Consider the following 553,551-nt stretch of genomic DNA (forward strand, 5'->3'; position numbering starts at 1 on the left):
AGGTGACACTTCTTTCCGCTAAGAAGAAGAAACTGAAGCTACAATTTGCACAAGTTCACCAAAATTGGATAATAGAAGAGTGGAAAAACATTGCCTATTCTAATGTCTTCTGCAAAATTTACATGGTGGGGTGAGAATTTTGAAAAATGAAAGCATGGATCCATCCTGCCTTGAATCAACAGTTCAGGGTGATGGATTGTTTAAAGGTCACAGCCTGCATGAGTATTGTTGCTGACATGTCAGTGTCCTTTATGACCACAGTGTACCCATGTCCTAATGGCTGCATTGTTGCTGATCTATGAAGAAAATATGGGCCAAATATCACAAAACCAGAGGAACGTAGTATTAGCAATGTGTTCCTAACAAAGTGGCCAGTGAGTGTGTGATGAGATGAGACTAAAAGGTTTAGTTAATATGATTCTGGATCTTTAAGCCCCAAATTGTAACTATTATGCTTTTGAGCACTGACTACTGTCATATGTACATAACTATTCAGGAAAACCCTGCATACAGCATTTAATTAATAATAATAAATTTTAAAACAGGGGAACTGGGAGTCTGTTCAGAGGCCAGACTCTGATCTTTAAGAGCAAAGTTAAACCAGCAGGGGGAGTTGAGTTAGAGTTGCTTGCAGTCACATGGTTTAGCACCACGTTGTTTATTCATCAGGCTTTGTCTACACCATGTAGGCCTGCCTGTATTTTTTTTCCTAATGTATCAAGTCCGAGCATGCAGCTCCTTTAAAACATATAATTTTAAGGCCCGTGCATACTCCCTGTGGAAGAATTAAAAAAAAAAAAGAAGTTTGATTTCAAAATATATCCTGATTGAAAAACGTGAAAACCTACTGAAATAAGATACAAACTCCAAAACCTTTCAAAGTCACCATTTATTAGAACAGATGTACTCTATATGTAGTGTTTTGTCACAGTGAGATACTGTAGAAGAGAAGACGCACTCCTGCAGGCTGCTGTCTGCCTGCAGGAGTGACAGCAGTTGTTTTTTTCCTTTCTTCCTGCTCTTTGAAGGCTGGAGAAATCATCCAGAAATGTTGTCATTTATGTGGGATCTTATTTACTCTTAAAATCACTGGTCTGCATCGCCAGCAGTCAGCAGGAGGTTCATTAAAACTGGGAAATAAGATAATAAATATGTTTGATATACGACACTATAAAGTGCTATATAACATATCCCCGCTGAAGCTATACAAATGGCATTTCAAACATAGCTCACACATGATTTTTGTTGCGCACAGCAGAAGAATACATCACCATAAAATAAAATAAAAAAATACTGCCTTTCTGGAGCATTTCTATTTAATGGCCAGTCAAAAAAACATCAGGAAAAAATGTACACACGGTATGTATGGAAAATCTAAAAGCAAAGCATTCAGTTTTCAGGAGTAATGCAGACACTTATAAATAGTTGTGTATTATGTGTGGGGTACAACTCCAGTTATGAGGGCAACATTTGCTCAATGAGAGATTCACAACCCTCAAAAACAAACCTGTAACTGGAATCTGTTTACATCTGGGTAAAGGTGGCTTTTTTTGTTACATTCTGGCATTTCTGCCAGCTTAAGATGTTCTTTCAACATCAACAGTGTTTAGTTTCTAGTAAATTTGAGGAAAAAGAAAAACAAAAAAGAGAAAATCAAATTATAGAGATCAGTGACAAATATTATACAAATACTGCCCCTCTTTATCAAAGCAACAGTTACCAAATCCTTTGCCAAAACACACCAAGCCTTGGTCACGTCCCCAGGTCCACGGCCCTGTGTAACAGAGAGAAATCAGGGATTGCCTCCACTATAAAGTACAGCCTCTTCCCAGTGGGTAAACAGCACCCTCTGGTGAGCTAACCCTATAATAGTAGTCCAGTTTCAGCTCTTTTTCTACACAGGCATACGTTGTGTAACGCATGAGAAAAAGAAGGGGTCATTGCATGTCATTAGTTTTTCCCCACACGGATGTTGGGGTTAAGAAGAGGATCTAAATTTGGGTCTGAGCCAGCCGACGCGCGTCCAAGTTTAGCCATGATGATTATCAACGTAAAGAATCCCAGAACTCCAACCAGCAGAAGCATGAAGACGCGCTGTTTCCAGGAAAGAGAGCTCCGCTTTCCACCAGTGCGGTTCCTGGAAAGATCACAAGAACATTCCCATATTATTTTCTGTCACAGTAAATAAAGAAAATCTCTGTCCCAAAATGCTGTCATATAATACTAACTTGAGTATTTGAGCAAACCAACTTAACGCTGGTCGCCGCCGATACTTGTCGTCATCAAAGTCGATCTGTGTCACAGAGCTGTGACCACCGTCCCGTGTGTCATAGACCTTTCTCGGTGATGATGCTGGAGGAAAGAAAAGGATCACGTCTCATCAAGAAAGGAAAACTGCTTTCATATTATATTTTGAGCTACAGAGTTCAAGAAGGTTCTGGGCTCAAACCCATTAGCCAGCTAAGATCTTTTTATGTGGAATGTGCAGGTTCTCTCCAGGTACACTGGTGATTCTAAACCGGCTGTAGGTGGGAATGCGGGTGTGAATAGTTGGCTGTCTCTCTACTTTAGCGCTGCCATGGACTAGTGACCTGCTCAAGGTGTACCTGCTCATTTCACCCTGACAACCGACACAGGCTTCAGCTCCCCCCATGCAACCCTGAATTGGACAGCTGGAAGAAAATGGATGGATAGAGTTTTGACAGGAGAAATTTATGACACGTCCTCCAGCTGCTATCATGGCTGTCCCTGAGGACGCAGCACAGAGACGAATGGGGGAGAAATAACGGACAGGCATCTTGGCCCAATTTTGTAAATTTCAATTTCTTGGCCCAATTTGGGCATCAAGGTTGACGCACTGCTCCACAACATCGTGGACTGTCACCACTAGAATCTTAATCATTGTCTGTACAAAGACATTTTAGGACAGCACTTGGGGAAACTTGGGGTTGAAGAGGTTGGGTATAAAAGTCAGATGGTGGTAAAAGGACTTATGTTTCATACCCTGAATGCATTTTGGCATTTATGAGAATGCTTATGAAAAGTTTAGCTTTGTTTGGCAAAAAAGGGTGGAAGGTCTCAGCAGAGAGTGGGAGCAGATTAGGAGGGCTTTCTGAGCACTGTACCTGTGTGTATTGTGATAGTGTCACCGGCGGTGCCAGTAGTAAAGTTGATCATAGAGTGCTCCTGCATGTTTGGATCCCCATTCTTATGAGGACCTCCAATGTCTCCCTGTTGTGGAGGTGAGATGTAATTAGATGGTGCGCTGCTGGTGTAAGAATGGCTGGGGTACATGTTGCTTTGTTCTTGTGCTGTAGAAACACACACACACAAAAAAAAGAGAGACAGATGATCTGATGTTTGCTACTTTTATTACAAATGAAATCACTTCAAATAGAACGGAGAAGGAAGCGGAGTAAGGCTTACAATCAAATGTTGACCAGTCTGCATAATCTGTGACATCATTAGAGGCAGTCTCATCAAGGACCTGGACAGGCTCCTCAATCTGAGATAGTCAAATATCACTCGCTTCATTATCTCAGAGCATCACACGTGTAAACTTGATATTTAAATACAACCAGAAAATGCTAAGAATGGCTGTGTGTGCTTTTTTACTTTATTAGTTTTCAGGATACAACGACGACAGGGAGATTACACAACAACGACTTACCAGTGGCAGCCCCAAACCAGCTCTAGCCCAGTTAACAGATGACAGCTGTTCTTTCAGCACATCAGCAACTGGGCTGGCCATGTTGGTAGGGGGGAAAACTGGACCCTGGCAGGTGGGACACTGGTATCCTGCTGGGGCCGTATGGAGGGGCAGTCGAGATGCCAGGTTATTAAGACATGCCCAGTGAAACACATCTGTGAGGGAAAAATAAAGTTTCACTTTGCAGAGATAGGATCAGAATCGTATTTATTTAAACTATGAGCACAATTTTTTTTTAAATAGTCCATTAATCTTTGCCGTTCTGCTTACAATGAACTGCTGACTGGTACAGGAAAAGAAACTTGAATCTCACCGTAGCAGATCAGTCTGACAGTGTCCTGTGCAGCGAGCGAATTATTGCACAGAGTACAGTTGGGGTTGTAATCACTGTCCTGAAGCCATTGCAAATATGATTGCACAATACACTGAAGGAGAAAATGTTAAAAACACAAAAGGTTACTGTGATGCTACAAGTTTTGTACAAATATGCGCGACACCATGCGTTCACCCACTAACCTTGTTGTGGTTGGAGACAAGGCAATGCTCGCACACGTTCACACGGTGTTCGAAGCAGAATAAATTGGTCACTTTTCTCTTTGGACACTTGCAGAGACCCATGGCCACCTGCAATCTGCTGAGGACAAACAAGTAGTTTGTGTTGGACTCCTAAAAAAGCATGAGCTCAGACTGAGGATCACAGTTGTCATTTTGTAACTTCAAGGCTACACTCCATTTTACTATGAGCAGAAGCTACAAACATGAAGCATGCCTGTGAAACATGAGACTTTTAAAGGCTCACATTTAATCTAGTTATCCTGAGGTCAGCTGCACTTTAAATACAGCTTAGAGACAAAAAATGACAGAACTTTATTTGTTGATGTTTTCCTGACAGGAAATGTTTGACAAAATTCCTGACATTGAGTGTAGAAATCCTCCTGAATAGAAAAAAGTAATGAGTAGGGTTTTAACTTAAGATATGTTGTGCTCAAGAAAATAAACCTATTCAACATCTGGCATGAAAAATATTTAATGGTTTTAATACAAATTTAATTTATAAAGAGCTAGCTTTGTCTGCTCTCTCATTCACAAAGAGAAACACATATATTTGGTTTGAACCAAATATATTCCCCAAAGAATCTTTGTTTCCTCCTGGGAGCAAACTGTGGATCTTTTGCTGGTAAAATGTAAACCACCACACCATGAAGCCAGTATGTGGCTTTGAAAACAGACAAAATTTACGTCTTTATAACGGTGTGCTGCTTTCGCCTAACACACATTCTTTACATATTTCTCCAAAGAACAGATCTTATCTTGATATGTTACAGTACTTCATACATAGTTCCATACAGAGTTACAAACGATGTTAGTATTGCAGGGGCTGAAGTAAAGGTGACTTCAACTTTTCTGAATTTAGAATTCTGTTAAATATAAGTGACGTTTGCTGAGTGTTTGGCCCTAGCTAGGTGATAGTAAGTACAAAGGCCGAAGCATGGGTGGTCTTCATAACTACTTCGCTGATGTCATCCTGCTGTCATATCACAGTCAGCAAATGAACTGTCCCAAACAAACCTAACACTCTTTGGATATTATAACGCAGTTTAAAGGTAGGGGTTCTTCTGCCAACGTGCCACAATTTAGATATGAGCAATATACCACTCAAACACGGCAACAGATGCTACTCATTGTATTTACTGTCACTACTTTTCATTTCTTTATCTGTAATAGTTGCACGCAGTGTTTGGACGTGGAAACTTCCCATAAGTAATTCGGAAACCCAGCTGCTCAGCATCTACGTCTTTTTAAATATCAACTAACACGTCTTGACAGCTGTAACACCCGGCCACAGCTTAATTCTAACATTTAACTGAGCTAACAGCGGCTAGCTGCTAGCTCAACTGGAAGTTATCGAGTAAAGCAGCGTTAGCGAGCTAAACTAGCTAGCTGTTGGAGTTGACGAAGTTTAAATATAGACAATAATTACTGACGTTACCTGTCAGACAGACATTAATCGAGTCGCTTTAGGTGATGTGGTACGCCTGTCATTTACGCTTCCTTGCTGAATTCACATGGAAGGCGGCTCCAGAGGTTGTCATCAGTAAAACTGTTTCCTTCCTCCTTCTGTTTATGTGCCACGTCTCTTCCGCTTCTCTTTCTTCTTCGTGTGTTTTTGTAAACAAACCGATTGGCGTATACTGCCATCTGCTGCGTCGAAGCGCACAGGCCTACCGTGTTAGAATGATTTGTAAAAAGCTGAATGTTGTCATATCGGTAATTAAATGTACTAAAGTGATAAGTATAAACCTTAGCATGAGACAGGCTTTGTTTTGTAAATCTGTTTCTAATCACAACCCTCTTTGGCGCTTATGCCAAACAGACATAAGTTACAGACCCAGGGCCAAATGTTGGCACTAGCCGACATGTTTTTTTCCTTCTTCAAAAATTACTCATGATACAGAATACTTGGAGTACGGCATCTGAGATGTAGATTAAAAGCAGCGTTTTTCATGAAACGATAACACCATTATACCCCCCACCCACCCACCCACACGCACGCACGCACACACACACACACACACACACACCTTCCTTTTGTTTCTCTTTCCCCTTTTCTCCTAGTCTGCTCTCCAGGGGCTTGTGTCTGACTGATAAGCTAAATTTGTCTTCCCTTTTTTTCTATTTTCATAATACTGACTGCACAATTAAACTAATTATATAATTCAATCGATCGATCGATAGATCGATAGATAGATAGATAGATAGATAGATAGATAGATAGATAGATAGATAGATAGATAGATAGATAGATAGATAGATTGATTTCCTGCATTTTCTATCAATTAGAAATCAGCTATAACGCCAGATAAAGACATTAACCTTTCATCATCAAACCAGGCTGCACAATATAGATTATCGACCTATGTTTGTGCATGCATTTTTTGAATAGCTGATCAATGAATGTCTGTGATCATTTACTCTTGTAGATCCCAGCGGTTTGAGCTTCATTTTGGTTTAGTAATATATCATGAATGCAAATGGGAGTAAAGAAATACAGCAATAACAAACGTGTGTAGAATACTTGATAATTTCAGATGGACATCAGTTGCGAACAAAAAAAAAACAATAAAAGAAAAAAAAAATCCGAGCTTCTGCTTTAAAAAGTAAAGCGACTTCACATCTTCCACATTGGCCACCATGACGGATCTCAATCCTGCCCTGACAAGCAGCTTTTAAATGCATGGTAATGACATCTCTGTGGGCATGATGCTGCCTGCTCATGCATAATAATGACTTTTTGTCTTTACAGATGCATGTATGCTTGCGTGTGTAAATGGGCATGGATGTATTTGAGAATGAGGATACAAATTGTTTCCTTCACAGTTCACTGCACATGTGAATTGCCTGCAGAAGGAAGCATTGAGAGTAAAATGAGAAAATGAAAAGTCAAAAATAAAACTCCCCCAAAAACAAACACAATGTAAAAAATGTCAAGGAAAGAGACTGGCATGTGCTGTATACGGCTCAAGCCGCTATTCCTCATAGAATTGAAATGTCTTTTTTCTTTAAATTCTCACTTACAACTTAAGTTCTTCTAATTAATTTTAGTGAAATTGCATCAACAAGGAGATTAAAAAAGTGGAGCAGTTCACTCTCATCCACACACTTGTGTGTCTGGGTGGTTTTCTGAAGCAGCATGATTAAACAACTTTGGATACATGTGGGACTGTATCACCACGAGTGGCAAGCTGCATAATTCCTTCAAAATAAAAATATGAAAATGAGATTTAATGACTTTGTGCAAATGAGCATGGACTTGTAGTGCCCTTGCTAAAAACCAGGGAGGAGTATAAATCACTGACAGGGGGTATGAGGGCATGTGGAAAGGGCATTTGAAAAGATTGGAGCTATCAGATGGAAGGGAAATCTAAAGACAAATGACAGAGGCAGTGGAGGACAAATCACCCCTGGAGCTGATGCAGCTCGGTCTGAAACAGCGAAAGAGCGTTTAGTTGGGCGAGGCTGGGGGACATTGATTGATCGAGTCTGGCAGTTATTGATCAGTTATCAGCCCTATCTTTGAGGGAAAGTGTTAAGACTCAGGCATAGCTTCTTTGATTTATCTGTGTCACTGTGAACGTTTTGTGTTATTTTAAATAGTACTACATTTACATTACTAAAGAAATACTAATCATTAAGAAATCCAAACACCATTTAAATGAACAAATAGCTTTGTTTCTGCAGCGTGCATGGCAGGTTCAGGTCTGTAACGTGGAAGAGAAGATTTAATCATCAGAGCTCAAGATTTGTCACAGTTTCTTGGACCCTAGACAACAACTTTCTGTACACCAAATTATGACTGGACTATAAATCTAACCTTAATTGTAAGTCTTGCAGCTGCACTGTGGAATATGTGGATTTGTTTCTTAGAAACAGATCCACATAGAAACAAATCCACATATTAAAAATAAAGAGATTATTTTTAGATTGTGAATAACACACTGTGTGGCCGATTGCACAGTGGTGCAGTGGTTAGCACTGTCACCTCACAGCAAGAAGGTCTTGGCTTCAAATCCACTGGTGGGCTGGAGCCGCTCTGTGTAGAGTTTTCATGTTTATCCTGAGCCTGCATGGCTCCGACTTCCTCCCACTGTTCAAAGACTTGCATGTTAGGTTAATTGCAGGTTCTGCACCGTCTGTAGGTGTGAGTGTGAATGGTTGTCTGTCTCTGTGTATTAGCCCCATGAATCTTGATCTTTCCAGGGTGTACCCCACCTCTTGCCCTATCCTCCTGAGACCCAAGCCAATTTTCGTTTGTTGTTTGCATTGTTAATTTCTCTTCATTGGGATTAGTTGTATTTGATAAGTATAAAAACTAAGAATACATTTTAAAAAGTAATTTAAAAAATAAAAATGAACCAAAGTAAAGACACTGTTGTTTAACACTTTATTGAGCAGAATCAAGTACAGTACTGTGCAAAAGTTTTGAGCCCCCCCTCATTTCTTTATATTTTGCAAAGAAATGGAAAAATATGCAGCTATTTATTAAAGCATGTGAAAAGCACATATGGAAATGTAATATATATGATAAAAACAGAATTTGTACAATTCAAATGAACTTGAAAGTCAATATTTAGTATGACCACCTTTATTCTTCAACACAGTCTGAACTCTCTTAGGCAGCTTTCTTGTCATTTCTTTAAGTAGGCTTCAGGATGATTATTGAGCATGCATCAGGATACGAGGCTTCATGAATACTATTCCAGGCGTCTTGAGGGGAATTCAAAGCTCTTCTTTGGATGTTGGCTGCCTTTTGTTCCGTTCTCTGTCAGTATGATCCCACACTGCTTCAGTAAAATTAAGGTCAGACCTCTGGGGAAGTCAGTCCATGACTAATAGTGTTCCACAGTGTGTTTTTCTATTAAGGTATGTGTTTGGGTTCATTGTCATGCTGGAAAATGAGCCATTCAGGCTTTGCAAACAGACACTTTTCAGATGGCATTGCATGGTGGATCAAAATAAAATGGCACTTTCCTACATTCATAATTCCATCAATTTGTTAAGATTCCCAGTTCCACTGGTTGAACTGCAACACGTTTTACAGATGACTGTACACACTCACTGCTGTACATCCAGTCTTCCTGTACAGTCCAGTTCTCGTGTAATTTGGCTACTTAAACTTCTTGACAGCCACCCTTCCACTGGGACCATTTCTGTCGAGGCCCACATGTAACTTCCAGGTCTTTGCTTGATCTTTGTCATTTTGTTTCATATGTGCATGACTTTCAGATACTGTTGATCTGCTGTAGACTGGTTATTTATACCTGGCTCTCCTGCTTTCGTCCTCAGATTTTGTTAAGGACACATTGCACAACACGCTGAGATGTGCTAACTGCTGTACCTGTAGAACTATTGCTAAAGGCCACAATAAAACATTACAAGAAAGTCTGAAGGAAAAAAAACTATAAAGAAATGAAAGGGGACTCAACACAGTGCTGTAATCTTATGTAAAACCTTTTCCATCAGGAAACAATTTCCCACATGCTCTGTTTATGAAAGACATGCAAATGAAATCCTTCCAGTGATGTGAAGTTGGACATTCAGGATATTTAAAGGTAAATGTTTGTACATGTGAATATATGAATATGTTGTATAATAGATTATATAAACCACTGCAAACTACCATCCATTTGAAAACATAGATTTAAGCTTGTGAATAAAAAGAATGCAAACATTATTGGCTGAGCAAATTTAACTTTACTGAATTGAATTGAATTTTGTGTCAACGCGCTGTTGTTTTTGTTCCTCTTGAAGCATTCCAGCAAATCCAAAATAAAAACAATCCTGTTTACCCCATTTCTGAGTTTGAGCTATATGTTTGCATTTCCCAATGCGATGTATCTGTTTGCATGTGCTTGTATTTTCTCTGTGTGCGCGTGATTAGTGAAAATGACGCAAAATCGAATCCATGGTCACATAATCACATCATCTAATTCAGAACATAATTACACTCTGGATACTGTTACTTTATCAGGACGGCAGCTCAGAAGCAAATCCATCAGGCTTTGCTCTGAATGAAATTGGACTGACTGATTGATTTATGTATGTCAAGTGAAGGGCAAAGAGATGGACACAAAGAAACCGCAGAGTGTGAGGGAGCGGGTCGGGGGAGGGGAGTCGCAGATATATGGATGAAGCACGGGCCCCTGATGAGGGAAGGAGAGGATTGAACCTGACAGAGACAAATGGAGTGTGAGAGACAAAGAAATTTAGACATGTGCCTGCTGACCTTAAACCTTTTTTCCCCCCCAAACTAATCAATACAGGGAAATGCATGTGTTTGAATGTGTGTGCGCTGTTTGGAGGGAGGGGATGGAGGTTCTGTCTGTGCTCTTCTCAATAAAGCAGCAGAGTGACAGTGACTTTACTTCAACCCTGCCTGACTCTTCCCCGGCCCTTTAACCTTTGCACATGCCTCTATTTAATTTTGGACCCCGTAATCTTATAAAAGACGGAGAGGTCCCGAGCACTTAGACTGTTCTCATCACTGAGCTGAGTGAGGAAAGTAGGAAACGTAGAACATCACTGCTGCAAAAATGACTCAGGCCAGGCCTGTAATGCATATACTAAGACTGGTTGCACAAATCCGTCCCATGTGTTTAATGCAGTTTAGCAAATAGAGCACTTTATTGGGCAAAATCATTGCAAACAACAAATAAAAATGGATGGTTTAATATTGTGTGATTCTTTCTTTTTCTTTGTCTGGCTGCTCGACATTCTCTCCCACTCACTCACAGTGAAGAAAACACACAGAGGCTGACAGAGAAAAGACATTTTCCAAGGAGTAATCTTTTTTGACAGATGCCTGCTGCATTCTCTATACTGCTCTGAGCAGCAGCAAATTCCTCAGAGTTCCATGTATCAGCTAAAAAAGCAATGTATTTCACCAAGGAATCTCTCATCAGCACTATTATTACCCCCACCATCACCAGCAGTGTTTAGGAGGAAAAAAAAACTCATCTTCAACCAATTAAAGGAACGCCAGCACTACGCAAATCCAGAGTGCAACATTGGCACATTGCACCACATTATGCAGATCTCTTTAAATAGCAGATAAAAGCAGAGATGTTGGCTCTGCAGGTAAATACAGAGAAACTCTGTGAAATCAAGATAAGACACAAGGAAAGCAGCCTGGATCTGACGAAGTAAAGGCTGATGTTTGGCTTCAGCCGTGAAGACAGAGAGCGTGTAAAGATTAAGTGCCCTGGCTGAAGGGGAGTGGAGGTGTGCAGAGGACCAAGGTACCCTCCCCATCCCGGCTCTCAGCTGTTATTGGTTCTCTGAATAGCCTGTAATCACCATTAAAGTCTCAAAGGGCTCAGCTTTATGAGACAGTAAATTAAATTGACACTCCTCGGTGGGAGATCCTGCGGAGCATGCGATAAAGCTTGAGGCTCTTGTGATGGACAAGAAATGCTAGAGACCTTGAGCAGGATGTCACAAAATGTCACAAAGACCTGATTATGGCATGATGATAAATCGGCAGCTCATCACCACACCGATGTCTGTGACACATCAAGCAACTTACCTGGCAAGAATTGACTTGACTTGATTTCTAGTATTTTCACACTGGAGTTATACAAGTTGAGGCCCACAAAAAACACAGGGTGTACAGAAGCTTAGAAAAACAGACCAGAGTTCCTACGCCAGGCCAGATGACTCACATATCATATCTCTGTATCGAGCTTTTGACGACTGAAGTTGAAAAGAGTATCTTATGTTGCTAGAACTCTGGTTAAGAAGTCCATCACTTCTTCCAAAGATTTTTTTTGCACCATAAAATGTAGTGAATATATCTTTGAAGAACGCCATTAAAAGTTGGCTTTGAAATCCTTTGTTCAGCCATTTTTTCCTTTTCCACTGAGACAGACAGATGGCCGCCCTTTTTACTGAGACAGAATTACTCAGTGATGTCTGATTATACTGTTGCCCAAGGGCTGTGCTGCCTCATTCTCTGGAAACTTGTGTGCTTGACCTGCTATTAGCATCCTCTGCTCACCACTGGGCTGAATGTTTGAACCCAGTCTATCAAATCCTGCACCACAAATGTTGTTTATGCTTGGAGAAGAAGCAGAGTGTTGTTGTTACACTTATCATATTTTGAGATAGGAGGAGAATGCATCAACCTCCAGACCTGAAAAATTAAGCCAACACAGAAGTGCCAAAAACATACTGTGGAGGAAATGAATGAAGGAATTCATTATCTGATCCTCTGCTGAAGAGTTTTCTCTCTCTTAAAAAGAAATGAATAGTCTCTAATGTTTTATTGTAGTTTTGTTCTAATAGGAGACACAGAATATCAACCAAAAAGTTTGAAAAAACTCAATACATAAAATTTATGAATTGATTTGCATTTCATTGAGTGAAGTAAGTATTTGATCCCCAGGCTGGAGATGTTTCATATGTTGGTTTGCACACGTCTCAGGACAGATTTTGGTCCACTCCTCTTTACAGAAACTCTCTAAATCAGTGGTTCTTAACCTTGGTTCGATCGAACCCTAGGGGTTCGGTGAGTCGGTCTCAGGGGTTCGGCAGAGCCTCCGCCATGACATGCATGGCTCATTTTGTGCACCAGTAAAAAAATCACATTTTATTTTTCACTAAAGAGGGGTTCAGTGAATGCACATATGAAACTGGTGGGGTTCGGTACCTCCAACAAGGTTAAGAACCACTGCTCTAAATCCAACACATTTCTTGGCTGCTGCTTGAAGCTTCACAGATTTTCTATAAGACTAAGGTCTGAAGACTGGCTACCACTCCATGACCTTAATGTGCTTCTTCTTTAGCCACTTCTTTGTGGTCTTGGCCGTATATTTGGTATCATCTTCGTACTGGAAGACCCATCAACAACCTATCTTCAGTGTTCTGGCTGAAGGAAAGGGCTTCAAGTACAGTACATCCAAGATTTTACAGTACCATGTCCGTCCTTTGGCACCTCAATGCGGTGAAGTCATCCTGTACCCTTGGCAGAAAAACAGCCCCAAAGCATAATGTTTCCACCTCTGTGCTGGACTCTGGGGATGGTGCTCTTTGGGTCATACTCACAAAGAGCTCGATTTTGATTTCATCTGGCCACAGCACTTTCTCCCAAACCTACTCTGAATCATTTAGATGTTCACTGGCAAACATAAGACGGGCCTGTGCATCTGCCTGGTTGAGCAGAGTGCTGCATGATTTTAATACATCATGTTACCAGTGTCTGTCTGTGAGCCGACGAGGGATCTGTGACTTACTGTAATCAATATCAAATTGCACTTAACCGTTCAATATGAAAGCACAGTTAACAATCACCAGCCACACCTTCTGTTGATGAGAAAAATAAAGACTAATGGATACGAGTCAAACCTGAGAAGAGAGAGTTTTTCTTTTTTTTCTTTTTGCACAGCTGGTGTCAGTGACTTAATGAGTATAATGGATATGTTCATTCAGAGCAAAATTAGGTGAATCATTAAAGTGATGTGTCAGTATCGCCCATCTTTGAGGTGCTTGATCAGAATGGCTTTGTTGACAATATCAGAGCACCACTCAAGTCTCAAATAATTAAAACTGAACACTCCCCTGGATGTGTTATGGACTGATAATAACTCATGATAAAAAAGGTAAGTAGTCACTGTCAATTTGTCACAACTGTTTCTCTGACTCATGGCCAAAAGATAAAACAGACGGACCTTCCTAAATGCTGGTAAGGCCGTCTACAGAACCAGATAAAGCTTTTCAGCTCCTGAGGCTATTATACTTTCTTCTTAGCAGAGAAACACCCACTGCCAAAATGTTTCAGCCCACACTACACTCTTTGTTACGGCTGTATCTTTAAATATAAATGTGACAGCCAAACATGAATTATATCTCAGTGTATGAAAATGTATGTAGCAAGAGAGAAAGTAGATATCTACACGTGGTTGTATAATGATGACTTTGATGGTTAAAGGGAACAGAATGGTGTTAAGAGCTGGGCTGACATGGAAATGTCCATCACACTGAAAGCAACTGGGAGGCTGTACTGTAGAAACTGACATTAAGGATGGGCAAAAGAACTCTTTTTTGTGGGGACACAATTCATTTGATTTAGCAAAAGAGTTACTTCCTGTTTGTGTGACACTATGTGATGTATCAAAATAACATTTGCCTTTTATTTGAGCTATGAAAGTGTTAAGGGATGAGCTGAATGTCATAAGTCAAGAAAAATAACTATTGATAGCTACCGAGCAAACTGCATCACATGGCCTTTGAGTTCAAACACTAAGGTACACTAAGGAAGACACTACGACACATCAACTTTATTACAATAGTAGATTATTAATACCAGTTTCAGCCAAGGTACAAGTCACTCATTCAGTATGACAGATGTGCCTCTATGGCCTTCAGTAAAAGCCACGAGGTAACTGCATCTTAATCTCTCTTTCTGCCTTTTCAGCTTCTCAAATCCCAGTCCTGGTCTGGGATCAGACCGGGGATTTGAGAGAAACCATCTGCTCTTTAGGGGCGTACAATTGGAGTCCAGCAATTCCAATAAAGCTGGGATGCTGTGTGAAATTTAAATAGAAACAGAATTCAAATCTCTTAAACCAATTTTTAAATTCACCTTAGAACATAGAAAGCATATCAAAAGTTTAAAATAAGACATTTCCCTATTTCATGAAAATAAATTTCAGAGTGACTTTTTTGAACTCACTTTTGAAGAAGTCACTTGGATGCGCAATGAAACGTTTCTCCCACTGAAAACGCTACATCCAGATGAACAGAATCAACTTTTTGGGGTCAGTAATATGACTGGGTATAAAAAGAGCATCCCAGAAGTAAAGATAGGCAGGGGTTCACCAAACTGCAAAGAAATGTGTCTACAAATTGTGGAAGAGATTCAGAATAATGTTCCATAATGTAAAACTGTGAAATTTGATATCTCATCATCTACAGTTCATAATATGATCAAAAGATTCAAAGAATATGGAGAAATCTACATTCACAAGCGACAGAGCCAAAGATCAATAATGGACACCTGTAATCTTCAGGCCTCCGGTGGCACTGCTTTAAAAACAGGAATGATTCTGTCACTGAAATCACTGCATCCCTGTCTGTGAATACAGCTCGCAGTGCCATCCACAAATGAAGGTTAACGCTCTGTGATGCAAAGAAGAAGCCATATGTGTATGTGATCCAGAAAGGCTGTTGTCTTCCCTGGGCCAAAGCTCATTTAAAATGGATTGTGGCACAGTGGAAAACTGTTCTGTAGCCATACGGCTCTCTAAAGAAGAGAGGGACTAAAGAAGAGAGGGACCATCTGGCTTGTTATCAGCATTCAGCTGAAAACCCAGCATCTTTGATGGTATGGGGGTGCATCAGTGCCTGTGGTACTGGCAACTGGAAAGGCACCATCAGTGTTTAAAGATACATGAAGGTGTGAAAGGTATATATAGGTTTCCAAGCAATATATACTCTCATTCAGATTATGCCTTTTTCAGACAAGTGCTTGCATATTTCAGCAGGACAATGTGAAATCACATACTGCACCTATTACAACAGCACGACTTTAAAGTAGAAGAGTCTGGGGCTGGGGAGAGGTTGGCATGTCTGCAGTCACAACCTTTTCACCAACTGAAAAGTTTTATCACATCATGAAATGAAAAATATGGCATAAGAAGACCCCAGACTGTTGAGCAGCTAGAGTCCTATATCAAACAGGAATGGCACAACATTCCTCTCCGAAATATCCAGAAGCTGCTCTCCTGAGTTTCCGGACATTTACAGAATGTTGTTGAAAAACGGAATATTATGTGGTTCCATCACAGGTTTCTTTGATATATATTGAGGCCATCAAATAGAAAATGTGCTTCCGAAAGTTGTCATCTAATAAATAAAAAATAATTTAAATTATAAAATTGAAAAATAGTTTGTTTTTAATTACATTTTACACAACGCCCTTTTTGTGGAATTGATGTCTGTGCTTACATCCCTGGCATTCATTGGTCATTAATGAAGCAGATTTTAAGTCACATTTCTTAATGAGATTAGCAGAGAAATTAATTATTCTGTAGAAGCCAACACAAGCAATGTGAAGAAATCACGTAAACAATGTGAAAGAAATTAGAGATGAAAAAACAATAAATCACTGAACATATAGAAGATGTCTATAATAATAACTTAGTCTGGTAAGCTACAGAAGAAAGCAGCTATCTTTTAACAAGACTAATGCTATACTGTGATGATGGTGGTGGTGAGTCTGAAAGGTCAAAAATTCACTGCTTGTTAGCATCAGTTCAGCTACATTGCAACTTTAAGAAAAGTTCACTTTCCCAGCTGTCATTAAGATTAAACAGTGACGTGACCACAATTACCAGTTTGTGGTCACCAGCCAGCAACCTTTGAGCTAAATCCTAACAGCATGCTAACATGCATAAGTACAGTGCTAGCATGCTGATGTATAGCATAACTCAATACAAGCCCTTACTTACAATCTTAGTTTAGCATGTTAGAACAGAAAGAACTGCTGAGGATTCTGTAATATTTTAGGTTTTAATTAAACCAACGTATTGGACAGACTGACATTTGGACCTGATGATCCTGAAAGGGACATTGCTAACGCAGAGTATTGCTGCTAACATGCTACAGATTACTGAAAACTAATAGTTGCTAAAATGGCCATCAAACAAGCTAAAACAATGAAAGTGTCATTTACTCACCTTGAATTTCATCAACAATGACCTTTGACTGCTGAGTTTTAAGTGTCATTTTTGAAATAATCGTCATTTTGGGGGGAACAAAGCTCATCCTGTAAAGGAATTGAATAAATTCTATTCTATAGTTAATCTATAGTTAATCACACAATAGCATCCTTGCTACAAAAACAAAACAAAACCCCAGTTTCCTAGAAATATTGAAAAATATAAAGATTTTCTTCATTAGTGCACTTAAAACAACAGCCAGTGCACTGGCTCACACACTGAGGCAAATATAGTCTGACTGCCTGTCTGCACCTGCACACATCAGGTCCAGTCCCTATTAAGCAGGATGTTTTTCATAAAGAAAGGCCAAAAACTTAATCTCTCCAAGTTGCACAAATTCTTCAGTATGCACATATACATTTTTGTAATTGTATTAGTTTTATTAAGTGGCTGCTATAGAATGTATTTACTATCGACCTCAATATAGAACAACTGTGTCAGTGATATCCTCCTGTTCTAATTGAGAAACAGCCACGCTAAATTGGTTGGCAAAATGTAATTTTATTCCATTCTGGAGCAGCACCTCAGTAATTTGAGCCACATCACAGTGATTACTACCACTCCAGAATAAATAGCTCACTTCAAACAGATGTTATGCTACCTACAGTAGATTTGCTCAGCAGCAAATTTGTCTTTGATAATGCTCCGCTTAAATCCACTCCTGAAGTAAATCTCTCACACCTACGCACAGACATTATGTCTCCATTTATCTCCCACATTAGCTAATTAAAAAGAATGCAAGCTTAATAGTAGCAAGGCAAGGAAATAATGCAGAACGTTTGAGCATCTTGAGCGACTGCCTCTGAAACCTTGAAACAGATGAGAACAACATGAGCAAGTTAATGTAATATTGCTGTAAGATCATCGTGCAGTAATAAAACATCTAAAGCATTATTACCTAAATAAATTAAAGTCACAGGGTAACTGCAAAAAAGAGCATGCTGTAAGATGTTTAAAACAACAACAAAAACCTTCTTTTTTGTGCTTTTTTTTACATAACTTTGGATAAGTATGCAGCTTCAATGATGAACCAGCATTAGAGCTCAGCTGAAGTCAAGACAGGTTCAAGAAGATATAGAGCAATTCCTATAAAGCACTGACATCCTCTTCATTCCACACTCATACCAGTAAGCCCTAGCTAACAAGCTCAGCCACGTCCCTCTGGGACACGGATTATGTCTGGCTCCCAATCTGCAGTTGTCTGTTTGTTTGCTGACACCAAGGCTGCTGGAGCACCATCAGTGTCAAGAGGGAATTGGCAATTCAGGAGTTAGTACTGTAGGGTTTCCTGCGACATTCTTGTCAATGGTTCTTCCTTCTGGGCCATCAAAATTAGGTCCCTGCTGATGCATGTAGTACTACATGTTCCATCTTACCTTTGCTGCTCTTATGTAAAATTTCTACACCAGCTCACAGAATGAGAGCTTTTTATTATATTGAGTTCTATTGAGATTTGTAGCTGAAAGTGGACATTGTCAAATGTCTTTAACACCACTTCCTTGTCAGTCAACTCTGTCCGTTGCTCCAATTGATAGTCACTTAAATCACTTGCCTCTAAGACGAGGAAAGTTTAATCTACGCACTTCAAATCTCTGTTCTTTTGGCTGTCAAACCGTCATACCGCTGAATTTTGTTGACAGTTTGTGATTTCTGGCTGCCATATCGGTGTTAGTGTTAGATTATATTTTGTGAATACGGGCAAACAAGACAAAGACTGGATATGGATGTCATCTTTAGTGCAGAGTTGCAGCTACAGCACTGCACTGAAGTCTAGAACGTTTTTTTTTTAATAAGAAAAAGAAGACAAAATTAGAAAAGTTTAGGAAAAAGTTTCACCTGCAGAGTCACCAGTACAATTTGTGTCTGCACTGTTCGAATCAACAAGGTCATGCCTCGGGATTTTAGGAGCTTAGACAAGGTGTTCCTTCCAAAATCCCGCAGTATTATATTGTGCCTATCTACGATGATCAGACTGATCAACTCTTAACTCTTGAAGTCTTGCGAAAACATTATTAAAGCGTCTGCATTAAAAACCAAGTAAGCCCATCTGCTGTGAGACTCTTCAACAGCTCCCATAGCCAACATCTCCACTATCTCCACTATTCCCTTGCAGTATCTCCCTTTGGCCTCATTTTCAATATTGTATTTCTCATATTTCATTCCCCTCACATTTTTTTGCAAGAACACAATGAGATTTACAGAGACCGGTCTTAAATCGTCTAGAAGTGAGCCAAGAAATAGGTTACTGCCCAACCTTCAGGTCACTGTTATTTGAATTGTGATCCGGCTGACCATGACAATAGGATACTCTTTCATTTCCAGAAGCACAAAAGCTGTTCAAAAGAAGGAGTGCACAGTCCGAGATCAGCAGCATAGACATCTGTACTGTTGGCAGTAAAGCCTTTCTGGGTGATATAAGGTGAAGTGATGGCTCTCCTTTAAAGCCTGCAAAGGTTAAGGTATTTCTAAAACAGCTTAATGTGTTAGAGCTCCAGTTTGCTCAGTAGGCCTCCTCTTTCTCTCTCTTGCATTCTTTTGTATGCAAGTTTCCAAATCAATCCTTACCCTTAGAATTACCCCTGCTTGAGTTTCTGTGACGCATTGCATTGCATTCCTAGCCTTAAAACTGCATTCTTTTTAATGGCCAGCAGGGGGAAACTGCTCTACTTGCAAGTAGAAGTCCAGCTGTACTGAAGTCTTTCCTCTCCTAATGAATTTAATGATTTGGTCTCAGTTGCTAATTCAAGTGGTGGCTAATGGGCCATGGATATCATTGGCTATCTTGTGATTTACAAGGGGCTGCAAAAAGATGCATGGTTTAGAAAAACATAACGATGACAGCTAAAACGCTCAACTTAAGTCTTTAAAACAAGATTGCTCTAGTAGCAGCCAATGTAGCTTCAGTCTGTGAGCCTTGGTGGAGCTGGTAAGGCTCACTTATTTCTAAACCCAACTGACATTGAAAACTTGGTAGTTTCCCTTTAAAACCAGGCTTGCTTTGTGTTCCAAATGCATTTAGCTGTTTTTGATTAATAAAACATGCAAGCTTTACTTTAACTATACCTGTCCAAAGGGAAAAGACAACTGGAGAAGTAAAGTTCAAAAGTGTCATTTAGAATCTAAGAGATGCAGTATGAATAAAACGTATATATTTTTAAGCATTAATGACATTTTATTAGGTTGACTCACAGCAACAGCATGTCAAGGAGAGGTGAATCCAATCAACTTCTGTTATTCTGCTTGGAGGATACTGCTCTTCACAATGTTTTGCAACAGCTGTCACTCTGTTCATCTGTGGAAACACTCATTAAATCTCTCGCAGACCCTCTGCACTCCCATGGGCATAAACATTAACAAATAGCAGCATACTGCAGTTCTGTGGCAGTCAAATGTGTGTCAGCAAGAAACTGAAGCAGTATAGAAGAAGGCAAAGAAAGCAAATCCCCAAACTGCGACAGCAGAGTAACAAAAGGAGGATGTCTTCTTTTGGAATATCAGCATATGTCAGGTTCGTGGGGTGTTTTTAGTCCACCAAAGACATTAGAGGCCTTTTTTTGAGAGTCAAACTCCACATGACTGCAGGTATACAAAGGCTGCTAATAGCTTCTCCATTTATACTCAATCAGTGGAGACTGGTTACCTGCAAATGAGGTAAATGTGCACTGTCTCTTCAGGGTCTGCAGCTTGAAACAATGGAACTAGCAAACACTGTGCTTTCTGTCATTCACACAAGCACAGAATGGATGTGGGGATTGTTTTAACGGAAGATTGAAACTGTATGTTTTTTTCTCCCTCCCCTAACTCTGGCTTTTCCCAGTACTACTGTAGGGTCTTTGCCTTACAATAAAAGAACCCTGGGGCAACTGCTTTTGTGATATGGCGCTATGTAAAAAAAAAAGTTGAATTTAATTAGTGGTTTGCTTTAAGAACAACTTACCCCTCCTGAGGTTTTGCTGTCCAGTGGTCTATTTTCTCAAGTTTCTGCAGAGATGTGAAAGTGAACAAAGTGTGCTAGTACACCACGGCACCACTGCCTGGTGCTGTAAGGGCACAGGTTCTTGTGATCCTGGGTATTGTTGAATATGCTTTCAACCAAAGGCTCCTTTTCACCCCAGTGTTGCTCTTTAAAGTCGTTATCTTTTAATCATTAATTGACCGACTTAGTAATTTGTATTGCAAATGCAACATCTTTGTTATTCTTGACTAAATTAGCAAGAGGCTGCATCAGGCAGATGAAATCCAGAGGTAAGTGAAGGGCATCCAGCTGATGCTCAAAGTCCTTCAACTGGACTAAAATGTCAGCCCAGCAGAGACTGATTACTCTGTTTCATCTGAAGTGTTTTGATGAAGTTGTTCATTTAGAGTTGAGCACATTCTGTGTTGTGGCGTTCCAGGTTGCATGCAAACATAAAGTCACTGCGGGCAGCAGTTTGTTGATTCCTCTCTGCTCCATTTTATCTCTGCTTTTCTTTTCTCCGAGTGTCTCAAACTCAGGTAGTAGTTGATTATCCCAGGAGTACTCGGCGCCCTCATCCAATGCAAGCAAAATGTAGGTCTAATTCGTGCATAAAAGCCAGCTTGCTCAAATATAATTTTATTCCCCACCAATGGCTCCCCTGACATAAGGTAAATGATAGGTTGCAGTAATAACAAGATTATAAAACTTTTATTGATCCCCTCTGAAGATGAATTTATAAAGAAAAGTCCACATATTTTTCAGGTTCACATCATTTTTTTTTTCATTTTTTCTTTACGCAAAGTAATGGCACCATTACTTTTTATTATTTCATCAGAAAAAATATTTATGTGACTGTGGCCATGTTTTGTTTTGTTTTGTTTTATTTATACAAATGATGAGGAAGTATGCATCTTAAATAGACCCACATATAAAATAGCAATTACACTATATCAACATTCTCCGAAACAAAATTTAGCCAGGCCAGTAAGATGTTATTTGTTTAAAGCCGGTGATTCTGGGTGCAAAATAATAATTACATTCCACTGACATATTGTCTGACAACAGTGTAAAACTCTGCCAGACACAATAGTCAAGGAAGCACAATTGGTGTCCCCTTTGAGAGCAACACAGTGGTAAACAACTGATGGACAATATTAAATCCAAGGGTAGAAGCTAATATGCCAAACAGATTTATGCATGGGTGATCCTCACTGTGCCAGAGCCATCAATCCTGCGTCTTCGTCAGCGCATGGAGATGTTTCTTTACCCTCCGTCTCCCCGTGCCTGTCGTTACATTTATCCCTGTTCCCTGCTAAGTGCTAATACATTTACATTTTTAGTGCTGCTCAGTAATAAAAGAGGTGGATCGAGTGGAAGCCTTAACGTTGCTAAAACAAACATCAATGAACTCCCATCGCCAAGGAGTCACCCTGCTGCCAGCCCAACCTGTCCATCCACCCGCCCACACAGCTTGGCCGCCGCCCCACAGTGTAGGTCAACAGTGTTGCGGTTTAAACTCTCAGTTGCGCTCACAGTTCTTGCCCTCGAATTTCGAAGTTCACTCGCAAGAGTCTGCCTCCCCAAAGAGACTCCACATTAGTATTTTGTTCAGTCTGGGTGCTTTGAAAAAAACAAACCAAAAGCTGTCTTAGCTTTAAGAATGTGGAGAAACATTTTACAACCAAAAGCCACCAACTGAAGTCACAGGTGACGCACACAGGCACAACATCGGAAAAGAAGGACTGAGGTTGATCATTACTGTCTCAGCAGGCTGACATGCTTAGTCTTTGGGCAGAGTCTAATTTTTAAAAATGACATAATGTTAAGAATAGTCACAATCAAGAATTCACTCTGCTGGTTGTAACAGAACATGAACCAGGAGACAGCCATCGGTATATTTTCTGCACTTGTTTAGAAGAAACAAAGCCACAGTCTTCATCAGAAGCTGGGATTCATCAATAATGAAAAACACGGGGGCGAAAAGAAAAAAAAAGCTGTTTTAGCAGAGACAAAAACCATCACATTGGGAACAAAATAAATAAATAAAGAGAGCTGTGCAGGATTTCATTACTAAACAAACCACTGATAAAAAATAGCAAAGCATTTTTCAAACACAGCCCAGTCGGTACCAAAGGAAATTATCTACACACTCGTGCTGCATTTTATCCAGTGCAGCACTACAATACTGATCTCAGGTGAATGACCTCAAGAGCTATAACCAAGGCTGACCAGCCCTTATAAGATCTTCACCCTGCCAACTACTTAATAAGGTAATAACAAGCCTATTTTAAGACAAGTGGTTATTGGGTTGTTTGAAATCGAACAATTCACAGCTTTACAAAGCCCTTTCCTTGGATAGCTGGTAGGGCACATCAATATAGTTGAGGCATTTGGAACAATGAGTTGATAAGACTACATACTGTGTATGACCGGTGAGCAGGAAATGGGTACCAAAAATGTTTGTTTCTCACCGGTCCTTGAGCTGACTGGTGTGGCTCCTGTGTGTGAAAGAGGAACTCTACCTGCTAAGTTTGCTAAGTTTGACCTTTCCACAGAGGATACATTCTTTGCTTACATGTCACAGGGAAAGAGCAGAAAAGGAAACATACACAGGCCATTACTAAGATGGTGAAGAAAACACTCAGCTGTGCATTTACACCTGGAGCATTGGCTGCTGCTTCCTGCAGTGAACTGTTCCTGCACAGTTTCAGTTCCAGTTCATCACATATACTACTCTCAGTTGAGCAAACAGCAGGTCATTTGGAATGGGAGACCAGAAGAAGAAGGCACAGAGGGGTGCTTCAGTGTCCATGCGAAGGGATATTGTGCATCTATACAGTTTACCAATAACACTGTGAAGAGAATCAGGTACAGTACATCATGTGTAACAGTAGTCTATATCTGGGATTCCTCCTTCTCTATAGCCACGGTTGGAGCCATGTCCTGCATTAGAAACATTGTTGGTACCTTTATACAAGCCAGTGCCATTGGAGGGGAATATGGTATGAATGATGTAATCCTCTCGTAAGGGTTTTGGCTGCATTGGCTGGCAAGCAGCCATTGGCGTCATCTGGAACCCCGGGCCACGGATTTCTAGGATGGTATTGTCCTTTTTTGTGCCAGACTCGATGTAATCATCATAGGTTTTGCTTTTTCTGGAGCTGCTGCGAGTATAGTGGTCACGGGTGCACAAATGTCCAGTCCTATGTCCATACCAACAAAAGACACCAAAAATAAGAGCCAACGATACAATGGCAGTAGCCCCACCAATGATCCCTGCCAGCGGTAGCGTTGTCATCTGCCGTGAGTCTTGACCTTCCTCCTCCTCCATTGGGCTGATGTCTGACGTTTCAGCTTTTGCACAAACCAGAGCTTCATCAGAGTCAACATCTCCAGGAATCATCCCTTTGCTTTCTGAACTGGCAGGTAGGGGCACCATGCAGATGATGTAGTTAGAACGTGGTTGCAACGAGGTAAGCAGATACTCTCGATGATCACCCCGGACGAGGGTCTCTGTGATTGATCCCATGGTGTTCCCAGTTCCAAGTCGAAGCCAGCTTAACCTAAAGGAAGAGCTGGGCTGTGCCACACTCCAGGTGACCCGGATGCTATTGTGTGACAGAGGCTTCACGTTCAGGGCCAGGCTCTTCCCGACACCACTGCTGCTAAGAGTGTAGTCTAGCCCGGAGTCAGGAAACCCCAAACCTGGACGCTTTGAACGAAGGGTGAAGAGAGAACCCTGTGGAGGAGTGTTGGTGGTCGGGCTCTCAGCTCCACCTATGCCCCCTTTTTCTCTGGACCCTGATCTGACTACCTCACATTCTTCCATCTCACTTGTCAGGTCTGTCAAAGACATGTCTCTCACCCTGTCAGGCCCATGGCAAGTTAGACCTCTGACAGTGATGGAGTTACCACGGGCACGCAGCCAGTCATACAGCCAGCGCAGGTTGCAGCCACAGTGCCAAGGATTTCCTCGCACCAGCAGCTGACTCAGGTTGTCTAGATCTTTGAACAGTCCTTTTGGCAGTGTGGTCAGGTTATTTCCTGACAGATCCAGCCTCTGCAGCCTACGCATGCCATCCAATGAACCACGTGGCATATGAGTCAAGGCATTATCCTGTAAAGACAGTCTCTGCAGATGGGCACTGGGTAGGTTGACAGGTGGGGTCTGGAGGGAGTTGCGGACTAGAGATAACTCGGTCAAGTTGGAAAGGCGAGAGAATGTGTCATCAGCAATACGCTGGTTTGCCAAAAGGTTCCCATCCAGGACAAGACATCTAAGTGAGTTCAGGCCTCGGAAGGCATGGGTTGGGATAGTTGAGATCCGGTTGTCATCTAGACGGAGTTCTTCCAGAGAAGCAGGCAGGCCTGAGGGGATACTGGACAAGTGGTTGCGTGAAAGGAAAAGCAAGCGCAGCCGCGGGTTATCAGCAAAAGCTTGGTCCTCAATAGAGACAGTAGAAATTGAGTTGTCGTCCAAGTGGAGCTTCTCTAACAACGGCATCCTAGCCAGTGCGGTACGAGGAATAGTGCGGATGTTGTTGTCCTGCAAATGGAGTTCACGCACAGATGGTGGCAGGTGCATGGGAAATTCATCCAGTTCATTATCGTAGAGGTAGACCACACGGACAGCAAGATGGTGCTCCAAGGATATGGGCAAGCCTGGGTTGTTTATGTGGTTGTTTTGAAGGTACAGGACGGACGCAGAAGGAGGCAGTGATGGAATGGAGTTCAGACCACGATCATTACAGTAAATAAAGTCCTCATCGCACCTGCATACAGACGGGCATGTCATATCTGTGTCTCCAAGGTACCCTTGTATCGTGGCTGCAGCAAACTGAAGCATGCTGGTATGTAGTGTCAACCAAATGAACAGCATGAAGAGCCAAGCCCTTAGTTTGGCTGCACACACAGGTGCCATTATGGTGAACATAAGCACTGGCTCTCTTTCCCAAGGGTGTGGTTAGTCCTCAAATCACTGCAGGGAGCTGGAATCCTGTGACCTCCATCCTGCAAGACAAAGAGAAATTAACCGTTAGCACTGATGCACAAATGAACTGGTAGATTGTTCTGGTAAAATTTTAATGAGCTCAGAAATATTAACCAGCTTCATGCTGTACTTCAATCGTCTAATGTCTAAACATTAATAAAATCTCGGAATATGCTTCAATTATTGTGTCTAAACTGAGACATCTTGCATTCAGTAACAACACTTAGGTTTTTTTCAACAATTAACAATCATATCATCGGGGGGATGTGCACACATGGATGGATCTGTGAGTATTCCCAACAGAGCCTCTCACAACATTCTGCCATGGAGCCAAAGCCAACAAGATTTACAAAAAAATGACAACTGCACAGCCAACAATCGTTTTGTTGAATTAGCAACAATAATCAAAGATTACAGACAGATATAAAACTACACCTTTGTGTGCGCTGTTTTGAATGTTCAATGGAGAGTAAATACTTTGTCTCAGGAAAAGCAACAACAGAAGTGACAAATTCAAGCTTACACATAGAATTAAACCTTGAGTGTAAATATGAAATCTTGAGACTCCTCTCCACTTTTGAATTATATAAGAGCTGTTGAGAGGCTCCATACACCAACTCCATTAGGAGCTGCTAGCAGATGGCTGTATTAGCTAGACAGATCTGGAGATACTTTTCATTATCTAGAAGGAAGGGCATGTTTTAGTCTTGATCGAACGTCATGAAGAAGCCAGGATGGCACTAGGAACTGTATAAAAACTTCTCTGAAAATCATGTCTGCTTAATTGAGTTATGTATCATAGGTGGAAAGGAAAGATATACTCTGTAGCGGGATGCAGATGATGTGAGAGCTAATTAACTATTTGCAGTCACCATAACTGTGCAATGGGAAGCTGTACTCAGACCTTGACTGGCATCCCAGTTTGTTTGTTTGTTTTTTGTTTTGTTTTGGGGTTTTTTTGGGGGGGGAAGGGGGGGGGTTGTTTTTTGTTTTTACTGACTAACTAAGACACCACAACAGTCAAGCACAGTATTGACGATGGAGATTTGGAAACCGCTAAATTGCAACACCATCAGTGACAACTTGGGCCAATCACAGTCTTCAGTAACCAGAGCCATTAGTCAGAATGTTAAGGCCCACACAGCAGCATATAGCCAGGCTGTAGTATTGATTTCCTCACAAATCCGAGGTGATCTGCCAGAGCCAGTCGGCTTTCATACAGAGCGTAGGTTAGATGCACCATAATGAACCAAAACAAATGACACATTTGCTGCAAGCTGAATTTGTTAAACATGTATTTGCAAAGGTAACTTTATGCATGCATGTTTCTTACAAAAACAGTGAAAATTGTGAGGACAAACTTTGTTGACGTTTCACTCATTTTCAAGTGTAATGAACCACTGTTTGAAAAAAAAAAAAAGGACAAGCACAGGCCTCTGCAGTTGTTCAGCTGTGGCAGGTCAGGGATCCTTTTAGTGGAGAATTAATGAATGTCTTTCACTTTTCAGTCCAAATGTTGTATATTTGTTTTCTCACAAAGGGAAGATTGCACTTATTCTCCTCTAAGAGTGGCAGATGTTAACAGGTGAGCGCATTAATAATTCACTACTATGTTAGATTTCCAGTTGAACTTCAAGGTCTAGATATCCAGCCTATTTGGACACTTTTATGTTTGTAACCATTTGATACTTTCACTAAAAACATAGAGTGCAGCAGACAAAAAGTGGATGTCTGAGATTGAACTAGGCTGAAAGCAATTTATATCTTGGCTGCAGCAGAAAGTGTCACACAAAGAAAAATTGAATTTCTATAGATGGGAAGGGTGATATTTAAAAAAAACGCACACAGTTTCTGGACAGTTTCTCTTAGTTCAGTCTTCTTGAGTTGAATAGAAACTTGGAAATACATTTAGACTGTTTTTTCCCAACCCTCTCAAATGTGGTTCGAATATTTCTACATTTATAGCCTTTATCAGGGCAGATTATTGCAGAAGCAGAAGAAAAAAAATGCATTTGTCATGCATTATTTAGGACTTATTCTACTGTACTGTCCTTTAGCATCTCCTCTCATGACACTTTGTCAGATATGAAATGAGACTAACATCTGTGCTCTGTGTCCCGAGCTCCGCAAAATATTCACATTCAAAGCTAAACTGCTACTCACTAATCCCTTTTTGAGCCTATTTCCTCTTCAGTCCTGTTGACACAGCAAAGTGGTGTCAGTACACTTTAAGTGGAACCTGAAGAGTGAAATAAAACATTTAAAAAGCTGAGTTTTTTTTACTTTATGCACTTTGATATTTATTCATTTTTATGACTATGGTATAATGTATTCTGGTGTTGGGTTTTCCAGCGCGTGCAGGTTGTGTGTTCGAGACAGCGAGAGGCAGAGTAGTGCTAAAGAATGGATGACTTTTGAATCCCAAGAGCTTCAGCAGTGAGTCTCTTCAACACTGGAATATTTGGGTCAGCCCTATAAAAACAAGATAGATGTGGTGTGGGATTGAAGTGGTGCACAGAGCCAGAGGGATTAATAGAGCATATTGAGCTGTGATTCTCTGGATTAAGCAGGTGCCACAAAGAATAGCAAACACACATTTCAGCATTTTTTTTTTCATTTTGCCTCGTGGTTGCTCACTTGTCTGCACCTATTAGAAAATGGCATAAAAACATAAAGAGCACACAACTGTTATTTGTGTTTGTGCGTGTGTGAATGCTTACTGTGTGTTTGTCTATCCAAGCAGGATCAAATTGCAAAAACATTAACCCACATGTGGACAATCTATATGGTTGTCTAAATTTCAGTTATCTATAGTGGGGAGTAAAGCAGGGATGTGGGGTAATGTGTTAGCCAGACAGCCAGCCGCCTCAGGCACAGTACAGTACACACAACAACCCCCCAATCTAATACTGGAACCCAAGACTAGATCGATTTACATAAAAAATAAATAAATAGAAAAACAGAGACGGAGGGGAGGGAGAGGAGGAGTGACAGATAGCAGCTGTGTGCAAGACCTTTAAATCCCATCTCCCCATTAAGACCCCACAGAGGGATAGGCCTGAGACATCTGCAAAAGTGGATTTTAGATGACCAAAGTGGCCGCTGACGTATAAGGAAACCCACTTCACTAATGGCGGTGAAACGATAATAGTGGCCCACAGCTTATCTCACATAGAGAACATTTTAGATGTGCAGATTGGACACGGGGAAAGGAAAAGATGAGGCAAAGCATGATGCTTAGGGCGATGACAAGGAACTCAAAACATCTGAGATAGAAAAACATGATAGAGACATCATGATAGAAAAACATGGCCTGCTAGGCAAATCCTAAAGGTTGCAGCAGGTTTATATGACTCTGCGTAGAAATAGAGCTAGAGGTTTATACACTTATACTCTATTATATTCTATTATACAAAGCTAAAAGAAAAAGTAAATCTCTGTTGTACTCCATGTTCTGCTTCTTTAACATATGCACGATGTAATTTAGCTATACACCTGGCATATTTTTAAATCAAATGTGTCCCTGTGTTTGGAGCTCGTAATACAATTTCATTATAAATTAATTAATGAAACCAATGCATTACAATCCTGTTAAATTTCTATCAACCTCCCCTCTCTGAATATGTCATAGAGGCAAGGTTGGGCAACACATTAAAGGCTAAGGCAGCATTAATGGATTCGCCCCACAACAACGTACTTTTTTCCCCTTTCCTTGTTTATGTTTACCGATTTCCTGGCATGAAGGAATGATTGGATTTGCGTGCAGCCGTTTCTTATCTCAGCTGCTGACACAAAGACCCAGTGTATATAACCTATATAAATGTTAAGTGACACGGTGGCTCAGTTAGCACCATTGCCTCGCAGCAGGCGGGTCTAAGCTTTGTAATGACCCTGATTTGGATTTATGTTCAGGAGCTCCAGATTCTTCCAAGGCCACTAGAAAATAGATGCTATACTAATATTGTACACTACATCATGTAAAAGAGATAAATAACTGTTAAAAATGCTTAAATAAATCTGGACACTTAGCTAAAAAAAAGTCCAGTGCTCAGCATTTGGCATCTCATTCCCTTAAATATCTTAAAGGAATAATGAAATACATGTCACTAAATAATTAATACCATGTATTTTTCCCCATATATATTTGAGAAAATGCTGCTGCAAAATAATACAAGCTGTAGGGTAGCTACAAAGTGCTTCACCTGATTCATAGCCTGGGATTCATCTCCAGGGTTTTGTTTGCGGGTGGGTATGCAGCTCACGGGACCCTAGAAAGATTTGATATATAGCTTCACAGCACTATAACGTGTTTTATCTTTACAGCACTGTAATACGTTCTGTCGGGCCACCAGTTTAATTCTCTGTCCTCTTCACTGCAGCTACTTCCCCTGAATTATTTTGGCTCAGCGTTTCTTCCTCAAGACAGCCAGATTACAGGTAAATCCTTTCAGCATTAACAAAAGGGCCACAGATCCTCACAGCGATATGCTCTTGCACTGTGTGACAAGGTAACACCAAATCTCCCGTGATGTTGACAGGATTTCAGGGGGATTTTGGTTCAAATGTAATGCATGCTAACCCTGATCAATGGTATGAACCAGCTTCTTAAGGGTGTGACAGTAATAGAGTCAACTGAATTGAACTTCATAGCCTTACCAACAACAGATGCAAAAAATATCCTTGACTTAATAATTGAAGCACTTTATAAAAGAATTGCTGTATCCAAGAGAGCTTAAGATGTTTAGCTATGCTACTGGTGACTCTATAGGGACAGCAGTGCTGGTCGGCTTTCAAGTCACAATTAAATTAGCAAAACTGTAGTTCATGACCACAAATCATCAAAATATTTCCTTTGTCACTGAGGTGCCTAATAAACAGGGGAATACCCAGGATTGAAAATATCTAGCTAGTTCTACAGATGGGCAGTGAGTATAAATTATGGGTTGTTTTGTTTGTTTTTTACATTTATTTTTAAGTATATTGATTTATTTAATTAAAATCAGATTTTTAAACACCTCAATGAATATCACCAAACACAAACTAACACTTACTAAAAGTACATTTGTTTTATTTTGAGAGATATGTTAAAGTGAGGATAGAAGATCAAGATTATTGTTTAAATCTACCAACAGCTCAGCTTGAGTGAGATGCCCTGAGTCATTTTAAAAAGATCTTTAATCTGATATTAGATCTGTACAGGACGTGTTGCTTATTATTTCATATTATAACATGTTGTTATTGTACAAACTGAATAATACTAACTGTGTTATTCAGCTGCATTATTGTGTAAGAATAATATAAAAGTGTGGGCTCAGCTGGGTAGTGTGCAGTGTGCTGCGTAGTAAAACACACAGTAACAGACCATGTTAAAGAGCAAGGTGTAAAGTTCGTGGTCACTTTTTGCTAAACTGAGGTGTTTATAGCACCTTTACACTTCCTAGGGCTCGAGAGCAGCAGCAATACAATGGAGTCAGTAGCAGAGGTCAGCTGATCACATCCTGTCCACACAAAAAACAAATCTACTGCTAGATTTCACAGTTAAATTAATTTCAGAGTTACTTTGAGTCAAGTCATTTTTTCAGGTTTCCCACTACACTACTGAAGTTTACATCTTAAGCTTCAGTTAACTGCCAAATCCTTCTTTGTTCATAAACCTATGCTATCATGCTAGCATCCTTGAGTATTTAACATTTTAAAGACTTGAAAAAATGTTAGACCGAACTAAGATAATGATTATGTAAGAATTTTAACTTTAAAGATGTTAAAATATCAACATCAAAAGCTCAAATGAACAGAATTAAAGCCACATTTACAGCCTGCTACAAAAAGCAGCAATGGTTTTTGGATAATATTCCAGTTAATGAGAACTGTTCACCAGTTTGAATTTTCTTGAGGCCTAAACTTCTCTCCCTCTGGACCAAAGCTGTAGGACAGACTTTGTCACCAATCCTATGACATACCTAGAGCTAATTAGTTGTTGTTGTGGGTGTCCTTGCACCTATAAAGTATTTGGATGCAACTTGCTAACCAACCTTACTGGTTATAGCTGATAACTTTGTGCTCCATCCATCCATTCTCTTCTAATTATCCAACTCACAGTCAAACAGAGGTGGTTCTAGACTATCCTAACTATCACAGGGTGAGAGGTGCTACACCCCAGACAGCTTCCCAGTCTATCACGGAGTCACTAATTAACATAACTCCAAAAAGTGCATGTCTTTGGACTCCCAGGACCTTCTTGCTGTGAGACAGCATTGCTGCCATGATGCTAAAATAGCACTTCTCAGCACTTCTTGGATCTAAATATGACAACAGCTGGCTTCAAAAAACAAACATAACAGCAGTAAAAACTTTTAACATTGAGGCCTCAAAGTCTGAGCACCAGAAACCAGTTAGTGATATTAAAGTGGGTACATCCATCTTGTATATACAGTCTATTGGAAAAAGCCATAACACAACTTCAGTATAAAATAACTAGTCAAATTTAATAAACGGCTTTGCTGCCGCCCTCCAAACAATGTTCAAACAGCCTTTTTTTTGCCTGCATTTTATACTTTTAATATACTTTCACAAAGATTTATCTGGCTCATCCCATCACGTAGATATGCCTGACACTGGGAAAAAAAAGGGGAAAAAAGCGGTGACGTTCCACTCTGAGGTTCAGTCAATGCATCAACGCGGCCGGGCTATGGGTTTGGTTCGGCTGTTATAAAGTAAATTATTAACTTTTGAAGGGCCATAGATTTTCATTCAGATTGTTTAGGTGGCAGTTATCTGCCTTAAAATGTCTCTAACCCAAGGACAAAACTGCTAGCTTGTCTATTGAGACTCCTTTAATAGTATAGTTTTTCACAGAAATTTCCTTTCTGATGTGAAATGGCTTAAATATTCTCAAACAGAAATTTTCACATTTTTTTTGTGAAAAAAAAAAAGAAATCTACTAAAGTAATCTACTGTAAACACATCTGATCTACAGTTTTATTTAAAATAAATCTCTTCATATATCTATATTTTAATGCAGATGCAGTTCTGCCACACTGATGTATGAGACACTGAGACAGAGTTGGCTTGGCAGAGTATCTGGGAAATAAACTTTAGATGTGTCACGTCTGTGTCAGTGCGCATAATGCAGTGTTTGATCAAGGCCTCACTGGCTTCTGAAATCATTTGCATTGATTTTAATCTTTCTGCTACATAAAATAGAGGAAAGTCTTTAAACACGAGAAGGGCCAGCGTCTCCGTTTTGAGAAAACACTCATTTCAAACGGGACTTATAAAGGCAAATTTATCATCTGCCTTTGAGTCAAGGAGTCAGCCTGTGTTTGTCACGCTTCAGCTAGGACTCTGATTGGATTTTTTTATTTGTGAGAGGGGGAGAGACAGCGAGATTGGTTAGCTTAATTGGTTAAATTTGAATTCAATCCTGATAAGTTGCAATATAAATACAGGGCTGTGGTGGGAGGCTCGGGCAGCTGAGCCACAAAACAACATTGTGCCTTCGGGGTGAAAATTAACCTCAGAAATAAGAGAGGAAATAGAAAACGATTACATCAGTTGAAAACCTCTCTGTATCCCTGACACCTTTACAGGACTGTTAGGTTGTGCCTGGCAGCCATGGTGGAGGTCCAACAACACCTGAACATGCCTCTAAACATAAAAGTCAGCCATCTAAAAACTGCTAAAGTAATGTGACAAATACTGTGTAAACTGACTATTTTACATGAGTCTACACGACTCTGTCTTGTAGCTGATGCATAGTCATGCTGTAATTATTAAAGAGAACAAAAACGACATATTTACATTTTTATCTTTAATAACTGAATGTATGACCATTCTTTATTTCGTATTCTTCAATTCTGTTTCAATTCTGAATATTTTTTCTGTTTCTGGATAAATACCAGGGGCAAAAAAGTTGTTTGCACTTTGTTCATACATGGAACATAGACAGTGTTACTTTGTTTGCATTTATGCTCTGACTTTAAGTTATTTATGGCAGCCAGTTGTTTAAGCGTTATCATTATTATTGCAGACAAAGTGTATTTTGTTTTGCATCATTATGCAGAAATATAGTAATTTATATGAAATTCCACAAGACCAGGTTGAAGCCTAAGTGCAGACTGATTTTAAAACTGTGTTGATCTTAGCTAACATGAGCTAGCTAAATTCAGAAACTATTTCACTTATAGTCTTTCACATCCTGCTTACTATGTATCAAGATCACATTCAATTGTTAATTAGTATGCGTAAATCGTTACATTTTTAATGATCTCAAGATTGGTTTAAAACTGATTTTTTTTTTAACTACCAAGCAAACGCCGGTGATATTGGTATGAGGCTAAGGTCACCAGAGCGGTAGCTACACTGGTGGCGGTGAAGAAATGATGATGATCTTGCAGGAACTGTGATTATGTTGTTGCAAAGCTGAAGAAATGCTTGGCAATCTGGTGATTTTCAGCAGCATTTTTACAGCTCTGAGTGGACGTGAATGTTGTATTTAGCCATGTCACAGTAGCGTAACACAAAGAAATGATTCTGGGACATGTAAATTAGGTGCAATATGCCCTCAGTATAATACATTACTCTAGTGTTGTGGTGTTGAAATAAAGAGGAGAAAACCCAGGCTTGTGTGGTTTTACAGCCTGAGAACATTCGTGCATTGAGTACAGTTTGTCCTTGGACTTCTCAACATTTCAAAATAAAAATGCCATCCTACTTCAGATCTATCAAAACAGGAATTCTGAGTCAGAAAGTCTGATGAATAACTCATCTATTATAGTCCTTGGCTGGGTTGATCATAGGTCAGTTTCCAACATGTTGCTGCCATTATCTCATCTTCTTACTTGCCTGTTGACTGTATGACTCATTTCCCTTTCCTTTGCTTAATCATTATATCCTCACCTACACATTGCCACACATTTCACATTCTATTTGTCAGACTCTATACAATACTTTAAAAAATTAAAGCCGTTCCTGTTTACGCGCACGACCTCAAAATATAAGGACTCAATTAGAGGCTGCGCTGGTTTAACCGAACAACTCTATGTATCGCTTAGAAGACACAGGCACCGTTTTCCCTGTCGCATTTTTCTGGTGGGAACAATGAAGCGGCTGACTGAGACCCAGTTTTCTTTTGCTTCATCATCATGCCTGCCTTTACAGTTGTGTTGTCCTTTCACGTTTGGCTGCCATGTCGGCTGTCTGTGCCGCATTCACAAACGTCATTAAATCCCTTGTCCTAAATTGCCTACATCAACTACATTTCATAATGCTTTCATCTTCCCTTCTGTGACTTTGTTCTTTTTCTGCACAGTTAATTCCTTTGCTTTTGCTTTTTTTCTCTCGCTCTCTTTTTTCTTTTTCTCCACGTCGCTTTCTGTTAGTGCACGGTTCGCCTATTAGTCTTTATATCGTCCAAACTGGGATGTGAAGCAAAACAGATGCTTGCTTTTCCTTTAAGTAATATATGTTGGGAAATACCAATCCACTTTTGCGTAATAAAACTTCATCCAAAGAAAATTACAGCAGCCATGCTACGCAGTAAATTAATTACAGAGCCATTAAATGCATCTAACATTGTCTTGTGAGACTAAATTGCAGTGGTGGATTAAAACAACTAGTATAAGTAAGCAGGCTTCTCTTAATAAATACGATTTTGTGTTGTCACACTGGAAGCAGTTTGAGTTTATCCTTCGCCATATGAGAAATTAGAGTGGATAAATAGATACAGGCCGCCTCCGGGGCCCGGAAAAGATCCTGTGCAGTGTACACTTCGCTTTGACTTCTCAGTGTGTGTGTGGGTTTCTGCTGCATGAAATATCAGCTGTGGGAGTGTTCGGATCTTAAGCAAAAGTTGCTTTGAATCCCGAGATGCCTTGCACAGTTTTTTCCGAAACTTTTCACTCTGTTATGACTCCACGCGACCTCGTTTTCACCCCCACAAAATCCGGTCAGACCGAGTTAGAAACACAAAGGGTATTGTGTTATTCTTAATTTAGAAGCTATATCCATGAAAATTATATGTTGGCGTTCCACTTTCACGAGAGGCAGCTCACTTCAGAGCATTGACCAAAGGTAGCGTGTTAGTATATTTTGCTAATGGGTCCTGGCTTTTAGAGAGACTTTTACTGATTGCTTTGTTTGGCCTCATGCCCAAAACGAGAAAATGAGGGGGATAATCGAGCTTTATTGCTCACTGTTTAACTGTTGATAAGTGTTAGTTTGTTTAATGGCTGCATTTATGTCTTATTTAATTACTCCCACCATTTGAGAAAGAGGTAGTGCAGTAAAGGTGTTCCTCTGGCTCGGTTTGTTGCGGTGGCTTTAAATTCAATGAATATCAACACTTAGTTGAACCAGAGGGGGGGGGGTTCCATGGAAGTACTAAAGGATGAAAGAAAATCACAGTCAGGGACAGTCGCAACTAATTTTGTTCAATTTATAAAAGTGGGTCTGTTGTAGGCAAATGCTTTTAAAATGTTGCTCCAATACAAAGGTCCATTGAGTTAGAATCACATTAGATGGGGTTAAAATATATTACATTAAGTTTGAGCCTCAGTGCCAAGCTTCAGTTTCACTGAGAAAAAAGAAAAAACCTAGAACAGCACTTAGCTTAAGGCAGAGCTCCTCTAACCATGGATTAAAAAAAGTTCTGTTTAATAAAAGAAGAAAAATGTGCCTGTTTCTCATCTGTAATGTACGGATATATCTACGTACGTGTCTATCTATCTATCTATAGATGTTGGTGCCAGACGGACTTGTGTAAGCATTTTGTTCTTGGGACAAAAAAAGCCTTCGTGGGGGTCTGAGCAGAAAAGCAACAGTGACTCAAATAACCACTCTTTACAACCAACGAAGGAGCATCTCTGAACAGACACCGCATCGAGTCTTGAAAAAGATGGACTACAGCAGCAGAAGACCACACCGGGTAACACTCCTGTCAGCTGACAACATGAACCTGAGGCTACAATTTGCATGGATTTTTAAACACAAAATTCATTCGGATGGTATGATCAGAATTTAGAATAAATAACATGAAAACATGGCTCCAGCCTGCCTTGCATCAACAGTTCAGGATGCTGGGAGATATTTTCTAGGCACAGCTCATGTCCTCCACAGTCAGCTGATCTCAGTCAAATAAAGCACCTTTGGGATGTGGCGGAATGGGAGATTCACATCATGGATGTGCAGCCAACAGATTTGTAGCAACTGTGTGATGCTGTCATGTCAGCGTGGACCAAAATCTCTGAGCAATGTTTCCAGCACCTCGCTGAATCTGTGCATCTAAGAATTAAAGCAGTTCTAAGGGCATTAGCAAGGTATATATACATAACAAATAATCATCAAATAAAACAGCAGAAGGACAGACAAGTTCAAACACAGAGGGCGATGCTTTAATTCCATTTGAGTACATCAAGAAACAGCTAAAAGCATTATCTAGATTAAAGATAGGGTAAAAGAAAGTCCACACCATAAAGCTTACTTTTTGAAGCGAGGCTGGCAGGGAAGGAGGTGCAGCCGTATCATTTGCACCGTTCTTCCCCACACGATTCCTTCAAAGTCCCCAGGCTGAGTCTCCTTGGGCTCCTGTCGGCATGTGGTCCATAAACTCTGGGAGGCTGAGGCAGGATGTCGGCGTGTAGGAGTGTGTTTTTATGCTCGGCTTTGACGTGGATCAGTTGTCACCTCTGACTTCAAATCTATGCTCTGCGGAGAATGAGAGCGAGAGGAAAATCATAATGGAGCACATTCGGCCATCAGTGTCATTCAAGTGTCACATCTCTGATTAAACTGGAGCTGCATTACATATCCCGTTATTACTTTTCCTCATCTAAACTAGGTTAGCGGAGTGAGTTATCTGGTCTTCATTTACCCAACTTTGATCGCATTTGATAAAAAATATAAAGTCTGTGACCTTAAGCGACTCATTTCCTTTCACTTGATTTTCCATCCAACTGATTGCTTCTTTCAGTTAGGAAGGATGATCGCCTCAGTATGGTGATGGATGAGAAACTGTAGAGAAACTGTTCGATGAATTGGGTGACGTGTTCCACGTCTTTGTTTCTAACCTCACTAAATTGTTACTTGTCCCTCCTAAAGCTCTGTCACACCTTCTTTTTGTAAAGGAGTTAATGGCATTTGAAGCTCCCAACTAGCAGCCACCTCTCAAGCTCCACTCTGTTGTCTCTCCGTCTTTGCGTCGCATTGATGCTGATCGCGTCTCTTTCTCACGGCTGCGTTGTGACACGAGACAGCACGCCATCTCACTTCAGCTTACTTCTCATGTCGTGAAACCAAATCTAATCTGATCCGACTTGTAAAACGAGAAGGGAAGCGCTGCTCCTTCGCTCTTCCTCTTAATAAATGTGCCGACTAAAATTAGTTCTGTGCTACTCTCTTTCACAGTGAACTCTTAAGAGCAGCACAGATGTTCTCAAAGAAATTTTAACTTCAGTGTTTTGCACATGCTTTATCTCAGAATCAGCACCTGAAATAATCCAACTAAATTCTGATAATTAATAATTACAAATCACTAATCTTCATCACGCTGAGAGAAATACTAAAACAAACGGTAATAGGAGTGTCATCTTTAACTCCTTTAATAACACGCACATGTTTTTGAAAGTGAGCCCCACTTTCTCTGCCAGGAGCAAACAAACTGTGTCTATTTTATAAAACAAAGAAATGTCTCTACAGAGTAGGAATTTGTTATCCAGGAAATGCTTCAGATGTCTTGTGCATACTTTTCAATAAATATCAACCAAGCGTTGGAATTTGTGGTAGAATTTAGAAGTTGCTGCTTGTAATTGGGTTTACAAGTCGGCAAACGACTGTTATGTAAGTCAGAGGGTTCTAACTTTGATCAAAACTGGAGAATAAAAATCGTGTTTCAGAGTTATGTGAAAGATCTATTTCTGTGATTTTGAAGCAGATTTAAGCATGCTCATTTGTAATGGTCAACTGAGTGACACGATCTGAAAATGGGTTTCTTCTCTTTGTGTTAGAATTTCAGTAAGTTGTGACTTATGAGAGACTGATTTTGACAATAATTAAAGCTAGTGGGAGTTTTAGCTTCCAAGTATCTTAATTGGTTCTGTGAGCTGTGTGTCACAGTCACTGCTACAACCCCAACTGATACTGATGCCAGGCCAAATTTGGCCACACTGCAATGCCACATGCTCTTTCACTTCATACCCATTCTCAGTTTTGTTGTGTCTGGTAGAATTGTACAAGTGGCATCATCATTAGACCCTAATCTTTTGTATCATTAAGCACAGACATGCTCGTGCTTTTATCAAAAGAGGGACTAAAATCTTTGCCATCTTTCTAAAGATAAGTGAAAATATGAATCTAATATTTTAGATTAGTTTGTCTAACTACTTTTTGCCCTTTTATTTTTTTTGCCAAAAAACTAAAAGCTGGGCATTCTTGTAAGTCTGTTAGCAGTCTTTCTCTGGCTGGTAAAGAAGAAGGAAAATAGATGAGGAAAAACACATGAAGAAATAACAACAGCTGTTACAACTGTGCTGCATCGACACTACAACGGTATCCCAGCATATTTGTCCAATTATGCAGTTTCTATTATGTTAATGATTTTGCACATTAGAACAAGAGCAGGTCAATCATAATAAAATATTTTACCTGTCAATAACCAAGGTTAACATAGTTAACTAAAACTAAACTAAAAAAATTAAACTATAAAAAAAAAAACACTTTAGTTAATAAAAAAAAATTAGAACTTTTTAGAAAATTTAAACTAACTGAAATGATTTTGTGAGAAAAACATATAGAGGAATTATTTTTGGTATTTGTTAATTTGGTGAAATTTGTTATCACAAACTGGCTGATGAGGCTTTTACAGATGTGTTTATTGAGGCTTTGGATGTCTACAAAACTGTCAGTCAACTTCTTTCAAAGAGTTGTGTTTATATTGTAATATTCATGCTGATTTTCCTAAATCTTGCCTCTGACACATGCCCTTCATACAATAGCAATTATAAAGTCTTAAACTAACTCTGAAACTAATAAAAACTAAACAAAAACTAAACATTTTCAAGCAATGAAAACTAAACCGAAACGAGCAAACCCACTCAGGATTATTAAATTAACGGAAACTAAAATAATTCAAAACAAAATAAAACAAAAATAATTTGAGAATACAAAACTATAATAACTCTATCAGTAAGACCAAACAGGAAGATTTTACAATTACACAAGTCCTCCCCTCCTCCTTCTCCTCCTACTCCTTCTCTCTGTGGTTCTGCTGCACCCTCCCAGTTTGAAAACCTGTGATACAGATAAATATGTCGCACAGATCCGAGGCACAAATTAAATGTATAGAAATATAATCTTACCGCTGAGCTAGAAACAAACCAGATGGCAGATTGTTAGATGCCAGATATCTAACATGCAGGGCAGACAGTATACCTGAACTAGTTCAAGTTCAAGTTCAAATTTTATTTGCCACATGCAGTGGGAGGTTGCCCTGCAGTGGAATGAACCCACCCCCCGACCTTACACACACAACACAGACATCACATGGGGGATAAAAGTCAGAGAGCGGTTGCATTACAGAAAAAACACTGAAATGTACACTGCAATGGGAAAGTACAAGAGGAAAAAGAGAGACATCTACTCATGCTGGGCTATAGGAGGACAGCATGAGAACAGGAAGCAAAAAAACTCCTCTGCACAGAAAGCACATAAATGTCCACAGTACAACATTATAGAGCACGTGACCAGCAACAGGGTTGGGTAGGGGATGAGCAGTAATCCCAGGCAACACAGCAGCCATCCTGCCACTGCGCCGACTCTACAACGTGGGCCCAGACCCGCCTCGTGTTCCCAGTAGGCAACAAGCATCGAAGGCATTGGAAGGGGAAGGGGGATGTGTGAGTGCTTATCAGTGTAAATGTATGTGTGTGCGTGTCCATAGTTCAGCTGAGACAGTGTCCTTCGCCCTATCAGGCTAAGTAAACAGTCTACCAGCTCACCCAGGTGGCCTTGCATAGAGTGGGAAGAACAGTTAACACACAGTCGTTATCAGGGAGTTTTTGTTCGGCTCCAGTCTTGACAAGACGCTGGCGCCGAGGGGATATCCGAGGGGATATCCGCATTATAATGTTGATGTTGTTGATTTTTCTTTTATGTGAGCAGCTCATGAGAATTTCAAAGCTGTTCTTTAACACTCCGACACTGGTCTCTCAATCTCCCGTTGGAGAACCGCAAGCTTCTCCATGATGTTATCAAACTTGCGTTCCGTGGTGTTGTCATTCTTGTGCTCAGAGAGCCGATTCTGAGAACTCACGACTGCAGTGAGCTGTTCCACGATGTAATCCAAATTTCGCTCAGAGGTGTTATTCTGAGCAGACCTCTCCTTGATGTAACCCAATACATGCTCAGAGGTGTTATTCTGATTATTCACGGCAGCTGTAAGCTTCTCCAAGGTCTTAACCATGCTGCACTCAGTGAGCCCATTCGGAGAAGTCACGCCTCGTCCCATCATTTCAATCCCAGCGGGCAGCCTTGGGGGGGTTTGAACAGCCAGTTCCGCTTTCTTAATTCTCCGATAAGCCAGAGCCAAGCCAGCTCCGATCAGCAGGAACCCTGTTATCATGGTTCCGAATAGGTAGATATCTTCAGCGTCCTCGATTGACAGTCCCGCCAGGCACACGACCCTCCATTTCTGCCACCCGTCCATCGTGTTTCGGCAGGGAAAGTCCCTCCAGGGCGCTCGGGCTCTCCCGAGCCCAGACTTTTTGTTGAGAAAAGGGTGTCAATAGCATTCAGAGACCAGTTGATCAAATCCATAATTCTCTTTTAGGTTTAGAGAACAGACTGTGAGAGAGTGTTCCAGGGAAAGTAATACACACGAGACAAGACAAGGACACAAGTATGACTTAATTCCAGTATATCATTATTATATGGTTTGGCTGAAAATTAACAACCTTCCATGCCAGGTGGCACCGGTGCCTACAGAGTCAAATCAAACGAACACGCAGAGGCTTGTTCAGCTTACATCACAGAACGTAACCAACATTTGACAGCTACAAATGAACTCATGAGGACAGCAATCGTTTAATCATAATAACTGTTGTGATTTATTGCTGGAAGACACGGCTCCAGCAGAAATTGTGCAGCAGCACAGACAATAAAGTTACTTTGTTCAATTTAGAAGTCTTTTTTTTTTTTAAGAAAAGGAAAATTGAGACAGGTCTTAGTCGAGATTTTAAAGCTTTTATCAAATTTACGGAAAGCAAGATTTATTGTTCAAAACGGGGAAGGCCAGGTTTATATCCATTTTTTTCTATGCTTTTAGCAAACACTGTTACAGGTATCCCATAAGAGTGTGCATCCTGCTCTCCAAGGAGGCCTGACACAGATAAACCATCCTCCTGCACTAAACCTCTTGGCACTGTCACCACATCTTGTCATTCCTCCTATCATTGGTTTGACACTTAACTGACCTTTTGAGTCCCAGCTCTGACACACAGGTTGGGTTGCATATCTCCACTTTTCAAGCTGAAATCTCCAATTGGATTCCTGCCAGACACCTCCCGATTGACCTTGAGCAAGCCTGAGCTGCTGTTCCCCCCTCAGAAATCCTGCTCTTAACAAGAGCCGTCAATCACGATGACACCGGTGCAGTTGTTCCATCCCAGACCAATGTTCAGTTTGATCTTAGACAACCAACTGCTACAGCTGCTATTGCAGATTTGCCCGGTGTAAAATTTGCTGACTCAGGCCCAATTGCTTGTACAAACACTCTTTGTCTCCCATCTGGACTGCTGCAGCTTCGATCTGGCTGAGCAATCTGAAAAGAACTGCACCATAGATGTCAAAGTAAAATCCAACATATACTTGGGCTTGTTTTTCATTACTGTAATAAAAATCTGTAATATACTGTTTGCAGGTTGTACTGTTTGGAAATGCAGTCCTTGGGTCTTCCTATTTATTTTATATTGCTCACCTCTACTTATCTCAAATAACTACTTTTGGACAATTCTCAAATAAGGAGCTTGAGGAATCAAATAGTGAACTTAAAATATGATTAAAATGTATAGTTTAACTTTGCTACTGATTCCATTGTAGTTTGTTCTATTTGATTTAATCCAAACAAATTATGCTAATGAAATTAAATAAAGCAATATTCCAACATTTTAGGAAACTATTTTTTGCTTGGTTTCTAAATAATCCTACTGTAGCTCAAAACCCCTAATGACTTAGTGCTACATGTGACCATCAACATATTGAATAGAAGCAACATGAAGAAAGATTCACGGTTCTTTCCAAAGGTAACAAAGGCGTTCTACCAGAACTTCTAAAGCTCACTGATTTCCATTGTTAAGCTAGCGAATAATATATAATAATATAATATAAGACTTTTGAAGGACAGTTTTAAGTTTATGCGCACAGGCTTTTTTAGCCTAGCGAGGTTAGCTATTGTTCTATTTCTGTGCTTTATGCTAAGTTAACTTTTTCCCAGCTGTAGCTTAATAAACATCATACATTCTCATATTCTCTTAGATTTTTATTAAAGCTTATCGTGACTGGGTGGGGCCACACTAACTGACACATGGATGTGGACCAGAAAGTATCTGCTCAGCTAGGCTAGGCTAGGCTAAGTCAAGTCACAGAACATGACACCTGGACTGTGTTTGTGGTTTTGGTGTAATTTTGAGCACTCAAAAAGTTAAATATACTGAGACACCATCAAGGAAGCCTAAACTCTAGTTTTGATGAGCAAAGTTTTCTTGCACCAAGTCTTTAGGTGTAGCTTGTTAGCATTAGCTGATAATTGAGCTCTCCTCTCTCTAATCTAAGTATGATCATTTCTGGCTCCAAAAGTATAACATGGTGAGAGGCAGTGCGCTACAACTTAAGCTTCAAAACATGCTTTCGTAAACTAAAATGTAACATTACTGAAAAAAACACAATAATTCACGTCGTACACTGTAGCGGGCTGCTAGTCCGATAGTCTGATGTGTGATGCGTTAACATGCGGTGTTTCTCTAGACTTGTCTTATAAAAGATAAGAAACACACATCATGCTCAAATATTCATTTAAGAGCATAATTCAAAAAGAAATGAAAGCTTCATTTTTTTATTTTTAAAACACAGATGTGAGATTATTACAACTGTCATTAAGAGAATGAAAGCAAATAACTATATTGAACAAATTATTAAACGTTGCAATCTCATTTCATGCTCTGGAAGCCGATGTCTAGTCTTATTATCACTAGATTTGCTTACAAATCAGTGCCTGTGTTGAAGTTAGGGTTTGTTTTCTTATCTCTGTTGCTATAGCGCGTCCATCCTGTCACGGGGATAAAAATAAAAGATTCAAATGAGCGCGTGTATTTGTTTGAAATTGCTTCTGCCTCGCAGTGGTTCGGTGGTGATAGACAGCAAAGGTGCAGAACCTGAAGCTGAAGTGATTTGACACACACACATACACACTTCGCTCTCACACAGATACCCTGCGATGTGATCAGACTTTTAACGCGGCTGCACATAATGTGTATTCACTGATGGGGTAGGGGGTGGAGAGCAGCGTGGACTGGGATGACGAAGATGACAGATAATTGAGACAAAACATACTACAGCAAGATTTCTTTATCATTATCTTGAAGTTGTTTTTCGCTCATTTGCATTTAGTGTGGCATTGTTTCACTTCTTCCCTGCAGGCTCTCAATGACAACTAAAAGAGCATTCTCTCTTTCCTCGTTAACTGAGGAGTGCATCAGTCCTAATAAGAAAGCTTTTACACGGTTAATTAAGAGACACTGTAATGCAGTATGTAATGCTCAATTTACTCGATCTCATTCTCCCCCTCGTCCTCTTTAATTTCATTCAGAATCAATCTGTCGGACTGTTTTTTTCTTTTTCTTCCCCCTTATTATGTGGACTTTTCTACATCAAGGCCCGCTACGACTCTCCAATTTGCTTGTGTGGGTTCCATTTTGAGCCTTTCCAATAGCTTCCTCTTCCACTGCACTCTCTGATCGGCCATTTCTTTTAATTCTCAGCCTTGATGCTGCTAATTCAGGGCAGAAGAGTGGGGGTGGACAAGGACAAAAAGAAAAAAAAAAGAGAAAAACGGATATAAGGAAATAAATGAGCTGGTTTGAAGGGAAATTAAGATGATAAAATGCTGGAAATAGGGGGCAGCATTCACCAAAACACAAACATTGGCAGGGAGCGAGCTGCGAGGACTTGCCAGTGAAACTAATGTAAACATGGAGGGAATATAGAGTGGAGAGGAAAAGAAAAGCTGTGAAAATAGAGTGGGGCAGTGTTGGAGTGAAAGCGGATGAGTAAATAGACCAATCACACTTTGAGGGCAAGGAGGGAAAAAGAAGAAGAACAGGTGTAGATTTAAGGGGAAGGAAACAAACGGAGCAGACAAGTCGAGAGGAGTGAGCTGAGGGTGGCGTTTTAAAGGTCCGCGCATTTGAACATTAATTAAAAGTTATCCACTGATGAACTGCCCTGTGATGAATTGTTTCCCTTCCCATAAAAACTGTGTATGCATCCCAGAGGGATGAAGGCAGGCCACTAAATCTGCCATCCATGTTTTTCATGCTCTCTGCTTTTGACAGTAATGAGCCAGGCCGGTATGATTGGCTGTTCAGAGGCTGATTAAAAGTAGTTCCTCCTAATACATGGATTTACTTTGACATTTCCTATGCGGGAAATCTAATAGCTCCTTCAGCAGTGGTGAGTGTAATAATTATTTTCATTAGCGCATCATTGCGCAGTTGTTGATTCTTCTCAAATGACAATCTGAAAACAATGTGACAGAAATAGGCTGGGTGAGGAACCTGCAGAAAATTGGCACCTCAAGTCTGCAGATCCCCTTGGATTCAGAGAGCTTTAAAGAGGACCTGTTAAGCTCATTCCCTGCTGTTTTTATTCTTGGACTCTAGTAGGGTAGCTTTGCATGATTTGCAGTTCAAATAATCCTTATTTATCCTATTCTGGGCATTGGTGCAGTCTCTCAATCTGAAACAAGTAGTTTTAGGTACTCTATCCTATTAAAGGCGGCTCTCTTGTGACTGGCTGCCCCTCACAAATAAAAAGGTTTAAACAGCTGGTGGGTGCATCAGGTATTTCTAGAGAAAAAGCTCTAAAAACACAGTCTGCTAAACATCAAACAGAAGTTAAGTACTGCCAGGTAAACATGCTGTAGTAATTGCTGCAAACTACCAACTCCCTCAAGAGTTGTTAGAGACTATAAATAGAGTTTAAAAAATAATGATGATTTTAAAAAAGGCAATAATGAACTTTCAGTTTTTAGATAAAAACATCACAGCAGATGAATGCTAATGTTGCTCATTAACTACTGGATCTGTAAATAAGCATTGTTTTTCAACGTTAATGTCCAGTAGCAACACATGTAAGCTTCATAAACCACACTGTACACTACTCTAAAATTCAATTCATTTTTATTTATATAGCTCCAAATCACAACAACAGTCGCCTCAAAGCGCTTTATATTGAAAAAAAACTCAACAATCTAATGACCTCCTATGAGTAAGCCCTTTGGCGACAGTGGAAAGGAAAAACTCCCTTTTAACAGGAAGAAACCTCCGGCAGAACCAGGCTCAGGGAGGGGCGGGGCCATCTGCTGTGACCGGTTGGGGTGAGAGAAGGATGAAAGACATGCTGTGGAAGAGAGCCACGAGAGCTCTACAAGAACAAGAGCTGCAGGGCTTGAGATTTTTAAAGACAGCTAACAGATCTGATGTGAGCAATAAAGAAAAGTGTTGAGAAGCAAAGTTTTCCAGTGAGCTACTAATGAATCAAATTACTTTCCAATATGTAATATTTAAATAGTAACTTACAGAGAGGGACAAACCAGCAGCTAAACAGACTGAGGCAACATTTCAGGGATATTTACACAGTAACGTGCTGCAGCAGTCAACAAGTTCAGATGCAGTAAATCATGTTCACGTATGAAAATTAGATTGAGAGGAAAACCAAAGCATAAGAAATATAAGAGTTAATGTGGGTTGCTTTCAGAGTGCGAATCTTGTATAACCGCACATGTCTGTCTGAGTGATCTTTGGCCTATGATAGAACAAGTGGGTGCTGTAAGTTCAAAGGCATAAACAGTTAAAGTGTAGTTTGTAATTTTGCTCTTCATAATATCTTTGCTGGAGGAGCCAAACCTCCTGAGAAGTTTTTTTTCCTTAACAAGCGTTGACTTCAAACAATATTTACTCTCATATTAGCTAAAGTAAGCTGTAATTGTAGTGTATTCAAATCATTATGTTTCTTTCCTGTAAAAAAAAGCCTTATCGTGCAAACGTAATTTGGTAGCATCTCACCAATCAGTGCTTCATATCGACATCGCCACAGGAGGCGAGACAATCGGGAGCGTTTCAAACGCGCATGCAGCAGCCACATTGAGGCTGTTATATGATGCAAAGTGGGAGACAAATTGCAGAGTTGCAGGCCGAAATGGTTCATGGAGTCGGCTGAGTCTGACATATTCTGCCCGCTGAGCTCCACTAATCACTGCAGCCTGTCACAGGCACGCCCCTCTTCTCCAGAGAGCAGACGATCACGCACCCAATCTCAGGGCAGCCACAGGCTGACCCCACATAACACACGCATGCAGACACACCCAGGCAGCCCTCTTCACGCGCATGCAATTAGATGTCAAACAGATCACAAGTGAAATGTAGTTTCCACTCCTTTACTGCCTGGTAACAGAACATAAATTATTTTCTCTGTCCCCTTGTGTGTTTCTGTGACTTGCACAAAGCATAAAACTGCATACTACAGCATAAAAAAATCTCCATATCTATCATTCCTAATTGTTTTTCTATTCCACCCCCCATCTCCCACATACACACAAACACAGGGGCCCATTTTTAAGCTGTATCGGTGTAATTGATGCAATGACTGGAAATAAACAGGCAATTTAAGTGCTGGACACCTCACTGCTCTCTCTCTTCCTCCTTCTCTCTTCACTGCTCTCTCTCTCACCACTGTGTTTCTTCTTTGGCCCTCCTCTCACACAGACACTCACACACACAGTCACACACACTACGTTGTGGAGTATCTCGCGATCGAACAAGGTGGAATAGGGGACAAGGTCAACATGCTGGGGGACAAAAAAAAAGAACGTGTGAGACAGAGAGGAAATTAGGCAGGATAAGAATAGAGAGGGACAAAGGGCATCCAGAAAACATAGACCAATCTTGCAGATGACTCACGTCTGGATAATTCTGGTTTTGTTGTTCTTGCTTTTTAACGACAAATTTACAACTCCCCGAGAAAGCAAGAGATCGCGATATCGCTGTCCAAACTGCATTATTAACGTTCCTCGGTCACTGTAGCATTGACCAATATACCAGCTTATTCTCTCTGTTTGGAGGCCTGCAGCTCAGATGAGGTGCAGTTCACTGAAAGCTTTAACTCCCCCCAACTAAAAAAATGTTTGTTCTAAAAAGTCTTTTCTGTGTGCGTGACGGCTCGCCTTCACTCGACCACTCAGCCGAGCGGACAGTGTTCCAACCTCTCCTCCCTGCAGCGAGTTTGGACCCAAAAAAAGACAGAAATAGCTCAAGCTGATCTAATCTAACGGGCCACGTCAATCTGACCACGGTGCTGCACCGAACATCTTCAGCTCTAAAGATCCTTCATGTGTGCATTTCCATTAGTTACACCTAGATAAGTGAACTGATTATTAAAAGCTATATGTCCAATTATGTACCCGATTGTCATAGTCCGCCTGCATGTGTGCATCCATGTGTGTGTGTGCCTGCATTAATCTGATCCCGCTTGGTCCTCTTAGCATCAGTAGGGAACAGTCAAGCTGTATGAATATTAAAAGGTTGCTGCCAGTTGTGTACGCTACAGAGTTAATAATAAACGAGGTCTAATAATTTAATGGCTCTGCATGTTGACATATCCCATGGGCCGCCATACTGTCTGTTCATGAGGTAATAGGAAAAGAAAATCAAGCATAAAATGATACAGAAGGACTTGGCAGTACATGGTGAGAGGCAGAAGGCATAGTTTCCTCCTCTTTCTTGAGGCTTCCTCTGTTCTTAATGGGAAAAAAGCCTCTATTGTATCCTCACATGGTCCCAGATACCCAGATGGTTAGGAGCCCAAAAAACCCAAAACTGTTTTGTAAAATTCGAAATACCCATTTGTTATATTGGACGTTTTTATAATTGTTTGCTTAACCGTCACAGTCATCTAGACATCGGTTGATCAGAAACATCTTAGAAATGTTTTCCTCGATCAGTGAGTCACAGGAAGATATTATTATTCACACAGCTGGTCCTGGCAGTGTAATAATAATGTATGCCAGGCAGGAAAATCAAAGTGTGGGATCATTTTGAGAGACAAACAGGCAAACACTCAATTAGCATTTGTCAGCCTCAAACATGGCTTATTATTTGAAACATGTAAGGAGGCTCCTGTTAGCATGACTGCTCAATCTAGCGTTAGATAGACAATCGTCTCGCCGGCTCATGAGACTAAATCATCTATAACTTCATTTATTGCGTTTTATTTCTTTACTGCACCCCAAATAGGCATATAAGAAGGTGGATGGAGTGTGGAAACCTGTATAAAAGGGACAGTTGTTTACATAATTATTCACAACATTATTTATTCACTCCTGACACAGAAACAGTGTTGCTGTCAGAACTGGTATTTTCCCCCTAATTTACAATCAAGGCTGCTTTTGTTGTTGTCATTAGAAGCTGTCTTGCTACATGTGTGCACGTTTATATTTATTTTTTAAATAACCTCTTATATTATATTTAGTGATTACAAATTTCTCGCATTCTCTCTCAGTCAAAGACTCAAAGTCCAGCACCAAAGAATACGTTTTCTAAGATTAAATGAATACAATAAACATGCAATAGCTGACTAACTAACTGACTGAACTTACATCTACTAGTTACCTGGGACAATTTTTGACTGAGGGGAGACCGAAACTCTGATGGCATAATCTGCACTGTATTGAAACTCAATGAATTCAGATTTGAATGACATCAGCAGCTGCTGTGGCAGTGACTGAAGCCACAAAATTTCATATTTCTCCATATGGCTTTTGGGAGGTCAACCAGGTTTTTATCTCTGTCAGTGAACCTGCTGGCATCCATGGCTATCATTACATTTCGGGAAAAACTCTATTTTTGAACTCTGTCCATTTTGACCTTTGACCACAGCACTGCTGCTGCCATATTTTTAGGACTGATGACATTTATTGTCCTGGTGGGGAAAATATAGCTGTCATCTCTCAAACCACACGCCCTTGACTTGGGCCCATAGAGCAGCTCAACCTTGACTTGTATCTGGACATTACACTGACCACATTTTACAGAACTAATTGCACACGTCCTCATCAAGACATCTTACTTGAGCAATAAGCACATTTAAAGTTTTTAAATGACTGAACTGCTAATCATGCTCGTTTACAGTAATAGTTATAAAACATTCACTTTTCTTAAAGCAAATAAATTTAATGTGAACAATTCAAATATGACTGTACTGTTAAACTATAGATTACAGCAGGCTGAAATTTAAGCCATCAGTCTAAGAACAGGTACAGTATACCAAATAGAAAACACACCCATCTAATTCATGCTTAATGTTTTATACTGATGTTCTGCATAACCTGAACTCTCCAAACAATTCTGCAACTCTGACTGTTAATAGAAGTAATTGAAAATCAGACTGTAGCTCAATGAATTCACTATGTTGATGTCCATTTAATGAGCATGAAGGCTACGCAGAGAAAATGGAAAAGTGCCTGTAAAGCCTTGAGAACAGTTTGGGTTAGGACCCATTAGGTAATCATTGATGAAGTTTGATTAAACTCGGACCAATCCTGTAGCAATCCTTTTGAATTGTAGAAGGACGGACAAACAGTGGATGCCTTTGCTGTGGCATGAGCCCATGTGTCCTTCAACCTGACGAGCTAAAAACTGCACTCGGGCCTCTTTCTCTTCACTTCAGGCACAAACACGCTGTAAACCCAACATAATATATTATCACCTGAAAGCTGATATGGCAAAAACATGCAAGTTGCAGTTCAACTCAATTATTTATCTAGGATCCTATTTAAAGCCCAATATGTACCCTACCTCCTTTTTGGTCTCCACTAACTCTTGAGGTAAAAAACACATGAACACATTACTGTATAAGATTAGTCTACAATTGTATGTTGCTCACTATATATAGTATAAATATCATTGCAGTTTTCAAATACTGTCATCGTATAATTTATGTTACTTGCATTGCATAAGTATTTAAAATGTCAGCAGAGGGCCAGATGGGGGGGGGTGGAAAAAGATTAAACGTTCATTTTCACACACGATCGCACAACGTTTACCCAAATTCTGTTTGTGCGGTTTGCGATAATACAAAAACTGGCAGAGCGGTCCACAACATTTGAGCAGTAAAGATAAGCACACCATGTGAAACGTGAAAGGACGAGAACGTGGCGGGGTAAAGTGCAAAGCTTTTTTTGTCACAACTCAAGCAAAAGTGAGCAAAAAGAGCCCCCTAACAATTTTTTTTCACATACATGTATTCCTGTTTCCCTGAGGAGGAATTGTAATAACTTTGATTAAAAGTTCAGCTTTGTTAGCTCCAAGTGCATAAATACATCCTCCCAGAGCTGCTGTTAGTTCTACTGTGTGGAAAGTCCTGGAAGTAGACGTTACTCTCTCTCACCCTTACACCCTAACGTTGCTCAATCTCCCTTGAAAGACATCACATCTTGATGCCAACATTATCACTGCAACCTCCTGACAAACAAACCCCCACTCATATAACAAAGCACACTCACACAAACTGTGCATACACACATGCGTGCACGCTGTGTGTGCTCACTGCGGTGCCTCTACCTCATTGACCACAGTATAATACTTCATTAGGTATATAGCTGATTTTACCCTTCTAAGTGAGATTAGCTTTCTTTGTCTTCTTTTGGCCTCTGAGAAAGCTCCCTGCCATAAACCTTCTCTGCAGTCACAAAACCAATAACCTAAATGTCAAGAAATTTTATGTTTTCCTGGTATTTTTTAATCTCCAATCCAATTCCTTTATTCTCAGAAAGTGTGTGTACTGGAAGAAATCCATGGCCACATGACCAACTGTGACGCTGTTAAAATACACGCATAAGACTTCTGTTTTATTAGTTTAAAAAAAACAACAGAGAAACCAGATAGTTTCATAAAAAAGATATGATCAAATTTTCCACAAAGATCATAAATCACAAAATGTTATGTTTTTGTATATTTAACAACTCTCCTCTTTAATATTAAACTCCTACAGTATAATAATCAAACTGCTTAAGGCAGTTCCATAAAGGGCAGTCATTTGTCTTTGTGCACAGTGCACAAGTTAAAAAATTCAGCAGGCAGGCCGGGGCCACGGAACTCCATTTTAAACCTTCTGAGAAATTTTCAGCGCAATTGATCATCGCACTTCATTTCACAAAGCACAAAGCCTGAAGCAGAGGGAGAGGACTGTTCAGTGGCAGGAGGAGGGAAGGAAATCAGAAACAGTAAACCTGTCCATCTGGGCACCGTCTGTGTGGGCTGGCGGTTATTGCACTCTGACTGTGCGTCCACACCGCGAGCGACTGATGTGTCGCTGTAATCTGACCTAGTGTGGGCGGTGCAACAGGCTCTGATTCTGCATTTGTGTCGCAAAGTATAGAACAGACGGATGCTGCATGTGACTGGCATAGGCTGGCTGCATGCAAGAGCTAAATGAGAGGCATTAATCTGAAACAGGAAACTGGGGGGAAACAAAGCTATTGGCATAAATTTGCACTTGCAAATGTGGTAGTTTATCATGTAAGAAATATACGTAATACAGCCCGGTGATGTAATGCATTTGTCATTTGTCGTGTTAAAGAGACGAAATTGTGAAACTCTGACTTTTATAATACACCAGTCCCAGTAATTACATGCAATGTGATGTATTAAACCGCTAAATGCACTGCGCCAACTCGTAATACTGTTGTACAATCAAGTTACAGCACCATTACAAAGGCTTATTATTCTATATTTAAATATAATTTTATCCAACTAATCCTCCTCCTCTTTTAATTATCTTCCTGCCCTAATTTTGTGTGTTTAACACAAAGCCCCTGAAAATCTGGCTTAATTTCTCCATACACTAAAACTGAATACTAAAAATGACAACGAGCACTTTTTAAGAAGTTATATTTAATATTTATAGGAACTCAAGAATGCAGATGATTCATCTGAATCGTGAGCGTCACTTCAGAGTTGCATGTGCGACTCAAATCTCAAACGTGTCCACGTCGCGGTGCACAGAATGTGTTATAATTATGCACATCAATGAATCAAAAATGGTGAAGAAGAAAAAAACAAATACAAACAAATATCAATATATAAATATACATTTTTTGATAATGATTTTTACAGGTAAAAACTCAGGAACAATTTGAGAACTTTAATAGTTCTATTTCACAGATTGTAATCTAAAGGTTGCCTTTATTTTGAAACTCCACAGCAGAGATACAGCGGCGGAGTGTGGGCAACACTCGGGCTCTGTGAGCATTTACGCTTGAAAGTTTCAAAAGCTGAGAGGAAACAGCTTTTCATCCATAAAATTCATAGAGGTGAAAGTTCAAACCCACAGCAGCACCCAGCTAGACGGGCATTTTCATGTTATCTGGTTTCCCTTTGGACTTATTGCATTCACGTCTCCCCGCTGTTAAAGGGCAGCGTCCTACTTGTGAGCCAGTTCACCGAGCTTTCTGTGATGGTTTGTGAATTATTCATATAAACACGATTGACCGGGGGGAGATTGAATTACGAGATTGATTGATCAGTGGGCTTGTAAAAAGGAATCCCAATGACCACTGAAACCCAAGTGTGACTTAAATGATTTGAGTGTGGAGCAGCATTAGCAGACCACCATGCTACACCAGTATAGCCTCGCTGCTTTTAGTGCACGCCACAACTGACCAAAAAAACTACATATAATTTAAGTGAAGAGAATAAAGATCAAGGCTGGAACTCGCAAACATGTATTCTTCTTTGTTAGATGAGATTAATTAGTCTTCTTTTGGCTGCCCATTGATCTAAAACCCAAAGTTTTTAGTTTTAGTTATTTACAAAATGGGAAGAAAATGTTCCTGTGTGTATTTTTTTTTTTTTATTAGATCTACACTCTTTCTCCATTATCAAAATTGATGCTGATTAATTACCAAGATGTCTCCACCATAAAGAGCAGCAGTCTCTCCCTGTTCTGCTCCACCATTCGCCACCAGCCTCTCTTATAAAGCAGCCTCTTTTCCACCAGCTTTCACTGCGCTGCAAAGCCACATAATGCCATGTAGTGTAAAGGCTTCCTGTCTGTTTGGATAATTATACAAATGTCCCAACTGTTATTGGAGCAATCAGTGTTATGATGCTGGATGTTGAACTCGTGCTAATGGCACCAATAGAACGTTCGCGCAGAAATCAGATGTATACTGAAACGTCTGTGAAGTGTCTCTTGCCTCCAGCGGATTATTGTTGCTGTTGTTTCGGGGGCTCAGAATTGGATTCTCCCTCTCCCTCTATCTGTCGGTCTCGCCCATCAAAGCAAAACAACAAATCTCTGTATCACTGATTTTTCATTACCGTCTGTCTTGCTTTATCCCTCAAGGTTCAGATTTGTGTTTTGTCTTTTTTTTCTGTCTTTTTTGTGCATTTTGTGTATTCCCACATAGTTTAAAGTGCTGGAAATGCCTTCCTTCTGTACTAGAATAATCCCAGATTACAGATTGATATTCGCCGTGGGCATGCGATGTGTGTGTGTGAGTGTCCGCGTGTGTGTTTCCCTTTCTCTTGTATGCTTTGATTTTCTTGTACTCTCTATGTAGGCAATCGTTTTTTCCTGTAATTCCCTGTTTGCAATCACTGACCTGTGCACCTCCATAAACTGCTGTAAAATTCATCAATCAGGCCTCCATGCAACACTAATCTTGGATTTTCAGAACCTCTGTTCGCTCTTCATCACCCAGAGAACCTGACCCAAATGTCAATTCCCATTTAGGGCAAAGGAATGAAAAGAAAGCAGCCTGCCGTTAGGGAATTCTGTGAAAATTATTAAAGAATAATCCTCCTTTTTCATGGCTGCTCCTCGTGTTTTTCAACACCACTTATAACTCAGCATGTCACATATGGCATGCTGAGTGATAAGATATAAGACTCGGCTAAGCTGAAGCTGTGCTGTTTGGAGTGTGAAGCTCTGTAAATGTGCAGGAGTCACAGCATTAGAGGTCAATTACTCTTTAATTTGAGTCAAATTCTAAGCGAGTAGTCTTCCTCCATCACGAATGAATATGTGTTTCCAAAAAAATTCAAAATTTTAAAATCAATACACGTGCAACTGTTTTTTTTTTTTTTTTTAATCATTTCTTGTCCACATGCTGCGCTTTCAAAGCTCAATTTTATGGCAGCTGCCTTCGCGGCCTCTGCTTCAAGACCGTCCCAACGGATTCATTTACAAGCCTTCTGCGGACGTACATGTTTTAATGACCACAAAGATCCGTGGGCAGCCGAGGAGTGTAATGCGCGCCGCACACGCTGTTTGAGCTATCCGAAAAGAAATAAAAGAGCAGCAAAAGGAGGATCCACAGCATGCATGAGTCAGTCACGTTCAAATGTGTATTTTCTCAAGTCACTTGGCAAATATCTGCACTTGGTTTGGCATGCCCACTGTACCCTACTGGCTGCCAGCTGTCACTCAGGAAGACGGAAAGATGGAGGATAGAGAAGGAGAAGGAGTGCGGGGAGAGATAAAGGGGGTGGCGATGATGTGAGGACACGAGCCCCGAGGCTCTCTTTCTTTCTTGTTTCTCATTTGTCTCTCCGATGATAACAAAAAAAAACACAGCAGCTCAAAAGAAGAGGGGTCGACATCACAGAGAAAGGGAGAAAACGACACTGAAGGAAAAAGGAGCGAGAAGGCGAGCGTGATGTGGAAGGGAAATATGACTAACCATTTTTCATGTTGATGGCAAAGTTGCTAAATATTCAGGCCGCAACACAGTGATTCCTAATACATTAGTCCAAATGAGTGCACCCTAGGGTTTCCCGTGACATTAACCGTATACAGCAACGTGGTATTTTATGCATACTTTGAATTGCTTTGTTTGCAGAGGACTACACATTTACCCATCGCCTGTTGCAGTATTCATTACAGTGTTCCTCCGACTAATTAGCACAGACTGGGGAAAAATAAAGCTCCACTGTAGAAAGAGAAGCTCCTTGGGAGGGGAAAAAAGGCTCATTTTAGCCAGAACAAAAACAGTCATCCCTTTGGATTCGGATTCACTTTTCCTCCTCTAATTAAGCAGGCGCAATGGCAAACAGGTTCCAAAATATGATGGAAATAGAAATTCATCAATGCGAGTGAAAAATGGGATGCAAAAGGTCTCGTCTTGATGGCCTCATCTTCATGAGTAAGTAAATGGTGGAGGGAGGGGTGCAATGGGTTGTTCCCTCAAACTACAACGACTAGTAAACAGCAGGAAAATGAAGAATCCGTTTTTTTTGTGTGTGTGCATTTTTTGTTTTTAGCAAAAGCTTGTTTTCCACTTGCGTGTGATGAATGAAGATTGTTGTGAAGCCTTAAAGGAGCACCGCTGCACTAAAAACATACTGTATAAAATCTGATGTCATGATTGCTCTCTCTGACTTGGAGGCCATCAATCAACAGCCACAGAGTAAATTACTGTAAGGGAGAAAAAAAAAAAGGTCAGCAGCATGTCTGCCGTTATTTTGGAAAACACTGTATCTCAGCACACTGGATTTGATGTGAAGTTGTTCCATATATTCTTCGCTCAGCTGCGGCAGATTTACAGATTAGTAGAGTTCTTTAAACTTTTCATGTTACACGAGTGGACAAGACACATGCGGCTTCACCCGCCAATCACGTTTCATCTCATGGGAAACGTTTAATATTTAATTCATTTTTGATCATTCTATAGTTCACATCTGAGCAGCCTTTTGAAGCTTGGGGGGCTCTGCCATTTCTTTTTTTTTGTGTATATTTTGTCAGGAGATGTGGGATCAAGCTTGATTACTGACAAACAAAACTAAGCCCACAAGCTTAGGCTTTTCATAAGATACTTGTTTCTTTGATTTAAAGCAAACAAGAAGGTTTAAAAGATACATTCAGAGACTAGCGCTGGATTCAGCGGTGTCAATACTTTGGGGCCTCAGAAAGCCTACTTCATGTCTCATTTAGCACCGCAGAGTATTTGAGAAAAACACCATTAACGGCTGCTGTTTTTGCATTTTAGACTTGAAAGGTCTCAGCCTTTTTAAATCGACTTTGAAAATCACTCACTCAGATAATAATTATCAGTATGCGAGCATCACCTTAGACCTCAAATCCCAACAGTTTTTGCCTGAGATACACTATAAAAAATCTAGGATAGCATGAACATGTACAAAACTGCACCATCATCCTAACATAAGCAGTGTTTTCCTGTGCAGCAGTGGCGCTCTGTGTTGTATAACAGCAGTTATGAGCTACATATTGTTTATAAGATATCAGTATCAGTGTGTCTTTCTTCTGTTTCACTAGCGTTTCTTCCAGGCAGAAGTTTGGATTTTTTTCATTACTTCTTCCAGACTTTATCTACACTCGATCTCCTTCATCATGTGTACCCCGAGCCTGTTACTAAAATGAAGAATGAATGAAAATTGAAAGAATTTGCTTTTTCACTCTTTCAACATGGCAATACAATGTATGAAGGAGGAAATAATATTGCCTGTGGATGAGCAACACAGGCTCTTTTGAGACCGACAAATTGTGATTTTATTCCAGCTCAGTACGCTCACACGAGCAGCTTCAAGCCATTGATGTCTGTTCGCACAACTATTGTTATTCGACATTCAATTCAGGAGACTCTAGAATATCGCTTATTCCGAAAGTAAAGCCAGCTATTGGGCGGTGACAGCGCGGTGATGACCCCACATCCTCGCGCAGCTTTCATCTGCGCCGAGCTTTCATCTGTCCGTGAACTGGTCGCTCTGCATGCGCGGCCAAAGTAGCACTGTTCTGAACGTCACCGTGTTAAACCTGCTTCCTGTTTTTTCAAAGACCGAAACATCAAGAGGCTTTTTTTTCCCTGTGAAAATGGTAGATGTACAAACAACTGAAATGGACAAAATTAATGCAGGAAGCTTTGTTCGTGTAGCCTCCAACCACAGTAAATGGTTATATCACCGACACAGCTGATGCAATCAGAAAAAGATATGCAGTGCACATGCAGTAAGACTAGACTGAGGCATAGCAGGAGAAGAAGAACAGTTCCTGTCTGGTCTTTTCTAATGATATCATTAAATTGACAATTTCTCATTTTTGCACCTAGAATCCATTTTAGAAGACGAGCTGAAGCCTTTTCCACATTTAGCAAAAGGACCGGTTGTTAGGAGTAACATCAGCGGTGGATTACGCCACCCCCCAAGTCCCCTACCCAATCTGCACCACCCGTCATGTTCCAAGTGTCTTCATTAGTTTGTTTTGCAAATGTGTATTGAGATTGAGCCTCCCCAACTCCTCGACGTCACCATCACTCTCCACGAAAAGCTGACCACTTCAAACGGGGTGGGGGGGGGGGGGACTATTAGTGACGGTTTAAGACAAAAAGAAGAAAACAAGCACTTTGGTTGCGTCCCTGACAGCTCCGTCCCTATTTAGAAGTTCAGCACAGCAATCTTCCTCTCATTGTTTAGCTGGGAGAATCCATTTTGCCCTAGTTCAGTGTGCCTAAATAAACGTTGGGCTTTTCTCACTTCAGTCAGACAACTCACGTTTAAAGGAAGGATTGATTAGATCAGCAGAATAAAGGCTCCCAGCTCACTGCTCCCTGCAAATATGTGATACACGTGGAAAACGGGAGGTTATGAGTAAATATCCCTCAGAGCCTGCAGGTGGATGTTGGGGTGGTGAAGGGGTTGAAACAGGAGTTGGAGGTGCAGGGCATGCAGCATCGACAATGACACGTCAGATGGAGAGATGGCAAACTCTGCAGCTTAAAATCTGATGTGATGAGAGCGAGGCATGTTAACCTGGCTGAACTGGCTCGCAGGCTTCACTCCGTTTTTGACAGGTGAGATTTCTGGTTCCCCTCGTGTGAGGACAGACCACCATGAATTATGTCATGAATGTAATCATTTGTGGTTGTTCCACTTTGATTCTCGGAGCCAAAATATTTTTTAAAATGTCACATTTGAATGTTTTTTCACAGCACCTGAAAAGAATTATTTCGTCTCAGCTGGCATTTCAATTACATGCCACTTTGCAGAAAGAGTCAATATAGAGAGCTGGTGTCGTCAGCTGCTGTGCATAATTGTGCGAGGCTTGATGTTGTACAAAAATCTCTCGTTTTTTTTTTCCAGAAGTAAAGACTGCAAGCTGTTAATAAAGCATTTATAATTTTCTTTAGAATAGAGTCATTAGAGTATCGTATAGCTAGCTGTTTTGCAATCAAAATTACAACAATCGACAGCAATTAGTGAACAATCTGAAATGTTTTTCTGTCCTTTTATATTTTATTTGCCTTGGAAGGATTTCGGTTTGCAGTGCATGTGCTGATATCGCCGTTCGCGCTCTGCCAAATAAATAGCACCCATAAAACTCAGGCGTCTGCTGCACAGGATGGCAGGAAGTTTACAATAAATGTCTGGGTAAATCCACAAAAGACGGTGTTGCCAACTCTTCTCCAATGAAATACGCTAATGGCTGCTCAAAAAGTCACACAAAGACGGTGAGGTAACGCCTTCATTTACATGAAAATTAAGATAAAGGGTGTTTATCATTTGAGTGAAAGAATTTAAGACATGAATGCAACATAGATGAATGTTTAAAACTGTAACATGGAGATGTCACAAACTGGAGGCAGAGAGAGGCACATCCTGTCAGAAGCTGTCCTTCTCTTGTCTCTCAGCCAGCTGACTAACACTAATCCAATGAACCTCAGTTTTGTCAGCAGTAGTTCAACGTGCTGTTTACCCTGCAAATGTACAACTAATTAATTTGTGGTCATGGCCAAAGATAGAGGATGTCCAGCTCAGCGCAGGCCTGTGGCAAGGGTACTGACACTGAAGGCCACGCTGGTTTCAGAAAGCTCTGCCTACACCTCCTTTACTTCCCTTCCTCCCCTCTAAATGTGTTCCCTGAAGAAGAGAGGGACTGTGTTTGTGCTCGTGCTGCTGCAAATGGCATGTGGTTCACCAACGGCTTTCATTAGAGCGGGGGGGGGGGGGGGGGGGGGGGGATGCATTTTAACTATGACGGATCCCTAAACCACCATGTCCTTATGGATATTTTAACTCTTTACAAAGGAGCTGAAAAACTAGTTTTTTAACAATGCGCTGATTACTGAAAGAGAGCATGCATGAAAGCACAAAGGATGCCACAATGCCTGTAACACTGCAGATGACAAACACTCACCGCTTTGTCGTGTTAAGGCCTCGCAAGAAACTGAAGTGCGCTCAGTTTCCTCAAAAATAATAACGATTAGTACTCGAGCATGTCCCTAATCAGCGTTCTTTTACCACTATGACACTGAAAATAACACAGTGAGATTCTCGGAATGACTTACCTTGCAATTAGCAGCGCGAGTCAATAGCGAGTATAGGTGCTTTCCGTCAAAATCAATTTGAACTTATTTTGATGAGCTGTTTTAATCCTGGTTTTCAGTGCACCTCCAGTGTGTTCTGACAGGTTTCCACCTACTGCCCAATACACTGCAAACCATCAATTTTTCAGCTCTAATGGCAACAATGGGTAGCAGGAAGGCTGTCATTCCTATAATGACTGTGCTGTCATGAATATAATGGCTGTGCTGTTATGTTTTATGGACGGGAAGTTCGTGCATTCCCACTGTGAGCAGGAAGCACTGTAGCTGAGGCCAGCTAGCTAGGATGTGCTGGAATTGCATCTCTCCTGTGTGATTTTGTTGCTTTGCAGCGAGACTGAGTTGTCTCTGACGGTAAAAACAAAATACAAATAGAAGAAGAAGAAGCAAGGTCTCAGTTAAAGCTGCGATGTTGCAGACGTGTAGCCAGCTGCCGTTTACCTGAAGTCTTCTATGTACTATTTTCTTGCCTTTTTTGCACGATTTTGGTGTCAAACAAATCCTGTAAGGAACCAGGACAAAATGATTGTGTGCTCAGTCACACTTCAATAGCATCAATAAGCCATATGTCAGCGGGTAATGTTACCTTCCATTTACAGCCAATTGAAATGAGCCCTAATGATTCGGGACCGGCTTATCACTGGCAGCAGCAGCACGACTTTGTGATCTGCCACAGGTTGCCAAGTAAGGCACTCTTACAGCAAGCAGATCATTACGGAAAGTAAGCCCCAAGGCCAAATGGAATAATGAATGGCCTCCCATACATTATTACATATCTCACCAAAGACATTAATCATCCTACAATGTATTCTGTTCTTAAATATCTTTTTTCCTTTTAATGCAGTGAAGTAATTAACACAGCAGCTCCGACAAATGTCTGTATACACTGTTTTCACAGTGTTACAACAGGCGACAGTGGGCCACTCTTTGGACCCTCCTGGCTATAAAAGGTATTGTGCCTTCCAAATAAACTTTTGAATCCTTGCGCTCCACTCTGGGTTTTGTAGTAGCAGAGGATCACTTCGCCAAATAACACACCGGAAACATCACACAAAGACTCTCATGCTACAAAGCAGTCGTACTACAATATATCGTGCCTCCTCCACCGTCCACAAAAGAATGAATTAGAAAGCCGCACTATTCAATAACCATGTTAATGACCGGGCATCTAATAGCACAGGAAAAGGCCGCATTGTGCCGGAGCTCATCGTGCAATTGCAAATCTCAATTGCTTGCCTCTATTGATGTATGATGAGAAAATGCAAATCAATTCAGCAACGCTGTGCAGCATCAGCATCACAGCTACCACCGTGGATTCTTAAGGCTTTAAAAAATTACCAAAAAAAATAGGTGTGGAGAAGTCACAAGAGTGAGCGATGTAATCAGTGAGGCCATTCAACATGCCTGCCATCATCACTGCCAGTCGCAGGCTTCGGTGCCAGCAAGTCAGAGGGTAACCTATCCAGGAATACCTCTTCCAACTTTCACAAGATGAATTCCTTTGGAGATGCCATCTGTTTGTCTATCGCTCGAGTGCCATGTGCACAGGTTAGATTAAGTTATTGCAGCAGGCATGTCTCAGGCCTGTGCAGTTCCTTTTTCGTGTGTGTCCTTTTTTTTCTATTTGCGCTCATCAAGTGCCTCTCTGTGGACTTTTGTCAAAGGTTGCTTGTAAAGTTCACTAGACTATTCAATAAGCTGCAGGCGAAATTTGGTCAAAGTAAGATGGGGTTGCTCAACCTCATCAAATCCTTCCATGGAGAGAGACTAATACTTGAAAACGGTTTTCCTCAGAGTTGCTAAAGAGACAGTTTGGCGCAACGCAATCTGAGAATCCAACAGACAGATAGCCAGTGTTTTTTGCAGGAGCCAGTGGATATCGGGCTCTCCATTTCCATTTACAAATACAGAAACATTTTTAAAACATGAAGCTGGCACAGCAAATGTTTATCTGATACATTTGGAGGAGGGGAATGCCGGCCCTCTTTTGAGAGAGTCCGAAACTGAGTCAGTCAGTAGCACTGTTCCTCAAACACGTGAGCCTCAGAGCCCAAAGACTTGTCACAGGTTCTGCATATTCATGTGTAAAAATCTATTGATGACAGGAACCTGTGCAAATACAGGACATTTATATTCTGATGGTGTAGAAAGACCCTGCAAAATTAGAATCTCTCCCATTCTGTCCACTTTTTTTGTTCATCAAAGCAGTAAGTTGAAAAAAAGCTATTAATGCACAAGCAACTGTTTCTCTTCTTGTTGGCTTCAGTTTGTTACATCTTGTGCTGATTCCATCTCTTTCCCCCAACCTAATGACATTTTAATCGGCATACATGGCCTGAGAGTGGCTGCTGCGTTTGGAATATGTGCACCAATTCTGTCCGCAAGCCTTTATCACACAAGTCAGTCGAAATTTAGCAAATGGGTGGGGCTTTTACAACTCACCTGACCAACTTTACAGTCTTGATTCATCCAAGGAGCTGGGTTGAGGAGTATACAGGATTTCAGTAAACTGACTGTTTTGCAGCAAGACCCAGTTGCACATTTAAAAAGCACACAGTTCCTCCACATCCACATTACACATGTAAATATGAAATAGCTCAGCTATGTACTTACGCCTGTCTGCTTCACTAAGCTGGTTTTTCTTTGCATGTAGATGTGCGCCAATCACCACCTAATCCCCGTAGATTTTATGGTGTGCCTTCCCTTTTGTTTGAATATATATCCAAGCGGGGCCTCCGAATCGAAAACCACTGCTTAAATATATATGTGTGTGTGTATAACTGCCAGCTATCCACTGAAACCTGCATCCTCAATCAAGTGGTTTGGCATTTGCAAAGAGCCGATTGTATTGTTTCCCAGACAGACCTAATTGCTTCTTGAACCGTGGCACAAACACAAAACCAATATATGCATAGTAAAAAAAATAAATAAATAAATAAAATAAATAAATGTGTGTGTGTGTCAGGTACTTGTTGGGCTATAACGCGCCATAAAACAGATGATTTCTTTTTCTCTTTTCCAGATCGGATGATGACAAGCATATTGGCAGTCCGCGCACATCAATCAAGGCTCACCTACCGGATGATGCTGCTTTCGGATGCCACGCTTTTCTCTCGACTGTTTGATGCAAAGTCCCCGAGATTTGGCCGCCTCTGTCCCCGCACGGGTCCTCCGGTGTCCTCCAGAACCAGGTGTGACCACAATCTCGCCTTGTTGTATTCCCATATGTTGTCGCCAGCGTAATTATGAACGCTCCAGTTGATCAGTGACTGGATACCCAGTGTGATCATGTGCTGCCAGCTCCTCTCTCTCTCTTCCTCTCTCTCTCTCTCTCTCCCTCTGTCTACTCTCTGTAACTGCTCCCTCCGCCCGATTATCTCCCCGCTGCGGCACTGGCTACATGGAAATACGGAGAAATAAAACGTGCCTGACTCGCCGGCGAACTTGTGCGCGTTATTATGGTAATTAGTCACCGGACCAGTCCGTGCCCGCTCACCCGTGAATCTTTCCAAAATACCCTGGCTCTCAGCTGTATCTGCTATTTGCACTCAATAAATTGCCCCCGAGACGCTGTTTTATTTTTTTATTTTTTTCCTGAAAGAGGGAGAAAAAAAAGAAATCCACTCCAATGTGCCGACTGAGACTGAAGAAGAGGAGCAGAGGAGAGAGAGACTGAGGCGTAAAAGGATGTATTGGATTAAAGGAGAAGGAGGAGCAAGCTGAAACATTTGTGAACGCTTTTCCTCTATTTGCCATTAGAATGAGACTGAATCATACCGTGCATATTTCACAAATCTATCTATCTATCTTGCAGCTCTGAGTCATTCTCCCTTTCTCCCTTTAACTAATGGAGGTCCTTTTTTTTGTCTTTCCTTGTTCTCTATGATTAGATGATCATACTGTAATTAGAGCTCCACTCTGATCTGGGAAGCATGTTTGCCAGTTAATGATTCTGTCCAACCAGGCACTGTTAGTCCAACCCTTGACAAAGAACATTTTTAAAGTGGCCCTCAAATCTGTTCCAGTCCCCAGAGTGATGTGGACCACAGCTCTCTGTGGGAGGAACTGAGTTGCGTGAGCACTGTGTAGTGTGGAGCTCACTGGCAAGGCTGAAATCAGAGCAGTTGCTTGCATCTCAGTTCTCTATCTAAAACCAATACAGCTACAGAGCTGTCCACGAATCAGCTGGCGTGTTTAGGTTTGGCATGCCCTTACCTTCCCTTTCATTATACGTACATAAAGTATGCTGTTTCCACAGCTTTAATATTGTTTCACGCCCCTAATTTATATTCTGTGGGAGGCAGATTTTTAAACGTAAAAGGCAAACCTGTATGCAAAAATCAGTGGCTCTCATAAGAGCAGAGCAGGAGTCTGTTGCATTACGGTAATGATTCAGCAGGACCTTGAGAAATGAAAAATTCAGCTCTTCATAGTTTTCAATGCCATCACACACTCCTGTGCTCACAGCGCATCAAATTTATGTCAGTGCTTCTCAGGGAAACAATTACTGTAACATCCGAGTGGCAAATAAAGCCTGACAGAAAGGCAAGGAGGGCCGCAACCTAAACAAAAACCTGTTTGAGTCGTGTCGTTCCTCAGCTCCGTGCCATTCCTCATCTCTTCACTTGATGCATATTTGCTGTGTTTGGAAATGCGCTGCTTAATAATCCTAATCTGAATGATGCCCACGGTGGAGTCGCAGAGCTCCAACCGAAGCTGCCACGCTTTCATAAAAATGCTGTGACATGTGCTTTGAGTAAGAAAGCTTGTTTGTAGCTGTCAGAGTTGTTTATCAAAGGCGCATGCCCCTGGCAAACAGTGTCAGTGCTGAGCTGAATGCGCTCGCTGCCCTTAGACATGTGTCACAAGAAACATTACCCCATCATCAACTGAGCTATCTGAGATTATGTGCATGTAAGTCATCGATGAGTGCAGTCACTGCTGTGGCTGCTCTGGCAGGTCCAGAAAGTAGCTCTGCACTTGATTTCTTTTTTTCTTTTTTTTACACACCTACTGTACAGTCAATTGGTAAGACGAGTAAAGCTTTATGGACTATGTTCTTTAATTATGTGGTTGTCTGTGCTGCACGCTGAGGCGCTCATAGCTCTACCGCAACAGTGATGTTTCACTGTAATGTATTCTGTCTTGTTTTAGTGATGTTGGTCTGCCGTAGTTAGCACTTTTTAAATGTGTTTTGGCTGCCAGGCTACATTTAATTATGTGCATTAAATATGCTTAGTTGTCATAATACAGCTCCATAGTTTCTTATGTGTTTAGGCTGATAGTGTTGCTGTCCTTGAAGACAGTGTTTATTTGCTTCTCATCATTGCTAACTTTTCAGTTTCAGTTTTTCTAATGAACTGCTGAATGGCTAAATGTGACTTTCTATTAAGATGGCTACATTGTAATCATACTGCAGATTTAGTGAGAGCTCGGGTGTTATGTAATGGGTGGGTGGCTGTAGCTCAGGAGGTAGAGCAGGTCACCTACTGATCGGAAGGTTGGAGGTTCGATCCCAGGCTCCTCCAGTCTGCATGCCAAGTATCCTTGGGCAAGATACTAACCCCAAGTTGCTCTCCGATGCGTCCATCGGAGTATGAATGTACGTGAATGTAGTTAGAAAAAGCACTAAGTATAGATAAAGTGCTTGTGAGAATGGGTGTGACTGGGTGAATGTGGCATGTTGTATAGAGCGCTTTGAGTACTCCGGGAGAGTAGAAAAGCGCTATATAAGAATCAGTCCATTTAATGCTCTTTTGGTGAATCTTAATAAGGACCTTATATTGCTCATTTAAAGCTCAGTGGTTTTGTTCTGGGGCTCTGCAGGATTCACAGTTCAAAATAATCTTTATTCATTTTCTGCTATACCTCAGTTCATATTGGGTCTGACACTCCCTTTATGCCAACTCTCTTCTCATTGGCTGTCCCTGGTAAACAGAAGGTTTGAACAGCAGGTGGGCAGGACTTCTGTGCTCACAGCCAGAGCTGTGTGCCAGCGATGATCATATTAGAGGTATCCACTCTTGCTGATTCCACACTGATCGAAGAGTCTGAACCTTTTTGGCTCACAGGAAATAGCTGCAGGTACTCTGTGTTTAATATGATTATCCACTCTTGTAAAAGTATATACAACAGTATATTTGACAGAAAAAAAATGTAAGGAATAACAAGTCACCTTAAACACCACTGAAACGTAGAGTAGTTTGCATTAGCTTTTGTTATTCTAGTTGGTTGCGGCATTCTGCTTTATATCATTAAGATGTGATGAAAAATATGGTGATTGAGATCATAATCCTCAAAGTCACCTTTTCCCCTAATCTGTAGGAGTGCCCAGCCAGCATCCAGGATTCAGCAAAGGAGTGAATCTAATGTCTGACCCCCTTGTGACATTCACTTCATCTTTTTTTGTTCCTCCTCTTTCCTCCGTTTCCCTGCATCAACGCCACGTTTCTTCCCTTATCCTCCCTCTCCATGGCGTCTCAGTGGGAGTGGGAGTGTAATTACGCAGTCAGACGGTGTTTACAGACGCAAAAGCGCCTTAATTTATTCCAACAGTTAGCAGTAATTCCCTAGTTTAATTTATAGCTCCTCCACCCAGTGGGAAAACGAGAGAAGCAGATAGTGAGAACGAGGGGGAGAGAGACGGAGCATATGGACGTTATATTACAGAATACAGTCGGCTACAACTTCTACAAGGCGCGCGCACACATAAAAGCCATCACTGGCGATTTTACTGCACATTTAGGTTGTGCTTTTTCCAATCTGCGCCGGGGCTTAGATTGCTGTCACAGTGGAGGGAATGCAAACAAAAGATTTTCATGGTTGTGTTACTGGTAGCTGCAAGCTGTTTGCAGTGTTACTGTTTGCAACCATTATGCATTAAGCTTAAGCGGACGGCAAACTGCTATTCTTGCCAGTTCTGTCTATAAAGCTTGTAAAACATGGTGGGAAACTTGGTTTAGTTTGTCTTGACTGTCATTTATTTCACACCGTGAGTGAGTAACAATTTAGTATTACCAGTGTGTCTAGTTTCTCTTCTTGTAAACAGATTTGCAGCTTGTTTCAGATACACGTTTCCGGTGAACATGGGCTCTTTTCAGATCAGACGAGTATTTTAGTGTGTTTTCTTAATGTAACCCCCCGTCTAAAGCTCTGAAGGCTGGTTAGAAAACTGGCATTGATTACATTCATACTGCCGCCTCACAACAGCTACAATGGCTCTTATTGACTTTTTGGAAAGGTACAAAACCTTAATGACCGCACCAAAAGACTTATGTCAAGATACCCAAGAAAAACAGCCTGCTGAACTGTAGCAACTGGCGCGGAAACACGGCTCTCCATCCTCAGCATGAAAGTGCGGTATTGATGTGGTAGTTGAGTGCAATTTAAACAAGTAGAAAGGAAAAGGAACAAGTTGAAGAGAAACAAGAAAGCATGAACCAAACCTTTCTCGAATCTCAAAGCCACCGTCAAGGCTTAAAAACATATTTGAAGTTGTGAAATCTTTAAAACTTGCAGCAAATCCTGTAGGTAGATTGAGGCTGCTTAAAGAGCCTTTACATTGATGCAGACTCTAAGAGAAACCTTGCTGCTTCCTGGACTCTTTGCTCTCCTCTGCTTTCATATGTTCTGTTACCACGCAGGGGAAACACTGAGAAAACCCTGGCTTCTACAAACTGGACAGCCTGGTTTTGTGCTTAAATCCTCATACATGGGTAAACTGCATTTAATATAATTCTAGAATACACTTAACTTTCTGGATAGCCAAAATAAAGCTTAAACAATAAAGCTATTAATAGGAGCGTCAGAGTCAAAGCCACAGGGGGCTGATGATGAATGTAATCGATTTTATTTCTAACAGAGAAAAACACATTAAGGAAACAATGACAAATGAAGGCAGAAACATGGTTCTTTTTTGTGCCGATTTTTTGGTGAAAACAGAGATACTGATTGCTGTGCTGACCGGTTACATGTGGCTGACTTCTCTAGTGATGAACCACCAATGAGGAGTTGACGTGGTGCTGGGTGGAGCCACTGTTCTGTCACCACAAGGAACAACGAATCAGCTACAGAGCGGATATACACACAAGCACGCTGAGTTCAGCAAGGGAAAAAAAAAAAGATCATGCACACTTCAGCAAATACGCTGCATCTGTCACGAGTCACACATGTCAGCAACAAAACCACATGAGTATGGCAAAGAGTTGGCTTGTCGGGACAGGCTGCAAAATAATCATGGCAGAGTCGGTGATGTTACTGGGGCGTCCTGATGAGTCAGTAGTCAGCACACAGCTTGGAACTGTTCGTGAGGAATCTTTGAGGAAGCTTCTGTATGGGTAAAATATTTGGAACCCTTTCAAAGGCTTAGCTACCAACAGAAAACAATCACAGTGGCAAAATAAATTGTTCGTAATTAACTAGTATAAAAGAGAACATATGAAGAATCTCAGACTAATCCCACCTGTTTTTAACTTGACACTCCCAGATGTTTTTCATTTTCGCAGTTGTAGTTTTCAGCAACACTGACTCAACTGTTTCCTCAGACCTTGAGCAGCACCTTCTGGAGCCATGAAGGGCTTTATACAAATTTTTTTCTCACAGTAGTGCTTTCCAACAAACTGAAAACAGGCTTTGATGTTCAAAATCAGAGGCATTCCCTTTTTACACTTTTTCTCACTTCGGCATTGCTTCGGCACGTTCTGCGCAACATTTTTGAAGTTCTCAGCTCTGAAGATGCATTTCCCAAAAGAATGTCACACAGCAAAACACTAGAGAAACTGCAAAGCAGCTCCACTCACGACTTAAAACCAATTTTTATCAAGGTTTGTGGGTCGTAACGGCAAGTTCTTTTGACACCCTGTGAAACCATGTTTATAAAATGTTTGGATGCGTTTTTCAGAAGGGACATTTAAATTTGCACGAGTTTTAAGGGAGAGAAAAAAAATTTCTCTAAAGATCACACAACAAAGTAAACTATAGTTACAGTAGTGGTAGAAAAAATAAATAAGTAGAAATAAAATGTATAGCAAACACTTGCAAAACAGAGCTTGGAATCGGTGGACTAGATTCTCAACAACATCACAGCTGATGGGGAACCATTGATGCTGCACCCATCCTCTGCACGCTTACCTATTTTTTCTTTTCTTCTCTTCGCTACAGATGCTTGCTCCGCTTCCACGTCAGTGGGGAAGACCATGAAATGTTTATTTGAGCGGGCTTCTCCAGGTTTGTAACTGTTGCTTTACAGGGCTCAAGCTCTGTAAAAATGCTTTACAATACTTGTACGACTTATATCTATAGGCTTGGGAGATTCTCACAATTAGAAGGAGTCTTATGCATATGATGAACTGCACAGTGAAATGGTTCGAGCATATATGGAGAGTAAAACTACTCATCTGGTTTATACCACAAAGACTTATAAATCAGTACCAGTTCAGCTTGTAAACACAGCATTTGCCTAAATGTGTTAGAACATTTTCAAATTCTAATAGAAGAAGAGAAATGCTCTTTCTGATTTGTACAAGTGTCAAGTGTCAGCAATTTCACACATTGCTTTCACCACTTCAGCTGCTGAGTAATTGAGCCAAACAATCTAGTGGAACAATATTGTGGCCACTTTTGTGAAGCGAAAGTGAAATCTGGGCTCTTGAACTGCATGCAGAAGAGAATACAAAAATTAAAATGCAACAAAATTTGAAGAGGCTTCCCTGTTTTATCTAACCTCCCATTACACAGAAGAAAAACTCATAGCCCACCCCCACTAATCAATGTCATTTATACAGTCCTTTCAGTACAGTTCTATGGTAGTGTTCAGGTCACCCCTTATTAGTTTATATTTCATTTCTAAGTAGACAGACTTTCATGTAATTTTTTAAAGTGACCTGGAGAAGTATTTCTCTGGGACTTGTGAAGGTTTTTCCACAACTTTACTTTGGACATTAGCTGCGTTTTCACTCATTTTCAGTCCAATACTTGTACCTGATCATTTTCAGATAAATGTTAGTTTGTTTTCCAAGCCATTTAAAACTGACCTATGAATCCTTCAAGTCTAAAAAAGCACCTAGCAGAAGGAATGAACCAGTGTTGTGTCTACACACATATAGGAAAACTTAGCAAGAACCAATTCTAAACTGTATCTTCAGGCATTTTACTACCAGCCCGTCACAAAACATAAGTTGTTCCCATTTCTTTAGTTAAAGTCATGAAAAATGCCGAAGATAAAACTGATTGAAAGGCATAAAATAATATTTTTGCACCAAAAGATGATTCCCAAAGAGATATTAGCCAGACACCTGGCATATCTCAGCTTGGTGTGCAGTATGTCTTTAAAACATTTGAGGGAGCTTAAGAAATAGAAGAAAATCTGACAAACACCTGACACGGGACCTGGGAGATGCACTTAACCTTGCAGGTGATCCATCTGCTGTTCACCAAAGCCTCAGAGTTATACCAAATTACACTAGAACTGGACTGAAAGTCAGTGGCAACAGGTCTGATGGAGTGATGAGTTTTGATTCATATCACTGTCGGTGCCTACAGCCATCTGGAAAACACACAGTAAAAGCATACCTGGATAGAGAAATCCCAAGTGGAACGCTATCAATCATGGATTGGCCTCTCCAGAGCCCGGACCTCAACATTACTGAAGCAGTGTGAGAGAAAAAAAAGCAGCCAACATCTAAAAAGACTGAACTATTCACAAAGACTACTTCAAGAAATTACAGGAAAGCTTGCACAAGAGAGTTCAGACTGTGTTAAAGAACAAAGGCGGTCATACCAAATAATGACTTTCAGGCTCGTGAGAATTGCACAAACTCTGTTTTTGTGTGATGCCGTTTCTTGTTTTAATCAATTCCTGCACCTATTACATGTTTCCATAGAAGCATATGATGAAGCAATGAGCAGTGGCTGAAGACTTTAGCACAGTACGGTAAATTCAGTTTCCAAGTCTATAAATAACCTACAAACATTTTGTGTAATGTGTAATTTTTTGTAATGGGGCTCATCTGATGAAGAATTGCTTGACTTTAGTCATTTGCATTTGAGCATGCATCAAATGGTCCACTTTCTGTAGAGAAGATGTGAGATTGGGTTTGTGGTGTCCAGGAATTAGGCTGGGTGTGCATTATGTGAAACACAACACGAGATAAGTTTTTAAATGCTGCGTTTCTTCTTATTTACCCCCTTCGGGTAAATTTTTAAAAAAAGGTGTAAATCATTTAGTTGCACAAAAAACCCGAAGACCCAATAACACTTCCTCATAAAACACAATCACAGAATAATTTGTGGATAATACATTTAGTGTACAGCCTGTGAAGCTTGAAACAGTGGGCCATTTCACAGCCAGTTTTACTATAAATGGCTCAAAGCCTTCCTCGTCTTAAACGCATTTACATATTCAGAATTGCTACAGCACAAAGATTAAAGAACTAAAGGTGCAATTTTCCTACCTGTCACATCATCCAGTTTTAAACAGCGAGATAAAACTGGGGAAAGTATGTAACAGTCAAGAGTCTCATTCATTTGAAAGTAAATAGGTTTGTGAGAACCATAACAATGTCAGCTTTTCAACCATATCACTTCTTTATGGGGCCTCAGACTATAAAAACTATCACCCCCTCCTCTTTGTCATTTACATTTCACTGTTCATTCTCCACTGAAATCACTCATCTGGCTTCAGTTTCTCTTCGGAGACGTGTAAAACAAGCAATGGATGGGCGAAGCATGTCGTTACTTAAACAGGATGGAAAAGAAATATTGTGGATGGGAAATGTGATAAACAGGCATGTAGGGAAGGAAAGTGTTAAAATGTTCGTTTTAATGTTCAATTTAGACTTTAATTTGTCTTTTTTCTATATATGCAACCAACAAGCCACCTCACTGTGCTACAAAGGGTAGTGATCCATTACTACATGATAACAGTCATTCTGACTGGATGAGTTGAGTCAGGCCACTCAACTAAACACAAAGCAGCTGTCAAATTCAACTCAAATGACACGAGCTGCCAACTAACAAATGGAAATCCTAACTGCTTCCTATATTTTGTTTGTCCTTGGGGGCAATTTAATTATATTTATAAAACTTGTGTCAGCCTCATCTATTACGCCTGTCCTTGTTTCCCCTACTTCCCTAAATGCTCCTTCCTGCCGGGCTTGCCGAGAGAGAGGAATTACACACTCCTTTAGACTGCAGTGGGGGGGGGGGGGGGGGGGTTTACTGTCAACACTCTGCGCTACTCTTATTTTGCCATAGAGAGCTGCATTTTCTCCCCCGGGACTCACCTAAGCGCCACCTATTTACAGAGGCGCGCATTCTTAAATCCACATTGTAGTTATCATTTGTACCCCGCAGAGGCAGATGTGAAACATTCTGGGCACAATCGAGGCTGGCACAGCAGGAATAGCGAGCTTGAGAGAAAGTGAGAAGATGGGTGAGAAATATTCAAGGTTTAGGCAGAGCTTCCACACATGCTGGAGGACCAGTGGACAGCAAGAAGCCCACTGATATCATGTATATTATTATTTTCAGTAATTCCAAGTTTTATTTTTAACCATTAGAGACAAAAAATTATTCATTGCCATCTCACAGATGTACCAAGTTGCAACAAAAGTTTAATAGGCAGGTGTCAAACTCATGATTCAAATATATTCAGGCTTTGCTTGCCAATCCCCCTCTCTCTCAGTTTCGTTACTGTTCCAACTGGAAACCCTCAGCCCGATATCTCCATTTAAAAGAGCAAAATTATTATTATTATTATTTGAAAACTACCCACTAGATGCCCCAAGAGGCCACCTATTGGAGTTATGTATTTTACTGATAACGGCCATGGGTTAATGGGTCGGCGACTATGATTTTAATATGCTGTTTGATAGTATCCAGTCGCTATGCTATAAAGCTACATTGTCATGTGAACTTGCTAAAAATGCATCACAGGAACTGTTGCACTGGGCGCTCTTAATCTCAAACACATCCCACACTTGAAGACAATCAAGCTCACCGGTGTGCCAACTGTGTATTAATCAGCTCCTGTAAATATTCACCCAGAAATAGAGATACTGCACGTTTTGGCATTGATCCGATAACTAAATACAAGTGGAAGCGATACCAATACCAGCGATACTATCAACGTTTGCATCGATCTGCCTACCTCTCCCAAGAAATTACTTTAGCTCACTATGTCCAGCTGTTTAAGGAAATCATTTAGTTTTTTTATAAGTGACGCAGACATCATCATGCATCCAGGGACAGAGTGACACAGGCTGGATTTGTTTTATTTTTAATGCAATGTTCTTACAATAATTAAAATCTTAAATACATCCTTTAATGGTAAATAGAGGGGGAGTTATTCTCAGCCAAAATCTCATTCCCCACAAAAACTATAATCAATGTTGGTTTTCAAGCTAAATTACTTATCAAAGATTCCTTGTTGATGATTTCCAATTAATGAGCTAATTTTCCACACCGCTGGGCCGACTTACCCTGTCCCCCAGCATACGGGACAGAAATACTGGAGGCAGGGAAGGGAGATTTACCTCACAAGTATTCTGACAGGGTGTGCGCCAGCGTCAACGGGAAATCCTCTCTCATTACACACTAGCTGCAGCCCACTCACATAGCCTACAGTACACATACAAACACAACATAGCCTGAATAATTATTCAAAGACTAGGATGTTAGCTTGAGTTCAGTTCAGCTGAAACCAGTTCTTTGAGTCTCTGGTTTATGTGTTCAGTAGAAGAAAATTTGGTGTTAGTGCTGAAACCAGCGCTTTATTAGTTGATAAGTAATCTCTATAAACATGCAGATTTGTGCCAGAGGCTTTCAGGATTCAATTTAGCTGCCTGTAGTCTGAACAATAATAATAATAATTTAAGAAATTAACTTTGAATAGAAAGTGAAATTTAAGCTAAGACATCCTCACTACACTAGAAGTGTCAAAAATGTTGCCCACCACTCCCAGAGACTAAGTCAGCAGATCTGATTCTATCATCCATCTGTCAGTTTTCCTAACCGCTTGTCCAGTTCAGGGTCACTGGGATTGTGGAGCCTATCCCAGGAGTCACGAGGTAAAAGTGGGGATACAACCTAAAGAGTTCACCAGCCTAATCGATTGCTACCACATTCATCTGTTGGTGAATAAAAATGTAATTGATCCAATACTGATGAATTTAAGCCATTTTTAAGAGTTACTTAATATTAGCCTTATCATCAGGAAGTTATTGCTTCGTGCATGCCAAGAATTGCACGCTTTTTTGTTTTGTCATTGAAAATTGCTTCGACCTGTCTCAGTGTTTGGTCTTAGCGGTTGAGCAGGACAGATCGAAGTCTCTTTTTATACCTTTTTTAACCTGTGATGAGCATTTGTTAAAATTCCTGCCATAAATGGTCCAATAAACCATGTGAAAGAGGGGATACTCATCAGCACTTCTTCAGTCACTGTCTCACTAACTACACATGCTGCATAAATATAAACACATGTTCAGGAAAAGGTCCTTGTTTCTTATATGATGTCACTCTGAGAAAATTTGGGTTGACCCCAAGTATTAAACTACTGCTACACTGTTACACCCGTCTCCCTCTCATTCACACAAATGTATTTGTGCTTCTGCTGATTTTCATTCCTTGTCTCTAGAGTGGATACCTTCATCTCTCCATGTGTGCCTTACTCTCGCTACAGATTAGTCCATGAAGCCTGACCTCATCTGTCAACCCGACCACCACTGAAAACAAGAAACCATCCCTGATCTAATCTCACCTCCACCTTGTTGTACCCATGCATGTCCTGCACTAGTTTCTCAATGACTCCTGACTCGCTCATGTAGTGCCACATTTCCTCTCTTGGCACCCTTTCATATGCTTTGTCTAAATCCACACTGTGCACTTTCAAAGCAAACATCACATCTCTAGTGCTCTGTCTTGGCATGAAACTATACTGCTGCTCACTGATCGTCACCTCTCTTATTAGCCTAGCTTCAGTAACTCTCTCCCATAGCTTCATGGTGTGCCTCATCAACTTTACCCCTCTGTAGTTGCTACAGTGCTGCACATCAACTTTGTTCCTGAAAATGAGCGCCAGAACACTTCTCCATTCCTCAGGCATCCTCTCACTCATCATTTTAAATTGTATAGCCAAGAAGTCCACTGTCCTCTCTCCTAAACATCTCCATGCTGGACTGATCTCCCTTCTGTTCTTCATTCTCTTCATAGCTGTCCTTAATTCCTCCTTACTAATCAGCACTTCTTGAGTTACTAACTTTCTTCCATCCCTCCTCCTCCTCTCTCTCATCTCCTTCATTCATGAGATCCTCAGAATATTCCTTTCACCTTCTCAACACGCTCTCTTCACTCATTAGCACATTTCAATCTCTTGATCAGCGCAGATCAGCCGATCTCTCTGCCTGTCCAATTGATGCAAGTCTTTTTCTCCTTCCTTAGGGTCGTCATTTCCTTTTCCTTTGCCACCTCTCTCTTTGCTGTATGCCTAACCTCCGAGTTCTCCCGTCTACTTTCTTCATCCTCCTGACTGTCCCACTTTTTCTTTGTTAACTTCTTGTATGCTTTTTTGTACTTCTTTATTCCACCCAGAGTCTCTTTGTCCTCTTTCCTCTCTCCAGAGCATTCACCAAACATTGTTTTGGCAGTCTCCCTCAGTCATCTAGAGGCTCTTCCCTACCATCCAGAGCCTGTCTCAGCTCCTCCCTGAACTTTCAGTCATTCTTCCATCTTCAACTTCCACCATTTAATCCTCACCTCTACCTCTATTCACATCCTTTTCTTTATTTCCAAAGTCACCCTCCCTTAATTGAACCTATGTTCCTCCCTCTTCTTTGAAAAATGTCTTCACCACAGCCATTTCCATCCTTTTTGCAAAATCCACTATTATCTGTATTTCTCTCCTTAACATCGTACCTACCCCACATGTTCTTTTCACCTTTTTTTCTCTCACCTGCGTGTGTGTTAAAGTCTGCTCCAATCACCACTCTCTCCCCCTCGGGAACACTCTCTACCATCATCCAGCTTTCGTCAAGAATTCCTCTTTCCCTTCCTACTGTTGGCATTCACACTGACAACATTCAACATCATCTCAGCTTTAAACTCATGATCCTGTTTGACACTCTCTCCACCCCCACAACACCATTTACATGCTATTTCTCCAAGATTGCCTCTACTCCATTTTGCTTCCCATCTACATCGTAGTGAAGCAGTTTGGATCCACCTCCAGTGCTCATGGCCTTGTTTCCCTTCCACCTGGTCTCCTGCACACAGAATGCATCTCTCTCCCACATTTAGAGACCCTACTCTCACCTCCTTTCCTTCTCTCTCGCTACATCTAAGTATCCCTTCTCCTTCCTTTCAGGTACCAGAGGTTGTCATTGTTGACCTAGATCCTGACCAATCCAGTAAAAAAATCTCATTCTTAATTATCTGCCTGTTTGATTTGGCAAAAATATTATGCCAGACGCCTCTCCCTGACACAAACCTTCCCATGTGTGCAGACTCTGTACCAGCACTAGGAGTACTCTGGCTTGTGGTCACCCTTTCATTTCTGGGTTCTGAGAAACTGTCTAATTAATAAGCACAAGCATTGATGTTTTACACTAAAAACTAAAAAAAATGCTTTCCTTTCTTCCTGACTTTTTAGCAGCAGACAGATTAGTTCCCATTTTTACATCTTTAACTTTGTTGTCCTTTTTGCGTCCCATCTCTTTAAGCTAAGTGCTCTACTTTTCCTCATTAATCTGCAGCCTTAAATAATAAGAAGCAGAAGAGAACTGTCCGAGCTATTTGCAGAAGACTTAATAAATGAAGTTGAGGCTGATAAATCATGAAACTGGCCCAGCCTTAAACAAAGTGGATGACGCTAACTGAACAGCAGATAGTGACTACTTATTGAGTTAACCTGAGAGAAACAAAAGGATCGGGTACAGCAAGGTGCTAAGCTCTAAGTTAACAGTGGAAAAATTATTCTTGGGTAGCGGGAGACGGTAATGTGAGACGCCTTTAAAAGTCTTTTATGTGAAGAAACAGTTTCGGTACTACAGCAAGAACCAGCAGCGAGAGAAACTAAGCGTAGCTATTGATCCAGTCATCTCCTCTGCATGTGGGCAAGGAGTCATGAGTGCAATGCAGTCCTTTATTTCCACTAACCTACATGAAACCGTTTTATGGCAGAAGGAGGCAGAAAGGCCTTGGAGTTAGCAAGGAGGTCAGCGCTGCGTTCAGCTCCCTGGTGCAGTAAATGGCTTCATGCCAAGCTGTGAGCACAGCTCTGGATGTTGCCGTTGTTGATTTTCTGTCACACCTTTCTCATCGGTCCTGCCCAGTGCAACATTTGCCAGAACTTTAACAGCTTCAAAAAGGTCATCGGGGAACGTTGTCCAGCCTTTTTTTTATACCTGAATGTTTACAGTAAATGACCTCAGTGTTGGCTTAACTAACTGGACATTTTAAATTCAATTAAGCATGACTCAGTTTAAGCCAGAGAGGCTGGCCACTGTTCCTGCAGAGTTTAAGATAAGGGCTGCTCTATTAGGTTTTCTCTTGCATTATCACTGAAACCCATGCAAAGACCAAAGCCAGCAGTGTGTTTAGATGCGTCCACATTGCACCTCATTGGTTTGGGAAAATGGCCTAAAGGCAAATGGGCCGACCTCAGTATACTGTGTAGATTTATATGCTGTTATAGAATAACAGTTAAACTATGAAATAAATCAACCTGCCGTAGTGCTCTTATTATTTAAACCATAGCCTGTTGTTTTGAATCCATTGTGTGCTTTGTCAATTCATTAATCCCATTAAAAGACAGAGCATATGTTTCCTTAGGAAGCCTGCTTTTTATCCTGTCTCCACCTATAATTCATAACATACGGCCCACCGGCAGCCTATTTTAGTAACCTACAAATCACTGAGCTCGTCGTGCCACCAGAGAATGTGAATATGCACATAAGAAGCATTAAAATGCAGACGGACCTACAGTAAGTCACAGGGATTACTTACAATGATGTGTCCTGATGACACAGGATGAGATCACGGAAACAGTCCAAACAGCGGTCTGATGTTACACAGACATGATTTGTTTGCACAAAGTCAGTGTGAACATGACCCGCACCTGAATATAAAAAGAGGCTTACATGTGTGAGATGAGGAAATTCTTGTATGGGCTCAGGAACGCAAAGATCGTTTGTTAGGAGCGCAAAGCACATTAGTGGACACGGCATCAGTTATTTGTCAGTAACTTAACACAGAACAATATAAACGGGTTTTGGAGCAACATATGCAGCCGTGCAGACAACATTTTGTTTATTTCACCAATAAAATGTCGGAGCACATTTTGCTCACATTCCAGCAGCTCTGCAGTAGAAGAGTCCAGGGGCCAAAAACGGCCTCTAGCAGCACCAGACCTGTCACCCACTGAAAACGTTTAGAGAACAAAAAATATGACTAAAGAGGCCTCCAAACTGTTGAGCTGCTGAAATCCTTTCAAAACTACAGAAGCTGAACTCCTCAGTTCCCCAAAGCTTGTAGTGATGTTAAAAGAAGGGGTGATGCAACTTAGTGGTAAACAAGCTACGGCCCCAAGTTCGCTGAAATGTCCTGCGGGACTTTAATACTAAATGAGAATATATTTCTCACTAAATAATAGATATCCTTGGTTTGAACATTTTATATAAGGTTGTAGTAAAGTGGCTTTATTCACACAACGCATGTCTGATAAGTTCCAATGATTTATTAGCTTGTGCTTACTGACACCAGAGCCCGTAAGTGTTCCCTTAAGTTATTTCTTTAAAACAGGTCACAGATGTGTAGTGTCATGCTCTAAAACAGCCGATATCAGTCAAACAGGTGCACGTGGATTTGGCTAATGCACGTTTTGCGCCTCAAATTTTATTTTTGATATACATACATTACTTTTTGTGTTTCTGGGAGCAGAATGGTGCTTGTGGAAAAGACTCTGACTGTGCCTGAGTCATTGCAAACAAGCAACATGTGTAACTGAGTGCAGCAGCACGGCTTGTGTAAAGGTGCCACATTGCACACAGCCATAGAGCATGCGTGGTTTTTTTTCCCCCTGCATATTTAACCTACTGAATATTAAACATATCATTGTTCCTTGATTTAGAAAAGTCAGTGCCCTCTGTGCAGGCAAGACTAAGAATGATGCATTCCACAAGTTAAGCAATCCATGAGGAAGAGATAAATTAATAATGAAGCTACCACAACAGAGATTTCTTCGTTTATTGTGCCGTCAACCCCTCCTTCCACCTCAGTCGCTCACAACACATACACACAGATGCACACATACACACTGGCAACCACAATTCTCCTTTATGCAGCAGAGGAAGCATCACAAGGGTAATTATTATGCTTCGTTGTTTGTGCACAAGGGCAGGAATGCATTTCATGTCTCCTTCCGCAGCTTGTGCCACTTTCAGCAAATATGGGGTTCCTGGATGTGTTACTGCTGCGAGGCTTGACTGATAGCTGCAGGCGCTTCTGAGAGCAGCTTCACACATATGCATCAACTAAGAGCAATTTGGAGTCAGTTAATAAGAGCAGGGAAGATTGAACAAAAGACCGGGCTGTGTTCCATGCGAAACGGTGGGTCCTGCGTGCTGCATGTTGGCCTTGTGTGTGCCTATAAAAGCACTCATGCATTACAAGGGCTTGACCCAGATCACAGACAGACATAATAATGCATGACAGGTTGTCCTTTTGAAAGCCACGTGTCCTGAAAGGCAGACTGGCCATTCACAGCCTTCATGTCTGATACTAAAGGAACAGACTACCATGAACTGCTGAGCTTCCCTTTAAAATTCAGCTTGTTTTTATTCTGTGTCTTTTCTCATACACATACTATGCAAAAGTCTCGAGTCAGCCTTCATTTCTATATATTTTGCAAAGAAAAATCAAAATAGGTGTTGGAGCATGACACAGAAAAGAGGCAGAAAGGGAAAAAACAGTGTTTGTATAATTATAACCAGCTTGAAAGTCAATGTTTGGTATGACGGCCTTCATTCTTCCACGCAGCCTGAACTCTCTTGCCAAGCTTTTCTTGAAATAATCTTCAGGATTCATTTTTCAGGCTTCTTGAAAGACATTCAAAGTCTTCTTTGGATGTTCTCTATTAAGACTGTCCCATCTATGCTTCAACGATGTTGAGGTTCAGGCTCTGGGGAGGTTGATCCATGACTGATAGTGTTCCCCTGTGTGTTTGTCTTACCAGGTATGCTTTTATTGGAGATAAAGTATCTAAATTTCACAAGCGGGACCAAACCTCCAAGCACGCTACTTCCAGTTCTTTTCTATACCTGTTCCCCCAGTTCTGCAAGTTGTTTGTTCTGCTCTACCTGCCTCACCCTCCCTCCCCTTTTCAATTATTTCACTTCTTCACTTCTATTTAGTACATGGGGATCTGCCAGGCCCGGGAGCCGCCGCCAGTCCCCTTTGAGGCCTTCCCCAAACTGCAGCTCAATCCATGTCTAAGCCACTCACCGTTATCTACTAAAACGCTGTCAAACATAAAATGAGGATGTTGGCCCAGCAAATTGCTATTGAAGTGTGTTTGGGATCATTGTCATGTTAAAAGTAATAATAATAATAATAATAATAATAATAATAATAATAATAATAATACATTTTATTTCATTTTACTTTCTAAAACCCAAGGTCACCTTACAAAGAGAAAAAGACATCAATAAAACAGTAGATTAAAATAGATTCTAATAAATTAAAATACAGAAACCAGCTAAATACAACCACAAACAACAAAATTACAATAAAAAATAAAAATTAAAAAACACGATTTGACAGCAAGTAAAATCTGTATTAAAGCGAATAAGCCAGTTGTGACTTAAATAAGGGAAGAGAATCTATATTTCTTAAGGTTGAAGGAAGTGAGTTCCAGAGCCGAGGAGCAGGGCAAGTGAAAGCTCTGTGCCCGATAGTGGTAAGGCGAGCAGAAGGACAACAAGATGAGTGGCAGAAGAAGATCTGAGAGAGCAGAAAATTGTGGTGATGTGGCTCAGCAGATCACAGAGATAAGGAGGGGCAAGGTTATGAATACACTTAAACGTGAGAACTAAGATTTTAAAGTTTATCCTGGCTTCTATGGGCAACCAGTGAAGCTGTTGAAGAATTGGGGTCATATGGTCTCTTAAGGGAGTAGGAGTTATCACCCGAGCTGCAGAATTCTGAAGAAGTTGAAGTTTATGGAGGGACTTATTGGGGAGACCAAACAGGAGGGAGTTGTAATAATCGATCCGGGAATTAATAAGACTATGGACAAGGATGGCAGCAGCATGGAGAGTAAGGAAGGGACGAAGATGGTTAATGTTACGTAAGTGAAAGTATGCAGACCGGGTTATGTAATTAATGTGAGACTGAAATGAGACAGTACTGTCAAGTATGACACCCAAACTCTTTACCTGCGGCTGCGGGGGAAGGAAGGATGGGGGAATTTTCAATATTAATGGAGAAACTGTGAGATTCGGTTAAGGTAGAGGCTGTGCCAACGAGTAAAACTTCTGTTTTATTACTGTTAAGTTTGAGAAAATTGGAGGAGAACCAAGATCTAATCTCCATAAGAGAGTTTGAGAGGGAGGTAGGTGGAAGGGATGAATTAAGTTTGGAGGAAATGTAGAGCTGGGTGTCATCAGCATAACAATGAAAATTGATATTATATTTTTGGAATATTTGGCCAAGAGGGAGCATGTAGATAATGAATAAAAGAGGCCCTAATACTGAACCCTGGGGCAGACCAGCAGAAACAGGATAGAGACTTGAAGAGTGTGATTAAGTTGGATAAACTGAGTGCGGTCTGAGAGATATGAGGTGAACCAGGCAAGGGGGGTGTGACTAATGCCAATGGATGCTAATCTGCTCAGGAGGATATCATGAGAAATTGTGTCAAATGCCGCACTAAGATCAAGAAGGATGAGAATGGTTAAAAGACCAGAATCAGCTGCCATCAGAAGGTCATTAGTAATCCTTAACAAAGCAGTTTCTCTACTATGATTGGGGTGGAAACCAGACTGAAATTGTTCATAGAGATTATGGACATTGAGGTATGAGTGAAGCTGGGAGGCAACAACTTTCTCAAGGATTTTCGAAATAAACGGGAGGTTTGATACGGGGCGGAGGTTATCAAAATTATTGGGATCTGCACCAGGCTTTTTGAGATTTGGAGTGACAGACGCAGTATTCAGGGATGGAGGAATAATTCCAGTGTTAAGGGAAGAGTGGATACTAGTTATGAGAGGAGTCAATGAGGGAAGACAAGCTTTAACTAACACAGTGGGAAGAGGGTCGAGCTGACAAGTGGATGATTTTGATTTTTGAATAAGATTTGACACATCAGCTATGGAGGGAAGAGTAAAACACGAAAATGACTGTGAGGAAGACAGAAAGTCTGCTTCACAGCTGCAAAAGTCAGCAGAGTCCATATGAGAGGGGAACGAGTCCGGAGGTTTTGTAACTTTACTAAACAACGAAAAGAGAGGCCTGGAGTTACCTTCACAAGAACTGATTAAACGAGAATAGTACACAGATTTGACTGAAGCAATGCAGTCCTTATACAACAAGATATGACTGTTATACATTTCTTTGTGTATGGTAACAAGTAACATAGTAAAGTAACATAAAATCATGAAAATCATGTTAATAATGAGATGATTTCCAGTTTTGCAGTATTTCATGGTAGTTTAAATCTGACTGTATTTTTATGTGTTCATAACTCAATCAGTTTTAAAGATCCCCAATGCAACTGGCTGAACTGGAGCCTCAAACCATTGCACAGCCTCCACTGTCTTTCACAGATGGCTGTACACACTCACTGCTGCACCTCTCCCCTGACCTCCTCCCTACGTACTGGTGAGGATTTGAACCAAAAATGTCAAACTTGGATTCATCACTTCATGAGACCCGTTGCCACTGATTTTTAGTCCAATTCTTCTGTAATTTGCTCAGCCTCTTCTTGCTGTTCCCTTCCGCTGAGACCACTTCTGATGAGGCTTCAGTGAACAGTAGAAGGGTCAGAGGCATCTCTGTGCCAGGTCTTTGCTGGACTTTCAGACAGATTTTTATCAGCTGTAGATAGTTTTTGTGTCTGAAGATACAATTTAAAAATGGTTCCTTGCAAAGTTGTCTGTCGTGTGTAGACCCAACACCGGTTCATTCCTTGAGTTAGCCTTTCTTAGGCTTGAATGACTCACAGGTCAGTGTTAAGTGGCTTAGCAAGGACTGGACCAAAAAAGAGCAGAAAAGCAGCCAGCCTCAACAAAGCTTGCCGATTAGGCTTTTATGGCATAGTGAATACACTAAACAAAAGGAATTGACCTCATATTGAGAGTTTGTCTTGTGGCTTTAACTTATGTAAACATAATATATTATATTAACAAAAAGCCCAGCTAAGATCTTATTCCAGTGACAGAGAAGCTCTAAAAATACTCTGAGGATGTGCTAACACACACCAGGATGTCAACTTAAGCACAGTTTCCATGGCATCTGTGAGCATATTCAGATTATATTTATTCATTATAAATGGGGACGTGTGAGCACGACATTAAAGATGCATACGAACAGCCTATTCCAAAGACTTTAAAGGCACTCCTCGCCAAACAAACACAGATAATGTTTTATTCAGACAATCTCCTGTCGTCAAACTGTAACAAAAATTCCTCTGCTTTCAGCTATTCCGAGTTAATGAGGCTGAATTTATCCTCCGAGTGGTGTCAGCACAAGGACATACTTCATGTGGAGAGGCACATCATCCTGGTAAAACATTTACATTTTATGGTTCACATATGTGACCTTGTGAACAGCCGCTCAACGGTTTGGCTTCCCTTTTAAACATTAGTCAACAGGCATTTATTTCTCTTCATTTCCTGTGCTTAACGTTGGGCTTTTTGTGACGGTGAAACATCAGCGGACTGCTTCTCAACTTCTCTAGAGCTACAGCGAGCAGAGGAAGAAGTGTTCCGCTAAATTCGAGTTATTTCAAACGCAGCTCAACTGCTTCCTGAAGCTTGGCAGCACGGTGGCCCTGAGACTACTGCATAAATATAGGCATGCAAACAGAGGGAAAAAACCCACGGAAATCAAGAAAACATCTTTATCAGTATGACAGCGCACACTCAGCATTTAGGGGAAAAAAAAATACTGCAAGGTGAAGAAAACCCCGGGAAATAGAGAAAAAAGCAGACAGCTCAACCAAACAGAAACAACACATCAAAATACAGAAACAAGCTGCAGATACAGGACGTGCATGCAAATGTGGAAAAGCACAGAATACACAGACACAATGCAAGCTGTGCAGACGATGAGAGATGGAGTTCACTTCAGTGAAGCTTCTGTGAGTCTGATTTCATGATTCGGATCTCATGAAGAATTATCTGCAGTGTACAGCAGATAAAACACAATGAAAAATCATTAGTATGGAGGCTACAGATATATGAGGTCTATGTGAGGGTTCCACATGTGTGCTGCACTCAGTGGGTGAATCTATGACGCTTCCCAATGATCCAGTTGAATCCACAGTGCACGCTTGTTGGTATTCATCTCTCCATAATCTCGACCGTTAACGTTTCTGGCTGTCTCTGCGAGCATTTAACCTTGTCAGAGATAGGCTGGGATCCATTAAGATTTTCCTGAAAGGGTTGAGCATTACTGGCTCATTTAGAATGACTTCCATTTTTAATAAACTGCTCACAGCCCCGCAGATCAAATACCGAGGAGGTGCACTTAACAATGCCGGGGAGATAGATATGCCTCATAATTTATATTACACAAAAAGCTGAAGAAATCATACCAGCGCAGCCTCAACGATTCCTCCCCTGTTGGTTTTGTTCTCTTCCTTCCTCCTCTTTGTGAAACCTCTTTTCACTCCGCGTGCTTTCAGCTGGAGGTATTCAACATGTTTAAAAGCTGCCTCGTCATCCTTTCAGGTTTGCCCCCGCTGAAGCTCCAGTGTGATTTTTTTTTTTTTTTAATACGTCGCAGTAATGTTTACCTTTCACTTTCTTTCTTTCTTTTTTCTTTTACAGACTTGGATTATTTGTTTGTACATGGCATCCCTGCTGCCAGCTGAATCTGTTAACAGCCTGAGCGGGCTTGTTAAAGGGTATCACTGAGGAGGGAAGATATCCTGGGATGTTAGGTTTTTACAGCGAGCTTAATATTGCGGCGGGCAGGCGTGTGGCGGCACAATCGTGCCTAAAGATGGACGTGTGCAGGGAGGTAATGATAGTATCTCATCTGAACCAGAAATGATGAGATGAGAATAAAGCCGGGCAGGGTTAACAGCGAGTGAGAGGGCGGAGGGGTGGGTGAGGTTAATGGAATTGGTGGAGTAAAAAGTGAAGGGAAGGCTGTTTGAATGGTTGGCGAATTGAAAATGCCTCTTTAGCTGCTGAATCAATACAAAGTTATTCTGTTCCGAGAAGTTGTCAGCTAGTAAAGGCTCTTTTACAACAGAGGTGAAAGGGTATAGGGCAAGAAGAAACGCGAGGTAAAGATCTTCCCATCAGCTCTGTGTCTCTTATACGCCCATAACAGACATACTATTTTATCGACAGGCAGCCTCTGTAATGTAATTCCTAACAAAAAAAAGAACGGAAGTCTTTATCCTTACAATATTGCGTTGACCTGTTTCATTAAGTGACAGCACCTTTGTGCTCGGCACTTGAATCAGTTTTCTATCAGCCAGTCACAGATGCAGCTACTCCAAAATTAAAGTAGCTCGTGTAAATGTCACTGAGTCAGAGGAGGACAAAGCAAAGAGGGAGGAAGTCCTGCAGATTTATGCAACAAAAAAAGAGAAAAGACTATTTTAAAAGGCGCCGTGGCTCTTTCACCTGCAATCCAGAGGAAAGGAAGCGCTGGCTCATTAGCCGAAAAGTGTTCATCCACACATACTGCTGTTAATTTAACAAACTGTCACTCCTCGACAAAAGCTCTTAACGTGCAATTTTTAATCACCAATGTCAATTACAAGATTCTGTAAGCGGTGAAAATATGTTGACCCTCGGGTTAATGAAGTTTCTTCTATACAAATGACACAAACTCCAGGAAAAATAATCAAGGTCCGCATAGTTCAAAACTTAGCCGCTGACATTTTGGAGCTCAGTTCGAAATAATCTTTAAATAAAAGTGGTGGCGTGAAACATGGTTCGGTTTTTCTGAGAGCATTGATGTATCTTTTAAAAAGCAAACTGTTACGAAATGTTTAAGTAAAGCAAAGAGGTGATGGTAGGAAAAAAAAGAGAGGGAATGTAGACCTTACGATCATAAGTGTAGCTCAGGTTTCAACTGAAAGGAACCTGTCTGACACTGGTGCAGGTGCAGAGGATGCAACTGCTACATCTAGAAGGTCCTAAAACACATGCATGAATCATGTGTGTTATTTGTTGACCTGCTTTCAGTAACACCTATCTGTCATTTTTCTTAGCATTTAAACTCTTTTCACCGTGATCATATTATTATTGGTTAGACTGCTTAACTCTGGCTCTGTCCTCGGAGGTGCAATCTGTCTCTGCTGCATTTCATTTTGTATATGAACGGATGTCAGTCAGTGCAGAGATAAAGATATTTCAGAGTATTCAGATGATGCAGTTGTTCTGAGTTTCCTTCCTTTTAGCAGTGGTGCAATTTCCTCTTACGTTCTCAAACCATCATTAAAGATCAGAAGATTGATACCTACAAGTATCTAGGCACCGTTATTAGTAATAATATGAATTTCAATGCCAGGACAGAGTCCGTCTGTAAAATGATCTGCCAAAGGTTTTGTTTTTTTTGCCAAGATTGCATGTCTTCAGTGTTGACAGGGGAATGATAGCAATGTTTTCTAAATGTTTGGTTTAGAAAACATTGGAATCTTAAGTGTGACCTGTCTCAACAACAAGCACTTCACTATCCAGATACATTATGGACAATAAGAACCATAATCTATAAGAAAAGTCTCAAGATGGAAGTTAAAACTTCCAAACATTAAAAATTAAAAAAAAAAAAAATCTTGTAACTAACTTTGTAAAGTGAAGTTTAAAGCACAAATATCCAATATCTGGAAACAAGTTAAACTCGTTTCCAGATCCATATTTTCATTATTAATATTATTATTGGGCTTTGCAGGAGAACATTTGCATGTCATGCAGTTCAGAATAATCCTGAGCCTCGGTGCAGCTCGCTGATCACTGACAGTCTGAAAGAAACCACTCTAATTCTCTTCTCCTCCCTTTAGGCCAGTGTTTTTATAATTGGCTGCCTGTAGACAGCAGGTTTGAGTGGAAGCCAGACGAGTGTGAATGAGATGACCACAATTATTTTATTTATTATTTGGAAGTGGACCAGTGAAGGGGGACAGGAAAGTAAGGAGAAAGAAGGGGAAGAGGTGCAGCAAAGGGCCACGGGTTTGACTCAAACTCTGGATCAATGCACTTCTATAAAATGAATCATTATAATAATGTGTATAGTTTTATAACATTTATTTTCATGCATCAATACATGCGTATATTACAAGGAAAGAAACCCCAAACAAAGCCCCCTTTATTGTGTTTTGCTCCTTTACCAAAGACTAACACCACTGGCTGTGTAAACAGGCTTTTACATGTTATATTAGTGGTGTGGTGTCAGCTCTGGGTCTCACAGTGATCTCATAACACACCGCTGGTGTTCTATAGAAGAAACTGGGCTCATGTCTGTATCTGCGCTCTGTTCTGAAAACATATCAATAAGCGATTTCTTGCAGCATGACGGTGCCACTCCTTAAATGTTTTCTCCTTTTGTGCTGCTGACTAAAGGAAGTGCACTTTGTTCTTGGGCCTTGTCCAAGTCGTGCAGAGCGTAATTGATGATTTCGAGCAAGTGTTCCATTCAGATCTGTCTTTGTCGTTGCTCAATATATTACATTTATTCTGTGCAAATCATCCGCCCAGGGACTGATTTGATTAATGGCTCAATGGCACATTATTTTCACGGTATCCGTCGTTTCTGAGACGCTCATTGTGGCCTTTGTGTTCTCAGTGCCAAGCATCCTAGTGACCCCCGGTGGTGAGGAGTTTATGCTGCAGCGTTCAGGACCATGGACAGTGTCAGAGTTTATGAAACTTAACGGTGAACTAATAGAGCGTCGTGGCTCCTTGATGGGCAATATTTCTGACATATATATTATCATGAACCACATATTTTAATAGGCTGTTAAATATTTCATTAAGCTCTCTGATCAGTTAAATAGCTTGATGAACAAAACGAAGCTTAAACTGAGCGGTGGAGCATAAACCAGCTGCAGCACGGAGGAGTTTTAAGTTTTAGTGCGGCAGCACACTTCACTCATTAAAGCTGTGAGGTTTCACACAGCGGCATGAAGAAAAATCTGAACAAACGATACACCTTGAAAAGGACTTTTAATTTTTGGTATGCCACAAATTGTTAAAGCGAAGTTAATAGCAGCTTTGATGGCACCTTCACAGGCGTCTGTACGGCTGTTGATATGCCTAAGCTGACAAAAAAACATAAAAAACACTCAAAAAAGCCAGTAACTGGTGTTTAATTCATGGCTTGTCTGTGCGAAAGTGCGATGTTTATGAGGAAAAACACATTTCTTCCTGCAGATACAAAAGTCTTGCCCTTCAGACTGTGGAGCTGCTTGCAGGACACGCTTTGCCAATAAAAGCAGCCTTTGCTGCGGCACACAGTCAGTAGAATATGTGAAACGGTGAGTTTGATTAGCCCCGAGGCTCAGCAGGGGATTCATCTGCTGCCAGCGATCAATAAGGGGGCTGCAAAGCATGCCAATCAGTTTTATTGGTTTCTCCTTGCTTTTGTGTTACCACATGCATCACTGCCGCCAATATGATATTCCCCTGTGTGAGAGTCTACAGATCTGATCCAGAGCAGAAGAAATATCTGAAACTACTGGATGGATTACAATGAAGTTTTGTACAGATGTGCATGATTCCCAGAGGACACTGACCGGTCCACCTGACTCTCTTCTGTTAAATCAGCTCTAGCTTCAGCTTGTCTAAGCTCTCTGTACTTCTCTACAGTAACTCCTGCTGCTGTTTTCTACACTACTAGTGATTTGAATTAAAAATGAAAAGAAAAATATTTTCCCAGTGACTAATTAACAGTATGTAAACCTAAAAAATGCAGGTAACACTTACCTATTTGGGTATTTGCACCAGTAAAGGCAACTTAACATTATCAATTTGGTTTCAGGCTGTAATTTCTTCACAGCTGCTTATTATTTACTAATAATGTCTTTTTTCACTTGTGATCATTGTTATCTTACTAGGATAATATTTGTAGATCAAATGTTGATCTTTTTTGTCTTTCCCTACATGCACTGCTGAGGTTTAGTTCATATTTACATAAAAGACAAAAGCAGGGTGTTGTTTTAAGAGGGTCTAAATTATATCTACTTAACAGCAAGTCGTGGCCTTATCTTTCAGAATACTCTACACAACTTTATGCAGATGATACTGTCATATGTACAAACGGTTCTTTTTTAATATTTTTCCATGTCCCAACATTAAGATCCTAAAAATCTGCCTTTCGGGTAACAAATTACTGCTGCGTACATCTAATACTTATTTAGCGCTTCTTGGTGTGAGGCAGAAACTCAACATTGAATCCAACTTTTTGGCTTTAACCTGCAATGATCATAGAGCACTTCAGAAAATATACAACAACATCCCACCAATCCCAAAGGTGCAATGTTGTAGCAAAAATCGAGACTCATCAGACCACATGTTTTTCTGATCTTCTGTTATCCAATTTTGGTGAGGCTGTTTTTAGCTAACCGTAGCACCCAGTGCAGTCTTCTGCTGCTCTAGACCTTCTGCTACACAATTCAAAATGTTCTACATTCAGAGATGCTCTTCGACATACTTTGGATGTTACAAGTTGTTATTTCGGTTACTCCTGCCTTCCTATCAGCTTGAACCAGTCTGGCCATTCTCCCTGACCTCTGGCATCAACTGCTGCTCACTGGAGATTTCTTTTTCTTTGTGTAGAGAGAGTCCCAGCACAGCAGCAGTTTCTGAAATACTCTGACCAGTCTGTCTGGCACCAGGTTGTCTTGACCATGTCTCCTTGCCTAATTGTAAGCATTTGCTGCCATTTGCACTGAAATTTGCATTAATAAGTAGTTGTCAGTAGAAGATGTCAAATGTACCTCATTGTACAATGTTTGATGGACATTGTACAATGTTTGATGGACATTGTCTGGCTTCCTCTTGATATCCTGTGGGACCCATGAAAACAAAAAGTTACTTATTTTATTCAAATATCTTATCTTGTTATAATAAATGTATGCTTTATCCACCATGAGGTAACAAAAAATGCAATTAATCTCATATGATGATACCTGATAACTAATTACTTCAGTTTCACTCTAGTTTACATTTGTGTGTAGTGCTAAATTAAGAGGTAAACTCTACACCCACTAAACAGCTGTTTGCTTCTCCTTTCATCAGTGCTTCTGCGAGTGCTACAAACCCTTTACTGCAGTGTTTTTTCACAGGCTCCGGGATTGTTGGTACATGGCACAAGGTGTCTTTTAGTGCCTTGCCCTAAGTAATTAAGGCCTTGCATCAATCAGTGGACATTGTGTCCTTTATTATCCTGATCCTCACGTCCTCTGCTGCTAATTGCTGCTTTGTCCTGAGCATGGTTTCAAACATCCACGTAGCCTAATGGCCATATGTAGCACATAAACGCTCTAAACCTGGTGCTGCTCCCCATCAAGCATCAAATGATGCAGATGAATGATGCAAGGGTAAAATTAATATGAGGTCAGGCATTTTTAAGTAGCTAACAGCTGATTCTTTTAAGCACAGAGACAAATTAATATGTTTCATGGCAGGAGCCAAATGTTAGAGCTGACACGGCAGAAAAAAACTGAACACAAAGGACACCGGGCAGCACGCAGCAGCCACCTAATGGTACAGTAAACTCATTACATAGACATGGAAACTGGGAACAAAGAGAGAGAATAATAAATGTTCAGACAGGAAACTGGATATAAAGAAAATTATTTTTTGCTTTGTTACACCAGCAGTACAGTGAAGTATATGGCAATCAGAAGTGTCCTCATGCAGGGATCAGCACTGTTAAGCAGCTCAGCTGTACTGGAGGCTCAGTAGGAACAGAAGTAAAAGGCTTTGAGGGATAGTTTGAGTGAAAGGAAACAGCCCGCCAATATTTACCGAGGCTCAATTCCCACTGCTGCCTTTCTTCTTACTGCCACTTAACACACCCATACTAAAAATAGAGCTAATGTTCACAGGTTCAGCAGTAGATGTGAACAGTTCCAGGACACCAAGATCAAGATCAAGAACAGGAATGAATATGCAGCCATTAAAAGACCAATTCTGTGTTCAGATCAGCTCGTGGACTATAGGAAGCACACGTGCAGACGCAATCACGCGGCCAAACATCCGTTGTCAACATGTTTTGATTCACTAAGAAGCAGCGGCAGAGGAGATCCTGAACATCTAACCCACATTTGTATGGAATATTTAACCTTGGAGGAGGATTTACTGTTGTGGTACGGCATAAAAGAGCAAATGGAGAATAATGAAAATAATGAATAATGAGGCACATAACATTAAACCGCAATTTTAATATTATGTGCGGCCAAGTGTGACGCAGTGGAATAAAAAAATAATAATGTGGAATTAAAAAGTGTGAAGCAAAGAATAAGCAGCTCCAAGTCCGAGACCATGATTCTCAGCCGGAAAGGTGATGTCGATTTAAAAGTCAGTCTACACTCCTTCTCTCACCTGTGGTCACGAGCTGTGGGTCGTGGCTGAAAGAAGGAGGTCTTGGATACAAGCAACAGAAATGAAAGGGTGGCTAGGCTCTCCCTTAGAGACAGGGTGAGGAGCTCAGTCATTTGAGAGCCGCTCCTCCTCCACATTGATATGACCCAGTTGAGTTTGTTTGGACATCTCCTAGGTGAGGTGTTCCAGGCGTGTCCTAATGGTAGGAAGCCCCGGGGCAGACCCAGGACTCATCCCCACCTCCCAACCCCCCGGATGAGCTGGAGGAGGTGGCCAGGGGAGTCTGGGCTTCTCTCCTTAGACTGCTGCCCACACAATCCAAATCCAGATAACACATTTTCATTTGTTTGCACGCAGAAACAGGTATTCTAGTTTAACAAATGCACTTCTCATACAGTAAGTAATTATTGCCTTAACAATATAATAGGCATGTTGTATGTTTCCCAGAATTTTATATGAAGGTGAAATTGATTGTGGAGAATATACACTGCTCAGAAAAACAAGGGAATACTGAAATCACACATTCTCACATCAGTGATAGACATCATCTTTATCATCCAAGAACTGCCTTCACACTCTGGTATCCAACAGCAGTCAGCACATAGGGGTCTGTACGATCCTCAAAAGCCTTACTTCTCCAGACCGTCACTGACTAACTTCCAAACCTGTCTTACCAGATGATGTTCCAGGCAGCAAGCCACATCGTCTCCAGATTCTTTCATGTTGTAACCTGCTCTCATCTGTGAAGAGAATGGGGTGCTAGTGGCAGATCTAAAAGTTCTAGTATTCCCTGGTGAACCATAATTAAATTGCACATTGCAGGACTGTGAGCCCACTAAGACACATCAGGCTTACATGCCACCCTCATGCAGTCCATTTCTGATAGTTTCGTCAGAAACTGCAAGAGTAGCTGACTGGAGGTCACGTCATAACGCTCTGACAGGAGCAGGTACCGATCCTGCTGCTGAGTCGATGGCTCTTTAAAGCCCTGTGCAGCTCTCGTCTCCTGGTATCTCCTCCACACATTTGAGACTCTGTTAAGAGACACAGAAAACTGAGTTTTTCATTTTTCTTTCTTTTATTAAGAATTCTGTTTTTTAAACATATATTGCTAAAAAGAAATTAAACAAACACTTTTTAATCAAAGTGTAGCATCAGGTGAGTAAAACTACATTGATATTGACCTTGTTAGTAAAGTAGTAGAGGGGGTTGTTAATCATGGCCGTAGAAGGTGTTTAACATCAACAGGAGGTGAATCTGCTCCTTTGTGCAAGGAAGAACAGGATCAGCACTGCCAGGTCCCCCACTGTTGCCGTGTGCTTTTCACAGATAAGATGGAGACCATAGAAACTCTCGAGTACCATTTTGAGTTGCTGCAATGAAATTTCAACAAAAATGGACATTTTTTCACATTGATTTTTATGGTGTCTTTGAGTTTAGCCCTTCTGTAGGTTGATGATTTTAATTCGCACTGAGCGATGTGGCATCCTTTCATTGTAAAAAGAAGTGCAATGCACTATGACTTGGCAGGTCAGCCACTAATCAGAAGGTCGGTGGTTCGATCCCAGGCTGTCTCCAGGCTGCATGCCAAATGTCTTTGGGCAAGATACTAACCCCATGTTTGCCTACTGGTGGTGGTCAGATGGCCCGGTGGCGCCAGTGTCCGGCAGCCTCGCCTCTGTCAGTGCGCCCCAGGGCAGCTGTGGCTACAACGTAGCTTGCCATTGCCAGTGTGTGTGTGTGAATGGGTGAATGACTGAATGTAGTGTAGTGTAAAGCGCTTTGGGGTCCTTAGGGACTGAGTAAAGCGCTATACAAATGCAGGCCATTTACCATGAATATAATGAAAATAAACTGTGAAACGTGTATTATAGAGTGCAATACAAGCTAATGCTTAAAAATAACTTTCCTTTTAATTGGATTACATTCATGTATTCATGTATTTGTGTCACTGCATTTAGATTATTTTAATGTTCTGCTAACCAACTTGGACAAATCATCTCTTTCACACCTCCAAGCTTTACAAAATGCTGCAACTATTAACACCACAGTGAGTACCCTCACATCACTCCTATTATATATTCTTTATATCAGCTCCCAATAGATTTTAGGATTCATTTTAAATTCTTGTGTTAACACACAGAGAACTAAGCAGCCAAGCTGCAGATTATATATCTCAGCTTCTTACAAAATACATTACTGCTCGCTGTGTCACGAGTTTGCGAGGCGTTCACTGTACACGTCTAAAGACTAGTGGTGTACAGAGCCTTTCAGTTTGTGGCACCAAGGCTGCAGAAAGGTCCACCACTACAACTATGGATAGTTGACTCTGTGGACTGTGTACAGCATTTTGTGACTGTCTTAATTCAATTTGTGACTATCTTTACTTAATTACTTACTATAACAGGATATCAGCAATACGATTTAAGCATGTGAAATGTCATTTCACCCCAGAAGAATCAGTGCTCTATAGCTTAAATACAAGCAAGCTCTTGTTTTGCATAAACTAAAAATGTGTATCAAAAGAAATTTTACACAAGAAAGTATTTTAACCGCCTAAGACCCGAACTCTTCCACAGCATGCATTTTTAATTTCTCTTTGATATTTGGGCTGATTGGGGCCCGATGAATGTAAAAACAAAGAATTACCAGATTTTTTTTAACCTTATTTTTGTTTTTAAGAAAAATAAGAGCCACATGAGGATATTCGTTTAAAATTTTGATAGAGCAGTAGCAGTATAATGTCCTCGTAAGTGGATATCAGGCCCATGTAGAGCAAAACTGAGTATTTTAGTTTAAATAACCCAAAAATGTGATGTCCACATATGTGGACGTCAGGTCCTAGGAGGTTAAATCACAGATGTATGAGGGAATGTTGGCCACTTCCCTCCCTCTGTCAAAAAAAGGTACATTCATAAAATAGCCTTAATCAAATAGAAGTGCTATCAGGGCTTGTGCAAAATGAAGTATGTTTGAACAAATTCTCATTTGGGGTCTCCAACCCTCTGAGCACTGCGATTCCAAGCGTTACAGCACAATTACAACACCGAGAAGACAAACCACACAGGAATCTATTGAAAAGTAATGTTTATTTTGCACCAGCCAAAAAAATAAAATAAAAACATTGCGGTGCAAAAAGACAAATCCCAGCAACAACACCAGAGACAGTGCAACTCAGTAAAATAATGCTTGGGAAAAGAGAAGAGAGAATATCTATGACAACCAAATAATACCAATATCAATAAAAGCAGTTTCTTAAGTAAAAATACCAAACAAACAACCGGTTACCTTCAAACAGACAACGGCTTCAAACAACAACAGGAAAATATTACAGTAACTTGCAATTATGCTTCATCTGGTTCAGAAATATCAATACAACCAATCTCCCATCGCCACTCAGTTATCATACAGCAACATTCACGCCGGGCTGGTACACAACAAGAGCCAAATTATGATAATCCCATTACCACAGCATTAAAATCAATTACATGTAATAAATATCAGTGAAAGCACCTTTAAAGCTGAAATGTGTGTTAACTGATCAACTGACTGTGCAACATGTAAAAAAGAAAAAAAGAGGCAAGTCCATTAAAAAACATTACAATATACCACCCAAACAGCTGATCAATTTCAAATCATTACATACATTATTTTTTCTCTAAAGCATGATGATTATATACAAAGCTCTCATAGGATGGTGGCCCCATCCTTAAAAAAACAACCAAAAAAGTCACAATTAGGTGTCTCATTCTGAAACGTAATATGAAGTTCAAAGCCATAAAATGTTTTAAAATCACTTCTGTGGAAAAATAAAGACGAAAGCCAGCCTGGATGAGCTTAATCGTTGAGCATCAACCTTGCAATCAGACTACCGCCCGCATTTGATACCATCAGGAATAAAAACTGTAATAATCATTCAAAGTTCACAAAGGCGATGTGCGTTCAAAATCACCAGCCACATTTGGCTTCCATCTACCTGCAAACACTTGAGCTGCACTTGGTAGCGTAGAAAAACAGAAAATACTCCAAGTAACTTTTTTTTCAATGACTCAAAGATACCAAAAATAGAAAAAGTTCTTACAGTCCATCATCACAACAGGTTAGCATGCTAGGAATTTTCAGACAGGCACAATAGCGCGAGTAATATACAGCAAGTATGATGAAAATCGCACTCCACTGCATGTCTGCTTCTGTGTCTCCGTGTCTTTTTTTTGTTTTAAACAGCTGCTACTGTTGGACACATCTTGTCACACAATCAAAGCACTTCTTCAGAGCCACATAATCCCAGCTCCTCAAAGTGTTCAGCGGGATCCGTACAGTGAGTAGTGTACTGCAGGTGCAGCTTCTTTGCAAAGACCGACAGCATTAATCATCCTATAGAATCCTTAAGGTTTTGCACGCCACAGTAATCTCTCTCTGTGCTCCATCCTTCCAGAAATTTACTGCTTTTTTTTTTTTTAAAACCATTTGATCGTTTGACATTCTCTGCAAACACCTGAATCTTGCTCGCTCATAACAGAGCACAGTGTCGACTTCTGCAGTTTTTGTGTTAATCATTATATTTGTGGCAAAAAACTCAGCAGTACAATCAAAGAATTAAACCTGCAAATTACTGGAAGGACTGTTCATTTGCTGTGTGCAAATGTGTGCCTCTTCACAATGACTTAATGGATGTATTCACTTCTTTTGCTTTGTATATGGCTTCTGCTTATTTATGGCTCCTTTTTTCCCTTTTCCCTATGTAGCCAGGCACTGTTTCTTACCCACAGTGAAACCAGGTAAATGTCTCATTTTTAACTTTTAGTGTGCGATCTCACCAAAATAAAGTGAGTGAATACTGAATAAGTATTAAAAGTTTCTGACAGTCAGGCCTCCTCTTCCACCACAGAAAATACATGTTTTGTTTTTTAAAGAATACAGCGTGAGGAATGAAAACCTGCAGCTGTTAAAGTGGAATTATATTTTACATGAAGTAAAGACAGTGTTCTCATTTGTCAGAATGCTTTTGCTTTTTTTTAAACTGACCGCTGGAGGACATTGTGCTACCGTACAAGCACGTAACACTTTCTCCCTCCTCTGTTGCCAGGCTAGCTCTGCTTTGGGAGCACGGCTTGCTTTGGCTGTGTTTTGGATGCTGTTGCAGAGGCAGTGGAGGAAGTGGAAGAAGACGAAGAAGAAGAGGATGAACTCCATCGGGTCTCTACTCCTGTGCTGGTCATCTTCATCTTTCGTCGTTTCGCAAGGGGAGCATTGTCGACACTTTTCAGAAAGAAGCCTTCTCGCTTACCTCGGTTGAAAGCCTGGTGAGAGTGGAAGGCGACAAAAGTGAGATAAAATACATTTATTTAAGATTCTTTCTGAGACCTTTTAGAAGTTTTTCACACCAATCTATTACCTTGTAGGTAGCATTGACATAAGTGCGGACAGTGGGCCCACTGGACTCGAGCACATCTGGCGTGCACAAAGGAGTGGTGGACATGGATGCTCCACCCTGAAGCCAGCTGTTCTCTTTCAGATCAGAGAGTTTGAGACGGCTCTCTGGATCCACTGTTAGCAGGCCTTAAAACAGGAAAAGAGACACAAACAAGCAAGCAATAGAGGAAATTCAACAGGCATTTATCTCAACTAAAGCAAACTAAGAACAAACAGATTCAGTACCTTTAACAAGCTCTTTGGCATCCTCTGACACACCCTTCCAGGGCTCCCCATCCAATGAGAAATCCCCCTCTTTTATTTTTTGCATGATGTCGGCAGCATATGATGAGGTCATTCCACGCTGCTCACTCTGAAACGGCACCTGGCCTGAGAGCATGGTGTACTGAGAAAGACGCACACAAGGGTCATTAGTAATTCAGTCAGCCGAGCTATGATAAAAATCAACATATTCAGATTCAATTACCAGGATGACCCCGAGACTCCAGAGGTCACAGGATTTATCATATCCTGCACTCTCGAAAAGCTCTGGTGCAGCATACTGCAGCGTGAAGCAGGGAGTCTGCAGGGGGGCACTGCCTGCAGGGCACAGGCGAGCAAATCCAAAATCTATTACTTTCAGCACAGAGTCCTCCCCCTCATCTGCAAACAGCACGTTCTGTGAGGTAAACAAACAAAAGCCATGAGGATCAGCTCTTATTTTACTTACACATTAAGATTCAATTTTCCTGACAGAGTAAAGACTATTAGTAAATACGAGTATGACAGCCACCACCGGTTGGCATGTACCAGAACTTATGTGTAAACAGACAGTGCAAATAAACAGTTCTAATCCTTTTAGGTGTGCATCAAAATAAAAGCCATACTAGAGACATCTTAAAATTATTAGGTGACATTTGCCAACATGTCTCATTCACAATCGTTATGCACACCATATAAAAGCCTTCTTCAGTTGATTAAACCTTACAGCCATCTTAAGAAGTGTGTGTGTGTGTGTGTGTGTGTGTGTGTGTGTGTGTGTGTGTGTGTGTGTGTGTGTGTGTGTGTGTGTGTGTGTGTAATTTGCTGCTTTCATTTTAAAAAGCACCACAAAAGTCACATCATGCACTGTTGTCGAGCAGTAGCTTGCAGAGGTGAAAAATTAAGCCAACATAGAAGTGCCAAAAACTGCTGTTCCTAAATCGGCAATTTGAGGCTGGCTCCTAAAACAATTCAGCCTTGACAGACTTCCATTACAAAAAAAACTAAACAGCATTAAATGAAAACATGTTTATAGCCTGGTACAAAAGTGGTTTTGACGTCTGTGGAGAGTTTCCAATTTTATTTTTGTAATTTTTTTCTAACTTATTAATTTAAATGCTGAAGTTACTGACACAGCTGCTTTGGGTCCAACAAAAGGAGCAGCCAATCAGTGTCTGCTAGGCTTCACGTCCACAACTTAAGGCCCCAGCAGCACATGTGTGTGCTGCTGGGGCCTTCAAGAGCATTTTAAATTGAATTATTAGACAAATAATATTTGTGCTTCAGTTTTGGTGACTTCATTTGTTTTTAGTGTGTCTCTCCTACTTAAGGCTAATTAGCAGATATCTGTGTCTGTTCATTGCTCACGTATGGTAGTTGATACACCAGTCTGTCATTTGAAAACATTAAATTTACAGAGAAGCTTCAAAATGCAGTCCAAACACCAGTGAGTGACATCATGATGGCAACGTCCATGTTTTGGACAATCAGTGATTGTCGCTCTATCTCTCTTTTAAAAAAAAAAACTTTTTAACCCGGATTACATCATGTAAAAGTCATGCTGAAAAAATAATAACGTCACACACATCTCTCACATACGAGACAGCAGATCCCCAGTTACAAGACTCTTTTTTTCTATCTTTTTAAACATGCGTGTTACATACATATTGTCAGGAATGATAAAGTTATCAAATCTCCACCCACCTCTGGTTTGAGGTCTCTGTGTACGACTCCAGCCTCGTGCATGAAGCTGACAGCTGAGACCAGGCTCTGTAACAGCTGACTGGCCTCTGCCTCGCCAAACAGTTTCTTCCTCTTGATCCTTTCCAACAACTCCCCACCTCGCAGAAGCTCCATCACTAAATATGTGTGATACTGACAGAGACATGCAGAGAAGGCCAAGAGGGGCGATGTTTTTATGTGTAGCTTAATATTGACCAATACATCATTTTTATCTTTATCCTATGTGTTGTCCATTCTACCTGATCAGTAAAGATGTCATACAGCTTGACGATGTTGGGGTGAGACTCACACTGCCTCAAGGCAGCAATCTCTCTATGAGTGTTTGCCTCCATTCTAACAAAGAAAGACAACATTAAGGGCATTCAGTCACCTTTACGTTCCAGTGGTACTGTGATACAGTAAAGTATTGACACACATGGACACAGATCTGTTAAAGAGCACTGTACTAAGAAGTATTTCATCTCTGCTCACCTACGGCTGACGATCTTGACGGCGTACTCATGGCCAGTTTGCTTGTGTTTGCATTTCCTGCACACAGAGAAACTACCTTCGCCTAGAGGTGGTCCTTGAAAACACAGCTCATAGTGCTGAAAAAACTGGGATTCCTGAACAAAAAAAACGTAGCATTGAGCCATCAAAGGAGATTATTATACTTCAGGCAATAGACACGGCCCCAGCAAAGCTAAAGGGATACTTTGACCTTTACATGAAGCAACCTTGAAATTCAGCTCCCACATTTGTAAAGAGAAATACCTTAAAACTGAATAAGTAATTCGGAAAGATAAAACATGTTGTACTTTGTAAAACTTTGTGTTTTACAAAGTACAACATGTCATCAAACTCTACGTCCTCAGACAGGTGAAACTGGTTAAGACATTTTGGCCTAAAACAGGAATGCTTGTTAAGCACTGTTTGTAAGCTTTCCTCAAAGTCCACATAATATGTTTTTGCCAATTTTCTGTCATATCTGTATATAAACCTTTACAACACTGTATTCTATATTAAACAGAACAAAAATATCAAATAAATTATGAAGTCAGCGTTTGTGCAAGTAATTTCTTTGAGAACAAAGCTCAGCCTTCAGATAGCTTCAAATTTTCCATTTCAGGCAGCATTTTCTACTCACTCATTGTCATCAATAGATTATCTCTTATATCATCATCTTAGACAAACACATGACTCTGACTGTGAGCACAGAACGCTCACCAATCTGCTGTTCAAACTTCCTGTTTATGACGAGAACCCAATCAGATGACTGAAGGGCTTTATTCAGATTGTGGGTAAACTCAGGGGCCTCATCTTGGCTCAGTATAAGCTTACACAGGATTATTTTGAATTATGAATATACAAAGCTACTCTAGTACAGTCTGAGAGTCCGATCATTGAGCAGGAGCACAGTAGATCCACTTTAAATTGTGCCTCTTACATGAATATATTAATAAGTAATATGTATAAATTTATCACTAGCTGGGTACACTCTCTATGTAAAGAGATACTTTTATTTTTAATTCCCCAACTATATAACTTGGATAATAGTTTTGCTTTAATTAGTATTTTATATGTAGTGCTTTACAAAAAAATAATCCTTATATCTTACACCGCTATTATCAGGGAAGGAATTACTATAAAATAACAATTTTGGACTGATCTAAAAATACATTTCACATTTGCCTAAGGAGCTTGGAAAGAAAGCGACTCGACCTATTTAAATTCACTCTCTTTCCAAGCTTCACAGACTACCATGACCCGGAATACTGAGAACCTACACAGAAATTTTACTTTTGCATATAAACATAATTTATTGTTTATCACTGTAATTAGAATCTGGGTGACAGCAGTATTTTAAAATTATTTTATAAATCGAATAACATAAAGTAATAGCTGCGAATTTCTTTGACTTCTGGAAGATTTTGGAACATTTTTTTAAAAGACGAGCTAAAAATATTGCTGAGTTGAGTCTGACACCTTTCACATGCAGGTGATAAATGTCAACTAGACAAACTGACAAACTTTTTCTGTTCCAAATAGATTTTTGTGCTGTTTACCGAGATCAGTACAAAGTGTCTTGAATATTATTTAATAATACAAAGCATCCTGTCAGATAAAACAAGCCAACTTCAGCTAATAATTTAGCTTCTCCTGCTCTTTTCCTTCTTTTCTGTAAACAAACAGTCCTGAAACCAAACATATCACAGAATTATTTGAAAACACCTATACAGATCATACCTGTAACATTGCGCTGCGTTGAACAGAAGCAGAAGCTGGTCGGTCAGCACCAATTTGGGTTTCAACAAAGTCTCCCATGACTGCGTTCTTATTGAACAAGATGGAGGGTGCAATGAAAGAATAGCCCTAAAACAGAGGAGATGTGTTAGGTGTAACTATGATGTAGCTCACTGAAGAATTATTACAGCCTTTACTTATTAACAAGCACTTGTTGCACTTTTCAGATTGTAAAGTTAAATAATGCTTACAGGTCATGTTTGTAGAAACATTTGATAGAATCAATGTGGAGGTGATGATGACTGACCTGGAACAGACGATCTGTGCTCGGGGGTGTGCTGGCTGGAGAATAAACAGGATCCATCCCAGTGAATTCCTCTGCAAAGTTCCCCACATCGAGTTCGCTCTTCAGCTCTGGCTTGAATGGACTTGCAACCTTCTTTTGTGCTAAGTCATCCCAGTTCAGTCCCTGTGAGGCAGAAAAGGAGAATGAAAGAGTTACAGATGAATGAACTGAGGTTACAGGGGAAAAGATGTTTAAGTGATAGACAGTTAAGAGACATCGGACCTTGAAGAAAGGATGTGCCTTGATATCTTCAGCCCCCCGCGGTCCAGATCCCAGCCTCTTGTGGGGATCTTTCACCAACAACTTTTTCAGCAGATCCTGAGCAATGGGTCCAATCATAGAGGGAAACGGCGGGTCACAGCGCAAAATACGTCTGAAGGGCAAAGGGAAGATATAAACATTTTGCTAACATACAGACAGAAACAATGGACAAGAATACAACTGTGTCAACATTCATGCTCCTTCAATAATGGCCGATAAGATTTTTTACACAACATACGGCACAAAATTATTCTTGGGATCATGCAGAAATTGTGGCATCACATACTTTGCCCAGCAAAGCTGCCACTAACTCTATTGTTTACAACACTCTCAGTACTGTTTCAGCAGCACTGAAAGTGTCGCAAACAGAAAGCACATCACAGTTTGAGCAATTCGTTTCTGAGCCAACTAGTTTCTGAACTGTTGTCGTGGAAACTTCATCGGCAATGACCTTCATGTTTTCCTTTTCTATATACATTCTTTACAATGTAAAGAATGTCAGTCAATAATACACAATGCAAATTTAGAAAAACTTGGGATGAGCTAAATATAAATGCTGAATTTCATAAACCCATATTTTATTCACAATAGCACATAGAAGAGATGAATATTGTCCCATTCTTATCTGATATAGGATCCTATGTTCCTCTAACTCAGGGGTGCCCAACTCCAGGCCTCGAGGGCCGGTGTCCTGCAGGTTTTAGATGTTTCCTTGATCCAACACAGCTGATTTAAATGGCTAAATTACCTCCTCAACATGTCCTGAGGTTCTCCAGAGGCCTGATAATGAACTGATCACTTGATTCAGGTGTGCTGACCCAGGGTGAGATCTAAAACCTGCAGGACACCGGCCCTCGAGGCCTGGAGTTCGACACCCCTTTGATATAGGATCCTATGTTCCTCTAACTCAGGGGTCCCCAACTCCAGGCCTCGAGGGCCGGTGTCCTGCAGTTTTTAGATGTGTCCGTGATCCATCACAGCTGATTCAAAATGGCTAAATTACTTCCTCAACATGTCTGGCAGTTCTCCAGAGGCCTGGTAATGAACTAATCATTTGATTCAGGTGTGTTGACCCAGGGTGAGATCTAAAACCTGCAGGACACCCGGAGGAGGCCTGGAGTTGGGGACCCCTGCTCTAACTGTTTCTTTTCAGTGTCTTTTGTTGCACTTGTTCACCTTTTTAAGATGTGCAACTACACTAAATTCAAATTTTTCTTAAAATGGTACATATTCTCAGTTTTCAGGTTCATTAATTTTTTTTCACTCCCATAAAATCAGCATCAGCATTTGTCCCAAAAATACAGTAATGCCGATGGGTTCATTTATTAGTAAAACACAGCTAATACAGAGACAATTTGAATGAGTTAAGAAGGGGCAGGCAGATGATTTATGGAGATGGGATTGAGCAGTACTCACTTTGACACCTCGCTTTGGGAGTTCCTCTCTCCCTCCAGGGTAAAAGGAGACGCACCCGTCAGCAACTCAAACATCAGGATCCCAAGACTCCACCAATCTACTGACTGAAGCAGAATACAGCTTGAAAAGCACAATAAAGAGGACAAGGTTTTCACTGTGTAATTATTTAAAGGTGGGTTTTTTGAGGCGATACTGCCTTCCATAACAAAGATATTAATCTCATCTTTGATTCACCACACTCTACCAAAGTCATGAGTCTTAAAGCATCTGTGGTGTTAAATGTTTAAGCCTTCCCCATACACTGATACATGTAAATATAAACATTCATTTAAATATTATTTTGCGCATAATATGTGACCATTCAACATCTTTCAAACAACCGATGATCTTAACACCAAAACCTGCATTTGCTCCCTTGTTATTCTTTTTTTTTTTTTTACCTTGCCATGTCCTGATTTCCCTCTGATGATTTCAGGAGCCATGTACTCAATGGTGCCACAGAAAGAGTAGGTCCTCCCCTTCTGTGATGATCAGAAAACAAGCATACTTAAAAAAATGTATTTCAGTTTGAATTGTGGTAACAGTTAAACACCCCAGGTATTATTTACATGTACACATTGCTATGCTCACACTGTAGTTTTAGATTTACTTACATCTTCTTCCAGAAACTCTTTGCTGAGCCCAAAATCTGTCAATACCACATGGCCATCACTGTCTAGAAGAATGTTTTCCAATTTGATGTCTCGGTACACAATCCCAAGCTGTACACAATGAAAATTTACCAGTGGCATTCATGTTAAAAACTGTAATTTGTGAACAGAGACAGCGGGCAGTGCAAACAGAGAAACCCTAAAAACATTTTTACAACCAAAAAAGGAAAAAGTGGCCACTTATGTATCTGTTATTTTTAGTAATCACAGCATTTTCTAATCCCAGCTAGAGGTCCTAATCCCAAAATGTGTCAAAACAAATAACTGTCCAAACAACAGCAAGCCCATAATGCAGGAAATACTAGTCCCCAAAGTTGCTGTTGTTAAAATGCTTTTATTTGATATTATTTATAAAAGGAACGACTCGTGAAAGTCTGCAGGATTTTCAGCCAATGTGGCTGGACAATTTCTTTGGACACTAATTTAAACACAAATCCACTATCTCATAACTTAAGTGGTGCAATGTGAACTTAGGATACCTAGTGAAGGTCATAATTTACAAAGAGATGGCTGAAATGCTTCCAAATAAAACCCTCAAGAACACACTCATTATGTTTTAAAAAGGACCTTGAAAATGCACCCAATCACCCTCCATGTAGTGGTTTGTGTAACTACTCAAAGAAGTCATGAGTATCATTTAAGGCCACTGGTGCACACCTACTTTAAAACTAAATCTAAAACTAAAGTAGCTGTGAAACATCATTAGGAAACCACTTCTATGAGCTTCAGAGTATTTCTCACAATAAAGAAACTCAGACTTCCTGTTCAGCACTAAATGACAAAAGCTCTTTTCAGACATGGGGTGCATAATATTGCTGGCTTCAACAGACCGTTTACACAATGAAAATTTACTGATGTCATTCACTTTAAAAGCAGTATTATCTGAGCAGAGAAAGCAGCATGTGTTATGTATACACAGAAACACAATATTGCTGACTTTATCAATCTGTATACAACAATGTGAACGCAACCTAGTGTTTATGGAGCTAACGTAACATTAATCTGGTGAATAAAGTTAAATGCTTGACAGATGAAAAGCTTACTTCTTTAACCATCAGCTTGTTTTGACGAAACCAGAGCTAAAAGACCACAACCTATAGGGCTTAAAATAGGAGTAAATTGGGGTTGCGTCTCTAGCCTCATAACCCCAATTCTATGAAAAGTATCATGTCGCTAAAATGCTTAGTTTGTGTAAGCAGCGGGCTCTAGCCAAAATTAAAGAAATAACTCTAGCATGTGTAAAAACTGGAAACAATAATCCTCACCTTGTGCAAGTGTTCTAGAGCCAGAATTATTTCTCCAATATAAATCCGTACTGCCTCTTCCGGAAAGTGATCCCGCTGGTACAAATGAGTGAACATCTCCCCACCGCTCACATAGTCTGTACTCACACACACAGACAAATACACAGGGAGCTTGAATAGACATAATACAAAGAACTACACAAACACACATTGTGCAAAAAAGAAAAAAAAAAGAAATGCCAACAAAAACACATACAGTATAAGACAGAAACATAAAGAAGACCTTCAGTGTTTCAAGAGAGAAGAGTTCTCTATATTTGGTACATTTTTTCCAGTGTCCCACCCCGGTGTCTCACCCAGGATGAGATGTAGTTTGCTCTGAGTCTGAAAGGCATAGTGAAGAGTAACCAGGAAGGGAGACTGGCGGATGTGCTCCAGGACTTGTCTCTCAGTGCGAGTATGTTCTGTTGTCTTTGCCTTCTGAACGATAGCTGCTTTCTTTAACACCTAGGGCAGTGACCAAAATAAATTAAACTTCTCCATTCCTTCCGTGAACTTTCAGTGAATGGCACTTCGCTTTGGGGTGTGTTGCAACATGCTGCAATCATGTCCAAGAGAAGGACATTATACAACCCAACTGCTTGCATCAAATCCAAAACGAGCAAATAAAATGGAAAAAAAAAAAAGATCATTTCTTGGTTTTAACATCTGATGTGTTGTCACTGTACCATGTTTAATCTAATATTGGCTTTAGATAATTAGCCAACTCATTTACATTTTACACAAAATGGTTATAAAATGTTAATAAAATCATAATAAATGACTTATTTTAAAGCACACACTAGTAATTTACATTTTTAGCTAAAAAACCTGCTTTAAAATGTACATTCATTGAATTACAACACTAATAAACTTACCTTCATAGCATAGAGCTGGCTCACATCATGGCCGCTGTTCTTCCTGACCAAAAACACTTTCCCGTAAGCTAGACGAACAAATATTGAAAATTACTGCAGATGGTAAACAAGCAAACACAGCAAACACAGATACACCATCAGATTGTGCCTAAAAGAGATGGTTTCCACTTCAAGACATAAATACTCGGTGAACAGGCGGCAAGATTAATCAAATCTGCAGAAATCTGAATCATTCTCACTCATTAAATTTAATTAGGTGTTCATTTGTTGATGGAAATAGCCACCAGGATCTCCTGTAGCTAATCAGTAACATCAACAGCCTATGGATTCCCTGTTAATCATCAGATATTTTTTATGCTGTAACATTTAAATGAGGATATAAATGACATGAAACATTTGAACTTACAAGCTACAAATATCAATTATAAACACTTTGCCTTCAAAATACTATCCAAGCCAAGGGAATCAACCAAGTCTGCTTTAAGTATATCTCATACCAGTACTTGACCTTTGACAACAGCTTCATCTTCATTTCATTCTATTCAGTGCTACATGCAGATCCTTACCTCCAGTGCCCAAGACCTTCAGCAGCTCAAAGTTCTCCATGCCGACTCTTTCAGTGTGACCTGTGAGGTTAGCTAGTGGTAGAAAGAAAAATAAAAGACAAGAACAGTGTTTACATTTCTATTTCTGTTCAAGTTTTTGTTTTAAAAAAGACAAGCCACACTGAGCTCTATCTTTTAAGGGAAGCTTTCTACACAAATAAAGTGGTGTACTTTTCTGGCTGGTTTTTCCCAAGTATATTAAAATACAAAAAGACATACCATATGTCTTGATATTAGCAAATGCTTTACCAATTTGCCTTTTCTTGTGTTATAATCCATGAATGCACTTTGATGTACCCTCTCTATAGATTAAAAGGTTGCTCTACTTAAAATCTACAATCTATCCAGTGAGCCACTAAGCAGATCACTTCACCTGTGACAGCTGGTGAAAAACATCCACTCACACTGTTTATTACACTACAGCCACATTTACAGCTTACTACTCTTGGAGGGAGAGTACAACAGCAATTCTCTGATTTATTTGATTTTATGTGTGAGGATTTTTCTTTGTAAATTTACACTCCAAAATCAATTCAATGACAGATGTATTGTCCATTAAAAACTTATGACAAATTCTGTTCTTTAGTCTCTAATGCAAGCTAGGTGACCTAGATTGATTAAAAGCAAGTAAAACACGATAGTCTTTACAGAACAAAATATCTTTCATATTAAAGCAAAAATACTGATAATCCATTACAATCTTGAAAAATATTGGCTCGTTAATTTCTAATGCCCCCCAAACAATCTATTTTAAGTTTATTAAAGTCTAAGATTATTTTATTGTTTCTGTACACTATATACTTTTCACATGCCCCTCAGCCTCAAAACAAACACACATTCACACAAAAGCTTAGCAAATAGCTAAACCAGCTCACAAAGCAATGTTAAACAAATCAAAGAAAAATCTGAAAGAAATGTAACAAAGTAATATCAAAGAAAACTGATTTAAAATACCATCATGTGCATGGAGTATGTTTAGAGAAACAATTTTTGGTTACATTATATTTCGCTGCTTTATAACTTTAATTTAATGCAACTCCAGTGTGTGAATATATTGTACAGCCCACATACATATACACATATATATGGAAAAGGAAAAGTATTTTAAAATCGGATGAACGTTTTACAGAAAAAAAAAACCTGATGTGGTGATGTTAGCTGTGGGGTTGAACCAGCACATCAAAAAAGGAACAAACTGCATTCGTGCGATATTATTTAAATGATGAGATGAATTACAGTACACAGATGTTTACTTTGTGGCTATGGTTATGATTATGATTACATACAGTGATAACAGACAATATGACTGACTTACCATTGGTGATTTGGTGCTTGACAGTACAGGCCCTTTCATTTGTTTTTCCATCAGAGTCTTCACTACTATCAGATGCGTCCCCAGACATATTTTAAAGAAAAGTGGACTACAGACTTTGCGATGAAATTGGTTTGTCTGGTGTTTTCTTATTTACGAGATTTTGCGTTTTACACTCAGCAGTTAAAACAATCTACTGTGGCTGCATTGTGAAGGAGACAAGGATTATCAAAATGAGCGGACAATGCTGTTGCCCAAACCTTAATCCCCACTCGTTTGGCATCCTGGTGTTTGGCATTATTTATCTCATGTGATTGGTCGAAATCAATCAGAAAGAAGATTCATATTCCTGCTACTTAGAAGATATTGTTTTTTTCCCGTTACTGTGTCAATGATCGTCGGTATTAATTAAGTACTCTGAGTATGTGTTATCTGCAGTTGAAATTTAACTAACAGTTTAAGTTGCTAATGTTAGCATTAGCTAAATAACTAGTCATTATTCATAAGTTAGCTGACGTTAATTGGTAATAACGTTAAACCTTCGGTTATATAAGCGACTGGTCAAAACAACGCGTTATAGTCGGTGTGTAAACAGCTTCAACGCTAACTACCGTATAATAACAAGACGTGTTACCTAGCCAGCTGGTGTGGTAGTAAATTGGCAGGGTAGCGGTAGCTGCTAACTAGCAAATGACTGCATTTGTCCGTCAAAGTTTGAACGTTAGCTATCCGCTGGTGTTTTGTTAGCAGTGTTAACTGGCCTCTTCAACTACCAGCGAACTGACCATGTTGGAAAAGGCCAGTTTGGGTAGTTCTTTGTCTTCTTTGTCACCAGTAGTCACCAACTAATATATTCGTCCATTATGAAAATTTCTACATCTCACTTTATAATTTTTGTCAGCGCCTAGCAAACTGCTAACACCAGGATGCTTCCGACAGAACCTGGGCGACGGTCAGTCACGTGAACCACTGGAGTGGGCGGAGCGAGATTGCTCAAGAGCTCAACGGAATCCGGCAATTCTGTGCCACAAACACTAGCTCAAGTTTTGCCCAGTAGTTACGACAAATGTCAAATATTTTCTCTCCATTAATTTAAAAAAAAAAAAATCTACTAATGTTTATGCTTTTCATTTGTTTTGCCACACTTTGTCTTCCTTTAGAAAAAAAAAGAAATAACATTTTTCAGCATGCTACTAATGCCTATGTCTCTGTACGTTTAAATCTTATTTTATACCTAAATTCACAGGGGTCTAGATCAGTCATTTTATCTATCACTGGTATGCAAGTAGTGCAAGGCATTGAAACTGTAGGTCTACCCATCTGCCGACTCAGCGTCGTGAAAAAAAAGCCACCACTTCCTTTCAAGATACATTCAGATACTGTATATTTCACAGTACAACTGGTTTCCATTAGTACATTACACTTCCATGGACAATTCTGTTTACATCATGTGAGATGTGTGTACTTTATGATTACAATGGGGACTTGAATGATAGAAATGCCCTATTTCGATGCTGTGCTGCACAAATAACTACATTTTATTATTCTACTGTGTATGTGTGGAAACAAAAGGCATTACAATAGAATATTGGAGTCCCTCTTGGAAACCGTAGCACAAAGATACTATGACAATGTGGTAACTTTGAGGTATCTGAAGCCACAAATTGGCAAAATTGTGGCAGAATGTTAGTTAGAAGTATAACTTGTCTTTCCTCTGGGAAAAGAAAAAAAAAAAGCTGAGCTGTCACGGAGAGGACATGTGACAGCAGTATGTGCAAAGATAAAACAAAACGACTTTGCTGGGTGTGATGCACATTAGCAAGTTGTGACAGGGTGCAATGGGGTTAATCTAAGTTAACGCACAAGTCAGCACACTCATCCAGCATGTGCTAGCACTGAAAGGTAAATCCACCCTTTAACTATCACATTCAGACCATCTTTAAAATCCATTTACACTTAATCACCATCTGTTCCAATTTAATGACTAAATTGTGCTGTTGCTTAGAGACAGCTGTACATGATACGCGTCCAAATCATAATAACGTTTAATATGTTTTTAAGAGTCTCACACGTGCATTTAGGTGTTAAAAGGGATTGGATTAAACTTTGCATTTGAGGTGTAGGAAATGACCAGAAATGGAAGCGCCAAGGAATGTGAATTTGGCGTTTCAACATAAAAGCACCATGTTTAATTAAACCTCAAAGTTGACAATACAAAGGTCAGGGACAACTTCAATTTGAGATGTGCTGCACATTATAATCATTATTTGGAGTGATTTTTACTCTTCCCTTTTCTGCTCCGTCTTTAAATCATGAACCACTAGGAAAATGAGAAAAGCCTTAGGATGGATTTGCCCTTTAAACACTGAACATGACGGTGTACTGCATCGTTTTATTATTATTATTATTTTTTAGATGTATTAAAAACACCCGTACACTTGAATCCAATTTCTTTTCTTACAGTTATCTGGAGTCTGAAGCTTTCCAGATGAAACTTGCTTTGTTCAAAACAATTTTAAACTTGTGAAACTTTATAAAAAATAAAGAAAAATAAAAATAAAAATAAAAAAACCAAACACATACAGTCTTAGTGAGAACAGGGAGATAATATGTTGGATTTGAAGGCAAAGAAAAAGAAAAAAAAAAGAAGGAAAGAAAGAAAAAGTAAAAGTTTCATTTTGGAGGGTTTAACAGCTGTGGCTCATGTCTCCCATTAACGAATGGCTATCAGTCCAACATCGATGAGTTTCTGTATCTTCTGAGCAATAACTGGATTCTTTAAGTGGCTGAAAAACAAACAAACAAAAAAAATTAAAAATAACTACAAATCTGTACTATACAGTTAAAATGCAAACTGCATTGGAGGTAAAGCTGTCAAACTTACTCGCTAAGGGCCTGTGGGTCCTTCTGCATCTGCTCAAGGATCATACGCATGGCTGGGTCAGACATAATTTGCTGCACCTCTGGATCAGCCATGGCCCTTTTCTTCACTTCCTCAGGGCTGTCATTCCTCATGGCCTGACTTACCATGCAGCGCTGAATGCCTTCTGAGGCTTCCTGAAAGTGGAAAGAATTCAATTCAGTCTTTTGTCGCTCACTGTTCACGCATTAGAAATACAGTTATATCTGACATTACCACATTTCATTCATCAGTCTGCTCTCTTCACATTTCCAACACACAAATCTGTTTAGTTAAAAAAAAAATGTAACCAATTCTTTTTTATTCAAAAGTGATTGGACAACTAACTACTGTGTCAACCAGCAAACATGTAGCAGAAGTATACAGAAAAAAAAATTATTTTCTCAGATATCTTTTCTACTCAAGTCCACATTTTCTGAAGCATGTAATATCCTGTAAAATACCTTTGAGGAAGAGTCAAGCTCTAGAGCCTTCTGGTATGCATCCATAGCTTTGGAATAGTCTTTCATGGCCTCCAGAGCAGCTCCTTTACGTGTGTAGCCCTTTACTGTGAACAAATGTCATAAACTATTTGTAAAATTACAATAAACTGACATAATTCTAGATGATACAGTTCAGGCAAAAGGCAAAAATGTAATTAATATAAAAGTTATTACTCACTGAAGGTGGGCTCTAGTTTGATGCACTCTTCACAATCCTGACAAGATAAAAGATCCTCATGGTTAGTCTTAAATGCACAATAAATGCAGAAGTATGCATAAATTACATTAGATTCACATGAACTCCTACTCGGGAAGGATGTGCTATACCTTCAGGGCAAGCTGAAACTCCAGCAGCTTTGTGTAGCAGGCAGCTCTGTTACTGAAGAGTTTGGCATCATTAGGGTTTCTCTTGATGGCCTCAGTGTAATGTTTCATGGCTAAGGGGTAGTCTCCTGTGAAAAAGAAAAGACAAGCTCATCTTTGTGCAAGTTCGAAGAGAAAAGAAGAAATGGCAGTCGAGCAGAAAGCACTGCAACTATTACAAACCTTTCTGGAAGGCATCATTGCCCTTGCTCTTCTCTTCCAGGGCCAACTCTGGGTTGATATAGGCTATTTTCTCCTGTTCCTTCAAAATCTTCTCTGCCTGCAAAACCAATTACAAAGTAAGTGAACTTCAGTTTAGGTACTGCATACCAAGTATACACTATGTTTTTCTTTACATTCAAAATTTCAGTTAATTATAGGCATTAAAAATAGATTTGCTAATGTGGTATTATTTTATTTTTTTTTACTGTGCCAACTCTTGACAACATTAGCTAATCCATTTATTAACTATCTGGACTACTGCACCTGTTGACACTTCTTCAACACGTCAGGAGTTCGGTGCTCTGTCAAACTCTTGTTGAAATACTGAATTGCTTCTTTGTACTTTTCCTGCTTGAAGTACGAGTTGCCAATTCGAGCCAGGGCCCTTAGAGGAGACAGATTATAGCAAGCATGTTATTACAGACAGTCAAGATCATTTGTTTACGCAACTTTAATAAAAGCCACTCAGGTGGAAAGTTAGTCAGTACAACACTGCTTCTTGTGGTCCCTTGACACTACAATTCACAGTGTTTCTCTACTGGTCACTAAGTGGCCCCACATGTACACCCACACAGATATATGTGGTTTTCATTCCTATCAGACTAAACATTTTCTGTAGGCTAAAACCTGTTTCATAATTTCCATAAGATCTCAAAACAATCGTGAAAAAGTAAAAGGCTATCTTTGTTCCACCAGAAATGTATCACCAGTAAAATAAAAGAACTCACTTAGCAATTTGTCTGTAGTCTTCTCTGTTCTCTCTGCCAACATCAATGGCTTTCTCACAGAGCTCTCTGCACTTGTCAAAATCTCCCTTCTCAAAGTACACAGCTGAAATGACAACAAATACAAGCACATGTTAAACACAAATAGAATACACTAACCATTTTACGTCATATTAGATAAACTAAAGCTGTATTTATATCACTGTGTATTCATTTATAGTTGATATCATAACTGTTATGTTACAGTCACACAGCCACATTCTGGAGGATATTCCCAGATTCAGTTAAGAGGGCTAGATGTTACAGTCCCTGATAATGCAGGGACTGTAAAGATGATATAGATGAAAAGTTTGTATGAGGTTAGTAAATGTTTAATATCTGAGAAAATATACCTGCTTGATTAGATATGTAAGTCATGTTTGTTGGGTCGTGTTTAATCGCTTCTTCATAATGTTTCAGTGCCGTTTCAAAGTCTTTATTCTTATATGCAGCATTCCCAAGCTCCTTTTCCTTTAAGGCCTGTTTAAAAAAATATGAAATTAAGGATGAACAAAACTCAAACTATGGACTAATCAGAAGGTTGGATGTTTAAAAAAAAAACAAACAAACAAACAAAAACAAAATGCAACAACATTAGATTATTTACCTTTCTCTTGTTTTCAGGGAGGTCTTCCTCTTTGGGAGGAGGTGGCTGAGTCTCTTTGGGTTTTGCAGGAGGAGGAGGAGTTGGCTCTTCATCCTCCTCCATCTCAGAGAGGTTTAGTCCAAGAAGCACAGAGAGAGTAGTCATCACTCTGGGATCCTGCAGCTTCCTGACGATGACAAGAGGAATAAGAGCCGATTCACATCTTGGAAATAAATCTTAGACAACCTTCATAACTTTGTGCTCACATTATACACTTTTCATTACTATTCCAGAACTTTTGACAAATTCTAAATATAATAAAAGTAACCCAGATTACTTAAAACTTGAGTTAAATCTGCAGATTGTTTTTGAAAATGCACATACGTTCCAAGCTCAGATGGTTTGCTCTTGAGCTGCTCTAGCAGTGCTCTGTAGCTGGGATCTGCCAGCAGCTCACGAGTCCGAGGATCACTCTCCAGCTTCTGATACAAGTTGGGCATGGCAAAGGGATTCATCATTGTTTTCTCTGGTGAAGAAAAAGTCTGTGTTGATTGGTGGTCACAAAGATTTTTTTTCACAAATATTCAAACTGTTATGGAATTAAATTCACTAGCTTTTATCTTTCTGTAACTTGTAGTATTTACCCACAGTCTGATTAAAAACACTCCAAACGCAAGTGGACTGTCTCCTTCATTTTGAAAACCTAAGCTCAAAAAATGCATTTTTACTTCAGTGATGCTGTCAGAAGCCATCACAAAATCCTCTAACCACACAAACAAAAAGTGACTCACACGCCTCATTTCTGTGTAGCTCTAAACAAAAACACAATCCAGTCTTTACCTGCAAGCTTGGCCTCAATGTTCTGCAGACCATCCTTTAGTTGCTGATTACTTGGCTCCTGTCTGAGTCCCTCTTGGTAAGTTACTCTAGCATCCTCCAATCGGCCAAGAAATTCCAATGCAGCAGCTTTACGGGAGTAGCCCTGGTTGATCACATTTCAAATATTTTAGACTGTCTACTCAATTTTAATAACTATATATTCTGTCAACAAATCAACGGCATAAAACAGGACATCTCACCTTCCCCCAATCAGGCTTGATCTTGATAGTCTGACAGGCATCCTGGAGAGCATTCTCATAGTTGCCTTTCTTGGCATAGGCAGCTGAGCGGTTACTGAACAGGACATGGTTGGATGGGTCAAGACTCAAGGCTTCGGTGTAGCAACGTATGGCCTCATCGACATTTCCAGCACTCAGCGCCTTGTTTCCCTGGTCTTTCAATGCTGAAGCCTATGAAGCACAGACAGACAGACATGTTTACAAAACCTCTGTTTTGCAGCTCTGCTGCTCTAAATACACAAAGACACAATCCTGACTGGAGAATAAATCCTTCACAGCTGCTACTGGCAGAAGTGAAAAAGGAATTGACAATCATTCAGCTGTTAGGGTCAATCAGGTGCAGAAGTCTTGCAGAGAGAAAATGTGTTTTTATTTTGTTACCACATTGGCCTGAAAATGAGCCCTGCCTCACAGAAAGCTCAAAGGTGACCCCACTTTTGTTTCAGTTACAAATAATGTTTTTTTTTTTCTTTTAAACTAAAACAGAGGTTAGATAGCTAGAAGTATATTACTCTAAAAGTTTTCTCTGCAGGAAGCCAGAGTGAATACAAAAGCAAAGCATAGTGACAATTATGGCTGTTCGATATAACGATATATATTGGATGACGATATAAAAATGTCTATCGTTTCATTTTACACCATCGTTTGTTTCGTGGTGTCGCAAAATAAACTGTTTACGGCAATATTTTTTCCTCGTTTTGATGGTCACTGTAGTGGCTATATTAATTTCTTAAAGTTCTCTCTTTCTCTTATATTTAATATAACCACACTACGGAAGGACAAGCGCCTGTTTTTATGCGTTGTGGTTAGCAACAACGACGGTAACACCATTGCGTGTCCACTCAACAAGTTCCACATAAACCTTTCACAATAAAGCTCAAGATCATGTTGAGACTTTTCAAAATAAACTGAATCAAGTGAAAGAGCAGATTATTTACGGATGAGAAGTAAAAAAGAGCCGCCAGGTGCTAAAAAATAAACCTTAGACTCAAACGTTAGAACAGGCTTTTCCCCGCAGCACACTGTGTAATAAATACTCACAAAGAAAACGGCGGCTGTTACAACTTATGTCCAAAAATGTATAGTTTCATGCATCTGTTAAAACACTCTACTCCAGCTACATGACGTGCAGCTGGAAACACTTCCCGCAAGTCGAGCTGCTCGAGATTCACAGAATTTACAGAAAATGTTACATTTGTGTGATTTATATCATTATCGGGATGATAGAATTCTTATATCGGGATATGAGATTTTGGTCATATTGCACAGCCCTACTGACAATGCTAAAGAAAAAAAGGTTGTCAATATACTGTACACCCTTTGTCAATTAAAGCTGCTTGTTACAGTTTATGAAGTAACCGCACTGCACCTCCTCTGGATCTAACACGCCAAGAAGAAAGGAGCACCACGCTGCTCCAAAAAGGTTTTCTCACTCCCTGCTGGCTCCTCTTGAAAACTGTCTGATAAAACTCAAAGTCCACTAACACGGTAAAAAACTTTCAAGTGTTATGTGGCACAACTTTCTCCCTAGCAGTAATTAGACCTAATCCAGTCTGAAACAACATAGCTACACCACAATCCCCTGCAGTGCTGTAGGGTTTGGTTTTGTAAAAAAAAAAAAAAAAAGGTGAATATTCAGTAAATATTATGGCGCTATAAGCAAGGGATAGCTGATTATATCACCAAGGTCCAGTTGTTGACCAAAAGCTTCACTTGGATACATCGTGTGAAGCATCAAGTAATCACAGTCTAGTCATTTTAGTAATTAGGGTGTAAACAATGTGCATATAGTTGTAAGAATTCACATATAATCTTTACCAAGTCGGTCCAAAATGAAAATGAAACCTGTAGATGTGTTGCACCATGGTGAATGCTGATCAAGAAACTTGAGGCATGCATCAAGTCTTACTTTCACAATGTGTCAAATCCTTAATGTAAGAATTCTTATTTTGGCGTTATCCAGAAAACACAAAAAGGTAAAAAAAAAAAAAAAAAAAAAAATTAAACTCATGGACGAATTCCTCGCAACATCAGCACATTTCTAACTAGGCAGTGCCCTCTTTTGACTTCTAACGTGCACCACACTTATTGATTTTATGCTGGACAAATAGGTTACCGAGTCTGAGCGCAACAGTAGTTTTTAAGTAATAAAACAGCTCAGATATTAAATCCATTCATATCTGAGCTGTTATGCAGAACGTTCGAGAGGCTGACGACAACATGCGGCTGTAGCCATGACAGCTTCGCCTGTGTGTGCATCTAGAATGATCCTCCGGTGTGAGTGCAGACTGCCGATGGCACCGCTGAAGCTAATCCAAAAATACTCCTGCAGCATGTGCTTACAGACCGACTGCTGCAATTTAAGCTAACAGTCGTCTGCTTTCGTTTTATAAAGGGGTTACAGAGGATTGGTTTATTTGTTTCTTAATAAAATAAAGGCTCTCTGTTTTTTTCTTATCCTGACATACTGATAATGTTCACGTTGTGAGCCAAAGATAGCTGTTTGACTGAGATTTGGTAAGTTGTATTTTGCCCATGTTTGCAGAAGGCTAAAAGGCTGGTTTACAACACCGAGCCTACACTGTCCATTGGCAACAGCGGCAGGCAAACCTTACAGGGATAATTTTACGTAAAAAGCAAGTGTGACAAATTAAGTTGCCGCACATTAGCTTAACAGTTAGCTAACCTTGTCGTGTGCTATCACAAGTGAGACACAACCTTGCGCAAATAAACATTCAAGTTAATTTCTCAATAAGTTCAAGTGAAGTTAAGCAACACTACAGTTTAGTACCGTCAAAATGTTCCGTGACGGGTGAAAACGGTAAGCCCAAATGACTACAGCACCTTACTAAAGAGATTACGCTAAGCTAACAAGCTAACTAGCAAACAGTGAACGGCCAGTGTAAAGAGCTGACTAACCTCTCCGACCTCCAAATTATTATAAAGAAATGTTAGCCTAAACCAACTCAAATGAATACACAAATATGTCTTACATATGCCAATTAGAAAGTCATAATTATTAAATAAGTAGCAGGACACTCACTTTCTCCATGGTGTAAGCATGAGGTTCCTTTCCAGAAACTACTGTGAACTAGCGCCTCCCCCTCAACAACATCCAGGTTGCCAGTTTGGGAAGTAGAAAGTCCGTAATTAGCTTCCAGATGAGTGTACCCGTGAGGGGAATCTGAGGAACAATATATAGCGCAGTAGCTGAAACTTCCAGAAGATGAGCGAAAACCCGGTGCTACGTTACACAAGATATGTTACTGGCTCTCTGTGCAGCACAGAGATGAGGAAGTGTTTGGAAGTGAGGGCATAAACATATTAACCCCGAAAATATTATTTAGACCAGCAACCTTTTAAAGCCTGTGATGTTTGTATCTATTTATCTTTGGCATACTAAAACAGATAAACACCACATGCAGACAATGTCCAAGACAAAATCTCAGGGTTACTGACCCACAGTTGCACTAGGCTACGAGTTAATAAGTCTGCTGTTTAGTGATTAGGTTGGACTGTGTGAGATCGCTGTTTCGAAGAAAAAAAAGCTGGGGTGCTGTGGAAAATGTCAAGAAAAAATGTGCATGCAATCAACATGACTACAGTGAAGCTGGGATTTGTTATGTTGTAATTGCCTCTTCTTTTAACATTTTATTTGGGAACAGAAGAGTCCAGTTGCTGCAGTACTGAAAGCAAAATGCTAAACTTATTCTTGCTACATGAAGGATTTCATGTTCTTTACACTTTGGGGCCTGCTTCCCCCCGCCCTTTTAGTATTTTTATGTTTTCAGTGCCTGACAGGTCTGTGTGGGGGAGCTCTTTATCAGCTAGACAAGGTGTAAAAATTTTTGAAACTCAGTTTTAAAAGCTCAAAATTTATGGCACACCCATTGCTGGGCCAAAACTGGTCCCCTTGGCTTTATGTTTGACATTCCTGCTACTGATGAAATCTCTTTTGCCATTTTACTCTTAAATTGTTTAACTATTTGGACCAGTGGACTTTTGCAGGGTAATAAACCATCCCCATTTTTATTCAGAAAGACTAGTTGTAAGCTCTTCAATAAAGAGGCAAAAACGTATTTCTTTCTTGTTTAATTTGTTGCTAGGTGTTTAGTTTTTTTTATCCATAACCTTTTAGAAACAGGATTTTACAATAGGGAACTAGATAGAGGTTTTTTGCCCTTATTCATTATAAACTGTGGGATTCTGAATTCATCAGCAACAGTATTATATTATCCTAGTTAACATGTATGAACAGATCCCAGTAAATATTTCATTTCCAATTGCTTTTAAACATTAGCACTGTCACTGTCTCTATGTTATCCCAGAAAAAATCCTAATCATTTCAGCAGCTCTGCTGAAATGATTAGGATTTTTTTTTTTCACTTGGAATAAAGTCTCAGCTTCACAAATTATCTGTTGATCAAAGAGTTTCTCAATGGATCAAGAGGACGTGGAAGACATTCTGAATAGACCATCAGTGCTGCTGTTGCTATGGATTCACAAAGCCAGAAAAGTCAAAACATAGAAGCCAAGATCAAAAGGTGGCCTTCGAACTCACAGCACATTGAGCCTCATGCACTACACAAAACCAAGCGCAGAGATGGCACTGCTGTAAACCTTTGCTCGCGTCTTTTCTTCTGCACTCACCCCAAGATATCCTCATTTTCATTTGATTTTCATCTCCTAAAACACCACCAGGACTGATAGCATCCACATTTCACCATGGCAAAGACTTTAGCAAATGAGGCGAAGCTTATAATGCAAATTTTACATTCTAGTTCTTTGGATTTGGGTAAGGATGAGAAATCCATGTTTTCCTGTGGTAAACAGCACACTAAGAGAAATGAATGACAGCTGTGTGTGGAAGTAGGTTTAAAAAGTAACACAGGAAGCCCGCTGTTGTTAGTTTGCTCTTTGTCTCACTCCCCCATCTACTGGAAGACAGGGGTAAACAGATTGCTGTTATCACACAAATACACACACATCCTACTGTTTCTGTCTCCGCTTGTGTGAAATGCTAATCATGTTATAATCTGCATGTTTATTTCCCTTCACTGAGTCGTGACTTGCTTTATATTCCACTGCAGTCATGTTCTGCACATCCAGATTCAGTCATATTCATATTTGAATTATTTTTAACCTGGAATTTTAAAATTATGTCACGTGCAGTTGTGGTCGGAAGATACACTCATGAATGTGATAATAGTTTTGCACGTTTAATGATTTCTTAGAACTGTTTTTCCAGAGCGGAATTATTGCACTACATACATCTTTAGTGACTTTAAATTTAATTAATTTAACAAATTCTACCAATTTTGCCAAGAATTATGGTTAAAAATTCAGTCAGAATTATGACAGATGGTTGATGACAACTATCAAACCTTTCACCCATAGCAGGGTGGGTGTATTCTTGTATTTAAGCCTGTATGTAAACATTTGACCCAGTGTGTATTAGAAAAAATTCCAAAATAAATTAGAACTTAAAAATTTTTAAAGTCATTAAAAAAAGGGATGCTGGAAAAAGAACAGTTCAAAGAAATGATTAAAAACCACAAATTACCATGACATTCATGACCTTTCCTGATTGCATCTAAAATTCTGACCACAGCTAATATATGTATAATCATTTTGAATACAATATTATCAAAAAGGGCTACAGTGCTTAACACAAGAAATATTCCCGGTTTAAGGAGGGATACAAACCCCTGGGAGGGTTGCATCGGAAATGACATTCGGTGTAAAATGAAATATCTGATATGAAATATGTGGATCCATCCACTGTGGCGACCTCTTGTGTATAAGAGAACAGCCAAAAGCAGATGATCAAAAAACATCACAAACAAAAGGTAATAGCTCACAAATAATATAGATGTCACGGTAATTGTTTTTGACCAGCTGTGTTTTCCGTTATTTCCGGCTGTGTTTACAAAGTCCAAGATTGCGTGTAGACCGTGAAGGCATCACCTGTCACCGTAGAGTTTTGGCGCTTTCAGAGGTGCTGAATTTTCACGTCTGTTGTCTTCCTTTTTTTTTGTAATACTTTGTCAAGTTTTCGCCAACAAAGACCTGGTCATTTATGTAAAATCTTCACAGAAAACGGTTTGGTTCTGTAAAAGCACGACACTTTGAACTTTCAGGCAGTAACTGTATGACATGTCTATAAATTACAGTTAGCTTATTAGCTAGTGAGCCAGAGTAAGATAAATTAGCTTAGCTTACTACTTTCCAAGTTAGTTAACCTCCAGCGCTGCACAGAAAACCAAGCGTAAGGTCTTTTTTTTTTTTTTTTAACCTTTGTTTTCCCTGCTAAAAAAGTCCTGCCAGCTAAATAAACTTCAATCTAAGCAAGTACAATGAAGAGACAGGAAAACCAGGCGGCCAGGTCTACATCAGGTTGGTAAAAATAATAATAATAATAATAACTTCACAGTCTGCACACCAGTGTATTCATCTCCACCTCATAGTCATTGATTTCTTTGACTCCAGCCAGGTTGTGTGATAGAGCGTTTGTGTATGGATAAGTGTGGCAAGCTGTGGAGTTTATCTGTACACAGTAATATAGGTTAAATAATGAACAGTCAGTGAGTATGTGGTGTCAATAAGCATCATGATTCGCTGTGGTTCGTTCACTTGTCTTTCCTCTGCCGTTTTCTCCAGGCTGCCTCTCTGTGCCGCTCTTTAACCAGAAGAAACGAAACAGGGTTCCTTTGACAGCTCTTCCCTCTGAGAATGAATTCTTTTCCCACAGCGAGTACACACCAAACACCGGCTCAGCCATATCTCACAACCCATCAGGTGAACTGTTCATTCTCTAAGCTTCTGCTTTATTTCTGACACTAGATGTCAGTGTATCCACAGAAAAATGAAACATGCTTTTAGGTATGCTTGAGTTTACATGTTTTTAGAACATTGGTTAGCATTGTAAAGTCATTTATATAACCCTTCACATCTACAGACAGAAGCTGTTGTTTGTTGTGATAGTTTACCTATGAGAATTGACCTTTTCTTTAGGTGCCTTTGGGTGTTACCAGACCTCAGGTTCCTCTTCTGGTGTCCCTCAAAGTCAACAGTGGAACAGACAAAGCAACTCACAGGCTGCTCCAGCCCAGCAGTATGGCAGCAACAGACCTGCTCCTGGACCTGCCCCTTCAACTAGAGCCTATGGACCCATACCTCATCCATACAAAGCTAAAGAGAAAAGGTGTCGTTAACTGATCATTGGTTACACTGTAGCTTCTCTCTTTTCTTATAGCTCATGTATGTAAACTGCTAAAATATACCCACATGGTATTTAACTGGATGAATTGGTCTGTGATAATGACATGTGGAAAAGTTTTCAGAACCATGGATATTATCATTGCACTTCAAGGTTCTTGTTTAAGTTGTGATTTTATAGGCACTTAAATTAGTGCCAAAGAAATTCAAATGTTATCTTTTTAAAAGTTTAAAGCATGTCACGGGACTACTGTTTGTTGAATGCTGGGCTTTCATTTCAGCTCAGTGATGGGACAATCCAGCAACGCACTGGGACAGCAGGATTCCAGCTCTGTCATCAATTTCAGAAAGAGCACATATCAAGGCCCTCGCAGTAGCGAGAGTGGACAAAGCCAGCCAGTGCCCCATACGGGGTTATCTCAGATGGGCCGGAAGTCATCTTATGGAACACCCAGTTTCACGCATCAGTATTCCCAGCAGTCTAGAGCTCTTCCTCCTCCAGTTCCACCACCCAGGAGGCAGTCTGCTAATGCTCCGGAGCCACAGAAGAACGCCTGGAAATTTACAAACAGCTTTGAGCCACTGAGATCCCCTTTTGAGGTTAAAACGAGCTCAAATCCACAAAACACTCTGAGAACAACTCCAACTCAGGTAGAAATTTATACAAAAAAAATGATATGTTTATGACAGGTAGCCACAAGTTTCAATTAATGTTTAATGCACTTTTGCTGAACCATGCAACATTTGTGTGTGTTGAGCAGGCAGCATTTCCAGTGAAACCAGCCACCGAGCACTCACTGAGGATCCTGACTGCAGTTATTGATGGCATGAGGCACTGGAGTCAGTTTAAAGACAAAGTGCCTTATTTATTTGAGATATTCGGTGAGCTGATTTGTTATCCCAGCTGTGCTCTCACTAGTTTTTTTTTTATTTTTTTGAAGAAAAACACCATTAATCTGACAGGCTTCACTTCCCCCTCAGCTACTCTAGACTCTGCGGTCACAGTTGGTCGCTACGGAGCAAAGAACTTCCTCCTGAGAGATGGGAAGGAGGTTGTGCAGTGTGTCTTTTATGAAAATGTGAGTCGGGGAAAAAAATTCAAACAAATGTGGCTTGAATGTAAAATGAGTTTTACGGGGACAGTACGGTTCATAATACAGAAAAGGAAAGTAAAGCCTCTTTCATGGTCAGTTGCAACTTACTGCAACTTTAACATTTAACATACTAACTGAATCTTTCTCACTATGTGATGGTGGACTGTCTGGAAATGACCTTATGACCCTTCACAGATTGATGGGCAGCAACAATTGTTTCTCTAAGATCACTGCTGATATTACTCCACCGTGTGGCAACACACATCTGAATGGACAAACCTGCAAACTGCCAAAACGTCTGCTCTCACATACTGATGATCCATTGATCAAATCCATTTGATTATCAGCACTGGCTGCTACTTGCACTCTTAATTCCTTTGAAACAGTATTGGTGCACTTTCCACAAACCACTTCTGCATTTTATCTTAGTCTTCATCAAAAAATGTAATATGTCAAGTGTTCCTTTTTATCTGGGGTTGGATTTATCTGATTTTAGGATCTAACACGGATCAGATATATAAAAATCTTAGAAATGAAAGAGGTTGTACTTTCTTTTTCAAAAAAGTGCATACAAGTACATAATCTTTACAAAGGCTTCTACATGTGCTGAAACCAGTTTGAAATGTTTAAACTGTTGCCAAAAATGAAACAGCACTGACTCATTTTTGACTCTGGTCCAACAGGAGCAGGTACTGCCCCGCCTGATCCGAGGTCAGGTCCATCGGTGTGTGGGTAACTATGACCGCAGTAAAGATGTCCTGATGTGTGTGTCTGTGAGGCCGGCTCTGCCTTCAGAGCTGAGAAATGCTCAGGAAGCTGTCAAAGCCTGTGATGCAGAAATGCGGGCGCTGGTCAAATCACTCAGTGAAGTCTGAGCAGAAAAGCAGCAGCTGCAGAGCATACCAGTGTTCGGGTGTACGCAGGAGCCAAGCTCAGTGCTGTGTTCTCTAATTGGTTTTAGCTGCAAGCCCAAGTAGTTTTAACACTTAAACTGTTGAAGTTTTTGACCTGTAGAGGGTGCTGTTTCCATTCACTTGTATTTTATAACAGCTGAGCTTATGCTTGTGTTCATGTTGTTTTGTGTTTATCCCTAAATAAAATAATAATAATTTAACCAAAACCTAACCGGAAAGTAAAACCTCTCTTATTTTTTTTTATAACTTACGAAATATTTTTATTACAAAGAAAATTCACAAAACAGCAGAACATTGTTTAGAGGTTAATTCAGGTAAAAGCAGACATGATGAGGTAATATCTCAAAATATATCTTTGAAAAACGGGGCAGTTAGGAATAACATGTGATATCAAGTACAGTTAGTTTATTTACAGTCAAACATCACAATGGAAAAAAACAAGAAATTCTACTCTAGCAAAAACAGTTTCACCAGTGCCGAGACTTTACACACAACGGTTCAACAAAGAGGGGAATAAGTCCAGTGCAGTCACGCCAGTCATTCCCACACAGTCGAGCACAGTATAAGGTCCAATACAATACCAACAGATGGCTCCTGATCTTTTGAATATGGCAACAAAATCACAGTAATTTTCTTCATGTCAGGACATGTCTTTACGGGAACCCAAATTTGGGAATTATTTCAAAAGTTGAATCTATTATCAAACTCCAACCCAATATTAAACACGAATACGCACAAACACCCACTAGAAAAGGGAGTCTAGCTTGATGAAACTGGCAGTGTACGGGGACAAGATGCGGAGAAATGTTGTCCTTGCAACATGACAGAAATGGTGCCAACGCTTAAAAGGAGGAATGGATTGATAAAAACACACCAACACATTAGCTTATTTAAGGGAGGGAATTATTTTAAGCCACGTTTTCACATGAGCTCTGCAGAGATAACCAAAGTTCAGTTTGTACAGCTCCCTCCTCCACCACTCAAAATTTATTTTAAATCACATAATACAAGGATGCCAGGAATTAATCTGTTAGCTCCATGTCACAACCTCTTAATACAGCAATTCAAGTGATTTATCGCTTCCAGATAATTGGCAAAAACGTCTCAGGGCATAAGTACACTGCTTTTCCTTTTTTTTCCCTCCCTCTTCTCTCTCTTATTATCTCTAAGGATTCAGTGACATCTTTTTTTCCCACCAGAACATTTTCTCAAGTTAATGAGATCATACTGCATCAAGTACAGGAGTAACGCTGTGAGGGGGGGAAAAATTAGAATAAGAAATAACATCAGACAACAGGATCCAACATTTTTCAGCAGAAAAAAGATGATTACCTGATAATCGTATTAAACACTTGTCTTGGTTATGTTAAAAGGCACAAGTTGGTCAGATCATGTTTAAAATCTAGATCAGTCCCACCGTTGACGAAGCCCATCTTATCATGCATCTTTAGAGACAATTCCTGCACGGCCTTGCCTTTTGCAATCATTTTGTTCCTGAATTAAAATGTTTTTGTTTTTGTGTGTTATAAGACGGAACAAATTACATTACACGAAATAGATCTGAGGGGAAAAACATTGACAAAAAGGGATGCAGTATCTTATCTTTTTTTTTTTATCACAACACCATTCTGAAACAGCTACTCGTTAGTCATCACGAGTCGCCTCTTTGAAGAGACAGTTTTCCATTCGTCCTCACAGCAGGTCTGGTGCTGTGTGTTTTGTCCCGTTCTTTGCAGCAGCTACTAAAAAGCGATGTCTTCGAAAGCTGTGACGTCTCCTCGTCACCCACTGGTTCGCTAGCCTGGTCATAAAAACCGGGAGGCAGAAAAAGTCTGAGGAGAAAAAAAAAATCCTTCAAAGCGCCAGCGTTCTCTCATTAAAGTCTTGTTCTGAAAGCTCAAACATCAGCTTGGTTAAATCCACAACGTATTTACAGTCTAAACACCCAGACACGCAGGTCCTGACGTGTGGATTTTTTTCACTTGATTGATCACGTTGGCTCCGTTTTCAAAGTTTAATGTTTCTGAAAACCTCTTAGTGAAATATTACTCGATTGCTTGAGTTATACCGCCCCTTATTTTCATGCTTCCAGTCTGCGTTGGAATGTTACATACTGTACGCTGACTTGTTTCTTACCATAAAAAAAAGAAAGGAAAGGAAATCCTAATATTTTTCATATTTGTTATGTTTGCAGTCATTTTCTCAGTTTCATCAGTCTTTGCATCTTCTGACTGCTTCATTTCCAAACCTGCCAGGAAGAAAACAGATGTGTCGAACTGGAAAACACTAATCGCAACCACAGAGTATTGTTACAGCAGAAAACGTCCCGTTTAAATTGACTGGATTAATAACGAAGAGATGCAGGAAGACGGTTTGTTTTCTTGTTTCTGCCGTCAGCTTTAGTTCTTGCTCAGAGGGGGCTTCCCAAGCAGCATCGTCTTTAAAACAAAAAAATAACAACAAAAAAACACGATGCAGGTGTCTTCGTGTGACATTAAGCCCAGATTAGAGAGGATCGTCAGGAAGAGGAGAAGAAAAACAAGACATAACTATAAGAGCGTGGGCAGCGGGGTAGGGGACAGCTGCTCCTTCGGTGCATATTTAGCAAAAAAGGGCAAGAAGACGGTGAGCATGACTCCCACAATAGCCAGCATGTAGCCCCAGCCGATCTGGCACTCGCCAGCGTAGTAGATGTCAGAGTCTCCGCAGAAGGACCGGACCAGTGTGGAGTTCAGGCCGAAAGGGTACACCAGCAGTCCGGTCGCCATGATGAACACTGCAAAGAAGATACAGGACAAAACGCGTGAGACGGTGTACACTGTCTTATGAAGACTTGTGGAGCAAAGATTTAACACAAATGCATATGAAAAGCATGCCGATCTATGAATGTTTTCTATTTTAAAGGGGACCTGCTGTGCTTTTCCTTATTTTCTGTCATGCACACACTGTTGGTAAATGCAGATTCAAATAATAAGGTCAGCATATGTACATTTAATCTCTGTTAGCTGAAAGCTCAGGCTCCAGACTGCTCGAAACTCTTTGTTTCAGATGGTTTTCCCACTCTTGGCTTTGTGTGGAGTCGGCAAGTATGATGTCACCAACATGGTCGGTTCAGGTGCACGCAGAAGCCCCACCCACCTGCTGTTCAAACCTTCAGTTCAGAGCAGCGTTTTCTGCTGTAACAAACGTTTTACTGCATGGCCCACTTTTGGCTCAGACACACCAGAATCATCCTTGAGTTTTTTAAGTGTCCAGATGCCACAACACCCTCAACCTCTGGGTGATGATCACTTTTGATTGCAAGCGACTGTTTATTTCACCTGTTAGGAGGCAACCGGTCTTCAACTGCGGTCCAACTCAGACTAACTACAGTCCCTCTCAGTCAGATTATTTTGATTATTTTAACATCGAGGATGATTTTGAACTGTTAGTCATGCAAAACTACTGACTCAAAAGTATAAAAATGTAGGAAATATTTTATATATAAAATCTCACTAAGAAAAAGATGTAGCCCTGCAACAGACTGCCAACCTGTCCAGGGTGTACAACACCTTTCACTCTATGGCTCTGTTCAACCCTGAACTGGTTAAAATGGATGGATGGAGAGAATAGCTGTTTGTTTCTGACATCCCGATGGCTGCACATGGCATTGTATTGTTTGTGCACTTGTATGCCAAATGGGAACCACTTGGTGGCAGTAGAGATTTTACAGAAACAGTCTCTCTGTGATTCAAGTGTGCAATTTAGCTACTTCATCAGTGCTGAAGTGCCTCCATTTGCAGTAAGATTTTTGATTTGTTGCCATATGCTGCATATATAAAACTGAATCATGAGCTTGGACAGCTTTAAAAGTCCAACAGTGGCAGAACAGAGCTTTTAATGTATTGAACAACAAAAGCACAGATGACCTGTAATCGACCAAACCTTCCAGTGAGAAATGATTCATGTGTCCTTAGATCAGTTTGCAGTCCTCGCTGTAAAGCTGTGGCGCTAAACAAAACTGTCCCCTTCTGCACTTTTGTGATGGTCAGCTTTCACTACACTATCCTCAGCAGCAATGCAGCCAGAGAGTGGTTCACTTTTACAAATTGAGTCAAGTCCCCTAGCTCGTGCTGCCAAGCAGTTATTGACTGTGCTACGGGCTATCACTGCTGCTCTTAGTCATTCTGAGTGCCCACTGCATTTCCATTACAATTCCAGGTGTCATAGTTGTTTCAGGTTTGGAGCACTGGGTTACAGGAAAAGCTTGGATTTCTCAAAGTGGGTAGCTTTCTAGAAAACTACAGCAAACATTTCTTTTATTATGCCAAATTGATTTTAGGAGATGTCAGTTTTTCTGCTTTCAAGGGCAGCAGTTTCATGGTCAGCGGGAAACAATGCTCATATGAGAGCTACAATGCAGGAGCTGTATGAGTATCAAATCGATGCTTTGTGTGGGCAGCAAACAGTTGCCGTCAACAAGGATGAGGAGGGAGGAAGCTTGCAGTGATGCTCTAGTTGCACACTGGGGACTGTGGGAATGACTGTTGTGGAGGGGAAAAAAACAACAAAAAAACATCAGAACGATGAGAAGGAAACACAAAGAAGGGAGCATGAACGGGTCAAGGCGAGCCATCTCCTGAGTGTGGTTTGTCAAGCGTCCCGCTGTCCCTCTCTCTCGGAGCTCAGCCGTCCCTGCTCCCCATGTGTTATCTGTGGGGGCTCGACACCTCAAAGCTAACGACACTTTAATGACCTTCTTTATCAAAGTATTCTCAGCTTTTGTGGAAGAAACACAAAGACACACACGTGTGTGTTTGCAACCCAAGGCTGCTTCTCTACAGATGATGGCATTCAGAGCAAACCTGGACACAAAGCCAGGGTGGGTATGCGAACAACAGCACTGCCTGCATTTCAAAGGAATGAAATCCAGGAAGCAGCGTTGAGTAAGTATCAGGTGAGCAGAATGAAGGGCTGGATTTTATCAATCAGACCAGGACAGAATGCGTCTAAGTGTCTGGATCAGATAAGCTGCAGCCTGGGCTGACTCTATCTCTGTGAGTTTTTAATGAGGGATGAGGAAAAAAATCTGCCGAAAGAAAAAAGCAACTTAATTCAGAGAATAACTAAAAATGAATCAATTTGTCCTTTAAATCTAAAGCAAAGAGAACATCTTAAGAAGGGCTTCCGGCAATTTTACACATCAAAGTGTGTGTACAGCTTTACGACTCCATATGTAAAAACAACAGCTGGAAAAGGCTGGAAACTGAGAGGATACAAAGCCTCCTCAACTCGTACCTTGGACATAAGTGAGCTTCTTAGAGCTTAGAGGCTTAGAGCTAAATTTGCTGCCAACGCACACCAAAATCTCCCATCCCACCAGTTGCATTGTGGGTATTAAAGGCAGCAGGGTTTGTCAGTGAAGAAGAATGGGATGCATTGAAAGCAGCATCACTGTTTAATTCTTTGTTTTAATCCATTTCTAACCCAACTGCACAGACTGAACTCTATACAGGGTGGATAATGTGGACTAATCATGCCTGTGTAAGAAAAATTACACAATCTTTTAGATTCCACTGCAGCGTGGAAGAGCTTAATTTCAAAGGGGTCTTACACGCCTCAGTGGTCTAATCCTATGAGGAATGGACAGTGTGATATAAGAAGCTGACATGACACCATGATGGCTTGCAAAGAGGCTGAACATTTTCATTGCACGCACAACTAGGAAGCCTCCTTAACGTGGCAAACTGAACACATCTGAGCTGCTGGTATAATGAAGTAACAAAAAGCAATCGTGTAAAAGCAGAAAACTGAAAACTCTCTTGTTATTTTAGTTCAGATACAGGGATTTTAATGAGCTGTGCAATGTTGCCCTTGAGCTGTAAAAGGCCAACTTCATTCACCTCCTTGTACCCCCAAGTAGCAGACTGTTTACAATCAACCCATAGTCAGCATTTGTCGGAGCAGAAGATGGCATGGAAAGACCGGCTTAGCCAGGCCTTCTTTCCCAGGGAGAGGAATAAGAGTGAAGAGGCGTGGAGAGAGTGTGTCAGTCCCAATCAGATGAGTGCTGCTGAGTATGCGAGGCTATCATAATAACTCAGAGATGATGAGACAGTGAATTGTGGAAAGCCTTCAAGTCACTAATGTGTCCCAGTTTCATTGCAAACGTTCCAGAGAGACTCAAAAGAAGACCACGACAAACTTTAAAGGGTGAGATGGCAAAACTCCCACTCGCTGCATTCACTTTAACCAATTAGACCTTTGTCTTATTTCAAAGTAACGAAAAAAAACCCAAACACTCAAATCTGATATTTGGTTAGAAGCAGGTACTTTGCAACAAACCAGTGCTTATTATTGTTCCATTCCTAATGCTGCACTTTAGAATACTTGCACTCATATTTGTATTTATTTATTTATTTTTTTTAAAAAGAAGAACGAAAGGAAAAAGTGTCCTTGGAAAACTCAGTGCGTTCTGTTTCTCATGACTGCCAACTTGCCTGACTCTTCACTTCATTAGCTTTGAAGTGGGTGCAGAATTCAGATAGAGGGAGTAAAATAACGATTAGGAGAAGCCAAAGCAGCCAGAAGCATCGCAGAGCACGACACTTCATTGTTCCTGAAATCTGGCCTGGTTTCACAGGTAGCTATAAGGCTGCGGAGGCCTTTGTGTAGACTAATAAACAGCAAATACCTTTATGTGCGTTCTTCTTTTTTTTCCTATGAAGGTTTGTGTGTGTGTGTCTACAGCAAAGGTAGCAGATGAGGGAAACAAAATTAAATAAAAAAGATCAGAACGTATTGTACTGCCGTACAAAGATTCAGTATAGCTTCTACCAACTAAATGAACTAAATTAACCTTGAATCTCTTTCTCAGTGGTGTAGCGAGAAATGGAAAGCTGCTCCCAGGGACGGTGAAACAGGTTCACAGCGGTGCGAATGAGAGAAAGAGATTGAATGGGATTGTGGGGCAGGAAGGTGTGTGATAACCTGGCACCCAAGCGTGACACTGAATCAGTTTCATCACAGACCCCTAACACAGAAATCACTGGCTTAGTTCATATGCCATATTTACGCGTGGATGCCCGAGTTCAGCAGATGAAATACGAAATCTACTATTGTCAGAAAATGTCAGAAAAATCCAATATGCCGTAGTCCCAGACATTCATACACACTGCATCTAATGTAGCATTATTCAATTTTATTCTTCCCAAGATACAGCTAATAAAAATCCAGCTCTGTGACTTCAAAGTCCTTTTCATTACAATACAAAGGTCTGTGCTTTGGATCAAACTGCATTGCCACTGTTTGCGTACTTTCATAACTTTATTAGCAATGGGAAGGGCTGAATTAAACACAACAGGAAATGGGTGGCTCTACTGTGGATGGAGCGCTCAAGCTTTGCTGTGGTGTCACGTGCATGTTCCCTCTGGCAAAAAACGACATAAAATAGAATATATTAAGTGCAGTGATTGTTCTCACCCGGGCCCAGGCGGAGAGACGTCTGTCTACAGTAGGAGTGCAGTAAAACCTGGTCAGCAGTAGCATTGTACTGAAGCTGTGATTCACTGTCTATATACACGGAATTGTTGCAATTACCTTAAGATCAAAGGGGATATGTGCTGTCATCAGCTTAGTTCATTAACATGCTGTCTTAGCGTGCACTTCTCCAGAAGACAGGCGCTTTAAATTGTTTTCTAATAAGAAATGAGGAAGAACAAGACACTGGCAGTTAAAAAAGAAGGCTAGGCCAGGCTATGCAATGTGGATTCAAGCCTCTCAGCCAGTAAAGAGGAAATGGAATACATTAGAATAGACTAATGTCCTCCTTATCTTCTCTGACCTACAAGCGGGACAGGCAGTCAGGTGGAGACCACCCGCTCCAGCGGGACGAGGGCAGTCAGACGTGTAAATACAAAAGCATTAACAGAGGCAGCACAGAGTCACGCAGGCACCTTTGGGTGTCACCAGCACCCGCTGCTTCCTCTTCCTCTCCCGCTTCCCTAAAGAAACTTCTTATCTAGCTGCTGTCCAAACCGGGACGTTATCTGGCGCTACTGTTCACTTCAAAAGACACATGAAAGAAGTCACACATTAAGAGTGTGGCCTCGCATGCCCACAGGCCTGTTTGATGTCACATTAACTTGCAAAAAAAGAGGAGAAAAGGAGACATTTTTCATTTTTGTCATATTCTGATTTTTTTTTCCAAGTAAAGTTGCGGGAAAATTAGGAATGTGGATTAAAAAAGAATCTTGATTTGCTGACACACGTCTCATTTGGTTGTCTAATGGCAGAAAAAGATTAGAACTGTTGCTATAGTAACTTCCCCTGCTGTGGTGGTCATCGTATTTCTCCCTCTTTTCTTCTTACATAGTTTTCCATCATTAGAAAGAATGAGCTGATCTCTGTCTGGTCCCATGTAGAAACAGCAGCCCAGATGTGATCAGGCATACTGATGTAAATGAAATACTGATATACAAGCAACAGCCCAGACCAGTAAACACTGTGACCCACATACACATCCTTACGCAGAGTATATACTATTATGTATAGTTGTTAGCATGTACAAAAATATTCGTATAAGCGGGATAATGTAGGCACAGTTTGTATTGGCTGGAAATGTGTGGCCCACAATAAAAGCTTAACAAAGGGCAGTGCAGAAGTGTTGCGCATCTCTAGGAAATTGCCTTTTCACTAGCTGCACACAAGGAGTATTTCCATTTCCCCCCCTATTTACAGAGAATAGAGATGGGGATAGATAATTTCTATTCTCTCTCACACACAGAGGACACACTTTCCCTCTCCCAAAAGGAAGTAGAGGGCTGTCGAACACATGGATGTGACTGTGCATTAAAGAGAAACCACAGAGAGCAGAGTGTGGTGTGTCATGGCCTTCCTGTTGATCTGTGTTTATTGTAATCCTTACTTGTTAGAGCTGTACTACCAAACAAGTTCACCACAGTGAGGCTTTCATTGCATTAGCTGGCATTAGCTGGCATTAGCTGGTCTTACAGCGACAGTTAACAACTTTCTCTGTTAAGCTGCGATTTCTGCTTCAGGTCGTGTGCGCGCTCACATAAAAATGGGTGCTTTGCTCCTCTTTTGCATGCATTGATCCCTATAAGTGACGCTGGCTCCATTCAGAGATGTTATTGGCTGATGATGATGATAAAAATGTATAAATCATCAAAAAACAAATTTGAAATGCAACATTGTAGAAAAAACAACAAGAGATCAATGCAGCAGAAAATGGCACAGAGCGGTAAAATTAAGATTTCAAGTAAACTGTTTTATCGCTGAGTGTGCTCTCAGTGCTGCCGCTTCTTTCTAAGGTGGCGCTGCACGTTACAGATCTGAAACTTTACACTGGATACACTGTAACATGTAACTGTCCCACAGCCATAGCCCGCATCTCCTATTTCATCAATAAAGGAGACGTGGAAAATGGTTTAATTTGTCAGCAGCTCAAAGTGAAATTAATTAGATTTATTAAATGGGTATTCTTTACATGTGCTCTGTTTTCTAGTAACTGCAATTCGAGCAGTGTAAAAGAGATTTAGCAGCAGATTAGAATCAAGTATAACAACATTCGATACATTTCCTAAATCACTAGATTACAGTTTTTCTCCATTGGTTTGGCTCATTTCTTGAAACAGAAATTACATTCTCAAAACTCTAAGATCATTTGGCAAAACACTCTTACAGTTTACCACAACACTATAGCTCACCTGCAAAAGCTCATATCTCTTCCAAAACTGTTCACTCAGGCTTCAATCTAAATCCCTTTCTCATTTAAACAGTCAGTGTCTCCAAAATGGCAAAGATCCTTCTCAATAGCTTTGGCTCATTTCTCGACATAGATCGGACATTCTCATCATTCTTGGTGCTTCTCTCAAAATAAACCTGGATGGTTGATCACAACAACATGGTCCACCTGCAAAAGCTCATATCTCCCCTAAAACAGTTCACTCATGTGTCAAAACTACATTTCTTTCTAACCTGAATAGTCAGTGCCACCAAAATGCATCGTCCCTTTGGCATTGTGTGAGTACTGCCATACAAAATGTTTAGATGTTTTGTCACTATGGCAGAGGACCAACAATATACAACAGAAAAGAGTAGCCTCCAAGGTTTGACATCACAGATTGCACTCACACTACCAAGGAAATGATAACTATTTTTTATTCACACGCAAAGAAAGTTTCATACATATGTAAAAAGAAAATGTACATTACAGTAGTAAATTGTATGAACACAAAATCAAAAAACAAGGACCTATTCAGTGGTCGCTGTACTCATTCTCCCGCTGCACAGTGACTGGAATACTTCTCTAAACTGTATGAATTATGTAATTCCATAGTTTACAGTAATTTGTTCAATATATTTCTTGTCATATTTAGTATCAAGTATAGTCCTCTCCACCTGCTAGTATAGACCTACCACTGTAGGCAGATGCACACAAAATCTCTACAGTAAGTTATACATTTTTTGCCTCACACACAGTGCCCTGTCCTATACAACATATAATTCCTTTGTAGATTACATAGAGTATATACCTGTTTTTCCTGCGAAAGGTTTGGATAATGGAGGAGACTGTAGAGTGAGGCACATTAGGCTGCACTCGACGATCTGCCTCTGACATTGTGAGGCCATGGTTTATGACATGGTCTATAATTGTGGCCCGAATTTCATTCGGGACAGCACAGTGTCTTCGTGCTCCTCGGCCTCCTCTTCCCCCTATTTCTCCACCACGCATTCTCAGTCCTCCTCTTCTTCTTCTTCTTCCTCCTCTTCCTTGAGGAAGAACTTCCCCTTGTCCGTTTGCTTGGCCTTGTCTATCCATGTTCAGAGATCGGACTGGCTCTGGTCAAGCTCTATATACCTGTGTTTGGCAGCACACAATCATGGAACACACCTGTGTGTGACACCTAGTTTCACCTGACTGTCAATGACTGTCATCAGTTTATCAAATATTCAAAGAAATTCATATTTGGTATTTATGGTATTATGTTCTTGACCAATTTTGACAATTGAACAGACGGTTGTGCATGTGAGTACTTATACAATGAAATCATGCTGACATGTTTTGGAGAGAATGATCATTAGACTGAGAATCAACTAATCAGTTTAGATCTACAAGATCTATTCATTTGGAAAATGTGCTAAATGTGGGCTAACTGTATAACTGTAGGCTACTTGTACTTAATCATTTGCAAAGATGCACTGAGACAATTGAGACATGTACTAAGGCATTTGCCATTTGATAAAATGAATGAGAAATGCCATTCTGTTGTGAACATTTGCCAAGAGGTTTGGAGGTTTGTCCATGTTATTTTGAGAATGTAATTTCTGTTTCAAGAAATGAGCCAAACCAATGGAGAAAAACTGTAATACACATGCATTCCCCTGACAATGCAGTTCTAGTCAGGTACAGCTTAGCAGCCTGCACATATAAAACATATTCCCCCAGCACAGGATCTTTATCACACTTAAACTCTGCTGTTAATAAAAGAATCCGTGAAAATGTGGCTCTTCCAAACAATTTTAAACCAAAACTCGCAACATAATCTGCTACCAATCAGCACAAGATTCTTTTTCTCACCTGGGAAATCTACAACATAGCCACAAAACCCTCTGAAGGCCTACGACATGCGCCTTCCTAGAACTGTAACTACATGTGTTGTTGATGCAGGCTGCAACTGATTGGTCTGTTTGCAGTAATGCAGATTCTTCCTGTGCATTTCCACAGTTTATTAATTTATCCGTGAGAGATTTATACACTTTATTACCTCAATATTCAGAATAATAACCATAGTATCAATATGGGGACTTCTAAATGGACTCATTCCTGGAAGATGATTGCCTAAACTATATGAATAATTTAGTATTGTACAACAATAGTGAGAGACTGTACAAATACTCTTTGAGAAATTGTCTTTATTTTCTTTCTGTGAGTAATTAAAGTACCCTTTTCCCACTTAACCTCTCTGCCAATCCATTTCCATTTTATCTGCACTTGGGTCCACTTCTTTTGTCTCATTGCACTTTGAGTTGATATATGGAAGCGTATACAAAGTAACACAGATGCTCCACCACAGCGTTACGTACACTATCTAAACGTGCATGAAGTCTTCTCCATTATTTTGCCCCCTCGGTGAGCTCAAGGTGACGAATCGTAGCGAGGAAGATGAAAGTTTGGGAGTTGTTGGAAGTCGAACTGTGCCAGCAATGAATCTCCAGGTAGTCAGCTGGGACCTGGCGAAGCGTGGGCATAAACAGCAGGGACTCCATCCTAATGTGATGAGCTGTGCTCTAGTCTGCACACAGCCACGTTGATAATTAAGCTCAGTGAGCCTCTGGGAAATTATGCTAATGATGTTCCTCCAACTACCTACATATCTTGAAATGTTTGGCTTAAGGTGATCAGAGCGGCGAGTAAAAAAAAAAAACGCAACTCCCTAATAAATGTTTCTGAAACAGGTTGAGAGAGAGAGGAAAAGAGGGCAGTGACAGAAGAAGAGATGAGTGGTTGCCATTTTGTTTAAGACTTTATTTTGTTTAAGCAGAAAAGAATTATAGTTCACAAAGAAGGGGAAGGAATAAAGGGATGCAGTGATGGAAAGGACATTTTCAGCTAGACCTGTGATTTACTCAGAGGCAACACCCAGAACAAAGTGAAGCAAGAAGAAAGCAAATGCAAAACCAAAAGCTGCCACTTTTCACAAAAACGTTTAAAACACAAGTAGGGGAAGGGAATCGGTTCGCTTGGTACAGCTTGATTTTTAGTTGCCACACAGAGGTGAGACAAATCTCTCTTTGAATGTCTTGAGGAGATATACCTGTCAGAGTACGTGTGAAAGAGAGTTTTTAAAGAGCGAACTAAACCATTTTCACTGGAAATCGTCTACAATTGTCACTGGAGGCAAAAACCTGTTGACCTTGAGAGCTGCACAAAAAGAAAAAAACAGTGGGAGCGCAAGGGGAGAGAAAGCAGACGAGGAAATAAAATACAGGGAGTTGGGAGAGATTAGCTGGGCAATAAAATAGCTTCTGCTATCTTTAGAGTGAGCAGGCCTGCCTGTGTACTGGTCAATCCCAGCCCAGTAATGGGGCTCTTTATCACTGAGTCATTCAGTCTCTGCTGCGAGCTCGAGACTGCAGAGGTGGTTCAAGCCCTCTAACCGCAATGTATCTGGGCATGTAAATATTTTGTTGGAACTCATAGAGACTTAAAGATTCTGACATGTTCAAGCATTATGCAACTTGGAGATAATGTTAGATGATTAGGTGACGCTTTCAATATCTGTGGGATACTGTGCATCGCATTAAATATAAGGCATCACTGCTTTGTACTGATACTATATTCTATCCATCCATTTTCTTAAGAGGTTACCTAACTTAGGGTCACGGGTTGCCAGTCCATCTGCTCACTCTGGCTTAAAGGTGTATTTCCATCCATCCATCCATCCATCCATCCATCCACTTTCTTCACTTATCTAATTCAGGGTTGCAAAGGGGCTGAAACCTATCGCAGCTGTCATAGGGCAAGAGTCGGAGTACACCCTGAACAGGCCGCCAGTCTGTCAGAGCTAACATAGAAAGACAGGCAACCATTCAGACTCACATTCACACCTATGGTCAATTCAGAATCACAACTTAACCTAACCCCATGAACTGTTATTCATAATCTGTATTAACATTTTTTATCTTATACTGGGCCTTGGTGCAGCCCTTCAGTTAATCTTCTGAAAGCTATTTTAAAACCCCTCCTCTGTTTGTGATTGGTTGCCCATCACAAACAGAAGGTCTAAACAGCAGGTGTGTGCCTGAGATAAGCACACGAGGCCCTGTCTTGCTGACATCCTACAGGCCAATAGTAGGACAAAGCTGTCTGAAACCAAGTGAGAGTGATCTGAAGTCTGAGCTTTTAGATCAGGAGGGTTAGTTGTACACACGTGCATTTATGGGGGTAGTGTCAAATATTGCATCTTTTCAGGTATTTTTTCTTTTTTGTTGTATTTTGTTTTCAATTTTGGGATTGCTGTAGAAATTTGTTGTTGTTGTTTTGAATGTGAAAATATAATTCAGTGTGGGTGTCTCACATTCCTCTCACTCACAGCAGTAATCACCTCACTGTTGCCAACTTTGTCACAAGTATCAGTGATAAATTTCATAGCCACTTAGCCATTTGTATTTTTATTAAAAGAAGAATAGCAAAACAAAAGAAAAAATCTGGACAGTGCTGCTTTACAACTGAACTCTCAAAAGGACGTCTCACACAATTTCCTTGTTTGTGTACAAACTTGTCAAAAAACATTGTTGTGGTTTTTATTTCTTCCTCTGAACCAGTGAGACAAAAAGGAGGATATATGTCTTACATCTTTCTCTCTGAGCGAACATTCAAAATAAAGCATTTGTCAGCCAATCTGGTGGTTAGAAAATTTGCTGTTGATTACCACCAAACCCCCTGAGCCTGGTAAATGGTATTCAGGACAGCCCTATAATTATCTGTTCTTTGAGAAAGCAAATAGACATGCTTCTGAAAACAAAGAACAATTTTTTTGAGAGGCTTGATTCGTCTTAGTAGTAAAGATGAATCAAATATCTGCTAAAAACATATTAGTGCCTGAATAACTGGAGGGAAAAAGCACCATTGCTGATAAGTTTTTGCAAAACGAGGATAAAGTAAATTAAAGCCAAGAAAGAAAGAATCAAATGCTAAAAAAAAACAAAACAAACAAACATACAAACAAAAAAAAACCTGACAGCCGGGCAGCAATTTCTTCCACAGCCTGCAAACAAAGACCATTTCCAGCATGTGTCCCTGAGCTCCCAGTGCATGCCGAACCATTTGAACTCATGCTTATGACTGCAAATCTCCATCCTGGGAGCACTGTAGCGATGACACACGAATCTCACACACTGCACCCAATCTATCATCTTAATTACTTCCATTTCCATATTGCCATCTATTTTTTTATGTGGCAAATGAATTTATACGTCAGACAAATTGCTTGTCCTTGACTTGCTTATCAGTTATGTGGCAACCCACGGCGCACATGGGGCCATGTCAGCGGATGAGCTAACCAAACGTAATCTGTCGCTCAATCCATCCATGCCACCTTGCAGATTGGGTATGCACAGGAGACAAAGTACCTCAAGAGTGTGGTGGGGAAAATAAATAATAATAATGCAAGAGATAAAGTGGTGATTGGATTGAAGACATTAATCAACTATGAAAGGTTGTGTTTAACAGGAGGAATACGTCATATAAGAAACAATGGACTATCTAACGAAACCTGAAGCTATGTCCCTGCGCTAGGCTGTTAAAGGTGATGTCTGTATGTGTGCGTATGTATATGCCTGTGTGTCTGACATTAACCCAGTGATTGTGTTGACAGTCTCTAAGCCCTAAGCGAGACGTCTCCTGGGCTCAGTAACTGCCTCAGGTTCAACAGTGAATGTCAGCGGTGAATGCTAGAATGACCCTGTGACATTAGTAGGTACACTGCATAGCCAGCTCAGCTGTCAAGCCACAGTTCACGTCTGTGGGCCACGGTAATAAAATAAAAGGTTGAACACAACACACCACAATGACTTGAATGCCATTTGTAAAAATAAAGTTTTCGGTTACTAACTGTGAAACCGGGTCAACTTTACATGACCGCAAAAGAACAAAACAGATGAGACACACAAAACAACCACAGAGACAAAATAACAAAGAAACTAAACAGCTAGATGCACAGAGAAGAACTACAAAGACATAGAAAATGTCAGCAGAGAGATGCAAAACAATCACATAGAGAGACAAAACAAACACATGGAAACAAATTAGTTAAAAAGAGACACAACATGAAAACAGAGAGAAGCAAAACAACCAAAACAGCTAAATGTAAAGAGATGCAAAACAACAAAAAGAAAGACAAAAGACACAGAAAACTATCAGATATGCGAAAGACTCACAAATAGACAAAACAACTAGAAAGAGAGGTAAAGCAAGCAGATGCAGACAGAAAATTCAATAGAATTTTATATCTCACCAAATCACAACAACAGTGGCCTCAAAGCAGTTTATACTGTAAGATAAAGACCCTACAACCATACAGAGGAAACCCCAACAATCTCCCAACCCCCTATGAGTAAGCATTTGGCAACAGTGGGGAGGAAAAACTCTCTTTTAACAGGAAGAAACCTCTGACAGAACAGGTTCAGCGAGGGGTTGAGGGGTTCAACGATTTTTTTTGCGATTAGTCGACTAATCAGATCATGCATCCATTGGATGTAAAACGTACAGCTTATTGCACCAGCAGCATCTGCTCTTATATAACTATCATTAGCTTACAGCTTTAAGTGTTTAAGGTATGTGCTAACTAAAAATAAAGACAAGATGATAGTTTATTAAATTTTAATGAAATCTGCAGATTGTTTCGGTGAAGTTAAAATAAATAAACTCAGCCGTCTGCTCCTTGCTATCTAAAATATAACAGGACACCGGAGTTTATTCTCGAGCATCTCACACTTCTAATAATCAGTTGTCTGCTTGATGTTTATTCAGCTGTGTAAAAACTATAACTTTAATCTCAGCCAAACCGATTTACTCAGTAACAAATAAAATACAAAAAAAAAGCCAAACAATAACACTTTTAAGTTATCTAAGTGACTTATATATGTTTAACCTGAGTAGCGAAAGTTTTTGAAAACGATTTGCCGGGAGTCCGGTGTTCTCACGGGCTCTAGTGAGCCTTGCCCCCAGCTAGCTATCGAGCTGGTGGGTAACAGACGTCTCCGAAAACGTCGGAGCGCTTTTGAAAATATGTGGCGTCTTGATAAACTGAGCGGATATTTAAGGTTTATACAGTTACATTCTCGCCTGAAAATATGTTAAACGTTTATTTTGTGACCCAGAAAGAATAATAAGAGTAAAACTGACTAGCAGCCGCCATTGTTAGAAAATGAGCTGGGCCCTGCTGTGAATTTTGGGACAGAGCTTCTTCTTCTTCGGGGTTTAACGGCAGCTGTCCTCCTTCTTCATGCAGTGCTGCCATCTTCTGTTTCAGTCCGTTATTACACTCTTAAATCCTACTACTTATTCCTGCATCTTTTGTGATCTTACAAAGCTTCAAACGACGTGTCGACTATTAAATTAGTCGTGGATGATTTTGATAGTCGACGTAATCGCGACTAGCCGAATAATCGTGGCAGCCCTAAAAGTGACAAAAAAAACAAAAAGGAAGACAACTAAAAAGACAGAAAAAACATCAGAGAGAAGAAAAACGCTCACAGAGAGACAAAACAACAACAAAGAGAAGTAAAACAAACTGATGAAGACAAAATGACTACAAAGGGACACAAAACAACTACAAAGAAACAAAACTACAAAGACAGAAAATGACAACAGAGAGATGCAGAACAACCAGAAGAGGGTCAAAAGTTAAAAAACAAAAAACAAAACTAGATGTAAAGTGATGCCAAGAAAAGAAAAAGAAAGAGAAAGCAAAGGCACAGAAAGTGTCAGAGCGATGCAAAACAACCACATAGAGCAACGAGATAAATACATGCATAGAAAGGTAAAATAACAAAAGACATGCAAAACCATCATACATCAACAAAAATCACCACAAAGAGATTTAAAAACCACATATTTAAAAAAAAAAAGGATGTATATCTATTGTTGGCAAAGTTACAAACAGTCATTGGATGACTGTACCGGTGTATCTATTCAAACCTCACCACTAAGCAGCATCAAGGACAGTCGTTTAATTTTATTGCACTTCTTAACAAAAGCTTTTATTCACTCACTGGATCTCGTTGAATAAACGTATAGTATATTTTTACATAAACATGCATCCAGCCCATTTTTGTCAGACTACATTTTAGAACTCACAACCCCCCCACAGAACACCACAGGTATAATGAAAAGTGCAAAGTGCATGAATTCATTAGGTGGAGTACGAACAGAGTACTTATTTTCCAATTGACTGCTGCACACATTTTTCAAATAGCAGAATGTATTTTAAATGACTTTCCTACGTCCTGGGGTTAGAGAGCTCACTCTATGCACAGACGACCCCGCAACCCAAGTGAGAAAAAGTGAATTTAAAAAAAAAGAAAGCGCCACAGGAATTCACCTTTGTTGTGTAAATTAATGTTGCATCCACAGTCAGTTTTTTAAAAGTGTTGCCTTGGCAGCGCGCGGTTTACTAAGGAGCCGAAAAGAGAAAGTGGATCAGTATGAATGTGATGTGCACAAGGATGCTGTAGACAAAAGAAAAGCAAGAGCTCTGCACCTGGGCCCAGTAACTATTTATGAGCTGCCATTAATCAGTTAGTGTGTGCGTTTTGAAATATAGCCTCTTTGTGTTGCTTGTGGATTCTGCACGTGGAAGTAATAAATGGGTGCTCCTGTGTATGATCTGTGTGTGTGTGTTTCTGTTACTGCATGCACCTCTCTCCTTTTGTTGCTTTATTTCAATAGAAAAGAAGTAAAAAGGGGAAAAAATGGACCTGATGTGATTAACATGCGTTTTTAACTACTACTGGCTATTTTATGCAATACTAAGGGGCTTTTACAGTGATGAAAATACTTTCTGTTCTGAGGATCAGTGAAAGCACAGTGCTGTCTGTTTAGCAGGTGGTATGTCGGCTGTGGAAGCTGTGTCTGCACAATCTATGTTTGGCCTTGGTGTGCAGAAACTTACTGAGTGAAACATAGCTGGTTGCAAAGCTCTAAAATATACTGATGTGTGCTTGTTTTTTGTATTTAAAACAAAAAGTTCAGGTTAGTTAGGCTCAGCTTCGAGGCCGATGTCGCCTGTGCACACGGCTGAGGCAGGATGCTTTCTTCAGAGGAAGTGTCAGCCTCGCAGCACAGAGGAGGCCCATGTCCTGCTCCATGGCACCGTCCTGGGTGATCATTATCTGACGATATATAGAAACCTTTATGAAGAGTGCAGGATACAGCTGGGTGTGTTTGATGGGGCGGCAGCAACATAATGAATCCCTACAGGAGACACAGGGGCCCTGCTGTGCTGCTGTAATGAAGCCCTGGCCTGCCATCCCTCCCTGACACACTGGCATTAAGGAAAAATGGAAACCATTACCTTCAGCCTTCACCACAGTGTACCAAGTGGGAGGACCTGGAGCAGGCTTAGATGTGTCTGTGTATTCGTGTATGTTTGTCGGTCAGGAATAACAAACAGCTAAGGCGAGACACAACAGGAGATCCACATCAGACAGGATTCATAAAAAAATACAGCCGAAAATTTGACAAACTATTGAATAGTTAAAACCAAAGAAAAGGATGCTTTTCCATAACTGTTAACTTCTACAGACGTATTTGATTTCAGACATGTGCAGCAGATATAACAGACAGGATTTTAAAGAGGGTTGGACGTCTCCTCTCAGCCACATTCCAGCAGAAAGTCTCTACAACTGCCCAGGGATCTTAACAGCTTTCTTTGTGTGTGTTGCGTGTCTCAGTAGCCCCCCACTAAGCTTATCCTTGCTTCAATGCGTCTTATTAGGAGTAGAATGTCTTTGTTTGTTGTGGATTTCCAACCGGGTAAACAGACTATGCTTTTCAGCCCTGTGCATGTTACAATTTCTCACATTTCAGGGTTGCATCAAGAGTCTTTTTTTCAAGTGTTGAAATTCATAAAGGCCCATGGGAATGAGAACAAAGGGATTTTTCTTCTTAATACTCTGCAAATGGTATTTTGTGGGCTGACTTCTTAAAAGTAAAAAGTCAGTTGTAATGGCTGTGTCCTCCACTGTTGGCTGGTCTCTTAAATTGGAGTGCCACTGGCTGGAGACCATTTGATCAGCAGATCTCTGGGATCAAGTTCATTACAAGAGATGGAGCACCACAGCAGCCTGCCACAGATGAAGCCTTTAGATTAGATGGGCTTTTCCCTTTCGCTCTGTAGTTCCTTCCTCTGTCTTTTCATTAGTCTACTATTCCTGCTTGCCTCTTTCATTTAAAAAAAAAAAAGTTGCACAAAGGAAATCGTGCAAGTTCTTGGTAACAAATGATTAGTAATATCTAAAGTGTTTTCTGGTGGCTTACAGGGTTGCGGGAGCAAAGCTTTGATTTTGTGGGAGCTTTAATCACCAGATTTAGCCACTTAATGTTAGGAATAGGTAAGAAAAATCAACACTGGAAGTAGTGCTCAGAGTCCACAATTGGTTCTTTGTGTAAAAGACAGTACAGTTACTTAAAATATTTCAGAAAAAAACAGGCAGGGAAAGTCTGTGTTCATAAAAAAATAAATAAATAATGATCCTGTGTAGTATTCATCTAATCTGAAGCTCTGTAGTTTACATCTACCATATGCAGTATGTTGTGATCGCCAGTGTTTCAGAACGATGCCGATGCAGAAGCATCTACATTGAGTTAAATTAACCTTTTTGAAAAACTCTAAATTGATTGGCTCGTGTCTGGATCGTGCTGACCAATCAGAAGCATTGCTAAAAGTTCTCTATATTCAATAAGAAGAAGTATTAGGCAAACACTGCTGTATTGCTAACTGTAACTTCTACATCCCTTGTTCCTGTCAAGTAGTTTGTAATAAATATTAGCGTATAAGGGGACAAAAGGAAAGAGACAATGAGAAGAAATACTTTGTAATGTTTATAACTATTTAAAATCCTCAGTGCCTAATAAATAAAGAATTTAAAACAAAGACAGAAGCAGTAATCACACTGTGAATCAAGCATTTATTCCATTAGAGGAGGCCAGTATCTGTTTGAGAGTTTGTTTTACAAAAGGCTCAATTACACAAAGTGCATAAATACAAATGTATTAACAGCTTAGCAGGAGGAGAAAGACCTTATTAGGTGATGCGGCATCAGCACATACTCGGGGTTACGCTATCAGTATTCCAGTCTGTTTGAGACTCATTTAAGTGTCACTTCCTCTGAAGTTTGAGATCTAATTGTTTCTTCTTTTTTGCTAAATCTCTGTTTCATGGTCTTTGTAGTCAGTTTTATCTTCCTTTGGCTTTTTCAATCTTTGTTCCTTTCCTCAGTGACTTCCCCATCTGTTCCTGTGTGTTTACTCTTCATTCTCCTTTCACTCACTTCCTGTTTTATTTTGAACATTATTTCCTCTTGTGGCTTTCCGTCCATCCTTTGTTTTTGTTTTTTCCCCACTCCTTTATGTCGACTGAGTTCACTTCTTATTCCTGTGTTCTCCCTCAGCCTGTCAGATCACTGCTGTGACTCCCTCAAGTCTCAGTTTGACTCCCCGGTCTGGCTCCTTTGTACCTGGATTTGGACTTTTGGTTTTATGTTTCGGACCTCCTCTCTCCGAGCTGCTGTATACATTACATGTTTGCCACTGTTGCCATTCTATCTTCTATGGTGTCTGCAGCTGGGCCCACACTTGATTACTCCCTCAAAGCAATGCATTTAAATTGACTTGTAAACAAGTCAGTAATTTACTGGTTCCCACTCAAATGCTCTTCGCATACTATATAAGCAGTCATTGTGGGAATGACTTTTCTACAACCCATTAGTAACCATGAAATACGCGTATAAATTATTCACCTTCTTTAATACCACAAGTTCTAATATTTTCACTTTAGAGGCGATGACACATGATGCACGGAGCGCTAAAATGATTGCATTTGCACACACTGCATCACACTGAGAATTTAGGTGCCTTTCACACTTCAACCTTAAAACCATTTGCTTTTGCATCTCTTACATTTTTAATGAGTCCTGCCTCGCTCTGTCAGCGACGACTGAGACATACAGGTGCACACACACATGTTTTAATGACATCTCTTTAAGTGCTGTCCACTCTAGTGGATAAGTGACTTTTAGCAGTTCCCCCTCAGCCTCACCCTGCATCATCTCTTTGGTCTTCTGAAGTTTGTTGCTTAAAGGAAGAGAGCTCATCCTGCTCTTTAATCACCCACATATTCTCTTTGATCTGTGGAGCCGATCAAAAATTTACCTCCACCCTGGCAGTGCGGATAAATGCCTCCCATCTCTCCTTCAATCGATCACACGCTTTCAGATCTGTAAATGAAGGTAACAAGGATGACCAGAGAGGTAATCAAGACGACCACTGAGACACGAGGGAGAGGAGCGCTAATGCAGTGAGAGCAGTCAGAACAGCGGTGGCTCAGCTGCTCTCACGCACACACAGACACACACACACACACACACACAGGCTGGCCTGTGTGGGGCTGGGTGACATTTGACCCTTCTTGGGAGCACAGCCTTGGTAATACCAGTCTGTCGCACTCTCCTTTATTTAATCCTTCGTCTTTCTCCCCGTCGCACACACACACATGCAGGGCTTCAGCAGTCAGGGTCAGAGAGTGACCTCGGTCCACTGAGGCGTGACTCTGGGGCTTAATCACACATACTTATTGTCTCGCCCTCTGAGCCTCCATCGCGCCAACACTGACAGCTTGAAAGATGTTGAACAAAGTATTCAGAGATGGAGGCAACTCCGGAAAGCAAAAGGAGGAGAAATTATTGCAGGCTAAAACCCCCGACATGCAGCTTCGGTTAATGATTCACAAAAGTGATTGACATGTGAATTATTTATGGCACAGTGCTGCACACACACACACAAGGTTCTCCAGTAGTATAACTACAAACTGTTTATTATCAGTTGCCTTTTTCTGATCTGCACTGCACATTCTTTTTTTTTCTTCCAAAAGCCAGTTTGAACAGCGCCTCCCCTGAAAACACACACAGACATGTTGACTGTCCATCGATCACAGCTATCGCAACAAGCTGATATTTGGAGTGGACTCACTGTGAGATGACAGAAGAGTGTAATAACTGGGTAATGGTGACAACAGACCCCATGACAGGATAAGTACAAGAAAAGGAATCCAAGTGGTATTTTTTTTTTTTCTCTGGGTTAAGGATACCAAGAATTGCAGCTGGTGAACCAGCGTGGCACCGACTCCTGAGCCGCTCAATCCAGTTTGTGTGGTTTGTGCATGGTTCAGTTTATCCTACTGCTGAGCCAGGGCTCACACTGTGTTATTTTCTTTAATCTTTCAAGAACCATTTCATTTATTTGTATTCTAGTTTCTTCTGATCTTGGCACTGGTTCTCGAGTGTTTCTGTCGGACAAGAATACAAATCTGGATAAAACGCTATATAACACACAGCACCTCCCCCCACCGCTAACCAATAAGCTGCACTGGCTAGTATATCTGCTGTGGAGACAGATGCAATTTCTGCAGTTCCAGGCCGGCCTTACTGAGCAATTTATCAGGAGCAGCACAGGAACTCATCATCACAGGTCACAGAGGTGAACTGGGTGGGCAGTAACCTGGCGGTTTATGTGTGGAGTATAATGCAGAAGATCAAACCGACTGCAGAACATCACGTTAGCCCTACACCTCCAGCACTCGACACGACATACCTGAGTCCTTCTTACTTTCCAGGGTTTGGTTTCAATTGCAAACCCATTCAACTGCAGTATAGCTGGTCTGCCCTTTTGCAGCTGAATGCAGATATTCACTAGTTGCCTCTCAATTGACACAGCGAGGTGTCTCCGCACTTGTGTGCAACTATTAAGTGCAATCACGGGAGAATGGCGAGGCAGCCCGGGCAGCGTAAACAGAGCTGTTATCTCTGACTGCTGATGCAGTGAAAACATGCTGCACATGTGTCACAGCTTGATTTCCTGCAAGGTGCCCAGAGACTCATGCGTGCACAGTCTTCTCTGAATTTCAACCACAGCCATTATGTATAAGTTGTGTGAGAAAAGATTATTTTAATGCAAGTATCTAAGACTTCAGCAACCTTGCACACAACGAGCAAGTACAACTTTATCTCTTGTCACAAAACTTCACAATGTGGGGTAAACAAACAAATAAAAAGGTTTTTAAAGCGTTCGCCTTTATTTTGGAGAGGCAGTAATCAAACAGAGACACAGGGCCACTTCATTGTCGCACCATCTGTACGAAGGATGAATACACGGAAGACAAAGCCAGGTGCGAAACTGACTGGCCACGCTACAATAACAGGGGAGGGCCCTTGTTGTCCTTGTTATTACGACTTTAAATCAGCACTTATCTTTAACTGCGCACAAACACTCCAAGAGCATCTCGTGCATGTCTGAAACAAAAACCCCTTTGTTTAGACACAGGGACACAGCAAACCAAAAAAAAAAATGCATTGTTTCCACCTCCACACACACACATGTATGCACACAACAATCCCAATTTCACATAAACACTGTGATGTGTTCTCCAGTGTCAAATTATCCTGATAACTGGGGGTTCAGGCAGCATAAAGACTGGTTAACATCTTCAATGGCTACTCTATTAGCGGCTTTATCACTAAGCAACAGCACAAAAACCCCACACCCCAACCAATTTCTCTCTCATACACACACAGCACACACACACACACACTGTCCCTTTGAATGAAATGATGCTGTATCTAATTTGGAGGGTGTTTGACAGACACCACTTTAATGACCCAGGGCCTTGGTGAGGACTTAAGCTGACAGAAACATCTATAGGGACGTCTATCACGTCAGGGAGAAACGACTTTGAACAATCAAATAAACATCTACACAGCATGGGGTGGGGGATGTTGTTATTATCACTCCAACAAAGCAAAAAGCTATGAATAAACAGTTAATGCAGTTAGTGTTTAAAAAATCTAGAGAATTTACAGCCACAGACACTGGAAACTGAGGCCGCTCCCTGTCCTCAGCATAATGCTGCAGCACTCTGGGAGTACTGAGTAGCATGTAATGAGAATAGCCATGCAGCTTTAGTCATGAAATGCCTAATTAGCCATTACCCCCGCCTCAAAAAAAATAAAAGTGGCAATGAGACCATCACCATCTCTCCTCGGAGCTGATATGAAACAGCACAGCCTCAGAGGAACCTCGTGGCAGCAAGCACAGTCAGCCTATCAGATGTCTCCTTCTACGCTTCAGGTCCCAGCAATGAGACCACGATAAGGTTTCTCTTTCATAGCGCTGGCCCAGCACGCCCACACAAACTGTGGCCTCCAGTTCATGCAATTTCGAGGGTTAATTAGAATGCAAGTGTCTGGTGTTTACAAGAATATAGCCATATGTGGTCCAGATTTTGCTCAGCAACACTTTGTGTTTCAAAGAATGGGTTTAGCTCACACAGATATACATGTGCAGGAGACAAGCCGCTTCTGACCGTGCTCAGTTGTAATGTCAATCATACTGCCTGTCATTAGCGATTTTCTCCTCTCTCTGTTTTGGGATAATTAGGCAGCTGAATTTGGTGCCGATCTCGGTTAATGAGAGGTGATGTGCTGAGACTGTGTATGCAGAGAAAATTATCTGTATACTACTACAGAAATCTACTGAGACAAAATGATAAAGTCTCCCCAAAAAAGGGGTTCTTATTTTTGTTCTTGTTGTTGTTTTGCCACAGAAAGGTCAAGGTCAAGCTCAGCGAGCCGGACCTGAGGGGGAAAGAGGAGGATGAGGTCTGGCCGAGCTACAGTACATTTCCTCGGCTCGCTGTTTCACCCGTCTCCCCTGCAACAGTTCAACTCGTGTGTGCAAGTTTACACCGAATACATTTACATTCATTAGCGTTGACATTTGCGATTGTGGCGTATTGATGTCCATTTGGCTAGTAGTGGGTGTGTGATTAGTTTATTGAGTTTGTAAACTAGTGTGCGAGTGTGTGTGCTTAGTCTGTAATGATGGTGTAATTTTGCGGGAACACACGGAGGTGTTGCAGGGCTGGTGCATCAGAGGTGAAAGACCCTGTCGGCGCTGCCATTGATTGAACAGCAAGAACAAACTGAATATGCGGACCTGCATTTAAAGATCTCGACAGCAGGGCGTGATGAATGTGCGAGCTAAATATCACCATAAAACCATCTGTAAAGCCGCTCACTGTGAATGACTGGCCTTCTGTGCGCGTGCAGTCGTGTCTTACAAAGCGACGTGCATCCTTTAGAAAGAAAAAAATGAGAAGGAAAAGGGACTTTTGTGGAATGATAAAAATACTGTCGCTTTAACAGACCTGATGAAATCTGCAAACCCATCTCTATAAAGGGCTGTAGAGCCATAAGGGAAGCAAACTGGTTCTATTATACCTTTAGGTTTATTAAAATGACCTATCATTAGTCATCAAAAGCTGTTTGTACCCAATCAGCTGATGTTAATCTGGTACCGCAGTTCAGTTTCTCTCTTTAGGATGGCTGCCAAGTCAAGTTAGGTGATTGTGGTCCAGCTGGAAATGTCAAAAGCCACAGTGTCAATTATGACATGCTGATCCGTTAGGAGTCCTACACACAGAATCAGCTGCCCATGAGAGACTGCACGGCAGGACAAACACTGATGTCCAGTGATGTTTGTCTGTTAGATTGGGCCATTTGCAGGGTCACATCCCAGGTTTACACAGAAAAATCGTGGGCTACCAATCCTCACATCTCCCCTAACGCTGTTCGGCTTGCTAATGTCATCCCAAATGCACAGCCGTGAAGCCGGCATTACCCTCCCCGACTAAGTAAATTTGAGCAGCGCGACCAGCTCAAGCCAAAGCATGTCTGTGTGCTTCCATCACCTACATCACTGCCCATGCACGTCTCATGCCCGGCCTGTACCCACCCAATGTACCATCTGCCTTGGCAGTCAACTGCACCAGACCAGGCCAGGCCATTGCTTCAAAGAGGGGTGAGGCAGAGATGGGAGCGCGCGGGGCTGTTCCAGATGCTCCTCAATCCAGCTGCAGCCTGTTGGCAATGTCAAGGCATGTCAGCTCACCCCTGGATTAATGAGCGCCTCCCCTCACTCTGCCTGTTCCTTGGGCTGCTGTCCCACACTATCTGTATGGTAGTTGCCAAGCCCATTATCCATGCACGGTTTAAGTCAAAATGCCACACGCTTGCTAACTGATCGATGGGGTCTTAAACAGTGGGGGGCCATTTAAACACAGAGTGCAGAGGGAGTTTGGGTGTGTGTGTGTGTGTGTTTGACAGATTTCATGGTTTCCACCACCATCTCATCTTTCCCAGCCGTCTGTATGGATTTAGGTGGCTGGCCTGTGGGCCAGGCTCCATCGATTACGCGGAGCCAGCCAATCACACTGACAGACAGCTCGGGTGAGGGCGCACCTTGGCTTTTAATAGTCCTGTCTGCGATGCACATGTTCATGTGGAGACCTGAGCACAGATAGTAAAACACTGCAACTAATGCACACTGACACCCAGCAGGCAGCCAGTGTAACCTTGTGTATCTGCATAATGAGACAGACAAAGACGTAGGCACAGACAACCTCCAGCAGTCAACACACACGCACACACACACACCAAAACAATGCTTTTTTATTTTTTTTTATCTAAGCCTAGGCTTTCTTGGTGCTTTTTTGCCTCTCGTGTGTGTCTCTGCTCTACTGGTGGGCTGAGTAACAGCTTAAAAAAAGTACTCAGAGAGGAAATGCAAATGACCTTGTCTCATCTTGAAGCAAACAATGGCAAATTAAATTAAGGTTCCCCGCGACTTGGGAAGTGCTGTTTTCTCAGTCTTGTTGGTTATACAACGTGTGTGCATGTGTTTTCAGATTGTGCGTACGTGCACGTGTGTGTGTGTGTGCGCATGTAGGTGGTCCGGCTGTGACGTTGCCTTTTCTTTAAATCGTATTAAGCCCCATTTAAATTCTGTTTTAATGCAAACTAGTGTGAATAATAATTTAATTGGGCCAGACCAAACACAATTTTCTAAAAATGTGTCGGCGTTATTGTGAGACAGAGTTTAGCAACATGGAGCTCTGTCTCTGTGGGTTTTTTTGTTTGTTTCTTTTTATCGTGTGTGTGTGGGGGGGTGCTATTCGAGAACCCAGCTCTTTGTCTGACCAGCTCCACCGTGACAACCACTCATAGCAACTCTCAGCCGTTTTATAATTCACCCCGAGGTAGGTGGCTACAGTAAACTGTCAACAACACAAGCTCCTACTGAAATCCCATTAAGTGACGATGAATTAGTCCTCTGTTGCATCTGTCCTTGCTTTTTTTGTGTGCAAATAAGCCAAAGACACACACGTGCGTGCATCACACTTGCTCATAATATTCCAATAATGCTCCAACACCAAGCGGGCTAAAAGCGGAGGTGTGGCGGAGGCTCCGAGGTACCTTTTATTATCAGCGCGGTGAAACGGAGACCCCATTGGCCTATGGGATGGGGGTGCCAAGCCCAGGGACATTATGATAATAGAGCTTTTATGGGGAGTAGAACCCATACAGGTTGATGTGTTTTCTAAGGATACAATAACAGCAGACTGGATACAGCTAGCAGCATCTCGAACATTTCCTCCATTCTTATCAGATTTAATGTTCTCTGCTGCATAACAGCTTCTCATAGTTTGTCTTTCCCAACTGATTTGTGACTCGGGGTGAGGAAGTATGTAAGCATTCATATCTGCTGTCACTTACGCCTGCTCTGTGCCAGTCCTGCTGCTCTCTCCGCCTCACGCTTTCCATGTATGCATGATGAAAAGCAGTGAGGTTGCAGAGCAGAGCCATACTGCCACGTATGAATTACAGCAGATGAAAATGACACTATTTTTTTGACTATTGTAGTTCAGACAGAACTAATATATTATTAGAGGATTGATCTGTCTTCATGGGGGGTGTGTACAGAAGGGCCCAAACGCAGCATCCAAAGGCAGATGATGTAAAACAAAAACTAAACAAAAAGCTATTATTTTAAATGGCCCTTAAAATCCAGCCAGAAGAAAACAACTAGTTAGTTTTAACATAAAATAGACTGACACAGACATGAATGCTAGTGCTAGATAGATTGATAGATAGACAAACAGATAGACAGACAGACAACGGACTGGCCTTTAAGGCGTGGTGGATAAATACAACAAAATAAAATGATACAACCAAGACAAAAACTGCGGTATTTTGTAAATATAACAATAAACGCAAATCCACTGTGTAATTGTGTAACTTTATTAGCGCATCCTCCTGAAATGCGCCAACCACATTGACAGTAACAGCCTCCTCTCTGCCCCTTAACGCTCTCTGGTTGGTTTCTTTCAAAATAAGACACTCAACTACAACACAGGAAAAGACCCAGGGAAACAGAGTTAACAATAAAAACCCTGAAAAAATATCAATTTCACACCCGAGCCTCAACTCAGCCTGAACGACTCACAGATCGGTACGGGTCCGTGGCCCAGGGGTTGGGGACCACTGAGATAGACTAGGTAGGATTAAAAAGCAACAGCTGGAGGAACAAAATTTATTTAGCTCAGACTACACTGCATTTAAAATAGAAATGATTCTGTCTTGGACATCCCCGCGTTGGTCCAGGAACACTTCCAGAAATAACTGTGAACACGGCTGAATTTGGTATCCACAAATGCAGCTTTAAGTTCTATCGTGCAAAGGAGTGATATGTGTATGTGATCTAGAAAAGCAACTGTCTTCTCTGTGCCAAAGCTCGTTTAAATAGACTGGGGCAAAGTGGGAAACTGTTCAGTGATCAGACAAACTGATGTTCTTTTTGGAAAATATGGACTAAAGAGGAGAAAACCCAGCCAGGTTGTTATCGGTGCTCAGTTTAAAAGTCTGCAACTCTAATGCTATGGGGGTAAAATAGTGGCTGTGGAATTGAAAACTTGCACATCTATAAGGACACCATGAATCCTGTACAGTACTGACTTTAAGTCAGTGTTTTAACAAAATAAACATGATCGCTCCATTATCAGCTGTTTGAACAGAGACATCGTTGTGTTAATTCATGTAACAGAATTGAGTCAAGTCATGATATTAAAATAAATACCATGATAAAAGATAAACACTAGTATGTCATTTTACTCTCCGTCCTCTCTGCACCGGACCTATTATTTTGTCTTTGGCACACACAGCCATTTGTCAGCGTTTTAACATGACCAGGCTTCAACAAGCAGTAGGGAGTGGCTCTTTGTGTGTGTGTCTGCATTCAGCACGTTGCACACACAGTCACACCTGCACACACTGAAACACTTCTCCAGCAGACAGAAGACAGTCCCCATTTGTGAGTGACTGGGATTATAGCTTTCAGCAGCAGCAGAGCAAAGCTGATATGAAAGCTATATGGATTTCTGTTATCAAACATGTAACAGAGGATGCCCCTGGTTACGCAAGTGGAAAAACAGAAATGTTTCAGCATTCCTTTTGATCTCTTTGAGGCAGATGGAGATATTTGAAAATCCCAAACTGGTAGCATTTTCCGAATCCTTTCTTTATCATTGGTAATTGCTAATAGAGAATGGCCTATTAAGAATCTGCAGCTAAAAGCATCGTATAACATAAGCACCTACTCCAAGAGCCAAGAAATGTCATGTGAATACTGTCCATTTAATGTAACTAAGTACTCCAATAGAGATAATTGCACAGGAGTGGTGGGGTAAGTTAACAGCCGCCATCAAATTCTAAGGTCGCCCTGCAACGGCGGCAAACTCACTTTCTTAAGCTGACACTGAATATTTTCAGGCCAAGTAGCATCTTTCATTCAAGGTCATTTTGTGAGACTCAGCTCCTTTTACAGGCGACAAACAGGATGTTATTGACCTTGTACTTTTAGGTTTTGAAAATATGGTTCCAGCCCCCTGTATACGAACAAGGCAAGTACAGCCTAGAATAAACAAGAACAGAAATGTGAAAAATAGCACAAGGACTTAAAGTACACATAGGTCTTTTCAAATATGACCAAACTGTGGTTATATGATCCATGAAATGTGGTTAACCTGCCAGCCCAGGCTGCTGCAGCGCTGCAGAAGCCAAGATTAAAACTAACACAACTGCTGGACCTGCTGTGTAGCTGGAGGGTTCGTGTGACCCGGTCATAGTGTAACCTTTCCTTTCTGTTACAGTTCACAGATCTCTCTGAGCTCAGCCCCGCGGCTGTTAGGCATTTGTCACAAATATTGTCGTGTTATGAAAAAGCCTGCTTTAGCGCAAACATGTAAAGTGTGAGCCGCTGCCCTGACGGCAACCTCCACCCTCGGGTTGCTTCAGCGTGACATTAGCAACCCATCTTTATTAGAGCTATTAGTCTGCAAGGATTGTTTTTCATATCCAGGCCGTGTTAATGTGAGGTTAGATTGATGATGATGATGATGCTCAGAGTCGAGATCCTGCATCTGATTTCCAAAGGTTGACAATGAAGGCTTCATTTCCATAATGAATCCTCAGCCTCTCTGATGAGCTGTTGACAGAGGAGAAAACAACAAGTGTTGTGTCTTCTGCAGATAAATAATGGAGGAGTAGAAAATGAGCCCGTCCGGTAAATGACCCAATGCTTGTCTTTCACCTTTCTACTTTCACAAATTGTAACAAATCCAACTGAAGTTTTAAGGCTTTCGCTTAAAGCCACGACTATCTAGCCTAAAGCTTTCTGTTAAAGGAGACAAAGCCCTTTCTCTCGTCCACACACATTTCTGCTCCGCCCTCCCCGGCTCCTGCGAACAGCCTACCTTCTAGCTTTATTGCCAGAGAGTGACTCTGGCTAGATGAGATCCCCACACAGCTTAACATCTGGGCGCTTTGCCGCTGATGCCCTCATAAATAAAAGATAACTCCTGCCTACCGCGCACAGTCGCACTGGTATAAATCATGTATATGGATTTTCACTAGGCTTTCACTCTCTTTTTCTCTTACAGTCTCTCAACCCCCTTCCTTCATTCTGCCTTCATTCCATAATTCTTCCTCTCTTTTCTTTCTTTCGCTCTGTCTTTACACCCCAGTGTGAAGTACAGGAGACTAAGGAAGATGGCAGGTAATTAGAAGCTTCATGATGGCAGGAAGAGAGGCCACCTTATCCTTGTCCTCCTCTAATTCAAAATGACTGTAGCTCGCTCTCAGGACAGGATATCTCAAGACTGCTATCGGCACTTCAGGTAGCTGTCACCAATAACATATTCACCTGTACTTTTCAAATAAATGTCAAAGTGAAGGATGTTGAAGGCATGGTGTGAGTTTAACGGCACAAAAAGCCGTTAAACTCACAAAAAGCCAAAAAGTCAAAGATAAAAGTTTTTCCAACATTACTTAGGGCTGATTAAAGTTTACAAGTATTTACTAGCATTGCGAGGCAGTAAAAATTTGTAACATTTGCACTGGTAGCAGAACTATGTATGAATACGGCCTAAACATGTATAAACAGTGTGCATCAATAGATTAGACTCATCTTTGCTCTGATCACCTTGAGGTCAAGGTTACCGAGATTCGAACTTTCAAAATTTGAACTTTGTTCTTGAGTTATTGTATTCGCAAACTTAGGTGTCCACGTTGCTTGCCCACCTGTCCGGCTGGGTGACGACAATACTAAAGGCTGACAGGGTAAAAAGTAGACGGGACGGCAGAAACACCCTTTCAACTATGTAATCCCGTTGATGTTGCGTAGTTTGTCCACCAGAGGGCGCTTCAACTTCCCTGCTTGCAAAACACGACTTTGAAATGGCACAAACAAGTGTCTATGTGACTTTTAAATCACCAAATATGAGTATTGGTTTTAAAAATCCTATATCTGTAAGTCTTTACCTCTGATTCCACCAACTCAATGAAAATACAATACAATAAAAATGATCACTGGAGTAGCAGACTGAAGTCTTTTAGTGACAAAATCAAGCAGAACTTGCAACAAGCCTTCAGTTTTTCTTACCTCTATTTTCTTGGTTTTCTTATCCACAGCTTCAACGATTCACTCTTCCTGCTCTCAACACAACATTTTTGCTGCTCTAAAATTCTCTGATTAACTGACCTGCTCATTTGGCAGTTAAAGCCACAGATCTGTCCACCAGGAGCTGGTAAAAAACTAAAGCTTGGACTACAAAAGTAGCTAGTTATACCCCAAAATAAATGCAGTTACTTATTTTCTGATTGTTTAAATAAGGCAATGATGGAGATTTTTTTCCCTTGTGCGAGATACTACACATTTAATCAGCAAGGGCACTCAATTTTCCCTCAGTAACATTAACATTGTTACAATCATAGCACAAAGTTTTCTAACAGCACTGAATGACTGCATTTAATTAGGTGAAATACTTCTATATTCACAGTAAAACCTGAGTGAAATAGGCTCTTAAGCATTTGAAAACATGAGAATGAAACTGGGTTTTGAAGCATTGAGCTGCCTTGACACATTTTTTTTAATATAACAGCATTTCTGTTGTAAGAGAAAACTTTAGGATGTAATACTTTCAAATTTTTTGAGTTTAGGCTTTAGGAGCAGCAGGCACAGATACATCACACGTCACTTTAAAATGGGTTTATAATATGATATAAACCAGCATATGTATAATATTTATCAACGATGAAGATACAACTATTGTGAAAATGAGCTCTGAGCAATGCGACCTTGCCAATAATAACATAGATTTATTAATGTACAGTTTGACACTGAGGGAAAATTATTTCTGCTTGCTGTCCCCAAAGCCCTCGCATTACATTATCGGAGGAATGGAAGCATTATATGTCAGACCATGAAGACACAAAACATCCAGACAGAATATGATGAGCAGCACAGTTCAGTTGAAGTGAGAGATAAATTGCAGGAACGGAGGTGGAACACAGATCATCATGGCTGATCAATAGACGGGCTGGAAGACGGAGCCATGGACAGCTTTCTGTCTCATCTGTTAGGAGACGGGTGAGTGTAAGGCCTGATGGCTGGTGAACAGTCGAATGATTAGCTGATATATTTAATCCCGAAGGAAAGGAAGGAAAGCCCAAATCAGCTTAAAAAAAAACCTAATTATGTCAAGTCTCCTCTCACTGATGATAAAGGATAATTACTTTTTTATTCCCCTCGCTAAGGCTGAATACGTTCCCTCAGATGTGGCGACGTAACCTTTAACGAACACGGTTTGATTGATGAGGAGTCTCATTTCTCCCATCCAAATGATTACCAATCACTGTTTCCCCCTCCTCAGAAACGCACACACACTCACACTCAGACACACATACAAATAATCTATCCATTCACTCAACTGGCTACAAACAAGTTTGTGCGTGACACTCGAAAAGGAAAGCACCTCATTTTAGGACTTTCATTACTCATATCATCTGATAGTTACATCTCCAGCGCACTGAGACAGAATGCAATTACAGTGGAAAAAGAGAGAGGGCTCTGCTTTATCTGTCCCTGGGAAGAGGAGCATTCACATCCACAATGACCGCCTCTGACAACGGTGTCAGCCACAGACAATACCCTGCCATATCTATCTGTCTTTGGAGGAGAGATACTCTCGGACAGCGGGAGCTGGTGATGAATGAGACATCGCAAGTGTCTGATACATATTTCTCATTTTCAAGAACAAACAATACAGACGTCTGAAATGAATTTCACCAGCTGAAGGTATACAGGCGGCACAAATCACTTGGCAGGCAGGAGGAAATAGGCAATTCTTACATATATGGAAACACTTGCTCCAATTCATTACCTGCCACAGATCCCTGGGTTTGATTTGACCTATTTTCTCTAGCATAGCAATGATCTAGGGTTGACCAACATCTTCAGATATTATAAAAGAGAGGCAGGCACTCAAGAAACCCTGAATAGAGATCTGTACGAGAACTCCGTAGCGGGTAAGACAACAGCTGTCAGGCCGCTACTGCCAAGAGCCAATCAACAGATGAACTGGTAAACGAGCAAGTGTTGTTGCAGTGACACATGCACACTGTAAAGGGTAATGGCAGATTCAACCTTGTGGTGGTGGCCATATCTATTCGTTATAGTAGTAAACATGGAAAGCGTCCTAATTGTTTTTCTTGGCTTACTATATCCATAATGTGAACTAGCACAGCTTTTGTGCTCTGGTGGGATGAACTAAAGATTTTGTCTCGAGTCTGATGGATGCAGAACTTTTAAGACCAATATCGATATTTGATATCAGATATTTAAAAATCTGATATTCTGATATATCGTCTGATTTTTTTTCTTTTAAGTACACCCACATAGCAGACAGGTCTGGCCCGGATCTGGTGTCAAGCTGACACTGCTGGCTGACTTCTGGCATGGTAAGTGGTATGTCATCCAGATATGGGCCAGGCCTGGCATAGATGGCACTGTTTATGTGATGGCATGCCACATCTGGCCCGATTGTGGTTTGGTTTATGTGACCCAGGCTCATAGAAAACAGGTCTGGCCCAGATCCAGCATCAAGCTGGCACTTCTGACTGACTGGTGTCATGGCAGAGTTTATGTCAACCAGATGTGGGCCAGGTCTAGCAATGATGACACTATTTATGTTCCTATTTTCCTATTTTAGTTAGAAGACCCAAATGCCATGTTGCAATACTATACTGCTATAGTAGCCAACGTTTCAAATGCAGATTTGACAGGTTTGTGAGTTTATACTTTATCCAAATCCTAGTGAGGGTTTACTCATGTTTACCACTGGGTGGCTGTAGCTCCTGAGCTACAGGTAAACATGTAGTAACATGGTGGTAAACAGTCCACTCTTGACATGCACCAGTCTGCATGTCAAGAGTGTGAATGTGTATGAATGTAGTTAGGAAGCACTCAGTTTAGTGAAAGTGTGTTATTGGGTGAAAGTGGCATGTTGTTTTGTCATGTTACTTTTGCACAATTATGTTCTGGCACATGTTGTTATTACATGGCTTGATTAAGGTACATATTTGGCTGACATCTGGGGCCAGAGCTGATTGAGAGAATGAGAATGACGGCCCTTTGGTGGCCCAGATCTGGTTTGTCAGAGGTGGCCCACACATGGGCCAGCACAGGACCACCTGTGTGTCTGCAACTGGCCTTGTGTTGACCCATGTGTGGGCCACCAAAGGGCCGTCATTCTTTGCGGTATGTGGGCCATGTGTAAGCACATTGTATGGGCCAGATCCAGGCCATACCAATTTTGCTATGTGGGTAGCATAAACAGACTTCCCACTATATTTTTTGTGTTTATGGTTATTTATTTACTCATTTACGCTTTGCCCAACTCTGCTGGGATCAGCTGACTGTTGTGTTTGTGGCATCTGAAATATGCATGTTATCAATAGGAAACATGGTTGAAAAGTTCTTTGTCCATCTCATTTATTTATTATTTTCCGCTGGTTAATCTGACAGGGTTGAGCTATTACTGAAGCTGTAGTGTCGCCAACTTTTTAAGAGGCTTTTATTCATTAGACTGGTGAAATTAAAATTATGGGTTTCTCCCAATTTATGTGCATAGAATGCGTTAACCTGCTGAGTGGCTTTCATTAGGCATCAATCAATCCAAGGACAACTGGTTTTCCTCAACCACTTTTAGAGTTCTCGTGTTGCTGTCAGATTATTTACCCAAACTAATACATTAGAGTTTGAAACTATCAATCAAAGTGAAAATGCAATCAGGACTCTTTAATACAAATAATCTTTTGATCCAGTGCTCTCAATCAGTGGTTTCTGATACATAACGAATCATTTTAGACCCAGTAATTTAAAGTGTCAGTGAAAACTGATGAACTAGCAACGCTTCTACCCTCAAAGGTTACTCTCCCGACCCTCCTTACATTTAAAATCTTCATTTCAGCTTAGGGAACCCTATTAACTTGTACAACCAACTTGACAGTATAAGAAATTACATGCCCCCCCCCCCCCACCCCCCCCACCCCATCTCATTCTAACAGCTTCTGTTAATTCCTATGAGACTACAGAGCAAGTGTACAACATATGTCCGTATCTGGTGTTTTCTTCTCTGCAGTGACACTTGACAAATGCGGTGTTCCCTCTCTAAACCTGGTTACTAGCAGGTTGTCCAGTGACAGCAGCTATTTGCTGTTTAATGCCACCAAAATCCGATTATGTCTTTCGGGGGTGCAGTTACCAGCTGACAGAGATGGATGGAGATTATAAACTAAGGCACTGCCAGAGCAGAACATTTTTTAAAAGGTTAGGAAAGACATAAAAATAGCAAGGCTCAAGGATATCTGTTAAACATCCCTGCCTCTAAGGTCAGAGAAGTCAAGGTGGAGGACATGATACAGGAAGGTGGTTATTGGTGCTTCGTTCTCCAAAACTACTCTGGGAGACATGTGCTAATATGATAGGGGAAGTTCTCCCTTTTTTTGTAGTGGCTGTACATTATGACCACAAAGAGAAAGAAAAAGAGGGAAAATGACAACAAAGAAGAGAAATTGATTGTATTCCCAAAGGTTTTGCTAGTAAATTAGCAGTTTGTGTCTATCCACTTGGAAGTCCATAAAAGGTGGTAATTTAATCTGCAAAGAATACATGACAAGGCTATTAACCACAGTCTCCAATGGTAAGTCTGGCTCCAGGTGAGCTATGAAGGCACAGTAGTAAACACTGATTTCTATCAGGCATGAACACCAGGTAATCAAAAGCCAGTTGTGAGCATGGCCAGTGTTAGCACTAAGGAGTGCTGAACAGACTCATTGTTTTGCCAGGTTTTCAGTGTGAATGTTACTCCACCGCTCATTCAGCTGAGACAGTATCAGTTTCAGCACCAGTGAACTATTTCAACTGTGTGTTTGCCAACACAGTTTAATCTCTGGGGAAAAAAAGGTCCAATCCAATAATCACATTCCTCCTCTTGTATTGTCTTTAAGCCTTTCTCACTTTCTGGAAGGGCCCATTCATAGACCGGGGACTATTCTACCTTATCCTGAAAGGCTTCAAACCCTCCAACTCCTCAATGGCTGAGAACAGCCGAGCCTGAGCTTTCTCTGGGTAACACAATTAGCCATGGAGCGTCCGGGTCCGGCCTCCTTCCTATTCAGGCTGTGTTTGATGGCCAGCCAGTGCCATGACTTCACCCATACACACTATCAGCCTATTGCCATGCAAAACAGCATCTTCTCCTCCAACCATGCACCATCTCAGACTGCAGGCTAAGGAGGTCCTCCCTTCTTTCTGCCCACTTTGTCCCACGACTACTAATGCGTGTAATTTTTGTGCGAATGAGGAACAGAGACTGTGTGCAAACACACCTCATTCAATTTGCACTATTATAGGATTTCGGTCCATATGGTGGGCGGAAGATTTGTAGCTGTGGTTCACTGAGAAATGCCAGATTGGAGGAAGCAGTGAGGGAGGGCACAGGAGTTTTTGGCACTCATTTTGAAAGAGAAAGACAAAATTAAAGAAAGAATTCATGAGAAAAGCTGCTAGACTGTTTCATAAAAAAAATCCCCCCCCTGACTGTACCAACTGAAGTTTTAGTTCAGATCTCTAAGGTGTATCTTCGTCTGCCCTTTGTTCTCATAAAACTTCCACACTTGATTCAAAAATGCTATCTCAGGTTCAACAGCAGAGTGAGGAGGAGGAGTGGAATATAAAGCTGACATGGCTTCAGTGAAGGACTAGGGCAGCTTTATATGATTAAAATTGACTGGCACACAGTGCAGGCCACCACACCCACCCATAACAGATATTGAAGACCCCCCAGGGAGGGCAAGCAACCAGAGGCCTCCCTCAGTGAATGAGAAAGGTTTGTAAAAAAGCACGAGGCATCCGCTACAATCAATCCACTTCCATTCAGCCCATGTATGTATGGGTATGTGTTTCCTGAGCGTATGTGTGTGTGTGTGCGTGCTGTCTTCATACCAGGGAAGCAGCTACCAATTTCAATTTTGTTAGCTCCTTAAAAGCCACTCAAGTCATCCTCATCATACCTCAGACCTCCTCCTCAAGTGGCATGGAAATAAATATTTATCGCATGGCAGGAAAAAAAAGAGAAAGACGTGCAGAAAGGCAGACGAGGAAAACAGGAACAGAGAAAGAGGAAGCCAAAGACACTTGTGGTTACGATGACAACAGCTTCCCATTTGGCAGAGGACAGAAAGGGCTTGAAATGAAGCGGACAAAGGAAAAAAGACAATAAGGAAGAAGTAAAAGAGCTGCGAGAGTGGAGGAGAATAAAAATAGCGGCTAAAGACTCAAAATGAACCCAAGGTGGTGAGTGCCCATGTGAGAGTTACGCCGCTCTGCACCCCCCACATCCCTCCCACTGAATTCTGGGAAAAACAGAGTGTTTTTCTGTGTTTGGCTCGCTGAAAAAGATTTCACAACGCTGTGAGCAATTTCACAACTTGCATTCGACTCGTCTCCTCCTTCAAGCCCAAAAGAGAGCAAACACGAGAACAAATAGTTTGTTCCAAGGAGGCAATCATAATACTAACGGCTGTATAGATAGGCACCTTTCGAGGAAGGAGAGTGGTATGTATAAAAATGGTAATACTCAAGGTTATTGTGAATGTTGGGGGTTTATGGGTGAGAAATCCATTTAGGATTCAATCAGTGAGGAGCAGGCTCTTTAATACGCCACACAGGATGCACTCGAAGGTATTGGAAAAGAAATTTCTCCGGGTGGAGCGCCAACTTCCCTTTGCTCTGTTAACTGGAGCACACATTGCCTTAACTGGCCAAAACCATCACCTTTAAACCCAAAGAGGCTGTGAGCCATGAGGGCGTGACTGACTTGCGTGAAAACTGCTTTATCACAGGATGAATCAGCAACTTTAATGATGACGTAATGAGAAGAGATGCTTTTAAGCTGCATTATGGGAAATGTAGGACACAGCATTTTTTTGACTTTCTTTTGGAAAATCTGGATATCTGGTTGCTCTTCTGCTTCACTTTTGACCATTCTGTTTTTAACAGTTCTCCAGTTCCAGTTAAAGTGCAATGCTAAATCACAGGGGTAATGGCTTAATAGATTAGGCATTATCAATTAAAGGAATATGGGATAATACATTAAAAAAAAAGTATTTCTTATTTGCAGCCTTGTTTTATTTCCTTCACTCTAACTAATTCATGCAATCGCATAATTTAACAATAAACGCCCGGAATCAGCATTTGGCTTGATGGATTTTCATCACTGCTTCTGCCTGTCCCTTCGGGGTCTAAATCGTGTTTTATGTTAATAGACACTCTTCCTTCTTGTCTTTAATGGGGGCTTTAATAATGCAAAAGTATTCCATACAATTCTGTTAAAATCCACTGTGCAAATCATAGCCTGAGGCTTTTCTTTCCTGCACACTTCTCCTCACTCCAGGTAGTCAACCTGGAAAGGGCCTTGGCAGCTGTATTTATAATTGTGTGGTGGCTATAGATAAAACCATTATCTCCCATAACTGATCCACCACAATCCTCTCTCAATATTATATTTCCTAATTAAGGAAGTTGTTGGGGGGAGTGCAGAGCCTTTCCACGAGTACTTTCCCTGACTCGCCTTCTGCCTTTCGCAAGCATTTCACCTCCCGTTGTTTTTTTCTCTCTCGTGCTTTCCACAGACATCGGTCTCACTTTTCCTTGCCGCTCGTTTCTGTCTCTTACTTACCAGCAGCGATCCATCTTTTTTGTGTCTGCGTCCATCTCTTGTCTTTCGCTCTCGCTTTCTCTCGGGCTCTGACTCCCATTCGTAAATCGGAAAGGGAGACACAGACGAGGTGACACGGGCAGCCGGTAAAGATAGAGCGATTTGCAGACAGGGAAAAGCAAAGTAAGAGAGAAAACCCTGAAGTTCAATTTGCAGTAATTCTGTTATCTGAGGCAGGCAGGGCTGGGTCACGGCTTCAGATACAATGGGTCCCCTTAGTCCCTGATTCCCCGTGTCCAACACTCAACCTCAGTCTTACGGCTCACTGCTGTTTGTTCCTCTCCGTGTGTGTGTGTGCTGTTGTTGTGTGTTGTGTGTTCATTATTGTCTGCGTATGAAGATTTCGCTGGCTAGCACGGTAATCCTTCAGAGCTAAGATCCTGTCAGCAGCAAGCAAGCAGTGTGGCAGAAATGGCAGCCATTAGCAATAACAGGACCATGCAGTCCCTTCAAAAATGAGATATCTATTTTTACTGGAGGAGTGTGCGAGGCTTAAACTCCAACTCAATTCAGCAAAATCTGGAATGGTTGGGCTGTAGCATATAATTTGCAGATGTGTTCAATTGGGGCTCACTTTCAAGCCATTACCCTCAAGGTTTTCAACAACCTTACCCGATTTTCTTATTTCAGTGGTTAAAAATCATTCTAGCCTGTCCTCACAGACAGATCTCACCCTCAACTCCTCATATATGGTTGCTTGTAAAGCAGCCCTTGGCATCACATTTCAATGCACAACTTAATCATAATAATTTATAAATAATTTTCATCATCCAACACTTATGCTGTGAAACAGTATAATTTATCACGAACCACGGTGCACCTATCCAAGCAGTAGACCTATCCAAACTTATCCGATGAAAAACAAAAGACAAAGCTTCTAAACAGGACACAAATGCCTCTTTTCCACTGGCTCTACTCGGTTTCAGTCATTTTCCATAACATTTGTGCACCACCTTGATGTGGGTGGGGTTGATATAGCAACGCAACCCAAAAGTCCTGTGACATCATGTGACACAAACACAACACAAAAATGGAGGACATCAATGCAATGGTGTACCTGCTGCTAAACTGATGGTAAACCTCTGCTTTTTTTATTTTTATGAATTTTTATGTCTGTTGACGTCACATTTCCAGCTCGACTCAGCTCAGCTGGAACCCCGGCTAATACTAGAAAAACACCCGGTACCAGGTACTATCACCTACTGGAAAACCCTAAAGTTGATTTGGGGCAAGCACAGTTGGTGCTGGTGGAAAAGAGGTTTAAGTGCAGTCTTCTGCACTGAAACTTTGCCCACATTCTGCACTCAGTTTGCAAGGAAAAGAGGTTCATGAGTAACGAAATATGCATGTAAACCAAAATTTATAAAATAATTAAATGCAAATTATTATAACTTTCTTTATTAAATGACCTGCATTTCTTTAGCTGCTATTTAAGCAGACACATATGTTACTCATATATGGTGTCAAAAAACAACCGTGAAATCTTAAGATATCAAACTTTAAACAAAAAAATTAGCCACCAGCAATTAAGTATTTCAACTCCAAGAGCAACAGCTCTCACACATCCCAGAGTGCACCTCGATAGCGTCGGCAAATTCTGCTCTTAGTTTATTACACACACTCCTAATGAAGACTGTTTCATCCTTCATTAAGCTAGGAAACCCACACAAAGGTGCGACCTTCAATTACTTCCCTCCGCATTCAAATTAACAAATTAATAAGAGCGAGAGGAAGAGAATTACGGAGACCTGCGCTGAACAAACAGCCAATGAGAGGTAAGTTTGCAAAAGGACAAAATTACACACAAATCAGTTTAATGCTTTAAGGCTTTAATGAGGCCTGGATAAAACCACTTATATATTAACCATCAGGTCATAACCGCAAGAAAGGCAACGCTGTTAAGCAAACAAATTAATGATTAATGTGTATGCAATGAGATTTTAAAAATGTATCACTTGTGATGGATGCTGCCTTTACAAATTTTCTTTTTTTTAATATATGCACATCTGCATTTTAAGATACAATCCAGGGACCGCCTTGCCATCACAGCCACACACAAAATATCCCCACTGAGTTTTAAACAAGAGGGGGAAGGAGGCTGTCGTAGGCTCGAGAGGAGCCTGGGGTTAAAGAACAGATATCGTCCACTGCTTTCAACTGGTCAGAGCAATGTATTGGAAAAACAGCCCACTGTGGAGAGGGGATTATTGAAAGCTTCTCAGGCAGGGCTGTTTTAAATGGGAAAGGGAGTAGTGGTGTTTGCATGTGTGTGCATCCCTGTGCACGAGTCAGGGACAAGCATGAGCGCGGCTGCTGATGACACCTCCATGAATGAGTAAATCTGCCGCTCTCGCCTCCTCACACCGCTGCTACTATAGTTTTACTAGGAAGCGGAGGGCTAACAGCTGCTGCACTTCTCCCTCAAACACACACACACAGACGTGGTGACCGAGGCTGAAAACAGTGAAAATGAGCGTGTGCAAGCTGTGACGGTGAACATTAATGGGGACAGCAGCTGTGGAATTAATGCGGCACATCTGGGAGGACAGAGCGGAGAGGAGACAGCCGATCTGAGAGGGAGCGATGAGGAACAGATACAAGTGGGCAGAGAGGAGACAGAAGGAAGGAGGAAGTATGTTTGACTTGACTTTCAATAAGCCTCTCCCATTGGTCTCACTCGATGTGCCGCTATTGTGTTCCGGCATCTGGCTGAAGCAATAGATTTTTAAGGACTTTGTGTCCTTGAATCACCTGTTAAAACATTTTTCTCTCAGACTTTTATTCATCTTTGGGGAAAAAAAAGTGCCTGACACTTAAACACACTCCTGTTATAACCCGCCTCGACCCTTTTCATATTCAGAAAGCACAATGGTGCTAATACATTTATACAGCCTACAACAAGTGGGGCACTAAGTATAATAAGCGGAGTGCAATAGCCTTGACAATATTGCTCTACCTGTGGAGCGATCTTGCAGTGGGGTGCACTGCTGCAGGTAATGGGCCGACAGTTTGGAATGTGTGAACTTTTTCACAGAGCAGTTATGAGAGGAGAGGAGTTTTCAGCAGGGGGAAAGTTGTTCTTCTCCAAAAATAATTACTCCTGGGACTCTAAGTAAAGGGGTGAAGTTTAGATGGGATTAAACAGGTAGAAGAGATTCATAACTGATGTCTCCTTCTACAAAAGCACAGATTCAAGGCAAGGCCAAGCACCATCTTGGGAGCTCCATCAGACAAGCAGCCAGAGGGCCAACCTAAAATAATCTTCTCAGACTCCCACCTCTCCGCCTCGCTACTTCTCGTCTTGCTTCCTTAACACCTTCACCGAGGGCCCTAAAATGTGAGACCAAGCTGTCTCATCCTGCCTCGAGCACATAAATCCTCGGTGAGAGATTTTTGTTGAAGTTTAAAGACACGGATGGAAGCAGGCAGCTAGCCTTCAACAACTCACTAGGCAGAAGGAGGGAGACAGAAGTCTGTGTGTGTGTCTACATGGCTACAGGATAGGAAGAACTCTGTAATGAGCCATCACAGTCATGGGGATCCAGTTCACCTCTGTAGCTCAGAATACCAGGTGCCAGAGAGAGAGACAGAATAAGACAAGGGAACTGTGGCGAGGAGAGACAAACCATAAAAAACACTGCTCCATTTAAAACAAACATACGGTCTTCTGCTGTTCCTCGGCACCACGATGAACAAATAACCCTTTCTGGTGGAAACCTGCTGCTCTCATTGTGTTTTCAACAGGTAAAGAAAACCTTACATGCATACAGGAAATGCATGCATGTAAGCGTGTTTTTTGTTGAAATCATGTTTTCGGATGACTTCAACAATGTTTGGTGATGTTTGAGTGCAGTGTTTGAAATCAGATAGTTTTACATAATCTCTGAAAAAAATATAATACTGGCACGTGAGGAGGCTACCAATGTTCTCGCTGCGTAACATTATGCTGATCAAAGGGCTGACTTTCCAAAAAACCGAAGGGTATGTCTTTAACACAGGAAGAGAGCAGAAGAGATGGAAGAGCTGAAGAAACGCTGACACTCTCCCTATTTCCTGTTAGGGAGAAATATTGACATTAACTATCAAGTAAGTTATGCCCCATCTGCAAGGCACACTTAAAGCTGAGATGAAGATGTAGGCCAGTGAACCTTACTAATAATCTTAGAGTTTTGCTTTAATTAGCTGATTAACTGTCTGTCCTGCGAAGGCTGACGGGGGGCTACTGTGAAGGAGAGCAGTAAAACTGATCTCCACCCTTCACAGAGAGAGTGGAGGACGGAAGCAAGAACTCACCCTCATCTTCTGCTCTCTTTCCCTCAGATATATTGCACCATCAATCCCCCGCAGCGGAAGCCACACTAGGAAGATGAATAAATTAATCTGGAATAAATGGCCTCCCGTTTGACAGATAATCACAGATTAAGTCGGGTCAGCTTGGAGTGATGGCTCGAGCTGAGCTGTTGGGCTGTGCAGGTGGAGAGTGCCGACGGTGGCTGGTGGTGGGGGTCAGCCACATTAACCCATGGCCGGCGGAGGAGGCCATCCAGAGTCAGACAAGAGATGAAAACGGCTCTTAGTGGATTTAGGCAGACCTGCAGGCTCATCCCTGCGGTGTGATTCACCCCGCGGCAGGCAGCAGCTAATGATATCACTAATGAGAGGTTCATGAACAGGTCAGCCGTTCGGACCTGGCCAGGTTCAATTTTGCAAGAGTTTGATTTTTTTTTTTTCCACTGGCATCAAAAAGTCTGCTTGAGTTGGAAGACTTATTTTTAAGGTGAAAATTTGAATTAGGTTTAGCTTAAGGGATTGGCACTTATTTGTAATAATTAAAATTTAGGCTGAGACAGAGCTTCCCAAAGTGTGGGGCCTGCCCCCTAGGGGGGGCGCAGAGCCATTGCAGGGGGGGGCGCGGTATGAAAAGGGAAAAAACAAACAAACGCTTGGACACTGCTAGCATAATGGACAGGTTTTTGATGGGGCTCCCACACAAACGCAAAGCAGGAGATGAAGCATAGTTGAATATGTTTCCAAACCAACTTCATTCTAAGCCAAAGACTAGAAAATATGGTGACGCATATCTTCCCTTTGGTTTCACCTGCATAAGTGCAAAGGTAGGTCTCCCCTGCAGAATTGGTTTTCCCTTCATCGGGAGCAGCGCTGGGCTCTCCAAATCACGGACAAAGAGAATCCCACATTCTTGATTTTTAGTTCACAAACACTTCTTGTAATGACTAACTGCTCCTGACATTTTGTTAGCTCTTTATACAGTAAAGTTACAGTGGGATACAAATAACATCAGGCTGATCCTGCCACGATTTGTCCAGTCATCCACACATTCACACACTGGTGATGGCAAGCTACATTGTAGCCACAGCCACCCTGGGGCGCACTGACAGAGGACACTGGCGCCACCGGGCCCTCTGACCACCACCAGTAGGCAACGGGTGAAGTGTCTTGCCCAAGGACACAACGACCAAGACTGTCCAAGCTGGGGGTCGAACCGGCAACCTTCCGATTACAAGGCGAACTCCCAACTCTTGAGCCACGATCGCCCCTGTCTTGCGACGACAAGCTTTGAACAGGAAGCTCATGTCAGGGTTTCAAGCATGTTTGCCTGGTAGTGTCAATCGCACAATCAATTCACAAATACTGCCTGCGCACACCAGCCTATTTTGTTCTTACCACAGTGAAAGTTCGTGAATCAGAATCGATCTAAACACACAAGAGTGTCTGAGGAGAAAGCCAGAAAAACCCACTTTCCAAAGTGGTTCAGCTAGAGAGATGACAGTTTACAAAAAAGAGGCCTGGGCTGAAGTAATAGAGGCTCTGAACATCATTTCCCCAAAGACACTCACTGAGACTCAAATAAAAAACAAAAAACAAGAAAAGTTTGGACATTAAAGTAGATGGGAATATAAAAGAGAGTAGACTATAAGAAGAAAACAGGTAGAGGACATGGAGCGATCTGTTAGCCTGACATCAGATGTTCACTGCAATAACGAAATCCAGATTCATGGATAGCACCAAGAAATGACACTAAAATAATGACATCCAGCAATGATAGAAGTCTTTTTTAATGAAAGATAAGGTTCTTTAAGGTAAGATTAGAAAGTAATAGTGTCATACATTTAGAGTAAAAGTGATTTTAAGTGATTGAGTCACATTAATTAAAGCCTAGTTAAAAACATTTTTAATTAATTGTAATTAAATAAAAATTGGCATTTGTCTTGGCTTTTGGTGTTTTAGAAGACTAAATGATCAACAGGAAATTATTGTCATTATTAATATTATTATATTAATAGTTTTTGTACTAGTAGCAGTAGTAATACCATCAGTATCCAGTGTAAAAATGAGCATTTTAATTTTGTAAGACAGCAGAGTGCAAACAAATTCAGATTTTAAAATATTGATCAATTGCAGATTTGCACACGACCGTTCACTCGGACACACTGAATGAGACACTCCCGACACACAGAGTGGAGCAGGCAACAGTCGCTCAGACACTTTTAGTTAAAATCTGAAGATTGCTCATCCAAAAGACGTCAAACTCAGCACTGCAACTACTCTAGTCCCCAGAAATAGACCCACCAGGTTTAGAGCATCAGATGTCAAATAGAACAACAGAAAGTCAAGCGGAGGGAAAGAAAGAGAAAACCAGACCGATGCAGCTCTAAACAAAAACCACCCACAATCCCCCACCTGAAAAACACAAACATTTGCTTTCCTTTTCTTCAACACAGCAGGAATCTCAGCAGTTGTGCAACTGTGGTTCAGGGGGTTGGGAAGCTCATCTTGTAACCGGAAGATTGCCGGTTCGATCCTCAGCTCTGTCTGTCCTGGTCGTTGTGTCCTTGGGCAAGACACTTCACCTACCGCCTACTGGTGATGGCCAGAGGGGCCGATGGCGCGATATGGCAGCCTTGCTTCTGTCAGTCTGCCCCAGCTGTGGCTACAACTGTAGCTTGCCTCTACCAGTGTGTGAATGAATAATGGAATTGTAAAGTGCTTTGAGTGTCTAGAAAAGTGCTATATAAATGCAATCCTTTATCATTATTAGTTATGCATACTTGTATTATCAGTACTAATAAAATACAAAAGTAATACTGCCACAACTGTGCAATTTCCTTTAAAAAAGACATGTTTGTGTGAAATCTTGAGAGCTTTTCCATGTGCATTGCTTCAGTATCACGCTTCACGTCACCTTCACCAAAGACCAAAACGATCTCCAACATCCAGTGGTGCCCCTGTCTGATTTTCTGCTGAGCAAAACACAATTATGGTGAGCAGAGAGATTCGTCATGTTGATTTATCCCACACCTCACATAATGAAATTTCCTCACATTCCCTTTTAAGCAAGTTAGCTGAAGGGGAGGGAAAAAAATGAGAAATTGAAGACGGGGCGACCCCTTGCACCCCACGTTCCTCTATTTAGATGAATGAATCGTACCTCTGTCCCTTTCATTTTTCTCAATTAAGCGTTTGCCATTTGGAATGCTTCCCAGCTTCATGATCATTAAAACCTTTGCATGTCAGAGGAGAAGGCTGAAGAGGACAGGGAAGAAAGGGGGGGATGGCACGTTTAATTTAATTTCACAGCCGTCAACGCTACCTGCCCTCATCGACAGACACGAGTGAATGCGAGGGAGGGGTGGTTAAAACACGGAGAGATAAATGGCAATAAACACAGCATCTATCTGAGGGCGGCTGGCAACATGAAAAACACTTAAATAAGTGCTGCTTTGTCTGTTTTCTTACATAAAAAGCAAAGTTTCACAACACTTAAAAATCTCCCTTTTTGTGATGTAAATTTGCTTCAGTTCAAACTGAAACACTGTAAAACAGGGAAATCTGGAATTCCCACAGAAAAAGAGGGAAAAGAGCAGTGAGCCCACCCAGAATAGAGTCTACAGTTTCTTTATCTTCCTCCTGATGCTGCATTGACCAGTGCATAAACCCCTGACCCAGCGTGCTTCAGCAGTTAATGTGATATATTCATGTGTCGATAGCAGGAATGCAGGGGAGAAAATCAATGCTGATATAATACACTCACATTAACATGGGACAGAGGCAAGGCCACAGAGGAAACTTCTGAAAAAGTCACGTGCGCTCAGAACAAGCGCGTATAAAGAGAGAAAAAGCCAAACACACGGTAACAGCTGTGCTCTTTTGTTTATTCCTTAAAAAAATCCAATACGAGGAGTCAAAAACTGATCTGGATAATTCATAAACAGAAGTAGTGACAAGATGTATTTTCTTTAAAGCCGCAAGTCAGACAGACAGCTGGAACAGTGGCTTTCAAATCCCTAAAGGTTTCATTCAGAGGCAAATGCTAATTCTTATCGACCCACCAGTCAAGTTGGCAAATAAGTGATGGCGGTCCGTCCCCGCTGCCTTCCCAATACTGTCGCAATCAGAGGAGGAGGCGGAAAGGAGAAACACCTCTGGTTTAATCACATTCGTGGTTTCTCTACCTCAGTGATTTGCACACCGGGGACCTCCAAGGGGGGTTCCACAATTAAAGCTTACAATGATCGCTCTTTGCATCCACAGGCGAAAAGGATCAACACAGTGATCTCAGTTTATTCCTAGTCGGGCACAAATATCAACCAAACCATCAACAAGTGTGAAGATGAGAGAAGTAAAGTCATAATGAATCATTGTTTCCATGCTCCATGTGGGAAACGTTGAGCTGTTTCAGTGGATGGAGGGGTGATTTGTGACAAAACAGCAAGGTTGAAAGGGGAAGTTTACAAGACCTAGGTCAGGGGTCAACAACCTTTAACACCCAAAGAGCCATTTGGACCCGGTTTCCACGCAAAAGAAAACACTGGGAGCCGCAAATACTTTTTGAAATCTAAAATGAAGATAACACTGTGTGAACAACTACAGTGTGTTGCTTATGAAATCCATGAAGTGCTACAGAGAAAATTACATTTTATTTATGTAATGAACACATTTTGAACTCTTAAAGAAATATAACAAAAAGGAAAGACACCCAGCTGAACTGAAATGATCCATGTAGCAAACAAAAACTGTTGTGAGCCGCCACCCTTATATTGCCTTTGAGCTTTTGGAGCCTTGACCTGAATTTTAAAAAATAATTGGAAAAAAGCACTATGCTACTAAAAAATTGAAAAATAAATATTTGCAAAATTCAGCATAAATATTTATTTATTTACTTATGTTTATTTTACATGGTAAATGTGTGTGGCGGGGCTTGGTCTGCAGTGCCGCTGCAGGGGAGGCGACGCACCTGAGCTGCACCCGCAATCACGCCTCGCCGCCTTAAAGTCTGTGCTCTCTCTGCTGTTGTGTTGTCGGGCTGTGAGCTGAAAAGCTACAGCCGACTGCATGCGTACAGCAACCGTGTGTGAAAAGTGGTCAATAAAGAGCATGTTCATGAAAACATCGTCGGGTCTGCCGTGATATGTTTACAATGGGACTTCTGCTCCTGAATCTCTGCGCACAGTGAAGTCACTTTCATCTTTATGCAGGACTGTAAGCTGTCATCTGTGAGGCGTGAGCGGTGTTTGTTTTTAACATAGTTCACGGTGGAGCTGCTGACATAATGTGGATCCGAAGATCCATAATTGGCCTACCTGGGGTTGAAAGTCTCGGTAAATGCACAGCGTTTCGGCGGGTATACCGGCTTCTGCGAGTGTGACGCTTATTTTGAGCGACGAAAAATAATAAAATATAATTTTATTTTTATATTTCAATATCACAATAATCTTTCAGTTTAGAACTATAAGTTTAAAAAGAACTAATACAAAAAATACACTTCAGGTAAATACTTGTAATTTATTTTCCCAAACCACGCGGAGCCGCAGTATAAGGACTAAATGCGGCTCCGGAGCCGCAGGTTGCCGACCCCTGACCTAAGTAGAGAGACATGGAGCAGGTTTGGAGATTGTATAGCTGACAAAAAGACAGGGAGTGGTCCTGGAGTGACCAGGATGGACAGGATTAGCAGTGTTTATCTCAGAGACAAGTTTGAGACATTTGTGGAGAGGATGGAGGGAGGAAATGTTGGACAAAGGATGTTGAATATGGAGCTGCCAGGCAGGGGCTAAAGAGGAAAACCAGACAGGAGGCTGATGGATGGAGTGAAGGAGGAAATGCAGACAGTTGATGTGACAGAGGAACGTGGTAGGGACACACACAGATTTGCTGCGGCGAATATAAATATGGAATCTGACCTGGTTGTGGTGCTAAAGACAATGTGTCCTCCCTCCTTCACACTCTACACAGGCCGCATCCTCTCCAAACAAAATGAGCATGTAGAAGCAAACTGGATTATCGTGATTTTTGCTTCCTGTGAGAGAAGGCAACTTGAGGCAACGCGACTCTATATGATTATTTGACCATATCTCATGTGAAACAGCTGAGGTATTTTCCAAAGAACATAAATGTTGGCTGAAGGTTGATAACTTTTCATTTCTGCTTTCGCTTGTTTCCTTTTCACTCACTGTTGGGTTTAATCACTAAAATAAATTAAGTTATACGCTGGCAAGAAAAGTACTGTAGTGGCTTTAGACACCAATATGACTTGGTTAGTGTTAGGCTTTTACAGTCGAATTCACATTTTAGATGCACTTATTCACACAGCCGCGAGAGATTACAGGCATTTAAAATTCCTAAAAGACGGAAAAGCCAATCATAAATGAATTACATAGAAATATAAAAGAATGTGCTGCATTTTGCCAACCTTGTGCCCCTTTTTATATTTGCCTTGGTGCATAATTTCAATTTACTGGGAATTTGTTCTGTAAGTACAAAATTTCATTACAACTAGTCCAAATGTTATTAAGATATTTCAGTGGCCCTGAAGTTAAAGATCTTCCAGGTCAGATCGTCAGATCCATCCTCTGAGAGCCATGAATGTGCAAAGATATTCAAATTTAGATCAAGGTTCAAACAACATTTGCATCGCAAGAGCCTCCTGATTCCTTAACAAACAAAATATGGGATTTTTGTTCTCAAAAATTTTTCATTGAAGCTTGTGTATACCGAAGCACCTCTTGAACTTAAAAAACACCCTCTTACAAGCGAAAGACCTCCAAGGGAAAAAAAATGGTGCTACTGCTGAATTTTATATAACCTCAATGATGTCAACATCTTTGACTATCAGCCTCCCAGCAGACATCCTGAAGTGAGTCTTGGGTTGAGCTTTGTTCATGAAGAGTGTGTAAGAAACTGTTGAGGTTGTTCTCGCTGCCTTTTCTGGGACTTTCAGAAGAGGCTACATAATGTGTCTGCTTCTCTTCTCAGCGGGACCAATTCCACTATCGAGCGCAGTCACCCTGCAGACGTCAACCCATTGATTTATACTTTCACTCCACTCCTCTCTCCATCCCTCCACCATCCCTGGTATACTATACGTCGGCACCGTGTCGTCCAGGACGTGGATCGACTCTTAATACACGCCTCGTACACAAACACACAAACACTCGACAGTCTCCCCACCAGGTTTGATTAATTTGGCTCGTAACGCGTGTGAGCAGAGCTATCACCGGCATCCAGATGTTCCACAGCCTTTTTGTCTGTACCCCCAACCACACACACACGCGTACACACCGGGCACACACCTGCTTCCATGCCTTCTCCTTGCCTCCAGTAGTTGAGGATGTGATGCTGAATGTAGCGTGCTGTTGTTTTGCTTATTCCTGCTTTGCTTTTTGCTCTCTGTGAGCCGTGACTATCTGTTCTGCATCAGAAGAAAGAGGCCTTTTTTTCCAAAGAGCCTCAAAGAGATTGCATCAGCAACTTAAGAGAAGCTATCAAAGAAAAACAGCATGTGTGTGTAAAAACAATAAACAAACACGCTCAAACACACGTGCATACGCCTTCCTCTTCACCCTAATCTCCAACAATCGCATGCAAACGCACTTATTTCACCGCAGAGTGTGGCCCCGGAGCTAACAAGCAGTTCCTCGGGAACAGAACAGGAAGCTTGAAATCACTTTCATCTCTCGGCCGTGGTGTGGTTGAGAATGAGGTCCCAAGCCTGTTCTTCACTTATGAGCCTTCTCTTATCACAAGGCTGGCTTGCCTCCATCCAACCTCATCCAACCTCCAATCTATGACTAAATCCTAAACACGGGAGAAAGGACGAAAAAGAAGGAATGGGTTTTAGAGGAAGGCGAGAATGAGATAGAGGACAGTGGAGATGATAGAGTGCACAGGAATGTAGGAATGCAGATCACAGAGAAGATAGCCACCCTATGGATGGTGGGCAGCTCTCAAGTTGTGCAGGAGAGCACTTTTAGCAAGAAAAGTGATTGATGTGCTTTTAAGGGCTTTTTTTTGTTGGTTTATCATGGTGGCTAATGCTGCACCAGTCTCCTAAGTCATCGTGGTGTTTAACCAATCAAAACAAACATGTAGCTATTCAATTCTTAGATTTATGCTAAAGTTACGGTGGCCCTGAGAGGTCAAACAAACTGCAACTTGAGAAAATACCAGCAAATAGAGAAAACCTGCAAAAACACACAGAAATTTAAAAAACAAAGTTCAGAAAACAAACAAACTCACGAAACACAACAGAAGTGTTTCTGGGGACACAATAACGTGCGTAAGTAACAAGCTAACAGTAAACGGCTAATAGCAAACATGTATGTGCCAGATTCTGTGAATCATGCAAATAAGACACACATTACCTCAAATCTTTTTCCCATTCACAATATCGACAAGTGTTTTGTGTTTCCAAAAACGCTTTTCTAACTGCTCATGTTTTTTTCTAAAGTTGCAGTGTGTTTGACCTTTCAGGGCCACCGTACACAGTGCTACCAGTTAATTACATTTTTGGCTGATCACTGAGCTTTAAAATGACAGTTATTTTAAAATACAAGATAAATGGGGGAGAAGCTACTTTGCGTGTTCTTTGGATGCCTATAATGATAAGTACAGGTAATTAGCAAACAAAGGAGGTCCTGAAGAGCCAGTAAAAACAACTTAAATTTTATTCACAGCTCGACTCAGCTTTAAAAAAAAAAAAACAGAGAGCGAGTAAGTTATGATTAAATACACAGAATCTGACTCAGAAAATTATCATTTTCTATTCATGTAGACCAGCTCTTTCAAGAATGATGTATTTCTATAAATTAGTCAAGCTTTTATAGCATAAATGATTTTTGGAAATATTTTTGACCTTTGATCGTGTCTCTATGACTCACTGTCTCTTGGCTTTTGTCACAATGTCCATTTTCATGGAGTGTTTGCAAAGTCAAGGTAAAATGGTAAAAGCAAGTAAATACAAATGCATGGAAACCACACAGCACTAATGATATGGCAACACATCCAGCAGCCAACAGATGCTGGTGCACCCTCACACACATGCACCCTCAGGGTATTTGTATTTCTGAAGCATATGCGTCCCTGTTTTCAGCAGTTGGAGTTAATTCGGCTCTATATCTCAATAAGCAGCTTCAGTCTGTTCTCTGATCATCTGAGGAAAACACACATGATTAACATACCATAGTGTGCGCGTGTGTACATGTTAGTGCGTGTCTGGGTTCAACGCTCCTAAATGCAGATAAGTACCAGAGCACAGACCACCCTTTAATTCATGCAAACTCAAAGCAAGAGAGGGTTAATCAGTGCGATTGTTGGAGAGCACTGATATGAAGCTAAAGCCTGGACAGTAACGTCTTGTTGCTTTAAAAGCGTTATTGTTCTGTGTGTCTCTATATAGTGATGATGCTGAATGTTTCCCCGGCTCTGCAGTATCTGAATCCTTGGCACCCATCGTTAAGAATCCCTGAATATGCACTTTGTTTATCTGTGTGCTGATTTAGAGACGAACACGGGGACATACATCAAGGCAAAGAGAACAAATGCATGCACACTCTCTTCTCACACAAACAAACAACACACTAAAGCCAAATTCATGCAAAACTAAAGTCGTGCCTCCATCTGTCCTCCAGTTTGTTGTTGGTAGTTTTAACATGACACAGAGCGGCTCTCGGTCTTGGTAATGTTTTTAATATTATAAAAATAGAAATTTAAAGTGGCTTTGAGTCTGTGGTGTTGTCAAGGGTACTCTACGTCCAAAAGAATCAGGAAATTTAAAAACAAAGTGTCCTGCTCTAAGGCTTATAGTTCAACTTTTAGTGTCAGCAGGAGAATTGTCAGGAACCAATGGTTAATCAATATGACACGCGCCATTTACTCAGCTCCACCAGACATCTTGAATTGTAGGACAGGTGTAACTGAACAATAAATCATTTAGGCGAGACAATTTTTAGAGTCTTACTGAGATATTTGATTTATAGGTAAACTGTTACACCCGTGCTTTTCAACCTGTGAGGCTAACAATGGAAGACATCTGCTTAGTCTATAATTGTCATTTCTCACTGCGGCCACAAGAGCCTTTGTCAAATGCAATAGCATGCACCATGCACTACAAATACTAAAAACACTTTTCAAAACCTTGATGATTGCCAACTTGGCTACAAAGCAACTCGTTTTCATTAAGTAGGAGGAGCAACGCCGATGCTTATGATAGTTAGCTAATAAATAAATTATACATTTCTACATAGCTACAGCGACGTCTCGTCACCCGTTAACTTTGGCCCTTCTATTGTGAAAGTGTTTTGGCTACAGTCATGTTGGTATTTTAGAGCCAGAAGTGACTATAGAGGTTTCTCACATGATATCATCTGCACACCGCTTGAGAGTTGTCCGCCATATTGGATGTGATACAGCCATCAACTGCAAGATAAAACAGTCTTCCCAGATTAGAGAGTGAGTAGCTCCTTTAGGTTTCTGGCAACTGATAGATGAAATCAGTTGCTGCACCAAAAACCAGTTTATGATTTCTATGGTCAGTAGCAGAAAGCTGGTTGGCTGTAGTTTGCATGGAAGATGCAGACTTGTTTGCAAACACTTGCTAACTACTAGCTGAGTAGTATAAAAGTTGAATGTTTGCCTTTGAAGTGAAAATTGTGCCTCGGCACTGCTGCCAACACATTTCAAAAGATTTTGTTGATAGACATTGATAAAGTGTAATGGTGCCGTGTACAGAGATACATTTTTAAAACTGGTACTAGTTAGACTAACATAATACCAGAATTTACTCTACAAAAACTTAAACTGTCATGAATTTTGGACCCAAATTCAAACAGAAACACAAGTAAAGCAAAAAGAAGCCTTTATTTTGGCTGCAACTAAATCCACACTTGAGAGAATAAACAAAATTCAAAACTGAGACAGGAAGGTTAATAGACAGTGAGATAGACTGAGGGGACAGCACAACATATACACATGAGGGTAATTAGGGAAAGAGGACACAGATGGGAAAAACTAGATCCAGGTGCAGATAATCAAGACAATGAGACCTCAGGGGATATAAGACTAAACACAAGACACCAGGGACAAGTAACTACCAAAATAAAACAGGAAGTGAGAACAACTACTAAGTGGAGAAAACACATACACAGCAATGAACTTAACATCAGGGAGTTGGCACAAGAGGATCCGACAGGAGACACAGAGGAAGCTATGACTCAGTTATAAGAAGAACTATAACACCAAACAAAGAATCTAACCACAAGGCCCAAAACCCACAAACACACACAGTATCATGACAGAAAAATAAAAACTTTTTGTATGGTTTGTACCTCACAGCCAGCCATGTAGTTACTCAGACGAGTCTATTAAAAACACTAAAAAAGGCCTTAACAGCACAAACACTGCTATTAATAGTTTACAACATGCATGTTTACATAAGTAGGCAAATACAGTCACACTGCCCGTGCATATAAAACCACAATAATCTCAAAAGTGGAAGCATGTGGTTCCCCAGAAATCTTTACAATCTCTACAAACACAGTTTGGTTTTGATGCCAGAAAATAACACTTCAATATTTTCACAAACAAAAAAGTATTTTTCAAATGAGTTTTTGTTTATGGTCCATAGATGTGTTGTTTTTTCCCCCAAAAAAAAAATTTGCAATCTTTTTAAGACACTAAATCTTCAAACAAAGCACTGTTTGATCCTCTTTGGTGGTTACTTCATTTGGAAATTGCACTGGAATCAGCATTATGACCTGATATAATACAGGACATGTACAGGTGTAGGCCATTTGATGGAATTAAACTAACAGTTACATTTTGTTGGATAATTGTCAGTTGTTGCACACCATCAGAAAAAAAAAACCCCAAAAAAACCACAAGTAACTGCATTAAAAAGCAGCAGAGCACACATGTTAAAAGCTGTGGTTTAGCAGCATAGATGCCTCACTGATCTCGATCCCGCAGGAAGTGCTCAGTGTTACAGGGATGTACTGTTAAATCTGTGAAGAAGTCTTTTAAGGAGAGAAATTAAATACAATTTCCACGGAGCATTTTGATAAGAAGCATCTAATCACCAGGATTGAAATTCTGCGACGGCTGAAACGCTTGTTGAAAACTCATTAAGAACACAACAGCGTAATTCACGTCATTTACAGATTCTGTGACTATTTCGGATAAATTCGGCAACTATGGCAAATTGATTTGTTGTCAACTGCGCTGGCAAAGTGTTTGTAAAGCACTGCAACTGAGTCACGCCTCATGGCAAATCCATAACACCAATGGATGTTGTTTATATTTTGCAGATTTTACACCTGACCGAATCTGAAAAATCAAAATCTACTGACACTATTTAAACAATGTGCATAAAATAAAACCCAGAAGTCTGCAAAGAAATCCGAATTTCTCCTGAGGGGGTATTAGTAAGAGAAGAGTAATAATGCTGAACCATATCTGGAGTGTGAATACAGTAGAATAGAAAAGATGGAAAAACGCTCTAAATAAACTAGACCAACACTTTTATTCTTAAACACCACAAAGTCAAAGCCACCACCTTTTTCTTTGCAAGTATCTTCCCTCTTTGTAGTGCAAACAATCCACCTGCCCTTTGTGTCTGTGTGTGTGCGTGAACACATGTCTGTGGTAAAGAGAACCACAATTGGCACACAGTAAGTGGGATGTCTTTGAAGCCAAGTGTAGTGTTGAGTTGAGGGGAAAATAAGGCCATCATTACAGCGACGATAACTGAACGCAGACAATAAACATGTTATCTGTGTGCGACTGTGATTCGGTGTGTGTGTGTGTGTTGCACTGACAGAGTGTGTGCTTTTGCTCGATGGATTGTGTGCTGCCAACGTTAGGGGCCAAACAAAGAAGAGCTGTTTATCCATCTTTGCTTTATAGACACTTCACTGCGGCACAATCAGCCCACAATGGGAAATCACATTCAAACACAAACACACACACACACAATGCAGATTGTTAGTTGGTTCACAGCCTTGGCAGTGTTTGACAAGCACTGTGTATAAGTGGGTTTGACTGTACATGACAGAGGGAATTGGCATCACTGTAGTCACCCAGTGGGGATAGGATAAAGGTACAGCGTCCATGAGAAGTGGCAGGTTTTACAATCAGTTATTTAATATAAACATTATTACACATTAGATGCTCAGCACGTCCTTCTTTAACATAAATGATGATTTTATCCTCTAATTATTTCCATCTGCTTCAGCATTGCTGTTGTTGGGTTTTTCTTAAGCAACGACTTCCACAGACCGAACATGTGGCTTTGTCACAGTGCCGACGTGAACCTGTGCGAGGAAATCAAATTCAGGAGGGCCAGGCAGCAGCCTAATCTGTTAATTTATCTTTTTTAATAAGTTCACAAAGAAATCATTGACTATTACTGTCACAGTCACACGTTGTCATTTGTCATAATGATTGGTTGCTGAAGTTCAAGAGGTCTTATCTAATATTGTTACCAGCCAGCTGAGGGATGATGATGCTGAGATAAGTGGAGCGACCACAGGCTCCCCTTGGTTAAGGCCTGCACCCATTCCTGTTGCTGGCTAGCAAAGCATTCAGTGTATATTAAGCCTGTTACTGTCACAAGCTTCGCTGGCAAATATATTCAAAAATAACTAACTAGACATATATACAGGGTGGGCCATTTATATGGATACACCGTAATAACATGGGAATGGTTGGTGATATTAAAGTCCTGTTTGTAGCACATTAGTATATGTGAGGGGGCAAACTCCTCAATATGGGTGGTGACAATGGTGGCCATTTAGAAGTCGGCCATCTTGGATACAACTTTTGTTTTTTCAATAGGAAGAGGGCCATGTGACGTGGAAGATGTGGAAGTGGCATGGTTGTTGGTGCTGGGCAGAGTGGTCTGAATATTTCAGAAATTGCGAATCTAAGGGGATTTTTACCCACAGAACCATCTCTAGGGTTTACAGAAAATTATCCCAAAAAAAGAGACAATAGCCAATCAGTTTCAGTTCTATGAGTAAGAATTTTGATGCCAGAGGTCAAAATGGCAACACTGTTTCAAGCTGATAGGAATGCTACAGTAACTCAAGCAACCACTTGCTTCAACCAACGTATGCAGAAGAGCATATCTGAATGCACAACACATCAAACCCTGATGAAGATGGCCTACAGCAGCAGTCCCCAACCCCGGACTGGTACTGGTCCATGAGTCGTTTGGTACTGGGCCACGAGAGTTGAGGCTCGGGTGTGAAATTTATGGTTTTCAGGGTTTTTATCGGCTTTTGATCGTTATTTTTTAATCGTTTTTATCATTAACTAGGTTTCCCTGGGTCTTTCCCCGTGTGTTATGAATAAATCTTCTTTTATTTGGTACCGGTACTGGTTTTATTTTGTTGTATTTATCCGCGACACCTTAAAGGCCAGTCCGTGAAAATATTGTCGGACATAAACCGATCCGTGGCACAAAGAAGGTTGGGGGCTGCTGGCCTGCAGCACATGAAGACACGGTGCCAATGCTGTCAGCTAAGGACAAGAAGGTGAAGCTACAATTCACATAGATTTCCCAAAGTGGACAACAGAACATATAAAAAAACGTTCCCAGGTCTGCATCTCAACTTCTGCTTTGACATTTAGATGGTTAGGTCAGAATTTGGTATGCATAATATAAAAGCATGAATCCTGCCTGTCTTGCATCAACGGTTCAGCCTGGTAGAATAAATGTAATGGTGCGGGGAACATTTTCCTGTCACAATCTGAGCCCCTTACTACCAGTGGAGCATTATTTAAACCCCACAGCCTACCTGAATGTTGTTGCTGACCATGTCCATCTCTACATGACCACAGTCTGATGGCTGCTGGTTTCTTGAACATAACAGTGAATTCATTGAACTCAAATGTCCTCCACAGTCACCAGACCTCAGTTCAATAGAGAACACATGGGATGCGCTTGAACAGAAGATCCAAGAATTGCATTGCTTAGCTTTGTTTAGGCTGTGAAAGTAAAGTATGTTAAATCTAATCGGTGAATCAATTAGTTTTCATTTCTTCAATGTGTGTGTGTGTTGCAAATGATGAACATCTCATCATGTGGAAGATATTAGCTGGTCACAAATTCAAAGGACTGCGTGAGACAATGAGGTTAAGGGTAGAAATAAATTTACAACTACACTCGCATACAGAACCCTCAAAAAAACAACTCGGGCCATGTTATTTATACTAAACCACAACACGATACCTAATGGAAGCACTCACTAGAAGAAAACACACTCAAAGAGGAATCTCAATGATCCCTTGAAACCTGACTGAGGCTGAGTGAAGCTCCAAAGTAGAATAAACAAGTAAAGCTTTTAGATCAATAACTCAGAGCAAAGCAGGACACAGGGTGCGAGCAGACAGGCAGTGAGACGGTGTAAGTTGATTATTTGTGAGCTGGGGGATTATCCTTTGCCATTCATCCTGCGTCATGAACCCTTGCCACCTGAACAGAAAAATAACAGAGAACTAAGAGTCAGGAGAAGCTAGCGTAGCCGCACGCACTCATATCAGATATACAGATCTAGAGGGTGAAGCAGTATCCCGCTTTCTCTTTTGTCTCTCCGCCCCACTCTCCCTCTCTCAGTTTCTTTGTTGCTGTCTATTTAGTTTCTACCAAATCTCCCTCCTCAGGCATCAATGGGCAGCGGGGAGGTTCAGATTTCAAACTGGCTGCATGACAGTGACATCAAACCTGGATCAAGCCTACTGTGATACAAATCATCAGAGAGAGAGAAAGAGACTAACACATAAACACACGAATGAAAACAGAATGACTAAGGCTATTTGAACTAGCCCTATCGATGTGCGTGTGTGTGCGTGATGCACGGCTCAGCAAGGGGAATGTGTTTACAAGTCATATCACAGAAAGCACAGCGGTCCCAAACCTGCCAGCGATGCCTGACATCTTCATCCAAGCAGTCGAGCCACTTCTCCCAAAACACACCACCCATCCCAGTCACCTTGATCAGGAGGGAGATCGGATATCAAGGCTTCACTGCACTTGAAAACTGTACACACACACACACACACACACAATAAACCCCTCCCACCCACCTCATAAAAAGAAAATCACCCAATATGAAGACAGAAGTGTGAGTCATCTGTCTGTTGTTCAGAAAAACAAACTTTGTATAGAATTTGTATTCTAGGAGCAGAATGAATAGCTCTAAAAGGCTGCATCATCCACTAATCATGTAAAGTAACAACAGCCGCATCATGCAGTCCTCAGACTTAAATTCACAAAGCCAGCTCACGAATTGCACCCGGCTAATTGTGAGCTGACACAATCAGACAGAGGTCAGCAAGTCAGCAGTAGCAGCTGTGAAGCAGCATTACTCTGCTGTAAAATGGATCATCCTTAAACACCCACAAACACACTACACAGCCTTTATGTTTGTGAAGGTTCTCAGTCATCCAGGTCATCGTAGTCAAAGGAGCTTTCAAAGAAAAGCGTCTGGACTTCTTTAAGTTGCTTGAAGACGTTTCACCTCTCATCCGAGAAGCTTCTCGGATGAGAGGTGAAACGAGAAGCTTCTCGGATGAGAGGTGCTTATCATTCAGACAGGATTGTTTAACCTGCTGACCGAACACTGGACTATGAGTGGATGTCCATCCATAGCAAACGCTGGACAAATTTAGCACAGACTTTTTGAGGTTATTGTTACAGCATGACTGCTGCATGGTGAAAACTAATGGTGACAATTAGCCACTAATTCAAAAATTGTGACTAAATCCACTAATAACTTTAGATCACGTAATCTCAACTGAAACAAACCACCTCAGTGATCAGAACTATCACCTTATGAGACATAAGCCCAGACTGGTCCAACTTTAACTCCATTAAACTGTTTGTTCTTAAAGGGTGTTTAGATTTTAATATTTGTATGGTACATGCAGGAGACACAAACCTACCCTACAGGAGTCACAGTTAGTGTTCCCCTAATAACGGTCCAAAGCCCAGATAAATGGGAGGTTTGGATCAGGAAGGGCATCCGGTTTAAAATCTGCGCCAAATCAAACATGCAGATCCGCTGTGGTGATCCCTTGGGAAATAAGGGAGTAGCTGAAAGTACATGACTAAAGCTTTAGTTAGACTTAGAGTCCGACCCTGAAACTATCTGATTATATTCAACTGATCGTCATTTTAGTAGAATGTAATTCTATATCTTTCTCGAGCTTTATAGTTTGGTTTTAGGTACACGTGCTTATAATCAGTAGATAGATCTGTGTAACTGTAGAGTCTTCACCTCACAATATGAAGACTACTATTGTGATTCAGGGCTACATAAATAAAACTGATTGAATATCTGGATGTCAATGGATCCGTCTGTTACTTTTACCTTTATGCATGAAAAACTAACTTCACTATATGTTTGGCATATATTGTATTCATATTATTCATATTGTCTTGAAAATGAGTATAAACACACTGTAATGCAGAAGTGTGTATATAGACAGCACCAGGAGGAGAGACCATGAGGTATGGTCCCACGTCTGAAATTCAGATAAATTAAGCCCAATTAATGTTAGTCAGTGTTAATATTCAACATTAATCAGCCGCTGAAGAAGCAAAACAGATGCCAAACATTAAATCCTATTGGCTATTTCTGATGAGCTCTGGGGATTGTTTTTCAAGGTTTATAGCAGATTTTTAAAAAGCTAACAAAAAAGCCAAATCACGGTTCCTCTTTTTGCTCCCTACAAGCAAACCTGCCAAAACATGACTGGTTACTAGAACTCCGGCTACCAAACTTGGATTTAATAACTCGAGCGGATTAGCAACAGAAACCAGGAAGCTTTCTGTAGCAAAAATGGTTTTGCCTTGCCTGCAGCTACATATTCACAGATCCACATTTTGTATCTGTTTAGAGAGATTACTGAAGAACTGCTTCAAAAGGGGAGCTGCTTTTTTCCTGTTTTTTCTCCAACTTGTGTGCAAATTGGAAAATAAATGCAGAGGCATCTATGCAAGGGCAGACGGGAGCATCGTTATTTATCAGCTCCTTATGGATTCTTTCACACACCTGGGTCCCCTTGGAGCTGTGACGACACAAACACACACACACACACACGGAGCACATTCCTCGACACAAATGTTTCTGTGGCAGCTACAGTTACATACACACAATAATGATCTGACACGTTTTGATACATAATTATGAGAGAAATAATACAGAACATTCAAAAAAAAAATTTATCTTAAAATAATCTTCCACTTAAACACTCAGGGGCTATTAATCACTCATCAGATGGCCGCTGAGTAAGTCAGCGCTTCAATGCCCAAAAAAGTCAGACTTAAAAAGCGGGAACGTTGGATTCCTGCTCTGTAGAAGACTCTAATTACACTGGATCCTTCTAATAGAGTCACGCTGCACCAATTAAAGACAACAGAGACACACTGCAGACGTACAGAGCTCATTACTCACACAAACAACACAGTTCTCACGGGACAAGGAGATTAATGGCACTCTTCTTATGGCGAATACGTACTGTGTGTGTGAAGCAACAGGACGAGACTGAAAACACAGCTTTTCAGAGCAAACAGAGACAGAAGCAGACTTATTTTCAGTCCCAGGCGGTCAAGCGCAGGGCAAGACACTACAACATTTCAATTTCAGGGAAATTTCAAAGATTCTCGAGGGCCAGTGGGTACAACGGGGCGGCGGCGAGCGAGCAGAAGTCAGGAGAGTGTTGGAAGGAAGATGAAGAGGTGATGAAGAGGTAGGAGGGAACAAAAGGCCGAGTTGAAAGGCAGAGCTGAAGTGCAGGGGGTGAGTGGGGAACATATTCTTGTGAAAAATCAGCAGCCGTGCATCATTTTCCTGTGACATCTCTCTTTGAGACACAAGTAAGGCATCGTAGTGATAATTGCGTCCACGCTTTCACTGTCAGGAGTGACTGCGGTCTCTTCTGACGATTGCATTTTTTGCTATTTCTCTTCATCTCGGCCTTTCTTTAGAAATGCGCAGCCACAGAGTGGAGGCTTGCTGTCGTAAAAAGGCAGGGCAGATATCACGATTAGGTCCTCTGACAGGGAGCACATCCCTCTCTTATCCAGCTGAAGGCCTTTCACTCGATAGAGGACGTTTGTTCCTCTTACAGCTTCTGACAGGCTGTAATTCTGTTTTAGGGCCGAAAAACCTCAAAGTGCTACAACAGTCTCAGCAGCAGTGAAACTTCTTTTTTTTATTTCAGACAATATTTCTCTCTGGATTAGATGAATACTGTGTCTCTCCTCAGTCATACAAAGTGCTGATTGCCCTCCTGACCTCTCCTGAGGGTCGTTGACTTGCCCTGGCCTCATGTGTGCCCAGACTGTGTTAAACACTCTGGCTATAAAAGGCAAAGAAGAGATGATAGAGGGGATTAGGACCTCCGTGTAACTCCTGTTTCTCATTAAAAGTCTTATCTCCACCACAGAGACCCCCGTATTTCCACACTGACAGCTGACCGTATATAATTCTCCCACCAAATCTCTAAATCTGTCAAGACCCACAGTGGTGCCAATTTTCTTTCAGTCATTGCAGAGCTACTTTTCATCACGTGAGTGGCCTAGTTTTCATCTATTTTATTTTGCATTATATCCTTTAATACTGTTTTATTCATGTCCTTTATTAATAAAACACTTCCTTATATGACTATTCTATTCTGCCTCCCTACAGGGATTGCTAAGACTGCTTTCATGTTGCAAAGCTGGCAAATTTTTATGGATGTGAGGATTCTTTTTCATTTCAATTTCTGTTTCTAAAGTTTATAAATAAAGAAACAATTAAATACGAAATTTTCTTTTAAAAAGAATGAAATAAAGTATCTTTAAAAGTAGAAATAAGTACTTTTCTGAACTTATATGTTCAGAAAGGCAATGTGTTTTCTGAAAGAAGCAAGCTATTATTGGCTACTATTTAAGGATTAAAACACTGTTTAGTAAAAAGTTCACAATTGAACTAAATCGAATGAAGTCCAATGAGCGAACTCACCTGCTGAAACTGTGTTTAGGGTTAAAGTTCTGCGTAATCAGTGGCTGCTGTGAGAAACAGGTGCATGCTGTTTCACATTGTTCGGTTTGAGTTTCAGGAGTCAGACATAATACAGGATTTTTTAAGATACTTAGCCGATATTTTTTTCTTTCAGACACACAAAACATTTCCCAAACAATTGTTATGTGTAGTTATTTATGAGTCCTGACTAAGACAATATGACAATGCAGTTTAATCATGTTTTACTGTCACCGCAAGTCATGGATTCGTTGTTTATGGTCTGCCCGCCTGACATTTTAAACACGATGACAACAGTGAACTATGCCATCTCGACACTCATAACATGGTTAAAGAATGTTTCTCCTGTGTCTTCTTTACTTTTTTACATTTTCAATTATCAGCCATGATCAATGCTGATACCCATATATTGGCAAATAGCTAACATCGGCCGATATATGAGTCAAGTTCTGTTTTTAGGAACAATAAATAAAAGGATTAGGATTCAACGTTATTGTCATTAAACATGTATAAATAAAGGGTTACAAAATACAGTTTGCATCTAATCAGAAATGCAAGAGCAGTAAGTGCAATAAGAGCAGATTATATACAGATAAGAGTAGTATAAAAGGTGGGAATAGCTATTAAAAGATTCAGTACAAATAAGTTACAGTATACGGTGTTCGATATTTTTTCGATACAAAAAAAATGTTCATGCCTTTTTAATTTGTCATTTATTAAAATTATAAATATATATTTTAACTCAAAAGTACAGTTTTTAAATTTAATGTTGCTGAAACAACAAAGTAATAAAAAAATAAATCTATCTGATTGAGGAATCACTCATCTTTGGAAAAGAGAGTTTATTACAGAGAAATGCCTCTTTCCAAAATAAAAGCTATGCTATACGCTTCTTCTGGGCTATATTCTCAGCAGCATATTAAACATATCAGGTCCCCATAAGGAGAATCATGTGCTAACAGCTGTCTAAATGACTCGGGTAAAGTTTGTAGCATGCGTGCTTGTTGTTTTTGTCTGCTTCCACTTGTCTTTGCATTAGGATGATGTCGGAGTAAATGTGCAGTCATATTCGTTGTGTTCCCACTAGTGCTGTTAGCGTTAATCTGAAATGACGTTAACGCCGCAACACGGCAAATCTCCATTAACGAGCTACCGCGGATCGCCCCGTGCGTGGGGCTGGACGGCCAACACGTTAACGAGCTAACTGCGCTAACGCACTAGCTCCCACCCATGTAATTGAGCATTGCGTGGCACATCCAACATACTGTTTTACTTTTGTCCATGACGCGCTTACCTTCAGGGTCATGCGTCACATGAAAACCAAAATAGTTCCAAACGCCAGATCTGAATGAGGGTGGGGGAGATTCAATTTACCATGTTGCAACAAGAGCTTAACTTCTGTCTCGCTAGCTTGCCCTGCCTTTCAGTGAATCTGCGTTCGACTACTCCGCCTAGGCTGCACTGTCAAGCGCAGATCCACTGACCGCTCAACACAGACAGCATCGTCAGAAGGAAAGTTGATAAAATAAATTCAAAATTTTGTATTGTTCGATACATATGTGTACCGAACCGAAAGCACTGTATCAAACGGTTCAATATCGATACGAGTATTGTTGCACCCCTACTATACAGAGAGGAAAAGTACTCGTGTACTATGGACAAATGTACAGATGTACTGATGTATACAGATAAGAGTAGTGATAATATTTAAAGTGTACTAATATTATCAATAAATAATAATGAAATATCACAGTGACTTACAGATGCCTTCTAGTCTCATGCTACAAAAATGCCAAAACCAAGGCTTTAAAACTGTCATCCAGAAATGAATGATGACTTCACTGTGGCTATGTCCATCTTTTATATACAGTCTGGTCTACAGCCACTGGCTGCTATATGAGATGCTACTTTTGAGCTATTTGCTAAAGTATCTAAAAGGCAGTGCTACTGTCTGCCATGTAACATTTTTGTTTTCCATGTTTTTTGACAGTGTTGTAGAGTGATGGAGTGTGCTGAATAACATTTTCAGGGATATATTTATATATTTACAGTGGGGCAAAAAAGTATTTAGTCAGCCACCGATTGTGCAAGTTCCCCCACTTAAAATGATGACAGAGGTCAGTAATTTGCACCAGAGGTACACTTCAACTGTGAGAGACAGAATGTGAAAAAAAAATCCATGAATTCACATGGTAGGATTTGTAAAGAATTTATTCGTAAATCAGGGTGGAAAATAAGTATTTGGTCACCTCAAACAAGGAAAATCCCTGGCTCTCACAGACCTGTAACGTCTTCTGTAAGAAGCTTTTCTGTCCCCCACTCGTTACCTGTATGAATGGCACCTGTTTGACCTCATCATCTGTATAAAAGACACCTGTCCACAGCCTCAACCAGTCAGACTCCAAACTCCGCCATGGCCAAGACCAAAGAGCTTTCGAAGGACACCAGGAAAAGAATTGTAGACCTGCACCAGACTGGGAAGAGTGAATCTACAATAGGCAAGCAGCTTGGTGTGAAAAAATCAACTGTGGGAGCAATCATCAGAAAATGGAAGACATACAAGACCACTGATAATCTCCCTCGATCTGGGGCTCCACGCAAGATCTCATCCCGTGGGGTCAAAATGATCATGAGAACGGTGAGCAAAGATCCCAGAACCACACGGGGGGACCTGGTGAATGACCTGCAGAGAGCTGGGACCAAAGTAACAAAGGTCACCATCAGTAACACACTACAACGGCAGGGAATCAAATCCTGCAGTGCCAGACGTGTTCCGCTGCTGAAGCCAGTGCATGTCCAGGCCCGTCTGAAGTTTGCCAGAGAGCACATGGATGATACAGCAGAGGATTGGGAGAATGTCATGTGGTCAGATGAAACCAAAGTAGAACTTTTTGGTATAAACTCAACTCGTCGTGTTTGGAGGAAGAAGAATACTGAGTTGCATCCCAAGAACACCATACCTACTGTGAAGCATGGGGGTGGAAACATCATGCTATGGGGCTGTTTTTCTGCCAAGGGGACAGGACGACTGATCCGTGTTAAGGACAGAATGAATGGGGCCAAGTATCGTGAGATTTTGAGCCAAAACCTCCTTCCATCAGTGAGAACTTTGAAGATGAAACGAGGCTGGGTCTTCCAACATGACAATGATCCAAAACACACCGCCCGGGCAACAAAGGAGTGGCTCCGTAAGAAGCATTTGAAAGTCCTGGAGTGGCCTAGCCAGTCTCCAGACCTCAACCCCATAGAAAATCTGTGGCGGGAGTTGAAAGTCCGTGTTGCTCGGCGACAGCCCCAAAACATCACTGCTCTTGAGAAGATCTGCATGGAGGAATGGGCCAAAATACCAGCTACTGTGTGTGCAAACCTGGTAAAGACCTATAGTAAATGTTTGACCTCTGTTATTGCCAACAAAGGTTATGTTACAAAGTATTGAGTTGTATTTTTGTTATTGACCAAATACTTATTTTCCACCCTGATTTACGAATAAATTCTTTACAAATCCTACCATGTGAATTCATGGATTTTTTTTTCACATTCTGTCTCTCACAGTTGAAGTGTACCTCTGGTGCTTACTATCTGGTGCTTATTACTGACCTCTGTCATCATTTTAAGTGGGGGAACTTGCACAATCGGTGGCTGACTAAATACTTTTTTGCCCCACTGTATATATTTTTTCCATCTACATTTGTGCATTCGAGGGAAAATCGTTTGAACCATCTTTAAACCTCTGTCTTATGAACTGGTTTTGTCACACTCATGTGACCTGGAGTAAACTGATGAGGCCATGGTGACATTCTGTGACTTGCTGGTGCTGAGATCCTTTGCAGACCATGAACTCAAACATCTCTCCTTCAGAGCTAATATACATTTTCATCCTGTCATGATATTCACCATTAATGTTTGATGATGGCTGAAGGGAGAACTCCTTGTTATTGTCAGAGATTAATCTACAATTAGCGAAAACAGATCAGATAGCTGGTATGTTCTGCTCTTGTGCAAGTTTCGGTGTTGTATGAGTGCGCATTAGCTGTGTGCGCATGTGTGTGTGAACGTGTCATGACAGATTGAGGGTGCTGGGAAACTCTGGGGAGCGATGACATCTCCTGCCCCTGTGGCTCCTGTTGAATGCGATCTGCGCTCACAGATACAGCCCGCTCTGCCCCCGGCAACATGAAGAGAAAAAAAAGAAGATGGCACAGGTTTCCAAGCTGTTACGCTCAGCCTGTTTTTCTCTTTCTTTCTAGTTTGCTTTCCCTCGTTTGTCTTTCTCATTTGTCTTCTCACAAGAGACGACTTGTATCACATAGATGTCTCATGCCTGAGAAGCTTTGCTCCCAACATTAAATTGCTTCTGTGTGACAGAGAGAAAGATGAGCAATTTGCAGCCAGTTGCCACACTTCATATGTCATCACAAGAGCTGCTGAAAAGGTATGAGACTTCCCAGGATCTGTCTTTTTTTTTGGCAAAATTTACACTCTGTAAAAACTGTGAGCTATAGTTCAGTCGCTACTGTTTCTCTGCAATCATTCTGGTTGATGAACAGCAGTAATAATTCATCCTCTGCTTGTATGAACCAGTTCAAACAATCCTGGTATTTCATAGATTAAAATCCAGATCATGAGCACTTTTTTGGAACTAACGAGCATAAACTCCACAGACAAGATTTTTAAAGGGTTCAAAAGATGAGCATGGTGAGAAGCATTAGACTGATAAGAGGCGAACGATAGCCTGCGTTTCTCAAACTCTCAAACTCTGTCAAAAAAAATCAAAAAAATCTCTCCATACTCCACAACTCTCTGAAAAGCACTGGTTAGAAGTTGAGGACCTGGGGAATTCCAGCTATGATGAAAGAGTGCAGCTAACTCCAGAGCAAACAGGGAGAGAACGAACCAAGAGACTCGAGAGACAAGGGAAATCATTAATGCATCAAAGGCTGTCAAAAGAATACTGTCTGAAAGTCTGAAAGTGTAAACACAGCAGATGGTGAGCATCTCATTCCTGGACAGGCGCTTCAGCCCCACTGACACTGTATTAGCCCCCACTGAGGTTGTTTGTAACTGCCTGTCACTGAGAAGGGATAATGGGGAAAATAGCAGGACGGATTATAAGATTAGTCTGTGCAGTCTTGACAACACGAACAGTGATTAGCAGACATACACAGCCTCCAACACATATTAAAAAGAAATCATTACTATTATTACACACTCATTCCTCTTGTTTCTGATAATTCGGTGCTCACCAAAGTAAGTGCTGAAACACAGAAACATGAAGACACGGCTAGAATGAAATGGGACAGAAGCAATCAGCACAGCAAAGCATATAGGCAGATAAACGTTCGGGAAATAAAAATGAAACATAAATGGGAGCGATTATTGCAATCGGGAATAATCGATATTCTGGGCCTGCTTATTTGGCTCCATTATCAACACTTACAGCTGCAGCGCTGGCTGTGAAATCAGCTACAGACAATCTTGAGAGACTTTCAATTTCGTAAGTATCCAATTTTCGTAATTTGTCTTAAATATTATACTTCCTATGTGAGACAGAACACATTTAAATCTGAGCACACCACCAGAAATCCACCGAATCTTCACATTAAAGAAAGAAACAGAAACAGCTAATTCTGCACACCTTTAACAGTGTTGGCTTCACACAAGTTTTGAAGACGACTAATAAAGTTAAAAGTGAAAAACCACATCAAAAACACTCATGATGACATAAACAATCCAGTGGCACTACAATCGCTCTTAAAGACTCACTTCCTGCTCTCTTCCCTTTTATTGGCTGAGCCTTTCTACACACTTTATGCCTGACTACCACAGACAGTATGCACTTTTCTCTCCACACCTGAACAGACTCACTTGCCACAACAAACGGAGTCACTTACACAGCTGCAGAGTGGCTGCTGTTATATTGAGTGATGCACAGGAAAACTTCAATTAAACTTCTACGTCCACACGTACCCGGGTATTTTTGAAAACGCTGATTTTTCTATGCGTTTGCACCTTTCGTCCACACGTAAACTGCGTTTTCGGTCACTGAAAACGGAGATCTTTAAAAACTCCAGCCAGGGTGGATATTTTTGAAAACTCAGTTTTTGCATTTACATGTGGACGAGAAAACGGAGACAACGCAGAAAACGCAGCGTCAAAGGTGTGCACCTTTTTTGACGTCACACTGTGCGCCACGTTATTGTTTCGGTGAAGTGAATTTCTACAATACTGTTACTGTTAATTGTACTCTCTGCAGTGTTTAAATGCTTACATATACACACACAGTTACTGTCCCTCCACACATACGACTCGGTTCTGCTTCTATGCCCCAGCTTTGTTTACTTTTTCCCACCGAGGCTTCTAGACTAATGATTGGCCAACATTTCTACACGGTTAGGAATATATCGCCACCTGTTGCTTTGGCATGTTCTTAGCAGCGTTTTCCTTCATTTCTGCCTTTACGTGTGGACAGGATTATTTTTTAAAACGGAAACGGATAATCTCCATTTTCAAAAATACCCGGGTACGTGTGGACGTAGCCTTAGCTGCTCTGTTAATATGGCCCACTTTGGCCAGTTCCTCCACTCACGTGTTTACCGTTTGGAATCGGGCTGATTGAGTCACTGCAGTCTGCTGCTCTGTTCTAGCAAAACAACCCACCTACTCCATATGTTGCTGATATTTGCTCATGCTGGTTTAGGCATGTTTAGTCTTTTTTAGATAAATTAAATTAATAATTATTAAATTAATTAGATAAATTAATTTTCTGCCTTGTTACATTCTTGTTATAGTGCTTTCTCTCATTTGATACGCCAATAGGTGGTATCAAACGTACATATGGCGTAGTATTGCTATACCATGTGCCCGTTTACACATCAGCATTACCACTGCATGTACAAACACTCAAACTTTAACTCAAATAAGAGTTTAGCTGTATAACTGAGTGCCAGTATTTACAAAATGTCACAATATGATTTCATTATGCCGAAGTGTACAGCAAGAAGAGTAGATCTCCATGTCAGCTGAGCCAGACTCAAGGATGACACGATGAAGCACACGGTGAAACAGTCTGGCTGTTGACATGATGATCTCATCTCATTCATCCTTCACTTTCTGCCCAGCAGCCTCATCTTGACCTTTCAGTCACATGCTGAAAGACTGAATGAATAAGAGGCTGCTGAGAGAGACCAGACTTTAATCTGTTTGGTCCCGGACTGGACGGTCACTCCATCAGTCTCCCTGTCTGTGTGTTCCAGCGACGTGCCCTCTTTTAACTGTAATCAGAGAGGCGAGTGAGGTGAGGGTTGAGTTGGGACAGAGAGAGCAGAGGAAAGGCAGATCATTCCTTCTCTCTCCCTCTCTGGTACTGTCTGTATCTTTAGAGTATGTCTTTGCTGTAACAGATTAGATCACAAGCTGGGGAGCATCCATCCCATCAGCGGATCAATCAGCATGAGCCGCAGGAGCAGCCCGACGCACACAGGACATATCAATTAGGAGGGAACTGTCTGCGCGCTTGGTGTGTGTCTGTGTGTGAGTGTGTGTGTGTTCAACATCAGCGTGCAAACGTGAATTCATAAAAGGCTGATGTGGCGGTGAGCAAAGCTCTCAGGTCAACAGAACGATTAGGAGGAGGACAAATGAAAGGAAACGCCACATTTTAACACATTGAAACCTAAAAATTTCATCTTAAAAAATACAATCTTCTGTAGATTACTTTGGCTCATTGAGTTTAAACAGTGCTTATTACAGAGACATTAGGCACGATCAGTTTCTGAATCTTTACTGTTGGTCATGTGCCAGTTTCATATAACTATAAAGACACCTGGAGCTTTGGCTCTGTGGAATTGTGGATGAAACATGAGGATGAAATTCAGCACGAAAATGACTGAAATCATGTGTGGGCGAATATGTGCATGTGGACATGTGGACATTAATATGTGAGTGTGGTGCTCATGGACAGAGAAAGAACAGTACACAGCTGACTTTTTTTTTAAAGATACCCGTGTCTCTACAAGCCTGTGGTCTCGATCTGAGGTCCTCCTTTATATATGATACCTTACAATCAACCTCATATCATATTCTCTTTGTCCGTAGAATAAAAGATAGAACAGATAAAACTCTGTTTGTGTCTGTGTGTGCATATGTGGGTGTTATCTATAAGCCAGACAGAGAGAAAGCACTGCAGGTGAGAGCAGGTGTGTGATTTAAGAAGCATCAAGTTAAGTGAACGTGAGGCCCAATGTGGTCAAGATAGGAATGTGGAGCCCTGTCTCTAACATCAGGTATGGGCTGTGCGTGTGTGTAAAGGGAGAACCTTGCACCTGCGGGTACCATCTATTTGATAAAGATGAAGCGGTATGTGGCCATCTAAATACACAGAAGCCCACACCTAGACCTACATGCATGGGATAGTCTCTAATCTCAGCCAGTGCCAGGCATCTTTCACTGGGGTAATATATTGTAGTCTCCAGGCGGAGGGGAGTGCAGACAGTGACTCACTTTCACATAGTGAACCTCTAGAAGCAGCTGTGATACACTATCAGCTCGTGTCTGCCTGAACAAACAAAAGACTGATTTGTCTTACCAAAGACTTACTGTACGTGTCGTACAAAATTACAACAAAAAAACCCCCAAATGTTGTGTATCTAAAACATTCCAAAGTAACTCAGCATTTGAGATAATCTGCCTGTTGCATTTTCCTATGTAGTTGCATCAGATCCAAGTCAGCTTCACCACATCACCAAATGAGAGCACAGCAATAAACAAACAAGGACATCAAGTGTAAAAGAGATCAGTGATTCATTAGGATCCTCAAACTATGACACATGAACTGTAATTGAAACTGTGCTTTACTCTCTCTATATATATAATAACATGAATAAAAGGTTGTCAAAAAAAACAACAACAACAAAAAGATACTCAGATGATAACTGAAAACATTTCTAGCGGATTAGACAGTCATTTGTGGCAGAACTGATGCCAGCAGCGCCGTCTTGGCCACCACCAGATGACATACAACTTCACACAGTACTGCTGTCGACAGACAGGCAAAGAACCTGACTAACAGCTGAAGTAGCTAATAAAAGAATGCAGCTTTTACCTTATTTAATGACCTCTAAATCATTTCCTTTTGTTTTTGTAGTGTCAATCCGCTGTTTGTGTGCTTAGGTTTCCAAAAGCCAGCATTGTGAAAATGAGGCAACTGAGGGCAAAAAACTAAAGGGGGATGTCATGCTGGCTCTATCCATCTGTGGTTTGACATTACTTTCTCAAAGAAAAACCAACAAACTTTGACCTGTTTTTGCTGCAGATCTCACCACTCTTTGACATCCTTCCCTGAATCTCCCTGATACTGGCTACAATCCAGCCAAGTAGTGATGTTTTTGTGAGAAAATATTCCCTCTGCTGCTCTCTCTTCTTTTGCTGGGGACACTTGAAAGCTCAAACATGGCCCGGTTTACTGCTGCTTTCTCCTTTTATCTGTGCAGACCTGCTGGATCAGCAACTGTCCATGCAGAGAGAATATCTCAGCAAGTGCAAAATATTATTTGTGTACATTTTATCAGCCGTGCATAGAAATAAAACCACAAGTGGATGCATTTAAGTTGAGCATATCATAGTATAACAAAATATATTTAAAGAAGCAGATCTGCTTTTGGATAACGTGTATATTTACTTTCTTAGAGTTAATTATACTGGATAAGTGGATTGACGTATGAATGGTTGGCTGGATGGATGGATGGATGGATGGATGGACAGGCAATAAATATGAAGCCACAACCACAGGAGGCCTTTTTGTCTGAACACATTAGCTAAATTGCAAACTACTAAACTGCAAAAAGAGAGGAACTGTTGGCCTTGTTAGCTAACTGTGAATTGTCTCTTGGTTTTTGTAGTTTAAAAAATTGAGTGTTTCAGGTGTTGATGCCTTTTTAAGCATCACTGCAATTATTTTCTGCGAGATTCTGAAATTCTCTGTACAATGCACCCATTTACGTCTTCATTATGGATGGAATTTGCTTACCAAACGTTAGATAATATCTTGACACTGCACTGCTTCACGTAGGATCAAATCTTACAAAAAAAATAAAAAATGCAAAGATGCAACGACCAAAATGCAAAATTTCCTGCTTTAAAATCGTCTGTAGACACATCACAGTAGCTTTGTCTATCTTTTACATAAAGGTGATGGATACGTTATCCAGTCTCATGAGTTTTGGAACTGGTAGTTAGCTTATTACCTTTAGACAGAACTGGCTTATCTGTTTTTATTTGTTTATGTACAGATATTTGCCTAAATGGCCCAAAATTATTGCTTAAGACAAAAAATATCTAAAAGACTTTAGTTTGATCATTGCCTAAAAATTAAAGTTACAGATTCTGCTTAAAACGTCTCTCTTGAAAACTGTCAAGCTTTTGGAATTTCTTGATAAATCTGCCCTCATCCCTACACCTATAACAATAATAATAATGGATTGCATTTATATAGCGCTTTTCAGGACCCCTCAAAGCGCTTTACAATACCACTATTCATTCACTGGTGAAGGCAAGCTACAGTTGTAGCCACAGCTGCCCTGGGGCAGACTGACAGAAGCGAGCCATCGGCCCTTCTGGCCATCACCAGTAGGCAGTAGGTGAAGAGTCTTGCCCAAGGACACAACGACCGACACTGTCCGAGCAGGGGCTCGAACCGGCAACCTTCCGATTACAAGACGAACACCCAACTCTTGAGCCACGATCGCCCTATCCCTAGCATCCTTATTGATACCTCCATCAACCTCTCCTCTTTTTTCCTACCTGGCAGGTGGCCATCTTCAACATCCTTTGTCCACTATATCCACTATCTTGTCTCTTCTAAAATACATATTATGTAACAGATATAAGGTGAAATCACTTCCCCCCACTGTTTCTTACATTAGAGGCTTGAAGAAGCTACACCATCATTGAAAATATTACCTAAATATTATCTAGCTGATCATTTATTGCGTTCCACCACCTTCCTTATTTAGCTTCCCCATACTTGATTCCCTGGTGCAGCTTATGAACTCATGATATGATTTTTACTTACGGTATATGTGCAGGAATTTACTGTAGTCTGGTCAGCGTACAAATCCAATGGAGCATTTTTAATTCACTTAGCAGAGCAAACACATTTATTTACTTAACGCAAATGAGGAGATAATAAACACAGGTAAAAAAGGGTGATTTGAGAAACATTAGATAATCAATCATTGTGTGCACATGACAGTTACCGGTGGTCTCAATCCTTCAAAATGACTTTCAAAAACCCAGAATCCCCCATAACACAGATGGTACAAACAAAAACACGGCAAAGCAGCACAAGCTATGAGCAGCCTCTGAGAAGAAGATCAATCACTGTATGAGAGGGACGAGGATAAAACGACATGAGAGAAATGTAACTCAAAGCAAAGCACGCATAAACATGCGCACACGCGCAAACGTGCATCCAAGCGTGTGTGTTTACGGCTGAGGGCCCAGACGTGGAGGACAAAGCAGCTGCAATCAAACTGCTACAGACACAACAATGAGTCATCCTGGCTGTTGTTCTCCTCAAACAGTCACTGGTGGGAATTCCTGGGAGGAGTCCACAAGTAATATTATTGTGACCATACCTGAGTCAGTCTGCTGGGATAAGTGTAACCAGTAAGCATCTACTGTAGATCTACTTAAAAACAGGTACAACAATCACGACAAACAGCACAGCACCTGCATAGCTGTAGTTAATACTTAACATTTCAGTCTCTAGATGTGCAAAGCTGGTAGAGACAAACCCTAAAAGACTGGCAGCTGTAATTGCAGCAAAAGGTGGTTCTACAAAGTATTGACTCAGGGGGCTGAATAATTACGCTCACCCCACTTTTCAGTTATTTATTTGTAAAAAATGTTTGGAATCATGTATGATTTTCGTTCCACTTCTCACGTGTACACCACTTTGTATTGGTCGTTCACGTGGAATTCCAATAAAATCGATTCATGTTTGTGGCTGTAATGTGACAAAATGTGGAAAAGTTCAAGGGGGCCGAATATTTTTGCAAGCCACTGTATGCGGGGTTTAATGGAAAATCTGATCTGATTAGCTGATTGAGCACCACCAGCAAGAAGTGAATCATTTCTTTAATTTCCTGGCCTGAGCTGTTGACATCATTACACAAAGACATTACTGAATTTCATATTGATGTTTGAAATTGCAGTACACACCCTCTTTAGCCATAAACTGCAACTTCTGCAGTAAAGAGAGGAAACAGCCCTTAAGTGCAAGAACCAGCTTCGACCTCATCATCTCTGCTGTAAGTTGCAAAATGAAAAAAGCAGAGAGGCCTTCAGAGGTGGAGGACTCATGTAATATGCATAGCCACTAGTCTTTGAGTGTGCCTGTGTGTGAATGTGTGCGAATGTGCGTAAATGGTAAATGTGTGTGTGTGTGTTGGCTGCAGCTTTCATGGCAGAATGATAGAGGAGTAGGAAGAGAAGGGAGACAGGCAAGGAATAAGAAACAGATAAACATGTTTTGGACCTGACGATGGTTCTCCTCTGTCTGACAGATGTGAAAGGACTGCAGCGGTCCGGCAGAACAAATATGGAGGAAAAAATAGAAACAAAGGGGTGCAATTCCCACTTCCCTTCTTCCAATCTCCCTCTGTTCATCTTACCTCCTCTCCTCCATCGACATGTCATTGTTGCTTGCTGCCGTGACACAACTCAGGAAGGCACAACCACATGGCAGGAGACTTTCACTGTGGGTGAGCTTGTGCAGAAGCAGAGATAATCAAAGGACTTCCAGCTTATACAAAAGATAGGGGAGGTTAATTAGTACTGTAAAGAACATTAATATTGGAGAAAAAAAATCTCAGAAACATGCTGGACACTCTTCCCTCTTGATGAAGAGTAATATCAAAGGACAAAAATACTTTCAAAGGCCACATTAAAGGTAGATTAAAAAAAACCTCTCATAATAATGAACACAAAGCCTACGAGAGAACTTTCCAGTAAATTAAAAAGAAAACTGATGAATTGGACGGGATGAAAGTTCAGTCTTAATTACAGTCCAGCTCTAATTGACTGGTAGACCAATTACTGTGGTTTTTGTGGGTAATGTATCAGTGAGCGAGCAGAGCCAAGTGCTGCCGTGCTCATAATTACAGTAGACATCAGATTAGACCAATGAGTGAGCATAGAATACACAAATATGCAAACACACGCAGGCTTTGATTCATAAGCACACATTAGGCCGAGTTTATCCATTTGGGTGCAATCGCGACAGATGCTGGGATACAGCGGCAGAATGTAATGAATGGATGATTCAAACATGCTGCGTATTAGTAAATGCTTTGTCAGGCCTGCAGATGAAGTGCTCGTGGAGTGTTTCTCCAGTAAATATTAATTGTTTTTGTGTAAATATGCTTCTGTTCTGTTTAATTAATGAGACTTGAGAGCGCAAACTCAGAAGAAAATACCCAGATTGCGGGAGGCGGCGATGGTGACCAGTCGCATTATTGTCAACCTGCAAGCGGCATGCACTCCGGCGTGACAAGACGCACGTCTGTGACTGATATCTGATGTCAGCGCGCGCCGTGAGACGCAGGTTATCGTGCCAGCATCACACTGCACCTAAACTGGGTCACACTAACAGACGCACGAAACAAAGCAGTGTAAGTACAGGGTGTACGCCTAATCCACTGCTCTGCTTCTGCTTTTTTATTTAATTTTTGCTAAATCAATGAGAGTCGAAAGCCTCGAGCTGGTCGAGCTGTGATGAAACAGAATGAAACACCCGCCATTGACAGCAAACGAGCGCGCGGCGTTTAGGGGTCTTGTCTGTTTGCGGTTGTGATAAAGATCTGTTTATTAGGGAGTTAAGATGAAAGGATAAAATATGAAGAACTGGCGTGTTAGAAAAAGAAGCACGGATTCACTGCACACCCACTCTCAGACACACAGAATATAAAATGAGAAGCAAGCAGCCTGAAGGGCGGAGCAGAAAAGCCTCTGACCAGAAACTAAAAACTCCAATTCCTTGAGCAAGGCGCTTGACCGAAAGTTGCTCCCGCAGAAATGTAGAAAAGTGAAAGGGATGGGAACGGCTACGTTTAGAGCCCGAAGGCATCGAGAAGCTTCAAGGAGGGCAAAGATGATCAAAAAAATAAAAAATAAAAGTGTTGGTAATGTTTGCTCTCTAAGAAAAGTTCTGCCACTCAGTCAAAGACATTTTCCAGGAAGAACTCTCTGAATACTAATAGTGACATGAATGATGGTCCAATCATTCTTACTCACGGAGTGATGGAAGAAAAACTCACTAAGCGTAATTTCATTTTTGGAGGAACACATTCTGCTAATAGAGTCTGTCGCTCTAATCCAGCCTGATATGGAAAATGTATTCATCTGTATCGGAGACATGATTGACACCTGGCGCGGGTACCATATGGGCTCCGGCAGCGACAGCGGCACTGAAATAACACAGCAGGTGCTTTGATCAAAGCAACTTCCTATTTTCATCACCACGCTTCTGAGGACATCTGCATAGCGGCTTTGCCCAAGGGAATGCTGATACAGCAAGTCGGGCTTCCTCGGCATCAGCACAATGAAACTTGATGTGTGAATGCGTGTGTGAGAGGGAACACACAGGAAAACACACTTCCTTTCCTTCCCCAAGCAGCCAGGGTCAGAGAAAACACTGAAGGACTCTCCCTGATGAGGATGAAGATAAGTGGGCACAGTTTCAGAAGGTTGTACAAAGGGGATCCATAAAGGGAAGTATTCACTGCGCACCGTACAGCCTGGGTTTAGCTGCAAATCACAAACTTTTGCCAGCAAAAAGTTGGTCCACAAACGAAAATGTCTAATCTCAAAGTCATTTTTATTCATTCTGCTGCGACTGCAGGATTCATTAATTCATCGGAAAGTGCAGCCATGGTGTCACTGTTTAAATTTAAATGCAGTTCTTTAAAGTACTGTGATATAGGCAGATAGTAGAAAAATGGCCCAGTTGTTTCTGCTGTTTTGGTGGAACGCATAAGCTTGAGCATGAGAAAGAAACTCATCCTGAGTCAATGAATATGTGGACCAGGAGCCAATATGATAACAAGCTCAAAAAATTTGAATTCCACAGGCAGATACAGCCTAATGTTCAGGGTTTAGCAACTGATTTGGTTGCAAATTAGCAAATATTAGCATGCTGCTAACATCTGAATACTGCGAGACAATTATATGCCGGTGCTACACTGGGAATCTATCCAGTGTTTGCTGAGATAATGTAGTCAGGACCAAAGTGATTCAGAATTACAATCCCTAGAGCCACAAAACTAAGTTAAAAATATATATTTAAATGACTTTTTCTTTAAGTTCAGTTCTCACTGATTGTTGTTATACTGGCACAAAATGTGTTTTGTGCCAATATAAACTACAACAACTGCTGCAAAAAATGTCTAAAAAATGCTAAAAACAGCAAAACTATTAGTGTTTCTGTGTTTGGAATGGTTCATGCAATACACTAGTTCCCAATGCATACCTACTTGTGCGGTACTCAAATTGCACATGAAGCATTCTCCAATTATTTACAGCATTTGACTCTGAATGTGAAAACACTACTTACCAATTATGATATAAAAATTATTGTAGTTAGGACGATGGATTTACACACACTGACACACTAAACAACTCCACAATGCAATTAGTTTGTGATCTTGCATGCATTGTCTCAAAAAAGTAATATACCGCCTATGGCTAGCTATCTAGTGCTGACATCATAATTGATACTGATAATGGAGTCTCCTCCTGGTTCAAATTATTTGGTGGGCCACCTATTTTCCACTATAAAGCCATGGAGGTGACCACTGAGGCCTCAGTCACCCAGGCCTGAACACCAGTCAGCAAAACCGTGGCAACAATTTCACATTAGCAACTGCCAGCAACCTCCAGCAACCACATGCCGACTAGCAGCAGAATACACACTTTTCCCTTGCGACTGGTAGTTATCCTCTTAAGCCCCAACGCTCCCTGATACGGGGGCAAAAGGCAGGAGATCAGGTAGGCTTGGGGCTTAAGAGGTTATCAGGGAGGGGACACCAACAGGAGTTTTAGCAAAAAAATTTTACACTGAGCCCTAGCAACCTCCAACAATCACTTGCAATCAGCCAGGGAATACACATTTTTCCTTGCGACCAGTGGTTGCAAGATGGTTGCCAATACGTCTCTAGCTCTGTGTGACTGAAGACTATATGTAAAAAGTGTTAAGAGCTCCACAGACAATTTTTTAACATTTGAGTACAACAAAAGTGTACATGGAGAGAAAATGACTGCATACTATTAACTATAGAAGTATGTAGGATTTGAGTTGCTATGCAAGAATAAGGTCTTTTCTTTAGGAAGTCAAATATCAATTATAGTGTTTCTGTAGTTTCTGCCTAAAGTCCTGCCATTTAAAGATACAAACAAGACAACCAAGGGCTCTGGATCGTTTGGATTTACAAACTTCTCATATTTAAAAACCATTACCAGTAAAGCCAGACTTTACTTATGGCTCTCCACTTAACTATCGATTGCCATTTCACTCCTTTTATCTCTGCATGTAACAATACGAAAAGCCTGAGCCGTTGCTACTACTCCAGATGGAGCTACACAAACAACTCCAACTGTACAAGTGAGGGAAAAAAACAACACTGTGCTTCATATTTCTTTCAAGAGCAGAAAAAACAAGCCTTCAGGCATATCCCTTTCAAGTCCTCAACCCACGAAGCTCCCAGAGAGCTGTTTTCAAACTAAAACATTTGAACTGGAAAAGTACCGACTTGCAGTCGAATTAATAAAAACAGGAAAACAATCAATGCAGCAAATAAACTCTTCAGCATGTTTTTATGTAAGGACATAATGTAAATGATCTCCATATGTTAATATGGCTATAACCCTGCAGGGAAACAGCTGAGATTAAGCTTGTAGTGAGTGCTTGCACACTCACCCGGGTGTGACATGTCTTCAGCCCTGAACAGATAACGGCACTGCGAGAATCTGCCTGAACACTGTAGCATGACGAACCCCCAACCCAGCCCTCAGCTGCCTCTGAGTCTGAGCAAAATAAACCGGTATTACCAACAAAGATTAAGTTCTTAGGTTAAGATTAGGTTCTGTTACTAAGAGGTGAACAATTATAAGAAAAACATGAATATATATATATATATATAACACACAATAAAAAGGATGACGTTGTGCACGTCTTCCTCTCTAATCATCCTCATTGCAAGCATACAGAGCGCATCGAAGGAGCCGTCCAATCCGATGGATCCTGACCACTAAGAAGAACAGGCCGATGAAATATGCATGACAGGAAAAAAGGCTCCCTGCCGTAGCGCACAGAAACTTTCTGCCTCCCTCTCTCTGAGCGTAAAACATTGATGGCAGCAGAGCTCGGCGGTGCAGCAGCTGAACCGCTGTATTGAGTGCTGAGCTGAACCATTGGAGGGTTAGCAAGTTCACATCTAATTCTGGACTGCACCCAAAGGACCACTGGGCTGTAAAAGGAAAGAGCTGGGCAGTTTTGCCTGGAAAAAAGGCTTTTCCTGGTTTAACCAAGGCAGTCATGTATGTGTCTGAGTATTCAGAGTATAAAGTTTGCGCGCGCGTGTGTGTGTGTGTAAGCAGTACCAGGCAAAACTTCTAGTTTAGGCTTCTTAGCTATTTAGGGGCTAACTGTGTTAAGCTCTTCAAGATACCTGGAACAACCTGACTGAAAAATGAATTTAAAAACTTTGATTTACTTTTAATGTGAATGAAAACTTCAAAGGTATTTTATAGCGAAGAGTTGTGGTTTTTTTCAGTTGAATTTTATTCATATAGTGTAAGAATATAACGTGTCATGTGACAACGTGGAACAAGAGTTGAACCTCTTCCTGCAATGTTGCTACAAGTACAAATGTCTTGTGACAGGTAGGGACAAGATGTAGCACATTTTAAGAAGTCAACATCCATCCATCCATCCATCCATCCATCCACACCTACAACTAATTCAGAATCACAAATTAACCTAAGATTCACGTCTTTGAACTGTGGGAGGACACCAGAGGACCCAGAGAGAACCCACGCAGAAAGGCCTCAGTCAGCCGGTGGATTCAAACCCACCCACTGTAGGGCTGCTCAATTAATCGAATTTTAATCTCGATTACGATCTGGGCTTTCAACGATCATTAAAAATGACTGATCCGATTATTAGCCCCTCCCTCGTGCTTTACTCTCGCGCTGCTCCGTGTTGCAAATCGAGTGCACCTCTCTGCATTTCGAACACGTGTCACAACAATTAAGAGCAGCGGTCCCCAACCTTTTTGGCGCCATGGACCGGTTTATGCCTGACAATATTTTCATGGACCGGCCTTTAAGGTGTCGCGGATAAATACAACAAAATAAAACTAGTAAAAAAAAAGAACATTTATTTATAACACACGTGAAAAGACCCAGGAAAACCGAGTAAACGATAAAAACAATAACAAAATAACGCTGAAAAACCGATAAAAACCCTGAAAACTATACATTTCACACCTGAGCCTCAACTCTCGTGGCCCGGTACCAAACGACTCACGGACCGGTACCGGTCCTAGGCCCGGGGGTTGGGGACCGCTGATTAAGAGGACCCGAGGGAAGCTCGGAAAGCTAAGCAGAAGTTATTTGGAGAGGAGAGTGACTGGCGTTGGTTGAAAAGAGAGGTAAAAAAAAACTTCAGTGGTGTGGAAACATTATGGGTTCGTGGAGTCAGACGTGGATCAAGTAGACATAGTGTGTAAACTACAGTGTCGTAGCTGCACCACAGAGCAACACTGCAAAGTTCACTAAACATAGATGTTTACATTTTTCATTTATTTTTTATATTGCAAACATTTGCACTGTTATCAGTATTTGCACATTATTTTATATTATTTTTGACAATCTTTAAAGTCATTACTCAATACATTGTTATTGTTAAATAAATATTGTCAAATAATCGAGATCTCAATTTCAGTGAAAATAATCATGATTATCATTTTTGCCATAATCGAGCAGCCCTAACCCACTGCTGCCTTCTCGCTGTGCAGCAACAGTGCTAGCCACCTCACCACAGTGGGCACCATCACATGTACCCTTAGAAGTTTCACATTTTAAAGAATACATCTTCCCAAACACACCTACACTGCCAAACTTTATAGTAACCGTAGACAAATCTCCACATGGCGAGTTTCTCTTTATATAATCAATCCAGTTGCACTTCATAACTGCAAGTTCCCTGCAGCTATGAGCTTTTCTTTCTAACTGCAGGGAACTTGTGCATAATATAATGAACCCCTGGTCTGCTGTATTGATACTAACTATTGTTGTAACTATTTAAACACGTCGCAGTAGTGTAACTTCTTTCCCTTCCATGTGCCCCACTCCTAATCCCAGCTACTGCTATCTGCTGAACCGAGTATATTTAAGTGCACAGTGTGAAGGGTTTAATGACTAACCGAGTTCTGCTGTCACAGAAAGTTTTCAGGGCTGAGCTGTAACAGCATTTCTATGACAAAGAGTTCCATTATTTGTGGTGATAGCCACAATTTCCTGCTGCTAAGTGCCTCGACAAAGCTCATGCTACGGAGAGTGCATTATGTTCCGGTGACAAACAGCAACTTTAGATTTTTTTTCACCAGACTCACTCAGACATCGAAGATTCTCGGTTTTTAATAATATGAATGTCAGCAAATTATTTTTCCCACTTTTGCAGAGGAAAACATGACAACCCTGTGTTGCACCACTAAAGGGACAACACATTTACTTGTAATTTATTGCTTGTCATGTTGCTCAAAGCTATTGCACAGTGCTAGCTAACCTTAACCTAAACTGCACGTCCACAACATGCTTAACGTTTAATATAATTGAATACGTTCATGTTTTAAGTGTTTTAAGTGACAACAGAGAAGACCAGCTCACACTTGGCAGTATAGGTGGAAGCGTTTGTTATTTTGTTACAGATCTAATAGAAATAACACCAAGGTTTGTCTCAAAACTTGGTGTTTTACTTTTGGTCTCATCTATCATTTATTCATCATATTCTTGCTTTATGTCTGGTGATTCTACACATGCAGTTGTTACACCACCTTCCCGCCTTCATTCCAATGTCATTTAAATGCAGACTTTATAATCACTGCCCAAATAACTATTTGGAGGTGCTGTCAAGATGGTCGCCAAGTGGAAAGACGTCCTTCAAGAAGGACTTTGCCGTTAGCGATCAGGGAAATCTATCCTGTTCCATTGGGGCAATCAAGTTTTCATTTTCCCTTATAGCATCATGGCTTAGGACCATACCACCCTGAACAGGGCAACCTCGTCTGCTCTCAGAAGCTGAGCAGGTCAGGTCTCGTTAGTACTTGGGAATACCCGGTGCTTTAGGTGCTTAGAGCCTGCAGGAGCTCAGGTTGAACAGTGGGTCATCTACCATCGGAATGGCAGGGGATTAATCCCTAATTCCTTCAGTCTGCATTCCGAAGTACCCTTGGGCAAGAAAGTGAACCCCTGATGTATCCATGTGAGTGTGTGTGTGAATGTTAGAAAGCGCTTAGGCATAGATAAAAACACTGTATGACTGTCTGTGTGATTGGATAAATGAGACTTGTATTGACAAAGTGCTTTGGGTGCACAAACAAGTAGAAAGGCACTACATAAATACCAGTCCATTAACCATTTACCATTTACATGGTGAAAGCAACACTCAGATAGACAATCTAAACATTAGACAATGCACAAACATCAAAGGCATGCAATTTTTTTAAATGGCGTAATCACATCCGTTTATATATCATCTACACATTTCATCCATCAAATACATCCTTGCTATCTATTCTGCTCCATTAGTTTGCATTCTAATGTTGCTTTAATGAAACATGAAACACCTCTTCTAAGTGACTAAAGCTCAAATCTTTGTATATTCACACCTTACTCTAATCCATTCCAATCAACTCTCAACTAAGTAGTGATGAGCAAAATGTTCTCCACTTCTTTTGACTCAGTTACTTTCAGCACCCCAAAATATAGTAACACAGCACAACATGTGGATGCTGACATTTCCACTGTCTGTCACAGTCACTATAGAAAACATGGGGATCAAAACAGGTTTCACTTCTTGCTGGAAGGAGAAAAGTGACAAAGAGAATCTTGCCAGCAGTTCATTTCTTCCAATCTGCGAGAAAACTCACACCGTCAAAAGCCAAACTGATGATATGCACGGCACAAAGAAAACCATTGTTCTTAATCTGCTTGCTACATTTTATCAGCCCACTTTGATAGCACTCTCTCAACACATACACACATACTTGTAGTGCTGGGAAAACAAACACTCTTCTGATCTACCCTCCTCGGGGCTTTGTGGGCTCTGTGAAACCTCTGTCTATCTAGACAAGAGTCAACCTGGAAACGGAACAAAGACCCAGCTCCTCGCTTCGCATTGTTATTTAGCAAAAGCTGTAGCTATAATAGACACACAGAAATGGATTACACACACACACACACACATAAAAAAACACACACACACCAGAGGCTTGCCAAAGACTTATTCTCATTTTCCCAAAGCAACATTGATCTGATACTGGAGTCAGACAGAGAGGTATGAGAGTCTGGCTGTAAGCAATAGGAACCACTTTAAACACATCATTAACCATAGCCTGTGAAAGTCCACCTTTGTCAATAAAGATTTAACCTGGCCAATGAATCTAGTCTCTAATTATGCTTAGTTAAATGCCACTTGCAGGGTTCTAAATAAGCTATAGGTGAGGACAAAGTTTATGTAAATAAATAAGAGGAGACAAAAAGTAACAATCAAGGGTTTGTGCATCTGAACAGAGTGGGTAGGGGCAACTCAAGCCCTAAGTTTTTACATATAATGTCAGAAAAACAGGTCAGGACACCTGTCGTCGCCCTTTCTCAGAGAAGGAAACAGTTCTCAACAGTGGAAACGCTGTGTTTGCTTTAGCTGGGGGTGCTGCCGGTGTAGAAAGTAGAGGAGGCACTACCAAACTCTGCCACTGACCAAAACAATCACTGCTGGCAAACTAGAAATACTCCAGGAAATACTCACCGACAGGGAATACTCCTTTTTTCCCTAGTGACCAGTGGTTGCCAGGTAATCCCAAATCAGTCTGTAATCCTGTGTAAATGGGGCTAAGGAAGCTCGCAAGCATTGACTGATGAATTAGTACTCCACCCTGTGGTCACGTCCAGCCACATCAAGATGGAGGTCATAATGCTACCTCCATCTTTTATATACAGTCTATGACTATTAAACACGATGCTCAATCTCACGTCACATGTAGAACTTTCAGCATGGTGTGTGTACACAGAATTACTGTATCAAATACTATTTTTTTAAACCAGGAGAGGCACAGTAAGCATCTTTCACATATTACAGTCGGTCTAACGCACAAATGAGGAATTACACTGCTGTAAATAATGCACACATGAACCGTATCGTCTAATACAACTGCAGAAAAATGCTTCACCTTTTGTACCACATGCCATTAAAATGGTCCAATGCGTAAAGCAAGAAGTGTGAAGGCCAGTACTAAGCAGCGACATCAGCCGTGGTCGTTATTGGTTTATTAAGCTCAAGTGCCGACACGACTGCTCTCTGTTTACGGGACCACTTCTCTGTTAGAGGGAAACCAGCGGCCTGATAAGTCACATGTAGCTCTGAACCAATGACCTGTGTTAAGGAGGCATAATTGTCTTTTTACCGCAGGCTCTAAATCCATCCTCGCCTTCGTCTCACTCGCTTAGTCCCTCCATGCGGACTGTTGTTGCCTAGCTGCAGCTGTCCTCAAGTTGTGTCTTTTTTTTGCTCTTGTTTTTGACCAATGGGCAAGGTCAGCTATTCTTTTGTATTTTTTATATAGAATCCCAGTAACAGGCAGTGCTATTAGAATGGATCTAATAGTCTAATAGAGCATGGAGTAGTGAAGGATGTCTTACAGCACGAAGCAAAAAACTGAAATCAGTTCAATTAAAAATATTTTTTTCATCATCTTTCATAAGAAGGTAATCTCTTATCTCAAAAATTATACATTTATGGATCGGTAAGCATGTATGCGATTGTGCTGATGTGTGTCTTCACGTCTCTACCGACCTGCAGCCATCTGCATGTATCCAGCCAGGGTGCAGATCCTTCTCTCACATCCTCCACTGGGCAGGAAGATGGTGATGATGGCCAACAGGGAGCTGACAGCCAGCAGAGCACAGCCTCCCGAACACAGCACCGCACTGGTCTGAGGAAAAACACAAACACAGGACAATTTCATTTTATCTCCACCGATTCGCCCGCAAGTACTCTGAGCACCACGTTGATAAACCCACATTTTGAGCAGCGGGAGCAAATGTGGAAAGCTCCTGTCATTACCTCACTGTCAAAGATTTGGGATTTGTTACTAAATTCGAAACCAATCCCCAAAGCCAAAAAGTCTTTACTTTGGTGTTGTGTAATCTCACAGTTAATCCCCCACTAACAGGTTATTAGCTCTCTCAGCTGGAAAACAGCAATGCAAGGCCAAACAAGAGGGCACCGTCCTTATTCATTACACCTTCACTTAATCACACACGCTGAGAGCAGGAGAAGCCAAACAGAGGCAGAAGGCCAACAGAGAGAAGACATTCCTCCACAACTTTTATGATAAACCACAACTAAACTTAGAACAAAAAGTACGGTGTTTGGTCGATTTTTTTCTATGCTTCTTGCCATTAAATCCTATACTGTTGGAAAGCCTGTTTGTTTTCCTTTGATGGTGCCGCATTTGTAAGGAACACATTGAGTATATGGGTTGAGCCCATGAAAAAGTTACCAAATCTTCTTTGCCAATGCCAAACAGCTGCTCTTGTTTGGTGTTTTGGCATCTTGGATTGGATGATTGAAGTCTGAAGCAACGAGAACTATTGGCAAGTTAAACATGTCTTCTTTTAACAAACAGAGGCCTCAGTAGCATGCAGAAGATCCATGCACAGCCACAACAGCCTGGCACCTCCTCCTCATGCTGGTAGTGAGCTTGGTCACACACTGCTGTGGGATGGCGTCCCATTCTTCAACCAGCAGTTGCCGCAAGTCAGCCAATGTGGTTGTGTTGGTCACCCTGGTAAGAACAGCACGTCCAAGCTGATCCCACAAATGTTCAGTGGGGTTGAGGTCAGCACTGCAAATGTTCAGTGGGGTTGAGGTCAGCACTGCACACAGGCCATTCCATCCTCTCCACTCCCAAATTCTGGAGGTAGTCTCCGATAAACCCCGATCTGTGGGGGCGAGTGTGGCCATCTTGGAGGATAGAGTTCGGTTCCAGAGCAGATTTGACAAGTTTTTTATTGGTGCAACCCACATACTCAACTCTGCTGTTCATACCTTACAAAGATGGGCTCATTATAAGGGAAATAAACTGGCTTTCCAACAGTATAAGATTCATTGCCACGAAGCATTGTTACATCAAAGAAATAACAGAGCTAGACAAAATTCCTTCTTTTTGTACTAAGTTTATATAAACATGCATCCTGGGGAATTGGGCTCTTTGTCCTATGAATGTTTTAACTGTTTTTCACCGGGATCACCTGTGCTCACCTGTCCTCTTCTGCTTCTAGTTTTAGAGACTCCTAAAAAGTGGCAGCTAAGTTTAAAAGCCACACAGTGCGTTAGCCCTGAGAGAGAGTGTGTCTGTGTGCGAGTGAGCTCAAACAACCTGTGTGTCTTTGTGGAGTGGTTTGATCTGCATATCCTCTCAAACTGACTCTCGAGAAAGCCCCCACACACCCTCATCAGCACACTTTAAAAGGTGTCCGTCGTCGACAAGCACGGCGCACAGACAGCGGGCTCAAAACAGCGCCACATCAGCGATTAGCATGCGGGCGGGGGCGATCAGAGGGAAATGTCTAACATTCACAGGGGAATTACAGCCCTAAAACACGTGTCATTATGCATGTTCCTGATGTGACTGACGTGAATGGAGGGAGGATGAAAGCGGAGTGATTTCCATGCCCGACAGAAGATTTAATTAGCTTGTTCTGGGTGTTTGGCAGAAAGGGGAGCAGGGAAATACTGAAGTGCTGTAATGTTGGTGGCAATAATGATCATTATTCTTTTGACCTTTATTTGTCCAGGTCTGCAGAGAATATGCGGTCTGCTTCACAAATGGACAGCATACATAAACAGTGCATTTGCACACATTTACATCTGGCTTAGCTTCTTAAGAAGTGTAGGCTAAGTGCCTTGCTCAAGGGCACCTTGAATACAGCTATAAAGCAATAAAAAGGAACTCTCTGAGCTGATAAGTGATTTTATTGCAAATCATTCGGAGGAACATTAAAGGTTTCATTAAATTTAATTTAAAGTCTAATTCCATCATTGTTAAGCCCAGTGACAATATCTCAGTCCTCCAGCAGAGCAGCATCTGGCCACTTAGGTCTTCCTTTGTCATGCACAGCTGCCCAGAGAGCTCCACACAGCACAAACAAGCGTGCAAGCAAAGGGAGAAAACCTCCTCACCGGTTTGAGCATTTAAATAAAACACTACAGATATAGAAAAAACAAGCAAACAACTAAATACATAAAGGCGGCAAGCCGCTCTGACTGTAATGAGTTCCAGAGCTGTTTGCAGAGGGCACGAAAAAGTGATGAATGACCTGATGTGGCTGGGACACCATTTTTTATCCCATAGGCTTGTCTATTCTGAAGATACTGATGTTGGTTATTCATGCTCCTTGGGTATGAATAATTCTTTTTAATGTAATAAACACAATTTTTATTTAAACAGAGTATTAAGGGAGCCTAATCTTACATATTTTAAATACGTGGAAAGAAAACTTGTTATTGACTTTAAAGAAGTAGACTAATATATTCTAGCTGCACAATGCTGGGCTGTGAGCACTGCTCCCACTAAAGGACATCAGGCATTCTTTCCACCTTTGTGTCTCCTACAGTTTGGTCAGTAGTCTGCTGGAGGTCATTCTGTAGGGCTCTGGCAGTGCTCCTATTTCTCCTCACACAAAGGAGCAGGTCCTTCTGCTGGGTTTATGCCCTTCTCCAGGTCTGCCCAGCTTTTCTCACAAATGGCAGTCTCCTGGTATCTCCCTCACACTCTTTAGACTGTGCTGGGAAACACAGTAAACCTTCTTCTGACAGCTTGTATGGAAGTGCCATCCTGGAGGAGCTGTGGACTGCCCATGCAACCTGAATAGGCTGCACGTACTGTCTCATGCCAACGTGTCAACTCGAGTCTTATCATTCATTTTTAACTGAGTGTGCAGCCTATATAGACAGCGCAGGAGGGAAGCCAGCTGAACCTCTGGGGCTGACTGAGTGAAACTTTAAAAAGTTTTCATAGTTTGTAACCTTCACCAGCACAAAATCAAACATAAATAAACAAATAGACATCATGCATATTCAATCAGACTTTCAATTTGCAAGAGTTTACTACGGTAATACATTTAGCATTAATGTAATTTTCTTGTATAATTCCATTCGGTTAGACTACAAGCAGTATGGCCGCCTGTTGGTGATGACTTGAAGAGCTACAGCTTTAAGGAGCTTCTGCAGAGACTACATTTATCCCCTTATGGATTTACTCTTTGATAACTAGGACTGATCAATTCCACCACCCCCTCCGCATGTAAGCAGTCACGTGATGGATTGTTAAGATACAAATACTGAATATACTGTAGATGCTTCTTATATGCCATTAAGACCACAGCTGCTTTTCCTTTTTTCTTAGTTTCTTTATGCCTGCATGTCAGTGACATAAGAATAGATAAGATGCACTTAAAAATCCAGATAAGGCATTAACTTCGGTGTCCTTTGTTCATCTTCCCCTCTAACCAGAATGATATTCATGTATGCAGGGGAATGTCTCGTTTCTCTCCACTGCTTGATCTCGGCGCGCCCCGTGGGCTCAGAGTGTGCAGCGTACCTCCCACCCTGCTGTTCTCAATTCACTGTGACACTTAGAGGTACATCATGTCTCATATAGGAAAGTACAGACAAAGAGAAGGAGGACAGCCATCAGGTACGCTTTACCTAAACAATAATAGACGAGTTATGAACTCGGAATCATATGAATTAAGTTCGACAACGATAATTATCACAACACAGAAGTCTAAATGTGTTAACACTGTCAGCTGCAAATCAAGCTTATTTGTGTATTTTCCCCATTTTTCACCAGCTTATTTATCTGCAAGCAGTAATAGATTTATACACATGACATTTTCTGTGTGCCATTTAAACACAGCCCCAGAGACTAATAAAGGCTATCAGAGCACTACAGGGCTATTTTTACAGGAAAACAACCAACATTTCAATTAACGGTGTCCCAATTCATCAAATCCCAATATTGTGTTCATGTGTGAGTGTGCTCTAATGGAAAAAAAAAAACTATTTTACTTAGAGACAATGCAAAAATATTTAGGAGGCCTGTACTTGAGTCGTTCGGAGCGCAAGTTAATTTAGTAGAAAATGAGCTGCTAAGAGTGCTGGTCTTTTCACTGATTCCTCCTAAATAGATTGTAATTATGTGTGAATAACTGGTCGAGCCACCGCAACAGCTGGAGAGACACGCGGAGGGTTGAAAGAGTGGAAAATTGTGACGAGGGGAAAAATATATATATATTTTGAGCTGAATACAAAATGAGACAAGCAGACATGTCTTAATCTCTTTGTCTTCCACTCTGCTGCACTCTGAAAACTTGTTTTGGAAACTAATCCTCTCAGGATATTGTGACTGAAGGTGTGCTCAAGCACTCAAGGGGCAACGGCAACGTCACAATTGCAATTAATACAGAGAATAACCCACGAGCGCACCATTTAATCCCACAATAGTCCTAACTGGCCTGCAGCCTCTAATATAACCACGCAAGTGTTACAATGTTGATAAAAACTAAAGGCCACAAGCAATGATACAAATGTAAGCCTACCTGGCACTGTCATAAAGAAGCTTTATTGGTTTCCCACAATAAATGATCCACATCCTCAGCCTGCTGGAGACCAATAACCTGCTCCAATACAAAAAGCCACACAAAAAAGCGCCATCCAGCTGCTTTGAGTAATAAAGGGACATCATGAAGGGGACTCTTTGATTTCAAATTACATTATGGAAGTCTGGGATTACACTGTACGGGCCAATGAAATTTCATTGTCTCTTCAATGGGGGAGTTACAAGATGGAGATTGCAAGACATGTCTCATTAAACGCACTTTGCCTTTCCGAGTCTGGACGGAAGGGCAAAATGTTTCAGCGTGGGGCTGTGGAAAACGGAGGGTTTCTGCTCTCCAGAAGCAGCGGGCGGAGGAGACAGTTAATGCTCAGCGCCGGCCCTTGACAGAAATAACTCCTCCACTTTACAATCGAATGCCTCGTCTTTATGGAGGACAAGAGGTGAAGCGAGAGCACTGCGGATCCAGCAATAAGCAGACGTGACGAGTTTACCATATTGCTGGAGCGCTCTATTGTGTGCGTGTGTGCGTGCTTTAGTATATACTGTAGTGAACCTGTGCAGGTGTATCATCTGCACTCAACTGCTGCCTCATCCTCTGTGTGCTTGCCTCAGCCCTTCCATCAGTAATCAGCATTCGGCCAAGCCGAGCAGTCGCACTAAAGCATCAGCCTTGACGTGTTCTGCCTTGAGAATGCCATTTGCACTGTAACGCAGCTTCCTGGGACGCTTCCTAACCACCAGAGGTCTTTCTGCTTCAGCCATCACACACGCCTATACAGGAATCAGCTGAGATTTCTCCTGTCCGCTCCTCTTTCCATAAACTGTTTCCTTTCACCTGTGCTGCCCTCTGCGCTTGTCGTGCAACTTCATCATCTTCCAGTGGAACCACGATTACGCTGCCATTCTGAGCACTAATAGAAAAAAGCCCCCCCACAACGGCCTCTAAAGCAATGTGCTGAATTATACATCCGTCCCCTCATTGATCTTCACCGAGAAGTGACTCAGAGAGGGAGCGTTATTTGGATAAGTATGCGTGTGTGTGTGTGTGTGTGGTGGTCCGGAGAATGGCCGACGAAGGTGTGTGTGCAGAGCGAATGCGAGGCGGAGAGGAGACGAGGGAGAGAGAGAGAGGAGCGGAGATTAATCACCTGACAAGTGGATGGAGTGTCCATTTGTGCCTCAGGGACAGGCTGCAGATAGGATGTGACATTCAGGAGCACTTAGGAGGACATGGGAGTGCATGCTTTTCCCTCTTGAACCCTCTCACACAGACACTCACTGGGACGCAAACAGAGAGTCATGGAGAGTACAACATACACGTTCAGAGGGGAATTCCTATTGTAAGGCCATGAGGTGGAAACACGGAGTCATGAAATGCACAAGATATTATCAGCCATAGAAAACCACTTGTAGATATGAGATACATGTTTGTGGGCAGTGAAGTACGGTGGAGATGAATTTTACTGAGATAAAGAATGATGGTAAAAGCTGGTAACACAGAGCCAGGTTTGTTTACAGGAATGTGAGCATTTGCATTTGCATGGCACAAATGGGCAAACGGAAAATTTCACATGACAATGGCGTCCTCTGAGCATCACTGATGTGTGTACAAAAACACGGGGACCCAAGTGTTCCTTCTTATGTTGTGTCATATATATGTCTTTGATTTTGATTTTAGGCATCTAAAATTCTAATTTCCTTTAGTTTTAGTCTAGTTTTAGACCACTTAAGATCATAAGATTATCATAGACTAAATCTAAAGTTAATTTAGCCGTAAACATTTGTAAAAGCGTAAAAGTCAGTCTCTTCCTTCCAATTCTTGACATTTTGTTGTGTTTTTCATGAGAAACACAAGAGCTCCACCCACCCCACCCTGTTTCTCCACTGCACAAGTACATTACTTCTGATTGGATCACTTCCAAACTCATCTCGCCTTTCCACACAACTTAATTAGTTCTGATTGGATCTTGTCTTTCTAGAATATTTCCACTTAATTTTTATTCATTATTCATGAAAGTATCAATACTTTCCATCATAGCATTTGCTCTTGTGCTTCAGTTTTTTTTTAGCTATCATCTCACAACACGATCTGCACATGTACACTTATTCTACTTTAATCGCTTTGGAAAACCCACTCACACCCTGGGCCATCTGAACTCAGGAATTCGCATGATAAGGTGGGGCCAGGTTTCACAATGAACTCATCCGAAACTCTGGCTGATTGGGACCCACACCCAGTTCCACACCTTGGCTCAGGCGATTAGAGGATCATCAGGGGGTCCTTTTGTCCCTCTGTGGGGGGACACTCCCACCAGGTTTATATCTGGGACTCTCCACCATTTGACCTTAGAACTGAAGAAGCCTCTCGGATGAGAGGTGAAACGTCTTCAAGTAACTTAAAGAAGTCCAGACGCTTTTCTTTGCAAGCTCCTTTGACTACGATGACCTGGATGACTGAGAACCTTCACAGACACTATCTAACACCATTAATGCTGTGGTTAAGGTTAGGGATAAGGTCATGGTTAGGATTAAGGATAGGTTTAGGGCTGGAATACAAGGCTGGAACGTGTCTTACCGCCGGGGTCAATCTATTGGATTCCATGCACAACCCGACGCGTCACTCTGGAATGCAGAAGGTTACCTTTCGCGTTCTTGAGGGACGCCTTGGGATGTGACAAATCGTTGGTATGTTACGCATCGGGAATGAGAACGGGCTCCGTCTCGTTTTGATGAAAACAATGTTGAAAATGACTGCTCAACAAAATGAACACTTTGCACAAGCAATACCTTTGATACCAAAGCTCAGGTTTGGGAATCCTCGAAACACTCACTTTCAAATGGTCTCTTCCTAATTTTGGCTCTGTATGATGTCAAACCTTGCGTTTGCCAAAGCCAAGAAGAAAGCTGGATTCAAAGGAGGATGGCCTCAAAGTGAGAGGAGCCAAAACATCTTGTTTCAGACAGGCTAAGGCTCAGAACGATCATTTTGAATTGTGGATCCTGTTTTTTTTAGTAGTGTGTAGGAATAATGACAGAACTGGAAATGAGCCCATGACCTTTTACAGTGACACTAAAGGGGAAAAGTTGGGGGCAAATTTGTTTAGATTACAAGAAATTTAATGGACAGCTGATTCCGTCTGGACCAAAAGGATCTTTTCCGGTGCAATATTATATTTAGAGTATAAACCGCTGAAAGATTATTGGCTGACTAATCCATGGAAGAAAGCGCTGCAGAGTTGCAAATAACATGCGACAGATAGAATATTTTTTCACACAGTTGGTTTAAAAGAGTTTTTGAGGATCAAAAACTGCAGTGGGCCTTAAGCTGTTTTCTGAATGTTGAGTCTCTGGGCTTTTAAACTCCCTGATAAATCAATGGCCACCACTGTGACTCAAATGTAATGCTAATAAGCAAGAGGCACAAACTGGGGACACCAGCTTGGTTTAAAACCATGCACTATTACTCAGACTTGGGGAATCTTGGGAAACACTAGTGCAGTAAAGGACAAACAATGATGAAATCTTCAGTCCTAGCAGTAGCAGAAAAAGGTCTTAAATTGTTTTGTTTTTTTGTGTGTTTATCGTCCGTACAGAAGTCAGCCTCGTGTAATTCATTCTTCAGGAACATGAGAGAATACATTCTCAAAGAGATGTGTTTTTCAGCACAGAAAATGACGTTTTGGTGTCTAAACTTGATAGCTTTTCTCTACTTTGACATTCGTTTCTACCGTTCTGTCTCCCAGCAGTGGTTCACGGGAAAGAAACCTCACACATCCTTTCATTCCTTCACAGGGTTACAAAGACCGACAAGCAGCAGCGTATCTTTTCTAATATCTGTGTGGTCTCGGTAGTTTAAATGGAAAATCCCTTCACTGTTTCCACTTTACGCCCTCCGCCTGTCCCTCAAATTTATCACTGCAGTGTTTGTCCGACACACAGACACATTTCGGAGGGTTTTTTTTTAATGCACATTGGTATTGTCAAGACGATCCACCCCATCGTGTACAATAAACTTTTGCTATTTTGTAAAAAGAAAAAAAAAATACTCAAAATATTTGAAGCCATATTTAAAGGATTTAACCTTAATAATCCTCTCGTATGTTTTTGTTACCAGGTTCTTTCCAAACCACGACTTCGCCCCGTTACTCGAGCTCACGTTTTCTAAATTCTTCTTAGCTGAGAAATCTTTATGAACCTTTAAGATAACACACCCTGCTGCAACTTCACGAAACTTTGCATTAGACTTTCTTCCGTTTCATGATAGCGGAGCGCATAAGGTCAAGTGCCAGCTCTGATGTGATTATGTAGTGGGAGATGTGAAGAATTTTTATCAAAGTAATGACATTAAAATTAATAATTGAAAAATGTAAGTTAAATAATTCAGTCTGTGCTCCAGGGGGCAGATTTCTGAGTTTCAGCACATTTTTTGTGTTGTCTGAAAAAGCCAAATTTTCTGCATTAATCTCACTGAGGCTGTTTTGCTTGTATGTTGTTTTTTCCTTCACAATGCTTATTCCGTCTGTCACACAGAGACTACACAGCCTGCAAAATGTTTAAATATGTTTGCTGATCCACTACCTTTCTATCTGGGTGTTTAGCTTGTTTGTAGCTATAACTCATTAGATAAATGCTGTCATTTTTGCCCACCCAGGGGCATAAAAAGTCCCTCATCTTCATCACGTGTAGTTTTTGCAAGAACCCACACGGGACGCTCCCTGCTGCAATGCAACGCTTTAATGTGGTGTCGATTCTTCGGTGTCATGTTAAATGAAAACACCGTGGGAATCTCTTAGACACTGTTGCTTTCACACACCTACTATACAAAACGCACACACACAGCTGAATGACCTGAGATGTGCTCATGCAGGAAACACCCCCGATGAGACAAGAAAACACACATAACGTTTTACTGCTAACTTTGTGGGGCATGTAGTGTATGTGGCATGGAGGGATGTTTGATTTGGACCACAGCTCAGGGTAGGAAGTTGGATCCAAGCATAGACTGCGTATTAAAGTTGGACAACACCCGCTGGTTTGTGGGCTCCTGTTCGTAGCCTCACTTTAGCATTTTTTGGAAATAACCATATTTGGTTAAGCTTCTGGTTCACAGTAGGAAGCCTGGTGAGAAAGCTGCATTCGTAGATTGTACTTGTTCTGTATCACACAGACAGAAATACCTGCAAAACTGCAGTAACAATTAATAATATGCACACCTACACCTACCCGCACACCTATACAGAAGCAAGTAGCTAGAGGCAATACAATCCACCTGGTGCATTAACTCTATAATATCTGACAGCACATATCCTTTTTACTGTGACTGGAAAATGCAGTTTGCAGCACTGACCCACTTGTAATTTTTCACCCGGCCTCCTCAGAATTACCCACTGAATCATAAAAAAACAGGTGCACGATAGTTTCATGACAGCACTGGAGTACTGGTTACTCAACTTTCCGGTCTCAGCACATTTTTTAAGGGGTAAATCTGGTCAAGCTCACGGCGCTCCAGCGTAGTTGGCCTGGTTCCAGTTTGCCCGAAGCTGCAGGCAGCTGCGTCCCTGCCAGGCCACTAACTACCTCCTGCTGTACCACCTGGAGACCAAAGAGACTTCACTTGTGGGCTCCAGGGCTGATAAATAAATCCAAATTATTGCTGATCAACGAGCCAAAGATGCACTTCGACCTGTCACCATAAACAAATCGCTAACTTCACAGCCAACGCAATCTCACTGTGAGCCTGAAGCAAGCAAATTATGGTATTAATCAACTATAAGCTGATTATGTGACTCTTAAGTAAATTTCTGAATGATTCGAAAGCAACGACCACGCTTTCTGAGAATTCCACAGTCTACCGGTTATTTCTGTCACTAAAATTTCCATTTGTGATTTCAACATTTCGTCTTCGCGACACTTCATTTTCCCACATTTGTTTCTTGGCTTCCACTTAAAAAAAACTTATGCAGCCAACAAAAACAATTCCATGGCAGGAGGGACATCATTTGTGATGTTCAGCTTATCAGTGATGTACAAAGGGGGGGGGGGGGGGCAGCCTAAACATTTCCACACCAACAAAAGAGAAAATAGGACCAAAGATTACTCCAGAGAGAAATTACTGAAGCTTTTTGCACAGTAAAAGCCATTATGTTCTATCATGTTTTCTATTTTTTGAGACTTTTAGAAGGAAAAAAAAGGTTTATTTCAGTCTGTGAATAGAAGTCTATGTGAATATAAACTGCCTGAGGTACCTGCCAGCCTGCCAAAAAAAAAAATCTTCAGCAGGGCTCTGGTCCCAGAACTGCAGGAGAAAGACATAAACCACCAGCTCTAGTTTCACTTCAGGAAAAGGAAATAGATGCATGCTGGTATGATCCCAAAGGAGAATCATCTTTATGAAACCCTCAGGTGGAGCAGCACAGGCAGACAGTGACTCATGTGGAAGAGACTCTTTTGGGGTGGGGGTGGGGGGGTTATAGGACACAGAGAGAAGCTGCTATTTCAGGCAGTGCTCAGAGAAAAATACCCATCGCTCAACACTACATGAAACGGTGCAGACCTGCAAGTCCTGCTGATTTAGATCAAAAGAAGCGCTGAAAAATCAAAAGTGGGCTTTAAGAGAAAAGTTGTTGTTGATGATGATGATGATGATTATGATGATATAAGGGCTCACATACTTGGTTCTCTTTATGGGTTAATCAGGAACTTTATGACAAGTGATCAAGCATCAGTCTGGCAGCGCTGGGCATCACCTGCCCACACACGAGCAAACACATGCCAGTCATTATGTGGCTGATTCCCACTGTGTTCCTACAGCGCAGAGATCAGAGCCGCAGCTCTTCCCTGGCCAGAGCAGAGTGTTTGCAGAGATTCATCACTGTGCCTCCGCCTGCTGCCATGTGCCTCCAAAACCTCACATCAGAAACATCATCTACTCCACACGGCAATGCATCCAAACAACAAGCAGCATCAGCAAAGTCCTTTTTCTCCCCGATTCTATCCTTTTTACTTTCTCTCTGACTCAGTTAAAAATTTGGATGAGGTTCTATAGAAGAGATAGAAATGCAGGGTGGGGGGATGGATGGGTTATTTCAGGTGGTATATGGCTCCATTGCAGTAGAAACTCCTTAATACCACCTCTTCTCTGTTCTCTCCATTGCTCTCTAATTCATAATAGATCACACAATCGGACCAGATCAGGCAGGAGCATCAAATAGCTGGTTTGAAACTCTATGGGATCCCTCAAAGCCCGGTTTAATGATGACATCCTCAGAACCAGGCCAGAGGTTTTTATCCGGCTCAGATAACAGGCTACTGCTGCTGCTGGTGTTTGGGCGAAGAGTAGTGAAAAGGAAGCAACCCCAGGCAAAGTTTCTCCTTTCTCTTGTCTCTCGATGGATGTTGTAATTGAATTATCGTGCATCTGATACTTTGGTGTCAAACCTTCCGCTCGTCCTCCCTCCTGAATCTCTGCAAAAGATCCCAGCAGTGGCATTTGTCTTGTTTTGTCTCTTGGCTTTGAAGACAGCTGCTAATAAGAAATAGATGAAAAGCAGACTGTTTAAAATCTGAAATGAAGCGCTGAATGCATTTAGGGGGAAAAAAGAGAGACCATAACTTAATCATTGCTCATTAGAACAAACCTAGGCTTGGCATCCTAACAAACATCAGAGCTTAATTGGCGCACAAAGAGGCCGGATCCAAAAATTACAGTTGATCTTTTTACATCCAAAAAAATAAAATAAAATAAAAAAAATCACGGCACTGCAGGAGAGACAGCGAGAGAACGGGATGATGGGAGAGTGTGAGATGTTAGGATGGGGGAGTGCGAAAGAAATGGAGCGGGAGGGAGGAGCACTTTTAAAGAACCTTAAAAGAAAATACTGTAGTCCCTCACACTGCCATAATAACACCACAACCCACATACAGTAAGGCTCCATCTGTGTATGCCTTACCCATCTAGTAGCTCTTTACCAGCCCACCTACTCAAACTAGTAAAATTAATTACCCGAAAAGCACATTTCTCTTGAAGTATTACTGGTGCTCTTAGTTCATTTAGAGGCTAACGCACAGTCACCTAAATCACGACTGCCATAAATTATAAATAACAGACTGATTTTAATATGCAAACAATTTATTTTTATTTAAGAACTGATGACAAAATATTGAATATAGATGATAAAATATGAATTACAAAAAAAGTTAATTTGAGTTGTAATAAAACCAGAACAAGGCCTTTGCAGAGATGTTTTAATATCTTTGGTATTCTCTGAGATTAAAATGATACATTTAAAATATGAAAACTCCCATCCGTTATCTTCCACTTATCATTATCAGGGTCATTGCAGCTTATCTCCAATAGGCTCAGCTCAAATGATGATGTACCTAAAATCACAACTATTTTCTTTTTGTGTAATCTGATTACAAAGTAGCCTCGAATTTCCCAAAATGCACAATTATCTCTGGTGGTGAGTTTGATCCAACCTTGCAAAAAGAAGGTTTTTAATATTTATTTGATCCTGTCTTATATTTATAGTATTCGTTCCTTTAGCTCTTTTAGTGGGAAAAACCATCTCAATGACAATATACACGCAGCTTTACAAGATAACATCACAATATTTGTCAGTTTTAAAAATGAAAGAATAATTAATAAATGAAAAGAAAAGTATGACATTTGTGGGGTTTTGTCACTGAAACAGTCATTGTAATTGATTTAATGGCACCCGTGCTAATTAAAACAATCCGTCATCTAAAGTTATGTCAATCAAATCCGCTTGCTTTTCATTGCTTTTCTTACAGTGACTAATAATAACTGTCACACCTGTGTCATGCGACGTCAAATAATCAGCACTATGCCCGCAATACAAACGCTAATGAAGATTTTTTTCCCCCCTCTGATTGCGTTTCTTTCTCTTCAAAGAAATTTGAATCACATCAGCAGATGAAGTGGGTCATTTCAGCCTGGATTAGTTAAACTGCACTTGATCGACAGGGTTGTTTGCCAGAAAAAAAACAACAGATTGTTGCATTATGGAAATGTTGGGTTAATGAACTGATGTTAAGTGTTTTAAAATTAATTCGCCATAAAGATTGAAAATGATTTGATGAGCTGCAATCCAGTTTGAACTGGATGACTCAGCCCACATAACCTGTGAGCTGACATATTTGTCTTAAATTACAATTACAAACCTTCCTCAGTTTGCATGTGGCTACTTTCTAACATACTATAGAGGACTTCCCATACTGAAGCACATCTAAGCTGTTATTGAGAACTTAAAGAGAGCGTGTGGGCTGGAGCGGAGGCCGTCCTTCAGTGAACCGCTCGCACTCATACCCTCAAAAACTCACACAGGCCCAGCTTGTTCTTGCATTTATGCATGATCTGCACTACTCCTGGTCCCAAGTGCACATTTCATAATTCATGCATACAGTACTGTAGCAACTGGAAATGCTACCATATCTGCATCCACTACTCTGCTTCATTTCATCAGCATGTTAGACCGGCCCAGGTTACATTGACATTACACCACATTTCCTGACCCAAAAAAACATCCACCTAAAGGGCAACAACACCCTAATGCAAGAGTTTCTCCTATAGTTACGGGGAATTTGTACCACATGTGCATGGAAATGTTGTTAATTCATACACAAAATAAGTGCAAATGTAAAACTACCACAAATGCTTCAAGACAGGTGCACCGAACAGTTTTGATTTTACTCCCGTGTGTGACACACTTAATTTGCATTCATTGCAATCAGCATATTGCCACACAACCATTACTCTGTATAAGAAAATCCTTGATTTAGAGCTTGATGATGGAGAAACACGTGAAGTTATTCTAAGTGAGAATTGTGCTTTGATTGGTCAGTAGGTCTATAAATGCATTTTATGCTACAAGCCACACTTTACCTTTTCAGAAATGTTCATACAAAACTTGCAGGAGGCACTTAAGAGTCTGGTCTACTTTTTTCACATTACTTCTTTGGTGTCGCTGATTTAGACACAGGGAGAACACGCAAACCCGACACTGAAAGGCTCAGACATCAGAAGATTTGAACTCAGTATTTACTTGCTGTGAATTCCCAACCATGGCACTCAAGAGCACAAGAGAACCGTGGCACCTACACATAAATAGTAAAAGATTTTCCCTCACGCTTGTAGATAACAACAGAACATGAATGTGCTTTACTCATAACTGAGACATTTAAGTGACTGAGTTATATGTCTCATAGTGTACTGTAATGCGTTTTATCATTGAGCTTTGAGGCTCACTTTGGTAGAAGCGAGCAGCAGCGAGTGAGCTGAGATGCACCAGTTCTTCTTGATGATTACTGGTTATCCAGATGCATTTTGATAAAATCCATACTGGCTTCTCTCCACTAACACTCAACCCTTCTCATTTCACAAAAACCCCGTGGTACAGTCTAGTCTTAGAATTTGGTCACAATTCAGGAGTCATTTTAAGTACATCTCTGCATCATGCCCATCACACGTAACCATCTATTTACTCTCGGTCTCACTGATGGTAGTTATGTACAGTGGAAACACCATGGTATTAACACTTTTAAAGATCTTTATCAAGATGGCACTTTCTTAAGTTTTTCAGACCTCTGTTTAGAAACAAATCTTCCAGCTACCCATCTATTTCATTATTTTCAGGCACGGCATTGCACTTCTGCTCTCTTCCCCTCCTACCCTCTTCTTCCAAATGTCCCTTAAACCCAATAAGAAATCAATTATACCTTTAATATATAAACAACTTATGGATTCAGACATCTAATTTTAACCACTGAATGGACAGTGGTTAAAATTAGATGGCTTGGGAGCGGGAGTTAGGAGTAATCTTTTCGGATCAACAATGGGAGAAAGCAGTATCCAATGTCCATTATAGTACGTCCTCATCCAGTTCAAGGTATTGTACAGAGTTTACTATTCGAGGTCTTGTCTGTCTGAGATTTACCCACATGAGGTGGATCAGTGTGAGAGATGTCATGCCACCCCATGTGACCTGAGTCACATGTTCTTTCTGTGCCCAAGACTCCATGGCTTCTGTAGTCATAGTCAGTTATTCTTTCCAAGGTTCTTAGGACCCAGGTCTGCATGGACCCTTATTTATTTTCGGGCTTCCAGTTAATACTGTCCTAAGTAACCGTACACACTTCAAAATATTAGCCTTTACATCACTTTTGGCCAGATGTTGTATCTTACTCCTATGGAAATCTTCAAATTCCACCTTCAGTTTATTTTTGGTTTCGAGATGTGATGTAATTTCTTAAATTGCAAAAGATAGGCCTAGCAGTAAAGTTTTATCATATCTGGGGCTCCTTTGTAAACTATAGCAAGTGATTAAACGTTTTACCAGCTGATTAATATTACCCATCCCCCCCCCCTTTTTTTTTTTTTTTTTTTTTGTTTTTGGGGTGTTTTGTTTCTTGTTTTTTCATTTTATTTAAGCGTGTGTGTGGGTTTCTGTGTGTACTATTGTATCTGTTCATGTAAGAAAAAATAACAAATATGTGAGGGAAACAGACTGTATAGTAATTTTTTTTAATCCATACTGGCTTGCAGATGGCTGGCATCAGCAGTTGTGGAAAAGCTGGTGGAACTACTTTACACCTCAGACTTTATTAAAAAAAGAACCCAAAAACTAATTTTCACAATTCATGACCTTTCCTTGAACCCAGGGGTAGGCAACCTTTCTGATTATGAGTGCCATTTAAAATTTCCTCAGAAGTCAGTGTGCCATATGATTGCATTAGCAATAAATTTAATAACGCTCTATATTAACAGTTACAAACTATATAGAACCACTTTATAGAATTATATTTGTTTGCAGATGTTGGCAGCTATCAGCGAATAGTTATCAGCTATTTTGAAACAAAAAAAGAAACTTTTTATCCATGACAGCAAATGAACTGTACAACAGAAAATACAACTGCTATTTATGGTCTCCTCACAACAATGATAAGAAAAATAAACTAAGCCAATATGGTATGTTTGTTAATACAGAGACACATGTTAATATGATCTCTGGTCTCCCACTCAGAGACACAGGTCTCCGAGTGTCCAGCATTCAGACGGCTACGTGAGGACACTCTTAACGTGAGAGAAAATCTGCTCACACAGATATGTAGAGCCAAATACTGTCAATAAGGCCTCTGCAATGCTCTGAAGACAGTTAAACTTGTCAGGTAGTGATGTCCAGCAGGTGAAAATGCAAGCTCCATGAACACGCACAGCTGTGGATTCCAGCTGCTTTGATGTTGCATTAACTGGCATTAACTCAGCCAGTTAATGCGAGACAAGTCTAGCTGCTCATTAAAGATTTCAGGTTTCATCAGAAAATAAAACATTGGTCCATACTACGGATTCTAGTCTATGGATGTATCCATGTATCTCCGTGGTGCTGATGCTGTGCTGAGCGGACAGCTCCTGAAGCTTTTGAAGTGTCGGAAGGTGGAAAGCTAACAACGTCCCTCTCACCAGTAGGCTAAGTTATTTTTAGCCAATTACAAGTTGAATCTGGTAGTTGGGGTTGTTACCTAAGATACCGTCATTGAGAAGCAGCACAACTAATGTGTGTATGCGAGCTGATTTGCGATGTGCACCGCTGGCGCGGCCATTTATTTTTTGATGCACCTTCTCAGATTAATTCACTGCGTGTCGTGCCCAGGGCTGGACTGGGACAAAAAAACAGCCTGGGCATTTTGACTAGAGACCACCAGGTATTAAAGCCATAAAGCCTTTGAATGAAAACAAACGCTGTTGTGACAGTGACAGTACAGTCTTATTGGTATATGTATGATTTCTATACATTTTACATCAGATAAAAACTTTGGTTGTAAGCTTCAGATAATTATTTAATAACAGCCAGACATTTTAAATGAAAATAAGAAAGTATTTCTTTGTGCCCCCCTTTCCCTGTTAATGCCCTACCTGCCCCCCTGGCAAAACTTTGCAAGATCTGCCCCTGCACAGTTACCAGCTGTCAGCTACTTAGAAAAGGATCCTGGTGTTATTTGTCCGTCAGAAACAGCTCATAACTTCCCTTCAACTCATTCATGTCACCTAAAAGGTAAACCTGTTTCTCCATCACCTGTTCAGCTCTGATGATTCAGTAAGGACATCTCCTGGTTTCATCGTCATGTTTCCCTCTCACCAGATAACCAAACCGATATCATGACCAGCATTTTTTCGGGTCTCTCGTCGTCCTGCCTCCGATCTCCCTCATCCACCTGCCAGCCTCCACCACTTGTTAATTTTACCGAATCTGTGGAAGCTCCGCGATGCCACCACCAAACAACTGAGTTATTTTTACACACCGGCCAGCATCTGGCCAATCCAACACCTTTCATTGTTTATACCGTTACAAAAAAAAAATCATCGGGCAACCGAGCAAATGCCTGGTATGCCCGATGGCCAGTCCAGTTATGGCCGTGCCATCAGTTAACCCTTCGTGCCTAGGGTTGCCGACCCCTACTTTAACCTAATTAACACCTTTCAGTTCGAAAGTCGAACCAGCTCTAACGTTTTAGCTCAGGATGACGCACTGCTTTTAAATAAGTCAGGAAGTTTCTTTTTCTCACAAATCGGGAAGAAAGTAGATTTCCGCAGGGCTAATAATTAAAATCGGTTGCCAGATCTGGATCGCAGTTGCATCAGTCTAATAAATTATCATCCTCTTGGCAGAAAGAGCATCTGGTGCATGTTAAGGAGCACAGAGGCTGGTCTACGGAAGCTCGGGGGAAGAATGATGTAACTGGACAACAACATGTTACCGAGCTCCTTCATCTTGCACGATGACAGTTTATCGTTACGCAGCAGGTCACTAATTAATCTCACTTCTGATAATGTGCTGTGCCTTGCTGGGCAAATGCTAATAAATGATAAGTGAGCCGAGCTTTGTTCAGGCATTTATTACAGTGACTGGTATGGATGAATTCAAAGATACCCAGAGGTGTTATGTCTTAGAACAAGAGGAGGGAATTTTACAGGAATAATGCGCATTAAAGCCTTTATCAATTGATCCACTGCTGGGAAAAAAACACCACAGAATCAAGGAATCTTATTCTTGTGGATGTGGAGGGATTACACTTCTAATCACAAATAGTTTTCAAGTGTGAATTCTACTGTAGCCTTCAGTCTCTGACTCAGACACCGACTTACAAATTCACTTGCATCCAAGTTAGTGTATTGTGCATCCGACTTTCTACTGGGTGCTCCTAGACTCATCCTGTCCCTTCATTCAGTCTCTCTGTGGAGCTGAACATTACCACAGCGGCCTTCAAGTCCGCCTTGTTGCTGAGCAGGAAATTAACTTTTACTGAGTGTTTTTTCCTCCTTTTTTTAAAGCCAGTTTTTGGGGACAAGAACAAAACTTGTGTCAACTAAACTAACCTGTGTTATTAGATTATAATAAACCCCAGTACTGTCCATTATTTAAACAAAAAGAATGCCAACTAAATATACTTCAGCTGTTGTAATTTAGTCTTGTGAAGTTGATGGTCACAGCCTGTGTATCCAATCAAGTTCCCAATGCTTAATGAAGGCATGAGGAATAGCTAATATCTAATCATACTATATAAAAGTGAGTTGTCATAAATGTTGAAAGGTTCTTCACATACATTTTGCAAGAGAGGAAGAAAATTCAACTAGTTAGACATCAAAAAGCTTTTTCTCAGCCCAAAACAGCTGTTTGAGTTTGAGTCCCGACCGATGGCTATTTTTTAAAAATGTCTGACATCTAAGCAGTCGGAGGGATTTTAAAAGTCAGGATTAAAAAAGTTAAAGCTGGAATTCACTGATATTTTCATTTCTATAAGTCTAAATAAGTCTACGTACACATGGGACTTGTGGATTTTCGTCTCAGAAGCAGCACAGCCTGACAGAGATGTTGTGTTCCGGAGCGTTGCTGGATCCCAGGAGCCTTATGTTTTGATGTAGCAGGAATTTGGGAGAAGCGGAGAAAAACTGGAGCAGTAAAACTATTTTAAGACACAGTGGAAAATCACAAAAGTTGCTTCCATCAGACTAATATCTTCTCCTCTTAAAGTCCCTTTTTTCGCTGTGGGATGCCGGTTTTCAGAATAAGTTGCAGGTAGATTTACTGTGTTTCCTAATACCCAGAGCTCATTTTCTTGCGACCCCTGTGCTTTGAGTACTGATGGAGGCCGGCTCACACGGCTACAACTGGCTTCGACGCGTCGAGCTGAGTGAGCCATCATTTATGTTAAAAAATGGAGAAAGGCTCCCTGTTAAATCAATACATAAAGTACCCGCAGGATCCACAGCGAAGGCAGTGGAAGTGACAGGCCGCTTAACAAATGGACGACGGCCTCCCGGAGCCCGCTGACTCAGCACGATCCCCGGCGGAGGAAACACCACTCCCCATCCGTCCCCCTCTCCGATCATTCAGACAGCTCGCCGTGTCTACCTGCGAACTGCTGATCAGAGGCTCTTAAATATCACCAAAGCAAAGAGTATCATTCATAAGAGAGATGAAGTCTCACGCTGCCGACGCGTTTGCTGCTGCTGGGAATACAGCCAATATTTGAATAAACATCCCCCGCTTGCTGAAAGAGTATATCACATTTTTGACCACCGGTGGCTTTGGAGTTGCACATCATCGCAGAATGTGTTTTTGCTGTGTCCACCGCTTTGAGAATATCAAATAGCCGACATAAAAAAGCGGCAAAAACGATCATACACCACAGGTAGCATCCATCCATCAAGGCTGATGAGATCATAAATCCTTCTTCTTCCCAGCCAGACTGATTTCCTCTCCATTTCACCGAGATGGGCATAAAATGCAGATGAACATGCTCGCCTCTCTCTTTCTCATCTGTCCCTAAGCCACCTGTTCTATCCATCATCTAGACAGCTGTTCCTCTGCACTTTCAATTCCTTTCCCCTGTGACGCGCCGACCTTTTGCCCCGGACCGCCTGCCGACGCGCTCCCTCTAAAGCTAGGCCGCAGATACTGTGTAAAATGTCGCACCCAGGAATTTGTAACAAAATCCACAGATTAGACTGGGTTGCTTTGTACAGGCAAAAACACACCTAAGCTATGGAGGTTTTCCCTGAAACAAGTGGAAAAATTTGGCATAGCAGGGACATGTTGGGCCAAACCCACGCACCACAATGCTTCAATACGTATTCATGTGGGGACGAAACAAAAGGGGGAAAGAGCAGGCACACTTTTTCAGTGTCGCAATCAACAGAAACAATAACACATGAATAATACTGAGATTAAAGAGCATGCTGCAAGTATTAATGACTGACTGTCAATGGAGTTGCTATGTTTTGAACCACAGGTACCTGCTGTTACTAACTGCACCATTAACAGGTTCCACCAGGAGAGCTGTGTGATCATTAAAGTGAACTCAGTTGAATGGAGCATGAATCCAGGACTTTTTAGCACTACTGACTGTCAAACATATTTAAAAGCTTTCACATTGATTTCCTACCTCTGAGCAAGCTGCCGGTTTAAAGGCTTCACAGAAGAGAGTGACAATTAACTTGCAGAGAGCTGGAACTTTCCTGATATGGACAAACATACCTCTTTGTTAATGTGTTTAAGAACACAAAATTCACGTGCAAAAACGTGCAAACATTTGGCATCAATCATAAAGAATATAAGTAATAAGAAGACTGTACTTTCACCAACTTCTTACAGGCATAAATGGGTTTTCATGAAAGTCTTTGGGCACCTGGGCATTCCCTTTTTTATTGTATTGACTGTCAAACTGTTATTTCAGCTGCTGTTCTGTCTACTAATGGTGTTTGGGTTTCAGTTGGGATGCATCCATCGATCAATACATCTGTCTTTTAGCCACATGTTTATTGTGAGACCCATGTTGACTTTTGTAAACAATCCAATCCAAATGTGGGATACGGTCTCAATATGGGAACAAGGCATGACAGTGTCTTGCAGTCCTGCATGAAATGGGACACCTGATTGCTCCGTATACGCTGAAAATGCCTCCTGTGCATGTAGGTAGAGGTAGCATTGTAAAAATGTAGAACTGCGTGGTGGTTAGGTTGACATTTTTGGTAATCTTCCTGGGAAAAGATTAAGTGATTCAGGCATGACTAATCAGTAGCAAACTGGACTGTTTACACTGGAGTGTCTGTGAACTTTGCTGGAGTTCAAACACAAAATCAGGATCAGCAGCCTTTGCAAGTCTTCATTTTATTACAAGATTCAAAAACACCAGACACTCAGAGTAAACTTGGCAAAAAAAGTATTGCACATAAAATAGAATTTACAGCTCCAAAAATATGTTTCCTTATAAATCCATTTTCTCCTGCTTATGAATTCAGGTTTGCCGGCGGGATCGGATCATTATTGCTCGCACTGTGTGTTTCTATATTTTTATACGAACTACCGTGGTGATTAAATATTGTTGTTTTGTGGCGCTACTTTAGCAAGCAGACGCTGCCTTAAAGCTCTTTATGCTCTTGTCTTTAAGGGTACTCTGACATTTCAGGCTTTGAGTCAGCTGCTAATTAGAAGCCTTTTTCAAACCATCAGAATTGACAAAGTCCATCTTATACCATTCATCTTGTTACTCTTTTATAAGGGTTTTAATCCATAACAGCACCTCAACTACAGTGAAAGAGAAAATGTATTAGACCAGCAGCCAAAGTAAGGTTAATGACACAGCTGCCCTAAATCAACAGTACTGCTAATTACCAAATCATTTTTCACGTTTCTGTAATGGTTAATCCACTAGCATCCACAAGCTGTTTAATCAGAATTATATTTTTGATGCTTAAATATAATTGTTGTTGTTATGTATAAATCTGCTGAAACAGAAAAACAAAACAAATAAAGTAAAGCTGGTAGAATAAAAATGAAAGTTGCAAGATTACCAAGTTACTGTTGTTTACTTGCCTTCATGACCAAAGAAAATATTGTTAGTGGTTAAATGTTAGCTTGATTAATTTCTGACTTCTCAGAGAAGTCTGGTGTGTTGGCTCAGATTTGGGTATAAAAGTATGAATTCAGTAAGTAAGTAATATTCTAAAAGTGTTTTCTCATTTCTATAACAGGTGGTCAAAAAATTTGCTAAACACTCTACGTCCAAAGATTATTTCTAAAATAGTGCTAAAATGCTAATCTGGAAAGAAAATGATTTGTTTTTATATCAACATTTTGAAATGAAAATGAAAAGAAAAGGGAGAGTAGGATGACAAAATGAAACATTTGAAGTCCTAATATTATCACTTTGGTTGCAATTTTAGTATTTTTTGTTTGGTTGTTTACCCAAAGATAACGGTCTCAGATGCTAAGTGATCAACTAATGCTAACAAGCCTGATTAGCAAACTGCACTGATAAATCGTGCAGCTGCAATGCACTGACACAGGCATATGCTAATTAGTATCAAGTAACAGAATAACAAAATACACTTCACTCACCACTTCTGCAGCACAAACGTCTTGGTTGTCAGTACAAAAATATTAAGACACATTATTTGACAGAAAACCCTAATTAAAATTGCTCTGTAAGGTACCAGTTTGTGACTTAAATTAGCGCAGATGATAACTCCCTGGCATACCTGTCGTTTAAAGTAGCCACACCTCTTACTTTTAATCTTAATAGTATCTACTTGGATGAGTCATAAAAGATTTACCTGCCCAAAGGATGTCACGAAAAATTAGCTACAGATAACATGTGTTATTTGATGCGTTTTAGTTTTAACATGTAACTCAGACAGCAGTGTCTAAAGGAGATCTCTATAAGTCCCCTACTAACTCAAAACTGTAATGTGCATTTTTCTGCAGATGACAATATTATATGCGTTAGTGTTCTATCCTTAAACTCGCCTTTGCAAACCTACAGTGTGCTTTTATTACACTACACAAACGTCTTATCAAACATGCATTTGTTTTAAATTCCGATAAAATTATGTGCATGGTATTCACAAAGTCAAATACAAGTATCCAGCCTGCAGTACATACACCAATCCCTTATGGTCATAATATTGAAACTTCTCAATTTTATAAATACTTAGGGCTCTAGATCGACACCAGATTTATTTATTAAAAGAATTTACATTCCAATACGTTTCCTAATTAATGAACATGTATTATGTATCTTCAAGTATATAAAGTGCCTGCATGCCTACATTCAGACACTTAATATGTATATACATAATATATATGTAATAAAAAGTATGTATACATGCAGATATTTACGTCACAAAGACATATATTTCATGCATTTGAAAATGAGATCTCAATGTGCCCACCTGTTTAAAGAAAAAATGCAATAATAATACTGACCACTCCAAGAATTGCACTTTTTAGCACTCATGTGTTGGGCGTGGGAATCTGCTTATTTATCTGCTATCTGAGCACTTCAAAATTTCCAATGTAGAACATCTCAAATAGCCAATAACTGATATCTGAGCCAAACTTCCCAACCATATATAAATTTTAAAACACTAATGAAAAGCTCACAAGCCGAGGACTCTGAGATTGGATTGAGGCAAATGCCTTCCCTCTTTTCCTCTCCGTGCTGTTTACTTGCTGGCATCTTAAGCCTGCTCAAATGTGACTGGTTAACAGAACTGAGACTACAGGACAGAAACCAGAAAGCTTCCATAAATGTTTTCCCTGCAAACAGATTTTGCATATTTTTATAAAGACATCTGTTTATTTTATAGCCATAAAACAAAACCAGCTGTACACGTAGACAATCAACATGAAAATCCCCTTAAAAACTTTTGTGTTAATTGAACGAGGAATGTGAAACCCCTGACACGGTCCTTTTAAGTGCCTTCTATAGATAACCATCTATAGATAACCGTCAGACCACTGACGCATTCCACAAACAGCTCATATCAGAAGCCGACAACAGCGTCTGGCTCAGTTTGATATAAAAGATAAATAACAGGCTGACATATCATCACGCCATTATATACCTCTAACCCATTATCTCATCCAGCAGACATTGTTGTCAAATTGCATTATGTAACCATAAACATAGCAGGAGTTTGGAATAATTTTTAGATCAAACAATGCAAAAAAAAGGCCCACTGTGGCCTTTAAGGGGAGTAAAAATGAGAATCAGGATGCCTTCCAAATGGCCCATTCATCCCCAAATCTATCATCGTAAAATGCTCCTGTGTATACACACTCCCTACCATTAATTTTGTCACCAGGCAAATGGTGGCCTTGAAGTAAACATGCGCTGTATGATAATAAGTCGGCGCACCACATTTCACGCAAGACTTGCTGTCAAAAGACCAAACATCTATCTCTCGTTCCAGTTCCAGCTTCTTCTCCTGCTCTACACTCTTTTTCCATTTTTAAATAAGTCTATTTACATACCTGGAATAACTCAACGCGAACAAGCAGCAAAATACAAAAAGCCACTAATTCATATTTGGGCTGAGCCCGTGGCCAAGGCTATGTTTGGCTCGTAAAGCGGTATGCTGTCTGTTTTTTCAGGCAGCATGCTGCCATCACCACCACCACAGAGATGATGTGCAGCTCTGCTCTGAATTTAGCGCCCTGAAAAACACCTCGGCAGATGAGATGGTAGTAAAACACGACTCCTAACATCTCCGGCTCGCACTACCACCTCTGCTTGCACTCTGTACTTATTTCACTTTCTGTCTTGCGGAAGGTAAGCGAGCTGGTGAGGAAGAGACTGAGCTGAAGGTCAGAGGGGAGCAGAGTGGGGAAACGGGCGGTGGCCACAATATTACAGGTCGAATTCCTTTTATGAAGCCAGCTGAAAGGAAAGAGAGTTCAGTTTATAAGCGCGAGTGGGGAAAAATGTATGTTAGCGCCTTTTTGGAGGTTGCTGGAGTGCCGGCGTTTGAGTGGGTACCTACTTGTTTTACCAGGTTAGAGCTCGTTTTTCCGCAAGGGAACAACAGAGGGATTTTTATTCATGTAACTCCCTGGCTCTCTTCTGTTTCACTCTGGTGCCTAATGTCCCTCAGCCATCCCTCCCTTAACCCCTAATTACTGCATCAGTGCTGACATGGACAACCACTGTACATCACATCAATGTCTCTTTTGATCACACTCTGAGAGAATTTCTTTCGCAGCTGCCTCTTTTCATCTCTCTCCGTGCATGTGGAAAACACTGTATGTGTGCATGTGTGTGCGTGTGTATGGCTACAGCACATCACTTTGAGTTGTCTAATCATACTTGTGCGCGTTGCCTCTGTAGAAAGCGCTGCTGCGCATGAAGCTCTAAACAGAATGAGGTCGTGAGGAAAAAGCAGCCAGACAAGTCCGCCTTTTGTCTCTCGTGCAAGCAGAGCAGTGGACTCCCCGTGGGAGGGAGGGGGGGGGATACAACATGTGCATTAGACCCCATAACATCATTTATAACAGGCACACACTTCCACACAAATGGCTTTCACCACAGAGGTTCCCCATTAGCATTAAAGCGGAGAGCCTATAAGAGGCAGAGAGGAGAGTGAGAAGCTTTACTGCTACAGTAAATCTAAGGAGCAACTCGAGCCCGCGTCAGGCACCAAATGACAGCTTTCTGTTGAGCAGAGATTTCACAGCCTCTGTGGAGCTCACGTCCCTCGGGAATGTGTGTGTGTGTGTGTGCCACTGGACCTTAAGGCCCCTGTGTGAGGAGGCCAAGTCAAGAGCACAGACCTTTCATTTCTCTCTAATGTTGTTCAGAGAGATAAAGGGCAGACCTTGTCCATCATTCTGTTATTAAGCAGCACATGAACCGCTGAGTCCCTGCCTCAACCTGCTGTCTACCAAGAGCATACCATCACACTGTGCTGCAAAGGACACATTCAGTAAAATAATTCAGAAGTGTGTGCTTGACTTTTATAGTTTAAAATAATCAGTTTAGAGAAATAAAAGTTACTAAATAGGATGAGAATTTAATTTATTTTGACTGAAAAACCTGGGCTGTTTATTAATCTATTCAGAAGCTATCCTCAGAGTAACTGTCATTAAGTTAATTAGAAGTCACACACTGTGTTCTTGATTTAAATCATTTAAATGATGATTTTTTTTTTAATTAAACATTAAATTAAACAAGATTCTTTTAAAGGACTCGAACTGAACCCAAAAACACTGTCTTGGTTTTTCATTTATTCACGTGTTTCTATCTTTATTGAACTTGCATACAGAAAATAAACACAGAAATCAAGCAATACGTTACTTTGCACGATCTGATATCGTCGTGTCGGTGTTGTTCCCAGATCAACATAGTAAATGTTGTTCCAGGATCAACATTGCAAGTGACCAATCAGAATGTTGTGACGTCATACTTTTGCGACTTGGGGAAAAACCGCTGTAAAACAAAAAACTGTACTTAAGCTGCGAGAAACCGCCTTTGTCTGCCGATCAACGGACCCTGACCCTAACCCTTTAATAAACGCTAAGCAGAATCGATATTGTCCTTGCAACATTGGAATTTCATAAATGCACGAATGGCTTGGTGCGCCAAAGAATAACGTCACAACAATGTGATTGGTCACTTGCAATGTCGATTCTGAAACAACATTTACTATGTTGTTCCAGGAACAACACCAACGCGACGATATCAGATCATCCCGTTAGGCACCCGTTACTTTTGAGAGGCCATGCAAACTATATGGAGAAAAAGTACTGCGCCACAGTACACCTACAGGAGCTGCTCAGTCATGAAAACTGTCAGCACACAGTTTCTGTGCAGATCCTAATGCCAGAGAAGGTCTGGAACTCTGCAGTTATTGAGTCAGCAGAGTTTTGGTGACTTTTACACATGATCCATCTCAGTACTCAGTCAGAGAGACAGCCGGAGACCTGACACCCAAGCACTCATTCCTGGTATAATTCCTCGAAGTCCACTTGCATTCCTCTGCCTGTGTGCATGGGTAGTTGGTGCACTGTAATGTAAATTCTCTGCGGATTAATCTGTGTGGTCACAAAAGAAAGGCATGCATGCAGACGTCCACCCTCACCATCTGATGATGAGGTTATCATATCACGGGGACCCAAGCGGACCCTACAGGATCAGCAGACCCGGAAAGTATCTGGACGTAGTGTTTTCAGTGGGACAAACATTTTGTCACTCATCCAAGTGACTTCTTCAATCTCAAACTGTGTGACTGATGCTACGTCCAGATAAACAGAATCAACTTTTTGGGATTTCCTTACCTGGATGATTGAGCATTCTTCATCTTTCTTTGTTGTATTTAGAATTTTCTATTCTACCCTTTGCTTTTAAGCAGAAGCCTTAATTTGCTTTGGCTCATTATCTTCCCCTCTCTGCAGACAAACACAGTTTGGACAGCAGACTCTGGTATTTCTGTCTGTATCTATAAACCAACCCTCACTCACCAACAGTACACTGAAATTGTGGCAGAAACCTCTATTTTTCCTGTTGACAACTTTGCGCGACGTAATCCACTGCAAATATGGAAATTAATGACAGAGTCCAAAGACAAAAACTGTCTAGCAGCCAGACACAGGATTCATGAGTGAATTTCATTAAATGAGTTATCTATCTACTTAAAACTAGTTCTGGCTCAGTGAGTGATAAAATGAGCATCTAGCATGGTTTTATGCACCACTAGACGTATTTCATAGGTAGCTGGTAATTAGGCATGGTAAAACATCGCCACAATTCATCTTCATGGCATGTGGGGAAGACAACATGGGCCGATTGTTTTGTCTCATTTGTCAGAGGATTTCAATGGAAGCCAATCGCATTTGTTTTTCCACGGCCCAGAATCTCTGCTTTGTCATGTTGCCATTTTCTGCACAGAAAAACAAAAGACGAGGACCGACTCAGACATTTTCCAATCAGGCATTCCTGGAGCTTGGCCACTGCTCATTTAGGCTACGAGACGACCTTGACATTCAGTGGGCATGTACTGTAAGAGAGGCCTGAGCACACACGCCACCACAGAGACGGCAAAACACATGCGGTACGATCCAAGAGCACCCAAACGCACCACCTCCTTGCCCAGACACACATACGTGCAGTTGTGTGTGTGTGTCAGACTGTTGGCTCGCTAATACCGAGGCCCGGCTAATCCAGCGGCAGTGTTCAGTTCCTGCATAGCAGCTGGAAGCGCATAAGCTGTTAACATGTTAAGGTGAAAATGTTTGCTGGCAGGCGCCCTCCTCCTCCTTCACACTTTACCTAGCAGCAGCTCACAGTACACCTCCTCTGACATGTCCAACCTGGCAACCACCACTGCTGCACACACGCTTTCACACTTCCACCGGCTTCTTCAAAGCGACATATATACTCAAGTGTACGCAGATAAGCACGCACGCGGCCACTGCACTGCATCTGGTCTGACGGGATATCACACAACCCGGCGGAAAACAGCAGCAGTAAGATATGGAATAATTTATGTGGAAAACCGCCAGATGTTGCAATAAAAGCTCTGCGTGTTTCCAGCCCTATATTCTATTCTGGAACTCTACTAGAGTAGCGTTGCATGACAGTTAAAAATAAAGAAAGAAACAAAGAAATCTTTACTTATTGTACATATGTCCTTTATGTTGCCCTTCAGTTCATCACTCTCTCTGAAATAAGCCTTTTTAGCTCCTGTTTTGTTGAGGACAGCCTCCCTAAAAGCCCAATTTCCTCTGATTGGCAGGCAATCAGGTTGACCAGAGTTTGACGTTGAATGCCTCTGTGGATAATTTTAAACAAGAACTCCCCCCACTCTCTAAACTTAGGTTTCACAGAAAGTCAGGCCTTCGGAGATTAGATTTTTTTTTTTTCTAGCCATTTTCATGATGCTTTCAGTAGAAGAAGAATGAGTAGATGTGGTTAAATATTTTGATTATTTGCACCTATTAAACTTAAATACCTTCCTGTAAGTACTAATGACATCACGTAAAACGAGACACTTACAGTAATTGCCATTTTAGTTTCACACGTCAAATGAGAGGCAGCAGATAATTTTCTCACAGCAGTCATGATCGACCACCACAGTCAGCTGGAACATGGAAGTTTCTGCTTAATCGTTCTCCTCATGTCTGTTGTGGCTTTCGCTGTGAAATAGACACAATCGAGGGAGGACGTCCTGCTGGAATCACTCATAAATCCTCAGCTGAGCAATCAGCACGCATTAGCAGAATGATGTCATGTCTGTATGAAAAATAAAAGACTGAAGTAATATTTCACCTCAGTTTATATATAGATATATATAGATAGATAGATAGATAGATAGATAGATAGATAGATAGATAGATAGATAGATAGATAGATAGATAGATAGATAGATAGATAGATAGATAGATAGATAGATAGATAAATGTACACACACATATATATAATTGCAGACTGTTTGCAAAAAACGTTTAAGAGTTAGGCTTTTTTGTCTCAAAGCAAATGTCAATAACTAAGTCGTTTAGCTCCATTCACTGCTATTAGCTGAAAACTGTCTCCTGAAAGCTCTCTTGGCGATTGCATCCAATTTCAGTTCAATGGTATAAATAGCAAGAGAAAAGGCTTCCTGTAGACTAGCAGTATCTCTAGCCGTAGCTTGACTTCGTACTGTGCCTGTAGATGGTGACCAAAAACAGATATCTGTGGGGAGATCACAGCCACAAAAAAATTCAAACAAATATGGATACTGTGAAGTTTTGCCAATGCAGATTGTTCATTTGTTCATTATATTTGGTTTGGTTATTAAAGCAGAGGAAAGATGCCACCATCAGCAGTCCACACAGATCCCATCACCTCTCACACGTCCAAGTGGTGAGGGGTTTTGTCATATTACATATACATCAGTTTTCCCCTTTTTTACCATTTATGCCACATGAAATCAGTGCAGCATAAGGTTGTGTTTATTTGCCACCCAATTTTACATCTCATAGGAGTTTCTCTCTCTCCCTCTCTCTGTGTGCCTGAATGAAGCCAGAGGCCCTGCCAGTCTGGCCTCCAGCTCTTTTTTTCCTGAGCGCCAGCAGCACTGGAGCTCAGCAGCGCCAAGCAAAGCGAAAAGCTTTTGACAACATGGAGTGACAACAGAAAAGCCCACAGAAACTACAGCACAAGTAGGCCAGCCTTTCAAGGAGCCTCGTCCTCCCCCACCTCTTCCCCTGTCCTGTCCTCGTACTCCTCTGGTTCACTCTCACAGCATCCGCAGGGCTCAGAGTGACTTTTCAGAGCAAACCGAGAGCACTGTCTTCCACTCTGATGGATGTAACAGAGCTCAGTGTACGGTGATACTTGCCTGCTTCTATGAAAACAAAGAAAGAGGGGAGCTAGTAGCATGTGGGTGAGTGGCCTGCCTCACCTGTGTACAATGTTGGCACCCTAAGCACATTCTGCATGTTTTGTTGTTGACAAGCTGAAAATGAAAGGCATCAGAGAAATGATGCACTCATCAGTGAGGAGTGCTGGAGTAATAAAGTGGCTCTGATGAAAACTTAATGGCCCCTTCACCTTTATTAATGGCCATGGGAGCATATCATGCACTCAGGTTCACCACTGGACTAACACATGTATTTCTGCGCAGGGAACGAGCTCCATCAGCCCCACACTCACTAACGCACTTGAGGAAGAGCTCATAACCGGGAGGACACTAATTAAAGCAGTGGCAACTGGCTAACTGGCTAAATTGCTGCTGATTTTAGCCAAATGAGCCTTAAATGCAGTTTACCACACTTTAATTCATCTAGGGACACTTCTCAGTATAAATGCAATGAAACATACATACAGAGATCCCAATGAGTGATTCCAGACTTTGCCGTTCACACCTATGCTTCCCCATAAAAAAAAAACAAAAACAAGACATTAGACTCTACTCTCCTTTGCAGATGAGCTAGAATCACACAGGCAGCACTTATTAATATCTCCCTTTCAAATGCTAATTCCCCTTCATAAATAAATCATAACTCCAGAGGTGGCTGGTATACTGTAGATTTCAGTAGGAAGGTGCAGGGCTAAGAGAGGAAGGGAGAGGGTACAAACAGGATTCCTATAGAAAGTAATGATATTATACCACAACTTGCATCCCAGATACAAGACTATTAAAGGCCAATTGTTTTTGCTATAGCGAGCACATATATTTTCTTTAACCTTCCTCATTGCCCCAGTACAGGCTGAGTATATTCTTGTGTTGGTGCATGGTGAAGCATGTGCAAGACTTTCACATGCAGAACTTTATCAAGCTACAATTTATAGATATAAAGGCTTCACATGTGCACCATTCACAGAGGTCTGCTAAAATCAAATCCACTGTTTGCTCTGACGTATTGTAAAAGACCAATGGCCAGTGGGGAAACTCTCCAGGGGAATCTACAAAGAAAAGGAAGAGTCTCACTGACTGCAATGTGGCAACTAGAGGGCAACATGGCATGTCAATAAAATGAATTGACTTGTAGACAAGACAGGGAAAGTAACCATTGGTAAGTAACAAGGTAGGGTACAGATTTTAAACCGATCTCATTTTTTAGTAAAGTTAATGAAGTGACTGGAGTGGAAGTAGGGAAAAACACTGACTGCCATATAAAGGCGTACTAAATATGTTAGAGGGGTACTTGACAACTGGATATCCACTAGTGACCAACAGTTGAAGTGATGTGCAACCAAATGGATTTATGGACAAGGGTTAACACTCAGCCCCCTCGATGATGTATCACTCAGTCAGTCAGTCACACTGTTGCAATCCAGCCAAAAACAGAACAATAATAACCAGTTATTTTGTTGGAACAATGCCGAAGGAAAGAGCTGTGTTGTAAAGTGAATGTGTGTGCAGTAAAGTGGATGCAAAGAGTATCTGTCATAAGGTAGAGTGGATGTGTCATGCAGTAAAGTAGATGCTTGTGTATTAAATTGGATGTGTGCGTGAGGTGATGTAGGTGTGCGATACAGTTGAGTTGGTGCGTCATGCAGTAAAGTGGATTTCTTGCAGTAAAATGGGGATATGTCTAGAGTGGGTGTGTCTTGCATTAAAATGGATGTGTGTGTTCAGGATATGTTGTACAGTAAAGTGGGTGTGTCATGCGGAAAAGTGGATGTTTGTGTATTTAATTGGTTGTGTATAGTAAAGTTTGCGCAGTAAAGTGGGAGCCATGCAGTAAAGTGGGTGTATGTGAAGTAAAGTAGATATGTGTGTGGAAAAGTACATTTGTCATATGGTAAAGTGGGTGTGTAATACAGTAAAGCAGACTTTTTGTATTAAATTGGCTATATGTGTAGTAAAACGGATATGTTATACAGTAAAGTGGGCGCCATGCAGTGGCGAAGTTTGTTTATTAAATTGGATTTGTATTTAGTAAAGTATGTGTGTCATATAGTAGAGTGGTTGTCTTATGCACACACACACACAGTAAAGTGGATTTCTTCCAGTGAAATAGCTGTGTGTCTTGTAAAGTCAGTGTGCATAGTAAAGTTGGCCTGTTGTGCAGTAAAGTGATTGCTCGTTTATTAAATTGGATGTGTGTTTAGTAAAGTGGAAGTGTTATATAGTACAGTTGTCACTGCAGTAAAATAGCTGTAGTGAGCGTGTGTAGTAAAGTGGGTGTGACATGCAGTAAAGTGGATTTCTTTTGGTACACTAGCTATGTGTCTGGTAACAGAGTGTGTTGTGCAGTAAAGTGGATGTGTGTAATAAAATGGGTGTGTCCAGTAATGAAAAGAGTCACATTTGCACATTGCAAAGTATCACAAAGTAGGGTTGTTTAGTCTGCAGGGTTGTTATTGATGGTGTACAGAGTTGCACAGCTTTAACATCATACATGTGGTCCACTTTCACAGTTGCTATACCAGGTTCAATTTTATGAAGTGAGACAAAATTGAAATTCCTGCTAGTGGGGAGCCCTGGTGAGTGAGCAGCCTGCCAACCTGGTGCCACTTTCACAGCTTTGATGTGTGTCTGGCATGCTGTGCTGCAGATGCTGCTCTGTATGATGCATCGTCCTCCTCACTGAAAAGCACAGCATCATCCCAAATGTGGGCTTTTTTTGTGAGGACTGAGTCAGGAGCATCTTAGTCTTATAGTATTGTTCAGTTTACAGTGGCACAAGTGCCTTTTGGAGTCACTACACCTTTGGTCATCTGACACAATTGCTAAAATATAAAGTGACCTTTTTTGAAAGCAGGAAATGATATGTTACAACAAGGAATGTAAACCAGTATGTTCAAAACAAAAACTAGTTTCTGTAAGACCAATTTTTGATTCAAATCCTGTTGTCTAAAATCTGAAGCACTTTTCCTGAATCTTAGATAATCAAACTGATGCAATCCTCTTGCTTTGATTGGTAATAGGTCTGTATGTTCGCATTTCTTTTTGGCTGCTTCTTCCATTCAGTGCCATATCTTGCCCTACCCACTTGATGCCCCTCATGCTCTCATCCATCCACATGTGATGGTCATGGGTGTGTATAGGTAACTACCTGCCAGGAGCTGGAAGGGATCTCTGCAAATTTGCCTAGTCCCCCGAAGGTGTAGCACCGGTACATGTGATCCAGAGACTCCGAGCAGTGCCACAGCAAGCCGAAGCTCACGGAGTCCTTGTTGTTGTGCTGGTGGTGATGCTGGTTGCTCCTTAGCTGATCCTTAACAATCCAAGCAGGGGATATGAAGCTGAAACTGCAGACGGCGACCAGAACGGAGGACAGGAGCACCCAGAAGCAGCCCACACAGCTGAACATGGTAGCAGCTTGGGGCAGAAAGCCCGGAGACAGAGTCAGATCAATCCCAAACCCTGCTTCTTCTTCTTTCTTCTCCCGGCCCAGGAGCGAATGCATTTGGAGCTCACGCCTTCAAGAGCGGCACTTCAACTTCAGCCTCAGCCTCCTGACCAGCACTACATCAGCAAAAACTAAAACTAAAAAATAATTACAGTCACTGGGCATCCGTAACAGCAGCTGTGAGACTCCCCAAAACATCTGGTCTGGGGAAAAAAGAAAAGAAAAGAAAAAAACACACTAAGAGAATTGTGGTGAGTGATGGTTATACAATAAAGTCAAGTCATCCGCGCCCACACTTATGCTGGTACAAAGCTCAAATCTGACTCTGGAGATGTTTGGCACACCCAACACTGGATGCGCAGCTGTCATAACAGTGCAGGTGGAGGACTTCACCAACTCAGAGACCAGACATTTACTGCAGCCGCCGCTCTCCTCCGATACTCCCCGCGCCTCAACACGGGAAGCTCCGGACTTTGCTTTTCAGGACGAGTCCGCGTGAACGGCGTCGAGCTAACGCAGGTTAATAGGGAGACTTCCGGTTAAGACTTTCAAAGTAAAGTCCCGCTTAGAAAAGAGGCGACAAAGTTTGAGGCAGTAGTACAGACTATTTATTCTGTAATGAATTAATAATTGCATTTATTGTAAAGCGATAAATTATTTTAAACAGTTCAAACTAAAAGGGCGCTACACAATATTTAAACATAAATGTCCGTTTATTCACTATGGTGAATGACTTACACAGAGCCTGTTGAAAAAAGGTAGCCCGAAGGATAGTATCTCAAGGTATGCTATATTAGTTGGAAAATGTAATGTTTTTGGACATTAAGCAGGGATTACATGTGAAAATGTGTGGTTACATTATTTATTTATTCATTTATGTGTATTTTATAAATATCCAAACTTTATAGAAGGGGACAAAACATCGTACATCAAACACCATATAATTATCTCATTAGTCTCATATATTTTTTAGAGTGCAACAGAGGGGACAGAATTACTATGCGTCATATACAAATGGACGCATTTTCCAGAGCTTTTATGAAATGATGAATTTTGACAGAAAATAGCACGACCTAAATAGGTATAAAATGTACATGTCCTTATGCTAATTTTAGGAACACGACGCCAAATTTCAGACTGATAGCGTAATACTGATTTTATTTTGAAGGGAGAGCGCTTCATTTCCGATGCTTTTGTCTCCTTAACTTGCCTAAAAGCCGTCTGTCTGCAGGTAGCTGAATGAAATGCGCCTTGTACTTTATTTTCTGTGCACCACACAAAATTATAATAAAACAGTGAATAATATTATGAAATATTTTCGGTCTCAGGCACATTTTATTTCCCGTCAAACAAACTGACCCTGAGCATTCATATAGTCTAAAGGTGGTCATTGTAGTTACTTCTTGACGCAAGGTAACAGGACTGTCCCTCAGTTACCATAACAACCCCCCTACCGGTCAGAGCTGAGGAGGGGAGGGGGTTTTGTGTATTTGAGGTGGGCGTTGCCTCTGCACGTGCAAGTTTTCATTCCACAAGATCTTCTTAAACCGTCTGCAGACCGTGCCGTGGACTGGCCAGGAAGCATCTGTAAAGTTTATTTCCCCAGACAACATGAGAGCCTGTTTCACGCTGATTTTTATCTTCAACTTAACTTTATGTGATTAACCACAAATAAGATCCACTACTAAAATGAATTAAAGATATGAAATGCTGCACTAACAGGCTATTTTTGAGCCCCTTCAGCTGTAGTTTATAGTTTTTAATTGTTGCATTTTCCTGGACATGTTATAATAAAAATCAGAATGCCTCCTAATAGAGGAAGAAAGAAATACATCACCTCGTTTTTAGTTTTACCCTAAACATAACAGCATATTCAACATTGCCCCCACCTGGTCAGAGGTGATAACTGTCCACCCTATGGGTATTGGCACAAGGATCTTTTCCCACATTTTAACATTAATGTAGCAAAACTGTGTCAGCGGAAGAAAAAATAATTGACAGACAGACAAAGTTTCATAATATATGTATTTAAATCAAACACAATTTAAATATATTATAGATTAAGTACACATAGATGTCATTAGTGGTACATAGTACCAAGAGTCTGTTCTGGTTCTTATCCACATCTTGGTAAGGCTCAAAAAAAACTTTTTTTTAAAAAATCATTTATTTCACCTTCCAGTTAAACAGTCCGCTCATCACTGAAGTCTGTTTCAGTGACATGTTAAAAAAAAAAAACAGCCAAAAAAAAAAAAAAAAAAAAAAAATCAGCAATCACCATAAAAAATTAACATTAATATTTGGGGTAAACCAGAAATCTAAATAGATATTTATACATAGAACATTTAGGACGAGGAGTTTTGGAGTTTTCCAACACAACTGGGAGTATTTTCTTCTATGCTCTGTAAAGGTGCCAGGATATTTATACAGAAGGTCCACAAGTCCAAGAACTGAATCCACTCTTCTTCACTGTAACATTTCCAGATGTTGTACAGTACCAAACAAGTAAAGCTACGTCAGCTAACACCAGTAAACAGCTGGCAATGCCTCTCTGGGCAGCCTCATGGAAGCGTATGCAAAAACTGTACAACGTTCCAAACCAACAACCCTTTAAGCGGCTGACCAAAAGACAGAAGTTCATGTAAAAACAAGGAATGGTTATAAAAAGCGTGGGCAGGTGTGTCAAGTAGTGAACAAAACGTTGCTATTGTTGCATCCTCCGCAGGTCCGAGATAAGACAAAAGTGAGAGCGTTGACTGACATGCTGCAGCTACTCCTGGTATCATGCCAAAAGTTTCCTTCCTCCAGCCTGATGCACTTTGCTTTACTCTCAACACGTGTACCTTTATAGTGTTATGGAGCAGGAAGAGTGGAACAATGATGTACTTCAAGTTTTCTATTAGCCCAAGTGTGAACAATCACTCATCCAAGCTCTCAGCTACACGAACACACACACGCACACATGCACACCTGGTGGTTGGAGAAGTGATAAAATGCCTTGTTCTTTCTCAAAGTAATGCAGTTCATTGCAGTGTGAACTCTGTGTACTGTTTATCACTGGCTTGGCCAGAATCTGCAGGGAGTGACAGTCCTTTGGCTCCTCAGTGGGGTCATAACTGCAGACAGACAGAAAAAGACACTTAAGAGATCCTGCAGTTATCCCACATGCACGCAGGAATGAGACTGCTGAGTGTGGTTGCGTACCTTGGTGGCCTTGCCGGGGCTGTCGTGGTTTGACTGGTGAACAACGTCGTTGACAATCATCTTGGCAATCTGCCACGCCATCTCCTCCTGGGCCTTTGGTCACAGTGCACACAATGCATTCTATTTATATTCTTTAATGGACTGGTATAATGTGACGTTTTATACACACCGCTGAGAGAGCACTGCTATGGGCTTGGAGCTATTTAATCATTTATGATAACTCAGCATAGTGCAATCTCACCTCATCCGAGGTGCCTTGGACCCATTTCTTCATGGCTTGAGAAAATATGGAACCTAAGTGAGAGGAGTGAGAAGACAAGATGACTTCATTGCTAAGCAGAAATCATTAACATGGCTAAAAACTGAAGGCTAATCTTAGCATTTTAGAAGGATTATCAAAGTTAAGTCATTAAGTAATTCATCTCCAGTTCCTTCATTAACACATGAATAATATTTAATCAGTAAGAAGTCAGTTTGTCATACCCTGCTCTAGTCCTATAGAGGGCACTCTAATAAGCTAAGATTTTTATCTCGCTGGACCCGGAAAGTAGTGAAGCTGTTGTTTTGTTTTTTTATCATCTATAATAAGGGAAAAGTTGCTAAATATTTCAGAGCACTATGAGCTATAGGAAGAAGATGAGATTTATATTCATGACTTTCATGGCAAGGAGAAAGCAGATAAAAATATGACAGAGTGTAGGGTGAGAGAAGTGTGACCGTATCATACCTTTGGATTTCTTCACATCCGGCTCTGGCTCTGCCTCCCTGATAAACTGGCCCAGCTCATTCACTTTCCCAAATGTCATCCTTCTGAGAAGACAAACAGGACAAAACTGAGCCTCAGGCACATCCGCACACAAACACACACCATCCCAGCACTGGGGTGAGGGTATGCGTATCCCTTCAACAACTGTAATTTCAGCAAGAGGATAAAAGCAAATCTCCCAGACTAAACTTCTGTCTTTCAATAAGATCATTCTCTTGATTTATTTCTGCACATGATTTTTCAAAGCACGCTCATAAAACCCCACGACGGAGTCAATAACAACAAAACACGTACAAGCACTAAATCCAAACAGCAATCAAAGGAACATAAAAGGAGAGAAAAGCGAAGGTAACAGCAAGGAAACACAAAACCATAAATCAAGCAACAGTTAATCTTTGAAAAGATTAACATTTTCTGTCACTGGATAGAGGCACAAACACTCACCCAGCGTACGGCCGCTGGTACAAGGTCTCAGGGTCCAGGCTGGCAACGTCCACCGTTATCGCCTCGTCAAAGTTTTTGAGGATTTTGATTGCTGCCTTTCTGGCACTTTGCTGCAGTGAACAGACCATGAACAGCATTTTTAGCAGCATTACAGATAGCACTTATATAAAATGTCATTTGGCATCGTTATATCTCCATCCCTACATTGTTTTGTTGTGTAAGACAACTAAATGACATGAATGGTCATGAACATTTGACATTAACAAAAATATCTTTATTATCCGTGTAATGAGGCGGGACAGGTCTAAATGTCAGCAGACATCCCTGCAGGGGCTGAAGGTGTGGGTCACCTGAGTGTGAGAGCTCTCGCTGACATTTGAACTTGAGCGGTCGTTGTCCATCGGTCCGCCCTGACCTGGAGTGCTGACATTCACAAACTCATCGGCCCGCACTGAATTGATGAGGTCACTCAGGTATTTGTAGTAAAGGTTGCTGGACAGGAAACCTGGCATGTAGACCTGAACGAATGCAAAGCAGGGTGAACTCTGGGAGAAATTAATGAGCTTTCTGATATATTTCTGGGCACAAGTTACAGAGATTCCCTTCTGACCTTTATGTTCTAACAACAGTTTTCAGCTTTCCTTTCATTAACCAAAACCAGAAGCATTTATCAGTGGTGTAATGGGACGATTTGTCAGTGACTTGCAACAAAAAAAACCTTTATGGAGGATTCTTTTCAAATCACAAACCTAATTAAATAAGGCCTTCACATGCTTCTCTTCTAGTGTTTCATTTTCATCATCCCTTTATCCTTAGGAGAAAACCTCTATTAAACACTGAGACCTTGGCGTGTTTTTCTATCAGATGATCTGACCTTCTCCATGGTTGTCCAAGCCTGTCTGAGTGGAGTGGTGAAACAGTCAGGGAGTGGCCCTCCCTCTCTGCAGATATTTGACTCTATCTCCATCCGCACAGAGTCACCGAAGCCCAGAGGGTTGGTAGCCTGGAGTGAGAAATACCTGAAGGGATAATAGAAGAATATGCAAAGAGCTTCAGAAAAGGGTGCCATTTTTTTTTAAGATATTAATGAAAACTGAACAATTCAGACAAAACCTCAAGGCTTTTAAATCTTACTCTATAAAGCGCAGATGATTTAGCGTGACGCTGTAAACTATTTAGTGTGCAAAAAGGTGACATTTATGAAAAAAAATAATTACAATTCAAGCAAAATAGCTCCCAGCAAATATAACAAAGTTGAAGCTAAGAGGAGGAAAATGCAAGATTCCACTACTGTCATCTCACTATAGATGAATTACTGACCTTTTACCTTCTCATTCTTAACAAAGAGAAACAAACTATCTGCACAGTTTAACTTACTGTGAGCCTGGTGGAAAGCCTCCACTGAATATCAACCAACACATTAAAACATCACAATTCTTCATGGCTGACAGACTAATCTTCATAAATGCCAAGTAGAGTGCAGTAGATAAAGTCTAAGAAAGACAAAGATCTTCAATAATTAATTTTTTCGTATTTCAACAGATGATGTCAGCCTCTTCCTTATGCCCCAAAAATCCCATTAAACCAAAGTTTAGGTCTGTAATCTTAGGCCAATATGTTAGGTTGTCTGACAACTGCCTGTGTTAGTTTTATGAGAACCGTGCTGCAGGAACATTAGGATTTTTGAATTTAGGACTATTTATATGTGGTTTGTTTTTGTGAAGGTGCCTGAAATTAGGTCAAAGGTAAATATGAGCTTCCGAGATTTTGTTCTGCTAAATAAAATACGCCACTGGTGAACTCTGAAACCACTACATGTCCAAGAGAACGTGCGTGCTAGCAAGTTGCTGAATTGGACAATACAGCCGATCCCATTAGCGAAATATCGAAATCAAATTGCTGTTTGTCATCACTGTGGCCTTTTTTTGGCAACAAGTGGAAAAGATTAGTTGCTAGCCTATATAACATTCTCGTTTACTGAACTTTTACATTGAGTCAGTTCCAAACTAACGTGACATCAACCGTGTCTGACACATTGCGTGTAAACATTGCTGCCGTTTGCATATCACAGTTTAACTACCATCAGCAAACTTTTCTGTCAACTTTCAATTCTAATGCTCAGGGTCACAGTACAAACATACCCAAATTGGAAAATCTGAATATGTTTGGTCTTGAAATAAGTTCAATGTTTGTTTGACTACTAAAATTTGTTTTGTAATGGCATTTGCATGCTCCCACAACTTGCCCCACCTACTGTCAGCAGCAGCTCCACTAGATGTAAAGCTTCCTCTCTCATGTGTAAATGGAAAATGGTCCAAAGACTTCACTTTAAAATAACAAAACAGAAATAATTTAATAAGCTTTAAATACTAGTTTTATCATTTTAGGCTTACAAGGCTAGCAGGCAGAGTGTACTCCACAGTAGTCAGTCAAAGACACAAGTACAGCTGAACCATCCTTCAACCTGACCGTGTGCAGACACTCACTGCTGCTGATTCACTGTCACTGATCACCAAAAAATGTACCCAAAGATAAAAACGCACCAATTTAATCACACCAGGAATGAAGGTCTTCAATGAAACACCATTACTGAGCGCACACTACTCTTAAAACTCATATTTGATGATAACTTGATAGATTTAGGTGAAATCTGGACTGAAAATGAATGACGAAGGAAACAAAGAGGAGCAACCTTTTAACAAAAGAAAACACTGAAAGAGTCTCAGATTACTTTCCTCTCAAACTCAAAAGAAAGAATGACCTCAACATGACAGCAACTTCCAACAATAAAGTCAACCTCCACACTTTTAGAAAAAGTAACTGGTTAAATCAGACACAATAACATCTTACAACCACACACAGAGGACCTACTTGTCGTAGAGAATCATGGCATCATTTTGAGCCTCCTGGCCATCATATTGGCCCTTTTTAGCTGCTAGCTGGTTCTGGAAGTTGTCTGCCGCCAACCAGAACTGCAGTACATTCATTGCTTCTTCCTTTTCCATGAACTATGAGAAGGAAAACAAAGAAGAGAGAAAATTCTAGTGAACCTCACTGTGTATATGCTGACAGGACATCTTTTGTTAAATGTTTACTCTTTCTTTGTGGATGGAGTTTTGTATCATATCAGTGACACTGTAACAGGAGCATCTACGGGTTTCTTATGTTTACTGTCTTCAGTTTAGTTTCCTGTCTGTATGGAAAGGTGTACAGAGCCAAGAGGAGGCACAGACTGTGTGTTATAGCTAGAAAACTGTCATTCTTCTAACTGAAACAGTGTGAAAATGTGTAATGATCAGGTACAAATAAATCATGTTTGAGGAACCAGTAGGCCCACTCACCTCGGAGAAGTAGAAAAGAGCTGACTCACAGAACAAGATGTCAGCCAAGAACACAGAGCCACTAGTCAACACTTCAATCTGGTATTTACAGAAATGATGGCTCCGCAGGAATTCGCTAAAGTGCCTGGAAATCAGAAAGCAGGTGGGAGGTGAATAGTGCAGCAATGTGGAAGACAGGATGGCGAAACGACACGGGGCACGGGACGGGCTTTAATCCTAACGTCAAAACGTGCTGCGAATATTAACTGCTCTTGGAAATGAATGGACAGAAACTCACTGTTGCTCCAAGATAGCGAAGGCTACCGACTGTGCAATGACAAAGCAGTTTGGGTCCACCATGCCGTCTTCTCCACAAATCTTAGCTACACAAAACAGAAGAGAGCGGATATTTTCACACACCAGGATCACATTTAAAATAGAAGACTTACTGCAGAATAGAATAACCCTTTATTGTCATTGTACATGTACAACAAAATTGTGGATGCTCCACACCAACTGCGCAGGAGTAAATGGTAGACAGCATGAATAAATAGCAAATAGGAGAAATATGTACCATAAAGAGAGACCGATACAAATCAAGAGAAAGGCACACACTGGAGAACAAGTTGCAAAGTGCTTGGAAGTAGTGCAAAGAAAAGACTTGGTCTGAGTCGAGTTACTCAGACCATGGCTCAGATTAGTGAAGTGGATGGGCAGGGGTGGGGTGTGGGGGCATAGTGGACAGAACATACAGTCCGAATGGCCCAGAGGAAGAAGCTGTTTGTGAGGACACTTGCGCACATGCACGCACAAACACACACGCACTTTTTGAACAGATGGACCATAATGTGCTGTATTAAAAATAGTCAGACAACATCTGTGGTCTTACCAACTATGTCATTTCTGATCTGTTCTGTGATGGGGATGGGCCTCACAGCATCTGGAGAGATGTACTTGGTGAAGATAGTAACAGCATCTTTCTCTATACCTGCGAAACACACAAATTATCTCTCAACTGATGCTCAAGTAAAGCTCTTCCTCCAGGTGGTCAGTCTGAATTACCAATTAATGCATCAATCTAATGCCCACATGTCTTTGCCTGTGCGCACAGTCAAATTGTTTCAGGCTGTTGGACTCGTTCTGTCACGGTAAAAACCAAGTGTACAATTCCACCCACTGCTTTTAGGAAGTTTTCACAAGCTGGGTCATGAAAATAAACAGCTGAGGGCACTAATCATGCTCACACAATGTCATTAAACCAGTGCAGCCGAAGAGGACGGAAAGAGATGACATGCTTAAGAATGCCACTCAAACCTTTAATGTGGTGACCAATGTGACCTCACACAGACCTGTTGTTTCATCCTGAGCTCTTCAGAAAAATGCCTAATGGCACCATTTACAAACTTAAGCCAGACTGAAAATGTGAAAACACAATACCAAGATAGCATGTTTTCTTCTTTGTGAAATTGTACTAATTTCAAAACTTATTGGTTTTAAATAAAGTAACCTAATTATTTATGCTAATTCTAAACTAAAATACAAATTTAAAATCAGATGAGTTTTCAATTGTAAAGTATCTATGATGCTCACCTGCAATAACTTCAAGACCCACTAGGGGGTCCCAGCCAACACCTTGGAAATCAGTGCTCTAATGTAAAGCCATTTTCATCCACTGCAGCCCTGTACTATCTTTGACATTAATCAAAGAACTGCATGCAAGAACACACAAGGACAGTAACCAGTCTTAAAGCTGTCAGCTCCTTCTACAAAGTCTGTGTGATGTCTGAGACGGTGCGTGTGAGATCAGAGCAGATAACGGTTTGTTGACATCATGGAAAGTGAGTGGATGTCCTGTGTGCAGCACCCTAGCCTAAACCAAAGCGAGTATTCACAGAACTGAGAATGTTTCTGAAGTTTCTCCTGTCATAAACTACATGTGAGAAAGGACAAGTTTGCACAATGTGCCAACCCCATTCTCCTGACACAGTCCGGTGTCCACTTCCATTACAGGTCACTGTAGCATTTTCAGTTTACTGATGTACCAAATTTGCCACAGCATCAAAGGATACAATTCAGTTTTATTTATATAGTGTCAAATCCCAATAGCAGTTGCTTTAAGGCCCTTTACATTGCAAAGTAAAGATTCTACAATAATACAAAGAAAATTCCAACAATTAAATGACCTCCTCTGAGCAAGGACTTGGTGACAGTGGGAAGGAAAAATCTCCCTTTAACAGGAAGAAACCTCCAGCAGAACCAGGCTCAGGGAGCGGCAGCATCAGGAAATGTACTGGACAGATCTGACAAATCTACATTAAGGTCTTCAATCTTAGACAAATAGGAAAGCTGCCATTTACGAAGATTTCTCAGTATACTGAAAAGTGATTGGTTGGCCATCAAAATAATAAATAATTTCTACTGTCAAAATATAGAATCCACAAAGAAAGTTAAAAACCTGTAAACAAGACAACAAATGTAAAGATAAAAAGGTGTTTAAAGGCGACTCACTTTTCATGAGTGTGTCAGAGAGGTCTCGCAGGGTGCTGTTTGACTGCACCTTAAGGGGGGTCCCCGACCTGGAGGGTGTCTGCCTGCTGGGTGTTGCTGTTCGAGGCGTACCGGGTCTCGCTCCTGCTTCTGTGCTGGATGAGTCCCGCTGCTGAGTCTGAACTGTAGAGCCTTCGCTGTTACTGTGCCGTGCAAGGACATTGGGCGTTTTCTGGGTGAGTTCTGAGAGCTCTGAGCCGTCTGGAGACGCAGGGACCGGCTCGGCCAAGGAGCTGTGTTTGACAGAGTTTAGACTATGCGCTCTAACACGTGACCAGCTGGTGGAGCGGAACCTCTCAGCCTCCAGCCAGAACCGAACCAGGTGGTCTGCACCTCGTAGTTCCATGAAATGCATGAAGTGCGGTATCGCGACATTGTCCTGAAGGGCCTGCTCAACCGTCTTGGACATGCGAGAGCGCGTCTCCTGGGGCTGATAGTTCACACTGGAGTGACCTGGAACATCAGAGCATAATTCATTGATTCAACTGTAAAATTTTAGCAACAACACATTTATTAACAGGCAACTTAGGTGCATTCATTAATGATAAAACTTATGTCATCTTTATACTACAAATTAAATCTTAATCACTGATATTTACTTTATGCTATTTACACAGCATATACTTTAATGCCTGCTTTTAAAGACTCACAACAGCAGAAATTCCATCCATTGTTAAACACTTCCGTTTAAATGACAATGAGATTTACACTGTCTTTGAACACACATTACTCACTCAAGTGCTCAAGTTTAATAACAGACTGTGGGCTACATTCTTATTTACAGCATCAACCTTCAAAGTTAACGTGCACACTATATTGATAGGAGCTGCAACATAAAATGAAAGATAAAAAGAGGATTTTCTGTGTTCAGCTCTCTCTGAACATTTGGTCCTGACTGAAGGGTGCCGTGATGGGAATTCTAACTCCTGGATATTTGTTTTGAAGGTTTGTGAATTTCCAGCTCATTCTCTGTCTGGAGTTGGTCTTAGACTAGGGCTGTTCTATATAACGATATATATCGGATGACGATATAAAAACGTCTATCGTTTCATTTTACGCTATCGTTTGTTTTGTGGTGTCGCAAAATAAACTGTTTACGGCAATATTTTTTCGTTTTGATGGTCACTGTAGTGGCTATATTAATTTCTTAAAGCTTTCTCTTTCTCTTATATTTGATTTAACCACACTAAGGATGGACAAGCGCCTGTTTTATGCCTTGTGGTTGGCAACAATGACGGTAACAGCATCACGTGTCCGCTTGTTTATGTTCCACATAAGCCTTTCACAATAAAACTCAAGATCCTGTTGAGACTTTTCAAAATAAACTGAATCACGTGAAAGAGCAGATTATTTACGGATGAGAAGTAAAAAAGAGCCGCCAGGTACTAAAAAATAAACCTTAGACTCAAACAGGCTTTCCCCCCGCAGCACGCCGTGTAATAAATACTCACAAAGAAAACGGCGGCCTTTACAACTTATGTCTAAAAATGTATAGTTTCATGCATGGGTTAAAACACTCGACTCCAGCTACATGACGCGCAGCTGGAAACACTTCCCGCAAGACGAGCTGCCCGAGATTCACAGAATTTACAAAAAATGTTACATTTTTGTGATTTATATCGTTATCGGACGATAGAATTCTTATATCGGGATATGAGATTTTGGTCATATCGCACAGCCCTATCTTAGACTATGCAACAGATGATTTAACACAGACAAAATTTTCACAACCGTGCGTCACAGGCACACATCTGTGTGTCCTGTCCATACTTTCAGTCATGCGTGGATTAAGTGGTCAGCAACTACAGGGGCATCCACAGCAACCTTTGACTGTACAATCCCACCATGCTCCAAACTCCAATCCGAGTCTACAGGTATTCTGGAAACATTACTCAGAGATTTTGGTCCATATCAACATGATAGAATCACACAGATGCTGCCAACTACACATCCTTGATGTGAATTTTCCATTCCACCAAAGGTCCTCCAAAGTGCACCATGAAACAAATATCTCCCACACAATTACACTACCACCAGCTGGCCCCATTGATAAAAGGATAGATCCACGCTTTAATGCTGTTCACACCATACTGTGACCCTACCAACTGAATGCTTCGGCAGAAACCGAGACTAATCAGGCCAGGCTATGTTTTTCCAATCTTCCTTTGTCCAACTTTGGTGAGCCTCTGTGAATCGTAGCCTCAGTTTCCTGTTCTTAGCTGATAAAAGTAGCACCCAGCGTGATCTTCAGCTACTCTAGCTTATCTGCTCAGAGACACTCTTCTGCATACCTCAGTTGTAACAAGTGGTTATTTGAGTTACTGTCATCTCAAAGCAGTCAGGCCATTCTCCACTGTCCTCTGACATAAACATGGCATTTTACCCAGAGAACTGCTGCTCTCTTGATATCAACTCTTTTTTTGACCCTTGAGATGGTTGTTTGGAAAAATCCCAGCAGATCAGCAGTTTCTCAAAATCTTCACATCAGCCTGCCAAAAATCACAAGCCATGTTCAAAGTCTTCAATTCAACTTTCTTTCCCATTGTGGTGCTCAGTTTGAACTTCAGCCAGCTGTCTATATGCCTAAATGCACCCCATGGGACCAGCTGATTAGTTATTTGCATTAATGTGCAACTGAAGTCACTGTCGATGTAATCTGGCTAAATAATGCTTCAAAGGGAGACTGTGTTTAAGCAAACTGAGTGCTCTATTATCCATCCTGACTAGACACCCGACTGTCTTGCGTGATTTTGAATCACATCACATCAGCTGTAGTTCGTCTGAAGCGTGGGCTGAAGTTTGGCAGTGTTAAGTTTGCTCTTTGAAAACAAGATGGTACTTCAAGATGTGTCACGCAGTGTGTGGTGCTTTTAGTCAGCCTCTTTAGATTCTTAAAGATCACACAGTCACGGCCACCTTAACACTGAAAGCTGTTAGAAATCACAGCAACTAGTCTGGCATCTGCGCCGGGATAATCAAAGGCTCCTGTTTCCTTTGCAACCTTTTCACAGTAATTCAATGTCTGTTAGAATGACTTTGAATTTCTGTCATAGTGGTACCTGTTTTATATTTTAAACACTAGCAAAGAAAACAAAACAAAAAAAACCTCATGGCTCCTGCCTTCAGAAGCCACAAACCCTCAATCCAACCGTGAAACTACGCCTCTCTGCCTCCTAGACGCACCCTCATTAATGCGTCCTTCCTTTTCTTCTCCAGTCTGTTGAAACCACAGACCAGAAATCACCACTGCCCAGCAAATCTCATTGAGACTTTGTCGTCTAAGCTGCAGCACAGGTTCCTCCACCTCCATCCGGCACGCCCCACCTGCTCGTACAGTTCCTGTCACTACAGTGAATGCTCACCGCTCCACATCATGACATCCAGGGAGCGTACACAGAATCTAATTATAGAGTATTTTTCGTCCTCACGTCACTGCCTGAAAAGATAAGGCCAACCTTACCCTGACAGGAATGTTTGGGTGCTCGCGATACCTGATACATGTAGCCCAGTGAATGGCTCACAGGATTAATGAGGGAAAACTGCCACTTGCATAAGACAATAGGATGTTTCTGCTCTTGTAGTGACGCAAGAGGCGTACTATCGCTGTAACACCAGAAACAGGAGCTTACGGTCCAACCTTAGTGACAGCTGTAATTACCTTTGAATTTTGACAGCCTATTAAAAGACTGTACTTATTTTCTATGCAGTGTTTTTCTTGATTGTCAGAACTTTTCTGTATTGGTTTCAGTACATCCAATGTGAACCCTTTGTTAATTAATCTATCAAATAACAACACATTAATTATCTTTAATAATGTATAATTACTTTTCAAAGACAAAGGCTTCATATCTCCAGTTTCAGCACCTAAATGGTAAATGGTCTGTATTTGTATAGCGCTTTACTTGGTCCTAAGGACCCCAAAGCGCTTTACACTATACACAATCATCCATCCATTCAAACACACATTCACACACTGGTGATGACAAGCTACATTGTAGCCACAGCCGCCCTGGGGCGCACTGACAGAGGCAAGGCTGCCGGACACTGGCGCCACCGGGCCCTCTGACCACCACCAGTAGGCAACGGGTGAAGTGTCTTGCCCAAGGACACAATGACCGAGAGCCGGGGCTCGAACCGGCAACCTTAAGATTACAAGACGAACGCCCAACTCTTGAGCCACGGTCGCCCCAGAGATGAGAGATCGTGTCTGCTTTTATTTGTAATATATGACTAAGAAAAGTTTCGTTATGTATGAAACTCGATATAACCAGGAAACTTCACTTTGAACTCCGGGATAAGGAAACAATTTCTGAGCAAGTTAACAAAGTCAGTCTTAATGCTTGTTTCCTATCCTTTTGCATTCATTTCTGAGGAAAACTCATTTTGGTTTAACCAAATTGTATTCAAATAAGTACAGAACAGCAGAGAGGTCCTTCAAAGTGTGCAGCATGTTATAACTCAAACTGTCGCAAAGGTCACAGACTAAATAAATGAATCCTTATATATACACATATTAATAACTGTAACCAAAGAGGGACAACAAACCTGCATCTGGATCAAACTCATAGAAACCCAAAGTAAATTCTGTCTATGTGATTCTGAATCTACAACGTTTTATAGCTAAATATTATTCTGGGTGTTTTTCCGCAATCATTGGAAACGACGCAAAAGCTCATGAGTGCAGCTTCTGTACCGAGATCTCCAAAGTGCGCCGCTTCCATGTGGCTCGGCTGCTTCTTGAGGATGGCGGTGCGACCGCGGGCAAAGGAGTCCATGTTGGCCGAGATGGCGCTGATGGCCACGTGGCTCGGCCCAGCAGCTTCCTGGATGGCATGGTGGTTCCTCAGTCCTGGAGATTGAGGGCTGGTTGGAGCTGTGAGCACAAGATGAAAGCGAGACAACAGAATTTCGTTAAAAGAAGAAAAAGAATATAATAGCATTGATGTTCTGAGTGGCCTGAATGTGTGACAACAGTGTGATTTATAAGAAAGGGTCCTTTTAGTGAGAGTTTCTGGAAAAGCTCATAGTGTACACAAAGCCTCAGGCTGTGGCAGATGCTTGAGAAGACAGACTGCTCAGTGTTTGTTTCACTGTGAGCTTTGTTAGCAGCTAGAGGCTACAGCTTCTGTCCGCGAGACAGTTTAACCAGCACTGATTAAAGATACTTAGAGAAAACCAAAGGAAAGAGTTATGAATCTTTCAGCTGTGATCATTTAAGACCTTTTTAACACCACATAAGAACAATTCTTCCACAGCAATACCTCAAGAATAAGGGAAAGCCAGAAGCAGGAAAAAGACTTACAATTACATAATAAACGCAACCATTCATTTGCATTCACATCACATGTTTGTCTCTATTTGTCATCTAGAGGTTATAATAATTTCTAGAAATGTAATTACAAAATTTAAGTGGCTTGTGTAAGTGGATGAAGCCAAAGTAAATGATTTGCTTTTCACGTTTAATTAAGCTCAAGCTTTCCGACTGCTGCTGTTGCTTTGGATCTGTGAATTCATTTCAAACTTTTAAATACAGTCTAAGCCCTTCTTTGAGGAAATGTAATCCTGTTATACATTTTAAGACCATCCTGTAATGTTGCTGGCGGAGCAATCAGAGATGCACTTTTTTCCAAGTCAGCTCAAAGTGGGCGAGGGTACACAAGCGCATCAAAAAACACAAAAAAACATTTAAAAAAACAACAACAACACTGGATATTTGTGCTTATATTGCCACCAAACACAGCTACAACTACCAAACCTTCCATAACCTCACAAGAGTAAAGAGGAACTCACCTCTATTGACTTTAGTGTCTGTCCCTTTCTCAGGTTCTTTGCTTTTGGCTGTGGGGAGAAAGATGAGAGCAGTGGTTGGAAATGGAGAAGCAAGCAGTGTTTTGAATCATAATACGGGGAGGGTGAAGAATCAATACATGAGATTTCACTGAAGAGTAGATGTCGTGGGGTGGGGATGTGTTTCCCACAACAACGATTCGGTAACACTTGTTGAACTCTAAAACAGACTTCTAAGAAAGGCTGCTTAATAATATCTGCAGAACTGAAAACTACTGAAAAGGCAAAAAAAAAAAAAAAAATACATTGTTAGTCGCTATCATGGCAATGTCGTTTCACACTGTGTGGTGCTAGTCTGTGTTAATAGTTAATTAGCCCTTACATATGCTTTCCTCCACCTGGCCACACTGCTGCTGACAGATGTGGGTTAAACCTCAAAACTGGGTTCTAAAATGTGAAAACAATGTCCATCCTGCTTTATGAGTCATTCGCAAACTTTTCCCAACATCCTCCACTTCCAAAGATAAAGAGTTTGTAGGACAGACCCCACAGTTCTAAATTAAAAAGCTCCAAAGAGCATCATTAGCAATCTTTTTGCTTACTTTCCCCACATGAATTATGCTCATTCAACTTCAGATTATTCCATGGTCATCCACGGCCTCTATACACCGCAGTTTGAGAATCACTGCTTTACAGCGTGCAGACAGTCGGGGCTTTTATACTAGAGTCCTACAATTTGTGACCTTGGTCTATCAGTTCTGGTTTTCCTTCACATGACTGTACGCTAGTTTACACCTGAAGGTCACCAAGATTTACTGATTGTCCCGGAAAAATACACAGTGCATATAATACAGCAGATATGTGAAGCCATTCCAAAGCTCTGCAGCTGTCAAATTAACCAAAAAGAATGATGTGTGCACCCTGCAGGGGAATGAGTGCATGCTGGCAGACATAGTGGCAACCATTCATCAGAGTGACCCTCCACTCATATCTCCGGATGAAGCAGTTTGGTTGGGCCAAGTGACCGTTTCAAGCAGTGACATGACAAAATGGAACGGGAGGCCTGAACAAATGGAGCTGAAGACGCTCTTTATGTGAGACATTTGGGATGGAGCCATATCTGAGTGTGTGTGTGTGTGTGTGTGTGTATCAACCAAGAGTCAATGTTGGCTGAGACCGACAGGCTGTCTGCCACAGAGAAGCGACATGGTTTTTAAAAAGCCTGGACCCCAGTCATTTTTACACAACTGGACTAAAACACAATGATGCAAATAACTACAGTGAAGTAATGCTTTTACGTAATGTTAATGTTATTACAGGACAATGACAGGTGGGTGAAATGGATGCTACTATTAAGAAAAACTAGTAACATAAAATAATAAACTTTTAATAACTACAAAGATTACTTACAATAACGTATGAACAGAGTGTCTGTGACTTAGTGGAAAATTGCATTCAAATTTCATAGTAAAACTTTCACTTCCTCCTTTTTTTGGCATTGAAATTCTTCCTCCTAACAGGGAACAAATTCACTTCCTGTCAAACCTGAGCAGCATTCTGGGTATGGATAAGTGAAGTCTATATTTCCTCATTTTGGTGATCTGCTGTGTCAGCTGTTTTAGTCACTGTCACTGTCACTGCCACCAGGAAAAACCACTAATCTTTAGGGGATACCAAACCGCAGGATAGTTTCAGCAGTGAAGTTATTATGGTGGCTTCCCAAGGAAATGAGACAGGAGATCTATTGACTACATTATTAATGGCCTCTCTGGCCTTTATATATTTTTTCTTATTGTGTGATTTCTATCAAAAGCGTCAGACAAACCTGTTGTCACCTGTTGTAGGATCGTGCAGCAGAAAAATAAAGTCCTTTCTCTCTTTTCCAAATGTATTTGCTACACCTACTCTATCCCCCTTAATGTTATAATTTTCAGTTTGGTTGACAGGGTTTCAGATTAGGGCTCATTTGTAGGTGGTGGCGAATCTGACATTTTGCCCACCCACTTTAAAAAAAGATGTAGATCAGACACAAAAGACGCCTGTCAGTGTGACTCCAGCCTTCACAATGACCACAAAAGAGGTTAAACTGTGGGGCTTTGAACTGAAATTCATTGTCACGTTGTGTTAAAAAAAAAAATACAGAAAAAAGCAGGCCTAGCCCATCTAGGTTCTACTCAATATAGTGACTGAAAATTAGCATTAGCCAACTCCAGGTTCTCTACAGCCAAATGTGTTACAGGAAACGTGTGTCCTTTTGATAATTAACAGCTCTGACTGAGACACAACCTGTCACCGGTAATATTTCTGACATATCTTGCTTGTTAAGTATGTATGAAAATACCTCAACAGAGCTAGCTAGCTGCTACTGAACATTTCGACACAAGCGTTGCTTTGGAGCAGATAACAGTGTTCCTTTGATGCTATGAAAGCCCTGAATTATGTCTGCAGACAGGAAGGCGTTGATGTAGACTTGTGGCAGGTTTCTGTGGTGGATTTAATGCCACCCCGGCTAACATGAAGTTAGATAAATCAGGAAGGGGGTGGGGGGGGGCAGTGAGGCCAGCGCTAAGCTAATCATGTAAAAGCAGAAAGGAGCAGCGGCAAAGGAGGAAACGTATCCCCTCAAACGCCTCAGTTTTCACGGCTAATTTATGCACTGACAACCTCATCAGTCACATATTATCGGGCACCCCTCTCCGCGGCGCTAGCTACCATCGACGTTGCAGCGTTCAGCGGGAGCTTTTTCCTCACCTTTCCTCTTGAAAAACGACATGACGGGATTCACACTCTGGACGTTTCCTCAGCTCACTGACACCATCCCGTGGATTCGCGGTTGTCTTCATTCAAATGCAACTGTCGCGTACACTCCTGAGCTGGAAACGGGTTATTGTCGCAGCCACGGCTACCGCTGTCAATTAAAATATTTCTGCAAATCCGAAACCCAGTTCGGCAGCCATATTGTCAATAAACGTCTCACTTCCGGGCTGGTGCGGCAGCAGCATTGTGGGAAATGGTGTACCGCCTGCGTTGGTCACCAGAGGGCGCTCTTTGAACGTGAAGAATATTAAAGCTATAAGAGTCACCTTTGATAAGTGATTTGGTTTTTACATTTTGATAGAAGTATTTAAAATGTTTAAATAAAATAAAAATAAAAACAAATTTTACTTTTTTTTAATTTTTATTAATTACATTAATTTAATTATTATATTGGAAACATGGTATGCCCACGGTGAAACAGATAATATTAAAAGCCTGTATGCCTGCTGGCTATACATGTAGCTGTACAAGAACCTTTAAATAGCCTTTAGGGAAAATTTCTTAAACGTTCCTTCCAAAATGTTTCCCCAAATACTAGGGAGAAACATTTAGAAAGCCTCAAAGTTCTACTATCACCCAATCAGACGGTAGCAATGTAATTCATTCAAACACGAAGACATGGTTGCTGAAGTTTCAACAGAACATCAGAATAGGGAAGAGAGGTGATTTAACTGTCTTGTTACAATCGAGGTATGCAGAAGAGCATCTTTGAACACACGTTGAACATGGAGCAGATAGGCTAAGCAGTAGACAACCACACCACGTATCACATTTGTCTGTTAAAAAAAAAGCAAAGAGGGCCTACAGTTTGCACAGGTTAATCAAAACTGGGTAATAGACGATAAGAAAAACGCGGCTTGGTGATGAATGTTTAGTGATGCAACTTTCGAATGGTAGGGTCGAAATTTCATGTAGACAACATAAAAACATGCATCTATCCTTATTTGTCTCAGTGGTTGAGGCTGGTGTCATGGTGTCAGGGATATTTCCTTGGCACACTTTGACCCCTTGGTACCAACAGAAAATCATTTCAGCCTTTCCCACAGCTTACTTGAACCTTACCAAACAGAATATATAGTTATTTTACAACACACATTTTAAAAAAAGCCACTCAGAAGAAAACCATTGTCTTGGTTTATTAATTAAATGACAAAGTTCGTTACAAGTAACACATCTTTCCATCGATTTTGCTGTGACAGTTTTCCGCTGAGGAAAGATTTATTTGAAATGACACGGATTTAAAACACTAAAATCTGATTTACTTACAATATCACTGGTTAGGTGTACACAGTTATACGCTTACACCACTTGTCTTTCTAAGCACCAGCACTGCTATTCTACCCTGTTTCAGCAAGTGGAAGTATAAGAAAGCGATGTGAGGTGGGTATTAATCAAGCACATTGTGCACACACCCACAAGAGGCCTAATCATACAAATAAGTGAATCCAGGGTGTGGGCAGGTTGGCCATGGAGGTTTTTAAAAAGCTAGCTTTCTCTAAGCAGCTTTACCTACTGCAACAGTCTAGCCTGCAACACGTTGCACAACTTTTTTGATTGCAGTAGAGTCGGCAAGCATTAATGTTTGCCAAGGTCCAAAGTACGTCAGCGTTGTGATGTCACTGTCCACCTTTTTTTTCTTCACACAATTCAGATCACTTCATTGGGATTCTTTTATTTTATTGATTCACGTGCAGTGATTTTTTTATGTGTGAAATGTAACATGCTTTAAATGAATCAATGAGTCGCCTCAGTTTAGATTATCAGACGATTCTGTGCTGCCAACATGTTTTATGCAGTTTTTCAATCTCGTCCGACTCCATGGGTCTCCTTCGGCCTGTCGATGCGGTAGACAAACTCTGCAGGCATGAAGTAGCCCAGATACTCCACACTGTCAGGTGTAGTGTCTATGTAGTAGTGGCCACCTTCTCCGTGGTGACTGAAGCAGTGGGTGTGTTCCACACGCAGGTCCAGGCCCTGCAAAGCAACCAGGCGGACATTACAAAGAAGCCTACTGAACAAAAACACCGTAATCAGGTAATAAAACTATAACCAGATCTTTTTAGATTTCTGCATCACGCTGAGGTGTGAGTCTATTGGCTTTAACTTACAGGGTCTCTGGATACGAGCACCGACTGGCAGATGAGTGGAGAGCTGACCTCAAAGTGCTTGAGCCAGTTGTTGACGTCGTCGTTGGTGTTGAGGGGACAGACTGAGAACTCTCTTGGCTGTTGACAGGCAAGGAAACAAATCAAAGCACGTGGCTGTGCCAGCAGCAGTCTGTAACATGCTCTGTGTCGTGTCCACTATTTACCATGATGTGGATTTTAGCCTTCCCTTTCTGGATGATGAAGGTGCCTCCCAGGGCCAGACTTTTATCAGGGTAATGAGCTTCAAGGCTCGTCCGCAAGGCCGTCACCAGACTGTGACTTCCTGTTCTCCTCTTTGCCTGAACCTCTATGACCTGCAGAGGCACACGGGCGAAGACTACCAACTCAGCATGTTTAGGCACACAACTCTTGTTAATGTTTATTCTCTCATTAAATGGGGCTGAAGTTCACGCAAAACAACATCAGCAATTTTATTTACTTACAGATAATTATGTTTAAGTATAACTAGTTCTTTATTTTCCAAAAGCCAAATCAGGATGAGAGTGCATTTTTTAAAAGGCTATGACTGATTACCTTTCCAGGTTTCCCTTCGCAAGCATACAGATTTCCCAGCAGCCCAAAGTTGCAGTCTGTGAACTTGTCGCTGTATTTTTCTAGCAGACACTGGTCGTCAGCTGGATTGATGGAGGAGAAGTAGCTGCTGTTCACTGCGGGCCTTCCCCCTGCCTCGGTCAGAACCAGAGGCATCAGCTGTGGACAAGAACATTCATTCCACTGACTGCTGCCGTACCAAACTGCCCTTTCAAGATTATAATGACAGCTAGTTTATACTGAGGTCATTTGCTGAGTGAAGCACTTTGAATTAGAAGGAAGGCAATTCACCTCTGCGTTCATTCCAACTATTCTATTGGGTGCAGCTGCTGCACCGAGGATGAAAGCGCCCGGAAGTTCCAGCTCCTTTGATACAGTGTTCATGTTGTATTCCTGACAGTAGAAGAAGATGCTGAATATGCTTTAGCAAAACCTTTCACTAAAGTTTCTCAATGCAATTCTTTTATTTTAAAAACTACCTTTTCCTTTCTGACCAGAGGCACCAGGTATGGCACACCACCAACATCAGTGATGCGAGGGCTTCCACACAAGCCTGCAGGGTACAGGCGAAATTAAGAATCTTTCACGGTGTTTCTGATACGCAGTCTGCAAATGAAGCTCATCCCCACTCATATGCATGTTTTATGAAGTGTTTTAAATTGACCAAAATGCTTATACATTCGTTTTTAATCACACATGTGTTCTTGATAGGCTCCTACCTTTGACAGGAAACTGGAAGGGTTCTTTGGTGAGATCCGGACACTCCACAACACTCACTTGAACTTCAGCAAAGTTGGTTTCCAGTCCTGCTTGTAATACTGCAACCAAACACCTTCATTAGCACCCAGTCACATGAACACACATGCACAACTTTGCGCTTACATATCAGAGCTTACCGCCACGCAGCTCTTCTAGATCTGGGGCGTGCAGCTGAACCTTCTCGGTTTTGCTGGTGTCTGCCATAGATCCACCTGAGAGTGAGCGCGCTGGGATACAGTTTAGAGGTGCAGGGAAAATGGATAAGAAAAAGCGGACAGGACCAGGGATAACTTCAAACAAAGAGTAAATAAGAACAAGATGATAACCCTCATCGGAAGTGTTTCCTCATCCAATTTAAAGACATTGGTTATTTCTTTCACTTAAAAATCGAACAAAAAATCGCCCATATTCGCCGTAATAATTAATAATTCCATCTAGATAAAAAGGAAAGCATTATTATTGGCTTGGCTCTAGAAGTGCGGTCTTTGGGCTCCGGAAATCTCCCAACTCTATGAACTGCACACCAGTTCATAGAGTTGGTTACATTTAAAGCAAATATCCTAAGACAGAGCTCATTAAATAATGCAGACCACGACAAGGACGATGAATGTGATTCACACATCAGGAGACACTTTACATTTGTCGCAAGTTGCTGAACAGACTGTGGATATATGTAGTATATATGTGGTGCACAGTCTCATACAGAAAACGAGCTGCTCGTGCTTCGCTTCTGAACGGAACTAATACCATTATTACTGCTAACTGCAATATTAATATTAATTCTATCTCTGTGTGAGGCTCATTGTTATGTCGAGTTGATGCAGGAGCCATCAACCCACAAAAAAAAAATCTTATATAGAGCTCAGCTGGAGACAAAACCGGAAGTGGAAACACTGTAACATCTTGATTCTTTTAGTATCGTCTGCCTCCTCTTTGGCGATTGGTCAGATGACCATCGTCACCTCGGTGACGTCTAAACACTTCCAGGTCGAATCGCATGTGGAGTGTTTTGGTGAAGATTCTTGTATTTACGTGTTTCATGTCTAAGATTTTTCACGGATCCCTCGGTGAGTCCTACGATGGCGAAAGTTCGTCGGTCCAATGAGTGGACTGAATCCGACGCTGTTGCTGAAGTTGCTGCAGCGGATCCATCGGATTTTGTGCTGGAAACGTTCCCTCCTGAATATGTGGACAGAATTTCGAGGTTTATAGCGTCTTCTTCTGTTCTCTGTTCGAGTCAGAACAGAGAGGATGGTGCAGCCGAAGGAGAGCCCACTGGAGCAGACAGGTGAGGAGTGGAGGTCACTCCGGCTCAGATACTCTGACAAATGTATCTAAATGTCTGTATTTTTTACAAACAGCACACACATGCAGACCCCCCCCCCCCCCCCCCCCGCCCACACACACACACACACACACACACACACACACACACACACACACTCACACACACTAAAGATAACCCCAAATTTCGTGAACGCAATATTAACATTGTGCAATGATCCCATAACACGGTACAACAAGGTAAACAGTGTACTGTGTCATAAGATTGACATCAGTCTGCTACATAAATGCTCTATATTGTAATGTAATAAAGGAAGAACGGTCAGGTATCCATCCATCCTCTGTACTCTTCTGCACCTTTCTCCTTGCCACAACACCACACATCCTTCCTCCTCATGGTCAGGGTGTTCCTGCTTTTGTACACCACCTCCTCCAGTTTCACTCATTATCCTGTACACGATACTGCACTCAAGTTCAGTAAACATATTTTTCCAGTGCCTACTTTTCAGTGGGACACCTCCAGTTTTGCAGAATAAAAATAAAGTTTGATCGCTAGAGTCTGACCTCATTTCTCCAAACTAATATATCACATGTTAAATTGAGTATAAAAAATGAGTAAGCCCCTGCCCCAAAGGCCTACAGGTGGAGGGGCTGAAACAGATGTTGGTGATTGAGAAAAACCTCAACAATACCTTTTTAAAAGTTAAATACAGTCACTTTCCTGTGGTGCAGTTGAACTCCTGTGCGAGCATCAGAATGTGGAGTAAATGTGATTTAAGTGACTTTGAAAGTGGCATAGTTGTTGGTGCTGAAGTCCAAGTATTTCACAAACTGCTGATCTATTAGGATTTCCCCCCAGAGCCATTGCTCTGGTTTACAGAGAATGATCCAAAAAAGAGAAAATATTGAAGCCAACAGTTACTCAATTACTTTTTACATCCAAGATATACAGAATAGTATCTGTCTGCATTGTTCCATCCTGCTTTATATCAGCATCGAAGATGACTGAAGTGATGTAATAGTGTGGGGGATATTTTCTTGGCACACTTTAATCCTCTTGATACCAACCAACCCTAAATTTGATACCAGAGCGTGTCTGAGGATCATTGCTGACTATGTCTCTATCGCCAAAGTCAAAGCCATCTTCTGATGTCTGCCATCGTCATATCATTTCAAACTGGTTAGTTGAGCACGACAATGAGTTCTTTGCACTCAAATTGCCTCTGTGGTCAGCAGATCTCAAAATCATTGTACACTTAACAAAGTAGCCGGTGATTTTAGACCCCCAAATCTGAGGATGTGCTTAGGACCAAATTCTAGAAAAATGGATTCGCACTTGGATGTGTTTAAAATATGTCTGTTTGTCTGTTGCCTCCAGGTCATGAAAATGTTTTGAAAACTGCAAAAACTCTTGAGCTTGACACACTGACCATGTAATTGCGTCTGCGCAGTGACTCAGCGGACAGCCTGTTCATCACTCAGAAGCCTGTACCTGAGGCTGTGAGGTCAGGAAGACGCAAGCGCCGCGGCCTACGATCAGGTCTCACGTCTCCCAGAGAGCGAGAGGAAAGTGAAGATGACAGTTCACCTTCGGCCTCCCTTCAAGACACCAGAAGTAAAAGGAAAAAAAAAGAGACAAAACTCAGAATGCCAAAGTACAGTTTCCCGTTCCTCAAAGACAAGATGCCGAAAGCCAAGGGCATTTTTTTAAGTGAAGTGCAAAACACGAGGCTACATGTAAGCATAAGCAACAGCAGCAGAGCACACGCTTGTTACAGCAAATGCCAGCAAATGTTGGAACTAAAGCCTTTTATTTGTTCCAGTATTCTTCAATGGGGGCCTTCTTTGATTGTATAAGAAAGCTGCAACAGAGCTATCAAACCGTAGAGGATCTGGAGTCAAATTTACCAGCAATTGACGTGAATGGAGAGTGCATATCTCCAATATCAGAGTAAGTCTTTAATGCTAGTTGAAATGTTGTTTTGTTACTGATTTCCTTAGTTGCCTTTAAAGCTTGTTTTTATGTTTTTACACTGTATTTCACTTCCTTTTATGCATTTGAATCATTTTTTTCTGTCTCATGTTGCTATTCTCACTACATCGTAGAACAGTAATATATATTGGAAAGTGGTGAATAATGTAGCGAAAAAAATGGCAAAGAAGGCAGGCTGTGTTTCAGACGCCTCAAAGTATCCACTTTTTCTTCTGGAACGTGTTCAAGCAACTCCCGAGTCTTGTCAAAAGATGAATGGTGGGATGTTTTCCTCCTTTATGTATTTAGACCATGAGAGACACAACTAGGATAATTCATAGCATATTAACAAAAATTGAAAAATGAATCATCGGACCATGAAGGTGAAGTTCTTGACATTCTCCATCCTCTTTGGCCTTTAGGGACTGATGCTTGTCTTTGTCAAGAACTTGAAAGTAAGTTGAGTCCTCAAAACCCATCGCATGCGATGAAACTGTTGACATGAGGTCTACTCCAGAAAAGTGTTAATGAAAGTTCCCTTTACTGCAGAGGGGGTGTTTGCAGAAGGTACCAGCCTGATGAAACAAACTATTAACATCACCTCAGATTAGAGCTGCAGACATATCTCACTTTCGAAGGAGGCTTCAATCGCTTTTCTACCTAAGCAGTGCCAGTGTTGGGTGTAGAACTGAAGGGTCCTTACTGCAAAACTACAGAGCCCAAAGTTGGACAAAGTACTAAAGTCAGCACATATGCGAAATGCTACCAGGAAAATGTCACCAAAATGTGGGAGCTATAAGACACAAATTTTGTGCACAATGATTTTCTTCCCACATAAATTTGCGTAACATCTGCTGTCACAGCCACGTAAAGCTCAGGTCTCAAATCTGTCAAAATGTGAGCCGATTTGTAAAAGCACCAATGCAGAACTGAAGCAAAAGAGGTGCGTGTGAATCAGCCAATAGCAAGAAGAGAGCTGTGTGGACTAAGACACGAGGAGTGGACATTAGAGCAGTGGGAACTGGACTCTGAGAGAGGGTGAAATCTGTCACCAGAGTGTAAAGTTGAATGTGGAATCTGCCATTTTGCTGTATTTACATCCTTTGAGTGGCATTTCTTCAAAAAAGAAACCTTCATTGAACAGATGTATTCAAACATATTACTGACACGTTTTACCAGTTTATCAGTTGCATGTAAAGCACTTTGAAATACACTAAACTAAACATATTAAAGGCATTAAGAAATACAGCTGAAATGTTTGGTAATTCAACAACTTCCTTTCTTCTATCTCAGGGGAGAAGAAGAAAATGTAGGAGACGAGGACATGAAAGTGGTGGTAAGCAGGCTCTTGATACTATAATGAGCACTTTATGAGCGTGTACAGGCCCTAAGTTGTGTGTCATTTGACAGGCAAAGAAGCATTTTGTGATACCATCAAAAAGGAGACACTCACAGTCCTGGTACAGCGAGAAGAAGAGAAATAGTAAAGGAAAACAGTGGAGGGAAGGACTTACTGGTGATAAAATGCCACCAGGAGGATGGGGGGTTGTGTTACATAAAATACCAGCTAAGAAACCCTCATTGAGAGCTGCACAGTCTTCAGATTTGGAGAGCTCTGATGATGAAGATCCTTCTTGTAGCATTCTGAGAGAGAAGAGGACGAGTAATAAACAGCTCACACGCCAAAGCGTCCGCGCTCAAACCGTAACTCTAAAGACAAACAGTAAAAAGAGAGACAGCTCTGAGGGAAAAGAAATGGAGGATGAGCTGAGTGACAGCAGTCCTCCACAAAGTCCAAAGGAATGCATGCAAAAGTGCAAAGTATCTAACAAAGAGGAGTTATCCCAGGAAGGGCGGGGAGACAGTGAGCCTGCAGACCAAAGTTTCTTCCAGAGTGACACCAATAATGTTGCTACATGCAGTGAAACCAAAGTGAAGAAGAAGCAAAATCACAGAGAACATAATGAAAGTGCAGAAGAAGCTGATAATGAAAGTCAGCAGGAGGTGAAGGTTCAGTATGCTGCACTGACTGTGAATGAGGAAATCACTGAGGTGGAGGAAAGTCCTCATCTGTCACAGACCATCAGCGAGCTGGAGCTTAATGAAAAAAATAGGATGGAGGAGAGTGACATCTCTGATTCAGAACAGAGGAAGAAGAAAAAGAACAACCAAGAAAACGAAAATACAGAAGAAGAAAAGAGCCAGGACGAGCTGGAGGATCAGCACACTGCATCATCTTTGAATGAGGAAATCACTGAAGTGGAAGAGACTCAACATCTGTCACAGACTGTTAATGAGCTGGATCTTAATGCAAAAATCGGTTTGGAGGACAGTGACGTTCCTGATTCACAACAGAAGAAGGTGAAAGAGGACAACAAAGAAATGAAAAATGCAGAAGAGGAAAAGAGCCAGAGTCGGGACGAGCTGGAGGATCAGCACGATGCCGCATCTGAGAATGACAAAATCACTGAGGTGGAGGAGGAGACTCCCTGTTTGTCACAGGTCACCAGCGTGCTTGATGTTACCGGAAAAACTGTGATGGAGGACAGTGACATGACTGATACACAACAGAAGAAGAAGAAAAAGAAGAAGGTGAAAGAGGACAACAACGAAAACAAAAATGCAGAAGAAGAACAGAGTCTGAGTCAGGATGAGCTGGAGGTTCAGGATGCTGCAGCATCTGCGAATGAGGAAATCATTGAGGAGGAGGAGAGTGACATTCCTCATTCACAACAGAAGAAGAAAAAGAAGAAAAGAAAAAAGTCACCTGAAGAACACGAAAAGGAGAAGATGAAAAAGAAAACGTCAGAAAGCAATGATGGTGAGGAGGAAGATGTCAAGCAGTCAAAGTGCAACACCGCTGCTGAATCTCTTCACGATGATGTGGAGATACCAACAAAGAAGAAGAAAAAGAAAAAAAGAACAGAGAAAAAGGAAGAGTTTAAAGATGAAGGTGAAGGTTTCAGAAATACTGAAGCTTTTCAGGAAAACCTTGAGAAAACTTTGGAATCCAGTTGTGCGAAAAGAAAAAAGCACAAAAAGTCATCTCAAAGAGATGAATCTAACACTCCCGAAGATGAAGAAAATCCACAGAAAACAGATGAGATTGAAGACCATGATGCTGGTTTACTGATGACCAAGAAGAAGAAGAAGAAAATGAAAGAAATGTCAGGCATGGAGGGCTCCAATGACACTGTCGCAAAAAGCTCTGATCTGTTGTCTGTGCAGCGGAAAAAAAAGAAGAGGAAATCTTTCTTCCTCGGTGCTGATGTCGAGGGAAAAGCTGCGCATTCAGAGGAAGAAAAACATTGTCCTTTGCGATCTGTGGCTGCTGAAATGCCAGGCGTCAGCACCGGCAGTCCTGCTGAATCAGCAGAAATCACTGTAAGTTTGAACGAATCTAATGACAGAGTCAGGAAAAAGAAGAAGAGGAAAATGTTAAATGAAGAAGAGAGTGTGGAAAAAGATCTGGAACCAGATTTTGAGGAACTTGAGGAGGCCCTGTCTGACACAGGGCTGAAGAAGAAGAAACGTAAGAGGAACGAAACCAAGTCAGCGACCCCTGTGAAAGGATCAGAAAATGCTGATACAAGATGCTCTGATGAGGCTGTGGTGTTAAAAAAGAAGAGGGAAAAAAATATCCAAGAAACTCCAGCAGCTGCAAGTGAAGAAACTGAATCAGAAAGTCTGTTTGAACATGCTTCGCCATCTTTAGATACACCCGGAGAAGACAGCAAAAAGAAGACAAAAGGGAAATCTGCTCATAATGTTTCACTATGGCGTAAAGAACAATCTTATGAACATTTAATCACATCCAAAGAAGGGCGTAAAACTGACATGAAAGAACGAAAAAGAACAGCTGATTGCAATTTCACCACGCAGTTGCCAAAGACTTCTGTGCTGCCCTCTCCACACAGCATCAAGAAAAACAAGCCAAAAAAGCTCAAGCGCACCCTTCATAATCCCAGTGGGGACTTTCTTACACACAGTCAGTACCAGTAAAATAACTCTCATCAGTCACTGGGACACAAACACCCATCAGTGTTTTTACAGTGTAACTGCTGAGTGACTTTTTACCATTTTATTTTGTGTCAAAACATTTTATTATAATGGCTCTGTGAGCTTTTTAATGGCGAAAAGCATGTCATCAAAACAAACCATGATGGATGATTTTAATACTTTTTTTTCACAATAAAAGTTTCTGAATACTAAAGTCATTATTCATTTAATAAGTAATTATTTCAAAGAAATGTATTTTTAGCTATGCAAGTTAATACCGCATTGAATATATATCAACAATCTGCTTGGGAGTTTGCTGTTTGGAGTTTTAATTTGACCTCAATACCATCTAACCCAGCGGTCCCCAACCCCCAGGCCTCGGACCAGTACCGGGCCGCAAGAGTTGAGGCTCAGGTGTGAAATGTATGGTTTTCAGGGTTTTTATCGGTTTTCAGCGTTATTTTGTTATCGTTTTTATCGTTAACTCGGTTTTCCTGGGTCTTTTCACGTGTGTTATGAATAAATCTTATTTTTTTCGGTACCGGTACTGGTTTTATTTTGTTGTATTTAAAGCTTAAAGGCCGGTCCGTGAAAATATTGTCGGGCATAAACCGGTCCGTGGCGCAAAAAAGGTTGGGGACCGCTGATCTAACCTGATGAAATGATAAATTGTTTAGTTTTTTTCATGACTGGGTTTTTAACTTCACTCTATGACAGTCTGTGTAGTTTACAGTATTATCTCACTGTTTGATCCGTGTTTTTATGCTTAAGTAATTTAAGCTTCTCCAGCTCCTTAGTCAACATCCATTGTCCAGTATATCCACTATCTGCTGCACATGTCCAAACCATCTCATTCTTGCGTCTCCAGCAAGGATGCTGCTGCCGTCATCACTTCTTCTTGATACTTGAATGGTACTCATGCCCATTGGTCAGTGGTTGTTGATCAATGGTCATGAGAATTTGCATGTTAATGATCAAGGAACTGACTTCCCAGCCCATTGTTCCTTCAGTGGTGCTAGTTTCAGTTATTATGCAAAAGTACTGTTTATAAGATTGGGGAAATGTGTGATCAGCTGAGTCTAAAGAAGTGACCTGGATACATTTCTCCCACTGAAACCGCTGCGTCCAGATGAAAAGGATCCTCTTTTGGGGGTTCTATATAAGATGTAGTCCACCTGTGTGCACTTCAATTCCCTCCATGCATCACCCTATGTTCCTCTCTCTTGTTGAAGTACTTATTATAGAGTAAGTACTTAAACAATTATTGAATGAATGTGCTTGTTTTGTTCCGTGACCCATTCATTCATTACTCAAAGCTTTCCAACCAAGTTCTCTTTGGTGACATCTGGTGTCCAAAAATATGTTGAGCAGCTTGAATTTACAACTTGATATGAACTGCTTCACCATGATTGCCCACTCTACAGAGTTAAATTGACAGCTTCTCTTTAATATCACGTGACTGTTCTGTGTGATGTTGGGCCGTTGTGGTGCTTTGAACATATATTTTTGGGGGTGAAAAAGATGATTGTGTGTCTTTTGATTAATGATTTTAAGAAATAAACCTTCCTTGTTTGAACATGTGCCCCAGAATACCTGGAAAACATTTTTGCAAAAAACATCCAATGCAGTAAGGTACAAGATGCAAAAAGAAATGTTAACAGTTCCACTGTAACTTTTCCTGAGGAAGACTGACTGTGGAGCAGAGCCAAGCAACTGTGTCATCACAGACGAAGAAGAAGAGGTCCAAAAGAAGAAATTGAGTAACAGCGCAAAGTGAATAAAATTTAAAAAGTACAGGTAAAAATTAAAGCTTTAAATACAATCAAGTATGATATTAAAAATTTAGATATATTTTACTTCATGCTAATACTTACACTTGGTACATCATCCTACAACGCCATTGCTTCTTGAAGAAAAAATAAAGCTGGCTTTTTACAGTCCCCTGGAAATAAAAACGTCAAACGTGTAAGCTATAAGACCGAAGAAGACATGTTTACAGTTTCAGAGTAACTGACTGTGGAGAGGAGCCTAGAAATGAAGAACAGTTACTTTAGAAGTGTAAACATGTCTTCTTTGATATTTTGGCTTACTACATTTGATGTTTTTGTAAAAGAATGAATTGGTTTATTTTCCTAGTAGTTTTCCTTATTTTCCCTTTGGCTCTCGGAGAAGGCGGACGCATCTTTCACCCTCTCCCTCCCTTATCTTCCCTGCTGCTGCTTCTTTGTCTAGTCTTGTCTAACTCTAACCCTCAAAGAGTCTCAGTCTTGTTCTCTAAAACCTAAAGAATTATGGATTTGGTCAACTGGTCCCGTAACGAAATTGACACCTTCTTGGGCTTGGGAGAGCCCGATTGTCCCGCGGAGACGTTTGCTGCCGGATACTCGATGGTCGGTTGCGTTGTGTGTCTACCAATTCTGAACCATGATAACAGAGTTCTGGCTGATTGGAGCTGGCTCGGACCTGGCTTATCGAAGAACAAGAAGCAGCTACAGCTGTTCAAAATCCCACAAGGCTGGCCAACATGATAGACGATGGGCAGGGCTGTGAGTAAGACTGTGTTATTGAACGCAATATGGATAAGATCTTGGAGAAGCTCATAGCTCTGCAATATTAATAACATCTTGGAGAAGAAGAACAGGAATTGAGAGAATTGGTGACCAGTGACAGACATTAGACCAACTGTAAAAATTGGATGCAGTTGTTTGCACGAAACCCAAACATTCACCATCTTCACTCATGCGGCTGTCCCACTGGTGCCAGCTGAAGGCCTGCCAAGGTCGAACCTGACTGGAACTACAAAAATTCTCCATGATAAACAGGACTGATGTGAGAACTTTTTGTCCTTCCTTCAAGGCCATCTGGGTCCACTGGAGACTGTTGACCTTCGCTTAACTGGGCGTGGTGACATTTCTCTCAGCTGAACACGGGATACACACACACACACATACACTGATACGTACTATCACCCTCCCTCCCCCGAATCCAACGCCTACTCCCATGCTTACCTCCCATCCCATGTGGACAGCTGGAGCCGCGATCGAAGATTGCAGCGGTGCCAGATTCAGCTGTACACACTGGAATATTCTCCCATGTTGCTTGTCTGTGTTTTATTGTGTTATGGTGTGTTGATATCTGTGCATTCCTGGATTATCCTTTTGTGTTACACATTTCAATGTTTTTTTTCCCCCCTTGCTACCTAGCCTGACCTGTGTCCCCAATGTGATGTTTGTGTATTGTATGTACGGTCGACAAGGTCTGTCATCTCAGCTGTGGGCAACAGGTGTGTGTTATTATCAGCAGGTGTGGCTGACTCACTGCACAAAGATGAGAACATAGAAACAGAAAAAATGAGAGATTCTGCCAGTGAGGAGAGAGAGACCATTACAAAGTAAGTATATAAGAGAATGAAAATAGGGTGACAAAAAATAAAATAAAGCCCGGCTCCTTGTAAAAAACAAACAAAAAACAATTACTCAAAAAATGCTCAACAGGGAAAAAAATATCAAACAAAACCTCAAATTGAAGAAATTTAGGTTCAAATACAATTAAGTATGACACTGTAACAAAAATATTTTACTTAATGGTAGCATGTTAACTTCAGTCATTGTCATTCATTGGTACAGTATTGACAGTTTAACACATTTTTTGGGAAAAGAAAACTACGGAAACACTGACTGAACTAAAGCCTAGCAACTGTTTGTTTTAATTCTTTTGCCCACATATACATGTATACATAGATATGTTTTATATTGTAAATTATAAGGGTAGGCACCCTTTGCTTTGTTGACAGCGCTGCAAACTTTGCCTTCTTTCAATAAGCTTCATGGTGTAGTCACCTGAAATGGTTTTCACTTCACAGGTGTGTCTTGTCAGGGTTCATTTGTGGAATTTCTTGCCTTCTTATTGGGGTTGGGACCATCAGTTGTGCAGAAGTCAGGACTGTCAGTTATGTACCTACCAACTGTTAGAATTCATATTATAGCAAGAACCAATCAGCAAAGTACAGAGAAACAATAGTCCATCATTATTTTAAGAACTAAAGATCAGTCAGTCTGAAAAATTGCTAAAACTTTGAATGCGTCTCCATGTGTAGCTGCAAATACCATCAAGCACTATGATGAAACTGGCTCAAATGAGGACCACTCCAGAAAAGGAAGACCAAGGGTCAGCTCTGGGGCTGAGGATAAATTCATCCGAGTCACTAGCCTCAGAAATTGCAAGTTAACAGCACCTCAGAGCCCAGATAAATGCCACACAGAGTTTGAGTACCAGACACATCTCTACACCAAATGTTCAGAGAAGACTGCGCAAATCAGGCCTTTATGGTCAAATAGCTACTAAGGAAAAGCAAGCAGAGGAGATTTGTTTGGGCCAAGAAACACAAGGAATGGACATTAGACCAGTGGAAATCTTTGCTTTGGTGTAATGAGTCCAAATCTGAGCTTTGTCTTTGTGCCACGCAGAAAAGCTGCTCGTCAAAGTTTATACCACCTGTTGCCTGGTGAGAAGCTGATTGGAGTAAGTACTTAAGTATGCTGACAGACATCCCACTCAGAACAGCAAAGCCAGAAAAAAATGACTATTGGTTCAAAGAAGTGCGAGAGTTGCTGCTCCACGTGTGTGGTTAAAGGATTTCCAACCACGTAAAAAAATAAAATAAACATTTCCTGAAATTGTTTTTAAATTTACCCTTTTCAATCAATTATCTTCCCAGTGGTGTGAAAAGTGCAAATGCGTTACTTTGTTACGATTTTACCTCAAATACTTTTCTGTTGTAATCTTTTGTCAGTTTAAGATCGCTCCTGACTCGAGCCAACTATTTCTTTCTCTTCTCGTGATCAGTGGGAAAAATATGCATGTCTTCTGAGCAATTTGAGTATCCACATGCAGCACAGCAAACCAGTGAGGGCTGTGGTTTGCCATTTCATTTTAATATGACCTGCCTGACAAAGTGGAGTAGACCACAAGATCCTCAAAAGCCAGACATCATGCCGTGATCCAAAAAAATTCAGGAACAAATGAGAAACAAATTAACTGAGATTATCAGTCCGGAAAAGGTTATAAAGCCTTTTATAATTTAAAAAAAAAAAAGAAGAAGCTTTGAACCCCCCCCCCCCCCCCCCGTGTTCATGACTCCAATATAAGAAAGAGACTGTTGGCAAAAATGGCCCGCATGGCAGAGTTCCAAGACGAAAACCATTGCTAAGGCAAAAGGAACATAAAGTCTCGTCTCAATTTTGCCAGAAAATATCTTGACAGGGTCGCCACCAAAATTGGCCACCCCCCAAAATTTGCTGACCCCCCCTCGTAGCTCCCCCTGGCAAGTCTGTCCTATGTTAATAATTTTAATAAACATAAGCACAGAGAAAGACACCCGACAATGAGTTGAAAGACTAGCTTATTTATTCCTACATATACAATTTTTGTCATTTGTATTGTCACTTTGTATGTTCCTCACAATTTCTCATCATCCTCCAATGTGGTTGAATTACAATTTCTCCTTTATGCTAACACTTTGGTGTCATCCATTGGTGAGAACAATATTAACATACTGTACAACCAAATTAGTTCCTAGAACTTAAATTATGCAAACTCATTGCCTCAAAACAAACAAACAAAAAAAAAACCCCACAAGTAAAACTTAAGATAACCAAGCTAGGAGAATTTATTCATGGAGTACCCAGTACTTAGAATAATTAGATTTTTCTGAATGACACATATCCACATAGAAATCGAATGCAACTAGATCACATTATATTTTATCATCCTCGAACATAAGAGCTTTCTAGTACAACACCTAATCAATGTATGCAAGTATGCTGGAAAAAAAAATTAAAGACATTTTGTAATGCAGTTGAAATCAGCCCAACTTTTATTTTCAAATGCAAAAAATATTTATTAACCAACATACTGGACACTGTAATGACAAACAAGTATATTCCCACTATTGTAGCTTGTGTTATTTAATTATACTTCAAATATTATCAAATTCCATCTTCATCCGCTTTTTCTGGGGCCGGGTCGCAGGGGCAGCAGCCTAAGCAGAGAAGCCCAGACCTTCCTCTCCCCAGCCACCTCCTCCAGCTTATCCGGGGGAACACCAAGGCGTTCCCAGGCCAGCCGAGAGATATAATTTCTCCAACGTGTCCTGGGACATGCCCGGAACACCTCACCAAGCAGGCGCCCAGGAGGCATCCTTATCAAATTAAATTTTCATATTTGTTAAACAATTTAAAAATTTAATAACCTTACAAAAAAACAAAACCAAAGTCTCAGATTGAATTATTTTGAACCCAAGTTTAAGCAGTTCTGCTCAGTCCAGGCATTACAGCCTGAAAGACTGTCATGGATTAAGGTAATGAAAATGCAGTGATTGAAGAAAGTTCAACTTCCCTTATGCACAGTGGCAGTGAATGTGGGATGGAGATGCAATGGTCTTGAATCTGCAAGTGACTTTCTTCACTGAACACCATCTGTGACGGAAGGCTCGTCTCTCCTGGTATCCTATAAGGAAACAATCATATTCTTTAGTTCCACGTTATATTTGCTCTTCTTAAAACTTTTTTTCCTGCATTTGCTATAGAACAGACCTCAAGATAGACAATCAAGCTGAATCATTGCACTGTTACAAAACATCCATCGATTTTCTTCCATTTATCTGCAGTTGGGTCCCAGAGGCAGGATCCTAAGCAAAGAACCCCAGAACTCCCTCTGCCCAGCCACCACCTCCAGCTTATCCAGGGGAACTCTTCCCAGTGGGACATAGACACGTGGACAAAACCTGCTGGTACCCTTCGGTCAATGAAAGAAAAAGTCACAATGGTCACAGAACTAACTAATCTGACTAAAGTAATAAAAATTCTATGAATGTTAACCAATGAACGTCAGACATTGCTTTTCAACCATGCTTCAACAGAATTATTTAAAGAATATACACATGGCACAGGCCTAGACTAAAATGATGGTACCCCTACAAAAGACTGACAATAATGTGACCAAAGGGACATGTTAATTCAATGTGTGTCCACCAATTAGCATCACAGGTGTCTAAAATCTTGTAATCGGCCTATATATAGGGTTCCAGGTAGTAACTGTTTTGCATGTTAAAGGCAAAGGCTATAAGACAATCTCCAAGCAGCTGGATGTTCCTGTGACTACAGTGCACATATTATTCAGAAATTTAAGATCCATGGGACTGTAATCAACCTCCCTGGACGTGGCCGCAGGAGAAAAATTGATGACAAATCAAAGAGACAGATAATGTGAATGGTAACAAAAGAGCCCAGAAAGACTTCTAAAGAGATCCAAGGTGAACTTCATGTTCAAAGCACATCACTGTCAGATTGCACCATCTGTCGTTGTTTGAGCCAAAATGGACTACATAGGAGATGACCAAGGAGGACACCACCAACAAATCACAAAAAGGCACATCAGATTCTAGAGATTCTAGAGAGGGATTCTAGAGAGAAATGTGTTGGCCAGCGTAAGAAAGGTTAGTCTCAGATGGAGGTCATGGGTCTTTGCAACAGGACAATGACTCAAAACATACAGCTAAAAAACACCCAAGAATGTCTAAGAGGATAACATTGGACTATTATAAAGTCGCCTTCTTGGAGCCCTGACCTCAATCCTATTGGGCATCTTCGGAAGGAGCTGAAACATGCTGTCTGGAAAAGGCGCCCTTCAAACCGGAAAATACCGGAGCAGTTTGCTCATGAGTGGACCAAAATACCTGCTGAGCGGTGCAGAAGTCTCATTGACGGTTACAGGAATCGTTTGATTGCAGCGATTGCCTCAAAAGGTTGTGCAACAAAATATTAAGTTATAAATTAAGTTATTAATAAATTTTACTTCCTTACTACTTACTAAATATCTTGTTTCCCACACTGAAGATTAACAATATATTGGAAAAGCAAAATACTTACCACTCAGTTGACATCTTTCTGTCCAACAGCTCCTTTTCTAGACTCAAGAGTCTCCGGAGTCACCAGAGCCTCAAAGAAAGTAAAAAGCAAGAAGAGAAAAAAAAAACCAGTAAATTATTTAGAAGCTGATTTGATTCTTAAAGGCTTTCCAGCCATTATAGCTGACAACATAGAAACTGAATATTAATCTCATACAGTCAAATTAAACTATAGCAGGGTTGGCAACTTTTCTGATGATGAGTGCAATCTAAAAAATTTTCAGAAGGCAATGTGTCACATCAACCAACTTTTTTCAACTAGCCAACCTTTTTCCTACATCAAACCTTGCCCCTGGCTGTGGAATGGAGGCAGTCGTAAGAAGGGAAACCTGTTGGAGTTCTAAATGTCACAACTTGACAGTTGTCTGTGCTTTCACGTTTTTCAGCTCAATCTCCCTGGCTCTGGCCAGACCCGCCCCCAAGTTCCAGCTCCTCCTTCAGATGAAACTCCCCTTCGCGTTTCTTTTCCTACAGGCATCGAGCGAGGCAAGTGACGGGTTAGCCGTAAACACAGAAATATCTAACGTAGACATTACAAACATATTTTAAAATAGAAAAAGAAAACCGGTCAATAGCACAAGCCAGCTACCCTAGGGATACCGATACCAATAAACGAGAACCTTCCCCCCCAACACACACATCAAAGACAGGAGAAAAATCTATAACAACGGGGTTAACCAATAAATAAAAATACCACTGAACCTCTCCCCAGTCCTACCTACCCTCGAATGCCAGCCTACCTAGCTTCTGGAGTGTACCAGGCTCGAGGCAACTTTAAAGGCAAACTTTCAGTGCTCAAAGCACTGAAAAGCCTACCCCCAACAGGGACATAAATCCCCACCCGGGATTACCCCAAAAATAACAAAGGCAAAATAAAAAACGAGTGCCTGAAGGAAGAGCTTACACTCAGCTAGACACTCCCCTGTGCTAACTGGGGAGAGCGTCCCAAATACACCAAAGTTAAACAACAGACCCAAAACCTGATACCCAGCTATTTCAGTTTCTTTCATTCAAATCCCGTTGTATGCAACTGAAACAGTTTACAGTTCTATAATTAGCCACAGATTTTACATTTTTCTTCAAATTTGTTTAGAAGATTCCACTTAAACTACCCTTAAACGTACTATTCTCTTAAAGATAATGTCAATAGCAAGAGGTGGACCTATCAGCATCACCTAGCTATACAACAAATAGAGCCACACAGGTCAGAGATGGACAACAGTCACCTGAGCAGGTCAGTAGGGCTGTGTGATTTGACAAAATATATCAGATGACAGAATTAAAACATCTACCATTTAACATTATACTCTGTCATTTGTTTTGTGGTGTCACAAAATACAAGGTTTACAGCAAAAAAAAAAAAATTCATCGTTTGGATGGTCATGTAGGAATGTTTAGCTTATTTTAGAGTTTAGGATTGTGTTAGATAGGATATAGAATTGTGAGACACTGACACTGCCCTGGATATAAATAAAGGCCTACTTAGGAGTAGATTGTAGGAGACCCTCCCCCAGTTGAACTGTGAAAGTAAGACAAAGAGGAGTTAATGCTGAGTGGAAATTCCCCAGAGGATACCTGGGTGGGGGGTCTCAACATTTGTAACTGGATAACTGTAGTCTGTAAGAGAGATGGACTTTTATGACCGGCAGGGAGTCACGTACATAGAGACACACACCCACAGTGCTTTAACTGTTACGCACCCACACCCACACCCACATGCGTACACAGTCACTCACGTGCACTCACACATACATACAGGTACGCACATACACTCACGTGCGCTCACATAGGCATACGGGTACACGCACACACAGGCACTCACGTGCTCGTGCATACACACAGACACAGAGTTTGGAGCACACCATGGGGGTTTTATGATGGGTTGCCTCTATAAAGCTGGCTGTAACTAACAAAGGGGTGAAGATTTTGCAGAGGGACATCGGCCTGGCAAGTCTTCCCTTCTAGAAGAATGCATGCTTAAATGAAGATGAATAAAGTTTTGTGAAAATGACTACTGAGTCCGGTGCCGTCTCTGGATGCTCGAGGAATAAAAAGAACCGGGGTAAAACTGATTTTGCAACAGTTTTGGTGCCGTGAAACCCGGGATTTGCTCGAGGCCCAGAGAGGAATTGGCAGAGCTGAGATTGTGAAACGAGGTGAACAGAGAGCTAGCTCACATGATTAAAAGGTAAGCATGACCTGTTTATTTTCAAACCGTGCATATTGTTTAAAGCCTAAATTATCTGTTCGCTAAGTTGAACGTATCGCAGTGTAAATTCACTCAGTAGAAAAAAAAAAAAGGCGGCTAGGGTCCGTCCCAGTGCGTTAAAGCAAGAGACTTTTGTTAAGAACTCCAAGTTGATGTTTAGCGCCCCATAAAAAAAAAATCTCAGTGCGTTAAAGCAGGAGACGTTTGTTACGGATTAGTAGAATCTGTGTTTCATCCGTCTTAGTTATTAGGAAAAAAGTGGCGGTGTTGTGATCCATCCTCATGCGTTAAAGCAGGAAACTTGTGTTACTATTAGTTAGAAAGTGGGGTTTAAGGCCTCGTCGCCAGCTGAGGGCTGTGTGTGTTCCGGGTTTGGTTACCCCACCTAGTCTCGGACGCGGGGCTAGGACCTGTGAGGGCAGGAGATCCAGGGTGGTGACCTGGGGATTGGGAACTCCTAAATAACTAAAGCTAGGTATTGGATCCTAGTCGCAGTTGATAACCTGCATGAGAGTGGGGGCAAGTTGCTTCTTAGTGAGAGTACGATGGCTTGGCTCTGCCCACTGACTGCAGTGTGTGTAGATAGCGTAGTGTGTGTGAAAGCGCAGTTAGAGTATGTCTCGTCTGAAGTACGGGAGTCAATTAAAGTAACAAAAAGAATTTGTGTATACAAGTGTGCGTTTGTGGTGTGTAGAAATTGCGGCAGGAGGCCGTGTCACGAGTTGTTGCAAACTGTGAAGTCAATTGGGGGTTGAATTTGGTTTTATATTTTTTAGGGGAAGAGAAACTGCGGTATCGAGTCCGTGGCGCCGTTTGAATAATTTGTGAGGTGCACAAGAGCAGACGGCACCTGCTCTGTGTGCCGTTTAGGGCGTTGTCCAGAATAAGCAGAGGAAGAAGTGTTTGAAAAAAAGTTTGAATGGGACTGCGAGAAGCATGAGGTGTGTGTGAGCCAGCCTCGAGGGGCGGGTTCACAGGTGGAACGAACGAAGAGTAAAATGTTTGTGTGCATGAGAGAGAAAGAAAGGTGGGGGTGAGTGACCAGCCTGTGAGTGAGTGTGACCATCCATTCACGTTCTGTAAGGCTCACCAGACTGGATAACTTTGATGTCCAGTATCAGATCACTCACACTGCTCTGCTTAAGGAGTATGAAGAATCCTACAGCAGGATTGACTGTCCAAACCAGTGGCTTACAGGCGAGGTACATAAGTAGTCTAAAATTTTAAAGTGTAACTTTGAAAAATCGATGGTGACTATTAGATCTAAATGCAACTTACGCATTCAGAGCCAAAAGAACCAAACTGTGTAATTATATTAAAATCAGAAGAACAGCGTCACAAAGTTATGTATTTACAGTATAGAAATTACATTTCCTCATGTTTATCCAAATCGCTTACATAGGTAATTGAAGGGCTGTTTTATTGTTTGGCCAACCAGCTGCAAAAAGGGATCTACATTTTAAACGACTACTTAGCAAGTTCTCTTTGGGGAACGAACACTGCTTTCTCATCACAGCTTGCGGAAGGTAAGTGAATTATAAAAGGAGGGTAAAATTTAGAATGTGTGGCTTTTTTTTTTGTCCCACTACCTGTAGAAAGAAGCACTGATTGAACTCTAAATGTCAAACTCTACCTATCAGAAAAGACTCATGTCTTTATTAAACTTTGACCAGCACCAGGCCATGATTTCCCTTATTAACATTAAAAAAAATGTACACTGGATGTTTCTGGTAAGCACCAAGATTGTCACTATAAAGTGAGTATGCAATTTGCAACGAACAAAATGACTATAGTTTTAAAATATTGTCTTTACCATCTACAGCTCATAAATGCTATGAATCACACAGTATCTGCTTGATCCTACCTCAAGTTTGTCAGAGGAGGAAGACTCTAAACTTGCTGCTCGGAAACTCCAGTATTCATGCTTTTTTAAAAAAAACCATTACTTGCAAGTAGGCTTTTCAACTTAGTTAAGTCAATGCGCAGTTTTACAGCAGCTTTTTCCACCTGTCCCTCCTGTGTTTCTATGTATTTATGTTGCTGGCCTCTTGGCAAGGTCTCCCTTTCAAAAGGCAAAGTTACATTGAAATAAGAATAATTTGGCCTCAGTGTAGAATAAAGATCTTTGCTATCATAGAACAATATAGGAAACCTGTACATTTATGTAGTGTCACACAGTTTTGACAGTTAAATGTAAAATCCAAGTATACCTTCGTTTATACTTAAATTATATTAAGTATTAGTCGCTACGTTGTTTGTTTTTTGTTGTTTTGTAGGAGTTTCTTTGGTTTGTTTGTTTGTTTTCCTTCTCTATTTCTGTTATCTTTTGGGGTATTGTAAATACTGAACAGCAAACTACTGTATGTTCAATGTTTTGTTATTAACATGCTGCTGTGACTGAAAATAAAATTTATTAAGTATTAGTCGCTACGTCATGTGACCACTGTAATCCCTATGCCCTAGATGACCAGGTGAACAAAGAAAGGACAACATAACAAATTACTTCTGCGTTTTATATGTTTATAATGTTACATATTAAACAAAACTTATCAAAATTTGATGGAAAAAAAGTACATCTGTTTAAAGGATTTCTCAACCATCTGGGGTCATCGGACACGCTGGCGCGTCAAAATGACATTGTCGATTTAAGATGACGTAGCAGTGAGATTTCGTTTCAAAGTGCAGACTACATACCAGTTTTTAAATTGTGTTAATAGGCCAAAGAAAACCAGAGTTATGATAAATAATTTTTGGCATACTTTTTCCTGGGTACTGTTGTCACGTTTTCTGCAGGTAAAGACAGCGCACACACACACACAAAAACTAAACCACAAAACACGGCATCCCCTTTCCTATTGTTAGAATGTTTTGTTTAGAAACCTGATTGTATACTTCAAAAATAAGAATAGGAGATTAGCATTCTGTGTAATTTCAATATTATTAACGGAAATATGTTTTTCTAGTTAAGATTTCTCATCTATTTGAATTGGTTGGAATGGACCTTATTGGGAGACTTACAGAAACCAAAAGGGGACATCAGTATATTTGTGTTTTCATTGACTACTTCAAAATAGCAACAGGGATCCCCATTGAAGTCTAAATCAGCAAAGGCCCTTTATTACATTACTCTTTAGATCATGGCACAGGATATTTTACACCATTTCCCTGTTGGTTTAGGTATATTATTCAAAAGATTCTTAAATTTCAATACTCTTAATGCATTTTCAAAAATATACCTTCATGAAGCAAGGCTGTAACTCACATGTGTCACGTGACATAAATAACTGACTCTTTCAAAAAAAAAAAAAAAAAAAAAAAAAAAAAAAAAAAAAAAAAAAAGAGTCATATTTCTTTGTTATTATGTAAACCAGAATGTTCAGAATTGACATTGTACAATTGTACCCTGTCTGGCAACATTTTGATCTCATCTCTCCTAATAAGGTATGCACACAGTAATAAATATCACATATGATAAGTACCATAATATAAATAAACCACACCACAGATCCTATAATCTGATTTCTGTCTTTTAATTTATTGAAAGGTGAAGTGTTTGCTGTGCTCCAAAGAACTTGAATACAGCAACAACACCTCATCTATGCTGAGGCATTACAGAGCCCTGCGTGAAAACAAGGAGACTATCCAAGGTGGACCAAGCTCAGTTAAGTTTTTTTAGGTTGTAAGGATACAGTCATTTTATACATTTACATTCCCCATGTCATTCATTTATATTTGGGTTGTAATTACGATATATGTAATTTCTCAATGTTTTGTTTGTTTTATCAGGGGAGAGGAATGATGTGGATGAGGCCTTGGTCAACATGGTGATTCCCAGCCCTTCACTATTGTGGAGGACAGTGGGTTTAGAAAGCTTGTTAGAACTTTTAACCCTAACTATGTTTTCCCCACAAGGCAGGTGTGTATCTTAAAATATGAAGCATGTTTGCAGTTTTCCTATATTTCCATATTAAGAGCGGTACTTTCTGTTGTTTAGGCTTTGAAAGCTATGGTGGACCAAAGATACAAAGAGTCCAAACTAAAAGAAAAACTGACTGTGGCAAAGGCTTCTGCAGTTAGTTTAACATCTGATATGTGGACCTCCATTAACACAGAGGCTTACCTAGCTGTCACCTGCCATTTCACCGATTCTAACACTGCATTGCATTCTGTAGTGTTAGGTGTTCAGCACTTCCCTAAAGCAAATACTACTATCAATTTGTCCCAAGTAACAGCAGCACTCATGTCAGAGTGGGGCATTACAGACAAAGTTACATGTTATGTGACTGATGGAGCAGCAAACATGAAGTTAATTCAAGAGGTGGATACACGTTGGAACAGCACATTCCAAATGCTTCACCGTATTCATGAGTTCAGGGAACCTATTGGAGCATCGTAAGCTGGCCTGCACACTGATATTTGCCCACTATCCTCTGAACAGTATGACCTTATGGCAGGATGTCTCAAAATGCTCTCCCCATTTAATGATACCACCACTGAGCTGTCAGAGGAAAAGAGCATCTGGATCCAAAGTAATTCCACTTCTAACAATGTTGCACCATGTACTAAATGAAGAGGAAATGGGAGAAGTCCTAACTCCAGAGAGGTCCACCATGGTTGAGTGTCTGAGGAGACAATTAAAGGAGGTCTACATGTTGCAGTCAATGAGCATCATGTCACTGGCAACATTGCTGGATCCAAGGTTTTAGAAAAAAAAAAAAAGAAGAAGAAGAAAAAGGCTTCTTTAGCCCCAATAAAGCACAGGATACTGAGAAGAGACTCATTTTTGAATGCGCTGCTGTCTTGCGGCACTTGGCAGCCTCATCTTCGGCAGCCTCTCAGCCTGTGACTCAAGGTATGAGAACATTTTGATTATTTTTAAATTTTATTTAGTTACTTACATGCTGTTTGTTTTAGTTTGATTCCATAAAAAGTGACAAAAACATTAGTGTCCGTTGTGTGTGGGAAGAAAACTTCTTTTTACAGCGAAAAAAAACCCCCTAAACTTCCGAGCAAACACCGAGTGCGCTACAACGTAATGGGAAATTCACAGAGAAACTGGCGGATTCTTCCACTGACCGCTGCGGCACACCTGCACCAAGGTAAACCTCCGCCTACCCAACTCCTGCTTTACAGGTGAAAATAGAGCAAACGGACCACTAGTCTTTGACTTTATTTTCTGCTGTGTTTTACTTGCATCTATTTGAAAGAGTGAGTGTAAACACACAAAAAAAAAAATTTTATGTGCTGGAATGTGCAGAAAATAGGTTTAAATATTAAACAAATTTCTTCCAGTCAGAGAATGTTGCATTTAATAAAATTTTTGCTTGATGCATAAAGTTAAAAGATTAAAACTAATAAAACAAGTTTTAAAAAGAGACTTTTCCATCTGATTACATTTTGTATGATGATTATGTAGAAAAAGTAGAATTGGGCTGAAAGATCTATCGCTTTATCACCTATTCAGGTTGTAAATTGTGTTTTTAAAAAGTAACTAAGTAATTAATTACTTTTGAAAATAAGTAATCAGTAAAGTAACAGGATTACTTTTTGGGGGAAGTAATCAGTAATTAGTTACTGATTACTTTTCTCAAGTAACTTGACCAACACTGGTTGTCAGTCACAACTCCAGATCGCTAACTTTCATGCGTAATGACCAGCATTGCTTTAATTTAAAAAAAAAAAAAAAAATAGCCGTAAAAAATTAAAAAAATATATATCAAAGATAAAAAAAAAAAAAAAGTGAAATTGTCAAAGACGAACTTTCAGTCTTGAGTCACATTTTGTTATCCAAATTTTCCATGAAAACACAACTCAAGGATTTAAGAATGTTCTGTGATATGGTAACTGTGGAAGTTATTTAAGTATATTGTTTTTTAAATCTGTTTTTATTAAAATGTGAAACGTTTATGAGCACAAAATGTCGCTTCAATTTCCTGTTCTTGGCTGACAGGAGTCACCCACAGTGTGGTCTTCGGTTGATATAAACCTTCTGCCTCGAGATCTGCTTTGTTGTATTTTCATAATTTGTCTTCTGTGTACTTTGGTTTTATATAGTGGTTATTTGAGGTACTGTTATTATCCTGTTAGCTCAATATATTCTTTCCTTTTGTAACGTTTGACATCAACTAGCTATATTCTCATAGAGAAAATCACATAGAAAATCAGTCAGCCAATCAATGCAAATGAAAACAGTGTGTTTGAGTGCTTTAGAGAGTAAAATTCTTACATTGATGGCACTACATTATTAATTAATCATGGATTACATATTTTTAAAAAAATGTAACATAATTAGCAGTTTAAGTTGACCTCTATTCATTATTCAATGTTTTTTTTACAAGATTATAGAGTGTGCCCTGCATGATATTGCCTGCAAGTTGGATTTGGGCAGTAAGGTATACATACTGAACCACTACACTGCCGGTGTAATCCTGTTTGGGAAAAGAGAAATGATGAGGAGGCACTGTTTGTCAAAGGTAATAAATACATATACATATTGCAATATAAATATATTTGTATTTTACATTGTATTAATGCTTTGTTAACAGGTCAAATTTGATAACTACCACGCAATTGTTTCGTTTGTGAACGTTGGAAATGTTCACTGGAAGTTACTGGTTAGTACTAACACAAATTTCCCTTCAGAAAATTCATATTTTGAAAAAATAAAAACACAATATTATGGAAAAATTAGGTTTTTGTTTTTCAAATTATGTCCTTTAAGTGCAATAAAATTTCATCCCTGGAAACATTTTTTACTTTCTGAGACAACTGGATTCATCAAACCCAGATCTGTGGTGTCTTTGATGTCCCAATATGAAGTCCTGCACATCAAATACCCGTATACTGTAATACTAATTGTTTCCTATCAGTTTCCATTAAAAACTGAAATTTAAGGTATTTGACTGTAGTAAATCGTGTGTGGACAAATAAGATAATAGCAAATGGAATCTGTAAATCAGCTTGACTTATTATAATAGGGATTGATGGGGATTGATGTAATAATATCTTTTATAACTGCTTTTCCTGGGCTCATTTTAATAATCAGCTGTAATAACTGATCAAACAAGTTATAGTCAAACCTCTCAAGCATGATAAAAGACATATTTTTATCTGTAATTACTGGCTAGAGAATTAATTATATTATCTTTTCGGTTACAGTACCCAAGTAAAGCAGACAGCTGTCTTTACCTTGTTGATCCAGCACGCAACACAAGAGAGCTTGAAGAATCCAAAATGGCAGCACAAAAATTCAGGTAAATTCTATTTTTCAAAAATTAAAGTGAATAAATTATCATTTACTTTTATAGTGCTGCAGTGTTTTCCAAATTTGTAGGCCAGGCCTTATCGGTGGGCCGGGATGGTAATGTGCCTCAGTAATTACATTTTAGCATGAAAAAGTACAAGTTGGTTGTTAGTTTATTATTTTACTTAATATTGTGTTAAATCACAGTATTAAGTAAACTGTATGTGTCCCAATGGTAGATGGGTCAGTCATTGGCCTTAAGAACTTGCGTTAGCAGTTTAGACCTAGCAGCTTATGTTTGTAACGTGTAGGTTGATTTTTGTTTTTTCTTTAATTATATATGACTTTCCCTGTTTTTTCAGTTGAATTAAACTTTTTATTCTGTGTGTTTTTTGGTGGTGCAGCCCTATTGGCTTTGGGACTGTGTAAATTATAGCAATAGTGAATTGTGATTACTATAGACGATTTAATACAGTACTCAAAGCCAGTGCTATTGTAGTTTTTGTCTAAGTGATATCTCTCGACCGTCTTTGTTTCCCATAAATAAAGAATGTGGCATTAAATTAAGCCACATGTTATTCCAAAATGTTTTATAGTAGAGTATTTTTCAAATTATGTGTGCTGACATTGAACATTCAAAATAAGGTAATGACCTGCCTGCATGCCTGCCAGCGTGCCGAGTGGGTTCATTTTGTATTCTAGTTCAGAACAGTTTTCTGTTTGCCGTCCAGCATTAAAGCTGTACTTAAGTTCACCTTTTGTTTCCGTGAATCTGCATTTTGGGTACTTTTCCTGCCTGCACACGGCCCTCACATGACAGTATAACCCTTGCACAGGGAGTTCTTCAAAATGAGGCATACTGCAATCAACAAGACTGGGTGGATATCAAGTTAAAAGGAGGAGTTTTGAAGCACCCAGTACAGAAGGACACAAATAGCTGCGGTGTGATTGTCATCTTGGTAAAGCAACAAAGACATGAGTTTCAAATATTTTTGTGCTGATGGTGCATTATAAAATTGAGTCTGCTATAGAAAAGGAATATGACTAAATTATTTTTGAATATTTTGCTATTTCCATAGATGGCAAAGGCATTCATGGAGTCCTTTCCCAAAATACCAGAAATGACATTTGAAACAACAATTAAAGCAATGGTACAGCAGCGTGAAGCAATTGCTTTACAAATACTGGGAGCATCAGGTTTGTGAAGTGTTATAGCACAAAGAAATCACTTGTATTTAAATATTCATTGTCAATCACTAATTTTACTATATTTGTAATAGTGTTCGAGGTAGAAAACAATTGCACCATGTGTTCAACTCCAAAACCACCTTTTCCAGGGCCTTCAATCACCAAATGGGTAAGACAGATTTGTAATTGGGGATATTATTTAACAAAATCTATTGTGTATAGTTGCTTTTGTTATTTGGTTTTTGTTTTGAGGAAGAGGGGAAATTCAGCCTTGCATGTAATTATTTTTGGCTTGGTGTGTTAGTTATTTTGAATATTTGATAAGGAAAAAAAATATGCAATACATACTAATGGCAGATTAATAAAGATATTAATGTTAAATCACGTGATTAAAGAATTTTTGTTTAATTTTTGGTTTGTTGAAAATTCATAGATCCAGTGTGACAGCTGTTCAAGGTGGTTTCACACACAGTGCCTGCAGATGAATACTGAGCTGTTTCAGAAGGCAGAGGCTGCAGTGCGCCCTCTGTGAAAAATAAATACTTGTATTTATTTTGTAAAATGTATATAAGGTTGAATAATGTCATGTAAATTCTTATTTGTATTGATAGAAACTAAGGAACAGATGCAAATTGTTTTTATACATTTTGTATGTGTACATATACAGGTTATGTATTTCAGAAATGTAAATAGAGCTTGTTCGTTAAGATTTTGTATTGCATTCTTTTTCATTTTAATTCCTTTTGTAAAAAAATTACACTAAATTTAGAAAATAATGTGATTCTCGCAGTTTGGGTTTGTGACCCAACCCTTTTTGCATTCGTTTTGGTATTTGTTGATTCAGATTACTATTGATCAATGTATGTAATTCTTGTTTTTGCTGTTATTAGTTAGTAGTTTTAATTTGGCGATACTTTGTTACATTCTTCTAATTATCCCTGACAGCTCATAGTTGCTCAGTCTTTACTCCTTTGTTTACATAGATCCTTTCGTGTCACCTACCATTACGTTCCAATCTCCCTTGTTTGTTAATGTGAGGTATACGTTCGTCATGTTTCCTGTTTTAAGAGTCTGTTTTCCTTTCTCATGTTCAAGTCTTGGGTGTACCCCTTCATATTTTATCTCATACTGCTGGTCGCCATCATGTTCAGGTCTGTAGTAGTGTTGTCATAGTCACAGTAATATTAATAGCAGTCGTAGTTTAGTCTCGCCCATTTCAGGATTAATTACAGTTATTGTAACCTATTGCTTTTGCCTTGTTGTATGTTCAAGTTTCTTCCATCAGCCACAATAAAGGGCTCTCTTTTAGTTCATCACAGTTTTGTTGTCCTCTGTGTCCTGCTTTTTAATTACATCATCTCACCCGCTGTATAGTAAGTAAAACATATTCCATTCTAAACCTTGCGGTAATCTTTAAGAAGATATTTTTAAAAATTGAAACAAATTAAAATATTTTTTCAGAAGACTATTTGTAGTGGATTCATCTTATAAATGAAGGAGAGTTTCTGAGCAAATATTGATGACCATGTTGTTGTTTGACCTCAACTACTCAGGATGATTATTAATGAATTTTTGAAAGTTGACATAATTCTATTGTACTGACTGTATTAGAGTCAATACAAGTTTCCTGTAATTTCTGAGGAATATTGCAGTAAATCTGGCTGAAACTTGGCACACAGGTACAGTAGGTATCCCAGAAGAGGAATGTGTTGAAAGCTGGACCTCAACTACTAAAGAAGATTTTTAATGAATTTTTGAAAGCTGACATAATTGTAGTGTACTGGCTGTATTGCATTGAATACAAGTTTCCTTTAATTTCTGAGTAATATTACAGTAGATCTGGGTGAAACTTGGCACACAGGTACAGTAGGTGTCTTGACCGCGGCTCACAAATGACGGCTCACTTTACCGCGGTAAAAACCGCTACTGACTGGAAACACTGGAAAACTTTAATCTCCTCTCTTATCTAGTAATTACTAAGTTTACATTTCCATTTCAAAGCCACATTAAATTTCACTGACTTTTACATAAGGTTTTCACACAAGCATCGGTCATACGAAAGCTAGGCTAACGCTAGCTAGCTAGCTAGCAAGGTCAAAACCTGGTGCTAAACTGCGAGAAGGCACAAAAAGCTTGCATAAGAGTAAACATTTACTCACCAAATCAGTCATCAGAGTATCACGAATGAGAATCACAGCGACGCCACAAATAACTACTTAAGCTGAATCTTCTCCAGCTGCTCCTAAGTTTGCTCAGCATATTCCAGAAACACCCGTGCAGGCCATGAACATCTTTGCGAGAGAGGAGGAAAGAAGGGACATGGCATTTTCAAACCATATCATTTTATCCTTCTGCTGAAGGGAGACTGTCTTTTATCTGTTTCTCTGTTAAGTCATGCTTTAATGTTAATGAAAAAACCACTTAATATGGTTTTATTTAAAATTATGATGGCATATGTATGAACCAGGGGTCTCCAACTCTTGTCCTCAAGAGCTACTGTGCTGCAGCTTTTAGAGGCATTCCTACTCCAGCACAGCTGAATGAAATGTTGAATTACCTCTTCAGCATGCCATCACGGTCTGGTAAAAAGCCATTCATTTAATTCAGGTGTGTCGGAACAAGGATGCATCTAAAAGCTGCAGGACAATAACTCTCGAGGACAAGAGTTGGAGACCCCTGGTATGACCTCAGATGCGCTCTCTCAATCTAGTTCTTTGTTTTTGTCTAAAAATAAAAAACAAAAAACACACACAAGAAAAGGGCAACGAGAAAAAGCAAATAAAAAATTTACTATTTAATAATTTTAGTTGTACTTACAAATAAGTAACCCAGCTGTGTATGTTTTATATACAAACCATATATATACAAAACATATACAGTATAATAATAAACAGTCAAATAATGGAATAAAATATAGCAAAGCGGCAATAGAGAGAGGCATAAAAGGAAAGCCAAAGGCTCAACATGTGAGCTGCAGCCTATTATCCGTCACGTCTGAAGACGAAAGGGGACAGAGCCTTTCAGTCTGTGGCACCAAGGCTGTGGAACAGTCTACCTCTACAACTACGTTTGGTTGACTCTGTGGAATCCTTTAAAAAACTGTTAAAAACTTTACTGTTTAAACAAGCTTTCTGTTGACCAATTTTTATATTTTAATTTACATTTAAACTCTATATTGTGTATATTGTGCATTTTGCTATTTATCGTACTGTTTATTTTAATCTCTGTGTGCAGCGCTTTGTGACTACCTGTCTATGAAAAGCGCTTAATAAATAAACTTTACTTACTTACTTACTTACTTATCCGTATAAGTACGGAATAGAGTAAATGTTACATTCCTCCACTGAAAAGCAAAATTTCCAGTTTACTTGAGTTGATCAGCTTTTTGAATGAAATTACTAACTTAACTAAACCGAATGTTAATAACAAGGTGATAAAAACTGAGTTTGTTCAATTTAATTTTTAAGTGAGCACAATATTAGGTTTTACAGTGCAGTTTAACACAGTGAGTTATGATGTGTGTGTATCCAAAATGTTCACTATTTGGCCTCACCAATACTAGTACACATTAAAAGACAACTGAAAGTACTAGAATCCGGACATTTATAGGTTTAGGGTTTTCAATGTTCTTTTTGGATCTCGGCATCCCTCTTTAAATGACTACTTAATGTAAGTAATGTTTTATTTTGAAAGAAGATCACCGGAAACTCGTCTTGTCCTCAGTTCTGACGGTGACAGGTAAACAGTGGGAGGAACCTGGTTAACGGGAGTTTCGCCTGCAACCCCAGTTGTCCGTGTTCAACTTTGTTTTTTCCACGCACAGTGACTGACCACGGCAACCCAGCGGGCACGTTACGTAAGCGTGCGGCGTCAACAGGCATTTAAACAGCGAGGCTGCGAAGCTCCAAGCTGGAGAACTTTTCCTCTGCTTCTTACGCCAAGGAGACCAGTGTGTCTTCATCCACACTCTGCACAGTTACTACCACCCGGGCATGTCTTCTTACAACAACACGGCGCGCTTCAGCGAGGCGAGGAGAGTGGCGATTTTCGGAGGGACGCACGGAAACGAGATGTCAGGCGTGACGCTCGTTAACCTGTGGACGAAGAACGGCACCGAAATACAGAGGAAGGGAGTCGAGGCCGTACCTTTTATCACCAATCCCAAGGCTGTGGAGAAGTGCACCAGATATGTAGACACGGATCTGAACCGAGCCTTCACCCCAGAAAACCTAAGGTAGGTACGCCTCTGGAGTCTCTGTTGAACTACATGTTGAATGGTAACTTCCTGCTGGCGTGTAAGAGATGTAACGTCAGGATTTACTGGCTTTATTTTGAACTGGGTCAGCTAAAGAAAGGGCACCCACGCATACGAGATGTTTGTCTTAATTAATCGCAACCAAACAGTGGAAGATGTCCCCACAGTCCGTGGAAAAATGTAATGACTGCACAATTATTCAATATTATTGGCATAGCCGTTTGCATGTGTGCGCTGTACCGGACAAATGAGTCAACGTAACACAACGCGACATATAAATGTATCCGTAAGAAAGAAAAGGGGGCTGCACATGTCTTTAAATATGATCCATCACGTGGACATCAAAGCTGTACTATGGCAGGTAAGCTGGGACCAGTGTGTTTACCATCGGTGGCGTCTCCCCCTCCGTGTCCCCCTCTGCCAATAAGAGCAGAGCAGCAAGTCCCCTCCTCCCGAACTTCAGCTGACTGTCGGCCTGCAGGAAAAACGTGAGCGGAACGTGACCGAGCTGCAAATGATTGAAGACGTTTTTTAGTTTGTTTGTTTGTTCTTTTTCATGTGCACTACACCATAAAATGAAGTCTTACGCAAACGCTGGCCCTTGTGATCCCTTGTGTCTGTTCGTGCACACAGCCCATTTAGAAATGTGGTTGGATAACAGCATCTATTCATTAATCATACAAAGTGTTATTATGGTGTGCATTTTCCCTGTCATCTGTAATCATTTACTGAAGTACAGTTTTAAAATTATTGCTGCATAACATTTTCCTAAAATTCTCATTGAAAAATATCCTTCATCATTTGTAATGGCCTTTTTAATGGAGTGCAGCTAGCACCATATCACTTAAGTGAATTGAGCGCTTCACATATACAGAGGTGACACATAATTTCTTAGCAGTGAAGCTGAAGTGATGCCCAGAGCTCAAACCGAATGAGTGAAGCATTCCGACATCATCGTACAGTTGACACTTTAAGATCTTCTTCAGCGCTCTCCAGCATGTTCACTATTTGGCCTCTCTGAAGGCAACATATAAGAAGATTAAACAGTTGGAGACTCTTTCCAAAAACAGCTCATCATGATGTCATCCCCCCTCCCTCCCCTTGCATAGAATGACATCTCCGCTCTTCTCTCAAAATTAGCACCCGCTTGACCCCTTCAGATGAATGTTGGGAGTCCACTTCATCAGCTGCTGCTTACACTGTGCTTGTGTGCTTATTTCCCAGCAGTCCAGACAATACCGGACAGTCTCTGAAAACAGGGAGTAAATGACAGATGTGGGGGAGGCAAAACAACACAGACAGTAGAGGTGCTATTCTGCTATAGCGTGGAGAATGACCTAGACTGGTTGGTGTTTTGAAATGCTTTAAAAGAGCGTGAAAGTGGGCAGCACTCGTCCTCTGGTCAGAGCAAGGCCCGGGGGCAAAATACACTTTGGAAAGATCCTAAGACTTGGAGTTAATGAATACAGTTTCTTCTTAACTTTGACAGAAGGAGGCCACTGGCCTACTGAATGCAGCTATTGCTTCCCAGCATTGACTTCATGGCTGCCAATTCTTTAACCATGACGTTCTGCATGTGGAGTTTAACCCCGACATACTAGCCTTTTCCCTTTTAGCCAACCGTTAGGTTAAAGTGTATGTAGGACACTCTTGTGTAAATAATTAACATGATTCATTGTTCTTTGAGCTGACTTGTGTGATAGTATGTGAATAGTTAGGCTTGTGGCGGCTCTATAATGCTTTATGTGTTTGCACACACCCTGCAGTGCCCCAGGTGGAAACGACCTGCCCTATGAGGTGCTGAGAGCCCAGGAGATCAACAGGATATTTGGTCCCAAAGGAAGCCCGGAGGCCTACGATGTCATCTTTGACCTTCACAACACGACATCCAACATGGGCTGCACTCTGATTCTGGAAAGCTCCAAAGACCACTTCAATCTGCAGATGATGAACTACATAAAGGTGGCGGCCTTGAGAATACAAACACACATATACACTGTAGGGACTTTTTTATGAGAAGAGCTATCACACCCTAAAATCTGACCACCCTCTGACCAGTTTACACAAACAGTGGTGAAGCCTGTTGGGGCGCTACACTTATGCTCACAGAACTGTAGTTACATCCAGTAACTTCTAGTATTTGAGAGGAGCTTTTGTGGAACCTTTTCTCTACAACCGTTGAGACATTTTAACCACGTACTTCAACTGTAATGACTGGCAAACTTAATCAGTGATGAAAAGAGTAGTTTGGCAAGATTTGCAGTTTGTTAAAAATCGATTGATGGTTAACATGAAAAAAAAAAAGAGTACTGAGACCTAAATGAGATAAAACAATCACTGTCATCAAGTGCTGCCATTGTATTTGCAGAAAGTCCAAATTATATATCATTATTCAGCAGGCATCACTGATGACTGTATAATATTACTGCATGATTGTTCCACTCATAGTCTGTGCTGCACACTGTGCAGTATATGGAGAAACACGAGATGTAGCTCAACCTCTCAACCTGTGTCGTTCTCTGACCTCTGTCTGAGGCTGATCTGTTTGCTGAGCTTTAGTTGAGATAGTTGAGAGATGTAAATCCATCCATGTTAGGCTCATCCAAACACCCCAGAAGGATCCCTGTTGTCTTTGTACTCTCAGCCAAATTCCCAAATGAGCCTTCGGAGATGGTTTCTTGATATTTTTTTTTTCAAATAAAACCATTAGATGTTCAGTGCCTCTCTTAGAAGATGGATTTTATCTGACAGCATTAAGTAAAGTAAATACAGATGAACTATAATTACATTGTTGAGAATAAAATAAAAAGAACTAAATGCTTATTTTTTATTCCTGCCCTTTTTAGTGGGCCTCCCAAGGGACAAGTGGAGGAGATGCCAGATGTTCAATCCAAGCAAAACCGACTAAAACACAAACACATGCAATGAAAGCTACTTAATAGTGATGACTAAGGAGAGCAACAAAACAAACAGGGCTCTAATTGATTGTGGATTTAACAAAAAAAGGGTAAAGTCACTGTTTTGAGAGCACTGCAGCAGTCTATACATTTATTTTTGGCCTTGGAACCTTTTAATCTGAAAGAGAATATCGTTAGTCAACACTTTGTAATAATTATGTAACAACACCTGACTTTCTCTGGTGTAACCAAAAGTTATAATTCTGCCAGTAAAACATAACTTTAATTCAAGAAATTCTTCTTTCCACTGTTACAAGGATTTTATAAATGTCCCAGATCTGAATGTGTCCAAAAATCTTGGACGTAACCCTGACAAGCTTGTTCTCCGAGGAGTCTGTGGCATGTTTATTGTGGAGAGCTGCTGTACCAGAAGGTCTCAGCATAATCAACATGGTGCTGAACTAGATCTGCCCTCCCAAAATTGTTCATACTTTACTGTAACACAGGACTTCTTTGCTGACTACCAAATGGGATAAAGGTGCCAAAATAATCAACAGTGCGTTTGGGTATCATTTAGCCCAAAACAGTGTTGGCTATTGGCTGATCAGGACATTGTCCAGTGTTGGACTTTTCAAATATTTTAGTGATAAACTGTATGTTTAACCACAGCTTTACATTGATTAAATCCCACATGGGAACTAACAAAGAAGCGTAAAATGCTCCAGAGACAGCAAATCTTTATAAATAATTTGTTTTAAGACATTAATACAACCTCGAAAATTCACATTGCTTCATGGTAATAACAAGGCAAACTCCTCTTATTACTTTACATTAACTTCCATTTTAAAATGCCAGCTGTTGCATTCCTTTCTTGTTCTTAATAACAATCCATGGTGAGCACCTGCAGGGAGGAGAAATGAAGCCAAAAGCAACATGTCTTTTGTACAATACACCTCACAGGAAAGGCATTCTTAAGTTTTAAAGCTGTAAACTGCCCCACTGATACACAGACATCAGTTATATAAGGATTCATAGACTTCATAAATATTCACCAGCTTAGTAAATGCCTCCGGTTTAGATGCTGTGACTTCAGACGCTTTTGCTCGTGTTTATTGATAATCGCAAACGCACAAGGTAGAAAAGGGCTCAGGTCTAGTACGGTACCGATTACTCTGTCTCATACTTTGAAGGATTTACCCCTCGGCAGATGATCTGAACCGCTGCCAGTTTAATGTTAGAGAAACAGCTTTTAATTTAATGATGGAGGCGACCACTATGATGGTGTTCCTTCTGAAAAGGATTTCGAGCCTCTGCTGACAAACGAAGATAGCCCACCAGCTTAAACTTCATTCTCCACACAGTCGTTTTTGATACAGCGTTAGTTGGTGTAGATTTCATTTTCCATTCTATCAAGCACGACCGTAACGCCTTTGCCTTTGTGCGTTTGTGTTTGGCTTTCTTTTATCTGCTTTTTATATGATGTTCTTGTTCTCTTGTCTTGTAGAAAGCCATGGCTCCAGCCAGTTGTCTTGTTCTGATGAATGAACATCCTCTTCTGAAATATTCCACTTCACGCTCTGTCGCCAAGCACCCTGTTGGTGAGTCTCTGTAGTCCAGCCAAGTTTATCTGTGGACAGTGGCAGAGGTGGATTAAGAAAACCAGGTTTTAAAGCCATAGTTTTAAAGAAGGGGGTTCAACCCCGAGCACGTAATGACACAAACTGTTGTTTTTCAGCACTTTCTAGTTGCTTTGTAGGTGGTGTTTGGCTGTGTGGTGTCTCTTTGTGGTCAATTTTGTGGTGATTCTAGCATATTTTACAGACTAACAGTGTACAAAATAACAAATATCATTATGGGCACTTGTAAGCTTAACCTTTGTGTTGTCCTCGGGTTAAAAATGACCCCAAAGTGAATAAAGTGTGAATCATTTCTTAATTGTTGATTTGGTAATTAGGTCTTTCGATCGCATTTATTTTAATCGCTTGGTCGTATCGCAGTTATTTGGATTTCTTTTTGTTTTCTCTGTGGTTTTTCATCACTTTCTTGCCATTTTCAATGCTTTTTCCTCATTTTGCACATTTTTGTGGTCATTTTGTATGTCTTTGTGGTCTTTTAAATGTTGTCATTTCAGTTTCCTAAATGAAACCTGGGCCCTTGTGCCTGTTTTCTGTGTAGCCATGATTCTCGAGCATGCAACCGTGTATGACTTTTACTGACTCTTGCAGAGCAGCCACTGCAGCGAGTACAGTCATGTTTGGTTGTGTGCCACCCGCGACAAATCCCAGCTAGCCCTTAGCCCTTACACGTTTAACATATCTAACTGGAGTATACGTTCAGCTGGTAGAAAATCTCTTTTACTTGCAGATGAATCATTTGATTGTTTTCTTCTATGCAGGTTTGGAAGTGGGTCCTCAGCCTCAAGGTGTTTTAAGAAGCAACATCTTTGAAGCCATGCGAGTGATACTGAAACATGCTCTGGACTTTATTGAACTCTTTAATGAAGGTGAGACTTGAAGTGTTAAGCTGTAGTCACATTTAGCTACATGACAACAGGCTGTGTCCCAAGACTTTAAAGGGTTATAGCACTGCAGCGTCGTGTGAAGAATGAATGACCTCTGAAGTAGCTCTTACAGAAGTTAGAAAGTATTAAACTGTGTTCAGAATTTGGGCTCAAAAACAGCAAGTGTGATTCATAATGTGTTATATAATAGAAAAATGAGTTGTTTACCATCTGTCAGCATCCCTGTGATGAGAAACATTTTGTGACAAAATGCCCATGGGTGACCATCTGACTCATCCAGATGTACCTAGTCCTCGCTCTCTAAATTTATCTGTGTACCTCCACTCAGCTCGTTCTCCCCCCCTAAACGAAAGAGTGTTCTCAGTGTTTAGGTGCAGGGCAGCGTTTCCCTCATATCTTTACGTAAACAAGCGATCTGTCCCAAGCAGAATTGCAGGCTGTTGGTTTCCCCAACTGTCCCGCAAGGGCCACTAACTGGGAGTTGGTCAGTTTCCATGTCATTAGGGACTGGCTGGCACTGGGGTGGTAGTCTTCTCTCTTAGGACCACCGTGGTGATAATGAATGTTCTGGCATGGTGTTGAAGCGGTGTTCCTGCGCTTTGCAGCTGAGCAGCATGATGCAACAAGTCCTTTAGCTATACAAGGCTTGCTCAGAAGGATAGCCCCCCCCCCCCCATTAAGCAGGGAAACTAAAACTTCAGAAGCATTTGTCCTTCCTGTTCCGCACTGCTACTTGCATATGAATACAGCTGAGTGCAGGTGAAGTTGGTTGCCTAATGCCGGAGCTCTGCCAAACATTACCAAACCTTGTGTATAATTCCTAAGGTTGAACAAGGACACTTTGGTTTCAAATCACAGTGGAACAATCTCATGAAAACTTGGCAACTTGTCCATTGTGTGACATTAGTTTGATTTATGTTTTACTGTGTATTTTATGCCCATCTTAATATAAAGTAAAGGTAACGTCTTTTTTTTTTTCCACTAATCTGTACTTCAAAAAAAAAAAAAAAAAATCAAAACCAAGTTTTAAAATGTTACTAAGCTCGTTACTGTGGTCCAGAGTGAAAAATCTACATACGTAATAATGCAGAGGTAATATAATGCATATTATCTTTATCTGTTTGATAGCAATATCATGAGTTAGATTTAGCTGAATAAAGAAAGGGGTAGACAACAAGATTTTGGTGAGCTCTGTTTTCAGGTTTTCTCCGGCCAATCAGAGTTCTATAAAGATCAGGCAACTATTATAAATCCATCAGTGTTCTTCTGCTTACCCTGCTTATTCATCTTAGCAAAAGTTTGGTTACACCCTTTCACCAGTCTGTCATAAAGAGACCAACACCTGCAGCCAGTTTAGAATTGCCTCTTAACCTAACAAGCATGTCTTTGGACTGTGGGTGCAAACTGGAGAAATCCCACAGAAGCACAGGAAGAGCACACAAAGCAAACTCCATGCACAAATGCCCCAACTGGCTGTTGGGTTTGAACCCAGGAGCTTTTTGCTTTCAAGCTAAATTGGTAACCACTGCACCACAGTGCCAGTCAAGTGTGGTATAGTAGCATAAAAAACAGACAAGTTCAATTGGGAAGCAAGGTGCATTTGTTCAGTGAGTTGTTGTTGTTGTTGTTGTTGTTTTTTTGTTGTTTTTTTTTTTTTAACTTCAATTCAACAACCGCTAGGTGATGCAGATGACTTTTCACCTGTAAGAGTGGGGCTTTACCTTCCATGTGAAGATAAATTTCTGCACTGACTTAATGTTAATGTTTGATCTACTGGTCGTCTAGGAGATATCTCGACTCGACGTCTTAAGGTACTACAGCTTTTATACCCTTCTGAGGACCTATAATAAAGCTGCCCTTGGAACAGTTTGTTAAATATTGTTCAAATGTTTATTTAAATCTATTCTTCTTCTTTTTTAATTATTTATTTCTTTTTTTAGGCTTGTTCTAAATCCGGGGACATTAACTCTGGGAATTCAGTCTAACTCCAGCTTTTATTATGTTATCCCAATCCACTCACATACTCCCTCTGTTTTCTGTGCTGTTTAGGTGTGGAGTTCCCTCCTTGTACAGTTGAAGTTTTCCGAGTCCTCGAGTGGATCGACTACCCCCGAGATGCCAATGGAAACATCATAGCCATGGTTCACCCCAACCTGCAGGTAAATATTAAAATTTAGAATTGCTCTCACCTTCAATCTCTAGCCCTCATGTCATGTTTGGACCGTTGAGTCTATAAATGTGCTGCTTTAAGGAGGAAATGAGATTTCTTTAGATGACGTGAGACTGTATTGTTTCAGTTTAAACAACATACTCAAATTACTTTCCCTGTGGCTCTTGCTTGTTATTGTTGCAGGACTGTGACTGGGAGCCGCTGAACCCTGGTGACCCAATGTTCCACACATTTGATGGAAAAACCATCCACTACCAAGGCTCCGGGACGGTCTATCCTACTTTTATTAACGAGGCAGCCTATTATGAGAAACAACAGGCATTTATAACCACCAGGCGAGAAACCTTGGTAGCAAGTGCCATCATAAAAGCATGAAGAACTGTTTGTTAAGGCTAACAGCAATCATGATTATGTGTTAGCCACAGGAGCAAACTGTATCAAGATTTTGCACTTTGCTCTGTTAGAAAACAGCAGAAATCCTGCAGGTTAGATACCATCTTTTACAAACTGATTTAGGTTTTTATGCATTCACTATCGGAAAATCACTTAACTATGCAAAGAACATTTGTGCAGGCACTGTGACAGTCTTTGATCTTGAGACTACTATATTATTGTGAGAAGTATTTATGATATTGTACATATTTACATTAAATCAACTAGATTTTTATTATATTAAAGACTAGGCCTAATCATTGATGGCTTCGCAATCATCCTAAACACTCCTTTTACGTTTCCAACTACTGCTCAGGAAGGCTGTGTAGAGGATCGTCACCTGCAAACTTTTGACTCAAACTGTAGATGTTTGTCTTTTTCTGAAAATATATTTGTATCACGTGTAGGGGTGGGGGGGTTGTTTTGTGGCCTTTGATACTACCTACCTGTAACTCCGTTGGTTGCATCTGTGGTGCTGTCCTTTTTTTGCCTTAACTGAGATTTCCGAGACAGTTGTGCAACAAATCTGGAGTAGAGTTTTGTAGATTTTATGTCTCGGTTAAACGTTTCGATTACAGTCTAAGTTCTCTCCCACATAAACCAGATGCAGTGTGAGATGTGTTTTTATAATATATCTGTCTATTTTGATATACTTGTATTGTAAGTTTGCTTTCAAAGGGATGCATAGAAATTGTTGCATCCTGGAAAGCGTATTTACTTTTTAATGTTTTCATCTTTATGTTGTCCCAAAGTGTCTCGCTGTGGTCTTAGACTTGAGCAATATATCTGTTAGAATCATTTCTGTGACTAGTGAAATTCACTGTACTAGAAGTCCTGCGGAAATGATCCTACCAATAAATGTTGTACTACTGTGTGTTTTACTGTGTGTGCTGCTTTGACTCACGCTCGTTTAGTCCTGCAGGGCATGTGGCCACAAGAGGGCATCATGCAACCACTGATTAAAGTCCCTTACACCGTGCACTGTGGTGCAGTACAGAATATACTGGAGGGTGCAGCCGGTGGAATCATGTCCGAGCCAGTTGTTTTGCTCCCTTGTGTGTCACTGGTGCATCATGTGTCACAAGAACCTATCCACTTTTACAGCAGCTCTCCTGATCACAGAGCTGCTGACCCACTAAGGAAAAATTGCAGCTCTCTACTTGTGTGGTATTATTTTATTTTTATTTTTTTTAAAAAAACACTTGACCCATCAATTTGTTTCAATATGTGCACTTTCAATGCCTTTATTTCAAGTACTCTTGTCCCATAAGACTTTAGATATAAGATTCAATACAACTTTGACACTTACAATATTATATATCTTATATATTATACATGTGCCGTACCGTAGAACAATGACACTAAGTGCTGTAATTATAACATAGCTGGATAGTTTGTTCATGCGTCTCTCTTTTTGTTGATGGCAGCAAAGAATTTGAGTCACTATCTGAGTTCAGTGTTTCAGGAATCCAAGGCATCTGGATTTGAATGGAGGTGTGTGGAAAAGTTTAAGAATATGTTCACTAAAAAGGGTTGGATAGTAACACAGAGTACATACCCACAGCTTGTTGGGCTGGAGGTGTTATTTAAGCTGTGAATATATGACACACACTCACACAAAAGGGAACTAATTTACTAGGCATTTTATAACATTGTTACATTCTGGTTATCTATTGAGCATCTCTGATCAGTGTGGTAGGTGTGGTTGTAGCTGCGAAATGTAATTAAAGCAGAATTACAGCTTTGTGCACACTCTTCTGCATCGTTTACCCTCTCAGGTATCTGTCGACTGAATACCACACACTGAGCAAACTTGTTAGGTGTCTGTTTCACTAATATTAAGCAATGAAATGAGTAAAGCGTGAGAAGTATGGCTGGATCAGCTACACAGTCATGTTTATGCAGTCCCAAAAGCTAGCTGTCTTTATTATAACTTGTAGACTAACCAGGAAAAGTCCACATGTTTTATGCTTTCTTTGTCGTATCAGGCCTGTGATTGGTAATCTAGCTTCATAGCTGGTCGTAGTCTTTGTAGACTATTCATTACAGTAACCCAATACAGGCCCCCAGGCCTGCAATGAGTGCGGATCAATGGCCACTGAAAGCTTTCAGGAGAATGATCTTTCAGTTCTGGGCGGGTATCCAAATGGGCACTCAGAAATACCAAGCACCCATCTCTGCCTGCACCCGCCTCTCTCTGTCTGCACAGATAACTTTCTTCTCTGTTGTATAGCATTACACTTTATTTTACTGGCAGGCTCCTGTCTGGCTTCTTACCAAGCTCTTCTTTAATATTATCAGGACATAGCTGCATGAATTTTGATAATCATGCTTTATGTTTACTTTTTTTTATGGAAGATGAGTCTCCCAGAGATGGGTTCTGTTCATATGAAAATCACAGACATGGAGAGTCTTCAAAATGAGACATACTTAATTATTTACCAGCTAAATGTCCAATAAATGTTTTTCTGCTGTGCCACAAATCAAGATGGGGAATCAAGCTGACCTTCTTTTCAACACACTGTTTAGCAATTGTAAACTAGCAGGCTTGAAAACAAGGAGGAGAAGGAGGTTGTGTGCTTGAAGTTATGGCATTGAAGAGACAGGTGCGTGTGAAAGGTTTTTGTACATGAGTTCCTGCAGTATATTTGTTTCCTCTGCAGACAGATAACAAGCTACCTGATAGATTAAAAAAAAAAAAGTGCATCCGTCCCTTCCTTAATGTCAAACCACCGAAACCTGTAGCTATAGGGAAGCAAACCAAACATCTGCTTTCAAGGTCTGCTTGGTCTGCAACATTACATGCTGCCCAGTGTGCCCGTGTATGCAGCTGAAATGTGGTCAGGAGGAATTAATTTTTTTGTGTCACTTAAAGCAACTTGCAGGTTTTTGAGCTTCCTGTATATCATTAAAGGTTTTTCAAATGTGTCAACACTGTAACAAGATTTGTTCAGCATCTTTGTTCAACAGACCACCAGTGTGGCTAAAATAGAAAACCACAAACAACAGAATAGAAACAAGTTGACAGTATATTTAGATCAGCAGTGTTTCTTCACAATAGACTGAACTGGCAAAGATACAAACTACCAAACAGATCAACCTTTATCTGGAATATAATTTCTTTTAAATGTGCACCACCAAGCGTGGTTGCTTTCCTTTAGCAGTGCTTGTTGCATTCAGATCCTGTCGGATTTTTTTTATGTTATTATTATTATTATTATAAGGTGTGAATTGAAATTCAAGAATAGTGTTCAAGTAAAACGGGTTAGTTTATCCGCAGATACAGTGTGAGCAATCGATGTGGAAATATTAGTCATGAGTTATAATATTCTAACATCCCTGCCCTCATACTTATAATAATTGTTTTTTAATTATTTGGGTTTTTTTTCTTTTTGCTTGTTTTTAAACATTTCTTTTGCCACCAGGCTATACCGCCCACACCCACTTCAGAAACCGCGGCATTGATTGGATAATGCTGTCATGAAACCATGGCCGCTTTAATTCTCCCAGCGGCACCTGAACGCACCACGTCTGGATACAGGAAGTCTCGAAACTTTTCAGCGTAGTGGCAAACTTGTCTGCATTAGACGCAGGAGTGCGCCGTGCGCCAGTTACGTGTAGGAGGTGCAAGATGGTCAGAAAGTGCTCAAGTTAATACCGTTTATTTGTTTTTTTCTTTTCCGGAAAACAAGTGAGAAAGGAACGTGGATTTACGCGACAGTGTCGGTGAAGACAACAGTTAGCTTCAATATTTTCTGACTTGCATGACAAGACTGCGACGGGCGTGAAGCCCCGCGTGAACATCAATATGTGGGAGCAGGAGGAATTCGAAAAACACTGGAGGAAAGAATTTCCCGACGGAGAAGTACCCCAGATGGATTTGAACTCTGTAGAGGACATCGAGTCCGAGCTGGAGACATGCAAAGCCAACCTGAAGAGGCTCCAGAAGGCTCTGGCAGAGGAGAAATTCAAGGTGATTTACCTGGAGACCACCGTGGCCCGACAGAAGAGAAACGACCCGGAAAGGTTTGAAGGCAAAGATGAAAACTTTAACGCTGACATGTCGACCTTTTCCAAAACGGAGAATATCAGGAAACCGCCGCGGCGGGACGCCGAGCGTGACGAGGGGAGGATGAAGGCGCTGGACCCCGGTGGCATGAAGCACCACGCTGCGGGTAGCAACACAGCGGGGCTCACCAGCTACTTCGGCCGGGAGCGAGGCAGGTTCAGCGGCAAGATGGGCAAACCAGTCCCTATCCCGGTTCCGCCGCAGAAGCCCGTGTTTTGTAGAGTGGACACGGCCCCTGCCATCGTCCAGCGTGCGAATGACAACGAAGAAGGCAGCGACCGGGAATATGAGGATTTGGAGCTGAATGAAAATTTCGTCAGGAATAACTTGTTGGCACCAAAGATCGCGGGAAGAGACGGCCAGAAGACTTCCAGCGCTCACCGGGACAGCCGGCGGCCTTTCCGCTACAGTAGGGAGTTTGACTCTGATGATGGCAGACTGTCACCGTCCTTCCCCCACATTCAACGCAGACCCTCCCGAGGCTCGGGGTGCAGCACCCCAGAGAGGAGGAGTGATGGGTACCTGAGCTCCGACCACGATGACTCCTCTTCCGCAGGTAATGTCAACACCACTGCCGCCGGTAATGGCTATAAATAAGAAGTGCAATATGTAAATTAGATTTTACTACATGAAATGGCCTGGTTGGAAGATCATTGGCAGCTAAGCTAGGCTTTAATTCTGGATTTATAGTGTAAAGGCCAGATGGGATCTGTAGTCAAGCATTTTAAACGTGCCAAAGGCACTGATGTCAGGGAAGGGAAGACACAAGGTTCCATAAATCATATCTACAAGTAGCAACTTACTTCAAACTGAATTAAATGTGGCATGTTTTTATTTGCAGGGTGCTTTTTTAAGCAACCAGTGTGAGTACTGCAATTGATTTTGTGCTCCAGTACTCAGTCATTTACAGCTGATCAGCAGTGTTATGCAATTCATCGGTTTCTGGCTCTTACTTCCTCCTTCCACAGTGAGAATAAAGGAAATCTCAGCAGATGCAAATGCACTTATGTTAGTCAGTGATAATAATACAAAATCAGTCTGTATTTTGGCACGAGTGTCCCTGGTTTAGAGATGATCTTTATTTGTTTAAAACGCAAGACGAGGTGTATTCATGTAACCCCATTTTAGCTTTTCAGATTCACCCACGGAGAAAAAACAAGTTTACCATGTGCCAAACTAATTGCTGAGTGCTGTTACAAAATATTTGTAGTATTGTCCTGGACAAATGCACACTGCAAACACCTGTTTCTCTGCTGTAGTCTCCAGTAGCTTATTTTTGCATCCTGAATGGGGCGTGTCAAGGAAATGCCATTCTTTTAAAAAGCAAAGGGTATGGTCTTTAGATCAAATGTCACACTTGTTCTGTTGGAAATATGTTTTTCTGTGTTCTGACTTATGTTTACGCCTTAGTTGCTCAGGTTGTTTCATTTACCAATATAACCACCCCCCACATCCCCCCTAAAAAAACAAAGGTCAATAAAGCAACACAGTTGCCTAGAATAACTTCTCTTAATAACTGCTCTTCAATGTTCTCACACGAGTCAGACTTGTGCCATGACTTGTATTTCTACTAAGTGTCTTGCATGTAACTCCAAACCCTAGTTAATATTAAGCTGAATTTACCTTCAAATAATAGAGATCTGCATAACATGTCAGTACTTTTACTTTATTAATTTTGTTTTTGCTTGATCAAGAAGAAAATGTTTATCAGCGTACGACTACCTGACTCTGCTGGATGGAGGGGATTTCATGAAACAAATAAAACCCTGTATAAGTGTGGCTGAGGAACAGATCCATAATAGACTAAATGCTCTAAGTGGTGTTGTAGATATCAGACATAAGGAGAACTACCAAATGTTATAACAGACCTAATGCAGGATAAGGTAACCATTAGGTGTAAAGATAAGGACAGGATTTCCTTTGCAAAGCCCCACTCGAGCATACCACTGGCTTTTTAATCATGTAGATTAGAAGGTTACCGGTTAAATGAAACCATCTTCACTTGTGTGAAGTACTCTACATTTTCTATATTGACCTTGAAGACAAAATGTTCCCTTTCTATATCAGCAATCTGTAAGAGGTCTACAGATTGCTGATATAAACTGAAGCTCCTTCATATCACCCTTGAAGGAGCTTCAGTTTAGTTGGTGGTAAATGTAGATACAGCCACATGCACTGAACAGTCTGGCTTCTTTTATGATATGAGTCATATTGAGCATGTTGGGATGTTAGTCAGTGGATTTATTGTAAACGGACTTAAAGTCCTGTTCTGATGTCATGCAAGTGCTGTTTGACGCAGTGAGTTCAGGAGTTGAAACACCTCACAAGTTGCATGAGTAACCAGAAAACCAGCATAGAGGTGGCTGTGCATGTTGTGCATTTCACTGCTGCAATGCATGGTTCTAGTAAAAGTATATAATGTCAGCTTATCTTATTTTAGCTAGGGCTGTGTCTTTATTTGTAGAAACGTCAGTGATGAGCTTTAGGCTACAAGGTGGTTTAAAGTTAGTCAAGATTTTTCTTCCGTGCTGTTGTTAGTCACTTAAAGGTCACACCTCAAAGTTAAGATTTGTTTAACTTGGCACTGAGCTACTTTATGTCACTGCCACAAGTCTTTACATTTGTGGCACATTGTCTCTTCCTGTGTCTGAGGCCTGTAAGAGTTTCTTACAGGCCTCAGTATAATTTCTGGTAAGGGCTGGGCAGTGGTTTCTAAAAACTCCAAACAGGAAAGCAGAATAAAGTGGGAAATTGTAGAGAGAAGGGAGACAAAATATGAATAAAAGACAAAAGGGACGAAGCACAGATGTTTTCTGAAAGAAAAAAGGTTTGTGGAGAACACTCGCCCGTGACACTTTGTATCTGAGGTGTGAGAGGTGCTAAATATTGAACTGCAGAGGTGCTTGCAGTTCCTTGCATGTGTCTCCCCATATTTCCTGTCTGTGTGCTGGACTGGACAAACATCCTTTATGTCTACTTTCATATTTACAACACATGCCATCGGACCACTCGTCCAACTGTCAACAAAAAGCGACGCAGAACATTTTCTTTAAGGCGTCCTTTCATCAGAGGCGCTCACAGTGGTCAAAAATTCCCTCGTAAACTGTAGGGCAGGACTCTAAGAAAATAATTTACTTGGAAGCAAAGACTCTGATCTTAAGTAATAATTTAAATACTAATCCAGGAAACTGGAGTCATGTCTTGCTGTGGCGTTGTTTTAAGAAGTTTGGCAATACTGACGGAGATGGTTTGCTTGTCATGAGTCAGGAGTGAATGAGTAACTTAAACATGAGAATAGATTGAGGAAGGCTTTTTTTTTTTTAATACACTGTGACACATCCCCAGTTCCCTAGTCTGTTCTGTTCTTTTAAATATGAAAGGATTATGGAACGCTTGACACTAATTGTCGGCTCACAGTTTCATTGTTATGGCTCTGCTCATTGATTTGGTGGTTACTGACTGGTTTGGCTGATGTGCAGGGATTTGGAAAAGTGGCAGTTTGGGTCAGAAGCCAAAAATGGAGAAGTAACAAACAGGCATTGTTTTATGAGTACCGACGCTGTGGCACTACTCTTTGCTTCATTTGGAGTTGAAATTCATTTAAGCAAAAATGGAAAATTTTCTTTTACGAGCTGTTTTGTGTCAAAGACACACGAATGTGTTGGACGTTGTTAAATGGGGTCTTATGCCTTAAGAGGCAGTTTGGTGTCTGAAATACAGGAATTGATGGTCTTGAGAAAAAGAGCAGAAAACACCTGCTGAGCTTTTCACCATGACACGCTGTTTGCTTTTCCATTGCAACAGGTCAGGGGATGCATTTTCCCATAAACCTGTGGGTCAGTAAGGAAAACCACTTACTGTAAGCCTCTTAATCTATTCCATCTTTGCTATCCAACAGGATATTGATGTTTTGTTCTGACAACTGGGATAATCAGTGGAAAGACTTTAATTGTGGCTAAAACAATGGGGAGGGTGTGTGAACCTGTGGGAGGATGTAGAGGGGCTTAAGGTCACCTTTTATAATCTAAACAACAACAGTCATCTGCCCTTCTGGTCACTTAGCATTATGGGATGAAGTGCCCCCTTACTCCCACTTGCACATACGCACAAGCTGTTGGTGAATGCCAGGGGTGTTGCTCATATTGATGCCTTTGTGTAGTGTGCATTTCCTAGGAAGCGGTCATCCATCAGGTCATGTGAGTCTTTGTCCAACGCTGTGGTTTTTCAGTATTCTTCCTGATTCACCTCTGATTCGCAGCACCGCTGGTCTGAAACCTGAAAGGAATCCATTCTTATTGTGACAGTGTTTCAGTAAGCATTGTTGTTTAATTTATTTTTTTTAAATTCATAAAATAGGTCTTTGAATTCAATGTAGTCATTGCGGGTATTTGATTTTCTTTAGTCCAGTCTGCACATGCCAACATACAGTATACTCCTGCTAGAAGTGATGAACACAGTCCAGTTTTTAGCTCTCCCAGCTATTTAAAGCAGTGTAATTCAGAAATATCTTTACTGAGCGCAGGCATATTAAAGGAAAAAAGATTATTTTTAGCCTATAACCGCTTTGATCTCCATAGGAAAATTGTTTTTATATCTCGCAGGAAAGCTGAACGACCTGCTTATTAATTGAGTTCATAATTCTCTAGTTGCATTGCCAGAAGAAGGAGCCCTCTGAGAGGGCTATTTCCTGTTTCTGTTGTCTATTGCACGTATCTTTGTTAAGCATCTGGCAGCTCAGGAAAGAAAACATTCAGATGTGTAACTGTTTCTTTTTTTTCTTTTTTCTTTTTTTTTTAAGATGTCAGGTATTTAAATGTGAAGTTCTTTAACTGTTAGACATAGATAATTATTTCTAACAGTAGTTAAAAAAATTCTTAAAGCAAATAACAGTAACTCTAAAAACTGAGTGATAAGACATGACGTTATGGTGTTTCAGTCTTTTCAGTGAATGCCATATCAAAATGTACAATAAGAAAATGTTTTGCAGTTATGAAAGCGATGGGAAACTCTTGGCTTTTTGAAGTATTTGGACAGTATCGATAAAGAATAACAAATCACACATGTCACTGACATACAATTATATTAATAGTTTAAATAAATGGGGGGGAAAATAAATCAGCCACATGGAAAACATTCATCCTGATGTTAGCCGAACTTTCAAATCCATAATAATCAGTATTATTGGATTTTAATATTATCAGAAGTTCCAGTTATTAGAATTAGATGGTCAGGTCTCCAATACTCAAGACTCTATGTGATAATGTCTGTGTAATTTGAGGAGAAAAAAGGCAGAAAATCATAAATTATTTATTTATTCATTGGATTATGGAGCCTGTGTGTATCTGTTCTCCAATTTCAATAACATGTCAGTTTATTGGCTCTCTAATTAGCAAGCGTTGCCAGAGATTTCATTAAGTAGTGACTTTGGTATACAAGTGGAGGATTTCCTTGCCCTTATGTTTCGGTGAAATATTGTATATTTGGAGCCAACGTATCAAAAATAATGCCACAAAAAGAAACAATGGTGTAAATGAGGCTTATGTTTTGTTTGGGGATTTCTTTGATATTTTGAAGGGTGTACTGTGACTGTGCCAAGTTTTTAAGTGCTCTTCATTAACCAGGACACACAGATAAAGGAAATAAACTCTTCAAATTAAGGGAAATAAACTTTAAGTAGGTTTCAGGTGGCTGCTTACGGCCAACCTGGGTAAGTTCAGCCTAGGGGCAAATTCAAAAATGACCCTAAAATTATATCGCAACTCTTGCTGTCAAAGTGCCTGAGGTTAAAGTCATTAACTGAGATTCCATAAAGCTGACTTGCATGATAGACAGAAGCAGTGAATTGCACTGAAATTCTGTGGGGGCACTTATAACAGCAAGCTCTGAGAAAGTCTAGCAACAACTTTTAAACAAAGGAGTTTTCCATGTAAGAAGTTCAGCAAGCTGATGTCAGAGACAAAACACTGGTTAGAAGTTATTCCTGTTAAGTGAAGCAATAACTGCTGTCCTTTCCCTCCTAGTGATGGTGTTCAAATATATCACAAGTACCTATAGCTGCTCTTTTTTTTTTAACACCAATTTTGCAGAGATTCTCAGGGAAACATGGAGAAAAAGATGCAGATCTATTGTTGGGATGAAAACCTTCTGGAAAAGACATACTCTGATAATTTTCTAGGTACTCTAAATTTCAAAATAGCATCTCCACTGACCTTACACTCTTTAGATTTGCTCATCAGAGCAAATGAACTTTAGTTTCTCCAAAAATCTGGCAGGTTTCTTATACTACTATTCTTTGACGGTTAACTGGCTTGTCATGTGTTCCATAATGTTGTGCTGTGGACATTTATGTGCTTTTTTGTACAGAGGAGTTTTTTGTTTCCTGTTCTCATGCTGTCCTCCCAGGAGCCCAGCATGACTAGAGGTCTCTTTTTTTCCTCTTGTACTTTCCCATTGTAGTGTATATTTCAGTGTTTTTTTTTTTTCTGTAACGCTACCGATCTCCGACCTGTATCCCCATGTGATGTCTGTGTTGTGTGTGTAAGGTCGGGGGGGGGGTGTCCTATTTCACTGCAGGGTAACCTGCACGTGGCGAATAAAGCCTTGATTGATTGATTGATTGAACTGCAGTTTCCCCACCAGGCAGGCTTGCCGTGTCATGCCTCTAATGTGGCTTTTCACGTCTAACTGCACCAAAAAAAAAAAAAAAAAAGGCACAATAAAGAAAATGCTTATTATTTTTAATAGAAATGTCACCTGTTTTATCATTAAGTAAGAAAAGAAGCCCGTGGAATAAGCATGTTTTGTCACTCTATTAGGAAATAATTGTTGAATACGGCACCCACATTTCTAGTTTTCCTTTGAGTTTCCTGTCTCTTATTCCAGATAAGCGGCACTTGTCCAGACCTGTCCCAAGTAGTATGTGCAGCATTGGAACAATGTGCTTGTCATGTTGTTTCCATTTTCAGTGGCGTAAATGGAAGCTTGTGCTCTTCTCTTAAAACTATGATCTCCAGTTCTCAGCCTCTGAAGCTTCAGCATATGCTGTGGGTGCTCACACCTATATGACAGTTTGACAGCTCGAGCTAGTGCACCGACTTACTGCAAAGTAAATATTTGACACTGTGGTGGCCAGTCCTGAGAAAACAAAAGTAACCTTAAATCAGTGTAATCTCTCCCCACATGCTGCCCCGTCATGCTAATTTCCTAGGCTAGCTAAGATAGACACAGGTACAGTCAAACCTAAACCTAAATCAATTACGAGTATGAAAGCATCCATAAACGTAACCATTGAACGCATAAGCATCGTTTTACTTTGCTGCAGTTGTTGTGAATTAAAAGGTAAAACTGTGAAATAAAAGACCAAAAATGAGTCGTATTTATTTTTGTTGGCAATTGATTATCTCAAATGACCAATTGAGGTCTCAAATTTACAATTCCTACTATGTTTAAAAAGACTATTCTGCTCATTTCATGTGCTGTATTTTCAATCTTGAATTCTACTAGACTAGTTTTACATGGTTCCCAGTCCAAAGTAATCTTTATTTATTCTATACTGGGCATTAATGGAGCCCATCATTTGTCTGCTGTCTTCTCCGCTCTCTTCTAATAGGTCGTCACTTGCAAACAAAAGGTTTAAACAGCAAGTGGGTGGAACTTCAGTGCTCACGGCCAGAGCCGTGTGTCTGAGACTATATTGGGAATATCTCCTTCCTTTGATGTCATGCAGATTCAGCAGTAGAAAAAATGCCTGGAATTGGGTGTTTTAGAGCAGTCTGAGCTTGTGTCACATGATTAGTAGCCAGTCTGCATTGGAACCTTATATATAAGGAATATAACAAGGAAAAACATATTAGGTCTCACCATCAATATCTTGAATATATCGTGTTCAATGATCTACCCTTATGGTTTTTTTTTTATATATATATTTTTTATATCCATCAAATCTGAAATCTCTTCACAGTAGAAGCACTCAAATAATCCATGTCAAAGTCCTCAAAGCTAAAATCCTATTTATGGTTCAACTTGTTCCTGTGTTACCTTGGTGATGAATGCGTCGCGGGGAAGCAGGCAGGATGTATCTGTGATGGTGGAGGAGGTGTGGGTTTTGCAGCATCATTGCCTGCTTGTGAGATGGATGTGGGCCTGAAAATTTGTATTTGTTTGCGAAAGCCTTGACCTTAGCTCTACAGCAGAGACGTGAAATGCACAGTCAGGACGTGCAATGCAAATAAGAAAGCCGAATGCTGCTTGGCGCTCATTGTACATCTAGCACAGCGTGTGCACAAGTGCGTGCATGCAGGCAAAAGCCAAAGTGAAGTGCCGCTTTATAAAGATTGTTACAGAGGTAATAGTGCATTCAGGTTTTAGGCACTGCTGAAGATGCTTTGGATGATGCTGTTAATGTTTTACCGATCCATCAATTAAATGCATTAAATGGTAAAAAAATGTTCTGTAGATGTCTCGGTTTGTCTCAGTAGCGTCTATTTCTTACCAAACTGAAACTATAATCTTGACATCAAGACTCTGCTCGTGGCTACATTATATGCAGTTTGTGGGGGCCATAGCATCTGCTGCAGAACTCTTCCTCTTCTGTGGGTGAAGAAGGTTTTATGTTATTTGAAGTTGCTGCCATGCTGCAAGTAAGACACCACTACGTTTGCACCGTCATGCGCAAAACCAAAATTTGTAACCTGCACGTGTAACGTCTTTCCCCTCTGTGCTAGTTAAACCTAACTCGGCCTCGGTGACTTGTGGTGTTCTTTTTTTGTTGGGTTTTTTTTTTTTCGACATAGCAGAATTTTTCTCAGTGCAATCCCACTTTCAAATGACGCACTTCAGCTGTTGTCACTTGACACAAAGCCCCGTGTGAACCAAAGCCCTGTGATGCAATGTCCTCCTGGTGAAAACCACTACCTGTGAGAAGTGAAAGTAGTCTTTGAAACATCAAGATGATTTGGGGGTCATTACATTGGGCTTTAGTGTTCGGTGTATTATTTCAAATGGAGAGCATGTTAAATTTGTAATTTCAAAAAAAAAGTTAGTAGCACCATTGTGTGCATTATTCTAATAATATGACTCCATGATCCAATCTTTGCTTTTGTTTCCTAATTTTTCACTAGCTTACCGTTTTGGGTGCAGGTGTACGTTGCTCCCTGGACTTGTTTGTTCGTCTTAAACAAAAAAAGGTGTGGCCCTCTCAGGGGTTTGTTACAGGGACACAACTATGTGAGAAAGATTTCCTCATTAAGAAGAGAAGGAAGAGGCTAACCTTTCTAAAGTTTATGTAATCTAGGAAAAAAAAACCCTGTGCTCTCAAGTCAGTAATAAGTGGTTTCTTTCCATGTCCTGTGGGATAGGGCTGAGCTGAATTACTCCTTACTTTCACCCCCATTTAACCCATTTCTAAACAAACACGGAGACAAACAACGACGCTATCTCTCTCACCGAGTTTCATTTCACATTATTGCGCTCAGCAGGATTTTAACACAGGGGGATGCATGGACAGGAAGTGCAGGCTCACTTCTAGACATGAATTTCTCTCAGTTGAAATCAAGATGAGCACCTGCACGATCTAGGAGAGCCTGAAAGTTGTGGTTTTCCTGTCAGTTAACTGATTCATATAGCTGAAAGGAGAGAACCATTTGTGTGTACTTGAATGTAGTATGAAAGTAGCTTAGAATAATTTGATATTTAAAATGTCATTTCCTTGTTATTCTTTCCAACTAGTGTCCAAAAGCTATTTTTTTAAATTTACTGCCACGTATGGTAAATAAGAAGAGAAAATCCTGCCAATTCAAGAGTTATTCCAAGGAAATTGGCCAGTTGTGTTTAAAATGACTTTATATTGCAGTTTTCATTGGTAAAGAAACGACAGGTTACATTCAAACTAGATTCAAGCTTTCCAGTGTCAGTTTTTCTCCATAACTTAACTTTGTAGGGTTCGAGTAAGCGCACCAGATATTTGTTAATCGTTCTCTCTAATCTCTTTCATTTAAACAGAATTTGTATCACTGAAACAGATTATAAGTTCTATTTTAGTTTTGGAAAGTGTCAGTGTTATTTGTGTTTCTTCATGTGTGTGGAAAGAGGGTGGGGAGGGGGTGGGGGTGGGCTTAAACCAAACAAATAGTTGATGCATTTCTATCTCTCATCAGTGTTAATATAGGTGCAATTTGCATGCTGCCATAGAAACAGTGCAACTCTTTTATTAACATTAACAAAAGTGGAGGGAACCCCCCCCCCCCCCAAAAAAAAAACAAAAAAAAAACAAAAAAAAAAAACAAAACAACCCAACTTGCTCTAAATCTAAAATCAGAGACACTCAGAGGCAGGTCACTTATGATTGGCTGACAGATATGGCTGCCATGGAGACCCCAGTGTGGTGTGTGTGAATGTGGTAAGACACCAGGGTGCATAGTGGACCCACAGAGCTCTGCATGCTTCTAAAACGCTGTAAGCCTGGTACTTAATGTTCACTTCTCTGAATCCTGGTGCAAGTTATGTAATCTGTTGAGACTGCTGCTTTCAGTTCCTACACGTAAATAATAAGTAAAAAAACGAAAAAACCCCAAGACATTATGTAGTGTGAATTGTAGTTTGATAGAACGAAGTGACCCAAAAACCAAAGAAGAATTGCTGTGAAATGTGTTTCACTTTCCATTTGCTCTGAATGAAAGCTCAATTTTGCAGATCCGTTTATAGAAGCCTGGTTTTCATTTTGCGATGCCAAAAAATTCCCCTAACTGGGATCAATACATGAGGTTTTATTTCATAATCAGACCTTTTAGAGATTTTTGACTTGATGATGTTAAAGATTTTGAGGTAGTTTAAAGGGCGAAAATATTGGGGAAGTGAACTAGTAAGAAGCTTGTTGTTGCTCAGCTGTGGCGCAACGCTACTATATGTGCTTATAATAATGTAATAACCTGAACTTTGCTATGAAGCAAAATCCATATTACCCTAATTCCGTTTTTTATTTTTTGAATCAGCACGAGCACCGCTGCTTGTAAAAAGAAATGGAAAATGCATTATGAAATATAAGTGCTTAAAGATTAAGGCAAGAATACTGATGTAAGTGAGTTAGAATTTATATCGTATTGATTAAACTTCATTAACAGGTGCAGAACACAACATCCTTCAAACTACAGTCAGTTGTGATGCTCTATTATGTTAGACTGAACACCAGTTTGGCTGTTTTTTTACAGTTGTACATATTTAACTGAATTTATCAGTTAGTTTATTAGAGATTTCACACAGACACTACAGCGACTGTCAGATTTGATCACTCTTTCAGTCTTGACATAATTTGTGCACCAGCCGTGTGGCATCAGGGTATTTTTACGAGTGAACTCATTCGCAGTGAGCGGGCTGTATTGTGAAGTTGTCAAGTTTTAATCCAGCAGAAGCAGGAAATTGAGGGATTTGGATTCACTCTACCTTGTAAATGATACCCCGTTTCACAATCCTATGTTGCACACAGAAGCTAAATGCAGAAGACGTCTGCAGACCTGGACTTTGGCTAAAAGGGAGAACAAAACTTGAGAAAACAATGTTCCTTTTTTCATCATGCAGCATCTCATAACCACATGTTTAGAAAGCTTAGTTTCTGGTAAATAGACTAGCGAAATATGTGGTCTGCCCTCTTTTATTTTATAGCAGGGCATTACCACAGTTTAGTGAGCATGTTATGAGAATATAATTTTCAGTAACCACTTCCAAATTTCAGATATGTAGGTTGACAATAATAGAGCTGCGAAAACACTGTTACATTCAACCTGCTGGTGTGCGAAGTCCTCGTGTTGATGGTGTTACTGTGTCAGATGGGATCCTTGTTTAAACCTGAAAATATATGCGTGTTTTCATAGACTTCAATAATAAGGAGGCTTTTAGCCTTCTCACCTGCCAGGACATGTTCTCATGACCTAAACTTGCATCTCCCATCCCCCAACCCCAATCGGTTGTTTCCTCCTGTGACCTCAAGGCATTTGTTTGTTTGTTTTCAGCTGCACACCAAAAATGAATAGAAACATTGGCATTCACTGAAGTGCAACGGCGTTAATACACCTTTACCCAGATTCTCAGTTTGCAGTTTCTTAAGGACATCATTTTCCACAGTCATCACTTTCGCTTCTTCTTCTTGCCGAGCGGAGATGGAAACAGATGGACAATTAGCAGGTGAAACGTTTTGCATTTTGAAACCACTTGATCTAAACGTTCACAGCATTTGCCAGGAATGCAAAGTCCGTGGTAGAGATACGTGAGGGGGTGCGGAGGGAATTACTCTTCAAGTCACAGGAGTGGCTTCTGTTGGGTATAAAGTGTCGCTGTGAAACCCGAGATACCCAGAACCTGCGGGTCAGTGGTTAAAGGAGTCGATGTAGCATTATACCTGGAGGAGGATCACTCCTCCTGCTTTATTCAGGCTGTTGGTTCAGTCTTGAAGAATCAGACGCTGTCTGTTGGGGCTCCGTCATAATTGCTCTTTTAGCCGCGAGGTCTTGGCAAAGGAACTGAGAGCACGTCGCTGACAGCGCTGTTTGCTCCAAGGATTTAATTTCAGGCCATGCTAATTGTGTAACTTTCCTTGACTATGTTCTTTTTCTTTTTTGTAAGTTATTTTATTCGTTACTCCACATTTGCCGTGATTTCTCTATATTGATGAGACTTTAACCTGGCGTCTTGTTGGTGCTGTTGAGTTTTCATGGTGTTATGCTGTGTTTTCATGCGTAACGATCACTTGTTGGCGCATTTTTTCTCACACAACACACCCTATTATACTGGGATTTCCTGCATACAAAATTTTTGTATGCAAACAAAAACACGCCCCCCCAAAAAGGAAGTAGGGATTGATTTATTCAAGCGTAAAATTAAGTAAGTTAACATATACCAAAGTTATACTTAACTGAAACTACACATTCAAACTTGTGAAAAAACAATAAATTAAGTAAATTAGATCAAGTAGTTAAATTTAGGGCTGCCCTTTGTCACCAATTCTGTTCATAATTTTTATGGACAGGATTTCTAGGCGCAGCCAAGTGGCGGAGGGCTTTCACTTCGGTGGCCTCAGGATCTCATCTCTGCTTTTCGCGGATGATGTGGTTCTGTTGGCCTCCAGCTCGCACTGGAACGATTTGCAGCCGAGTGTGAAGCAGCGAGAATGACGATCAGCACCTCCAAATCTGAGGCCATGGTTCTCAGCCGGAAAAGGGTGGAGTGCCCACTCCGGGTCGGGGATGAGTTTCTGCCCCAAGTGGAGGAGTTCAGGTATCTCGGGGTCTTGTTTGCGAGTGATGGGAGAAGGGAGCCGGAGATCGACAGACGGATTGGTGCTGCAGCTGCAGTGATGCGGACGCTGCACCGGTCCGTCGTGGTGAAGAGGGAGCTGAGTGTAAAAGCGAAGCTCTCAATTTACCGGTCGATCTACGTCCCTACCCTCACCTATGGCCACAAGCTGTGGGTAGTGACCGAAAGAACGAGATTGCGGATACAAGCAGCGGAAATGAGCTTCCTCCGAAGGGTGGCTGGCCTCTCCCTTAGAGATAGGGTGAGAAGTTCAGCCATCCGGGAGGGGCTCAGAGTAGAGCCGCTGCTGCTCCACATCGAAAGGAGCCAGCTGAGGTGGTTCGGGCATCTGACAAGGATGCCTCCTGGGCGCCTCCTGGGTGAGGTGTTCCGGGCATGTCCAACCGGGAGGAGGCCCCGGGGCAGACCCAGGACACGCTGGAGAGATTATATCTCTCGGCTGGCCTGGGAACGCCTTGGTGATCCCCCGGATAAGCTGGAGGAGGTGGCTGGGGAGAGGGAGGTCTGGGCTTCTCTGCTTAGGCTGCTGCCCCCGCGACCCGGCCCCGGATAAAGCGGATGAAGATGGATGGATGGATGGATGGTTAAATTTAAAGTAGACTTTAAAAACCAATAAAAACTCCAAAAAACTAATGAAACATATAATCTGTATTTATTAGACTCTTTCCCTTTGTATGGACAGTTTGTGCTTTTGTGCATAGTAACCCTCAATAAGGCCCATTTTGAAAGTAGCTTTGCATGAATTGCTCTTGGAAATAATCAATATCTTTTGCTGGCTGTTTGTACATTCTCTCAGTTCATCTACTGTCTGAAATAAGCTCTTCACTTCACCCAGCCTTTAAGCCTGCGATCTTTTGATTGGCTGCCCCTCATAAAAGCGAAATATAATATGGGTGGGGCTGCTGTGCTTACAGCATCACAGTTTACTGTGTGAAGCTGTGTGCCAGGCATGGCAGAGCACAGTCTTTGGCTCACAAGTTTTACTTGCACACATGTTGACCTCGCTGTTTAAAACTTGTCCACGTTTGCAATCCTCCACCATATGAAATGCAAAACAAGAGCATAATGAGTCCTCATTAATCCTAAAAAGCTCAATGCCAGTGTGTATTCAGCTAATAATAATTGGTTTGTTTTATTTTTCAGTTGAAGCAGAAAGGTACAAAAATGTGTGGCAGGGCTATTTGTTTCTCTGGCCATGCATTTATCAATAAACAAAACAAACTTATCAGGATGAATGGAGAGAGATCTGCTACTGTTCTACAAAGCATCTTTCACTCTCTCTTTGGTTTCTTCTCGTGTGTGTGTGTGTGTGTGTGTGTGTGTGTGTGTGTGTGTGTGTGTGTGTGTGTGTGGGGGGGGGGGGTACTCTATCCTGATGATACTGTTAACCTGACTCCGGGGGAGTGCAAACTAGATAACAAAGCTTTCTGAAGCCCAACCATCAAGCACACTCAGCTCTGCTGCACAGTATCAGTAACTGTATTTATGCAGCTTTATGGAGCAGCAGACACCTAACATTTTGAATTATTCCTTGATTTTTGAATCTCTCTTTGACAGAATGCAGTAGGTTGTTGTGAACCACTGATAACACCTCACAGCTTCCAAAAATGCTGGTTCACTTTTCAGTACCTGCTCTGGTTCTACAAAAAGTGCCCTGGAATGTAAAAACCTGAATATCTCGGTATGCCGCATGAGACCTAATGCTAGATGGATTTCCCACCAGTGGGAGGTGGTCCATTAGATGTGGACTAGATGGCTACAGCACCCTCGTGTGGACATCTTTAACAGCAGCAGTGTTTCTTTTATAAGGTTGTGATCTTAATGGTTTTGCTTTGTTTAATGATTCAAGTGAAAGTAATGCTGAATCTGCAGAGCTCATCAAGGCAATGTCTGCAGGTTATAATATGCTGAGATGTATCAAATGTTTAAGACCGCCTTTAGTGTTTGAAAGAAACATGAATGAAGGAGGGTCTACATAAAGCAGGAGTCTAAGAATGCATACATAATGGTAGACCAATGCAAGAGGTCACTTTTGGTCAGATAATGCAAAACAAATCATAAAATTGATGATTTGTGTGTTTTGTTTTTTTAACTTGTTTTACATCAAGTTTAAAGTGTAGGTTTTAAAAATTGTCCAATATGCAGTTTTATGTAAAAATAAAATCAAATGTGTTTTAGAAATTGTATTTATACTATTTATTTATGTATTTATGTCTGTGAGCTAGTGGCGAAAGACAGTATCCATTATCAGTATTACTGCATCCACTGTTAAAATCAGTTATCGTGTGAAAATAATGTCATGTTTCTCACATCTCATCGGTTGACCAGGTTTACTTTTCAGAACATAAGCAAGCAACACACAGTCTAGAATCACAGTACTTTTACTTTCCGTTCATTTATTCATTCATTCATTCTCCTTAATTGGAAATGGTAAATCTCTGCTTTGTAGCTGAAAACAGTTATAACAATCATCCCAACATCCCTTCTGAAGCTTAATCCTGGTGTACTACTAGGAGCCAGTCATATTTCTGACAGGTCCTGTGGCACTGGCTTTGTGCAGCAGTGCTCCTGTAATTCTGTCATATATCCAGGTATGATACAAAACAATACACTAAGCCTTAGATTGGTATTCAGCTGATATTCTTTCTACTGTTGCGGAAACTTGTAGGTCCCAGCTTTTTAAGAGCTTGACTGATACTGACGGATATTTCAATCTCTCTCATTTTGATTTTGTCTGTTCTTCTGTTAACGTCCCCCCTGTGAGTCTTTAAGTTTTATGGGCAACACTAAATTGCAGGAGTGCCATCTTAAGATACTGTTATCAGCAGAGGTTTGAAGTGATGGGATTTTAAGTGGGTTTGTGCTCAAACTTGAGCTGTTGAAGATGTTCTCCTTTCCACTCATTACTGCTGCTCACAGACTCAGTAGTTTGTCTGACACAGAGTCTAATAACAACACGCCCAGCTATTTTCTCATCTTTTCATACAATATTTCCATCCAGTGTGCACAGTGAAGGTCTTTGTTTGGGTGTCTTAGCTTGTGTTGACCGACACTAAACACTAGAGTGCAGTAGTTCTTAATTTAGATTTCTTTGCTGTTCTCTCTTTCCACGTTCTCGTGTGCTTTTAGTCTTTGTTACCGCTAACCCGATGCTGGCTTAGCACTTTGTCGGCATAACTTAAGCAACAATTAGGTTTGTCGAGTACAAACAAACAGGCAAACTGTGTTATTGTGCAGCGTTGTGTTGTCACCTCACTGGGATGGTTTCACACATGAAATAAGCTCCCTGTGTATATGTGGGAAATAACCACTAATGATCTGCAAACTGCATAAATCCACATGTGTTTTCACTGCATGTGTGTGTGTGTGTTAGAGTGTGTGAGTGAAACAGAGAGCGCACTAGCGGCAGAGCATATTCATTCTATGCCAGCTGAATTCACTTTGATCTATTGAGGTCAATGTGGAAATCAACTCAATCAAGCTGTGATTGGACAGACACCAGATAAACAGCATTTCCCTCGCACACACACATCTCTTTGTCCCTTTCTCTTCCTGTCTCCTTGACACAAACATGCCAAGGATTGTATTTAAGGAAGCTCTATCTTATCATAAATGGGTTAACACAGCACACACAGACACACACACACACACGTCACAGGGGTCTGCTAGACACTGTCGTTCCAAATAATTGGATGGTGGAGGAGTTAAGGATGAGATCCAGGACAAATAAGGTGACAGTGGATCTCGCCTGCCAAAGCACATGCTGTGATGCGCACACACACACACACACACACACACACACACACACACACACACACACACACACACACACACACACACACACACGTTCTGTTGCCTTTTTTTGTGTGTGTAGGCAAAAGCTTTGTGAATTGGATAGCGGGCTGTTAAGAGTTGGTGTTACTTTAATAACACACGTTCATGGAGCACAGAGGGAGCAGGAATGGAGTCAAAGAACTGAGTGTTGGATGAATGACTCTGACCGTATTTCAGGACTGGTAAAAACCTTGAGCTGCTGGACCGAGAAAAAAGCAGTGATTATGACAACGGCCGAGAGACAAATGACTTATTTTTGCGCTTGATTTTACATCAAAATAAAGCGACCAGCAGACAGTAACACATAATAAAACAATGATCTCAGACATTCTCATTTAATAGGCGCACATTCATCAGTGGTGCACTCCGGGCTTTTTAATAATGCATTGTCATTGCTCATCCCTGCTGCCATCTCCCCCAACCCCCAAAACAAAGGGATGTGTGGGAAAAACACATCTCGAGAAAATGTCATCATCAGTCTCCAAGGAGCATGTTTGGACTTCCTTACAGTGTAGACAACTGTAGTGGAGTTTATTGATTGGCATCTATATCATAACTAATAAAATAAAATAAACGGTAATAAAACGCTGACATTATTGCAGTGAAATTCTAATATAATGTGTGTGTAGCAGTTAATCTGTAGATGTGAATCATTGTTGCTTCCACTTAGAGAGTCTCTGTGATTTGGAAGAAGAGTTCACTTTAATTCAGTGAATATTTTTGCTTTGATGTCACCAATTCCATCCGTCCTTATTGTCAATTTTTTTTTATATGTTTGTGAGGTGTGTTTCGCGCCAGTGCTTCATTAGGCTTGTTTGAATTCACTTATTTGGAAACACAGCTGTCTGCTTCCTGCGTGCGCAGCCCCACTCACATATGCACATCAACCAAGAATGCTGGAAGTGTGGGCGTGGGGGGGTTGTTGAACAATCAGGATGTTGAAGGGTTTAGACTCCCACCCTGGTCCTTGTCTTCTTCTTTTTTTAAATTTTTTTTTTTAAATTTATTTTCATCAGCCAGTTCCCGTTCCTGTGGTTAGCCAGTGGGGTTGAAGGGAAAGAGTAGCACCACACACACAGACGCACACACATAGATGCTGCCACCTCCACCCAGTCACCCCCGCAGGTCTGTGGTCGGGGTCGAAGAGCAAAAAGGGGTGGATATGGTTGGGGTTGGTGGAGTGAGGTGGGGCAGGGGTATCTGGGTAGAAAAGGGAGAATAGAGGGGTGGGAGAGGAGTGGATAGCAGTTTGATTGGCTGGTGGGATGCTGTGCCGCCAAATTACACACTCACACTCTAATACACCACAGTTCGACCACTGCAACTTCCTCCTTCATGACAGGAAATCTTTGTTGAAATTTCAAGTGAAGTGCAGGAAACACAACAGTCACAAAATGGGGAATAAAATAAATATATCAGGTTCTTGTTAGTTAGAGCCTTGTTGTGAATACACACCGAACCAAGCAAAAGATAAAGGGAAAATTAAAAAAGTGATTACAGCTGACCTTTTGGAATGATTAAGAAATTAATTGTGCAGTTGTATACTCAAAGGACATGCTGTGGGATGTTTTATGAGCTTTTACATTTTATAAAGCATCATAATTTTTGCTTTTTATCCACTTTGAGTTCCAGCTTTCTCTGATGTTTTGTAATAGCTGTCTATAAAGCTTACTTTCAGTTCAAGCTGTTAAAAGCTGTCCCAAATGCATGTCCATTGATTTCTGCAGGGCCTAAATATGCCTGTGAGCATCACACAGTACACATCCACATCCAGTGTCCTCTGTTCACATTAGCTCACAGTGGGATGACATACTTAATCAAAAGCAAAGATTGATTTTTTCTTTTTTAAATATCCAGTTTTTTTATGTGTGGTCTACATTTCATGCTGTGCTGGCTACTGATGTGTGGCCTTTTTGTAACACACAAGCATGTAATTGTTTAAATAAAGTGTCCAATTAAGGGGAAACTCTGAGTAGATGTTGTCTGTGACACAAAGGTACATTGTGTCTCTCCAACACAATCCATGATCTGTCTTGAGGGAAAAAAGTGTGTATCTCTGTCTGGATACACTAAAGAAAATGAGTGCCTTAATCTAGATCTTATCCAGCAACCACACACACACACACACACATAGTAGAGGACTGCTGTTGAAAGTTAACCTTTATAGAGAACGACGCATTGCTGACGTGCTGAACTTTGAAGAGACTGAAATTGTGTGTTTGGGAGGGTTCAGAGACGGTTACTAATGGGTTTTTATTACACAGTTTGACTGTTTATTCATATTTTCTAAATGTAGCTTTGTGAAGCTCTGGAATGTCTTCAGAACACGCAGTTTGGTGTAAATACAGTTTGTGTGTTTGAGCATGGCATCTGTGCTCTCTTTGTTTGGCTATCCCCGTTGAACGATGAGGTATTTGGAAAGAGGAGGTGGGCAGATTTGCTTTCAAAACCCTAAATCATCTGTGTGTGTCTGTGTGTGTCTGTGTGTCTGTCTCTGTTGGCCCAGATTTAAGACAAAGGAGGTGTAAGGCTGTACAGTAGATCAATCTATATTTGATGAAGTGCCACTCACCAGCCCCGTGTTCTTCTCTGCCCGCTTGGCTTTCCCTTTACATAATCCCATGTGTTTTGTGCATGTACGCCTTGAGTTTGTGTGTGGTTTTTGTCACGCCTGTGTGCTTTCCCACCATCACAATGACACATTTATATTCATTAATAACCCTGATGTACATTAATACATGCAGGAATACATTAAATGCCTTGAGACAGATACACGCACGCACACACGCGCACACACACACACAACCAAGAGAGGCTCATGGGATGCCAGGTCGTTTAACTCGTGTACGTTCCCTCCAGCTGGCACATACACGTGCTGTAGACTAACAAAGAGCAGAGCTCGGGGCCAGGTGCTCTGCCTGCAGAGGTTGGGGGAAGAGGCAGGGAGCAGTTGTGGGGTTCCTCCTGTCAGCCTTTGTGTCCTAATTGAAGTTTTTTTCTGCCTCTCAACCCTCCCATCTTTCCTTCCCCCATGCTGGTTAGAGGAGGATGAAGGGGGAGGAGATCTGAGGTTTGAGGGGAGCGTTTCATATCAGGCTTTGTTGTCGCTGGCACGATGCTCGTCTCCGATGATTGGCCTCCTATGTAGCACATGCCTTAATAAACTCGCCGGGCGTTGGGCCTGATGAAGAGGAATAGTGCTGTGTGGCAATGCTGCCAGGTCTTTTTCTGGGAACAGGGAGCAACAGGAGACCTAATGTGCTAATGTGCCCATTAAAGCCTGCTAATTTCAAAAAAATCAATAAAGCACAGCATGACATTTTTAATTGCATATTGAAAAATTAATATTTCCTGGATTTTGCGCTAGAGCCCAGCCACTATTGTGGAAAATGCCAACTTCTTTTTGGGTTCTAATGCAATAAAATGCTATAATTTCTTTGTCACCGTCGTTTATTCTGAAACACTGGAGCAGGTGTCTCACTTTACATTCCTTAACTAGTCTGATACAGTGGTGGAAAGTGAATAAATCCTTTTAACTTCTCAAAATAATTTTGAACTATTTAGTCCCTATGCATCTGTTTCAGTCCTCGAAAATCCAGCTGTGGCTGAGCTGCAGACATTTATTCTAAATATTCTTTAGCTATTGTTCCTGGTGATGCACACAGTAGACCGGCTCCATGGTTCTTCTATTGCCATCTATCATAGAGTCTGTATTATATCGTCTTATACAGAGCATCAGTATGCAGGCACATTTTCACAGCACATACACACACATGCACATGTGTGCGTTGCTTTCATGTTCTTCGTTGCCACGGGAACAGAACTAGCTTAAACCGTGACAAGTGAACCCGTCACACTCTCTCGGTTTCTCTCTCTCTCTCTCTCTCTCTCTCTGAACTAAATGACTGACTCTGTTTCACACAAAGTGTGAATCGTGCGTCCCAGCCGAGCGGCTGTGATCTTGAACTCATCATGTAGTGCAGCTACGACTAGTTTGCCTCATAAAACCACAGAAAGACCTTTCATACTTACCTTTGTTATTGTTATATTAACAAAACAGAATCACACAGTGGATTTAACATTAAACTTTTATCAGGGGAAGGTAACCCAGTTTTTTTTTTTCTGAAGGGTGGTTTCTCTTTGGCTGTATATGTTTCCTCTATATTTAAAAAAAAAAAGCCTCAGTCTGAGCAGTTATAAAATAGGCTAATATTTAGGATGTTTTCTGAACCCCTGACACAAAGATGTTTTTTGATCTTAGCATTTCATGCTGCAACATTGTTTTAATACTGACTTTCTTAGGCAGAGTTCTCTTAAAACTTGAGTAACATTTACCTACATTTAAAGAACAAGATAAAAAATTCAAGCTGCGATGTGCTCAACAAAGTCAGAGTAAGCAAATTGTATCTACATGCAAGAAAAAAGCTGCTAACCTGATGCGCAAGGAGAGACGGAGATCGTGAAAGCAACTTTGGATTTTAGTGGGTTTAGTGGTTTCATTTATGAAGAGAGAAACTGAGATTTTGTCAGTTGATTCACATCTCGCAAACCTCGCTGCTTCAGTCATTAGGCACGGCTTCTCAATTCCGGCTTCTACACGCTGCTAAGACACTGAGGGGGGGAGAGAGAGGGAGAGAGACAGCGAGTGAGGCTGATGAGGCATTCACGCAGAATCAGAAGAGCGAGAGAGGAGGGGTGGGTGGGAGTGAGAGAGCAAGCCAAAGAGAGAGCGAGAGAGAATGAGTGCTTCTCCCTTTCCCTAGCAACGGTCGGCGGTGTCCGTCTCCAGCCTGTTGTTTTCTCTCTCACACACACAGACGCACACCTCTCAGTCTTTCACTCCTTCTTCAGCTCTCTTGCTTGTCAGCCTGTTGGACCCCGGGGTGCCTTCTGACATTTTCCCCCAAATGGTTTTTCTTGCTTCTCCGAGCGAGATGAAGGCTGCGTTTCAAGGATAAGAGAAAAGAAGCAAGGAAACGCAAAAAGCAGCTGCAGAGAAGAACTGAAGACATAAGAAAGAGGGAGAGCGACTGAGACAGGGAGAGGAAAAGAGGATGGAGCCCCTCAGTGCTCGCGGCCTGCCCCGGCTCTCCTGGATCGACACCCTTTACAGCAGTACGTACCTCTCCTCCATTACTTTACTCCTCTCCACTCATCACTTCTCATTTATCTGTGCGCTTTACCTCTCCGTGTTTTGCCCCGCATCCCCCTCTTCTCTATCTCGTCCGCTGCCCGTTCGTGTTACAGCCCCAGCGATCTGCACACAGGGAACACTTTGCATTTTCCGGACTTCCAATTAGTGTGCATTATTGTGGCTGTCTATAACAAGGCATTCAACCCAAGGCCACCACACACACACACTTCTTTTAGTGGCAACAACTCGTGCCCACTGCCGTCAGGCTTTCTGCTGGCCAGTAATCATAGAAGCATGGGAAAGCCCAGGGATTATATAGTGTGAGGCAGAGTGAGTCATGCTTACAACCTGGAGGTAGAACTTTATGTTCCATCTTATCGAGGACACAAGCTGTCTGATGCTGAATTTTTAAACCACTCCTTATTGTAGTCTTTATGCTGCGCTGTAGTCTCCCCCGTCGTACTGTACACTGCATGAGAGCAGCTGTCAGCTGTGTCTTTTCAGGTTACGATGTCGATTAATGAAACAACGGACAAAACTGCTCCCATTAGTTTGTCACCTAAATTAGTCTGACCTTGGATTGTTTCTTTTCCTTTTTCTTTTTTTTTTTTGCGTTTGGATGATTTACATAAAGTGAATACGAACTATGTTTTTGCTTGTTGTAATTTAGAACAGAGGCTGTGTGAAGCTCTTTGCAACAGTACACACATCCATGCAGTCACAGCTGTTTGTGTGTTGTTGAGGTGTTGCGCGCGTGTGTGTGTGTGTTTTAGGTGTATTGGGTGCATGAAATAGCCTTTTGAGAATTGTCTTTTGCCACTTTTGTTACTATATCTTAATGTGCGGACATGGTGTGAACAGGAAAGGCTGATGGAGATGGGGTTGGGGGTGTGATAATGATGCTGAAAAACAGAAAGGGGAAACGTGGTTTCTGTTCGATGCTGTTGATTAGATACTTAAGCGAGACCTTGCAGTAGTTAACTGGCAGTGAAGGTATTTATGCATTAGTGATAATGTTGTTAATGTACTGCAATGTACATGTGGTTCTCTTTGGGTATCACACAAATTTAAGGTGTGGTACTTTATTGTAAGGCTTTTGGGCTTCCTTTTAACTTGAAGTGATGTGGAAATGAGTAATACCAACGTAAATGCCAAGCTGTGGTGTTAAAGCTTGGCATTTACGTAGACTACCCATAGTTTATATCATGTTGATCAGCTTTGTTTGTTTGTTTTTAGAGAGACTTTAAAGAGTTGTTAGATTATTTCAGAAAGACACGTTTTGCGTTCCTGCCAAGAGCTCGAGAAGATGAATGCCACTAGGGCTGGGCCATATTATACCGTTCACGGTAATACCGGTATAAAGTTGGGCAACGATAAGAAAATGAAATATCGCGATAGAATATGGGTAAAGCACACATGCGCAGTGCCTTTGTTTTCATACGCACATGGCGGAAAAAGCATGGTGGCGACGGCGAATAAGAATGGCGAAAGCGGATCGTTGAATGAAATGGATGAACCAGAACTGGTTTGTAAAAATGCTGCAACTTCAGTGGTGTGGCACTGGTTTAGCTTTCATCCGTCAGATACACAGCAAAGCACTATTTTTGGTAGAGCATGCTAGCGGGCCGTCATTATTACTGTGTTTTTTGGAAAATACGGCACACTTAAAATCAATCCTTTGATTTTTCTGAAAATCGACAGTGTCCCTTATAATCCCGTGTGCTTTATGTATGAATTCTGGTTGTGTTTACTGACCTTGAAACGATTTTATGTGGTACACGGCGCTCAAAAATCTGTCAAATGTTTTAGTACGACTTTGCTAAGCTACGATGCACTGTTAAACTTTTATATAGCTTTAATGCAAAAACAGCTGCTTGTTTAAGTGAAAATACATTGATGTTGGTTTTTTTTTTTTTTTTTTTGGACTAATAAAGTTGTGGAATTGTAAAGTATTTTGTCTAGTGTCAATTATATCGTCAGTTATATCGTTATCGCAAATTTTCAAATGTATATCGTGATAAATATTTTTGGTCATATCGCCCTGCTCTAAATGCCACTCTTGTGTATGTATGCTAAATCTGAGAACCAATCTGTGGGTATATAGTCTCGTTATTTAACTCACTGGTTTTTGGGCTACTGTGTTGAAGTCTAGAGTTTAGCATTTTGACTGTTACCTTTCTTTTGTTTTTTCTCTCCCTGCAGGGTAGAGCTATCAGCTAATGCTAGCTCAGTGTGGAAGGTGCATTTGTGGGTTGAGACGGCTAGTGGAAAGCTTAAAACAAATATTATTGCTCCCTTTTTCCCAATTGGATGCCACAGTGACCTGTTTGATTTAGTAAAGTACTTATTTATGCCCTTCCTTATGCAGTGTCCCATTTTTTGGGCTAAGGACTAACACTAAGACCAGGCTTGTAACCTCCTGAGGCTGTGTGTATTTGTGTTTTTTGTTGTTGTTGTTTTTTCCCCCCTGATGTCAAAAAGGATCATTTGTGTGCAAGTCAAACATGTTGACCACTACAGCATGGAGCCGAAAAACAATGTTAAAGTATTACATATAAAATGCTGTAAGCCATTTTTCTTGGACTTGCATATAGTTTTATTTGATTTGATTTAGTCTAAACATGATGGCTATAAAGATTTGTCAAAGCAAACCTGTCTCCAAAGTGTGTTGATGGGGAATAAAGCAGGGACAGCACAGTATACTATACTATAGCTCTATACTATTCTAACGTTTGCTATTTTTGGTTAACAGAGTTCATCTGAATTTAACACCCGATGTGCTTTAACACATTTCAAATTCTGTATGAGGCTGCATGTGTACACTCGCAGACAGGTTATTACCATCACAAAAGCGTTGAAAGTGGGCTTTATTATCATCTATTGTTAGTGAAAAGGGCACAATCCTCTTTTTTATGCACCTGTCAGTTCATCATCCTTTTGATTTCCGCCTGCCCTTTATCCACCTCATACTCTTTGTGTGCCTGTGTTCTCAGCTGACCCTCTTTCTCTGATAAGGGAAGTGGGAATTCACCACTACTTTGAAATGTTTACAAAAATGGTTATATACTTCCTTAATACAACTCTACCACTTGGTTACAAAAGGTTGCAACACAAGTTGACAATAGCTCTGTCTGTGTGACAAACACCTGGTTGTTAATGATGAAGGATGACCCAGTCCTGCCCTAAACCATTAGTATTGAAGCTCCCTCTTTTGCCTGTCAGTGGATTACTAAGCACATGGCTCTAATTGCCCTTTCTCTTCAGCCTCTGAAACTGTGCTAATGACTGTGTTAAGCAGTGACCACACATCCTTAACTCTCCTAAGCGAAGTGTATGCTGGAAGCCACAGCTACGTTGTCCCCAGAGAGGCTGAAGTCTTTCTTTTCAGCTGCACGAGTGAACCACAGCTCACTGAGACAGCATTTTCCACAGGCATCTCTGTTTCACTACATATTCTGCTAATAATGAAAGTCATAAAACACAAACCTAGATATACGCAGACTAAGCAAGCTAAATGTAATAAAAGCTGCACAGAGAACTTTTGCGCACACATCAATGTAAGCACATGAACAGAATCACCAGCTCAGACTTCTCATCAGTCATCCATTTGTTCGGTCAGCAGTATAAGTGGTAGACTCCCAGACGGCTGTTGGTTGGAGTGTTTGTGTGTGTGTGTGTGTGTGTGTGTGTGTGTGTGTGTGTGTGTGTATTACATCAACAAAACTCTCACCCTTTCCACCTCTTTACTTGTTTTTCCTCCTATTGTTCTAATCTGGTTGATTAGGACCGTCTCAAATGTGCTCCTCACAGATTCTTATAATCACTTTGATGTAATCATCAGCAGAGTAAAAGGGTTTTTCTTCTACCTCTGATCTGATTTTAGAGGCGTTTTGTTGCTGCTGCTGTGTCCATTTTCTGTCTTTAACTCCCCCTTTACTCCGTCAGTTAACCCACTACTGCAGATCACACTGGTGATCACTGGTTATTTCTTTGTTGCTTCAGTTGAAACTCTGTGCCATTGACACACAGATGCATAGGTGCTCATTTTTTCTGTGCTAGTTTGTCCCAGTTTTAGATCCGTCTATTATTTCCAATATCAAATAGGACTGTTCTTCGATTAGCCACGTGGCCTAGCGGTTTCTTAAAAACCGTACCCTCAAACCTTGGTTACACAAATTATTCAGTGGACTTTCCAGATGCTTGTGACTAAACCAAAGAGACAGAGTGGACAGTAATGAACTTGAGTTTCACATGCAGCATGCATAGGCCAAAATCTTTTCATTAAGCTTGCTAATATTTACACCAACTGGTTAATTACACTACACGCTAATGCAAATGTAGATGTTTTAGAAACCTTAATTAAAAGTAATTGGGCCTACAATGTGTTTTTCACTGTTCTGTGTGCCAGGGCATTTTTAATTTGCAACAGTTTTTCCTCATTTTGAATAGAATAGAATAGAATTCAACTTTATTGTCATTGCACATGTCACAGGTACAGGGCAACGAAATGCAGTTTGCGTCCATCCAGATGCATCCATCCAGAAGTGCTTTAGCCATGATATAGATATATTACAATATATATTAGCAATAATATAGATATGTAAGTCTATTACAGAAATGGGTCTATTACGGTATGTAATATGTACACGGTATGAAGTATGTTATGAATATTCTATAACTATAAGTATGTACAGGCTGTAGTGAGTACAAGCTATGAACAGGATATAAATATGGAAAAAAAACTATACAGAATATGAAATAAAGACCTTTACAGAAATATGACATATACAGCTATACAGAAATGGAAACTATGAAATGGAAACTTGGGTTGGAAACTGTTTTTTGTTCATTATTTAAACAGAAGTCATAGCCATATATGTCCTTAACTGCTTTTTCAGGGCTGGAGTTATCCTAGCTGCCATGAAATAATAGGCAGGCACACCCTTATGTTGCCCATTTCAGGGCTAATAATCCACCAATCAAGCAATATAGCTTTTGCACACTTTTAACCTAACTTACTCTGGACGTATCTCTGAATCAACCACTGGCCAATTATAATTTCCCTCTTTTTGACTTTTACAGAAAGCTCTGAACTGTAGTGTTACTATCTCCACAGCCTGAGTGGCACACGGTCTCTGACCGCTGCTTCGCTGTCAGCCTGCACTGTAACCTTCAGAGTATTAGTTAGACTTGTCTCTGGCTCGCTTTGGTTCCACGTGCTGCTAAGGCAACATCAAAGGAAAGCCAGATTACGTAATGGCTAGAAAACGGGCATTTTGGCTTGGCAAAGCAGATGTGGCACGTGCACGGACATGCACATATGTCAAAAATGATTTTCATAATCCGCAGTGAGGAAGGCTCAAATTTCTGTGCAGCTCTGAGGGAGCATTAAAAATCTTTTCTCATTTTTGGTACATCCTGTCACTTCAGCCCCAGCAAACCTTATAAAAATATTACCGTGTGAGTCATGGTGGGCCATTTGGCTGTTTGTTGAGGGTTAAATGGGTTACACAGTCTCTCGTTTCTGCTGCCACTACTTGTGGATAGTAATAAATGACATGTTGCTGGTGATCGTAATCTGCTGCCTTTCCCGACTAATCATACACTGAGTCTCAGATGCTGAAGATTCCTCTCAAATAGGTTTCCACAGAAACACCGCACATAAAAGAGAATTATATTAGCTGACTCTAAACTGTATGTTGTAGGTTCAGTTTCTTGAGAAAACAACAGACAGGTGACAGTTGTCTTCTTCTTTGCCGCTTCCTTTAGAGGTCACCACAGCGGATCTTTTGCCCCCAGCTCTACTAACTTTGCGTGAATGTTAGTATGCAGTTAACCTGCATATCCCATTTAATTACTCATTAAATGAAGTTGCCGGAGCACTGATCCACATTATTCCAGCGTGCTTTGATACCTGTCTAACACCATAGTTTGCAAAAACCCTGAATACATAAAAGGTTTGATATCTTTTTACACATCTGTATCAGCCCAGAATTACCCAACCCTCACATCCCTGATCAAATGGGGTTTTCACAGACTGTCAGTCTTGTTGTCTGGTTTCCCTCAGCAGCATATAAACTATAATGGATGGACTTCACTACTGGCCAACAGCAGTCCCAGTTCTGTCTTTAAGTGTTTAATGTTAGCAGTTAGTTGGCTGTCACAGGGCTTGCTTCAGCAAATTGGGGCACAGCAAAGTAATTTTGGATGGCTTCCCAGTAGAATTTCATAGGGGAGGTTAATACAACAGGGAATGTCTCATTTATCACTCCCTACAAATCTATTTGGACCAAACTCCCCAGCTCTCTCGCTCTCAGTCTCACTCTGCTTGAATAGCCACTAGCTCTGTTCTCGATGCCAACAGCAACACATCCAAATCAGTGGGATCTGGTAGTGTTTCCAAACATGTCAGCTATGGTGTGACTGCAGAGAGAACACTACACAATACAAGCCAAGCGAGCCTCTTAAATCGCCAATTCACTGTGAGGATGACATTCATTCATTGTTGGTAAAAGGTTGGAGCCTGGGCTTTTCATTTTAATTGCGGAAATTCCTGAACAGATGCAAAGGTCACAAGTAGTGCAGCAACAGGTTCAAGAACCTGCAACAGGGTCGCCTTTGTTCCTTTGTGATATTTAAAATCAGACTGTACTCATAACTACATTTCAATAAATCTGCTGTGACTACAGTCAAAAGATAAATACCCGATCAGACCATTATTAATAATTCAGATACTAGCACACTGATATGCACTCGTTCTGTGTGCATTAAAAGTGGAGGCAGAGAAGTGGTTTTGCTTGGTAGGAGTGGAGCCGTGTTGTGTAATTTCATCTGTGCTTCATATGAAGTCTCGCATTGTTTTCTTTCTACCATTCAAGCTCATCCATTATGTTGATAAATGGATGAGTCTGTGCTGTAGCTATAGAAACACATTTAGAGCTGTTCTCTCACATGCACACACAGACACACTCACACATGCACACTTACAGTAGGGAAGAAAGAATCTGAGTCAGCCTAAAAGCACTGTTGTTATGTAATGCAGTCATCTCTACTGCCTCTTCAGTAAACCGCTACTCTGCTTTGTGTTCAAACATCTTCCTCCCATTGGGTGTCCTCAAGAGTGCGCCTTTATGTAAGGGGCATCATGTCAGCTTCTCCATAACAGTTGCACAATGTTCCACCCTGGTTTGGGTGTCTGAATACAAGATCCTGGAAACATTAATGGGAAAAGAACAGTTTCACCGTTTATCTAGCAGACATTTATAATCTCCTTGTCAGGATCCACTTTGGAGGACATGATGTATAATGTGGATGCTGTTCTCAGTTCTGAAAGAGAGATGAATTACCTTTGATATATACGATTGGAGTGAATGTGAAGAAGTGGTTAAACCTTAAAATATGGATACGGTTAAAACCTCATCCTTTTAGGTGAGTCCAGCTGGAAGGAGCAAAGGGGGGAAATCTGTCACCGTGTCATAACGCTAGCTGCTCGCTCACTCACTGGTAACCCAGCTGGTGTTTCCACTGTAACCGTGGCCGCCTGGGTTCATTCAGTGACAACCTTGTGAATAATATATGAAGCTTTTTGCTCTGCTTTGTGTGTTTCGGTGGCTCTTTTACATCTAGTAAACAAACTGAAACGAAGAAGCCATCGATTACTGGAGCTGAAAAGCAGCCAAGTGCTTTTGTTGCAGTAGTGAAATGACATCAAACTTATTTTCTGTGTGCAGAGTTTCAGCTTACAGAGCTTTCACTCTTAAATGCTGGTGAGTGAAGTGCAAACTTGGCGGTAGGCTCTGCGCTTCAGGTGCTTGATCAAATCTTAACTTCTTATAGGAGCTTAAAGGTTAAAAAAGAAAAAGGTACACATGGAAAATAAAAATAAAACAGACTTGTGCACTTGCATTACATCGCAACGGTTTCCAGCTTTACTCATAAATCTTGACATATAATTTTATTCCACATAACTGTGCATTTCATTTTGGTTACCAAGAGTTTATAACTGTTTTCAGCATGCATATAAGCACCTTCTACATTAGGTTAGCTATGATATCTGCATTGGAGGTCATCTAATTGTAAGCGAATATACAAGGCAAATTAATTATAGCACAACTTAAGTATGTTACCTCGCCCCCGTCCCCGAACACGATTTCTGCAAAACACATGTCAAATAGACTGACGTAACGTATTTTTATCATTTTGACCTAACTCACTGATATACTGGCTGAGCCCATAAACTCAGCAGCAAAGAGTTTACAGCTGTTTCCTATAGACTTCTATAAGACCATAAGTCTATGTGCAACCACAGCTATTGGCCCCCTGGTGGTCATTAAATGAAATGCAAGTTTAAGTTACGTCCATATTTGATACCGTTTATGAACATGACGTGTTTGTTTATCTGGGAGACATGGTTTAACATATCTTTCCAAATGACACGATATTTAAGTGCCGTATGGAAAAAAACACTAAAATTTATGATAGCTGACCTAGCAACAAGACTGGAAAGACTGGGAGCTCTTGTTATATTTTGTTGATATTGGAGCTTTTGGTGTTGATACATTTTTTAAGTAAAAATTTAAGAAAGTGGAAGCTTGTGTTTCCCCCCCAATTTCTTGCTGTTTCTTTTGAAATATTCAATTTAACTCCAAAATCAATTCAAAGAGCAATGAGAACATATATTAAATTGACTTTTGATGTTATTTCTGTTCATCAGAAGGCTTAAACTGAGTCATTATTTAGCTGTTAACAGTTAAATTACATTGTTAGCCAGGTTCTGTTTGCAAAGCGTCTTGCCATCTTCACAAGCTCTGAAATCCTTTGTTGTGCTTGATGTTAGAGGGTGTGTCATGTGTCTGAGTGTGTTTGTGTTCTGTGTCTGTGGGGACCATCACCATGTCCTGAGGGTCTAGGACTGTGTGTGTGTGTGTGTGTGTGTGTGTTACTATGGACAGCAGTCATCCTGTAGGGCTATGGTAACCACCAACCTGTTTTTCTTCTGCCATCCATGCCTGGCTTGCCCCAGCCAATCAGCGCATAAGAACTCCTCTGCCTCGGCCAATAGTGCGTCTGGCATGTTTACATGCTCCCGGAAGGCAGGGACCATCATTAAGCATTCAGGGTAGTCGAGCGGAAGAGAGAAGAGGAGGGGAAAAAGGGAAGGAGAGGAGGAGACAGGAAAGCGAGATGAAGCCATTATGAGTAAAGAGAGCTGATGGATGCACTCGAGCACCAACCAGTCACCCTGCCAGACTCAGGTAAACGAATGCATATAGGTCATATATCAGATCACGTTATCTTAAATGGGCCTGTAGCACATTTGTAACCATGTATAAAAATGTAGTTGTGTATGTGTTTGGTTGGCCTGTATGACTGAAGCTGTAAAACCCTTAAAAGTAGTCCTTTGTATCTGGTGCGTGTGTGTTGGCTACATGTTTGCGCGTGTGTGTGTGTGTGTTTGTCTGTTTCATTAAAAATTAAAGGCCAGAGTAAGCGTTGGCCTTCTGGCCTCAGGAAGTTGTCTTTCTGTTACAGTCAAAAAAACCATTCACTCCAAGTGGCTCTTTGTCATTAAATAACCCCGAATGAAGCATGGCGAAAGTAGACTAGGAGAAAAGTACTATTCAGGCAGGTGGTGGGTTATTAAATCTTTTAAAAGATATTTAAACGGATGAGATGGAGGGATTACAGTCAAATATATGATTCTAAGATATTTGTAGGTTTGTACTTTTATGAGAAAATTAGGCAAACATGTAAGCTACTGTATAGTGGATCCATGATTTGTAATTGAGATATCTTTATATCTATAACTTTATTTATTTGGTTTCACCTGTAACCTTCTATTTTTTTTAATTTTTTTTTTATCTCCTTCAATAATATAAATAGAATACTGGCATCATTACAGTTACAGATTTCTGTGGGAAGGCCATCTTTTAAATCCCTATCCTCCTTTTTGTTCCACCTCTTAATTGTAACCTTTTATAGAAGGACCAAACTCAAAATCAATGGAGTGATATCGACGAGGCCTCTGTCCTCTCCGAGTGCCAGATGGCCTTGCGCTTCAAGTGCGCTCCTCACTTTATCAGACATCGTGCTGCATCCACAAATTCTCTTATCTGTCCTGTCACTCTTTCCAGGGTCACATTTAATAGAAATCTTTTAAAAATAAACTTCTACTGCAAGCGCTAAGGTTAGCCTCATTGTCTGTACAGTCTGTGCATTTGCATTCATGCACAGCAAGAGAACAGGACAGCATGCTTTTGCTTTTACAGCTTGGCAGAAATAAAGCAGTAAGGGTAATGGTTGGTGAGCACGAGCGGAGAACAGAAACCTACGGGGACCCACTTCAAATAGACTGACTTCCTTTTTTATTTGTCCCCCCTCTTGTGTGGGTATTTTTCTTTAAAGTCACGCTTCAACTCTGGGGGTAGACAGGCTGCCTCAACATGATATTGTGGTTGGCTGCTTTTTTGTATATGATGCACACAAGTTAGGCTCTTTCACTTAATTAAGTATTTCTGAAAAGTAAAATTGTACCGCAGTGGGACCAGAGTCAGCCATTGTTCCAGCAAAATAATGCAGTGGTACATCAAATAGATGAAATCCCACAGGGTGCACTTGTCATGACTAAAGTTTTTTTTTTTTTTTTTTTTTTTTAAAGCTTCTGCATAGGGATGCACCGATACCGATACTGTAAAATGTGTGTGTACTCATACTCGTAAAAGTTAACCGATACCATGAACCGATACCAACTTATTTCATTAATCAGAGGGTGGCTTGTCATTTTTGTTGTAGATTTTTAGATTGGCCACTAGGGGGACATCCCGCGCTAAACAGGCACAGGGTTAGACGAGTGAGACTGGCAGCTCCAGATTAAAAAAAGAGAAACTGGAGGCTGCTGTAGCTAGGCTAAACAAAATGTCAGCAGTGTGGACCGGAACAGCCAAATTTAACTCAGGTTTTGGAAAAGCGATGAAAAATGTCAAGAGAAAATCCACGGGCAGTTAAAATAACAGAGGCTCTGACTCATTTTATCACTCTGGATGACCAGCCAATGCCGGTCGTGGAAAACGTAGGATTCTTCTCAGCATACTGAGCCGCGATATGAAATTCCCAGCCGCCCACACATCAGGGAGATAATGGTGCCAAAACTTTCTAAAGAGGTAAAGACAAGCAGTGTGTGTGCGATGTCAGTCCTTGGTTTAATGGCACAGTGGACTGATGATCCACGGGCAGATGGGGAGTTCGTTTGTTAATGCCAAATACTTTCATTATTTTGTTTGTTTGTTTACAATATGGACACTCTGCAACAATGTAAGTTTATTTTATTCCAAACAGATTTTATTATTCTGAAAGCTCGAGACAGTGCCAATAGTTCAGTGATATTTTGTTAAATTACAATGTGGACACTCTGCAATAATTTAACAGAAGTGCCTATTTTTCACTTGAAATTTTTTTGTGGTCATTTTTATTAAGATATTATTTATTATCGGCAGAGAATAAAATAAAACCTGTCTTCCAATTCATTGCATTTGTGTGTGTGTGTGTGTGTGTGTGTGTGTGTGTGGTAGAAGTATCGGTTTTCGTACTCTGTATCGGCAAGTACTCAGATCCAAGTATTGGTATCATATGGGTTTGAAAAAATTGGTATCGTTGCATCCCTACTTCTGCACTATTGTGTCAGTATTACACACCAATGTGCAGTATCTTTGGTGCTTGGTGAGCTTTTTAGTCTAACTGCACTTTTTAACATTGTTATCTGACTTTTTTCTTATATTTTAATAACATGCTGGTAAAAATGCATGGTTGGTTTATTCACTTCAAATAAACTCTCACACTTTAAAAATTCAACATTGTTGTTATTATTAACAACAATGTTGTTAATAAAGTGTTGTGCTTAAGCTCATTAAGGTTTTATCCCACAAGACGTTTTAAATGCTTGGTCTGTTTATAAGTTTCTATAATAATACATACAGAAAAAAACCCAACGACCCCCTCCCTATGAGCAAGCACCTTGGTGACAGTGGGAAGGAAAAACTCCCTTTTAACAGGAAGAAACCTCCAGCAGAACCAGGCTCAGGGAGGGGCGGGGCCATCTGCTGCGACCAGTTGGGGTGAGAGAAGGAAGACAGGATAAAAAATATGCTGTGGAAGAGAGCCAGAGATTAATAACAAGTATGATTCAATGCAGAGAGGTTTATTAACACATACTCAGTGAGAAAGTTGACTGAAAAAGAAATACTCAATGAGTCACAGGAATCCCCCAGCCACCTACACCTATTGCAGCATAATTAAGGGAGGGATTCAGGGTCACCTGATCCATCCCTAACTATATGCTTTTATGTGCAAAAAGGAAAGTTTTAAGCCTAATCTAAAAGTAGAGATGGTGTGTGTCTCCCGGATCCAAAGTGATATCAAGGCGGATGATCTATTCAAAGGGATTGTAAAGTTACCAGCAGCACAGACACAGGGAAAAGCTTTAGTGAGGCCTGCTAGAAGATGCCAGTCAACTCCAGCTGCCTCTGTTAGGACACCTGTCAATCAATGTGGCTGCACTCCAAAGTCAATTATCCAGCTTGATGAGTTATAAAAACTTTTCGCTCTTCAAAAATTATCCATAGATGCCAAAAACTATATGCTTTTAAATGCTACAAAGTTGGGCATTTTAACACTGACATCTAACGGTAGTGCAGCCTCAAGTGGCAACTGCAGTTTGTGCAACTTCCTCGTTGGCTTCATTTTTAAGTTCCCTAGGTTTCCCTTTGTTTAAACCAGCTGCGTCTAGTTTTAGAACCCGGCAGCTCTGAAAGCTTGAAAGTAAAAAAGACATGCATAAAAATTTGGTTGGATATGGTGCAACAATGTGCAAGTTTTTTTGCACCAGTGAGGCTTATATGTACCCACTGGTTTGGCAGACTGGTAGTGGATTTTTGACATTTTAAAGTAATCACGAGAATATGATTCAGCAGGGAGTTGACTACAGTTTTAAAATAGGGTGTTTCCAATACATGACCGCATATATGTTCCGTGTTAGCCAGCAGATCTTTTAGAAAACTGCCTTTTGGCTTAATTAGTTTCAGGAATGCAGTTTTTATTACATTTTTTTTCCCCACAAAATGTGTACTATAGTGAGTCTTTTCTTTTTAAACCTACACCAACCACAAAGGATGTTATGGTGATCTGAAGCTTTTACAGGGCCTGTCTGAGCTGCACACTGCTGCTTCTGTGATACACCTGAAGTGTATCAATCTCACTGCTTTTAATCTGAAGCATATTCCTCTAATTGGGCCGTGGAGTGCAATAGACACTACAGTCTCTGCTGCGGCTGCCCTGAGGTAGCTCATTGTAGCGCCTTTGTTTCACTGCACGGTTTGATACACTTTCCATTAGCACATGCCCACGAACAAACGCAGAGGGGACCAGATGCCCACACAGTGGAGCTGCTCTACTACTCAGTGTGTGTGTGTGTGTGTGTGTGTGTGTGTGTGTGTGTTGGCCCTGTACAGCTTTACTTGATCTCTTCACACCTGCTTACAAGCACAGGCATGAATGTGGGAAGTGAACTGTAAAACATTGGTTGGTGCATCTTTTTTGTGTGGGTGTGTTCAGTAGGTGTGTCTGCACTTGGATGTGACCTCTTGTGCGTTTCACCATGTGGACTGGGGGAGTAGCTTCGGGCCCCGTGTGTGAATGTGCTTGTCCTAATCTATGGAAGCAGTGAGATGTTTCCAGCTAGTCCGAGCCTCGGGGATTTAAACCAGCTAATTACAATGTATAGGAGCTGGCTGCCATGGTAACATTGGTTTGGTGGGTTTGGGGTTTGCTAGAGGGGGATAACAGCAATTTACCCATGTAAATCTGTAGTTGGGGGGGTCCTTATCTCTTGCTGCCTACAGGCACATGGCACATGAAGATATGCAGCAGTAAAATTGTCACTCATTTGAGGTATTAAGGGACATGCCTGTTATCGGACCCTTCTCTGCAGGGAAGTGCTCTGGATGTGTGCACACAGGTTGTGAAGTAGGTAATGGGAACCACTTTATTAGCCTCATCCCAGTACATTTGTGTTAGAATGCATATTCTTTTTTGGTTGCTCCCTTTAGGGGCTTGCCTCTTTAGCATCCTCTTCTCTTATACAAACCCTCTGTGATTCCTCCTTCACTACATGCATGAATCTTCTCTGTGGTCTTCCTGTTTTCCTCCCACCTAGCAGCTTCACACTCACTGTCCTTTGTCTAATATATATCTTGCTCAGTTTGCTTGCAGAAAGTCTGTGTGCCTGAACATGGTTGGGCTTTCCGTTTAAAAGGCAAGGCTCTCCTGTTATTTTTCCGTTAAATTTGATCTTTTGGACTCCCTTCTACTCGTTTCTCTCGTTCTCTATTAACTAATGTGGGAGTCTCGCAGCTTGTTTTCCATTAAAGTGTGCTCAGCCCATTTCCTCAGCACAGTGGTAAGTGCGGTGAGAGTAGCCAATCATTATAATCACAATCAGGCTGGATACAGGAAAAATGGGAACAAAGACCCCAGCTTAAGTGATGAGTCACAGACCAGCTCCTCACAGCTCTCGACACTTGCTTAGTTAGCATTTTGTAGCATTACATCAAGCGGGATAATCTTCAATCGTTTGTTGAAATGGAAAATGTGCATGCTGAAATTTTGGGTCTGAATAAAAAGAAAGCTCACTGTTATTAATCAGTTTTCTTAAATAAAACCATGGAAATGTTTCGGAATTATTTTTTAGTCAGATGCAGGTGTAGTTATGGTGATACTGACACGGTGCAACAATGCAAAAGGCCCATTACAGGTTGTCAAGAACAGACAGAAAACTCACCGCAGGACAGAATCACAGTGCACAGTAGCAGTATAAGTCTGCATTTATAGAATACTTTCTGATTTTTCTAGCCAAGTGGCAAAAGAGCAAGCTTGCAAAATTATATTTGAAGTTACAAATCTAAATGTTTATTTTGATCACTATCAGTGTTTTGTTTTTCCTGTATGATGAAGGTTTGCATGACTCATTTACACCTCTTGTATTTCAGACAGGTTCAGTCATTGGAAACTAAAAAAGTAAAATAATCATTCTGTTGTAGAGTTGAGATCATTTTCCTGTTGCGTGACCAGTTTTTATGTCAAGCTTAGCTGTCAAACAGATATTATTTGACTCATATGTGACTCTAGAATGTTTTTGCAATCTTTAGACTGTTTAACACTTTACTTTAAAAGCTACACTCTGCTTACTGATCAGCAGTGTTATCTTACACAAGGTTAAGACTGGACTGTAAAGGACTTTTATGCTAATATTGCCAAGGTACTGAATTCATGCTCAAAAAAATTTCCAATTTAATCCTCAAGTAAACAGAATAGATTGGAATCTGTCGTTGTGCAGCAGTACTTGTCTTTCCAGACATCTGCTGATCTGTCACTGTGTGAACATGTGGAATTGGCGGCGTGTTCTCTTCTGTGTGCTTCAAAGTAACACTTCGAAATCTGCGGTTTTAGCGTCTGTGTGTGTGCTTGTGGGTGAGGATGGGTGCTTCTGATCACTATGTTTGCTGCACTGATCTCCGTTGAGAAGGCTCAGAGGAGAAGCAACGCCCATTAAAGGATACTCCACATCTGCCTCAACAGCTGCCTGTTGTCAGCTAACTTTGCTAATAAAATAAGGACCAGTTACATCAATTATTTTGACTCATTGCCATATTTGCATAGAATGAAACTGATTTCCAGTGATACCGTATTCCCACTGGGTATCTCCTTCAAATATAATGCGAGGTCGCTGCTACTGACGTTAAGTGGAGTAGCATGGAGTAACACTTTTAAACTTCCCTGTCGTGCCATCATCAATCAACGTGTGTCACTGGGGAAATTAAAAGCCCACATGTATACTGTCAACACACACAAAATGACCATACATCTGTGAGGCCACTGATGTACTGTCATGCTGTCAAGGCTACATAAGGCCGGGAAGTCCAGGAGAAGAACAAGAAGCAGGCTTTTTGTTTTCCTTGTCTCCTCTCGTTCCTTTATCTTTGGAGAATTGGATCTGTTATGGCTGAGCTCACTTACATCTATTGAGAGAAGCTCTAGAGACAGAGGAATATCTTGCCATCAACCCAAAACACAAACACACATACACACAGTCTCTTTTTGAAATGACTACATTGGGCCCTGGCTCAGGAACACACATCTGTGCTGTAAAATTTAATGTGTGTGTGTGTGTGCTTATTCACTGCTCTCTGTACAGAATCAGTTTGCAGGGCTGCTTCTCTGTGCCCACACAGTGTAAGCTGGCTGTAGGGCATGATGTAATCCCTCTTCTCTAAAGACAAAATTGCTGAGGTAGGCAGCACGATTCCCACATTGCATTCTCACACTGAAGCAGCAACTTTTCTTCCCCCTGACTTTATTAGTGTGCAAATGTGCACAGGCAGACCTGGCTCTGAGACATTGTGCATAGAGAGAGGGAGAGCTGGCAGGATGTGAAAGAAATCGAGTGTAGGAACTGTAGCGTTTCCTCCTCCACTCTAGAGTAGAGCAGTGGCTTAACCAGCTGAAAGCAGTTTATCAGTATTCACCCTAGTTACAACTTCATAGATTCCTCTTTCTTCAATTTGGTGATTTTTACATTTTTAGATTTCCTTCAAGACAGATTATTGGTTGAACTCTCCGATGTGAAATATACATATTCACATATATGAATCTGTGATTTGAACATTGAGTCACTATCACTGAGTTGACTTAGAGAAAAATTAGCTATGTTGATAGCAGCTACCAGGAGTTCTGTTTCTGTTAAATATGAGGAATTGCAGCATCATTTTATCTTCTGCCTTCTGGGTTGTCAGAGAAAACAGGCCATATCGATTTTTCTTCTAAAGAAAAATAGAAGTTTAATAGCTAATGATAATGGCAAGCAACCTCCCACAGCCACTATCCAAACGGCCTGGGAATACACATTTTTACCTAGTGACTGATGACTGGTCTTTGGCCATCCATCACTGGCTCACAGCAAGTGTCATCAGCCTCCAGCAACTACTCACAACTGTTCGAGGAATATGAATTTTTCCCTCAAGGCTGGTAACTGGTCTGTGACCCTCGGTGACTGTAGTTTTCTTTTTATTGGCTCCTTCTTGTAACGACACATTTGAACAGCAGGTGTGCTTGTGTGCCTGAGTTAACCTTATGAGGGACGGCTCCTGTGACAGAACAAAGGGAGAAAAATTCCTGAGCCTTTACTTCTCATAGAAGTAAAATGTGGGCATGTTTAATATGCAAATCCACCATTCAAACACTATATGTTGCGCAAAATAAGCAGAAGCGTATAAAAGCCTTCTTCATAGAAAGTGGACAAAAATGTTTCCACCTGTACAAAAGGAGTCACCTTCTTGTGTAGTTACAAGGCATACACACTCACAATATTAATATGCTGCTATCACGCCTGCTATCAGGCTTCACTGTTATACTGAAGAACTTATTTAGAGACAAATCCCTTCTGTGCAGGGTGAGGGACCAACAAAAGGACACGGGAAATAGGAGGTGATTATATGTTATTGACAGTTAAAATCTTTGCACACTTGAATGAATTCTCTCTTATATCTTCTTTTTATATCTGCAATAATAGTTTTAACACTTAACACAAAAAGAAAATTGCTTTGGGGGCAGAAAGTGTTAAATAGAAAATATGCTGGGGTGTTTACCCCAATAGATATTCGTTTGAGTGCATTTATAGTCTGTGTGTGTGTGTGTGATCCATACCATCCCTGCAGAGGGTTATATTTAGTGTGAAGGAGTGTTAGACCTATGCAGAAAGCATTCTCCATCAGTTAGTGTTGCTCAGGCTGTTCAGTTTCACCTCCTGACACCACAGCAGCAGAAAGCATTTTCATCAACGTGGATGGTGATCATGGCTTATTGAGTGTGACAGGTGGATTTAGAGCTGTCTGTCAAGATGGGTTAATAGTTACAGCAATGTGAGCTGACACCGGGCTGTGGTCATTAGGTTAGGGACACACACAAACACACACACACACCAATGAATTTCCCCAGTGTGGAATTAAAACCATATATACCCATCTATTTACTCCAGCAGTGATTCTTTGTAGAGGCTCTTTGCGTGTGCAGGAACAATAGTTTTAAAAAAATATTGTACCTGTTTACAAAACCTTTGTTTTAAGGTAAAGACCCTCCAGTGTAAAACACCAACAATCTTTTTGAGTTCACATCTGGTGACAGTGAGGAGGAAGACCCCCTCCTTTAAACAGACACAGCTTTTATTTTGGAAGACCCAGGGAGCGATGAGAGAGAAAGAAGAGCGTGATAAGATGGCAAGCTGCAGGAGAGAGCAGACACTGCCTGTAATCCCTGACCTATTTAATGACAACACATTTTGCATTTTGATTCCTCTAGCAGCAAATGACATATTTGCGCCTTTTCATTTCTGTTATTTTAGTTTTAATTTCAAATACCTTTTAAAAAAAAAAAGTCTACCGTTCAAATTTGTGTTACAGCTCTGTTCTCCAAATGTTTCGAATTCCTTTCAGTGCATTTGCTGTAATACATTTTCTTCCACCACATGTGGAAGTTGTTTGCTCTGAAACTGCTGAGGTAGTTGGTTATGCAGATGGCAGATTTAAACACTTGGCCTTTGCAGACCTTAACACAGACTCCCATAGTTAGCTCTGTGTGTGTCTGTGTATGTGTGCCTGTTTGAAAGGAGCCATGTCTTATTAACTGAGGCCTCATTGATTTAACCCAATCAACACCAGGGCTCGCAAAATCGCTAGCCCGACGTCCCGGGGCTAGCGATCTTTCCAGTCGGGCTACCAAAATCTATCTCTGCCCTGCCCCTCGGGCTATCATAGGAAGGAAAAATATATGTCAATGCTTTTGCATTCTTTCGGCAATGTAGCTGGGTAATTATGTCCTTGGCATCAGTGAGCCAGAATTTGCGCTTGTTTTTTGCTTTCACTTTGCAATCGCGCGAACTGTGTATAGAGAGCGACAGTACTGATTGGTGAGTGATGATAATTTTCGCACCAATTCCTCTGACATCTTCTTATCAATCGTTAGCTTACTATGCAAACATGACAAGTGAAATCTCCCGCAGCAAGCTTAAACATGTGAGAGGTTGACAGCCAAAGAAAAGCTTACCACAAAACGGAAAAGTTATGACAAATCAGACTATAAGGCAAAAATAAAGTGCAGCTTTATGGTTTCATGGACAAAAGAATTTCTGTGGCTGCAATATGACGAGCTAAATAACCAGGGCTGCACATAAGTGGTCCGCAGGTGCGCATTCGCTGTCAAAATAAAAAGAGCGCACAAGATAAGAAGTTGCAACGCGTGTTTGCGTACATAAGATTTTCTGGAGGAGGACAGACATTTGTTTAGAACTCTTAAAGATGTCGAAGAAGCTCCTTTAAGCAATTACTTTGGTGTTCCTCCACCTCCAAAGAAATGTCAGAAGGAGTCCGAACCATAAAAGAAGCGCGTATTCTCGGAAAAGTGGTTGCAGGAGGTGAGCTGGCTTCAAACAAATGATGAACGCACTGAGATGTGGTGCAGAATGTGCCGTGAAAATCCCACTCTAGCGGACAAAAACAGCCTTTTATATGGACGCAAACGCGCATTGCAACTTCTTATCTGGTGCGCATCTTTTATTTTGACAGCGAATGCACACATGCGGACCACTTTTGTGCACCCGTGTAAATAATATAATGTTCTGCCGGGTGTGTTGTTGGTTTTCCTTCGATTTCTTAGTCGACAAGCGCCTTTGTTACTGGGACCAGTAATTTTAAGAAAGGCCCCCATTAGAACCCATGAGAAATGCAAGAAATGCATTATTGCTCAGTCTGCAATATCTTTCCCAGAACAAACACCAATTGCAAATAACATACTAGAAAGAAACCTGAAAAATATGTTTAGACCAGCGTACTATGTTGCAAAGAGTGAACTACCACTGGCAAAATTTAGCAGTCTTTGCAAACTTCAAAAAGCAAATGGCCACGATCTTGGTTCCACTTGCCTCTTACGTGACTTCAGTGGAAATTTCAAATTCAGGATCTGACACAGACTGATTCATGTCCTACACAGTTCTTACAAGTTCATAGAAATGTCTGTTCAATTAGAACCAAGTATTTGAGTTGATGATTGTAATTTTTATACAATGTTGTAATTTGTTTTTCAACAATTTTTTGATTAATGTTTTGTTTCCTTTACAATATTATACTTTAATGTATAATACTGTAACGGAAACAAAACAGGAAACAAAACATCAATCAAAAAATTGCTCTCTTTTTTATTCGGGCTACTTGAATTTATTTTGGGCTACCAAAAACTGAAGAGTCCCTGCCCGAAGGGCTACCAGGGATTTTGAAATTTTGCGAGCCCTGAACACACAGCAGAGCACATGAGTAACTGTGTATGTGTCTGTGGTGTGAGTGACACAAGGAGAGAGTCTGTGTTTCCTCATGGGCTACACCAGTTTCAATAAGCATTATGTGGAACGCAGAACAGCATCAAACGGGTGAATGTTTGTGGAATTTCTGTCTCAGGTCCGTCGCCCTGCTTCATTGTGGTTTTATTAAAATCCTCTTTTTCATAAAATATGTTTTCTCAGATGAGTGTAGCTCTTAACCTTTTGCTAGGCTTGATCATCAAGTCACCTTTTCATTTATAAAACACTGAACCCTTGTCACCTGGTATATCCTTTAAATTTGTGTAAGGGAAAGCACCTCACATTGTATAAGTTGTGTGTTGAGTACAAGTCTCTGCTGCTGATATGAGTGATCCGATAGTGATGAAATCCAAAGGAAATATTCAAATGAACTGAAGCTGGGCACTCAGCTTGTCTTGAGAGCTGCTTACATCATCTAAAAATTTACTTTTAGCTGTGTTTGGATGGTAAAAGATCTCATTTTTAATGGACGTTTTAGATTACAATGTGCTTTTACAAATTAGTCTGAGATTGTTTGATGTGTCTTTTTCTTTGATAGCAGTCAGGTGGCTAAAAGTTTTCTTTCCTAGACTGGAAAAAGCCAGATTACATATTCAGATGGTTCTATAAAACAGTCACAGGCCATCCCATCACTTCAAACGCTCGCCCCGTTCATAGAAGCTTGTAGAAACATGGTGATTTGAATAATTTCCAAATATGAAAACTCTACTAATCCACAGTTGGCTTCACTATAGCAGCTTGTAAGCTTTAGAATTAAGTTTGGGCAGTTTGCTTTCAATCATGCTGCAAATTGTTAAAATATGTGAACAAGAAATCCAGTTTTGATTTGTTCCTGGCACAGTGCACAGAGTGCATCTGAACTTCATGAACATACACTGACAATAGTGATTCCAATGTCCATAAAGCATAACAGGACAGTCTTTGCTGACCAGCTGGACATTGTCCAGTGAATGCAAAGACACGCTGATGCTTTTTGGGCGTTTTACGGCTTCCACACAGAAACTGCTCTTTGTGTCTGTTGCTTCCTCATAGGATGTGGCTGTGCAGTACCTGAATACAACATAGCCTTTATTTGAATGAGTGCTATCAGAGCGATTTAAAAAAGAGGAAGTACTGAAGCCGAGGAAGACAGGATCAGTGAGAGTTCAGGTGCAAGTCTTTTAGGTAGGACGTAGCCTGTGACATGGATAACGTTAACTGAAAGGGATTTTTTTTCTCTAGTCAGGCAACACTTATGGCTTTCTTCTTTGAGGCAGTGTGTGCTGTTCGTTCTCTCTTCTCCAGTGATGGCGAGTTAGGTGAGAATTTGAGTGTGCTCTTTACTCTGTGTGTAAAAATGTGGAAATGTTTACACCCACATACATGTTCTCTGCAGCAGTGTGGTGGTGTGTTGGGCTGATTTCTAACGCTGCTCTTTCTCCCCTACAGTCCTCGACCCCAAAGCTACCTCCTATTTAATCACATGACATTTAGAGTTTGTCCCCATTTTTTAATCCTCTAAAATATTGGTGCATGCACATGTGGGGACCTCCCTATTGAGCAGTTAAAAACAGGTTAGGGCTGATGAATCCTCTTTACTGAAAAATTGCTTTTCGTGTGTTTGTTTACCATGCACAGGGATTATCAGGATGCATTAGCTGACTGAGGTAGCCCACATGTTAGATTTTCAGAGTGTGTGCAGATAATCATGTGCACGTGCGGACCTGCTTCTGATTCGCGCACATTCAAACATTGTGAGCAGCGTTTCCAGCACCAGCTCCAGATTCTTGGACATCATCATCTGGGCAAATTAAACTTACATTTAAGTCAGAATATTATTTGCATTTACACTGTGTGCTATCCTTGCTTTACACTGTTTCCCTTTGTGCTGTAATCTACAGCTTTCAGAGAAATTCCCCCACGTTAGGCAAAGGAGCTTGCAAAGAAAAGCGTCTGGACTTCTTTAAGTTACTTGAAGACGTTTCACCTCTCATCCGAGAGGCTTCTTCAGTTCTAAGGTCAAATGGTGGAGAGTCCCAGATATAACCCTAGTGGGAGTTTCCCCCCACAGAGGGACAAAAGGACCCCCTGATGATCCTCTAATCGCCTGAGCCAAGGTGTGGAACTGGGTGTGGGTCCCAATCAGCCAGAGTTTCGGGTGAGTTCATTGTGAAACCTGGCCCCACCTTATCATGCGAATTCCTGAGGTCAGATGGCCCAGGGTGTGAGTGGGCATTAAGGCGTCTGGGAAGGGATCTCAAAACTGGATTATAGATGGCAGAGAGTTGGTGTCGTAAACCACCGCCTCTGTTCAAAGATGGTCGCTCTCCTCAGTGACAACAATACCTACGAAGCCTTAAAGCGAGACCCCACAAGCAGCTACAAAAAGAAAGTTATAGCTTGCCTTCAAGACTTGGAAAAGGACAAAATCATTGACCGCCTTACTTATCACCGCCTTTACCCAGGGGATGCCATACCCTGCATTAAAAAGAAAAAGAAAAAGAAAAAAAAAAAAAAATTAAAAAAAATCTGGGACTCCCCACCATTTGACCTTAGAACTGAAGAAGCCTCTCGGATGAGAGGTGAAACGTCTTCAAGTAACTTAAAGAAGTCCAGACGCTTTTCTTTGCAAGCTCCTTTGACTACGATGACCTGGATGACTGAGAACCTTCACAGACATATTTCCCCCACGTTAGGCACGACGTACACTGTGATCAGCACTGGCTGTGCGAGACATGTTACGATGAAGGACCTGTATTGTGAACTTTGCAGTATACAAACAGTTATATGAATATTCAAATCAGGAAAAAACGACTATAAATATCATGGTGTGATAAAAGTCTGTCTGTCTTCTGTACAGATATGGAAATGTAGCTTTGGCAGTTTAGAGTAAGAACTCTGTAAACTGTAGAAATGACTTACACTGAATGTTTGTCTAATGGTAAATTTGAACTTCCTATGTGGAAGTAATGATTAAATCTTCTTTTTTCAGTTTAGTTCATTGTCTTTTACTTTGTTTGTCTGTGTTCATTTTGGCAAAAGGTTGTCATGGAGACAACTTCTATCTACCACAAAGGTATTTTTAGGTACTTTGGCAAATGTTTATATTTCTAAATGTGGACAGATTTTACCAAAGTAACAGCAGTGCAATAATGAAAGATACAGGTATGAAACTTTACAGGTATACATGGCTAACATGAGAACGCTAGGTGTGGTGTGGTGACTCATTAGCTTTGTGGTTGGTGTGCTCTCATTGCAGCTGGTGCTCTAGTAGTTATCAGTGTGTCCAGCAGTCCCCACAGGGCTAATTTATGGTCAGTGTCACCGCTGACGTTGTGTTTTCTACTAACGTATGGCTGTAATCTGTGCACAACCTTTATTTATGTTTCCTTAATGTCCTCAATTATGTGTATTGCATCTTGGTCTGATCTCATCAGTGAAAGGCAAAGCAACAGCAGCAGGATGAAAGAGAAAGAGACGTGTTCACAATAGCCTTTTCTTTTCTTTCTGTGTTCTGCATTAATGTGGCTAATCACAGATAACGAGTACAAATATTGACCACTCACAGTGAATTGCTCTGAGTGATTCATACAAACACCAGTTGGTTCTATTGGCACACATTAGCTTAGCGCACGTCGTGTTCACCATTATCAGATAAACAAATGTGTGTCAGCTCAGGCAACTGTAAGTAAGCACAGAAGTGCACAGAGCCAAACGGAGCAGAGTTTACTGTGAGCCCACTGGCTGTGCTTTGTCTCCACTGCTCCAGCTCTGCTCTCTCTAATCGACTGGCTCTCTGCTTGGCACAGCCGGGAATATATTTGTGAATGGTTTCTTCTGCATGTTGGTGTTTCTGCAAATAGATGTGAGTCACGGGCAACTTCTTTTTAAAAAGAGGAGGAAACCTCTGTGCTTGTCTACACTCAAGTGTTTTTGTTGAGTATTTCTGAGTTATGCATCCGTCCTTCCAACTCGCAGTTAAGCTTCAAAACACCAGCCATAAGCTGGGAGGAAATTTGAGGATTTGCACATTGTTGAGTGCTTTAGCACTGGCTAAGTGTCTTGGGAGTTCCCTGTATTTTTTTTTCTTACATACACTCACGCAATTTAAGCAGATTAGCGAAAACGAGCCGGACAGCAGGCCAGAAGGTGTTCAGAGGAGTCAGAGAGAGAGAAGAGATGGAAAGACTGAGAAAAGAAAACCGAATGCATGCACAGGTGCATATTGGAAGAGCCGATCTTTTCCATGGCACGATCACAGCGCAGTTGGAGTTGGACAAATGAGTTTACATCAGTGTTTTTAACTGCCTTCTTCACACTAATCACCATAATGCACTCTTGTCATCTAGCAGCACTTCGCATAATCAGTACTTGCTTCACTGAGTCAGCAAAGACCCACGTGCACCATTTACAAGCAACCCATATGGTAACTGTGACTCTCCATGGTCCACACACAAGCTAACAGATGGGTGGGGAGGGATTGGGAGTTGATTGACATGTGGGTGGTCCAGTGATTGTGTACATGTGTTCCCAGTGGGGATAGATCCCTGCTTTTATTTTTCAATTAGTTCTTGTCCAAAGCTTGTTAGAGTTTTCTATCCTTTACGCACTGGTACAAACACACACATGCCCTCTCAAGTACATGAACGCAGTAATAATCAAATGTTGTTGTCTTCTCACTGCACGTTATATGTAAGCAGACAGGGACACCTGTACACCTCCCACATAACCTGCTCTTCAGTAACTTGGCTCTGCTTTTTTTGTGATAGCTTCACAAGCTACAAGCTTCCTCCTCCTATTCCGAGTTCCTTAAAGATGCTTCACTGCATCAGAAAGATAAATAGAACAACATCCTGGAAAATGTAACTCAATAATTACTTGCCTCTCTTTTAGTTTTGCATATGTATCGTACTTTGTAGTTTATCATCCACAGCAACAGTCCACATCTCTCTTTTCTCCTACAGGATCCGACACTGGCTTTTTATATCTCCTCTGCCTTTTTGTTATTCCACTGTTTTCTTGACCAGTGCTCCTTTGAAGGCAGGACAGGAGTCATTTCAGTGTCATTGTCGTTTCTTTCTACTGGAGCTGTCACGCTACTCGGGCCTAAACACGAGCGATGTCACAGGACATGGTTTTTGACCTCAATACTCCCACAATATGAAAATAAGACTGCAGTATCACAAATACAAGAATGAAACTAGCAAACCAAAATAGAATTATAATCGAATCACAGATGGTTATTCAAAAAAGCATTAGCATCTATAATAGTAGTTGTTTTTATTTTTTAATTTATTAACCTTGGCTTGTTTGAATATTTCTTCTTCTTCTTTTTCATTACATTTATAAGATTAATCTATATATTGCTCTTGAAATGTATTTATTAAATTGCCGTGCTGGTTGGAAAAACGACTCTCCTGACCTGATCCGCAGGTTGTTGTCATTGTGGCGTTTCAAAGTGTTGGCAACAGTGAAGCTGCAGTGCAAAAACACATAAAATATTTGAAGGGTGTCTCCTTTTCGATTTTAACTTACTCATAGATTGTTAATATTAAAATAATTAGATGGCTAATATGGGTTGAGAATAACAGCCGGCTGATTCATTGCTTGGCTCTGGCTTTTAAAATGTAAACCATAGTTTGCCCTGGTGACACTCATGTTTTTGGGTTTCCTGGAAATCTTGAGTGAATTTGTCTAATTCTGGGACAAAGATTCACTTGCACACAATAATGAACTCATTAGGTTTTGGGAGTCAAAGTTGAAGATCTATTAAAACAACAAAATGTCCCAAGAAAATTCAATTTGGGGCATTTCTGGCTGTTTAATGGCAGTACAAAGAGGGTTATACTGTACATACACGACAACCTAAATATGGTCAGATGTGTACCAGACCACCTCAGCAAGTGCTTTGAATAATTTGATCCCTGATGATCATTAATGTTTCTTGCACTAAATACACCATAACTTAAGAATTCATACAGTAATTATGACAACATTTTATAACACTATCTTGCCAAATAAAATATGAATGATGACTTTTTATATTCATAGGGTTACACAGTGGTCAGCTTCACCCACACATCATGTTTTCGAAAAGCTTTCTTCTGGCATTTATTCATATAACCCCTCAACTCAAGGTTATGCAGCAGAATGGAGCAGTTAATGCTGTATTGAGGAAGTGCTGGGCTGTTCCAAGTGGTGATGAAAACAAGTGTCAGTGGAGTGATTGCGTTGTTCTTTGGGGTGATTTGCTGATCAGCATATTTGTCTTTTTCTGTGTCCTGTCCTCCAGACTTTAACTACAACACAGATGGATACGAGGGGGACGCAGGAGAGGACGGCAAGTCCCAGGATGGCTCAGAAACGCTGCCCTTTATAGATGAATCGCCCACCATGTCACCCCAGCTCTGCGCGCCCCAAGGGCCAGATGGAGAAACCGTGTCGCCCACACCTCTGCTGGCTGGGGTAAGAACTACACACACACACACACACACACACACACACACACACACACACACACACACACACACACACACACACACACACACACACACACACACACACACACACAATGGTTCACATTTCCTGTCTACACCATGTCACCTTATTTTGAAGTGACAGGTTGGTGGTAGATGTGGTGTAAATCACTTAAAATAGATCAGCCATGATTTAATCATTAACTGTACTTGTTTACGGTGTTGGTGTTGTTTACTTGTTGTTTGCTGCTGGAACTAGCAGCACAGGGTTGCTGGGAAGTCCAAAGTTTGACACGCAATAATCGACTTTTCTATCTAGATTTTGAGATGAAATCACAAACAAGTAAAACAATCTGTCCAGAGCCACAGTAGCTGTCCTGAAGTGACTCGCCCAGCAGTGTGGTACGCAGTCTAGCTTTGCAGAGGACTTTGCAGTGTAAGGAGTGTAAAGAGGATTGGCGATACAATCTTTGTTAATAATGCCAAGAGAAATGTGCTCAGTTCATGTTCAGAGTTCAGCATAACTGACATAAACCTGGTGAGGACTGCTACAATATAGTATCAGAATGAAGCACTGCAAGCCTGGCACAGGAAAACGGTGATCCTGATGAATGTCCGTGGAGAGAGTTTCTGAAGACTGAAAGTGTTAATGCAACCAAACAGTTGTCAGAAGAATGACACAAAATCTCTCCAGAAAAGTGTGTGACACAGGTTTCCTCAGTGCAGAGGAGGCTGCCAAATAAAAAATAAAAGCCTTGCATGTCGGTATTTATAGATGATCAATTCCTATTGTGGAGTCTATTAAGTGATTTAACTTTACAGGAGAACAATTGTTGTGCAACTAAGAAGTAATATTTGAGAATTCATCCAATTTTAGTAATTGAAATTATTGACAGAAGGGAACAGTTGGGTCATGTTGTGGTGGTTAGTACTGTTACCTCACGGCACAAAGGTTTTTAGTGCTCCCGTGTCTGCACACACATCCATGGGTTAGCTAAACTATATATGCCATATGTGTGAATGTGAGCATGAATGGTTATCTGTCTCTGGGACAGACTGGCGACTTGTCCAGGATGTACCCTGCCTCTTGCCCAGTGACAGCTGGGATGATGACCTGTGAGGGGTGATGGTGTAGGCTCCAGCTGCCCTACAACCCTGAATTGAATATGTGGAAGAAAATGAAAGGACTAGCATGGTTTTGGATAAATATTAAAAAAAATGTTGAAGAAAAGATCATTCACCACACGACCCAGTAAACATAACTGGGTATATAAAAATATTGGACACAGTTTAAATGAAGTGTTGAGTGGCTCTTGCATTCTGAACTGTAAGATAATATGAAGTTTTCAGCTATTCAGCCAGGTTTTTCTCTTGGTATTAATGGTCGGAAACTATTATACTTTAAGACGTGAGCTGCCAGTTTTCTTTCTGATATTAGCCACAGATATTGACCCAGTGTACATTTTGCCACAGGAGCTCCCCGAAGTGCACTGCAGGATGTGTATTCACATCAGTTGGAAATGACCACTGACCCAGATGGGGTACGACAGCAACCGTCTGCTAGCTTGAATATAAATGGAATACGCTGAAGTGCTGCCAAACAGCACTTCAGTGTATTCTATACTCGAAGCAGAGTCTGGGGAGGAGGGGGACGACTCGGCGGTGAAGCCACTGATATAGTTAAACAGGCATTTGGGTTGGGTGAGATTTTCCCTCAGTTCATGAAGGCTCTAGATGCTGTAGGGCCGTCCTGGCTGACACATCTCTGCAATGTATGCGTGGACAAGTTCCGGGTGGGTGGGAAGCTGACCAAGGGCTGTCTTTTAACACTAGTTCTATTGATGGTGTTTATGGACAGAATATCTAGCCAGAGGTGGAGGGTCTCTTCTTTGATGGCCTCAGGATTTCACATTTACTGTTTGCAAAGGATCTGGGACAAGTTACTGTCCCCAAGTATCTTGGGGTTTTGTTCATGAGTAAGGGGAGAGTGGAACGTGAGATTGACGGATGGTTTGGGCTGGTGTCCACTGCGATGTGGCCACTGTACCAGTCTGCTGTGGTAAAGACAGAGCTGAGCATGAAAGTGAAGCTGTCGATTTACTGGTCAATCTACGTTCCTGCACTCGCCTGTGGTCATGATCTCTGAGTAGTGACTGAAAGAATGAGGTCTTGGATACAAGCAGCAGAAATGAGATTCCTGTTTCCCAGTTAAGGTAGGTCGGGCATCTAGGAAGCCTTCTAGACTCCTGTGCATACCTCACCTAGGAAAGAGGAGGCCCTGGCCAAGACAAAGGACTCACTGGTGAGATTGTGTCTCTTGGCTGGCTTGGAAATTCTCAGTGTCTCCCCCCCCGACTGAGCTGGCGGAGGTGGTGGGGGTGAGGAAGTCTAAGCAATCTGTTGAAAATCTTTCCTGTATATCTACAGTGCATAATTTAGAACAGGAATGCTGTAGGTGACAGTCTTTCCTGTGTTTTTTTTTTCCAAATTATCTGCTGCTGGAAATATGAAACACTTGGTGTTTTCAGTGGATTTTCACACTTAAGTCAGACAAATCGCTCAGAACAGCTGATGTGAACGCTCTCCTGATGCTTTCAGAATTCAGAATATTTTCTGAATGTGTTCATCGTCATGTTTCAGGGCTTGTAGTCCCGTCACATTCCCCCCCTTTATGCCTCCCGGCTATGTGTGTTTGGATGACTGTCACTCGGTGCCCACTTAAAAGAATGTGACTGTGTGAAGGGGCGTAGCCCACGGAGGCTCAGTGGGAGCCGAGTTGACCCTGACCTGAACTGACCTTCTCACAGACACAGAGAAAAAAAAAGCTGGTAGGATTTCATTCACATGTCAGCAGCCTTTTTATCCACTGAAAAATAAAATACTCAATGAAAACAGCATTGCTTTACATCTTTAGATCAATATGTTGTTTTTAAATTCATACACAACAGAAATGATCGTATATTCTTTTTGTATTAATGTATAAATTACTACAGCTGGATTGTCTCGACCTTCCACTTGCTTTACCTTCCTCTTTGAAGCCTGCCTGCTCTGTCTTACATTCGATCCAAGCAATATCACTGCACTATCCATGCATGAACACAGTATTGTAAATAAACTGTGGTCTTGTTAGGCTTCAATGGAGCTGATTGATGAATTATTCAGCTGTATTAATTGTGAGTGACTCTGAGCTAGGGCAGCTCCTGTAAATGAAGATGTGTCTCCATCTAGTGGCTAGCTGGGATAAGAACAGAAAAGATGGTTTGACTGTTTAAAATATAAGAAATAGGAAATGAATTGTTCATAGTGCTGATACATTAATGGTTTCAGCCACAGAGGATCCTCAGTAAGATACTGTTGTTTTCTTCCCTGATCATCGTCTCTGCTAGGATGAGATTGCTCAACGTGGACAAGCTCAGCTGTTTTCTGTGTACAGTTGTATGTTAAAGTTTTGTATAAAGTAGCTTTTCATTGATGAGTTATGATCAGCTTATTATTATTATTATTATTATTATTATTAATAATAATAATAATAATAATGATAATCAGAGGACTTAATTGGTTTTTCTATGGTGTTGTGCAAAATTCTTAAGCAATCCCTTGTTTCCTTATGTTTTTCTCCATTGCTTTTTAACCTGTGAATCATTCAAGCATAAATACAACACTTATTCACCGAATGAGTTAGTAGTGACAAAGAGCCAGGTTTAAATTGTATCTTTACTTAGCAGCCTGTGGCAGAAACACATCAATTGTTCCCATTTCTTAAGTTGAATCTGTGAAATCGCCAAAGGCAGCATAGTTTGATGGACACAAAATAGTATTTTTGCACCAATGAGGTAATTCCCAAAGAGCTATTAGCTAAAACGTTATTTTCATATTTGCTCAGTGTGATTTGCAGTGTCCCTAAAATAAAATTAAGGAAACTTGACAAGTGGCGGAACAAAGAAGACGTGGCAGACCTAAAACTATATTTGTAGGAGAGGAACAGTAACTGAAAGTCATGGTCTTAAGAAACAGAAGAAAATTAAGCAGTGGCAAAGGCCTGACACAGGACCTGAGATATGAATGCAGTCCTTCAGTTGATCCATCTACTGTTTATTGAAGCCTCATCAGAAGTAATGGAGGCTGTCGACAAGCCGTTGTTAAGGAAGGGAAATTAAGGATGGCTTAATTTATGCCACATTATGCAAGAACAAATCAATAACAACAGGTCGTTTTGAGTGATGAATCCAAATTGAAAGCATTGTTTATATGCACAGTGGAGGTCAGGAGTGTCTGCAGCCATCTTTAAAACATTTTTTATTTTACATCTGTGTATTTACACTTTTCAGCACCTGAATGAATTTGAGGAGCTGCTGTGAAAGCTTGCTTGTTAAGAATTCACTTGTGATGCTGCTGCTGCTAAAAGATTTTGTGGCTCTTATCACACACCGCTGTGCAGCCGTGTTCTCTTTCCGCTGAGTTTGCAGAGACCTTTCATCTGCTAAAGTGAGAGGGCTGATGGCCCCATGTGTTCAACATGACTAAGAGTTAAATACAGAACTTAATTTTTTTTTATTTTTTTTGTATTACGCTCTAAAATCACACTTTTCCTTCAGAAGACAAGTTTAGGACAGATTGTGCTTTGACCTCGAAATAAATACAAATATACATTAAGGAGGAGGTTCATAGAGCAGTTGGGGGTGTCCCTTCCTCTAAAATGACAAGTCAAGGTCAGAAACAGGTGAAAGGGCATGGGAAGGGAATTGTATTCATTCATAAATATGCAGCAACTTAAACTTGGATGTTTGCGTGTAGATTATTTATATTTTTGGTTTAATTTTATTTCCAGTAACCACAGTTATTGATTTTCTGTCTTTGTCTTGCTGCACACGTTTTTTCGTCTTCTTTTTTTAGTGTATTATTTCTGTGCTTTGCCTTTGAAGCTGCTATAACTGTGTGCCCAGCGATCTATGTGACCTGTAATTGGAATCAGCCTCGCTTGCAGCACATTAGCTGGCCCTGGCTCAACGTCCAAGGCTTTCAGCAGATCGATAAAGAGACAATGGACAGAAAGAAAGGGAGAGAAATCAACCCTGTAGCGTGCGCTGATGAGAGTGAGAGAGCGAGACTGTTTGTGTGATGAGGAAGTGGCTTTTTGCCCCGAAGAGAACGGAAGAAAGAAATAAGGGACAAGAGAAGACTGACTTTCCCAGCGTAGCCCTAACAGAAAGAGTCTGTAGCCATCAAGGAAGTGGCTGGATAGCATTTGTGGGGAGGGGAGGGGCGGCTGTAGAGGGAGGGCAGACCTCATCGACTGAGGTGGAACAGTGGCCACACACACACAAAGACAGACACACACACACATATATAGAGCACACACAAACACCAGGAAGCCCAGCAGAGGAAGGGGGTGGGGTTGAGTAGGCGGGGTCCTCTCTCTTTCTGTCTTTCGGTGTCCAGACGACTTGATCTAAAGGGAAAACACTGATGTGTCCAGGCAGGCCCCGTAGAAGGAGATAGGAGGCAGAAAAGAGGAGAGAAGGAGGTGAAAGAAAGGAAAGGAAAGACAGAACCATGGAGGAGGAAGAGGAGGAGGTGCTGTGCTACTTGGACAGGGTTCTGGAGGAGGAGGAGGAGGAGTCTGAATATGGAGATGGGGAGCTGGAGCCCATCACTACGACACATAGGCAGTTCAAGGTGAGGCATGAGCTGGAGAGGAGCTGGATGCAGAGGAAAAAGCGCGCACACATACAAACACACACACGAACATACACATACGTACACACTTTTGCAATACTGCCTTTCAAAATGGAAAATCCCAGTCAGTGTATTGGTGTGTTTGTGGCGTGACGTGTGCTTCTTCTCAGTGCTGCAAAAGTGTGTGTGTGTGTGTGTGTGTGTGTGTGTGTGTGTGTGTGTGTGTGTGTAAGAGTGTGAGAGTGACAGCCATTGGTGTGTCAGCGTGGCCCGATGAGGCAGCGGCTCTGCAGCGCATGTCTGCTGCTGCTTTTTAAAGCCGGCCGCTTTCTGTTTCTCATGCTAACTTCTGTGTTTGTGCGCCTCTGTGTGTACTCCTCCCTGCAGATGAACTGATAAAAAGCAGAGCTACTTTCAACTTTCTCTGCCCATTCAAGATATCAGCTCTTTTATCAGAGGGCAGAGGGCAACGCAGGAAAGCACGCAGTGTTTGTCTGTGTGAAAAGCCTAGTTGTGACTCACAGAGCAGGTTGCTGTGGGAAAAAAAATCACCTCTCATGGATTCCTCGTCTTGCCCTCTCGCCACACAGTAGCTCTTTGTACACAGCAGAGGGAAAATATTCCTTTTTCCTGTCTTTTTTTTTTTTCCTGTTGAGTTATGACTTATTTGTTACTTAAAAAAATGAACTGAATATTTCTGCAACGTTTTGGTTAGTCAAAAGGACAGGACACCTTTTGTGGGTTATGATGTCATATTTTAGACCTCAGCTATTCTGAGATATCATTTTAATAAGAACGCCAGTCACTGGCTTAAAATAAATGTTGACCAGCAGTAATTCACATCACATCAAAGACTTTTCTCTTAGTTAAGTGTGTCTCATTTCTGGCTTTAGTTTTGAGCTTTAGGTTCTTTTAAAAGAATACGAGCAAAGAGAAAGGCTCAGAGGATTAAACTAAACAGATTTCTGGCCACGTGCTGCATTAATCCTTCATATTAACGTAAATGCAAGTAAGTGTCAGTAAGGACTTCCCTGACAGTTTATTTAACCAACAGAAAAATGATCAATAGAAATCATCCATGCCTCTCGGACTGATTTACTTTACACTGTCACGGTTAGCTGAGGAAAAACTGCCAATGTGTGACAGGCCTCAAAATAGGCCCTTTGCAGTCATCACAAGTGTTTGTTATCTTTATAGTCTTCAGCATTCTTAATAAAGGAGCACGTGTAAATGGCATATACTATAACACATACGGTAAATACTGAACCTTGATGTGCAGTATAATTTCCTGCCTGAGGGATAACATCAGTGTTGGAATGTGCATGTCAGCCGTGATTGGGTTAAATGATGAGGTCATGCCTCCTTCCTCGTCTTGCTGGGCAGTCCTGGAGTGCTGATAACATTGTAAGGTCTTGGTGGAATTAATAATTAATCTCTGGTCTCACAGCTGTTCTTTGGCCTTCTTTAAGGCACACATGTCATATTTAAATGACAATTTCTGGAGTTTATCGGTATTTATCTCTTCAGTAAGGGAAAAATGTCAATACAGAAATATACCTAACCAGCTACACTGATAAGGTATGCAATACAATTCAATTCAATTCAATTTTATTTATATAGCGCCAAATCACAACAACAGTCGCCTCAAGGCGCTTTATATTGTAAGGTAGACTCTACAATAATACATACAGAGAAGAAACCCAACAATCATATGACCCTCTATCAGCAAGCACTTTGGCGACAGTGGGAAGGAAAAACTCTCTTTTGACAGGAAGAAACGTCCAGAAGAACCAGGCTCATGAAGGGGCGGAGCCATCTGCTGCGACCTGTTGGGGTGAGAGAAGGAAGACAGGATGAAGGACATGCTGTGGAAGAAAGCGAGAGATTAATAACAAGTGTGATTCAGCAGAGAGGTCTATTAACACATGTTGAGTGAGAAAGGTGACTGAAACGGAAAAACTCAATGCATCATGGGAGTCCCCCAGCAGTCTACACCTATTGCATCATAACTAAGGGAGGATTCAGGGTCACCTGATCCAGCCCTGACTATATGCTTTAGCAAAAAGGAAAGTTTTAAGCCTAATCTTAAAAGTAGAGAGTCTGTCTCCAAAATCCAAACTGGAAGCTGGTTCCACAGAAGAGGGGCCTGAAAACTGAAGGCTCTGCCTCCCATTTTACTTTTAAATACTCTAGGAACAACAAGTAGGCCTGCAGTGCGAGAGCGACGTGCTCTAATGGGGTGATATGGTACTAAAAAGTTATTAAGATAAGATGCAATGCAATATACCTTAGATAACTTAAAAGTAAAGAAAAATATCTTTAAAAAACATATTTTTAAAGTGAATGGATTTATCTTAATTGTCGCTTCTAAATGAATGATTCTGTGTGAGTGTGAACAGTTGTCTGCCTCTGTGATAGTGTAGTGACAGACTGGCAACCTGTCCAGGGTGTACCCTGCCTCTCGCCCTGTGGTAGCTGGGATAGGCTTCAGCCCCCCGCATGGGCTACCCTAATTTGTCTTAGTGGAAGAGAATTGCTGGATGGATGGCTAAATATGAAATTAACATACAAAACAGAGCATATGTCCATACGCTAATCAAACTTGTCGCATACTTTTGCGAGTCTGGCGTCACTGAAACCACTGCTGTTGCTATGCTGCTGGCTAACCATATGAAACTCATGAACCCCCCCCCCCCCCCCCCTCCCCCCCCCTCTTTCTCATAGTACGTGTTCCGATCATTACTGGCAAACTGCTGCGGACTTAAAGCAATTCGAAATTTGAAAGTGAAACTTTGAAACATTTTTCTGTTTGATACACCTGTGCACTCCACAGTCCAGTATACAAAACCATAATTCCTTTTCAAATATTTTTACTTCACCTACACAGATATTGTGACATTTTGATTGTCACGCAAGTATCATCTACCACAGAGTCACTGTATCACTATGCCATTGTTGTGTATTGCATTAGTATCAGGAGTAACTATACTATTCCCACTGGGCAAATCATAACATGTGGAGCAGGGCAGTCCTTTATGACGAGGGAACGGCCAAAAGTGAGAATAATGTGAAGAAAGATGAAGTCTTATGTGATCATGTTGGAAATCCCTCTTTTGAAACCTGGTAATTTTGCTTTAATATAAGTTCCCACAAAATGTAAACAGTACACTATGAGTGTGCCTTGGTCTGTGTTTCTCAGACATCAATAGGATGTTGACTTCCCCGACGTCAAAATGCAACAGTTGCCTGGAGTCATCACAAATAGTTTTACAGAGGAAATGAGATACTTAGATGTTTTCATAAGATTTCTAATCGGTTGCGCATTCTTTTACGCTTACGACTGTTTGTATCAATCTTGTGTTTACCTGATGTGACTGTTCCACTGGCACTATTGCAGGAAATAGAGTCAGGGTGCTTTCATGTGCCGTTAAAAGCATATTACAGCCAGGTCTGTTTTATCCGGCAGGGAGACATCGAGAAAGGACTGGAGATGAAGAGACTGGTGCTGTCTGGATTCCTGGCCAGCGAGGAGATCTACATTAACCAGCTGGAGGCCCTGCTACTGGTGAGACACTCAGACAAAGACAGACAAGAAACAGAAACAATGTAACAAGGCTCATATAACCGCGTGAACATTGGAGTGCTGCTGCTGCTGTAGGCATCGGTGTGAGCTGTGAGACTATCAGAACACTATTAGTGGTCGATGGCCACACTTAAAGCAGGACCACAGATGCTGCACTTTACTGCAATGCTAACCGACCACACTTCCTCATGCTAAGTCGCTATGTCTCACAGCCTGCTGATCCGGCCACATGTTCTACTTTGGCCAATATATAGTCAGATAGATGCTAAATTAAGATACACAAATGCGCACAACAATTATTGTGGAAATTCACCAGGTCAAGACACCCCCCCCCCCCCCCCCCCCACACACACACACACACACACACACACACACACACACACGCTTCAATTAGTCAGTAAGAACAAATGATTGCACTAACACTTGCTGAAATCTGGTCAGGCTCTCAGTTCCTTCCCTTTGAGCTCTTTGTGACAACACAACGACTCATCTCGCAGATCCACCAATAAAAAGTTTGTTCCTCTCCTCCTCCACTTCCTCAGTCATTCAGCAGAGGAGGTCTAAAACAGGCACTGGGGCCGTTTGTTTTTATGTCTTTTTTCCATGTCTTTCAGCAGAATAATACACTTGCTCCAAACAGAATAGTCACACCTTACTCTCTGGCTGCATCCCTGGAAACCCGGTGTTTCAAAATACTGGATTCTTTCAACATCAGACAGCTTAATAAGCTGGTCCGATCCCCCCCTGCTGCCAGGTTTCATACATTGGGTCTTCACATTCTGGGCCTAAGAGAGAGAAATGTTTCTTTATCTGGAAATGTATCATAATCATATTCCACGTCCCCAGGGTATTTGAAACAATAACATTATTCTGAACTTCTTGACTGGATTTTTTTTTTACTCTAAGAATATTTTGTAGAGTTTGTAAATGTAATGATTTTATTTATTTGTTTGTTTTTGTAAGACAACCAAGTAACAAGACGATCCCAATCAATGTGGATGATTATGGTGATAAATTTGGAACAGCCTAGGAAGTAATTATCTTCCTGTACTGTGTTGGTTCATTTACACTTACTGGGAAGTAGATCACAAGAGAGTCTCTCTTTCCTATTTTCTTGATATAAACATGGGTTCATTAAAAATGTTTAAACATCACCTCAGCTGCTCCAGCTGATTTGATATATGATGACTATTATTTTCCACCAAGGAGATGAAATTTAGGACCACTAGTCTCCAAATCCTTTCTGGTTAAATCTAATGAGGAATTTTCAGCCGACTGCTTTTGCCGTCTTACATAGACTAGGACAGACATATTGATTGTCGGTGCTTTTAAAAATAATCCAACCTGTCTCATGTGCCTTAATACAGTAGGAGGGTGACTCATGATTAGCCCTAGAGAGCTGACGTAAAAAGCCTTTCTGTTTGCACTGTAATTCAGAGCCATCCTCCCCACGCACGCCCAACATGACCACTCTACACATCACTGTGATTAACTGAGTTGGCCTGCAATCTGCCCGAGTACAAACAAGACAAAGGAGAAGACTGTCACCCAGATGAAAAGAGGCTTGGATTACTTACTTATCACAGAGTGACGCATTTATACGTTCCCTTTCTGGCACTGGTCCTAATAGGTCCTTTTTGTTGGCCCGATCAGATGTTATGGATGATTTTAACACATTTTCTGTGTTCATCAATCTCATACTTTATATATGACTAATTTAGGCTTATTACCTGAGTCTCCTGTCTCTCCAGCCCATGCGACCCCTGAAAGCGACAGCCACGACCTCTCAGCCTGTCCTGACCATCCAGCAGGTAGAGACCATCTTCTACAAAATCCAGGACATCTTCGAGATCCACAAAGAGTTCTACGACGCCCTCCTACCCAGCATCCAGCAGTGGGACGAGAAGGTCACCGTGGGACATTTGTTCCAGAAGCTGGTGAGTCTGACGTGGGTGACACAGATGACAGTGTGCGGATCTTTTATTTCGCTCTCCGTCATTTGCAGGGTACATGTAAATGGCTGTTAAATGGAGAATTGTCAGGCTTCTCACTGTTTGTACTTTGTGAATCACTTGTCTGAATTAGACTCGGTGTGCGTAAGTGACTGGCCCGTGCCCCCGCGACTGTGGCCTGGGCGCATTAGCAGAAAAGTTGCAGCTTCTGAACTATCACGCTGTCATACTTGCAGTGGATTAAACAGGTGCTTTCAGTACATAATGGAACAGCGGCACTGTAACGTGCATGGAAATGTGCCTGTGTGTGGAATTAGACGGTTTCCAGGCCTCGACTCGTCACTAAGTGGGTTAGAGCGGTGTATTGTCAGATTTGCAGTGGATAATATGATTTGAATAGACGCATAACGCCGCGTATGTAAGTATGCTGGACAATGTTTTCTTGGTGGAATAAAATTAATCTGTATATAAGGTGTGAAAATGCTGAGGCACCCATCAGTAATGATTTAGTTGGGTGGACCCGTTTTAATGTTTTGGGAACACAAGCTGTGGAGTGGCTGGTATCATTGAAATATACACCTGCACAGTTTGTACCGATCCTTCATTGTGAGTGTACCCACTGTGGGCAGACAGGTGGTAACACTGTGGTTTGTAATTTTCCTTGACTGGAAACTCTGCGAGAGCACCAACTGTCTTTAGAAAAGCGGGAGCAGAGAGCTTTAAGTTTATTTTAGCTGCTGGTAACAACAGGGCTTTGCTCTAAAGCTGGGAGCCTTGGACACAAGAAGTCAACAAAACCAAGTATATACTGGATCCTGCTTTTCAGTCCTGTTACTGTAATACAGCCTCATTTTAGACTGCGATCAGTCATTACGTATCAGCATCAGAGGTCAAGTTTTTTGAAAATCTATTGAAAACAAATATGTGACATAAGGTTTTAAAAGTGGTACCATGGGTGCAGCTGCTAAAAATCTTGGTCAAGTTTGAATCCCGGTGACCTTAATCTTAATGTCAGAGGTCAACTTTTCAGAAAATCACTTAGGATTTTTAAATTTATACCATCGGTGCATCTACTAGAAAGAGGTTAATTCGTTAAGATCCGATGTGTGATTTAAGAGTTCCTTTAACGTTCTTGATCAGTGTATATATGCGTTTATCACACTGTTGAATGTATGTGTTCACATACCAGCCCCTTTGGTTTCACACCACAGCTAAGTGAAAACTTCGTTTTCCTTATGTTTTCATGGTGTCATTTTGAGGAACCTGGTAAGGTCATTCTAATTAAAAACACAGCTCTTCAGGGAGTAGATCTCATTTTCAGTTTTGGTTTTCAGGTACTTTTTGATGTAAGCAACTGTTATTCACCATGACTTAGTCAGACGTGTGAAACTCAGTGTTTGTTTGTGATGAAGAAAACGTTAAATAGACTTTAAGAGTTTTTACTTCGCCCTTGTATAGCACATTTTTAAAGCTTGGATATTAATAATAATATTTCATTAACAGCTTGATGTTTATCTTTATGATTAAAACATTTGATGAAGCACTTTAATTAATACAAGGAATGATGAATATTCAGACATGAAAGTATGTTGGTGTTAGTGAAAGATTTAACAGGAGAGAAAATGAGCACAGCTTTGATACAGTTGTTTAAACTCCTATGAGTTTAAGTACTTCTATTCAACAGACCCCTCCTCACTGTGGACGGCCAGCGCTAAGCGGCACCTATTAGTGTAGTCATCAGCTCCCATCTGTGGTGTGTATTTGTGCGTACATGAATATGTCGTGTTTCAGCAAAACATTAGTCAGAGTGGCTGTGTGAGAGTGCAGATGGCAGTTTAATTAGCTGGTCTGCTCCCTGCTGCTCCTCGTCAGCAGTGTGGGTGCCACTGGAGCAACAAGGACAGGCAGGGTTACAGAAAACAGGCCGAGACGGGGATAAAGACCTGCTACAGGTCCAAGTTTGTTTTTCACCTTTCTCAGATGAGAGAAAGGCTTAGCTATAGCCTGTGTCTGCAAGGGATGCATTTGTCTGAGCGAATTATTAAAGTCCTAGTCGCTCTAGAGGCACAAAGTAGGAGAGGTTCAATTTAGTGTGGATGTGGTGCTGATAAAAACAGTACCACAACTCCATCTTTTACACAGTAGTCACTATTAACTATGTATAGTGCAGCCACATAATAATGTTTTTAATCATATATTTGCTGATGTATTTTAGTAGTTGGTTATTTTCACAGCAACTGAAGCTTACTCAAATTCGGCACAGGCATTAAGCATTGCAGCCAGGCTCAGTTGCTTTAGAGAATTTAAATTAAGCCTAATCGAAATTTGAGCAAACCTGAAAAAGATGTACCTGTCTAACATGGTTTCACCCGATGTTTTTAAAGTCCCAATGTGTAAAACCTCAAGTTGGTGTTTCTGCCATCACTTTCTTGGCTGCAAAAAAACTGGGTGTAACAAAGTGCAAGTTTAACTGTGAAACCACATGCTAATGACGTGTGATTGATAACTCGTTAGCCAATTAGCGTGCGTTTTCATACCACAAGTATTCTTCTATTTTAAAACATGGTACGACCAAGATTTACAATTCAGACTTGAGTTATTCATCATATTTATTACTTATAATATTACTTGATGGTGTATTTCTTTCTTTCAGCATGACTTAAAATGAGTGACTGAGTCTTTAAATTCACTAGAAAATTTGCAGATATCAAGACAGAAATATGTTTTGCTATAGATTTCTATGGGACCAGAAATCTTTTTTTTTTCTTCTTCAACCATAGATATCACTATACTATATCCTCAGATAGAAAACAAGTCTAAGATAATTTTGGATTTGCTTAATTCTTCTGACCAGGAAGCTACAAGCAACTGCCTGTTGCTAATTGCTAATTGAGAGTTATGAATGTAACTAAGGTTTTGTGAATTTTGGATGAACGTCTCTTGCAGTCAGGAATAATAGAATAAAACTATGAAGGCAAACGTGGTAAACACTAGAACAGCTTTAGATCAGGCAGATAAGCATTTTACCATTGTCAGTAGTAGACTTTAGCATGCTAACACTCTATCACCTTGTAGAGTAGTAGCATTAGCATACTATTAGCATTAAGTATACCTTCATAGGTTTTTTTTCTCTTGTCCTTAGACTTATTTCTACATTATTATAATTTATTTAGGAAAGAAGTAAGTAAGAAGAGGGTAATACAGTGTTGCCTACCTTAAAGAAAGTAGATAAAACGTATACAATTGCTAGATAATTAGAATTTTTTTACGTGAGGTCAAGAGCATGTGGTTCAAAAGTTGTCTGCTATATTGAATATGAGACAAACACTGATTCTTAGGGGAAAATGTCTATTCCCCAACTGGTTGGTAGTGCTTTGTGGAGGCTATTTGCTCTCCATGGGTGAAATCTGTTAGAAAGAAGATGCCGTACCAAAAACTTCCAAGTAATTGCTTTGGTTGTAAACAGTTCCCTTTAGTTTTTCATGTCTGTCTGCAAATACTTGCTAATTTCTAGCCAAGCAGTAGTGAAATGTGAAGAAATGCCTCAGCGCTGTAGCCAAAATGTTTCAAAAGGTACAACTTTTATTTTGGAGGAAAACTCAAGAGTTGGCAGTTCGTCTTGTAATCGAAAGGTTGCCGGTTCGAGCCCCGGCTCGGACAGTGTTGGTCGTTGTGTCCTTGGGCAAGACACTTCACCTACCGCCTACTGGTGATGGCCAGAGGGGCCGATGGCGCGATATGGCAGCCTCGCTTCTGTCAGTCTGCCCCAGGGCAGCTGTGGCTACAACTGTAGTTGTAGTCCAATCAAACTATGAACCCAGTGACCAAAGCAGTCACTTTAATTGAGGGGGTCACTGGCTGGTTGGCTTTAGGACTTTAGACCAGTCATTTCCCCAGCGACTACATCGACCTCTAGCAAGTGCTCACAACTGGTTGGGGAATACCCATTTCTAGGCCTGTGTGGCTGGTGCCTTATTCACATGATTCTACAGTGTCACCACGATTGTCACAAAATGGCAGCCAACTTAATGCCATGTGGTTTGTGGTCACGTGTTAGCAAAACCTCAAAAGTGGTTGCACCATTTTAGTGTGAGTGTTGTGGCTGACTTGATGGTACTCTGCACACACCTGTGCACAACTGACTGAAGAAGGAAGATTTTATCTTGGCGATAGAGGAAACTGTGGGCCACTGTAGAAAACGGAGGACGTTGCACATATTGATGGCATTGTTTGGAAAAGAACAAGACATATTGTTTGGTTACTGATGTCATATAATAACGTTTTCATTCACTACATATGGTTCTTTTGGTGCTGTTGATCTTTGTTGCTTATAGCTGATCACTTGCTGTGCTTTAAAAGAGTGGCGAGTGCTCTGAAAAGATTCACTACAGTGTTTAGTTGAGGGTTCGTGTTGCTCTCAAAGCTGCATGCAATTTTTAAAAAAGGCACCTCTAAGCTGGCAAACGTGTCCATGTGGGTTTACATAGTCCGTAGGCTCTTCTACCAGCTGAAAAGTCTCTCTCCTGTGTTTCTTCATGTTCTACTTCCCACGTTCACTTTCAAACACAACCTGTTGTTTTCTGTCCTGCCACTTTGACCTGTGATTTTTGTTTTCTAAAGCGTGGGCGTTTTGTCTGGACTGTGACTGACGCCACTTTCATACTGAACTCATGAAATCTCATAACGTCATTCTGCTTGGTTTGTTCTTTCCAGCCAAGCTGCCAAATCTCCATCTTTGGAAATTCAGCTATGACACACCGTGGTTTCTCTTTTCCATCCACAGTTTTGGTTTGACATAAAATAGTCTCCAGTTATAAATAGACGATCCACGCGTGGTGACATTTGTTTCACTCATCTGTAGTCAGTGTCACACATTACGTGGTTTGACGGTTTTGCCATCAGTATTCTACAATCACATATTTGTGTCCTGATGTTTCCCTCCATCGATTGTTGCTATAACATGTTTCAAATGCCGCATGAGGCCGCACACTTCCCTCACGTCTTTGCTTTTGAGCCCAACTTTCTACTTCTCACTCCGAAGGGAAGAGGAAGGAGAGGAAATGAAAATAAGAGGACATGGAGTTTAAGGACAAAAGTCTTACTCATGCACTCTATTCAGCTGAATCCAATCTCATTGCTTTAATAGGATGCAGTCAGCTCTTCAGCCTAGGCATTCAAGCATAGCTGTAGCAGGATGCATATTCATGCACTGCTGGTCTGCAGCTTGTGTTACAATGCACATACAGTGCTGCAGAGAGGGGCTGTTAATGAAAGAGAAGAGGATGGAGAAGGAGAGGGACTCAATCAGGAGGGACTGCAAAGCGCTGCTAGTGAAGTGGCTTTATGGCAATGTGATCAGACACTGTGTGTTGACTCAATGAATTTAAATTGAATTGGAAGTGATCATTTAAGGTGAATGCAAAGTAGGACTTGCTGAATTTTATTTTAGTTGCCATCAGTGCCATGACATGCTTGTGTTGACTTCCCGAGTCTCCGGAGTTCATTTAACAATTTGAATAAAATGAGAGAAGACTAAATGGCATCATCGTTGTCTTAGTTTGCCTCACACCTTGTCGTTGTTGTTTCCTGAACGTCTTTGCTTCTGCTTTCCTCCAGGCCAGCCAGCTGGGCGTGTACAAGGCCTTTGTGGACAACTACAAGGTGGCGCTGGAGACGGCAGAGAAATGCAGCCAAGCCAACAGCCAGTTCCAGAAGATATCTGAGGTGAGTTCAACCTCCATGATTTTAAACAACGTGTAACAAGAGAACTTTTAAATAGCAAACATGTCATTTTGTTGCTATGTACTGCATTTTAACATCAGCATATCAAACTTGGCGCAGTAATAATAAGGATCCATCAAACCTCCCCTTCACTTGTCTCAAGGGTGCCATTATATGAATTCTCTTCAGTGAAGAGAACAGGAGAACAAATAGATGACGACACAAACCAAGCGAGTCGAAACGTCCTCTTTTTGGCAGGAAACAGCAGTGTTTATGGGAAATGTGGTCTTATTTTGAGGAACCGTTGTTGAAAACACAGTTAAGAGGTATTTGTGTTCAAATGTGCTTGGGACAGCACTTAGCCAGCAAGCGTATTAGGTAACAGAACGATGAGAGGTTACATTCACAGAAAAAACATCCAGGCAAGTCTGAGTTTACTGTGCGGGACGACTACACGCACTTGAAGCGCAGATAATATTTTGAGCGTTCAGAACAAAAGAGTGTGTGTATTTGGGGAGGTGCGGATTGCTGGGAAGGTGTCAGTGATAATAAGTTAATTAGCTGAAAATGTTTGTGGCAGAAGTGACTGATAGTAACACAACCTCTGATGTCCCTTGTTTAGATGCTAGCTTTTCATGCCTTAGGTCAACACAGGATATAGTTATAGATTGTTCCTTATTGTTAGGTGTGTTCAACAAAGATCGAGAGGCAAAGACATTACAGTAAAGGAAAGTGTTTACAGAATCTAACTATGATCATTCATCTTGGAAGGAGCATGGGCATCTTTCATTTTTAAGCATCAGACTTTCCACTCCCTGTTATCTTATACACCAGCAAAGGGTACATCTTTCACCATCTTACGATGCTGTGATTGCAGCCATTCCCCAACTCTCTGTGAATGGTACTCATAGCCAATGATCAAATCTTCGATCAGTGGTCATTTGCATATTAATGATCAAGAAACTGACCTTTTCAGTCATTATACAAATGTACCGTTCCTCCCGTCCAGATGAGTCAAATCACCTTTTTGGGACCTGCCGTAGAGGTTTGTTGGTGGTATTATTTACTTAAAGGGAAACTTGTGAAAGTTCCCGTGCCCAGTCTTTTTCAGCTGTCTCAGTTGGATGCACTGATCCTGTACTTCCATTAGTTCAGCCTCAGCCAAGCAAGTGTAGCACAATCCTGTGAGTGCGCACAATTAATTAAATTGATTATTCCACTCTTTTATTTCTTTCAGAACCTCAAAGTAAAAGGTCCTAAAGACTCCAAAGACTGTACAACAACTAGTTCAATGGAGGGTAAGTTGGTGTTCGCTTGTATCTCTATGCATGCATGCGTATGTGTGTGTGTGTGTGTGTGTGTGTGTGTGTGTGTGTGTGTGTGTGTGTCTGTCTAGGCTGGATTGCTGTTTTAAGATTCCAGCCCTGCCTCTTCTTCTTGTGTATGCAGTGGTGAGCTTTGGGAGGCAAACTGGTGCATGTGTGAGTCTGCTCTCTCGCTCTCTCGCTCTCCCTCTCTCTCTGTGCCTGAGAAAGGAGGCAGTGAGCAGGAGTGTAGAGTGAGGAGAGGAGAAGAGGGATATGGAGGTGCTTCTGGTCCTCAGACTGTGTTGTAACTGCACATACGGTAACGACTGCATGTTATGAGCTTCCCGCTTTTTGACGTCGGGTATCTGTGAGGACATCTACAGCTTTTACGGCGCTTATGATAGACTGTGTGGAGGCAGTTATTAATTAGCTGTCAGACTGACGTTTAGACTTTTGTGCTCATGCTTGCTGATGAATTTGGCTTTTTCTGAACATTTGCATGCCTGTGATGAGCTTTTTGAGTGATGAGCCTCTGGAGTGTGGCGTTCACTCGGGCTGTCATACACGACTGTCTTTCTTTGTCTGTTTACAAGCTGGGCACGTTTAGTCTGTATAAGGACTGCTGGCCCCGGGCTGCTCCTCGTACAGAATACTTATCTCAAGAGGATCGGAACAAGTGTGGTCTGTGTGTGTGTGTGTGTGTGTGTGTGTGTGTTAGAGAGAGGTTGTCTATCGCGGTACGTGCCTGTACTCTGCTGGCGCCTCTGTAACTTCGGCCGTTTTGGGGATTGCGTTCAGTTTGGTGGGTAGAGCTGTACGCAGTCATTAGCAGATAAGATGAGTAGACTGTGCGACTCTGTCGGGCTGAGAGTGGCTGGGTGAGTGTTCATTGTTCAGATTTCAGTGACATGTACCTGTGAAGTGTCTGTTAATTTATGCATTGCAGATGAGGAATAATCAACCTGTCGCAGTTGTTTTATTCTTTCTTTTCTCATCATTCCTGTTTTAGATGATTTTAAAATGACGTCTTTGGTTTGCTGTAGTTTCACATGGCTGCTATGTGTCATGAAACTAGTCTCATATGCCCTTAACAATCAGGGTGTGTCAACACCCAAGGCACTTCCTTTGATTGCTGTTTATATTACAGTACATTAATTACCTGGTGGGTCAGCCGAGGGGTTTCTCTACCTTAACTTTGCAACAAATGCCTCCTCTATCTACTCTCTTTGTTTCTTTTATTATTTTCCCCTTGTTTCTTTTCTCTGCTCCATCAGCTTTTTTTTTCTTTCCAAAGTATTTAACAGGATCTCAGCTACAGTAAATGGCTGATAGGTTGATAGAAACACAAATACCTGCTCAAACAAGAGTCTGATACATTTTAAATGTAAATGGGGACTCGTGTCCTACACACGACCATTTTCTCACTTTCTCTTAATCCTTCTTTATTTCCTTCTGTGTTATCAGTTCTGTCCTGTCCTTCTCACCCTCCTTCACAGGCTTATGGCTGGCATTGGTAGCTGAGAGTTTTGCCAAAATACTGAGGCCTGAAACCTGGCAGTCCTAACTGAGGACTAAAAGTCCTGTCAAACACTTCGCTCACATGGTCAAGCACCTCGTTAGCAAAGATTAACTATTTGTCCATCAGCCAAGTCATCGAAGCGACCTTGGAAAAACGACCAGTCAGGCACGCCTCACTGGGACAGGACATCGACTTCCAATAATCCCCCTCTCTCTATCTGATTCTCACTCTCTCTTTGTGTCTTCATCCTCCCTCGTCCTGACTTTTGATTAGACTTTTAACTCGATCCTTGTCTGTAAAATACATCCAAGTCAGATACTCCACATGATGTGGAGTCAAAAAGTGATGACGCTTAATCCTGCGTTCGGAGAGAACTTGAGTATATTTCTGTCTACATTAGCATTCAGGTGGCAATCCTTAATCTGTCTTTGTATTCAGGAGAGTAACTTCATTATTCAAATCTCTTGTATATAATTATTATGTTTGCATGGTTGAAAAACTAGAGGAAAACGAGATGAGAAAAAGAAAGAAGTAAAGTTGGAGATCTCTGAGCTTCCTTGATAGGTTCATCCTTAATAACCTATGAACCTATCTTGCATAGTATTGCAAAGAGACTTGACTAGACTCTAAAGCAGTAAAATGTGATCTTGAGTTTAAAACAGCCTTTGATTGAAACTTGAAATGTTAAAAAAATGTTGCATGCTTTGCCGATGGCTTTGATGACTTTTTATTTAACCCCAAAATAATCAAAATGTGTCTAATTTTTCATAGTTTCCTGATAAATGAGTATTAATCATTGATCAACTGTGATATTTAAATGCGCAGTACTGGTATATGACTAATACTATACAGTCTGAATATTATTGGTTCAGACCGACTCGGATTGATTGCAACGTCTGTCCGTGTTTATAAATTAGATCACAGTTACCTGCAAACCTTTGCTAATCTGTGTGAAAGTGACTGCAGTCCAGTTGTAACAATTGTTGGAGACAGGTTGCTTCCCACCATGTGACCTGTGCAGTCGCCCTGTGATCCAAGGAGTTTGACGGTGTCACATGTTTTAGCTCCAGCTATACTTTGCGTTTTGCGGTTATTAGGAAGTATTATCATGCTAACATGCTACACTGCATGTTAGCATGCTAGCATTAGCTTTTAGCTCAGATATCGTTTTGTCATGCGACACAACATATGGCACAAAAAATACAGCAGCTTACTTACACAAACTGTACAAAACCTGGCACTTGTGCTTAAGTACTTATACTCAAGTCATCCTGAAGTCATCTAATCCTCCCTGCATTGAAATAAATACAAAACTGCCAACATACCGCACACACACACACCCCAACTTAGATATTCACTGCCCTTGCAGTCAATACAGGCTCTGTAGTAAATCCTCCTGGAGGTATCAGTATTGGTTCACTGATCCATGACCCTCAGTGGAGGCGGCATTAATGACCAAACGTTGGAGAAACTTCAAAGAGTAACTGCAAGTCCCTCTAAAAGTCCCTCTATACACTTCATGTGGGCCAGTGTATATTTTAAAAGCAGAGGGTGTGCGTAGAGCGTTAATATGACGCGTTTCATCAGTAGATCTGATAATAGTCACTGTAGGTTTCTGCTCTCGTGCTAATTTTGTAAGTCGCAGGCAGAGGTGTGGCGGAAATACTAAACACTTAAAAGCATCCGAGTGACAGAACAACGCTGTACATATAAAGAGAGCGTTATTGAATGCTTTAAATAGATAAAGTTTAAAATTCAAATAGAAGTGTAGCTATGCCTGTAGATCTCTCTGTGGGAGCAGAGCACAGTCAGTGTGGGGCAAGCTTGCCTGCATACAGAAGACACATCAGTCCTCTCTGTTTCACTGGGCCAGCTTTTCTTCTTCACTTTAGAAATAAGCTGCTTTAACTCTGTTTTCACTTGAATAAATGGAGGTTAGCATGATCAATAAGTGGAACTTTTTCAGATAACTTAACAATGTTTAGAACCTTGTGGGAATTTTTTTATTACATTCGCTCAGTTTCTAGATCATGAGCAGAGGAGTGTTACTGTGCTTTATCGAATGTGTAGTGTGATATTATATTTGCTATTTTGAGACCTTGAGGTAATTTAGGCGTTTCCTTACATGACTTGTTTGCTTCTTCTTTGTCTCCTCTTAGAGGTTCTCATGTCTGCCATCTTTCCTCCTGCGTATCTCCTCACTGTGATTTGTTTTTCTTTTATTTCTCTCCATCCTTCACTCTGCCCTGTTTGTGGGAGTGTGTCACAGAGAGCTGTCATGTATGTCGGCTGCTGCTGTTCACACCACCTTAGCAGCAAAGTCTTCCCCAGGGAATCTAGCCAAGTGCGGTGATACAGGCTTAAACTCTGACTGAGAGGCACTGAGGGTGGCATGTTGGCAGGAGGCAGTCTTATTGCACTTTTTTATAGATGCGTCCGTCTGCATGTGTTGTTTGTGTTTGCTTTTATGTCCAAGTCTGAATATGTACAGCTGTTAAACTGATGAACAACAGTAGCGCAAACCTTTGCTGCCCCCATATTGAAATCAGTGTTTTACTTGACCCCACCTACAAGGCTATTTATGATCAAGTGTTTTTCTTGCTTCAGGCAGGAACCTCGTCGTCATTAGGCTTTAATGTTAACCTAAGAATCATCAGCAGTCAGACTGTAAGAGCTGCGTTTAGCTCAGAGTAACCAAAGTGGACATTTTTGTCCTCGTGTGAGCTGTGAAACTGTGACCTACTGTGTGTGTCTGCATGTATTGATTTGCCTGTAAGCAACACTGACTCAGAGCCCTCCTCTTCTCTCTCCCACAGCTCTCCTTTACAAGCCGATTGACCGTGTTACCAGAAGCACCCTGGTTCTTCATGTGAGTACACAGCTTGCATGGCTTTCAAGGATCCGCTGAATCTAAAGCTGTTCTGGCAGAAATGTCTTACTTCTAGTGTTTTAGGGTGGAGAAAAGACTGAGAACTATGTCAAGATTAAAAAAAACAACAACAAATAATAATTGGAGCAGGTTGCAAACACATCCCTGAGATTAAAAAGACGTGCAAGAATTAAGCCTAAAGCCTGCTTTTTGATGTTTATCGCTGAGTCCTCTCAGTCCAAATCAGCCTACCTCCTTGGAAGAGAAATAATGGTGTAGAAAGTGCCAGCGAAGCAAAGCAGAGATCTCTGGATGTGTCCAGTGTGGTCGCTGTAGTGTAATGCATGAACAGGTTTGCATGAAAGCTGACAGTAAGATGCTCTGTGCATCCAGCATGAGCATGTGTGTCATGTTCTTGTCACGTATGCAAACAAACAGAAGAAAATTGGTTGATGTTAATCTGGGAGGAAAGTAAGAAAAAGTATCTTTAACAGAAGAAACCGAGAAACAAGATTGTTTTAGTGTTTGTAAGAAGTCTGTGTTTGTGTAGCGCGATGACGTTTTCGAAGAGAAGATGAAACTAAATCTGAATCTCGGCTCACAAAGGTCAGAGTTGCTTTGTGGTAAATACATTTTTAGATGATTGAATGTACTTTCACAGGATTTGCTGAAACACACTCCAAAGGACCACCCGGACTTCCCCCTCCTACAGGACGCTCTGCGGATTTCTCAGAACTTCCTCTCCTCCATCAATGAGGAGATTGACCCTCGCAGGACTGCTGTTACTACACCCAAGGGCGAGGTCTGTGTGTGTGTTCTTACAACACATCTTCTCTATAGAGAACTTATGTTCATATCTTTAGAACATTTGTCTTCACTTTTCCGCTCATATGAAATATTATTAGGTAATTTGAGAAAACTATAATAAATGGTTGCATTGCTTTAAAACTCCAAAAGGAACATTTAAGTTAAAAACAAAGACATGCACGTCTCTGTAAAGCAAACTTAATTTAGTAAGTCAACTTATTAATCCACAATCTCAATGATGTTTCGATTCACAACAACAGTTAACACTTCTGTTACAGGCCCGTCAGCTGGTGAAGGATGGCTTCCTGGTGGAGGTGTCGGAAAGCTCCAGGAAGCTACGGCACGTCTTCCTCTTCACCGATCTGCTGCTCTGTGCCAAGATGAAAAAGACTGCTGTGGGGTGAGTCCACCTTTATCCTCTGACAGTGTGAAAAGCTGTGAGCGCGATTATCGTTAACGTCACCCCCCCTCATCCCCATTCCCATCTGAAAAATGCTAAAATGATGTGCTAAAGCCAGAAAGTGGAACGGGGACGGGGCGTGGATGGTGCGTCACAGGAGTCGCTTATTAATTCTCAGGGCAGAGAAAAATGCAGGGTGACACGGCTCTGTCACAGAGTTTTCTTTTGAAGCAGACTGTAGGTATATTCATTCGAGGCATAAGCAGCTTTGGGCGGTGATGGCCTCTTTCTTTCATTTGCTCCCTGTCACAGCAACGCACTTTCATTAAATCTTCAAATGTGCACAGATGTAGGCGGAAGTGAAGGGAAATAATTCAAAATCACCCAGCCACTGATCTAAAGTTCCAAAACTCTGAGAGAGTCAGCTCAACAACTTCTAAATGATGAGACTCAGTCTGGATATAACGTGTGCTATTTCAAAAAATTTCCATTGACGAGCACAAGCCTCTAAATGGAGGGCGTCAGCGATGTTTTTACATATAAATTTCACGGTGTCACTTCACTCTGTCCACCTTGCACAGTTTAGGATGTTAAGCTACGTTAAATAAGCTACATTTTATAAATTGATAGAAATGCCAGTGTTAACATAAACATTTATCTGCTTCATAACAATGCATTTTATTATTTTAGCTTAAGGCTCATAAAGCCTGTTGAACTGAGTTCTGCCTCTTTAAATATCCACGCTTTTTCGTCCTCTCTGTGTTTCTGCCCGTGTGTCGTGCAGTTTTCCTTCCACATCAGCTTGTCAAACCCGGCGTGCAACAGAAAGGATCACTTCGGAAAGACGCACTCCCTCTCTGATTCCAGCTGTGGCTAACACGGTGGTGTTTGAAGCGTCAGTAACAAAGAGAAAGACTCGCAGGCATTTTTGTCTGTATTGTTTTGAGCAGTGCAGCAGAGTAGCAGATCTACACGCAGGACAGAGTTATGCTAAATGTGTGAATAATAAAAACACTTTAAAAAGGAAGACAAAAGGTGTAAGTAAAAAAACTGAAGGTGTTGTGTTTCAGGGTGCAAGCTGAGCAGGGGTTAAAGTAAAGAGAGGTGACAGAAAAAGATTGTTTGTGTTTGTGTGCGCTGCTGCGTGTCAATCTTTGACACATGTCAACAGATCGAGGGTCACGCTTACAGCACCGACTCGCCTCCCCTTCGTCTGATTGGTGCCTGCTTTGGTTGACATTCGCCGTTTCTCTGTGTCAATTGCAGCCGCCCCTCACTTGGAGGAACACATAGTGTTGCCATAACTACCAAACCTGTAAATGGGGCTATTATATGGTCTGGATTGTTATCTCAGTGTGCTGCCTACAGCCTACGCGCTTACACACAGAACAGAGCAACCATCCAGAAACTCAATCACCTTGACTTTAGTCACTGAGGAGCCCTAATCCCTGCCAAACGCCGTGATTATCTGCACTCTATTATTTTAGAATGAGTCAGATTTACGATTGCCCGCTGCACGTTCTGCACCTTGGATAATTCATCATTTCTTTATATATGCACCACCTTTGCTGTCTGGCATTAAAGAACCACATGATTTGATATGGTGATTTATTCATTTCCTTCTCAGTCATGTATCAAACCTAGCTCCACCCCCTTTTCTTTGTGTTTCTCTAAGTCTGTGTCAGAGTCTGATTAGAACAGAAACAAATCGGTGGTCTGTAACATAAAAGGACTTCCCGAAAGACCCAAGAAGGGCTTGATAATGGAGTGGGTGGGTGGGGCAGAAGATCAGGGGACCATAATCTGCAGCGGGAGGATGTAAAATTAATGTACTTCGTTAATGAAGAAATGACAAAGTCCTTTTGGTGGGAGCCGATTGCATCACTGCGAAGGCTTTGAGTGGGAACATGAGACTAAACACGAAGCAAGAGTCCTTCGTTGACATGGCTGAACAAATCTTTGAAGTTCCAGTTGAAGTGCACGCCTGAAAAAAAACGAGTGCAGTAAATAAAGTAGATAAACTGTGTTTCGAGTAGCTGCTGCACTGAGATCAGTAAAATCTCATTTGTCATTTTACGTGTGTTCCCTGTTTTGCTCAAGGACATTTTAACATGCAGGCCAGAGAAGCCAGAGTATTGAACCACTCCCGGTCCACAGTGGCTCCACCTTTCAGGTGTAGTCGTGCAGAGGAGAATATCACAGAAATGAGAACATTAAAACTGAGTTTGATTGCTTGATTTGATTGTTTAAATAAATGCATATAGTTGACAGTAAGTTTTATATGTAGAACGCTGGTAGTGTTAACACATGCTTGTTTAGTGTGGATTCATTGTGACATCAAGCTGCTTAAACTAGCCGTCTGATGAAGGTATTATGTCGTCGATGAGTCGACTGTGCAGCACTCAGAAATGTTAATTAAAATCTCATTAGAGACGGTGCACATTAGTGTCCTCAGCCCCTGTGGAAATAATGTTGTGCATTCATCATTTTTATTAATGTGACTTTGAATGAGTGGGCTATAAAGAAAAGAGGTCAAATGAGCACACGTTTGAATAGAAAAGTGTAACATTTGTTAGTGTGGCTTCAAATTGTAAACCGATTTGCTTCGGTTTTGTGCGTCCATTCAGTTCAGTCATGATTCAAAAAGAGAAATTTTTTTTTTATATATATTTTGACTAATTCTGTTTCATTTCCATTCCTGCATCCTTCCATCCTCTCTCTGTTTCTCTGCAGTCGCCATCAGCAATATGAGTGCAAGTGGTACATCCCTCTAGCGGACTTAACTTTCCAAACCCTGGACGACTCGGACACTTGCCCGAGCATCCAGGTCCTGCCAGAGCACGAGATTGAGGAGATGAAGATCAAGATCTCGGTCTTAAAGAATGAGATACAGAAAGAGAAGGTAATCCTTTTTCCTGGCATTTGGAGCCCAATTCAATGTATTCGTGGGGCTTACAATGGCTTATTTGGCCATCTTGGGTTTAATTTTGAGATGATCCAGGATTAAAGAATAAAGGGGCAAATTCAGGGTTTGGAGCCCAGTTCTAGGCTTTAGAGTAAGAGAAGTTGCTGGTCCTGTTATGAATAACAGGAGCTTTTTGATGTTCATCTTTAAATTCTAACATATGCATAAAACAAATACATTTGAGGCCAAGAGCCACACCATTAGGAGAACTTGGTTCTTTTAAAAGGAGCTTCTTTTAGTTTTAATCATCAGCTGGATTCTTTTTATTTAAGAAATAAAAATAAATAAGGAGCAAATCAGAAGTTCGGTGTCATATCAAAGCTTTGTGACCCTTTACTTCATTTTTACGCAGACTTTACTAAATGAATTGTGACTATTGTGTGAGTGAATACAAGCAGCAAAACAAGTCCAAGTATGAATAATAAACATCCTGAAACTGAGGACAGCTGCCTTTTCCTTCAGTATGAGTGGCAAAAGTGCTGATCCAGATTTAAACTGTGACTTGTGTGCGCCATGGTATGAGTCTGTTTTGTTCAGCACATGCTGAAATGCTCAGTTGTCGTTTTGAGGTTGAAATAAAAGATGTTACAAGTACACAGTAATCCACCCCCGCAGCCATAGCTGCGCTTAAAGGCTTCAGGAGCGCAGAGTTCCTGTTATTCCCCTCTCACGGCGTTAAAACTCGCCCACCCGGGGCACAGTGAGTGACCACGGCTGGTATGTGGAGTCGCAGGAGGCGAATGCCGGGAGAGATCGAGCTGATTGTATCCAGGCAGGCTCTGACTCACTGCTTCCTGGTGAGGGTTGGGGCTGTGTATGAATTTGTTTTCCTCTAATAACGTCAAGAAACTGCTCCATGAATTATATATAAAGACTCTCACAGTATGGGGCTTGCTGGAAAGCAGCTTATAGACACTTTGCTGGAAAATATGAACGATTTCAATAAGGCAACGCTGAGTAGTCCTCACTTTAAAGTTCAGTTTGGATGTTGTTAAAAATATAGACGATGGGTGGTTTGATTTTTGTCATGACGTACAGAAGAGAAGCAAAATAAATCCAACTCATTAATAATAGAAATTCTGGTGTTATTGAACGATCTTCACTTGAACAGTTAATGAATTTTACGTAGCCACCTCCAACCAAACACAACCAGACAGGGTTGGGTCTAAAACCCAAGAGGTCCTACAAGTGTGATCACTGCAACCGCTTTGCAGATGTAACAGAAACCACTAATCAGCTGCAGTTTAATCTTTCACGCCCCGCTTTTCATACGAAGAGGCGACAATAGAAACCTAACCAAAGACAGGCCACTAAATCTCCTGGTTTAAATGAGGAACTAGATTTTACTGCATATGTTTTTCTTCTTTGTGCGTTACTCTCTTGTTCTCTGTAACCGGTGCACTGCCTTATGATTATCATGCTCTGGTTAAATTTAAACTCGACAAACACTGAGGGACCAAAGGGCACCAGCTTCTGACGTCTTCATACGTTCACACCCCGTTTAGCCACTAAACTTGTTAGGTTGTTAGGTAGCCAATACTGGAATATGACACTTTGGAGGTGGAGGTTTGGTGTTACGTCTCTGAAACTCCCTGACGGAGACTAGTCTGCATTGGAGGCTTTTTGTTTTTGTAGGCTAAACATGACTGTGCCGTACAAATAAAGATGTTTTAACTGTCAGTCACGTTGTCATTAAAATAATTTAATGAAATCCATAAAGCTGACTGTACACTCAGTGTGGTTGTCTTGTTTTCCATCATGTCAGGCGTCTGCTACATCTGCTTCATTCTGTTTGTTAATGGAAAAATACGATTCTAGCTGAAGTAGCTCCAGATATTTAGTCTCACAGTAAAACCCAGTGTTCAATGAAATGGATACAAAAGGAAATCAGTCTTATAACTTAGAGCAAGGGCTCTCAAAGTCAGATCATATCACCCCCCCATCACCCACCCCCCACCTTGCACCTCGACCCTCATTTTGTAAGTCACACTGAATCTAAAAATACAAGCGTCTTCTGTATGTGTCGAGACCTGAGATGAGTCAGAGGAGAAGTACAAGTCTCACTGTCACAATCAGGAAAAGATTGTGACTGTTTCGGATGCTGCACAGCAGTGCTCGGGGTTTTACTCTCTTTTACTTTAATGAGTACGTTTCAGCAATCAGTGAGATTCAAACAGTCTCTTTTCCTTTCCGTGTCCTTGTGCAGAAAGCACCGAAGGGTCAGAGCCGTGTGGAGCGTCTCAGGAAGAAGATGAACGAGCAGGAGTCCTGGTTGCTCCTGCACTCCCCCACCATCCCCTTTCGCATCCACAACAAACATGGAAAGGTATTCTGGCCATTCTTAATCTGTTACTGGCTCCATTTGTGTCACTGCACTGTGCAGGTTTCACCACTAGAGGGACACATTTTGCTTTCAAAGAGTCTGCTGTTACAGATTTAAAGTTTGAATCCCCCAAAACAGCATCAGAGAATTTCCCATCATTCCGATTGATGTGTGCTAGTGAGGATTTTTTCCAGCTATTTTGGTTGTAATTGCTAACTGTGTGTGTGTGTGTGTGTGTGTGTGTGTGTGTGTGTGTGTGTGTGTGTGTGTGTGTGTGTGTGTGTGTGTGTGTGTGTGTGTGTGTGTGTGTGTGTGTGTGTGTGTGTGTGTGTGTGTGTGTGTGTGTGTGTGTGTGTGTGTAGAGCTACCTGTTCCTGCTATCCTCTGACTACGAGAGGTCAGAGTGGAGGGAAAGCATTCAGAAACTCCAAAAGAAAGGTACGATTGTGTTCACTTTTCAAACACTGCTCCACAGAAACATAAAGGTTTGACCCCCACCTCCCTATATGATGTTTATGATATTTATTTCCTTTCTTTTTCTTCCAGACCTCCAGTCATGCATGTTAAGTTCTGTAGAGCTCCAAGTATTGACCAGCTCTTGTTTCAAACTCCGAACGGTCCACAACATTCCTGTCACCGGTAACAAAGACGGTAAGAAACACGAGCAGGATCATTTTTGTCTCCCTCTCCCTCTTCCCTCTGCTTTGAATTTAACTTCACACAAAAGTGCCTGTTACACTCTGAGCACTAAAAAGCCACATAATAAGTTAGGGGGGCCTTGCAGGAGATAAATTTAGGCTACAATATGTTTCTCATCTAGCTCGGAGCAGTCAGTGCCGCGCAGTGTGTCGGTGGCGTGCTCGCAGCTTCTATATGTTTGTTTTTTCCTCCTGATCTCCTCATTGCAGCCACTCTCAGAGTCTGGGGGGGTGACATTAAAGCCATCTGCTCCATCTACTCTGATCTGCTCAGATGGCAAGAGGGTCTCTCACACACAAAGACAATACACATGCACAGACACAGAGCTCTTACACTGAAAGGCACGCTGTCCTGATGTTTTTGTGTCGCGTTTCCTTTCTGTGCATTAGAATCTCTCTGTTTGATGTCCAACAGATTTAAAGTCATTTTCAGAGGGATTTTAGTTTTGTATTTTCAAAGTAGTCAGCAGAATGACAAGTGACACTTAAGTGGTAGCATATTTTGTGGTGTGCTTTACCCCACCCCCTCAAACGAGGTGTTTTATTTGAGTGCAACTGAACTTTGTCTGATTCTCTGTTTTTTTATTTAACATTTAACACGGCATCAGGCTGTCAAAATAACAGATAAGTAAGTCAGACGTGACACCACACATGGATACACAACATGACATACAGACAGATTACTGTTAAAAATGCATTTGCACCACTTGACATGGTTTTAATAAGAGAATTAACTCTGTTTGCTTTCCCTAAACGGGTTTTTCTCACTGCTTTGGTGGACTTTTCCTTACATGTTATCTTCCTGCTGCTTTCTGTGAGAGCTTACTGAGATTCCTGTGTTTTAAATCAGACTTCAACTCCTGCGTTGTCTTAGACTTTTGACCCGCTCCTCATTACAAAGCTAGAATAAACACACACACACACACACCTCCATCCTGACATGTGATGCAGGGAGCACAGCAGGGGTTTAAATGGAGACCAGCTGGTGGAGGAATGTCTCTCATACTTAAGAGGATGGATGACTTAAATACTCACTCTTTCATTTGACTCCATTGAATAATCATCAGTTATCACATATTAGTTCATGGTTTTCCGTTGAGCATAATAGATAGAAAGGGCAGTCGGTCTGCTATGATGCTGAACCTATGAACCGACTCTCTGTGAAACTCCCCTGTTAGTTATATAAAACACACACGCACAGTCAACCCCGAGGGCTGACTGCTCTCCTCTCAGCTGCCTACAGTGGAGCTCACAGCGGTCCTGCTGCCCTCCACCCTAGTTTATTTACCAGGAAGCAGCCGGGCTTCACAGGCCTCAACCAAAGCAGGACTGTATCCTCTTCATGTTTCTGTCGGCGGTACAAAGAGGGGTGTATGTAAAAAAGAGGTCCACCCATGATCTCTATTCGAAGGCCAGCTCAGTTTCGATGGCAGACGTCTGTGCACTGCTAATGTGTGGTCTGATGCCAATCTGACAAAAGGCTGTAATAACGGTTAATTTTCTTTCAGATCTTCCAATAGTTGTTTCCTCAGCTGTTTCCCTGATTTCATTGTATTCTGTTTTTTTCTGAAGTCATGTGAAGTTTAATCTGTCTCTTCTCAAATGTTGATAACTGACTGCTGGAGGGAATGAGAACAAAAACACTCAAATGAATGATTAAAAACAATAAGAATGTAATCTCCAGTTCGGACCACCCAAGAAAGAATACAAAAACCCACTAGGGTTCCCACTAATCTGCCCCACTGAGCAATTTTAGTTTGAATGGATCTGGATGTGGCGACACACGCTTTAACAGTGAACTTTCAAACTTCACACATATTTGAACGGTTCATTTTACCTCGATGAATACCACTAATTCATGAGCCGACAGAGGGGAAAAGGTGCTCTAAATGGCCACGTGAGCTGACCCGCTTTCAACGAAGGGAACGAGACTCGTTCACAAAAAGCTGAAAGAGCATGTAGCATTAAAGTCCTGCTGTTGGAAACAACAGAAGCAAGTTTAGTGTCAGTGCCAGTAAACGAGTCTGCAACAGATAGAAAATAATACCACAGCTGTCAGTGATAATAAAGACTAACAGCCTGCACACAGGTGCAAAATAGGGTAAGCTCGAGAGAGAGAGAGAGCTAGTATCATCATTAGCATTTAGTGATCAGGCAGTACAGGAAAAAAAATGTACAAGATGCAGCAGAAATGAAATGAAACCTGCTGGTAGAGCTCATGCTCCATGAGACGAGTTCCTTTTCCTTTGTTTCTTTCTCTCACAGTTTATCTTTTTTCTTTACAATATCATCGCAGAGATAAAGACAGGATGCCGGAGGATCATACATTTTATAGTTTGCAGTGACTTCTAATTACCCTGCTGATTTTTGTGCACGGACTCCCATATGTGCACCCGTGCTGCTCTAACTGCTCTGTGTGCTTGTTTTCCAGATGAGGAGACTCCTGGCCTGTACGGCTTTCTGCATGTGATTGTCCACTCTGCCAAAGGATTCGAGCAGTCAGCCAGTAAGTCTGCCAGAAACAGCTTCTTTTTTTCCCCCCTCTAACTGCACTTGTGCGCACACTCTGGCTCAGCATCTGCTTACACATAGCGGCTGCGCATATACTTGTCTGCCAGCAAAACACATGACCCAGTCAATCATCACAGCCGGCACATGCAGTTTCCATCATCACATGGCCAAGATGCAAAGCAAGGAAAAATCAAGAGAGAGAGGGAGAGAGAGAGAGAGGGAGCGAATGAGGTTGTCTCAGAGGAAGCGTTGAAGCCAAAGTGGGATTCCTGTGGTTGTTTTCGTTAAGCAGACATCACAAGTGACAAAGATGCTGAAGGCACATTGAAGAAGAAGGAACGTCAAAATCACAAACAGCAGCATTCAGAAGTGGACAGCTGGCAATTGTAATACCACTCGTCTTTGTTCACACACTATGCTATTGCCTTACCTTGCACAAATGTTTCTTTGTATGGCTGTGTGCGTGTGTATGCGTGTGTGTTATCTACCGAGCTTGACGTTGGCTGAACCTCCACAAAGGCTGTTTCAGATGTGTCAGCGGTGGACAGCTGCTGCTCCGGTACACTTCGCGCCCCGTGTTGCTCAAGCACCAGTTCAAATATCGAATATCAGGAAAAGAGATGGAGAGTGAGAAATGATTTCCTCAGTTACCATGACAGCCTTCAGTGCTGGCCCACAAGAATTTCCCAGTTAATGGATTGGAAAGCACTCTCTCCTGAAAGCCTGTTTGATCCTCAATGGAGCGCAGAGAGCTAAAGGCTCTATGGAGTATGTGTGTGTGTGGAAGCAACTTTGGTAGTTTTACTGATACAGTTTTGATGTTAGTATCTCCAGTGGAGCGTACAGACCCAGGGTGGGGCATGCAAGCCATGGAGGCATGGAGGATGTGCTGGACTTGTTTGGGACCGTGGTGTTCATGATGATGATGAGGGAGGTTTACGGGGATGCCGTGAGAGAAGTGCTGACCTTGATGATATATAACACTACTGTTACACAGACAAGTGCTCTAAATGAGGACAAGAGTCAAATTATTAATTATCAGATTTAATTATTGGAGTTAAAGTGAAGCTTAAGCCATCCATAACTTATATCTGATTTCATTCATTCGTACAGGTCCTCTAATGTGTGTTTACACAGGTTTAAGTCCTTTTATTTGTGGTAGATAAATGGGTGGGTGGTCACTGTTTATGTGTGTGTGTGTGTGTGTGTGTGAGTCACTGAAGTAAATTTAACTACTATACCTGATGATGTATTTCCAGTGGCATGTGTTCATTATTCATATTTTATTTTGTAAGGTTTATTGCTGTGATTTCAGGATTAGGCAATCTCTTCAGTATGGTTATACCAATCTTTTAATACTTTATATTGGAATTCAATTCTGATAGGTTACTCCAAAAGTCTAGTTTTGAACTGCTGGGGGTTCTGAGTCTCCATGTAAACAAAAACACCTTTAAATGTAGGGACTGTGACTAGTAAAGGGAGGGAGGTGACTTATATGATGGAGAGAAGGAATGAGGGAGGGAGAGGGTGAGATGGAGGCAAATGATTTGCTGTGGTGACCCCTAAAGGGAGCAGTCGAAAAAAGAAGAATGAGGAAAGTGTAGTGTCTGCAATCATACTCTGCCCTGCAAAACAAAAACAGTCAGATGCTCCAAAATTTCCCCAGATCGCCTGTAACATTCGAGTGCCTAATAAACTTTGGCAATGTCACAACGTTTGTTTCCATTCAGAGTTTTGCATTGATGATGGGAGAACATGAAGTCTTACATAACACATCCCAAAAAATCTCAATGGGGTTGAGGTCTGGACTCTGCGGTGGCCGGTGCATGTGAGAAAATGAGGTCTCCTTAACCACTCTTTCACAATTTGAGCGCGATGAAACTTGTATTGTGTTCTTGAAATATTCCTGTACTGTCAGAGGATAAAGATGGAAAAATCTGGGTATATCCAGGTGAAGCTGGACTTGACCAACTGAAGCACCCCACATCAAAATACATCCCCCACAGACTTACATAGTAGAAGGAGGCATGATGGATGCATCATTTCATCCACCTCTCTTCTTGTCGTCCATCAGTCTGGAGTGGGGTTCACTGTACTAAAGGTTAAGTGATCAATTCAGCAACAACAGTTTTATTTAATTTGAAAGTTCAACAAAAGAAATCAAATAATAGCTCAAATTAAATAAACCCTTAGTAATATAATGCACCCCTTTTATGGTGAATATGTCTGACTAACATCAGGACAGATGTGAGTCCATCTTTGCCAATTGCTTCCTATAGCTTTTTTTAATATTCATGTTTAGTTTTTAAACCTGTCCAGCATCAGCACAGTTTCTCTGGGGTTTCAAACACATACAGAGATCACTGAGAGACACTGTATTCCTCTGCTTGTGGAATTTCCTCCAATACCACAAATGACTAAAATTACAAAGCCCCCTCCAGATGTAGCTTAATGATGGGATTCGGTTTGTGTACAGGTTTTATGTGGCGATGTTCCAGCCTGTGTTAAAGCTTCAGTGCGGTTCCAGTTGCGTTGTCGGTACTCTACTTTATCGTCTCTGGCATTTCAGATTTCAATGTGCGAGGATTTTGCAGCAATTTCCTCTTTTGCATAATCGTGTGTGCGCATGTGGTTTCTGTTATTGCGAATGGTGATTATTTTCATATTAGAATGGAAATGTGTAATGATCTGAAACAGCAGTCATTATTCACTGTGTCAGGTTAAGTGGGCACTGAATGCTCCACAGTAGGCTTTCTCTTGCCCCCTCCCCCTCCTTTTTTTTTTTTTTTTTCTTCAAATCAAAAAAATCAAGTAAGCATGTAGTCGAAGATTTTACTGAAGCTGTTATTTATGCCACAACAATCTTCCCCCAGTGGGAAAGGGCTTGGAAGCGCAGCCCAGGGCAAAGTTAGTCAAACTGGGTCACAGAGGGAAAAGCTGGGAGTTGAGCGTCTCCCAAAAACTCAGATAGAAAAAAAAATCTATGGAAATACTGACCTAGATGAGAAGCAAAAAACATGTCATGTCATTTTATTCTTGCTTTATTTTTATTTGTTTGTGTGTGTGAGTGAGTGTTCGCATGTCGTTCCCTTCAAAAAGATGCAACAGTTAGCTCAATACACACCTATAGAACTGCACTTTCTGCATAGGGTGGGGGCACAGATCCACATTAGAAGATGAGAGAAAGGTGCATTTTTAAATTTAATTTATGGTCACTGCACAGTTAAAGCACCTACTTGGCATTTTTAAAATTTTTGTTTCGTTTTGACGTTTCTGCTTTTCGACGTTTTTCCTGTAAGGCTCAAATTCAAACCACTGCTGAAAGTGTTCACACGTTCTCAAGACTGTATTTCTGTGTAATCCAATCCAGCCATGGCTGCATGTATTCTCAGTCGCTCTATGTCAGGCTTTTATTAGTTTTCTTCTTCTGGGTTCTGTTTAAACAGTTGAATTGTGGCATTTCCCTGCTTATTATGTTTTGTAGTCTGAGAAGAATATTTTGTCCTGAAGCAGCGGTTTTGGTGACTGCAATCTGTAGCTGCTGAGACACTAGTAGTTGAACTGATAATCGCTCGTCTCCTGATTCTGTGAACCAACAGTTTGAACCAGCATTCGGCGCAGCCTCGGGCAAAGATTAGCCTGCTGTATAAGAACATACGCGCCCCACAAGGGCTACAGCCCACAGCTAATTGAGATGGAAAAGGATGGTATCCATTAACCCTGTATTTAGGGGTCAGAGACCCCATGCTGACCAATAAATCCCCCTCATACTCTGAGCCTGGTGGCGACCTGCCAGAAAAATGAAAACTCCAGGCCTCTTTTAGTCTGTCCTACTTCTCAAAGCCCTCTTGGATCCACTGTGAGGACACAAAGACCTCTCAAAATATGCTTTCCATGGCCTTGTTTGAATTTTAGGTCTGGGCACATAAACCCATTTCAGCTGGAGAGGAAATCAACTTCCAGAGAAAACTGGGAGCTGCTCAGGACTATGAATACGCTTCTCTACTCCAGGGCTAGATGAAACGAAGAGGATAAAATCACATTAGAGTTGCACACAAAGAACCGGTTGAATCGCTCATTGCCACCATCAGAATGTTGCCGCCTCTTTAATAAAGCAGACTGTGACAGGTAGTTTAAGGATTTTTCCAGATGTCAAATCAGAAGTGACAGCCGTGAGCTGTTATGCTTCCGTACATAGCGGAAGCGTGCAATAACTGCTTCATGTTTTTTTTAAATATCCCCCAGATGGTCGCGCTGAATTCCCCCTCATTGAACTTCCCTCGTACCACCACCGCTAATCTCTTCCTAACTGGGAGTGATTATGGCAAAACCTTTTAGGATGCTGAGAAAACAAACAAAGGGGGAATAAAACCAGATGGAACGACATTCCTTTATACTGTACGCTCCTTTTTATTCTATAGATACATGCTCACATGTTTTCTCCAGTCGCAGCTCATCCACGTGATGTGGTAGGTATCCTCTCATAACCCGGCTCGTGTCAGGCTCTTAAATCTTGTGATCGTGATGATGACTTTGCTTTTGACTTTTTTTTTGTTTAAATTAATGTCTTTTTTATTTTATTGCATATGTAATTAAACCCACTCCCCTGCCGTTCAGCTCTCTTGCTTAATCTTAGTGACTGTCCAGGTGAAAGGTCGAACCACTCACCCATCCATCATGCTGTCTAGTGGAAGTTAACCCGAGGGGTTAAGTCCAACATAGGGGATGTAGTGGAGACGCTTTACAGACAGCTGGTAGCACAGTCTGCAGGAATGGTTTCAGGAGCATTTAAAGAAACACATTAACAGACTTAATTGCTCTGTGTAAGAGCAGAGTGTGAGCTGATCCCAGAGGAGGGAAGCAGGGGCGGGTTACTGCTGCGGTATGAGGATGTTAAGAGTGGCGAGGGGCTGCCGGTGCTGATTGTGTACACAGGGAGGAGATTGATGCCTGTCTGCTGTCAAATGGTAGCATATTGACAAATTGGAGGGCTTTTTTCACCTTTTAATTGCACATTTGTGATACTTTTATACATGTTTGCACTTTTGGCCGTGCTCTTATGGTGATTCCAACATTCACTGTTCACAGCTTCCCTCATATTTAGTTGTTTTCTTTCTTTTCATAAGACAAGTCTTGTGTCTTAAGTTGAGTTTTTTAATGGATTTTTGGCTGTTGGTTATTATGTTAACACATCATTGTCAAAGGAGCTTGCAAAGAAAAGCGTCTGGACTTCTTTAAGTTACTTGAAGACGTTTCACCTCTCATCCGAGAGGCTTCTTCAGTTCTAAGGTCAAATGGTGGAGAGTCCCAGATATAACCCTGGTGGGAGTGTCCCCCCACAGAGGGACAAAAGGACCCCCTGATGATCCTCTAATCGCCTGAGCCAAGGTGTGGAACTGGGTGTGGGTCCCAATCAGCCAGAGTTTCGGGTGGGTTCATTGTGAAACCTGGCCCCACCTTATCATGCGAATTCCTGAGGTCAGATGGCCCAGGGTGTGAGTGGGCGTTAAGGCGTCTGGGAAGGGATCTCAAAACTGGATTATAGATGGCAGAGAGTTGGTGTCGTAAACCACCGCCTCTGTTCAAAGATGGTCGCTCACAGTGGACATAGATGGCTTCTTTCACTCCTCTTTCAAACCATCTGTCCTCTCTGTCCAAAATGTGAACATTGGCATCCTCGAAAGAGTGTCCTTTATCCTTAAGATGCAGATGGACAGCTGAATCTTGTCCTGTGGAGGTCGCTCTTCTGTGTTGTGCCATGCGCTTGTGAAGTGGCTGTTTGGTCTCTCCAATGTAGAGGTCTGGGCATTCCTCGCTGCACTGTACCACCACATTGTTAAGTCTGTGTTTTGGCGTTTTGTCTTTGTCTTTGACCTCTACATTGGAGAGACCAAACAGCCACTTCACAAGCGCATGGCACAACACAGAAGAGCGACCTCCACAGGACAAGATTCAGCTGTCCATCTGCATCTTAAGGATAAAGGACACTCTTTCGAGGATGCCAATGTTCACATTTTGGACAGAGAGGACAGATGGTTTGAAAGAGGAGTGAAAGAAGCCATCTACAGTGGGGCAAAAAAGTATTTAGTCAGCCACCGATTGTGCAAGTTCCCCCACTTAAAATGATGACAGAGGTCAGTAATTTGCACCAGAGGTACACTTCAACTGTGAGAGACAGAATGTGAAAAAAAAATCCATGAATTCACATGGTAGGATTTGTAAAGAATTTATTCGTAAATCAGGGTGGAAAATAAGTATTTGGTCAATAACAAAAATACAACTCAATACTTTGTAACATAACCTTTGTTGGCAATAACAGAGGTCAAACGTTTACTATAGGTCTTTACCAGGTTTGCACACACAGTAGCTGGTATTTTGGCCCATTCCTCCATGCAGATCTTCTCAAGAGCAGTGATGTTTTGGGGCTGTCGCCGAGCAACACGGACTTTCAACTCCCGCCACAGATTTTCTATGGGGTTGAGGTCTGGAGACTGGCTAGGCCATTCCAGGACTTTCAAATGCTTCTTACGGAGCCACTCCTTTGTTGCCCGGGCGGTGTGTTTTGGATCATTGTCATGTTGGAAGACCCAGCCTCGTTTCATCTTCAAAGTTCTCACTGATGGAAGGAGGTTTTGGCTCAAAATCTCACGATACTTGGCCCCATTCATTCTGTCCTTAACACGGATCAGTCGTCCTGTCCCCTTGGCAGAAAAACAGCCCCATAGCATGATGTTTCCACCCCCATGCTTCACAGTAGGTATGGTGTTCTTGGGATGCAACTCAGTATTCTTCTTCCTCCAAACACGACGAGTTGAGTTTATACCAAAAAGTTCTACTTTGGTTTCATCTGACCACATGACATTCTCCCAATCCTCTGCTGTATCATCCATGTGCTCTCTGGCAAACTTCAGACGGGCCTGGACATGCACTGGCTTCAGCAGCGGAACACGTCTGGCACTGCGGGATTTGATTCCCTGCCGTTGTAGTGTGTTACTGATGGTGACCTTTGTTACTTTGGTCCCAGCTCTCTGCAGGTCATTCACCAGGTCCCCCCGTGTGGTTCTGGGATCTTTGCTCACCGTTCTCATGATCATTTTGACCCCACGGGATGAGATCTTGCGTGGAGCCCCAGATCGAGGGAGATTATCAGTGGTCTTGTATGTCTTCCATTTTCTGATGATTGCTCCCACAGTTGATTTTTTCACACCAAGCTGCTTGCCTATTGTAGATTCACTCTTCCCAGTCTGGTGCAGGTCTACAATTCTTTTCCTGGTGTCCTTCGAAAGCTCTTTGGTCTTGGCCATGGCGGAGTTTGGAGTCTGACTGGTTGAGGCTGTGGACAGGTGTCTTTTATACAGATGATGAGGTCAAACAGGTGCCATTCATACAGGTAACGAGTGGGGGACAGAAAAGCTTCTTACAGAAGACGTTACAGGTCTGTGAGAGCCAGGGATTTTCCTTGTTTGAGGTGACCAAATACTTATTTTCCACCCTGATTTACGAATAAATTCTTTACAAATCCTACCATGTGAATTCATGGATTTTTTTTTCACATTCTGTCTCTCACAGTTGAAGTGTACCTCTGGTGCAAATTACTGACCTCTGTCATCATTTTAAGTGGGGGAACTTGCACAATCGGTGGCTGACTAAATACTTTTTTGCCCCACTGTATGTCCACTGTGAGCGACCATCTTTGAACAGAGGCGGTGGTTTACGACACCAACTCTCTGCCATCTATAATCCAGTTTTGAGATCCCTTCCCAGACACCTTAACGCCCACTCACACCCTGGGCCATCTGATCTCAGGAATTCGCATGATAAGGTGGGGCCAGGTTTCACAATGAACCCACCCGAAACTCTGGCTGATTGGGACCCACACCCAGTTCCACACCTTGGCTCAGGCGATTAGAGGATCATCAGGGGGTCCTTTTGTCCCTCTGTGGGGGGACACTCCCACCAGGTTTATATCTGGGACTCTCCACCATTTGACCTTAGAACTGAAGAAGCCTCTCGGATGAGAGGTGAAACGTCTTCAAGTAACTTAAAGAAGTCCAGACGCTTTTCTTTGCAAGCTCCTTTGACTACGATGACCTGGATGACTGAGAACCTTCACAGACATATTAACACATCATTATGGCTTCAAGGGAAAACATTTTATTTTATTTATTTTTTGAAGACTCAAAAATGTATATTTAAATATCAGGCAGTTCCACTGGAGGATTGATGCTATATATATTTGACCTTTTCTAGTAAATCAATCGGTCGCGGTGCAAAAAGAATCCACATCTCTTTAATTGGAAGCTGGTCTGGCCAAAATCATCCCTAAGATGCTTGGAGAGGGAAAGTGTCTGTATATTGTGTGCTTTACGTCTTATGTTCATGTGATTGTTTTTATATGGTGCTTTGAAATGTCAAGTATCTTCTGCTGCTATCAAATTTCCACACAGGGAACGATAAATGTATCTGTCCAACACCCGTCTGCAGCAGTTAAACATGTGTAACAGCATGTTTTAGTCATTTTTAAACATCTACAATATGTTTGATCTTCTGTTTTTTTTAAAGTGTTCTCCAGTGCTTCAGATTTTGTCTGTCATACTCTGTTGTTGTTTCATCTCACCGACCTGTCTACTCTCTGTGCTTTCAGATCTATACTGCACTCTCGAAGTAGACTCATTTGGATACTTTGTCAGCAAGGCCAAGACCCGAGTCTTCAGGGACACCACAGAGCCTCAGTGGAACGAAGTCAGTCGCAAAGACATCTTTTTTTCTTTTCTTATTTTTTTAACTGTGCTGTTTTCATCTTCATTCTTCTCCTTGTTTACATCCGTGTCACTGCACAGGAGTTTGAGATAGAGTTGGAGGGCTCCCAGTACCTTCGGATCCTGTGCTACGAGAAGTGTTACGACAAAAGCATGCTGAACAAAGACGACAATGAGATTGTGGACAAGATCATGGGCAAAGGGCAAGTCCAGGTAGGAGAACGGCTGTAAAATAGACCATGCACAAAGAGAGACGTCTGTGTCCTCTTGGGGGGAGATTTTCCACCATCTGACTCATTTTAATTAGCTGTCTAGCTTCTGCACACAATTGTATGGTTTGTAGTGGTTACCTCTAATGACGCTGGTTGGATTAATAGTGTGAAGGAGAGTTTATTTAAGGGGGGGGTTCCCCCTGTCTTATTGTGAGAAATGTCTCCATAAAACTCCCTTTCAGTCTCATTAACTAGATACGGCCTCCACAGTGGAATCTGCGGTTTCTTGGTATTGAGGCAAAATGCCGTTCTCCACTCACTGTTTAGTTTTTGCTGAAAAGCCTACAGAGGTGTCACATTTCCATTTTTTCCAGAACGTCTTCAAAAAAATCTATTTGGTCAAGTGAAGCTTGACTCCTGTCAGTTTTCTCCAAATTGCAGCTGTTATAGTTTCCTCCTCTGCTGCCCTGTAATCGATCAAACTTCACATTATGAAAGTGGGTCAACTCGGAGGGCTTTTAAACGCCGTTATCTTCAATTTCTCTCAAGTGCCGGGTGTCTATGCCAGAGGTGAGTTTATGGCAGGTTATTTATAATCCTGCTTTTGACTCTGGACTAAGCAGTTAAAGTTTTGTTTGTGGCTGCTGCGTACAGCATAATACTCGTAGTTGATACACAGCATCTGTTACAAGTTGCATCAGGAATAAACAGGAATACAAATCCTCCCTCCTCTGATATCAGGAAAGTGGGACACACATCAGTCACGTTTGTAAAGTTGGATTTTTAGGGGAGGAATGCGTCTCAAAAATATCTTATAAATCTTATGTGAATGAGCGGATATGTTTCTCCTCAGACCCAAGTTCCCGCAGTCTCTTAAAGGGGCTTTGAAGTTTGTTGTTTGTTACAGCATTTCCTGTTTGTCACTAGATCTTTCCAGTCTTTTCTCTTTCATTTTGATGCTTTACATCCTTCAGTGTTGGCTTTGAAAGCAAAACACTCATACGCCTGAAATGGCATATTTTTGTGCCTTATCGACAGCTTCAATATCAGGCAGTGAGTCGTTAAACTTTTAAGACTGAGATTTTAGTGCTGGTTTAACAGACAATGGGATACAATAGAAGCTACATCAGGTCATTAGTTCTGCAACATTGTGACTTAACTCTAAAACCTGAGGCGGATGCTGCTGCTGCTGCTGCTACTGAAACGTTACTGGGAACATCAATTTCAAGCCAACATCAGGCAGAACACCCCCCCCCACCCCCCCACCCCACCCTTGCAGAAAACAAACAAATACGCCACATGCTTTTGCTGGAGGGGGAGGGGTGGAGGTTTAGTAAGGCGGATAGAATGGCATGTTCTGTCCCAGACGCATGGAGGGTGGAAATACTGTGAATATGTTATACATAGTAGGTTTGTGGGTGAACCTATCAACAGTGCGTCCACTGAACGCAAAGGCCCTGATCCTGAGCACAACACTGCTGCTTTAGTCTCTGAATAAAACAACATATGTGTCCTAAAACAGGAGGATTTATGGTCTGACTGCTTGCTTAGTTGGTTTCTTGTCATTCTTTAAATGTTCATGGATGCTTCAGACATGGTGGCACTTGTGTTAGACTCTGATATCATATGTTTATTACAGCAAGCGAAGGAGTCCTGCAGAGCCCACAGATAGAGAGCAGGACCTGAGCTGTTTGCTTTCCTGAAGCTGGGTTGAGAAGGAGCCTTCAGTGTTTTGCTTTGCTCTCTGGAGACCCTGTGATTTATTTAAAAAGCTTGTGGAATACTGACTGACCGTAAAAGGGCATATCGAGAGGGAAGTTTTTTTTCTTTTTTCTTCTTTTAATCCGCTGTGGTTACTTTGTTGAGAAAGTTGATCGCCTCTATCGTCATAAGATCGTGGTACGATTCGAGCCAGAGATTTTGTTATGATAGTACCAAGAAAGCATTTTTTGATACAGACTTGTAAGGAGGTACATTATGTGGGATTTCCGCCAGTGTACACGCACACGTTAACTGTGGGAATTAAGGTGACTTGATTGAGTTGCTTTATTTCCATTTGGGCTGACATCCCCGGAGCAGATAAACTCTGAACTCTGAGGTCGTGTTGCTAATCCCACACTAAACGGAAACAAAATCAGAGCTGCAGCCCTCCTGTCTTTCAAACTGGAAACACAAATTCATTCTTAAAGTGTCTGAAAGCAGGCGATTGAGAAAACGGGCCTTGCCTCAAGTGCTTGAATTGTTTGCCTCCAATCAATGGCACTTAGTTTTAAAAGCTCCAATACATGGATGTTTTTGAAATTATAAACTTTTCACTGGTTATGAGTGCAGACACTCGCTTGGCCTCTAAACCATCCTCTACCTCGTGCACTGTGCAAGTTTGCCCTTTATGTGTCAGCTGTAACTTGCAATACTCGTCTTCAGAGGGCCACTTATGTAACCGGGTAGGCTGAGCGGCAGAAACGCATCATATCGCCCTGCTTCACCAGTCCTTTCATCTGATAACACTTGTGCAGCCCATCTCAGCCTCCTCTGGGCTCACCTTGTTTGGGTTTAATTACTTGGCTTATCTGAGGAGGAATTTGTCACCAGCTCCCAGCTCCATATGACTACATTAGTCGGTCTCCATTTCCCACCTATCAGGGCTTTAATTGAGGAAATGGGATCCTACTGCAGGTATTGTGCTTCCCAAGACTCTAGTTTGACATCTTCAATCATCTTGCACAAGCACAAGTTTTCAAAGATGAGTTGAAAACAACAGGAAGTTGGTTATTTGAGGCTTGAAGTTACTTTAAAATGCTGATTTCTGTGAGGCTTCCTTCACAATCACATTAGCATGCTGACACGATGACAGTTTTATTGGATTAAATGGGACTTACACCTACTATCAATACTTCAATGCAAATTAGCATCGCAAGTCACAGGATTTTCTCAAGTCTGTGTCTCATTTTTAAAAATATCAAACCGAGGTTGATGTTGTTTCGAGTCTGTCACTAAAGCGATCCCATCCAACACCATGTGGTGCTGCACTGAACCGCCTCCTCCTCGGTGTTCTTTCTATAGAGGAGCTTCGTGTTCTCTCAAGAGTCATGTAACAGCTCTAATAATCTCCTCACTACTTCAGCCCTCTCCCTCCCCACTTGTTCCCATCATCCCTTCAGCACCGCACAACGCTGGGGGTTGTTGTTATTGGTTTGAGCGCGTGGCAGCCCTTCATCTCAACACAGACGACGCGGAGTGCGGCATTGTCAAGCCGCGAAAAGCAATAACCTGATAGTTTTGAGTAGTCTCTCGGAGATAATGGGAGCCAGAGAAGTTGGGCATTAGGTACAGAAGGAGAGCAGTGATGATGTTGTTTGTTCCCGGCAGCTCTCGCCTCCCTCTCCGAAGCCACGGAGCCGGACAGGGGTGCACACACATTAGGCCAGCATTACTGTAAAGCTCCGGGTGCAAAGGGGTTGTAAAGTTTGAGGTGAGCATCCACGTGCACTCAAGTTCCCACTTAGGAGCCTGAGGTCTTTCATCACTATGAAGCATTAGATGCAAAGATTGAGGGGTTTATTGGTCAAAGTGCCATTGTTTGGGATAGTAGCCGGCTGATCGTAGCAGTAAAACTTCTTGACCGGTGGAAATGTGCCAGTGTAGAAAGCTCAGGCCCTGAGCTCTGATCTCATCTCTCAAGTACTGCATCAAACTTGATGCCAACATAAAGCTCTCATTAGAATGAAATACAGCCTGGTGAGTGTATTTAGAAGTATGCACACTATGATGTAAACAGTGAAGAAGTGTAAGCAAGCGTAGGGAGATTTTTCATTTCTTATTATTATGGGGGTAAATTCTACATTCTGTTGCTGCTTAGCATGTTATTAACACTCCCAGGAATAAAATTAGGTTCTCCTATTATTTGTTTTTATGGGAATTGGGCCTCTGACTCTTCTAGGCTTTTTTCTCCTAGAATGGATGTTTTTTCCAACACATCTTCCCTCTGGGCGGTGCAAGGTGGTGGTATTTCATGCAATGTTAGTTTTTAACTCAAAGCTCAGTGGTTTTAATGAAGGTGTGTGTTTCCATGTGTCAGTGTGTAGATATTAATATTAATTAGTGTCTAATAGATGGTGTCATCTATTTTATTGTTGTGCCCTGTCCTTTAGGCCTGCGATTTGTCATGTTTCCACCACGCACACAGCCCCTGTGGCTATACACATCCACACACACACACTGCTGTCATCAACGCTAACAGATGGGACTCCGCTGTGTGTGTTCAGCCCCCCTGGGGGGAAAACCACAGACTCGCATACACACACAGCTGGGTGACAGGCTAATACATTGTAAACGATATCAATAACTTCAGCCGGCTACATTACCTGGCATTTATTAGCTTATACCTCCTTTGTCTGGCCTGGTGTTGTATATTGGGGTGGGGAGTGTGGATGTTCACTGCTTAACAAAGATTGTCCCAGTGCTCATTTGCTCTCTTACTCCTAAGCCTACTTATTTTATTATGTTTCTTCCCTTTGCAGTTTTTAAGCCATGTTTTTTTTAATGAGTCTCATATCTCATGGTCTCTGTGTTTGAGCATATGGCACTTTTTTTTATTGATGGGCCCCAATTAAGCCGACTTCCTCATCAGACGATCCTTGATCAGTGGAGCTGATAGCAGCTTTTTGATGGATATTTATTTTTTCCCTGTCATCTTTCCACAAAGAAGCTCCTCCGTCACAGCCCTCACTTAGACAGCCTTTGTTCCCTCTTAAAACATTCACTCCCTGCCACTTGGGATATGCATGCCCTAAATAACTACACGCACTCTCAGATCATGCGAATGTGCAGATACCCCCGTTTTTTCCCTATCTATCTTCTCTCTGGGAGTAGAATAGGAAAAACCCCGGACCTGCCAAATTTAGTTTGAGTGTATGTTACAAAAAATGGTCACATTTGATCACCATTTTTCATCAAGCTTGATGCTTTTTTGTTGGGTTTTTCTTGGACAGTCTAAACTAGAAAGAAAAGCAAAAATAAGGAATTGTAATGTTGGACTGCTCTCATGCAAACCGAAGGCCGAGATGTCCTTAAGTATTAATGGCATGATGCTAATCGTGTAGTAGCCTTCCATTCAGTTTGTAAGTCGCTAAATAATATCTGAGATTGTTTCCAGTCTAATGCCAGGCCTAGAAAAGAATGTGTCAGGAGGACACTTGTTTAAATAACAGTGACGTCTGGATTTAAAAGCTAGGATGGTGACATTTGAAGCACTCAAGTTTAAGATTGACAATCTAGTGGGTGACAAGCCCCATCTTTTATCTACAGTTATATGTTGTGGTCTTTACACTGCTTAGAAAATGCAAAGAGGTTACGGCTGCACATGCTGATACTTAACAGATATAATGTCGTTTGTTGTGTTATTACAGTCCTAGTTTAGCATGCCAAAGTACCATTAACTGATTAGCAGCGAAAACAAAGTACAGATGAGGCTAAAGTCTTTTTAATTTGGATAATGGAGCTAGACAATTTGAGCAACCGCCAAAGTTATTATAATTAATTTTTAGGGGAACATGAATGTGCTTACAAAGTTTTATGGCAGTCCATCTCAGATTTGATTCTGAATCTAGAAAGTTACAAGTAAAGAGATGTCAGAAGAAAAAGCGTCAGCTGCTGCTATCTGTGCTAGTTGTGGGCGTTGGGCAGAGATTTGATTCAGCTAGAAAAGAAAGTAAACGGTGATCCATGTAAAGCAGAAGGGCTACCGGATGGATAAGGACAGTGGAAGAATAAAGCGAGAATGTGAAAAGGCCACTTAAAGGCCAGAGGATCTCTTTGGGACCCCTTCACATTGCCCTCTGCCACATTTGTACCTTTCTTTTTTTCCCCTTGCTAAAAAGTACAAATGCACTGCTTTCCAATGAACCGTCGAAATGTCGAGGGCAAGCTAGTTCAGTAATTGTTCCTCATTATAACATCACATAATCCTTCAGGAAAGAATTAGGCATTGACAACAGATGTCTGATTTCCTACCATGAAAACATGCATATGTAGCACATGTGGAAAAGGCGGTCGGAGGGAAACAGAAGAGAATGACATGGAGCAAAAGAATAGGAATGAGAGAGTCCCAGATGGTGGCCAATTATGTGATGCTGGGAGTTAAAGTGAGAACAAAGGATCTCATCACAGCCTGAGAAATGAAATGCTCTCCAGAGAGGAACCGTGAATTTCTCTGTGCAGTTGCTACCACCCTTTTGTCTCATAAAAGAGATCAGGGTTCAGGAATAATTGGTAACAGTCTAAAGGGGCTTTCAGATAATACAAAGAGTGTCATGTTTGAACACTCAAACATGAGAGGCCACGAACGCTGCATCGCCAGAAAATCATGATCGGGATGAGAGCCTCTTGTCCAACCTCAAGAGCCTGGGGTTTTTTTTTCTTTTCTTTTTAGCAAATCGTGATCAGTTGTTGTAGCTGTTGATCAAACTTCCCTGTGTTGTTCTCATTGTTTCTGCTGCCAAGTAACATCATGGCCTGAGACATGGAGAGAATAACTCTGCAGATGGAGGCAAGAACAGAAAGAGAAGTAAGAAGCGGTCATTAGTAATGACAAGTAGACTTCTAGTTAACACCCCAGCCTCTCGTTGTCTTTGTTACGCTGCTGTGTTTCTGACAGCCAGCTCTTATCCAGCCACTGCTACCAAGCCAGTAAATGCTGACAAAAGAGATTTTGTAGTCTATATCAGAGTAATTTCATTTAAAACCTCTGTTCCCCCAATTTGTTCTTGTATTCTTGGACTTTCTAGTTCAGGCCTCAGGTTTCTCATGTTTCTCATATCTCACATACACACATCTCCTGGCTGTTCTCGAGCTGTGGAATTATACACAGCAGATGACATTGGGGTGGGGGCTCGGGGCAGCGAATCACCTCAGTCCTCTCATCACGTCCCCGCCTGACTCTCTGAGGGATAAAGCCCATTTCATGCTTGACTCTGCCTGCCAGCACATTGTGAGGCCCAGCCCTGTGTACAGTCCTGGGCTTTTCTCATCTCTGTTTGTGTGTGTTTAAAATCAAGTGGCAAAACTCTAAAGTACTTAGTTGCAAAGGAAGTATTTGGGTAGCATGATGCATGTGAGCTACAGAGACTGAACGTGACTTTAAACATGGTGGTGGTAAATCAGAAGTTCTGCTCAATTTTTTTGTGTGATCTGTTAAAACCAGACAGTGATTTTCCATAATCTTTATTTCTATTCTACACGAAACAGCTGTTGGCTGCACTCTTGTAATCAGTGCACCAGTATGAGAATTGATTCCCTCATCTAAATCTCTACAACAAAGTGAAAAAGGATTTTTCTGCCCTTCCTCATTGTCCCCCTTTGTCCTTGGCCGACTGATGAGCGAGCTTTACAGAGACACCCCACAGTGTCTCTCTGCCTTCGTTCTTAATCAGATTTCACATCTCTGACAGAAACAAGTCTCTGAACACCAGCTGCAACTCTTTTTTTTTTTTTATTTTTTATTTTGTTAAATCCCCCAAACCCCAGTGAGACCAAGATACTTTCTCCCTTTCCCTCTTGTTGTTGTTGGCAGTCTTCTGACAAGCATTAAAGTAAATGAGCCTCAGCTACACGCTGTGTCCCAGCTAGGAGAGCCTATTCTGGCTTTCAAGTGGTCAGCCGAGGGACCCGAGCTGTTCTTACAGCGGTAAAACGTGTGGCTGCCAGTTGCTCTGGGCTGATTGTGAACCCCGTGTTACCCTGGGAAAGATGGCTGATCAGGTCGGACAGTTATGAAGCTGTAGCTTGAACAAGACTCTGCATTGTTCAAATGCCCTCCTCTTTTGTTTGTTTAGACCTGATGATTGTGCAGGAACTTGAATAATTTCCACATGTCCACAACTGGAGACTGATGCTTGAGCAAGAATTTACCCACAGCGGTTCTGCACTTCATTACAGAGAATGGGTGATGCCCACTGTATGAGGTCTGGTTTCTTCTAAGAGATTCTAAGTACTGGTCTGCATCAGAAATGAATATGTGGAGTTATAAATATTGCCAGAAAGCTTTTTGTTTTATACTGTGCATGTTTCTGTGCTTTTATGAGATACTACAGAGGTCAGTGTTGGACATCAGGCTGTATATTTACAGCTTTGTCCCAGGCAGCTTTTAAAGAACCAGGAGGTACTTTTACTGCAGTGTGACCTCCCTGTTCACCACTCTTCCCCGGGACTTTGTTACTGCTTTGCAGTGTTTCACTAAACGTTTCCCCAGCATCCCTAAGAATCTGTTAGGTAGTATAGTGTGTCAGTGAGGTTTTGGATGTCCCTGTTTTCCATTCTGGAACACTGCTGGGAGCTGAAGGTAGTACAAAACCTCCCTGATCAACAGTTCGTGCAGTTCATGCATAGTGAGCACAATACTATGTGATATTTGAGCAAACTGAGGAGGCCTTTCCCAAGAAGCTGTGAGAAAATCACAAACATGAGCATCATGCTCATTAGAGCAGGGCGATATGACCAACAATATTTATCACGATATAGATTTGAAAATTTGCGATGACGATATAACTGACGATATAATTGACACGAGACAAAATACTTTACAACTCCACAATTTTATTAGTGCAAAAAAAAAAAATCAATGTATTTTCACTTAAACAAGCAGCTGTTTTTTTATGTGCATTAAAGTTACATAAAAATTTAACAGTGCAAATTCCTTGCTGACAGTTTAACCAAAAGGCATTTCCAGTGGAAACTGGTCGACATATCCTCAGCATAACCATGTATAATATCCACAAAACCTAAAAAGAGGTTATACACACACAACGCGGTAATATTATGTTGAAGCACAGTACGTATCACTCCGCGAGGCGCCTGCCTACGATAGCCGTAATGCTCCGACAATCCATCAAGCAGTGCGGGTTCGTAGCTTAGCAAAGTCGTACTAAAACATTTGACAGATTTTTGAGCGCCGTGTACCACATAAAATCGTTTCCAGGTCAGTAAACACAACCAGAATTCATACATAAGGCACACGGGATTATAAGGGGCACTGTCAATTTTCAGAAAAATCAAAGGATTGATTTTAAGTGTGCCATATTTTCCAAAAAACACGATCATAACGACGGCCCGCTAGCATGCTCTACCAAAAATAGTGCTTTGTTGTGTATCTGATGGACGGAAGCTAAACCAGTTCCACACCATTGAAGTTGCAGCATTTTTACAAACCAGTTCTGGTTCATCCGTTTCACTCAACGATCTGCTTTCGCCCTTGTCATTCTCCGTCGCCGCCGTGCCTTTTTGGCTATGCGCGTATGAAAACAAAGGCACTGCGCATGCGCGTTTTACCCATATTCTATCGCAATATTTCATTTTCTTGTCGTTGCCCAACATTATACCGGTATTACCGTGAACGGTATGATATGGCCCAGCCCTAATGCTCATGAGAGATTTTGATGGTGTCTGTCTGTATTTTCCTCTTACAAATTTCCACCAATTTTTGAGCCTTCTTTAAGAACAGTGCAGTTTTCTGTTCTCCTCCCTAAAGGTGCTCCTTGTCCTTAAGTTTCTTAGTCTGTGCGTATGCCTCTGTAAGCCGTCAGATCACTCTTTATATGCCCCAGCAGCTCTCACACTTTCTCTGTAAGCACGTAAAACCTGAAACGTTCTCATGAAGGTATGCAGTGCTTCTGTTAATCACACTTTTGCTGCTGGATTTCTCGTAATTTCTAAGATGTGATCATACCAGGTTACTCAATTTTACACGTCTCTGGTTGGTGCCTCATTTTTAAAAAGCTTGTGTTTCCTCTGCAGCGTCTGAAGATGAAACAGTAGCTGACTCTTAATCAGTAGCTTGAGGTAATGCAGCTGTTATTTTTGGGTTACTGTGTGCACTTTTTGCATGCTGGAGTGTTACACGGGCATCTGCTGAGCTCTTAGTGATCTAAGTTTGTTCCTGAGCCTCCAGTCACAAACACGTACACTGACTATGCCTGTGAGACGGAGGGGAGAGCGAGTGGACATGAAACCTTCTGGCTGTTACTGCATTCTTTCAAGGCTTCTAGTGAGGTTTAAAGTGAACGTCAGCCCTTTTAAAATAGCACTTTTGTATAACACATCTGAAGATTTATGCAAGCTTTGACCTTTGACCCCGAATGGAGGCATAATCTGATGAACAGTGGTGATGATATTTTTTACGATGTCTGGTTTATGGCTGAACATAAGAAAACAAATGGCTCCAAATAGTATTAAGAGCTTGACTACTGATTAAACTTCAGAAGGGAAAACAGATTTAAGGATTTCGTTTATGTGTCTTTGATTAAAAACTTTTTTCTATTGTTGCTGTTTAAGAATGTAACTGTTGTAAAATGTGGATTTCTACATGCTTTTTACTCATAAGGTGTTTGATGCTGCGGTTAGCGGTCACAGCCCAAACCTTTGTGCTTTTGTATGTGTAGTTTTCTTTTTTTTTTCTTTTTCCCCTTTTTGCATTTCAGCACGTTCTGATGACCTTTCCATATTCCTTCCACTCCAGTAATCAGAGGGGGACAAGCTTTCTCCATGTACATGCACAGGAAAGTGTGCAGTTAAAGAGTGTAGTGCTCAGACGGCTTCTCCCTGCAAACTGTCCGCCACCTGAAGGATCAAGTTTTGATAACTTTGATTATTGCAGCGGCTTGAGTTTCTGTTGAGTCCTTGATCTCTCGTGACATTATGCTCCTCATATAGCTCGACTGTAAGTAGTGCCAGGCGATTGATCCTGCTTTATGACTTCCTGTCCCAAGGCGAAGGAGGGAAGCTTCCCTTTTCCTCTGCTGTCCACATGAACCCCAGTGCTCCTGTACTAAGCACAGAATCCCTCATTAAATTTTTCCCATTTTTTAACAAATATGACGCATCCTACTCCGTCCTTTATTTGTTTTTATTTTTAAAAAACTAGACTTTTTAAAATCAGACTTTGTGGTGTTAATGTTTTAGAGTCTGTAATCACAGCTAATGATGCTGTTCCCTTCCAATTTCTATTGTACTGAGCTGCAGCCAGCTGACAGCTGGACACTCCACAGCAGGTGCTTAGCTTCTTGATTGGCAGATATCCTCGCTCCGTAATGAGTTAAAACTATGTAAATATATATTGATAACGGTTAAACTGACGTTTTGTTTGACCCTTCCACAGCCGTAAAAACGTAAACTCTTTTTATGGGCTTCCTGACCTGAGATCTCGATGCCGGGGCCCGTTTGTCACCACAAATTAGTAGGAGTGTGAGAAAAAATCGATACTGTGTAGTATTGTGATATTTTGTTTGCTAATAATGTATCAATACAGGGACAGCAGAAATCGATATTTTGTTACAAAAAAAGTTTTTGTGGACTGGAACATGCTCTGACTTCAGAGCATGTTGATCCTTTTTCTGAGCAAGAATCCTGACATTCCTTCACTGTCCAAATGTGTTTAACTTTTTTTTTGGCAGCAATAAATATGACAGTTTACTTATTTTAATTTTAGACATGTTTTATTTTAATTAAGTTTAAAACTTGTTTATTTAATGTAAAATTATATTTTGTTTTAATTTACTTTCAAATTCTTCAGTTGCTGAAGGGGCTGCATAGTTTTCATAAATTGCATAGTTCAGAATAGCTATAATTGTACCAGATGGTTGCATTCAGTTAAGTTGGACTAGACTGTAATACAAACCGTTCAGTTTGTCAACAATAAAACTGACTGAAATGAGAGACTGAGTGTGAGACTTTGATATTAGATAAAATGAATATTGATAAAGTTTACCTTTATGTACAGAATCTGAATATCGCAAAATATTTTTAAAAAATTGCAATAATATCGTATCGAGCGTTAAGTATTGTGATAATATCGTATTATGGGATGTATGTTGATTCCCACCTCTACAAATTAGGCTAAAAGTGATGTAATTGTTTTCACATGGAAGCGTCTCCCCTCCAGACCTCCCTGTGAGGATGTTTTGGACTTCTCAGCTGTGTAAATGATGAGGCCATTACTGTTAGCTATCTAATGTTGAGCTGACACCACATGTAACACATCAGTGGTTGAAGTAAAAGTTAAAGTGTCACTAAACTGTACCCAATAACATGCACCAGTTTGGCTCTGTGATAGGCTGACAGCATGTCCACAATGGACATAGAGACAGAGCACCTTTAATAACCTTGGAGGATGGCACTGTTCTCTTCAGCTCCCAGTTTCTCTGCGTTGCTTTGCTTGCAGCAGCCTGTTGCATAACCAGCGTGTCATGTTGAATTCAGCCGAGCAATCTTTTTAAAAAGCGTCCCTGGCACAATCAGAAAATGTTTTGATCCGACGGAGGCTCTGGCTCTAGAGTGTACCTGTTTCCTCCGTTAGTCCTGCTTTCAAAGAGCGAGTGGGCGTTCATGAGGGAGGGGATCTCAAGAGTCTGTTTCACAGTCACAAATTGTTTGAATTATGTAATGTGTGTTGTATAATAGCCAGGAGAGGGATGTGTGTGTGTGTGTGTGTGTGTGTGTGTGTGTGTGTTCTAAGAGCTGCGGAGGAGTTGTTTGGGTTGATTACATCTCTGCCTACTTGTATCTTGTTCTCTCCGCCCAGCAAACCCAACAGTGTTTCAGTCAGGCAGCGTGAAGGAGGCGGATCAGCTCTGGTTAAAGAGAAGGCGCCACAGTTCAGCCTCCCTGTTTGTGCCACTGGCTGCTTTATGTCAATCATTAGTAGAAAGCACCCTTTCTTTAGTTTCTGCTTTGTCTTGTTTATCTACGATTAGGAAGGAGGAAGGAGAAAAAAGCCTGAGGATCAAAGCAGAGAGAGAGATTCGGAGAGCAGTTTTCTGCATCAGAGACAACGCTTTTAGTCCGAGATGATTTTCTGAACACAAAGGCCGGTCATCATTGCAACAAAGCCACTGGGAGCTTAAGCTGGTGGCTTCTCTGTTGATTAACTAATTGATTTATCACTACGAGTTAATGGCTTTTCTTCAAACCGATTTTTTTTTAACGCTGCTTATCGAGAATTGAAAGTGGGAAAGCGATGATGGATGTGTGTGTTACAGGAGAGTTGACCTGCTTTTCCTGGAACTAAAACATCAGAGGTTACAAAACTGATCTTTTCGTGATGGGGACTTTGTGTTCTTCATTAAGGTGTGCTCTCAGTTGTTGGCCTGCTTTTGCACCACCTCGGCCTCATTTGTTCTGATAATGATTATGAGAAATTGCAGGCCAGGCCTTTATCATAATTACAGTGCTTAATTTAGCATTTTTTGAAGACTAAGTGGCTTTTGCCCCAGTCTATTAGTACGTACTGTGTAGCTCTAATGTGCATATCAAAAGGGGTACAAATAAAAAGCCACATAGAAACACTATGTTAATGGCGCTAATGACTGCTCTGTATAAAATCACAAAGTAATTGTTTAAAAAAGTGCTGAGAAACTTTGCTGGTAAGTAAATTTCTCATAAATGCTGTGTGGGAGTGGGAAGTGTAACAAACGTAGCATGTGCTGGAAAATGGTGACTCTGTGAGAGTTTATGAATAATTAATGTAGTAGTAATGTTGCCTCAGCAGAGAGGTGATATGCACGTGCACACATGCTGCTCAGCAGAAGATGTAGGTGTTCTGTTTGACCATGAGAGACTGAAAGCATGAGCCGGGCTGTCTGCCGTCCGCGTAGCATCAAACCTCTCCTCCTCTTCATTATTGATCAGACCTCTTAGAAAAGCAGCAGGCTAACTCGTGCGTATTGTTTAAAGCAGCGGTCCCCAACCCCCGGGCCTCAGACCGGTACCGGGCCGCGAGAGTTGAGGCTCAGGTGTGAAATGTATGGTTTGCAGGGTTTTTAGCGTTTTTTAGCGTTATTTTGTTATCGTCTTTATTGTTAACTCTGGTTTCCTGGGTCTTTTCACGTGTGTTATAAATAAATCTTCTTTTTTCGGTACCGGTACTAGTTTTATTTTGTTGGATTTATCTGCAACACCTTAAAGGCCGGTCCGTGAAAATATTGTCGGACATAAACCGGTCCGTGGTGCAAAAAAGGTTGGGGACCGCTGGTTTAAAGCACTTTCTTATCCACCCTCTGCCCAAAACAATCATGTTTTCCTTTAAAAAACTAAGAAATCTCAGTTCCGTTATACTTTCTGATACTGTCGTCTCTTCCTCTCTGTAATTCCCACCAGCTTCCTGCCCCGGCCGTGTAATCTTTCCAGGTGGCCGCGTCCATTCAGCCACGGTTATACACTTAAGCGTGAATTATTGAAGCAGGTCAGCAGCACCGTTCTGTGAGGCTGCGCTCTCTTCATCCTGAAACTGGGTCACAATGTTCAGATGTAACACAGCCTTGTCTCCAGACTAGCAGAGATCACAACACTGAGATCACAGCCTCAACATAGTGGGTGCCCATCCACATCCCACCAAAGGGCAGGTTGGCTCATATGATGAAAACACACCCAACACCAAGCTCTATATCGGGAATAGTTACCAAAACAGGGGGAATGTGTCATCCTCCACTGGCTGTACATCTTAGCAAAGTGCAGTTTTAAAGATCAAGCTTATTCCAGGTGTGACAGACACTCAGACGGGTGGATGATCTCCATCCTGCAAAATGTGGACATGTTAAGGATGTGCAAAGACTTCTTATCACAACGTCTTCACCTGCTTACCACAAAAGGAAGAAAATAGACCCAGACCCTCGGGTTATGTGGTCCCCTGATGTTATGGTGCTTTAGTAGTTAGGAACTGTTCCACAAAGTTCTTTTCTGGGTTTAAAAAAAATATAAATTTGCCTTGTGCAGCTTTGACTTTATTTTATGTTTATTTCAGGCAAACGCAAAGCTCTGCTCAGACTTTATGCAGTCATTTCTTTCTAGAGACGGTAGGAGGGGAATCAGTTGTAATTAAAGAAAAAGTTCACTGTGTTGTTTTGCTGTAATTATCTCCACCAAAGAGGATTTGCTGTTTGCCTTTTTGAGGAAAAATGATTATCTTGTGTTTGATGAACAAATACACTCTGAGCCAGGGAACAGCACAGTTTACTCTTAGAGTTGATTTTGCATTTGATGTTCTGCCTTTAGCTTTTTTTTTTCAGGTGGATGTATGTAACACAAAGAGTTTGAGGTATTGCAACATCTTTGCCGTTTCATTCCTGTCATTGGTGGACATCGGAGTAACTCGGATCATGTGAAACCATAATGAAGAATTATGGACACAGACATTAGGATAAATAAAGAGACGCGCATTAAACAGAGAGAAATTATATATATAATTATATATGTAATTACATGGATTTTAATTAGTAAAATCCATGAAGAACTGCGTGTATACAGGGTGTGATCTCATTGTTTAGTCGGAGGTTTGTGATGCAGAGTGCAGCATTACTGCTTCACCATTTGTTCTTGCATCACCCTTCCTCTCAACCTCTTTTCCTTCCTCTCCTTCACTTTGTTTCTGTGTCCTTACCGTTGTGCATCTACGTGTACTGATCACACTTCACAGCACTCTTCTGCTAGATGTACCACAATCTATTAATATGTACACCCTGAATATGCTGACTCTGAAAGAGCACAAAAACACGCTTTACCTCTCTTCAGCCACGCCCAAAGACACACACACAGATTCAAGCTAAGCCTTTTCTTTGCTCACTCCTTTTCCTTCCCTCTTCTGTCTCCTTCACCACTTTTGTTCCAAAGTGCTTAATAAGTGATGGAGTGGTTAATCGGAGGATGCCCCCAATGGCTCAGATGAAAGAGATGCAGGAATAATCTGCAGTGCACCCTAAGGCTGTGATTTCCCACCGAGCCAAACCTCCTCCCGCCTTTGCACTCTCATCTTAGCACTCTCACTCTTACCCTCGAAAGCCCCCATCACACACACACAAACACACACACAAACCTATTTTTTTTTACCCCATTTCCCCTTCTTCCTCCATAAGAGAGCAGGAGAGATCAAAGAGGTGGAGCAGATCATCCTGTAAACATACTTGCAGACCCATCGAATTAACCCTGATTGAATTATCCGCTCGCAGTGTGGTTTCTAGCTATCGCAGCCACCCGGCCACTGATGTCAGCCGGTCGCTGGCCTAAGAAAGATGCACGTGATTGATATTCCCCAACAATCACCTTTGTTCCACTGTCAGCTGCTTTGGGGATCAACCGAGGTGTGGCCAAAATATGGATGTACACATACGCACATTCTCAGATGCCAGCTTTCTGTGTAACCTGCTCTTGCTGTGTTTGCAGGCTGGAACAAACAACAAACCCGTGTGTGTGTGTCCCCATCGTGACAGCCAAAATAGAAAACTATAAAGGTTAATGGCCTGCCTGCACTTTGGTGAAGGGTTTGTTTTTGTTTTTGTGAAAGCACTAAAATAGTGAATGTCCTAAAAAAAACCTTACCAAAACACATGAAATTAATGAAAATACGAACTCCACTAAACCTTTGAAAATGTTAAAAAATACAATACAGCTTTAACTGTAAGTCCAAATCTCTGTTAGCTGTACAGCTGTGTAGCAAAATTCCCCAGGTTTTTATTAAAAGGGTCGACTGACATTGGAAGAGATTTGAGCTTCTTATTTGGTAATAAATTATTTATGTATAACTCCCCTACTTTTAGTGTTTATTGGAAGCTGAGGTAATTTTCTCCTGCTTTAGTTACTGTTCATACATGAAAGTGAAACCTTCTTTCTGTCTTTTTTTTTTATTTTTTTACTTTATTTAATAGGATAGTTTAAAGTATAAACAGAGGGCAGGAGGTGGTTTTTGGGGTGTCTAGGGTGGACTACACCCAGACCCCTGTAGTAGCTTTTGGCAGCCAGCTCAGCCAGGTCTTCTTATTCACTTTAAAGCCAAAAGCAAACTGCTCCACATCTCCAATAGAAAATAGTGATTTTTCTTCAGAAGGAGCTCCTGCTGGAATTTAAAGGTAGATTGTTGCAGCAGCTGTAGCTGTTTTGTAGACTTCAGCAGGAGCTTATTACACACAGCACACACTAAACCCGCTAAAACAGCAGACTGACAGACTGACCGCCCCGCGTTCATTAGGCAGGCATGGATTCAAAGCTGCTCCATATTCATGTCAGAGCGGCTCAGCCCTGCGATTGATCATTAATTTGTCTCTGGCTCCTGAAGGTGTGTGTGATTGGCAGAGGTTTGCTGAAGGCCGCAGCACTAGAGGCCCTAGAATCGCACAGTCAACAGAATCGCAGTGCTTGTCAGGCAGCAACTACACAACTAGGTGGAGTTTGTAAACGAGGGCCTCGTTCAGCAGCCCCCCTCCCTCGTCTGTTCATGTGGAGCAGCTTTACGAGGGGCCGTGCCACCCGGCGCATCTATAATTAAGAGCCAGGGCTGGCCATGATGTCAGAGCACAAGCACTCGGGACTCAACCTTCTGCTTTTTCACCTTTTCATGTGGTAGCCAAATGGTATTAAATTAAGATCATTTTAAATAAAAGTGTGTGCTGAACCTCTGACTGAGTGCCAGCAGTGTTATTATATATCTCAGTTAAATCATAAAAACAACAATTTGTGGGTGTTAGATGGACGGAGAGAGTAAAAGAAGGCAAACATATCCCCCACAGTCACCTCACATAAAAAACACATTTATTTTAGCATTGAGACCTTTGCTCATTACTCATGTCTTTTCTTTCATGTACTTTTACATTTTCTACTCTTCTCACAAGAATTCTTAATCTTATCTCCCCGTTGGGCGCCCTCCTCCTCCTCCTCCTCCCCTGCATGCATCTTTCGTCTTTTTATCATTCCCATGTTTCCTAAGCTCAAAGCCCCACACAATTCATCATCTCATACAGTTAATTTATCTCTACAGTACGTATCTATCTATGCAAGGTCCTGTTTTTTTTGTGTGTGTGTGTGTTTTTTAAGGAAAATTGGGAGCCATTATTCCACTGTTCTTACGCACACCAAAACCGAGCAATAAAACCACAAAAACAAATAGTTTTGCTTTTGACATGATTGAGAAAAATATTATTCTGGTACATCGACAGCCTGTTATTATTTTTGCATTTAAATGCCACGTATGGAGTCGGTTTGAGTTTTGGAGGGAATGGAGGCGGTCTGTGTGCAGAACTGCTTGGAGTTTTTGATGTGTGCCGAGTTGTGTAAACCCACAGGTATTCTGCGCTAACATGTCGGCATATAGTGTGCAGCCATAAATAACTTATGAGCCAACACAAGAGAGAGTGCAACACTGGCAACTCTGTGTGCGCGTGTGAGCTCGCTGCATGAATGTATTTGACGTGATGGGCTGTGAAGCAGTCAACATAGGTTGTATGAACACCTGCTGTTACTCTACTCCTCTGCTGTCAGTATCTTTTGACTTTGGGGCTTTTTGACACTTCAAAGTGAAGCCAAAGGTCAAAAATTAATTTGCAAAGTGAAGATGAGACATGACTGGAAAGCAGATAGCGCGATCCATAAAGTGTGAAACGTTTCCTGAACAGCATCGTCTAAGTGACAGCTACAAGCTGGATGATGATCACACTAATTAATATCACAACACATGAAGCTAAATTTTGCTTGCAGGCATAAACTGTAGTTTTATGGTACCAAGAAAGAAAATGAGGCTTATTTGAGCCTGTTATACTAATTTCTGTCACCATATTATTTATCATTAAACTGTGATCGCTGTAGGAGCTAAATAGTTTCAGCTTCTGTCTCTTTAAGAGCCCCTCCCTGAAAGCTAGCTTCCTTCTAATTGGCTGCCCCTCTCTTACTGTGATTATACTCTGCAGAAATGGGCACAGACCATTAATAGACCATTAATCTGCTCTTATCCCCCCCCCAAAAAAAAACAAACAAACAAACAAGCAAAACTAAAGCAAAATTTTAATCATGGATTAAAACAAACTTTTCCTCACATTCGGTTATTTTTAAGCTTGAATGAGATCTGGAATTCGAGATTGGACAACATGAACCTTCTCAATAACAAAGTTTGCAGCAGGCTTCATTTATGAACATCTGTTTGCTTTTATTGTTAATGCTTCATGTTTTGTGACTGTAAGCCAGTAAAAGTAAGCAATCAGGTGTCCTCATGTTCCTCCCCATTTTCTTAAAAAGGTCTTTCCTATCATCGGACCACACATTCTGAACATTATTAATACTAGTCTTTTGTCTGGTCAAGTACCTAGGGAAGCATGCAGTCATACATCCTTTACTTAAGAAACTGGGCTTAGACAGTTCAGTCATATCAAATTTTAGACCCATCTCTAAGCTTCCCTGTCTTAGTAAGATTCTGGAAAAGATTGTTTATACTCAGTTGATGGATTACTTGAATGACTCTAAATTGTCAGAAATCTTTCAGTTCGGCTTTAAGCCTCGTAAAAGTTATGAATGACATCCTGATAGCGACAGACCGTGGTAAATATGCAGTGCTGGTCTTGTTGGACATGAGCGCTGCATTTGACACAGTGGATCACGATTTGCTGATCTCCCGCTTACAGCACTGTGTGGGAATTTCTGGTTCGGCACTTGTGTGGTTAAAGTCCTATCTCTTAAATAGGACCTTTTGTGTTAAGTTGGGGTCGGCTTCATCCTCTGTGGCCCCTCTGCTTTGGGGTGTGCCACAGGGATCTATTCTTGGGCCGTTATTGTTTTCACTGTACCTTTTGCCTCTTGGCGCGATTTTCCGAAAACATAAAGTGCCATTCCATCTATATGCAGATGACTGCCAGCTCTATTTACCTTTTAGTAATTCTGATAGTCTCCCAACTCGACCTCTGCTTGACTGCTTTACTGATGTCAAAGCATGGATGGCAAAAAAGTTTAAAATTTTAATGATCGGAAGACAGAAGCGATTTTATTTGGCCCAAATCGTTTTTCTTATACTCCAGATGTTGATCTTGCAGCTTTGACTTCCCAACTAAAGAGTTCGATCACAAATCTCTGAGTTAAAATTGATTCTGCACTTATCTTTGATGACCACGTAAACGGGGTGGTAAAATCAGCATTTTATCACCTCAGACGTTTAACGAAAGTTAAGCAAAGGTGTTATTCATGCCTTTATTACCTCACGTTTAGATTATTGTAATTCTCTTTTAATAGGGGTTGGGCAGGGCACTTTGTCACGCTTGCAATTAGTGCAAAATGCTGCGGCATGATTTTTAACTGGCAGAAGGAAATTTGATCACATCACTCTGATTTTGGCCTCTCTACACTGGCTTCCAATTGAATTTAGGACCCGTTTTAAATCCTTTTATTGGTTTTTAAATCTCTAAATGGTCTGGCAACTGTTTATTTGTCTGACTTGTTGAAGCCCCACGTCCCACTCGTTCCCTTCGGTCAGCTGAGCAGTTGCTGCTTTCGGTCCCAAAGTCACGGCTGAAACTTAGCTCTTTTTTTTTTTTTTTTTTTTTTTTTATTGCTATGTCTGGTTTTATTACTATGTGCATATTAGTATTGTGCAGCACTTTGGTCTACCAGGTGTGTTTTTAAAGTGCTATATAAATAAATGATGATGATGTTGGGTTTCAATTGGAAATGAGAGGAATTCGTTTTTTTGTCTCATCCTGTACTGAAGTTGGACGACTAAAGACGCACTTGACTGATCTTGCGAGCGAAGATTGCTGCTGCTCGGCCTGTGAAAGCAGCTCTGGGGGGATTTTCCAAAGTGTGAAAAGCTTTCTTGGCTTGAGCTTGAAACTTGAAGCTTTCCCCATGAACCAGACTGCAGGTGTATGATCTGAAAGTAGTAAGAATTCGAGCCACGAGGTTCTAATGAAAGATTTAGAATTGTTTCAATGACGATGTGAAATCATTTTAGGACTAAACTGCACACACTCAGGGTATCTTGGCCTCTGCTGCTTGTACTAATTTTAAAGCTCCCATCACATATGATGACACTTGCTGATTGTAGTTTATTTTTCTGCTTGTTTTAGTCTTTATTTTCTCTTCTGGATGCTGTGAAAGCAGAAATCAATCAAACAAGCTACAGTTTGATGTACGATTCTTTCAGTGCATTGCCCAAAAAGATTTTCTGTCGCCTTGTGGGGTTTTTTCCCCCTCCCATTTTAAAAACATGGTTTTCCCAGACATTCCTTCCACGATATGACGCATAGAGTGTGTATGCTTCATAGTTACGAATTCTGAGAGTTAAAAATAGTCTGTGGCGAGGGTTGACGGAGGTCTCCTCCACCACCACCCCCTCTGTACTACACTTTCGGTCACAAAGCGAGACATGCTGGCCGTCCTGCTCCCACTTTAGTGTTTTATCATCACCACAGAACACATTCTAACCCACATGTTTTTACACTATGGTATCAGGCTGTCTGCTGTTAGCTGAGACGCCTTGTGATGATGGGATGAGTCCAATTTGTTGCTAAAAACTGTGGCGAAAAACCGCTTTAGCAGAAGGTAACTAAATTATAATTATTTCCTCGCAGATACTGTCTCTGAATCACAAAGACATTTCAGCCCAGTAGACGGTGCATCTTACCAGTCTGGGGGTTTTAAAATGCAGCCTCATGTCTGTAACCTTTTCCACCAGCAGAACCCCCCCTCTCTAATTCAAATGGGATGGGACACGGTGGATGGAGATGGAGTTTGACAGGCATACACAGGCTCCCTTGCCCCATATCGATCCATTATACAGAGGAATCCTTCTCTTAAGAGCAGCCAGCTCCGGCTGTCCTGTTGAATAAACATGGAGATTCGCTGGCCGTGTCTCCCGGGGTGTGAGCGTGCGTGTGGATGTCTTTGAGTGACTTTCCAATGTCAGCATACAGGCACGGTGAAAAGTGTCGAGCATTGTAGTGGAAAAATTACGCACGCATTTGCAGAGAGTAGACGGTGGAAATCGGAGAACTGTAAGAATGCGGGAGGAGAAGTCATCTGCAGAGGGAGGCACAGAGAAGAGGGGGAGAGAGGAAAGATATTTCTTGTCAGATTTTAAAAGGATACGACAACATAGGAGCCTTTAGAGCTTCTTAGAGGTCTGCCTGTGTGTTTCAAGTCATGTTTTTGGCGACGCAGGTATTACCTGTCTGTGTTTCATGCTCTCACTGTCTCTTTCTCATCGTCACAGTTCTTTGTTTACTCACTTCCTGAGCATGCTGGCCGACTCTGGGAAAGGTTGACAAGGGGTCAAAGCACTGAACAAAACAGAGTCCAGCATTTAGCCTTTGCTCCTTCTCCCTCTCTCTCTCCCCCTCTCTCCCCCCTCATTTCTCATTGACTGTTTATTGTGCCCTCCTCCCCTCCCTTCTCTCTCTTTGGAGGTGTGTCCATCAACATCTGGAGAAGCAGAGCTGCTCACTGACAGCGGGAGCCCATTCACCCCCCATCTCCCTCCCTCTTCTCGCGCTCTCTCTCTTTCTCTCTCGCTCAGTCGCTCTGTATGTGTGCTTGCTGTTGTGGAAGTCAGATCGCACACTGAGGAGATGCTGGCAGCTGACTGTGGAGCGAACTCACAGAGAGGGGCATCAGCGTGGACCTACTATCAGGCTTATCAAGGACACCATGGCAGCATCGTTCTCTACTTCTTCTCCTCCTCCTCATCACTCATTCCTCTTTTGAAGTGAATTTCAGAGTCTTTTTCTGAAACTTGATTGCTGAAGCGACTCACTGATCACTAAGAGCTTCCGTGGGGATCCGTGCTCCCATCCTCTTCATCGTCCGCGGTGTTCTTCCTCCACCTGTGTTTCGGTGGGAGAGGAATTCACAGGCTTTGGCATGACGGAGATCTTGGTATCGGATGTAAACTTGAACTCGGTGTGCGAGCGTCTGGAGCAGCACTGCTGCGTGGATCAGAATCAGCACAATCTGTCCAGCCAGCCACAGACCCCTGTGCACAAGAGGCACAGCAACACTGGGGCCAAGCTATGGGGCCGCGTCCGCAGCAAGCTGCTCAGACAAAAGGTTTCTGGTTAACATATGTACACACACACACACACACACACACACACACACACACACACACACACACAAGCTGTGGTTTTGCTCTTTAATCTTTTCCATCCTCTATTTATCACTGTGTCACTTCCATCTGTTGGTTCTCCCTCTCTTTAATCCTCAGTTCATCCTTTCTGTGTGCTTGTGCTCTCTTAATGGGTGTCTTTATTTCTGAGTTGACTATTGTTCTATTCTGAAAGGTCAGATGACTGAATGTAGCTAGTGATGACAGTGATGGCTAAACTGTGACCCAGAAATAAGGATATGGGTTTATTTCCCTTTTTTATCCTGGTAGAATCTGCATCTCTATTACTAACTTTAATATTTGAGCTTTAAAAAGTATTGAATATTCTTGATTAATCCTGAATTGCACTGGCGTTTGATGCAGGATCGGTTACACTCACTTGTGAATAACTTGTGAGAAGATGTTAATATTTGAAAAAAATGGAACCGACATGAAACGGGACTGTGCGACGATTTAATTAAGATAGGAATTCACGATCGCTCTAAAAGCACTCTGTTTAATAATATGAAATAATAATTTCCTGCTCCCTGCCCTCTCCCCTCCATCAGTCTTCATACCCACAAGCCTTTTTTTCTCCTTTAAAAAAAAAAAAAAAAAAAGCTACTAGTGATGACTAAAAGGCAGCTATATCATGTTGTTTGACGATCAGAATGGCTCCCTCTGCTGTTCAGTTGTGATAATGACGCCTCTTTGGCATTTAAAGCAACGATTTTTTTCTTCTTCTGTTTATTAAGTGTCATATTACTCCATATTGTCTCTGAGACACACATCTGGAATGTTTGCGTGATGTCGTTTTGGTATGCAGCCAGTTATTATCCCTTTCTTTGTAGTGTCTGCAACTGGCCTTTCGTGGTGTTGCGACGTAGTTTAAATGCAGTTTCTGGTTTGTGACTCATTTGGCTGAGCAGCAAAGGTTCTGTGATTCAGTGCACACCTCTGCACACACAACTGAAACGGAGTAATGCAGACATAAGCTGAGGAATTTTTAGGTATTTATTTATCTGGAGGGGGTGACCACGTTCTTGCACAGCCCTCCTCTTCTTCGGCATCAACAGCGTTTTGAGCTGTAATTTGTGTGCATAGTAACTGTGTTCATAACAAAGAGTCAGATTTAGGCTGACCTTTGCTTCCATGTTTTCCATTATTCAGCACGAGCCTGAGGAAAGCTGACCACTCTTTTATTCTGAGCGGAATAAAACAGTGATTACATACATTATTTCTCTGTACACAGGTACCACCGTGTTAATGTCAAGGCACTAGAGGAGGAAGTCCCTTTGTCTCACTGCTGTCCAAATTTCTCAGCTTTGGCAATAAGTCTTTTTGGTATCTTGCCACCCTGCACTCACACCGTGCCGAAATCCCTGTTCACCCATCTGCTCTGTAAGGTTCATCCTTTAATTCTTGTCACTTGTTCTTTCTTTTTTTTTGTGTTGTCATTTTTCTAATCTTGGTTGCCTTTTGATCCTATCAGTCTTTCTACAGTCCCCCCCCTTTCTTTCCCTCGGTCATGTGTTTCATTGCAACATGCTGGTGATTGCTCTCGATGATGTTTAACTATCCACTGATATTATCTAAAACCATAACACAGCGGAGGCACGCATGGATTTTTTGAATAGTTCTGTTTTCTGTAAAGGCTTCATTCTTAGTTTTTGGTTAAGCAGTGTGTGTGTGCAACTGAAATACTCTGTTGTGCATGCTTTTAAAATAAAATCATGCAGATATGCGTTTAGAAATTTGAATCATAATTGTTGGGGCCAGGAAAAGCAGACTTTAGGGCATATTGCTTCTTGTTTCTGTCTGTGCATCTGTGGCATGCATCATGTTATTTACTGGGTGTTCAGAGGAATGAAAAGGAAAAGGATAGGTGAGGGCACGGAAGTACACCAGGGAATTGTGCTCCCTACGTGAGCCCGAAGCAGCGCCTAATTAAGACACAGTGTGATGAGATGGGAAGCTGGCTGGAAAACGCTAATTGCTGTAGAACTAGACACAATATATTTGATGTGTCGCAACAAAGGAGCAAATAGCCTTGATGCTGGGATGTGGGGTTATAGCTTTTGCGTTGTGTTCTGTTTTTCTCTCCTTTTTGTGGACTTTTAGCCAGCTTAGTGCAGAGAACAATGCAGACTAAGCCATCGAGGAGAATCGCATCCGACCATTATCATCTTCCCTCCCACTCGCTCATCCTACCTCTTAGCCTTGCAGCATTTCAGCTCCCATATGGAAATTATACTCTCCATTTTAGTATGTTGATTAGTGCAGACGAGATATTAGCGTTTCATCCTTTCTGTGTGCCTAAAATGCCATCTACTCCCCTAATGGCCTTTTTATATAGGCCACATAAATCTCCTCCTGTCTCCACCGGAGGGCATGGCCCTTTATTGGCCCCAATTCATCCCCCCCCCTGTGTGCAAGATCTGTGATTGGTTAATGGGCTCCAGGAGGGGAGTGGCAGGTCAGTAAAGCATTCTCAGGTTGATGCCCACAGTGACCCCCTTGCTTCTAGCTGTGCAGCAGGCAGCATGCAAATAGCCTTTAATCTCCTTACAGTGACATAAAGGCATTAATCATCTAATTACGGAGTGAGATTTTGGGGATGTGCTATTAATCACAGTAGTGTTGTGCACTTTATTTTTGCCCCTTGCATGCAGGTATCTATAAAGATATGGTCACTAAAAGTGTATTTGTCACTGCTGGTAAACATAAAGCACATGCTGTGAGCCTGAGCAGCAAAAGTAATGCGATGAAAAGTTACTAAATAATCAGGAAAACAAACTCGCATAGTTGCTCAGTTGAATCTTACTCCAGTTCTTTTTTTCACATTAGCTGGGAGGTTAGTTGCCGTGGCTACAGTTTACAGACTTTGGACGGTGGGAACGGTGCATTTAAATGATAAAATGTCAAAGTAAATGAAACAAAGTAGTCTTTGACTGTGTCTCTCCTCCATGTGGAAACGAGAGATGACACAGGTCAATAACAAAGTTAGTTCCTGAAATCACGTGAATTTGAAGAGATTTCAGTCTTTTCCTGAGCACGTTCATGCTGCAGCACAATGAAGAAATCATAAAAAACAGATCATAAGGGTATTTTAAGGAAAATAAAGGAGGTGTTTGTTTTTGACTCTGAATATTAAAGGAATAGTCCACCCCTTTTTGTTTTTCTGCGTTTCAGTATCAGTGCTCCGCTCTGCTGCAGGCAAAGATGGTGTTGCGTAAGTGTAGTACTCATCTGTGTGTTGCTGCTTATAGGCGCTGGATGAGAATCACACACTGCTGGCAGAGATAAAAGACTAGTCTGCAAATCACAACTCTCATTCAGTTGAAAATCCCTGCCGATTGGCCCAAACTAGGAAGAGAGGGCAGAAGGCAACATGGCAACTGAGTCAAAGACCTCCCATGGCCTCGTTGACATCAGCAGCTGTTGAGTAAAGAGTCATATAAACATTATGGTTCATGAATCCAAAAATAGTTCTGTTGCTTATGGAGCAGGAGCAACTTTGCTGCTGCGGGATGTGTTAGCTGGAAATTAAAAAGAAAAAAAAATGAAATAAAGGTTCAGTCACTGTGCACACGGTTTCTGTAATCCTGCTAAATCCAAGGAGCCGCGCAGTTAGCACCACGTTCTAATTAAAGGACTAATAAAAAGCTTTCTGCAGCTGAATGAATATTTAATCAGGCAGAGAAGCAGTGGTGAAAAAGTGTGATGAAACACAAAAGACAAATTAAACAGCGATTCATTAATTTAGCATATCAAAAGATCAAGTTATGCTTTTTGCGGTGTTGTCGCCAGCACGCATTACCTCTCCAAGCACAGCAACAATAAGATAATTAAGTCTATAGAGATTTCATTAGTTTGGCTTTACACATCACTTTGTACCTAACTGTTTGGTTCAGGCGTCTGCTGCTGTTTTTCTTCTCTTTGGTCTGCATTATTCAGCTCTTGCTTTTACATAAATTTCTAATCACACAAAACAAACAAGTGTCCAAACACCACTCTTTAGTTGTACTAAATCTGAGCAGCATGTGATACTAAATGTTCATATTGGTGACAAATTTGCACGTCTGAGCAAGATTTTCTTTTTGCACTTAACTGAAACGTAGTTTTGCAAACAACTGTCCTTTCACAGACCCACATCGGTCACGCTTGTCAGATGAAAATGCTTTCATGTATAGTGTTCCTGTGGACAGGAAAGAGGGATCCCTGTGCACGGGGAGCATTGTGCATGATGTACACCGATGCATCAAGATTCTTTGTAGCGCTGCATGTGTTGAGGCTTGTGCAGCTCCAGAGGGGATGCAGACCCTTGATTGCCCCCTGTGTTGTTGCTGTCAGTCTCAGATCCACAGCAGGGTGGAGGGCGGGATTATATTTCCAGAGGGGAGGGGGGAGGGCTCTCAGTTAGTTCCCGTAGTGTAGTCATTATCACGTTTGCCTAACATGCAAAGGTCCCAGGTTCAAAACTGGGCGGGAACAAGATTTTTTTTTTTCTTGAAATGTAAAACTGAAATCCAGAGTACAAGTCTGAGTAATACTGTGTGACTGATAACCACATTCTGCCCTGTTGGTGTAAAAGAAACCATTTAGTAGCACAAAAGAATGACTTATCAGCTTTGATCTTGTAGATCAGTCTGAGTAGAGCACAGCCTGTACTCTGTTCAAACTGCATGTACGTCCCGGCTCACGTCTGCCTGCTTCTTTATTTGGAGACTCTTAGTCATGATACCAAAGCCTGTATTCTGCATGACTGACCTAGAGTCCAGCAACATGCAGGAAAAAGGATACTCAAATCAACCGTGACTTTTCTGTAGGTTTCTGCAAATGGACCGAATCACACGGCAGCCACATGCTTCCTGTTATGTTCATTTCAATACGCTCAAACGTGCAGGAGAGCAGATAAATGAGGGTTAGTGTGTTTAAGCACACAGAGTACAGGGTTAGTGGGATGTGCACATATACGGCCGGATGCAAGTAAACCGGCTGTACCTCATACTCGGGGCGCACACTTGCTCCCATATAAAAGCTGGGTTCTTTTATGTGGGAGCAAACTTCTTTTTTCTTCTTTACGTCTCTCATATCAAGTCTCAGCTCTGTTACCTCCTGCCATCTTCCTGAAGGTTCCCTGACTGCAAGCTGTCACTCGGAGTAAAACCTTAAATCCTCCCTCTGCTGTTAGACCAGCTGACTGAACTCATCCTCCGCTAAGTCACAGACCGCGTCTTGCAGTGCAATCCCTCCTGCTGACATTTTGTGCTTTATTCTGAATGAAATACTATAAAGTAAATGAAAGCTTGCTTCATGCAGGCCTCCTCTCAAACTCATTTCTCAGGGAAGCAGGCGAGTGGGGGAGCAAGTTCCCCTCAGCTATTTTTTAATAAACGGCCCAGTTGTGGATTCAGGCTTGGACAGGGTCACTGAGTATACAAATGGCTGTAATGGACCCTCTTTGTTTTTACAACCCTATTTGAGTACATTCATTTTTAATCAGGATTTTTAGAAATGAGCAGAGTAATAAGGAGGAAATGGGTAGGATATTTCTTTTTATTTTTTTCAATTAGTTTACTTCAGGGGGGCTTAAAGAGGCGTCATCAGTGAGCCTTGGATCTTTGCCCGGTTCCCTTCTCGCCAGTTGCTGTGTAAAGCACCGATTGCAGTGATTACCTGTCCCTCGTCTGAAGCCCAAACACTGCTGGGAAAACAGGCTTTAGCGATAATAGGAATGCGTGAAACCGGTGCCAAATGGCCTTTTTACGAGGTAATGAAATACACTCACTAAAAACTTTTAATGCCGACAATAAGAGGAGCGTGCTACCCCTGCGCTCACCCAGCAAGAGTAATTTTCCTCTACGTTGAGCACATCGCTGTGCAGGGTTGCGATGACATAACTGAGTAGTGCAGATGCTGAAACTATAAAAAAGGCATTAGCTGTTGTGGCCTCGCACAGCGGGCGTAGACTCCAGGAGACTTAAAACAACAACAAGCTGTCTGTGCTGTCTCACTGAGACGTGAGAGCCACGCTTTGAGAATATGTGCGGTGAACGAGGAGAAGTGTCTCAGTCAATCTGGAGCCCTCGTTCGACGCCTGAGAGACTGCTGAAGGCGTACAAGGGCAGCAGAAGCGAAAAAGTTGTGGGACAATAAACTTACCGCCTTCAGTTTATTGTCCAGCATCTACGTTAGAGCCCGGGGTTACAAGCATTACTTTGCCTGGGCTTCGGGTAGTGCAGTCATGTCTCCAGTTTCCTTATTTTATCCTCCACTAAAACCGAACGTTGAGCTCCATGTGGTTATAATTTTGGAGATATTTTTCAGTTGTTTTAATTATGTTTTAATTCTCTGTAGCTACAAAAACCCAAAGGTGTCAGATCATACTTGAATGTCTTACTGCGTGCATCACTGGGATTCTTCTTTAGTGAAATGTAAAGAGGTTAAATCGGCATTTCTCTGTCAAACACACGAGGACGGTTACTTTCACTTCACCACTTTCTGTCTTAGAATGGAAATTTAAGGCTTTCTCAGGTTTTATTTAGAGACAGACAAAAGCATAAAAGCAGACTCTATTTCCGTACTACAAGTACAAACATTCCTGAGGATTTATGTGGGAAAAGAATTTCCCTGGTGGCAAAGTCCGGTTTGGTCACAACACCCACCGTGGGTACGCTGGAATTAAGTGAGCAGGTTTCGAGGAAATGTACAGGTAGTGTTGCCAGGCTTTTTTCCCTTCCTTTCTGTGTGTTGTATTGAGAAATGTCGAGTTGTCAAAGGGAGCGACGGCTCACTGATGATGTGATTAAGCAATTTTTCTGTTCCTGGGAAAATCCCAGTATGAATTTAGTCACGTCCTCATTTAGGCTTCTCAAAAATGTTAACAACCATGTTTCTGTCTGTGTTGTGTCTTTCAGCTGGATCCTCAGACTGTGCAGTCCAAGAACTGGCACATGGATGTCATAGAGATGAATGGGGTAAGTATCTGAGAGCTTGGACTAGTCCAGTAAATAAAGCCTTCAAGGTCGGAGATTTGTACACACAGAATTTTGAATAGAATAACTAAATATATACAAAGGAAATCTTGATTTATTTATTTTTTTCCATAAACTTTTTTCCACAAATTTTTCTTTTCTTTTAGGTTTTTTCTCCATAAATTAAAATGATTAGCTTAAAGATCATCATCATTTATTTATATAGCACTTTAAAAACACACCTGGTAGACCAAAGTGCTGTACAATACAAATATAAATATAGTAATAAGATAGTAAAGATAGTAATAAGATAGCAGAAACCAGACATAGAAATAAAATTAATAAAAAAAACACTTGTAACAATCCCAGAGTTTCCATTTTACCTTCTTAATGTTGTTTGTTCCTCCTCAGATTAAAGTGGAATTCTCCATGAAGTTTACAAGTCGAGACCTCAGCTTAAAGAGAACGCCGTCCAAAAAACAGAGTGGCGTGTTTGGAGTCAAAATCAACGTTGTTACAAAGTAAGCTTGATCCTGTTGTTGAGACTGAAAAAGGCTCAGAGCTCATGTGTCTAAATGATAGAATGAGACATTGAAAGTTTCATGAATAGGCATTCATTGATGCATATGTGAGATGATGAGCAAAGTTCCCGTCTCATGAAAAGAAACAACTGTTTTCATGGCGCCTGTGATGAAGATGTGCAAGCCCAGTTCAGTCATCAGAAAATAACTGCTGTGCTTGTCCACAGGCGCGAGCGCTCCAAGGTGCCTTACATAGTCCGTCAGTGCATTGAGGAGGTGGAGAAGAGGGGGATCGATGAAGTGGGAATCTACAGGATCTCAGGGGTGGCCACTGATATCCAGGCCCTCAAATCAGCATTCGATACCAGTAAGACTCCATTCACTGTTTCTGTGTGACACGCTCTTCCTCCCATCGTCTTTACTGCACGACAATATCGTTTATTGTTCTTTCTCTTTGCAATGCAGTAGACGTCATTCTGTGATGCAGAATGTGTGCAATGACATTTAGATTTATACACTTCAGTGCAAAAGTCATGAGCCACAACTCATTTCTTTTGCTCTAGGAAAATTCCAAATAGCAATAATTTATTGAGAGGCAAAGATACAGCTAAATACAGAGTTTGTATGATTCTGAAACTTAAAAGTTAATATTTGTTATGACCACCTTTATTCTTTATGTGAGCCTGAACTTTCTTACTTTAAGCTGCCTTTTTGTAATTTCTCTAAGAAGTCCCAGGAATAGTAGGAAGAGGCTTCTTGAAGGACACTCAAAGCTCTTCTTTGGATGTTCTCTGACAAGATGATCCCACATTGCGTCAGTAATGTCGAGATCCACAATCTAGGGAGGCCAGTCTATGACTGATAGTATTGCATCGTCCTAAAGATGTTGCTGCTGACTTTCAGTTCAGTTCTTGTGTAATCTGGCATACCTCAGCAACCGTCATCCTTCTACTTAGACCATTTCTGATGAAGCTTCAGTGAACAGTAGATGGATTAACTAAAGAAATGGGGGCAAATTGTGTTTTGCCAAATGCAGCTAGCAACAAAGTACCTAAAGATCCAAAGATAAAATAAACTCTTTGCTAAGTTGTCTGTTATGTGTAGACACAACAATGGTTCATCCCCTGAGTTAGATGCCTTTTTTATGCTTGAGTGATTCACAGATTGGCGTGAAGTGGCTTAACATTCCTCTGAAGCTGGTCAGATACAGACACAAGAAGAATAGTTCAGTATCAGTGAAGGCTTATACTGATTTTCAGCAGAATACATGAGTCATCTGTCTGTGTTCTTGCACTTTGCTTTTAAAAATCTGTGAGACGCCCAGTGCACTCTGCACATTGTCAAAAACACTGGTCTCACTGCAGCGAACAGCTGAAACTGACAGGAAACCGCAGACAGACTGTATGAGGACACTCTGCAGGGCTCACTCTGTTTTCCAGCACAGCGATTAATTCGCTCACTCTGTTGAGCAGGAATCACGTATGAACAACCAGGTTACAGATGTTACTGGCAAACATTATAAAATGATCCACACAGCAAAAAAAAAATCACCATTTGTCTTTTATTGTATGTGTCCTGAACTTGGGTCATGTGAGAGTCAGTAAGGCGATAGGTTTAACACAAAACCGGCGGCCCCCGCATTACAATCCCACCATACCCCATTTTTTCTCAGTAATTTCCTAAAAATGTAGCACCTTATGCTGCTTTTAGATGTAAAAAAAATTCTGCAGCCGGGTTTTTAGTAACCGAGATGAGGGATTAGTGAAAACTGACAGTCAGGCAATCCAGGACAGATGAGGAGCAGCAGCTGTATCGTGTTCAAGGTCTCCTGTTGCATAAGAGTCTTTGTGGTCACAGCTGCTTTTACTTCGCTGAGATGTGACTGAGCAGGGCCTAGCATCCACTCTGATGTGACAAACAAAAGTCAAACACCAATGCATGCGGGGTCATTAAGAGATCGCCTCAGTCCTGGAGACGGAGGAAGCAGAGATCAAGTGTAAAACTTGAATAATGTGATGAGTGTTTGTGTCTGACTTGCAGATACCAAAGATATCCTGGTGATGCTGAGCGACATGGACATCAACGCCATTGCAGGAACGCTGAAGCTGTACTTCAGGGAGCTGCCGGAGCCTCTCCTCACTGACCGCCTCTACCCCGCCTTCATGGAGGGCATAGGTGCGACCTTTGAGCTCTTACATTCATTCCAGGAAGTGTGTGTGTTTAGACTTTTCCCAAAGTGAGTTACAGTTGACCAACTGGAGAAGATGAGGACTGTTAGAAAGCTGTCTTGCCATAATTGGATCTGACATCTTCTTCCTCCCTCTCTCACAGCTCTCTCAGACCCAGCAGCCAAGGAGAACTGCATGATGCACCTCCTGCGCTCGCTGCCTGACCCCAACATCATGACCTTCCTCACGCTGCTGGAGCACCTCAAACGGTACAAAGACACGCAAATACACACACTTTTTGTTATTCTTTAATCGTACTTATTCGCTTCTTACTTACAAAAATGTTTAACCTGTTCCAGTCACTTTTATACATAAGACTAAGCTCATCACAGAGAATCTAACGGTGCCTGTTGGTTGTTGTTTCTGCAGGGTGGCTGAGAAGGAGCCCATCAACAAGATGTCCCTTCATAACCTGGCCACCGTGTTCGGCCCCACTCTGCTCAGGCCCTCAGAGTCAGAGAGCGCGAAGGGACAGCACATCACCTCCGCCTCTGACATCTGGTCACATGACGTCATGGCACAGGTGCATGGATGTTTTTGAAAGTTGAATACAAAGCTGCACTTTGTTAATTGAGATTAAAAAAAAAAATCGATTGGCCTAGCAGGTACAAGTAGTCGATGTTAAATTGGTGCGTATGTGCGTATCACAGCTGCTGCTTGTGATCTGCAGATGAATTTCACTCCCACATCACCCAGTGACCAATGTCACTGACCCCCACCCACCCCAGCTGTATTTAGACTGCAGGCTATCCATTCATCTCTGCAAAGAGATGTGTTTCCTGTTCACAAATAGCTCCGCTTGGCAGAATAAACAACATCCAGAGTAAATCATCATAAATGGGGGCAGAGTGCACATGCACGGTCCCATCTGTCCATTACAGTGAAGCCCAGTGTTTGCACTGAGGCTTATTTAAAGTCTAAATGTTTACTGCATTAAGAATACAACATGTCAGAGAGATGAGGCCAGTGCTTCATCCTGCATGTAATCGAAGTATAATCTGGGTGAATTAGTGATGGATTCCTTTGTATTTTTTGTTTTGTTTTTTTAATTAGAGACCCTCCAACTAGCAAAGTGGCAACATTCTCACTAGGAGGTGATTTTCCTGATGAGCTGCGACAGCATTAACCAGACATGTGCCCTTATGATAAAACTGGTTATTAAAGGGGAGATTAAGGGGAATTTATGGAGCAGAGAAGGAAGAACATTAGATTGATTGATTCATCTATGTTTATGACGCTGATTTTCTTTTTAATAATGGTCAAAGGTGACTTTCCGTCCATGGCTTACTGCCACAACCTTTCCTTACTCATTTTTAGATCAGCAGCAAGTTGTCTGCCCTGTAAATTGTAAAAATGTAAAAATAAATGTAAAAATTCAAAGCAAAGCACATCACAGCAGCCTGCTCATGAGCCATATCTGCTTCCATATTTAAAAAAAAATAATGTGTTGGTTGTAATGTTTCTGTCACAAAATCCAGAATAATCATTTTCGCCCTCATCCAAGCGCAAATTGTTCCAGCAGAAGCTGTACTCATACAGCCTTGTTTTCTCCTCTCTTAGGTCCAGGTGCTGCTCTACTACCTGCAGCATCCTCCCATCTCCTATGCTGAGCTGAAGCGAAACACACTCTACTTCTCCACCGATGTTTAATCCCCGGCCGCCTCCCACAGGGCTTCACCTGGAGACGAAAGAGTGAGAGAGTGAGAGACTCCATACAAACATTGGTCCCCAGCAGTCAGTAATCCTGCCTCAGCTCTCCTTCGCCCACAGCAGGCAGCTCGTCTCAACTGTACAGCCCCCCAATCCCCCACCCCCAGCCCTCCCCTTTCACATCTCCCTTCCGTTTAAACCCCACATCCACCCGACCCTACCACACCCAGTCCTGTGAGGAGATGGAGCCGGGCATGTGAAGGAGATTTCCGGGGCGTCTTAATAGTCATGTGTCGTGTCCTGTAAACGTGAGGAGAGCCCAGCCGCTTCCCACTGGCAAGAAGACAGGGAGTTATGGGACCACTGTGGGGAAAATGGGAGGGGACAAGGGTCTGGAGGCCACAGCCTGGCGCAGTGGCGTAGGATCATGCCTCGGCGTGTGGGGTGTTGTCATCCCTTTGCCAAGTTCTGGTTTGATGATTTGAAAAACCAGTCGACTCAAACTCTACTTTCTGTTTTTGTTTTCTTGGTCAGAGGCATTCCACAAATAAAGGCATTTACATGTTTTGGAATAATGTTTAGCACCTGATTTTTGTTTCCTTCCCTGGGCTTTCTGTGTGTGTGTGTGGTAGGAGGAGGCCAATGTGTCTGAATGACAGTGTGGATGTACATGACGTGTGTGTGTACTTGCGTGTTTAAGGGAACACAAGAATGATATAAAACGGCCGTCCCAGTAAATGGCTGGAATTTTTCTTTTCCCTCTCTCTGTACTGACAAGCAAGAGAGAAGTGCCCTCCTCACTGAGTCTCGGCCAAATTAGCCCTATTTATTTTAAATATATATAATACGTGTGCCTGTACAGTTCTGTGCAACTAGAGAAATGCTCTAAGGAGTGTGTTTTTTGAAGTTTATTCAGGTAGTGATGTTATTTTTTAGTCTACTTTTCTTATTCACCATGTCCATGGTTGGTAAGCTGTACTGAAAATACACCCAGAATTCATTTCAGATCACTTTGTAGAGGAGAGAGGGCACCCTGTGACATGACGGTTGTTTGGAGAGAACACAACAAATGGAACATTTAGCTTTTTTGGTTTGTTTGGTTTTTTGTTGTTGCATTGCAAGCCTGTTCCAAGTGTCTTACTGCACCGGTATAATCTGTAGGATGATTTTGTGTAGTTGCCCTCATTGCATGTTCAGCTTGTCAATCAAACTAGGCCAGATAACAAAAAGGTAGGCTGTCTCCGCAAAGCAAAGAAAAAAAGTAAATAAATACATAACTGCATAAAAGAAAACCCTCTGTGCTCTGTATAAAGCCAACCTTTCTGCTATCAAGCCTGCAGCATATCTTAAAATACTGCAAGCACTGCTAGATGAGTACTATTTGATATTTTTAATATAAGGTTAAAAGAAAATAAAATGTTGTATTTTACTTCCTTTGAGAAGAATTTCAATATACTGTAATATTGAGGCTAAATGTTAATGTGAACTTTCTCCCCATTTTTTTTTTAGTAAAATAAAACTTATCAAAACACTCTCACCTTGTGTCCGTCTCTGCTTTAGGTCTGCTTTAGCACCAGCTTCCTGCAACTGCAGTAACTTAAAATTATCTTTTGGATATGGCATCATAATGTTTTCATGTCAAACTGTCACATGGTAAAATGATGGTAATATCAGGCATGGGACAAAAACACTGACGCTTGCCTTTCCCAGACTCTGTGTGAGCTGTGACTTCATTCTGCATCACTGTACCGTAACGCTGACCTGAATCAGCCACATCAGTGCGCTCAACTCTCAGGAATAGTTCTCTTATCAGTACACGTGGCTCCCCCTGGTGGTCCAGTAAAAATCTGTGCTGAAATGAGCTGAGAGAAAAAGGGAAGGCACTCCAGGATGTTCTTTTGATAGCTATAGTAATGTCCAAAGGTCATGAGCAACCCCTTAAAAAAACAAAGATAAATACAGGAAATAAGGGGGGGAAAAACAGAGTTTGTACTGTTCTAATGAGCTTCAAAGTCAACGTTTAATGTGACCAGCTTTATCCTTAAACACAGCCTGAGCTCTCGCAGGCAGCTTTCTTGTCATTTCTTTAGGCAGTCGTCAGGAATAGTTCTCCAGGTTTCCTGAAGAACATTCAAAACTCTTCTTTGGATGTTTTTGCCTTTTGTTCTGTTCCCTACATAATATACATAATATACATACAATATACAACTACATAATATATTTAATGTAAGTTATACTGCATTATTAATATAGATATTAAAAAAAATCCTCCTGTCTCTGTCAAACAATGCTGTCCAAAATATCCCTATTGCAGGCTACACTGTCCCATTTAACAACCACTCACTTCTGAGTTTGATGGTCTTTGCGGCTTACAAAGGTTCGGCTTGATGTAACAACCCTTATTATTGGGATATAGCACCGCTAGGGGGTGTTGTCCTACTATTGTAGTAGTTGTAGACTCCTAGTGTGTGAGTGTAGTGGCAGCCATTACATGCTGCTCGTGTATCTGTCCAGGAGAGACCGTACCATTGTAATGTGCTGGCACCAGCGACTACCTAACCCAGCACATGTATGTACGGACAGAGCAGAGCCGTGGAGACCTGGCTGGTATGGTCTTGTTGTATTAACGCCTAATAAAGATCTGTTGTTCTATTTAACTGACTGCCTACAAGTTGTCCGGCTAACCTCCACACCACCTAGACCTGCTTAAGGTCACGACCCTGTAGTTTGAGCGACAAAATCTCAACAAACCATCCCCTATGACAGTGGTTCCCAAACTTTTTTTGTTTTCTTTGTTTTACAAGACAATCTTACATGACATTAATTTCTACAACAATGACAAATTGAGACAAAATACTGTTACTAATTGCAGTTTTTACATGCTTACATATAAACACGCAGTTACTGTCCCTCCATTTTTTCTTTTTCTTCATACCGCTCCCCCCCTGCTATGGTCCCCCACTTTGGGAACCTCTGCCCAATGAGTGTTAGTATCTTGTCTCTCTGCACAAAATGAGCCGTGCATGTCATGGCGGAGGCTCTGCTGAACCCCTGAGACCAACTCACCGAACCCCTAGGGTTCGATCGAACCCAGGTTAAGAACCACTGCTCTAATGTCTGTGCCTCAATCTCGCGGCCCATGTCACCCCTACTTGAGGCTTTCTTAATGACGTGAAGAAATGTTTAAAAAAATTATTCACAAAAATTATTTAATATGAAGGCAGTAGGCAGAGTGTTACAGGCATCGCCCTAAAGAATGTAGCCTCATGGGTGGTGTAGTCCGTGCTGCAGGGAGAATGGACTGCCATACCGTTATGTGTCTGTGAGCGAGGGGTTGTCACCGAGCAGAAACGGGAGATGGAAGCATGTAAATATAATAATAACCACTGCCAAAAAGAGTGCCTGACGAGCCCAGTTGTAAGTAAGCTATTAAGACTTGGCTGTACACTTTTTCCATGTTTTTCAGTTCAGTTGGAGCAGCCTTTCAACTCCTCTCTCACTAGCAAAGTTGACCCAGACAACAAAGTAAAGCTAGTTTTCAGCTACGAGCCTGACATGAACCCGACGCATTAGCCAGAGGTCCCTTTACTACGGTTTCGGATCAGCGGACCTGTTTTATATACGCCGGAATAGTTTTCTATACAAGATCACTGCAAAAAGTGCAACCTTACCTAATGTCCACCCTACGGTTACTCATTTTATATTAAGATTTAAACATCTAGTTGGTATTGGTATGGCGAGTAACCTTCAGTAATAGTAATAAATCACACAGCAATAGTACAGTATAACCCTACATCCGGTCTTAAAACAGGAAGTTAGCATTTTCTCGTGCACAGGGTCTATACTCATCTCTCCATCGCTTGCAGTTAGTCCAAAATGCAGCTGCACGTCTTTTAACAGGTGTTAGAATGTATGAACACATCACTCCAGTTTTAGCAAATTTACACTGGCTTCCTGTAAAATATCGTATCGATTTTAAGATTCTCAGTTATTTAAACTAACTCCTCAACATGTATGACCCCAAAAGAGGGCTGAGATCATCTAACCCAGGGGTCAGCAACCTTGGGCACTCGTGCCACAGCTGGCACGCAAAGGGTTAACTGATGGCACGACACACAGTGAATTAATCTGAGAAGGTGCATTAAAAATATATGGCCGGGCCACCGGTGCACATTAGCTCGCATAGACACATTAGTTGTGCCGCTTCTTTGTGTCGAGGTCTAACAGACACAGGCAGAGATGGGCAGTAACATGTTGTAATCCTATTACATTTTTTCAAGTAACGAGTAATGCAAGGGATTACTATTGCAAAAAAGTAATTAGATTACTGTTACTTTCCCACAAGCATGCTGCGTTACTGCGTTACTAAACCGTAGTGATTTTGCTCACACAGGAAGACTCGACCCTAGAGTGGGGGAGATTCACACAGGTGATAGAGAGTTTTCTGTTTAGAGCCAAGGTGTGAACTGCAACTGTAAAAGCCTTTTGTTCTGTGACAGTGTTTAAAAGGGACCTGAACTGTTCATTGTCAGAGACAACTTTCAGTGCCCCCTGACTGACGTCTCTCCTCATGCATGGGAAATAAAGTGTTGGGTTTTAACTGCTCATCGTGTCTGCAGGCTTTGTTAATACATTTCCACAACACGTTTCAGAAAGTCAATGACCTGTTCATCTTTTTTAGATACCTGTGTTATCCCAGCGACAACAACTGCATTAGGTATTTTGACAGCAGACTTTTGTATGAAATCCATACTGGTCATTGCCTCAATATTGATGCTCAAATCAAATGGCTCCTGGCTGGCTCGCCACTTCTGTAACCAACTTTAGAGATATAAAGGTGAATTACAGCACAATAAGAATTCACAATAAGAATTCTTTAAGAATTCAAGTTATGTTGACAACAGCCAACTTCAAAGGTCATTGTGAGTGTAATTGGAATGTATGTATGAGTGTGTGGGTGTGTATCTTCTTCGGGGTGAATTGTCCTCAACGTGGTTGGCTCACCATTTATCACGAACGGAATCTCGTCCTGGTCCTTGGACTTTTCCTGTCCCCTCCAAAAACCTTCACACCAGATCATTTCTCATATGTAGGAAAAGGTAAGTTCATTGAATGAAACTTAAAGGCTCTTTGGCTCACGTCTTCATCTGGATGGTACAACATAACCAGGTTAAGACAAATGCGTCATCTCTAAAAATATATTTGTGAGTGTTTTTCAGTGTTTTTAATTATTTGTTTTAATTTTATTTTTCATTGTTCACTGTGGCCTGGTAAACATTTTATCAATATATATTTCATAATGGCATCGTTAAATATTTACAAGAAATCAGACATTATACAGTGTGTAAACTTCAGTCCAGTGTGATTTGGATGCTCACCAGAAAATGTAGCCAGATATCAGCTGGGTTTAGATACATTTCAGATAAAATAACCTTTGTTAGTCCCAGAGTTGGGAAATTCAAATTGTTACTGCAGCAGAGTACACAAAGCAGGAACAAATGAACACATGCAGCATACCTAACAGCAATAATGCAAAAATAGAAGAAATATAGACTAAGAAATAGATATGTACTTATATATGTAAGTCTATATAGCGTAGTGGTTAGACTACACGGCTTTGGAGCAGAGGTTCGATTCCTGCCTGGGGCGTCTGTATCCAGTAAGGGTCCTAAGGCTAGGCCTTTGCTAAGCGAGCCTACCGCAGACATGAGCGAGACAGATCAATATGAAGGCATGCTGTTCTGCATAGGCCTGAACCCCCTCAGTGAGATCATTAACAAGACTGGCTACGGATACCGACTACGGAACGGAGCAGTTGTCAGCCACTTCCTGTACATGGATGACATCAAGCTGTATGCTAAGAGTGAACGAGACATCGATTCACTGATCCACACTACCAGGCTATACAGCAATGTCGTTCGGGCTGGAGAAGTGTAGTCGGATGGTAACAAAGAGAGGGAAGGTAGTCAGAACTGAAGGGATTGAACTACCAGAAGGCAACATTGCAGACATAGAGGACAGTTACAAGTACCTGGGGATCCCGCAGGCGAATGGGAACCATGAAGAGGCCGCTAGGAAAGCTGCAACCACCAAGTACCTGCAGAGGGTCAGGCAAGTCCTGAGGAGTCAGTTGAACAGTAAGAACAAGATCCGGGCCATCAACACGTACGCCCTGCCCGTGATCAGGTACCCTGCTGGGGTAATAGGCTGGCCAAAGGAGGAGATAGAAGCCACTGACATAAAGACAAGAAAGCTCCTTACCATGCATGGAGGGTTTCACCCCAAGTCCAGCACCCTGAGGCTGTACGCTAAGCGGAAGGAAGGGGGCCGGGGACTGGTGAGTGTCAGCACCACAGTCCAGGATGAGACAACGAACATCCAAGAATACATCACGAAGATGGCCCCAACTGACAGCGTGCTCAGTGAATACCTCAGGCAGCAGAAACCCAAGAAAGAGGAGGGAGACGAGGAACCATCATGGAAGGACAGGCCCCTGCACGGTATGTACCACCGGCAGATAGAGGAGGTGGCTGATATCCAGAAATCCTACCAGTGGCTGGACAAAGCTAGACTGAAAGATAGCACAGAGGCACTAATCATGGCAGCACAAGAACAATCTCTGAGTGCAAGATCCATAGAGACTGGGGTCTATCACACCAGGCAAGACCCCAGGTGCAGGCTGTGTAAAGATGCCCCAGAGACAATCCAGCACATAACAGCAGGGTGCAAGATGCTAGAGGCAAGGCATACATGGAACGCCATAACCAAGTGGCTGTCATAGTGTACAGGAACATCTGTGCCGAGTATAACCTGGAAGTCCCGAGGTCAAAATGGGAAATGCCCCCAAGGGTGGTGGAGAATGACCGAGCTAAGATCCTGTGGGACTTCCAGATACAGTCGGACAAAATGGTGGTGGCTAACCAACCGGACATAGTGGTGGTAGACAAACAGAAGAAGACGGCCGTAGTGATCGATGTAGCGGTTCCGAATGACAGCAATATCAGGAAGAAGGAACACGAGAAGCTGGAGAAATACCAAGTGCTCAGAGAAGAGCTCGAGAGGATGTGGAGGGTGAAGGTAACGGTGGTCCCCGTGGTAATCGGAGCACTAGGTGTGGTGACTCCCAAGCTAGGTGAGTGGCTCCAGCAGATCCCGGGAATAACATTGGAGATCTCTGTCCAGAAGAGCGCAGTCCTGGGAACAGCTAAGATACTGCGCAGGACCCTCAAGCTCCCAGGCCTCTGGTAGAGGACCCGAGCTTGAAGGATAAACCGCCCGCAGGGGCGTGCTGGGTGTTTTTTTTTGTTTTTTTTTATATATATATATGATGCAATAATACAGATTACTATTAGAAGAAGAATGAAACATTTCATAGTGCAGTGTTTGGGTATTAATAGTAGCAGGTATTTAGTATTGCACACTGATATATGTAAATGCACGATCTGATATCCTCGTGTTGGTGTTGTTCCCAGATCATCATACTAAAGGTTGTTCCAGGATCAACATTGCAAGTGACCAATCAGAATGTTGTGATGTCATACTTTTGCGACTTCGGGAAAAAACGGCGTAAAACAAAAAACTGTACTTAAGCTGCGAGAAACCGCCTTTGTCCACCGATCAACGGACCCTAACCCTGACCCTAACCCTAACCCTAACCCTTTAATAAACGCTAAGCAGAATTGATATTGTCCTTGCAACATTGGAATTTCATAAATGCACGAATGGGTTGGTGCGCAAAAGAATAACGTCACAATAATGTGATTGGTCACTTGCAATGTTGAACCTGGAACAACATTTTCATGATGATCTGGGAACAACACCAACACGAGGATATCAGATCATCCTATGTAAATACCCCAGTGTGTGCATATGTGGTGTACATTCACTGCTGTTGTGCAGTGTACAGTCTGACAGCAGCTGGAGGGGAAGGCCTCCAAAATGTCCCCTTTGCACACTGTGGGTGCAGCAGCCTGTCACTGAGGGGACTGCTTAGTGTTGTCAGAGTGACCTATATGGGGTAGGAGCTGTAATCTGACAGAGATAACTACCTCCACTGGGTCAAGAGGGCATCCCAGAACAGAGCTAGTTTTCTTGATCAACCTGTTCAGTTTCTTCCTGTCCCCAGCAGACCACACCATAAAATATGGACAATACCATCAAAGAGTCCTAGAAGGTCTTCAGGAGCTCTCCCTGCTCCCTTCCAAAGACCTTCCAAAAGACTTCTCTGTTGCAAATACAACCATCTCTATCCTTTTGTGTAGATGGACTCTCTGTTGTTACTCCAGACCAGTTTGTTGGTCAGATCACTTATATGAGTCAGCTATCTTAATGCCCATTCTCTGAATGTTCACTGGTGTAGGTGGAGTCCACTACCTGCTCCTTGGTTTTCCAAGTGTTGATCTGGAAGTGGTTCTGCTGGCACCAGTTGGAAAAAGTCCTCAGTCAGTTCTCTGTATTCCCTGTTGTCCTGTTGTCAGTACACAGTGAGGAGATGCTGTCATTGCCCACTCATTATTTTAAAATAGAGATAGCCTACATAGTTCATACATATGAGAGACTATTATGAGCCAATTAGGAGAAAGCGTTAAATGAGCTGTGGGCCACTGCTGGCACTGTCATCACATTGGAGGGTCACTTTAGTGTTCAAGTAGTATAAAAACAAACAAGAAAAAACCCACAAATATTTCAGAAAATGTAGTGTTTTGTTTGTTTGTCACTGCCCCCCCCCCCCCCCCCTCCCCCCAGGGACAACATCATACTCGATCACTGTTACACCACTCTAAAAGATGCCTATCGCTCTGTGCCCCGGGCAGCTTTGGGACATTCTGATCACTGCCTGGTCCATCTTATTCCAGTTTATAGGCAAAAACTCAAACGTGCCAAGTCTGTAGTCAAAACTGTGAAGAAGTGGACTAACGCAGCAAAGCAGGAACTGCAGGACTGTTTTGACTGCACTGATTGGACTGTTTTTGGAGCTGCATCTGATAACCTGGATGAGCTCACGGACACTGTGACATCATACATCAGTTTTTGTGAAGACGTGTGTGTGCCAACAAAGACCTTTTGCACATACAACAACAATAAACCATGGTTCACTCCTAAACTCCAACATCTTCGTAAGGCCAAGGAGGACGCCTACAGAAGTGGTGACAGGGCCCTGTACAAGCAAGCCAGGAACACACTGACCAAGGAGATCAAAGCAGCTAAAAGGATCTACTCCCAGAAGCTGGAAGAACGTCTCTCAGCCAACGACCCTGCGTCAGTGTGGAGGGGCCTGCAGGAAATCACCAGCTACAGACGCCCCCCACCCACTGTCGAAGCAAACAAAGACCTGGCCAATGAGTTAAACACATTCTACTGCAGGATTGAGACGGACAGACTCCCACCCCTCACCCTCCACTCCCCAGAGACATTGCTTCAGACATTGACCCCCAACACACCTTCTACCTCTCCCCCCCTTCACCCTCCCCAATCCAGACTCAACGACCACCACCACCCTCCCCATTCCAGACTCAACGACCTCAATCAGACCTCTCACCCCCCTTTCCTCCTCCCTGAAACTCAGAATACACACTGAGGATGTGAGCCGACTATTTCAGAAACAGAAGTCCAGGAAAGCCCCCGGACCAGACGGTGTCTCACCCTCCTGCCTCAAAACCTGCGCTGAACAGCTGGCTCCCATCTTTACTCGCATCTTCAACAGATCCCTGGAGCTGTGAGAAGTTCCCTCCTGCTGAATGAATGACTACAGACCTGTCGCCTTGACGTCTGTGGTCATGAAATCCTTCGAACGACTGGTGCTAGCCCATCTGAAGGACATTACAGGCCACCAGCTGGACCCTCTGCAGTTTGCGTAGGTCGGTGGATGATGCAGTGAACATGCTGCATTACATCCTGCAACACCTCGACCGCCCGGGAACTTAGTATTCATTCCACCTCATTTCATTTCTGTATTTTATGTATATAAGTTTAGATTAGTTATTTATAGTTGGTTTACATAGCTTTGTGTATGTATGTGTATGTATGTGTAATGTATATATAGACACGTGTGTGTGTGTGTGTGTGTGAGTGATTTACATTGCTGTGCTTGAGAGCCACCATCTACTGGAACCAAATTCCTTGTATGTTTCTGCACATATACTTGGCCAATAAACACAATTCTGATTCTGATTCTGATCTGAATAGTGTTGGAATAAAGTGTGAAGGATTAAAATATTCAAAGAGCTCAAATTACTTCACCAAAATATGTTTCAATCATATTTTATCAACACAAATTGCACAGGTTTATTGAATATGAATAACTTGTGTTAATTCAACTCAATTGTTTAAGCTTGTGCCAAAGCAAAACATCTGTGTGCAACCAATGTCCACTATTAACGGTTGGCGCTGCTTTGGAAGCACAAACTGTTGGTTTGAAAGCCTTTAGTGTCTCCTTGTGGCGGGACTCTTATACTGCACTGTAAGATGTCGAGCAGTGTCAGCCGTATGCTAGAAAGTGATACATTAAAATTTCTGGGGTCACCATGAAGAGCTTACTTCCTTTCTTGCTCAGTGTGTAAAATGTGGCACTTAACAAAATGATGGCACCCTTGTAGTTCACACAAGTGGTGATGATTCAGGGTTTTAATTTTTAAGGTTAAATTTTTGAGCCATCATACATTTTAAAAAAGGAAATTATACTATTTAACATATGTTAAGTCAAAGCTAATATAGCTGCTCATATATAGCCTCTTATAATTTGAAGAGCCACCTACACCAATGAATAGACTTCCCAGAAAGGAAACAGCACTCTTTGAGTGGTTTGAGAAAACAGTCAAGTTGTTAAGAACTATGACTGAGAAGAATCCGCCTGTGTACAGCAGCAGGCTGCCTTCCTAGAATTTGGATATCCTCCGTGCGCTCGTCTCTGCATTATGTGCATTACCTCTCTTGGAACGTTAAAACCACAGCAGCTTTTTATACTTTTTTTCATTCACTATCAGCTCACACGTAAAGTCTACTCTGAAGAAGATTATTCAAAACATGCAACACAGTCACCAATCCCAGCAAATTCACCCCTAAGTCCGACTGTACAATACAGAAAATAAAAGAGCTACATCTCAGACTCTACAGGCTTCAGTTAGCATGTTAAATGTGAAAGTTCAGTTAGAAAAAGACTGAACAAAAATGGCCCGAGTTGAGCAATTAACCAAAGTGACAAACATTGCTCTAAATAATACTCCCCTAATCCAAGTAGTCACCCAAACCTGGACGTGGATTTAGAGGCCTGAGGGCCATCTCACACATATATTCAGAATAAAACAAGTTTAAATTAAAATTAAACAAATCAAAATCTTATGGACGTATCCCTTTTACATGTTGGTAAAATGTTTAGGATGACATGGAGATATAACACTCATGCACCCTGAAAATTATGAAGGTCTAAATATGTATCAAAGGGACTCACTGAACATCAGTGGATTCCTATGGGGCAAACGTACTTAAAGCAGCCACTGTGACCACTGCGGCAGAGCAGAATGAATGATACTGATGGGGACTTTGAGGGTTTGTAGTTAAATTCCTGCTCTTACAGGATCAGTGAGTGTCTGTTTAAAGATTATTAACATACTTTTACATCACTATGGAACACCAGCATTTCTGCACAGGAGAGAACCACCTGCCTTAATCTACCATGATGCTCTGTGTTGTGTTGTCATGGCAATATGAAGTCAAATAAATACAAATGTAGAAAAATGCACATTTGAAGGAGGACAAGAAGACAGCCAACTGGAAGAGCTTTTGAAGCAGGAAAACTTTTCTGGACTTCTCTTAATTTAACTGGAAATTTTGCTGATACAAGTCAAGGAGGAAACAAGGAGGCAGGTTGGATTATATTTGAGGACAGGACGCATGAAGGAGAAGCATGAGGAGAAAACAGCAGAGCGATGGTGCAGAGCTAATCGTGGATCAAGTCAAGGAAGCAAGCATCAAAACTGTGAGTAAACATAACACACAAAGAGTTACAAATTACTGTGCTGATTAAGGAAACATTAAATTGGGTTAGTTTGGGGTCTGGAGCTTAAGGTTTGTGGGTTCAGTTGGTCTCAAAATTGAGGAAAGACAAAAAATGTTTCTCTTGAAAGGTTGCTGGAGGATTCTTACTGCCAGAAATATCTGGGTCTGCATCTGTTTTTATTTAAAAAAAAAACAAGTTGAATTTTATTTAGTCACATTGGAAAGGGAAAATTGGAGGATCAGGACAATAATGTGGCCAAATTTACTGTTTCCTTAATCAGAACAATAATTTTGATCTGAACTAGAAATGTTGAAATGGGTTATGTTCTTTCTTCTCTACTGATCACTGTGTTACATGTTGAGTAACGGAAATGCAGTTTTTTACCATCAGGGCCTCATGAGCCTATACTGGTGTTTTTTTATGACTTTATGACTTTCTGTATCGTTTCTGGGATGCTTAGGACTCATATTGCACTGCTGGAAATAGTTTATTTTGATGCATATGCTGCTTTTTTGCAAATTTGCACTATAATATTTATTTTCGTTTTTCCTGCAGTGTATAAAAAATTGGTGTATTTCAAAAATAAAACTATGAAGACACTCAAAATAAATTCCCTGTGGTGGGAAACTATTTTGTTCAACTTTTTTGTATTTACAGTTTTGAGGGATAAACCTCTTAAATTTCTCTAACTAGAAATATATCTTAAAAAAAACAAAACAATTTTATATTTTTTTGGAGTTTATTGCACTTTTTTGCAATTTATGTAATTACAATGCACTTAATGCATAAATATTATTAGAATTTAGGCTGTAATGGTTGTATTGATGTATAGCAACTTGAAATGCTCCCAAAAATGGCTCTACAACATGTAAAAAAATAATATAAGCTCTGGCGGACTTGGTTCTATGGTAGGCCTTAAAGGGTTAAACTTGCATTAGATAAGACAATGTACCACTGAACACAGGAGGGATTATTGCTGAAAATGGGTCTCTGAACACCTCTGTAGATATTCTATTTAAAATCATTCATGATTTGTGATCAGTGTTAATATTGAGCATTTATATGATTATTTACTCTTTTGATTAATTGCTGTGAGTCAACATGAAATCAAATTTGGGTCTATTCAGAAAACAAGACATTTCTAATTCACCTCAGACTTTTGAGCTGTAGTCTACATTGTAATTATAGTGTACGGTTATTGATTAGAGCAGATGATATGAACCTATCAGGAGAGACTGTTAAAAAGTTATGAGCTGTCTTGATGCAGAGAAAGTGGAGTTTGTCATCCTTGAGCTGCTGCCAAGATAGGCAGCAGGTAGGATTGAATGATGCTCTGGCTCTGTGCTCAAGTTCAGACATAGGCTTTAAGCAACCATGAGCCACTGATAAGCGTGATAGATTAATAAGCATGTATAAAGTGGACTTGTTAAACAGCTCTGATAGGAGAAAGTCAATGAGCACGCAATAAAGTGGACTTGTTAGGGCCAGTTTACCATCAGCCTTGCTAAAGTTGAACTTCATTCGTATTTAAAGACAGACTTTAAAGAAAATTCTTATTTGAAACTGGTGATAAAATCCAGGTCAGACACAGTTACATACAAACATACAGTACACACTACTGCTCAAAAGTCTCTGATTTTAATAGGAAATTGGCTTTAATGTAATATCACATGAAGTTTATCAGTAATGTTTTCACAGCTTTTATCAAATCATTCATCATCCATAAGTTGTGATGGGAAATTGTCTGCAAGTGTGCAGGAGCCCATTTTTAGAGACAATCAGTCCTGTGTTATAATGTTCATTGAAGTTTATCAGGTCAGATGACCAATAGATGATAAGAAATATACTCTTACTAATTATTAGAGTTACAAGTACTTTGCTAAGCAAAATTAAATGAGATTAGGTTGGAACTTGAAACGTTTACATAAAAGGTTCAGTTGGTTTTTCAGTTTTTCATGAAAGAAAATAATCTTCTTCTAAAAATCTTTTGGAGAATTCTGATGGTAAGAAATGAAAAATATTCAAAGAGTGAAACTGTTAAAAAAGGGAAGGTTTTGTGCAGCTGGGTGTTGCAGCTCCTTTAGAGGAAAATGTAAACTTGGTTTAATGAGGTTAAAAACAAAACCTGGGATGATCCAGACACATTTATTGTTTCTTTGATCACCACAATAGTTTGAGTTGTTGCTAAAATCTCTTAAAAAGCTGTTTTGAATGATAAGTTTGGCTTTAATGTGTTAAACTTGCATTAGATAAGACAATGTACCACTGAACACAGGAGGGATTATTGCTAAAAATGGGTCTCTGAACACCTCTGTAGATATTCTATTAAAAATCATTCATGATTTGTGATCAGTGTTAATATTAAGCATTTATATGATTATTTACTCTTTTGATTTATTGCTGTGATTCAATATGAGACTAAATTCGAGTCTATTCAGAAAACAAGACATTTCTAATTCACCTCAGACTTTTGAGCTGTAGTCTACATTGTACGGTTATTGATTAGAGCAGATAATATGAGACTATCAGGAGAGACTGTTAAAAAGTTATGAGCTGTCTTGATGCAGAGAAAGTGGAGTTTGTCATCCTTGAGCTGCTGCCAAGATAGGCAGCAGGTAGGATTGAATGATGCTCTGGCTCTGTGCTCAAGTTCAGACATAGGCTTTAAGCAACCATGAGCCACTGATAAGCGTGCAGATTAATAAGCATGTATAAAGTGGACTTGTTAAACAGCTCTGATAGGAGAAAGTCAATGAGCACGCAATAAAGTGGACTTGTTAGGGCCAGTTTACCATCAGCCTTGCTAAAGTTGAACTTCATTTGTATTTAAAGACAGACTTTAAAGAAAATTCTTATTTGAAACTGGTGATATAATCCAGGTCAGACACAGTTACATACAAACATACAGTACACACTACTGCTCAAAAGTCCCTGATTTTAATAGGAAATTGGCTTTAATGTAATATTGCATGAAGTTTATTAGTAATGTTTTCACAGCTTTAATCAAATCATTCATCATCCATAAGTTGTGATGGAAAAATGTCTGCAAGTGTGCAGGAGCCCATTTTTAGAGACAATCACTCCTGTGTTATAATGTTCATTGAAGTTTATCAGGTCAGATGACCAATAGATGATAAGAAATATACTCTTACTAATTATTAGAGTTACAAGTACTTTGCTAAGCAAAATTAAATGAGGTTAGGTTGGAACTTGAAACGTTTACATAAAAAGTTCAGTTGGTGATGCCATCCATCCATCCATCTTCCTCCGCTTTATCCGAGGCCGGGTTGCGGGGGCAGCAGCCTAAGCAAAGAGGCCCAGACCTTTCTCTCCCCAGCCACCTCCTCCAGCTTTTCCGGGGAAACACCAAGGCGTTCCCAGGCCAGCCGAGAGATATAATCTCTCCAGCATGTCCTGGGTGTGCCGCGGGGCCTCCTCCCGGTGGGACATGCCTGGAACACCTCACCCAGGAGGCTCCCAGGGGGCATCCTTGTCAGATGCCCGAACCACCTCAGTTGGCTCCTTTCGATTTGGAGCAGCAGCGGCTCTACTCTGAGCCCCTCCCGGATGGCCGAACTTCTCACCCTATCTCTAAGGGAGAGGCCAGCCACCCTTCGGAGGAAGCTCATTTCTGCTGCTTCTATCCGCGATCTCTTTCTTTCGGTCACTACCCACAGCTCGTGGCCATAGGTGAGGGTAGGGACGTAGATCGACCGGTAAATTGAGAGCTTCGCTTTTACACTCAGCTCCCTCTTCACCACGACGGACCGGTGCAGCGTCTGCATTACTGCAGCTGCAGCCCCAATCCGTCTGTCGATCTCCGGCTCCCTTCTCCCATCACTCGCGAACAAGACCCCAAGATACTTGAACTCCTCCACTTGGGGCAGGAACCCATCCCCGACCCGGAGTGGGCACTCCACCCTTTTCCGGCTGAGAACCATGGCCTCAGATTTGGAGGTGCTGATCCTCATTCCCGCTGCTTCACACTCGGCTGCGAACCGTTCCAGTGCAAGCTGGAGGCCCTCACCTGATGAAGCCAACAGAACCACATCATCCGCAAAAATCAGAGATGAGATTCTGAGGCCACCAAAGCGAAAGCCCTCCGCCACTTGGCTGCGTCTAGAAATCCTGTCCATAAAAATTATGAACAGAACTGGTGACAAAGGGCAGCCCTGGCGGAGCCCATCACCCACCGGGAACTAGTCCGACTTATTGCCGGCAATGCGAACCAAGCTCTTGCAACGGTTGTATAGGGATCGAATGGCCCGTAGCAATGGGCCAGACACCCCATACTCCCGCAACACCTCCCACTGGACACCCGAGGGACACGGTCGAATGCCTTCTCCAAGTCCACAAAACACATGTAGACTGGTTGGGCAAACTCCCATGCACCCTCAAGTATCCTCGAGAGGATAAAGAGCTGATCCAGTGTTCCGCGACCAGGACGAAAACCGCATTGTTCCTCCTGTATCCGAGGTTCGACTAGCGGACGAACTCTCCTTTCCAGCACCCTGGCATAGACTTTCCCAGGGAGGCTGAGGAGTGTGATCCCCCTGTAGTTGGAACACACCCTCCGGTCCCCCTTCTTTAAGATGGGGACCACCACCCCGGTCTGCCAATCCACGGGTACTGCCCCTGATCTCCACGCAACATTGCAGAGGCGTGTCAACCAGGACAGCCCTACAACGTCCAGAGCCTTCAGGAACTCGGGGCGGACCTCATCAACACCAGGGGCTCTGCCACCAAGGAGTTGTTTAACTGTCTTAGTGACCTCGCCCCCGGAAATTGGCGGGTCATTCCCCTCATCCCCAGACTCTGCTTCCTCCTCGGAAGACGTGTCAGTGGGATTAAGGAGGTCCTCGAAGTATTCCTTCCACCGCCTGACAATTTTCTCAGTCGACGTCAGCAGCGCTCCGCCAGCACTATACACAGTGCAGGTAGAGCACCGCTTTCCCCTCCTGAGACGCCTGACGGTTTGCCAGAATCTCTTCGAGGCAGTCCGAAAGTCTTTTTCCATGGCATATCCGAACTCCTCCCACACCTGAGTTTTTGCTTCAGCCACTGACCGGGCCGCATTCCGCTTGTCCTGTCGATACCTGTCAGCTGCCTCCGGAGTCCCACAGGCTAACCAAGCCCGATAGGACTCCTTCTTCAGCCTGGTGGCTCCCTTCACCTCTGGTGTCCACCATTTGGTTCGGGGATTACCACCACGGCAGGCACCAACCACCTTGCGGCCGCAGCTCAATGCAGCAGCTTCGGCAATGGAGACGCTGAACATGGTTCATTCGGACTCAATGTCCCCAGTCTCCCTCGGAATGCTGTTGAAGCTCTGCCGGAGGTGTGCGTTGAAGATCTCGCAGACTGGGGCCTCTGCTAGACATTCCCAGCACACCCTCACTACGCGTTTAGGTGCACCAGGTCTGTCCAGCGTCCTCCCCCGCCACCTGATCCAACTCACCACCAGGTGGTGATCAGTTGACAGCTCAGCCCCTCTCTTTACCCGAGTGTCCAGAACATATGGTCGCAAGTCTGGTGATACGATTACAAAATCGATCATCGACCTACGGCCTAGAGCGTCCTGGTGCCACGTGCACTTATGGACACTCTTATGTTCGAACAAGGTGTTCGTTATGGCCAAACTGTGATTAGCACAGAAGTCCAATAACAAAGCACTGCTCGGGTTCAGATCAGGGAGGCCGTTCCTCCCAATCACGCCCCTCCAGGTCTCGCTGTCGTTACCCACGTGAGCATTGACGTCTCCCAGCAGGACAACAGAGTCTCCAGGTGGAGCACCTTCCAGCCCCCCCCCCCAGGGACTCTAAGAAGGCTGGGTACTCCGAACTGCCCCTCGGTGCATAAGCGCAGATGACAGTCAGCACCCGTTCCCCGAGCCTAAGGCGCAGGGAACAAACCCTCTCATCCACTGGGAAAAACCCCAACGTACCGGCAGCAAGCCGAGGGGATATTAGAATACCCACCCCAGCCCGCCGCCTCTCACCAGGAGCAACTCCAGACTGAGACAGAGTCCAGCCCCTCTCCAGGAGACTGGTTCCAGAGCCCAAGCCATGCGTAGAGGTGAGCCCGACTATATCTAGCCGGTACCTCTCAACCTCACGCACTAACTCAGGCTCCTTCCCCACCATAGAGGTGACATTCCATGTCCCTATTGCCAGTCTTGGCAGCCGGGGGTCAGTCCGCCAGGGCCTCCGCTCCTGGCCGCCACCCGGCACACAATGCACCCGACCCCTATGGCGCCTCCTGCGGGTGGTGGGCCTGCGGGAGGATGGGCCCATGTCTCCTCTTCGGGCTGTGCCCGGCCGGGCCCCATGGACTAATGCACGGCCACCAGACGCTCACCCTCGGGCACCCTCCCCGGACCTGGCTCCAGGGCAGGGCCCCGGTAACCCTATCCCGGGCAGGGTAAACTGTTTCCTCATTGTTCTATTCATAAGGGTCTTCTGAATCGCTCTTTGTCTGGTCTCTCACCCATGACCAATTTGCCATGGGAGACCCTACCAGGGGGCAAAAGCCCCCAGACAACATAGCCCCTGGGATCCCTGGGACACACAAACCCCTCCACCACGATAAGGTAGCGATTCACGGAGGAGCAGTTGGTGATGCATGAAAGAAAATAATTTCTTCTAAAAATATTTTGGAGAATTCTGATGGTAAGAAATGAAAAATATTCAAAGAGTGAAACTGTTAAAGAAAAGTGAAGGTTTTGTGCAGCTGGGTGTTGCAGCCCCTTTAGAGGAAAATGTAAACTTGGTTTAATGAGGTTGAAAACAAAACCTGGGATGATCCAGACACATTTATTGTTTCTTTAATCACCACAATAGTTTGAGTTTGTGCTAAAATCTCTTAAAAAGCTGTTTTGAGTGATAAGTTTGGCTTTAATGTGTTAAACTTGCATTAGATAAGACAATGTACCACTGAACACAGGAGGGATTATTGCTAAAAATGGGTCTCTGAATACCTCTGTAGATATTCTATTAAAAATCATTCATGATTTGTGATCAGTGTTAATATTAAGCATTTATATGATTATTTACTCTTTTGATTATTGCTGTGATTCATTATGAGACTAAATTCGAGTCTATTCAGAAAACAAGACATTTCTAATTCACCTCAGACTTTTGAGCTGTAGTCTACATTGTAATTATAGTGTACGGTTATTGATTAGAGCAGATGATATGAGACTAACAGGAGAGACTGTTAAAAAGTTATGAGCTGTCTTGATCCAGAGAAAGTGGAGTTTGTCATCCTTGAGCTGCTGCCAAGATAGGCAGCAGGTAGGATTGAATGATGCTCTGGCTCTGTGCTCAAGTTCAGACATAGGCTTTAAGCAACCATGAGCCACTGATAAGCGTGATAGATTAATAAGCATGTATAAAGTGAACTGGTTAAACAGATCTGATAGGAGAAAGTCAATGAGCACGCAATAAAGTGGACTTGTTAGGGCCAGTTTACCATCAGCCTTGCTAAAGTTGAACTTCATTTGTATTTAAAGACAGACTTTAAAGAAAATTCTTATTTGAAACTGGTGATAAAATCCAGGTCAGACACAGTTACATACAAACATACAGTACACACTACTGCTCAAAAGTCCCTGATTTTAATAGGAAATTGGCTTTAATGTAATATCACATGAAGTTTATCAGTAATGTTTTCACAGCTTTAATCAAATCATTCATCATCCATAAGTTGTGATGGAAAAATGTGTGCAAGCGTGCAGGAGCCCATTTTTAGAGACAATCACTCCTGTGTTATAATGTTCATTGAAGTTTATCAGGTCAGATGACCAACAGATGATAAGAAATATACTCTTACTAATTATTAGAGTTACAAGTACTTTGCTAAGCAAAATTAAATGAGGTTAGGTTGGAACTTGAGACGTTTACATAAAAGGTTCAGTTGGTGATGCATGAAAGAAAATAATTTCTTCTAAAAATATTTTGGAGAATTCTGATGGTAAGAAATGAAAAATATTCAAAGAGTGAAACTGTTAAAAAAAGTGAAGGTTTTGTGCAGCTGGGTGTTGCAGCTCCTTTAGAGGAAAATGTAAACTTGGTTTAATGAGGTTAAAAACAAAACCTGGGATGATCCAGACACATTTATTGTTTCTTTAATCACCACAATAGTTTGAGTTTGTGCTAAAATCTCTTAAAAAGCTGTTTTGAATGATAAGTTTGGCTTTAATGTGTTAAACTTGCATTAGATAAGACAATGTACCACTGAACAGAGGAGGGATTATTGCTGAAAATGGGTCTCTGAACACCTCTGTAGATATTCTATTAAAAATCATTCATGATTTGTGATCAGTGTTAATATTAAGCATTTATATGATTATTTACTCTTTTGATTAATTGCTGTGATTCAACATGAAATCAAATGTGAGTCTATTCAGAAAACAAGACATTTCTAATTCACCTCAGACTTTTGAGCTGTAGTCTACATTGTACGGTTATTGATTAGAGCAGATGATATGAGACTATCAGGAGAGACTGTTAAAAAGTTATGAGCTGTTTTGATGCAGAGAAAGTGGAGTTTGTCATCCTTGAGCTGCTGCCAAGATAGGCAGCAGGTAGGATTGAATGATGCTCTGGCTCTGTGCTCAAGTTCAGACATAGGCTTTAAGCAACCATGAGCCACTGATAAGCGTGATAGATTAATAAGCATGTATAAAGTGGACTTGTTAAACAGCTCTGATAGGAGAAAATCAATGAGCACGCAATAAAGTGGACTTGTTAGGGCCAGTTTACCATCAGCCTTGCTAACGTTGAACTTCATTTGTATTTAAAGACAGACTTTAAAGAAAATTCTTATTTGAAACTGGTGATAAAATCCAGGTCAGACACAGTTACATACAAACATACAGTACACACTACTGCTCAAAAGTCCCTGATTTTAATAGGAAATTGGCTTTAATGTAATATCACATGAAGTTTATCAGTAATGTTTTCACAGCTTTAATCAAATCATTCATCATCCATAAGTTGTGATGGAAAAATGTCTGCAAGTGTGCAGGAGCCCATTTTTAGAGACAATCAGTCCTGTGTTATAATGTTCATTGAAGTTTATCAGGTCAGATGACCAATAGAAGATAAGAAATATACTCTTACTAATTATTAGAGTTACAAGTACTTTGCTAAGCAAAATTAAATGAGGTTAGGTTGGAATTTGAGACGTTTACATAAAAGGTTCAGTTGGTGATGCATGAAAGAAAATAATTTCTTGTAAACTTTTTTGGAGAATTCTGATGGTAAGAAATGAAAAATATTCAAAGAGTGAAACTGTTAAAAAAAGTGAAGGTTTTGTGCAGCTGGGTGTTGCAGCCCCTTTAGAGGAAAATGTAAACTTGGTTTAATGAGGTTAAAAACAAAACCTGGGATGATCCAGACACATTTATTGTTTCTTTAATCACCACAATAGTTTGAGTTTGTGCTAAAATCTCTTAAAAAGCTGTTTTGAATGATAAGTTTGGCTTTAATGTGTTAAACTTGCATTAGATAAGACAATGTACCACTGAACACAGGAGGAATTATTGCTGAAAATGGGTCTCTGAACACCTCTGTAGATATTCAATTAAAATCATTCATGATTTGTGATCAGTGTTAATATTAAGCATTTATATGATTATTTGCTCTTTTGATTAATTGCTGTGATTCAACATGAAATCAAATTTGAGTCTATTCAGAAAACAAGACATTTCTAATTCACCTCAGACTTTTGAGCTGTAGCCTACATTGTAATTATAGTGTACGGTTATTGATTAGAGCAGATGATATGAGACTATCAGGAGAGACTGTTAAAAAGTTATGAGCTGTCTTGATGCAGAGAAAGTGGAGTTTGTCATCCTTGAGCTGCTGCCAAGATAGGCAGCAGGTAGGATTGAATGATGCTCTGGCTCTGTGCTCAAGTTCAGACATAGGCTTTAAGCAAGCATGAGCCACTGATAAGCGTGATAGATTAATAAGCATGTATAAAGTGGACTTGTTAAACATATCTGATAGGAGAAAGTCAATGAGCACGCAATAAAGTGGACTTGTTAGGGCCAGTTTACCATCAGCCTTGCTAACGTTGAACTTCATTTGTATTTAAAGACAGACTTTAAAGAAAATTCTTATTTGAAACTGGTGATAAAATCCAGGTCAGACACAGTTACATACACACATACAGTACACACTACTGCTCAAAAGTCCCTGATTTTAATAGGAAATTGGCTTTAATGTAATATCACATGAAGTTTATCAGTAATGTTTTCACAGCTTTAATCAAATCATTCATCATCCATAAGTTGTGATGGAAAAATGTCTGCAAGTGTGCAGGAGCCCATTTTTAGAGACAATCACTCCTGTGTTATAATGTTTATTGAAGTTTATCAGGTCAGATGACCAATAGAAGATAAGAAATATACTCTTACTAATTATTAGAGTTACAAGTACTTTGCTAAGCAAAATTAAATGAGGTTAGGTTGGAACTTGAAACGTTTACATAAAAGGTTCAGTTGGTGATGCATGAAAGAAAATAATTTCTTCTAAAAATATTTTGGAGAATTCTGATGGTAAGAAATGAAAAATATTCAAAGAGTGAAACTGTTAAAAAAGGGAAGGTTTTGTGCAGCTGGGTGTTGCAGCTCCTTTAGAGGAAAATGTAAACTTGGTTTAATGAGGTTAAAAACAAAACCTGCGATGATCCAGACACATTTATTGTTTCTTTAATCACCACAATAGTTTGAGTTTGTGCTAAAATCTCTTAAAAAGCTGTTTTGAATGATAAGTTTGGCTTTAATGTGTTAAACTTGCATTAAATAAGACAATGTACCACTGAACACAGGAGGGATTATTGCTAAAAATGGGTCTCTGAACACCTCTGTAGATATTCTATTAAAATCATTCATGATTTGTGATCAGTGTTAATATTAAGCATTTATATGATTATTTACTCTTTTGATTTATTGCTGTGATTCAACATGAAATCAAATGTGAGTCTATTCAGAAAACAAGACATTTCTAATTCACCTCAGACTTTTGAGCTGTAGTCTACATTGTAATTATAGTGTACGGTTATTGATTAGAGCAGATGATATGAGACTATCAGGAGAGACTGTTAAAAAGTTATGAGCTGTCTTGATGCAGAGAAAGTGGAGTTTGTCATCCTTGAGCTGCTGCCAAGATAGGCAGCAGGTAGGATTGAATGATGCTCTGGCTCTGTGCTCAAGTTCAGACATAGGCTTTAAGCAACCATGAGCCACTGATAAGCGTGATAGATTAATAAGCATGTATAAAGTAGAGATGGCACGATACCACTTTTTTGTGGCCGATACCGATACCGATATCATAAATTTGGATATCTGCCGATACCGATATGAATCCGATATAGTGTGTTTTTTAATCAATAAAACGGTTTTTTTTAATATCTTGCTGCATTTTGTATAAGTTTATACTCAAGTTAAAAAACAACAACAACACTAAAGCTATTCTGTTATACCTGTATGTAAAAGAAAACACACTGCACCCAAAATATTTCATAGATCAGCAACACTGATCAATCTAATAAAGTTAAACCTTCTCCATCCTCCCTATTCTAGTATTTTAAAGAGTACTTAGCAGAAATATTAAGCAACCTAACTAATAGGGTTGCAAACTCCCAGCAAAAGAAAATAGGGAACCATCCTCCTCCTCATGATGCTTAATCAATGTAATAAACTTTAATTTGATGCAGGGTGATAAAAATTCACAGAAATAAATTATTTTTCAAGAATAATTAAATAGATTCAACATCTTTCTTCAACAGAATTGCAGAATTCATAGATGGTACTTTCCCAAAGGAAAAAGTACTACAGCTTACTAGGGTATATTAGACTTAACAGTTATTATATACAGTAATGGACTTCTATACATTTTACATCAGATTAAAACTTTGGGTGTAAGATTCAGATAATTATTTATTAAAAGGTAGATATTTTAAATGAGAATAAGAAAGAAAAGTATTTCTTTGTGCCCCCTTTTCCCTGTTAATGCCCTATCGGCCCCCCTGGCTAAACTTTGCTAGATCCGCCCCTGCACAGTTACCAGCCGTCAGCTGCGTAGAAAAAGATCCTGGTGTAGAAAGTAATATTAAATAAATTCTAACAACAGCTTATCAAGCTTAATAGTGCTGCTGTTGTTCAGCCGCTGGTTTCCTCTTTCTGGTGCAAAGTGAGCCAAAAACAAAGAAGAGAGACGGACTCGCGACAGAAAAGCCGATCAGCTGATCATTAAGCAGTTTCACGATTGAAGTAGCAGCAGGAGAGAGAGAGAGAGAGAGAGGCAGTTGCTCTATATATCGGTTGTTAAGCTTAACGCGGGAATGCTTTACAAACATTCAGAGATGAACTTACACACTTGCTTTACTTCTCTCTGAGATAACTTCCTCGGAGATGAAATGTTTGCTAGCAGGCTACAAATACACACAGCCGCTCTATCACGTGACCACACTGCTCCTACAAGCTACGGTTATGAGCCGAGTTACGCCATGTTGCAAGTTTTGTGAGGTGCTTTTTTGATATTTAATGGATCGGATTACATTTTTTGTTTCTCTCCGATATCCGATCCAGTAATTTAGGTCAGTATCGGACCGATACCGATACGTAATATCAGATCGGTCCATCTCTAGTATAAAGTGGACTTGTTAAACAGCTCTGATAGGAGAAAGTCAATGAGCACGCAATAAAGTGGACTTGTTAGGGCCAGTTTACCATCAGCCTTGCTAAAGTTGAACTTCATTTGTATTTAAAGACAGACTTTAAAGAAAATTCTTATTTGAAACTGGTGATAAAATCCAGGTCAGACACAGTTACATACAAACATACAGCACACACTACTGCTTAAAAGTCCCTGATTTTAATAGGAAATTGGCTTTAATGTAATATCACATGAAGTTTATCAGTAATGTTTTCACAGCTTTAATCAAATCATTCATCATCCATAAGTTGTGATGGAAAAATGTCTGCAAGTGTGCAGGAGCCCATTTTTAGAGACAATCACTCCTGTGTTATAATGTTAATTGAAGTTTATCAGGTCAGATGACCAATAGAAGATAAGAAATATACTCTTACTAATTATTAGAGTTACACGTACTTTGCTAAGCAAAATTAAATCAGCTTAGGTTGGAATTTGAGACGTTTACATAAAAGGTTCAGTTGGTGATGCATGAAAGAAAATAAATTCTTGTAAACTTTTTTGGAGAATTCTGATGGTAAGAAATGAAAAATATTCAAAGAGTGAAACTGTTAAAAAAAGTGAAGGTTTTGTGCAGCTGGGTGTTGCAGCCCCTTTAGAGGAAAATGTAAACTTGGTTTAATGAGGTTAAAAACAAAACCTGGGATGATCCAGACACATTTATTGTTTCTTTAATCACCACAATAGTTTGAGTTTGTGCTAAAATCTCTTAAAAAGCTGTTTTGAGTGATACGTTTGATTGATTGATTGATTGATTGAATCTTTATTTTGAACATGTTTTAAAAGTACAACAACATAGAATTAAAAGAGAGAAATAAACAAAGCAAAACAAAAAGAAAGCGAGCGACCACAACTACAAATAACTTTCATGTTCAAAAAGGAGCAGTAAGAAGCATGATCTTATTTAATCCCACCCCTTTTCCACTATCTAGTAATCTATAGACTACAGAAATACCTCCTTTCAAGTACATTATATGTCATGTGTATTTTTTTTTAAATTATTATTCTTTTTATATATATATATATATATATATATATATATATACATATATGTTTCTATCTATCCATACATACATATATACACATACGCACATATACACATTTTCAATAACCCCAGTAACACCTCAAAGGATACACAACCTACAAATATATATATACCCATACCAACATACCCGTGCACCCGCACACACAAGAAAATATTAGACAAGAACACCCTATCAAATCTCTACCTCTTCCCTGTACCCTGTAAAAACCATCTCCTTAAACCGCTTTTTAAACTGTGCCATGCTCGGACATTGCTTTATATCTTTACTTAGTCTGTTCCACAGCTTCACTCCACCCACAGAGATGCAAAAACTTTTTAATGTTGTACGGATACGAGGATGTTTTAAATTTAATTCCCCCCTCAAATTGTATCCCCGTTCCTTTTCAGAAAACATTTTTAGAATATTGTCAGGAAGCAGGCTATTTATTGCTTTATATATAATTTGTGCAGTGAGAAAATGAACCAGATCTGTGAATTTTAGAATTTTTGATTTTAAGAATAGTGGATTTGTATGATCTCTGTAACCAGTTTTATGGATTATCCTTATGGCCCTTTTTTGTAATATAAAGATTGATGATAGCGAACATTTGTAAGTATTGCCAGACACCTCTGCACAGTAATTTAAATATGGTGCAATCAGGGAACAATAGAGAATGTGGAGTGATTTGTGGTCCAGAATGTGTTTTACTTTACTCAAGATTGAGACACTTCTTGAAATTTTGTTATGTATATGATTAATATGAGACTTCCAGTTTAATTTATCATCTATAATCACACCAAGAAACTTATGTTCAAGTACTCTTTCAATTTCCACACCATCTATATGAATCTGCACTTGTGCATTTCTAAGGGAATTCCCAAATAAGATTATTTTAGTTTTACTTAGATTTAGCGATAGTTTGTTCCTGTTAAACCATTTTTTAATTTTGCACATTTCTGAAGTAATTGTATCCAGCAGCTCCTTTAGATTCCCCCCAGAACAAAAAATATTTGTGTCATCTGCAAATAATACTAATTTTAATATATCAGATGCCTTACAAATATCATTTATATAAATAATAAATAATTTTGGACCCAGTACAGAGCCTTGTGGAACACCACAAGCAATGTCCAAGCATGATGAGGAATGGACACCCAGCTTCACAAATTGTTTCCTGTCACTTAAATAATTTTTCACCCATTGCAGTACAACCCCCCTGATCCCGTACCGTTCCAGTTTATTAATTAATATGTCGTGATTGATTGTGTCGAATGCTTTCTTGAGATCCAGAAACACTCCAGCTGCATACTGTTTCTGATCTATAGCATTCGTAATCTCCTCAATTGATTCGATTAATGCCAGAGATGTTGATCTTTTTGATCTGAATCCATATTGACTGTCAGAGAGTAATTTATATTTATCTAAGAATTTGTCTAATCGTTTATTAAACAGGTTTTCTAGGATTTTGGAGAATTGTGGTAGTAAAGAAGCAGGCCTGTAATTTGTGAAGTGGTGTCCATCCCCAGTTTTATACAGCGGCACAACTTTAGCTATTTTCATTTTGTTTGGCACTTTTCTCGTCTGAAATGATAAGTTGCAAATATATGTTAGAGGTCCTACAATTCCTTCAATGACCTTCTTGACGATTTTCATGTCAATATCATTACAATCAGTTGATGTTTTATATTTACACATGTGTACAATGTCAATTATTTCTTTTTCCTCCACTGATGTGAGGAACATTAAGTTAGGGTTCCTATCAATCAGGTTTTCACTACAGTCTACTGATGGCAGTGACTCAGGAATTTGTTCTGCCAGTTTTGGTCCAATATTTACAAAATAATGATTAAAGCTGTTGACCTTATCAGCAGTGTTTTCCATAATATTGCCATTGTCGATAAAGTATTGAGGATAACTTTGCTGTCCAGAATTATTTTTAATGATACCATTTAAAACATCCCATATTCCCTTCATATTATGTTTATTGTTGTTCAATATTTTACTATAATACTCCTTTCTACATACACGTATAATATTGGTCAACTTATTTTTGTATTTTTTATATTTATTTTCAGCATCTTTTGTTCGTTGTTTTAGGAATTCCCTATAGAGTGTATTTTTCTTTTTACATGCATTTTGTAAACCCTTAATGATCCATGGTCTATCTGAATATTTGTGCTTTCTGTTGTATTTTATTGTTGGACAGTTTTTATGGTACAACTCCATGAATATTCTTAAAAATATGCCGTATGCAATATCAATATCAGTTTCTTTGTACACATTGTCCCAGTCCTGATTTAATAGATCATTCTTAAGTGCATTCATAGTTTCTTCTGTCCTTACACGTCTGTATCTCAGTTGTTCTTCATGCTGATTTTACTTATAATTAGTGTCATAAACTGCAAAAACTGGTAAATGATCACTGATGTCATTAATTAATATTCCGCTAACAATGTTGTTTTCCATATTGTTAGTGAAAATATTGTCAAGTAAGGTGGCACAATGTGGTGTAATTCTGCTAGGCCTGGTTATTTTAGGATGTAAACATAAACTGTACATAGTGTTTAGGAATTCGTCGGTCATTTTATGCTTTTTCGGATTCAACAGGTCAATATTAAAATCACCACAGATAAACATAACTTTTTGATTTGTTTTAGAGAACATTTCCTCTATGAAGTCATTAAATACTTGAATACTAGAGCCAGGTGTTCTATATATACAGCTAATTATTACATTTTTCTCTTTTTCCTTATAAATTACAATTGTTATACATTCTAATAAATTATCAATTACAGTTTTACTTTCTACCACCTTAAAATGTAGGTTTTTATCCACATACACAGCTACTCCCCCTCCACTCTTGTTCCTTCTATTTACAAAATTCACTTCATATCCCACCAGTCCAAAGTCCAGTCCTTTCTCCGCATTGATCCATTGGCTGCAATGTGTTAAACTTGCATTAGATAAGACAATGTACCACTGAACACAGGAGGGATTATTGATGAAAATGGGTCTCTGAACACCTCTGTAGATATTCTATTAAAATCATTCATGATTTGTGATCAGTGTTAATATTAAGCATTTATATGATTATTTACTCTTTTGATTAATTGCTGTGATTCAATATGAAATCAAATGTGAGTCTATTCAGAAAACAAGACATTTCTAATTCACCTCAGACTTTTGAGCTGTAGTCTACATTGTAATTATAGTGTACGGTTATTGATTAGAGCAGATGATATGAGACTAGAATAGAATAGAATAGAATTCAACTTTATTGTCATTGCACATGTCACAGGTACGGGGCAACGAAATGCAGTTTGCATCCATCCAGAAGTGCTTTAGCCATGATATAGATATATTACAATATATATTAGCAATAATATAGATATGTAAGTATATTACAGAAATGGGTCTATTATGGTATGTTATAATGTACACGGTATGAAGTATGTTATGATTATTCTATAACTATAAGTATGTACAGGCTATGAACAGGATATAAATATGAAATAAAAAACTATACAGAAATCTGAGATATACAGTTATACAGAAATGTGAACTATCCAAGTTATAAACAGTTGTAGGATTAAAAATTATTGTATGTACAGAATGAGTGTTTACACAGAACTATACAGTAGTGCAGGTAAGATAAGTGAGATATGTGGATAATTTCCACAGAGGCTATATAAAGTGATAGTGGTTGTGAGTGGTGGTTCAGTCCATGTTATTATTGTGTGTTTGAGGGTACAGTTGTCCATTGTGTGTGTGTGTAGGTGGTTGTGGGTGTGTGTATGTTCAGTCCATGAGTTTAATGTGGGTCAGATGTCAGGAGGCAGAGTTCAGGAGTCTGACAGCTGTGGGGAAGAAGCTGTTCCGGTACCTGGTGGTCTTAGTCCGGAGGCTCCTGTAGCGCCTCTCAGAAGGCAGGAGGGTGAAGAGTCCATGTGATGGGTGACTGGGGTCTTTGATGATTTTCCCAGCCCTTTTCAGACACTGCTTCCTGTAGATGTCTTTTATGGCAGGAAGTGGTGCTCCGGCGATGCGCTGGGCAGTTTTCACGACCCTCTGCAACGCCTTCCGGTCCGAGGCAGAGCAGTTCCCGTACCAGACTGTTATACAGTTGGTCAGGATGCTCTCGATGGTGCAGCGATAGAAGTTCACCAGGATGTCTGAGGACAGGTGGTTCTTCCTCAGAGTCCTCAAGAAGAAGAGGCGCTGGTGAGCCTTCTTGACCAGCTTGGAGCAGTTGGTCGTCCAGATGAGATCCTCGGAGATGTGGACTCCCAGGAACTTGAAGCTGCTCACACGCTCCACAGCCGTCCCCTTAATGCGGATGGGTGGATGTGGGTCAGCATTCCTCCTGTAGTCCACGATGAGCTCCTTGGTCTTCTCTGTGTTAAGCAGCAGGTTGTTTCTGTCGCACCACTCAGCCAGACGATCCACCTCCTCCCTGTAGGCGGCCTCATCGTTGTCACTGATGAGGACCGATGATGACATGATGATGATGATGATGATGATGATCACTGATGACACCGTGGTGTCATCTGCAAACTTAATGATGGTGTTGGAACCATCAGCAGGTCTGCAGTCGTGGGTGAAGAGGGAGTAGAGGAAGGGGCTCATCACACAGCCTTGTGGTACACTGGTGTTCATTGTAATTGTAGATGAGCGGTTATCCAGCCGGACATGTTGGGGGCGGTTGGTCAGGAAGTCCAGTAACCATTTGCAGATGAGGGAACTGATGCCCAGGTCTGTCAGTTTCCTGATGAGTTGTGAGGGGTGGATTGTATTGAATGCTGAACTGAAGTCTATAAACAGCATTCTGGCGTATGTGTTGTTGTTGTCCAGGTGTGAGAGGACAGAGTGCAGTGCGATGGAGACTGCATCCTCTGTGCTCCTGTTCTGGCGGTATGCGAATTGGTGGGGGTCCAGGGTGGGGGGGGAGACAGGATTTGAAGTGTGCTAGGACCAGCTGCTCTAAGCACTTAGTGATGATGGGGGTGAGTGCTACTGGGCGGTAGTCGTTGAGGCTTGATGGGTTGGAGTTTTTGGGTATCGGGATGATGGAGGTGGATTTGAAGCAGGCCGGTACCACAGCGTGGGCCAAGGACAGGTTGAATATGTCTGTGAGCACTCCTGCAAGCTCCCCAGAACACGCTCTGAGAACACACCCGGGGATGCCATCAGGACCTACAGCCTTGTGGACATTGATCCTGCTCAGCACCGCTCCTACATCAGTGAGGGAGAGAGTCAGAGGTTGGTGGTCTGGCGTCATGTCTGCTTTGGTTGTGGTTGTTGGATTCCCTCGCTCAAAACGAGCATAAAAGTTGTTGAGCTCGTTGAGGAAGGAGACATCAGAGGATGCGGGGGAGGGTTTGGTGGTCCTGTAGTCTGTAATGGTCTGGAGTCCTTGCCACATGCGTCGGGGGTTGGAGTTGGAGAAGTGTCCTTCTACCTTCTATTAATAAGCATGTATAAAGTGGACTTGTTAAACAGCTCTGATAGGAGAAAGTCAATGAGCACGCAATAAAGTGGACTTGTTAGGGCCAGTTTACCATCAGCCTTGCTAAAGTGTTGAACTTCATTTGTATTTAAAGACAGACTTTAAAGAAAATTCTTATTTGAAACTGGTGATAAAATCCAGGTCAGACACAGTTACATACAAACATACAGTACACACTACTGCTCAAAAGTCCCTGATTTTAATAGAAAATTGGCTTTAATGTAATATCACATGAAGTTTATCAGTAATGTTTTCACAGCTTTTATCAAATCATTCATCATCCATAAGTTGTGATGGAAAAATGTCTGCAAGTGTGCAGGAGCCCATTTTTAGAGACAATCACTCCTGTGTTATAATGTTAATTGAAGTTTATCAGGTCAGATGACCAATAGATGATAAGAAATATACTCTTACTAATTATTAGAGTTACAAGTACTTTGCTAAGCAAAATTAAATGAGGTTAGGTTGGAACTTGAGACGTTTACATAAAAAGTTCAGTTGGTGATGCATGAAAGAAAATAATTTCTTGTAAAAATATTTTGGAGAATTCTGATGGTAAGAAATGAAAAATATTCAAAGAGTGAAACTGTTAAAAAAAGTGAAGGTTTTGTGCAGCTGGGTGTTGCAGCCCCTTTAGAGGAAAATGTCAACTTGGTTTAATGAGGTTAAAAACAAAACCTGGGATGATCCAGACACATTTATTGTTTCTTTAATCACCACAATAGTTTGAGTTTGTGCTAAAATCTCTTAAAAAGCTGTTTTGAGTGATAAGTTTGGCTTTAATGTGTTAAACTTGCATTAGATAAGACAATGTACCACTGAACATATGAGGGATTATTGCTAAAAATGGGTCTCTGAACACCTCTGTAGATATTCTATTAAAAATCATTCATGATTTGTGATCAGTGTTAATATTAAGCATTTATATGATTATTTACTCTTTTGATTTATTGCTGTGATTCATTATGAGACTAAATTCGAGTCTATTCAGAAAACAAGACATTTCTAATTCACCTCAGACTTTTGAGCTGTAGTCTACATTGTAATTATAGTGTACGGTTATTGATTAGAGCAGATGATATGAGACTATCAGGAGAGACTGTTAAAAAGTTATGAGCTGTCTTGATGCAGAGAAAGTGGAGTTTGTCATCCTTGAGCTGCTGCCAAGATAGGCAGCAGGTAGGATTGAATGATGCTCTGGCTCTGTGCTCAAGTTCAGACATAGGCTTTAAGCAACCATGAGCCACTGATAAGCGTGATAGATTAATAAGCATGTATAAAGTGGACTTGTTAAACAGCTCTGATAGGAGAAAGTCAATGAGCACGCAATAAAGTGGACTTGTTAGGGCCAGTTTACCATCAGCCTTGCTAAAGTTGAACTTCATTTGTATTTAAAGACAGACTTTAAAGAAAATTCTTCTTTGAAACTGGTGATAAAATCCAGGTCAGACACAGTTACATACAAACATACAGTACACACTACTGCTCAAAAGTCCCTGATTTTAATAGAAAATTGGCTTTAATGTAATATCACATGAAGTTTATCAGTAATGTTTTCACAGCTTTGATCAAATCATTCATCATCCATAAGTTGTGATGGAAAAATGTCTGCAAGTGTGCAGGAGCCCATTTTTAGAGACAATCAGTCCTGTGTTATAATGTTAATTGAAGTTTATCAGGTCAGATGACCAATAGATGATAAGAAATATACTCTTACTAATTATTAGAGTTACAAGTACTTTGCTAAGAAAAATTAAATGAGGTTAGGTTGGAAGTTGAAACGTTTACATAAAAGGTTCAGTTGGTTTTTCAGGTTTTCATGAAAGAAAATAATTTCTTCTAAAAATATTTTGGAGAATTCTGATGGTAAGAAATGAAAAATATTCAAAGAGTGAAACTGTTAAAAAAGTGAAGGTTTTGTGCAGCTGGGTGTTGCAGCCCCTTTAGAGGAAAATGTAAACTTGGTTTAATGAGGTTGAAAACAAAACCTGGGATGATCCAGACACATTTATTGTTTCTTTAATCACCACAATAGTTTGAGTTTGTGCTAAAATCTCTTAAAAAGCTGTTTTGAATGATAAGTTTGGCTTTAATGTGTTAAACTTGCATTAGATAAGACAATGTACCACTGAACACAGGAGGGATTATTGCTGAAAATGGGTCTCTGAACACCTCTGTAGATATTCTATTAAAAATCATTCATGATTTGTGATCAGTGTTAATATTAAGCATTTATATGATTATTTACTCTTTTGATTAATAATATGATTCAATATGAGACTAAATTTGAGTCTATTCAGACTACCCGACATAGGAACAGTTTCTTTCCCCTCGCCATGTCCCTTCTAAACAGTTGACCTGTCACACTGCTCCCACTGCCAGACTGCAACTGCACCTTATGTACATTCTGTAGTATTCATTCCACCTCATTTCATTTCTGTATTTTATGTATATAAGTTTAGATTTGTTATTTATAGTTGGTTTACACAGCTTTGTGTATGTATGTGTATGTATGTGTAATGTATATATAGACGTGTGTGTGTGTGTGTGTGTGTGTGTGTGTGTGTGTGTGTGTGTGTGTGTGTGTGTGTGTGAGAGTGATTTACATTGCTGTGTTTGAGAGCCACCATCTACCACAACCAAATTCCTTGTATGTGTCTGCACATATACTTGGCCAATAACCACGATTCTGATTCTGATTCTGATTCTGATCTGAATAGTGTTGGAATAAAGTGTGAAAATTGTGAAGGATTAAAATATTCCAGGAGCTCAAATTACTTCACCAAAATACGTTTCAACCATATTTTATCAAGACAAATTGCACAGGTTTATTGAATATGAATAACTTGTGTTAATTCAACTCAATTGTTTAAGCTTGTGCCAAAGCAAAACATCTGTGTGCAACCAATGTCCACTATTAACGGTTGGCGCTGCTTTGGAAGCACAAACTGTTGGTTTGAAAGCCTTTAGTGTCTCCTTGTGGCGGGACTCTTATACTGCATTGTAAGAGGTCGAGCAGTGTCAGCCGTATGCTAGAAAGGGATACATTAAAATTTCTGGGGGCACCATGAAGAGCTTACTTCCTTTCTTGCTCAGTGTGTAAAATGTGGCACTTAATGGATTGAAAAGAAAAATGATGGCACCCTTGTAGTTCACACAAGTGGTGATGATTCAGGGTTTTAATTTTTAAGGTTTAATTTTTGAGCCATCATACATTTTAAAACAGGAAATTATACTATTTAACATATGTTAAGTTAAAGCTAATATAGCTGCTCATATATAGCTACTTATAATTTGAAGAGCCACCTACACCAATGAGTAGACTTCCCAGAATAGAAACAGCACTCTTTGAGTGGTTTGAGAAAACAGTCAAGTTGTTAAGAATATGACTGAGAAGAATCCGCCTGTGTGCAGCAGCAGGCTGCCTTCCTAGAATTTGGATATCCTCCGTGCGCTCGTCTCTGCATTATGTTCATTACCTCTCTTGGAACGTTAAAACCACAGCAGCTTTTTATACTTTTTTTCATTCACTATCAGCTTACACCAAAAGTCTACTCTGAAGAAGATTATTCAAAACATGCAACACAGTCACCAATCCCAGCAAATTCACCCCTAAGTCCGACTGTACAATACAGAAAATAAAAGAGCTACATCTCAGACTCTACAGGCTTCAGTTAGCATGTTAAATGTGAAAGTTCAGTTAGAAAAAGACTGAACAAAAATGGCCCGAGTTGAGCAATTAACCAAAGTGACAAACATTGCTCTAAATAATACTCCCCTAATCCAAGTAGTCACCCAAACCTGGACGTGGATTTAGAGGCCTGAGGGCCATCTCACACATTTATTCAGAATAAAACAAGTTTAAATTAAAATTAAACAAATCAAAATCTTATGGACGTATCCCTTTTACATGTTGGTAAAATGTTTAGGATGACATGGAGATATAACACTCATGCACCCTGAAAATTATGAAGGTCTAAATATGTATCAAAGGGACTCACTGAACATCAGTGGATTTCTATGGGGCAAACGTACTTAAAGCAGCCACTGTGACCACTGCGGCAGAGCAGAATGAATGATACTGATGGGGACTGTGAGGGTTTGTAGTTAAATTCCTGCTCTTACAGGATCAGTGAGTGTCTGTTTAAAGATTATTAACATACTTTTACATCACTATGGAACAGCAGCATTTCTGCACAGGAGAGAACCACCTGCCTTAATCTACCATGATGCTCTGTGTTGTGTTGTCATGGCAATATGAAGTCAAATAAATACAAATGTAGAAAAATGCACATTTGAAGGAGGACAAGAAGACAGCCAACTGGAAGAGCTTTTGAAGCAGGAAAACTTTTCTGCACTTCTCTTAATTTAACTGGAAATTTTGCTAATACAAGTCAAGGAGGAAACAAGGAGGCAGGTTGGATTATATTTGAGGACAGGACGCATGAAGGAGAAGCATGAGGAGAAAACAGCAGAGCGATGGTGCAGAGCTAATCGTGGATCAAGTCAAGGAAGCAAGCATCAAAACTGTGAGTAAACATAACACACAAAGAGTTACAAATTACTGTGCAGATTAAGGAAACATTAAATTGGGTTAGTTTAGGGTCTGGAGCTTAAGGTTTGTGGGTTCAGTTGGTCTCAAAATTGAGGAAAGACAAAAAATGTTTCTCTTGAAAGGTTGTTGGAGGATTCTTACTGCCAGAAATATCTGGGTCTGCATCTGTTTTTATTTAAAAAAAAAACAAGTTGAATTTTATTTAGTCACATTGGAAAGGGAAAATTGGAGGATCAGGACAATAATGTGGCCAAATTTACTGTTTCCTTAATCAGAACAATAATTTTGATCTGAACTAGAAATGTTGAAATGGGTTTTTTCGTTCTTCTCTACTGATCACTGTGTTACATGTTGAGTAACGGAAACGCAGTTTTTTACCATCAGGGCCTCATGAGCCTATACTGGTGTATCGTTTCTGGGATGCTTAGGACTCATATTGCACTGCTGGAAATAGTTTATTTTGATGCATATGCTGCTTTTTTGCTAATTTGCACTATAATATTTATTTTCGTTTTTCCTGCAGTGTATAAAAAATTGGTGTATTTCAAAAATAAAACTATGAAGACACTCAAAATAAATTCCCTGTGGTGGGCAGAGATGGGCAGTAACGCGTTACTTGTAACGCGTTATTGTAATCCGATTACTTTTTTCAAGTAACGAGTAAAGTAAGGGATTACTATTGCAAAAACGGTAATTAGATTACCGTTACTTTCCCGTAGGAACGCTGCGTTACTGCGTTACTAAAACCGTGATTTTCTTGCGAGAATGTCTCATGACAGTGACGTAAGCGAGTGCGATGTTAGTGACAACAGCTGTGTGCAGATCAACAATGGATCATATATCGAGTGCGGGAGAGAGTATGAGCGTGCAGCGTTTAAAGCGTGGAAGTACTGACCTTATTTTGAGTTTGATTCCGTAAAAAGTGACAAAAACATTAGTGTCCGCTGTGCGTGGGAAGAAAACTTCTTTTTACAGCGAAACCCCCCCCTAAACTTCCAAGCAAGCACCGAGTAGCTACGACGTAAAGAGAAACTCACAGAGAAACTGCGGTATCCTTCCACTGACCGCTGCGGCACACCTGCACCAGGAGAAACCTCCGCCTGCTTTACAGGTGAAAATAGAGCAAAAGGACCGCTAGTCTTTGACTTTATTTATTTTCTGCTGTGTTTTATTTGCATCAGAAAGAGTGAGTGTAAACACACACACACACACATATATATATATATATATATATATATATATATATATATATATTTTATGTGCTGGAATGTGCAGAAAATAGGTTTAAATGTTGAACTAATTTCTTCCAGTCAGAGAATGGTGCATATAATTAAAATTTTGCTTCATGCATAAAGTTAAAAGATTAAAACTAACAAAACAAGTTTTAAAAAGAGACTTTTCCATTTGATTACATTTTGTATGATGGATTATGTAGAAAAAGTAGAATTGGGCTGAAAGATCTATCGCTTTATCACCTATTCAGGTTGTAAATCATGTTTTTAAAAAGTAACTAAGTAACTAAGTAACTAAGTAATTAATTACTTTCGAAAATAAGTAATCAGTAAAGTAACGGGATTACTTTTTTGGGGACGTAATCAGTAATTAATTACTGATTACTTTTTTCAAGTAACTTGACCAACACTGGTGGTGGGAAACTATTTTGTTCAACTTTTTTGTATTTACAGTTTTGAGGGATAAACCTCTTAAATTTCTCTAACTAGAAATATATCTTAAAAAAAACAAAACAATTTTCAATTTTTTTGTAGTTTATTGCACTTTTTTGCAATTTATGTAATTACGATGCACTTAATGCATAAATATTATTAAAATATAGGCTGTAATGGTTGTATTGATGTATAGCAACTTGAAATGCTCCCAAAAATGGCTCTACAAAATGTAAAAAAATAATATAAGCTCTGGCGGACTTGGTTCTATGGTAGTTTGTGCTAAAATCTCTTAAAAAGCTGTTTTGAATGATAAGTTTGGCTTTAATGTGTTAAACTTGCATTAGATAAGACAATGTACCACTGAACACAGGAGGGATTATTGCTGAAAATGGGTCTCTGAACACCTCTGTAGATATTCTATTTAAAATCATTCATGATTTGTGATCAGTGTTAATATTGAGCATTTATATGATTATTTACTCTTTTGATTAATTGCTGTGATTCAACATGAAATCAAATTTGAGTCTATTCAGAAAACAAGACATTTCTAATTCACCTCAGACTTTTGAGCTGTAGTCTACATTGTACGGTTATTGATTAGAGCAGATGATATGAGACTATCAAGAGACACTGTTAAAAAGTTATGAGCTGTCTTGATGCAGAGAAAGTGGAGTTTGTCATCCTTGAGCTGCTGCCAAGATAGGCAGCAGGTAGGATTGAATGATGCTCTGGCTCTGTGCTCAAGTTCAGACATAGGCTTTAAGCAACCATGAGCCACTGATAAGCGTGATAGATTAATAAGCATGTATAAAGTCGACTTGTTAAATGGCTCTGATAGGAGAAAGTCAATGAGCACGCAATAAAGTGGACTTGTTAGGGCCAGTTTACCATCAGCCTTGCTAAAGTTGAACTTCATTTGTATTTAAAGACAGACTTTAAAGACAGACTTTAAAGAAAATTCTTATTTAAAACTGGTGATAAAATCCAGGTCAGACACAGTTACATACAAACATACAGTACACACTACTGCTCAAAAGTCCCTGATTTTAATAGGAAATTGGCTTTAATGTAATATCACATGAAGTTTATCAGTAATGTTTTCACAGCTTTAATCAAATCATTCATCATCCATAAGTTGTGATGGAAAAATGTCTGCAAGTGTGCAGGAGCCCATTTTTAGAGACAATCACTCCTGTGTTATAATGTTCATTGAAGTTTATCAGGTCAGATGACCAATAGATGATAAGAAATATACTCTTAATAATTATTAGAGTTACAAGTACTTTGCTAAGCAAAATTAAATGAGGTTAGGTTGGAACTTGAGACGTTTAATTGAAGTTTTTAAGAGTTATGTTTGACTTTATGACTTTCTGTGTCGTTTCTGGGATGCTTAGGACTCATATTGCACTGCTGGAAATAGTTTATTTTGATGCATATGCTGCTTTTTTGCAAATTTGCACTATAATATTTATTTGCGTTTTTCCTGCAGTGTATGAAAAATTGGTGTATTTCAAAAGTAAAACTATGAAGACACTCAAAATAAATTTCCTGTGGTAGGAAACTATTTTGTTCAACTTTTTTGTATTTACAATTTTGAGGGATAAGCCTCAAACTAGAAATATATCTTTAAAAAAAACAAAACGATTTTCAATTTTTTGTAGTTTATTGCAATTTTTTGCAATTTATTTAATTACAATGCAATTAATGCGTACATATTATTAAAATTTAGGCTGTAATGGTTGTATTAATGTATAGCAACTTGAAATGCTCCATAAAAATGGCTCTACAAAATGTAAAAAAAAAAAAAAGCTCTGGCGGACTTGGTTCTATGGTAGGCCTTAAAGGGTTAAACTTGCATTAGATAAGACAATGTACCACTGAACACAGGAGGGATTATTGCTAAAAATGGGTCTCTGAACACCTCTGTAGATATTCTATTAAAAATCATTCATGATTTGTGATCAGTGTTAATATTAAGCATTTATATGATTATTTACTCTTTTGATTTATTGCTGTGATTCAATATGAGACTAAATTCGAGTCTATTCAGAAAACAAGACATTTCTAATTCACCTCAGACTTTTGAGCTGTAGTCTACATTGTACGGTTATTGATTAGAGCAGATAATATGAGACTATCAGGAGAGACTGTTAAAAAGTTATGAGCTGTCTTGATGCAGAGAAAGTGGAGTTTGTCATCCTTGAGCTGCTGCCAAGATAGGCAGCAGGTAGGATTGAATGATGCTCTGGCTCTGTGCTCAAGTTCAGACATAGGCTTTAAGCAACCATGAGCCACTGATAAGCGTGCAGATTAATAAGCATGTATAAAGTGGACTTGTTAAACAGCTCTGATAGGAGAAAGTCAATGAGCACGCAATAAAGTGGACTTGTTAGGGCCAGTTTACCATCAGCCTTGCTAAAGTTGAACTTCATTTGTATTTAAAGACAGACTTTAAAGAAAATTCTTATTTGAAACTGGTGATATAATCCAGGTCAGACACAGTTACATACAAACATACAGTACACACTACTGCTCAAAAGTCCCTGATTTTAATAGGAAATTGGCTTTAATGTAATATTGCATGAAGTTTATTAGTAATGTTTTCACAGCTTTAATCAAATCATTCATCATCCATAAGTTGTGATGGAAAAATGTCTGCAAGTGTGCAGGAGCCCATTTTTAGAGACAATCACTCCTGTGTTATAATGTTCATTGAAGTTTATCAGGTCAGATGACCAATAGATGATAAGAAATATACTCTTACTAATTATTAGAGTTACAAGTACTTTGCTAAGCAAAATTAAATGAGGTTAGGTTGGAACTTGAAACGTTTACATAAAAAGTTCAGTTGGTGATGCCATCCATCCATCCATCTTCCTCCGCTTTATCCGAGGCCGGGTTGCGGGGGCAGCAGCCTAAGCAAAGAGGCCCAGACCTTTCTCTCCCCAGCCACCTCCTCCAGCTTTTCCGGGGAAACACCAAGGCGTTCCCAGGCCAGCCGAGAGATATAATCTCTCCAGCATGTCCTGGGTGTGCCGCGGGGCCTCCTCCCGGTGGGACATGCCTGGAACACCTCACCCAGGAGGCTCCCAGGGGGCATCCTTGTCAGATGCCCGAACCACCTCAGTTGGCTCCTTTCGATTTGGAGCAGCAGCGGCTCTACTCTGAGCCCCTCCCGGATGGCCGAACTTCTCACCCTATCTCTAAGGGAGAGGCCAGCCACCCTTCGGAGGAAGCTCATTTCTGCTGCTTCTATCCGCGATCTCTTTCTTTCGGTCACTACCCACAGCTCGTGGCCATAGGTGAGGGTAGGGACGTAGATCGACCGGTAAATTGAGAGCTTCGCTTTTACACTCAGCTCCCTCTTCACCACGACGGACCGGTGCAGCGTCTGCATTACTGCAGCTGCAGCCCCAATCCGTCTGTCGATCTCCGGCTCCCTTCTCCCATCACTCGCGAACAAGACCCCAAGATACTTGAACTCCTCCACTTGGGGCAGGAACCCATCCCCGACCCGGAGTGGGCACTCCACCCTTTTCCGGCTGAGAACCATGGCCTCAGATTTGGAGGTGCTGATCCTCATTCCCGCTGCTTCACACTCGGCTGCGAACCGTTCCAGTGCAAGCTGGAGGCCCTCACCTGATGAAGCCAACAGAACCACATCATCCGCAAAAATCAGAGATGAGATTCTGAGGCCACCAAAGCGAAAGCCCTCCGCCACTTGGCTGCGTCTAGAAATCCTGTCCATAAAAATTATGAACAGAACTGGTGACAAAGGGCAGCCCTGGCGGAGCCCATCACCCACCGGGAACTAGTCCGACTTATTGCCGGCAATGCGAACCAAGCTCTTGCAACGGTTGTATAGGGATCAAATGGCCCGTAGCAATGGGCCAGACACCCCATACTCCCGCAACACCTCCCACTGGACACCCGAGGGACACGGTCGAATGCCTTCTCCAAGTCCACAAAACACATGTAGACTGGTTGGGCAAACTCCCATGCACCCTCAAGTATCCTCGAGAGGATAAAGAGCTGATCCAGTGTTCCGCGACCAGGACGAAAACCGCATTGTTCCTCCTGTATCCGAGGTTCGACTAGCGGACGAACTCTCCTTTCCAGCACCCTGGCATAGACTTTCCCAGGGAGGCTGAGGAGTGTGATCCCCCTGTAGTTGGAACACACCCTCCGGTCCCCCTTCTTTAAGATGGGGACCACCACCCCGGTCTGCCAATCCACGGGTACTGCCCCTGATCTCCACGCAACATTGCAGAGGCGTGTCAACCAGGACAGCCCTACAACGTCCAGAGCCTTCAGGAACTCGGGGCGGACCTCATCAACACCAGGGGCTCTGCCACCAAGGAGTTGTTTAACTGTCTTAGTGACCTCGCCCCCGGAAATTGGCGGGTCATTCCCCTCATCCCCAGACTCTGCTTCCTCCTCGGAAGACGTGTCAGTGGGATTAAGGAGGTCCTCGAAGTATTCCTTCCACCGCCTGACAATTTTCTCAGTCGACGTCAGCAGCGCTCCGCCAGCACTATACACAGTGCAGGTAGAGCACCGCTTTCCCCTCCTGAGACGCCTGACGGTTTGCCAGAATCTCTTCGAGGCAGTCCGAAAGTCTTTTTCCATGGCATATCCGAACTCCTCCCACACCTGAGTTTTTGCTTCAGCCACTGACCGGGCCGCATTCCGCTTGTCCTGTCGATACCTGTCAGCTGCCTCCGGAGTCCCACAGGCTAACCAAGCCCGATAGGACTCCTTCTTCAGCCTGGTGGCTCCCTTCACCTCTGGTGTCCACCATTTGGTTCGGGGATTACCACCACGGCAGGCACCAACCACCTTGCGGCCGCAGCTCAATGCAGCAGCTTCGGCAATGGAGACGCTGAACATGGTTCATTCGGACTCAATGTCCCCAGTCTCCCTCGGAATGCTGTTGAAGCTCTGCCGGAGGTGTGCGTTGAAGATCTCGCAGACTGGGGCCTCTGCTAGACATTCCCAGCACACCCTCACTACGCGTTTAGGTGCACCAGGTCTGTCCAGCGTCCTCCCCCGCCACCTGATCCAACTCACCACCAGGTGGTGATCAGTTGACAGCTCAGCCCCTCTCTTTACCCGAGTGTCCAGAACATATGGTCGCAAGTCTGGTGATACGATTACAAAATCGATCATCGACCTACGGCCTAGAGCGTCCTGGTGCCACGTGCACTTATGGACACTCTTATGTTCGAACAAGGTGTTCGTTATGGCCAAACTGTGATTAGCACAGAAGTCCAATAACAAAGCACTGCTCGGGTTCAGATCAGGGAGGCCGTTCCTCCCAATCACGCCCCTCCAGGTCTCGCTGTCGTTACCCACGTGAGCATTGACGTCTCCCAGCAGGACAACAGAGTCTCCAGGTGGAGCACCTTCCAGCCCCCCCCCCCCCAGGGACTCTAAGAAGGCTGGGTACTCCGAACTGCCCCTCGGTGCATAAGCGCAGATGACAGTCAGCACCCGTTCCCCGAGCCTAAGGCGCAGGGAACAAACCCTCTCATCCACTGGGAAAAACCCCAACGTACCGGCAGCAAGCCGAGGGGATATTAGAATACCCACCCCAGCCCGCCGCCTCTCACCAGGAGCAACTCCAGACTGAGACAGAGTCCAGCCCCTCTCCAGGAGACTGGTTCCAGAGCCCAAGCCATGCGTAGAGGTGAGCCCGACTATATCTAGCCGGTACCTCTCAACCTCACGCACTAACTCAGGCTCCTTCCCCACCATAGAGGTGACATTCCATGTCCCTATTGCCAGTCTTGGCAGCCGGGGGTCAGTCCGCCAGGGCCTCCGCTCCTGGCCGCCACCCGGCACACAATGCACCCGACCCCTATGGCGCCTCCTGCGGGTGGTGGGCCTGCGGGAGGATGGGCCCATGTCTCCTCTTCGGGCTGTGCCCGGCCGGGCCCCATGGACTAATGCACGGCCACCAGACGCTCACCCTCGGGCACCCTCCCCGGACCTGGCTCCAGGGCAGGGCCCCGGTAACCCTATCCCGGGCAGGGTAAACTGTTTCCTCATTGTTCTATTCATAAGGGTCTTCTGAATCGCTCTTTGTCTGGTCTCTCACCCATGACCAATTTGCCATGGGAGACCCTACCAGGGGGCAAAAGCCCCCAGACAACATAGCCCCTGGGATCCCTGGGACACACAAACCCCTCCACCACGATAAGGTAGCGATTCACGGAGGAGCAGTTGGTGATGCATGAAAGAAAATAATTTCTTCTAAAAATCTTTTGGAGAATTCTGATGGTAAGAAATGAAAAATATTCAAAGAGTGAAACTGTTAAAAAAGTGAAGGTTTTGTGCAGCTGGGTGTTGCAGCCCCTTTAGAGGAAAATGTAAACTTGGTTTAATGAGGTTAAAAACAAAACCTGGGATGATCCAGACACATTTATTGTTTCTTTAATCACCACAATAGTTTGAGTTTGTGCTAAAATCTCTTAAAAAGCTGTTTTGAATGATAAGTTTGGCTTTAATGTGTTAAACTTGCATTAGATAAGACAATGTACCACTGAACACAGGAGGGATTATTGCTGAAAATGGGTCTCTGAACACCTCTGTAGATATTCTATTAAAAATCATTCATGATTTGTGATCAGTGTTAATATTAAGCATTTATATGATTATTTACTCTTTTGATTTATTGCTGTGATTCATTATGAGACTAAATTCGAGTCTATTCAGAAAACAAGACATTTCTAATTCACCTCAGACTTTTGAGCTGTAGTCTACATTGTAATTATAGTGTACGGTTATTGATTAGAGCAGATGATATGAGACTATCAGGAGAGACTGTTAAAAAGTTATGAGCTGTCTTGATGCAGAGAAAGTGGAGTTTGTCATCCTTGAGCTGCTGCCAAGATAGGCAGCAGGTAGGATTGAATGATGCTCTGGCTCTGTGCTCAAGTTCAGACATAGGCTTTAAGCAACCATGAGCCACTGATAAGCGTGATAGATTAATAAGCATGTATAAAGTGGACACGTTAAACAGCTCTGACAGGAGAAAGTCAATGAGCACGCAATAAAGTGGACTTGTTAGGGCCAGTTTACCATCAGCCTTGCTAAAGTTGAACTTCATTTGTATTTAAAGACAGACTTTAAAGAAAATTCTTATTTGAAACTGGTGATAAAATCCAGGTCAGACACAGTTACATACAAACATACAGTACACACTACTGCTCAAAAGTCCCTGATTTTAATAGAAAATTGGCTTTAATGTAATATCACATGAAGTTTATCAGTAATGTTTTCACAGCTTTTATCAAATCATTCATCATCCATAAGTTGTGATGGAAAAATGTCTGCAAGTGTGCAGGAGCCCATTTTTAGAGACAGTCAGTCCTGTGTTATAATGTTAATTGAAGTTTATCAGGTCAGATGACCAATAGATGATAAGAAATATACGCTTACTAATTATTAGAGTTACAAGTACTTTGCTAAGCAAAATTAAATGAGGTTAGGTTGGAACTTGAAACGTTTACATAAAAAGTTCAGTTGGTGATGCATGAAAGAAAATAATTTCTTCTAAAAATATTTTGGAGAATTCTGATGGTAAGAAATGAAAAATATTCAAAGAGTGAAACTGTTAAAAAAGTGAAGGTTTTGTGCAGCTGGGTGTTGCAGCCCCTTTAGAGGAAAATGTAAACTTGGTTTAATGAGGTTAAAAACAAAACCTGGGATGATCCAGACACATTTATTGTTTCTTTAATCACCACAATAGTTTGAGTTTGTGCTAAAATCTCTTAAAAAGCCGTTTTGAATGATAAGTTTGGCTTTAATGTGTTAAACTTGCATTAGATAAGACAATGTACCACTGAACACAGGAGGGATTATTGCTGAAAATGGGTCTCTGAATACCTCTGTAGATATTCTATTAAAAATCATTCATGATTTGTGATCAGTGTTAATATTAAGCATTTATATGATTATTTACTCTTTTGATTAATTGCTGTGATTCAACATAAAATCAAATGTGAGTCTATTCAGAAAACAAGACATTTCTAATTCACCTCAGACTTTTGAGCTGTAGTCTACATTGTAATTATAGTGTACGGTTATTGATTAGAGCAGATGATATGAGACTATCAGGAGAGACTGTTAAAAAGTTAAGAGCTGTCTTGATGCAGAGAAAGTGGAGTTTGTCATCCTTGAGCTGCTGCCAAGATAGGCAGCAGGTAGGATTGAATGATGCTCTGGCTCTGTGCTCAAGTTCAGACATAGGCTTTAAGCAAGCATGAGCCACTGATAAGCGTGATAGATTAATAAGCATGTATAAAGTGGACTTGTTAAACAGATCTGATAGGAGAAAGTCAATGAGCACGCAATAAAGTGGACTTGTTAGGGCCAGTTTACCATCAGCCTTGCTAACGTTGAACTTCATTTGTATTTAAAGACAGACTTTAAAGAAAATTCTTCTTTGAAACTGGTGATAAAATCCAGGTCAGACACAGTTACATACAAACATACAGTACACACTACTGCTCAAAAGTCCCTGATTTTAATAGGAAATTGGCTTTAATGTAATATCACATGAAGTTTATCAGTAATGTTTTCACAGCTTTAATCAAATCATTCATCATCCATAAGTTGTGATGGAAAAATGTCTGCAAGTGTGCAGGAGCCCATTTTTAGAGACAATCAGTCCTGTGTTATAATGTTCATTGAAGTTTATCAGGTCAGATGACCAATAGATGATAAGAAATATACTCTTACTAATTATTAGAGTTACAAGTACTTTGCTAAGCAAAATTAAATGAGGTTAGGTTGGAACTTGAAACGTTTACATAAAAGGTTCAGTTGGTGATGCATGAAAGAAAATAATTTCTTCTAAAAATATTTTGGAGAATTCTGATGGTAAGAAATGAAAAATATTCAAAGAGTGAAACTGTTAAAAAAGGGAAGGTTTTGTGCAGCTGGGTGTTGCAGCTCCTTTAGAGGAAAATGTAAACTTGGTTTAATGAGGTTAAAAACAAAACCTGCGATGATCCAGACACATTTATTGTTTCTTTAATCACCACAATAGTTTGAGTTTGTGCTAAAATCTCTTAAAAAGCTGTTTTGAATGATAAGTTTGGCTTTAATGTGTTAAACTTGCATTAAATAAGACAATGTACCACTGAACACAGGAGGGATTATTGCTGAAAATGGGTCTCTGAACACCTCTGTAGATATTCTATTAAAATCATTCATGATTTGTGATCAGTGTTAATATTAAGCATTTATATGATTATTTACTCTTTTGATTAATTGCTGTGAGTCAACATGAAATCAAATGTGAGTCTATTCAGAAAACAAGACATTTCTAATTCACCTCAGACTTTTGAGCTGTAGTCTACATTGTAATTATAGTGTACGGTTATTGATTAGAGCAGATGATATGAGACTATCAGGAGAGACTGTTAAAAAGTTATGAGCTGTCTTGATGCAGAGAAAGTGGAGTTTGTCATCCTTGAGCTGCTGCCAAGATAGGCAGCAGGTAGGATTGAATGATGCTCTGGCTCTGTGCTCAAGTTCAGACATAGGCTTTAAGCAACCATGAGCCACTGATAAGCGTGATAGATTAATAAGCATGTATAAAGTAGAGATGGCACGATACCACTTTTTTGTGGCCGATACCGATACCGATATCATAAATTTGGATATCTGCCGATACCGATATGAATCCGATATAGTGTGTTTTTTAATCAATAAAATGGTTTTTTTTTAATATCTTGCTGCATTTTGTATAAGTTTATACTCAAGTTAAAAAACAACAACAACACTAAAGCTATTCTGTTATACCTGTATGTAAAAAAAAACACACTGCACCCAAAATATTTCATAGATCAGCAACACTGATCAATCTAATAAAGTTAAACCTTCTCCATCCTCCCTATTCTAGTATTTTAAAGAGTACTTAGCAGAAATATTAAGCAACCTAACTAATAGGGTTGCAAACTCCCAGCAAAAGAAAATAGGGAACCACCCTCCTCCTCATGATGCTTAATCAATGTAATAAACTTTAATTTGATGCAGGGTGATAAAAATTCACAGAAATAAATTATTTTTCAAGAATAATTAAATAGATTCAACATCTTTCTTCAACAGAATTGCAGAATTCACAGATGGTATCTTCCCAAAGGAAAAAGTACTACAGCTTACTAGGGTATATTAGACTTAACAGTTATTATATACAGTAATGGACTTCTATACATTTTACATCAGATTAAAACTTTGGGTGTAAGATTCAGATAATTATTTATTAAAAGGTAGATATTTTAAATGAGAATAAGAAAGAAAAGTATTTCTTTGTGCCCCCTTTTCCCTGTTAATGCCCTATCGGCCCCCCTGGCTAAACTTTGCTAGATCCGCCCCTGCACAGTTACCAGCCGTCAGCTGCGTAGAAAAAGATCCTGGTGTAGAAAGTAATATTAAATAAATTCTAACAACAGCTTATCAAGCTTAATAGTGCTGCTGTTGTTCAGCCGCTGGTTTCCTCTTTCTGGTGCAAAGTGAGCCAAAAACAAAGAAGAGAGACGGACTCGCGACAGAAAAGCCGATCAGCTGATCATTAAGCAGTTTCACGATTGAAGTAGCAGCAGGAGAGAGAGAGAGAGAGAGAGGCAGTTGCTCTATATATCGGTTGTTAAGCTTAACGCGGGAATGCTTTACAAACATTCAGAGATGAACTTACACACTTGCTTTACTTCTCTCTGAGATAACTTCCTCGGAGATGAAATGTTTGCTAGCAGGCTACAAATACACACAGCCGCTCTATCACGTGACCACACTGCTCCTACAAGCTACGGTTATGAGCCGAGTTACGCCATGTTGCAAGTTTTGTGAGGTGCTTTTTTGATATTTAATGGATCGGATTACATTTTTTGTTTCTCTCCGATATCCGATCCAGTAATTTAGGTCAGTATCGGACCGATACCGATACGTAATATCAGATCGGTCCATCTCTAGTATAAAGTGGACTTGTTAAACAGCTCTGATAGGAGAAAGTCAATGAGCACGCAATAAAGTGGACTTGTTAGGGCCAGTTTACCATCAGCCTTGCTAAAGTTGAACTTCATTTGTATTTAAAGACAGACTTTAAAGAAAATTCTTATTTGAAACTGGTGATAAAATCCAGGTCAGACACAGTTACATACAAACATACAGTACACACTACTGCTCAAAAGTCCCTGATTTTAATAGGAAATTGGCTTTAATGTAATATCACATGAAGTTTATCAGTAATGTTTTCACAGCTTTAATCAAATCATTCATCATCCATAAGTTGTGATGGAAAAATGTCTGCAAGTGTGCAGGAGCCCATTTTTAGAGACAATCACTCCTGTGTTATAATGTTCATTGAAGTTTATCAGGTCAGATGACCAACAGAAGATAAGAAATATACTCTTACTAATTATTAGAGTTACAAGTACTTTGCTAAGCAAAATTAAATGAGGTTAGGTTGGAACTTGAAACGTTTACATAAAAGGTTCAGTTGGTTTTTCAGTTTTTCATGAAAGAAAATAATCTTCTTCTAAAAATCTTTTGGAGAATTCTGATGGTAAGAAATGAAAAATATTCAAAGAGTGAAACTGTTAAAAAAGTGAAGGTTTTGTGCAGCTGGGTGTTGCAGCTCCTTTAGAGGAAAATGTAAACTTGGTTTAATGAGGTTAAAAACAAAACCTGGGATGATCCAGACACATTTATTGTTTCTTTAATCACCACAATAGTTTGAGTTTGTGCTAAAATCTCTTAAAAAGCTGTTTTGAATAATAAGTTTGGCTTTAATGTGTTAAACTTGCATTAGATAAGACAATGTACCACTGAACACAGGAGGAATTATTGATGAAAATGGGTCTCTGAACACCTCTGTAGATATTCTATTAAAATCATTCATGATTTGTGATCAGTGTTAATATTAAGCATTTATATGATTATTTACTCTTTTGATTAATTGCTGTGAGTTAACATGAAATCAAATTTGAGTCTATTCAGAAAACAAGACATTTCTAATTCACCTCAGACTTTTGAGCTGTAGTCTACATTGTAATTATAGTGTACGGTTATTGATTAGAGCAGATGATATGAGACTATCAGGAGAGACTGTTAAAAAGTTATGAGCTGTCTTGATGCAGAGAAAGTGGAGTTTGTCATCCTTGAGCTGCTGCCAAGATAGGCAGCAGGTAGGATTGAATGATGCTCTGGCTCTGTGCTCAAGTTCAGACATAGGCTTTAAGCAACCATGAGCCACTGATAAGCGTGATAGATTAATAAGCATGTATAAAGTGGACTTGTTAAACAGCTCTGATAGGAGAAAGTCAATGAGCACGCAATAAAGTGGACTTGTTAGGGCCAGTTTACCATCAGCCCTGCTAAAGTTGAACTTCATTTGTATTTAAAGACAGACTTTAAAGAAAATTCTTATTTGAAACTGGTGATAAAATCCAGGTCAGACACAGTTACATACAAACATACAGTACACACTACTGCTCAAAAGTCCCTGATTTTAATAGGAAATTGGCTTTAATGTAATATCACATGAAGTTTATCAGTAATGTTTTCACAGCTTTAATCAAATCATTCATCATCCATAAGTTGTGATGGAAAAATGTCTGCAAGTGTGCAGGAGCCCATTTTTAGAGACAATCACTCCTGTGTTATAATGTTCATTGAAGTTTATCAGGTCAGATGACCAATAGAAGATAAGAAATATACTCTTACTAATTATTAGAGTTACAAGTACTTTGCTAAGCAAAATTAAATGAGGTTAGGTTGGAACTTGAGACGTTTACATAAAAGGTTCAGTTGGTGATGCATGAAAGAAAATAATTTCTTCTAAAAATCTTTTGGAGAATTCTGATGGTAAGAAATGAAAAATATTCAAAGAGTGAAACTGTTAAAAAAGTGAAGGTTTTGTGCAGCTGGGTGTTGCAGCCCCTTTAGAGGAAAATGTAAACTTGGTTTAATGAGGTTGAAAACAAAACCTGGGATGATCCAGACACATTTATTGTTTCTTTAATCACCACAATAGTTTGAGTTTGTGCTAAAATCTCTTAAAAAGCTGTTTTGAATGATAAGTTTGGCTTTAATGTGTTAAACTTGCATTAGATAAGACAATGTACCACTGAACACAGGAGGGATTATTGCTGAAAATGGGTCTCTGAACACCTCTGTAGATATTCTATTAAAATCATTCATGATTTGTGATCAGTGTTAATATTAAGCATTTATATGATTATTTACTCTTTTGATTAATTGCTGTGATTCAATATGAGACTAAATTTGAGTCTATTCAGACTACCCGACATAGGAACAGTTTCTTTCCCCTCGCCATCTCCCTTCTAAACAGTTGACCTGTCACACTGCTCCCACTGCCAGACTGCAACTGCACCTTATGTACATTCTGTAGTATTCATTCCACCTCATTTCATTTCTGTATTTTATGTATATAAGTTTAGATTTGTTATTTATAGTTGGTTTACACAGCTTTGTGTATGTATGTGTATGTATGTGTAATGTATATATAGACGTGTGTGTGTGTGTGTGTGTGTGTGTGTGTGTGTGTGTGTGTGTGTGTGTGTGTGTGTGTGTGTGTGTGTGTGTGTGAGTGATTTACATTGCTGTGCTTTAGAGCCACCATCTACCGGAACCAAATTCCTTGTATGTGTCTGCACATATACTTGGCCAATAAACACGATTCTGATTCTGATTCTGATCTGTATAGTGTTGGAATAAAGTGTGAAAATTGTGAAGGATTAAAATATTCCAGGAGCTCAAATTACTTCACCAAAATACGTTTCAATCATATTTTATCAAGACAAATTGCACAGGTTTATTGAATATGAATAACTTGTGTTAATTCAACTCAATTGTTTAAGCTTGTGCCAAAGCAAAACATCTGTGTGCAACCAATGTCCACTATTAACAGTTGGCGCCGCTTTGGAAGCACAAACTGTTGGTTTGAAAGCCTTTAGTGTCTCCTTGTGGCGGGACTCTTATACTGCACTGTAAGAGGTCGAGCAGTGTCAGCCGTATGCTAGAAAGTGATACATTAAAATTTCTGGGGTCACCATGAAGAGCTTACTTCCTTTCTTGCTCAGTGTGTAAAATGTGGCACTTAATGGATTGAAAAGAAAAATGATGGCACCCTTGTAGTTCACACAAGTGGTGATGATTCAGGGTTTTAATTTTTAAGGTTTAATTTTTGAGCCATCATACATTTTAAAACAGGAAATTATACTATTTAACATATGTTAAGTCAAAGCTAATATAGCTGCTCATATATAGCTACTTATAATTTGAAGACCAATAAGTAGACTTCCCAGAATGGAAACAGCACTCTTTGAGTGGTTTGAGAAAACAGTCAAGTTGTTAAGAACTATGACTGAGAAGAATCCGCCTGTGTGCAGCAGCAGGCTGCCTTCCTAGAATTTGGATATCCTCCATGCGCTCGTCTCTGCATTATGTTCATTACCTCTCTTGGAACGTTAAAACCACAGCAGCTTTTTATACTTTTTTTCATTCACTATCAGCTTACACGTAAAGTCTACTCTGAAGAAGATTATTCAAAACATGCAACACAGTCACCAATCCCAGCAAATTCACCCCTAAGTCCGACTGTACGATACAGAAAATAAAAGAGCTACATCTCAGACTCTACAGGCTTCAGTTAGCATGTTAAATGTGAAAGTTCAGTTAGAAAAAGACTGAACAAAAATGGCCCGAGTTGAGCAATTAACCAAAGTGACAAACATTGCTCTAAATAATACTCCCCTAATCCAAGTAGTCACCCAAACCTGGACGTGGATTTAGAGGCCTGAGGGCCATCTCACACATTTATTCAGAATAAAACAAGTTTAAATTAAAATTAAACAAATCAAAATCTTATGGACGTATCCCTTTTACATGTTGGTAAAATGTTTAGGATGACATGGAGATATAACACTCATGCACCCTGAAAATTATGAAGGTCTAAATATGTATCAAAAGGACTCACTGAACATCAGTGGATTTCTATGGGGCAAACGTACTTAAACCAGCCACTGTGACCACTGCGGCAGAGCAGAATGAATGATACTGATGGGGACTGTGAGGGTTTGTAGTTAAATTCCTGCTCTTACAGGATCAGTGAGTGTCTGTTTAAAGATTATTAACATACTTTTACATCACTATGGAACAGCAGCATTTCTGCACAGGAGAGAACCACCTGCCTTAATCTACCATGATGCTCTGTGTTGTGTTGTCATGGCAATATGAAGTCAAATAAATACAAATGTAGAAAAATGCACATTTGAAGGAGGACAAGAAGACAGCCAACTGGAAGAGCTTTTGAAGCAGGAAAACTTTTCTGGACTTCTCTTAATTTAACTGGAAATTTTGCTAATACAAGTCAAGGAGGAAACGAGGAGGCAGGTTGGATTATATTTGAGGACAGGACGCATGAAGGAGAAGCATGAGGAGAAAACAGCAGAGCGATGGTGCAGAGCTAATCGTGGATCAAGTCAAGGAAGCAAGCATCAAAACTGTGAGTAAACATAACACACAAAGAGTTACAAATTACTGTGCTGATTAAGGAAACATTAAATTGGGTTAGTTTGGGGTCTGGAGCTTAAGGTTTGTGGGTTCAGTTGGTCTCAAAATTGAGGAAAGACAAAAAATATTTCTCTTGAAAGGTTGTTGGAGGATTCTTACTGCCAGAAATATCTGGGTCTGCATCTGTTTTTATTTAAAAAAAACAAGTTGAATTTTATTTAGTCACATTGGAAAGTGAAAATTGGAGGATCAGGACAATAATGTGGCCAAATTTACTGTTTCCTTAATCAGAACAATAATTTTGATCTGAACTAGAAATGTTGAAATGGGTTATTTTCTTTCTTCTCTACTGATCACTGTGTTACATGTTGAGTAACGGAAATGCAGTTTTTTGCCATCAGGGCCTCATGAGCCTATACTGGTGTTTTTTTATGACTTTATGACTTTCTGTATCGTTTCTGGGATGCTTAGGACTCATATTGCACTGCTGGAAATAGTTTATTTTGATGCATATGCTGCTTTTTTGCACATTTGCACTATAATATTTATTTTCATTTTTCCTGCAGTGTATAAAAAATTGGTGTATTTCAAAAATAAAACTATGAAGACACTCAAAATAAATTCCCTGTGGTGGGAAACTAATTTGTTCAACTTTTTTGTATTTACAGTTTTGAGGGATAAACCTCTTAAATTTCTCTAACTAGAAATATATCTTAAAAAAAAACAAAACAATTTTCAATTTTTTTGTAGTTTATTGCACTTTTTTACAATTTATGTAATTACGATGCACTTAATGCATAAATATTATTAAAATTTAGGCTGTAATGGTTGTATTGATGTATAGCAACTTGAAATGCTCCTAAAAATGGCTCTACAACATGTAAAAAAATTATATAAGCTCTGGCGGACTTGGTTCTATGGTAGGCCTTAAAGGGTTAAACTTGCATTAGATAAGACAATGTAGCACTGAACACAGGAGGGATTATTGATGAAAATGGGTCTCTGAACACCTCTGTAGATATTCTATTAAAAATCATTCATGATTTGTGATCAGTGTTAATATTAATCATTTATATGATTATTTACTCTTTTGATTAATTGCTGTGATTCAACATGAAATCAAATGTTAGTCTATTCAGAAAACAAGACATTTCTAATTCACCTCAGACTTTTGAGCTGTAGTCTACATTGTAATTATAGTGTACGGTTATTGATTAGAGCAGATGATATGAGACTATCAGGAGAGACTGTTAAAAAGTTATGAGCTGTCTTGATGCAGAGAAAGTGGAGTTTGTCATCCTTGAGCTGCTGCCAAGATAGGCAGCAGGTAGGATTGAATGACGCTCTGGCTCTGTGCTCAAGTTCAGACATAGGCTTTAAGCAACCATGAGCCACTGATAAGCGTGATAGATTAATAAGCATGTATAAAATGAATTTGTTAAACAGCTCTGATAGGAGAAAGTCAATGAGCACGCAATAAAGTGGACTTGTTAGGACCACTTTACCATCAGCCTTGCTAAAGTTGAACTTCATTTGTATTTAAAGACAGACTTTAAAGAAAATTCTTATTAGAAACTGGTGATAAAATCCAGGTCAGACACAGTTACATACAAACATACAGTACACACTACTGCTCAAAAGTCCCTGATTTTAATAGGAAATTGGCTTTAATGTAATATCACATGAAGTTTATCAGTAATGTTTTCACAGCTTTAATCAAATCATTCATCATCCATAAGTTGTGATGAAAAAATGTCTGCAAGTGTGCAGGAGCCCATTTTTAGAGACAATCACTCCTGTGTTATAATGTTCATTGAAGTTTATCAGGTCAGATGACCAACAGAAGATAAGAAATATACTCTTACTAATTATTAGAGTTACACGTACTTTGCTAAGCAAAATTAAATGAGGTTAGGTTGGAACTTGAGACGTTTACATAAAAGGTTCAGTTGGTGATGCATGAAAGAAAATAAATTCTTGTAAACTTTTTTCGAGAATTCTGATGGTAAGAAATGAAAAATATTCAAAGAGTGAAACTGTTAAAAAAGTGAAGGTTTTGTGCAGCTGGATGTTGCAGCCTCTTTAGAGGAAAATGTAAACTTGGTTTAATGAGGTTAAAAACAAAACCTGGGATGATCCAGACTAGGGCTGGGCGATATGGCCTAAAATTCATATCGCGATATAATTTGAAGCATGTGCGGTAACGATATATATCATGATATATTCTTTTCTTCTGTATAACGTATTTTCCACACTATAAGGCACACTTAAAATCCTTTAATTTTATCAAAAATCGAGAGTATGCCTTATGTATGAATTCTGGTTTTGCTTACTGACCTCGAACCGATTTGGGCGTGCAGAAATCTGTTAAAAATGTTTTAGTTCAACTTTGGTAAGCCGCACTGCTTGATGGATTGTCAGAGCATTACTGCTGCCGTAGTGAGGTGCTTCGCAGAGTGACTGGGTCCAAAAGTCCGTCCCTTGAGCTCCCAAAGTCAAACGAATACTTAGAGTTAAAGACGGTCTAAATTCTTTTATCTTTAATTAAATCATCAGCGTTGTTGCTTTACCAGGTGTAATAATTAAGTTTAACATCCATGCATCCATGAAAACAGAATTTATTACATTTAACGGAGTTAGAAGTTAACAGGAAGTTAGCTCGTTAGCTCGCTAGATTCCACCTAAACATGTTGTGCTACGTGATTGCTAGCGACACAGCTATGTTAGCATAACATTAGCACAGTGAAGCTGGAGGATGAACGCCAATTTTTTTCCACTCATTAAAAGTTAACGTGAGGGATTCTGGTGGTCAGGGACAAATGCAATCACATAGCAGGATGCTATACACGGTCCAAACTTCAGTCAGGAGAACAACTGAGATTTTTCATCCACAATACAAGGTTAGTTATTAATATACTGCAACAATATGGGAATAGAGCAGCTGCGAGAGAATTCAACATTAATGAATCAATGTTACGGAAGTGGAGGAAGTGCAGTTTTTGGCTTTCCCCTTATTTCAAAAGTGCTTCATCTCTTTGCTATGACTGTCGCTGGGCATAATTTGCAGATGATAATGGTTTTAGCCACTGCGATGCTTTCGACCAAAAACAGGCGCAGCTTGATGACATCATCAACATGTGCTATCGCGATAGACCGATATAGTCAAAATCTATCGATGGCCAAATTTATATCGTTTCTATCGTATATCGTTTATATCGTATATCGTTTATATCGCCCACCCCTAATCCAGACACATTTATTGTTTCTTTAATCACCACAATAGTTTGAGTTTGTGCTAAAATCTCTTTAAAAGCTGTTTTGAGTGATAAGTTTGGCTTTAATGTGTTAAACTTGCATTAGATAAGACAATGTACCACTGAACACAGGAGGGATTATTGCTGAAAATGGGTCTCTGAACACCTCTGTAGATATTCTATTAAAATCATTCATGATTTGTGATCAGTGTTAATATTAAGCATTTATATGATTATCTACTTTTTTGATTAAATGCTGTGAGTCAACATGAAATCAAATGTGAGTCTATTCAGAAAACAAGACATTTCTAATTCACCTCAGACTTTTGAGCTGTAGTCTACATTGTACGGTTATTGATTAGAGCAGATGATATGAGACTATCAGGAGAGACTGTTAAAAAGTTATGAGCTGTCTTGATGCAGAGAAAGTGGAGTTTGTCATCCTTGAGCTGCTGCCAAGATAGGCAGCAGGTAGGATTGAATGATGCTCTGGCTCTGTGCTCAAGTTCAGACATAGGCTTTAAGCAACCATGAGCCACTGATAAGCGTGATAGATTAATAAGCATGTATAAAGTGGACTTGTTAAACAGCTCTGATAGGAGAAAGTCAATGAGCACGCAATAAAGTGGACTTGTTAGGGCCAGTTTACCATCAGCCTTGCTAAAGTTGAACTTCATTTGTATTTAAAGACAGACTTTAAAGAAAATTCTTATTTGAAACTGGTGATAAAATCCAGGTCAGACACAGTTACATACAAACATACAGTACACACTACTGCTCAAAAGTCCCTGATTTTAATAGAAAATTGTCTTTAATGTAATATCACATGAAGTTTATCCGTAATGTTTTCACAGCTTTGATCAAATCATTCATCATCCATAAGTTGTGATGGAAAAATGTCTGCAAGTGTGCAGGAGCCCACTTTTAGAGACAATCAGTCCTGTGTTATAATGTTAATTGAAGTTTATCAGGTCAGATGACCAATAGATGATAAGAAACATACTCTTACTAATTATTAGAGTTACAAGTACTTTGCTAAGCAAAATTAAATGAGGTTAGGTTGGAACTTGAAACGTTTACATAAAAGGTTCAGTTGGTGATGCATGAAAGAAAATAATTTCTCTTAAAAATCTTTTGGGGAATTCTGATGGTAAGAAATGAAAAATATTCAAAGGCAAGGCAAGTTTATTTGTATAGCACAATTCAACAGCAAGGTGATTCAAAGTGCTTTACAGAGACATTAGAAACAAAAACAAATAAAAAGCATGATTTAAAATTGATTAAAACAAGCAAACAAACAAACTAACTAATTAACAAACAAACAAACAAACAAAACAGTATATAAAATCAAAACAGATCAAATCAGTAGTTAAAATGTAAGTTTTGAAATTTAAGCTTAAAGGTGTGGATTTGGTGCTTTATTCAAATGCAGCTGAGAATAAGTGAGTCTTCAACCTGGATTTAAATAAACTGAGTGTTTCAGCTGATCTGAGGCTTTCTGGGAGTTTGTTCCAGATATAAGGAGCATAAAAGCTGAATGCAGCTTCTCCGTGTCTGGTTCTGACTCTGGGAACTGATAAAAGACCGGATCCAGATGACCTGAGGGATCTGGAAGGTTCATACTGGGTCAGGAGGTCACTGATGTATTTTGGTCCTAAACCATTCAGAGCTTTATAGACCAGCATCAGAACTTTAAAGTCTATCCTCTGACGGACAGGCAGCCAGTGTAAAGACCTCAGAGCTGGACTGATGTGGTCCAATTTTTTGGTCTTAGTGAGGACTCGATCAGCAGAGTTCTGAATGAGCTGTAGTTGTCTGACTGATTTTTTAGGTTGACCTGTAAAGATGCTGTTACAGTAATCAAGCCTACTAGAGATGAATGCATGGACTAGTTTTTCCAGGTCCTGTTGAGACATCAGATCTTTTATCCTTGAAATATTCTTGAGGTGATAGTAAGCTGATTTTGTTATTGTCTTAATGTGGTTTTTTTAAGTTTAGGTCTGCGTCCATCACTACACCCAAATTTCTCACCTGGTTTGTGGTTTTTAGGTGTATAAGTTCTCTGGTGACCTGTAATCGTTTTTCTTTGGCGCCAAAGACTATTACCTCAGTTGTTTTTGTTTAGCTGGAGAAAATTGTGGCACAACCAGTCATTAATTTCCTCACTGCATTTACCAAGAGCCTGTACAGGGCCTCGGTCTCCTGGTGACATTGTGATATATATTTGTGTGTCATTTGCATAGCTATGATAGTTTATTTTGTTGTTCTTTATAATCTGTGCCAGTGGGAGCATGTAAATGTTGAACAGAAGGGGTCCCAAGATGGAACCTTGGGGAACTCCACATGTGATACTTGTCTGCTCAGATGTGAAGTTACGTATTGATACAAAGTATTTCCTGTTTTCTAAGTATGTTTTGAACCAGTTTAGTACAGTTCCTGTAAGACCTGCCAAGTTCTCCAGTCGTTTGAGTAATATGTTGTGGTCAACTGTATCAAATGCTGCACTGAGATCCAGTAAAACTAAGACTGACATTTTTCCACTGTCTGTATTCAGACATGTGTCATTGAACACTTTGGTCAGAGCGGTTTCAGTGCTGTGGTTCTGTCTAAAGCCTGACTGGAAGGCATCATAGCAGTTATTCTGTTTTAAGAAGTAATTGAGCTGTTGAGAAACTGCTTTTTCAATGATCGTACTTAAAAATGGGAGTTTTGAGATCGGCCTGTAGTTGTTCATTTGTGTCTTGTCAAGATTGTGCTTTTTCAGTATAGGTTTTATTACAGCAGTTTTTAGTGATTCTGGAAACACACCTGATAATAAAGAAAAACTGACGATCTGTAACAGGTCTGACTCTAAAGTCTTTGAGACCTTTTTGAAAAAACTTGTTGGCAGGACATCTAAACAGCAAGAGGAGGAGTTCAGTTGACCTAAGATGTCCTCCAGGTCTTTGCTGTTAATCGGGTGAAACTGTTTCATGCTGTTTAAACAGTCCACTTCATGTACCACTGAACACAGGAGGGATTATTGCTGAAAATGGGTCTCTGAACACCTCTGTAGATATTTTATTCAAAATCATTCATGATTTGTGATCAGTGTTAATATTAAGCATTTATATGATTATTTACTCTTTTGATTAATTGCTGTGATTCATTATGAGATTAAATTCGAGTCTATTCAGAAAACAAGACATTTCTAATTCACCTCAGACTTTTGAGCTGTAGTCTACATTGTAATTATAGTGTACGGTTATTGATTAGAGCAGATGATATGAGACTATCAGGAGAGACTGTTAAAAAGTTATGAGCTGTCTTGATGCAGAGAAAGTGGAGTTTGTCATCCTTGAGCTGCTGCCAAGATAGGCAGCAGGTAGGATTGAATGATGCTCTGGCTCTGTGCTCAAGTTCAGACATAGGCTTTAAGCAACCATGAGCCACTGATAAGCGTGATAGATTAATAAGCATGTATAAAGTGGACTTGTTAAACAGCTCTGATAGGAGAAAGTCAATGAGCACGCAATAAAGTGGACTTGTTAGGGCCAGTTTACCATCAGCCTTGCTAAAGTTGAACTTCATTTGTATTTAAAGACAGACTTTAAAGAAAATTCTTATTTGAAACTGGTGATAAAATCCAGGTCAGACACAGTTACATACAAACATACAGTACACACTACTGCTCAAAAGTCCCTGATTTTAATAGGAAATTGGCTTTAATGTAATATCACATGAAGTTTATCAGTAATGTTTTCACAGCTTTAATCAAATCATTCATCATCCATAAGTTGTGATGGAAAAATGTCTGCAAGTGTGCAGGAGCCCATTTTTAGAGACAATCACTCCTGTGTTATAATGTTCATTGAAGTTTATCAGGTCAGATGACCAATAGAAGATAAGAAATATACTCTTACTAATTATTAGAGTTACACGTACTTTGCTAAGCAAAATTAAATGAGGTTAGGTTGGAACTTGAGACGTTTACATAAAAAGTTCAGTTGGTGATGCATGAAAGAAAATAATTTCTTCTAAAAATCTTTTGGAGAATTCTGATGGTAAGAAATGAAAAATATTCAAAGAGTGAAACTGTTAAAAAAAAGTGAAGGTTTTGTGCAGCTGGGTGTTGCAGCTCCTTTAGAGGAAAATGTAAACTTGGTTTAATGAGGTTAAAAACAAAACCTGGGATGATCCAGACACATTTATTGTTTCTTTAATCACCACAATAATTTGAGTTTGTGCTAAAATCTCTTAAAAAGCTGTTTTGAGTGATAAGTTTGGCTGCAATGTGTTAAACTTGCATTAGATAAGACAATGTACCACTGAACACAGGAGGGATAATTGCTGAAAATGGGTCTCTGAACACCTCTGTAGATATTCTATTAAAATCATTCATGATTTGTGATCAGTGTTAATATTAAGCATTTATATGATTATTTACTCTTTTGATTAATTGCTGTGATTCAATATGAAATCAAATTTGAGTCTATTCAGAAAACAAGACATTTCTAATTCACCTCAGACTTTTGAGCTGTAGTCTACATTGTACGGTTATTGATTAGAGCAGATGATATGAGACTATCAGGAGAGACTGTTAAAAAGTTATGAGCTGTCTTGATGCAGAGAAAGTGGAGTTTGTCATCCTTGAGCTGCTGCCAAGATAGGCAGCAGGTAGGATTGAATGATGCTCTGGCTCTGTGCTCAAGTTCAGACATAGGCTTTAAGCAACCATGAGCCACTGATAAGCGTGATAGATTAATAAGCATGTATAAAGTGGACTTGTTAAACAGCTCTGAAAGGAGAAAGTCAATGAGCACGCAATAAAGTGGACTTGTTAGGGCCAGTTTACCATCAGCCCTGCTAAAGTTGAACTTCATTTGTATTTAAAGACAGACTTTAAAGAAAATTCTTATTTGAAACTGGTGATAAAATCCAGGTCAGACACAGTTACATACAAACATACAGTACACACTACTGCTCAAAAGTCCCTGATTTTAATAGGAAATTGGCTTTAATGTAATATCACATGAAGTTTATCAGTAATGTTTTCACAGCTTTAATCAAATCATTCATCATCCATAAGTTGTGATGGAAAAATGTCTGCAAGTGTGCAGGAGCCCATTTTTAGAGACAATCAGTCCTGTGTTATAATGTTCATTGAAGTTTATCAGGTCAAATGACCAATAGATGATAAGAAATATACTCTTACTAATTATTAGAGTTACAAGTACTTTGCTAAGCAAAATTAAATGAGGTTAGGTTGGAACTTGAGACGTTTACATAAAAAGTTCAGTTGGTGATGCATGAAAGAAAATAAATTCTTCTAAAAATCTTTTGGGGAATTCTGATGGTAAGAAATGAAAAATATTCAAAGAGTGAAACTGTTAAAAAAGTGAAGGTTTTGTGCAGCTGGGTGTTGCAGCCCCTTTAGAGGAAAACGTAAACTTGGTTTAATGAGGTTATAAACAAAACCTGGGATGATCCAGACTAGGGCTGGGCGATATGGCCTAAAATTCATATCGCGATATAATTTGAAGCATGTGCGGTAACGATATATATCACGATATATTCTTTTCTTCTGTATAACGTATTTTCCACACTATAAGGCACACTTAAAATCCTTCAATTTTCTCAAAAATCGAGAGTATGCCTCATGTATGAATTCTGGTTGTGCTTTCTGACCTCGAAACGATTTGGGCGTGCAGAAATCTGTTAAAAATGTTTTAGTTCAACTTTGGTAAGCCGCACTGCTTGATGGATTGTCAGAGCATTACGGCTGCCGTAGCGAGGAGTTTTGCGGAGTAATCTGGGTCCAAAACTCTGTCCTCTTCAGCTGCCAAAGTCAAACAAATACTGAGAGTTAAAAACGGTCTAAATTCTTTCATCTTTAATTAAATCATCAGCGTTGTTTTTTACCAGGTGTAATAATTAAGTTTAACATCCATGCATCCATGAAAACAGAATTTATTACATTTAACGGAGTTAGAAGTTAACAGGAAGTTAGCTCGTTAGCTCGCTAGATTTCACCTAAACATGTTGTGCTACGTGATTGCTAGCGACACAGCTATGTTAGCATAACATTAGCACAGTGAAGCTGGAGGATGAACGCCAATTTTTTTCCACTCATTAAAAGTTAACGTGAGGGATTCTGGTGGTCAGGGACAAATGCAATCGCATAGCAGGATGCTATACACGGGCCAAACTTCAGTCAGGAGAACAACTGAGATTATTCATCCACAATACAAGGTCAGTTATTAATATACTGCAAAAATATGGGAATAGAGCAGCTGCGAGAGAATTCAACATTAATGAATCAATGTTACGGAAGTGGAGGAAGCGCAGTTTTTGGCTTTCCCCTTATTTCAAAAGTGCTTCATCTCTTTGCTATGTCTGTCGCCCGGCATAATTTGCAGATGATAATGGTGTCACTACCCGATCCGTACCGGAAACCCGATCGGTACCCCGCATGCGCAAATCTTACGTCACTTCCTCTCTTTGCCAACATTGCGACACTCAATATATTTGAATGATACGGTTAGCGCCCAGTTAGCTCCTAGCATTTCTCAACAGCTCTGCCTCCTTTTCGACTGCCCGGGACATTTAAACAATGGATAATCCGTATACAAACAAAGTCATGCTTTTTTCCTCAACAGAGAGCCTTCCCCGATTGAACAACAGCGCCATAAAATAAGAAGAATGGTGCCTAATTACAGACTTAATAATATTGACTTAGCAATGTGTCACGTGAAGATTCAGCAGCCAGATTAAGTGTTTACTGACAATTGACAGTGATAGCAGATATCATCATCACTATTCCAGTCAATCCTCTCCACACAGACAAGCATAAACACACTCGACTATCACTAAATCAAATTTAACACACGTTTGTAATGACGCCAATTCAGTTTACAATAGGGTTTATTCGCTCGGTCAGCAGGTGGCAGTATCCTCGTACACTGGGGAGTAAACTGCCATGAAACGAACAGAAGAAGAAGAAAACATCTACACATGCGCGGTACGGATCGGGTAGACCCAATTTGTACGGTCGGACTTTGCACATGCGCAGTAAGGATCGGGGAGTACCGATCCGTAACTATCTTTTTATTTTTCGTTTTTGTCTACATTGTACTGAAATGCTTCATTATTGCAAACATTTTAAGAGATACTTATTATTCTTAACATTTTAACAGATACTCTGACCCATAACTATCGTAAAACGCTACGACCGGAAGTAGACAACTTTCGCGCATGCGGGGTACCGATCGGGTTTCCGGTACGGATCGGGTAGTGACAAATGGTTTTAGCCACTGCGATGCTTTTGACCAACTAAATTGTGTTTTTGTTACTAGTGATGCTGCTGATAAATAAATTTTGTTTTAAGTTGTTTTTTTGACACTCTGGGTTTATTAAAAAACATCACCATTCATTCAGAAAAAAAAAAAAAAAAAAAAAAAGATGCTTTCGACCAAAAACAGGCGCAGCTTGATGACATCATCAACATGCGCTATCGCGATAGACCGATATAGTCAAAATCTATCGTTGGCCAAATTTATATCGTTTCTATCGTATATCGTTTATATCGCCCACCCCTAATCCAGACACATTTATTGTTTCTTTAATCACCACAATAGTTTGAGTTTGTGCTAAAATCTCTTAAAAAGCTGTTTTGAATGATAAGTTTGGCTTTAATGTGTTAAACTTGCATTAGATAAGACAATGTACCACTGAACACAGGAGGGATTATTGCTGAAAATGGGTCTCTGAACACCTCTGTAGATATTCTATTAAAATCATTCATGATTTGTGATCAGTGTTAATATTAAGCATTTATATGATTATTTACTCTTTTGATTAATTGCTGTGATTCAACATGAAATTTGAGTCTATTCAGAAAACAAGACATTTCTAATTCACCTCAGACTTTTGAGCTGTAGTCTACATTGTACGGTTATTGATTAGAGCAGATGATATGAGACTATCAGGAGAGACTGTTAAAAAGTTATGAGCTGTCTTGATGCAGAGAAAGTGGAGTTTGTCATCCTTGAGCTGCTGCCAAGATAGGCAGCAGGTAGGATTGAATGATGCTCTGGCTCTGTGCTCAAGTTCAGACATAGGCTTTAAGCAACCATGAGCCACTGATAAGCGTGATAGATTCATAAGCATGTATAAAGTGGACTTGTTAAACAGCTCTGATAGGAGAAAGTCAATGAGCACGCAATAAAGTGGACTTGTTAGGGCCAGTTTACCATCAGCCTTGCTAAAGTTGAACTTCATTTGTATTTAAAGACAGACTTTAAAGAAAATTCTTCTTTGAAACTGGTGATAAAATCCAGGTCAGACACAGTTACATACAAACATACAGTACACACTACTGCTCAAAAGTCCCTGATTTTAATAGGAAATTGGCTTTAATGTAATATCACATGAAGTTTATCAGTAATGTTTTCACAGCTTTAATCAAATCATTCATCATCCATAAGTTGTGATGGAAAAATGTCTGCAAGTGTGCAGGAGCCCATTTTTAGAGACAGTCAGTCCTGTGTTATAATGTTCATTGAAGTTTATCAGGTCAGATGACCAATAGATGATAAGAAATATACTCTTACTAATTATTAGAGTTACAAATACTTTGCTAAGCAAAATTAAATGAGGTTAGGTTGGAACTTGAAACGTTTACATAAAAGGTTCAGTTGGTGATGCATGAAAGAAAATAATTTCTTCTAAAAATCTTTTGGAGAATTCTGATGGTAAGAAATGAAAAATATTCAACTCAATTTTGATGATAGACACAGCTAAAAAAAAAAAAGAGCGTTTTGTTGACACTGATGACATAATCCTGATCAGATACAGACAGACACATGCATACAACACACACTACTGCTCAAAAGTTTGTGGTCAGATTCAAACATTCTCCTTTTATTAATAATTTTCATTTACTTTAACGTAATATTACAAAAAGGTTATCAGAAATGTTTTCACAGATGTGTGTTTAATGAATCATTTATGTTAAATCACCCATGATGTATTAGGAAATGTCTACACAGTTATACATGGGCCCATTTCTAGTAACAATCATTCCCATGTTGACAGATCACATGGTTATAAACCAGGAACACATCTGATTTAATCAGATTACAAACAGAAAATGGGATCATCCATCACAAACTTCGACAATTTACTTTTTTTAATCCGCACAATGATTTTGGTTTGTTCTGATATCTTTGGAAAAAGGTTTCTTGACTGACAAGATGGGATCTAACATTACAAACTGACATCTGGTAGCACGATGTACCAAATGAAAATGGGCCTCTGTAGATGTCATGGTTCCCTTGCCCTCTTTTGCTGGCCTGCTTCTTTCTCTCTCTCCTCTTTCGGTGTATGTCTGTGTTGTTGTCCGTGTGCTTGTCTTTTTTAGGGGATGCTCCTCCACCTTCCTTTCCCTCCGTCACTTGTGAACAATCAGCTGATTACTCGCCTGTTCCTCATGAGGTCTTCATGCTGGCTTCTAAACAACCAGATCATTGCATTACCAAGATAACGTATCATGCCACAATCATGTCACATTTTCCATCAGTTCTTGCTTTTGCTCACTCTCTGTTTCTGTGCAGACCTGTGCAAATCCGCCACCATCTCCTCATTGAACGACTGGCGACCTGTAGCACTGACCCCCATCGTGAGCAAATGCTTCGAGAAGTTGATCAGGGACTTCGTTTGCTCTGCACTACCCGACTCACTGGACCCTTTGCGGATGACACTACAGTGGTGGGTCTTATCACCAAAAGTGATGAGACGGCCTACAGGGAGGAGGTCAGCACCTTGACCCACTGGTGTCAAGAGAACCATCTCACCCTCAACATCGCAAAGCCAAAGGAGTTGATAGTGGACTTCCGGAGGTGCAGAGAAGGACACATCCCCATCACCATCAATGGCGCTGCTGTGGAGAGAGTGAGTAGCTTCCGGTTCCTTGGTGTACATCTGGCTGAGGATCTTACGTGGTCAGGACACATAAACAAAACAGTGAAGAAGGCGCAGCAGCGCCTCTTCTTTCTCAGGAGACTGAAAAGATTCGGCATGAGCACCCACATCCTCAGGACCTTCTATCGCTGTGCCATTGAGAGCATCCTCACTGGATGTATCACCACCTGGTATGGCAACAGCACCGCTTACAACCGCTAAGCTCTCCAGAGAGTAGTGCGGTGTTCTGAACGGATAACTGGAGGTGAGCTTCCCTCCCTCCAGGACATCTACAGGAAGCGGTGCCTGAGGAAAGCGGGGAGGATCATCAAGGACTCCAGTCACCCCAGCCATAAACTGTTCAGACTACTTCCGTCAGGAAGGAGGTTCTGCAGCATCCGGTCCCGTACCAGCAGACTGAGAGACAGCCTTTTCCACCAGGCCATCAGACTGCTGAACACTTCATAGACACCTCACCTTCACTACTGGAACTTCAACATTATGCACTCCACACTGTATATAAATGCCACTTGTTTTGCACATGTCCAACTACCAACCTCTGTATATTTTATATATTTAATTTTATTGTTTACTCTATTTCATTTGTAAAATATGTATATACACACACACACACACACACACACATATATACACACACGTAGAAAAACATATGTAGTATACACATTCAGTAATATGCATACACTCTTATATTGTACATATATTTATTCATGTAACTCTCAGATTTAGCCATTCTTATATTTTGCTTGTTCTTATTGTATTGTATTTTTGCACACCTCTGTTGCTTGTGAAGCTCGCACACAAGAATTTCACTCGCATGTATTGTACCAGTGTACCTCCACATGTGATGTGACAATAAAAGTGATTTGATTTGATTTAAAAGGAGATGGGGGTCAGGGTGTCAGCACCCCTGGCCACTTTACCAGTGTTTTTCCATTGCGGGGTGTTTGCTGCAGAAATTGGAGACCAGAGACTATAACTGTAACTGTTGTGTGAAACTCTTCAGATCAGCCTTTAGAGTAGGACTGCACAGGATGCAGTGTGCTGATCTCCAGATGCATCTGTAAGGAAAATGGGTAATAAAAAGATTGTGTGAAATTTGGAAACATCTCTGCGTGATCTCTACCAAGACAAAAAGAATCGGAGAGACCGACGTTGTCTCAACAACACTTAGTAGATATTCCACTAAATCTCATTTGTGATTTATGATAAATGTTACCATTAATTATTTATATTTCTTTACGCTTCTGAATAATTTAGTAAAACATCAAAAAGATTTTTACTGTTGTCAGAAAATAAGACATTTCTAATTCTCTACAAACTTTTGAGCTGTAGTCCAGATTGCAATAATAGTGTATAGTTATTGTTTATAGCAGATGAAACAGAAGTATCAGGACAGGGTGTGAATAAAAGTTATGAGTTGTGTTGCTGCAGAGAAAGTTGTTCACTCTGGTGAGGTCTAATGAGTCTAATGGGAGGCTGAGCCTTCAGCTTTCCTGTCCCTGTCCTGTTTAACCAGAAACGCTCTCGTCTTTTAACATTGAACTCATAACTTTCCTTTTTGATCAATCTTATAGCTACAGCTGGATCAGCTGACCCTGTCCCATTCTTTAGTTATGCTGTTATAGGCCACAACTGCTGATTAACTTCCCATCATGCACTGAGCACTTCTGTCTTTTACTCTCAGTGTGTTAATATATCACTACTGCGTGTCAGTAACGTTGGTCCTCTTCCTCCCATCATGTGTTTTGTCCTGTCCTCGTATGCTCTTGATTTGTTTCTTATTTTGTTTTTTCTGTCATAGCCAACCAGTTGCTCGTCCTTGAGCCTCATTCTGCCAAAGGTTTCTTAAAAGGGTTTTTTTCCCCATCCCACCATCCCCAAGGGCTTGCTCATAGGGTAGTTCCAACTGTCAGAAAAAAGGGCTTTCACATTGCATGGGTTTCTAAAACTCTGTGCCTCTGTTTCCTGTCACACTGCCTGTGAGCCTTTACTGTATTTCCAATGTAATTTAGAGAGAGAAACATATGTCAATACTAAGCTGTTAAGAGGCTACTTTTGTATCTAATTTTTAAAAAGCAATTTTTAATTTATAATTTTTCAACAAAAATATACGTCACTTCAACGTCAACAGACCCCGCCTTTGCCTGCTGGTGGATTTTAGAGTATGCTAACCCTGCAAAAGGCTAACCATGAAAAAATCCCAAAAAAGAAAAGTTTTGGAAGAAAATAGAGAGTTTAATTCAGCGTGGACATATTTATTTGCATTCACCGCCAACGACGCTGGCTTACCTGTGTGCTTAATATGTGGCGAGAGAATATCAAACAACAAAAAATGTAACGTTGAAAGACATTTTCAGAACAAGCACTTAGCATTCGCTGAAAAATACCCAACCGAAGATGAGCAAAAGAGAGCAATTTCGGAACTGCTGCGAAAAGCTGAAGAGAGCAAACTATCTTTCAAGAAGTGGATCAGCTTGATCAGCTCATTGTTCATAAAAATATCAGAGCATCTATTCTCCGACTTTAAAAACAAGGGGGAAATTGTTCAGAAAATTAGAGAAATGCCTCTCTCCGCAAAGACCGTCAGAGGCAGGACCATTAAAATGGCGGAAAACATCAGCCGTAAGCAAATTAATGACATAAATTCAGCTCAAGCATTTTCAATTGCCTGTGATGAGTCAAGTGATGTAAACGATGTTGAGCAGACAGCACTGTTATGCAGATATGTCAACTGTGATGGGCCTCAGGAAGAACTGATTGAACTCATACCGCTAAAGGGCCAAAAACGAGTGCAGGACATTTGTGAGGCTGTTGTGAGTTGTCTAGAAGCGAAAGGAATAAACACCACTCACCTGGTGTCAGTGTCTACTGATGGGGCATCCAGTATGAGAGGAGCACAGAAGGGCTTTGTGAATTTGCTTCAAAAGTCACTGGATTGAGAGCTGATGGCGTTTCACTGCATCCTCCACCAAGAAGCACTGTGCGCACAAACATTCCCCCCCGAATGTGTCGAAGTGATGAACCTCGTTATCAAGATAGTGAACAAAATAATTGCGAACGGGTCAAGCCACCGACCGTTTTGTTCATTGTTAGAAGAAGTCGACAACGCATATTCAGATCTCCTGCTGCACAAAATCCGGTGGCTGAAACGCTTCGCTACCTGTCTGGAGCATGTGAAAACGTTATTGGAATGCAAAGGCCTCCGGTATCCTGGACTGGAAGACCTCGATTGGCTGGGTAATATCATGGTGGATATGACAAGTCACTTGAACACGCTGAATACAAATCTACAAGGAAAGGGAAGCACGGCCCTGCAGATGCTGGAGAATGTTTTGGCATTTGAGCGCAAGATGACAGTGTTCGCAAGAGATGCACAAAAACGTACGCTCTCTCACTTCCCCTCCCTAAGAGAGTTCAAAGAAGCGAACAATGAAATAAATTATGAATATTTCCACCCTGCCATCATTGCAATGCAAGCTGCATTTGGAGAAAGATTCAGTGATTTGAGAAAGGAGAAACATACGCTCTTTCCCTGTCACACTGCTGGACATCGACCCATCTCTGCTGAACACAGTTGCATTCACCGGAGTATGTAAGTCTGATCTAGAAATTGAACTGGCCGACATAGCGGATAAAGATTTGTGGGTAATTAAGTTCAAAACACTGACGGCGGATCTTGAAGAAGTCGCCCGTCAGAAGGCTACAGTCGCTAAAGAGCACAAATGGAGTGATATGGAAAAACTCCCCCACCCCAACAAACTTGTTTTTGAACCATGGAGTGCCATTCCTGACACGTATATTAACATGAAAAAGTATGCATTTGGAGTCTTGTCCATCTTTGGCTCAACATACTTATGTGAGCAAGTTTTCTCAAGCATGAATTTTATAAAGTCCAAACACCGCTCCCGCCTCAAAGATGAGAGCCTATACAGTCCTGTATGAAGATCAAAGTCACATCTTACACCCCCGACATAGGGAAGATCTCCAGCGAACTTCAGACACAGAAGTCACATTAAAATGGTAAGGACAATAGTATTTTACAAGCTATTATTTTTCAGAAAAAAAAAATATTTTAGACTCCGAGCTGATGTAGATTTTTTGTATGTTCAGGTGCTTCAGTTGATTGCTGGCTGAGCAAAAAACCCGAAGAGGACGAGAGAACACTGACATGGACTTGTCAAAGACTTTCTTTTTATTTTAAAAGCTGTTAAGTTGCAGCTAAATGTTTTATTTATATTAAAGTGGGCTAGTTTTATTTTACTTTTACAAAAATATATGGCAGACTTAAATAGGCCTACAGTTAACAGTTTAATTTATTTCAGGCCTACAAAAGCACATTGCACTTCTGTTTGTTTTATTCAGTGGTTGTAAGAGGGAAAATGAAAAAAAGATGAAAAGTTAAATTATTACATTATTTTTTGCGGCTCCCTACAATTTTTTTTGGCAGAAGAGGGGCAAAATGGCTCTTTTGATGATAAAGGTTGCAGACCCCTGCTCTACGCTGTATGTAAATAAAAGTGCCTGTGTGACATCTGGGACACAGCTTTGACTAAGAACTCTCTTTTTGTTCTTAACTTGTGGCTTTAAAAAAAATATCGAGATATATATCGTATATCGCCATCCAGCTAAAAAATATCGAGATATGAATTTTGGGTCATATCGGCCAGCCCTATGTCTTAATATTTCCAGACTGAGCTGTGGTAAGATCTTTTGTTTTCTTTCTTGTGTTTCAGTGACAGCCTTAGCCATCACAGCTGGGCAGGTAACAAACCTATTTGCTTATTTATTTATTTTTATCTCTAAAACTCATAGGTAAAGTCATACATATCAAGACATGTATTCATTGTGAAGCATCCTGATGATCAGTAACCAAGTGTTTCTTCCTGGTCTCAGGTACAGCAGTGATCTCTGCTCCTATTGTCCTGGGGGCTGTTGGTTTCACCTTAGTTGGAATAGCAGCTGCAGCTGCTGTGGCCAATGGAGGAGTGGCAGTGTTAAAAATAACCCCACAGCTTTAAAAACCTTATTTAAACATCTCTCAGTAAAATTGACTGTTTTTTTTTTTTAAAATAGAAAAGTGAGCAGCTAAAAGCTAAGAGCCCAGATGAAAATTTTACAGAAGGTGCAGATGTTAGGTGTGGGGAGTTGATTTCAATCCATATGAACTTTCATAATATATGAACTAAGTAGTGATGGGTCGGTCGTGAACGAAATGGCTCTTAGAGCCGGATCTTTGACGTGAATGACGCAAGCAACGCGAGCCGGCTCCTTATCGTGAGCCGTGGTTTTTTTTTCCTCTCTCTCTCTTTCTCTCACCCTCTCTCTCGCACTTTTTTTCCGCTTCACTCCGCACGCGAGCCTTGTGCTTGCGCTGGGAAGAGGGGGGAGGGGCGGTAGTTACAGTCGCAGTAGCACAGGAACAGAGCGGGAGGGAGAGACAGAGGTCATGTCCAAATTCATGGGCTGCATCCTCCTGAGGCCGCATTTGTAGACCGATTACGTCACAGCGACGCGCCGAAGGCTGTCTAAATTCGTAGACTCCTCCTAATGCAGCCGACAAATGCGTCCTCCTTTACCCCGAATTTGAAGGATGGGTCGGGTGTGTCCTTCGTGGCCCACCATATCCCAGAATTCATAGCGCGGCCCAGCCAAGCTCCAGTTTCCGGCAATGGCGGCCGCTACTAAGTTTTCAAATTACTCTTATTAATCTATCTGGGTCACAAAATAAACTTTTAACATATTTTCAGGCAAGAATGTGGGTGTGTAAACTTCAAATATCTGCTCGGTTTGTCAAGATATCGCATATTTGCAAAAGTGCTTTGACGTTTTCGGTGACGTCTGTCACCCCACCAGCTCGATAGCTTACCGGCCCAGAATTCATTGCACAGAACTTCATTCATGTAACGATGGCGGCACAAAAAGATAAACCGGGAGACGAATACACTTTTAAATGTAAGTATATGAAAATCTGGTGGTACAAAAGTTTAATTTTTATAGCGGTTATGTTGTTAGGGTTGTGAATTTGCATAGACTTGTAATATTTATTTAAACAATCTTCATAAAAAGTGTCCGTAAACTAGCTTGTATGGTGGGTCCTGCGGTTTTTCATTGGCGCTTACAATCAACTTTTTTGTCATATGTTTATAGGGACCAAAGAGCAAACGACAGACTTCATTAAAACTAGAGGAGAAAATGATCACCTCTTCACCGGGGTAAAAAATTCAGCAACTGTGGGATGGAGGTACACGAATAAATCAATTTACACATCATATTCATTTGAGTACGGTTTCAATAACCCTCATTCTGTACAGAACCTGTGATGTCCAGACGATATTCCTCTTGTGTCCTGCTGTGAAAACTTTTGGATTTAGGGATTATCATAGTTGTTATGGTTTTCTCTCTTCTCTTATTTTTTTGTGTGCGATCAGGACTGTTCTCGAGAAGATGGGCCTCCAAGGGAAAGTCATCCCCTTGCAGGCCGAAAAGAAGTGGGACAACTTAAAGAAAAGATACAAAGTATCTGTCAAGAAGATAATTTTTAAGAATGAAAGTTGTATTGTTTATATTTTTCTGTCATTTCTGATTTCCTCTGCCTTTAGGATTGCAAGTGTCCAGGGTCAGGTGAGGGAGTCAGTGGGAAGCCCACTGCTGCTACATGGCCCTGGTTTGGCCTCATGGATGAGGTGATGGGACAGAGGCCTTCCATTAGGCCCATCCATCCATTCGCTACCGCTTCTCCTTTTCAGGGTCGCGGGGGGCGCTGGAGCCTATCCCAGCTGTCATTGGGCGAGAGGCGGGGTACACCCTGGACAGGTCGCCAGTCTGTCGCAGGGCCAACACACAGGGACAGACAACCATTCACACTCACATTCACTCGCACATTCACACCTAGTGACAATTTGGATTATCCAATTAACCTATCTAACCTAACCTAATTAACTTATCACACAAACAGAAAATCTCTGGCAGTGTTGCTGGATTTGCCGAAAGAAGATCAGACATGGATGGGGTGCTGCGACTGTGACCCGTGGTTTGTCTTTTCTGGTCAGAAAGTGGAGAATCGCACAGGGTGGTCTGCAAAGAGTTTTAGGATGCTTCCTCCCTCTGTCCACTGCATCGTCCATCCACGGGTTTGCAGGGCTGACTCAATCGACGGCTGCCACACCACTAAGAGGTTTTTCAGAAATATGCAAACCAGAGAAAGTGGATTCACTACTAGTATAATACTTGTGACTCTGTAGCAGACAACAGTTTGAAAAAGTGGTATTAAAAAAGATGCTTAGATAAATGTTTACTTGCCTGTTAACAGTAGTCATGGCCTGGTGGTACCTCCTCCAGGGCAGACACCTCGGCAGACAGCTGGTCCCGCCAGAGAGCACCACTGACTGCCTCCAATCCAGCCTCCCCCTCATCATCCTCTGCTCCATCTTCCTCAGGTTCATCCTCAGGAGCCACAATGTCGCCAGCACTGAGGCAAATGTTGTGGAGGATGGCACATACTGTTACTACCTGTAGTAATATACATATACACATTATTCTTTCATACACACACACACACACATATATATATATATATGTATGTATATATATATATATACACACAATTAATTTGACATTGGGTGGTCACTTACATGAGGTACAAAGGTGTGGTGCACCTCCAGCGCTTGCAGGAAGATGGCCCTGAACCTGTTCTTCATCATCCCAAAAGCACGCTCTATTATGGAGCGTGCCCTGGAATGATGGCTGTTAAAGCGCTGGCTCCCACACCTTGGACTGGCCTCTTGTAGGGTGTGATGAGGGGGAGTGGATGATGGAGGCATGGGTACCCTCCATCTGCGAGGATGAAATGCCCTGGAGGAGGGTAGACTGACTGTCTGTACAGTGAGCTGTGGCGGAGCACCCTGGAATCATGCACCGACCCAGGCCAGCCCACGTATGTGTCGATGAAGCGGCCCCGATGGTCACAAACCGCCTGCAAGATGATTGATGGAAACAGTTTTCTGTTCCTATAGCACTGACCATCAGGGCCACTTGGACACTTGATGCGTATGTGGCAGCCGTCGATTGCACCCACCGCTTTCATAAAGGCTCTATGGCGTGCCAGCCCTGCAAACCCACGGGACACTACCTCCAGGTCCTCTGGGGTTGTTGGGAGGTGGATGACCTGGTAGCGAATGGCCAACAGCTCTTTCGTGACTCGGTGGACGATGTAGTGGACAGTAGAACGCGGCATCTCAAACACTCTTGAGACCACCCTGTAGGATGCTCCACTTGCCAACCAGAAAAGAAACACCAGGATCTCAATTGTGGCACCCCATCCATGCCGCCGATCCTGGTTCAGGAGATTTAACAACACTGCCAGAGACTCCCTGCTTAGCTGAAAATCAGGCCTTGGATCCTCCTGGCTAAAAAAACGATCCAGGACTGGTACACTTTGGTTAATCCTGCAGTACAACGGCCTTGTCTGGTTAAGGAAAAGGTGGAGAACAACATAAACAGTTTTAATAGAAAGGTATGACTTCATTTATTTTATGACATCAAAGCATTATTCTGATTACTAAGCTTGAGTAAAATATACTAACACTGAGAAATAACATTTTATACATTTCATCTGTTTAGCTAAGCTTTTTTGTGAACTCAAAAATAACCCTGTTTTCAGCTTTCTGACAATTTTACTGCAATTTTATTCAAAAATAAGTAACAGATCATATGAATAATTGAAAATAAATGTAAACTTATAGAAGAACATTTTCTAAGAGATTTTGTTCATATATTTTGAATGACCGCCGTCATTCAGTCACTGAAATTATCCATAAAACTAGCTAAGTAATTCCTAAATGCGTCTAGATTAATAGTTTTACCTAGATATGATTTTCTCTGATGAGCCTGGAGTACAAAACATGCCGGTGATGACGACCGCGACACAGTTTTTTTTAGTTCGTTGATAATTAAAAATGAACACAAAAAACGGAGAAAGATTTCGGGGTCCATTTTCGATTTTCGTGCCGTGGCGCTGACGACCGGAAATACTCTGAATTAAGGACGGGAGTAGATCGAGAAGGCTAGACCGTCCAATTCCACAGCCGTTTACTTCTGGCCTACCCGACCTTCTGAGGACCCGGCCCACGTAGACCGCGAAGGCCGGGTCCTCAGGAGGATGCAGCCCATGAATTTGGACACGACCAGAGAAAGAGAGCCAGGGACAACAACGTCACATTAGAAAGGTAGAATAATCATCCACAACTATTTTCAGTTGCAGATGATAAATGATACAGAAAGTTTATTCATGCAGGCCTAGTTAAAAGTTGAAATGTGAATAGTTGGTTTTTGTATTATATGATTTATTTATTACATTTTATGTGGAGTGAATAAATAAAAGTATATTTACGGTGGCGCCTAGAGACGAAGTACGTACAAACTTCAAAACACGTAAAATCTCCAAAACACGTACAAAAGACAACAGAAGTGCTCCAGGATGCTAGGCGCAGTGTTGAGCTTTTGTTACCTAGTGGCTACACAAGCCAGCAAGTACCAACGACCGGATTTGGTGTGTGGTAGTAACAGGTAAATGAACATTTTTTTTGAATTATTTGAATATATATGAGTGCTTGTGTATAAATACAAAAACAATACACATATGCTTTCAATTGTGTAATTTAAGTGATCTAGGTAGCTCTGTTTTGGAAGTTCAGTTAATGCTAGAAATGTGTTTTGGAGTTTGTACGTGCTTTTCGGAGTTTGTATGTGCTTTGTCTCTGGGGGCCACCCCATATATTTATATATATATAAACATGTATAAATAAAACCACTTTTTTTTTTACATTAGTAATTCCTTTTGTGCATAATTTTATATTGTTGTTAATAATAAATTAATTAAATTTTTAATTTAATTAATTAATTAAATTAGTGAGCCGAGCCGAAAGAGCCAGTTCCCTAAAAAGAGCCGGAAATCCCATCACTAGAACTAAGGGCTAGGGGTTATGTAATGTTTTTCCAACCGACATTCGTAAGTCCAGTAACTGACGATAGGTTATATATTTGTGCAGGTGACGTTTTGATAGGCGGAGCAATGTAATCATAGAGTGATTTGCGCATTTAGAATTTGTAACTTTGGTTTGCAGGGAATATTTTACTTTCTTTTGTTATTTTTTAAAGTATTAATATAGCTACTTTTTGGATTATTCATTTATTTATTTATGTGAGATGCGCCAAATCGCACAAAAGACTTAACATTACATGAGAGGGTTTTTTTTATATTCGCTGGAAGAGACATTTTGCTTTTTAACTTTAAGATCATTGTGGTTTATTGTAGTTAAATAAAATGCTTATTTTTTTCTGAACATATAGGCCATTGCTTGTTTTTGGATGCATTTGATTGACGCTGAAAGAGGGTGTTGGGGTTGGGTGATTGCTTCTCTTAACTTCAACCAACATTATTAGCAAAGTTACTAATGGGCAAATAGATAAATTGCTCTTGTAAAAATGTTCAGTGAAAGGCTCAGCCTATTGTCGATGGTCGATAAATTCGTCCAATCGCCCAGCCTTAATATGAACTGTATATTCCTAGGTCCATGTCAAATATAGCAGTTCTTTAGCAACATAAACAAGTTGTTTTCACATTTGAAAACAACTTGTACTTCTAAAGAAATGAGTTAAATTCCACAATTGAATCATCAGAAACATTTTGGGGTAGCCTGTGTTAACCCTGATGTACCCGCCAGGGGGAGAGCGGCGGGGTCGGGGGATGCGGGTCCCCCGCGGAGGGACGGAGGGATGGAATGAGGAGGTCGGGGTCGCGAGATTCCCCCCCCCCCCCCCCCCCTCCGAGTGGATGGGGGGAGAGAGAGAGAGAGAGAGAGAGAGAGAGAGATTGGTGGTCGAGAAACACCCCGGCGAAAGCACAGCGTGTCGCGTGGCGAGACGATAAGAGCGTGGATGGCGGGTACTAAGTGTGTCGGGGTTTGGTTACGGAGGCGGCATCCAGGCGCGTGCTGTACTACAACAACAACAACAACAACAACAACTCTGGCAACAAGGTGCCAACGTGAAAGAAGAAGAAGAAGAAGAAGAAGAAGAAGAAGAAGACAATGTCACGCACTAGACCGTGGGAGCCAAAGAGCACAAAGGTCGGTACAGGTGGACCGCTTTTGCCGGCGGTGTCATCGTCCTCCTCCTCCTCCTCCTCCCGCTCACCATCACCGTCGCCATCGCCATCGCCAGCGCGTTTGGCGTATGCGGGGTGGTCTGCGGTCGCTCCGTTGTTGCGACCGGCCACGTTTCGTTATCGAGGGCTAGGGGTCGAGGAAGACCAAGAGCAGCAGCAGCAGCAGCAGCAGCAACAACAAGAGGAGGAGAACTCGGAGGAGAGGAGGACGAAGAAGAAGAAGAAGAAGAAGAAGAAGAAGAAGCAGGCGCCGAACCAGGGCGGGGGGTTTCGGAGCTTTGGCGAGAGGACGCCGGCCGTGCCGCAGGTGGCGTTCATGATCGTGGGCGCGATCGCCGCCACGGCGCTGTCGGCGAAACTCGCGATGCAGATGTAGCCGATGATTATGACGAAGAAGAAGACGATGAAGACTACGAAGAAGACGACGAAGACTATGAAGACAAAGACTGTGGAGGAGGAGGAGAAGAAGGAGAAGAAGAAGAAGAAGAAGAAGAAGAAGAAGAAGACAACGACCTCGACCTGCGAGGACGAGGAGGCCCCACCAAAGAGGCCGTGGCGGCGGCGCGAGACGAGGCCTCCTCGTTCATGGCCTACTTCCCGCCGGAGATCGAGGACTCGGTGATCGCCATGACCAACCTGGAAGCGGACAGGCGCAGGCCCGCCATCGACGGATGGAAACCCATGGGCCGCGTCGAGTTCCGAGCCTACGTGGGGCTGCTCGTGCTCGCTGGTGTGTACAGGTCCCGGGGAGAGGCCTGCGAGAGCCTGTGGGACGCCGAAAGCGGCAGGTCCGTGTTCAGAGCCACGATGCCGCTCAAGACCTTTCGAGCCTACTCGAGCGCGCTGCGCTTCGACGACAGAGAGACCAGACCAACCAGGCGAGGCGGAGGCAGCGGTGGCAGCGGCGGTGGCAGCGGCGGTGGCAGCGGCGGTGGCAGCGGCGGTGGCAGCGGCGGTGGCAGCGGCTGTGGCAGCGGCTGTGGCAGCGGCGGTGGCGGCGGCGGCGATAGCTACGACAAACTGGCCCCCATCAGAGCCGTGTGGGACGAGTGGTGCGCGAGGTTGCCCGCCATGTACCGCCCGGGACCGCAGGTCACCGTCGACGAGAGGCTGGTGCCATTCAGAGGTACGTGGTGTGAGAGGCTGGTGCCGTTCAGAGGTACGTGGTGTGTGTGTGTGTTGCGTGTGTGTTGCGTGCGGATGAGAGGAGGAAGGGGAGCGGGAACGACGACGACACCAGCTTTCTGCTATTGTCGTCGTCGGGTTCTGCGTTTCTGCTTTTACATGACTTTATCGTCCACGCTTGCACGTGTGTTTTCTGTCAAACTCACGTCTCTCTCTCTCTCTCTCTCCATCTCTCTCTCTCTCGCCATCAGGAAGGTGTCCGTTCAGACAGTACATGCCCAGCAAACCGGCCAGGTACGGGATCAAGATATGGGTGGCGTGCGACGCGCGTTCCAGCTACGCGTGGAAGATGCAAGTCTACCCCGGCAAGCCCGACAAGCGCGGCCCTCCCGAAAAGCACCTGGCCACTCGAGTGTTCGTGGACCTCACAGAGGGATTGACGCCGGGATGCAACGTCACCTGCGACAACTTTTTCACCTCGTGCGAGCTCGCCGACAGGCTCTATCGCGAAAGAGGCCACACCGTGCTGGGCACTCTGCGATCGAACAGGCCCGAGATCCCCAGAGAGCTTCGCTGCGTCAAGGGCAGGGCCGTGGGCTCCGTCGAATCCGTAGTACTCAGCGGCTCCGCGGGACGAGGAGGAGGACGAGGAGGAGGAGGACGAGGGCCCGACACGATTATCCTCTCCTACGTGGCAAAGAAGAACAAGAACGTGCTGCTCCTCACCACCGCTCCTCGCTACCACCACCACCGCCGCCATCGCTCCGGTCCCGAGCCCCGGCCTAGCCGCCGCATCGGCAACAGCAACAGCAACAGCAACAGCATCAGCATCAGCATCAGCATCAGCGGCAGCAGCAACAGAAGCAGCGACAGCAGAAGCGGCGGCGGCGGCGGCGCAAAACCGCCCTTGGTGCTGCATTACAACCGCACCAAGGGAGGCGTCGACAACCTGGACAAGGTCGTGAGCACGTACAGCTGCAGGAGAAACACCTGCAGGTGGCCCGTGGCCCTTTTCCACAACATGGTCGACGTGGCGGCCTACAACGCGTTCGTGCTCTGGAGGGAAATTCACCCCGACTGGATGGCGGGCAAGCTCAACAAGCGAAGGCTCTTCCTCGAGCGACTGGGCAAAGCGCTCGCGCGCCCCATGCTCGAAGCCAGGGCGTTAGCGAGAGGAGGAGGAGGAGGAGGCAGAGCCGCGGCCCAAGGTGCTGCCTCCGAGGCCGACGCGGATGCTCGTACTACACGTGCCGCCGCCGCCGCCTCTAATGATAATAACGCCACGCGACTCCTCTCGGTCAAGAGGCGAAGGTGCCGCGTGTGTCCCAGGAGCAAAGACGTCAAGACCAAGATCCTGTGCCATGAGTGCCGAGTGCACGTGTGCACCAATTGCGCCATCACGTACTGTCCCAACTGCGCCGCTTCTTCTTCCCGCACCGCCGCTCCCCAGACGCCACCGACGTCGTAATAATACGAGCGCCCCACGGGGGGCCCTGGCGACCCCAACCCTATCATGATCATCATCATCATCATCATCCTCATCATCATCATCATCATCATAACACACATATGCCCCGAGGGGGTTGCTAGGACCCCCACCCTAGCGACCCCCACCCTAATCACCATAACACACATATGCCCCGAGGGGGTCCTAGCGACCCCATCATCATCATCATCATCATCATCATCACCATAACACACATATGCCCCGAGGGGGTCCTAGCAACCTCATCATCATCATCATCATCATCACCATAACACACATATGCCCCGAGGGGGTCCTAGCGACCCCGACCCCATCATCATCATCATCATCATCATCATCATCACCACCATAACACACATATGCCCCGAGGGGGTCCTAGCGACCCCGACCCCATCCTCATCATCCTCATCATCATCATCATCATAACACACATATGCCCCGAGGGGGTCCTAGCGACCCCGACCCCATCATCATCATCATCACCATCATCACCATAACACACATATGCCCCGAGGGGGTCCTAGCGACCCCATCATCATCATCATCATCATCATCATAACACACATATGCCCCGAGGGGGTCCTAGCGACCCCGACCCCATCATCATCATCATCATCATCACCATAACACACATATGCCCCGAGGGGGGGTCACCAAGACCCCCCCATCATCATCATCATCATCATCATCATCAATACCATCCTAATAACAACACACACGCCCCCCCCGGGGGGGGGGGGGGGGGGGTGTCACCACGACCCACGCCCCGAGAACAGGCGGGCGCACAAGGGTTAACATATTAAATGAAGCCATGCAAAAGATTACCTTCATACTTTAAAACTATCTGGAACTTAAAATTCAAGGACTAGGCTGATATTGCAATTTTGCTATATTGCTTTTCAATAAATCTTATTTTTGTCCAATGTTTTTGACCCCTGATAACATTACACTATAGGATAGTCTTGTGACTTTTTCAAGGCTGAGAAAATCTATTTGGGCTCTGTTAATTACTGAAATCAATTTAAATTTAAAAATTAAACAGGAAATTTAAATTTAAAGTGCACTGTGCAGAAGAAGCTGAAATTTGTGCTGAAAAAATGTGAAAATGCTGAAAGTTCAGGAAAAAAGAGATAAGGAACCTGAAAATTGTGCTGAAAAGAGGTGGAAAAAGCTGAAAATTGTGCTGAAAAGAGCAGAAGAGGCTGAAAATTGTGCTGAAAAGAGGTGAAAAAGCTGGATACTTCAGCTGAGGAATCCCGCTTATGGCAACATTTTCTTCAGCTGAAGAAGCTGGAATTTGTGCTGAAAAGTAGTGAAAAATTCTTCTAAAAAAAGGTGAAAAGGCTGAAATTTGTGTTGAAAAGAGTTTAAACAGTTGAACCTTTAACTGAATTTTTTTTGTCATGAGCAGGATTCGAACCCCGGCCTCCTGCTCTTAGAACGGCTGCTCATCTCACTGAGCTAAAACATGGCTCAGCCCGGCAAGCAAAACTGGTGATCACACTGATAATGTGGTCCCTGTCAGCAAAATGGGCAAAAAATGGCATAAAAAGCTTAATATCTCAAAAAGTATAAAAGTTATATTTTTCAACTACTCATCTCACTGAGCCAAACTGGTTCTCACGTAACTGAAAAAAGCTAAAAGAGGTGAAGAAACTGAAATTTGTGCAGAATAGAGTTGAAAAGATAAGGAACCTGAAAATTGTGCTGAAAAAAGGTGAAAAAGCTGAAATTCTTCTGAAAGAGCAGAAGAGGCTGAAATTTTTCAGCTACTCATTGAGGCAAACTGGTTCTCACGTAACTGCAAAAAGGTGAAAAAGCTTTTTCTAATAACAGCAGAAGAGGCTGAGATTTGTGCTGATAAGAGGTGAAAACGCTGAACTTTCTGCTGAAAAGAGGCAGAACCACCTGGTTCTGCTCAATTTCAGTCCTGCTGTACTGCTTCTGTCTGCTTCATCAGGCTGTGTACTTGGATGTATTTCTGCCATGGAGCGTTAACAAGAATCTGAGGTCCATATTAGAAAAGCTGCTAAAATCATAAAAATTTTCAGCATTGTAATAAATTAGCACTATAGATCACTGGTCTGTGATAGTGTAGTAATTTGTAATGGAAAAAAATAACTTGGACAAGGTGGAATCTGAAGATCCGTTTCATTACCAAATGCGCCACTGGCAGGAGCGAGGGCCGCCTGGAAAACAGGGTGATGAGCAGTCAGAATTAGATCGCGGTGAGAGGCGAAAAACGCAGATTTTTGGAGTTACAAAACATTGTGTAACTCAAAAGGTAGGTGGGATAGAAGCACAATTCCTGTACTGGGTGAATCAGCGGACTTTGGTGTACTGTGACTGTGATTTTCATAGCTCTTTGTACCTCCGTCGCGGAGATATGATGAGAGAAGAAACGGCTTCATATTCAGAGTTTGAAAACTGAGAGGAGGACAGATTTCCAACACTGATCACAATAAAGAGGGGAAATACCTCCAACATGTAAAACATTTGACCATGCAGCATGTACTTAATTTGCATTAATGTAATGTCTTTGTTATGCTGCTTAGAGATAGTGGTGACTCTCAAAGTGCCATGGTTCTGGTTCCTTTGACCCAGCATGTTCAGTTTATTGGGGGGGGGGGTTATTGCTTTATGTTGTAATGTTTTAGATTTCTATTATTCAGCACTGAGTTTTAGTTCTCTTTTGTTTTCTGAGGTCATTTGTTTCATGTTTTCTTGCCGCTGTCTCATTCCCTGCCCGAGGCTGTGATGTCCTCTGTGTCGTTGTGTGTTATATACCCTTTCCTGCTTACATATTCCCTCCTTTTGTTTCACTCTGTGTCTTCCCTGTTTGTCATGTGTTCACGTATGTTCTCCCCAGCCCGTCATCTCCCTCTTCTTCCGCGATCTTCGCTCCGGCTCTCTCTCGCTCTTTCTTGTTCTCTCTTCCTCCGTGTCCATCACCCTCTCTCTCTTTGTCTCGTCTGCCTTAATTGTTTCCGTGTTTCACCCAGCTCCTATGCCAAACTGTGTTAGTTAGTCTGCATCTTTATGTTTCCCATTTTACTCTGACAGTGTCATGTCCTGTGTTCAGTGGCTTCAGTCCCCCCTGATTATTTTTATTACACCCTGCTTTGTTCCCCATGTTTTCTCATTACCCTCGTATATTTATTGTGTTAGTTTATCTCTGTTCATTGTCAGGACATCTGTTCACCTTGTGCCTTTGATTTTTCTGTTGTTCATGGTTCTATTTCCCTGTGTTCCTTGTGTTCCATGTTTCTACTTTAGTCACTCTTTGTTCTGTATTCCATGTTCCCTCTGGCTCCCCAGTCAGTGATGTCTCAGTGTCAAGTATGCGTCTTAGTCTGTCTCATGTTTCCTGTTTAATTTTGATAGATCCTCATATAGTTTGTCAGTTAACTGTTTTTTCTTAGTGTTTTGTGTTTTAGCTTTTCTCAGTTTAGTTTTTTAGTTTATTTTAGCCTCGCTTCACCTTTTGTTTTTGTGTGTTTTGTTCAATACAAAATAAAGGCCCATTTTTTTGGTTAATATTTCACTCTATCTGCATTTGGGTCCGCACACTTTCCGTTCCACATCATCTGCTTCAGTAGACTTGACATTTACTGTTTGTAGGTTTGCTCAGCCCAAATAAAACGGCTCTTTTTCAGTTTGGTTTAGGCTAGATTAAATGAAATTTGTTTCCACACTTCGTTTGGCTGCGTTTGGGTCCACTATTCCACCAGGTCTGCAGACCTGATAACAAAGTGGAGCCAGTAAGAATTACTATGTAATCAATAAATGATCATGATAATGGAATCGAAATTGCAAAATTCTTATCAATTCCTGTCCATATTGGTGTTGGGTTCATTAAGCCTTTAAGACCTACCATAGAACAAAGTCCGCCAGAGCTTATATTATATTTTTACATGTTGTAGTGCCATTTTTGGGAGCATTTTAAGTTGCTATACATCAATACAACCATTATAGCGCAAATTTTAATAATATGTATGCATTAAGTGCATAGAAATTACATAAATTGCAAGAAAGTGCAATAAACTACAAAAAAATTGAAAATCTTTTTTTTTTAAACATATATTTCTAGTTAGAGAAATTTAAGAGGCTTACCGTCACTTCCGGTTTCGGGCAAGTAATGGCAGACATGCGATAGTTCACGCTGACGTCTATTCTAACGTAGGAAGCGTTATGAACAACTGATCAGATCGGCAAAGCGTGTTTCTGGAATATTATGTTTTTGTTCCTGCAAGCGCTTTTTATGCCGTTTTTGCAAAGCCATATGTGGAAGGAAACCGTGACCTAGGACAAGCTGATGGCGTAAGATGTAAGTACAACTCCTCCGGTTTCATATGCAAAAAAGATTATTGCTCTAGCTTACGTGGTTGCAGTTTCACAAGGATTTAAAAGTAGTTGTGCAAAACAGAGCGTGCCCGCTCTGACCGGTTTTAAAGGGTTAATTAAAAAAGAGTAATGTGTTAAATATATTACACAGAGCGGGCCCATGCCTCCAAACACGCTCTTTCCAGTTTTTATCTAGGTATGATTCCCCAGTTCTAAAAGCAGTTTGTTCTCATTTTAGTACCCCACCCTCCCTCCCCTTTTGTAATGCTTTTGTCACGGTGTACAAGGTGGACTCATGCGCTGGACTCCGGGGATTGATGTACACAAGAGAATTTATTAACGTACAATGTCCAACAAATGTATATACAAAAGGTGTGGGGCAGTGCTACAGAAAAAAGGTGAGAGGGGCAGGGCTCCAGGAGAAATCCAGGGGAACACTCTCGTTTCTCTCCAAACAATCCACACACGAGCTCACGTCTTTCTCCAAGCAATCCACACACGAATCCAATCTCTCTCCTCGAACACTCGCCGCTCAAGGAACACTAGGGAAAACAGTCCAGAGGGTCTGCGCACAAAGACACGCTTGTTAGTTTCAAACACACAAATATACGGAAAAACACTTGCTAGACGCTCGACTTTCACTGACGCGATTCACACAACAATCCAGCGAAGAACAGCCTTTGATTCCTGGCTTAAATGCCAGCCACACTAATGAGGCACCGGTGTTTCTTCCTCCGAGGGTGTAATCAGTTCCGCCCTGGCGAGAGAGAGAGAGATAGAGATAGAGAGAGAAACAGCTGATCAGCGACCAGCTGAACCTCCAGGCTGTTACAGCTTTCACTTCTTCACTTCTCATTGATACATGGGGATCCATCCCCTCCTAGGCTTTCCCCAAACTGCAGCTCAATTTGTGTCTAAGCCATTCAACTTTGTCTACTAAAACCACCATCAAAAAAAAAAGTTCTATTGTATAAATTATATTGATGTACTCAGGTAAGGGTGAAAATTGTTACAAAAACTGATGTTCGAATGAATTCATGGCATATATGCAATAGGAAGTTCTAGTACATTAAGGATTCATTTGGGAATGGTAACTCAGAATAATTTATGGAAAAGGAATTTAAAAATTGTACTTAATACATACATACGTTCATATTTAAGAGTATGTGAACTTATCTCCTACAGCTACGGGGACAAAAACGGAAGTGACAGGAGCAACGACCAGCACGCCTCCTCCGACAACAACCACCACTGCCCCACCGACCACCACCACCACATCACCTCCCACAACAACCACCACTACCCCACCGACAACCACCACCACGGCCCCTCCTACAACAACCACCCCTGCCTCAACGACCACAAACACGGCTCCTCCTACAACAGCCACCAGTGCCCCACTGACGACCGCTACCATGGCTCCTCCGACAACAACCAACACTGCCCCACCAACCACCACCACGGCTCCTACCACAACAACTACCACTGCCCCACTGACAACCACCACCAGCACGGCTCCTCCGACAACAACCACCACTGCCCCACCGACCACCACCACTACGATTCCTCCAACAACCACCACAGCTATGACAACAATCACCACTGCGCCACCGACCACCACTACGACGGCTCCTCCGATAACAACCACCACTGCCCCACCGACCACCACTACCACGGCTCCTCCGACAACCACCACAACTGCCCACCGACCACAACCACAACAGCTCCCCCGACAAAAACCACCACTGCACCACCGACCACCACCACTACGATTCCTCCAACAACCACCACAGCTATGACAACAATCACCACTGCGCCACCGACCACCACTACGACGGCTCCTCCGACGACAACCACCACTGCCCCACCGACCACCACTACCACGGCTCCTCTGACAACCACCACAACTGCCCACCGACCACAACCACAACAGCTCCCCCGACAAAAACCACCACTGCACCACCACCACATCACCTCCCACAACAACCACCACTACCCCACCGACAACCACCACCACAGCCCCTCCTACAACAACCACCCCTGCCTCAACGACCACAAACACGGCTCCTCCTACAACAGCCACCACTGCCCCACTGACGACCGCTACCATGGCTCCTCCGACAACAACCAACACTGCCCCACCAACCACCACCACGGCTCCTACCACAACAACTACCACTGCCCCACTGACAACCACCACCAGCACGGCTCCTCCGACAACAACCACCACTGCCCCACCGACTACCACCACTACGATTCCTCCAACAACCACCACAGCTATGACAACAATCACCACTGCGCCACCGACCACCACTACGACGGCTCCTCTGACAACAACCACCACTGCCCCACCGACCACCACTACCACGGCTCCTCCGACAACCACCACAACTGCCCACCGACCACAACCACAACAGCTCCCCCGACAAAAACCACCACTGCACCACCAACCACCACCACTACGATTCCTCCAACAACCACCACAGCTATGACAACAATCACCACTGCGCCACCGACCACCACTACGACGGCTCCTCCGACAAAAACCACCACTGCACCACCAACCACCACCACTACGATTCCTCCAACAACCACCACAGCTATGACAACCACCACAACTGCCCACCGACCACAACCACAACAGCTCCCCCGACAAAAACCACCACTGCACCACCGACCACCATCACTACGATTCCTCCAACAACCACCACAGCTATGACAACAACCACCACTGGCCCACCGACCACCACTGGCCCACCGACCACCAAAACAACGGCTCCTCCGACAACAACCACCGGTGCCCCACCAACCACCACCACCACGGCTCCTCCCACAACAATCACCACTGCCCCACCAAAAACCACCACCACATCTCCTCCGACAACAACCATCACTGCTCCACCGACAACCACCACGGCTCCTCCGAGAACAACCACCACTGCCCCACCGACCACCACCACAACAGCTCCCCCGACAAAAACCACCACTGCCCCACCGACCACCACCACTACGATTCCTCCAACAACCACCACAGCTATGACAACAACCACCATTGCCCCACCGACCACCACTACCACGGCTCCTCCGACAACAACCACCACTGCCCCACCGACCACCACCACTACAATTCCTCAAACAACCACCACAGCTATGACAACAATCACCACTGCACCACCGACTACCACCACTACCACGGCTCCTCCGACAGCAACCACCACTGCCTCACCGACCACCACTTCCACGGCTCCTCCGACAACAACCACCACTGCCCTACCGACCACCGCCACGGCTCCTCCCACAACAACCACCACTGCCCCACCGACCACCACCACGGCTCCTCCCACAACAACCACCACTGCCCCACCGACAACACCACGGCTCCTCCGACAACAACCACCACTGCCCCACCGACCACCACCATTACGATTCCTCCAACAACCACCACACCTATTACAACAACCACCACTGCCCCACCACCACGGTTCCTCCGACAACAATCACCACTGCGCCACGGACCACCACTACCACGGCTCTTCCAACAACAACCACCACTGCCCCACCGACCACCACCACTACGATTCCTCCAACAACCACCACAGCTATGACAACAACCACCAGTGCCCCACCAACCACCACTACCACCACTACCACGGCTCCTCCGACAACAACCACCAGTGCCCCACCAACCACCACTACCACGGCTCCTCCGACAACAACCACCACTGCCCCACCAACAACCACTACCACGGCTCCTCCGACAAACACCACAACTGCCCACCGACCACAACCACAACAGCTCCCCCGACAAAAACCACCACTGCACCACCGACCACCGACCACCACCACTACGATTCCTCCAACAACCACCACAGCTATGACAACAATCACCACTGCGCCACCGACCACCACTACGACGGCTCCTCCGACAACAACCACCACTGCCCCACCGACCACCACTACCACGGCTCCTCCGACAACCACCACAACTGCCCACCGACCACAACCACAACAGCTCCCCCGACAAAAACCACCACCAACCACCACCACTACGATTCCTCCAACAACCACCACAGCTATGACAACAACCACCACTGGCCCACCGACCACCACTGGCCCACCGACCACCACAACGACGGCTCCTCTGACAACAACCACCAGTGCCCCACTAACCACCACCACCACGGCTCCTCCCACAACAACCACCACTGCCCCGCCGACCACCACCACAACAGCTCCCCCGACAAAAACCACCACTGCCCCACCGACCACCACCACTACGATTCCTCCGACAACCACCACAGCTATGACAACAATCACCATTGCCCCACCGACCACCACTACCACGGCTCCTCCGACAACAACCACCACTGCCCCACCGACCACCACCACTACAATTCCTCAAACAACCACCACAGCCATGACAACAATCACCACTGCACCACCGACTACCACCACTATCACGGCTCCTCCGACAGCAACCACCACTGCCCCACCGACCACCACTTCCACGGCTCCTCCGACAACAACCACCACTGCCCTACCGACCACCGCCACGGCTCCTCCCACAACAACCACCACTGCCCCACCACCACGGTTCCTCCGACAACAATCACCACTGCGCCACGGACCACCACTACCACGGCTCCTCCGACAACAACCACCACTGCCCCACCGACCACCACCACTACGATTCCTCCAACAACCACCACTGCCCCACCGACAACCACCACCACGGCTCCTCCCACAACAACCACCACTGCCCCACCGACAACCACTACCATGGCTCCTCCGACAACAACCACCACTGCCCCACTGACCACCACCACGGCTCTTCCCACAACAACCACCACTGCCCCACCGACCACCACCACAGCTCCTCCCACAACAACCACCACTGCCCCGCCGACCACCACCACCACCACGGTTCCTCTGACAACAACCACCACAACGGTTCCTTCAACAACAACAACCACGGCTACTCTGACAACAACAACCACCAGATATGTTGTTTTCAGATCCCTTCAAACAATTTTACCAAGGACTTGTCGAATTCATCATCTGATGCTTTTAAAGACCGATCTGTATCTATAAAGAAACAGGTAATCTTTTACTTTTCCCACTAATATATAGCATTTATTAGGTATGTAATTAGTTTTTTTTCAATCGTCCGAGGCAAATCTGCTTCCCACTATGTGGAAAGCAGAATGAATGCTGTGTGCTCTGTAAACAGAATAGACATTAAAACACCAAATACTCAGTGAAATGTTTAAAAAAATGAATTGCAGATTGCTGATCTAGAGAGAGAGGTGAAAACATTAGACATCAGGAATATACAAAATTGATAGAGCAAGTACTTTTTTTTGTACTGAACCATCATTGCTACTCACTATAGAGGTCATGTTCTTTGATTTGCCCTTTAATTAGTCTTCTGTCTTACTGTAAAGTTTACAATTTATATAAAATTCATCTGTTTGTGTACATTAAGAAACAGATAGACATTGTTTTAAGGAAATCTGCTTTTTGTCTGCAGATTGAACCTGCTTACAAAAACTTGTTCCCTTCTTCCTTTGTCTCCTTGGCCGTTGTGAGCTTCAGGTAATTTCAGTATTTTGACATATAATGTTAAGAGCACTGACCTAATGCCCTAAATATTCAAAACTATCATTTTTGTGTCTGCATTTACAGGCAAGGATCAGTCATCAACACCACAGAACTTCATTTTTTAAACTCATCTGTTCCAAATGACACTGAAATTAGAAGTGTTTTGATCAGTCAAGCCTCAAACGTGACAGGCTTTGACATCGAAAGGGCCCCCATCACTGTCAGTGCAACATGTGAGTAACATTTCGTTATGTTTGATCAAAAAGTCTCAAAGGTTTTAGAGGGAAACACAACATGTTTTATGTCCATTTTGTCCTCATTTTAAATCTACCACAGTGATCCCAACAACTACCACAGTTACCCCAACAACAAACACAACACCATCAACTACATCTGCTGCAACAACAACAACATCTGCTCCAACAACTACCACAGTTACCCCAACCACAAACACAATACCATCAACTACTACATCTGCTGCAACAACAACAACATCTTCTCCAACAACTATCACAATTAAAAAAGCTCCGACTGCACCTGTCCAAGTTTTTCTGCTTCTACAGTTCCTTGAACAATATGTACCTGAACTCACAGACCCCACCAGCAGTGTATATCAAGATCGCAAAAGACGAGTTGAAGAGACGGTGAGTAATATTTCAACTTATTATAGCTTTTATTGACTGACACTCTATCTAGAGAACAAATCTGAAATCATACATTTTCTTTCATTTAAATAGGCATTTTTAGACAATGTAATTTTGAAGTTGTTTCACCATGTTTAAATTTTCTTTTTGTGTAATTTTTTTGCAGTGTGATAAAATCTACAAATCAAAATTTCCTTTCTTCATCCGTGCCATTGTGATTTGGTTCAGGTAAAAAAAACCCTTTTAACAGTAATTAAGTTACTTTCCTCTAAATTATTATTTTTAATTTAATTTTGAATGTTAAATGTACCATGTAACAAAGTTATACCATTCACTAATCTGCAATTATTATCTAACATCTGACTCACTTTCTTTCATGGCACAGTCTTGTTAGAGTCCAAACACGAGTGGATAGAACTGAGACAGAGGTGGAGCTTGTGTTCAGTCAAACAGCACCCAATGCACAAGTCCCAAATGATATTACTATTGTTCAAACTTTGAAACAGGCTATTAACAGTTCCAGCAGCAATTTCAGCATTGCCATAGTTCCTGACACAATATCAGTAACTTCTGGTGAGTATTTGAAAATGTAACCAAATTGTTTTTTGGAATTAATCAAGGATAAAGAAATTATTTTAGTCTGTACACAAATACATATTAATCTACTTCTGAAAAATATTTTATAGTTCCCATCAATGTCACGACTGTTGCACCAACTACTGCCAATTCCACTACTGCTGCACCTACAGCTTCCACAACTACAACTGCTGTATCTACAACTACAGCTTCAAGTGGAGCATGCCACAAGATCAATCCCAGCACTGTTTCCCCCCTGGTGCTCTTGTTATGGCTTCTGTCAAACCAGCAATAGCATCTGTGCTGGTTTCCATGTGAATGGCCAGCAGAACACAAACTCTTTCACTGAAATGAATTTAAAAAAAGAAAAGAAAAGAATGACATTAGAAATCCAAGCCATGTGATTATCTTAAGGGTTGTTTGGCTTCAGATGAACTTATGATCAAATGCAACCCACTGGAAATAGTCTGTTTGGTATGTTTGTCAATATGGAATGACTGGCCTGAAAAGAATGACACAGACTTTAACCACCCAGTTAATTTAATCATCAACAGCCAATCTGACCTAAGAATGCATGAACAAAAGCTTTAAATATATCCTGTGGGTGGGCCTGTAGTGTAGAGGCTTAGAACTTTACGCAGTTGAGCTCATTATATAGTGCCAAGCTACAACAATAGTCACCTCAAGGTGCTTTATGTTGTAATGTTAAGGTACTTTTATTGTAAAGACCCTACAATAATACAGAGAAAACACTGCCTGTTTAGGTCCAGGTCACTTGTCACTAAGTGTGTCTCTGCCTTCATGTCTGTTAACTGTTCTTTTTTTGTACTGGGAAAAAAGGTCAAAATGCACAAAGCTTTTAAATTTTTAAGAAAATTATCCACAACTATATAAAATACACAGTATATATCACATATTAGATGTAATAGTGTAAAAAGTAGATCTACAGGTGTCCCAAAAAAGCACAGTCACTTTTTTTATTTATACAAAGTGTATTTTTTTTATAATTTTCCATTTCTGTATTCTGCGAGATTTCTTTTCTTTTTTTTTGCGCATTTTCTGTACGAAAAATCATAATGAACAGAATAAAAAAATTTATGAGTGTCAGGGTTTCTGGGTCGTTGACCCAGTATTTTCAGTTCACGTCCACTGTTCTATCTACTGCCTGTTCCACTTCCTGTTTTATTGTGTTAGCCTTGGGCTATGTCCCAATTCAGGGTATGCACGCTTGAAGTACGTATTTTAAGTGTGATTACGTCATTGCCACGCGACGACGGCTGTCCCAATTCGAAGTGTACTCCAAATGCATACTCCAAATGCACCGTCGATTTCCCCAAATATCAAGCGTGGTCCAGTGCACGCTTCGTGGTCCCATATATCCCACAATGCATAGCGCGACGCAGCCAGGCCAGTGCGTAATGATGTCAGCAGCTGCGGAGGAGGTTGAAACGGCGGCGGAGGACAGCAACACCCGCAAATGTAAGATATGTGTGAAGGAGCGAAACAAATGCCAAGATGTAAAAGTTAATGGGAGGTTAATAGAAAATGTCAAGGTGAATCATGTGACACCTGCCTGACCCACGTAACCGTAAATGCACAGACCCACAAAGCTGTGAATCCTGTACTAGACCGAGGGCAGTATGAATAGACGTATCACCACAGTGCAATCAACTGTACTAATATGACCCTGCCTGTGCCGCAAACAGGAATGTCAACATATACCAGGCAGGAATGTAGCTGTGTACGTTAAATACACATTAAATATAAAATGCAAATGCATAAAATATAACATATACATACATTTGTTACAGTTATCACACCTGCCATGTCAAATATGTCAAAGGGGATATTCCAAAGCGCCCTGAGGCAACTTTTGTTGTGAGTTTGCCCCATCCAAACAAAACTGAATTGAATTGAATTAAAACAAAACATATGACAGAGAACCCCCGACCCCAACCTAGGGCCTGATAAAGTAAATGTTCTGCCCCACTCAGTGCTGTCCCTGTCCCGCAATAAACAGTATTGCCTGACATTGCAGTGTGTATGTTCCACACAGCTGTAAATGCTGAACTGACGGCAAATGGAGAAATGCTAAAACAGAAGTGCAGGATGGTGGGGAATGTAATCCAATGTCATGCTGCTTATTCGACTCCGCCGTGACAATGAGCACCTGTTCACGGGTGCGAAACACTCAGCCGCAGTGGGTTGGAGGTACAGCAACAGTATGAGGTCTACAAGTATTGAGGCACAAGGGACAGTGAACCGTCTGCCCTGTGGTCCCAAGCCAGTACATCCTGCTGTGGATGCCATAAATGGAATGACCTGATATACATGTGCTCTCATATTTCGTTTGTCAGGGAGATCGTGGAGAAGATGGACCTGGCGGGGAAAATCTCCCCTGTGCAGGCCAAACATAAATGGGAGAACCTGAAGAGGAAATACAAGGTATGTACAGTGGTAGTGACAGATGTAACTCCACACGAAACACTGAAAAGTCACCTATGTAAACCTGCACTGTTGCTGTTGTTGCTAACTGCCACCTGTGATGTATCCTCCCCTCAGGAGTGCAAGTATCCAGCGACGGGCGAGGGTGCAAGTGGGAAGCCCACTGACGCAACATGGCCCTGGTTTGATTCCATGGATGAGGTGCTAAGACAGAGGCCCTCCACCAGGCCACCTGTCCTAATCTCCTCCATCCAGGAGGACGCACCAGGGCCCAGTGCAGCAGTGGGCAACCCACTCTCACACCAGGAGGGGCAGGATGAGGAGCCGCCTGAGGCACGGGTGGCGAAAAGGAGGAGGGACGGGGAGGATGAGCTAATTGCCCTAATAAAGGAGGACATGGCCCAGCAATGGCAAATGGAGGAACGGAGAGCCGAGAGGATGGACAGGCTGATAGGCGTCCTCGAAAAGCTAGTGCAGCAGAAAAAGGACTGAGACAGCCACTGTACATAGTTGAACTTTATTTATGCTGACACCCCAACCTTTGTTTTGTAGAAACATTATTATTTCAGTGATTAGATTTCTGTAGATACAACGCAATGTACATAGTTGAACTTAATTTATGTTGTTGTTCCAACCTTTGTTCTGCACACACAAAATTATTTCAGTTATGTAAATAAAGACAGTGGGAACATCCCAACTGTGAGTGCATGTCTGTCACAAACTACATGACACAATTCCGGGGGGCCTGACCCATTGCACGTGCCAAATTGTGGAAATGAAAGCAGTGCAACGTATAACACAACATGATTGTGGGAAATGCACTACCCACTGCAGTCCAGGATAAACCTGAGTGTCCCAGCATGCACACACATCATCAACCAGGCCTGACATGTGCCTGAGCAGGGAGTCTTGGGCAGTGCTGCTTGGTCCGCTGGACCAGGACCACAGAGATGAGGGAGGTGCCACAGGTAAGACCCCCGGTTCATAGCCAGGTACTGAGTGGAGCATCCCACATAGGCGTCCCCAGATGTTGCTCAGGCATGCTCATTCCCACTGTCCACCGCAACATCCTCCACTTGGGTCTGCAGGGCTGGTGGAACCGACAGCTGCCATGTCACTAGATTGTAATCGTGGTGGTGGGATAACGACATGGTGAAAACAAGCATGTTAAGACAGATCTGTCACGTGAAATCCCAGCACTGTGCAGATGCACCACTAAGGGATACTTGCCTGCTGACAATAATCGTGGTCCGGTGGTACCTCCTCCAGGGCAGACACCTCAGCAGATAGCTGGTCCCGCCAGTGTGCACCACTGACTGCCTCCACACCAGTCTCCCCCTCATCTTGGGCATCATCCTCGGGTTCCTCATCTGGGGCCACAATGTCACCAGCACCGATGCAGATGTTGTGCAGCATGGCACATGCTGTTATGACCTGTGACAGATGTTTAATCTTGTAAGTACAGTGTACATGCCAGGGTATGCACTACAGTTGCCATTATGATTGGACATACAACAATGATGCTCGTATTAGCGTGACATACATGTGGCACGAAGGTGTGGCGCACCTCCAGCGCTTGCAGGAAGATGACATGGAACCTTGTCTTCATCATTCCAAAGGCACGCTCTGTCATAGAGTGATGTGCGTTAAAGCGCTGGGCTCCCACACCGTGGACTGGCCTCTTGTAGGGGGTGATGAGGGGGAGTGGATGTTGAAGACATGGGTACCCTCCATCTGCAAGGATAAAATGCCCTGGGGGAGGGTAACGGGCCTGTCGGTACAGTGGGCTGTGGCGGAGGACCCTGGAGTCATGCACTGACCCCGGCCAGCCCACATGTGTATCGACAAAGCGGCCCTGATGGTCACATACCGCCTGCAGGATTATGGACGGGTACAACTTCCTGTTCCTGTAGCACTGACCGTCAGGGCCGCTGGGGGGCTTGATGCAGACATGGCAGCAGTCAATTGCACCAGCAGCCTTCACAAAGGCCCTGTGGCCTGCCTGCTGTGGAAACCCATTGGACATGGCATCTAGGTCTTCTGGGGTCCGAGGGAGGTGGATGACCTGGTGGCGCGTGGCCACCACCACCTCTGTGACCCTGTGCACAATGCGGTGGACAGTGGAACGGGGTATTGCGAACACCCTGGACACGACCCTGTAGGCTGCTCCACTCGCCAGCCAGAAGAGGAACACAAGGCTCTCGATCGGGGCAACCCGAAAAAATTCCTCTTTTACAGAGACAATTTTAGAGTTACAAGCAAACATGATTAACTTCTCACCTATAAATGAGTCTAATGTGTGAGTGCATGTGGGTCGACCTCACACGAACTTGTAACCTTTTCCACCAGACAGAAGGCTAGCACGTACACATTTAAGATTATAACAAGCATTCGAAAGCATTTAAGATTATAGATTCAACTCAACAGTTTAGAGTGGTTATAACTGCACCTGTAGTAAAGGCTAATTGGGTACCAATATGTTTAAACATCTAAATACAATATCAATACTGCAAACTGTATTATTAATGCAATGGTAATGATGATGATGATTAACAATAGCAGTAAAATAATTTCTAATCCCTCACATTCCCTCTCTTGGTGACCCTCAAAGAGGGTCACCACACTTATTTGTGTCATTGCTCTGACCCTCTCTAGCAGTCTTGTGGCTCAGCCAATCAGACAACAACCTCATGCCATCTAGGTGGTCCAGTAATAAACGTCAGCTCCCCCTTAAGAACAGTCCATGCATGAGATTAGGTTTTTCTGGGTCCCTCTCTTGTGGTCCGTCAGGTCTCGGGCCTCCAGGATCCTCACCTCCTGTGGTAGCTGAGATCTCCTGCAAAGGAACAAAACACCTTTTCCTACCCCTCCCTAACTTATCATGTTCATCAATTGTTCTCTTTATTCAAACTTGGTTCAACCTATTATGTCTGGGACTCTTTAATCAAAAGCATGATCCTAATTATCTTTTGACTTATTAACTATTATTTATACATATTCTTCAACGTTACTCATCTCAGTAATCATCATTTTAACACTCTTAAAGCACTGCTTTCACGTCCCTGCATATGTTTCCTGTTGCTCGCTCTATTCTCCCTTTTCTGATCATCAACATCCTGTACACAGAACTGTCGCTGCTGCAAGTGCCTCCACTCTACCCTAAAAGTTACCTTTCACAATAGATCACAAGAAAATCATTATAAGCGCCTATTCCACTAAAAGATCAAAAAGAAAACAACCATTTTAATCAATTAAGTTTAAGCATATAAGCAATTACTCATGCGTAAATTTCATCAGAGCTAAACGCTGCCTAGAAACAACTCCTGTGTGTTAACACTGACTTCATTTTAAAACTCACATTTCCTGTGTCATAACCTGTTGTTGATATAGCATCTTTATTTCATTTTGCTCCTCTATAAACTAGAGTTAACCTATACAGTGGCCCCCTTTTGTTAATGGCCCAAATTATATCAACAAGTTTCTCCTCTTTCAGCCAGATTCAGTTATAAGCTAAATGAATTTCAGGTTTATGGATTCTATGTGTTTGTAAGCATGTGCGCCCTCTATGCTCCAAGCCTCTTTTCACAATAAATTGCCTGGACATTCGCACCAAACAAAGCTTTTGACCTTCATTAATAGACTGAGCCACAACTCTTTAATAAGCACCAAAATGCAATGTGTAAAAATCATTTCTACGTATAAGCTCTCTCCTCTATCCTAAAAATAAATCTATGTAATATGTGTAAGCCCATTATAACCACTTCTTCTAGAAATCAAAAGAAATCAAACATTTTCTACTCCTACAATCTTCACTAGTTTCCCCATATCTTTTATTCCCACAATTTCCCTTAAAGTTTTGTACACAGCTTCTTATAAACACTGGCATTTTATCTTCTAAGCAGGATTCAGTTCACTTTAATCCTTTAACCTTAACATAAAAATAACAATTTCTGCTTCAGTTTTAGCATATCTAGATTATCAAAAACCCCAAAAGTTATAAAATGATCCTAAAACCTATTTCAAATTAAACCTTAAATTCCCCCTTTTTTGACACATCACATGTGTCAAACTAAAAATGCTTCACCCAAGCTTAGGAAATTAAAAGTTAGTCATCCCAACTTTGGTCCATTCACACAAATTCACTCACATGCATTCACACCAGGTTTTTGCTGATAGTGGAGACTCTCGCGCAAATAATCAGATTCTCCAATCACAGCAAAATGAGCTCATTCATTTGTCTTATTTCGTTTTTAAGAAAATAGTTCTTTATGCTTTTGGATTGGATTGAATCGCTACAATCCTTTTAGACAGGGACTTACGACCTGATTAGGTCCCCACAGGTAGCCTTCTCCTCAGCCAGTTGTAATCTGGAAAGCCCACCTTATATTTGTTCTCCCGAGAATTTGTCAGCGCTGTTATTCACTGTTGCAGGCCTGCTTAGAACAAAAATGAGAAAAAGAGAGCTGATTATTAGCTCCTCAAAACACAAAACAAAATCACCTGACAGGTTTTCTCTAAGTGCACTGTTACAAAAATAATGGGCCCAATTCTAGACATGTCCATGTTTTATAAAACTCCCTCTATTAAAAATAAAAAACAAACACAACCCAAACCTAACTGACAGAAACAACCCATCACTACAACAACAACCTCAAAAATCTTAAACACAAAAGTTTTGCCACAAAAGTGTCCTGACACTCCCAGGTCAACTGACATAATTTCACCTCCTCAATACGCCGAAAATCTTGTTAGAACCACACAATTTGCACACAACAATCGCCCCCTTTATGCACTGTAACATACTTAGATTCAGCATAAGATATAAACCCAGTACAACAAAACCCCTTACAACAAAACCTGTTACTTTACCATTATATTTCACCAAGTAATCCTCCTCAGTCACTGCTCTGCTTCCTCAATTGAAAACCTCAGTCACACAGACACACACACACAGGAAGCTTCTCCGTCACCACTCATTCCAGCTAATTTGCATACCGAGTCATATCTCAAGAAGTTGCCGTAACAAGAGAAATACATGTTTAAACATTACCACATTATTGAATTACTTTCATTTTCCTTCTATACTAATCACTTGCTTTGATCAATCAGTACAAGAGCACTCCTAAGTCACCCTTATAAAAACTACTTTAATCACTTTTTTTTTTCCATAACTCACTCCCTCTGTCATATAGCTTCCTTGAGTTATTCCTCATCTTCAAGCTCCAAGTGTATTTTATCAAACATTCACACCATTTTAACACTCGTACAAGCAGCAAGCTGATTTTCATTGCGTATGTTTGTGTTCTTAGCCAGGTTCAATCAATGTCTATGCATTAATCTTCATGAGCTTGTCCTTGTAAGGTTAATGCATTTTCTGCTTGTGTATGTGATTTTGCATATGTTGCTTTTAGCAGTGTTTCAGACTCCTTCACAATTCTCCACTTAAGCAGTCAGTTTTCTCTTCCCCAAATTTGCTAACCCAAATTTTAATTTCCCACCTGAAATAACAGCATTCCTTGTCCTCAGCCATAGGTCAGAGCTTGCTTGTGAGGTTCAGGGACACATGGCGCTGTGAACAATTCAACCAGAAACTTGCCTTAACATGTCCAGTGATGTTAACCTATAACTTTCTTCTGACCGCTGCATGTGGAAAATTGATCCAGGTCTGCTTTGCCCCTGAAAATAACACAACTGAGACATTTTCATTATTATCATGAGTACTTAAACGACCCGTTTCTCTCTCTCTCTGGTCAGAAATACCAACTTATGTCATGTATGTAAGCATGTTCTTCATTGCATTTTATGTATTCATGTTCATGTGCAGTGAGTGTAAGCTGTTTCTTCATTGCATTTCATGTTATATGATCATGTTAATCAAGTGTAAGCTGCTTCTTCATTGCATATGTAGGTTATAATCAGGTTTAATTCATGCATCTTTTCACTGAGTTCTGCATTCAAACTATCTCACTTCTGATTCTTTCCAAAAATAATTTCACATGTAACAATTTGTGTATGTGTGTTTTCTATTTTCTGTTTACCTCTTTGTTGTGATCTGGGGGACATCTCTAAACCATCATGAGTTCAGGCTTCAATTTCAACCCGATTATACCCTGTATTCTCGCAGTCGAACCCGTCTGGGCTTCACCTCTCACTGGTCTCCGTCCTTCTCTTCACAGTGTCCTGTGTTGTCTTGAAATCTCCAACTTTAGTCCCAAGTCAACTGTTTGCTGCTTCTCTGTTTCTTCTCCGTTGATCTTTTCAGTATTTTCCTTTTAGGTTAAGTCACAGCCTGGCAAAATATCACATTCAGTGCCTTCAGACAGTCATGTCACACTGCTCTTACCAGCCTGCAGTTCACCGTGCCACGTTACCACGTTTCATCACGTGGTTTCTGCTTCTCTGTTGCTACTTTCAGTCGTCTCTTTCAAGATTGCTCCAAGCATGGCAAATCTGAAAATCAGTGTCCAGTGCTTTCCCACAGTTCTTTATCCCACTGTTCAACTGCCCAGCCTGTAATTCACAGTACATGTTGCATCACGTGCTTTTCTTACATGCTGCTGCTGGTGTCGTCAGTGTGGTTTCAGTTGCACTGTCTTTTGCCTGCTGTTAATTCTTCAAGTCCACGATGTTCTGTCGGGAGATTAACTGTCCTTTGAGCTTCTTCTCAGGATGGGGACAAAGTGAGAGGTTGTTATGGAAACTCTAAAATAAAGCTGCAACCACCAGGTGAGTTTGTCTTTAAAGTGAGGTTTATTGTAATAAAACACTGCAGTGGAGAAAACCGTTCAGGTCAAACACCAACCCGTTTTTCTGAGGAAGGACACCGCCCTGAACAATTTTATACCTTTCCAAACACTCTCAAACAAAGAACATTCCACAACGTATCATATATCACTATACCCTCAGTCCAACTCATCCTTGACCCCCCCCCCCACTCCAAGGAAAGTTACGACCATCCGTCACCTCCCTAAAACCAGGATGGCTGTAGACCTTCAACTTTATAACAGGGCCCCTACCTAAACATTCACATCCCTCGATAAGCAGAGGGAGTCTCACTATCTTTTAATGTCTTTCATACAATGGTCTCACTGTGTGTGTGGAGCATAAGGCCCCTCTGTAGTGAACATGCATACAACTAAGTGAAAATATGAAATTATTATAACTAATGTGACATGATTACATACGTGATTAATACAACATGGAAGAAAAAGAAATCTGCTAGTACAATCCCACCCTTTTGTGATTAACAACCCCATAAAATCACATTAGACAAAACACATGGAGATTTCTTTCAAGCCCCTGTACATATCATCAACATCATTGCACACTCAAAGAGTTTTCACAATGTGCATCATTCCACAGAGTCAGGAAGAGGAGAAGGAAAACAAAAAAACAAACCTAGAACAGAACAAAACAAACACACAGAGCACCTTTATCCTTTAATTCTCATCCCCACCCTCACTGTCTTCATCACTATTCCTATCTTCAACCCGCAGCAGGGGCAACTGATATCTAAGGGACTCTTCTTCTCTTATCAGTGCAGTTACAATCAACCTGTTCACAAGGGTGCGGAGGCACGGGATGAAACAACAGCCACAACATGTAAGTATGGCAACAAATGTGGCTATGGACATCAACAAAGACACCACTATAGCCTTATACTTACCAAAATGGTTACTGAACCAGTCATCCAAGGGATTGTTTATGCCAGAATCCTCTGCCATTTTGGTGGACAGCGTTCTCAACCCTTGCAGTGCCCTGGTTACAGAGCCGTCTGGAGCTGTATTATTAGGGATAAAAGTACAACACAGAGGACCCACCATAGCACAAACACCCCCCCTCTCAGCCAAAAGCATGTCCAGGGCCACCCTATTCTGCCAGGCCATTAAGGAAGTGGCGGCCAGCTGTTCAGATAGGCCTGCCACTGCGTCCCGTGTCAAATTAGCCAGTCGCTGAACATTGTAATGAACATAGTTTATCCTGTCCACATTCTTATTTGGGGTTATCCAAAGAAATATTGATTCAAACCTTGCCGCGACCTGGTTGGCCAATTTATACTCATCAGGAACACCCCTAGGGACACCTATAGCATCTATGTAAGGGAGTTTCTAGTTAAATCAAAATCTTCTGTCGTGGCTCTACGGGTCCTTCCCCCATGGATCTCTGCAATAGCATGAGATCCTGCTAACACTATAGGAAGGGCCAACCTCACAACAGTACAAGTTCCTGACCAGCCACTGGGGAGAGTGTCTCTCAGGGTTTTGTCTCCACACCACCAGAACAGGTCAGCACGAGCAACATTAAGACTACTCATATTTGCCCATTCAGTGACATCTATAACTTTATCACACCATGAATCACTCAGAATACCCATGGGGGTAACACTTACCCTCCTTAAGCAGGTGTAGTTTCCAGCTCTTGGAGAAAACACGGGGGGAATGACACCCTTCTTAACTACAGGGAAAAGGGTACCCAATGTGACACAATCAAGATCCACCCTTTCCTTCATGTGAAGCTGTAACATGCAGTCAAACCCCTGCCTGTCTGTGAACAGGCAGGGGTCGGCACTGTGAACAGTGTGGGGCATGCTGTGGAGCAGGCTACACAGTCTGTCATGTCATTGGACTTGGCTGTGTATGTTATCCAATCCAGCCAAATGTTCTTATCTATATACCCTGTTTCTACCTGTATCACATCCTCAGGTGAGGATATGTTTACATACCTCACAAGTGGGTCCCTTGAAGCCTCATAGGCCAAATTTGTGACGGCTGTCTTCCCCTCCCGTGGAACTGTAGTGTTGCTATCTGGAATGTACTCCCCACCGACACTCCCCACCCTATCATGGAGAACTATCTTAATTAGCCCCATTCTGTCTTTGCCTGCCTGATCTACCCCGACCATCATGTAAAACGAGTCTTCAGAGTGATTGTAACATCGTCCTGGAAGAGTGACAGGCCAGGGATTTTGCATCAGGCCATTTATAGTCAACAACAAGGGGTTAGCTATTATCCCAATTCCAGCCTGGCCTCTCTTCAACGAGAAAAATGCTGCAATGTCCCTCATATTGCTTACCTTATCTAGGCCCCAATAATATGGTCGTGAGTGTGACCACACGTCGTCCCACACCACCTTCGGTCCCCGTATTCGGCCCGTCCCTTCGGGAGCCTGCACAAATATACATCATACCATCTCCACCTGGCAACCCCTCCCTTGCAGTTTATTACATCACACAAATCAAAACTGAAGGCTTGAATAGTTGATTTCACATAATGCAGTTCAATGCTTCCCCCATATTCAATGAAACATCTGTCCCTCTGCTCGTGAGTCTTTCTCCCTACTGCAGGGACATCCCTGGGTCTCAGTGTTCCCCGGCACATTGTTGCAGATAGAGGGTAGACTGCCCCCTACCTGGATGAGCTGCGGGGATTATTCTGCCCCGTTTGTTTTATCTAGCTGTCTTTCCTGCGTTTCAAGTGGTTTTCCTGTGAATAGCTTACAATGACTGGCGTGTATCCACGTGGCTCTCTCTGCAACCTTCACTGCCGTTTGTGTGATCAGCAGGACTTGGAACGGGCCCAGCCAGCGTCTTGCCTTCCAGTGCTTCCTCCTGAAGTCTTTTACCAGCAACCAGTCTCCTGGGTTGAAGGGGTGCAGGGGTCCCTCTGCTGGCTTGGGCAGGGTTGCCTTCACCGTCTGGTGGATCTGTGAGAGAGTCTTGGAGAGATTTTGACAATACACAATCATTTCACTGCTACACAATTCAGTGGACATGCCTGCCCACTTTGGGGGTTCTGCCCCCATTCTCGCAGGGCGTCCATACAGCACCTCATAAGGGCTGAGATATGTTGGAGGTCTGGCCCGCATGCGCATGTGCATTAACACAAGGGGAAGTGCTTTTGGCCATGAGAGGCCAGTCTCTTCACAGCACTTTGCCAGTTTTGTTTTCAAAGAGCCATTCACTCTTTCCACAGCACCTCCAGATTGTGGGTGATATGCACAATGTGTTTGCAACCTAAACCCCAATCGCCCGCTAATTTCTTTTAGCGCCTGATTTACAAAATGAGTGCCATTGTCACTAGTGATTTTCCCTGGGATGCCCCATCTGGGAATGATTTCTGACAGGAGAGCTTTTGCCACAGCACTTCCATCTGCATGCTTGGTGGGGAACACTTCCACCCACTTGGAAAACATGTCCACTACCACTAAACAACACTTTTTCCCCTCTGCTGGTGTTAATTCAATGAAATCCATCATAAGATGGTCAAAAGGCATGTCAGGTGGAGGGTGTGCTGCAGTGTCTACATGTGCTGGACGTCACACATTATTGGTTGCGCAAATTAGACACTTTTTGCAATATTTTTCAGCTGCTGCAGTAAAGCCTTTTGTAAACCACAGTGCTGTTACAGCCTGTAGCATCCCTCCTTTGGACACATGGTCCAACCCGTGTGCCCACTTAAGAAACCAAGGGAAAAAATGCTTAGGCAGGCATGGGCGACCATCAGAAAAACGCCAGGCAGATTGCATCAGTGCACAGCCAGATTTGCGCCAGAGATCTTTCTCTGTCTGAGAGGCAAATGACTGCACAGCAGAACGGTCAGTGAGGTCAGGTGTGGGCAAAGAAGCTAACACAAGTTGAAAAACCGCCCCCCCCAAGGCAGCGGCCTTAGCAGCTGCATCAGCAGCAGCATTGCCTTGAGAGACAGAGTCAGTATTACCTGTATGTGCAGCACACTTCACCAAAGCAGTGCGAGCAGGTAGGAGGATGGCTTCCAGCAGTGCTGCTACCTGGTCTGCATTGAGGATGGCTTCCCATCAGATTTCAGAAACTTCCTGTGTCTCCACAGGGCACCAAAGTCATGCACCACGCCAAACGCATAGCGAGAATCAGTGTAGATGGTGACAGAGCGACCCTTCGCCAATTTACAGGCTTCCGTCAATGCCACAAGTTCTGCGGTCTGCGCTGAGAAATACTTGGGCAATGAGCCTGAAATGAGAATGTCATGATCAGAACACACAGCAAAACCCACACGATTTGTTCCCCCTGAATCACGTGAGGAGGAGCCGTCCACATACAACACCATATCAGAGTTGTCAAGAGGAACATCTAGCAAATCAACACGGGGCGTGCAGGTTTCAGCCAGCACGGCAATACAGCTGTGTGGCTCACCATCCTCCTGTGTAGGGAGGAGAGTGGCAGGGTTCAGTGTTGTGCAGCGCTTCACTATAATGTTAGGCATATCAAGCAACATAGAAGAATACCTAAGCCAACGAGCTGCAGACAGGTGTGAAGTTCTTTGTTCCAACAAAATAACAGAAACAGCATGGGGTACCTGTACTGTCAAAGGAGAATATCCAACAATGTCGCGGGAGGCCAGTACAGCCTTTTCACACGCTGCAACCGCGCGCAGACATCCAGGAAGGCCTGCAGCCACTGGGTCGAGTTTAGACGAATAATAAGCGACGGGACGAAGCAAGCCACCATGTTGCTGTAAAAGAACAGAAGACATGAAACCATTTTTCTCGTCCACCATCTGAATGTATGGCTTGGATGCGTCTGGAAGGGCCAAAACAGGTGCTGTTTGTAGCAACTCCTTAAATGACACAAAAGCCAACTCAGCCTCCGGTGTCCAAGAAATGTAGTCATGTGCAGACAGGTTCTTACCATGTATGAGTGCAGCCAGCGGAGCTTCCACAGAAGAATAGTGTGGAATAAAATTTCGACAGTATGATGTGGTCCCCAGGAACGACATCATCTGTTTTTTGGTGCGAGGCTTTGGAATATTTGTGACTGCCTCCACCCTTTTAGAAGGGATCTGGCGGGAGTTGTGAGAAATCACATGTCCCAAAAATGTGACCTGCTCCCTGCAGAGCTGTAGTTTGGATTTGCTGGCTTTATGACTCTTGTGATACAGATGTTTCAACAAGGAAAGAGAATCTGCTCTGCACTGTTCTTGTGTGGGTGCACACAACAACAAATCATCCACGTACTGCAACAACACTGTGCCCTGGGAAAGAACCAAATCTGACAAAGAATCCCTAAATGCTGCATTATAAACTGTAGGGGACTCACAATAACCTTGACACAGACGGGTGAAAGTGTAAGGCTTTCCCTGAAACTCGAAAGCAAACCAGAATTGACTATCTGCATGAACTGGAACGGAAAAGAATGCATTAGACAAATCAACAACAGTGAAACACATAGCATCTGAAGGGATCTGAGACAAAATGGTATGAGGATTTGGAACTACAGGGGCTCTGGGGACCACAGCTTTATTTACAGCCTGTAAATCTTGCACAAAACGCCACTCCACAGGTTCATTCGCCCCCCTAATTTTTTTCACAGGGAACAATGGGGTGCGAACTGGAGAAGTGGGGCACGGAACAATCACTCCTGCTTTTAACAAAGCTTCAAAAACAGGAGTGATCCCCTCCACAGCTTCCCGTTTCAGAGGGTATTGTTTTTGACATGGCCGAAAAGAGGACCTTGGAGTTATTACCACAGGCTCACAGTCTTTAATCAATCCTACATCATACTTAGATGAGGCCCACAGGCCGTCAGGCACCTCTGTGAGCAGTGGGTGTGTAAAGTCTGCATAAGATGCTGCTTGAACAAAACACTGTGAAATAGTTGTGTCTATGAGCTCAACTGAGCGGACACAGTGGACCGTGCACGGCATTGTTTTCTTGTAAGCCTCCAATTTTGGGGAATATAGCACTGTGGAGTCCTTTGTGGCCTGCCAATCGCGAGCGCTGTTGCACCAGTGCACAAAAAATCCCACATCTTCCCACTGGCAATCATGAGCTTTTGCCAGGGAAATGTGTGGGGCGGATGCATCCATAACAAACACTTTCTGTTGCTCTTCAGAAAGGGTAATCGCAAGCGCAGCAAATGTGGAGCTCCAAAACAGACATTTTACATTTAACTTATCATTCTTCACCCAGTACCATGTTTCCTCATATCTGTCATCAGGCCCCTGTGGGGAGAAATACGACGTGCAATGCAGGTCTGCAGCAGCCATAAAACAATGCTCTGGAGACATGCAAAGCTTTGCCGCCTGCACAAAGTGCTCAGCCACCGGCCCACCTCCCAGCTTCCACTCATAAGCAAACGCTGGGATGGTGGGGCTGTATTTCACCATTGTGTGGTCACAATCTGCTTGCAGGATTGTGATACCTTCTGGTTTCGAGATCAAATTTATGTTTAATTTACACATGAGATCTCTGGCCAGCAGGTTAACTGGACACAGATCAGACCATAAAAATGCATGTTTAAATTTCAACCCCTGCTCATCAATACAGGACAGGGGTTTGGTGAAACTCTCCCTCTGAACGGTTCCTGATGCAGATATGGAATGTGTGTATCTCCCTCCCAATGCTGGTTTGCATGTGAGGGAAAACAGAATGTGTTGCCCCGGAGTCAACTAGAAACTGGACTTCTTGACCACCAACTGACATTTTATAGGTGGGAAATGATTTATAAGACTCATTAGAAAGACTCATGAAATGTACATAAGTTCCCTCGGGTGACGGGCAAACTTTCTCCAAATGGGCAATAGCTTGGTGTATTAATGTGTGTGTAGGCAAAGCATTCTTCATTGCATTAGCGTGTGTGTGTGTGCGTGTTACTTCCCTGTGTTAAAGGCGATGTGGGCAAATCACAGGCTGCAACCTCGTCTGGAGTCCCATCCTCCCTTACTCAATCCGCCCCGGACCGGCGCTGGTTTTCCTCTCCCCTGTCAGCCCTTCGGGGTTGTTGCTCCGGACACTCATTCTTCCAATGTCCCTTTTTTCCACAAAAGTAGCAGTGTTCACGGTCTCCCTCCGGTATCCACCCGCGGCTGGCTTTCCCCCTGCCCCGTCCTCTGACCTTTCCCCTTCCTCTGGGGCGCGTGCTCTCTCTTGCCACAGCATTATACAGCGTCAGTGCCGCATTATGCAAATCAGTACCTTGCTTCTCTTCCTTCGCAGTTTTCTTTGCGTCCAGCCGCTTCTGGGCATGACGTGCATGACGGCGCAATTCAGCCAACCTTGGCTCATCCTCACCTCCAACATACGATCGCTTCACCTCAGCTGCTACATCAGGTCTCAGTCCTTTGAAAATATGTCCGCAGAGGTGGCTCTCGTAAGGATCAGCTTCTGCCCCGTCCATGTCCCGGGGTTTAACCATGCCACTATTAGCTTCGAAAGTGGTCATAAGGCGATGAATGAAGTCGTCCACTGACTCATCTTAATGTTGTTTGCAGGTGTTTATTTTCACCATGTCCACTTTGTCAGGAAAAGCTTGTCGCAAAGCCTCATTCAAATTAGCTATGGCATCCCGATAGTCCCGGTTTGCATCGTCTGTCCACACCAGATGTGTAATCCGGAGATCAGGCGCTGGCAGACTTTGAGAAATCTTCTGGAGGTCCGCGGGCTTCATCTTCACTGCAACTGCCCTGCGGATCTCCGCGCCCGTGGGTCTGTATTCCTGGCAAAAAATGAGCAACTGCTCACCAAACCTTGCACCGGGTCTGGCAGGAGAGACGTAGCCTCTTTCACATCCGAAGCTGTCCATGGTCTGTGTACCAAAATAGGCCCTGCTGGCCCCGACACTTCGACCATTGGCATTTGTGGGGTGGTTTGTTCCTTCTTCCTCGTTCTCAGGAAATATCTCACGCCTCTGGGGGTTTCAACTTTTTCCTTGATACTGTTCCATTCATCACTCTCATCATTGTTTTCCTCTGCGATCATATCTTTACCAGTGTCGGGAGCCCCATACTCTTCCTCTAAAACAGGTTTTAGAGTAGCATTTTCAGGCTGAGTGAGTTCGGCCGCCTCACACTTTGAGGCCAACTGCTTGGACTCAGAGGTCTGCTCCGCATGTTGGCGGCGTCCCTTGCACCGGGGCCAAAGCGAAGATAGAGGCAATAATGGGGCTGGGAGTCTGGATGGGGGTGGAGGCGGTGGTGGAGGTGGAGGTCTTAAGCTGCCGGACGGCTGTGGTTCAGCTTGGTGATGAGGAGGTTGCGCTGGGCCCTGAAGCTGCTGCGGATGTTGCAGTTCGGGAGGACAGGAGTCCAAATCGGGGTCGGCCTTCATCGCCTGCAGGGCGGCCTGTAAAATAGCATAAGGAGAGGGCAGTGAACCGTCACTAACATATGGTGGTGGAGCTGTGGGTTTAGCAGCAACTGCTTCTCCCTCAGCTCCTTTTTTTTCTAAGTTTGGCATCTCCTTAAGAGCTGCCTTTTTCTCCCGTCTCGCTGCTTCCTCTATCCACATTTTAAGACATGTCTTTTCATCATTCATCCTACGCACATCAACTGATTTAACTTTTTTCTTTTTTAACATTTCTTTTTCTTCTCTCTCCAATTGCTCTTGCACCTTTTTCAACTGGTTCACACTAAGCGAACCCTTTTCTGGAAACCCATTCTTTTTTTGCCATTTCTCGACATATGTCATGCATTGAATTCCAAACCTTTTTACCATAAAATCAAAAATTGGGCTTTCACCCAGACCACCTCCAGGGGTACCTCTTCCCATGGCTCCAGTAGCCGTTTTGCTGAGCTCAGCACCCATTGCAGGCGGGCGTCCCCTCTGCAGTCTTTGCTTTGGTACAAAGTGCTAAAAACCATAAACCCAAGGAAAACAAGTCCTTCCCAAGGACAAAAGAGTCCTTCCCACGACAGTCCTAAAATCAGGTGTCGTATCTCTGAGGTCTCCCTCCCGGTGGTCTGCCTGAAAACCCCCTCACCAAATCAAGACACCTCACCGTTGCAGATCCGTTCCCCCCTTGGCTCTTCAGAATTCCTGCTGTGAGTCGCTGAAGCACGTCACACGATTCCCCCTTTTAAGATAAAAGAAAGGTGGGACTGAGGCAATTTTCCCCAGGATGGCCAGTCACCGCATAGCCGCAATTCAGCGAAACTCACCCGAGGAATCCTGTTCGTGACGCCAAATTGTTATGGAAACTCTAAAATAAAGCTGCAACCACCAGGTGAGTTTGTCTTTAAAGTGAGGTTTATTGTAATAAAACACTGCAGTGGAGAAAACCGTTCAGGTCAAACACCAACCCGTTTTTTTGAGGAAGGACACCGCCCTGAACAATTTTATACCTTTCCAAACACTCTCAAACAAAGAACATTCCACAACATATCATATATCACTATACCCTCAGTCCAACTCATCCTTGACCCCCCCCCCCCCCACTCCAAGGAAAGTTACGACCATCCGTCACCTCCCTAAAACCAGGATGGCTGTAGACCTTCAACTTTATAACAGGGCCCCTACCTAAACATTCACATCCCTCGATAAGCAGAGGGAGTCTCACTATCTTTTAATGTCTTTCATACAATGGTCTCACTGTGTGTGTGGAGCATAAGGCCCCTCAGTAGTGAACATGCATACAACTAAGTGAAAATATGAAATTATTATAACTAATGTGACATGATTACATATGTGATTAATACAACATGGAAGAAAAAGAAATCTGCTAGTACAAGGTCAAGCTATAAAATTTAAGCCAAAACCTGGCCTGTTTTCCTCCGAATTCTGTTAATCTATGGTTTTGCCGCCGTACTCAAGGTTCCAGGTTGAGAGAAGTCCACCTCTTTGACGCACTAAAGCATACAATTAATATCCTTTTCATTTCTTTTCTTAAAACCTCCATTTGCTTCATCTGCCTAGAGTTTAACTCGTCTGTTTCTCTCTCTGGGTGCTCACTTGTCACAGTCAGTTCTTTTTATGGGCATGCAGTTCTTGTCACACACACACCATTTCCTGTCACACATGCAGCCATATTTTCTGTTCCTCTTTCCTATTTTACAGCCTAATCAAACTCTTTAGTTCTACTAATTCTTGATCTAAAAACAATGCACCCTTATTTCACGCACATACTTTTAACTATACTAAATTCTTTGCATTTGTCAGCATTCACATCAGTCTTCAGCGTGCTCAACAGAGCTCTTTCAGACATCAGGAATCGTCTCACACACCGTCTTTTCTCTCACACTTCCACTTTTTCACTCACTCTACTATCAACTTCCCTAGTGCTTTTCTTACTTATTATTTTTGTACAAATCACACCCAATCACTCAAAACCTGCTTCTCACAGCATTCACACTCTTAACCTGTGCCAGGAGTTGAGGAATATAACTCAAAATACGCTTTCCTAAGAGTATTTTAGACATGCTTTTCATAATCAGAAAGAGCAAGTCAAAAAAAATTGAAACCTCTATTAATTCTCACAGCACACACAAGAAATTAAAAAATAAAACACACCAGCATTTATTGCTGAAGAAAGGTTACTACTGAAAGTAATATGTTAGTCTTAAGCATATACAATGCACTCAATATATATCAAAACTTAGTCACAGATCACACATTCACAGCAATCAATTCGAACTCTATTTATACTCTCGTAATGAGCAAAACCAGCATCCCAGTTACAGGCATTTAGCAATATTTGCAAACAATAGTTATAAAGCTCAATAACACTCTAAACCAAAAGCAACAATCTCCATGCGCGTCACCGCTCCTCATTTGCATGTACACACACACACCGTCTAAAAATAGAAGTCAGCAGACAGTGCACTGTTGACCCAGAAACTCCTTTCACACTAAGATCCCTTATTTTATATTACACGACGTCTTATATTTACAACCACTGTCAGGCCTCACAGCTTTAGCACCTAAACAATTTCGACAAATTTAAGTTAACGGTCCAACCGATAAAGTCCAACTTTTTTGTGATCAATTAACCAGTATCTGTCCAACAGTTTCTGGCCTCATCTCTAAAATCCCTAACTCAATTTAAAAGTGTCCAACACCCAAGGTCCAACCTTTGCTGCCCAAAAAAGCGCAAATACCGTTCTAAACGGTCAGGAGACTCAAACTCCTAGCTATTTTGGAGGTTCCCAAGTTCTCCCCGGTTGCCAACCGTACTATCCCTATTCGCCGATAGGTCAAGGCTGAGCGTCCTTGACCAGGAGGGAGCGTCACCTCCGAGAAATGCGCCTTCTAGTGGTCCAACCACCGTCCTTCAAATAATTTATAATACTTTGGAACAACAATCAACACCCAAAACAAGTGTATGACTGAAGCAGGTCCAACCTTATAACCAATAGGGACTCAAACCCATAAAATGACCAAATTCCCTACTAAACTAAATTCACTCAGCAGTCCAACTGCTTTAAATCCTCATTAGCGGTCCAACCGCATTAAATCCTTTTAGCAGTCCATCTGCTTTAACTTCTCATGAGATTTTCACCAAAATCAAAACGGACATTCACCAGTAATTTCAGTGAGTAGACTTAAATTTTTTCATGTCCAATTTGGCACATTTTGGAAATAATTCAACAGGTAGTAGTGCCTTACCTTTGGATAAGCCGGCTTATGCCCACTCACTTTGACCACTGATATTCATGCCTGCCCGTCTGACCACCTCGGACCCCGGATTTCTCCGTCCAAGCCTCCAACTCACTCTCCCTCCTCAATAACCGGACGAGCCTCCCAAAATGTTACGTTCAATATTGAGGAGGGGTAGAGGAGGTAATAAACTTCCATAATAACAACACTGATCCGGCCGGGTGGAGTCAAACGATGATTTTAATGACACGCGTGGGAAGACCGCCGCTGTACGCAGACAGCGCCGATCCCCAACTTACAGAGCATAAGCAGGTATTTTATACCTTTCAGGGCTTAAACTTAATACGCCCCTAAACGTCACTCAGATACAGTTCATACATAGGATTCAAAACCACAATGACTTAACACAGTTTAAAATAACATTGTCTCCGTCTCCACAGCAGATGCTTCCTGTCAGCCTTCTGACTTTCACTTCTCGTCTGGAAAACCAGACCCACACCCGGCAAGAAACTGTTCCTCTTTTTGCAGAAACAGCAAGAAACTATTCTTCTTTTACAGAGACAATCTTAGAGTTACAAGCAAACATGATTAACCTCTCACCTATAAATGAGTCTATCTAATGTGTGAGTGCATGTGGGTCGACCTCACACGAACTTGTAACCTTTTCCACCAGACAGAAGGCCAGCACGTACACATTTAAGATTATAACAAGCATTCAAAAGCATTTAAGATTATAGATTCAACTCAACAGTTTAGAGTGGTTATAACTGCACCTGTAGTAAAGGCTAATTGGGTACCAATATGTTTAAACATCTAAATACAATATCAATACTGCAAACTGTATTATTAATGCAATGGTAATGATGATGATGATTAACAATAGCAGTAAAATAATTTCTAATCCCTCACAACATCCAGTCATGCATACACTCTTATATTGTACATATAGTTATTACTCTCAGATTTAGCCATTCTTATATTTTGCTTGTTTTATGTTATTGTATTTTTGCACACCTCTGCGCTTGTGAAGCTCGCACACAGGGATTTCACTCGCATGTACTGTACCAGTGTACCTGCACATGTATGCTGGCTGCGGGCGCACACAGTTCTGGGACTCACATCTACAGTCGCATATATCAGGGTGTTACGCTAGTACACAGGTACACACGTCATATATCTCAGGGGGGAGGCATGTCGCCATGTATTTATCACTGTACCTGCACGTGGGTGTCCCGTAGTCGCAACAGGATCATTCGTCTGTGACCGGTGGGTTGTTGGGGCTCTTCCATTAGCAGGGAAATGGCACACGCAAGGACGTGGTCTGTGTCCATGTTGCCGATAGGGGTAGGTGGTACGGGCAGGCACAGCTGGTGACGCGAATTCAAAGGGTAGACCGTCCCATTTCACAGGCCTCTCACTTCCGCACTTCCCGTACTTATAGTACGCACCCTCCGTAGTACGCTGGTGTGCATCCTTCAAGCGTGCATACCCTGAACTGGGACATAGCCTTGGTCTGTGTGCATTATGTTCAGTCGTCATCCCATTTATCATTAGTTCATTATGTTCAGCTGTTCACTCACCTGTCTCCAATCGTTGTCATTGTTAATCCATTGTTAAGCCCTCTCTTCCCTTCAGCCCTTGTCGTGTCATTGATGTTATGTTGTTGTTTCCGCCTGCGTCCAGCCAGCCATTTCCTACCTCTGTTCTGTTTGTTTCACTCCATCGATAATAAACACCAACCTTCACCTACCTACCTGTGAGTCCAGCATTTGGGTCCTCCTTCTCTCATCCACAACACAAATCCTGACAGAATGACACGACCCCGCGTTGTGGACCCAGTGGACTCGGACCTTTTTGAGCGGCAGGATGCAGCGCTCTCCATGTGGGCGTAGAAGCTCAGGTGGAAACAGCGGCTCTTTTCAGAGAGGGAGCACGTCTTTGAGGGGACTCGTCTGGCTCTGGGCGGGCCTCGGAGACGCCGCGATCCTCCACCTGCTGCCTCACCTGCACCGCAGCATTTGCCGCGGAGAGTGGGCGTTTCGCGCCTCGCTTCGGCGGCTCCCTCTCTCACGGGTCCGCTCCTCGCTCACACGCCACCGGACCTTCAACCTCGCCACGGCACAGCGGCTCCGCCTCCCACCACGGCTCAACAGAGGCTCCTGCGCCAGAGGCTCGGATGTGTACCCTGCCCGCTTCCTCCTCCTGGAGAAAGCGGCGCACACGCCGCCATAAAATGGACTATTTCCAGCGATTCCCGGTGGTGAGTTCCAGTGACTGTTTTCCACCCTCATTTGATTTTCCACTTAAAACCAATAATAAACGTCTGATTCATGGGATATTTCCCTCCTGGAGGATTCTGTGGACTGGAAAGATTTGTTCTGCTCTGCTCCCCCAAAGACTGTAAATAGTGGTGGCAGAAGGACCAGCATAATCCCTGAGAAACTTGGCAGGATCACACACCCAGTCATTATTTCCACCCCTATCAGTAAGCCTACACCCAAACCTGTGCCAACTCCCAGGACGAGGGCAGCTGTGACCCAGTCTACCTCCACACCCGCTCCTGTTTCTCAGGGGGGGGGGGTGACCGGTGTCCAGCCACCTCCCGTGCCTGTCCCAGCGCCCAGGCTGAGGGCAGCCAGAACCCAGCCTGACCTCCCTGGAGGCTTGGAAGAGCTAATCGGTCCACCAGCTACTTCACCTCTTCATCCACCTCCTGATCCGGCTTTTCACGCCCTCAGCTTCCACTCCAGTCAGTTCCCTCACCTGCTGTTCAGCTTCCACTCCAGTCAGTTCACTCACCTGCTGTTCAGCCTTCACTCCAGTCCCCTGTAGTCCAGTCTCCTCCTGCCCTCCAGTCCCCTGTAGTCCAGTCTCCTCCTGCCCTCCAGTCGCCTCCTGCCCAGTCAGTCCAGTCGCCTCCTGTCTCCCGGTCGCCCGTCCTCCAGGCTGTCCAGTCTGTCGTCCAGTCTTCTGTAGTCCAGTCAGTTCAGTCTGTCATCCAGTACCCTGTAGTCCAGTTGCCCGTTGCCCAATCTCCTGATCAGTCTCTGGTCCAGTCACTCATCCGCCACCCTGTTCAGTTCCCAGACCTGCAGCCACAGCACCCAGAGCCGGCTGTGAGCTCTCCTGCTGCTCAGCCAGGGGTCTCCGCGCCCGCTGGCCCGGCCGCTCTTCAGCCAGGGGTTTCCGCGCCCGCTGGCCCTGCCTGTCTCCAGCCAGGGGTTTCCGCGCCCACTGGCCCTGCCTGTCTCCAGCCAGGGGTTTCCGCGCCCGCTGGCCCTGCCTGTCTCCAGCCAGGGGTTTCCGCGCCCGCTGGCCCTGCCTGTCTCCAGCCAGGGGTTTAATAATAATAACAATAATTATTATCTCACTAATTAAATTAATGAGAAGAAGATGAAGACAGCTTCTGCTACTGCTGTTATGACCAATTAATATGTTTTGACACTTGATACAGACCCAGCCCTTTGTCAGATTTGTAGAGAAATGAAGCAAAGGAAGAATTTTAAGTTTAGGCACAATATATCTCCAGGCATCTTATAAGTCTACTCAGTGCTGTGTTCTGGGTATGAATGGAAAGTTTGATCCTACTAAAATCTATTTGTCCTGTAAAAACAAGAGACATTGAAAGGGAAAATGTCCAATATGTAGGCTTTCCTGCATATGTATTCCTCTGTGTCTGTGAAATCAACTGTGCTTTTGTCAACAGTATATCACCCATACTTCTCCTTTGAAATATTGCACAACCTACTTGTATTGATGAGATGTACCGTTTGTTTCAGGTGATTTTGCATCTTTGGATGGAAAGGAGAAGGTATGTGTTAAGATTTTGCAAGAGGGGGGTTACAAGGAGTTTTATTGTGGAGAACATTTGACATTCGCAGCCTAGAAAGGTCAAATGTTTCTCCTTCATGAGGAAGTCCTAGGTTAATGCGACCCACTGGGGGCCACCTCCTCCTTATTTTCAGATCTGCGCACTGTCTAATGTACCTTGACCACCATTAACTTCTGGGCCTCCGGAGTTGCCTCTACCTACACCTGAAGTCTTCACTGGTGAGTTAGAAAAAAGTGGTGGATTTCTCACAAAGTATTTCCTTGTGTTTTCCTAACAGAGTTGAATTTATTCTTGAAATTGCTTTCAAGGTTGAGCAGCTGTGAGGGCATTTTGAGATTTTCATTTCTCTTGCTCTGGTTGTGATGCCAGAGCAAGTGAGGAACCAGAATCAAACCCTGGTTCAGGATATTGTTGAAAGCAGAGTGGGTGGAGGTCAGGTGTGTGCATGAGGATGGTGGACATTAAATACAGGGGAAACTTGTATAGGCTCAAAGTTAGCTGTGGTTACCTCCTGCCTTACACAATCCATTATTTCTTTTAGTTCCTTCCTATTTAGATGATCTAAATATATAGTTTCTTTCCACTGTGTTCCTGTTAATGATAAACAACAAATTTACCCCAAAGTACTAAAATATTGATATTTTAATATGAGAATCGATTCTATAACATAAATTAATGGTATCAGAAGAATTATGGGCAGAAATCTGTGCCATCAGAAACTGAATTTGAATAAGTTAAATTTGAATTTGAATTGCTCAGATTGAATCTGAATTGTAACTTGAATAAATGCTTTTGAAAACTGAATTTGTATTAGTCTAATTTGAAATTGAATTTATGTTTGGAAATGATCATCACTAAATTGAAATTGAATTTTATATTTTGAAAATGTATTGATTTGCTTTGAAACTGCATTTTATCCTTTAAAAATTCAGCTCTCGAATAATTTCAGTTTCACTTCTCACCATTCAGTTTCAGTTCTACAATTCAATTTCAGTTCCAAAATTCAGTTTTTTGGAACTTACATCCGGTTCCGGTTCAAGCGCAGATTAATAGAACTACGTTTTACTAGCGGACCGAAAGTGTTACTGACGGGAATCTACAGCATCTTGAGCTGAATTAAGACTTCAGAAGTCATTCGTCATGTCGAATGACCAGCTGATAAACTCTCAGGTTGGTAATAAATGTATTACATGTATAAGAACAAGCGTCATGTTAACAAATGATAGCCGTAAGGTAACTTTTATGCTTATTGTAGCTGCTAGCTAAAAACGCTAATTTAGCGTAGTTTGCCCTGAATTCAGCTTTGACAAACAAATATGATCGACTGTTTCTAGTAGAATTCCAAAGTTGTCATCTTGTACCCTCTCAGAGTACCCCCTCTGTATGCTTGCAGAGACCCCTACAGTGGGGAAACATGCAAAACAGTGTCCAAACCTTTGTATTTTAGCTTTATTTATGTCTTACACAGCATCCCAACTCTTTAGCTAACTTAATAACTTTAGCTAAAGTGAATAGTTAGTCTAATTCGTTAGTGCAGCATTACTGGATCACCTCTGTTTGAAGTGATATAATATGATATACAACTATCACTGTGTTCAACTACCATAATAATTCTTAGGGTACTGAGTGCATGCTTAATTAGATTTTTTTTTTGTTAAACATGCTGCTCCATTACTATGTTTGACAGGCTGAAGTTGTCGGGTCACCTCCTAAATCGACCATATTTTATAGGTGTTTTGTGCCAGAAATGGAGTGTTCACTGAAGACTGAAGATACTGAATC

The 553,551-nt window shown here is 41.4% G+C and overlaps 14 protein-coding genes, 1 long non-coding RNA gene and 2 pseudogenes across 20 annotated transcripts; 8 read left to right on the plus strand and 9 right to left on the minus strand.

The window, feature by feature from the left end:
• Positions 1–874: 874 nt before the first annotated feature.
• Positions 875–5,859, minus strand: zfpl1 (zinc finger protein-like 1). Of its 2 annotated transcripts, none has more exons than XM_006799442.2 (8): positions 5,700–5,859; positions 4,226–4,340; positions 4,023–4,134; positions 3,671–3,864; positions 3,427–3,505; positions 3,126–3,311; positions 2,229–2,352; positions 875–2,137 (listed from the first exon to the last, which is right to left on the minus strand). In XM_006799442.2, exons 2-8 carry the CDS (start codon positions 4,325–4,327, stop codon positions 1,951–1,953), a joined length of 984 nt encoding a protein of 327 aa, XP_006799505.1. In that variant the 5' UTR covers positions 4,328–4,340; positions 5,700–5,859; the 3' UTR covers positions 875–1,950. The 2 variants fall into 2 exon arrangements, with proteins under 2 accessions (XP_006799505.1, XP_006799506.1); XM_006799443.2 differs by having other exon boundaries at positions 4,226–4,343.
• Positions 5,860–21,436: 15,577 nt separating this feature from the next.
• flrt1a (fibronectin leucine rich transmembrane protein 1a) lies at positions 21,437–63,978 on the minus strand. Its single transcript, XM_087847174.1, has 3 exons — positions 63,667–63,978; positions 37,411–37,634; positions 21,437–25,951 (listed from the first exon to the last, which is right to left on the minus strand). The coding sequence occupies exon 3, from the start codon at positions 25,872–25,874 to the stop codon at positions 23,820–23,822; it is 2,055 nt and encodes a 684-aa protein (XP_087703300.1). The 5' UTR covers positions 25,875–25,951; positions 37,411–37,634; positions 63,667–63,978; the 3' UTR covers positions 21,437–23,819.
• A 31,457-nt stretch (positions 63,979–95,435) lies between these two features.
• rps6ka4 (ribosomal protein S6 kinase A4) lies at positions 95,436–109,052 on the minus strand. Its single transcript, XM_006799440.2, has 18 exons — positions 108,817–109,052; positions 107,463–107,534; positions 106,897–106,964; positions 106,336–106,486; positions 106,001–106,116; positions 104,679–104,786; positions 104,466–104,546; positions 104,026–104,129; positions 102,571–102,721; positions 102,310–102,471; positions 102,006–102,131; positions 100,251–100,384; positions 100,019–100,112; positions 99,741–99,911; positions 98,263–98,454; positions 98,022–98,181; positions 97,759–97,922; positions 95,436–97,663 (listed from the first exon to the last, which is right to left on the minus strand). The coding sequence occupies exons 1-18, from the start codon at positions 108,902–108,904 to the stop codon at positions 97,451–97,453; spliced, it is 2,355 nt and encodes a 784-aa protein (XP_006799503.1). The 5' UTR covers positions 108,905–109,052; the 3' UTR covers positions 95,436–97,450.
• A 1,128-nt stretch (positions 109,053–110,180) lies between these two features.
• Positions 110,181–118,439, minus strand: stip1 (stress-induced phosphoprotein 1). The gene is made up of 14 exons (XM_006799439.3): positions 118,312–118,439; positions 115,230–115,439; positions 114,991–115,132; positions 114,535–114,676; positions 114,172–114,337; positions 113,918–114,044; positions 113,529–113,631; positions 113,065–113,185; positions 112,762–112,858; positions 112,543–112,667; positions 112,394–112,430; positions 112,177–112,280; positions 111,698–111,870; positions 110,181–111,599 (listed from the first exon to the last, which is right to left on the minus strand). Exons 1-14 carry the CDS (start codon positions 118,318–118,320, stop codon positions 111,527–111,529), a joined length of 1,629 nt encoding a protein of 542 aa, XP_006799502.1. The 5' UTR covers positions 118,321–118,439; the 3' UTR covers positions 110,181–111,526.
• spata22 (spermatogenesis associated 22) lies at positions 118,066–124,718 on the plus strand. Of its 2 annotated transcripts, none has more exons than XM_035911462.2 (8): positions 118,066–118,089; positions 121,587–121,664; positions 121,929–122,066; positions 122,283–122,472; positions 122,768–123,137; positions 123,248–123,368; positions 123,468–123,565; positions 124,264–124,718. In XM_035911462.2, exons 2-8 carry the CDS (start codon positions 121,625–121,627, stop codon positions 124,453–124,455), a joined length of 1,149 nt encoding a protein of 382 aa, XP_035767355.1. In that variant the 5' UTR covers positions 118,066–118,089; positions 121,587–121,624; the 3' UTR covers positions 124,456–124,718. The 2 variants fall into 2 exon arrangements, with proteins under 2 accessions (XP_035767355.1, XP_006799501.1); XM_006799438.2 differs by lacking the exon at positions 118,066–118,089 and adding an exon at positions 121,045–121,117.
• Positions 124,719–124,884: 166 nt separating this feature from the next.
• Positions 124,885–247,195, minus strand: lhfpl7 (LHFPL tetraspan subfamily member 7). Its single transcript, XM_035911428.2, has 4 exons — positions 247,002–247,195; positions 246,411–246,910; positions 212,238–212,376; positions 124,885–127,270 (listed from the first exon to the last, which is right to left on the minus strand). The coding sequence occupies exons 2-4, from the start codon at positions 246,762–246,764 to the stop codon at positions 127,044–127,046; spliced, it is 720 nt and encodes a 239-aa protein (XP_035767321.1). The 5' UTR covers positions 246,765–246,910; positions 247,002–247,195; the 3' UTR covers positions 124,885–127,043.
• Positions 247,196–248,777: 1,582 nt separating this feature from the next.
• akap10 (A-kinase anchoring protein 10) lies at positions 248,778–265,740 on the minus strand. Its single transcript, XM_006799436.3, has 15 exons — positions 265,527–265,740; positions 262,779–262,826; positions 261,682–261,861; positions 256,950–257,441; positions 255,331–255,429; positions 254,740–254,824; positions 254,463–254,586; positions 253,993–254,129; positions 251,996–252,140; positions 251,472–251,639; positions 251,122–251,231; positions 250,639–250,721; positions 250,153–250,205; positions 249,912–250,004; positions 248,778–249,823 (listed from the first exon to the last, which is right to left on the minus strand). The coding sequence occupies exons 1-15, from the start codon at positions 265,546–265,548 to the stop codon at positions 249,818–249,820; spliced, it is 1,845 nt and encodes a 614-aa protein (XP_006799499.1). The 5' UTR covers positions 265,549–265,740; the 3' UTR covers positions 248,778–249,817.
• A 969-nt stretch (positions 265,741–266,709) lies between these two features.
• Positions 266,710–269,357, minus strand: bkgd (beta-keto-L-gulonate decarboxylase). Its single transcript, XM_006799435.3, has 8 exons — positions 269,188–269,357; positions 269,011–269,109; positions 268,771–268,844; positions 268,583–268,684; positions 268,274–268,450; positions 267,904–268,053; positions 267,701–267,817; positions 266,710–267,566 (listed from the first exon to the last, which is right to left on the minus strand). The coding sequence occupies exons 1-8, from the start codon at positions 269,252–269,254 to the stop codon at positions 267,393–267,395; spliced, it is 960 nt and encodes a 319-aa protein (XP_006799498.1). The 5' UTR covers positions 269,255–269,357; the 3' UTR covers positions 266,710–267,392.
• A 691-nt stretch (positions 269,358–270,048) lies between these two features.
• On the plus strand, positions 270,049–276,519 carry LOC102790875 (uncharacterized). Of its 2 annotated transcripts, XM_087847176.1 has the most exons (6): positions 270,049–270,338; positions 271,786–272,071; positions 272,158–272,285; positions 273,600–273,642; positions 273,717–274,667; positions 274,899–276,519. In XM_087847176.1, exons 1-6 carry the CDS (start codon positions 270,130–270,132, stop codon positions 276,306–276,308), a joined length of 3,027 nt encoding a protein of 1,008 aa, XP_087703302.1. In that variant the 5' UTR covers positions 270,049–270,129; the 3' UTR covers positions 276,309–276,519. The 2 variants fall into 2 exon arrangements, with proteins under 2 accessions (XP_087703302.1, XP_087703301.1); XM_087847175.1 differs by having other exon boundaries at positions 273,717–276,519.
• Positions 276,520–281,711: 5,192 nt separating this feature from the next.
• LOC148100851 (uncharacterized) lies at positions 281,712–285,982 on the minus strand. Its single transcript, XR_015719709.1, has 3 exons — positions 284,234–285,982; positions 282,899–283,100; positions 281,712–282,812 (listed from the first exon to the last, which is right to left on the minus strand). It is a non-coding gene; the product is annotated as an uncharacterized LOC148100851 (long non-coding RNA).
• A 12,672-nt stretch (positions 285,983–298,654) lies between these two features.
• aspa (aspartoacylase) lies at positions 298,655–308,056 on the plus strand. Its single transcript, XM_006799434.3, has 6 exons — positions 298,655–299,145; positions 300,933–301,128; positions 303,568–303,661; positions 304,459–304,566; positions 306,634–306,743; positions 306,938–308,056. The coding sequence occupies exons 1-6, from the start codon at positions 298,904–298,906 to the stop codon at positions 307,127–307,129; spliced, it is 942 nt and encodes a 313-aa protein (XP_006799497.1). The 5' UTR covers positions 298,655–298,903; the 3' UTR covers positions 307,130–308,056.
• A 2,709-nt stretch (positions 308,057–310,765) lies between these two features.
• Positions 310,766–437,275, plus strand: abr (ABR activator of RhoGEF and GTPase). 3 transcript variants are annotated; one of them, XM_087847177.1, is made up of 23 exons: positions 310,766–311,811; positions 360,249–360,421; positions 369,575–369,673; positions 371,443–371,628; positions 377,260–377,367; positions 378,602–378,662; positions 383,007–383,059; positions 383,721–383,861; positions 384,145–384,266; positions 387,000–387,168; positions 389,438–389,557; positions 389,917–389,992; positions 390,101–390,205; positions 392,684–392,758; positions 401,408–401,505; positions 401,604–401,735; positions 431,528–431,587; positions 431,996–432,105; positions 432,333–432,472; positions 434,146–434,280; positions 434,437–434,542; positions 434,703–434,856; positions 435,894–437,275. In XM_087847177.1, the coding sequence occupies exons 1-23, from the start codon at positions 310,995–310,997 to the stop codon at positions 435,981–435,983; spliced, it is 3,330 nt and encodes a 1,109-aa protein (XP_087703303.1). In that variant the 5' UTR covers positions 310,766–310,994; the 3' UTR covers positions 435,984–437,275. The 3 variants fall into 3 exon arrangements, with proteins under 3 accessions (XP_087703303.1, XP_087703304.1, XP_087703305.1); XM_087847178.1 differs by lacking the exon at positions 310,766–311,811 and adding an exon at positions 333,094–333,506; XM_087847179.1 differs by lacking the exon at positions 310,766–311,811 and adding an exon at positions 342,623–342,779.
• A 63,732-nt stretch (positions 437,276–501,007) lies between these two features.
• On the plus strand, positions 501,008–503,089 carry LOC148100852 (uncharacterized). The gene is made up of 2 exons (XM_087846809.1): positions 501,008–501,724; positions 501,844–503,089. The coding sequence occupies exons 1-2, from the start codon at positions 501,654–501,656 to the stop codon at positions 502,409–502,411; spliced, it is 639 nt and encodes a 212-aa protein (XP_087702935.1). The 5' UTR covers positions 501,008–501,653; the 3' UTR covers positions 502,412–503,089.
• Positions 503,090–513,297: 10,208 nt separating this feature from the next.
• Positions 513,298–515,967, plus strand: LOC148100853 (uncharacterized; annotated as a pseudogene).
• A 5,345-nt stretch (positions 515,968–521,312) lies between these two features.
• Positions 521,313–527,662, plus strand: LOC102783867 (uncharacterized; annotated as a pseudogene).
• Positions 527,663–529,481: 1,819 nt separating this feature from the next.
• LOC148100854 (uncharacterized) lies at positions 529,482–530,087 on the plus strand. The gene is made up of 2 exons (XM_087847183.1): positions 529,482–529,595; positions 529,713–530,087. The coding sequence occupies exons 1-2, from the start codon at positions 529,482–529,484 to the stop codon at positions 530,085–530,087; spliced, it is 489 nt and encodes a 162-aa protein (XP_087703309.1).
• Positions 530,088–540,376: 10,289 nt separating this feature from the next.
• On the minus strand, positions 540,377–543,789 carry LOC148100855 (uncharacterized). Its single transcript, XM_087846960.1, has 5 exons — positions 543,543–543,789; positions 542,534–542,832; positions 540,926–541,495; positions 540,646–540,769; positions 540,377–540,579 (listed from the first exon to the last, which is right to left on the minus strand). Exons 1-5 carry the CDS (start codon positions 543,787–543,789, stop codon positions 540,377–540,379), a joined length of 1,443 nt encoding a protein of 480 aa, XP_087703086.1.
• Between the last annotated feature and the right edge of the window lie 9,762 nt (positions 543,790–553,551).

Source organism: Neolamprologus brichardi, chromosome 10 (genome assembly GCF_056152115.1).
Source record: "Neolamprologus brichardi isolate AB-2024 chromosome 10, ASM5615211v1, whole genome shotgun sequence".
Classification (NCBI taxonomy): Eukaryota; Metazoa; Chordata; class Actinopteri; order Cichliformes; family Cichlidae; genus Neolamprologus; species Neolamprologus brichardi.

What these genes read in the sequence shown, in the direction of transcription:
- LOC148100852 (XM_087846809.1), top strand. Translation starts at nt 501,654, where the DNA reads ATGCTCCTCCACCTTCCTTTCCCTCCGTCACTTGTGAACAATCAGCTG. An exon ending in ACTCGCCTGTTCCTCATGAG is followed by an intron (nt 501,725 to 501,843) that starts GTCTTCATGCTG and finishes GTTTCTGTGCAG; the next exon opens with ACCTGTGCAAATCCGCCACC.
- LOC148100855 (XM_087846960.1), bottom strand. Translation starts at nt 543,789, where the DNA reads ATGACCACTTTCGAAGCTAATAGTGGCATGGTTAAACCCCGGGACATG. An exon ending in TGCGAAGGAAGAGAAGCAAG is followed by an intron (nt 542,833 to 543,542) that starts GTACTGATTTGC and finishes ATCTGTGTCCAG; the next exon opens with TTAACCTGCTGGCCAGAGAT. An exon ending in ATGAGGAAACATGGTACTGG is followed by an intron (nt 541,496 to 542,533) that starts GTGAAGAATGAT and finishes CTGTATCACAAG; the next exon opens with AGTCATAAAGCCAGCAAATC.
- lhfpl7 (XM_035911428.2), bottom strand. Translation starts at nt 246,764, where the DNA reads ATGCATTCGCTCCTGGGCCGGGAGAAGAAAGAAGAAGAAGCAGGGTTT. An exon ending in TCCCTTCCAGCTCCTGGCAG is followed by an intron (nt 212,377 to 246,410) that starts GTAGTTACCTAT and finishes GTTTTTCCTCAG; the next exon opens with ACCAGTGCGGTGCTGTGTTC. An exon ending in ATACATGCAGATGGCTGCAG is followed by an intron (nt 127,271 to 212,237) that starts GTCGGTAGAGAC and finishes TCTTCTTTGCAG; the next exon opens with TGTTCATCATGGCGACCGGA.
- rps6ka4 (XM_006799440.2), bottom strand. Translation starts at nt 108,904, where the DNA reads ATGTCTGGGGACGCATCTGATAGTAGTGAAGACTCTGATGGAAAAACA. An exon ending in GTCAAGATCGTCAGCCGTAG is followed by an intron (nt 100,113 to 100,250) that starts GTGAGCAGAGAT and finishes TTTCTTTGTTAG; the next exon opens with AATGGAGGCAAACACTCATA. An exon ending in ATGACATCTTTACTGATCAG is followed by an intron (nt 99,912 to 100,018) that starts GTAGAATGGACA and finishes TGTCTCTGTCAG; the next exon opens with TATCACACATATTTAGTGAT.
- stip1 (XM_006799439.3), bottom strand. An exon ending in GACTACAGACAAATTGCTAA is followed by an intron (nt 113,186 to 113,528) that starts GTGAGTTCTTTT and finishes GTCTCCTCTAAG; the next exon opens with GGCCCTGGCTCGAATTGGCA. An exon ending in GACCCACAGGCCCTTAGCGA is followed by an intron (nt 111,600 to 111,697) that starts GTAAGTTTGACA and finishes TTTGTTTTTCAG; the next exon opens with CCACTTAAAGAATCCAGTTA.
- spata22 (XM_035911462.2), top strand. Translation starts at nt 121,625, where the DNA reads ATGAAGAGACAGGAAAACCAGGCGGCCAGGTCTACATCAG. An exon ending in TGAGAACAACTCCAACTCAG is followed by an intron (nt 123,138 to 123,247) that starts GTAGAAATTTAT and finishes TGTGTTGAGCAG; the next exon opens with GCAGCATTTCCAGTGAAACC. An exon ending in AGTGTGTCTTTTATGAAAAT is followed by an intron (nt 123,566 to 124,263) that starts GTGAGTCGGGGA and finishes CTGGTCCAACAG; the next exon opens with GAGCAGGTACTGCCCCGCCT.
- akap10 (XM_006799436.3), bottom strand. Translation starts at nt 265,548, where the DNA reads ATGTCGTTTTTCAAGAGGAAAG. An exon ending in CTCTGACACACTCATGAAAA is followed by an intron (nt 255,430 to 256,949) that starts GTGAGTCGCCTT and finishes TGTGTTTCGCAG; the next exon opens with GTATAGAGAAAGATGCTGTT. An exon ending in TCCAAGGCACCTCGGATGAG is followed by an intron (nt 250,005 to 250,152) that starts GTGAGATTGCAC and finishes CTGTGACCAAAG; the next exon opens with GCCCAGGAGGAGATGGCGTG.
- zfpl1 (XM_006799442.2), bottom strand. Translation starts at nt 4,327, where the DNA reads ATGGGTCTCTGCAAGTGTCCAAAGAGAAAAGTGACCAATTTATTCTGC. An exon ending in TGTCAGACTGATCTGCTACG is followed by an intron (nt 3,865 to 4,022) that starts GTGAGATTCAAG and finishes TTTCCCTCACAG; the next exon opens with ATGTGTTTCACTGGGCATGT. An exon ending in AGACTGGTCAACATTTGATT is followed by an intron (nt 3,312 to 3,426) that starts GTAAGCCTTACT and finishes GTGTTTCTACAG; the next exon opens with CACAAGAACAAAGCAACATG.
- abr (XM_087847177.1), top strand. Translation starts at nt 310,995, where the DNA reads ATGTGGGAGCAGGAGGAATTCGAAAAACACTGGAGGAAAGAATTTCCC. An exon ending in AGTTCCAGAAGATATCTGAG is followed by an intron (nt 377,368 to 378,601) that starts GTGAGTTCAACC and finishes TATTTCTTTCAG; the next exon opens with AACCTCAAAGTAAAAGGTCC. An exon ending in CTGCTGGAGCACCTCAAACG is followed by an intron (nt 434,543 to 434,702) that starts GTACAAAGACAC and finishes TTGTTTCTGCAG; the next exon opens with GGTGGCTGAGAAGGAGCCCA.
- LOC148100854 (XM_087847183.1), top strand. Translation starts at nt 529,482, where the DNA reads ATGTGCTCTCATATTTCGTTTGTCAGGGAGATCGTGGAGAAGATGGAC. An exon ending in ACCTGAAGAGGAAATACAAG is followed by an intron (nt 529,596 to 529,712) that starts GTATGTACAGTG and finishes TCCTCCCCTCAG; the next exon opens with GAGTGCAAGTATCCAGCGAC.
- aspa (XM_006799434.3), top strand. Translation starts at nt 298,904, where the DNA reads ATGTCTTCTTACAACAACACGGCGCGCTTCAGCGAGGCGAGGAGAGTG. An exon ending in TGTCGCCAAGCACCCTGTTG is followed by an intron (nt 303,662 to 304,458) that starts GTGAGTCTCTGT and finishes TCTTCTATGCAG; the next exon opens with GTTTGGAAGTGGGTCCTCAG. An exon ending in TGGTTCACCCCAACCTGCAG is followed by an intron (nt 306,744 to 306,937) that starts GTAAATATTAAA and finishes TTATTGTTGCAG; the next exon opens with GACTGTGACTGGGAGCCGCT.
- bkgd (XM_006799435.3), bottom strand. Translation starts at nt 269,254, where the DNA reads ATGGCAGACACCAGCAAAACCGAGAAGGTTCAGCTGCACGCCCCAGAT. An exon ending in AGGCTAAAATCCACATCATG is followed by an intron (nt 267,818 to 267,903) that starts GTAAATAGTGGA and finishes GCCTGTCAACAG; the next exon opens with CCAAGAGAGTTCTCAGTCTG. An exon ending in TGCTCGTATCCAGAGACCCT is followed by an intron (nt 267,567 to 267,700) that starts GTAAGTTAAAGC and finishes GTTGCTTTGCAG; the next exon opens with GGCCTGGACCTGCGTGTGGA.
- LOC102790875 (XM_087847175.1), top strand. Translation starts at nt 270,130, where the DNA reads ATGGCGAAAGTTCGTCGGTCCAATGAGTGGACTGAATCCGACGCTGTT. An exon ending in GAGCCCACTGGAGCAGACAG is followed by an intron (nt 270,339 to 271,785) that starts GTGAGGAGTGGA and finishes GCGTCTGCGCAG; the next exon opens with TGACTCAGCGGACAGCCTGT. An exon ending in ACGAGGACATGAAAGTGGTG is followed by an intron (nt 273,643 to 273,716) that starts GTAAGCAGGCTC and finishes GTCATTTGACAG; the next exon opens with GCAAAGAAGCATTTTGTGAT.
- flrt1a (XM_087847174.1), bottom strand. Translation starts at nt 25,874, where the DNA reads ATGTTCACCATAATGGCACCTGTGTGTGCAGCCAAACTAAGGGCTTGG.